This window comes from Falco rusticolus, chromosome 7, assembly GCF_015220075.1.
Source record: "Falco rusticolus isolate bFalRus1 chromosome 7, bFalRus1.pri, whole genome shotgun sequence".
Lineage (NCBI taxonomy): Eukaryota > Metazoa > Chordata > Aves > Falconiformes > Falconidae > Falco > Falco rusticolus.
In genome coordinates, this window is record NC_051193.1 from 16,733,310 (window position 1) to 17,309,285 (window position 575,976).

The 575,976-nt window shown below is 43.0% G+C and overlaps 7 protein-coding genes and 3 long non-coding RNA genes across 43 annotated transcripts; 1 reads left to right on the forward strand and 9 right to left on the reverse strand.

Annotated features, from left to right (window-relative positions):
• Window positions 1-18,510: 18,510 nt before the first annotated feature.
• BCL2L10 (BCL2 like 10) lies at window positions 18,511-21,465 on the reverse strand. The gene is made up of 2 exons (XM_037394711.1): window positions 20,960-21,465; window positions 18,511-19,677 (listed from the first exon to the last, which is right to left on the reverse strand). The coding sequence occupies exons 1-2, from the start codon at window positions 21,359-21,361 to the stop codon at window positions 19,546-19,548; spliced, it is 534 nt and encodes a 177-aa protein (XP_037250608.1). The 5' UTR covers window positions 21,362-21,465; the 3' UTR covers window positions 18,511-19,545.
• Window positions 21,466-23,966: 2,501 nt separating this feature from the next.
• GNB5 (G protein subunit beta 5) lies at window positions 23,967-53,869 on the reverse strand. 2 transcript variants are annotated; one of them, XM_037394709.1, is made up of 13 exons: window positions 53,769-53,869; window positions 51,639-51,782; window positions 46,056-46,167; window positions 41,605-41,741; window positions 39,863-39,904; window positions 39,228-39,304; window positions 37,597-37,729; window positions 33,560-33,703; window positions 30,346-30,437; window positions 30,176-30,224; window positions 27,575-27,671; window positions 26,399-26,565; window positions 23,967-26,088 (listed from the first exon to the last, which is right to left on the reverse strand). In XM_037394709.1, the coding sequence occupies exons 2-13, from the start codon at window positions 51,762-51,764 to the stop codon at window positions 26,077-26,079; spliced, it is 1,188 nt and encodes a 395-aa protein (XP_037250606.1). In that variant the 5' UTR covers window positions 51,765-51,782; window positions 53,769-53,869; the 3' UTR covers window positions 23,967-26,076. The 2 variants fall into 2 exon arrangements, with proteins under 2 accessions (XP_037250606.1, XP_037250607.1); XM_037394710.1 differs by lacking the exons at window positions 23,967-26,088; window positions 26,399-26,565; window positions 27,575-27,671; window positions 30,176-30,224; window positions 30,346-30,437 and adding an exon at window positions 31,557-31,835 and having other exon boundaries at window positions 53,769-53,865.
• A 130-nt stretch (window positions 53,870-53,999) lies between these two features.
• Window positions 54,000-92,629, reverse strand: MYO5C (myosin VC). Its single transcript, XM_037394712.1, has 41 exons — window positions 92,522-92,629; window positions 88,811-88,921; window positions 87,706-87,871; window positions 87,275-87,419; window positions 86,708-86,864; window positions 86,002-86,145; window positions 85,017-85,098; window positions 84,325-84,432; window positions 83,700-83,806; window positions 82,813-83,078; window positions 82,294-82,375; window positions 81,809-81,949; window positions 80,551-80,676; window positions 79,858-79,941; window positions 78,813-78,947; window positions 78,356-78,453; window positions 76,764-76,850; window positions 76,566-76,677; window positions 75,425-75,636; window positions 74,566-74,731; window positions 74,018-74,164; window positions 73,251-73,415; window positions 72,936-73,029; window positions 72,298-72,361; window positions 70,933-71,113; window positions 70,244-70,337; window positions 69,307-69,370; window positions 69,151-69,231; window positions 68,603-68,783; window positions 66,084-66,177; window positions 65,232-65,283; window positions 64,864-65,029; window positions 64,519-64,606; window positions 63,710-63,805; window positions 62,607-62,761; window positions 61,373-61,462; window positions 59,962-60,112; window positions 59,253-59,535; window positions 58,065-58,239; window positions 57,494-57,574; window positions 54,000-57,233 (listed from the first exon to the last, which is right to left on the reverse strand). Exons 1-41 carry the CDS (start codon window positions 92,546-92,548, stop codon window positions 57,081-57,083), a joined length of 5,211 nt encoding a protein of 1,736 aa, XP_037250609.1. The 5' UTR covers window positions 92,549-92,629; the 3' UTR covers window positions 54,000-57,080.
• Window positions 92,630-93,423: 794 nt separating this feature from the next.
• On the reverse strand, window positions 93,424-196,665 carry MYO5A (myosin VA). 17 transcript variants are annotated; one of them, XM_037394577.1, is made up of 43 exons: window positions 196,546-196,665; window positions 175,211-175,321; window positions 173,596-173,767; window positions 167,729-167,873; window positions 151,910-152,066; window positions 148,232-148,375; window positions 147,391-147,472; window positions 145,762-145,869; window positions 145,169-145,275; window positions 142,449-142,714; window positions 141,800-141,881; window positions 139,247-139,387; window positions 138,337-138,462; window positions 136,137-136,220; window positions 134,761-134,763; window positions 132,482-132,643; window positions 130,365-130,462; window positions 129,591-129,677; window positions 129,384-129,492; window positions 127,635-127,846; window positions 126,529-126,685; window positions 122,758-122,997; window positions 121,930-122,178; window positions 120,707-120,800; window positions 119,844-119,992; window positions 118,989-119,102; window positions 116,662-116,805; window positions 115,836-115,889; window positions 114,891-115,118; window positions 113,766-113,774; window positions 112,018-112,118; window positions 111,389-111,469; window positions 109,345-109,543; window positions 107,724-107,798; window positions 105,730-105,823; window positions 103,431-103,577; window positions 102,885-103,039; window positions 101,578-101,667; window positions 100,711-100,861; window positions 99,612-99,894; window positions 98,641-98,815; window positions 97,684-97,764; window positions 93,424-96,799 (listed from the first exon to the last, which is right to left on the reverse strand). In XM_037394577.1, exons 1-43 carry the CDS (start codon window positions 196,570-196,572, stop codon window positions 96,647-96,649), a joined length of 5,646 nt encoding a protein of 1,881 aa, XP_037250474.1. In that variant the 5' UTR covers window positions 196,573-196,665; the 3' UTR covers window positions 93,424-96,646. The 17 variants fall into 17 exon arrangements, with proteins under 17 accessions (XP_037250474.1, XP_037250472.1, XP_037250475.1 ...); XM_037394575.1 differs by having other exon boundaries at window positions 116,662-116,808; XM_037394578.1 differs by lacking the exon at window positions 134,761-134,763.
• A 4,541-nt stretch (window positions 196,666-201,206) lies between these two features.
• ARPP19 (cAMP regulated phosphoprotein 19) lies at window positions 201,207-213,566 on the reverse strand. Its single transcript, XM_037394235.1, has 3 exons — window positions 213,317-213,566; window positions 208,260-208,382; window positions 201,207-204,720 (listed from the first exon to the last, which is right to left on the reverse strand). Exons 1-3 carry the CDS (start codon window positions 213,359-213,361, stop codon window positions 204,550-204,552), a joined length of 339 nt encoding a protein of 112 aa, XP_037250132.1. The 5' UTR covers window positions 213,362-213,566; the 3' UTR covers window positions 201,207-204,549.
• A 3,203-nt stretch (window positions 213,567-216,769) lies between these two features.
• On the reverse strand, window positions 216,770-266,062 carry FAM214A (family with sequence similarity 214 member A). 14 transcript variants are annotated; one of them, XM_037395612.1, is made up of 15 exons: window positions 265,221-266,062; window positions 247,451-247,584; window positions 246,437-246,533; window positions 242,888-242,975; window positions 234,659-234,843; window positions 233,613-233,815; window positions 233,039-233,164; window positions 230,919-232,770; window positions 230,301-230,417; window positions 229,268-229,347; window positions 228,366-228,474; window positions 227,363-227,521; window positions 225,415-225,483; window positions 224,351-224,550; window positions 216,770-219,006 (listed from the first exon to the last, which is right to left on the reverse strand). In XM_037395612.1, the coding sequence occupies exons 3-15, from the start codon at window positions 246,449-246,451 to the stop codon at window positions 218,853-218,855; spliced, it is 3,357 nt and encodes a 1,118-aa protein (XP_037251509.1). In that variant the 5' UTR covers window positions 246,452-246,533; window positions 247,451-247,584; window positions 265,221-266,062; the 3' UTR covers window positions 216,770-218,852. The 14 variants fall into 14 exon arrangements, with proteins under 14 accessions (XP_037251509.1, XP_037251508.1, XP_037251516.1 ...); XM_037395611.1 differs by lacking the exon at window positions 265,221-266,062 and adding an exon at window positions 253,983-254,070; XM_037395619.1 differs by lacking the exons at window positions 246,437-246,533; window positions 247,451-247,584 and having other exon boundaries at window positions 242,897-242,975.
• A 24,572-nt stretch (window positions 266,063-290,634) lies between these two features.
• On the reverse strand, window positions 290,635-313,640 carry ONECUT1 (one cut homeobox 1). Its single transcript, XM_037395067.1, has 2 exons — window positions 312,187-313,640; window positions 290,635-297,809 (listed from the first exon to the last, which is right to left on the reverse strand). The coding sequence occupies exons 1-2, from the start codon at window positions 313,265-313,267 to the stop codon at window positions 297,517-297,519; spliced, it is 1,374 nt and encodes a 457-aa protein (XP_037250964.1). The 5' UTR covers window positions 313,268-313,640; the 3' UTR covers window positions 290,635-297,516.
• Window positions 307,861-309,303, forward strand: LOC119151293. Its single transcript, XR_005105368.1, has 2 exons — window positions 307,861-308,629; window positions 308,786-309,303. It is a non-coding gene; the product is annotated as an uncharacterized LOC119151293 (long non-coding RNA).
• Window positions 313,641-315,860: 2,220 nt separating the features above from the next.
• LOC119151683 lies at window positions 315,861-437,221 on the reverse strand. 4 transcript variants are annotated; one of them, XR_005105504.1, is made up of 4 exons: window positions 404,606-404,865; window positions 336,830-336,963; window positions 324,888-325,042; window positions 315,861-316,162 (listed from the first exon to the last, which is right to left on the reverse strand). It is a non-coding gene; the product is annotated as an uncharacterized LOC119151683 (long non-coding RNA). The 4 variants fall into 4 exon arrangements; XR_005105502.1 differs by lacking the exons at window positions 315,861-316,162; window positions 404,606-404,865 and adding exons at window positions 321,948-323,428; window positions 436,920-437,221; XR_005105501.1 differs by lacking the exon at window positions 315,861-316,162 and adding an exon at window positions 321,948-323,428.
• A 40,823-nt stretch (window positions 437,222-478,044) lies between these two features.
• LOC119150775 lies at window positions 478,045-498,303 on the reverse strand. The gene is made up of 4 exons (XR_005105197.1): window positions 498,201-498,303; window positions 489,901-489,907; window positions 484,894-484,900; window positions 478,045-478,056 (listed from the first exon to the last, which is right to left on the reverse strand). It is a non-coding gene; the product is annotated as an uncharacterized LOC119150775 (long non-coding RNA).
• Window positions 498,304-575,976: the final 77,673 nt, after the last annotated feature.

A 575,976-nucleotide genomic window follows, 5' to 3' on the forward strand; every position in this document is an offset into this window, starting at 1 on the left:
CTGGGCATGTGGGGACGTATGGCCTCTGTGCTAACGGCGGGCAAAGTGAAGGGTGAGTGTGAGCCCTGCACTGCAGCCATTCACAGCGTGGACATTTCCACCTTCTTTGCCGCTGGGAATGTTTTCTCACACCTTTCGCCTTAGGGCGGTGCACCCTGACTGTTGGGACCTCTGCCCCAGCACGGGGGGCCTGGGGGGGCTGCGGTGGTCAGGCTGGGGGGGCGTGAGGACACAGGCTGAGCTCCATGCACGCAGCTCCCCCATCTCCTTGATACACTCAGAGCATCTCTACAGCTCCCACCAGAGACGGGCTGGGAGCCAGCGCCTGCGAGTGAGCTGCAGATGGCCTTACACCTCCCTGCGTGGGCCGAAGGGGTTTGTGCGCCCTGGCACCCACCCAGGCGGAACGCATCCCGTACCTGTAGACCTTCACTGGTGTTCCCATTAGGGGCACCACATACTGACTGCCCACAAAGAGGAAGCCAGGCTCCCCCAGGAAGCCGAGTGTGGTACCACCAGACGTCATCCTTCATTGACTCGCTTGGCCACGCGGCTGGGTGATGAGCTAGCCAGCATCTGCCCCACACATCACACACATGCACATCACCACTAGCTCTGAAATTCCTTCCCCTGCATCCATCCATCAAGAAGACGCTCAATATGAGTTATGCATCTTGCTCAACTTTATTAGTTTCTAACACTACTTATATAGAACCGATACACATGCGTATTCGTAAAGCAGAAATATAATCGGTTAGTAGTCTCTAAACACGGGCGGCTCTCACACCCCTAATTATCATGACTAAAATAAGCATTCTATCCATGTGGCTAATTGTGTTGCTGTGCTTCAGCCTTGTAGTTTGTTACTCCCTATTTTCCCATACCGGTCCCTATCTTTCTTGGCCCTGCACCTGCTTTCCCAGCAGCTGTAGCTTGTTACAGCCACGGCCGGTTGGCACAACATAATTACTTGGTCTCAGGATTCAAGAACAGCTCAAGGCTACCTTTCTTGTTAACTTCAGCACAGCAACTTCAGTACAATTCTGATTACAGGCCTATTCTAATACCAGGCCTGGATTGTGCAGATCTTCAGAGATTCTAAGGCCATGCTTCTGCAGCCATTCTTCTACACATCCACATGGAACAATGCCAAAGGAACCCCACATACTTACCAGTGTTCCCATCTCCTGCCTCAAGCCCCCCCTTCCCTGGCCACATGTACCCCCATGCAGCTGCCCGTGCCTCAGCACTCGCCACTCCAGGGGGGATGGATGCATGGCCCCAGGAGGGTCACCACTGTAACCGAATGGCTGCTCTTACAGCAAAGCATTGCCTCTCCAGTGATGCTGTCCAGGAGAACACACCTTTGCCTTTAGCAAGGGAAAGACGTTGGCGATGGCAAGAGAGAAAAAAACAAACAGTAGCACCGGCAACAAGTGGAACACAAAATGCAGTGAGTCTTCAGTCCCAAAGAGATGCAGCTAGTGTGAAAGCAGTGAGCCCAAAAGGAGCCTTGGTAGCAGCACGATGACTTTAGTCATAGTCACAAGGCTTAAACAGCCAGGAGGGGGAAGTTTTCTCAAATACTAAATAGGAAAGTTACATAACTGCTGCCCAGATCCTTCAAACAGGGCTTGATTTCCCCCTCCAAAATTAGGATGACTTCTCCTTGCGTCAGGTCCCAGCTGTGTCTGTGGCACAGAGTGACCCGGGGGGCTGCGGTCCCTGCCCATGGCTGCGGAAGGAGCATGCCCACCGCACCCCAGTTTGGCAGCCTCTGAGGAGTCCCACATGCTCAAGGGCGTGGCAAAGCATCTCAAAACCCATCACCTGCAAGGCTAATCCCAGCAGACAGCTTTGAAGCTCCTTGACTGAGAGCTCTCATGCCGGTAAGCGCCGGGCTGAGCCGGAGGGATGCCTGCTGCTGGCACTCTGCCACGCCGCCTCCCTGCGTGAGCCCTGGCAAGGTGCTGTGCGTGCCCTCGCCCCCCGGCCACCTGGCACAGCAGCAGGGAAGCTTCAAGAGGCTTTGTCAACAAGGCGATAGTAAGGGGTTAGGTCTGATTATTTTTGATCCCCTTCCAAAACGGACAGCGAAAGCAAAGGCAAACAGAGCCCAGACGCGGGTGCGAGGGCTCACTGCGTACAAATGGGGGCTTGTCCGGCACAAGGACACCCGTGAGGACAGTGCTGGTACCCCCGAGCAGCAGGAAACAGGCTCAATGCTGGAATTAAAAGGCCCCTCAGTTGGTGTTGCTCATTCCCAGGCACCGTTCGTGTGCTTGAATCACCAGCCTTCCCTTCAAATCATTAATCACTGCAAAATCAATAAAGGCCACATACGTTTTTCATGTATCAGCCATTAGTCTGACCTTGCGTCTATCTCTGTAGAGGGTATGAAATAAAAGCATTTCAGATCAAAGCAATCAGCGCTAAATCTACCCAGCACTAGCACCCGGTGGAGCCTGCTGATTTACAGCTGCTGAGCTCATAGCAAGGTTGTTTTGGTTCCCCGAGAGCCCTGGGCAGCTACAAAGCCCTCGTTGTCCTCCAGGGACACAAGCAGGCAGGAGGGGGCCGCTCTGAAAGGATGTTCTTTGGGGTTTGTTTATTTCCTTAAAAACAGGGATGGCTTTCTTGTCCAGGAGGAAGTGTCTACACCGCGCCGGGGGAGGAGCAGATGCATCTCCCTCCGCAGGCACTCCCAGTGGGGTGATGGCACCCCACTCCCAGTGGGGTGATGGCACCCGGAGCTGCCGTGCCCCCCTCCCGCAGCCCCTGCCCCGCTGCCTCCCACCACCCATGCTCTGCTGCGGCAGAGCAAACACATGCACAGCAAAACCCACGGGAGACACACCATCACCGGTGAGGGAGAGCAGAAGGACCAAAGCCACTCGCCAGGGACAGGGCATGGCAAACCCAGCCCTCTGCGGCCCCCCGGGCTGCAAGCTGCAGCCCCCTCCAGCCGATGCCCCAGCCACTGGAGCCAGGCTGCCTATGTGTTTTTTTCTGAACGCATTTATTTCTTTTGGGACTAAGGTGCCAAGAGACAGGCAACGCTGCCAACCAATTACCAGCACTATTGATCACCTCCACATCCAGCTTTCTGGGTCAGGACTGCGCTAATTTTGTCAGGGGCAGGCAAAGGGCCAGCGAGCCGGGAAACCACAGTGCTCAGAGGTGCCCCTGCGGCACAGCTACAGCTCAGCCAGGTCCAGAAATCCCAAACTCCTTCCAAATGCCCACCAGTCAGAGGCAGGTACACCACTGCCGCCTGGCCCACTGACCACTTGCACACCAGCCCCCCCATTAGCCCACCACAGTGGCTCGTAACGATCTTTGACTAACGTCGCTGCAGAGGACACAGAGATATTTGCCACAGGAAAGAGGATAGTTTGCTTTTCAGAATAAAAAAACCAGTATTTCCACTTGCTAAGGGGAAAAACGGGAGGACAGGTTAGGACACTGCAAAGTGAAGCTCATGTAATAGCAGGAGACACACAGCTTGGACCTAAATACTTTCAAGACTTCTCAGAACCTGAAATCAGAAATAACCCTGCTTGCTAGAGACAGCTCTTTATCACAAGTTGCTTTGATTTTAATTTAATTTAATTAATTTTAACTTCAAACCATCTCCTGTTCATGCTTCCCCAGCTCTGAGCCTAGGGACCATACCAGCTCCCAGCCATCCAAAATCTCTGTCACAGATGCCGTGGTCCTGGCAAAGGTCAGCTGAGCCCCACAGGGTGGATCTCCTCCAGTCCTCCCTGCAAGTCCATCACCCAGCCATCCTCCCCGAAACATGGAAGTCTACCTTCCTACCACCGCCAAAACGCCACTCACCACCACACCACAGGCACCCGGCAGACACTCTCCCTTAGTGCCTCCCCTAGCTGGTGGGGTGTCTCTTTGCTGTGCCCCTCCGTCCCGCCTGCCTCCCTCCCCACTTGACACCAGTGTGCATTTCACTGGAAACACTTCCACGCTCAGCCTCTCTCGGCACCGAAATAGCTGTGGCCAGGCTGTGGCCGGGCATGCTGCTCTTGCAGGCAGCGCTTTTGTAACTCAGTTTGTGCTGGCTGCCTCCCTCCAGCGTGACATCCACCCCTTTATGTTCCTCCTTGCAGGCACTTATCTCCAGGGCAGCTACGGTGATTTTTCACCCTGTGTCAGGCTGACACACAGCGTGTCACATGCAGGTGCAGCCCCTTTGGCCTCGCCCGGAGCATCCCCCTTTCCATCATCCATCCCGGGGCCAGGGTCTAGCCACCCATGACCCTGCAGACCTGCAGCTCCCTCCCTAGACAAGCACAGCCAGAAGACCAGTAGGCTTCAGCCAGGATGATATGAGGCTTATACGCCTCCCTCCCAAAACACCACGAAATTTCTGAATGCTCCTGGGGCTCAGCCTCTGCGAAGCAGCCAGCTCCTCACTCACCGACAGCCCCCGGGAGGGAGCGCAGCCCTCAGCAGCAGCTCCATGCCATCAGCCTCCTCAAGTATTACGGGGCCTTTTAGTTTCAAAGGAAACCACAAGTGCCTTTCTGCTTCAGCCTCTCTTCTCACTCGCTCAGCTGTAGCTGCAGACACAGTCCTTGCCCTCCTGTGCCCCTCGGTCCTTGCCCTGAGCCTGGGCGTGCTGGGACCCCCCGGGGGAGCCATCAGTGTGTGACAGCACAGCACAGCACAGCACAGCACAGCACAGCACAGCAGGATGCACAGCAGGATGCACAGCACAGCAGGATGCACAGCACAGCACAGCAGGACGCCGGCACCGCGCCCACTCGCTCATCAGTGCTGGAGGTGAAGTACCGAGTCACTAAGAGATGTTGCCAGGCCAGTCATCCTGCATGTGGCTGCGGAGGGATGCCCAGCCTCGGCTCTTCACACAAATGTGAGTGCCCGGCAGACGTGCAGCCAGGGGCATCCCATGGCGATGGGGTTTTGGAAAGTATGGCCATGACCTGCTGCATCTTTCCAGCTCTGTGGAGTTGCTCCTGGCACTGGACAAACAGACGGACACATGCACACACTGCTGATCTCAGCCTGCCACTGCCAGAGCAATCCCGCTGCATGCACAAGGCAGGTTTGCTGCACGTATGCAAACCGCAGGCAGCAACCTCCTTATTCAAATTCGGTAGCCGGTGGTACACACCTCTCCGGCTCAGAAAATAAACAGCCCTGCCCGATTGCTTTGCCTCGGTCTCTCTTCAGTGAGAAATCCTCGCACACCAACGCTTTGGCAGCCTGAACGCCCATTTCCCACCAGCCTCCGTGTCAGCACCGTGGTGGGTTGCTGGGGCTTTTTTGGTGCTTGATAGGCATCATCTCACAGAAGTAAACATGCCCAAGCCGCACTAGCAGAATTCCCCCAAGATTATAGGGGGGATTTTATTCAAGGGCAATTCTGGTTTAATCTTGCAGCTGTGCTTACTATAAACTTTTGGACTGGAGCATGTATCAAGTAACTCCACCTGCCTACCGGATTACACTGGGATATTGTTATTAAAAAATGTTACTTTGACATTTATAATCAAACATGCAAGTTTAATGCTGAAGGATGGCAGAGGGCCAGTGCTGAGCAGCCACCGGGGGAGGGGGAGGACAAGCTCCCCCTGCCCACGCTGGTGTGGGTCACCCCGGGCCAAGTGGCCCCTCCCCACCCCTGCCAGCACACAGGTGTCCGGACAGGGGACACCCGTGCGGCTGAAGACACCAGCCTTCATTGCTCTGCTGATGCCGATGCCATCCCTGCTCCAACGCTCCCCATCACCGCTGCGCTGGGCACCCGTGCTGCAGGCAGCCCCCTGCCCTGCCCCGGCAGCCAGCACAGCGCCCGGAGCAAGGCCAGCCAAGGGAGGGAAGGGAGCTGCTCTGTTCTCCCTTACGCTGCTTTTTCCTCTTTTCCTCTGCCTTTTAAAATTCCAGATGAGGAAAGTAAATATTGGAAGGTTATCCTTTGCATCGCATGATCAGATCACAAGTTAGCATGTGACTCGGGAGGGAAAAACAAGCCTTTCCAGCAGATGTCAACTCAGCGAGCAAGCTCTGCTGACTGCTGTACCTTGATGTCTCCTGCCAAAGTCAATTCTTGGTCCATCCTTGAGGTAAAGTACCTCATGATTCATCATAATCTTAGCCTAATTAAAGAAAACTCAGATGACTTTCATTTTGGCTTTGCCTGTTTAGCAACTCTGAGTGCAGTGCGTGCATAAGGGTAAACAGCAGCCCCCAGCCACTGTTTTGTAAACAGGCTCCAGCTCAGGAAGGGCCAGGGCAGGTTGGGAGCCCCCCTGTAAGCCATGGGGGGGGAGGGCACTGAGCAACCCCCCCCCAGCTGAGCAAAGGGACCGATCAAACAGGAGCCCAGGTAGCCACCCTGCCGGCCAACAGCCTGCAGAATGGCCTATACAGTACTCTGAAGGCTGGGGGGGCACGGGGAAGCGTCTCTCCGTAGGGGATGGTGTCCAGCGGGAAGAAGCTCGCTGCCTTCCCTCTGAGAGCACATTGGGCTTTGCCCGTTCCCAGAGGGCTGGTGCCCAGGGGCTGCCTGTGCCCTGGCCATTCCCACCTGGGTACCAGGCCCGTGCCCTGGTGTGGCTGGGCGAGCCGGTGATGCTGCATCTGGCTGCGGTGGCCCCGCCGTGACCGCTATCACATGATGGGTCAGCAGTTCGTGGGAAGTCACAGGCTGAAAGCTTGAAAAAAAAATAAAAACAAGTGACTTTAGCCAGCTCCTTCTCCACAGGAAATAAAAATTGGAGCTGAGCTTTAGCAATTTGGGTTGACCAGACTTATCTTGCCTGGGGCCCGGGGTGGGTTTGTCTCACTGAGCTCCTGACTGAGCTCCCAGCCATGAAACTTGGCAGGGAAAGGACTCGGAGAAGGGCAGGAGGAGCAGAGGTGGGCAGGTGGGGGGCAAAGCGGGTTGCTGTAGCTCTCCTGGAGCCCCACATCGGGATGACTCTGCATGGAGATGAAAGTCTCTCCCAAAGCCTCCCGTCCCCATGAGGCCAATGGGAAAGGCCAGCACAGCAAGCATTCCCACGGCCGCCATCCTCCTGCCCCGGCTCGGCTGGTGGAGCCGATCCCAGCGCACAGCACGCAGCACGGCACGGAGAGGCTTTTGCCCTTCCTTTGCCCAGGCTCCACAGACAATCGGGCAGCTATTTTTAAATGGGCTTTTTCTTTTCCCCTGCAGAGGTGCTTGAATGGCTTTCCCCTCGCACACGGAAGCGCAGGGAGAACGGACGTCGTTTCTCATTGTGATGGGAAAGGTTATCGGGTACAAAACAAAAGTGAAATCATCCGCTGGCATTCCTGGGACCAAAATAGCCGCCTGCACTCCAGCGCTGACGTTATCGCAGAGGAAGGAAGGCTCCGGATACAGGCAGTCCCGCTCCAAGGCTCACGGACCGATCCTGCAGCGAGCCAACACCCAGGCTGGCTGCGAGCAAAAGTGAAATGAGGCATCCTTGCCACGACAGATGAAAGGTAACTTGGAGGGTCAGGTCCCGAAGTTGCCATCACTCCCAAACAGCCACCGAGCCTCACACGAGCATCGCTCCAGCGACAGCCTGGCAAAAGAGCTCATCTGTCTCGTGTTAATGTTCAGGGCTAGAGACCTCCTGGGGACAGTAGGGGTGTGGGGAGAGCCGTGACAGATGGTCATGCCTAACAGGGGGATCTGTGTGCTGCTGGCCCCCGCTCCCGGCAGCCTGCCCACCCATTCGGCTCTGACCCGCTCCCCAGCAGCAGAGCTGGGGCTGCACAGGGTCATGGTGAACTGCAAAGACATGGCTGGGCTCTCAGCCCACTAAAAGCATCATTGCTATTGGACTTATCTGGGGGGGGGGGTGGGTGTTGTGTTGGTTGGCCTTTTTCTTTCTCTTGCACAAACGGATTAAATCCAAGAAACGGCATCACTGCAAAGCCAGGCACATTGATCAGGCCTGTGCCAACAAAGCCACTTAGGTGTTTCTCAGCTGAAATTTGTCAGAAAACACTGAAAGCAGAGCTTGCTGCCAGCCCGCAGGCCTGTGAGCTCCAGGAGGACTCTGGTGAGGGGGTGCCCAGCATCACCTCGAGCCAGCAGCACGTCCCCATACAACTAAAGCGCTGTACCCTCTGGTCCCCTCCTTGCCTCATGCTCCTTTTGCAGCCCCTCCGGTCAGGTCCTCTGCAAGAAATAGCAAAGGAGCACCCAGCTCCAGGGCATCCCTGCTGCCAGCTGCTTCCCAGGAATCTCCAACACCTCCTGCTACAGGAAACATGACCACTGGAAAGTCTTTGTTTCAATTTCTCTTCTCAAGGCAGGAGTGTGCAGATGCAGAGCAGAGCCCCAGCCTGGTTGTCCCTGTCCCTGGGGTGGTCCTCGTGGGAACCATTTCTAGCAGCACTCAGAGGAGAGGAGCCGGGGAGGGGGGGACCACAGGAAGGTTTCAACACCCCAGACCAGTGGCTGCTCACAGTCCTGCTTCCCGTCTGCAACTAAGAAAAAAACCTGGGGAAGGGCTGCAGGGCCAGGCTGGGAGGGCTGCAGGGTGCTTTGCAGATGAAGAAGGCAGGGGCACCCAAAAGATTCTGTGGAGCCCTGTGCCGATGGAGTGGCTGGCAGGTGGCACACCAGAGCTACAGCACTGGCCTGGGTGTGGGGAGAGCAGGATCTGGGGAACCCTTGGGTGCTGAGCAGCCTTCTGCGATGCCCTCAGCATTTCCCAGCCTGGAAGAGGAGCTCAGGTACTGGGCATCTGGGCTGAGGAGGTAAACCTCCCGCAAAGCAGGGACTGCACTGCATGAATGTCTCCCCATGAGACACTTGCCAGGGTGAGCTGTGGTACTGCTGAAGCTGAGAACCAAGGAACATCAGAACCGGGGGCAAATTTTACTTCCCTCAAACACACAGTAAAACACCAAAATCGTCCAAGGCATTTTCAAAATCAGCCGACTGCTCCACTGCCTGCCAAACCCAGATTGTTTTCAGAGACTGAAGACTCTTCTTCATTTGAATTGCAGTAATGAACTAATACTGTAAGTGCCTCCAGCTGCCAGCAGCTGGCTCAGACTTAATTGCACCCAGGAGCTGCAGAGCAGCCCAGCCCAGCCCTGCAGCAGGAGCAGCCCACAGGCACCGCAAATGTCCATTCGTGGAGCAGCCAGCAGGTCAGGGAACATGAACCAGAGCTGCCCACATCGCTCCGGCTGGGATGGCAGCACAGCCAGCACGGCCTCGGCACGGCTTTCCTGGCTTTGTTGATGGGCACAGCTTTATCACTGTTAAAACACCGTTTGTTTGTTGCTGTGACTTCCCCCCCTTCTTAAATGTCAACTTGAAAAGAAAAATTTGGGAAAGGTCACTTACCAGAGAGACTGGCACAACTCCAGTCGCTTGGATAAACACGTGTAGGGTCAGTTGCTGCAAGACGGGATTTTAAACCAGTTATTTACCTGGTTGAACAAGAGTTGTGTTTCTGCAGGAGGGTGAGACTTTATGCACCTTATGGGAGGCAATCAATCTCCTTAACACCCACCTATCCGCCCCCAGGATCATTAACCCTTTGGGACACCCAGGCAGAGAAGATGCTTCATTCAGGGTGCCCAGTTCCCTGTTCTAAGGGAATAGATGCTGTGGATTGCTGCTCCCCAACAGCCCCACCGGCCCCCTCCCCCGGGCACCTGCTGGGGCTGCTCTGCACCCCTGCATGGCACCAGGCTGGTCATGCTTGGGTCTTCAAGCCAGTCGAGTCACTAATGCTTGGCTGGAAGCAACGAGACCCCATTGGCGACGAGCAGCATTCCACGACCATAGATGTGTGCAGGGTGGATCCAGAGGCCGGTGTGTCAGGTCCCATTCTTACCAGTGGCATAAGAAGAGACTTGCTGCTCTCCTCAGCTTCCCCACATGGACAAAAAGGATAACTGGGACATCCCGTTGATAAAATGATGCCTGTTTAAAAGCCTGGCAGAATGGGATGTGGGTTTCACTACGCCCAGCTAAGGTGGGGGACGGGAAGGCAAGCGCCAGGCACTGCAGCAGTGAACCAAGCTTTCCCTTACTGCCTTTCCAAGGATGCTTCAGCATCCAGCAAACACCGTGCAAAGCCTGGCAAAGAGCACCCAGAACAGAAACCCTTCCCCTGTCACCCCTTACCTCCCAGCCAGTGCCCAGATGCTTTCAGCATGTGTTTGAGCAAGCCCAGCACTCACAGCCCTCCTGCCCCTGCAAGCTGCTGGCAGTTTGCCCCTTGATTAGCAGGTAGCCATCAAATCTGGTGACTGCCTCTGCTGACAGCATAGATCAGGGCAGGAGTTTGCCCGCTGACCCACGGTGCGGGGAAGGCTTGGCAGCCCCAAGCACGGCCATTATCCTTTTGAGGGAACTGGGGTGGCATAGGTGGGAGGAACTGCAGAGGGTTTCCCGCAAGGTCTCACCAAACACCGTGACATGCCACTCACCTGCCCCGCAGCAGAGCAGCAGCTCTAACTGCTCCCCTCTGGCCAAGCTCTGTTTCAGGGTCAGCAGGGCATGGCTGGCGTCCTGATAACTATGGCTCCTTCAGAAAAAATCCCAGCTCTCAGAGGCACAGGTGGCAGGGGGCTGCTTTCACAAAAAGGTCAGCAGGTGCATTGATAAGGAGCAGCCCCTACAGATGCTCACGATGCCCTTTAGCTCTACTTGCTGCTGCCGCTCTAGATCTCAGCAGGTATTTTCGTCTCTCACCTGCTGCGTTTCTACCCCACCACTGAATGAGCCAGCTGCAGCCAAGTCAAGGATTTCACTAACATAATAAACTTTTCCACTTGCCTTCCTTGTTCCAGCATTCAAGCCCATGGCTTCTCAACAAGGGAAACTTCAGAACTGTGTTAAACAAACCCCATGTGCTTCTGCCCTTATTGATAAGCAGTATGCTTGCTTATGACTTGCACAGAGCATTCTGCAGCTCAGCAGCACCCAAACCAGCAAACTAGGACCAGAGAGGTTCCTGCCACGCCACCAGCTGGGCACGTCTGCTGCCAGCTGGGCCTCCAAGCCACCACCACCATCCGGACACACCTGGCTGCTCCCAGTCCCTCCACACGCGCCTCCTCCACTCCCTCAGCATCCTCTCGCTGCCCCGTGCGCATCCCGCGCCCAACGCTTTGCACAGGCCTGGAAAAGAGCATTGCCACCGCAAGCTGGGAAGGCTGGAGTCACCCCGGGGGGCCGGCACGAGCCCTGCAGGTGGCCATCCCCTGCGGCCATGATGGCCGAGCGCTTTCCCGGTGGCAGACCCAGTTCAGCCCAGCGGCAGAGGGTGCACGCTGAGCCCGACCGAGGTATTTTGGTGTAAGCACTCTTCCCGCAGCAAAAAGGGCTCTGGCTGTGGTCAGGTTTCCCTGTTGACAGTAGCTGTGCTTACTCCTAAATAAAAGCCAAGCACGCCGCCTCACTGGGGACAGCTAGGAGGCTGCGGGCACCCGAAGGCTTACGGTGACCTTGGGAGGAGACAGCGCTGGCCGGGGACCCCATGCCAGCCCCATCCAGACCAACCAATGCTGCTCAAACCTGACGACACCCGTCACTGCATGCAACGAACAGCTTTACGGTCCCCAGCAGCCACACAAGGGCACCACAGCGGTGCAAGGTCAAAGGCATAAGGTCTCTGCACAGGGGGAAACCACCACTGCGAGGCTTTCAGAAGTTAAGCTAGACAGAAGAACTGTCAGCAGCGGGGAAAAGGGCAGCTGTTGGTCCTGCCAGTAAAAACAAAAAAGGAGAAATCAGCCCACCACCGCTTCCGATCGGATGTGACAGCTCCGTCTGAGGTCCTCGGAAAACCCAGCCTGTGTTGCAAGCGCAGCAGGAGACCCAGGAGCTCCCAAGCGAGGGGGAGTGGAGAGCCCCGGCTCCAGGGCTGCGGGAGGGGGACCCCCAGAAAGCTGCCCCCACTTCTGCTCTTCCCCTCAGCCAGCACCACGCCTCGGGAAGGAGCCCAGGTCCCGGTTCTGTGGGTGCCACAGCCCCGTTAACACCGCTGTCCCTGGCAGTCCTCCCCGAGCCGGGGGTGGGTTTCTCAAAGAAAACCAGAGACAGTTTCCTATGGCTTGGGAAGGGCAGAGCAGGCGTCAGGCAGCCCGCTCCCAAACACAACACAGCGTTCCCACCCGGCCCCGCACGCCTCTGGAAATCACACAGCTTTTGTGGAATTCAGTCCCTTCACAAAAACAACAAACCAAAAACAACAGAAAGCCCTTCCACAGGCTTGCAGCAATATTTTGTCTGTAAATAATCTAGAGAGCAAGGTCACATTCCCAAGTGGAAGCGGAGCGGGGCGGGCGGGCAGGGCAGCGGGGGCTGTGGGGGCTGCGGGGCCGGGGATTGCAGCCGGGTGAGGGGCAGCAGGAACAGGGGGCTGGGGGACGGGGCTGAGCAGAAAGGGGCTCTGGGGGTAAGAGGCAAGAGGGACTTCACCTTGCAGCAACACCTCCATCCCCGCGGGCGCTGGCGGGACGCGTGCCGGGGCAGCGGGGGCCATCCTGCCCGGGCTCTCCCTGTGGGCACAGCGGTGCCAGCCCTGGCGCCAGCTCCGCTCGTGCCAGAGACGTGCAAGTCCGTGCTTTCCTGGGTGGCTGCTGGCCGGTGGCAGCGCCTGTGGCCACCTGCCAGGCCAGGGCGCCCGCCTTCGCCCTGCCGAGGGGCAGCTCCGCCGCAGGCAGATGCCAAGCTCCCTGGCCGGCCGTGCCAGCTCCGGCAGTTCAAAGCCGTCCGCCGGCAGCCGGGGCAGCGGGAGCGCCATGGGAAACCACCCACAGCCCCGGATCAAACACAGAGCAGATGGCAGAACAAACAGCACCGGGATTTCTGTTTCACATAATCTTTCGCCCTACTCGCTCCCACGTTTAACCTTTCCTCCCATGGAGCGGACCTTCCTTTGGAAAAAGCACCCAGGAATGCTGGAAGGGTTTCGGAGCGGCAGGTGGTGTTCTCCTCTGAACATCACCAAGGGCAATACACAAGACTGCAGAAGAGGTTTGGGGTTTTTTTTCCTTTAAAAGACTCAGGCTAGTTTTGTGCTATTTCATGTGCTTTTCGAAAGACTTTATGAGAAATTAATTTTTTTTCTTTTTCTAGACCCAGGGAAGGGCAACACTGCTATGGCAGATGGGACTGCCAGCCAGGCTACTGCAGGTACAAGTTCTTCAGAGCATGTAAGGGCCAGGGGGGGGGAAAAAAAATAAAAAGAAACAAAATTACCCCCCTGCATATATTTTACAGACTTCTGACGTTAAGTCAGAAACAGGGGTTTCTGTGGAGTTTGGCTTCCAAGCCACTTACAGCCCGGCTGACCACGCAGGGCCGGGTCCCACCCGCAGCCAGCAGCAGCTGTGCCACAGCCCGGCGCCCTGTCCCAGAGGGCATCATCCAGCCCGGTGGTGCCACCCCGCTGGGAGATGGGATGGGGCACAACCCGGGCAGGGATCCAGCCCCCTCAGCAGGGCTGGCACCTTGCTGGACCACGTCCCATGCGCTGCTTGAAAATGCCACCATCCAGCTTGTGTACGAAACGCTCAAGGAACATCACTTGCAGGCTCCCAGTATATTTAGGTTCAACACTTAAAGCTTGTCTATACTGCAGCACCCACCGTGCGGGTGCTGGCACCAGGAAAGCAGCGTTTGCCCTGTGTGCCAAGTACCATCAGCTCTCAGCTGCCGCTGGTCTCGTCACAACCATTTTACAACGTTAATTTACACCCGACCAGTGGAATTCATTCTTGCTCATGCACCGTAATCACTAGAAAGTTATCTAACCACTCCCCACCCAGCACAACACCCATATGGCCACTCCTTCACTCCTCCTGCTTGGCACCAAGAGGCGGCGTGGCGGTGCTGCCGGGGGCAGGATGATACTGGGTGCATCCCGGCAGGGCCACGCTTCCAGCAGGCAGGCTGCTGGCACCTCAGGGAGCGTGTCCTCTGTCTCCGGAAAGGTGGGAAAGCCCCGGGCCAGCCAGGGCACAAAGCAGCCGCATCCAGCTGGAGGGTCCAGCCTACATGCCAGGAGGTCTGGTGCTGAGTGACTCTGCTGCCAGCTCCCGGAGAGACAGGGGTTAGCGCTGCCCTGCCTGTCCTGCTCCGACTCCTCACCAGAGCCATGTGGCTCTGCCTGTATTTTAGGGGTTTCCAATGGGCTCATCATAAAGCTTCATGATTAACTCTTAGAAATGAACTACACCAGTCTCGGGTTCTTCTAAAGATGCTAAAAGCTACAAGGAAGAAGCCAACTAGCCTGTTAGCTCAGCACACTACAGACAGCGCTTTCTCTCTAGCACTCTGACGAAGCCAAGCATTTCTGCGCTTTTACTATTCCGTATTACAAATTAGAAGCGCCAGCAGGAGCGCCTGGCTTTGGTGTCACCCTGCAGAGCAGGCTGCCCATAGCACAGCTCTAGCTCCCGGTGCTCCCCAAGGTGCCAACACAGCGTGGACACCTTCCCCAATGGTTCAGGCTGAACCCAGCCATCACTCCCCTCAGACCCTGCTGGGTATAAGCCACATCTGATTTAAAAAAAATAGAAGGAAAAAAAGAAAAAAAGACAGTACCCAAAAGCTGTACGCAGGGTGTGGGGTTCCTGTTGTTACTCACCATGTGCTGAGCTGTTCAGAGACTAACAAAAGAGCAGGTTGGGTCAAACACAGGAACTCCCTCAAGTGAACTGTTGTCACAGGTCAGAATCATTAAAGAGATTAAATCCAGAGAGCACAAACTCTCTGCAGTGCCTACAGCGGCTCTCAGCACATGGGCTTTTCTAATTCCCTGCACTGCGGTGTCTACAGGACATCACAGATCCCAGTCGCCCTGATACCCGGCATGGTCCCCTACTGAATTAAACCAGCCATTTTAAAAGGTTTAATCCTTAACTAACAGGAATATGTAACACACGTCAGCTCTGACACAAAATGGGTGCACATCCAGAAACCACGCGCCTGCCAATTGGCGAGTATCTGTTACGGGCTGCGGTGCTAGAAACTTCTCGCAGGCTGGGCAGAAACAAACGGCCTGTTTGAAAGGAGCCCTCTCCAACAAAGAAAGCCAGGTCCTATCTTCCTCATCTCATTTGAATAAAACAAATAGACCAAGCCCAGGCAGAGAAAAAAAACCCAACGAAACAACCTTGTTAGCTCAGCACAGAGCTGATTTTTAAACTTCCTACTGACTTCAGGTACATCAGGATTGTGGCTTGTTATTTAACTCTGTTGTCATTTAAGAACTTCAGTTTGCGACAGGATCATTGTTGAAAGTTTCAAGGTAACATCCTTAAGTGCCCCCCGTAACAGCAGTGTTTATGAAGGAATGACACTGACCCTGAACTGGACAGTGAGGCATCCCCCTGTGGTGCCCGCTCTCCCCGCACTGCATCGCCTCCCTGCAAGGACCACCTGGCACGAATCCGGTGCAGAACCAGCCAGAGAAACAGAAGTGAAACTCAGCAGTTTGCTATCCTTATCCAAACTGAATGAGCATGAGAAGTGAAATTAAATGCCACACTCTTGATCATTTTTCTTTCCAGTGATTCTCTGCAGGGGGTCCTGGCTGCCCAATTAGTAAATCATTTGTATCAGGGCTCTCCTGCCCTAGCCGGGCACAGGTACCATGCTGCACCCCCTCGCGATGGCAGCACGCGTGGGCAGAAAAGGACGCGGCACCAGCACCGATTCCTCCAATGAGACATGCCAGACCAGATTTTTTGCATACCACAGCAAAGCAGCTCACAAACTGCCATATAACACCATTCTGCAACTCACATTTTTTGAGCTCTAACAGCGTCTCATTTTTTCCAAGCCAAAAAGAAACCCACTGGCTACTTCAACGCTCTTGAGAAGCCCAATGAATAGATTGCTTTTTCCTTTAATGAGAAGGCAGCTGGGCTCCCGCAACAGTGCTGCAGCCCGTGGTTACAATGGATGCCCCTGCAGAAGGGAGCTGCGTGGGGAGCAGGTGCAGCCCCAGCAGATAACGCTAACGGCTCATCAGACCATTGCAGACACCGCTGGGAGCTGGGAACGCTGCCTCCCCCGCCACGCAGCCCTGGCAAAGGCCTCCGCGCTCAGCGGCAGTGCGAGCAGCCGGGTGATGGATGCAGCCCGACGAGCACCGCAACTGCTCTCCCCCTCCCTTGGCTGCAGGACCCTGCCCCGCACATGGGTGTCTCGACCAGTACCGGCTCCTGCAGGGCTGCGGCAGGGCGCACACCATCACCGCGTGCCAGCGGTTAGCCAGGATAATGCCGTGGCATCCCCGCGCCAGGAGCACGCCAGCTGAAAGCCGTCGGGAGGATGAGGCGCAGCCTTGTACTCAACCGCCTACACTCCTTTGGCATTTAGAGAAAGAAACAGCAGCGCCTTGCTTCCCTTTTCTGAGGCAGAAAAGAGGATGAGCACATGTTTTCAATTGAAATACCGGGCTTCATTGAGACAAACTGTCAGGCTGAAACTGGGGAAAAAAGAAATCATGGAAAAAAAAAATAAAATTGGAAGACTCATGCAAGCATCAGCTGGTCCAAACCGCCGTGAAATCAAGGGGGCTTCAGTGGTTAAAGCCCTGGTTTTCAATCCTGCATCCTCACAGCCACGGAGTGCAGGTCAGGGAGCATGGCTCAGGTTGGGATGGGACAGGATGGGTACCCCCCTGCGCAGGCTCCGGCAGCCAGGGATGTGCCCAGTGCTCTCAGGGTGGCCCAGCACGGCACCCTCGGGCACGGGCTCCCAGCGCAGACCGGAGCAGCTCGATTCCAGGCATCAGGAAGCTGCGGACAGCATTGCCGCTCCACAGCCGAGCTGCTCGACACTCTCCCAAGCCCACCTTACATCTTTCATAAGTACCCCTGGTTCTTCTAGCTCCTCAGAAACCTACCCCCAGCTTCTCCCAGGCCAAGGAAGAGGGGCAGCCACCTTCCAAGCTGCACCTTGTGAAGGGTCAGGTTTACGCTACAGGCTGACGTGACTTTATTTCAAGGACATTTCCAGACCGTTTTCTTCTCTTTTCCAGAGCATGCTGTAAAAACCAGTCTGACATCTCCTCCGCTACTGATCTTGTGGGGCCTGCCCCATCAGGTTACACTGGAAATCAAGATACTGGTATTTCATCTTTGTTCTGCTCAGTAGTGCAGACGCAGTAAGATCCTGGGCAGGACATTTCCATGCAACATTTGACCTCTGTTTAGAGCATTTCTTGGCCTGTCATTTGCTATGCTTTCCAGCACACAACCTCCTAAGCATCTCATGTTTTAGAAACTACCTTCGCTTCCGAACGCCAGGCAGCTCGCTCCCACCATAGCCAGCGTTTCAGGCGCTGCAGCCCCGCAGCTGCCCAGGACTGGAGGCAGATGCCTGGGAGCATCCAGCTGCCGCAGAAGCTGGCGTCATCCCTGTGGGAACTTGAGAGAGGAACTGAGCATGACAGCCCCACTCCGTGGGCTCTTAATCCTTTTGCCGAGAGGAGCCAAGCTGGAGTTTAGAGAACTGGAAGTCAGAGAACAAGCAGACGTTTGTTCCAAGAGAGCAGCGCAAGGGGGAGGACCACCAGCTCCTTCCCACCTCTGCGGGACTTGCCATCCCTGAATGTCCCTTTTTGTCCTTCTCCCCGCATCTGGGGCCAGTCAGCACAACGCCGCCCTGTCCGGCATGGGGCCGCATGCCTCCCTCAGCACCCGGTGGCCAGCAGAAGGAGAAGCAGGGTGGCCGCTGCCAACCACAGCCAGGCTGAGCTGGCTGCCAGGCTGACCCTTCCCAAGGAGAAGCCTGCTGCCCGCTGGGGACTCTGCCCACGAAGGGACATACCCTCTGGAAGGGCAGAGTGGTGGGCAGCCGGGGGGAGGGGAGGCTGAACAGTGAGCTCGCACTGCTTCATGGGCATCAGAGCCGCAGAAACGTCTGCCTTTGAGGCAGGAGCACCAGACTGCTTTTTAAGAGTTAAGCCCATCACTCTCAAAAATTACAGCAAAAATTACAGCTGCTCAGCATTACTAATCTCGAGAACGCTGAACTCCCGTCACCTACTGCTCAGTCATCATCATGACTTGTATCAGACACTCCGGTATCAGTAGAAAAGCATGCATGTGTGAAAGAGAGAGGCAGCAGCAAGTCTTGGCAGAGAAGAAACAAGAGTTCTGTCACTCTCTACAAGCAGGAGCAGCTCTCGGAGGAGCATGTCTGTACCCAGCTAAGTCAGTAAAGTTTGGCAATTTTTGGCCTACAAAACCACCAGGTTATTTCCAGTTGCAGTGGTGAAGATGGGCCTTTTGGACTGGATTTTCCCCTCAGGTTGGCTTAGCCCTAGTGTTGACTGCAGGACTCCCCTGCAACAAAGACCAGGAGATCCCACTGCTTTGGTGCTGCACGGCTCCTCATGTCCAGCCAAAGCACCGTGAAGGCGAACACAAACTGATGCATCCAGGTACCACCAAAACACTCACTGTCCGAGTACCATCACCCATCCGATCAAATGAGCAGAAAGTTATGGGTTTTTTTTTAAATAAAAATACTTAACATTTATTCACCTTTGAAGTCACCATAGTAAAATTGTACACGCTATGAGTAACCCAGGAACGTTATTAAAAGCTACCAGAAACATAAGGCAATTTGTACAACCATCAAAAGAAATACACAGCATGTTGAAAATAGAGTGAAATATTACTCAAACAAGACAACGCTTGATACACACTAGAGTAACAAGAACCAGCATTAAGTTTTAAACAAAAATAAAGATGTCATGGCTACAAGTATTATACAGTGATAAATACTTCAAAAATATATTAAGATATATGGAAATTCTCGTTTTGTCAAGGAAATCCAGAGAAATTCCAGCCTCCACTGGATTTCAATATACCAATTAAGGTTTAATATTTAAATTCCTTTCCTTTCAGTAAGGACCAGTACTGCAGCCATTACCGTCCTGTATCAATACTTCTCTTCCTGTAGTGTCATGAAATCAGCCTTATGTTCTATTAAGCCCTAATGCCTCTCGCATCACAGGCACCAATTGCTCTAAATCAACCAACGAGTTGCCTTTCGGTAACAAGTGCTGTGCACCGCATTTGAAGCCATAAACCATGTTAAATCACAGTCAACGTTCGCGCACTTTACAGTATTAATGGAAGGCAGGTTTGAGGGCTTGCCTCCACCTAAATAAGAAGTCTCAAACAGAGGGTTTAGTAGCAAGTCCACTGTAACGTTTTCCTAGTATAACATCAAGCACTCAGAAGTTACAGTACATGAACCATGCTAAAGTTTAGGTTATACCTTCAAAAAGAAAGTCCAGAGGATGTTTTGGAGATGGAAGGTTTTGAACATGCACAAATGGTGCTTTAGTACACGTTTGTTTGTGCTGTTACTGGGTAGCGAGTAAAGCAGTTTATAGCCAAGGATTTGGTGAGACAATTTTCCGAGCCAGTTTAAAAATATAAACTTCTTCTTTTAGAGGATCTGTTCTATAGAAAATAGAGTGAAATCTGGTAAATTGTCAGGTTTTTGAGAGTACTTTCCCATGGCAAGATCCATCCACCAGCCTACCGCACCACCAAGAGAAAAGCCAATCCTGCTATTCCGAACCCCGCTGCGGCCATGATTGCATTGCTTATGGTGCTGCTCTGGTCGGCCGGCTGGGAGCCGTGTCTGCCGAAGAAGCGACAGAAGCCATCCTAGAAAAGCAAGAGAAAGGACATTGAGTTGCTCAGCTTACAATGAACCAGGTTTCTTTTATCAGGTCTTTGACCATAGTTCGGGTCACACTCCCAGCATGTTTGTCAGCTGCAGATGTATCTAATTTAATCTTGAAAGCCTAAGCCCGCTGCCTTGGGCACACAGAAACGCTTTGCCAGAGCTGCTGCACGAGGCGGCCGAAAGCAGCAGCTCCAAGCGTTGGGACACTTCGCTCCGCCGACGGTCGCAGACTTGCTGCCACGCTGCTCGGCGTGCCGTTACGTGCCAGTCACCCCTATTAGCCACGCTTGTGATGGGAGCTGCCAGCATTGTTCCCCCTCATCCAAGCTTCAGAAAACATGTGAAACACAGGATATGCAAGTTTCCGTGGGACAGCCAGGAGCCGGAGGCCGGCCCGGGTGGGTGGGTGGGTGTGGGGCTGGCGGCACATGGCCGGGTGGGCACCGCACGGAGCCCAGAGCGTGTGCCGCGATCAGCGGCGTGGCTCCAGATGGTCGCCTTTGAACTCTGCTCCGCAGATGTCTATGTAAACAAGTTATACTCTTAATTTCTTCCGGAACTTTGATCCTTATGCTTCAATTTGTGCGAACAGGCGCAGGGATTTTGCCAAGCCCGCCGTGCCGTGCGGACAGGCTCGTGATCACTGGAAAACCCAGGTCCCTGGAAAAGCCAACGAAACCTGCAGCTTCCCCGGCCCCCCCCCCCTATTTTTGTCCTGACAGCAAATATTCCACTAGGACCGAAAACGGGAAAGCGCAGCACCGCGGGACGGCTCGGGCAGGGCCACAGCGCCGGGCGGGATGCGCAGCCCCGGCCCCCAGCGCAGCCCAGGGCAGGGACCCGCGGCCGCCCCGGCAGCCCCCGCCCCGGCGGCACGGCCCGCGCCTGCCCCCCGCCCCCGCCGGCCCCAGCACACGCGGCGGCCCCGCGGCACCGGCCCCCGGGGAAGGCCCGGGCCGCTCCACGGACCCCGCGGGCTGCGGCTGGCCGGGAGACGGCCCGGCGCCCGCCGCGGCTCGGGGGCTGCGGGCGGCCCAAGCGGGCTGCCGGCGGGCGCTGCCCCGAGTCCCCGGCAGGCGGCCCGGCGCGGCCCCTCTCCCGGCGGCGCGGACCCCGTCCCCCCACCCCGCCGCAGCGCCCCCCGGGCAGTGCCGCGGCTCGGGCCGGGCCCCCCGGCACCACCCCGGGCCGGCTGCCGGCTCCCCCCGCCCTCGGCCTCCCCGGGCCGCGCCCCCCGACCCGCCGCCCGTCCCCGCTCACCCATCCGCCGTGCGCCTCCAGCCACTCGCCCCGCTCCTCGGCCAGGTAGGCGGCCAGCGCGGCGGCCAGGCAGCGCGGCCCGTCGCCGCAGCCCCGCTCGGCCAGCGCGGCGGCCAGCGTGCCGGCGAAGACCACCAGCGCCAGCAGCCGGCCCCAGCTGAGGCCGCCGTCGGCCTCCAGCTGCGCCGCCACCCGCGCCAGCAGCGCCGCCGCCTCCCGCGGCTCGGCCCGCGCCAGCGGCGCGCAGGAGCGGAAGAAGGGCCGCTCCCGCCGCTCCAGCTCGGCCGCCGCCCGCCGCAGCGTGGCCGCCGTGGGGCTGGGGGGCAGCGCGGCGCCGCCGCCCCGGTGCTGGAAGTAGTCCTCCAGCAGCAGCGCCGTCTCCTCCTTCAGCGAGCCCGGCATGGCGGCGGCCCACGGCGGCTACGGCCCCGCAGCAGCAGCTGCCGCGACTAAGAGGCGGGGCGGCCCCTCCGCCCGGCCCGGCCCGGCCCAGCCCAGCCCGGCCCGGCCCGCCCCGGGACGCCGGGAGCGCTCCCCTCCTCCGGGGCGGGGCCGGGCGCGGGGAGCGGGGAGCGGGGCCGGGCCGGGCCGGGGGGAGGCGGCGCTGCGGCCCTCGCGGTCTGGCCGCGCTGCCGGGGGCGGTGGGTGCCCCTGCGCGGCCGGCGGCGGCCCCGGCTGCTGCACCGTGCGGTGCCCGCCCTGTCCCGGCGCGGCGGGCTGACCCGCGTCCTTGGCACGGCCGGGGCGCCGGGTGTGCTTGGGCTGCGGCGCCCGTGCGCTGCGTGTGTGCCTGGCACGTGCAGCGGCATCTGCGCATTGATGGGTGCGGGCAAAATGCAGGATCAGACCTTGATGGTGCGAGGGCTGGGCCCTCCGGCAGTGCTGGCGTGAAGCGAAATGGCCGAGAAGGCCGCTGGCACAGCACCCCGCACCACCCCCGCCCGGCATGTCCCTGCAGCCCAGCCGCCAGCGCCGTGGGCTGCCATCAGCTCCCGCCGATACCACCCCGAGGTGCGTGGGGGGCCTCACACAGCTACACCCGCCGCCTGCTCCCTGCCCCCCTGCCCAGCGCTGGCTCGCGGGTGAGGACCAGGCGATGGCCTGGCACGAACCGTGGTCCTGACTGTGTTGTCACCATGCTGGCACTGCTGCGGCTGCTTGGGATGGGTGCTTGCTCCCGCCTCGCATCACACAACGGGCTCAAGGTGCCCACCATGCCGGCACGGGGCCACTCAGCTCCACTTTGCCTTGATGGAGTGTCAGCTCTCCATCTCCATTTTATGTCCCCATTAGAACATCTAAAAATAGATGGCTGGAGTAAATCCTATTGCAACTTCTCAGATCACTATCGAGAATTGGCCGGACCTCTCAGAGTCATTCCCAAGGCAAATTTAGCTTTACATCCCCATATTTGGCTTTTGTTTTGTTTTCCAAGCGGGGAAAACCAGTCTGTGTTTATGTGCTGGAGCGGTAGCTGGAATTATATCTTTACTTCTCACCAGTGCTTTACACACATGCTTTTTTAACTAGTTTTTCTTAACGATTGTTAATCCTGGAGCAGGAATTTCCTATTGCATTCCTCACAGCAGGAGAGCAAGAGGGAGAGGCTGCTCTTTTTCCAGCAGTATCCTTTTCCACCCTTCCTGTTTATATAGCATTTTTGTTTAACAGGACGGAGCTGTCTGATAGTGACTTTGCCCAGCTATAGCTCCCTCGCGCTCCATACGTTTAACCTGGTTATAGCCCGCTTGTGCAACCTTCCAGGGCTGCTTTTCCTTCACCTCCCAGCCGGAGCTGCGGAGCGGGTCAGGAAGGTAGGATGGTGCTGGGGCCCTGGGATGTGGTGCTGCTGCTTCGCTGCCACACCCGGAGCTGCACGGCTGCTCCCTGAGGCTGGGCCACGCTGGGGAAAGGATGAGATGCAGGTTAAAACCTCTCCTGCAGCAAAGCCACAGAGGTGTTTCCGAGACACAAACAGCTTGGCAGACCAAAGCGGGGAGGGGGTGTGTGTCTCCAAACACTGGCTTTTCCAAAGCCTCCCTGGCCAGCCCTTAGTGGGTCAGAAATACAACGGACACTTCAATGCCCTGTTCCTCTGTCTTCCTTTGTATGATGGGAAGTTGAGGCCCACCTGGCTCACGGCTTTCACCGTTACATCTAGGAACAAAAAGGGGATTTTCTCAGGTGCCAAGTCCACGCGGCCCAATTTACGAATCCACCGGCAGTGGCCTTGGAGGGCAGGAACCACAGGATTTCTCCCTGCAAGAACAGAAGTGCAAGATGCGGCGTCAGCCTCATTCTCACTGGAACTGCTGATGGTTTGGGCACTGATGTCACTCAGAACAAGCTGGCTCAGCACTTTCCCCAGCCCCTCAGAGGAAACGAAATGAAACAATGTGCCTCAATTAAGGAGGTGCTTTTTCAGTGTCTAAAGTGAGCACTTTCACCAACCACCTTCACGCTGACCACAAAGCCTACCCTACAGCAGAGAGGACAGCTGACCCCACCACAGTTCTCCTCTACTGATAAGGCTTGAAGCTGAACTGCTGCCTCTCCAGGCGATCTGCAAATCTCTTTTACCCAAAGAGCGACAGCCCGAGCCCTCAGCAGTGTTTCTGTGCCCAGCTTTCACTGGTGCCTCACTGCAAGGCGAGGAGAATCCCACGCTCCCACAAAACACATACTCCACATTTTCCAGTGTGTTCCTGGGTATGGTGATCAGGATCTGGAAAGAAAACATCACATTAGCTGTGATCCTTCTGAGCAGGAAAATGCAACCTGAATGCAGAAGGAGCTCAGATGGAGTTTCAGGATTGCTCGCTGTGGCTCACCTTATGTATTTCCAGAAGATATTCCAGCAGGAATTTTCTGGTAGATCTGGATTTCGCCCTAGATTTTTTCAAGACAAATGATCTGAGAAACTGTATGGTGCAAAAAGTAAATGCCAAAACCCCAGAAAATACAGCTACCATTACAAGTAGCTAACTGATGGGAAAAACTACTAGATCATGTTCTCACTATGTAAAATACAATTTATTGTATTTAGGCCATTCATAAGTATCAACACAACGTAGTATGTTTGAAACAAATATCTTACCAATAAATACTATCTCGACATTAATATTAATCTTTTGATCAAATGTGTACAGTGTATTGACTCAATATTGCACAGTGAGCTCTACACGACATTTCCATAGTGCATTCAGCTTGTTACAGGGATAGTTTGCCACAAATATTGCAAAGCATCAGAATTTACTTTTCCAAGTGAAAACTGCTGAACTATTTCATTAGGGATGGAAGGCGGACACAAATGTCAGTGTCCTAGGTCAGCTGGTTATGGATTCATGGAACCTAATGTTTTCATGAATGAGGAGACTCTGTTTCTAACACAAGAAGCACAAAAAAGTCCCACTTCCAAACAGAACGAGGCTATTATCACCAAACTTATGTGAACAGCTGACTCCAGTGATCACTGAGCTTGTGATCAAGCCCACTCCAGTGAGCTTGTTTTCTCTTACTTCAACTACATCTTTGATCTTTTCAGAGATGTCTCTCCCCACCTGGATTTCAAAAGCCAGGCCATGCAAGCCCCCAGCGCTACTCCAGCACTTTGCTTCCTACATGCTCCTGCTCAGGTTAGACTCGGTACCTGTCAGTACGAGCAGAGGTGACACAATTACTCTCAATAGTTTTCAATGCATAAATGCAGATATAATTTCCCAATAGTTCTACAACTAACTGTATCTCATCTTTACCTGATTAAATCTTCATTCTACAGCATCAGCTCTGCACAGGGGTAGTGCTGCCGGTTTGTATTGTGTTACCATGCTCACACAGAGGGCCGGTGCTGCCAGCAATGTGGCCGGCTCTGCTACTTCCCCAAAACCCGGTGGCTCCGGGATCGGAGGGGCTCGTGCGCTCTGGTGAGCAAGGTATCAAACGCTGGCAGGACCATGGCTCACAGCAGGTTTTCAACAACTCAGTGTTATTCCTTCTCAGGTCCAGCTATGACGTGTGTCCACACCAGTGGGAGATTACTGTTGGAGTAAGGACTCTACGGTTTGGCTTGTAACGTTTGACCTGCACTTGCATGAACTTACCCTGCCCTGACATCGCAGGAGGACCTTAAAATGGGCACGTACTGCCTTAGTGCACATTTAAGCAACGCTGCCCTGCTCAAGTGGTATGAACTGCTCAAAATGCAAATAAGACTCATGATCATAGAATGACTACGACCGACTTGGAAAAGATTTGACCATCAGTATAACTGTGCTTAGCGTGCAGTATCCCTTAGCGCTTAGCGTGTAGTATTCCTTTAAGTAAAAGAAAATTCACTCACCAAGTGATACAATTAAAAATTTCTAAGAAACTACTGGTTAAGTATTACCTCATGATTATGTAAATCATGTTTTTTAAACCTTCCTCTTTGCAATTTATCAGTTTGTATCTATTTAGATTCTTCATATTCAGGTAACAAGAGATGAAATACTTACTTCTATCTAAAAAGACAGCAGGAAAAAACAGGGATTGAAAGGTTTCCTTTTCTGTACAAAAAATACATTTTTATGACAACAGCCAGAACCTTCACAGCAGGTCCTTTGCTCTTCTGCAGACTACCAAGGTTCACTCATCCATAACGCCATCATCAAGTACCAGAATTGGTTTTCCTTCCACTTTTCAACACCAAAATTCAATGCACTACCACGGAATGTTTTCAAAGTCTTATGCTACATCCTGATAAAATCAGGAATATTTTTCTTTCTTTTTTTTTAACTTGAAAAATTAACTAAATTCATGCAAATAAATACATAATGTGGACTGAAATACTAAATTTTATGATACAGGTGACTTCAGAGGAAAGTCCCTTTATAATTATCTAGTCCTAATAAAAGAAGATACCTTCAAAACAGAATTAAAACCATTTCATTTTACTACAAGTTGATGTTTGCTATGTGTTCAAGCAGATTACATTTTCTACCTAGCTGTGTTAATCTGTGGGTTCAGTGTCACTCTTTTGTAGTGTAGCAAATATTTGATTTTGAGGGGTGGCTTTTTTAATGCAGTTTTTGTAGTCCAGGGTTTCAGTCTTCATTTGATTCTGCACACAGGATCTCAGGTCAAGCCCAGATCTGCAGAGAGAGTTGAACAATCGTTTATGACACTGACTATTCTTTCCAACATTTAATTAAAATTTGGCAAGGCAGTCGGATCAGTGGCACGGAGTATCAGCAGCAATGATGTCATTTAACCCATAACTTTAAAACTTAACAGTTCTGACTTTGTGGGGATTTTTTAAATTTGAATTTTCTGGTGTTTTACACTGCAGTTTTGTATCCTCCCTCTAGTGTCAACTGTCCTGTTACAGCCCTTCCCCCTCACCCCCTTTTTTTAAACAATCAAAGAAAGAAAGAAGTCAAAGTAGGTGTTACCAGCACTTACTCGGAGAGTGTGGTCCCAGGAGCCCGAGCAGAACGCTGTCCCATCAGGAGAGACCCGCAAAGTGCTGACACGGTTTTCATGTCCAAACAGAATGGATACACGGGACCCTTTCAGCACATCCCAGACATTTATGGTGTAATCATTATAGCCTGCAAACAGCAGGCGACCTACAAAGAGAATCAGATTTTTACAAAGTGAGGTCTTAGGCAGGTAAACATCTTGATGGCAGCAGGGGCCATCCGCAGGGCATCCATCACCACTGGGTAGCCACAGCCCGGCTTCCCCACGCCACCCTCTGCACCAGCGAGCCCTGGCCTCAGACTAGCTGTGCCCCTGCGAGACATGCCCGCTCCACTGCTGAGCTACCCACACCAGATGCTGAACCAATTTAAATTTATTAGTCAAAAACGTAGCTAAAATTGAGTTAAATTGTATAGAATCTGTTTGGTCGTTAGAGATGGGAGATGACTCCAAATCACAACGGACTTAAGAGCACTTCAACAGCTAACCAGGGTAATAATATTTTGCAAGAAGTTGAATACAAATGGTGGAATGATTAGTAGACAATTTGCAAAGTGATTCATTGTCCCCAACGGGACAAGCTGTGGTGCTTGTGACCATGACAGAGACATTTGCCTCTGTCCCAGGGGGAGGGCAGTCCACCACCCACTCATCCCCACACAGGGTCACTGGAGGAGCTCTGCATTTTTGCTGGGGCAGGAAAGAGAAGACTCGAGCTCCTGTCCCTGGGTCTGTAGTGTTTCTGTCTTCATGCTCCTCTAACATACTTTTACTATCTATTAATCATTTATTATCCTTTTAAAAACTATTTATGTAAGTGCGCTTAATAGTCTAGTTACATTTCATGTTTCCTTTGAAATGTTTTTAATCGTTATTGTGAAATTCTAGCCCAGCTGTAGTTAATGGCAAAATATTTCCTGCCTTCAGTAGGGCCAGGAAAATACTTTTCATTGCTACAACGAAGCAGTAGCCAGCTAAGTTATTTAAAGAGTAATTATTTTTGCAGATGCAAAAAAAGGTTTCCATGCATTAAATGTTTCTTTCGGTACTCAGTATTATTTTCTATAACAAATCCTTTATCAAATGAAACTGGCAACATTTTACAGTTCCCCTCAAATCCCAACACTAAGATAACCCCCGAAGTTCAGGTCTCACCACTGAGGGAGAAGTCCACGCTGGATGCTCCAAAAATGATGCTCTCTTTGGAATAAATTGCTACTTCTCTGTCTGCACGAAGGTCATATAAACGACACTAGGATTAAAGCAAAACCAACACACATGCCTCAGTAAAGGCTGGAGTCAACAGCTACTATATTTCATTGAAAAAATGGGAGTGGGAAGGACCACAGCCTAACCGGCATCATAGGAAGCAGCTGCTTGGCTTCTTCCCTCCTGCTATGTCTGCCTGCTTTAACGGGGGGGACAGTGGAGTCTGACAGGGATCTCAGCAACACAAGGCTGTTCTGTACAAATCGAGGGAAGAACTTGCTTTTCCAAACCATTTCTCCTGCCTGTCCTCCTATAAAGAGATGAGCGGCGGGCTTTGCACCGTGGCTACCCACTGGAAGTCCCACCGCCCTTTTGCTTCCCTACTGTGCTTTCCTGCGGGTTAGGGCATCCCACTGTTGGGGAGGTGCACGGGGAGGGAGTCTCTAAAGACAGCAGTTTAGCCACAGCACGAGTCGGGGGGCAGAGGATGAAATCTCTAGTCACCTTTAAGAACACGGACCACGTGGCACGTTGCTCAGTCCCTGGGCACAGGGAAGCCTAGCTGTAGCCCCTGCTCCAAGTAAAACACTATCTGAAAATAATTCAAGTGAAACAATACATTTTTGTACAAATCTTTGGTTTTCTTTTCTCGTGGAAAATCCCCAATCACCTCTCCAATGTGCACTTCCTGGTTTTATCATTTGCTGGCATACTTCGGCTTGTTTAACATGGAAATAATGTATAGACAGATCAGACTTCACTGCCATGCAGAAAGGCAGCTTGTTAGCCCTGAAATCTAACTGCGCTTCTGAAACCACCTGAACTGAAAACCCTTCTCAGTAAGTTAAGTTTAAGCAAACAGTGGGCAGATGGGTTTGCTAATATTAAGACTTTACTAATGAAAAATGGCTGGTATTCCAGCCAGCACATAAAGGAGAGGCTGTTTTGTTAGCAGGGCGGTGGGGAGCTGCCAGTCTCAGGTCTCCCAGTGCTCCTCCACGCTGATGAATAATTTCATCAGACTGTTCTGACAGAGAATTGAGGTTGCCGCAGGTGACAGCGCTGCCATGTGAGCGTGTTTTTATGCCTTCCCTCCAGACCATCAGGATTATCTGTTCCTTGAAATCCCTAAGTATATAGATCAGGTCAAAGATACCAGTCAGTGTCTCAGTCTGCAACCCTGAAAACACCAACCTCTTCATTTAAAGAATTAAGTAGTTGAAAACTGCCAAAACCTCTGTCAAAAGTGCAGAGATGGAATTTCCCATTCTTCTGTTCAAGTCGGGGGTGTCAGGAACAGTTAAGAGAGGAAAAACCCCATCAAACAAATTAATGAGCACAAAAGCCCACAGCCTGTGGTGCTGGGCATAAAGAGAGTGGTCTCATCGGAATTTAATGATGGACAATTTCTCCATCTCACTCTGTCAGCATCTCAAGTGCTCACAGCACTGCATCTGAATAGGCTTACCACAGAGCTAGAGGTATTAATTTATAATCGCAGCTTTTAAGACCGAAAAGCAGTGTACACGCTCTCCAGAAGAGCCTTGGAAGGTCTCCACACCCAGTGAAGACAAAGGGAATGTTTCTATTGAGTTTATCTGGTATTGGAGCAGAGTCAAAACATGCTCTGAGGGCAGAGTACTTTAGAAAGAATCTTCACCCTCCTGCAGCTCGGTGTGATGTTTGAATAAACAGGAGGAACAAGGTGCCAGGTGCCTCCCAAACGTCCGCTCTCGAGCTGCACTTCACTGCCAGCTCGGTCCCTGCAGGGCTGTGGTACAGCAGAGCCTGGTCCCCCATGGGGACCCGCCAGCTGCAGCAAGAGCCACCAGCACCATGCAGGGGCCCAAAGGCACCAGGAGGTAAGTGGCACTTTGCATACAATGTGCTGACCCAAATCAGCCATCAGTACATACTGCGCCCCTCCTAGCAGCTTGCTCACAGATAAGAAAGATCCAGTAAGAGCTATTGTATCATCTAGGATGTGGTGACTCATCACAGCGAGGACGGCTGGCAGTGAGTTGGTCTGACAGGGAAGACATGCACGTGGCCAAGGCCGCCCTGGGGCTGCGCTCTCGGGATGCACAGGGCTGCAGAGGCCAGCTGACCAGTCGGCCCAGCTCCCTGCTGAGCCCACAGCCCCTCTGCTTGCTGGGATGTGCACGCTCACATACAGGCTCCCTTCGTGCCCTTGCGCTGTGCCGCTCCTCCTGACACAAGCTGCAGCGTTTCATCCGGTTCCTCTCATGTTGTGACCAACAACTACATGAAACCAAAGCTCTTCCAGTAAGACAACTACTTTTTGATCATGAAACTTCAGAACATAGAAAATCTGAAATGAGTGTTTGGACAGTACCTCATGTAGAGAAGTTTGCAGAGGTGACCTACATAGTATTACTAGATTTTTCCCTACAGTATTATATATTTTATATTATACTATAGCATTATTATTTCTGCAGTTTTGGTGTCACAGGCCCAGTTCAGTCACCTAAAGTCCTCCATGGATGTGACCTAGTGTTTTAGGAAAACTTTGCTGAATTAACATACCGTGGCATCGTCTGAACCAGAGGCAAAAGCATCTCCACTTGGGTAGTATCTGTGCATGAGTAAAAAAAGACCAGAACACATTACATTACTTGGATGAGGTCAGATGGCAAAAATAGAACCGGCGCATTGCTCAACATCGCAAATGTGTTCTCTCCCAGAAACATACTGACCTGACACTGTTGATATCTGAATCGTGGGTTTCGAATGACTGGATGCACTGACCAGACCGCATATCCCAAACCATGGCTTTCTTGTCACATCCCTAATAAAGACAAAAAAGCTCACTACAGCTGTGCAAATGGGGACACTCATCCCTCACGTGCCCGAGTCATCAAGCCCAGCTACATTCAAAGGCCCTGAACATCACAGCTCTGAGGGAATTTAGCCAGCAAAGCAGCTTCCGTAGCTGGTAGCCCCAAACCTGGTGCAGCCGCAGTTAGGAGCAGGGTATGCCACGAAGGCTGCAGCCTCAGCGGTGCCGCAGACCAGCACGGACATAGCGCTGCCGTGCAGCACCGTGGGGTGCAGACAGACGTGGGGTGTTTGCACAGGCAGTCCCACACTGACCGCCACTCCCAGCCCTGCTCCACTTGTACTGCTGCCCTACCTGTGTCTGCAGCCCCACCATGCCAGAGCTGCATAACTGACTCATTCCCTTACCGCTTAATGTGCCCAATATAAAAAATTAATACCCAACATTTAAAGTTTTATAACTAATTCTTCGCAGGCACTGAAACAGAAAATGAAATAAGTGCATCCAGAGGGTTCCCAGCCTCCTACCAGAGTTAACCCCTGCCGTGGCTCTGCACCCACGTGCTCGATGGTGTGGCTGGGATGTTAAAAGAAGCATAACAGCGTTTCATCTCATTGTCAAGTTCTAACCTGCCCTTCCAAGCTGTGCTCCAAAAAGATATTTGACACACGGTGCTGGCTGTGTGAGGTGCTCAGACCCTGAGTGCTTTGGGCAAGGGGCTCAGCCTACGCAGACTGCAGCATCCTCGGGGCAGGAACCATCTCATGCCCATAGGGCAACGCTCTCAGCTGTGGTGTCTCACTGCTGTCACAACCACGGTGACAGGAAAAAGAATGCGGGATCTTAAGAGTGATGGGAGATTTGAATGAATACGACCCTGCTGAGGGGCAGGCTGTAGGTGGGCCCGGTGCTGGGGGGGTGTCGGCCTCTATGGGGCTGTGTGGAAGCACAGGGCGAGCCAGGCGGCTGCTGCTTCTGCCGAGTAGGCGCGTCCTGCCCAGCAGTCCGCACCACACGTGTTATTTATTTTTAAGCAAATACGATTGCTAATCAAATTAAAGTCTCCTCACAATTCACATCTTTTTTCTTTATTTTTTTTTTAATTCTCTTGTGAAAATGATTTTTTACTAATGACGTAATTATTTAAAAGAGGTAATGTTCCTTTTGTACCAAATTTGGTTGTTGGTGAAACTTTGTGGTTTCTGCACAAGGGAAACCAAACAGGATAGGGAACATTTTGGACTCAGCATATTTCCCTCTCAAGCCCCACCACAGCCCAAGCCCAGCCCTCTGTATTGCTTCCATGTGCACTGTTCTTACTGACCTCTCTGGGAGTTTGGGGGCAAGACCAATCTGACAAGCTGGTGCTTTGACTCCTAAGGTTTTGAAGGAGAAACCAGCAACCACCTGCGGAGAGACGGGCCCCCTGAGTGCTATCCCACTCGCCCCAAGGAGCAGCGCTCAGAGGGCACTGAGCACAGCAGCCCACTGGGCTCCCCCAGGAGGGCTGGGATTTCCAGTTAATTCGTTAAATGTAATGGCACCCAGTCCACACGCTGATGTACTGGCATCGCCCATTCCAGCTCAAGGTTACTGCATTACTTAGGCACAATATACAGCGAGTCTCTCGACACCATCATACCTTCAGGCTGCCCTGTTTTGGCTATACCTGCATTGACATGATACAAGACAGATCTGCACTGAAGTGGTTTTTGCATGTGACGAATTAAGCGAGTCCCTGTAAGCACAGACATGCCCATGCTGCTAACATCAACACAAGTATGACATATTCTCTTAGCAGTACCATAGCTGCTTGCGATTCTTTGCCCTATAATAAGCTGAGCTGTTCCCAGGGAGAACAAATCTATCCTTTCTGGGAAGCAAGCTCAGTGACAGGAAAGCCAGGGAGGAGCAATGCACTCAGATGGAATTAGCTTTCAGTCACGTTTCGGAGCAGCTGTGCTAGCAGCAGGCAAAGTGGGCCAGTGTGCTGGGCTCTGCTCCTGATGGGCCAGCCAAATTTGATAAAAGAGCCATTACAGAAGAGGTACAGGTTTACTGTGTAGGGATGGGACCATGACTCCGAGCACAAGTGGAATCCCCTAATCCGTGGTCGGCACTTCCATCAGCAGGCATACAGCCAGCCCTGGGCCAGCGCTGGTGGGGCTCAGAAACCAGGTCCCTTCCGCAAAGTTACTGGTAGAAACCTGTCTCCAGTAAGAGAGGTCATCTCTCGGCCCCTGCCAGCCTCTGTCTCTGCACGCTCAGTCTCTGACGGATATCAGCTCAAAAAAGGAGCTGAGCCCCATCCCACTCACCTTTGTGCCTTGCCTGCCTGGCTGCCAGGCTGCATGCCAATGGCTTGGCTGCCCAGGAACAGCGACCCCTCAGCAGCAGGGCAAGATTCAGAAGATGCCCTGGGTACTTTCCCAGAGCAGTCCTGCAGCACCAGAGAGGTCTGGGTGTTCCTCTGGGCCAGGACAGGGAGCAGGCAGCGCTTGACTGATGAAGGAGCTTTAAATGCCTCTGGTACCACTGGAAGGCACGGGGGACTCAGCAACAGCTGAAGATGTGGCCACACCTCATCTCCCTGCTCCAGCATGTACAAGGGTTTAGCCAGTGTCCACTTGTACCCCTTGGCTTCTGGGGAGCAGTTGAGGGCCACAGTGGCACACACGTTATTTGCAGTCCCACTCTGATGCTCTGAGCAGCCGCCTGGCACATCCCATCCAGCTCCAGAGAGCTGGGCATGAGAAAGGAGCCAAATGCGGCAAGTCTGCTGTGCTGGGCTCCTATCACACCTCCGCTGCAGTACGAGCCCGCTGCTTTAAATCTGAGCCTTTCCCTTCCCCTGAGAGGCGTTGTTTTGATCTCGAGCTGGATTGCTTTGGTGTGGGGTGGAATTTGCTAAGTAAGCAGAACTGCAGTCAGACTGGCTGGGTGGGTTTGACCCCACAGTCAGGGGTTTAATTTGCTCCAGCTTGGAAAATGTGCTTGCAATGAGTGGATTGCACCAGGGCTTCCAACACATACTCCAGCACTCTCTCAATAAGATCACGAGCCCCCTGCCTTGCTGCCTTTTCCCTGCCACGTTCCTTAATTTCATATTGTGATAGGAAGCTTCTGCTTACCCCAGAGACAAATGTATTTCCCGTTTCAGAAGGGGCCAGGTCCAGGCACAGGACATCAGCTCCGTGACCATGGAAACTCTGTAGAAGCTGCCCACTCTCAACATCCCACAGAGCACAAGTTCCATCTCCACTTGCTGTCAGGATCTGTAGGATGTGGCAAGAAGAGTCACAACACAAAAATCAGCAGATGATCTTCAAGTTCACAAAAAAACAACTGACATCCTATACACACACCAGGAACAGCAGTAATGTAATGAAATGTTATGCAATAAATCAATGCCATAAACCCAATGTGAATCTAAGCACGGTTTGTGGGTTTTAATTTTAAGGAAAGAAGTTAGAGTGGAAATGAGAGCTGTTTTGACACAGCTATACCTACACAACATTTCAATAATGGTCAGTTTTGTGCAGTGGGATTCGGAGAACTGATGGCAGTAAGGATCTGCTGGCATTTCCATATCCTCCAAAAAGGAGGTAGAACCAGACTGGTATTCCTGCCTGCCCTTGTATGTAACCCTATCCATATTTAGGCTGCTGGAATTCAGCCTGGGTAAAGAGAAGAACTGTTGGAGTTAAGTATACCTGTTTAAATTTTTTTTTTTGGTGCTTGAAACAGCCAGGTTAAACCCAATTAATTGGGCTTATGACATGGATTTTCTGAAAGGGAAGTAAGCCTGTCTAGACAGTTGTTTGTAAGTCCATCACCTCTCACTTGTCCAAAACCATTTGTGTGTGAAAGGGCTTGAACATACACTGACCGAACATAGCTCACATGCTATTCCCTCATCTGCTACAGTGCTTGTAGAAAGCACATGTGATCAGCGCTTGTTATTGTGGCTAAATCCTGATGATGCTCAATTGTTCAAAATTTCCCCTTGGCACCCAAAGCTGTTATGCAATCACAAATTCTGTAGGTTGAAAGGGTCCCTGTGCACTGGTGTGGAGGGAGGCAAGGGTAAACTCAGGAGGGCTCTCAGTCTTGTACACAGGTTTTTCTCATGGTCAGTGAAACTCAAGGGATCCCAGCGGGTACTTAGAAGTTAAAAAGAAAACACTTTTCAAGAAGAAAATGATCACACAATCATGAAACCATTCACAGTGTTGCATAAAGGTTAAACACTGAACATGTTTGACAGATGCTCTGAAAACTCCTCCCATAAACAGAGGTCTGCAAAGCTGCAGAACAGACTGTTCTAAATCCTGCAGTACAGAGACGCTAATGCTCTCAGATGGTAACAGCAGAAGAAAGTCCTGACTTGTCTTTCTGGCCAGCTTTTGAGCCTAGATCAATGAACTGTTCTGTTCTGAGGAATATTTGTACTTGGCTGACCAATGAAGACTTTCAGCTCTGAGGATTTGCTCTTGTAATAGCATGTAAGAAAGACACGAGGGGAATAGGAGCAGCTAAAGGTGTAAGGGAAGGGTCTGTTGTCAACTCAGAGCTCTGGCTAGTGCCTAAAGAGAAATGTCATGGGCTCAACTTCAGGGTATCGCCATTGAAAACAAAACCAAACCAAGCCAAACAAAAACGACCCTCCAAAAATCCAGAACCAGAAGTGAATTAACAACCTTTGCTATTAGACTCTGGCTTGCTTGCACGAGGGGCTCCAGCAGTGTGGGATGGGGATCCTCGCCTGGCGCCTGGTGGCAAGAGGCAGGACTTGCACAGGGCAGGGGACAGCAGGGACACAGCCCCTGCTCGCCCGGAGCACGCACAGGCTGGCAGCAGCGCTGAGGGCAGAGGGGCCACCCTCACCTCTGCCTCCTCTGCATGGCCACAGGCTGCATCCTGCTTCCCTGTGCCGGGAGCATGGCTGGCTGCCCTGTGCAAGGCACTTGAGATCCCAATTAACTGTTGCTATTAATACCCGTGGAGCATCGTCACATGGGGAGCATTATCACACTGCAGAGCTGCAGATACCTAATTTAGGAAGCAAGGCTCCCCAGCTCTCTGCGTGCTGAGGCGGGGGAGGCTCTTGCTGGCAAGACTGATTTGGGGCACCAAGAACAAAGTGCATGGTTGCCCAGCCCTGCAGCTCAGCGCCGGTCTCGGCCGAGGTGGGAACATGATGAGGAGCAAGGATGGGACCCCTCTTTCAGCACCCACACAGCCCAAGAGTGGCTTTAATCAATGATGAACCACCCTCAGATCCCCCCTCTTTCTATTGCACACCAACTCCTACACTCCTCCCCTGTCTTTCACTCCTCTGAGGGAAAACCAAGCTGTGGTTTAAGAGAGCAGCCGAGGCAGAGCAGCAGTGTTCACCGCACCTAGCAGCAGCTGCAGGGACACTGGGCTAGGGGACACCTCCACCATGTGCTAGGGCTGCTCCAGGACAGGTACCGCAGCCCTCGGTGGCGTGAGCCAGGAGAGCAGAGCTGTTCCGCACACAGCTGGGAATGCTCCTGCACAGTGCTGTTGCAGGCACAGAGCCTGTTGCACTCTGCACCGTCAGAGTCAGTGAATCATTTTAATTCTGAGGCTGTTATGTAAAAGGAAAAAGATAAGAAACCTGGGATTCTCTAGTATCCCTTGCATAACAGTATCCTAACAGAAGCCTGGCCAATCCACTTGCATGTATTTGTTTCAACAATAACGTTCAGTGATATAAATGATCACTTCTAAGCCTATCGGGCACAAGAAAATGTCTTTTTAAAGTCTTCAGAAAAATCTCTGAATCACTGAATATAAAGCACCTCAATCAACTGTGGTATTATTTAACCACAGTAATACATTGCCTTCAATATCAATGTGGCTCGCTGTATTTAATATGGAGAAAAAACCCCCAACTTTTCTTTCTTATTAGGAAAAATCAATATCTATTTTTCCTTTCATAGGATTTAATCATGATGCATATAGGTACGGACAAGAAAACCAGGATTCCTTTTTTTTATCTCATAAAAAACTTTCCACTTAAATTAGACTGCTCTAATTATGCAGGGCTCCTCACAGTAAGGTCAGGGCTAAGCAAGCCTGAGCGCTGGGTACCTCTACCACTGGTTTCCATGGCAATGGACTTAAATTAGCACCTCGGAGTCATTACAGAAACCATAGAATGACAAACAACAACATACTCTCGGGCATCTCATGTCCTGAAATAGAAGCAATAAGAGCCAATAACTCCTTCAGAAGAGCTTCAAATATCTGGAAGAAGGGAACAAGTTGTTCCCTTTCCAGCAGCTCTGCTGACACAGAGCGCAATGAAAACGCTCCCTTCTACCACTTATTTTGCTGCAAAGCTGCACTGAGCAGAGCTTCAATTAAATTAAAAAAAACAACAAAGAGGACAAGGGGATTATCCTGACTCCTTTCGTCATCTTTTGTGCTCCTGGAGAAAGAGATCTTTTGAGATATTCACTACAGAGGCAGGCTGGCCTGGCCTCAGAAGACCTGCACTTAGTTCCTGGGCTTTGCCATCGTCTCCCACTGTGGGCCTCTGTGCTCCAAGCCCCCAGCTGCAAGATGGGGATAGCATCACTCCTCTCCCTCAAGGACACAAACCACTGCATGTACGCCCAACAGGACTGGCCCTGGGGGGCCACCCTCAAGCTCAAATATCTCACTTGGTACAAACAAAAATCCTAAGAATGAAAGCAAAAGCAAAGTTGGCTGGGCGTCCAGGACAAAACAGACAAACAACACAGCCTCCATCAGTTGGCACAGCACATACCCAACCTAGCCCTAGATGAACTGGGTTTTTAACTACTGGTGTTAGTCTGAGCTCCTGAAAGTACAAGCCAGCACAGACCCAGCGAGCAGAGAACACACTGGTACCAGTTAGCTCTGTCTGCAGAGACGACAGGCCTTTGCAGGGTGCAGGTATGACAGCCTGGCCATGGGCTGTGACCAGCAGTTCCTTACAGCAGCTTTTGCAGCACCTTCATTGCCCCCAGCGAGGGTTTTCCAGCAGCCCCTGCATGGGGCAGGACGTGGCCCCGTCCGCTCCAGGTGCAAGGAAGGTTACTTACACCGTGTACGAGTGCAGCTGACGTTAGGTGTTGCTGGACGGTGAGCAGCAGGGAGGGAATGCATTTACCTGCATGTCTGAGTTAGTGAAGCTGCAGGCAGACAAGTAGTTTGTGTGCATTGCAACCGATTTCTTCTTTGCAGCCATATTTTCATTTTTGTCAAATGTCAGAGGGTACACAGAACACTTGTTGTCCAGGCCACTAAAGAGAGTAATAATAGCAATAACAGAGAGAACTGGTTAAAACTGCAACGACAAAAGGCGAGTGGTGATAAGAAGGAAACCACCTGTCAGTGCTGCGCTGCCAAACCCTTACAAGTACCGACTTCCCTGTATTGTGCTGTCCGGGATCTCCCGGTGCAGGGAAGCCCCAGCTGCCTCACCAGGCTGGCTACTTTACAGAACTCGAACAGCTGCGCCTCAGTATTCTTTATCCTCATCGAGTTTATAAATGGCACTGAATGAAACCTTACAAAAGTATAAACCAGGAAGCAGTCACCTCAGGGTTAATGTTTCACATACAGCCAGACCGCCATTTCTCTGTTGACATCCATCACTGCAAGATGTATCAGTACTTCAGCATCATTATTTATCTACCTTAATAAATCTGACCTAACTCCTAAGGAAAAGATGGTATAATAAGTAGGGGGTGTGAAGACAGGGCTTTGAGGAGAGTTTGGAAAAAAGGCAACAGGATTACTGACCTCCCGGACAGTTGCACCAGTTAAGCTGTGTCTCCCAGGCCAGACATGGGACTCTTTTCTAAAGGCTCTGGCTTGTACGTGAGCCTTTTCTAAAGCCGCAGTAGAGCAGCCAGCCCCAGTGCCTGGGATCCCAGTACACCCCTAGGTGCTGGTTCTGTGCCTTATATTACGTGCACAGCACTTAACTGACAGCACAACAGAAATACGGAATTAGGTAGTGCAATGCATATATGCCCTCCCTGTCTCTCTTACAAGTCTCAAGACAGAGCTTCCTTGCCATCCTTCGAACTTGAGTAGGAATATACAGTTTCTGGACTCCCCTTCCACACACATTTTGCAGCCTCCCTGCCTGTCTCTACTGCTTCCTAGATGTCAAGCTGCACAGTAAAGTCTCCCTTTGTTCCCTTCTCTCACCCCAAACTTGCTTTGTCTCTCTGATCCACCCAGTCCCTTTTTAAAAGATGGTTTGCCAACATCTCATCTCATTGTTTTCTCCCCTGCATGAACTCAATTTTTTCAAACCTGAGCCCTCAGAAAACTTGGAGAAGATTACCAGGGATGGGGTTTCTTCTCCCCACCCCGTCTTGGCAAGATCTATCCCTGTGCTGGTAATCGTTAATGACTAACCTTCTCTATGTCGTAGGAGAAGGAGTACAAAGGAAGAACAGGGTTAAAACCTCTCTCCCTTAGAAAATATATCCAACACACACAACCAAACTGGAACAGCGAAGTTGCATGCATGCAAAATTCCTAACCCATGATATAAATGCTGAAAGAGGATTATTTTCCATGCTTACACAACAAATGTTCTTGCACTGAAGTCAGGGGAGATAATGTGTACGAGCCATTATGGGAACAGAATCAGAGACACTGAATGTAGTCCTTCCACCCACAAGCAAGGCACGCGAACTCCTAGCTGTCAGCATCTGAAGGCACGGGGACGCCACTGCAAATCAAGCTTCTCTGTGTAAGCAGCTGCGGAAACTGGGAACTTACCCACAAGCAATGGCACATCCAGATGGGGCGTACGCACACGCCATCACCCAGGTACATGGCATCGTCACTGCGTGTTCCTGAAACACAGCACCTCTTTAAACTGGGATGTCACCATTTCTCTGCTCAGTGCAAGGACAGCAGCGTACAGCAAGAGGCCACCGCTGCTGCACGTGTAAAAGTGAGTTACAAACAAGTTGTTCTTTAGGGTGCTGCGAGGCAGCCCCGGCAGGGCTTGGAGGAGCAGCAGCACCATCTCACAGCGAACATCATGGCCGAAGGATGCTGGGTGATCACACATGGCACCTGCTACAGGGGTTACCCAGGAGAGGCCTCTGTTTTGCTGGCTGGGCTATGCCCCCGGCTGGAGCCCTCCCTGCCAGCGAAGAGGCTGGATCAGAGCTTCCTGCTGGAGAGCACGCCAGACTCCAGTGCCCTGACAGGCACTTTGCTCAGAGACAGGCCAAGGGAGGTGCTTTGCCCTGGGCCCCTTCGTTTGAGGCGCTGGTGGATGTTTGCATGTTATCCCACCGTCCCGCTGCCTTCTCTGACACGTCTGATCCCTTCAGCCCTCCATCTTATCCCACCACCATTTGCCCTGTGCACAGAAATCTAACTTTTGCTGAAGTTTCATTTACCTTGTTGGTAGTGAAGGAATCCCACACGATCACCTTCCCATCCTAAATGAAAGCATACAAACAAGAGAGAGAAATTGAGGCCTTCCAGACATGGCTGTCACCCTACTTTCCAAATTTAGGGAAAACTCCTCTGCTCATCTCCATCCCCCAGTCTGTCACATCATGAAATTTTTGTCTCCATGTTAACAACAGCACAATGGTCCACCGGAGCACTGAGGAGACACTCCTCAGGAGAACCAGTTACCTCTCTGACCAGAAGAAAAGTGTATTTCCTCCTCACTGAGATGACTGATGACAGCTTAAATGATGATCTAATCTTTCAATTTTTTCCCTTCCCTTTTAAGGGGTTTATAAGAACTCCCCTCACTCGCAGCACACGCCATGGACAGGACCATCGCCTCAGGGAACTGTCCCTAGCGAGCCCTCACTTGCTCCTTTCAGCCACCACGTGTTTCTCCCAGCTTGTAATTGCCACCTGCAAAGCCGGCCACCTCTCCCAAGTGGTATCTGTTGGCCTTACAATTACAAGAGGTGACCTGTATTACAAATCGCTTGCTGAGCTGGCAGCACACATGGGGACTATTTATGGACACTGCACTGTTTATTCATCTTCCCTTTCCTGTCTTTTCCTGGTTTTCCCTTTACTTCTCACTACACTTACTTAACCTTCAATTATCCATTGATACAATCACTAAATAGCCATCATAAGAACCCTCCACAGAGAGCAACACAACCACTTTGTGTATGCCGGCTACGCTCACGCCAGCTACTTTGCCTTATGCACATAATACCGCTACCTTCCCTGTACCATGCAGGCAAAATGTTTGTTACTGAGCAACAATTGTTGCTGTACCAGGACTCACTAGAGTTCTTAAAATAGAGTAAAAAATGCAAAAATGCATTACATCTTGCCTGTTCAGCTTTCTGATCTACACACTGACATTTTAACCACTTTAAAAAACGTGACATTATTTAAAATTATTCTCTTTGCTGAGATCACCATGAATGGTAAAAATTCACAGTAACTGAAGGTGGCTTGCAATGCAGATTGCCTATTTTTATCCTTCAAGTGAGACCCCTGACAGATTTCATATAGGTCAATGAACAGCTGTGAGATGCAACAAGCTCACTCACTGCCATACTGGGCTCAGAACAAACCAGGGGATCTAGAAAGCAATTATCTCATTACCTCCTCCAGCTCATGAGACTGGTCTTGAGCAGGTGTTAGGACTGTTTCTCAAAATGCCCAAGTAAATGCAGTAATTTTGGCAAGATGTTTGAGATTTTCAAGGTCACACTAATCATACAGACTGCAGCAGAAATTTCTGTGCGCAGAAATCTCTAGAAGAATCAACATTTCTTCCCTTCCTTTTTCCTGATTATGTTCTCTGAACACACAAACTGAAATCATTACTAAATATTTTATCTGTAGAGAACAAGGAAATGAAAGCGGCCTCACGTGAGTCCTCTCTATTTTCCACTGTAGTAGGGGATATGGGGAAAATCTGTATATGACCGGACAAGAAATATTTAGGGTATTAGCTACAACCGGTATAGTGATGATCAGATGCTTGGGTTTATGCTCTCTGAACAAATATATTGCCAATGAACTGCTTTAAGGGCATCTTGAAAACATTTCCATTACACACGGGTATCATCTGCAAAGAGTGATACATAGCACAGACAACAGGTTTGTATAGTGCCCAACACTAGCTTTGAAAAACACCCGCTCACCAGCATACCTGGGAAGAGCTCACAATTCTTCTCTTGTCTTTGCACCAGTCCATACAGAGAACTTTATTTCCGTGGCCCTTCAGGGTCCTCCTGGTCTTCATCACAAACTGGCCCAGTGCTTCCACACGCTCCGCCACCTGATGAACTGCAAACAGCTGATGGTTAAAGCACCCTGCATCAAAGCTCTGCCCTGGCAAATCTCTGTTTGTGAGTAATGTCACCTGAAGGAATTCATCAATGAAGTTTGATTTTATGGTGCAAGCCAATGAGCTCTGCTTCAGAGCTGGAAGTTCGTAAAACCAAGGTGGGCAGTGTATGAACATATTCACCAGATAAAATAAGGATGAATTCACTCAGGGCTTGAATTCCAGGGTTGTAGCAGCTGGAGCCCTTGCAGACCACGCACCCAGCTATAACTGGAAAACAGATTACCCCCTTGATCCCTCTTACTGGGAAATCCTCAACCTGACTGAGGCTCGAAAGTACACAGGCAGCCTCCAGTCTAACACATGCCTCAAGGTATCAGCAGAAGTGAAGACCACTACTGGTTCTTGGAGAGGAAAAAAAAAAGTCATACAAAAGAAGGTGGTGAGCATCAAATCTCCAAAGTTTCAATAGTAAAACACTTGTTCTGGATGTGAGACTCCCAGTGGCAGTCAGCTCTCAGCATCACAGCGGTGGCGCAGTGGGATACACGTGCTAGCCGCTGGCGCTGGAAACGACTTCTCTGCTGTGCCATCTCTTCTGGTGGCCAGGGGAGCACTGAGGGCCAGGACACAGCTCAGAACGAGCCAGGAATCCTGGCATTTGCTATAAGAGTGCGCCACCCAACTTCTCAACAGTGTCTGTGGACATTGAGGAACTTCATGGGTGGCCAGCTTTTTCTTTTATGGGAAAGAGAAACAGAAAGGGCAGGCAAGCAACTTCCCTGAGTAGCATCCTCTGGTGGCAAAATCAGTTCTTTCATACCTCATTTGACAGCAGTACATTCAAGCTGATGTTCTTAAAAACCCAACGAATTTACATTTCCAATTGTGCAAATTCACTTTGACGTAAGATTCATCCCACTGCAGCTGACAACTCAAAGCTGTCCCATACAACCCTGATGCCTCATGCTGGGGTCATCTGCACGTGCCTAGGAGAAAGCGTTATCTGAGGAAATCTATTTGCTTCGCTCTAGCACTGTTCACCCAGCGTGCGTCATGATGTAACTCTGGGCAGCTCTGACACACTTTACAGGGGGCATCAGGGAGGGTGAGAGTTGCTTCAAGCCTCACAGCAGAGTAGAGGTCCTGGGGCAAGACCCTGGCACCAGAATTAAAAAGGACTCGCTCTAGAGAAGAGCTAATAGGATCCAGGGCTTCCCCGCGTGGCGTGTTTGTCCATGCTGAAACCTAAGATGATCCAGCTGCTGTTAGCTAAGAGGCAATGCCCAACAAACCTTTTGAAATAAATGCAGGAGCTCACATGCTTTTCATGAGCTGCTGGAGGAAATCTTCAGCTTTCCAAGACCTGCTGGAGGCTGAGCTCCACATCCCATACTGCAGGCGATTGCTCTGGGGCTGCGTTGCTGCTTTACTCTTGGACATTCTTCTAGAGCTGCAAGAAAGCTCATGGGCTAGGAAGGGCTGTCCCAGCAAGAAAGCAGGTACCAGGAACTTTGAGATTCTTCCCTGGCACGGGGTCAGGGGAGCAATTTCTGCCTAAGGCAGAGACTGACTTCTAGTGGACTAGCTTTTCAAGAGTTGTCTTTCAAAACCACCAGCCCCACAGGCTGCACCAGCGTGTTCTCACCTGAAATCTCTGCTCAACCACTCTCACTCAGCCAGGGGACAAGTGCTGTCCACCATTCCTGACAATTTGTCCAGCCCATCTCTAAAAAGAGGTCAGAAGCAAGTTTCTGAGAAAGTACTATATAAACCCACTGAGGAAAAGATACATTTCCCCCTATTTCTGCCCATGGAAACCTGCCAAATGATCCGATCACCAGGCATGAAAACACAGGACAGGAGGTTATTATGGCAGCTGGAAAGATGCTTGTGTCCAGAACATATCTGGAAAAACAAATGTTTAACAGACAATGGACAAAGTGTTTCCATTATGTCAACACAGCCGAGACTCTGTGGAATTGTCTGGTTTAGCCTTACTGATTCTCTGAGGACGCTTATCTCCAACCACAGCCATAATAATCCTGCACCCGCCTAGCACAGGTTTTAGTCAGATAATTATTTTGAAGCATTCTCCAACATTGTTTCAAGATAGTTGAAAATTATGCACTCAGCAAGTAGATCACCTAAAGCCACTAAGTAGCTTGAGCGGTTTTACAAAGGTCCAGATAAAACAGGCTATTCTAAAACACATCGTTTGGCCTGAACAGGAGGTGTAGACTTCATGCAGATACTACTGGGTCTTTGATCTTTTCTTCCCTGGAAGTCCTAATGGTCTCTTCTGGTCTTAAAAGTTTGTGGATTGCGCAAACAGAACAAACTTATCTACACCTGAAATTTTAAGCAATAGAATTGAATACTTAAAATTGTAAGATTGTAAATCAAATGCGCATTTGGTATTTCCTTTTCCTATCCACACTTTTGAGGGCTGCTGTTCAAAACCAGTTGAACAAATAAGGGCAATCGTAGTTCAGCCAGCTGTTTGTTTTGGGAACCATAGATGGAAAGTCATGATCAGAGCAAAAAAATGCAAAAGATACAATTTTAGATGGGGGGGTGGGAAGCCAGAAAATAGAAAAGGTGCTTTATTCTGAAATTCACAGCCTCCGCAGAAATAGTTTTTGAGTTCTTGAGGATAATTCAAGTGCAAAGATGTTCTGACACAGAATCAACAATATAAAGTATGATGAGGGAGCACTGTTCTACAGCAGCACAAGACTTTTGTCTTAGAAATCACATCATGGCTACGGAAACAGGGGCTTCCAACGTAACTTTACAGATTTTACATACAAGAAAGACACAAATACCCTATGATGATCAATGACATGCAGTTATGGTATCACTGCAATCACAGGTCAAAACTCTTTGTGAGCAAAAATGGATTTAAGTGTACGCTTCAGAGGTCTGTTAAACAGAGGCCCCACTACTGCCGATACAGAAATTATACTGCAGGAATACGATGATTTATGGTAATGTTTCTGCAATGAGGCCACCTCCATCTGTTTAATGATTCCCATTGATAGGACAGTCATATAAGATATGATTGTCTAATTAGGCAAGAAAATGCTCTATTTACTGCAGGGGAAAAAAATCTTTTAACCCTCCCTGACCTGAAATTTAAGAACGTTTGCCAGTCCCTCAGTCTTGCTAAACACTAAGAGCTACATCACTGGATACAGGCTCAGATTCTTTTTCAGCATTTAAGGCATCAAAACAGATGAAATAAAAGTTTTGATGACCCATTGATATTTCTAATGAAGTGAGCTATATGATTTCGGAGGAATGCAGTAATTGGCAGGTTTTTCTCAAAAAAACCACTTCTGCAATATATCATTGCAATTATAGAAATGAAATTATAAAATTATTTTTATATCTCAGGACAGATTAATTAATACCTATTTGAGCAGCTCCATAAAAATAAGGTTAGCTTATTTTTTCCTGAATAGGGGGGGGTGAGGGCTGAGATCTGCCGCTGTCATTTCTGTGCCATTAGCCATGGCTCTCTCAGGGTGTCGCTTCTGTGCCATTAGCCATGGCTCTCTCAGGGTGTCACTTCTGTGCCATTAGCCATGGCTCTCGCAGCCACAGCTGACAGCAGCGAGTTACGCATGGCCAGCTGAGCAGCCCCTTGCCCCGCACCACGGCATCAGCACCGCATCCCTGCCAGCCCTTTCCTCGCGGGGAAGGTGGGGAAAAGGGGCCGGTGTCGGCAACAAGGTTCCTTGCCAAGCCCTTCCACCCGGGGGGAGGTTCTGGCCTGGCGAAAGCAAATCCCCACCGGCCTCCCGCAGGCTGGCTTTAACCTTTGTCTCCGCCGCCAGGCCGGGCGTCAGACCGATGCAAACGCATCCCGGCGCTGACGGAGGGGGTGGGCACGGCCGACTCCCCCACCATCACCACCCCGGAGGCGGGCGGGGAGCGCGGCCCCGGCCAGGCCGCAGCCCCGCGGCGGGGGCAGCTCGCCCAGGGAGGCTGCGCCGCCCGCGCCCCCCGCCCGCCTCCCACCGCGCCGGCCGCGGGGCCGCGCACCGCTCGAGCACCGGGGCCGCGCACCGCCCGGGCCGCGGGGCCGCGCTCCAGCAAAGGCGTGGAGCGGCGGCGCGCCGTGGGCAGCGCTCTGCGCGCCCCGCTGCGGAGCGGGCTGCCCGCCTTCCCCGCGCCGCGGCCGCGCTGCCGCCCCGGGCCGCCGGCGGGACGCTCCGTTTCCCCAGCGAGGCCGGGCCCGCCGCGCCGGCCCTGCGGCGGCCGCGCTCCCTGCCCGGGGCAGCCGCCCGCGGCCCGGCCCCACTCACGCTCCACGTCGTGCAGCTTGGCCCGCTCCTCCTCCAGCTTGCCCTTCAGGCTCTCGGCCTCGTTCTTCAGCGATGCCAGGGTCTCGTTCTCGTGCAGCCCCTCGGTTGCCATCTTTGCAAAGGAAGCGGGGAGAGAGGGGAGCTGAGCGCGGCGGGAGGAGGAGTTTGCTCGCCTGGCTCCCGGGGATGCTGCCGAGGCTCCTGCTGCCGCAGCAACGCCGCCGGAGCCGGCCCGGGCTCCCTCCCCTCCCCGCGCTGACGTCCAGGGCTGGCCCGGGGGCTCCCCCAGCACCTGACCAGGCGCCGTGCGGAGCAACGCCCGGCAGGGCCGGCAGCCCCCCGCAGCCCACCCCGGCTGCCCCACACACACACCCCCGGCAGCCCCCCGCAGCCCCGCCGGCCCCCACCTCACTGCCTGCCCGCGGGGTCCCGCTCTACAGCCCAGCCCAGGGGCTTCGCTCCCCGAAGCACGGGCAAAAGGGGTAGGTTTCTGCCTCATACACAAACTGGTCCGTTACCAGAAGCTGCACACAGAAGCTGTGTGTGTGGAATCATGGGTTACCGCAATGGCATTTTAAAGCATCAGGCTTGGAAGACGGATCCTGTCCAGGCTTAGCAAATTCCAGCTCAGCTGCATCACTCCCTTACACTCCCATGGGCAGGGGCCACTGGGAGACTCAGTCACCCAGAAGGTCCCTGGCCCAGCTCCTGTACCAGCAGGATGGATGCAGTGCTGTGAACTCCTCGCTCCACTATGCTTCAAATTCCTCATTTTTAAACTTTGTGTTATCAGAGTTCCTCCCCCACGAGCCCTTAAACAAGCCACCTCTTTACCCTACATACAGAGTAGCACATTAGGGTCTGTGGCCTTCCCAGCCCTTGAAAGGGACCAGTTTCCAAAACCCGAAAAGGCACAAAAAGCCCCCCAGCTTGGTGCTGGTGTCAGCCCAGGGCACAGCACCACAGCTCTGCAGGCTCTGCTTGGGTACAGATCAGGAGCACGTGCTGGGTACACTGAGCAGCCGATGCTTCCAGAGACAGAGACACGCCACACGGCCTTGTGGCTTTTTGTTCCCTGGAAGGGGAGTTCCTTGAAAACGTCCTCTTCTTATTAAAGTGATTGTCCTTGATCTACACGGAGTAACTTTGCTCAGATTGACTCCCATTGTCTCCCTTTAGCCAGAAAATAGACAATCCAATGGCTATTGTTGAACCTGGAGATGGGCCAAGATTGGAAAGGGAGATAAGAAAATACGTGTTTGCAGCTGTTGTTTAGACTCTGGGCATATCCTGAACACAGTGTGGGTCTGGGAGAAAATAAAAGTCCTTTCCCACACTGGGCTTAGCAGCAGTGTCACTGTCCGCCCAGGATGCATGGGCAGAGCTCTTCCCTGTCACTCCGGAGGCTGAATTCAGGCCCTGGCCTGGCCATGTGCTCCAGGGCTCTCTCAAGTCACTGGATCTGCAGGCAGGAGCCGCGTTACCTTCACTGCAGAGTCAGATACAGCGGATGCATTTCCAGTCTTCTCATTGTCCACAGACACTGGTGTGACCTAACCCCTCCAGCCTGATGGCCACACAGGCAACCCTGAACTTGAAATTTTGAATCCCAAACTGCATTGGTCTAGCTACAGTATTACAAAGGCAAAAGTAGGCAGTATAATCTGTGGAGTTCACATACTGCTGGATACGGGAACATCATTCAAAGCCCCTCAGAGTAAAGAGCACATTGGAAATGCCTTCCAGCACAGGTGATGCCAAGGAAATAAAACCTCAGAACTTTTAAAGGGCTACCAATAGAACAACAACAACAAAAAAGCATATTTTAGCAGAAAAGTGACAGGAAGCTTCTAGTGTGTTATCTTAATGTCTGAAAAATTAAACCCACTTATATTAAACTCAATGATGCACGTGTGTCCTGGGGGAGTGGCAAGAGAAGATTTTGAAGAAGAAACTTCATTTTTGAAGGATTCTGATCAATGACAAATGCCCTGTTTCTGACACCTGATAAGTATGAAGGGGCCTAGAAGTTAAACTTAACAAAAAAATTAGGAAATTTCTTGGCCTTGATAGGAATGCATCAGCTCTAAGGAATTTGGCTTAGATAACACCTGTATGTCAGGCAGCTGGAACAATTTGACAGTGAAAAACTCAGGCTTTCTTGCCTTACTGATTCGAACAGTGTCATTGCCTTGGGCAATGGGATTAAAAAAATCTACGAAGAACAGCACAGAAGGTGAGAGTCTTTGGGAACCATACGTGTTCAGACTGATACATGATACTAGTTCTGAGATGACAGGGATAAGCAGAGCCATGAGGTGGAAGAGAAGCCTGTACCAAACAGAGTGAGCTATAGAAGTGTGTGATACATAATGCACATTTCATTAGTTTGAATAATAAAAAAAAAAATTAGCTCATCTGACCGAGCTGCTTAACTACCCATGTAATCATTAGCTAAACATGCAAAACCCCACAGAGTAAGGGCACTTGGGAGCTTTAAATAAAATGAACCAGTGTCAGATTAATTTAGAGGATAACATAGTACTAGGTCAACTAAAAGAGAATAAACGTTACCATTTAGTAAACAATCAAGGCGCTTTTTTTCTCCCTTTTCATAAAATCTAACCATACTGAAGGCAATATACTTTTAACAATGTATTAGCAATTGCTTAAAAAAATTGTAAGTGGTAAATGGTATTACAACATTTTATTAGAATCACTATGCTGAGGGCATGTTTAATCTGAAAAGGCAGTTCAGTCAGCGGCAGCAGATAAAGTATAGGTTCTCTTAGTCTGGTCTCTGCTTTCAGATGAGTTTCAGAATACCTTGGCACAGGACAAAATGCACAACAGATATGGTAGGTAGAATGTATGGAAAAGCAGGAACAAGTTACTGAACTTCATTTTGTAAGGTTATGATCCATTAATTGTGCAGTAACGACTGGCACATAAAAGTATTTGTTGCTGTGGCTTCATACTGACCACCAGCATTCCCTAGAAAGCTGACCACTTCCAAACTGGCTACTATGTCCACAGCAGCAGTGAGCTTCCAAGTTGCGCAAAACAAGGACAGCTTCTTATAAGAGAGCTTTTTTCTCTGACTCTTCCTGGTGGAGCAAAGGCAAGCTGACTCCTTGGCTTCATATATTTTGAGGCAACCAATCTGAAAGCAGTCATCTTTCTACAGGGCCTTATTCTATGGAGCTGCTATAGAAACATTAATCACCAAGAATTGTGGCAAACCCAGCTGTTACTGCAATCATAAACCCACCTTCCACACATGGCAAATACACCAGATTATAGAGATGGGGATGCATGGAAGAAAGTTGGTACTGTTCTGTTAATAAGGACACCGGGGAAAATGGAGGATCTAACAGCATGTGACAAATCGTTGCCTATCTTAAAAGTTCGGTCTTTAAGTTTTCACTCTCACTAAGTCACCAGTTGACCTTTTTAAATTATAAGCTAATTTACTAATACTTCTGTGGGGAGACTAAACCAGCAAACACTGATTGAGTTTCTACTGATTAGCACCCACCTCCAAAGCAGGCAAAACTCCAGAGGGAGAAAGATTATTTTATCTAAAAGGCAAACAATTGAAGTAGGATGATCTCAACACTGGGAATCAGCAATCTCCAATTCTGTTATCCCTCAGTATATGTTGGTTTTAGGGAAATCGCAAAGACTGCCTGATGAAAATGCATGTGTGCACCTGCTGGACTGAAATTAGCTGGTGGATGTGCAAATCAGGAAGTGGCAAAAATATCAGCCAATTATACACCACATTATGCACATGCATCCACAAACACATGCACAAGTGTGGCAAGGATATATTGTGCATTTTGATATAAGCCAAAGCATACCCACAGCTCTGAAAAAACAATTTAAAAAAGCAAAGGATACAATTTCCCTACCTATATGTATTTCAGTGCTAGTGCAAAGAACTCTGTGTTCTGAATATTTGTTTTTAAATATTTTACAAAATAAATATGAAAAAGCAAGCTAAAGCCAGATCAACCAGAGGTCCTACTGCAGCGCTAATAGCAAGCCTAACAGGCTGTTAGGTACTGACACAATTCTTCCTGAAGTCTCAGTCTGCTTCCACCTAGCAGCTGTTTCAGCTGGAAAGAGTCTAACTTCCATAATGCGAATAACAAGGAGAAAGTTGCAAGCACTGTAAACATCAAACAGCCAGTTTCCTGCAATTCCACCACACGTTTATCAAGTCATACCAAAATTTACTGGATAAATAGCTATTTACAGGCTTCTGGCCAAGAAAGACCTGAACAAAGCAGCGATTTCAAAGTTCAGAGAAGCAAATAAACCAGGAAGGGACTGTCTTTTGTCTTGCAGTCATTACATCTAAATTTCCTCCTAAACAATGTAACTCATGAGAATGTGCTGTGTCAGCCAGCAAACTGTACACACTGCACCACCTACAACCACCAAATCAGTGGTCACATCTGCCTGCAAAACAGTATTTTGTAAACACAGATAGTTAAACCTTTTAGCATTCCTGAAGAGATCCTTTCATCTGACACTCAAATATAACAAACTATTGGACCCTACTCAGTCACGGTAGAGACCAGCTCTGGGGAGGAAACAATGAAGGGTGCTTTCTCCAACCGATAATGTACAGTGGTTCAGGAAGATAAAATAAAGCTACTCCAAGTTGGAGTATAATCAGGACAACAAAATTCTTAAGTTTACAAAAGGAGTTTTGGAGACCAGCTCCTCAGTAACCACACAGGTTCATGACCTCAGCTTTGTATTTCATCTAAAAAACCCCACTGTGATCTCTCTCGAACAGTGCTTTCTACCAGGAGTGGGGGATGTCACCTCACCAGTAACTGCTGGAGATTAGAAAGCCTCCAACATCATCCCTTCTTCATGCAGGTATTCTAGCAGGACCTGCTGGTCAGGCTAGCAGGTTTGCTGATCTCCCCCATTACCACCCTCTGTGGTGATGCATGCACATGAAGACACTGCACTGCTGTGCAACCTTTTCCCACCTTACCCTCACTGTAGCAGCTCCCAGCTCTCACCCAAGTACCGCACATAGCATACAGGACAACATGGTCTCAGCATGAAATGTGGGCCACAAAGGAGTTCTGGCAGTGCTTCACATGTGTCTCATTTTTATCGAGGCAGACTAGAGGAACTTCATATCCCCTAGTTACTAGTGAACGAGCTTATTGCAATGGTTTGATCTTTTTTGGGGGAAGTTCTGTTAAAGGTAATGGGAAACACTCAAGACCATAGGCCAAACAGACTTGCACACATACACCTCAGAGCCGAGTTTAGACAGGCACATCAAATTTGCACAGCTGAGGAATGCAGTACCCTAGGGGGAAAAGCTCATGGCCATTTTCCAATCAAGAATCATAAAAAATATCCTTAAACCCCAGGGCTACCTCTGTTGCAGGCTTGTAGAAACACCAGGTGTCTGCAGAGGTGTTTGTTTGGCAGCCTATAGGCCTAGCAATGCTTATTTGCTGTCCAGAAAAATCCAACGTAACAGACCATCCAACCCCCATTTTTTGCAGTCTTTCCACATTCTGGCTGATAAAATCAATAACGTACCATTTCCACACATAGTGAGCAGTAGCTGAGTTGTTCTGATTTGATGTAAACAGCCCTAAGGGGCTTCTCTTTGGAGCACTTGTCACATGGACCAAATACAATTGCTAAAAAGGTCTGGTCGCACATCTTTGCGGTTCGGGAGAGCTGAAAGAGACGGAGAAGAAGGAAGGAGTGCATTCCAGTGCAGTGCAAAGCTTCCTAGTACTGCTCTGCGAGCTAAAGCAGCCTAGACTGTATATAGACATCTGTAGGCTGGATAATCTCTGTGACTAATCTCCTCTTGAGCTTGACAAACTGTATCTATATGCAAGATAGTCACATGCTCTGCAGATAATATTTTTATGAAGAAAAATACAAAGCAAAACATACGTATGTTGTGTTATGATGTGCACTGACAACACATCATTATAATGTGCACCGTGCACATGGATTCACTACATGCAGAAAATTACTCTTTGTTTTTATTTAACTACTGTCAGCAGACAGCAGAAATGCATAACAACAGCTGGATTTGTGAGAAATCTGCACTGATCAATATTTATTGTTTTTCCACTATATAATTAAATAGTCAATATTATGCATTATTTTTAAAGCTGAAGAGATGACCTAGGATTCCATCTGCAGCTACAAAAATATTACAAACACATGCCGCTTGAGCAGAAACTGATGCATCAAGCACACTGAAAGCTGGGTCATTAAGGACCCACTTTTGTTCTCAAGCCAGGTTTCTCCAGGATCAAAGCACTATCATCAACAGAGAATTAAAAACTACTTGAGAGTCAGAACAACAAACAAGAATAACACTGCAGTGTCCTTTTTCTCTGTACATTTTTCAAAGGGAAAATGGGACCTTTCACCACTTCTAAAATGAAAGCTTTTAACATGATTTAGACATGTACATAATGACTTTATGATTAACAAATAGAAGAAGTTATTGCAAAGAGAGATTTAAATGGAAGAAATGAAATTCAATGACCTATGCAGATTTTAGAATTTGTTTGGCTGGACATTATTTGAAAACCAAACCAAACTTTATTCTATGCACCTACCTGCGCTCTGCTACTTATTCTTAAGTATTTCAGTGGACTACTTGAAAAATAAGATGATAAACTCAGAAATCCTGCCCACACTCAATAAAAGTTTTGTGGTTGTCTCCAGGAGACGCATAACCTCATCCCAAAACATGTGGGAAGCAATCTGTCCTGAAAAGAACTACAGAGCATTAATCTGAAACTTGCACGGAGCAGTTTCAGTCATCAGCTACATGCAGTCAAGGAGGCTGAGATTCCATTCCACAAAAAGCAACAGATTCGTCCTTCAGTTTTTAAGGCATTCTTTTGCAAACGATGAGCCTGAGACCACAAGCTGCCATCCCTTCAGGGAGCTTCCCTGTGCTAGTACTGCTCAGAGCTTTAAAGTGAGTACAGCACCCGGCCTCAGTTCTGCTAGGCTCTTAAAACTGGGCATTTACAACTGAATAACCTGTTTTTCTGAGGTTCTTAGAGTTAGTGGTTCCCACTGAGGCAACTCCGGTGACACACTTGGTGTGAAGCCTCAAGACACTAGGCCAACTAGACTTTGGGAGGAAAACTTTCATTTCAGTAGTGTGAAATGAAGGTATATTACAGGGAAAAATGCCATCTTATTTGAACAAGGTATCATTACTACACCTAGAGACTTTAGAGAAGGATCTATCAGGCTTGGAATAAATACTCTGGGAAGAATTAATCTTTGATAAAGTGTGAGAATTTGCCGGAGTAACATATAGGGTGAATCATACCTACGATCAGTATTATATAATTCAGATGAAATTTTGATGTTACAAAATCTTGCCAATGAATCTTCTGAATAATTAAAAAGCAGTATTATACCTGAGACTGTTTACAACACATCTGTATGTGTTTGTATTTTTTTGCATACTATTTTATAAAGATATAAACTATTAAAACCAAAAAAAGTCTAAAAAGATTTCAGCTTCTTGCATTGTAGCCTGAAATTTTAAACTTACTAGGTTTTTAAAGTTACAGCAGAAATTTAAAAATGGTGGCATGGTGAAACATGAGTAAGTATGCTGCCTAAAGAGAAATTCTGTACAGTGAATCTTGTTGATAAATATAAAAAATGACTCACCTTTTCAAACAGCAGGAACCTGAAGATTCTCAAGACAATAAGCCGTGTGCAACTGATAATGGAGAAAGGCAGCCTTCCTATTAAGTCTACTTAAAGGCTATTTAAAGCTCAGCCTCTCTGGTTGTATCCCCTCAGGTCAGTTGTACTGATGATTATAGTTTAAAGGCTTTATCTTAACTTCCCTCTTTCAGAATACAGAATAAAGAACATAAGCTATTAGGCAGACTAGATCTTACCTGCCTGTTCCATATAGCAGCAATTTTTAGATGGTTTCCAAATGTTAGATTTTAAACATACTGGGGAGGTGACTGATGGCTGGCTTTTCAAGCTATCAAGTTGACATTTTGACAAATAGCACTGTCAAATGTTAAATTTATCTCATATTCTTACTGAAATTTAAGTCAGACAAATCGATTAGTGTCCATGCTTGTACTTCCTTGGTTATACTTTTACTATTCAATTACTGTTTAAAGACAATAAAGTTTAAATCAATGAGATTAAAAACTGCTGCTTTTTTGCACTCTGAAAAAATTCTGAGGAAATTTATGAAAACGTGTCTGAAAAATTTTGAAAGTGCTGAAGGTCACATCTACTATTGAAACTCTACTGCAGTCACTGAAGTCACGCCATTAGATGTTTGCACTTGATAGTCAGGAGGATCCCAGACAAAAGGAGGTGGGGGTGTGAATTAGGTCTCAGGCCAGCAGAGATTTGGGTAGAAGTAATCTGTCCTAATCTTTTTTATTAGAAATTGCAGGAATACAGGACTTAAAGGGACCACGTATGCTGCTGATTTCTGTTCCCAGAAACTGCAGGAGTCATACGTCTAACAACATCCAAAGACGCCGACAACATCTAACACATCTCTCCATAAGCCATTTCAGTACTTTCCTATGGCAGGAAGGATCATCATTCAACATTTTCCCATTTGAACAAAATAACTTTCCTAGAATGATAGTAAAGGAGAAAGCTAACCTCAGTGATGCCTCTTTCATGTATCTGCCTTCACTAAAACTGCTCCTTACATTTAGAAGAAAGGTAACAAACAGCATTTTGTACCTTTACATTGGTTGGAGGCATTAATGTCAGCAAAAGCAAGGTAAGTTTCTGAGTACATACAATACACACTGATAATTTTGAACTTTCTTTTTAAAATCCGTTTTGTTTGTATACATAGTGTTAATAGCATACTTCACACAAACCTCTCAAAGCGACCTAGCATCAAATTACCAGAACAATTTTCCTTGATCAGCAATTTTTTTCATAAAGGCATACATGCCTTCTGACGCTTCAGTGTGATGTAGCCGCAAGGGTGGGCTGTGGTTTTACTCATACTGTCCCAGGCAGACATACAGCTCCAGGAACTGTAAGAAAAGGCTATATCTGAATTACAGTAACAACACTCCTTTGCGTTAAAATACTTACAGAAATTCGTAAGGAGCCAAGGACAGCACACCACTCTGACAGGAAGATACACAATGTTACAGCAAAGCAACCCGACCTTTAAATAAATGTTTATGGTGCAATACAAGACCGACAGTATCCACTAATGTTCACATTGTTCCAAGTAACTTCTTTCAAATGATCCCACACTCAAAATACAACTATTGCACCACTCAAAGCACTACAAATTGATTTAGAAGCTACTTTATTTAACTGATTAAAACGGTAGTCTACCTAGATGTCTGTGATATTTTGTACAGCTTTTATTGTTATTGCACAAAACACAAAATTCTTCCTTCATGTATTCTGACTATATCTCTGCGATTATCACCATGAATATTTCACTGTACATAGTAAACACCAAGAACACTAAATAGCAAGAATGATTTCTTTATATTTACAGATTTTTCTGTGAAACTAAACAAGCAGTACTAACACTGTGTAATAAAAAAAATCCAATTAATTGTTCCTTAATGTAATATTTAAATTAACTAAATTAATTAAAATCCTTTAAATATTTCAAAGCTTTAGTACTCAATGTTAATAACTATGTCTAATAGACTAGCTAGAAAACTAGCATTATTTACTGAGAAATTTCTGAGGACAGTCATCATTGTGGTGAGGTGAATGTTGTTTCTCCAGTTGTTTTGACAGGGTCCAGGACAAAATAAAGTTGTTGCATTCTGACTACAGCAAGAAGGCTGAAAAAAGCAAAAAGGGGGACCACTTCTACTTCTAAGGATCTTGCAACTGAAATTAAATAAATAAAGATGAAATATAAGGAAATAAGCTTGGTTTATCAGTACCAGCAGACCACAGCAGCTGCATTCACTCCTATTCAGTGTCTGGACTGGAGGAGGGAAACCAGCAAGAAAGAAAGGGAGAAAGATGGTGTGCACACGTGTGAATACTTTGTGTGTATTCTGAAATGCACTGCACCAGAGATGGAGCCAAACCAGGAGATGACTCCTGTTTCTAAGGGAACAAGCTTGTAATTCAATTTTGAATTTTGTATCTGACTTTTCTCTTATAATGACTGATATGAAAATCCAGACTTGTCACTGCAGAGAACAAAACTGAAATCTGTCTTCAAGAAGAGTACCCGAGTCCTTCCCCTGGCTGAAGAGCTGTCTACTGTGCCTGCACTGCAATGCAAGCATTCAGCGAGCCAAGGCAGCATGCCTACAAAAAGACAATGTGGGTTTGTAATAGCAATTCTCTTTAGATTTATCTCAGTTCCCCAATTTCAATGTAGCTATTTATACTGATTTTTTTTAAAAAACACCTGTGGAAGGACCTTCCCTTAGCTCCTACTACAGTCTTTTGGAGAAACTGTTATAAAAGACTTCTTTTATGAAAGGCATAAAGGTATAAGAAGTATAGAAGGGTGAAAGCTACTGTAAAATGGATCCAGTATATCAAGGCAATGAACAGAACTACCTTGGGAAAAAAATAATCTTGTTATAGGAAGCGAAGGCAAGGAAAATGGTAAAGTAATAACATTTATCACATGGCAGTTTTCCCCTCTGACTGGTGCTGACAGGGCACCAATACAAACTTGTCAGATAAATGTTTTTCTTGTCAGATTTGGGCTAAAAAACTGTACAGTTAGCTTTGTGTCCAGCTGATGATATAAAGTCATCATTGTAGGACTGTAACAAAGGGAGAAAAGTAAGAAAAGAGAGAAGGAAATCATAAGCTGAAATTACGCAAAATTACTCCTACTTTTTTAAGTCTTGACTCAAGAACAAGTTTTTAACAGTCTAATTCACTGCAAGCTGCCATACTATCCACCAGCTGGAGAAACGAACCATGAAAGTCTGCCTGTCTTTGTGCAGTCTCTGAGGAAATACCAATGAACTGGTTTTATTAAACCCTTGTGAGAAAGCCAAGTTTGAAGCTGCTGGGGACTTGTATGGTTTCCAAGGCATGTGCAGAGGGGGTGAAAGGAAATGTCACTTGAAAGAGATACTTGGTATCGAGCATCAGCTGTGGAACATCCTCACGATTGTTTAGCATAGCCTGAAATTATAACAGAAAGGGTAAGAAAACACTGTAATAAGAATCAAAGCAAAACGAGTACATTCTTTCCTTCCCATTGCAAATCTTGCTTTCACATGACCTTCAGGAGACTTGTTTTGATCAGTTCCAAATATCTAGAAGCTGAGCAACTTAGTGATAATATGCTGTAAAGGTCAAGTGTAACTACGCATAGTACCAAGAACCGTGTGATTGAGGTATCCTGTAACTTAAATATGAGAAATAATAATTGTAGATCTTACCTGGACTTTACGAACAAATGATGGAGTCACTCTTTTCTCAAAATCATCTATTGGAGTGTATGAGTTGAGGATCTTCACTATCTGTTCAAATTACAAAAAAATATTTTATTATGCCACAAAAAGTGAGAAGACAAAAAGCAGAAAGCATCAACATGACAAGTTTATTCATACATAATTAAAGTTTCAGTAAAGAATTTTACAATAAAGACAGAATTCTGATTGGTCACCTAATGAACTGTAAGTGATGATTGCTATAACTCATTGCCAGAGGTATCAGCAGGATGAAGAAAAAGCTGAACTGATTAAGGGAAACAACAAAGAAAGCCTGTGACAAAGTAAAGAAAATACATTGTGGAATAAAAACATGGGATAGAACAAAGCAGGGAAATATTGTTAAAAATGCAACAATCAGGAATAAGGAGTTTAAAATTTGATTTAACAACTGGTGATGTGGAATGCTGAAAAATTCATTTTTATCAAATGAAAGGCAAATAGGTCTTTGCAACAAATTATTATAGATAGCTACAATTTTGCAATTGGTGCTGCCAGAAAAAAACAGATAATTCAGTACCTGCACAGTAGAAAGAGATGTGCAGTGTTCACATATCTCCTTGGCATCATCATCAGTGATCTTTTTGACCTGAAGGAGCCAGGCTGCTTGAGATAGAGGCTCCAAAGTTTCTTTGGCATTGCTGCTTTGAAGATTCTTGTCCTTAAGCCATTCTTCCAAGTAGCTGATATTACACCTGGGTTAAACCATGAACAGATGACAGAAATGTTAGGTTCACCCTAACAAACAAGTTACCTTAAAGACTTCTAAAGAAGGAATGACCCTCTAGTGACATGTTCAAATTCATACATTTTAAGTTAAAAAACATACCTGTAGATCATAACAATCAAGCAAGTAATAGCTTATCTGCAAGTTTAATCTCTTGTATGTTTAAATTATTTTTATTTTTTTATTTCTTAAAGCTTGGATAGTAGAAAGCAAGTTATAAGTTTAGCTCTTTACAGGAAATTTCTAATATATACCGGCATTGTCTACTACACTACAGCACTATATGTCTTTAAAAATACTCATTTACAGCTGAGCTTGTACAGGAAATGAGAACAATCTTTTCACTTTACAAAGCAGGGCTGGGCTTACAACTGATGACCTAAAGGTTAAAGCAGCTTTCTTCTAGCAATGCTCCCAGACAGGTCAAGGTTTTACTGATCTTCTTTCACCTTATTCTGCAGCCTGTCTAATGGAGAATAAATGAACTGCATCTTCTGCAAAACACGAGCATGTTCTCTGGATGCTTGTAACAAGACAGATGAGGCCTGATCTGTACCCTCAAAGGCTCTGTCTCAGTGCCTTTCTCATCACAGAGTATGAAAAATGCAAGTCAGCTTTTGTTTGTCTGCCAGCCAGGGGACACTGCACCTGTTTACTACAGCAAGAAAGAATTAAAAATACTATTTGTCACATCATGAGCGAAATAGCATGGAAAGTATTCTAAACATGCCTGACTTTAAGCTCCAGGCTGTAATTTTCTCTTTTCCTCCATTAGTGTTTCCATGGAAAGAAAAATTTGCAATGTTACGTTGAGAAAGCTCAGCCCAAAACGCAAACATCTACTTTTTCAGAAAGTGTAAAAACCAACTGGCTACTTCCAGCACAATGGTTACAGAATATGCAGTGACTTAGAGAGAAACGATGTTACATAAAAGTGTGAAAAATTCATTCTCAAGCTGGTTGAAATTTTACTGGCTTTACCTTATCTGCATTCCTTTTCTACATGAGCACATGTCCTTGCGGAGGAAGAGACTATTGAGGGTGGTAGCTCCAATCAGAAAGAAAAGCTGCTTCACTGCCTGCTTTAGAAGCTCAGAGTCCAAGCCATTCTGGCACATGGTACTATAAAAATAGCTGAGCTGTTGCAGAATAGAGGTCATTGTGTAGGTATCCGTGTCATCTATACTAGAAGAACGTTTACGGAATCCTGTAGGTTTCAAGCCAGAAATTCCTTGAAGACTTTCATATTCCAGCATGCCTGGTACTGAAATACAATAGAAAATAACTGATTAGACCAAAACTCTTAAGACTCCTTTCAGTTATGTAACCTTATTTATTGAACAAAACCTACTTTCAGCATATTTTAAAAGTTAAATGATACAAGAAAAATAAGATACTGACAATGGCTTCTGGAGCACACAAATTTTAAAAAGCCTTTTGTTCCTGTAGAATGCTGATTTGTTTTCAAATCATTATGCCACACCAAGAAATGTCACGAGGAAAAAGTCTTTCCAAACCCTCTGGTGATGTATCATTCAGTGGAATTTATATGTGCAGAAACACACGTGCAGGTACACATGTATAAATCAACAGGAGAAAGAAATCTGTCCCATCCTTTGCCTCCACATATAAGCTTATTTGTATACTTCACAAGGTACATTTAAGTCTGTTTGGATTGCTGCTGCCTTACCAATCATTGGCTGGATGTTGTTCTCCATTACAATAATGAACTGGTGATAGATACGAATGGCCAAATCACTAAGAATTTGTCTGTATTCTGAGAGATCAAAATGCTTCAAACAGTTCTTATTCTGATGTGGAGTGTTATACTTCATAAATTCCTACAAGTAAGTTGTAAATATAATTATTAGAAATCACATAACATAATAAATATAAATTGTTTACTACAACGTAATGTACGTCATTCCATCTCTGGCTGGACAGAGTCTTAGAATAAGTCAAAGCTACAGCTAACTTCAGTGGATGCTTCCAGTTTGGGGGTTTCCTGTACTTGATTTTCCAGTTTATGTTGATGTTTACTCTGTTCCTAAAGCCTGCTAAAGCCAAAGGAAAAACATACATACATTTCAATGAACTCTGGAGCAATTCCTAGATCACAAACAGAAAGCGAACTCCCCCCACCCCACCCCACCTTCCCCTCAAAAAAAACCAACAAAAAACCCCCAAACCACAATTGTTTATGTTGGCAAACAAAAAACCCACAACATTTTATTGCTGCAAAGGGATCTTTGTTTTGGACTTTCTGACTTCAGAAGTCTAGACTGAATCCTAACCTGCGTGAAGTTTTGAATGTTCGTTAGAACTACAGATTAAAACTGCATTCTGGATTCAGACTTTTCCTTAATCTTGCAACTAAATTATAAAAGACTGTTATTAAGTTAAAATGTTCTGTTCTCCACAGCTCTTCAGATGTTATCTATAGGCCCACAAGAGGGAGTATTGCTGTTTACACAGTACACAGTGCCTGTGAGTCCAAGGCTTCATGGTACCTCCTTGCTTTAATCCTGAAACTATTCTTATGTGTCTATGCGATTTCAGTTCAGTCTACCTAAGTCTATAAAACCAGCAAAAAAATACAGTAAGAGTTTCAATTGAAAAGAATTAAGAAGAATTTTGAATCTCAGGATAAAACTTAGCTTAAACAAGCAAATGAAATAAGGAAAAATCTGACCATTTTACTGTTTTGCTCCTTTCCCGAGGTTTTCTTCTGTAACCTTATTGTGGTAGCAGTGGGTGTTTGAACGGTCACAATTATAAAACATATATGCAGCTGGATATGTGAAGTCCAGTTCACATAAAACTCATGTGGAAGAGTTCAAATTAAGTAGTAGTTTCCATGTCGTGTCTTTAACCTACTTTAGCACTTTAATTTTACCTCAATTTTACTTGATCCATTAGTTCTACACTGTCTTATTATTTGTGTAAGACATATAACACCACTGCAGAGCAATGTGAATATGTAAATATCTGGAAGTAACAGTGGCGAGTTGGTGCATAATTACTGATTATCACTATTTTAAATTCAAATTAAAGTCTGTCAAAGGTAAAGTAATGAAATTATTTGATTAAATCAATCCTACCTCTTCCCCACTGTACTGCTTCAAACAGTTAAGAAAATAATATGTATTGGAAAGCCAAAAGGACAACATCTCAAAGTCTTCTGAATGTTCCTGAAAATGGTAAGTAAAGCAATCTTATAATGGTATTGTCTCATGAAGTTAATTTAATAACTACAGACCATTACAGAATTGGTGTAACAGAGCCTATGTCCAGCGGAAGGAGCATACAACATCTATAACATGCTAGCTCAACAAATCATGCTGTGTTTTCAGGCTAACATACACATAGCAAAGATTTCTTTTTTATTTGGCAAACACTGTTTACGTCTTCTCATATGACAGACCAGCTAAATAAATTAGCCTGAACCAAACAGTTTTACACATTTCTACATATGGTGTTGTAGTGTACTGGAGTGTACTTCCTGCAAAAAAAGTATGAACACCACCTGTATACACCAACAAAACTGAACTACATATAAACACAATTCTAACGTTGTCCAAGTATGTTTTATTTTTGTTAACTAAGTAAACATAAGCTTTTCCAATGAATAAACTGTGGTATAAATTTGTTTGTGAACACACTACAGGCATTCTTTATACAACAAATTCAACTGCATAAACCATAGTCCATTCCTGCCTGTGCTACAAAGCATGCTTGGTGTTTTATTGCATTATAAATCCATAATAAAGCATTCACATAGCTGAATTTGTTATGTAGATGAGACAACACGCTAACAATTCTTGTTTATAACTTGATTTTGTAAACTGGCTGGCAACATAACTTTAATCATTTGGGTACTAATGCTGCACTACCAAATGACATGTCAGTAAAAACACTACGCTAGTAGAACATCAGTGTAAAAACCTCTTAAAATTCTGATACCTGCCTGCCGCCAGACATACTAACCTTCATTTCTGTCCCTCCCACTTTTACCAGTGCTGAAAGCAAAGGTGCACTTCACCTAATTAGCTACTTGTTGTAAAATGTAAAATCCTTTAAGTGATTTTGTCAAGCTCTTTAGATAAAAATAATTCATGTTAATGCGTTCTGTTGAGCACAGTAGAGGCTTACCTGGAGGCTTTACAGGGATACTACTACAAACTTCAAAAAGAGTGTCACTAGTGATTATTATTCTATTACAGGAATACTAGCAAATGAAAGTCTCAGCATTCCCCAGCTATTATGCATACATCTTGTATACCTTACATTAAAAATCAAAAAGCACAGTATAGTACGGCCAAACTTCATTCCTACCTTAACAACTTGTTTGATACCATCAATGGTTACATTCATGAAAGATTTCAGCATGTCAGCATCATTCAGATAATCTGCATACCTCACACACATGAATAGGATGTGAGCTGGAAGGCCAGGTATCATGTTAACTACAACTCCACGTGGCTTTAAATCTGCATGAAGGAGAGTCATCAGGTTTATATAAAGATTCAATGATTCAATGCACCACTCTGAAAAGTCAAGCACTACGGGGTTCGTTTCTTCAGTGACCAGTCACTTGATAATTAATTTACGATGAATTGCTTGTTTCTGAAAAATTCTGTAACAGTATTGTTCATCTAAGGGTATGAATTAAGTTTTCCAGAGAGGTAGAAGAGTATTGTAGCAAATTCTAAGGCCCAGCACAGTCTATGCCACGCAAGACAACTTCAAAAAGCAACCTGCATTTAACTACTCGTGGGAGGCCCCACCAAATTCTGGCATTGCTTAATGACACACCTTTGTTAACAAAGATATAAACATTCACAAGGCTGAAGCAGGTGAGAAGAAAAGGAAGATGTTTCCAAGCAGTATTTAATAATGCTACTAATATACATGGAAAATTTGTCAAATTTACTATTATTTGTAAGCTAATGAAAAAAGCTGATTTGGCAGTAAGATTGATATTGTAAAGAGGACAAAATTCCTCTACAAGAGAGACATGAAAGTACAGTTCCTTTCAGTGAAAGGAATGATACGGAAAGAACACACAGGACATTAATCCATCACACATGAATATAAGTCCAGTGACTTACCGACTTACTACATGACCAAGAAGAAAGTAAATTCAAGTCCCTGGTGTGCTCTTGAGATTTAGAGCTTTATAAGTGAATAAAGAATAAGAAAGATAAGAAAGCCAGCATTATGTAGAGTCAGACAAATGATTTTTACACGGATAAAGCACTTCTGTATTTGAAATGTCTGTCAGCAGAAAAAGAGACTCCAAGTTGTATTGGTGGTACGAGAGTGGAAAAAAGGCAACTTTCGATGTAAATGAAATATGGTGCCTTGTAGATTTTGTTGTAGCGTTCTACACTGAGTATCGTTGATTACTAATAAATTTTGAGGTGTTACTACAATACCAAGGATCAGATTTTGAATAATCCTTTCTTCGTCCTCTCTTTTGTACTCCATCATTCCAATATACTCTTTGGACTCAGTGGGCACACGAGCTTCAGCTGTCAAATACAAAAGCACTGTTACTTGCAGGTAAATGGCTAAGCTCATGTTCACATTACAACAAACTATTGGAGAAAAGCAGTTTTCTCTGTAATAAACAGAGTATGGGCCCTGTTCACAACAATGTTCTTAAGCTTACGGCTCCAAGCATTGTAAGTTAAGTAACATTTGTATTATTCATGTCAATAGTTTCACTAGATTCAGTGGAATTACTTCATTAATAAGACACGCGAACAGCAACAATACATCTCTACATTAGTCACCTCTGCAATGTTTTTAAGAGTATTCTACAGTGATTCGATAGTGCTGTGTAAGAGCTTTATACAAACTAACTTCGTATCAGGAACCATCTGCCACTTGAAGGCTAATGGGAGGAATTACTCATCTGATGCAAAACTAACATTCTGTTGGCTCAGAGACAGTTTGTGTGAGGGTATGTATTAACTCCTGTTGACAGAACCTTATGCCTCTGGCTTAATCTTTATTGTAGTCTAGGTTCCATATGTGCCCATTATTTAGCTGGGGAAAAAAATACAGGAAAGGACTTCTATGTAATTTTTGTTGATGGTTCTCCTGGCACTCTTTTTCTGAGGTTTTAAATTTCTAACCCCACCCAAAACCCTACATTTATTTTTTTTTACATACTTCTCTTCAAACACAACTGAACATTCAGAACCATGATAAAAGCCATAATCACATAACAGTATCTTACCTTTTTCAATAGTCTTGGTAAGAGTTTTGATCTGATCCTCCAATTTTTTAATTATTCTATCTTTCATGTCTAGTTTTTCTTCAAGATCCTGTAATAATCAACACCAGTGAGTTCAGAGCAACCACAATTAAAAAACATCTTCTACCAATACATGTTATTGCCACAAATAAAGAGCACCACTATGTGCTTTTACTTATATTTGGTGGAAGAAACATGAAACCTTCCTATCTTTTTTCTCCCCCAATGAATTGAGAAAACATCCTGTCCATACCACAAAATCATGATTTCTTTCTTTTCACCCTGCATTTCAGGTACAGTTTCTTAACGACAGTTTCATTTCCTCACCATGTTTTCCACAGTAAGTCGAGCTGTCTCTTGCTTTATCTTGCTTTGTACTTCATCCTGGATTTCATCTTGCATCAAACCGTTGCTCAGCCCCTCAATTTCTTGGGTTGCAAATTTCACTTTCTCTTTTTCTTTTATGTCTACTTCATTCTGGGCCTCAGTAGTTCTAAAAGTAGATGGATAAGCTTTGCTTTTATTCTTCTTTTGTTAAAGCATAGTTGTATCATACTTACTCATTTCTTATTAACTGTACACAAGGCTGTAAGGCAAAACTTATATTGAATGTGGTACTTAAAAGAGTTTAAATGACTTTGTTACCAAGCTTATAGCAACTACATTTCTTACATTAAAAAAATTAATATATTTACCGTCTTTGTGTTCTATCCCCTTCTAGCTCATAATGCAGCCGATTAGACATCTCTTCCATTTTTTCAGTAATAATTAGCAACAAAACCCAAAACAAAAGAAAAATAACAATATCAAATTTGCTTACTGTTCTGTACTAGTATTCTGTAAATCTCTTCTTACACTCATATTTTTGTTTCATCCAATGAAATTGAGTGACATGCCAAATAATGCATCAGAGAAATATCTGACTACTCCACACCACACAGAAGATTATATGGGATGAGCAATTTTGACATTACTAACTTCTTGCAGTTGGCAGTAAAACTACTTGCACATTTTAAATTGGTTGCCTAGGAAGACATTGCAGTTAGAGAGACTCAGAATCCTCAGCTAAATATCATTTCCTAAATCGAGAACTTTCAAACAAGCAAATTTAGCAAGAACTTTTCCCTCTGCCTCCCACTCTGAATTTTTTAATACTCTCTGAAGTTCACCTCATAGACTGTGCCTTCAGTTTCAAAACATCTTTCCTTTTTATGACTGTTTACAAAGGGCATACTCCATTACACATATTCTTAGCAGAGCCTTACTGAATACATTTGCAGACATCCAAACCACAGAACTGAATGACCTCAGAAAGGTAAAAAAGCGAAAAAAGCACACATACTTGCATGCATATTATTCATTAATAACAGAGATATAAACTATACAACACATTTTTTCTTTGTGTTTCTTACATTTTACTAGCAAGAAAGTAAGTAATCAGGCAATGAAGTTATCATGTAATAATTGCTTCAGCTTTTAAAAATTCAGATATAGGGAATTCATCATCTTAGACAACCGAAAGACTAGGGATGATACTGGCACTTTACCTTTCAACTTTACAGTCTGCTCTTGAAGACGGTTTTCAAGATCTAATTTTTGATTTTCAAGTTCAGAAACTTGCTGTTTAAGATCTGGAATCACCTTTTAGAGAGAAAGAAAATTTCTGTATTTCAGCACCTTCCTTCTTTTCAAATGTCTGCAATAGTTCCCATGACACTGGACAACCTTCAACTGCAACTAGCCAAACACAGGGGAGAGACTGGGGGGTAGTACTGCTCCCTGCTTGCCTGACTTGTTTAACTTTTCTGGAGGCATCTGCTGCTGGCCACTCTTAAAAATGAACGGTGAGCTAATGAAATGATTAGACTGGCCCAGTACTGGGTTCTTCTGTCTTAGTTTAAAGGAAATTACACTGTGGCTTTAAGTTCTCTAGCCCAATTAACACTGAAAAAAGAATCAATACGTTATAAAATATTTTTTAAAAAAACACACTATAAGTAACTTTTCCTTACATTTTCAATTTTCATAACTTTGTTTTGAAAATATTTCTTTAGTTCTTCACTCAGCAGAAAAATAATATAGTATATGCTATCTTCTGGAATAATACCACCTCTCTGTGTTAGATAGGTTTTACACAGTACTAGTAATTAAGACGCCTAAGCCTTGTCTGCAATTTGTTAGCAACTTGATATGCTTAGCTGCCCTCTGGTGGGGAGGGCCTCAGAACTGTGCAAATCCATAACCACCATAAATCCCCCAGACATCTAGTTTTTCCCTATCAGATTATAGAACTTGTCAACTTAAGAGACAGAAACAGCTCTGCAGAGGCTTCTGAGAAAAAGATGTTAATTATTGTCCTCTGACTACAGGGAAAGAATGAAGTAACTAAATTCTGAACTTGCATGCCTCAGTACAATGAAAATTGAAGCTGGCTGCTGTGGGTTGACCCTGTCTAGCCAGAGCCAAGCACCCGTAGAGATGCCCACTCCCCCTGTACCCCCACCCCATACCCCACCAGAACAGGGAAGAAACTAGCAAAATCAGAAGTGAGAAAACATCCAGGTCAAGATAAAACCAGGCACCCCCTTTCTTCTTGCTATACTTGAGTTTTTATAGCTGAGCATGACATTAAATGGCAGGGGATATCCTTCTGGTTGGCTCGGGTCAGCTGTCTGGGCTGCATGCCCTCCCAACTACTTGTCCACCCCCAGCTTAACTGGCTGAGGTGGGACAGAGTAGGAAAAAGAGAAAGCCTTGGCACCGTGCAAGCTCTGTTCAGCCACAGCCAAAACACTGTCATGCTATCAATACTGGTTTACCCACAAATGCAAAATGCAGCATAAGACTGCTACAACAGACCCAGTACACTGTCATAGTACTGACTCATAGAAAGCTACAGTATCACAAAATCACTTTTCATTAAGTCTGAAATATCCAAAGTGTTCCATCAGAAAAATATATGGCCTGACCAAAAAATGGCTACTTTTTAAAATTATCAGATGAGAAGTTTAAGTCAGGTAGGTATTAAAAAAGGTATGGTGAGCTAATTTTCTGGTCACTGCTAAACCATTGATTCATTTTTTAGTTAAAATTCCATGTAAATAAAAAACCTAAGTAAATACTTTTTTCTTCATCACTTCCAGTATAAATCTGCTTATTATGTAGAAATTATCACACCGCTCAAAAGCTCCTCACAGTGTTGAGAAACTGCAACAAGAACAACCAAAATATTTGCATGAGCTCAGCAATGGACATCCTGACAACATTCTGAAGTCCAAAACATCTTTTATAAAATCTGAATATTCAGCCACATAAGCATATGAGGGTTCAAACACATTCTAAAGACTCTCACTGTCTCCCCAGCTATCGGCAATAGAAGGCAAGGCTTGTGTCTGCACTACACACCAAGTCAGGCTTTGTAAAATGGTTGCCATTCTGTGATTAGAGTCAAATCTCAATTCAGGTTTATGCAAAAGAAAAGGGAAAAAACCTATGGGAGGCTGCCCCAGCAAGCTGCACACTTGGGCAATAAATTTGGCTGCCTCTTAACACACTACCCCAGCACGCAAGGAAAGAGCTGAGACCTTATCACTCTACAACTACTTGAAAGGAGGTTGTAGGCAGGTGGGGGTCGGTCTCTTCTCCCAGGTAACAAGTGACAGGACAAGAGGAAACAGCCTCAAGTTGCACCAGGGAAGGTTTAGATTGGAGATTAGGAAAAATTTCTTCACCGAAAGGGCTGTCAAGCATTGGAACAGGCTGCCCAGGGAGGTGGTGGAGGTATTTAAAAGACATAGTAGATGTGGGGCTTAGGAACATGGTTTAGTGGTGGACTTGGCAGTGCTACATTAACAGTTGGACTCAATAATCTTACATGTCTTTTCCAACCTAAATGATCCTGTGATTCTATTATGTGCAATCTTAGATGGCCATCTCTGTTCAAGGCTTGAGATTTCAAGGACATGACCATACTACAAGATTTTGAGGGTTTTGTGCCAGAAACACATTTGGATTGTATTACTAAAGTAACAAAAACATACTTTGCTTTACTACACCTTGATCTTACCAGGTTTTCTGAAGTTAGCCTGCTAACTTCAAGTCGAATACCATCATTTATGTCATTTTCCTCTCGAAATAATTTTTGTAGATGATTAATATCCTGGCTAAGATGTTCAACTTTAAAGTTCAAACCTTCAATCTCTTTTTCGTATATTTCTTTTTGAGACTGGAAATGACTTTCCAATACTCTGTTAAAAAAAAAAGGGAGAAAGAACATGGCAGATGTAGTACAATCTTGATGCGATGGGTCAGGCTTAATACAAAGTGGAAACAAAGTATCATGGATAACATGTAGACATTCTGTAATACCACCTGTGCATTAAAGGAGTTGAAAGTTATGCATATCTCAGATGAAACACATTTCCCCAACTGCACACATACTCACTTACCTCACTGACTTAGAAGTTTGTTAAACTGATTTTAAGCTGCTCAGCCAGTATTGTTCCTTTCTTAAACAGACGTTCAGTACTGCACTGTCAAATCAGTTACTGATCTTTCTGTTTATCTTCTAGATCACAGCTTGGAGTTATGAAAACACTGAAGAACTGAACTAACCTTGTAGCTTTTTTCAAGCCCTCGTAAGCAAACCACACTTCTCCATCCTCATTTAAGTGTTCCAAGTCATCTGTAGAGAGTCTAAAATATAAGGCAGTACAGATGAACAAAATGTACTTCTTAAGCTTTTTTAAAGAGACCTCAGAACAAAATTACCTGCTTCGTACATCTTCAAAATCATAACTTTCAAGAAGCTGTTTTGTAACTTCTGACATCTTTTCTGGAAAAAAACAAAAAATTTGTTACATGAACAATTTTCCCCCCATATTTCAAGTTAAGTTTGATTATAAAAAAATCAAACCAACCTATTCCTAAATCTACAAGGTTCTTTCCTGGTAAATCAGATTTACTGAGTACTACAAGAATATAATGAGGGACTTGGTTCTACTTCTGGACATGTAAGGTGCACTAGATAGGCATACCACCAATATATTTTTTCTTAACACATCAGACCTCCAGTGCAAAGTTAAATCTTTCTGTTCTGTATCTGGACAACTGCTAGAGTTGAAGAAATGATTTGTCATCTAGTGCTAGGTTACTACATTAAATACTGCAGACACAGGTTTGCCCTATGACAGCATTAGCATTGAACAAAGTACACAACAATAGTGCTTCTTATTAAGTACCTTTTCCCGAAGCGAACCTAACTCAGCAACTTATTTAAGCATATTTGACATTTCTTGGACCTAAGGCTAAAGATAGGATGAATGAAAGCAAGATAATGTATTGTTTCCATTATCTTGGATCTCTACAAGCTACTTGTTAGATTCTAAGTGAAGTTTAAATTATTAGCATTGACTTTGAAACACAAAGGAGAAATGTCTGAAATCAGAATTTCTTCAAATAGGTACCCTAGATCTCAGTATTCAGTGATCACTTTGTAAAACTCACCTGTTGGGGGTTGTCCGTTGTGTGTCCCATCCCCCCCCCTCCCATCCCCCGTTGTAAGTAAAGGTAGGAACAGAATGAAATCCCTACAGGATGGGAAAGAGAAATGGGTTTTTGTCAAAGCTAACATGAAAAAAGTCAATTTAAACTGGCCTGTTTCACACTGTACTCGGTAAGTTCCTGAATTATCTAGTATGTAGCTTACCCCTCAGTTCTCGCTTCTGTGACTGGGCCTGCTTCTCAACATCCAATTTTTGTGTCTGCAGCAGTTCAATTTCCTTTTGCAACTCGGGTATTTTCTGAATCAGACAAAAATTATAGACCGAGACAAGGAGGGAATGACAAGGGCTGAGTATCAGTTACATCATAAAGATAATGATAATTAATAACAAGTTCATATGGTAAAAGGTTTAAAATGTGTTTTTTTTAAAGCATTTGGTTCTCAAGCATCAGAGGAGAGTAATGTGATGTAGTGAAAACTTGTGTCTCTGTCATGGAATTGACTCAGAGAAAAAAATGTGACTTTACATAAAAGTACTATTTTCAGGCCATTTATAAGCTAAATTTATGGAAAAAAAAACAACTGAGAAACTAATATTTTTTTGGAAAAAAGGGAAGAAAAAGAGATCCACACATTTAAATGTATAAATATTCAGGCACAATTACTCTTCAAAATGTGCACTTATTTTTGTGAGCAGTAACTTACTCATGTTGTGTACTATATGCAAACAGTGCAACACAGTGGTGTATCAAATACAGCTTATTAACTACAAATTCTTCTAAATATGCACTGGAGAAAAAAAAATTAGTGAAGATAATTTATAAATAGAACACCCACATTCTCTATTTGCTTTATCTAGCAAAGACTCCAAAATGAAACGTGTCATACTGTACCTGTGCTAGTTTTGTAAGTTGTCCTACTTCCATTTTCAAGCCATCCTGAATGACGATTTCTTGCTGAATTTGATGTTGTAGCTGAGTTTTTTCTTCTTTCAGAATCTTAATTTCTCCCTTGAGCAATTCAATTTCCTTTTCATAGTCCTGCTTCTGATTTTGGAAATTTTTCTCAAGTAACCTAAACAAGGCAACAAAAATGTGGTTTAATTTTCCTACATTCATACATGAAAGAGTGGGCTTTGGTTTTGTTTTAATTTGAAGGACATGTTTCACTGAAGAGAACGTAAATGAACCATAAATACTTAAAAAATGCTATCCTACACCCTCAGAATCAATCTACAAATTGGATGATAATGGGATGAAAATGTCCCTGGACTCCGCTACATCTTTCAGATATTGAGACTGGATTCAAGACAAAACTGAGGTTTTTCAGCTTAAAGGCTAATTCTCTAACTCCCTGAGAGCTGGCCTACCTGAGCAGCTTTCTGCTACATTTATGGTCACAGTCACTTACTGAAGGAGGACACAGCAACAGAAGGCCCTGTATCCTTCTCCGTAAAACAATGCAGGAAGTTTTCCATTTTCTACTAATCCCTGCTAGAATGGACCAGCTTCCAACATAATACAGTTCATGGGCAAAGCAGAAAAAAACTAGCAAAAAAGTCCTGTTAGTATGGTTTGAAGTTATTTGCAGCTGAAATCAGACTGAGCTGAAATATCACATGGCTTCCAACCCTCAGGAAGGACTGACTGCACCCTTCACCCTTCAAAGAACAGCATTTATCTAGTACCTAAACTTCTCTGTCTTTAATCTAAGATAAGCAAAGCAACAGCCATTTATTGCTAAATAATAGGATTTAAATACTGCAAATGAAATTTAAAAAAAAGGGGTGGGGGGGTGCGGGGAGGTTTTCCCCTACATTTTTAACCAAGTGGCCTTTACAAACACTGCCTTTCCTTCAAGATGAATGTTTCAATTCTTCCCTTTAGTATTCACTTCACAGGAATTCTGACTGGTACAACTGCTCTTTCAGTCCTGACTGAATTCCGAGTTTATTTCCAAAGAAACCATTATTATCAGGGCTGCCTTTCAATTCTCAGAAAGACACATGAAAAGACAGGAAACTGCAAAAGCAATAACATCTCAGGTCTATAACATAATTTCCTGCACATAGCCGACCCGCAAACAAGCATGTGCTTTTCCTCAACTGTACGAAGTACTTCAGTACTAGCATTAACGTTCAAGAACACTGACAGATTCATAAGTGATGTGAGCATAATACATTTACAGCAGGAGAAAGAAAGGCAGGGCAAGAGAAAAAATGAATGCTGTTTCAAAGCAATAAAATTCAGATTCCATACATTCTTTGATTTTCTTCTTTTTGTACATCATTGAAGAGCTGCTTTGTGAGGTCGTCCATTTTCTCTGTCAAAAAATATTTCAATATTTGAAACTTCCATGCAATTATGTACATTTATTAGAACAGTATGACCACAACGAGAAGTTTGGTTTTAGTAATTAAATTCTAAGGTATTTTAAGGCTGAAACAACTCTCTCAAGTGCCAAAAATTATCACAGTAAATTTTACTAGTAAAGCTATAGAATAAAAAGGTTCTGAAACACCGAAGTGTTACTTGTCTAAAGTATACTTGATCTCATGTGCTAAGCATGTCCTTTGAAATTAAGATTCTTAAAAGCAGTATATTAAAGGAATCAAGGACAAAGCATCACTTCGAAGGAATGCATGTGCACGAGAAAGGAAACATAACAGGAGAAGAGATTTTGCTACTCAAAGAACAACGTTAATTTAATGATTAAATTAAAAGCATTTGCGTTACACATTCTAAGCAAGAGAAGCTTAGGATCAACTTTAAATTTACTGTGAATTCAGCATTTATATTGCTTTTATTAGAACAAAAGTCATTGACCTTTACATAAAACCTGAGTTTACAACTTTACCCCACTATAACTCCTTTAAATCTCCTTTTGGTTGTTGTACCTTTCATTTCCTCAGTTTTTGCTTGGAGCTTTATTTCTAAGGTGTCTTTCTGTTCTTGTAATTCTTTATTCTGATTCTCAAGTTTTAAGATTTTCTGTAGACATAAAGAGCAAGAATAATATATAAATTACAAAAGGAGAAAGAAATCGGTCACAGAAGGTCTAACAAACATATACTGACTCCCTTCCTTCCCCCACCCTGCCCCAGGAAAGCAAAGTTACTTAGTAACTCTCGAGTCATTCATTGGATAAATCTAGTGGCTGAAAAAAATATTTAAGCAAAAAAAAAGGAACCCAGACAGTAATTAAAATTTACCTGTTCACTGTCCTCTTTATATTTTTTCCCTTTCTCTTCATATGCTCTCTTTTGAGCAGCTAACTTTTCAAGATCTAATTCGAGTTTCTGAATAGTATCCATGTCATTCATATGACTTGAAGCCAGACTGGTCAATCGTTCCAGCAAACCATGATTTTCTCTACTCTACAGTGAGTAAGACAGGTTAAAAGAAAACAGAATAATGCACACCTGAAACTCTTTAATAGATTTTTGAAGGAAACACCTGACCTATTTCTGCGCACCATCCTGTATCAGTCATAATTATTCCAACCAAGGATTATTTCCACCAATTAGACTAAAGCTACCATCTTAAAGATGATTTGGCTGGTATGGCTCTCAAAAATAAGCTGCAAAATAAACATAATATGGAATTCCCAGAAGTTACCAAATATGTTGTACCAGAGCAGTACCTCACACATCCTTCATCCCAATACAAGTAACCCCATCCAGAGATTGAATGGCCTACTTAAGAAACAGTAAAAATATAAAATTTATTGCAGACTCTTCTTGTTGCCACAACTAACCCAAAAATATAAGGATACTCTAGATTATTCTTCCTGCCCTAGATGTAGGAAGGATAGTAGTGGTTTACATTAAAGACCATATCCCTTACATATTCTCCTGTCTTGTCAAGTAAAGTACGGATATTGTAATTCACTAAAGACTCTAGTCAACAGGAGAGCTCTGAATAAAACAGATATGATAAAAAAATTAGTTAAAATCATAAACTGACTGGTATCTCTCACCTGTTCTTCTATCTTTTTCTGCAGTTGCTGAACTCTGTATGAAAGCTGGATGTTCACTACAAACCGCCGAATATTTTGAAATCTGCGCCTGGCAAGCCACGCACGGGCGTATTTCTGAAGGATCACAGCCTTGTGCTCTTCAAGCATCTTTAAAATAAAACATTAATATCTGTCTGCCATTATCTATAGCTCAATCAGCATCCATTATAACTTTCTGTGAATCTACATGCACTAGTAATGACAAAGCTTCTCACGGAAGTATCAAGATACTGTAATACCCAGACAGCAGACACATTTGAACCACTGTGGTAATCACATTAATGATCTGCATCAAGTATTAATCAGACAGAACTCTCAGTAGCCCCAAGATTATATCTAAGCTACTGTGTATCAGTATTTTTATTGTAACAATATAAAAATAGAGTAGAAGATATGAGAACCAGACCCACAAAAGATAAAGTATTAGGGATCACTGCCCTTGTCTCCATCTTTCTTACAGAGCAGTAGCTGTTTCCAGTTAATGAAATAAAATTTTTGATAGGCTGTACCTTCCGATATGTTTTTCTTGCTAGAAATCCTCTTGTATAAGCTTGAATTGTTACAGCAGCCACACGGATGAGCTGGCAAAGTCTACGGACTAGGTAACCCCGACAGTATTTCTGAATAATTATAGCTGCCCATGTTTGCTTCAGAGTTCTTGCAGTTATAGCTTGCCTTAATTCAAAAGACAATAAAGTTTACTTAGGTCACATCAGATTTCCCTTGCACATTCCCTCTGTCAGTCACATCACACACAAAAAACCCAGAAGATACTGAAAACAGGCATCCACTATCTAAAATAGAGCTTTTTCTTCAATCAAAGTGAGAGGGAATTGTCCACCACCTTTGAAATTCATTCCACAAGCAATTGTTTTGATGGTGTCTTTCTGAAAATTTCAAAGCCTACATAGAGCCATCTTCCTCTCAGTCTGCTCTGTGAACGACTGGTGCAGTTTCTCTGCTGCATAATTCCTTGTAATAATTTGTACACACTAATTTGAAGACTCTTGTAAATTAAATTGCTTTTCCTTTCTGCTACCTGATTTCTTCTCTGGCTCTGATGCTAAGTAGTAAGCCCAAGCCAATAACTGGGTCACGCACCATTAGCTACGGACTGAGCTTACAGGTAGACAGACCTCTCAGGAATCTGGCAGACAATATTTGAAATCTGCTAGAGTACTTTCTTCGTATCAGCTGAAAAACTTGAACATTTTCAAGTCCATAATTACAATGAAAAGGAAATGGAAATACAATCTGAATTGGTCTTTCCTAAAAATTACACTTCAAATTAGTGTTGAGCATTAGTTTGACCTTCTATATCCTTTCAGGCATGCCTTAACCACAAATTCATTTAGCAGTCAAAAGTACCGTACAGTCCGCTGCCCCCGGAAATACTGCTGTATTATAATAGCTGCTTGTTTTATGCAAAGGAATTTCTTCCGCTGCAGCCAGCCTCGAACACTCTTTTGGATCGTAATGCATGCATGTCTCAGTTTATCTGATCGCAGTTTCTCTAAGTAGGCAACCTGTCCTGCTCTGAAGAAAATCTTTGTTCTCCCAAACTGATACTGGCTATGATCCTGAAAAAGAAAACAATAAGCATATAAACTTTCAGTTTATGATTGTAGACCACTCTCTTCCTTTTATAAATTGTCACTTCAGGCAAGCTCTTCTGAAATGACATGATCTTGCTAAGTAAGAATATCCTCTCTGCCTTCTTTGTAGATAGGAGTATATGGGGGGAAAATCCACTTAGCAGAAAAGAACCAGAGAATTACATCCAAAAATCGCACCCTGGTGGTCTCATTAAAGCGAGGACCTGGACTTACCATCAAGGCCTTGAAAGCAACCTCTTCACCCCCTCCTGCAAGCCTGGTTCCTTGGGCTCAACACTACCTTTTGGTGCGCATGTCTGGCCTTGAATCAGAGAGCTGTGTGAGCAAAAACCCAGGGGAGAAGCTGCTTTTAAGCTCAGGCTCCCACCCTTGGCCTGTGCCAGAGCTATACTGCAAGTATGCCTGTGTGTAGCCTTACACACTCCTGAGTCTGAACCCAGTCAGTACTGACACACTGACTCGAATCACTGGCTTGAACTTGGACCAGCCTTGTCACTACAGCCTTGTCTAACAAATAGCAATATGCAAAATAGCACATTTTAGAACAGTTCTCCAATATGCTGCATTCCACCATAAAAAGCCCTTTTGTGTGTGTAAAATTCTAATACTTGATAAACGTGTATCATTTACTGCTTACTGTAGAGCATCTTCTATTTTACAAGTGAAGATACTAAGCACAGAGCAGTCAAATCACGGGTCCATGGCCACATCATGACTGGTCACAACACAAGGCTATTGACTCACAAGCTGATGTGCCACGCACTAACTCAGGAAAGACAGCAATAATGTAAGTATCTTTCCTATTTGAGGAGTGAGACACCACTCTTGGCAAAAGAGACCTTTATTAATAACAGATGCTACGCTACACAGTGGGTCAGTACAGACAAACTAACCTGGATTAGCCGCTGCAAAACAATCTTGCAAATCTGTTTTTTATCATTTATAGAGAGTTCCTGCTGTGTCATAAGAATGCTGTAACGGCTGAAAAACTCAATGTAAGTCCACCTGGAAAATTAAGAGTTAGCAAATGTAACTTATTTAAGAGACATCCAAGTACTTTTTGAAACACGGAGGCCCACTGCTATCCCTACCTGGATGGGTAGCTCTGCGCACTAATTCGAATAGTTTCCAAAACACCACACGCTCGCAGTTGCTGAGCAACTCTCTTTGAATCAAACCTAAAAAAGCAGAGTTATATTTTACATTTTTGCTGGGTTTTGCATGCTGTAATAGTTAGAGCCATTCTACTAGCTGCATTTCTATTTCTGCCCATAGGATGCAGGGCTCCCTACTTTTATTATGGTGTCTTCTTTTTTTTTTTTAATATGGGATAGGAAGTATCTGAGGTTTCTTTTTCTTCCTCAAACAAAAGGAAGGCTGTGTTTATTTCTCTCTTATGAAAAGTCCTGTTTCCTTTCAATATTTATCTTGACAGTTCATATCAGCATGTGACAAAGAATCATGCCACTCTCAGCACAAAACATACACAAAATAAATTCCCTCAGCAGTCTATTGACAAGAAATTCTGTCTAGGTACCTTTTAGCACACTGACTATGAATAAACCAAGATTTACTCACGAAAATCTGAGTTCAAGATTATTAACACAAGGCGTGGAAAGACTCTTGCCAAATCTGGACCAGTGATGATATGCCCACAGAGCACTGCGCTACAGTGTTGATCCAGTACTAGCTAAGAGATCCCCATGGCTGACAGACGACTGTTGTTCTTTCACAAACTTAAGATATGCTCTTCTAGTCTAATTCAGACATGTTTTTAAATTAGCCAGGCTATTTTCCCCCTCACTGCTATCACACAGAATAACGAGGTCTCACTGTACTGATAGTGAAACATTGCCATTTGTAACATGTTTTGCATGGACAGATTTTGTCTGGCTTCAGAAAAATTAGGTAACACACTTTAAAAATTTAATTTAGAATCAAAGTTTGCCTCTTCCCTCCCACTCAGATATGACAAAAGCTTTTATTTCATTTGTCAGTACACTACTATCCAGCTGAAAGGTGTATAACTGAAACTAGAGTGCTTCCACAGGTCTGCCCACAAAATAGACCAATAGCTGCATCACAGTTAACTTTTACTTACATGTTGGTGGTTATCAAGCTGTTCATAGGAATTGTGCAAATTATCCGTCACATATGATTGCATTATAAGATTAAAATGATAAGAAATTGTGTGGGAAAAGCCAAGGCTATGTTCAACACTGCTCACACCTTTTCCAACTTCTGAAGCTCTTCTAAATATTCGTGTGGACAAAAGGGAAGTTTACAAAGAAAATAGCAGTGGCTTCATTCCATAAATAAGAATTGGTGCTAATCTAGACTCTACAAGAGCAAACACCCATGTAAAATATCCATCAGCTTAAACCAAAGGACAACCTTTCCCCAGAAAATGTTATGACAAATACATAAACACTAATATCCAACTTGAAAAAATTTAGGATATTAGGAATTATTAAGGTATCAATAACTATTACAGAATTATTCCATTTTTGTAAGATGACAGTACTTTTTTTACTTCGACCATCTTGAAAGGAAAAGTATGTTCTGTATGGGAAGTTGTTCAATAATAAGAATTTAGCTTGTTGATGTGCAGCTACTGTGAAATAGAAAAATACTCTCTTAATTTTAAGGTAATATAACAGCTCAACACCACTAACATACTTACTCAAAAGGCAACTTCTCATCATTTGGCTTTATGCATCGTACATAATGAGGGGTGGTTGCATTGAGTGTCACCATAAGTAAAGACAAAGAACTCCGGAACTAAAAAATATCAGACATAACAGTTTTGCTAATGAAACATTTACAGCCAAGTAAAAAGTCAAATCTTAGATTTTTAATTATTTGTTAGGTTTTGGCTGGACACTGGGAAATTACCTTAAATGCAGGAAATTTAACAGTCCTGCTGTACCTAACAGTCTCCTATATAGAAAACAAACAAACAAACAAACACACCTACTTACACCCAGAGCTGGAGCACTGCACTGTGGCTTGGCTCTTGCTGTACTGAAAACTGGATAGTCCCCCGTGAATAGTAACAGAACACAGTACCATAGTCTCAGACTGCCCAGTACACCTCCCTGAGAGTACGAGCATCACAAAATAGAACGTTTATGTAGTACCTTGCTGCCAACAGTCATTCGGAGTTGTTTGTTAGGTGACTTGAGAACAGGTCTTGCAGATTTGATGCTTATAGTTGAACTGAAAGGCAAACTGGACACGGGGTTGTCTTGAAAAAAATTTTCAAACAGATGAAACTAAAAGTGTGGTGAAAAAAATCACAGATAAATACTGTGGGACTGTAGTAACATTTAAATAAAAATTACATTTACTGTAACGTAAAATGCAAAACTCATCCACCTTAATGCTTAGACCAGGTATTGCAGGACTTGGAACCGGATCTTTAAGCCACAGACAAATAACAATTGAAGAAACAGCTGCAACAATTCTGCATCTATTGTGAAGCACTTACACATTTCACAGACAAAACTCCACAACTGTTAAGCAGGCCTGAAAAAGCTATTTCAGTATGAGCAAACATGGACACAAATACAGACCAGAGTTAAAAATAAGACCACTTAAGGTTATTTTTTCACAATATTTAATTTAGATTAAGAATATGGGGGTTGGTCAGATTAAAATAGCTTCTTAATAGTAATCCTGAAGTCTCAAGGCTGTAGATTTGAAAGGGACAGAGCCTTCAAGCAGATGGGAAGTGGCAGGCACATACAAGACATCTGAATTTTTCCCTGCCCTGGCATTCTCTTAATCTCTTTTGAAGAATAAACAAAGGCAGCTGTTAATGATAAACTACCTATTAAAGCTACATTAATAACTAACAAAAAAAATTAATGATAAAGTGAATTGTTCAGTTACAAGGATTCCAAAATGATCTTCAAGGAAGATATTAAGGAAAAAACCCACCAAACTACTAGCAAAGTAAATGCACATATATGAAAAAGTTGAATACTGTGTTTTTCTACCTTGTATGTTATTTTGACATTAAAAATACACACTTGTAGAATATTAATAAAAATTAAGACTGAACTAATGGACTCAACCTAATTTAAAAAAAATCTTTTTATCAAAACAAATAAAAATCAGATCTGAATCAATTCCAGTAAAATCAGGTATTAGAAAATAAATCATTACTGATAGTTCACAAACCTTGCTCTCTTTCAAGATTTCTATCAATACTTCACGCACTGTATCTCTGTTTTTTTCCAGAAATCCCTCACATTTATATTCTACCTGTGCAAAAAGGTGAAATCATTAACTTTTCAGCAATATATGAACAGTTAGCAAAACAATACTCTCTCAGCTGTGGTGGCCAACAGCTCTTTATTAGCCTTAAACATGCTGGCTGAAACTCTGCTTTTTACAGTTTCATTATGGCATACATACATACATGCATACTGTAAATTTAGAAGTAGGACAAACTCAGAATCCACTATCAGCTGCAATTTCCTCCTGTCTTCATTAGGGATTTCTTTCCTTCTCTCTTCATTATTCTATGGTTTCAAATCCACATACCATTACATTTGAAATGTAAAATAACTGAGGCTAAAATGTGTACAGACTACAATCTTAACTATATTCTTTTTGCATTGTACACTTTTTCTGCCTCTTTATGATTTATTTTTATACTCCCAAATTCATTATGTTAAGCACTTCTTATGTTTAAATGGCATGTTACTGGCAGTATTGCGAATAAATAAATAGTACTATACATTGAAGATCAATTTTATAGGAGTTCTAAACAAGTGTGGTTAATATTTTCTCTATTTCCTAAGTTTATTTCTTTTCTGAATGAGCTACTGCTAGAAACGGTGAAATAACACTGGGCTGTTTACACTTTACCTTATCAGCAAAGTGTTGAATGATGAAAGAAGTGTTTGACATCCTCGGCTTTTCAAAGAGTGCATTTTTATTGACAAAATTATTATATAGCTTTTGAAGCCAGTTTTCATCTGTTCCATGAGGTAACTGTAAAAATGACAAGGGCAACCTCTTTAGCAAAACTCTTTTGGACTGTTAAAAGCAGCAAAAACACTTACTATCAATAAATACTGTCTGAATAAAGCAGCTTCGGTGAGTTATGAGGCTTGAAAACAACCATTTTTTGTCTTTTCAGACTAGCCAGTGGCTCTGTGAAGCAAATACTTCTTAAAAAGAAGGTCACATTAATGCATAAATTTGCTGACTAGAGCTAATTCTCTGTTGAGTCATAAATCATTTTGTCCTGAGAGGATGCTACCTGCAATCAGGGACAATTTGAGCCCTGAGAATGCTAGTGAGAACAGTAACAGATAAGTTAATGAGTTAGGGAATATTCCCTAATTTCTCCCATATTACTCCATGGTTTGGATTCTGAGAAGTACAATTTGCTAATACCACCAAAACACCTTTTAGAGACCATTCTAACAGGGCTCACCTCACCCTGCCCTGCTTTTCACTGACAAAGCTACTTCAATAGGTTTGGAAGTCTAAGGAACTACATGTATGTAGAAGAAAAAAATACAGGTTCAGGAATTGCTACAGACAGGAGACGGCACAAAGGAAAAAACGTAAGACTGAAAAAGAAAAAGCAAAGATGTAGGTTTGATGCATTCAAAAAGAACCTATAAAAAAGGGAAAGGAGGACTGCTTTTTTTGTATCAAAATTAGTGATTCATGGAATAAACAAATTGTAGAAATAGTGGTGGAAGAGACATCTGGAGACTAGGTAGTCCAAATTCCTGCTTGGAGCAAGACTACCACCAACACTAGATCTGAGCTGCCATTTGAACTCAAGTCCTGAAAGTATTCAAGGATGGGGATCCCACTGCGCCTCTGCTTAACCCGTTCTAGTACTGCACTACTCTCACAGTGGGGAAATACAGCTGCTGGGTTAGCTTCTAGGTAAGAACCTAGTTCTAGATTCTTAATTTTATAAGAGAAATATAGACAAAGTGGCTTATAATTAAAATTACTAAATAGAGGGCAAACATTAATGTTTGTTTTATGAGGAAAATGCTCTACTTCCCATTTAAAAGGATTAAATATGGATTACAAGTCCAACTTGTAAAAATCTATATAGTTTTTTAATGAGTTCTAAATACAAGAATTTTTAAATTACCAAGCACTCTTCATCCAGAAGTTCTAAAATTCCCATTTTAGCTTCAATAAGGTCAATGACAGGCTGGTTGTCATAGAAATCTATTAAAGTCCATGGGATATCTTCCTTCATATATTCCTCTTGTTCAAGTTTAAAGACATGCTAGATATGTGAAAATTATGAAAATGGAAGGTTACAACTAAGGAAGAAAATTAAAAAAATGTGCTCATGTGTGTGATTGTATATATAAGATAGCAACAAAATATTTATATATTTTGTAGTATACTACATGTCTGTCTCGTAAGAAAATAAAATAAGAATTTTTCATTTATATATATGTACATGCATGTATAGATATAAAAATAAATTTATTTTTTTTTATTACTGGATAGCCATTATCCAGAAATATCCATTACTCAAATACAAAGAGCATTTGCTAATATCCATTACTGATAATCTCAAAAGATGAAATAAAATAAGGTAAAGAACTGTAACAAAGAACATACCAGATTAAATTGCTGCTGCAGTTTTTCATTAGCATAATTGATGCAAAATTGTTCAAAACTGTTCACATCAAATGTTTCAAAGCTGAAACACATGTCAAATATGAAAAAAACCCCAACCTTGATATTAAAATACAAATGGTAGGATAGCTCCAAAGTCTTAAAAGAATACTAATATTTCTAAGAAAATTAAATAGCTGTAAAACAAATGGAAGACCCTAAGGCATATCAAAACTTCCCTAGAAGTTAACGTTACCAGACATGAGAGCTAAAAAATCCAGAGTTAAATCTAGAAGTATCATATAAAAAGTTAAATTTAAATCTCATTCACAAAAAAACCCCTATTTATAGTTGCTAAACATTTACACTACTCTGGATACTAAAGAACTTGCATGATTATGACCCTTTTAGTAAAACAAACCCCTCCAGATTCATTAGCAGCGCAAATCAAAAAGTGCCTCTTTATCAAGTCCAAAGAAAAGGCAGAACTTAAAGTAAATTGGTTTCCAGAGACATTCTTACCCATAAATGTCCAAAACACCAATAAAAGTATGTTGTTTGCCAGGGAACTGCAAAGCTTGGTTAATTCTTTCCACAATAAAGTCAAATAAATGAGAATAGATCTTCTTTGCCAGAGCATCCCTTGCATTAACAGCCTGAGCTCTCGTCATTGGCTTTATTACAGTCTCTGAGGTAGTGGTGATCTTTCGGTGGCACAACCATCGTGCCATTTTGTCACAGCTTAAATCCAGAAGTTCGCAGAATATATTGAGATGTTTATCTTCCAGCTTTGAAGATAAATAAATACTATTAGTTTACATTTAATGGTTTAACTGTTGCCTAGACAGTGAAAGCCTGGCACCACTGACATCAACCTACGACTCTGATTTTTAGATAGACAAGGGGCTCTGTTCACTTCTTTGTCTGGCAAAGTATCAAGAAAAGATAAAGCAAATAATATTGGAGAGAGCTTCTGATACAGGAGAGAAAAACTTAGACTTGATGAGATGTTTTGGATTAGGAAACTGAAAGAAAAAGTTACTTTAACCTATGTTTAGATGTCCTTGCTTTTTAGACTTGCATAGTCTGCTGGGACAGATTCTGAGCAGCTTTGATAATGCTCCGTTTCCTGCATCCTGCATCCTGCGGACAGTCCCAAATGGATTTTCCAACAGCTGTGGATCAATTGGATATGGGGTTCTCTTTGCCACATTCTGCCTTTTGTTCAGACTTTCTGAACTGGGGCACGAAACAGGATTTAAACAGTTGAAGATGGAGAAATCTCTCAAGTTTAGTATATCAGATGTAATGGTGGCCTGAGTCCCAGATATGAGAAAAAATACCACTAAAGGATTTTTGGCACAGAATATAAAAGAAAATGTTGGTATCTGAATGAGCTACTTCCTTACACTGATAGATGATCTTTCATCTCCAACAGCTGCTATTTCCACATTGCCTAAGTGTAGGATTGCTGCCAGCATTTTAAAAACATCCATCTGAAAATCACCCTTCAGACCTAAAAAAACAATTTTTGATTATTTTAAATACTCAGAAACAGTACAATTAATTAAAATAGCACAATTCTGGATTACTTGTTTCATTGTGTGGCCAAGGATTGTATAGCCTCTCTGCAATTACTATGCAAAGCCTTGGTTCTGCCTACTTTCTGCCTGTCTGATCCGATGAGAGATTAGGTATAAATTCCCATACCTCCCCAAGTGCCAGCTCAAGTCTGATTTGGCATCCACATAAGCCATATAGGGGCAAAGAAGCTTCCAATTCCATTTCTGTCACAGCATGTTAGCTTAAGGGCCAAGAAGACTCCAGCCTTTAGTGATCTGGACCAATAACAATGAACACCAGTTGCTAACAGCCATTTGCTTTTGCCTAGTACTTCCAAAACAGATCAACAGTGCAACGGGTAAGCTATGAAAGAAATTATTTTGGTAATTACAACTAATATTTTGTCCATTTCAGAAAAAAAACCCCACAACCTTTTCAATAGATTTGAAAATCGTATGCCCATGAATTTACCCAGTAAAGCAAACGTCTTCTGAGTCTCCACCATATTTGCTCTGTCATCAACTCCTTCTATTACTGTGCTGCCACCCATTCTTGTGTAGTTAAATTCTTCTGCGCTTCCTATAGATATGAAGCAAAACTTGTAATGCTGGAAAGTTTGGGGCTGGGGATAGCCACTTGTTAAAGACTCTTGCAACACCAGAAAATTAAAGATGCCGTCAGATGACAGCTCTTCAGCAATGAGCTGCAGGTCCTCTTTTTCTGAGAGAAATCCATGCGCCTAATCCAGTTAAGCCGACACGAACTAGTACTCATAATTCCAGCAATCTTAATACTTGGTCTAACAAACAAACAAGAATGAAGACTGAGTAAACATACCTAAGGTCTGTTTCTCCCACATGGCATTAAAACTTCTCTGTAGATAAATAAATCAAGTCCCTAAACTGTCATTATGACATCTGTCACTACAGACAGTAGATTTTCAAAGATGCTTGGGTACTTGATCATGCGCTATTCAAGTTACAAGGGATTTGCTCTCCAGTTCAATACAAGCAGAAGTAATAGCTAAGTGACAAAAATGCAAGTCCCATTGTAAGTCTGCGAGATTTATGCTATAAATCACTTAACATCCTAGCATTTGAAAATCTAATCTTCAAAATACTGCACTGCAAAAATGAAGAGCAGGTTATTTTCTTGAGACCTACCCAATTTAAGATGGTTAAATTCAGGTAGCATAGAAGATGCACACAACTGATAAAATATATGGTAGTTTCTCTCATTCTCTGACTGTAAATTAAAGCAAAGAATACAATTACAGACAGAAAAAAAAAACCCAAACCAAAACAAATACAAAACAATCAGAAAAACATTCAGTACTCAACGCTACTGCAAAGAGATAAAGATACTTGGAAGGGTAAATTCTGCTGCAACATAGCTTGGCAAAGAAATTGCCCAATATTAAAATGGCACATCTTAGACTTCAACAAGAGCTTTGAAAGTGATAACTTCAAATATACTTTATTTCCACTATCAATATTCTGAGTTCTTTCCCCAAGGCTGTTCCTCTAATTCTTCAACTTGAACAACCATCTACTAATAAGAACTGACAAATACTGTCACAAACAACTGTGTAGAAGTGCCCGCTGAAACACAGCCCCGTTGTAACTCAGAAAACTCTCTTTCCAAACCACCCTTCAGGCAGCAGACAGACAGAAGCATTTTTCATAGTACTTAAAAAGTTACAAAATTACTAAAAAAGAAACCTTTGTAAAAACAGTTTTATAAAATTAAATGCTTTCTTCAGTAGATTATCACGATTATGCTCTGACGCTGTAATGAGTCATACGTAATAAGCCCTGGCCTTAGCAATTTTCAGCCAGGTTTTTACCCAGACTCTCTCTGCCCCACATACACTGTTCCCTTCCAGGTACAATTGGCACGTGTTACTATTGTGACTGAAAGTCACAGATTGCTCAAATGCTTCTTGCGCTTATTGCATGGAATGATCCCTGAGACACATTCTCCACTTAACATAAAGACGACCATGGAATAAGATTAGCTCCTATGAAAAATAAATCAAATCTTGATTAGACATACTATTTGGAACGTCACATAACATTTTCTATATGAAACTAGTAAGGATAGTACATTAGTAGCTACACTGATACTGACTGTTTTTATTTTACCCACCTGGAATACAACTCTGGATTTCTCAAGCAGGTACGTTCTCATGTTAGCTCCAATGATTTGGTAACTCTGATCAAAACTGATTTCAGTGTATTTTCCAAATCGACTGCTATTATCATTCCGTGTAGTTTTTGCATTGCCGATAGCCTACAAAAATTAAAAACTTCGAATTTGTTTTACTTGCATCTTTCATAAGAATAACTTTGTCAAAACATGACACAGCTACAAGTTCCTAAAATCAAAGGTGCTCAAGGATCAATCTCAGCTGTGGGACTCAAACTTTTAGGCCCAAATTTGAAGGTAAGCCTCAAGTCAAATAGCATAACATTATATAAACTGAGAATTAGAGAAAGAAAGTATGTTCTCCCACCATAAGGAACCTTAACCAGTTCCTATTCCAATTAATAAAAACAAACAAAGAACTTGTTCAATATTGTTTTCTCATCATCTAATTAACAGTATGTGGTCACATAAAACTCTGGAGACAAACTAGTGCCTCCAAAGGGCCAGTGGTAAATCAGGCAGAACCAGGTGCTCCTGAAGCTGAGCACCTCTTTCCATCAGTAACATTCAGAGGCTAAACTTCTAATCTAGATATCTAACTCAGCCAGCTAAAACATCCCTAAAGATTTCAACCAAAGACTCCCAGCAGCTCTCTGAATTCTTTCCTTGATGAGCACAGGCTTGAGAAATACTCTCCAAAACTTACCTCAGTTATTGGATTGGATGCCAATACTTTATCCTCCACATGTGCATTGCTGCTTGACTTACTCACAGTGGCAAAGTATCTCATAGTGTATCTTGCAGACACAGTCTTTCCCGCTCCTGATTCTCCACTGACTATAATAGACTGATTTTTGTTATTTCTAAAACCAAATAATCAGACAGTTTAAATCAAATGTCTAAAATTGCATGCATAAATGTAAGAATTACATACAGGAAAAAAATATGAAAAACACAGCTGTGATCAACTCTCGTATCAGTTCCATCTTTCACTTGCTCTTCCCTTACTCCTCTTAGGCTGTGACCTCTAGGCTGCTGTCGTTGCTAGTCACTCAGCCAAGACAGTGTTTTGCCCCTCATCAATAATGAAAATAGTTATGAGTTCTAGAAATCCCTCAGCTGGTTGAGGAATTACTCCTCCTCTAGTTAACCTACCCATTCAAAGATATTCTCAACAGCCAGTGGTACATACACAGATAAATTAAATGAGAATTAACATTGACTTCTACGAGACTTCAAGTGTTATTTATGGACATTAAACTACATACTGAACCTTGCCATTTGCTTGTATGCTTCTTCTGCCACGGCAAATATATGTGGATCCATGTCCCCCATGTTTTGCCCACTATATGCATGGATAATAGCATCTCCATATATTGGCAACTGTTTATAGGGGTTTACTGCAACCAAAATTATTCCTACAACCAAGAGTGCAAAACAAAAATAAAACATAGGTTAGTTCAATGAAATTCCAGTTTTCAGCAACAGCAGTTAAACTGATACAAAGCAATAACATTTTCTCAACTAGGTAGGAGATCCTGCTCAACAAACCAGGCTACACTCATACAAAACTGATTTAACTTGAATGAGTTAAAATGTACTTGAGGAAAACATTACTTGCATCAAATTGCAAAGTAACTCAAGATTTCTTCTTTTTATTTATTTTAAGAATTTTTTTTTAACCTTGCATTTTACTTTGCTTACCACTGTAGGTGTAGATAAGCTTAGACTCCACAAAGCGAACTTTAAGATTGTGTAGAACAGCCGGTTCATGGAGATAACTAAGCGCAGTGAGATCATTTTCACCAACAAGTATGTCAGGATTTCGTAGGGGTGGCAAAGCATCTGGATCAACAAGGTAATTCAGTTCCTGTCAACAAAAATTAATTAAAATATCATAAAAGACATTATGTTTGCATAAAAACAAACTGATTTCTAACTTTGCATGAAGTTATGGCGTTGATGAAGCCCTGTCTCATCTTGCATTCCCTCAGCTGCATACATCCCAGTGAGCTTAGGGTACTTGGAGGTCATGAAAGTAAGATGGAGCTCTTCGTTGTTTATGAAAAAGAAAGCTATATTCTCTTTATTTACAATTTTTTGTACTGTAATCTGTAAAAACTGGAAATGGATTTAGCTCTCCGAACATTTGCGTGTTTCAAGTACAGATGAAAATGGCAGACCAGCTGCAACTCGACAAAAGTAAACACATGGTCAGATCTTCAGTCAGCTCTAAAACTATCCTTACCTGCAACCCTTCAGTTTTCTTTACACAAAGTTTAAAACTCACTTCTATTTCTTTCAATTTCAAAATCCATGTAATTGTACATTTAATACTTGTCTTTACAGAACAGGAATGCTGAAATGCAGAAATACTGTTTTCAAAATATTAAATCTGTAAAGAACTTGGATACTATAATTTGCAGATCTTACACAAAGCAACAACTTCAGGAAAAAAAGCAACAACTTCAGGAAAAAAAAAGCAACAGCTAGCTCTGAGAAATAACTATGTTTGCCTTGCACTTCTGATTTACTTCCACTTAAGATGAGTTTCAGTGCTTGTTTCAAAAGTGAAGTGATCTTCAAGGTACATGCTCTACACTAATGTTACACAGATAATAGAATTACACTCTTCATATTTTTAGGTAACGGCTATTTACTGTATGAATTTTAACATGATAAAATTCTGGTCACTGCAGGGTTCACACAAAAGAAAATACAGACAAGTAATTTAGATCTCATAATGGTGAGTCCTGCGCTTCTGTCATATCTCAGCAAACCCCACAGTAATTAGGGCTTTTCTCCTTACAGTTCCATCTTCCAATTGCACATGGAGAAAACTGTCTCCAGCTTTGTAGTTTTTTGTGATTTCTGCAGACTGCCAAACTTCTTCTTTATGAGGGATCCAAACCCTATTGTACTACAACAGAAAAAAAAAAGATAATAGTTAGTTTAGCTATTATTGTAATACCAGATTAGCACAAAAAAAATAGTTTTCAAATGTTGAGTAGAACTTAAAAGCTGAAGTGGACGCCAGGACTTTTTGGGATTATTATTAGCTCTGTCCAGCGGGCTGTATTTTTGTGTTTTAGTTATTCTTCATGAAAGAAAAAAAAAAAATGAGGGCGGACTCACTAAGCTCAGACATGCTCAATCTGCTCCTTTTAATTTTAACAGCTTTACTGTTTAGTGTAAAGTCTGCAGAACAACACAGCGTGCAGGATAGTGAATGAGGGCCAGGCTCTTCAAACCCTCTAACACTGAACAAAGAGAATAAAAACCACTTAAGTAAGGCAGAGCCCTGATTTCAAATGAGCAAGTACCAGAGAAAGCATCTTGTTCACTAGAATTTAGACAATCACTTCCCTGAATTCAAGTATAGAATAAGAAGGCATTTTATCATAGGCACAGATGTATATGCAAGAAAGATGCTGCACATATACCTTTCATTTAATGGGACTGGAATGCAACCTCCAGTCATATTCTCTGTTCTAGAGTGAACTTCAAACACTACTGGCAGGTTTCTTCCTTCACAAGCAATCAGCTAGCTCAGCTGAGCTCAGACCCAGCAAGGTACTTTAGCTCTGCCTCAGGAAGAAAACATGCTTCCTAAAAGCACTTACTTCCAATAGAAGCAGATGAATTGAAATTTGCTTTTAGGTATTTGAAGAATCAAGACAACATAGTTACCTCTAGCCTTGTGAAACATAAAAGTTTGAATATAAATGATGCTGTTTGAACCACCTAATTCTTTACAGTGAAACTGAAATGCTGAAGCATTAGCAACATATTTAAATGCTCTGCCCTAGGAACTATAGGAAACACCTTAGAAGCTATAGGAAACAGCATTCCTTAAGAGGACATAACACAGCTGGCAGCCTCAGGAAGTCAGGAATTTCTTCACTGATGAGTGTGTCCTCATCCTGCCAGGGTTTAACAAAGTGGCAGCATCCCTAAAAGCCTTCCTAATGCATCAACTATGCATTAATAGACACTATTTTTAGTGACATCTAAATCACTTCTGTTCAGGGATTTGCAATTTAAGACCATTTCTGACACATCACCACCTTCCTTAAATCTTGGTGCAAAGTACTTTAATATCATATAGTGTGTACCTGAGATGGCAGTGAAAATAACATTGAAGACTATATTTGGATGTAAGAGGGGGACAGGAGGAAGGGCAGTGATGTCAGAAAAAAAAGCCTGAAAATCACCAGTACATGCTAATACTGAGTTTCTTACGGGCCATCTCTCTTCTAATTTGTGATAAAGGAACACTAGAGAGCACAGAACCATTTCACCCTACTTGCACAAGCAACCATGCCATATAATCTTTCAGCATCTTTCTGGTTTGACAGCCAGAGCACTTAATTTGATTACCCTACCCTAGCTATATTCATAGTCAGTTGAAACCGTGTTTAAATAAACCCATGAGAACCTCTGCACCTGATCACTTGAAAAACTAACATTAGTCAAGGACTTCCTGCAGCATTAGCACACCCACAGATACCCTGGAGGACTGTATACCTTCTCATTCTGGTGTTGCAACTGTTGTTTCTGGCACAAATGACTTTTTTCCTCTCTAATTTGGAGGAAGCCCTGGAAGCTCCAGCAGATCCTCAGAACATGAGGGTCTCCCCCCTGAGAACCCTACTGAACACACGACCAATGGTGGGTGCCTACAGTGGTCCCTACAAACTGCACTGCACTTCAACCCAGCTTTCTCAACTCTGAGGACCAACACCAAACAATTTAGCATAAGAGGGACTTTCACAGGGATGTCCTGCAAGTTAGCTTGGGTTCCTCAGTGACCTCTCCAGTTCAGTTTTCAGTATCTCTGAGGCTGGAGACTGACTTTTCTGGTCAACCTGGCATGTGCATCAGGTGATAAACACTAACCAAAACCGCAGCTGCTTTCATACCTCTTTGCTGGTGCCTTCAGCACGATGGCATTTTTTCACCCACTATCCAAAATCACAAAGACCTTTTCTAAACAACCCCAAAGCACTAGGACCCATCTATCCGATCAAAGGGAGAAAACCCCAGCCTCACAAATACCATTTAATAGGCAAATGAAAGGCATGGCTAAATTAAATTGGTTTTTGCTTTTTCCGTGTGTATCAAAGTATAAATTAACTTTTGTGTCATTCCTACACTACGCTGATTTCCTGGTTTCTAAAAAATACTTATTGATTCACAGCTGTTAAACTCAATTCTTTATCTGCCATTATTCTATGTGAGCCAAGAATATCACCGTCAAATAGCCTCAGGGGCACACAGTGCGTTCCCACATAAGAAAGCGAACTGCACTAGGTCACGGGCAAGAAAGGGAGGAAGAAGCGCGTGATGGAAGTACTGATTCTTTAGAAAAGGTCCCTGCCGTTCCAGGAGCCTCCGTTGGCAAATGTGCCCAGCTGGCTGAAGTCCGCCTTCTCCAAGCCCTGCCTCACAAGTAAACAGAAAAGTTTGCTCGTTTCGTATCCAGTTACACCCATGCTCCTTCCTCCCCTTCACCTGCCTCAATATTATTCCTGCTTTTTTTTAAAAAATGCATTTGCTCTTCCAGCTGCTCTGAGCGTAGCATCGACCCACAAGATGAGCACACACCATGGCAGCACCGGGCTGGACAGGGGTGCATTATGGCAGCTGCTTTCACAATAGAGGAGCTACGGGCTTATAAATTAGTAATAGATGCGTGTTATTTTTGTTATTGAAAGCTAAGCAAAGAAATTATACATCACAACACTCCGGTGACTACAGGAAAATTGGGGGAAATTGTGAAGAAAAAAAAATACAGCAGCCACAGTAAGGAGGCAGAATCTTTGCTTTAGTGCCAAGTTCTGCCCAACGTACCCAATATTTGCATAGCAAAAAGAGCCAGCACTCCGCCATTAAGTGGCCAGGGCCGTGCTGTTAAACTTTTAAGATTGCCTAATCGCTGGCTAGCACATCAGGGACCTACACCTGAAGGCCAAAAGTCTCCAAAAAGAAGTGTTTTCCTCAAAAGGCAGCAGCACTTGCCCGCGAAGCCCCGGGACGTCCCGGCCCCGCAGGTGTGCCTGGCTCAGCTGCCCGGTGCCGTGGACGCGGGCCCTCCGCCAGGCCCACACCAGCCATCCCGCTCCGTGGCACCGGTGGCCCCACAGAGAGCGCTGAAGCCGCGGCCCCAGAAAGCACCGACCGCCCCGGCCAGCCTAGCATTACCGGCCCGGACCGCTCCCCCCTTCGCCTCTCCCTCACGGGGCGGCCACCGCCCCTCAGGGGCGCGGGAGAGCGCCCCCCGCCTCCCCTCAGGCGCGCCCCCGCCTCCCCTCAGGCGCGCCCCCCGCCTCCCCTCAGGCGCGCCCCCGCCTCCCCTCAGGGCCGCCCCTCGCCTCCCCTCAGGCGCGCCCCCCGCCTCCCCTCAGGGCCGCCCCCGCCTCCCCTCAGGGCCGCCCCCCGCCTCCCCTCAGGCGCGGCCCCCGCCTCCCCTCAGGGCCGCCCCCCGCCTCCCCTCAGGCGCGCCCCCCGCCCCGCTCACCTGCGTGTAGAGCTCAGCCAGCGCCATGGGGCAGAGCTGCGGCCGCGCTGGCCGCCCGCGGGGACAGGCGTGCTGCGGCCGGTTCCGCGGGGGGCAGGTGGCCGCGGCACCGCGGCCCGCCCCCGGCCACCACCCCCGGGGCGTGGGGAAGCGGCCCGGATCGCGGGCCGGTCCCGCCCGGGCACGGCGCTGCCCCGCGGGGGAGGCAGGCGGCTCCCCGCCCCGGCAGGGCTGGGGGGCCCCGCGGCCCCCTCAGGGCGCTCCTCGCCGGCTGCGGGCAGGTCTCCGGGTGCCGCGGGGGCGAGGCACGGTCCCCGTGCCCGTGCTGGCCAAGCCGGCACCGTGGGTGCATCCGTAGGGCCCGGGGGTAATGGCCACTGCAGCTGCCGGCAGGACCCCCGGGGAGCCACCGCTGGCCCAGGGGGGAGGAACAGAAACATCACCTGCCTGTAAGGCAGCACGGAGGAGTTTCTCCAACACTTAGGTAACAATAAGCAACTCAATGAATTTAGTAAGCTTAGGGCACCGACAGCTATTATATTTAAATATCCAGAGGAGTAAGGTTGGAACAGGCACAGTGCCGCTCTTTGGCGGGCGGCGATGCTTTAGCAAACTGCACATCTTGTTTCAGTAACCATTAACATTTGGTGACAAAACACCCTGCCAGAAGGCGGTTTATGTCAAACAAAGTATTGTCACATATGGTGAGCAGTCACGGCGCAGGGTTTACACCTGGGTGTGTGTTTACACAGCCCTCAGATTCCACCAGCTCCCTCGGCAGTCACCATGCTGCCTGCCACCAGGGCAGAGGGATCCCGCCCGATCCCCGGGGCCTGTATCAGCACGCAGTTCATGAACAGCCAACCAACCATCCCAGCAAACAAAAAAGTCTGGAGCAAATCTTACAGTCGTATTTTTATTCGGACATTTTCCAGTGATAGCTATTAGGCTACAGTTTTTATGATGCATACATTTACTAATTACAACATCAGACACTACAACAGATCAGAGCTCAGGTCATTCTGACAATGTTTTGGTTTTCATCTATGTACTGTAGTGGCATCGAGTGAAAACCTATGTTTAAAGGCTTTTATTTAATCACATTAAGTATCAGCATCTTTAAAAAACCAAGTGTTTACTCATAGTTTTTGTACGGTATTTGAAATGTATTCAGTTTAAATCACAAATTACACAGACCTTCAAACTGCAAATGCTGGTGTTTCCAAGTTGGGAACAAATGTTATTGGATATCAGCTACTTTTCAACACTGAAGTTGATCCTATTTTTTTTCCTGTGATAGGCAGAATAGATTAATCACATTTAACGGATTTAAGCACTTTCACGTTCCATCCCAAACTGAAGTCTGAGAAGCAATTTTTCAAAATTTGGATAGAAGACTGCGTCCTAAACATCAGAATAAAATGATCACTGGAATAAAAATACACCAAACTGAATGAGGTAATTATTGTGCAAAATCTCTAGAATAACTGTATGTAATTCTAAGGGGTTATCGACAAGTATTTTTCCAGCATCTGATAAAATCTATCATATCAATAGATAATAAATTAAAATATAAAAGATATGTCCACATTAAAAGAGCATAACAATGATTCAAAGGAAAAAAAAAAAAAGTTGTTGAAATAATTCTGCATAATATTCCATGGTTAAAGAGATATTAGTCCTAAGGTGAAAGATATATTACACACTGACACTAAAATTTTACTTCTGAAAAGTGCACGTAAAATACTGCCATGTAAAATGTTAGATGAATTAGCAACTACACATCTATTCCAACTTAAAAATAGTTTCCTTTAAAACATGTCAAGCAGCATATACTTTTAATGTGATATAAAAGTAATACCAGTCAAACCACTGAGTTTAAGGATAATACCTATAAATTACTAAATACTACTTTTTTAAGGAAACAAGATACAATAAGGCTTTTTACAGGTAAACAAACTTTAAAAATAAAGAAAAATACATTTAGGCATACATTTTAAACACTAATGCTTAAGTAGTGGATACATTTCCTGATCTACAGTATGAACATACTGTAACGCCAATTGTTTGTTTTTCAATAGGAGAAAAAAACCTGTAGGTCAGCATGTTCTCATGTATTTTCTTTCCTAATCTTGTTACTGGATGTGAAGGCTTCCCCATTACATTCTCACAAGTACAGTACCCCTAAGAGTCTGAAAACTACATTATACCTTATTTGGAGCCACTTAACAGCAGCTGTAGTTTCAGAAATCAAGTAACATTTGAAAAAAAGAGTGTTTGGTATACCATGCACAGGAAAACAAATTAAATCATTTAGCAAAGATCATCCAAAACATTTACACAATGCAGTATTACGTTCCTGGAAGTACTGGCATGATCCATCAAACATAATATGCGGCATATACATTTGAAAATAAGATGACATGAGCATCTTAAAATGACATTGACAAAAGTTTAGGTTGTTTTTACTACCCATGTTAGCAACCATACAAAGAGCATGTCTACCTCTCAAGTAAAACATAACTGATATGTTTCAGTCTGCTTAACAAATTATTTTTTTTTGTGGGTTTGCAGGTGAACAGATTAGTACCAAATAGTCTAATAGTGTACCTCTAGATTATTTCTCAATATTTTAAAAGGAATTAACGTTAACACTAAGTTGCTAATTATTACAATGCATAAAAAATATTGCACTATGCAATTGAGCAATGTGTGTGGCTTTTTTTTTACAAGTATACTTGAGCCATACACCACAAACTACCTGTTTTAAAAAGTTCAGAATTGGAACCTTAAGCAAGGCTTCTGCGCTTACATTGCACATTGTGAAATGTGAATTCTATATAGCAGATCCCAGATGTGTGAGACAGAAGAATCTTTCCAGTAAGATGTGCAATATCCAAAATAACTCAGCTTCTCATTACGCACTCTGGATCTCCAACCATTAAATCAGAATGAATCATAGTCAAATGACAGCATCATAGTCAAAACCTACTTAACGTTCTTGTTAATCAACCTTTCAAAGAACGAGAGCCTTGGGCTACTGCAGAAATTTTCTGTCAAAGTTTTTCCTCTCAAATTCCAATATGAGAGAATACAAATTTTCTTTTTTTAAAGTGGCATCAAAACAGAAGAGATTATACTTAAAATACACACTGTCATCTCTGGGGTCTGCAAACAAAGAAGAACATTAGACAGACTACAAAATTTAAATAAATACTAAAATCTTTATTGACTTATGATAACTTGCTTCAAGATTCTGTATTTTTAGCTAACTACTTTTAAAAATAACTAAACATGTAATTTCCAGTGTGCTACTTGTGCTTAGTTACCATTTTCCTCTACAGGTGTTATACCATTTGCAAAAATCCAGTTAAAATAACAGATTGCATCGGACTGTAAATAAGGTTGACAACAAAAACCAAAATGCCTTACTTTTAGTGCTTAGTATGATACTGTCATACAGTTAAAAGAACACAATATGCAGCAGCGATTCCATATGCTTGGTAAACCACAGTACTAACAAATGAACACCTAAGTTATAGCATATAGTGAGCTATACGACTTATCACTAGAATTTATGTCAAACTGACATAAATACGGAAGTGGTTTAAGAAATAATTTTATATATTGCCAGTTTGTGTTTCTTCATTCCAGTTTTTACAAATTAAATGTAACAGGCTCTCAAGTGACTGTGTATTCTACTACAAAATGCCTAACTTTCAAGTCTTCCACATTCAGGACTGTGACTGTCCCTGTTGGTCCCTGCCTATGAGAAGATTACATATGGAGTTTAATTTACACTATTTAAATATGTTACTAAAGAACTAAAAATGTCTCTAGACAGCTGAAGACACAATATTTGTCCAAGCCTGATTTCCATATTCTGGAAATGTATGAATCAATGACGTCCTCATAAATGCAATGACTGAACACAAATGCACATCTTTCTATTAGCCTTCCATTTCTGGTGCTGTTATGTAGTTTTCCACCTACTTTTACTATCGATCTGGGCATATGTAGACTGTTCAGAAAACGTGTTTTCAGTGGCTCACTATGTTTTAATGGGTAAAGATATCAGGATATCGGGCAACTGATTCTCCATCTAACACTGACGGTACATTGGGATCAGACACGTGATATGAAGCCTAGGCCCAAGCTGGCTGGGATCTGAATGGTTTCTAATGCCAGAGAGGATGGATTAAATGGAAAAGTAACAGGAAAGATGTGTTTAGCATCCATGAGCAACTGGGGAGAGTCCTTCCTGTCTCGAAGACGCATCTGCAAAGATGAGAAGGATTACATCAGCATTTAGCCACCTCAATGATAATAATCATCGTGCAAAGCGGAAGTATTTCATCTGTGCTTACAGATACACACGTACAAACACTCTAAGCTAACTTGACACAGTGCGTCTGCAACAACTGTGCCAGTATACTGTAGTTACTTCCGTCATTTTTGGTTCTGCGAATATTCCCCTTACAATGCAATCTGAAGATACTTAGATTCCCTGCAAAAGGAAGAATTTACCCACTATCTGGTAACTGCATCTTTTCAGCAAGTAGAATTACAGTTTTATCTCAGTTCTGCCTTCCCAATCTCCCTTTGCATATTATCCTGCTAGTAACGTAATTCAATTTCTAACAGACCAGAAAGATCATCTTTGTTTCTTTTATTTCGCTCTACTGGCTGCTTTTCTTTGGAGTTTTCAAAACATTTCATTTTCATCAATATATATAAAACTGGAAGGGCTAAATGGAAAACTTTGGAATGAACATAGGCTTTGGGTTTCAAAGCAGCTGGAACTTCTCATGCAGACACAGGTCTGACAAAAGTAATTTGCATATATAAATATTACGACTTGAAAAGTTGGCATGCAAGTGTATTTACATACACAAAGATGTACAAGTACAAAAAGCTCTCACCTTCCAAAAAGCTCATACATACTGACAGGGATACTAACATTCTCATGCAAGTCTGGAGGCAGTAAATTGTGATTGCTTAAAATGTTAAGGCTGACATCACCTTTTTAACATAGCTAAAAAATGGCAGCTAAAAGCCTAGTTCAGATTCCTGAAGGTATCTCATGACACAAGCTATTGTGGCTTATCAGAGGGGTTCTTAGAAATAGTAATATGATTTTTTATGAAAAGATATAGGCATACCTGTATTGTTCGTATAAATGATACCAAGACTCTTTCTTCAAACTCATTAACTGGAGTATACAAATTCAGAACTTTTACAATCTGTGAAGAGGAACAAGCATCCTTAAGTTCATTTTACTGATGAATCAACAGACACATCCATGGTTACTAATAATACAGTTTCAAAATTAGTTTTTTTAACAAGAAAATTATTTACAAGTATTTTTTGCTTTATGGACTCATACAGAATTCCATCATCTGCTTAATGCTGCGTTAATACGACTGCCTCCTTCAGAACATGTGTTCTTTGGACATAGAAACTCTAAATTCTAACATGCGTGTGGAAAATACCAAACTATGGAAAAATCAAATGATAAGTAATTGGATCCATTTATTCCTGCACCAGCTCTATGCAAATGTAGCAAGGCTTAAAAAGAAGTGCAACTTATCCGTACAAAATCTAAGCTTTCTTAAAGAGAAGTTTTCAGCTGTTGACTGAGATACTCTTGGTTCAGCCTTCTGAGGCTAATGGGTATAGTAACTTAAAACTTTTGTTTGCAGACCCTGAGACAACAGCTCTGTGTGAATTGTCCATTAACTTAACTGGATACTAACTCTGACGGCAGAAAGATCATTTCCTATTATCCTAGGCACAGCTGTCTGGAGTACAGAGACACCTTTGAGTGAAGAGTTTTCTCTAAGGATTTTCACAAACTGAGAGACTAGGTATAGTACTACACACCACACCATCTATTGAGCTTCCTCTCATTTTTTCAAAACTTATTTTGAGCATCAGACCTCAGAAAAGGCTGGTCCTTTTTTTACCCCTCCAACTTAATCTGTTTTGGCTGTACTAATGCAAAATGAAGCAAGAAATCTTTGATCCATGTGTGACAGCAGTGCAGGCACCCACTGTAAGGACCAACAGAGCAGAGGACTTCTCTGTGACAGCAGAACAGACAATGAGAGTTTGCTTACCTGGGCAGTAGTCAGTGCATTACACATTGAACAAATGGCTTCTGCATCTTCATCCGTTTTCTTTTTTACTTGCAACAGCTGTGCGGCCTGGATGAGGGGTTCCAATGTTTCTTTAGCCCCACTATTCATCAAGTTTTTATCACGTAGCCATTCTTCCAGTTGACTCACATTGTATCTGTACGAAGAGGTAAAAGTATCAAGACACTAATGCTTGATTACGACTAAATCAAAAGCACGTGCAGTTTCTCTTGCTGAGTGTTTCCTTATGTGTTTTTCCTTCACATTTGTCATTTCTTGTAATTTTGTCTTCATGTTTCCTTCTGATTAAGGCAGGAAATTTTGATTTTCAAAACAGTTAGAAACTATGGCCGAAGGCTTCCACTAACTAGCTTTTCCCATTTGTTTCTATTCCTATTAATTGCAAGAATGGGATGAGTGTATGAAGAAAGGCAAAAGAGATTTTGCCCATGCAAATGTATAGCAAGGCTTTTCAAGGTTACTTGAGGGACTGGAATGCCTTGGCTAAATTTGCTGGCATATGCCAGCAGAATGCACTGGACAGCTGATGCCAAATGCACGAACAGGATAAGTTGGCTTTACCATAGGATGCAGTGTGGATGAACACAGCAGGTATCCGCTGCACCACCAGCACACACAAAACACAGCAGGCATGTTTGCTCTTCCTCTCTGAAAGTTCACCTACAGTTCTGATTCCTACTTGAGAATGAAATACTTTTGCTTCTACTGCATTTCCTTGAAAGCCAGGTAGGATTTGGCCCAAGTTAACCAAAAAGCTCATTTTAACTGAACCTCACAGAATCAGTTAACAGCATCTGCAACTGTCTGTGTGCGGAAAAATAAATATTCAAAATGTATCTGCTAATTCCATCAAAATGATGTTCAGCAGTGTCAAGAGTTCACTGAGATTTCTAGCAGCACATTCAAGAAAAGTATAATGTGAGCTCTCCCACCTTATTTGCATTCCTTTGCTCCATGAGCACATGTCCTTGCGCAGGAGAAGATTATTCAGTGTTACAGCCCCAATGATGTAGAACATCTGCTTGACAACCTGCTTGATCAGCTCTGGATCCATTCCGTGCTGGCACATGACTGAATGGAAAGAGTTCAGCTGCCGAATAATGGAGTCTAAGGTGTAGGTTCCTTCATCAGCAATGCTGGATGTCCTCTTCCGCAGCCCTGTTGGTTTCACCCCTGAGACACCTTGGATAGTCTCATGCTCCAGCATTCCTGAAACTGCATTTGATTGACAACATTATTACGACGACTGACAACTGCTGATATGCAAGCGTATTGTGGAAGACAGCAAAACAGTATTTACACAGAAAGAACAGGCTGGCCTTTCTGCCAGCCACACTTTACCATGATTTCCAGCAATTCTGTGCCCCACTATGTTCTGCAAAACCTAAACTTAACAGGGTTTTTACAAAGTAGATTCCAGCATTTGTGCTTGAAAGGGAAGTCTAACTCTAGCTCAGCAAAATCTTCTCTGCCTCCCATGGTCATATGAGCAGCAGTCAGCAAACAAAGAGCTGTTCCATTCTTCTAAGTATTGTGATCAGAATGAAAATTTGTGTGAGAGTATTGTCTGCCAAGAAAAATGAAAAGAATCTTTCTGAATGTGAGCTTCATCACTGCTAGCTATTTCATTGCTGATTGCTGTCCATAATAACAACCAACCATTTTCCTTCATATTCATTTTAATTATGAGTTCTCACGTAATTACAATCTGATTTTTCCATGGGATACTTCCCAACAGACAGGGCAACAAGTACCACACTCTCCTGACAGCTTCTTTCTGTAAATGCCTGATTTATGACAAGCATGAATAAGGTATATCAATGAATTCTTTCATTGCCAGAAGAACCAGCCACAGTCAGTCTAATCCAACCTGTCCAGCGCAGCCCTTGTAGTCTATAAACAGAATACCACAAGAACTACTAATGAAACTCTGCTGGTTAGGAAGAAACGCAAGACAGAGTATATTATCACCATCACAATCTTCCTTTTGGTACTACGCTGTGAAATTTAAGGAATTCATCTTTGCCTTACCGATCATTGGTTGCAGAATGTTTTCCAACACTCGAACAAGTTGTTGGTAGATCTGAATAGCCAAGTCACTCAGTACTTGTCTGTATTCAGCTAAATCAAAATTAGTGAGGCAGTGTTCATTTTGACGAGGTGTGTTATGCTTCATAAACCCCTGAATTCATAAAATAACATAAATGAATGCTTCGATGGAATACAAAAATATTACACAAACCCAGTATTAGTATTTTTTCACGCAACTGACAAATAATACTTTCAAAATAATAGTCACAGCCCTTCAAAACTTTAATTTGGAACTTCTTCTGATTGTGGATAATGCTAGGACTTGCTTTTCAATTGCTATTTGTGCAACATCTGCTTCCTTGACTTGACTTCAAGCACCTGACCCAGGAACAAACTCTGCCAACTTTCTGGCAGGTGAGATACTTCCCTCCCACTCCAGTACGGGCATTTAGAGCCAAAAGTTCAGTTAAGTTTGAAAAAAGAGCTAGGCATACCACAGCTCCCAAATGTAATTTCGTCTGCCATACCATGGTCAAAGGGCTTAATAACGCCTTTTTCACAGGAAGTACAGAGAATACAATAATGAATAAACAACATAATAGTAGCAGCCAGATTCTTCTACTTAATCTGAGTTGGCACTTTCAGGATTGCAATGCCACCTAAGCCTCTGGGCCCCCAGCCTGCAATAAAGGGAAGCTGGTTCACATCTTCTCTCCCCGTGCTTTCTACTGATGTCCTTACCACCATTCCAAAAAGTGTAGCCGTTTTAAGAGACTTTGATTAGATTTTGAGATAGAAATTTGTTACAGAGTAGTGCTCACAACAGTATTGTAGAGTAAAAGAAACCAGAGTAGGAGCACTGCTTACCTCTTCTCCGCTATACTGCTTCAAACAGTGCAAAAATCGGCAGGTGTTAGATAGCCAGAAGGACACTGTTTCGAAGTCATCACCTCTTTTCTAAAGATAAAAACAAACATATTTCAATAAAGACTGGTAGGAGGAATAAAATAATAAGATGTTACATAAAAAATTAAACACTTAAAATCCAGTTTCTTGTAGCTACTCTGATATTTTGCAAAACTTTGTGTATTTCAGTAATATATTACAAAATCAAGGGTGGTTTTTTTTCAAAATACCATTAAACACCCTCCCTGTTTTCTATAGTATTTTTCAAGAACTTTCCAACTATGATTTCCTTCACAAACATGAATTTTCTGTGTTTTACAGACCCATCCTAACCACTCTGTGCAGAAATCACAGGGCACTGTGACTGTATTCCCAAAACACCCATTCTGTGGCACAAGGACTCTTGTGAAGAGCTCAACAAGGAGGATGGGAATGATGCAGAGCCAGCAGGAAGAGCAGAAAACAATTCAGTTTTGATGAATGTCAGCTACATTGTAACCATTTTGGCAGCCTGATATGGAAAACAAAACAGAAAACCAAACCCTCCTCACCAAAGAACACAGGATCTAGCATATGGTGAGTAATTAAAATTTCTAGGGCTCTACAGCATGCACTCCATTCACTTAAAAACATCCAAAAATTTCTATGAGCATCTGAGCTCCTGCAGGATTGTTAGCTATACATTTTTTCAAAACATGCAGCTTAATTAAATGTTTGGCTTTTAAGCACATCTGTCTTATTTAAAAACTAAATGACTCCATGAAGCATAAAGCATATCTGTGTCTTAATAATGCCTTCAAGATACCCCTGACCTAAACTCTCCTAAACTCGTTGCAAAGACTTTAGGCAGTAACATCTTATCGTCAGCATTATCTGTAGGTGAAGCAAATGAGGAAATCTGTGAACCAGACCCGCAAATGAAACATTTTGATTAGGTGTTCTTGAGAAGATTAACAAAGACTCACTATGCAAACTTTGACTACACCCAAAACTCCGTAAGCATGGCTTCAGAGAAGGAAGAGTACTCAAAATAAAAAGAAGGTAGTTCCTTTTCCACTAATTCAAAGCATCTGTGGTATTATATGGATAAAATGCTATCCATGTAATTTGTTGCTTGTTAAGGCAACTTTTTTGTGACTTCAGTGGGAGGAGTTTACTCATCAGAAATCCAGAGACGATTCATTGAAAGCCTTTTCCTCACTCCTCTAACATAAAATCAAAAGCAAATTCTAAATTAACATTTTTCTAAACAAAGCAAATTAGCTAACCTTCAACACTTTTTTGATACCATTGATAGTGGAAGTCAACAAAGACCGCACTTTTTGGTCATCATTAAGGTAATCCGCATGGCGTACACACATGAATAAAATATATGCTGGTAGTCCTGGAATCAGGTTGACAGCTACTCCACGTGGTTTCAGCTCTTGGGAAAAACAAGCACACATTATTTTGTTATGTATAAAGTCATTGGGAGATGTTATATGAGGTAATCACAACCTCCCCAGTTAATAGTATGTACATATCTAGATATGGCCAGTGAAAACTAAGAACAAAACTAAGAAGAGCCACTTCCTTGGCAAAATATCAGAACAGAATAAAAAAACGTAACTGCCTGCTAAAAAATATGCAGACACATTAATACGTACTATACTCATCAGGAAGGATGATTAGATTACAATAGACATTTAGGATAAACTGAACACTGTCAAAACCAAAATAAGCTATTAATTTCATAATGCAAATTCTGTGTTCTTATCATTCATTTTTCAGAGTGTCTGGGAGCAGAGTAGGCTACAAATGAGAAAGATGCTTACCTAAAATAAGATTCTTGACAAGTTTTTGTTCATCCTCCTTCTTATATTCTAACATCCCTTGGAAGTCCTTTTCTTTCCGTGGAATGTTAACTGGACGAATAGGTTCATCAATGATTTGTCCAGGTGATATGTTCTCCATCTGCCCCACTTCAGAAGGGAAATGAGAAGGAATTATATATTTTTCAGTGAAACCAATGCATACCAGAGGAAAATATGACATTTCTAAGGAAGAACACCAGCATATAAAAGTAAGAAATATTTTCTTTGGTTCAGGATAAAACTTAACAACAAAACTCCGAATAAAAAAAAGACTGTTGATAAATGTATCTTGGGGTGGCATTCTTCCTTTGAAGATGGGTTCAAGTGTGCGAATAGCATCCATTAATACAAATTTACTGCTGATTTTCTGGATTTTATCACAGAAAAGCATAAAGGCAAAGTGATAGCCGTTAATTACTTAATCCCACATTAATACTGCAAGGGTCACTGTTAATTGTTCTGCAAGATGCCTGTATTGTTCATGCCTGATGTTTGTTGCCTGTTGTGGTAGGTTTACCTCAACCAGAGCACGTACAACACTGGCTCCAGCAGGACAGGGTAGAGAACATTACGAGCAAATGTGCAACAACTTATGGGTTGAGATAAAGACAGTTTAATATGAGAAGGAAGGAGCAGGACAAGGTGAGGGGAAGCAAAGCAAAGGCAATCACTCACAACCCTGCACAGCGGGACCAACACCCAGCCAGCCTCTAAAAAAAACCCTCTTCTGCTCCTGACATTAGGTGCTGTGGAATATGGACTACTCCTTTGGCCAGTCTGGGTCAGCTGTCCTGGCTGTGGGCTTGTGTGCCCTCCCACCACTCAGCTTATTGAGAGGGCAGAGTGGGAAGAAAGAGAAAACCTTGACACTGTGCAAGCTCTGCTCAGCAACAGCCAAAACACTGGTGTGTCACCAACACTGTTTTTAGCCACAAATCCAAAATACAGCATCACACAGGCTGTATGAAGCAAGTCAACTCCATCCCAGCCAGACCAACTACACCTTTCTAAGTAAAATGGGGAATAAACACAGACAAAACTATGTTTTCAGAAACATTCGCCCACTCTGTATTGTGTATGAATACTACTGCGGTCTTGTCCACAGCAGTAACCAAACAATATCAAAAGATTTTTTAAAAAACAAACGTACAGTAACCTTTCAAAAGGATGTATGAAATATCCACCTTGTTGCATACAGTGCCTCACAGTATCACATTCAACACCTACACTCCACCGGATTAGGTTGCATGTTTGTTTTCGAAAAGCAGAACTCAGCTTCATCCCATGAAAGTTACATCCTGTTCCCACAGCCCTCCCAGCTGCACGCAATTACAAACTACTGCACATCCTGCAAGTGTGCTAAACGTGTGCACCTGTCAAATGGGATAGAAAATGCAGAAATCCAAACTGGAGCTCAAGAAGAGCTCCCACTAACTAAAGGATAATATACTCCTGTTAATCCAGGTTTAACTTCATATCCCTGTTCTTTTCAAACACTGAAACACAGCTACACAGTCACTGATTTCAAACTCAGTACTCAATAAAACAACTCATTAGGCAGTAAGCTTGCTTCTGGAAAAAGCAGAAGACCATAAAAAACTTCTGAAAGATTAGGACCAGGATTATTTAAAAAACAAATTCATACTTCAACTTAATAACATTACTAACTGCTTTTAGCAATTAAAATTACTTTACTTATGCAGAGACATAATAAGCTCTCAGTTCACCAGTCCTAAGATCCTAAGAAAATTCATACTGATGGTCATAAAAATAAAATTAGCTTAGTCCGTATCTCAGCATTCTCATATTCAGGTTTGGCCAGCAGCTCCAAAAGGAAACCTCAAGCAGAGAAAGACAGCCTCAGCATTCTTGGCTCCAGTGATAGAGAAATTCAAATTCAAAGGAAAACTGGGTAAATTATTTCTGCCTGGTTCATATTTAGTATTGCTTTTGTCTTGACAAAAACAGATACTGTCTTTCAGTACACAAACAGCCCAGGTAACATTCCTTTATGTTCAAATGTTTTCTGTCTTCACAGAAACATCACTCTGCTCTACTCATCACTTCAAAATGTGACAAATCTTCTAAAGGTTTATGAAGGAACACACAGAGCTCTGAGCATATCTCCTGTTTCTGGAATCATTTAACAGAGGCTAACGCTACTGAAGACCTCATGCACTCCCGACTGCTAAAACGGATAGATATGAAAAAGGGATCACAAGAAGTAAACCAAAATCTTTCTCTCAAAACATAAAAGTACCTTCAAGTTCACCAATCTTCTTAGCAAATACTTTCAACTGTTTCTTTAACTTGCGAACAGTTTTGTCTTGCTTTTCAAGCTGCTCCATTAAATCCTGTAAATTAAAATGAGAGAAAGAGTAAGATATGAGAAAAATCCCATAATGGTGAGAGAGACAAAATCAGTGCTGTTAGAATTGCAAGGCAGTGAGGAAAGCTGAACAGTGGTGCCATCCTCTGGCTGAGGTTTGCAAGCTGGTACGCTGCCTACAAGACAAGCCAAATATTGCAAATATTATTAAGTTATGTGCAGCACGACAAAGGCAAAGCTCTTAGGCAGGTATATTCTGCAGACACTCAGAACTAGGTCAGTTCTTATGGCAGAAGACATTTTGCTGCAAACACATCTCCCTAATGCTTCCTCCTTGCTCTTCCAAATGCCTTATGGAAATAATTATTATTTAACAGCTAGCCTGTATTTCTGCATCATTTATTCATGCCTTCAGGACTGACTCATTATTCCAACCTATCCTTTTTATAAGATGGTAAGAGAGATATCTGTAGAAAGACCACAACTTGCACTCAAATTTACCAAAATCAAACATCCAAATATACATTCCTTGTGAAGCTCTCCCATTTCTCTATTGCTTGCTGTCATCACATCTCCTTACACCTTACCTCTTTTTATTCTGTACCTGAACAACACCTAGCACCCAAAAGTCCTGCTCTTGCAAGAAACTTGTATTTTTCTTTCAAAGGAATACTCCCCAGAAATCTATCTGAACAATTCTGTGACCTATGGTAGTGCATTCATAAAATAATTATGTAAGTAAACCAGGGGAAGTCTTTCTAAAGGAAGCAAAACCTCAAGCTCAAAAAACCTGAAAGCCATTCCAGTTTAAGAGCTGTAAAGCAGCTTAGAAGAAAAATGCTCTTTCACAAGGGTGATTCTTCATGGCACAGGTAAGGACATAAGGGACCATGAGCTCCCTGCATCAAAAGCATCATCTGGGAAACTACACCTCTCCTAAAGTACTGAAAAACATTAGTGCAGCATGGGCAACAACTTAGAATTAGGCACAGATTGTTCCTAATCACGTACTAAAGGGTTTACAACCTCATGTAATACACTTGAGTACTAAGATACTAGGCCTGCTGAAAGAACAGAATCAAGGCCATGCTTCACAATCAAAGCAGTGCTCAATCTTACAGCAGAAACCCTGTTAATGACATGATATACTTAATTGTCAGATGTAACAATTTCTCTGAAATTAATAAAAAAATACATGTAAGTTCAACAGACTGTTTCAAATTTATCAGTGAAGTGGTATGATTTCTGAACAACACACATGTGAGGAGGAATAAAGTTCTATCTATGGTGAGATTTCACATCTCATTAAGCTTTAGAATCTCATAAATTATATTCTTTCAAGTTTACATATGGTGCTACCTTTGATTATTATGGAAATATTATTTCCAATTTTATCCTTCATATATTGCATTTCTGAAAAATATTAAAAGGTTATATATTTTGATTCTGATAGATTTATTCATTCCAGATCAGCACTGTAAAGAGATCTATGAACAAACTCAGGTTGTGATGGGACTGCAGGCATTATTCGCCTCGAAAAGTATCTGTGTGGTCAGGTCTCTACTTTGCTGAACTGAATTTAAATATATCAAAGTTTTAAAGCAAAGAGTGGTTCTGAAAATTGACCATCTTTTGCATCATATACCTCTTTTTCAGGGCAGTATCGAGTAGTATACAAAAAGAAACTGCTTTGCTCACAGTGCAAGACTTGTATTAGTAACAAAACTGTGCATCAAAAAGAGACACAGATTACACAGAGGACACTAAGACTAACAAAAAAGCAGTGAGGGAAGTAATTGGCATCATGAAGCTCTCTGCAGGGGATTTCCTTTGAAAGGGAGAAAGGGCGGCAGCCTGCTTTTCAATTAGTGCTCCAGAAATAGCGAAGAGACAACAGAGAAACAGGATTCACATGATCTACATACAATCATCCGTTTGTAAAGTGAAATCCGGTACGATTGATACTTCTTGGGATCATCTGCATACAACTCCTCATAAAACTGTAAAAATAGGTACAGGATTTTTTTCCCCCTCCCTTTGAGAGTCTGATATTTCAGTAAACACTATATAAATTAAATCAGATTATAACAAGATCAAGAACCTCTAGCTTTTAGGTAGCCTAGTCCTTAGCTGTGGTGTTCACGGTAGCCTCTCCCAGAGAGAAGCTGATGTAGATGACTTGCTGAACAGTCAGATCTTTTAAAAATAGGCGATACTAATACTGTGAGAGCTCAGAATATAACCTTCGTGAGAACCTGGACAAGACCTTTTCTTTTGCTAATTAAGATGAGATTGCAGTGAATACTGCAATTCTAATATCACAGCTGGAAAGCCTGTAAATTATTTCCACTCTAGGGCAAGGAGGGGAAAAGGAGCATATACCCAACTTGGAGCAGACTTGCAATACTCAAAACATCAGAAGTGAAATAGTAAGGAATGAGTCTATATTTAACAAGTAAAATTGCATTCTCTATATTTGAGAATAAAGAGAACTCCTCTGGGATGTAATTACATGACTGTGTGTTGTCTTGGGAACACAGAATGTGATGAGTAGGTCTCTGGAGGAAAAAAGGCTAAAAATCGTATGACTAAGCAGCAGGAGGTAGCTGTCAGAGATGGAAACATTCACCATTTACCTTTGCCAGTGGGAGACAGCTGCTGCTGAGGCAAACTTATATTTTCAATCAGTTTGCCAACATCTATTACCTGAGTTACCTGATGCTTTCCTCAAAACCTTTGGTACCAAGACAAGAGCCCAACAATGATAACTTTTGTTACATGCAGGAAAGACTACACCTTGGCTTGTTTAGAGGAAGCAATGGCACTCACTAGAATTTTCCTTCGTGAAGTAGCATGGTTCCCTTTACCAGTTAACACTGATAAGCCAATGATATTCCAAGACAGGCCTCTCCGGAAAATTTCCCTAGAAATGAACTAGCCTGCAAATGATGAACATACTTCTTTGTGGGGAAAGGGAAGGGGTTTCACCCGATCTTTCCTTCATTTGAAAATGTTGTGCAGTAAACAAGGAATACCAATTACTAGTTACATGACTTCTAACCAAGTTTCTTTTTCTGGAACTATTTCTTTCTCGAGAGCATACTGAATAGCTGGAGCTCGTAACACTGTGGATTATCTCTGTAGCTTCAGGCAGGGAGGAGGGAAAGAAAAGTGACATTAAGAACTACAGCAGAGTTTTTTAACAAAATAAACTAATACATTTCAGAGGAAACATCACTACTTGGCACTAACATTTTTTATGATTTTCCTGGATATTAATATGCTATTCAGTGATGATTAACCTCATCAGTCGAAAGCCGGGATCCACGAGCTTTCTCCATGCCACAAACTTCAAACAAATTCCCTGAAACATCCTTACCTCATCAGCAATGATAAGCCTCTCTCTCCCATTAGCTTATCTATAGAAACACCACAGCACCCATGCACTTTTTTGCAGGAGGTTGCCATCTAAGAGCTGATGGGAGCTTACAGGCACAGCCAGCCTGTAAGTCCCCTAGCCTGCTCCTGCAGCACCGTCTCCCTTACCAAGTTCTCATTAGTCAGCCGGGTTATCTCATGTTGCAGACTGGCTTCAATGCGGGCCTCTGGAGGCAGCTGCAGATTCTGCGCTAGGAGCTGCTGCTGGCGATTGTTTTCTTCCTTCAGACTTTGGATCTCACCTCGCAGCGACTCCAGTTCGTTCTCGTGGCTCTTCTTCTGTGACTGAAGCTGAGACTCCAGCAGCCTAAAGAAGTTGAGCAACAGTTGCGTGAACACACTCAGAAAGTTACATCCCCAGTTCTCAGAGGGAGTGTAAAGCTTTAGCTGCTGCTCAGGAACAATTAGCCATGGCTTGCAAAGGAAAATGAAAAAGGCAGAGTACTCTTTAAACCCTTCAGTATGCCTTCTAATTAAATTAACATTGCATGATCAAAAAGTGGAGAGAAACTAATTGTGACACTGCTTTGCATTTCCTTTGTGATTGAACGTATACTGTGTATGATGCCACTGAGAACACAGGACAATAAAGGTAATGCTAAATCTTTACGGACTGTCACTGCTTTTAAAGGGGCTTTAAAGAGGTTTTATTTTACCTCGAATCAAATCAAACAAACCGTGCACGACGAAGCAGACACGTCTTTGCTGAAGCTAGGACCCTGCAATACTAACAAAGGAAAATCTTCTAACTCTGTTCAGAAACCATTTAGTGCAAATGCACATAAATAATCTTTCTTTTTACATTAAAACCAACATTGTGCAGAGGGTTGTCAGGAGCACATGAACGTTAACAGAACCAAACTGAAGATTGGGATCCGGGAGCTCTACGTTATTCTCACCACTGACTCACTCTTTCCCCCTTGGGCACATCACGTCTCAAACTCTTCTTGTGTGAAATGAGGATGATGTGTATCAGCCTCCTTCCAAGCAGCGCTGTGGGGACCTACTCCTGCTTGCAAGGCACCGTCCAGGTGCTCTGACTCATCACTTCGTACATACACACACAGAGGAAGTGATATTACTAGTGACCACTAGTGTTCAATTAGACAATCTTTCAGGGTTTAAATATGCATAAGGCAGGCACATTTATTAGTAACTAGACTGATCAAGCACGCAGGGGCAAACAGTCATTTACCCGCGTTGCTCTGCTATTTAATATAAAGCTTCTTGTCTCTACAGTGCTAGGACAAGAAACACGAGGCGCAGAGCAAACACTCTCACATCCTGCTCTGCAGAACCCTTGCTCTAAGTAAGATTTTTGCAAGCTTACAGAACAATATTAGGTGTAGAATTTGTTAGCACAAGAAAAGGAAAGACTTTAGTTAGTAGCATTCGTTGCAAAATACCTCCTTCTGTAGTTACTGCTAACGAATGTGTGTACTGAAGATCAGCACTGCTGATTTACTGAATTAGTTGCCAGTGCAGGGCTAGGAACCATTTTGGAACTCTGGGACACGTGTATGGATATGGGACACAGACATGCTCCTAGAGCCAGAACCGCATTTTCTAACAAGGTAAATCTCGCCCACGACATGGCCAGCATGCAGTTTGTGCACAGGCTGCAGTGATTGCGCTGCGGCTTGAGCAGTGCCACGATGAACTAAAGATTACTTTTGTATGTTGGTTATTTGGTGTCTTACATTCTCAATCTGGCACGGAGAGAAGTGGGAGAAGAATAGAAGAAAACAATAGTTTTATAGTTACTAAAATGATTGTGGTGCTTTAGGCTGAAAAACTGTAAGGGACATTAATTTTGATACTCAGTGTAAAGGCAGACAAGTAATACACGGCTACAAATCTTTTCCAGTTGTGGAGCTTCTGGTATTCTAGTCTAGTTTTGTGCAAGTATCCTTATTAATTATGTTTGAATTGTTGCGCCATCTTAACTTTTTAAATGATAAAACTTCACAAGTCAAAAGGTTTGGGGACTAAGTTTGAGGAAACTTCAATTTGTATAATATTTGTGATTAATTTTTTTCTGTTAAAGCAATAGAAATACTGTAGCTAAAGCAAACCCATAGCAAGGGGTACAGTTAGCTAGAAAAGAAGATGCAAATGAAGAAAAAAAAAACATTCTGAGAAGTCTGGTAACCTGTTGGCTTGTTTTAACCCTTCATAAACCAGCCAAAGTTCTCCGTCCTCATTCAGCATATGATAGTCCTGGGGAGATTGCCTTTCAAGAAAAGTGTTTAAAAAAATACAAGAGAGATATGTGATGGTGATGAGATGACATGTTAAGAACATTACACACTAAATTACAGTTACTAAAGAGAAAAAAAAATGCTTTAAAACAAGTTAGCAAATTACTTCTCTTGTTTACGAGTACTTCTTCTTAAGGATGAAATTCAGTTCTCGGTGTTAGCCCAACTGGTTACAGCATTTCATGCTGTTACAACAAATGTATTGCAACAGACTATTGTGACCACTACTGGACAAAAGGTAACAAACCAGCATGGGGAATGCTGCCCAGTCTGAGCAAGGTAGCAATTAAAGGCTAAGAAGATGTAAAAACAGGAAGCTTGACTTTGCATTTCCCCATTGTTTTCTAATCCTTTCAAATATTGCACACAGCAATTTTACTAATCAAATTAAATTATAACTCCAACCATAAGTGTTCTCTAGGTATCCAGACTTACATGGATGGAGCTTACTGAATACTATATATGCAGTGTGCCACAGCAGACCCCAATGGATCATAAATCAAAGAAAGAGAAATTGTACCTGTTTGTCTCCTTCAGTCCAATATACGCCTGTGCTATTTCTCCTTTGTCTTTCATCTTTTGTACGTCCTCCAAGAGGATTGTAGAATCTGTCATGGTATTCTGGAAAAAGAATTATGATTTCCAGGGTAAATTTAACAATGTAATTGTTCTTCGAATCCACGGTTTTGTCCCTTTACCCACACAGAACACTAATCCTTGAGTACCCACATTAAAATTAGCACGGATACCTGAGCAGGAGGTTGGTTAATAATTTTTATGTCCATTTGGTGTACCTTTTAAAATGAATGCATGCAACCTGGTCAAATATCAGTCTAATAAACTGGTACCTGTGTCAACCCCTTTTCATTTGTTCATCATGTAAAAGGAAAAAAATAGATTTTATGAAATGATCAATTTGCATTTTATTTCAAACTACCAGGAACAGCTGCTAATACTGAAACTGGAGAAGCATAATTTTGCACGCTTAATACTATTAATATTTCTTGAACACAGCATTACATGTAGTCTTTCAAATCTCATAGATAAGGTCTCTTCCTCACTTCATATATTTGAATTACTCTGGCAAAGTAGGAAATAGTTTCTAAGTGCTCGAGATGTTTTACATGCGATACCATCACAATACCACGTTGCTTCAGTTTTGAGTGTTTACTATGGCACTTTTGTTTCTTCTTCAGCAAAATTTGAAATACTTAAGAGATGTTTACAGTCACCTCAGCCAGTCTGATCTGAGTCATCACTTAATTACAGTGGAACCACATGACTCTAATGAACATAAGAGATGGAATCCTGACTTCTCTTTTTGACTTTTAAAACAATGAAGTGCTACTTGCCCAAGTAAAATTTTGTGAAGTATTTACAATAACAACTTTGTGGACATCGCTTTTGGAGCCTAGGTCTCTATGCTTAGTATGATTCATGTCATCTAATATGAAAACCAATAAAATATATAAGCTCCTTGAAGAATTATTTCCAACATCCTTATGAGATCATCATCATTTCTCTACTATTACTTTACTACACAGTAAAACTGCTGTATCTCACCTGCCAATCTATCAAGCTTTAGCAGTCTGAACACATTATTTTTGGGCTGATGGAAAGAAATGCCAATCACTGTTATCTACCTGCTGTCATTGTAATATTTGAATTAAGAGCTTTTGTTTAGAGTCAGTTCAGTTTCTCATACTTCTAAATACTATGTGTTCGACTACATTTTCTATTCAAATATTCAGCAATTCCTATCTAGTATCTACAGATCACAATGTGGGTCCTCAACGTTTGTTGCACGCTGAGCACAGCAAACACTATAAAGTAAGGTAGTTCTCATTACCACAGACTTTTTTTTTTTTTTTAATGTGAAATGTATGGATTTTGCAAGTTAAGAGATGATTACTGAATCACAGTGCTGCTCTCCAAACACACTCAGCAAGATACATTGATCAAGCTGACTAGACCAATTCCTGAATCTTTCCTTGATGTTCAGGTTACCATAAACCAACAGTTCAAAACTGTTACATCTGCTTCTTTTGAAGTAACAAGTTCCTTTGTGTGGAGCAAGGAGATGGGGACGCAGGGGACACAGAATAATGAGAAAGGTTTTTCAATAACAGCAGTTAAGTGCAAGAACAACTTCAAATACATGTTGGTTACTTATGACAAGCAGGGAAATGAAAGCTCAAGTATTGTTGAGGTTGGGGTTTTTTAGCATTTAAGAATTCAAGTTTATAAACTGTAAAGGAAAATGTGTACCTTATCCTCCTGGCAATCAAATTGGTAGGCAAGAAAGAAGAAAAACAAATCATTTTAAAAAAAATATCCATTTGTGCTGCAGCTGTTCAACCTAACAAGCAGAAGCAATATGCAAACTGGCCGTTAGCCATCCCACAGGTCGTATTTCCCTCATGCTCATAACTGCTGTAAAAACAACACACTTATATCCACCATTGCTGAGAATAAGTAATTCAAGGATTTACTGCTCAAGTATTTCTCTACAATGTTCTAAATATTACAGAAAAACAAGTTTTGTTTTCTTTATAATTAATTATTTAAAACAAGATATGTATACCTTCATGCATCACAGATTTTCAATTTATTTAGGACAAATCTAAACATAACTTGCAGGAGGAAAGGGAAGATGACGTATCTGTTCATTCCTTGCTGCGGTTATGGAACAGTAGGTAGCTCAGTTCAGTGGAAATAACTAGTTCCTGGATTTATGTGATACCTTTTCAGGTTGCATGACTCTCAGTTTCAAAGCTATTGCTTCCCTAAATATCTGACCAGAGTTAGAGCTTTTTAGAAGATAGTGCTTGCTATCTACTCTTCTCAACACAAACACATAGTACCTACCAAGCAATAATAGGGGATTGACATATCTTCATAGGTCATCTTTATGAAAAGTTATTGATTTGCAATCATCTATGACCCTGCGTAGATTTAGAAGAAATTATCCCTTGTACCTCCCACTGAACTATTAATTAAAAAGAATTCCTGAGAACTACTGTAAATTTTCCAGTCAAACACCACACTCACTAGAGAAACGATACTGCTCCAAATGAGAATTATTTCTGCATTGTTAAAGGAGCCTGGAGAGATCCTGGCACGACCACTGGTATCTGCCAGCCTGGTGCAATCAATATGGTATCTTCACATGAATGCTGGTACACAAACCCAAACCCAGTTTATTAAGCCAATCTCCCAATTTGGACTGCTGTAATTTGTGCAGTAATAATGGCTCAATGGATTACACTTAGAAAGGCTTTCAAACCTATACCATTTTTTTCTGCCTTTTCAAGCACACTCTTCAATTAAATAAAGCATGTCAGTGATGCAATGTCACTTTACTACACAGTGCATCTGCTGACTATTATTTACCTTGGGCTGAATAGCCTCTTTCTGGCTCACAAGCTGAGACCTCAGGATGAGGACTTCTTCCTTGCGTACTTCAAGCTCTTCACTTACTGAAGTCAGCTGGTCCAGGAGGACTCTATATGCAGGGGCACCAGGAGCAGTTACCTCTGGAGATCGCGTTTCTGTGAGAGCCTTCTGCAGCTCGTTCAACTCATTCTTCAGTTTTTTATTCTCAGATTCAAGTTCTTGACGCTGCAAGAAATAGGGACAGTTCTGTCACCCAGCAGCATTCCAACACGCCTGTAAACCACAGGTACAAAACTACGGCTAGAAATGATAAAAACGATGAGTAACTGCAACAAATCAATCAATCTCTCCTGTATCCCTGGCCTTTTGACTACAGTGAATAATGCCTGGGAGGATTTCACTAACAAGGCTAACCTTTTCTCTGAAGTGCAAAATCAGAACACATATACATAAATCATATAGATTTGATGGGAAAAAAATTATCAATCTTTTTTTCCTTTATTCTTCCCTGTACAAAAAAAATAAAAGTTCACAACAAACAATGGTCAGTAGGCTGAGAACATTCTGCATCATTCAGTGGTATTAGGAAATACTTTTAGTTTTAGTGGTCTAAGGTACACATTAATTTAAATAATGCGTTTGGAAAAGAGGGCTACATTTATCACTTTATTTTTTCTCAAATTAACTTGCAAGCTGTACTAAGTGTTACAACAGAGAATTCCCCCTGTTTTAGGGGATCTTTTTGTTCTGCAGCCCCAGTCAGACGTTCTACACCTCAAAAAGGGCAATCCTACAATAAAATGATTGCTGGGGAATTTTTGTTCTTGTTTGTCCAGCTAATATTCTGAAACAGGAGGACTGATGTAATTTTCTATGCCAGCACCTACAATTGGTGGCAATAGTCTCACTAGAAAATAAAAGAAACCTCAGTTTTAGAATTACCTTGAGCGATTCATACTCCAACTCTGCACCTCTTATTGGAGGCCTTTCTTCCTCCTGTGTAAGAATACAGACAAGTGTGAAAAATAAAAATCCAATCCTTTCTATTCTTGAATTTAGTTGAAGCAGAAAAAGGAAAGGGAACTATAAAACTGGAAAACACTAATTCTGGTACTGCTGTGTGCTTTAGTTTGAATACTGGCATTGTCTCTTTTAATTTACTTTTGATTTTGTGAGACATAATTGGATAATATAAATAAAATCATATACAAATCACACTACTGTCACTGGTAATGCAACAGAGCAGGATGAATCCCAGTATGCTCAAGAAATTAACTGGTGGAAGAGTAGTAAGAAACAATTGCCAAACTGGTTTCATATATTTGTAAGTACTTAATGGACCAAATCAGAGAAGATTTTCACATAAAATACGCTAAATATGTCTAATCCCAGTGCTCTGGCTCTGCAGCCCGGTTGAAACATTTCTTATTCTGCCTAAAATGAACAATTACTCATTCTCTCCATCATATAAGTAGATTTCTACATTGCTATTCCTTAATAAAAACAGCCTTTGTTGTTTTTTTTTTCCGCAAAGTCCCAAGCACTTTTTGTTCCTGTTAACTTCCATCAGAAGATTTAACAGACCTTGGAAAACTAATATATATACCCAGTCCCTATACTAAGCAGCAGACATAAAACGTGTGGTTAAATGAATCAAGTACTAGCAGAAGATAAGGCTTTAGTAAGAGCCAGTCAGCTTTCACACAGCTACTACTTCACAAGAAGGGATACCCTGGCATCAGCATTTGATCAGCTAGAAGGAGTCCACCTTAGCTTTAGCACGGAGAGCTTGTTCTTCCTTTCTGTCCAGTTCATCCTGCAGGGATTGCTTTTCTTGCTCCAGCTCTGTAACCCGTTTCTGCAGCTTGAGGAACAGAGACATATCCAATGGTGCCTTTTTCTCACTCGGTTCCTGCTTTAGAAAGAACAGAAGGAAGTCAAGAAGTATTCCCCTTCCACATCACAAGGAAGCACTACAGTAAGTAAAGATGGAGGAACAGACTGGGGAAAGAAGGAACACAGAAATGGTACTTGACTCTGAGAATTGACTATTGGTATCTAAAATATTTCATCAGCTGTCAAACACTATTTTAAAATAGGATGTACTAGTATAAAACATATCTAAGCCTAAAGCCTAGCAAAAGAAAGCACTAGAGACTACCTAGCAGACAGGAGGTCTATAATTAAGCGTACCTTTTATTCTTATTTGTTTGGAGGGGGAAAGGAGAAAAAAAAGTCTGTGGTTAGACTCACCTGGAAACAACTGTAAATAGAGCCGCTTTTTTATTACTTCTAAATTATTTCTACAGTAAGTTCTTTAGCTACAGAGAAATCTCTCTGCTGATTGTAGATTTACAGGTTAATTTAGTGGGATGTGACATAAAAAATAGGTACCAGAAGATATATTTTTTGTCTTTTTTCTTTTATGATGCTAATTATACAGCCTGTTCTCAGCCTAATCCACTAGCTTTGTCACTATTTTCTGGGCAAGGACCAGCATTCATGATCTGAAAGTACACTGAAATGGTCCATCAGCCATTTTGTACTTTATGAAGCGAGAAGGTCAAAGCCTTTATTATAAAGTGCACCATAAAATTCTGAAGTCTAGAAAAGGAACTACAAAATTAATATTAATGACTGTAGCAGCCAAGCAAGCACAGCCATTTCCACTTCAGCTCCTTTTATTGTTGAGGGGAAGAGTCATAAAGCACACCAACAGCACAGGAAAAAGAAAGCAGACTTTGAGTTTTCAGGCTTTACTGGTTCACATTGAGATGCACCCTAGGTTTTAGTGTGGGTTTGTATCGTTAATCTGTATCGTTAGCCTAGAGTCAAACTGGAGTTTGAAATCTTAAGGGGTTAAACAAATACAGATTTCATCTTCCCAGTGCTGCATTTATTCACATTCTCGTATGAGTTCATTTTTTTCATCTATATCCTAAAAACCAAACCTGGCTCTAGAACAGCAAGTCAGTAAGTCTGTTAGCCAAACGAAAAGATGACATTTGGCTTGGGTGTGAAAACCAATCACATGTATTTGCACTGTCCTTTTCCTGATTATCCATGAAGGTAGGAACATCTTTCTGAAACAATTATGCAAGGTGGAAAATGTAAGAGGGAAGACAAATTATGGAAGAATCTACACAGAATATGTGTCAGCATCAATGTGTCAGGGTATTTGCATCCATAGCAGAAAATAATTTTCTGGGCAGGCTTTCAGAAACAGTAATGACAGCCTGAAAAAAGCAACTGTAGAGATAACTAACTGAGACAGAGCGCAAATGGAGAGCACTGTGTGATGGCTCACAGTTAAGAAGATCTCTAGGATGCACGGAAAAAGTTTTGCATCTGCAAACTGCCAAGAACAGTCAGACCACTGCCCTGACAGCTCTCTGCTGTGTCAGCACTCCCGCTTCTTTGGGAGGAGCCAAAAGGGGGAGTTACTTTGGAAAATACTAAGAATGGCTTGGAGTAGCAGAACACATTATTCATGATTATTATCCATCAGCTGAATCAAGAGTCACCATTTTGAAAATTTTTAAATATCCTGGGATCTGTATCACTGCATATGCAAAGGGACAGTACATTCTTGGAGTTGTATTAGTCTCTATGAAATAGAGGAAAAATGAATCAACATGAAGTTCTCACCCCCAATGCATTATCATTCCATGTAGCTACTAAGAATGTGGCTAGCCACCTTTCCACTTTTAACCCTTGAATATACAGCGCACAGACTCCTCAGGAAGTCTCACTGGTTTTCTGGATTCCTACATTGTGCTGAAAAAGTGATTTGGCTTATAAACACTGGCAAGCAAATGGTTTGCAGATGCAAATCAATTGGATGGCCAAGTGTCTGGTCTATGTTTACTGTAATGCAGAAGAATTCAAAGCATACTTTCACAAAGTCTTGTTACACAGGACCACAACTAACTAGAGAATGAACTATTTTCAAAAAGGAAATGGGAAAAGCTGGATTAAAGCATCAGATATCTCAATGTAAGGATATAGCATTCACAAGCACATAGTAGAAAAAGAGATAGGAATGAGTTCAACCACTGATCAATGAAAAGTTGTTGGGGTTTTTTTTGACATTACCTCCATCCTTACTGGTAAGTCTTCTGCTTCTGTGATCTCAGAGCTAAAAGTATATTCAGACTCATTGCTACTGTGAGTTGAATCCGTTCTTTTGTGTCCAGGCTTGGGGATGTTCTGAAGTGCAAATGAAACAAATCAATACCGCTATATGGTTTTCCCTGTGACTGTCTCTTCACAACCTGTAATTTAGCTTGTAACATTTGGTGTTATTTCACAGCTCTCAAAATCTATAAGAAAAGATTTTTGACTCTGGTTTCTCATGCCACCTAAAGTCTATGAGTTCACAATCAAATCTTTGGAGACAGGTCAGATCCTATACCATCGAGTATTGCTGCACAAAGCAGAATCAAGCAACAATACAGCATTCTATGGGAAAGAAAAGCTCAGTTTACAGGAAGCACAGGCAGTAATTCTCTAACTTCCCAGATGCTGCACTGAGGAATACTTTTTCTTCCTGTCACACAAAGTATTCCTAGAACTACTTAAAACTGAACGCTGGATGAAAGTGGTACAAACAATCCCAGCACACGTGGATAACTTCAGGGCAAAATTAAGGGCAGAGAGCATGTGCAATACCACTAGGGAAGTCAGAGCAGTAATTTAGCCTTCTTCACAAAAGTGAAAATTAAAATAAAATACAATACAATACAATAAATCAACAAATTTTAAATGTATTTGTTTTGGCTGAGCTAATCTAATTGATCAATATTTAGAAGGACAAATTCTTTTCAGGTACAAGCCACCACCATACAGCTGACAGCAGAATCAGTTACTAACTTATACCACTAGATTCTGCCTAAACACATTTGTGACCAGTTTTTTTTGTGCATATTTCTCCTATGTTTAGCCACTTACCACCATTAAGTTCATTTCATCCTTGAGATCATCATATCGCTCCTCTAAACGGCTGAACTCATTCAGCAGGTTCTGGTACCGTAACCGTTCATCATTCAGATCTAGCTCGAGCTGTTTTGTTTCCTCCACTAGCTTCTTTTCCATCGTCTCTGCCACAGAGAACAAGAATCCAAAGTGAGAACTCCAGTTCTACCTACCGTGCAGTGCATCCATCCTGGAGGTACAGGCACGTGTCTGCACCAGGAACACAGACAGTGAAAGAGTCTGCTGTTTGAAGCTGGTGCGTGGTATTTGTGCTTCTGTAGGCAAACATTAAAGTCAAATATATGAAGGACCAAAGCATTTCTTGTAGGAACCACAGAAGGGTTCACTCAGTCAAGTTAGCTGTTCTGCTAATACCTTGCCTTAGTAATTCCAGGAGGCAGGAGGAAGGGGTACTAGCCCAGTGCGGCATTATGTAAAAAGGAAAACATGAGACACTTTACACCTCAAGCACACTGACCCCCCTCATCGCAGCTGCCTCCACTACAGCCTTCGTATCTAGAGTCATGCTCTTCTGGCTGCCGTCTACATAGTCACAGCAGCCAGAAGAGCTGCGGTAGATTAACTGTATTGAATATCAGAGCCTTCTTTCTAAAAGTAAAAGGCTTTGTAACAGTCACCCTTACCAAAAAGATCCCAACCCCCTAGGATTTCGTGGAAACTCAAATAGTAAATAAATCTGATGCACGTGAGTTCTTAAAACAAAGAAAAGAAACTACTAAAATAAAAAGGAATGCAAACTAAGGTAAATCTATACAGTAGAATGTTGCTTTGCAAGGTAACATGAAGTAGAAAACCTGAGCGAAAAGAACAGAGCCAACCTGTTATTTCCCTCGCCTGGTCATGGATGCGGCGGTTCAGCTCCTCCTTTTCTGTTTTCAGTAACGTGTTCTGCTCTTTCAGCTCCGATACCAGCTACAGAGGTCATAAAACATTTGACTCAGAATGCAGTTCATCTTTCATCAGTAGCTCTAACAGCAACAACATCCTTGTAAGAGTTTAAATACTTAAACTTTTATTCAGAGAATGAAATCAGTAAACTAAGTAATGACACCTTCATTTCCCAAATTACGTTCCCTAAATACGTCCCACTGCAAATTTCCCAGGATGTTCTGCACTCCACTTCTAATCAGATGCCAGAACTGCCTTGAATCACTCCACTGTGCCATAACATTTTTCAGTAAAGTCCCAAAGATGTAATTTACACCTTAAAATAGAAATATTCCTAAAATAGGAACAAATTTGGCAGTAGTGCTGTGTATTCCATTGTATTGGGTAACACCATAATCTATCACCTTGCTTCTGCCCAGAAGTTGTGCCACTTTAACCGTGCCCAGGTTTGCGGTTACTCATTTGTCTCTGTGGTTACTATTTATGAATACTAAAGCATTCACTTTGCTTAATCAATTAATAGTTTTCCTTATGTTTATCTGGTCTTGAAATGTATCCCTGCAGCATCACATAATGATGGAATGGCTCTTCCAATATGTGAAACTTGCACCGTTATCAGCAAGTAATCTTGTCAGGAAACAACCTGTTTGATATGTTTGTGGTTAAAGCAGAGATAAGGGGTTAGTCAAAACCTGCTGAACTAGACAGTGCATGCATACATGTGTTTAATAGGCTAATTGTTTAAATTAGTAGGATAAGCAGGTACTGTTGAATACTGTGTATGGGACAGATCTCTGATATCTATGTGATTACAGTCTCTAGGAAAGTAAAATGATTGCTTTTTATGAATGTGCTTCTTCTGACTAATTGAGGAAGCCTAAGTGTTTCGATTTGCAGATACTTTCAATATCAAAATCTGAGTAGATTGAATACATGTATTTACATACAATATATAGATCTAGTACATTCTTCTACCTTCACAGCTGTACTTATTTAGGTATCAAGCCTATTTAGAAAAACATAAAGGTATAACATTGCTGAAAAATACTGTAAAAATATCTGCCACACAACTGAAGCAATTAAGCCTGAGTAAAACCTGAGTGGACATCAGACCTCTATAAATCTTCTCATGCACCTGAGGCTGCATACTCGCCTGCTCGGTTTCATGTTTGTATTTGTCTGCCCATTCCTCAATGGTTTTCTTCTCAGACTGAGTTTGGTGCAGCTCCTTCCGGAGCTTGGCAATCTCCTCCTGAAGGCTGAGGACACGGTTGGTCGCGTTTTTGGCCTCCTCCTCACTCATCCGAAGCCTTTCCACGTCACTCCGCAGCTTCTCTGTCTCCGTACTGTACGTGACCTCCAGGTTGCTCAGCTTCTCCAGTAGAGATTTGTACTCTTTGTTCTTTGCAAAACACAACACAGACATGGCAGCTGTTGGAGAAGTTCTAGTTTAAGGGAGCCTTCTAGTTCCCTACAGAATATACCCAAATATAGGAGCAAAAGAGCAGCTTCCCCATTTCAAAAAGTTTCACTCTGTTTTCGCAGCACCGCTTAACAAGGTGACAGAACAGTCCAGTCTCTAAGCCTGCACATTAACATTCCAAACTAAAATCAGACGGGGAGCCCACATGCACCAAACATGATCACCTCAATGGAAAGCTCATGAATATTTCATAGCTTTTGTTCATGGAGTGTTTGGCACCTTCCCCTTAAACAGAGCAACTCATGTGCTTCAAATGAAATAGTGACATTAAGGGAGTAGATGTTTTCTCTCAGTGCTGCTGAGAGACACAAATGGATGCTTTACTGTTCCAGTTCTACTGTGACCTCCCTTTCTCTTGTATCAATGTTCTTGAGCAGAAAGGAGAACGGATACATTACAATGAAAATTCAGTGCGTTCTTCTGTGAATGCCCACAGTGCTACTGAGAAAGGTAATACAAGATTTCTAAACATTTTCCCTGAGGCCAGGGGGCTTCTACCTGCTCATCAATTTTTCGCTGCAGCTGCATGATCTTGTTCTCCAAGCCAATGTGAAGCTTCTTGTAGCGTTCTACAGACCGGGCCTCTATCTTCAGTTTCTTTAACTCCCTCTTGGCCATCATGCGCCGGTAACAGCATTGCAGGTAAACAATTGCCTTCAGGGTCCGACGGTAGTGCACTCGAGCCAGCCAGCCTCTGACATGTTTCTGAATAATAATAGACTTGTGCTCCCGAAGCATCTAGAGTTAAGTAAAAACACCAAAAGGGGTATTAGATTTGCAAAGTACACCTGCTCAGTTAAACAGACTCCATAATGAGAAGTGTAGAAATGATGTACAGAGTCCTTAGCATGAAAAGAGAAACTTCTGGCAAAGAGTAACAAAAAAAAAAAATGGAATTAATTTAAACAAAAAAGAGAGGAAAAAGAAGACAGGAATAAGGAAGATGACGGAATAAAATGAAAAGGAGACAGAAAGAAAAACATGGAAAGAAAGAAGTGGAGGCACACTGAAGAAGCAGGCATGCCTTTGTGTTGATGTCAGATCCACGTTAATTACAAAAACATACTGTACCTGTTGGCAAGATTACAAATACAATCTTTTTTTTTACTTCATCTTTAGACATCATTGACATGCTGCACAGGATTCACCAACACAGACTTTAAAATTACTACGCCTGACATGAAATGCAGCTAGTACACACTAGAACCCAGAGTAAATTGTAATAACTGTTAAAACCTGCAGCTGTAGTCTAGCTCACCAAACTACAAATTCCAGTCAGTTTTCCTTCTTTTTTTTTTTTCTTCTTTTTCTTTTTTGACATATCTTAGACTTGCCAGCATGGAAAAATCTCCATTTATTCTAATCAGAAATTTTATATCGTAATAATTCCAACTCATTTCATGGCACAATTTTCAGCCATAGCTTTGAGGTGTTAAAAAAAAAAAAAAAAAGTAATAATTTTTAAGAATAAAGGTGAAGAATGCCAGCAACCTTCATCAGTGTGTTAGCCAGAGACTTCCACTAAGAAGAGTCTGCTACTTGTTTTTGGGTCCTTGACCCACTGATTCAATCTGAGATGCTCCAAGTCTGGAGCACCTGAATTCCAGCAGACCACAGCTAGGCTCGGAGAGCCTGCCCAAACCCACGAGGCTTCCAGGACTCAGGGAACTTGACAGTTCACTTAAAAGCTTCTGTAAATCAAACAGTTTACCCTAAAAAACCAATTTAAGATTTTATGTTACTTCCTGGATTTGATAGCTTAAAGATCATATGCAGTTCACATTCTTACACTGATTTACCACAAAGCTAGTAAGACAAACTGGTAGGGTAACAATAATTTTATTATTTTCTACTTCTCAGCAAATGAATTGAAATGTGTTACAAGTGTTACACATTTCCAGATCAGTGAGTTTAAAAGGTTCACTGGCAAAGCGGCAAGATTATAAGATACACAAACTTCCTCACTTGGTATTTATTTCTGAAGAAAAAATGAGACTTGAAATACCAGCAATTGGTTAAACAGCACAGCCAGGTAAGGAAATCGCTCTCTCAAAAGTACAGTGAGATCAAAAGCCAAAGTCCTTCTGAGTGCGTGTCACACAGTCAGCATTCCTGCCTCCTCCTTACACATTTCCCGGAACAGGCCCTTCGGTTACACACGGGTGCCTGAACAGCCCAAACCCAACCAGCTTTCAACAACACTTTCCTCTCACGTTTGAAAGCTCCCTCAAGTCCCATAAAATACCTCCATCGTGCAGGGACGGTGCTCATCTGCCAGTGAATTCTTACACCCATGCCATCCAGTGAGGAAACACACCGCTCCAGTGTAAGGTGAGAGGATCAGAAAAATTACTTAATTTACCAGGTATTTCCCAGGAAAGCTTATGTAAAAGCTGTGGAGGAACTAAACTCCTTGTGAAGCTGAGAAGCACATCGCAATGTCTTGGTCAGAAGCTTTCCCCAGGATGTGTGAAATAGATGATTCAACCATTTTAAATTCCTTGTATTAGTCATGTGACTGCAACACATGCCCTCTCTTCTAACAACAACAACAACAGGTACCTTTCACAATCCTAACGAACAACACCTGTACCGTGTAGTCCAACCTCACGGCTCAGCCCAGGTGTGCCGCACGGGGCAACCCTTCGGTTTCACTCATTTGCAGCCATCATGAAGTTGGGAACAGCAGCGTTTACCTTGCCACGGCAGGCACAGCCTGTGCTTCTCCTCCTGGCCAGCCCCGTATCCCAGCTTCAACAAAACCCCACCTCAGGAGGACACCGCAGATGCACTTCTCAGAACGCGGTGGTTTACCGTGGTGAACAACTCACTGCTCGAGGGGGGATACTCCCTGACAGGCAAGTCCGACCACCCCTGCCGGGGACCCCTCCAGAAATCTGCCATCTCAATTAAGAGGCAATATAACAGGTTTATAAAACTCCGTGCTACAGGACAGATGGGGCGTGTTTCACTTCAGGCATACAGGATCGTCTCCCGTCTTCCTAAGGGTGGCTTTTAGCCCACGGATTGCTGTGACCCACGTCTCACTTTGTCATATCTGTCAGATTGTACCTTATATAACCTCACAGCGTAAAATACGGTTTGTAATAATGAAAATGGTAAGAATTCCAATAAAAAGGCAAGCAGATACCCGCTCAAAAGAACAACCAAGTCAAGCACGGGGATCTTACTCCTTAGAAATTCTTATCAGGGATTACTTGTTTTCAAACTTGCTGGTTGGTGTATGTTAGAATGCTGTAATTTAGACACATTCACATGTGACTGCGTAGGCAACTTTAACAGAAATGAAAAATACACAGAAACCTCAAATATAAGAGAGAAACACATAGAACATAAGCATTAGTTGGCTTTTGGTTATAAGCCCTCAATGTTTACCTGCTTGGGAAAAAAACAGAACTCTTTTGGCTAACTTTTCAGCAAAACACAGACTGACTTTTGAGCCTAGTTAAAACAATTCATGTAGACAAAAGTGCCATGAAACATGCTGGCATTTTGTAATTTAACCATCTGAATCATAATTCTGTTTCCAGCCCTGTAAACACTGAAGAACAAATTCTAACTTCTCAATTGAATTTTTATTTTTCAGCCAAGCGTGATTAGGAAAATATTATCAATATCACTAGCACAGGGTTATATCAATTTCTCTCCAAAACAAAACCAACATCAATACATTTAAAAAAACCCTAACAAATAAACAAACCCAAAACCATGCTTAAATTTTAACCTCCTGTTTCTGTGGGTATCTCTTTGCTAACATTAATCGTCAGTACATTCCATCAGCCATTTCAGAATCACTGAAATTAGGGATGGAATAGGAACAGCACATCACAGATGTATATTGATGTGAGCAATGCTGATTTGGACTCACGGAGGCACATTCACACAAGGCCATTTTCAGTATTTATTGTAAGTGCCTAAACATTATATGTAACAAATGAAAAAGTAAGAAATGCTGAAAATCGGTCAGACTCTCCACTGACTGCACTGAAAGTCTAGGTACATCCATATTAGATGACAATGTGAGTATCTCTAAAATGACAAGTTCACTGATTGCAGTATCAGATCTTTTTAATTTCCAGGTGCTGTCCCTCAGTCCCTCAATCCGTGCTGTGTTATTTTGTTTGTGTGTTATGAGTAACAGCACGCACAGAAACAGTTCTGATTCCCAAGGGAATACCACAGAGCAGCTTCATCCTGAATGTATGTGGTAATAAAGCTAGAGTGAAGAAGTAAAACATGACTCCTTACCATTTGGTACTTGTTCCTGGCCATGTAACCCCTTAAGAGAGCCTGAAGAGCAATAGTAGCAGCTCGCATGCATTGGTATCTTTTGCGGACCACATACATGCGCTGGAACTTCTGAATGGTGATGGCAGCCCGTGTTCTCCTCAAGAACTTGGCATAGCTAAGCAGGAAAAAGATTACCTGTAATTATGTTTTCCAGTGCTTGAATGCTATTTTTTTTTCACATCCTATAACATTACTCTCTTTCTCAAGAGCTAGACTTTCTACTTCCGTTTCTTCCTAACGCTGCCAGTGATACAGCATATTTACTTGCTATTCTACCTTATGGTAGTACACAGAATGACAAATTATCAGAAACCTTGCAAGGTTTTACAGAGAAATGTTTTCACTTCCTCTGAGAACTGTGCTGTAGAACTGAGCAAATACACTCCGCTTAACTTCTCATCGGTTTTTCTCCAGCTTTAAAGCTATTTCCACTATGCCACCTTCCAGACCTCCTCTTCTAACCTCAACCTGTAGAAAACATTCACCTGTGTTTGGTCTTCTCAGCAAGACAATTACACAGCATCTTGACATAAGCCTGTTTCCAAAGGTTGATCCTTACAGTCTTTATAACCACCTTGTCTTTGAATACCATCCATACTCCTACCCTTTTCTCAGACCCATCCATGGCCACCCCTCAGAAGTCAATCCAAACAAATGACTCTGATGTATCTCCCCTCACAGCTGCACCCTGGCTGAGGAATGGCTTCTCCAGCAGGACAGACAGACCCAGCTGGGAGGGCACATGGAAACTGGGCAATAAGGACTCAGCCGAGAGTTCTGCTTTACCTCACCTGCAACATACCTCCTAGTACTACTTGTACGCTGCTCCCACTAATGACGTACTGTTCTAAGTATCACACAGCCAGGGTGCTACTGTCCTCTCAGGAAGGTCAAAACCAGACAGGACAGACATACTCATTATATTCAATTTCCTTCATTTCCCTGGAAAATCATTTCCTCTCAGCCAGTAGAGGAAGGAGAGAACAAATGTTTCACATTTAAATGTCCTATTTAAAGGGATCTCAATTGAGGCTAGTGTGGGTTTTCCCATGAGCATTGCTTACCAGCGTGCTTGGTACCCTCTGACATGTCTCTGAATGGTGATGGCAGCCTTCCTCATACGCACGTACTTCTTTCGCATCAGCCAGCCTCGGATCGTCTTTTGGATACGGATACAGGCAGCTCTCAACTTATCTGCCCTTATTTTTTCCAGATAGGCTACTTGACCAGCCCGGAAAAATATTTTTGTCTTACCAAACTGGTACTTATCCTTGTCCTATTTTCAGAGGTAAAAAGAGGATCAGTTACAGCATTAAATGTTAGTGCATTAAAAAAAGGCATTAAGGGCTAAATGAAAGCACAGTTAGTAAAGAGGCAAAATTATGTGTATAATATTTCCAAGTACACCTAGACTTCATTTAAGTAGTGGAGGAGTGTATTTTCTCTGTATGATTCTGTTAACAAATTAATACAAGGCCACAAGCACGGCCTAAAGAAGTACTGTGCGATTTTTGCTTAGACAAGAATGCCACGAAGATTATAACAGACGCGGAAGGCTACGGGAGGTGACAAAGAGGATGAAAGCAAATACAGGCAACACACATGTACAATGTCCTGTTTAAATTGGAGATAACCCCTCTGAATGGTCCATCTTAAAACGTATTACACAGCACAAACCAACCCACTGGGGATTCAACCATGTACACATCATTTACTGCATTTACTAAGGCAGAACAAAGCATCTTGGTGCTGCTCAGACACATCTGAAATTTCAGAACTAAACCAGAAAGAGAGGAATATTCTGTCACTATAGGCTATAGTACTCCTGGGAGGGAAAACCTGAGAATATACAAAGGTACACTGAATAAAACTGATTTTGTTGATTGTTTGATGTTAAGTTAAAAGGAACTGCAGTCAAAGAGCTACAGCTTAGGACACATTTAACACTATACATTAACACTATAAATGCAGACACATGCATATAAACCAAAAGATTTTCGTTGTCCACCCAATGACACAGAATTTAAAAAGCTGAGTCCCAACCTGCCTGCACAGTATTTATTTGTTTCCATAAACGTCCTAACATTGGCATTGCACCACAGCAAGGTAAGCGTTCTTGCTTTTGTATCCTCAGTAATTTTTTTAAGTTTTTTTTAAAAAAAACCCAAACCAGTATCCTTGGTCTTTTTCTGTTCCTGACACTTCTGAATAGGTCTCAACTAGCCACCTTCCACTAAGAACTGGCCGGCACTGTCTCTTTGGAGCCTGCCTGTTGCCTGCGGTTCACCAGTTCTTAAGAAAACCCAAGAAACCCATCAGTGCAGGTGCAAAACCAGGGGTGTGGATGGCATAGCCTGGGAATAGGGCTGCAACTGGATGTAGAAGGTAAAGCAAGAGGCTGCCGAGGCACGGGGACAGCCACAGCGCTAAGCAGGGAGACAATGTCACGAGGATGAAAGGAGTGAAAAAGGTTGACTTCAGCGCAGGAGCTGAGGAGCGGTGAGAAAGGCACAAACACGTACACAGACAGAAACACCTCCACATTAGAAAACCTCCAGATAACTATACCTTCCTTCAGCTGTGGTTAATGCATCTTGCCGTTAAGCAAGGTAAGGCTCACCCTCAACCCACCCACACTTAAAAAAAATCACTGTCTTCCTTTCCTGTGATACACTGGGAAATTCTACAGTTCCTGCGCCAATATCGGCAGTTCAGTACTCTGTAGAAGTGCTACAACAGCGTGGCGATGAGGGGTAAGCAATGCTATCTTTACTCCTTCAGATTCCAAATGCTCTCAGCACTAAGTCTGGTACCAGAATCAGCTTCTCCAGGACATTTTTACACGTCTGCTTTCGGTCACTAAGGACATCTCTCTGCTTCATCAGAACACGGTAACGGCTGAAGAACTCTTGGTACGTCCACCTGTCCCAAAAACAGAGACAGTGTCAGTCCCAACAATGAGTAATTCTCTTAAAAAGAAGATCTGCAGCTGAAAGCAATCTAAAAAGTGGCAAACACACCTGGAGGGGAAGCCAGCTGCACTGATTCGGATGGTCTCCAGGACACCACAAGCTCTCAGCTGCTGCACTGCCCGCTTTTCATCAAATCTACATAGGAATAAAAACAGCCTGTGGGTGTGGGGCTACTTCTGTATTACATGGGACCTCTGGCCCTGTGCACACCCAGGACAGACGTGGCACAGAGAGGCAGCAGGGGTGGGATGTAGTTAACAAGTCCCGCTAGTGCTTCTGCAACTCAGCGCTAACAGAGGACAGCCTGACCAGGGAACTGCCTGAGCCCGTCGGCTGCTGCAAGCTGCTTATCCTGTCCTGCCTCCCGCTGGCCTGCCCAACAGCCATGGGAGCCTTTGTGTGCCCGGATTTTAAGCAGACTTCTGAGAAAGGCTCTAAGTGAGTTCATACATGAAAAAAAAAAAAAAAAAAAGATAAAGAATGACACTGGAATCTGCAAAAGCAAATTCCAGCAAATGTCAAATGAACTCAGGCAGTGCAAACTGCCAGTCACATTTAAAACAGCCAGCAATTAAAATGCTAGTAATTTTCCTCATATATTACCATTAAAAAAGAAAAAAAATGCATCAGGAAGTATTTCTCCTTCTGTTCATCCCAAAACAGCCACTGCTGTACCATGTACACATACACAGTGGGTTCTTAACAAGAGAAAGGAGACCCACCACCCCTGTGTGAGCACGGTTTAGCAGAACCTCAGTCCGCGAGGCTTTGGGCAATCCCCTGCCATGCACAGGCTACACAAACCTACGTGAACCACCTTACGTGAATGGAAACTTGAAGTCGTTAGGCTTAATACAGCGCACGTAGTGTGGAGTTGTAGCGTTCAGGGTTTCCATCAGCAGATGAAGAGAGTTTCGAAACTTTTTGAAAAAGAAAAAACGGAAAACCATCAGGGAATAGCCTCAATAAGCTCAGTCATGTTTGACATAACCTCAGGAAGTGGACCTAAGGATATTTTCTTATTTGCAATAATCCTTTCAGTAATAAACACCAGCTTGTTTTTGTTATGGTAATAGATTTTCATTTCATTTCAGATATCATCTTTGGGTGAATTACATTATAGTGAGACAGTCTTTACAGGAGCAAAGCTGTGACAAGTTACAAAAACATGGGATAGACGAGTTATTTTCAGCTTCTGACTGTATCATGTACCCCGATCTTTGTCTAATCCATCTCTTCATGACAAAATCTCATGGCATATTATTGAATAGTCACATTATTTTAAATAAATTTTAAATCAAATTTAAAATCAACAGAGGGGAAAAAAAAAAAGTATTAGTTTCTTCAGCTCCACTGATCCCAGAGCTACACGTCAGATCTACTGAAAAGAGCCAGTATCTGAGAGTTTTAGGAGCTCGACTTTCAAAGAAGTATCAGGACCACAAATACGTAATGTACTGCAGTATATTCTTCTAAGCACAGAATACCCTAATAGATAAAACTACAAAAACATGATTGAAAACATGTTTTAAAAGTCTTAGTATGGATTTCCCTCTTTCTGTTGAACTCATGATTCTAAGCCAACCTCTATTTCTACACAGAATACGATAAAGATCACTTTTGTATTAGCTGTCTTCAAAATTTATAAATTAATATACATGGTTGATTTATAGTAGTAGTATGGGAGTACCCCTAACACTTCAACTCATAGATTCAGTCTGACAACAAAACTGCCAGCCCCAGGATACAGTCTGTTTGCAAAATCAGAGATGAAGCTCAAATTAAAAAGATAACTGGGCAGGGGTTTTCATGCATCGATTGCAGAAGACTGGAATTTGCAGCCTGTACCACAAACACGTGCCAACCAGATTTGCATTCTGTACAGTAGCATGAATAACTATTCCCATTCCCACCCGCAGCCTGACATGATTTGCTTCAGGAAGGTTATAGAGAAATTATGAAACTCCAAACCAAACATTCTCTGAATTCCCTGATTCTCACTTAGCAGTGTGACTAGCTCATGACACTGCACAGACACTGTGCTAACATCTTTGTTAGGGAATTAACAACCACCCAAGGCAGTGGACAAAGCCAAGGCATTTTTTTGTGATTTTATTAAAACTCTGAGCACCCAAGAGTTGTGGTTGGTTCATCTTCAGGAACTGGCAGGGGACCTCGATACAAAGAACTGATGCCCTCTGAGAGCTAATTTGTATTCCAGGCTCTCCTACAGTAACACAAAGAGTTATTGACACAGAAGTGGACAGCCCTGGTGCAAGCCCCAGGCAAAAGAAGAATGCCACTGCTCACTACCAAAGTGGTACAGGCTGGCAAGTAAATAAAAACCAGGTACTAATCTGCCAAAAAAGTTCCCCTTGGCTGCTGCATACTGTCTGAGGGACAGTCCGTCATATATAAAGCACGGACTGGGGACATAACCATCTTGAGAAAACATCTGTTATTTCTCTGTGGAGTGAGAAGTAACAAAGAAGTGAGTTCTCCAGCCATACTGATCTGCACAGTTCTAATTTAATTCTGGCACATACGTGTGGATATTTTATGTTTAGCCCATTGATAACTGGAACGAAGTTTCCCAGTTGACTGAACTCCCACTTTTTATTTGAGTCAGACGATGTGCCACATGATCAAAAAGACCCAGTGTAAGATTTTTGAAGCTTCACAGCATCCAGCATGTTAATTCTATTTTAAAAAACATGAGTTTTGGTTTTGGCACCACAGTAAGAACTGAGCTCCCTGAAACTGTGGCCCAAAATGTATTAGTAATTAGAGTATACTTGCTCCAAACTGTAAGCCATAATCAGCTGCACCTGTCTCAAAATCACAGAGCATCCCAAGAAGCACCAGCACACCTTGAGACCTATGAGACAGAGGGAGGCAGAGGGAGACGTTATTTAATAGAGTTGCATCTTCAAACTCACCTGATGTCCCACAGTTTTCTTATGCTCCTTGCTGGCTTGGCCTGGCCTGGCCTTGGCTGGTTTTACAGCCGTTCGAGACAAAGGCACGCGCCCTGAAGGGGTTGCTGATGTGGGACTGAGGACCTTCTCCTCGTCCTGGAATAACTCTGGTAGCAGCTTAAACTGGTATAACAGCAGAAAAAATATAGAGAGTAAGAATCCAGCAAGTGATTGCCCCCATTTGTGCTTAAGGTAGGTAGAACCCAGGCTCAGTTTTTGTAAGCACTGTGGTTTTGCCAAACTCTACATGGGGACAATGCAAAAAGCATTCAAGCTAGTAGTATAGTGAGAGGGCCATGATTTAATACTAAAAATTCTGTGAGTTTGATCAGTGAGTCTCCTTCTGAAGATAAAATTCTGATTTGAGTTTTTCTTCATAGAGCCAGCAATAGCTTCCATGTGAGACTGTTAAGATACTGACAGCAGTTTCATAAGTACCAATTGCAATTATATACGGCTGCGCTGATCTAAGAAAGAAACAATAAGGTCCTTTCACATTCCAGTGGTGCATCAGACATCTTTGTGGTTGAGAAATATCTAGGACACTGAATAACCCAGCCAGGCAACAAAGTATATTCCTGCTTTATCGCTCTAAATTGAAATAATCAACTTAAAAGAGGAACCACCAACTTAAAAAAAAAACATTAGCCAAATTTATCTGACTGAAGATCTACTCTCAGGTCAGTGGGAGTGGAGGAAAAACCTAGAACATCTTTTCAAATATCACACAGGGCTTCCAGTTCCCTTTCTCTAATGGCTACAAAATACACCCATATATAATAGCTGCTTTGAAGTAACTTGTAACTAAAAATAACACCACCAGGTCTTTCCACTGACAACTACAGCACTTTAGAAGCATTATAAGAGTAAGAAAATCTGAACTTCTCTACCTGTCATTGAATAATCTTTTATCTAGCATCTGTGCATTTTCTCCCAAGAGATAGGAGCATTCAATTTTCAGTACTAGAAAGTGCTTGAGCTAAGTACAACCTAAAAAATAAAAAAATTGGGTTTGCCTTATAAAACTTGGTGAGCATGCACAATATCAATGAAACATGCTGTGCAACAAAATGGTGCTTGTGCTCTGTGGTTGTGCCAGATGGGCTAGCAGAAGGCATCAAACGTTCCTCAGTAGCATCCAGCACAGCACTCTAGCATAATATAATGACTACGAATGCTACAAAGGTATCCTAAATTCCTGAACTAAAAAAAGGAGTATCACAGCTTAGCTTTATCTCACTTGAGTCTGCTGGATTAGGAGCATGATGACCTTAGATTTCCTCTGTAGCTGGTGGAAGAATGGCATTTCCAGAGGGTAGCTTACTCCGCCTCCTTCCACTGACTCAACAAAGAGTTGAGGATGACTGGGCCACCACCACCTTGCTCAGCTGCGCGCGGTCAGACAGAGCAAGTCACTATGCCCAGGCATCTGAGCTAGAGAGCCAAGCCTTTCCATCCCACACAGAAACTTATCTGAATGCAATATGCTTTGTTTGAAACTCCTGATGCTCTCACACAGCTGGGGTGGGGGTGGGAAGGGGGTCCCCAGTGTCTCAGTTGCAGATGGATGAGTTCTTTAAGCCTTATTCCCTTTTTCCAACCCTGGGAAAATCTGCCTGTGGTGCATTTCAAAGGCACCACTTTCATAGACGCGGCCCCCAGTTCCTGCATGCAGAAGAAAGGAGCAATGCAGGGCCTTCTGCAGCACAGGCCCGCAACAGGACAGCGTTGCTGAGATGAGCCACTGTTGGGGCCTTCAGGTTTTCATTTGATTTTGGTTTTTAGTATCTTATCCATTTTCCTTGTTTTGCAGAAGAGTAGGAGTGTTCCAAGAAAGGGAAAACACTGATCAAAGGGCAGGTAATTCACGTGGTAGAAAACAGGCAAGCAAGCATTCTTCCCCTGTAATTTTTTCAGACTTAACACACATGCTGCTAACAACCTTACAGATCGTTTCTTTCAGTACAGAGCCACAACAGAAGATTTCAACAACACGCCAGTAACAAGCATAAAAGCTGAGGACTGTTGTATTGCTTTCATGACACATGCATGGAAACTGAACTAGTTGAAAGAGGTCCTGGGGGTGGATTTATAGAGAAGGCCAAAATAAATAGCTAAACACTACGGTGCCTGCCAAGAGCAGTCTGTGTCATGCACTTTGGAGAGCAAAGAAGCATTCGAGCTGTATGTGAGAGTGAGCATGGGCAGGATGACAGATGATGCATTCAATTTAGAATTACCTTCTGTTGAATGTGCACAGCAAACGCAGAAAACAGCAACAACAATAAAAAAAAAATCAGAAATGCAATCCCACCACAATTACAAATAAAGAGAGCCTGCTGAAAAGTAAAAATTAAACACTCTTCTTTTGAAAATCTATGTTCTTCACGGTTGATTTTTGTCTTTTTTTAAAACACTGGGTTTAGTTAAATTTACCATTAGGGAAAACCTTGTTGTTTCTTAGTGTTTATACTGAATTGACTCAACCTGCTGAGCTTGCCCAAGCCGTTACGCTCTAATTGCAGCTACATCCCCACTGTCCCTTACTCACTGGACCACATCCCCTGGAGCCCCTTGCCCCTCGCCCTGCACAGCACACTGCCACACCGCGGCACAGCCAGAGCTACAGGCGGCTGGTCCCTGCCAGTGCCCCAGGGATGCCCCTGCCTCCCACACTGCGACAACTGACTTCACGCAAACCACTTCTCTCACTGAAGAGCCTGCTGTGGTTTTTCCTTATATCACATGTTTTAATCATTTAGCTTCACATACCTGCTCAGAATAGAAACAGAAGAGAAAAATGTTGGTTTTCTAGCATGATTTTAAATAGCCTGTCCTTGATACCCAGCTTCCTGGGCCATCAGCGCTAGCAAATTCCCAACAGCCATCACAGCACAATGTCAAGTTAATTGCCTTTACATTTCAGAAGAGCACAACTAGCATTTTTGCCATTAAAAAAAGCAGATGATGCCACTGAAGGCCTGTTCTATAATACTCCTTCATGCAGTATTTTTCAATTCAGACGTTTTCTTTCCTTCATAGATATCAAGACAGCAAGTCTCTGTAAATTCTGGTTTGTGTCATGAGGGTCTACACATTTCATTCCTCCCTCAGTTTGCTTCTGAAACAAAACTTGTCTCTCCTCCAGAAATTTTCTGTTTAATTGTCAGGCCATTAGCAAAGAGCTTCTGTTTTCAGATTACAAAATTAAGGGCTTAACTCTTAACCCTTCTTATACTACTGTAGTATATTAGAACTCCTTGATGCCTTTGCAGAAAATACAGCTAAGTTTTGCGGAAAGTAAAAAAAAAAAACCAACAAACAAAACCCCACCCAAAAACCCCAAACCAATCAAAAAAAAAACCCAACCACACAATCCAAAAAACACAAACAGTGAAATCAGTCGCTAAATATAGGCTGATCTTACATGGACCAAAATTAGGCTACAGGACATTCTAAATTAATACAGATAGCCAAGTAAAACACAAACTATATTCAATTTCAGTGGATCTGATGCTAAGGGAGAAATATTTCCTGTGTTTATAAGAAACTTTATATGACACTTAAGTCAATGATTCATAACTGCAAAAGAAGAGAAAAACATCCTTATACTAACCTTACTTGATTTTAGGACCTTAATCTGTTCTTCATAAACTGTGTCTTTATTCTTTTCCAAAAAGCCTTCACATTGATATTCCACCTGAAAACCATCATTTCACAAAAGTAAGTACTAAAATATTTAATATTTTGCATAGAATTCAGCAGCTGTAACATTCAGATTTAAAACAGGTAATTCTTGTGGATGTTGAAAATATCAGCTCCGAAGTCCATCTTTTATAAACACAGATTTTCCTCAAGGAGAGTGCTTTCTGGTAAAACATAAACCGTTAAAACATATAGAGATGAATACTGTTATTGCATTATACCAGATATAGTTCACTGCTGAGAGATGCTTGTGGGAAGACAGCATGACTGAATGGTTACCGTAAAGGTGAAGAATCAAAATGTGTGTCGAGCATCTCCTTCACTGAAGTTATCAGGGCTGCAAAATTGTGTGAAATCCAGATGCAACTGAGAACAAAATCTCATCTCATTAGCTGAGAGGCAATAATAGATCTGCCTGCAGCTTATTCTGAAAATGCCTCATTTGTACTCAGAAAGACTATTTTTACCAGAAGCAATAAAAAGTCTGAATGTTGTGATAATACATAACAATCCCCTATCATAGGGCCACAGAGGCTCCTGGACCAAGAAACAACCAGAGAATCAGACAAAACCCTAGTATTTATTTCATTGTCCTAATTCAAGGCTGAACAAAACCCCAAAACTATTGTCAAAAGTATGCTAATTCTCATGAAGTGTCTCATGCTAACTCTCCAATCTTGTACCAGGAGAAGCGCAGACTATAAAATACAAGAGCAGACCCTTACAGCAGATTTGTGCTTTCACAGCAGACAGACTGACAACCATCAGCAGCCCCTCTTGCAAGACTGCAAAAAATTCCTGGGGGGGGGAAGAAGGTTGAGGATCTCCCCCAGATCTCTCCAGGGCTGAAAGCCCCCTCGGAACATCACCGTGGGTACCACTGACGTTCTTACCGCGTGGGCCAAAGCCACGAGAGGGCAGCAGAATCTCTTGCCTTCTCCCAGAGAAGATGTCAAGGCACTGAAGTCACTAACCTGCCAGCTACAGCTCTGTTTTTCCCTTCAAGATGCCTGGGTGCATTCACGTAAGCACACAGAAAAGCACAAAATGCTTAGCACAGGCAGTGCATCAGAGCGGAGAGATGAGCCAACACCTGCTTGGAGTGACTTTGGGCGTTCCTTAGCCCTCGCTGCCCAGCTAAGGCACAGGAAAGCCTTGTGGTCAAGTATTGAAGTTTAGCGTGATGGACAGTGCGTGAAATATTAATTAAATCCTTTTTGTTCTCTCATCCACCAAATAAAACAGAACTCATGAATCTGAACAGTTACAGAGGTGTCCTTGCTGCTTTCATTAAGGTAACACTAGACACAACAAGAACAGGACCCCTCTTCTACACGTAAATTCAAGAACCTGGGAGAAACGGAGGCAAATAAAGGCCTCCAACCCCCGCCACCAGCACCTACAGACCTGCTGGCAAGAATCACAGAGCTTCTCCGAACTTTTTTCAGCAAAAATGACAGTATTCTGAGGCAGCTCCTTTGTTTAACAAGACAATTATCTTAAAACAGGATTTTTAATTTTTTTATTTTATTTGAACCCGAGGAGTTGCTCAGTTTGCTGATGTATCGTGGCAGCTGAACAACACATGGACTCCACTGAAATACCCCTCACCCAGCTTCTCAGAACCCGCTGCTCACTGCCCGCGGAGAGGAGGGTAAGAGCTGCACACGCAGCTGCAGCAGTCAGGGGAAGGGTGTGTTACCCTCTCTCCTGCTTGCACATTCAGATGGCAGCAAAACCAACATCCTTTTGTTGTCGCTCATCGCTAAAACTGCAGTGAGATAATGATTTTCTATTTTGTGTATTTCCATGGCATAACTGTGCTGTGAATTGCAAATACACTAGGCTGTTAGTTTTGAAAAAGGATGGTTAGTGTTTAAAGCATGTGTCAGGAGCTCTTGATTGTGCCTCTGCTCTGCACTGCTGCCAGATCAACTTTCTTCTCCTGGTAGGGTGCACAGGCAGGCACAAATTTTGCAAGAAGACGAGTAGAGCCAGGGATGCTGCTGCCCAGCCCCTGCCTGCAACAGCTGCCCACCCCAGGATCCCCTCCCGTGCACACGCTCAGCAACACAAGCCACGGAAATAAGTAGCGGAGGAAAAGTCCTTACCTTGTCAGCAAAGTGCTTGATGATAAAAGCCTTATTTGACAAACGTGGTTTTTCAAAGAGGGCACATTTATTCAAATGAGTATTGTATAGTTTTTGGGCCCAAGTGTCATCTGAGCCTTTTGGCATCTACAAAAGAGAAGACACAGCCATTGAAATGTCTTGCAAATTTTTCAGGAGTAAAAGAAACTAAGACGACAGGGGACAACACTTTGTGGTTTGCTTTCAATCTCCAGCTCCTCAGATTTCCAGCACTGCCATGGGCAAGGAAGCCAGTAACCAGCTATGCACTGTCTAACACCCTGGACCGGGCGCAGCCCAGCAGCAGGTATAGCTGCTGTGTGACACACATGACACTAATAATGCTTCCACTGTCACACACCTGAAGGCAGGGATCCAAGAGCTACGTTATCTGACTGAGCAGCATCTCAGCGGGTCAGAACTCATCCACTCTCATTAAAGATTTCTCGTGGTGCTTTGTGATACACAAGAACCCCAGGCTGAGTTTCCAGTGAAGTAGAAGCAACACGCCGCCCCCTGTACATGGTTTGGCATAAATTAAACTAAGACAAAAGGTGAGACACCAAGTGAGAGGCAATTTGGAAAAATCTGACAGGACCAAAGCCTGCACTTGCTATACTTGGGGAAACAAAAAGTTCCCAGAGTCAAAGCAAAGGCTGATCAGAGACCCAGGAACAGACACAGATATATGATGGGGGGTGGGTGCGTGGAAATCATGACTAAACCCATTGTTTCTCTTCCCATAATTGCCAATTTTGTTTGTATGTTTTCCAAATCCTTTCAACAGCAGAGTGTCAAAGGGATGGCTGTATGCAGGTGACTTTTCCCTGTGAGGCCCCAGAAGCAGGATGGCTGGTGACCTCTTTCTCTATGAAAGCCCTTGAACACACACCTTGCACTCCTCATCCAGCAGATCCAGAATTCCCATTTTGGCCTCTATGAGGTTGATGCAAGGCTGATTGTCGTAGAAATCAATCAAGGTCCATGGTATTTGTTCCTTCATATATTCTTCCTGTTCCAGTTTAAAGACATGCTACAGGGCAAAAAGAACACAGTTTTCTGTGAAGTAAAATGCAGAATACAGCCAACTCTCACTTGAAATCAGCCTGGCACATAAATCCAGGCTGTCAAGTGACACACTAGTTCAACTGAATAAACCCTTTAACAAGTAAAAGAAAAAAAGTATGAAAAATAAATTAACTAATTTTCCTGGCCTAAACCAAACAGACTAAATTAAAGCACTTGTCCATATTCTCTGCAAATAACGTCTGTTTTTCCCTATCTTTTTACTATATTGTCCCACAATTACTGTAAGCTCTTTTACCTCAAAAAAACCCAACACAAAACCCAGAAAAAGCCTCAAGTTCAGGAACAGCAACTTACGAAGTGGGACATGCCATGCATTTATGATTTTGAAGTTAAGAATACTGCTCTATTTCAAGTAAAACTTCACTATAAATACTTTTGTGTTTCCTTGTACAAGAACAGAGCTCCATTTTCTCTTAAATGGCTGCTGATTTTTTTTCTGGGATGACGCACTACATTAAAATTTATTCTTCAGCAAAAACCTGCAAGAATGACTCTAGGAGTCTAGCACAAGAAATCCTTCAAGCAAAATTCTGTGGAAGATTTATCTGGTACAAAGATCTGTAACAATTGTACATTTACTCAAAAATGTTATCACTAAAAACCTGCACAGCTTTCATGAAATGTGCATAGGAGATGAATTAAAACTAGAGGCAAAAAAGATAATAAGATATTAAACAGGCAAACTGTGGCCTTAATAGCAGAAGCGCTCTTTGAAAAAGACTGCTGACTCCAGTTATTTTAAATGATGTTTTATCTCCCATTTACATTTTAATGCATAGTAACTGCTCCAGCAGCAGACCCGAACTCGGAGCACTGTGGGCAGGGCTGGGGGCCGCCACAAGCACCCGGATCCCCGGGGCCAGCCCCCGCCACGCCTGGGCTCAACACACAAACGCCTCCCTGCAGCTTGCTGCCATGCTCTGCCAGGCAGCACACAACTGCCCTGACAAAGTGGTTTATCCCTTTTATTTCATTAGCTTAACGTCATCCTTTCCAAAGCAGCACTCCTTAACGGCACCCGCGGGAGCCATTCCCACCCCGCCGCTTAACGGCTGGCGTTACACGCCGAGTTAATTCCTGACAGGAGAGCCAACGGCAGCCTTTTGCTGGTGAGTCGTATCCAACCTAAGTCCTGGAATAAAACATAAAACCATTTCTTCACTGTAAAGGAATTAGCAATTATGTGGTGAAAGATGTCTTCAGAGCTCATTTTCCTCACGGACGGCGGGTGGCCGGGCCGGCGGGCAGGCTGCTGAGGCACCAGTGGCGGCCAGGCCATCCCTGAGCAGCACGTGAGGGCTTGCTGGCTGCCACCACACACTGGGCTTTCACTTAAAGAAATTTCCACTCTGTGTACCTCCACGGCAGCCCAACGGGTCCACATCCACCGGTGTGGGGTTGCGTAGCTTGGCGGGGCACCCGCACCGAAGCCCCGCTGTGCCCCATCCTTCACTAGATGAGCACTTACAGCAACAGCGTGAGAAGGAAGGGAACCCAGGGACCTTTAGCAAAGCAGCAAACCCTTACAGCCCTTACAGACTAGGTCTTTGCTGTGGAGCTGAGAGAACTCCGAAATACCTTGCGCTTGGCAGTTATGACATCCCACTTAGGGAGCCAAAGGCGGCTGTGTCCCGAGCGGCAGGGAGAGGGCACGCGGGGGCTGGAGGCCGGCTGGCTGGCCGGCATGCATCCCTGCCGCGGGGCGAACGGCCAGCACGCACTGCCAGGGCACTGTGCTCACCCAGACGCTGCAAAGCCGTTCCTGCACTGCAGCACAGCCTAGCAACGGGCCCGGCATAAATAACTCGCCTCATCATTATGTAGGTAAGACATGTAATTACAAACGTCACTAAGGCTGAAGAGGGAGAACATCGTGATGTCTCTGGAGGAGGGGGAAGAGGCACCTCCTGCCACGCATCAGTCATCAACTTCAGGATGCGGCTGAAATCCCTCAAAAAATGATGCCAGGAGAGAAAGCGCGGGCGGCAGGTTTGCAGCAGTGAAGCCCCGCTCCTCGCTGCCCGTGCGCAGGCTCTCGCTGGAGGTTATGGAGACACCGCTACCGCCAACTTCATCCACACTGTGCTCTCATTGACAGGCAATCTCGGGGTCTTAATTGCCAGGCCCTGCTTCTGTCTTACAAGTGTTACTGTGATCGGAATTTCAAACAGTCCCCGAGCAGCCCTTAGTCATAAAATCTATTTCTAGGAGATAGCCAATCTCTCCCCCTCCCCCACAGCCAGGACAGCTGGTTAATAGACTGAAGGAATTCATCGTAACCGCTGGGGACCCAATTAGCAGAATGAACTTGGGTGAGGGGAAAGGGAAGAGGAAATGCCAGTCATTTCCTACTTACCATATTGAACTGTTGCTGCAGTTTTTCATTGGCATAGTTGATACAGAACTGTTCAAAGCTGTTGATTTCAAACGTCTCAAATCTAAAATATGCAGATACTCAAAATCACTAGTGCAGCAAAAACCCCCAGATTAAATGACCCCATAATTTTACATTCTTTCCCTCCAGTTAAATGCATTGTACTATTCCAGGCACAACTAACCACAATGAAGCAATGAAGCACACAAGGAAATCGCAAATTGGAGTGTGCGGGCAATTCAGCGATGCTCCCTCTTTGGACAGGGATGAGTAACACTGGGAAGGGACTGATGCTGCTGGAGAGCATGTTAGTTATCTCTGTCCTCTCTAGAAGTGACACCCTGGAGGAGCCGTGAGATGACAATTCCCTTGTAACTTTCCCATATGCAATACATAAAGGAACTACCAGCAGCAAAAATCTGAAATCCCACTATAAATGTCAAACCTGAGAGTCAAGACAAAGATCTTAGATAGCATGTCAAAACTAAACACCTACTTCCTTCAGCTGAAATAAGCAGCTGGTAGGGTTTGGGGGTTTTGTGTAATCCATGCAGCGCTACATAAAAGACAAAGATGCTTTGCAATCAGATAGTTATGCAAGAGGTGTCATATCTCTGACAAAAAGACTCACCCATAAATGTCTAACACTCCAATGAAAGAATGCTGTTTTACAGTAGCGTGAAGGGCTTTGTTCACATGATCTACTATCCAGTTAAAGAGATTAGCGTAGATATGTTTGGCAAGTGCATCTCTGGCATTGATGGCATGAAGTTTAGAAATTGGCTTGATGTAGGTTTCAGTGGCAGTTGCGAGCTTCCTATGGCAAAGCCAGTGGGCCATCTCGTCGTACTCCACCCCCATGAGGTCGCAGAAGATGGTGAGGGGTTCATGCTTGGGCTAATAAAAACAATCTCATTAGGTCTTGAAACAGTATTACCAATAGCACACATCCAATCATGCAATCAGAACTGCCTGCAGTGATCCAACAATAAACAGCAACAGCAGCTTCTTCAGGTCTTCCTCATTACAAACGTAACAAGTTCCCTACCCACTTCTCACATTCACATTGCTGAAATAAATTAGTGAATCACAGTTTCTCTAAAGGCATTTTACTATACTTGTGTTCACCAAAAAGCCACACACATGAAACCTGCAACCCTCCCAAAAATGAATCACCTTGCTTCCCAGGGATGGACTTGATATTTTGCATTCTTATAACTGTCTCAGTTCTGAGTGAGGAAGCTAGATAAATGCAGAGGACAGGACATCAGCTGTGTGCTGGGGACAGAGTGGACTACAGCTCCTGAGTGGTGCTCTCGTCTGCTCATACACATCCACGGCAGGGAGTGACGGGCAATGGGGCACTGCAGCCCAAGCCAAGAACAAAGAAGTACGGAAGGGCTTTAGTGCTCTGCTCTCAGCATTTAACACAGTACGTGCTCAGAGAATTCTGGAGACAAACATTAAGAGCTTAGAGCACACAAATGATGTTCTCCAACTCTCAAATTGGACTGTACCAGGGAAAAATTGGCCTTTGTTTAACCAGGTAAAATCAACTAGTAAGTCTTGCACACCAAGATGGATATATACGATTTCTGCATAAAAATCCGTGCAGTGCATTCACCACTCAATGAGTTAAGATACTACACCTCGTGACTAAAAAGCAAATTGACAGCTAGAAATCAAGGAGGACAGACAGGTCTTCCCTCCTAAGGAACTCTCCTAACACTGCTTCCTCATCACGTTCACTTTGCACCCAGTGGCTCAACAGCACGCTGACAAGAGGCGTCTTGACAAGAACAGATTACAGGGGACTGTTACTACATGCCCGGTAGCTTCAGGGTACATCAGCTTTATCCTATTTCCACATCCTTCTGACTTCTCTGGGGCTTCTTCCAGTCCTTACAGCATACAGGTCCCATGCTAGTGCTGTTACACCTCCAAAATCCAGTTATCTGAGCGTGTCTTCTTTCAGTTTAGCCATACCACTTCAACTGGCTCAGAAGAGAATAATAACATAATAATGACTACTGCATAAAGGAGTGTCGCATTAACGTTACTCAAGCTGACATTAAACAAACTGATTCATTCACATGGAGCCCTTCGCTGAGCTCCCTGAAGCACCACCATTGCATCACCACACCAGCGCTTCATGGCGACACAGCTCTGCAATGACACAGCTATTGTCAGAGAACAGCACAGCTCAGGTAGCGAATGCCATTGAGCAGATATTCAGTGGCGCTTGCTAGACATTTACCAAGTCAGGATAGGATTGCACAGGAACTTGCAGCTTTGTACTAGCTCATTCAGTGGGATTCCTGCATTGGAGATACCCATTACAACACAGGCTGGCTCATCATGTCCTGGGGCTCATCAGCTTTCTACCTGTGATCATTAAATGAAACTTTCTTTGTAGTGAAAACCTTTTTAAGATACACCAAGGAGCCAGACTTGCTGTGGTTTCACAGCAGCTATCTGTTAGATCCCATGGACAGGTGTCAGACCAGGCACGCTAATCATCTGTGGCCCAATGAAGGGCCTCTTGTCTCAGCTCCAGCATCTGCTACTGTATATTCGTGACAAAGTGACTGATAGTTAAAATCAGAAAAAAACCACCTGCAACTGTTGCTACTCTTTTTAGAGAAAGATGAAGTAGCCCAGCAGTAGACATTCAAGGAAAGGCAAAAGGAGAATCCGGTCACTTGGCACTCTTCTCTTCCTGGGATTCACAAGTCAGATCTTTTTTGTTTCTCATCTCCAGAATACGGACTTCAGTAAGAAGCCTTGGTCCTCACTGAATGAGGGTGGGTTTTTTCAGATCAGACTATGCAGTCCTCATTGCTGACCTCCGCAAAGGTAAAGAAAGACTGGTAAAACCACAACACTTAGCTGAGTCTCGTGAATCATATCTGTATATCCTATGCTCATGTCTCAACACCCCAGAGGACTTTGTGAAGCATTTGCTTTGCAATTATTTAAGCCACTTTGGCATTTAACATTAAAAAACCCCATCCTGCAAAGCACTTGCTGTGGGCAGGGAACATATTCATGTAGGAACATAACGATCTAGACACCTGCCTGGGACTTGAAAGCTAGCCTGCCTTGGTAGACTTTTTATGGAACAAATTTAAGGCAGCCCCTGTTATAATACAGAGAGTACTGTCTAAAGTTTCTAAACTGAGAGTAGTTGAACCCCACACAGAAGGAACTGTGAAAATGCTAACAAATCAGAAATAAACACATTGCTTGCGTTTTCATATTGTTACTCTTTTTCAGAAGAGATGCCCGCAAACAAGCAGAAGGCAGAACCGCCAGAGTAGAAACCATGCCTTCAGCTCATCTACTACTCACGGGAACAGTGCAGCTGTCAGAATCCCGAGAAGCAAACTCCACGTTGCCCAAGTGAAGGATGCCAGCAAGGATTCGAAAAATTCCCATCTGGTAGGAATCACTAATCCCTGAAAAATGATGAATAGAATGCTTTGAATGAAGAGGGAAATGAAGAACCATGAGCTGCAGTTGAAGAATTTTAAGAAGAGAAAATCGGTGACCACTGTGTGCTTTTTTCAGAGACTTTGGCATTTGACAGTACTGCTTGGCTCCACTTCTATTAAAAACATTTTACAACCAGACGCAAAAAAATCCATTAAAATGAACTATTTAATTTGCTGTTTCAAAGTGCATTGTCAGTGACCTCCAACATTATATGCCACACCAAGGGAATCCACTGATTCTGTTCATATGTGTGTTCCTCCTACATTAGATAATGTGATTCCACTGCAATTTAAATACCTTCTTAATGTGGTAACAATATCTCATTTCCAAGGTTTATCAAACTCCCCTGTTTTTAAACGCAACAGAGTAAGAAGAAAATACACACAAACAATGTAGAAAACACTTGCTAGTATATCAGATTTAGGATATGACTGTGTTTTACAAATTACCTAGCAAAGTGCAGGCCTGCCTGGTGTTTACCATTTCCTTAGCATCATCAACACCATCAATCACAGGGCTTCCACCTTGCTTCGTATAGTGGAAGTAATTTGCATTCTCTGTAAGAGAAAAAACAAGTCTTATACATACACTGATGCAGAAATTCACAGCACATCTGTAAAGCTGTGTAACGATTTAAGTTGCTCTTGGCAGAATCCATGATTTCAAATACGTCAGTATATTTTTGCCTTCTGGCTCATAGGACCTATTTATTCTGGAGAAGGATTTTTTCAAGATTTAACAGTGTGAGTAAGTTTTGTTAAGCTACGTGGTTCCTACAATAGGCCCTCAAGCATATGCTCAACCTAACCTTGGCTCAGACTTCCACACCTGTGGAACGATCACTTTGGAAGCAATTCTTCTCCAAGTCTGAGCCAGCCACCCAAGTGGTAGGTGCAGAGCTGACAGCAGCAGCCCTTTGGAATGACATGACAGATACCATTATGCCATTATGGCATCAGGATTTTAAAAATTCAATTTTGCCCATTTTCTTCTTGTTTCCAATTCGTCATCTGGTTTAGTCTTATGATCTGTGATCTTATGATCTGCGAACCGTTCTGGCAGAGAAGTCGTGGCTGGAGAACTGATAGCTTCATACGACTCTGGGGACAGGACTAGGCTTCGCTGGGAGAGCAGTAACTGTACCCAGGTACTGTGTAAATTCCTACAGCTTCAGTAGCCACGCTTCCAGCTGCAGTAACAGACTCCTTTTCTTCTGATCTGCTAAGGTTTCAAGAAAGCTGTAAGATGACTCTGCTGAATGGCTTCTTTAGTTATAATTACATCAGTTCCTTTCTTTCCTGTGTCAGCAGATGCAAATCCTAAATGTGCCAGAACGGTGCAGAAGAGCAGAGAAACACTTTAAAACCAGAACGGTATTTCAGAAATCAGCACTAACAGGCTGTGCAGTTTTCCCACTATGAAGCTAACTTTTAACAATACAGAAGCAGCACTGAAATTCATGTTGAATTTTGAAAACAATGAGGTGATTGCCTGTCCCAAGGTCATCATCATGCCTTTCTTGTATGAAGTGCCAGTTCCCATTAAACGAGAAACTTTTCCTTTATCAACATTTTAATTTGAAAAATGAAAAATGTCACTTATCAGTTTTGTGATCACCCTGTTAGCAGAGGTGGCAAAGTAACTGTTAGTAACAGCCCAAGTGAAAGTATGCAGATGCAAAATAAACTTTTCAGGTGCTCATACCAGAAATGGTAAAATTCTCTAGTAGCTGGAGCTGTGAAAAAAAGTTTTAAAGGACCAAAAGAAGAGAATTTCACCCTCGCCACCAGAAAGCTACTCTGGAATCCAGGCCGTAGTAAGTCCTAGTGATTACAACTGGAGTGTATCAGACCATGCAGAATAAGACAATCATAAGACAATCTGTTACTTTAGTATTATCTAAAAAACACAAAGCCTGAGATCTGCCATTTTAGTTATTTTCAATGTATTTTAGTATTTGAAGGTTTAAAAGTTTAGAATTTAAAAGCCAGCCATTCTTTTGGTTCTATGGCTCAAAAAGCTCACAGATGCTGCTTTGTACCTACAATTGCACAACACAATGAATGTGAATTTCATACCTAATCGTAGAGTTTTAAACTCAGGTAATGCTGCAGAGGCACAAAGTTGGTAAAAGATGTGGTAATTTCTCTCCTCTTCTGCCTTTAAAAAGAAAGGAATTGATTATTTCTCACAACTTAACAAGTGCCAGAAACATCTGTGAGTAGAAAAGAATTACTATGTTTAATGCTTTCTCTGGCATTACCTTAAAGAGCATAGAAGCCACATGGGAGAAGGAAAGATAAATCAGCATCTACCATCCCCTTCTTGACTAATTTAATCCATTTTCACCAGCAAGAAGCATGTGGACATTTTAATTTCAAAAAAAGTGTATGATTTCACTTTTCAGAACTGTGGATTACTATTAAATATAGCTCAGCATTCTATGGGTGGGTGAAATGATCACACTTAAAGGCTCTTCGTTTTCCAAAAATAACTAATACCATTTGCCTCAGCATTTATAGTAAGCTGGTAAGGGGAGTATCTTTCTTGCCAAGGCAAAGCTGGAATTTTAAAATGAGGGACAAAGACAGCTCAGAAGGGTATGACTCATGACCAACACCATAATTCTGAAGTAAATTTTGTAAGCACAAGATCATCATCTAGTAGTGCGCTGAAAGTATTTCATGTTTAAATACTCAGCCTTTATAATACACATTTTACAACTACAAATAATTCATATAATGAAGAGCTGACTTGGTTTTCCTTCTCCACCCCCCCTCCCCACAAGTGCCATATTAAAAATACGCTATTACACCAAACCCTTAGGAGAGATAACTAATATCAGCAACAAAAGTTTGTTTGGTTTTTTTTTTAGCATAGTCACACAAATATACAATAAGACGACTCCATCAGTGTTACCTGAAACACCACTCTTGATTTTTCCAAGAGGTAAGTTCTCATGTTAGCACCAATGATGCGATACCTCTTATCAAAACCAATTTCAATGTATTTCCCAAAGCGACTGCTGTTGTCATTCCTCGTAGTTTTGGCATTTCCAATAGACTGGAAAAAAAGGCATATTGTAAAGGTTTAACAGCTTTTAGAAATTATCAGATCTATTTAATGGTCTACATGGCTCATAAACACTTAACAACATTAATTTTGTCCTGGTTTCAAAATAATCAAGAATTTAATAAAGAAGGATCTCTGCCTGGTCAGAAAGTTACATCAAAATATGGTTATTTCATTAACACAGGATCGGGAGCTCATCTTCCTAGCAATGATTTCATTTCCACATAGTCTTAATTTTGCAGCTAAAAATCCATTATTGCTCTCTGAAATCTTTTAAAAGCATTAAAAAAGTCTAACAGAATGCTCACATACACCCAGATTTCTTCTAGGGACTTAATAAAACTGTAACAATTATTTCACACTGTATATATTCATATATGCATGTGTACAGATATATCTATAGTACCTGCAACCTCTGTAAGTCTATCTAACATAAACCCATAGTCCAGCACACAGCCTCTATGTTCTGTCTAGCTAACAATTGTATTATTATTATTATTACTACTACTCCTACTTCTACTCCTCCTCTATAATCAACCACATTTCCAAACTACTGCAAAGATATCATTATAAAATATTTACTGTGTACTTAAACATAATCTAAAAGTTAACATGTACAGATTCATGTAATTTGTCTGAAACTGAATCCCTTCCACAGCAGCTTGGTTACCAACTCAGACGCAATTGTCAATGCTGCCCCATGTGCCTAACTTTCTTAGATTAATTCAATACAGCTTCACACACAATAAATGATATTTAATCTATTTCCTCTGTAGTACGTGGCCTTAGGATGGCCAGGGCAAATGATGACTGTGGTTCCTAAATGGGCTTGGTGCACCTCTGCCTTACCTCATCAGCGTGAGGATTCACCCTGCAACACGTACCAGCTGGATATAGCAGAATTCAAGACATGCAAATCACAACATGCTGAACTTCAAAGAAAAGCATTTTCTCTTCTCATTTAGGTCATGTTTTAGACATCATGTAGCAATTTACCTCCCCAAGACATCCTAAAGATACCTCTGTATCAAAAGGAATGGCATTTGGAGTAATTCAGGTACAGCACAGTACCTTTTGTCAAATGCCACTTGGTGTATATTACCAAGTACCTAAGTCTGAAGTGCACCATAACTAAAGAACACAGAGTTGTACCTATGTCCTAGTTTCCTAGTTCACGTAGCCATTCACAGGAACTCTGTACTGAAATAAAACTTGGGAAAAACAAATGAGAGCAAACAGCCATGCTGACTATCAGTATTCCAAATCTGTAAAGAAAAGGCCAGTGAGTCAGTGCGGGCTAGCAGGGTACAGCATGGGAAGTGGGGATCAGACCTCCAGAAAGCCCCCTGCAGCAACAGCAGTGCGCACGCCTGACCCAGCAGGTGCCCAGGTGGGTACGAGGTGAACAGCTGCCATGAAGGATGTAAGAACAAACTGCCTCCCTGCAGTTCTAAGTACGGAGAATTCATTCAAACCGAACATACAAAGACTGCATTTCTTGTCTTTTAAAAATCATTGATACCGTGATATATTTTGTTGATGGTGGTAGCAATATAGTATTACAATATTTTCAGAAACCAATTATTACTTTGAAAGGTATTACTTATAAAAACGGTTAAGAAAGTCTTTGGCATTTTAAGATTGCTTACCAGAGTACATACTAAGCTGTACAATTCACAGAGCTATACAGGGTAACAACAAACCATGAGAGGCAGGAAACCACATACAAAGACATTTTTTAAGACTTGACAATTTCTACAGTTGCAATAGGAACACTGTATATAGTTATTGACTACAAAACTAATTATTCAAATAGTTGCTAGAAATGCAGAGTGGTCACTTGATATTACAGAGTATCTAGCAGGGAAAGATCATGCCAGAAAAAATTCTGACACTAATGATTGTAGCTCATAAAACGCTGATATTTAGGTTGTCCAAATAGAAATAAAAAAAAAAAATTGCCATCTGCTCCTTAGACTTTATGATCAACTTAGGACATGAGGATTTTCCTGTTTCTAAAATGAATTACTTATTTCTTTCCAAATTGACAGGTGTTAATTTGTATTTTTACTGATTTATCAACTGAAGAGTTTGAAACATTAATTTTGCTACCATAGAGTCTGTCTCAACACCAGATTTCACAACACTCACTCTAAAGCTTGGGGTTCAAGTTAAAAGGGTAACTTTCATCTGATTACAACAATGTTTATATTAATTAAAATTTTAGATATATACAGGTTCATGAAATCGTTATCCTTAGAAAATTCTTTTAAAAAATCACCACCATTGTTTTTTAGTGGATAAAAACCGGTGTGGATGGCAAGTTCATTTCCAGTCCTCAGTTTAAATTTCCTTGCTTTGGAAATTAAATCAGACAATTAGTTGTGAGCTGATGGCTGCTGATTGGGAGATGGGGTCCAAGGAGTGAGAGACAATAATGTTTGGTTTAGGCTTTGAGACCAAAGGAAGCGACATAGGGAAACCTGCAGCCAGCCTTTATTTCACCCAGCAAACACAGCAAACTGCAGACCCCCCCTGCAGAGTCTCTCGCTGCCACTCACTCAGCAGACAGTGAGGATGCTACGCCTGCTTGGCCCAGGTACCACCTCGGTGGCATGCAGGGGAAGGCAGAGGGGGTGTTCGGCACCCCAAGTTCTGTTAGCCACGCACCCAATCTCAACGTGGCCAAGGATGGTATGACGCTTACTGCAAACTGAAGCGGTAAAAGGAGTACTCTGGGATGAGCTCACGCCTACAAAACTGCCATTGCTGCCCCGGGCCAGGCTGCTCCCAGTGGGGTAGATGCAGCTCAAGGAAAAGATCAGCTGCCCCAGCTTCCTCCCATGGCTGGACATTTGGATCCCTCAACAGCAGAGCCCACTGCCCATCAGGGCACAGCTTGTTTTATCCCACAAAACAGTTTCAAAACACCACACAGCACCACAAACCAGGCACAATTACCTTGTGACAGAACACACACAACTGTGATGGGACACCTATAGTTTGAGCATCATGAACTCCTCATGCCAGGAGGAAAGAAGGAATAAAACATAGTTCATTTAAAAAAATACCCAAGAAAGAAAACAGTGGCTGCATTTTGCATTTCATGTTTCACTGCATGCACTCCATTTACCCATGTCTGTCCACTAATACTTCACACTATTGCAGAGTCACTAAATATCTGCCAAAGCATCTGTTGTGTGAAGCATTTTCTTAGGTTTTCCATAGGCATGCACATGTGCATTTAAAGCAGTATTCATATCAAAATTACTTTATTATGTGAATAACTTAACAATACTGAAACATTACCTCCCACCTTCTTTCAGTCTTTCATAAATACTACATAAAATGATGCCTGAAGCACCACCTGGTAAGTGGACTAAACCCAAAAATTTAAAATATATTTATTCTAGGTTCTTTGCTCCTCAAAAAAAGTATGGATTGCTCTCTCTGTTGAATGCTTATGTTAGCCCCAGAATAATAACTGCAGCTGGAGGGTGAGGGTTAGTGCAGTAGCTCTTTTACCTCCATGATGGGGTTGGAGGCTAAGACTTTCTCCTCAACATTGGCTTCACTGGCAGATCCACTGACTGTGGCAAAGTACCTCATGGCATACTTAGCAGAGACGGTCTTTCCGGCTCCAGATTCCCCACTGACAATGATTGACTGATTTCGCTCATCTCTGAAACACAAAGACATGTTAATCACCAGCTGTCCTCTCAAGGAGATGTATTTTTTGTTTCCCCAGCTTGGCAACAACCCTTCCACCATAAATGTTAGCAATACAGCAATAATGTAAATGCATGTGGCAGAAACAAGGCTGTTAGTGACCAAGCTGCCTGGATGGCTGACTGGACTGCCTGCAGCCAGGATGCTCAGTCGGGATTGACGCTGCTGCAACAGCCCAGCCAGCCAGCAGAGCTGCTCTAGAAAACCTGGCTACTGTAAAGTACCTGTTACCACTACTCACTACGTGCTTCTGCAGCTACTTCTATCCAGAGTCTGTGGTGCAGCGCCCCACTACATTATCAGTGCTCATTAGTAAAGATCATTAATGCCATCTTACAGATCGAGAAATCAACAGCAGAGTCAGCAACAGAAACCTTTCGTCCTTCTGATCTAATCACCAGCTTTTCCCAGAATTGTTCTGAATCTGAAAAATTCAAGCAGGGCTTCAGCACACAAATTCACAGCTCTGGAGCAAAGACAATCCCTTTGTTGTGAAGTAATTTCTTCTCATTAAAAAAAAAATAAATATCTCCATTTGCTACAAAAACAATTTTCTCTCATCTCAAAGACAGCTCTATCCATAAACTCCAACTGTATGATTAATAAACATGCTACAAAATAACAAGGATAGAAAGTAGCATTTCTGTAGCCTGAATCTTTCAAAATAAAACCACACATGCTTTATACAGTATTTTTTATTTCCAAAGCAAAAGTTAAAATGAATGATATTTCAAAATACACCTTTGGGCTGGATGAGCTTAGCTCTATCTCACATACTTGGAAGTGGAGAAAGAAGGAATAAAATTTTACCCCAAAGCTTTACAGAGCTGGGGCTGGAACACAGAAAGTATAGCCAAGCCCCAGACGAGGCTGCGCTTACAGCACTAAGTAACGGAGCGAAATTTCAGGCACACACACGTTCAGGCAGCACATACACAGTCTGCATGGCCTTCAAATGCCTGCTGAGGCCATCAGTAAATGCTATGCAGGGAAAGCAAAGAAATATGCATGGAAAAACTGTTTGTGCTTTCTGTAACCTAAAGGTCCTCCAGAAGATCTGATGTTCTATTTTTGAGAGAGTCAAAAACAAGCATGAAGCTAAATTACAGATCACATTGTCACTCTCAAGCTGTTACCTATCTTCAAAAATATCGCCAAGCCCCCAGATAAGAGCAAAACTCCAGCATGTACTTTGTGTGGCACAAAAATGTAGGATAGAGGAGCCACTGGTTACGTCACACATCTCCAGGACAGTTTAACTGAATGAAGGCATCAGCTGAAGCAGATTTTCCCCATTTTGGTAAAAGGAAATTACTTGAAATGGCTGAGTGCTGATTTAAATTTAATAGGAAAGCGTTAAGAAGATCAAAGCAACCTAATTTTATGTTCTCAACTTCCATTTAACACATGCGACAGGTGCGAATGACTACAGCACAGTTCACACATTCGTACCTACCAAGCTGTCAGCCTGGGTGCGAAAGCTGTGGGAAAGCAGAACTATTCAGCTTGGTACCCAGCTGTGTGTAGTCCAGGCTACGAAGTCTGAACTGCCAGCGATGCCAGCCTTGGCCACAGGAAAATGAGAACACCTGCCAGGGAGCCCTCTGGTTCAGCGGCCACCAAGCCTGCCGTGCACGCATGCCTGAGGCGGCTGGCAGTGGTGATGAAGATTTCCAGCTGGGGAAGGAAGAAGAAACACTCTTGCTTCTTCCCCACTGCCCCTCCCATACTCCACCAGCAGTAGATAGACGTGCTTGAGGGACAGCCTGTAGCCCTGTACGTAAGGATGTAGTGTAGTGCGAGTGATACGGATACTCATGGTCAAGAAGAGCAGCAGAAGGACATGGGAGAAGTCCAACCGAATGCATAACATCTAGGTTTAAATGGGACAACCACTTTCCCTCTCACACAGACAGCTCCTGCAGTGAGTCAAAAACAGAGAACAATTTCTACATAGGACTGGCACTGCTCTTTTATTCCTCCTGTGCTCTTTCAAATCGAACAAAAAACCCCACACCATTCCAAAATATGAAACTGCTGCTCTGCTTTCAGCAGCTGCCTAACACAGCAGACAGGCAACAACATGAAAAGCTTTTCATTTGTAGATTACCAGCTCTGTTTCATGTATTAAATTTCATTAAATATATGAAGACTCCGGAAGCTCAAGTCCTATGAAATGTATCCTCTGATGATTAAGTTTATTAAAAATAAGAAAACAAAGTAATGCAACCTCAGTACTGCAGGCTTCTGATAAAACCATCAATAAAAAACTAACTCTGTTGCCAAGAGAGGAACATGGAAATGAAGGTGTCTCACTCCAACTGTCACATCCCCAAAGGACGTGTGTGAAAGCATGGAAAGGACACGCTGGATTTCCAGTCCCTAGTCCCTTCTCAGGAGCTCAGGAGCGGTAGGAAACACCAGGCTCTTCAGAGCACTGCAGAGGAGGGAGCTCCACATTTCCAATGACCGTAACAGAAAACTGAGGTTGAAATAATTTCTCCTTACGAATACTGTTGCTAATTAGCCTAGAGTTTCCTTTCCGCCACATCGTAAGATATGAAGACATACTCTCCTCCTTAGCACTCATCCATGTGCTCAGGAATAAGGAATCCATTATAATATTACTGTGTAAGTACATACACATATATGCTTTTCATAAATTTGCCTAGAGAAGATATGGCTGGCTCTGTGTGAGCTGCAAACATTGCTGCCATCTCTTCTGCAATGAGTATTTGTGTTTGCAGCAGCTACGGCTATCATGAGGAACAAAGGGCTCACTCATTGTCTGCAGCAGAGTCCTCTCGCACCGCCCTGCCAGCGCTCCATCCACACTCAGAGCTGCTCTTGTCTTCCAGAGTACATTAGTCCATTGTCTTGCTTTAACACACTGGAGTAACCATCCTCTAGCATATTATTCTTTCTGCTTTTTGGCAGAGAGAAAGGCAAACACTACAAAATGCCCAAGACCGCACTCGACATTTGAAGGAGAAAGGCCAGCATATCATGACTCCCCAGGCACACCAGCGGCAGGGGATGAGCTGTTACTGCCACAACAGTATATATATACCACTGGGCATATAGAGGTCCTACCACGGGCAGCAAGATACTTAGTCTTTCAAGGAGGATGGAGTAGTCCAGCCAGGCAGCTGTGTCCACTCAGCAGAGGGCTCTTTTATGTCATTAAACTTTAAGAGAACAAAATGCCACACTGAAAAGATAATCACAAGTAAAACAGAATCAAAATACCTTGGATAGCTTACGAAATGTGATGAGAATTATTTTTAATGGTTTGGTCTGTCTAAAATATAACCTCTTCTTCTGCCAAATGAAATTTTCATAATCAGGCTGCATTAAAAATAGAATAACATAAAACCCAAACCAAACCAAAGGAAAAAATCACCAGAAAACATAAGTAACAACACCTTGAGTTCTTTCCCAGGTATAAATAACACCTTTGGAGTTATTTATAGTTAGTCCCAAACCTTTAACCTGACATTGTGAGCACTTAACATGTCACCAGTCAGAAAAAAAATCTATAATTAAAACTTTCAGCCAATGAAACAAGTAAGTAGGGCAACAGCGCTATGTGTGACACCACTTTCCAGCCTGATGCCACAATCCATTATCTATGCCATAGTCTTCATCTTCTTGGAGCTTTTTCTCTGAATAAAGCACGTAATTAGATGATTTTAAAACGAAGATTATTTCTGAATGGAGGGAACATTTTAATTATCCTTTTACAAAGAGAAATGAGGGAAAGCAAGCTGGGAGACGAGAAGGTAGAGTCCTCTTTTGCCCAAAGGTGGGTAACTATCGCATCCTAGGAGACAGAACTACATTACAGTGACAGACACTAAGCCAAATCATCTTGAAAAGAGGTGTTTAACCCCGGCAGACTGAAACAGATTGACTGGGAGCACTTTACCATTCATGGAAACACACAGTATTACGTTCAGGCACTGGTCAGGATCACATTCAGCTTCTGCCATCTCTGACCACTGCAGCAGAATAAAGGAATGACAAAACTAAAACAAAACTTCCATTTTAAGATGACAGGCCCAAACATTTCACAAACCGAAATGTGAAATGATAGGCTGAGATTGCCTGCAGCAGCAGGGGACTTCATTCAGAAACCTTCCACATCCATTCTCTCAGACCTGTAATTCAAGAGTCACGCGAGGGCAACAGCTATTTCTTGTCAAATCAAAGAACAGTACCACACTATGGAATAAATAACTGATAATTTAAAACACTGTTATCTATCACAAAAACAATGCCGATGTCTAACTTTGAAAGGTAATACTCAGATGCTGTATCCAAGCCATACACAACTCCACTCCTTATGACAAGTAATGGCCACAGAACGAATAATAAATGTCACTAGTTTTTCATATAATAATTCCAGTAAAGGACAGAAGCAGATTTGTGAACAGGCTGGTAAATTATAGAGACGATTTTGCTTTACCTACAAAATTCTGTCCACAGACAGTATGCTTATGAAGAAAGTCACTGTCAGAGTGCCAAAACAGAATAGATGTAGACTTACCTAACTCCTGGATGCTTGAGATTACAACCTACATTCCAGCAGAGGGGTTTTTTATGCTTTGAAAAACCATTGCAAAATTCAACACTGAAGATATCTTCAGCTCAAAGGAGGTTCAGCACTGTGGAAAAAAGAGGGCTACAAACTGACTTGAGATACCTTATGTGCAGAAAAGGGTTTTGCAGAGTAGAATGAAATGACAATGACAAGAAACCAGAAGGTGGTTTAAAAAATATAGTTTTCAAGACCTGAAAAAAAACACCTTTATTGAGGATGTGCATGTATCTTAATGCAATAATTTTGATAGCATTGACTAATAGTAACTTTAAATTCTGCACTTCACAGAAATCTAAGATTTCTGTGCTTTCAGAAGGGCTCAGAATGAAGGAAACACTACTCCCATGAGGTCGCAGCCATCAGCTGCAGTAGAAGCATGAACAAGATGGGGTACCTTCAATGTGTAGAGAGTGCTGCAACAAGACTGACTAATCATTGATAGCTGTCATCATCTAAGGCAGCTTTTAATTATTTCAGTTGACCAATGGAAAAATTGAGGCAAAAAAAGAAAAAACAGTGCAAGAAACGAAACATTAAAGTTACTAACATTAAAGGCAGAGTTGTCAATTTTCACACAATTTTCATTCCTTAAGGTCACTACACCCACTGAAGCTGGCTCCTTCAAAAACCAAGCCAGCTTACTGCATCACAGCCATTATTTCCACAGCAAACTGTCCAAACAGTTCAGGATAATGAAGACATACAGACTGAAAAATCCCTACAGATATCTTTGTTTACCTTCTTTCTCTGTACCAATAGAAATCCCTCTCTTAAGCAGGAACGCTACAATGGTTCAAAACCTATCCATCAATAAGCATTTCAGAGGGGATTAAAAAAGCCCAGAGATATTCAATTTCATCATCAAAGCACAACATTGTTTTTGTGGGGTTTTTTTGCTTCCTATGACTGATGCATCAGATGTATCACTTGATCTTGTCCTTCAGACTCATGACTCCACAGCAAATAATGTCAAATAGATGTATATAAGCACACACACCACAAAAACATCTGCCTGGGAAAACAAATGAAAGGAATACAGAATTATTGATATCAACCTCAATATTCTTATCAACCCACTCATACCCAAGCCACCAACATCTCTGTCTGGGATAAGTGGATCATTAACAGCTAATTTTAAAAAGTTCTGATGTGGATTTTGAAACATTTGCCTGTGATGAACTACTTCAAAGTTGAGTTGTCTCAATGCCATGTAACATAGACGAAACTGGTACAAAAGATCAGAGTGAGATATCCTTAATATAAAATGCAGAGACCAAATAACAGGGCAATTTAACGAGAAGAACTTACTTTGCCTTTGATCCTAAACCATCTGTGTTTGTTAACCTTGAGGACACAGCCAAAGTGCTGATGTTTTTAAGGAAACTTCTTGCCAGGGTGGTTTGAAGGCCACCACCTTCAGGACATCTTCTGCCTGTACTGCTCCAGTGCCAAGAGGTTTAATTAAATCTGCTGCCTTTTTTCTTTTTTTCGTGGAGTTGCTACTGGTTACTTCTTCTGGAATAACAGGTTTAGGTTATGGCTAAGGGCACCAAGCCCATGGCATACGACAATTTCATTTTTTATTTACATCAAAACAGCACAAACTGCTGCTAAAGGCCTGATCCTGCAATCTTCAAACATTGACATCTCCTACTGCTTCAATGCAGGAACAAGAACACAATAAATAGCTTTTATTTAATCTAGCAGTGACAGTCTGGTCTGCTTTATCTCACTGTTGTTCCAGTACTGCAGTTCTGTGGTACTAAGGCAGACTTGTAAGCCTGAAATTACTTTACATTTTCAAAACAGTGAATTTTGAATGATCAAAGAACCTGACACGAACTCCCAGAGAAGGAACCTGTCACTGAGGGACGTTGGGATAGATCCCGTTCTCAGCATACACACATAATTACCACTAACATTAATGAGCGTCATGCCCATCAAAGACAGAAAAGGAACTTAGTGATATGCCATCCTACAGCTGAATTATGCCAGCAGGAAAACCAACCCAAGAAAGTAACTTAAAAACTAATGACATTGCTGAAAGGTCAGATAGGATTCATTCTGAAATGCTGGGATGTTTGAAATCTTGCTATGCTTCCATTAGCTGCAGCTACTCTGAGAGCCATAGGATTAATAAGGGACCAACATAAACCTAGTTTAAGTGACATGTTTTACATCCAACACTATAAAGCAAATTTTCAAACTCTGCAAGGATACGTACATGCAGCTGACATGATTGTCTCCAGCAACGCAAACACAACTCTGACCCATGTAAGCATCCTATTTTTTCCAGTCTCTTAGTATCCCTGTTGCATAACTGTGACAGCGTATGACCAAAATAACCTGCCGTATCTACAGTCTGAACATTCACACATCTTTGTATTTGAGACCATTACTAAACAACTCTATTTAATAAATCAGTTCCCCTCATGAGGCAGCTATAAGAAAAACAAAAGCACAGGAAATTTTACCAAGTAACTTCCTCATTGATAAGATGAAGTAAAAGAAACTTACACAATGCGCTGAAAATAAAAGCAGTGTGGAAGCACAAAGCATTATTGTAACTGCTTTATCAACATTCCCAAAAAACTCAGAAGTACTGATGTTACAGGACTAGAGAAATACACCTGATGTTCCACCCACTGCAAACAGCTTATTCAGTCTTGGAAAAATTATCCAGAGAAGATTTTAAACTCCTTTCTTGTGAAATCCATGGGCTTTCATCAGGTATCAATATGAAATTAAGAGCTCTCTGTAGTACTGAACGTTTTGTGAGCTTCACAGAAAGCAGTATTAAGAACTTTAGGTAGGAACTTCCCAGCGGCAGAAGGCCAGCCCCAGCAGGCTAAAGGGAGCACAGCCTTCAAGGGACTGGGCATCTTCCAAGGGAGGAAAGAGGATGCAGAGCAGAAAATGCAGGGAAAAGAAGAAAGCAACAGAAGGACAAATCCGTGGTGTAAGATGGTTTTGCACACCTCATCTGAAAGCTCACTAAATAAGTCTGACTTCAACAAATGTTGAAATAAATTGTGTTTCCTATATAAACTTGAAAACAAATTACCTCCCTTTTTTTTCTTTTCCGAGAACACTCTTTTTTTCAGCACAAAACGTGGTTTGGGAGAAACAGAAGGATTATTTTTGCAGAGCCCAGCAGCCTGTGCTCTCCCCAATACCTGCCACTCCCAGCCCCCTGGCAGAGCAGGTCCCGGGTTCGCTCTCTGGGCAGCTGTGCTCCACTCCTGTGTGATACTTCCACTGTCACAGTTAACTTGCTCTGCTGAAAGACCAAAATTGCTTTTTACGCTTACCCTAAAATGAAAGGCAGCTGTAAAACCCACCAGCCCTGGAAGGTTTAACACGAGTCAGGGCAATATATTTAGCTTTACCTTTGCCTAAGCGTGGTGTTGTGTGGCAGCGAACAGGGCTGTACATGTTTAGCAGCACTTGTTCAGTGCAAAGGCCTTTGAAATTCAGCCCAGGGTGAGCAGCATCTGTTAGGAGCCATTATAAAAACTGGCAGCTCTACAAACCCAGGATTTGCTTTTCAAAAATAAGCAATTTAGCTGCTCAATAAATAAATAAATAAGAATTCGTTCAGCAGTTTTCTAATGCTCTCAGACTGACCAAGAACAGCAGCAGCCCAGTCCAGGCAGCCTTCCTGGCACCTCTCACATCAAGGGCAGGAGGCAACATCTTGCCCTTCGTGAACCTTCTGAACAAACTATTTTAATCACAAAGTTCTTTGCAGCCCTAAATAAGTTCTGTTACACGCTGTTGCTCAGCTTGGCTCTTGGCCTCCTTAACATGGGAAAGCACCCCTGTTTTGTCCTCTTTACTTTCCACCTGCTTCTTACAGCCCACATATATGGAGGCACATCTTCCCATTCCCTTTAGGTAGCTGCTGAGCCCCTCTCCCTGGGAGGTCACCTTCCTCTGGAGAAGTCTCCCCTGCAACCAGGCAGCACCAATAAATGCCACCCCCACACCCTACGTACACCTGTACTGCAGGAAACCTTCTTCCCTCATTTTTGAAGTTTCCTGCTTACAGTGCTCCTTTGCACAGCGGGCGCAGCCCCTCCTTCCCCACAGAGCCACGCCATCCCGGCGTTCCCAGTGCCAAAGCTTCCAAATTCACTTGCACCGGCACATCCCAAAAGGTGCGGCCCCACACAGGTTAATTTGTTTTTTCCACCCTGGCAGGACTGTTGTGTGGATTAACAAAGTAACTTTTGCAAAATGCCCAGAGTGTGCAACATGCTACGTAAGCGCTAAGGATTATTATTAGAGACTGAAGTGCTTCGAACCATTCTGTGATGATGAAGTGATGGCGGGGAGGGAGGGGAAGAAAAAAAGTGAGTTACTCATGCTGTGCTCCAGAAGCAAGCATCACTTCTTGCGCAGAACAGCAGCCACATTTCTTGGTCTGTTCCACCTGCACACCCTGTACCCATCGGATTATTTCAACTATCTGGATCTAACATGCTGTGACCTGACACATCCCGGTCTTCGCAGATGACACGCATTAACAATTCAGAGGTGTGTTCAGCTGCACCTTGAGTCACAACAATTGCTCCCAACTAAGCAGTAAATTAATTCTTTGTAAAATCATTCATTTTTAATAGGCATGAAATGTAAGTCCAACAAACTACGTTCTTTAACCACATTTCTAAATATATTTCCAGTTTAACTGGTTTTTTTTAAGCCTAACAGCATTTCTCACTGACATCTTTAGCCAGTGGAGGAGAAAAGGGGATGTTCTGAGCACAGAACTGGGGGCTGGAAGCTCAGCACCTGGGACCAGCTCTGGGCTGACCCAGGCATGGCCACAGCACACCACCTCTGCCCTACTTGTCTTCTACACAAACAGAAATTGATACCACAGTATTAGAGGAGCAGACTTTGGCGAAGGCTTGTAAAGTGCCAGGAACACATGAAGCCTTCCATGAAAGCAAACATTATTATGCAATATATGTTACCCGGCACAGAGACCCCTTAAATGCTGCAGGAGCTGAAGGCATGCAAAATATAGCATGTTAATTTCTGTATATTGAAAACAAATTAGCTTTGGGAGAACATTACCAGGAAACCCACTTAACTGCTGCACTATCAATTACCTGCTCTGTTCTTGCATATTTTATTGCCAAGCTGGTGTGCTCAAGTCATCAGACACTGTCAATTCAGGGGCTTTATGACCTCCTTTTGCCGCCTTGGTGAATTCACTGAAGTTGGTGTCCCACTCCCCAGGTCTGTCTCAACTTATAATATGAAAATAAGGACACTGATCTCTTCTGTAGAGGACTTAGAGATCTGCTCACAGAAAGTGCCAAATGAAGGTGAAATATTACTATCATACATAACCTGAATTCTCTTGAGTCTGTTCCAGCTGCAAACTCAGCCATCCCGAAACACCTCAGTTCTTAAGCACTTTTGATCCTCTTCAACAACAGCTTGGGAAAAAAGTTCTGCAGTACTCTCAAAACCAGCAGATGTACTTTAAAAAAAATAATTAATTAACAAATTGCACCACTTGCCATTTCACTTGTATCCAGGAAACATAGCTCTTGACTGTAAAAATGGCAAAAGGTGAAAAGATAATGAATTGATGGTAACATCTCTCGACACATACAAATGAAGAAAACTGAGGTCAGCACATGCTGCAAAATCATGACAGATTGCACTCCAGAGGAGCACAAAGATGAGCCAGCACTATGCAACTGATTTATCTAGGGATTAGTCAGAGGTCACTCCTGCAATAGTTTGGGAAAGCTCATTGCTTAGCTACCAGCAGGACACCTCACATGAACTCTAGCTTCCAGCTACAACCATACTTAACCCTTTTGCTACTTAAAAATAATCACTGCTCAGACAAGTAGGTCCCTGAAGTTACGTCAGGTTGGTCGCCCCATCCACTGTCTTGTACCTCTAACATCATAAAATGTGAGACCCAAAGTATAAGAGACTATTCCAGTACCATCTGGTCTCACCAGAAAGCACAGTTTCCCTTTTCATTCTAATTTTAACAACGGAGCCCCAAAAGTACCATCTCTTTTCAAGATAAGTATTTAATTTTAACAGTCATATGTCAAAGACATAAGTCAAAGGCAGCCATTGTATGTTTGTACGATACCCACCACAGCAGGCTCTCATTTCATAACTGGATGCAGATCCGTTACGGGTTGTTAATCACCCCCCTCCCGACTCCTGCCAGGGGAGAATGGACTATCCATTTATCAGACACTCAAAAGCAAAGCAGCAGCTGATCAAACATGCATTTTTGTAAGAGGACATCATCTTGGGATGCCTGGGATAACTGGAGACTGTCAGCCGAGGTGCTTTCAGAACACCTACTCAACAGCTCACCAAGCTTCCTTTCGAACAAAAGGCAATAGAAAAAAATCTTCCCGTAGCTGAGAGCCATCAGACACATGCCAAAATCTGACAAAACAAGAGAGGCATCCTGCTTATTACAGGTAATTTAATGAAAAAGATACATGCTAACATTGAATAAATCATTATACTTTGTCCAAACAGAAAAATCAAACTTTGGAGACTGATGCTTTAAAGACTGTTGCTTTCCGTCCTGGTTTTCATTGAGTTTTATAGGGATCTCATCAGTATGTAATTCTGCTTGCAAATGTTACTCTCCACTTGCACATTGCTAGACAACTTCACCAATTAATCAGAAGGAAATCTCCAAGTTAATTTATTAAGTTGAAAAGCACTGAATTCTGCTGTCTGTCATCAGCCATAAGTAGGATGGAACAAACCAGACCAACAAAGTGCTTATAAAAAAATGCATTCTCTTAATTGCTGCAATATACCCTTACTAGGCAGGGGAGGGTATCCTGTGGTAGTCTGATTTAGAACTTCTCTCCCTAATGGTGTTAGGAAACTCATAATCATAAGTCTCATACATTAATGTAATTCTTAACAGTTTCAAGAGTATAATCATCAACGTCTCCTCTTACTGCAAACCATGCAGTTAAAAATGAAAGCTTCTACTGAATATTACAATGAAAATGAACTGCACCTGCTGGTGATTATGATTCCCACTGAAATTGTAATGCTTAAAAATATATATATATATATATAAATAAATAGTTTCCAACTGATGCTTTGCCTCAATTTTCATACTACAGAGGGGTAACTGTAAAGACTGAACTTTTTTGTTCATAATTTGCAAATGCTGACTTTGCATGTATTGAACCCTTTGAACTGCAGTGCACTGTTCTAACATCCACATGCTGATATTGTGGTTTGTATTTCTGAGACAAAAATAAGTTCTTCAGTAACAACTTACTTCCTTTTGAATTGCTTGTCAGCCTTACACATTGTCTCAAACCTGTGTAAGTTTGCTCAAATGAAGCTACCCATGAACAATATCCATGAGGGAGACTGTGCAGAAAGCACAGCTTGTTACAGCTGTTCCTACAGAACCATGGCAGCCCCCAAACTGCTCTGCACAAAAGCCCTGCGGCAGGGGCGAGCCCCTCGGACAGGTCCCCATCCGACTGATCCTGTTCCCTCCCACTGGGAGCCACTCGCAGGTGGATCTCCTCCCACTCAGAGGAAGAGATCGGCTCTGTAACCCTTAGACCTGCAGTCTGGAGGATCATACAACCCAAACCAATAATGTTATTGATAAGCATGAGGCGCACATAACCCTAAGTCTAATACAATTTAAATGCAGCGTAAAACTAGTTTCTTGCTTGTTTTGGGCACAGTAGAGGAAAAGCATTGGAAATGAAGCTGTCAGTCTGTGCAGATGGAGAGAGAAAAGGAAAAAGGCACAAAGATACAGATGAGAAGGGGGAATAGAAGAGGAGAGCTGGGAGGGGGGGAGAAGAGAAAAAATAGAAAAAAAAATCAAAATGAGATTAGTCTTAAAAAAGCTGTGCTGAAAAAGACAAAAAACTACTGAGCAAACAGTAATCACGTATTGCCAGCTATGGGTAAAGATGAGCCATATTCCTTCTCCCTAACCCTCCACTGATGGAAACTGATGATAGAACTGTGGTTGAAAGAGGAAACAATGGATGCCCAAATCGGCACACTGCTTCACAGCCCATGCACACCACACCATTTGGCTTGCTCTATGCAGAAAATTTCACATATGAAGATATCTTTACGTGCTGCTTTATATGTGCAATTAACCCCAAGCAGTTGCTGAATATCACTTTTCATGAACAAGACAGATGTGAGCTCCATCCCTGTCATTCCAGCAGTCAACATTTCTGCACTATATTTTTTGAAGGCACAACATGTACAATCACAGCTTTCCTGACTGCTGTCATGGGGCATTTTCTTTGGCTGAAGAAGACCACAGAGATCATTTAGTTACAACCATGCACATGGAAGGAGCTTCTCAGCCACATCAGATGAAGCAATGAACTGGCAAGAACAAATCCTAAATCATTAAATTATGAATTAAGAAAAAGACCTAAGGAGTAAATATTTAGAAGAGCTCACTGAAGCCTTATGCATAGGAACATCATGACTAATTACTCCAGTGATCATTTAAACGTGGAGTTAGGGAAGATTAGAAACAACAGAAAAATAAATCTCACCAATTACATGCATAAATGCAGATTAATCCACATGAGTACCTACCATACGAATATCCAACGCAATTATTAAAGCATTAAAGAAATAGTCATAGATAATCTGATTTTCAATTTTAAATAACCAGCTGCAGAAATGTAAATCTGCACATTTTCTTCTTTAACTTCGTAATTCAGGAGTAAAAGGTGATTTGTTCAGAGTGTAGAAGGTATTGCTGAAGTTTAAGGGATGGACAATTGATTAAGGAATTGGAAACAGCATTAGAAAATAAATGGAATGAGCAAATGTCTATATGTCCAAATGACAGAAAAACTTCTTAAAAACAAATACCACACACATACACATACACCCCCCCAAAAAAAAAGAGAGAGAGAGAGAAAAGGAAATAAACACTGGGAAACTAAATGAAACTGTTACTTCAGTGTAGAGGAATTTTTAAATTTTCATTATGTGCTCAGATTTCATTTTGCACCTATGAAAGTACTGCCAGTTATTTATAAAAGAATAACAAATTGTTTAGAACATGTTGTAGACACGCAAAGGAAATCATTCATTCATTAATGCAAAAGGATTATTTCAGATCGTTTCCATGCTTATATAATTCCTCATAATTTGTTTCAAAAAAAGAACTTCTGCAACATCTTATTTGTTGTTATTCAGGACAGCGGAATTGCCGGAGGGCGCAGCAAGAGCTGAAGAGCATGCAATTAACACAAAAAGGAAAAACCACAGCAGAAATTCTAGCCAAAATCTCAGCCCCCTTGAGTCTTCCTATGACAGCAGAGAATGCAGATGGGGGCAAACAGAAATCGCCACTGCACAGGCTTCAGCTAACAAGCACACACACACATACAATGCAGGCAATCCCACAATTTGAAATTTCAACACAGGTCAAGAAGTAAGCCCGCCTCAAACAGTGACTAGAGGCAGCCAGTGTGGCGAGATCTCCCTCCAGCCTCTTTACTTCCACTGGTTAATATTAAGAACAAAAATTCTGGGAATCTGGATTACATCCATCACTGACATATAACTGCAGGTCACTGTACAGTGCCTCAGATATAATATAAGGCTAATAAATTCTTATTTTGTAGAGCTTTTAAAGGGACTTGAGTAACAAGTCTGCTTAAAACAGCAGTGATCTAGATCTGTAAAACAGCAGTGATCCAGACTGAAAGAGCCTCAATGTAGATGTGACTGTCATAACACAGTTTTGCCTTTATGTTCCCATACCAGATTATATGTCTATTTTCTTAGCAGAAAGGAAGTTGAATACCTCTGCCATTCAGCAGTGCAGATGCAGGGTATTTTTGAAACATTGGCTATTTTGCAATTACCTTTAAGTCATGAAATGTTGCACTGTACCGTACCGTTTTCTTTTGAAATTCTCTATTAATTGGGTACTGTGAATCACCATATTCATGTATGCAGCTGACTCACTTCACAGTGTAGAGAGCATTTTATTCACTTTAGCTCTCAGATGGATTCTTAAATGAACAGACAGCTAATTTCAAAGATGAACATTTTACCATTTTCAACCCATCTTCCCTTTGCCTCCCCCTCCTGCAGTTCAGCTTGAAGGCCACCGCAGTTAACCCACAGATCTGCCACTGTTTTACTGGATTAATTTGATCATGGGCTGTATTGTCAACAAGGAAAACTGTATTAATTAATAGCTTGCAGATAACTAGTGAGGACACTAGGGACCATCTTGTTAACCAAAGACCACACAGTAGCCCAAAAGATCTTTATCCTAGAAATGAAATATTTCAAAAGCTCCTCAAATTTGCAGGCTTTTGGGGTGAAGGGGCAGAAGTTTCTAATAACCACTCCCCTTGGGTGACAAGTTCATTTTCATGCAATATTTAAAGAAATGAGGATTTCCTGCACAGCTGTTACAGTGTCCTTGGAGACACCATTTTCAGGCACTCTGTGTAATCATCCCTCTGCTCCCTCTTAATTCTAGTCAACAACAGCCACAGGCAGATTACGTAGCTGGAACTTGACCGACACAGCTAGGAGCCCCTAACAGCACTCATAAGCCAAGTGATTTTTTTTCCTGTTGTCATATCACATATAAATACAATAAATACAATAAAACAGTTAAGAATCTGGCACTTTTCAAAAATCCACTGATGATTAAAAAGCATCTCCACGTTTTGCTAATCAAATGAAAAAAACGTAATCTTATAAAACACAGGGCTAATTTTAGACTTAAATACTGACAAGGTCTGTGGTTATTCCTGTTTACATGTCAGTGGCCATGATCTCCATGGCATTCATCATGCTTTCCTGCTTTCTAACTTAGGCAACTTACCCCTCGTGAAAGGCACTAAAACTTTGGATACAGATCTTGCAAAATATGAATTAAAGAGAAGGCCATTGGCCAGAAATTTTAAGTCTCACTCCTTTTAGAAAAACAGTGAGTTCAAGACACGTGGTCTACAAACCTGGCCATCTGCTTATACGCTTCTTCAGCCACCGCAAAGATATGTGGATCCATATCCCCCATATTCTGGCCACTGTATGCATTGATGATATCTTCGCCATAGATAGGCAGTTGTTCATAAGGATTTATGGCCACTAAGACAATACCTACAAAGGAAATGAGAAAAAAAGGAATTATTAATAGTTGTTTCAAAATAAAACAAACCAAAAAATGGCTTTAACACCAACTTTTGTTCTAACCTTTCTAAAAATATTAACTAAAAAATAAGGATTTGACATGCTGACTTCAACAGGTACTTATTCTGACCACACTTTTCAGTACAAAAAGCACCAGAAGAGTTTACTTCTACTCTGCTTTAGGAAACATATTAGGGACAACTTTTTACTTTTTCTCTCAATCTGCCTTTTCTAAAGCTAGCATGCATGAAACAGATTCAGACTGTGTCAACTTGAAACACAGCCTGCTCAGTGTAGTAAGCCAACGAATGTGCACTGTATTTCCCTGTATTTTACTGTGGATTACAAATGATAAGGTGATTTGTTAATTGTAACTACTACATGGCCTCAATGACTGTCAGTTTGGATACGTGAAGTGTGTTAACCCTTCAGCTGTTATGCTATGCCCAGGAATCTTCAGTTTTTATAACAAGCAACAAAGTAGAGTCATGGTGTAATCGGCATTCCAGACATCCCTGTCAGTCAGGCAGGACAACCTCCTGCTCAAAGGGATCAAAAAACCCCTATGTAGACATATTTCATAGGGCTGATACACAGCGGTATACAGAGGTGTCAGGAAGTTAAGTGATGACAGCTCTAGCAGGCACCATAAAACCCTCCTCTTACACACCTGTGTGTATAACTACTTAGACCTTGCATATTCTAGTTTTCCCATCCCAATTAAACACATATCTGCCTTTTTTAATACCACTCATTACTACAGCATTTCTAAATTCATGCCATTCTTTTACTCTCCCTGCACAGGGAAACTTAAGTCTTACTCCATACATCCTTCCCAGCCACAAAGTGAGATCTCAAATGCTTTTGGTATGATTTTCTTTTTCATGAGAAAGGATTAAAGGATTGCTCTGCCCACAGGAATGATTTGAAAAAGATTACTTATACCTTTTTCTCCTGCAGCATTTACCATGGGTAGGGAACACTTATTTGCTCCGTGCAGGGGTGAAAACACTGGTCACTGCCATGTGAGACCCAGCCGTGTCAGGGAAACTGTGCTCTCTTGACATGGCAATTCCTCCTCACCTTTACAACGTGATGGGGGGGGGGGGGAACAAACTCTAATTTTAACAGTGGCCATTTAAAACTTGGAATTTCTTCTTACACATATATGTTGGTGCCTAGAAGTGACAACGCGGGTGCAGATGGCTGCACAGTGATTACAGCAGGCATGCTGCCCACGCTCCTTGGACAAACCATTGCTGAGGAACCTGCACCAGAAGCATTTCCCTAGCACTCAACTCACTTCTAAGTTTATTCAGAAATACACACACACGCGCGCGCGCATGCATTTAGACTTCCTCAATGCAGATCCCAGCCCTCTGCTCTGTGCAGATTACAGTGTTGAGATGTCTATCTAAGAAATCTTCCATGGAAAAGCTGGGAGAAGGGAAGTGAAAGCACATACAGTCTGGCACTGCGCTGGGAGCATCATCCTATTTTTAAATCCTGTCATGCATTTATAGATCAAGCACAAACCATAGCAAAAACATTAAACAACAACAGAATATCTTTCATCAAGAGATCTGACAGACCTCGATCTATTTCCTCAAATATATGGCAAGTTTTACGTCTTAGACCCACCCGTATAGGTACAGTCAGTGATTTTTCCATCAGCCATGACTTCACTGAAATTACTCAGGAGCTTGAGTGAAAAGTCTCTATAAAATTTTATGCCAAGTAATGCTGTAATGATGAGCCAAAAAATAAGAGGGGGGGGGGGGGGGGTAGGGAGGGGAAGGGACATCAGTACTAGCAAACTCAAGGAATATTTTAAGTGTTGGTTTTTAACATCTGCCCTCTGTAACTGTGAAAAAATAGTAAAAAGTAAAGTACGGCCGCGCCACCGAGCTGAGCTTCCCATGCTCGCAAGTCTAATCAGAGACACATTAAAAAAACACGTGTGAGGCTTCAGACAATTCCCTCCTGCTTTCGACTATGTTGGCAAAAACAAACCCTTGAATTCAAAACAAGCAGCCCCATGACAAGTCTCCAGCATATTAAATCACTTAACTTCAGTAGCGATCTGTAAAATCAACAAGCAACTACCATCTGGAATATCCAAAATAAGTCAGTTAGGAATTATACGCTTTCTATGGAACTTTTAAATCAGTCTGTCTCACGGGACTATAATTCAGATTAATTTATATATAACTTCTCTTTATCTCCACTAAAACATATTGCTATTTTAAGAAATATCTGACCTTTCCCAAATCAGATTTATGTGTGTTTTCTTTCCTACAATTACATTAAATTAAACTCTGGCTATTCTTTTTGCCAATCTTCTTATAAATACCCAAAATGAGTGTATATAACTCTTTTATCTTGAACATATTCACCCATCTGCACATAAACTGCCCACTAATAGAAATAATTTATTCATTTAAAGTTTGCTCTCCTGCACTGCAGGCTGTACTTTATACATCTGAACTAACCAGCAGTATTCACTGAGTTTTCATCACAGCCATAGCAGTTTTTCCATAAAAGCATTCAAACTTTCCTTTGTAACTTTTCAGCTTACTTTATTAATTCTTCATTCCATATTCCCAGCAGTAAAGCCAAGTTATAAATCACTTCTGAACTGCTGGTGAAAGGCTGACTTGAAATAAAGAAATCAGGAGGTTTTCTGTTTAAAAGTTTGGATTACTTCAAAATGAAATTTTAAAGAATTTAATATCCAATTGACACATTACACTCTGACAGCATGGTTGAATTCATTTCTAGGGCTGTGGACATTCATCCATCCCAGTTCTAGTTCTGCTGGTTGAGAATACTGTCACCATAATACTCACGGTGGATTAAAGTGTTTTTAATCTCCTTCAGGCTAAATCAGCTGGGTTAGCTCAAACCACCTTCACACGGTATTTAAACTAGCTTGGCTAATGTGTGAGTCAGATTAAGGGGGCAAATACAGTTCCTTCTGCAGGGAGAGCTCTAAGGCGTTAATCTTTGCAGAGGGAAAGTAACTTGCACTTAAGAGGGGAACTGATAGAGCAGTTTGGAAGGCGAACATCTGCGGCCAAAGGATCAGCTTTTTAAAGGCCGCCACGCCACCATTATTTTCCTTAGCTTATAACATAATATACATACGCCTACATCCCAAGCTAAGAAACCCACAGCATACTGCACTCCTCAGGTCGCCAGGCAGCGTTAAACCTCCTTCACCTGCACTTTGACTGCCAGGACCTTCCATGCTACTGGATCCATGTTTCAAATAAATCCACATGCAAGTCACTTGAGTCTTGTCTGGAAGCAAAACAGATGACCAAGCTCCACCAGTCCCAGCCCTCTGGCAGACTCATCCATGAAGAGCTAAAGGCCTTCCAGCCCTATGAGGAACTATAAAACCAGCCAAACCCACAACTAAAGCTGCATTCGGGAAAACATGAAAACAACATATTTTCCCAAACACAGCAAAACTAGCAGACGGCACGTTCCTTTCACAAGCCTCTTAAATGATGCTAAACACAGAGCATGACTGTGAGCAGCCGAAACACAAACCAGGCAGGCTGTCTTATGGGAGGGGTACAGCAGCATCAGCAGGCACGGGACCATGAAACTCAGACTGAAAAGCCCTTACAAGCTCAGGCCACAAGACTCCAGTTGCACACAAGCCCTTTCACAAAATGTTCCTCCAAGAAGAGCTTTGCTCAAGGGGCACTAGGGAGAGAAACACAGACATTGTCTGAACAGGGGGAACTAAGGTGGTTTCCCAGTGCCGGGACCAGAAGATGCACCTTCAGCAGGGGTTGCCCAGAGAGGCTGTGTGATCCCCATCGCTGGAGATACTCAAATACTCAAGACACTTTGACTGTCCAAGCCCTGAGCAACCTGAGCTGGTCAGACTTGTTTTAAGAAAGGAGCTTCACTGAAGACTTCAAGAGGTGTCTTCCAACCTTAATTATTCTGTGCCTCTAGTCATCCTCTGACTGCATGATGGGATGATGGGATGTAGGTATGAATCATCTCCCACTCCTACAGGAATTAAGGCTGGCTGCAAGCAGAGGGTGGCAAAGTCTGATTCAGTCCCCCATGGTCTGGATGTTGTTGAGAGCAGGACTGCAAGCAGATGAACTCTGCTGAGCATCCACAGGTTAGGAATAGCCGGAGTGAGCAAAATGTGGCAGGCCATTACTGCCTGCAGCCTGTCCATCACAGTATGTCTAACGTGCTGGTTGCCTTAGCTCTCCACACCCATCACCATGAGCTGTGAGAGCAACCAGAAGAGGGAAAATCTGACCCTTGGCAAATTCCATATACAGACCAGAACAGGACAAGACCCTCAGCTGCAAAACACAAATTCCTGCTTCAGGTACCTACAGCCATGATTAGCTGTCAAGGACAACCTTGCAACATGATTTCCCTGCTCTATAGCTTGCAAAACAGCACAAAGTACAATGAAATTATAAACAGCAAGTCTAGCGATATATAACAACACGGAGAAGGCTCTGGATTGCGATACCAAGAACTGGGACTGTACTACAAAACTCTGATTAGAGACAAAGTTGAATTGTACATTAAAGAAGAAATTATGGGCCATGTTTTCTGCTGGCATAAACTGGGCTGCAAAGAATATAGAAATGATAATTTGACAACACAAACGTGCCTTTGCCTTAATCAGGCAATTACGGGAAGGAAATTTTCACTATCTGGTTTCTAGCAATCACACCATCATATTATGTTCTGTTTTACTCAGCTTAAAATGTAAAAAAATGCGTGAATGACTTAAACTGTCTCTTATGCACTAGCACAACATCCAACATACAGATAAACTAGAGAAATATTTGGAAAATTTGCAAAGTTTATGTATATTGAAAGGTTATATGAAAAGCTAGCAATGTATTTTGACTAAAGACTGAGATTTAAAAGAAACACATGCACACTGAAACAAAAAAGTCCAGAAGCGTGACATCTAAATTTTAAGCCAAACTATCTCACAAGGTTTCTTTAAAACAGATCACTCAGCTGCAATTTTGCACTTACAATGAAGCAATCATTAATTTCCCCCGATTCTGGTCACTGGAAAATATCACAGGCAACTTCAACTTCACGTAACCTCTACCACAAGTTAAATAGTATTTTTAAAACCAGGATTGTTCCTAATTCTGATCAGACAAGCATTGGCTCACGTACTGTTACAAATTCGCTCCTAAGGTTACACTGATTGCAAAACACAAAAAAGAAAATAAACTGGTATCTTCCATACAGATATGGAGGAGCTGAATGCAGAGGCAGGCGATCATAGCTGGGCAATAAATCCACCGAACAGCAAGGCTAGCCTCCTGCATCTGCACCTTGTGAAGCCCTCCTCCAGCCCACACCTATCTAAGCAAGCTTAAGGGGAACACCAACCAGCCTGGAATCTCATTGGCAAGCTAAAATTGCTGTATACATATTTTATAAACAGAGTCCACTGGGAAGCTAGAGGAACACACAGAGAAGTCAATTTTCTCTGAAGCTTAATACTCTCAAGTCTACTTGATGCACTTAACGACCACAAACATACAGTCTTCTGTAAGAATAGCACAACACGCCCTATCATTAAATGACTAAGTTAAAGGCTGGCATATCAACTTTCCTTTTCCTGCCTAGGGCATTCTCTGTAAAGATTATGGTATGAAACAACAGTACTTGCCACAGTAGGTATAGATTAGCTTAGAGTCTATAAATCGAACTTTGAGGTTGTGTAAAACAGCAGGTTCATGGAGATAACTGAGTGCTGTGAGGTCATTTTCACCAACAAGTATGTCAGGGTTTCGCAAGGGTGGGAGTTCCTTTGTCTTCGGATCTAGGCAATATTCTAGGTCCTGAAAAATCAAATGGAAATGTGTTGAAAGAGCTGGTGTTTAGGTTTCCTCATTCAGTCCCTCCAACCATTCTTCCCAGCAAAACATGCCCAAATTATAAAAACACAATGCAAAATTTAAATTCTCTGAAGATTCAAGTTAGCAGTTCTTTCTCCAAAAACATAATTTACAATTTCCCAAAAGGGTTTTCTATATGTATAACAGGCAACCATAAAGATGGATCATATTTTTGGACTAGTACTTAAGCAAACTCCTTGCTTTTGCTGCCAAATCTTTTCGTCAAACAAAACAAAATACTTAATACCATAAATCTAACTAGTCTTTCCATATTATTTTCCTCTGGAGTGGAACAGACAGAGGAAGCAGATTCACATCAGTCTACAGCCAGCTTCACAGATAGTAATATTACAAGAGAATGCTGGCAGAATGCTATGAAGAACACATAAACTGAAAAAAAAGCTACTACATTTTTTGCAGATCTAAATTAATCTCTAATATAGATCTTTTAATTGCATCTGTCTCTAGCTCTAAAATCACTTTATTTACCTGCTGTCCCACACAACGTGACTTAACTGGCAAACACCCCCATTCTACTACATGCAATGTGCAAGTGTGCAGCATCACCACACAGCCTGGAATATGTGGGGGGAAAATTAATCTTGTCAGATTAAAAACATTGTACTCAGCTTGCCATATAAGAAATGTGAGTCAAAGACTGACATTCATTCAAGTAAGATATTTTATTTAGAAGTTATTCTATATATATAATCTGTTCTTTTTGCTTCATTGTTATGCAGGCCTCTACATGAGAGTAGGATCTAAGCTGCCCACCAGTAAGAAAAAAAGAAATTAAAAATAAATATTTGACCAACTGCAGTAGATCGTTATTTTCCATTAGAAGACCTGAGGAATCACCATCATTTTACAACAAAATTAAAGAATCATTTAGATGGCTTGAAAAAAATGAACAGGCCTTGACTAGAAGGATGTGAGCTTTTTGTAGACATCTCATAATTTCTCTACACCATATACAGCATCATTTTCATATTGCCCTTAATCTTTGCCCCTTTTTATCTTTATTAATCTCCTGATGGTTATGTTCAACTTAAAAGTCACAGTTCTTTCTCTGCAACACTCTTCTCCTAGCAACACTGCTCTCACTGGAATATCAAACCAGGGTTACAGGTTTAAAAGCGTAAGCACTAAAAGATGATGCAACTGAACATAACAGGCAGTCAGATAAAAGCAACAATATTTTTTTAATTTATTTTAGAAATCAGGCAAAATCAATTTTGTAACTAAAAATACTACTGGAAGTTGGTGGCCAAGAATGATTGCACATACATAAATACTGATATATGTTGACAGTACAGCTTCCTGCATTAAGACACATCAGTTTCTGTCGACAAGAACAATCAGCTTACAACCAATATGCAGACCTACCTTGCCTTCTTCAAGTCGAAGCTGGAGGACTTTATCTCCAGGTTTATAGTCTTTGAGAAGTTCTGCTGACTTCCAGACCTCCTCTGGATCAGGGATCCAAACCCTGGCATACTGCAATACAATAACAACAGCAAAAGGTCAGTGACGACTTCTTCCATTATAGTTAAATCATCAATACACATGACACCAAAACCACGTTTTTGTTTTTTAAATACACGTTTAACAGCCAAACTTTTAAGCAATAGACAAGTTAATTAGTATGTTTGATGTGAATAAGTTGTTCTATTGGAAAAAGGTTACATGAGCTTAATTTTATTACCTACACAAAGAAAAAGGCACTTCCCATGCAAAATAATGCTCCAAGACATACATTCAATGCTGGAAATCTACAAAGAAAAAAAATAATCTGTGTTTTCAGAGATCAAAAACTTGGCTATCAAAAAATTACTTGCAGTAACTCTTCTAAGTAGGTTCTAAATGCATTTGCAGTATAACATTATATAGCTTTTTTCTGCCTTCTTTTTTCTTCCCCTAAGAGAACACATTGGCACATCTGTGTTAATTCAGGCAAAGCCATCTGATCTCAAGTATTAAAAGCTCCTTTCTTTGTAGCTGCAAATAGGGCAAGTTTAAAATGGATTATCTCCACAATGCCAAAAGAAAAAACATGAAATTTTTTGGTTGAAAAGCCCTCCAAATAATAGGAAAACAAGCCAAACCAGCATTCCAGTTAATGACCATTTTCACCCAAACTTTATTCATAAAAGTAACCGGAACAAACATATGACTTCTTTCCAAAAACAGAAATAATATTCACACTTTTAAATGAGTGAAAACATAATCGTTATCTCATATACAAGAATCAGTCGAAGGCGTACGGAAACCATCTAGTTACTTAGACAGTTGCATGTACATGCAAATAGGTACATATGAAAACAGCTCTTGAGTAACATAAGGAAAAGGCTATGACATTTTTAATATATTAAAGCTTCTGAACTGACGCTCTTGCAATGCCTAGAGAGCACTGAGATCATCCCACTCCCATCACCTTTGCAAACAAAACAGCTTCTTGGCTTTAGAGGTGCAGCCATGTTGCAAAACATTCTCAATCCACTAAACTATTTCAAAATAACCATAATGTATTTGTTAACACACAGCATTTGATGGGAGAGAAAACTGCATTTGGTCATACATCTTCATCACCTAATCTTATGCAACTTATTTTGTGCTATTTTTATTTTGTGCTCTTTTTTTTTTTTTTTTGCTATTTTGTAGCATCTTCAGCCTCAAAGAATGCTGATGCTTCTTTTCCCCCCCCCTCTTATTAACCCAGTCTTCCCGCCACTTAAAATTACGCACTTCTTGTTTCTACTAGGGATTTGTTGAAAGACTAACTTGATATTGACTTCTTGTTGTAAGACGGGAAGCAATAAAACGTGTTCAGCAAAGGCAGTGGGATGGGGAGGGAGACCCGAGGAGTCCCAGCCCCTGGCCCAGGAGAGGGGTAGGCACCCTGCGGGGCTGGAGGCTGCCAGGGAAGCTCAGTGCCCGGAATTATTTCGAACTTCACAAAGCAGTTTGCTTCCCATACCCAGGATGCTGCTCAAGAACAGTGTGTGTGAGTAATTTACAACAGCCTAAATCAACGGCTTTTTCCCTTAACATGATGCAGCCTTTAAAGCACTGCCACTGCCGCCTTCTAGAAAGCTCCCAAACTCCTGAAAAGCGTATACCATACATGTAAACCGATTCTCCCTACTGAGTGAAAGGAGAAAAATAATGAAATAAAGAATTAAAAATTCACTTTCATCGTTCCCACTACAGAATGTTATGCTCCCACACCTGGTCTGTCTTCATCTTCACTGAATGTTTACGCCAGCCCTAAGAATCTACTTTATACAAAGACAATTTCTTCTTTGTAGGAAATATGTGGTTGTGTTTTGGTTTTTTCTTTGAGCTTTACGAGTTTCATACACATTTGCTACTGTTTTCATTACAAAAGTGCAGTATAACTTTTATTATTTACATACTCTCTTCCCCACTCCCCCAAAAGATATGAATACTCATGAAGTATTTGAAATGGGAAAAATCCTTAGAACAATGCTTCAGTATGTGCTCTCGCCATTCACAGAGCACTGTATATAACAGCAGCAGAGGCCAACAGAAAGGCAGTGGAGCAGCTGGGACAGGAGCAGCACCAGCCGTCATCTGAGCACTTGGATTGTTTGCTTGTTTCAGCCCTGCTACATCCACAACTCACAGGCGAAGAAACGTCTCAGTTAAAATGAAGGTGCGTGCTAACAAGTGTATGAGCCAATGCAAGTACAAACCTACAGAGACTACAGAATAATTTCAAAATAATTAACCAGGATGTGACAATAGAAGCGCAGTATTAGAGTCAAGGAGTGCGCTCAGGATCAATGTCCTCTTTCCTTTCCGCTTGGTTTTTAAATAAAGGATTCCTTGTAAAACTTCATAAATAATATCCAAACTTACCACAGTGCACCTGTTCACAGAACTCTCTTTTATTAAAAAAAAACAACACCAAACACAACAACAAAAATCCCAACGCTAAAAATCAAAACCCTGCCAGAAAGCAGAGAAGTTTTTTATTTTAATGCAAAGATGCTACGGTGTTCAGACACAGCTGAAGACTGAATGCATACCCCATTTTGCCCAGGTTTCTCCCCCTACCCCCAGCTATAGCAAGAGTTCCCCATCCTCAGTATTTCTGATGGGAAATTGCTTCCTCCTCATCACAGGAATTAACAGAATGCAAAGTAAATGTAACACAAAAGAGGAAAGCATTTAAATTTTGTCTAACAAAACAGGTTTCCTCGCAAGGCTGGTTTCCTCTGGGCTACACAAAGCAATGTTTCATGATGCAAAAATGGCAGCAGCAGCCTTGTAAGACACAAACACTGTTAACTTCAGGTAGCAAATGCTGTGTAGCGGTTTCTAACTCTGTGATCTGTGCCAGCATGAAATGGGCACCTGTATTTTTTTCAGCTGAAACTGTACATTTTCTACTGTCTACAGAAGGAAAAGAGAAAGCAGAAAACAGATCACCATAGAAACTGGGTTACTACGGATAGCTGAACCTTCCTCATGACATAACCCTTCAGATATTAAAGTCATCCTGTGAGCACTAAGCTGTAGCTTTTCATCACTAGCATCACTGCCTAGCCTTAAATCCCTGCCAAATAAAACACCTGGTAAAAAGAACAGGTGGGAGGAAAAAGAGAGATGTTCCTAATTATAAGTACTGAATCACTTCGCAACATTCTCACCTCATCAATTTAGCAGAATGATTTGCAAAATCAGATTTTCATTCTATCTTCTGTATAATCAGTTGATGTTAAAAAGCCATTGCCACCTAGCCTTTAGTGGGCTCCAACCCCACAGCAGAAAGCAAAGCACCACTGCTGATGGAGCCTCTCTCAGGAAATACATTACTCTAGTATCTCTACTATTCCTGTTTACTAGTATATAAGATCAAGTTTATGACTACATTAAAATAAGACTAAAATACGATAAACTTCTAGACACTGATTTAGAAATCAGCCTTCTAAAAAGGGAAGGGAATTCTAGCCTAAAAATGACAATAAATTCTAAAATTCTAGCACTGAAATGACAATTAAAATTACAGCTAGAATCAAATGACATTTAGTCAAATTGTGCCTTATTACAATCAATGAATATATTACTCGTTCTAATAGTTCAATGCAAATTTGGATCCACCAGAATAAAACTGCTGATAGGGGAGATAACCATAAGATTTACCCAAGGAAAGGCAGTAATGAAATTTTAGGTAAATATTGTTACCTTTCATGTCACCCCAAGCTTACTAATAGTGTTTCAGTATTGATTTGGCTCTAACAAACTTAGCTTTCCTACCCAGGTAATAATGTTGTACTCTCCCTGCAGGTGTGTTTCTGGCTCACTACTGATGACTTCTTATCCTCATCTGGAAGAGGCACGGGGAGGGCATGCAGCCCATCCTGCCACGCTATGACACAGCCACACCATCACGCTGGCACTCTGGGCTGGAGGCAGCAGACAGCTATCTTCAGCTGGGCGTTCACAGGACTGCCACTTACTCTAAACAAGCTTAAAAAAACATCTGAATTAAAGTATAAGGCACACAGGTGAGATACCCTTGATTTCAGAAAGAAAACAATTAAATGCACATTGACAGGACAATTCCAAAATTCAGTTTCTTGTCTAGACTGTCTACCAGCCACAGCAGACTAATGTAAAAAACTCCACCACCTCCAAAATCACATGGAAGAGTGGAATCATCATACTTTGTTCAAAGAAGGACAAGCTGGGCTGCTGAAAGGCAATGGCTTACTGATACCTATACTGTGCCTCTACAAGAGGCCAGAACAGGAAAAAAACACAGGGAGAAGTTTTCATTTTCTGCTGGTGGGTCGGAAAGCTAGCTGTATTACCACAGTTTTATGTAATAAGAAAATATAATAGGAAATGGCAGTATTCTCTCATACCTCATGATTTCATCTTAGGTCACATGAAGAAATCAGCAGACTATAATAATTATCAAATGAGACCATATGACTCACAAAGCCTCTCTTCTGAGATATTAACCTCTTGAAGTACTAATTGGCATTGCTGACAAAATGGAATTAGCTACGCAAGCGGCTCAGCAGTCGCTTCAGCAGTCAAATAGTTTTCTACTTCCATTGCACAATCACAAGTACTGCAGAAGGAGATACAGCTATCTTCCCAGCTTAACAGCTCTTTTGGTAAGAGCTGAAAGAGTTCATGAAATGATCTACATCCTAAAAAGAAAAGGGAAATTTCAACTCATAGAAAGCTGTCTGCAGTTCCTCAGCAAGATCTACTCATACAAGTGAACTTCTATGTTTTTCCCTTTGGCAGAGATCATCTATTAATTTATTTAGACAGCCTCAAAACCCACAGTCTTTCAGGTGTTAACCATGAAAAACCTACGAGAGGCATTGCCCTCCTACCTCTCAAGAATTACCCCTTTTTGGGGACAAATAAACCAGTTCATTGATGGCTGGACCAAGGAGATATAGTCAATTCTGGCATCACCAGCTGAAGCTGCCAATGGAACAGCAACAGGTGGTAAAAGTCAAAGCCAAATTTGACCAAAATCATTCAGTGTGAACCTGTGGCTAACTGAACAGGGCTCCCTGGAGAGAGCAGGCTGAATTATTAGGCTGGAAAAAGCATCTATCCTAGCGAGAAATGACAACAAAACAGAACACAAAGTCATAAAAGTTCACGCAACAGAAGTGTTGAACTTATCTATGCAAAATGCAAACTTACTACAAAATTGTATCTGAGCTGTGGGATTTCCTTGGATTGGGTTGCTCTGAAAACATAATTTGATGCTATTAGAATAATTTCCTTTCAGCTTTATATTTTCCCCTATACTTGGTTCACAGTGCCACCACCATGGATGATAATACTGAGCCTAGAAACACTTGAAACAGAAACCTTCAGCTTTTATATTAACAACATCAGCAGATGCATGGCCAGGTGAGTAACAGGTCGAACACAAGTCTTAACTTGACCAACCTGGATCCCCTACAAAGAGATCCTGATCAGTCACACATGAGGCAGGAGGAGGTCCCACTTCTTCCACTGCTGAAACCGCTAAAATTTCTGCTGTCTGTCCTGCGATACAGAGGCAGTCCCAAGGAAACACTGCACTGCTCTTAACAAAGAGCTGCTGCCGGTTGCAGCTTGACAAGACAAGACTTTACTCTCCTTTCATAAAAATACCAAGTAACCAGGGAGGATTGGAAAGCAGAGCATTTCCATGACAAGCAGGCTGCTGCAAAACCTCTGACCAACTCATCTAAATTCTTCTTGCAGCCTGGAGGAAATGGTATCATTAACTTTGCAAAAGAATCGAAAAAAAATTATCAATTTTCTTAAAGACAGTAACATTCTTTTGGCATGGAGCATATTTTTGGCCTTGCTGCTCAGCAAGCTCAGCCATTTACATACCTCTTTTACAGTTTAAGGCCTGATATTTAGAAAGCATTCATTTAAAAAAAACATTTATAACATGATACATAGTGCGGAAAATATATGTGACAGTTTGTATTCATGTTCCAAATGTATTAATGTTGCAAAAAACGATCTCATGTAGTTAGTTTACCTAATAAGAAGATCAGAAGCCCCATGTTACCCTGACTGGTGGGAATTCCCTGATGGGGCACAGCAGAGCTCCCAAACAGCATCCAGGGGACAGTGGTGACCCAGGCTCTGAGCTCCACCCTAGGACACCACCACTACCAACTTGCTAATTTCCTTCTGACACTGGGTTTGCAAATTTGGGTCAAAGCGCCTGCAGCACGCAAGGTTAGGCAGGTAAGGCACCGCATCCTTCACCGCGCACAAGGGAACTCCTTGAACCGCAGCTCAATGACAAATATCTCTTGCACTTGAGTATTTCATCTACTAATACATTTGAATCCTAAAGACATAAAAGTCCTTTTTTTCCTGTCTTTCTTTTTCTTTCCTTCAAGCATTTTTATAAGGCATTCTTTGCATTTAGGACCTGATGACCTGTAACAACAAAACAACTTGTACGTTGTGTGCCAAACATGCCTCGATTGTACAAGGTACAACCAAAAATTATCAGCACCCCACAAAGAATCAGTGCAGCAAGTTTTACTTCTTCAACCACCAGAAAAATGTCCATTGACTTATACTTACCTGAAATTTCACCATATTTCAAAGTGATGCAAAAAATGTTAAACCCGCAACAGTATGTATATATATATACATGCTACTACAGGCAACTTTGATCAGCAAACAGAAATGTAAATGTTTTTATTTCTTTACATTTTAAAATTATTAGCAACCTTTCCACTGAAATTCAGAGAAAATTACACCCCTGAAAATCTACACACTGGGCCTGACATCGAGCCAGAAAACTCTGGTTTACTTTTAACTATCAAATCTATCAAAGAACAGTTATATTCCCAGATTGTAGTTGATATGGGTTTTGTAAGAAACATCTTTAAGGAGTTAAAACAAATGAAACATTTAAAAGTTGTCATTTTCTTAATCTTTAAAAACATAGCTTTCTGCATTTTACGTTATTGTACTTGACCTTCTCTTCAAAATGTTCTAAGGAGGGAGACAGATCTGGTTTACACCCTGTCATTACTAACCCAGACAAGACTTGAGCTATCAAAATGTTGCTCATTCAGCCCCCTAATGAGGGAACGAGCATTTGTCAGCTCCTGTTGTATTTCACAGACCACCTTTCACAGGGTCTCCTCCACCCTCCCCAAGCAGCCGTTCACAGCCAGCGGCCAGGGCTTCCATCTCGTACTCAGTGACTTACTCAGCGACTTACTCAGCTTGTGATGCCAGTAGTACCCGCCACTGAAAACCTCACCACGGCGATGGGAAGTCACATGCAGCACCACCTGGGTACACCACGAATTTGCCCACATGAAGCTTCTGACAGAGCTTAAGGCTATATTATCCATTACAGCAAAACAAAAGACGTTTCACAGAGTGTCACACAAAGACTGGGACAGACGCTGGCCTGGCCAGTGTGCTGGAAGGGATGCACAGCTACATCCTTCCCTGCATCCCCAATTTCTATTTCTAGACTTCCTGTCAACAACCCTTCCTCAGATTGTTGGTGACAAGCTGGAACTCTTGTAAAGTGATGCTTCTTCAGTGTTACGCTTTCACACTGCTAAGCGAAAGTGTCTGCAATTTTTATGTCAATTTTTAAGTAAATACTGAAGGCAGCCCTGTTCCTTTATCCAGGCCCTTGTCAAAGGGATGTGAGCTCACTGCATTTTTACTCTGACAGTATGTAATTTGTAACTAGTACCAAGAATTAAATGTCTAAAGAAGTATGCATTACTATAAATCAAAAAACTTAAGTACATTGGTATAAGTAAGATGTGAATGCAGCAAAGTTGTTGGGTTTTTTTAATAAAATCTCAGTCAGGAATACACTGAGATGTCAAAGGAATGAACGTGGCTCTGAAAGACCTTCAAGAAAGACAGCAATTACAGCTAGAGCAAAACCACCAATGTTTTGGTCACTACTCGAGACACAGAATAACTGAATAACCACAAGAAGAACAGCGGAAATGCCAAGCAGAACCGTGACGCCTACCCCAGACGGAGCAACAGGAACATATTCTGATTCATGTAAAACTTCATTTGAGGTCATATACACACAGAGAGGCATACGCTGTATTGCATTTTGATCCATACCACCAAAACGATGGCCAACACTGAATTATATGCTAGTGATTTCAAAAAGAATTTAATTATAAGTCTGCCTTAAAACACCTAATTCATCCAACCTGAAAAACATGTTACAAGAGTTGTAGAAGAGTGGCCACAAGAAATATAAGGACAAATGAAACAGCTACAGCCATCCCCTGAATATTAAGCTAATGAAACATGTTGTGTCAAAAAAAATAGTATTAGGAAAAGGATGCACGATTTTGTGTCTGTGTGCTTACAGTGAATTTTGTGGGTATATTAAAAAATTCTCCAATTCAAAAAATTTTCAAAAGCCAGTACTTCAGGAATACACACAAAAAAACCTTCACCATGTCATGATTAACTTCATGGGTGCCTGAATTTAAGATCCAAGAAAACAAATACTATGAGGGCAAATGAAACAAGCTGTTGTATGATCTTGTTTCAACTCTAAGATGATGCAAACCATAATATAGACTTCACAGCATAACTAACTAAATGCTGAAATAAGTATTGTTTCCAGAGCACCGGTACAAATTCAGTCAAGACCCTCCTGTTTCTTATATATTTTTACACGTCGATGTCACACAACGAAATGTTGGATTTCATTTTCTGAAGTTCTTAAATGGATTTAAGACCTTACAGAAGCCTTTTACAATTATTTTCCCAAAAGCTTCTAGAAACCTCACCCACAGGAGGCAGGCAGGGTAACTGAATCGTTTCTCGCACCGCACAGCACAGCCCAAGTCTCGCTGGGGGACAGAAGGGGCTCATGGCGCTGGCTGCAGCTGGCTGCGCATCCTGGGCTCGTGCAGGCAGAAAGAGAAGGCACTGTCTTTTGTCTCCGCGCCCCTGCTTTAGCAGGGCCATCTGCATCACTGCCATGAGATTATTTGGTGTATCGAGCACTCGCTTAGGCAGGAAGGGAAAATAAAGGGCTCCATTGATCAGACAGATGCACTGCGCCGTGCCGTGCTACAGCGCTGGAGTTTGAAACAAGAAGTTATTAAGAAAAAAGCAGTGGAGCCATAACTGATCACCTAGCTCACAGAGGTGAAATAAGGCTAAATTTTCTGGTATCTGTAAAACATGTGGATTACGGACAATCACTGACTTCACTGTGAAAGTTTAATTTAAAAGTTAAAAATTAAAGGAAAGATATTTGGTATAAACTTTTGATAGTTGACAAGGCTGTACTTTTCTGAGCATCCTTCTGTAAAGCTGAGCTCAAGTCCAAACAGAATTCTTTTTATTTAATCCTAGCCCCACAAAAAAAAAGTCACATTGAAAGTAAAACACCTGCTTGAGGTTCTAAAAGTAAAAAATGAACTGATCATTTTTTGTTAGAACAACACAGAGGCCCCAGGCTGAGATGTAGTTAGATCACCAAAACAGAGCTTTTACTGACTTAACTTGACTTATTCAGGGAAAACTAGTCTTATACTCAGCTACCCAGAACATAACTCTGTCATTACGGTCAAGTCCTCAATACAGACATTTTTTTCTGCCATATTATAACAAGCAACCTGGCATCAGTGAAGCACATCTAATGAAGCTATGTGTAGTCCCACCATTTTTTCATGGGAAATTAACAGTAATGTCCCCATGCAAGGAAACCAGAATGACTTGGTATCTCCAGAGGTCCCTGCCAACGCTGACCACCCTGCAATCTTGTGATCCAGCAAGTTCTAACTTAAAACCAGCGAGCAGAGTTAAACCTCCCAAAGAGCCCTCCGCAAGTGTTGGGCAAAGCTGTGAAAGCAGAACCAGGGTTAACGGCCACAGTGCTGCTCTCAGGAACATTTCAGCCGAAGCAGCTGCATTTCTCCCCCTGCCACTGTCAGCCCTGCCCTGGTAAAACCCCGGGCAAAAAGTGCACACAAGTCGCTGGGCGCAGCTGGGCTGCGAGCACCGCCGGGACCTGAGCACTGCCCCGTCCAGCTCATGTCATTAGTGCATTTCTAACCTTGATTACCGTGAGAAATCAGGGAAGACACCGCTGTGTTGGAGAGGGGAGTGAAATTAGAACCTTTCAGGCTAGCTGGAAATTGTATACCATATTTAGCCTTAGAGAGACTACTCCACTCCTTTTCTCCACAAGCATTATCTATTTGATTGTTTGCAAAAAGTTTATATTGCCTTCCTATTTCCAATATATAAGATTGTCACAAGGAAGAAGTGCATGCTGACATGAAATTCTAACAACTTCTGCAAATGCTTCTCCACATATAAGATTTTTCTAAGGGAGAAAATGTCCTAAACAATGAAATTACTGTCTGGTATGTTTGAAAAAAGGCATCTTTATATATCTCCAGATCCTAAGTCAAAACTCTACTTACTTTAAACCTTTATTATTAATAAACTATTATATTTATAAGCTATTATATGATTGGCTATATAGCCTTCACCTATGTCAAAACCAAGAAAACAACAAAACATATTCTACTTACTTTAACATACATATAGTCTAAACCATCTATTTCCATCCCGTATCTCTTGTAACACAGATTTTCAGCACTTTCGGAGGCTGTTGGCGTTTCCTTTCCAGGCAAAATAAGCTTGATCTCCATGTACACTTCTTGTATTAGCATACACTAACTCATAAGGCAACTTGGGAATCTCTCTGATTTCCTCAGCAAAACAACTGAGGTCATCTGCTTTAAAGATACTCATGAATAATCCATGGAGTCTGCAGAAAGTAACGTGTGACAAGCTATGTTGGGGCAATGAATTCCTGCATTGTTAGACCAACTCATAGTATTTTTAGGTTATGCCTCTGGCTCTACAAAGAGCAAGAGTGTCCTCCTGTAAATTACAAAGTAATCTCAAAATTCTCTTGTCTTATGATAATCAAACAGAAGAACTCAAAGACACCATCCGTAATTGCAGCAAGACTTCATGGCTCCTGGCATTTTTGCCCAACTACCTTTTTGTTGAGACACATCACTCCTGAGCTTTAAGGTGGTGATCCTTGATTATTTAACCAGCTTTCTTGGGCACCTCTTCCCAACAGGGCTTTACCCCATGGTACTCTACTGAGCAGACACCTGAAGAGGCCAAAATCAGCTCTCCCAAAGTCTAGGGTAGCGATTTTGCTGTGCACCCTCCTTGCTGCCCTAAGGATCTTGAACCCCACCATTTCACAGTCACTGCAGCCAAGGCTGCCCTGGAGCACCACACTCCCCACCAGTCCCTCCTTGTCGGTGAGAACAAGGTCCAGCGTGGCCCCTCTCCTCTTCGGCTCCTCTGTCACTCGGAGAAGGAAGTTATCATCAATGCACATCCCAGGAACCCCCTGGATTGCCTATGCCCTGCTGTGCTGTCCCTCCAACAGATATCAGGGGGTTGAAGTCCCCCATGAGGACCAGGGCTTGCGAAGGTGAGGCTGCTCCTATCTGTCTATAGACAGATAGGCCTCATCTGCTAGGTCTTCCTGCCTGTACCAGACCCCCACGATAATGTCACCTGTCCCTGCCTTCACTTTAACCCTGCCCCATAAGCTCTCTGTGGGCTCCTCATCCCTGCCCAGGCATACAGCTCCGTGCACTCCAGCTGGTCGCTGACACAGAGCTCAGCACCCCCTTCTCACCTCCCCTCCCTGCTCCTTCCTAAAAAGCCTGTGTATCCTTCCATTCCGGCACTCCACAGGTACCATCCCATCCCTCTGGTGACGCCAATAAGATCACAGCCCTGCAGGCATGCGCGTTCTCTTAACTCCTCGTGTTTATTCCCCATCTACCTGCATTTGCGTGGAGGCATTTATGTCGGGCTGATGAAACTGACTGACTTGACACGTCACACGTTATTTCCCCCCCGTCTTACCTACTACAAAGACAGAATGAGAGCTCTTCAAAGCAATGCTGCTTTAGGCTTTACATTTAATTTTAAAGTGAGGGCTCTCATCAGACCACAATGTAAGTAAGTAGCCTGGAAGAGTCTGCTCTCAACCATCCCCGCTGTCTCCTAAGAGCCAAATAACTTCAGCAAACCACTTCTCCTGCTAATTACTGGCAGCAGCTTTTATTCTGTGTGAATTACCCTGACAGCCCTTCCTACAGTCATACCCGAAGCGAGGTTAAAAGGCAAAAATGAAGACTTGGTGAGTGATGAGGGGAATGCAACAGCTTTCAAGATCTTCAGAAAATAACCACAATTTTCACCAAACAGCGTGGAAGTAACAGACTGAAAGACAACCCTGCAGGCACAGCTGCAATCTGCACTCCTGACTGCCTCTGCTCCAGTTTAATCTTCATACCGCTCCCTCAGACCCTTCACCAGCATGGTGACTTCTCATTCATACCAGCTTATCTGATGTTAGGTTTGTACCTACTTCTCCCTTACAATTTTAAGAAGCTTTACCGCAGCCTTGAGTACCTCCATGCCATTTATTATTCAGGGAAAGATCCGTGACAATTCTTGCTATTGTCCCTGATTAACAGGCCAAAGAAATTAAATCCATGCCACTAAGGAGAACAGATGGTGTAAAGACACAAGATCTCTGCTTTTGTAAGTAATCCATTTCCAACTTCTTCAGAATTTGCATTAAAATTCACAGATACTGACATCAGAACTTGGGTCAATATCTGCAATCCACACAAATTCAGTAGGAGTAAAATCTTTAAACTTTATTAGTAGTGCCTACAGTTTCCTGTGCTTACATTCCAGCTGCTTAATGCCCAGAATTCAGCAAGATGGGCACTCCTCTAATGTAACTGCACCAAGTACTTATCTGCTTTTTACAAACAAACAGAAAAACCCCCACAAACCTTTTAGCCAGCACTGTTCTCCTCTTTACATTATATTTGTATATAAATAGACTAATATACAGAAACAAAACTACTGAATACTGCAATTAACTGAGCTATATTGTGAAAAGTGCAGGTTATAACCCAGATGGCCAGGAACAGGAAGACCCCAAAATCATCAGGATCATCAGCTCGATAATGCTGGTGCTTTTCACATTTGTGCAGTGCTGGGAAGTTCAGGTTATCCATCTCACACAGTATTTCACATGAGGCTGCTGCCTGTAGCAAACCGAGAAAGTGGGCTATGCTAAAAGAAGATGAGTGAAACTGTTACCTCCCTGAGATGGTGGGAGACCTGAAAGCGAAAACTACTCCTGAAAATACACTCTTGCTATTAAATATTAAAATTGGGTGTTAAGTAGACAGGCCCTAACTTATTGCAACAATGCATACACAGAGCTTAACACAAAGAACTTGATGACATCCCTAGGATATGTTTCCCCTTGTTTTCCTACACAAATTATTGTGAGCAGGTATACGACAGCAAAGTTATTTCCCTGCAGTAAGAGGAAATAAGAGAATAAAAGGTGCAATCTTTCAGATTTACATGCTTGATTTCAAAGCATAAAATTAAGCAATGTGATTACTCACATGGAATAAAGATAAATCTTTGCAGGATCAGGCTTAAGCAAACCCAGGGTTAAGCAGAGCCAAGCAACACGGAGAGTGAAGAGGAAATGATGCAGTCCTAAGCAAAGGGTGGCACTGGCACAGGCGTGAAAGCACTCTTCTCTGCCAGGAAAGTCACTAAAAGCCTTGCTATTAGCATTAGTAAACAGGGCCTTAGCAACCCAATCATACAACTCCCCATCCTGGATGCAGCTCAGAAGTAAAGCCAACAAAAGGAAAAAGTTACTGTGCAAAAAGCCTCATGACCTTTATGTAACAGGTTTAATGTTGTACCTAACGCATTTCTACTTAAAGGTTTTCCTACCAATTTAAACCAATCAAACTCTCAGGAGCATCACCGCCAAAACAAAAACATACATCTGTTGTGGCGTGTCATGAGTGGGGTTATGATCTATGAAAATAACTTAAGCAGAAAGTCATAGCTTGAGGAATGAGTCAAAGTCACAGACATGACAAAAACTTCTCAGAACCATGGGTTTATTCTGACCTTAACACCATGTTTTCTGCAACAAGAACCACCTAGTATTAAGGGAAAATAATAAGTTCTTCCTTGCTGTTTCAGCAGCAGAGAAGACAAGCAGAAGTTGCACACTGCTGCTTCAACTTGTTTGAGTAGTTTGCTAATGAAGCACCAGGAACAACAGCCTTGCCCGAAAGCCGTTTCTTGGCCCTGGCCCAACTGTACAAATACTCACTATCTGAGTCAAGCACGATACACATAATAGTAAACACTGCTGTACTACAGCAAGCACAAAATTAGATCACAGATAACCTCTGCACCCTCAATCACACAAAAGAAAACCTGACCAAGTAAAGGAGTTCAGACTCTGCTCATCCCTAACTTCATACATGCAAACCAAGCTAAGCTGACTTTAATCAAGAGGCGTAAAACAAACCATCGCCTCTTATTAAGAAGCTCTTGCTGCTTGACAGTGCCAAGTGAAACTGGGTCTATCATCTTCCCCTTGCCAAGATGCCTTTTAAACCAGCAATGTCTGTACAGATGCCTGTATATACATGCAGGTGTCAAAAATTCCAATAATATAAGCAAGACTTCAAATAGTTAAATATTTGGTTTGTGTACGCCTTGTGTTTTCAAGTAATGAAATCTGAATTCAATGGACGTCCCTGCAGGACACCCCAAGTGGCTGGCTCCTCCAAGGTCTGCTTCAGAGGCTGTTCTGACTTGCCAGAAATCCAGGCAGCATCCCGCTGGTACCCACAGGACAGCAGACTTGCCAGCTGTGCACTGCTTTTCCCTGTCATGGTTTAACCCCAGTCAGCAACTCAACCCCACGCAGCCACTCGCTCACTCCCCCCCCAGTGGGATGGGGGTGAGAACGGAAAGGGTAAAAGTGAGAAAGCTCGTGGGTTGAGATAAAGACAGTTTAATAGGCAAAGCAAAAGCCACGCACACAAGCAAAGCAAAACAAGGAGTTCATTCACCGCTTCCCAGCGGCAGGCGGGTGTTCAGCCATCCCCAGGACAGCAGCGCTCCATCATGGGTAACAGTTACCTGGGAAGACAAACACCACCCTTCCAAACGTCCCCCCCTTCCTTCTTCCCCCAACTTTATATGCTAAGCGTGATGTTCTATGGCACGGAATACCCCTTCGGCTAGTCCAGGTCCCAGCTGTGTCCCCTCGCAATGTCCGGTGCCCCTCCAGCCCTCTCACTGTCAGGGCCTGAGAACCTGAGAAGTCCCTGACTTAGCATAAGCATTACTTAGCAACAACTAAAAACATCAGCCTGTTAGCTTATCTATGTTATTCTCACACCAAATCCAAAACACAGCACTGCACCAGCTACTAAGAAGATTACCTCTATCCCAGGACATTCCCTCACAGCTGAAACACCATCTACAATTAATCTTACTATCACTTCTTGCTTTTTTAAATCCTATTAAAAATAGACCATCCAGAAACAGTGAAACCTTGTGATACTGGACGTTTCTGTGACTTCCTCCAATTCAACTGGTTCAATGAGCAAATTTCAGTAACAAAAATGCTTTCTTTAGTCCTGCAGAGATTAAACAATGGGTCTCATTAAAGACAGGCAGAAATTACTTTGTTAAGAGAACACATGGAGAGGATTAAACTCCCAAAGACCCCATGAGGAGACCCTAGCAGCCAGGTACATCTGCCTGACTGGCCGCCTATCCCTTCCAACTCAGCCCAGCGCTCTGTGGCTCACCAAAAGATAATGATGGTCATTGCACACATTTCCTGACATAGCAGGAGCTCAACAGCACTTTATCTGGTGATTTATTTATCTAAAAAATAATAGTAATCCATTACCTAAGCCATCTGGCTCATGCTATAAAATCGCTGCAGTAGAAACAGACTGCAAGTAATCAGTGACAGCTCAATGTACAGACATTACTATTCTGCAAGGATTGCCGATGACAGTTTGGGGGTGATCCCACATAATCCACCAAAATTATTAGGTAAATGTTTTAACATTAAACAATAACTCAAAGAATTAAACAAATAAGACCAATTACTATAAATGGGACCTTCACAACTATTCTTTACATGTAACAAAGAATTCACACAACTTTCAAGATTATGTCTACAGAAAAAAAAATACCTATTTTTTAATATAAAGCTTTGATCTCTTTCTCCCCCCCAAAGTAGCTCCCAACGATGCTACACTTTCAGCGTTCTGTTAGACCTACAGGATATGCCCTCCCAAAAACTGTTTGTGGGCTGTGAGAAGCTTTCACGAACAGCTTGGTACCTCTCCAGCCCCACTGACCTGCCCAGGGTGGTATTATTTCCTCCTCCGGACACACTCAGTGCCCAGGGGAGCAGCTCTTGGCACAGACCGGCCTCTGACTCACACCATAGCTCACTTTGCTTCCCAAGGTTCACAGTTTCTTTTAACAAGAGTAATGGATTGTTGACATGTCATGAAACTGCCATTAGAAAGCTAGTTTTCTGTTAGGCTGACGTGGTTGGCATTCGACTACAAGAAAAAATTTTTTTTTACAAAAACATAATAAAATGTCAAGGTTAGGTTAAACCAAGTATTGTTAGACTGCTGAGTAATTACATCCCCAGCACCTTCAATTTAAAGGCAAGAATAAAGTTGGTGCACACAGTTGTGAGTTGTCACTGGCAGAATTGCCACCATGCTTATTCCAGTGACACAGCACATCCCCAAAGCAGAAAAGCAACTGAAATATCCCCTCTTCTGCTGCTGCACTAGATTTTTAGAAGAGGCAGAGACAGTTATAAAATGCACTGTAAAGGCTCACTGTCATTTGCAGAAGTAATTGTTTGACAGCACATATCTGACTTCCGCAACAGCCTCTCTGCTCTGAGCCGCACCGCACGGGTCCGACTCCGAAGCAGAGCAGCACACCCAGGTTGTGGTGGAGATGAACAACTCCCACCTCTGCTTTACCAGGCAGCACTGCTCTCGGGGAACAAAGCAGCGATCTACTGAGACAACTGGTTACTGTTTAACATGCAGAAAACACTTATGTCACATCCAATAGTTTGAACAGCAATACACAAGACTACATAATTAAGGCTGCTTTTTCTTAACCCCCAAGAAAAACCCAGTAATAAGCACAGACATAAGGAAACACGGTTACATTTTGTGTCTTATACTCAGGTTGGTTCTTGCTGTACTTCCCTCCCCACGTACCATTAACGTACCCAAGAGCCATAACCTGGTCAGAATCTGCCTTTTGCCATTTTCGCTTGCAAGGGCCCAGCACAACTGAAGGGGAAGACCAAGTCTCCTAACACCCTGGCTTCCCACTGAAGCAGCTGCCCGCAGACACCCCCAGGAAAGCAAGAAAGGGCTCCTTGCAACACTGGGGACCACACAAGCAGGGTTTTTGTTCTATACAGTTCCCTCTGACACTTCCCTAACTCAGTTTACAGCTTATAAACCCTCAAACTGAACCATTTCAGGGAGAGGGCAGCAGGACTGAAGGTCAGGCTACTGAGTTCAGCCTGCCCAGACCGTACTCTCCAGCAAAAACCATTTACTGATTCCTCTGTGTTCCAAGGAATATTTCCATTCACTCAAACTGAAATTAGATTAGGCCCTAAATTAGGAGCAGGCTAGCTGAAGCTAGCTGCCCTTAATCTCAAAGATACTGGAAACGGAGGAACACATTGTTAGCAACAAGAATAAAAATAAATTAATGCCTGACTGAATGGATAAATACATAAATAAGTCCATTGCACACAGCCACACAAAACTGAAACAGAAATCCCAAGAGGGCAAAGCAGCATGCTCTAGCAAAGCACAGCGTGAAACAGAAACAACTCAAACTCAGGGAAAAAGGAGAACAAAAATGACTGATGTTAACTCTTCACTCTGACTTTAAAAGAGGTGGCATAAACACAGTGTCTGATCTGCTTCATCAATTTTCATGTACAGGCAATGAGACCATGTGCTGGGGGTTGGTTTTACACACCTGAAAATCACAAATCTCACACAAAACCTGGCCAGTGCAGAGAAGTCAGATGAGTTCGAGGTCTAGGCAAAATGTTCTCACTTGTTCTTAATCTCCAAGGAAAGCAGATTACACTTAACAAAAGCTGACACATGGCCTACATTGTCCCCACCAATTCTTATGGGTCAGCAGAAGCAGGTATCTAACTGTTGTTGGTCAACAGTTACTGAAATGCTGACTGACTACACCCGAGCACCACTCAGCAGGGCTTCAGTGATTCAGGAAACACATCAAGATTCTCCTAAGTTTGTTGCCAGAGTCAAAGAACCAAAACTTTCAGAAATGATGCTACAGCAGGACCACCAACCCGCCAGTGATAGATACCCAACAGGACAAGTTAACCAGAGCTCATAGGCATAATATTTTAAATAAGAATGCCTAGGATACAACCCATGGCGCAGTTTTAAACTGCTGCACCCCAAAACTGAAGCTAATGCCTTCAAGCAGAATCTGTGTTTGCAGCATCACTGGGCACAGGAACACAAAGCTTGTTTGGGTCCATTGTAACTAGCCTGTGTGAGAGCTCAAGACAGTCCTTTCACTTAAATCCAAATTTCCAGATTAACTACAACCATGCGCAACAATGAAGCCGCCTCTACGGTCACCAGGTTCAGACATACACCCAGATGCCTCAAAGAAGTAAGATTTTCATAGCGATAGCACGACTTCTTCAAAAACTTGTGTTGCTGCTTTCTGACAAAAAAAGAATTTAGCTTGGGAAAGCAAGAGCTCCTTTACGCTCTTTCAAGACAGTACATCTGGTTGGGTCAGTGGGTGCTATTTTTTTATGCTGGAAAGCAAAGAGACCAAATTTGAAGGCTTAACAGTGCATGTTAGCAACACTGGACACACTGAAGCATGCAGCAGAGCACCTCACTTCCACAAACAATAGCCAGAAATAAGAAGTCTGTTTCTCCCATTCTCAGACAACATTTGAAGAGATGCTGACAAATTCTTTGCAACACTGGTCATCCAGTCATTAATATGATTTTACCAACTGTTGTTCCAAGTAACTCGCATGAACACAGCTACCTGAACAACTCAGGCAAGCTGGGACGTGGGTTCCCAGTAGGAGAGGGTAAGACAGCTGCCAGGTACTTCACTTCAGGACACACACGTGCAAACACACAGCCAGCAACGATGTGCTGCAAATTCACACACTACCCTGCTCACCAGCAAAATATCTATGCCAACACCATACATTAAGCCTCGATGCTATGCTGGAAGCTCTGGTACGTTAAGCAGCTGCCCTGAATGACAATCCTGACTCGTGCCTGCCAGTATAAAATAGACGTGAAAGTCGCTCTTTCTGTGCCTACATATGGCTCTAAAGAGGACAAGAACAGCCTGTGGTGTGAGAGTAAAACACAGAAGCAAACTCGCTGGCCTTCGTCATCCAGCAGGTCCCTACTGGAGCAGGATCACTCCTGCGCTTGTTTGTGTTCACTACTTTTGCCTCTGCATGCTACGACCTTAAATCCATTATTTATGTTACTTAATCAAGGATGAGATACTGAACGCGATTTAAACAGATAGATGGCTTTACATGGGGGAAAAAGTCAGCAGAGAGGGAAGAGAGCAGAGACAGTCTCTCTTGAACACCCAGCAGCTTTCCCACCCAGGCACCCAATTCAGAGCCATGCCTTCCTCAAGAACCACACGGGGCCCTAAGCCTTCCACTGTTAAACAATCCCAAGACAACAGGAATCCACATTTTCAGGGCACCTTCTGACCAAAGGATTTAACCACTCTAGGAAGTGAATTCAAGGTCAGATGGGGTTGGAAATTAAAAAAAAGAAAAAAGAAAAAAAGAAGTATTTCTCATCAACTTCTTACGAGACACTTTAACTCCATAATAAGAACACCCACAGAGAGAGATAAATCCAGAATACCTTTCCAAAATAACTCCTTACATAGAGGAGGTCTGTTGGGCACTTGGAAACAACTCTGCAGTACCATTGCTCTCTTGACCAGAATGCTAATCCTCATCCCGTTTTGCAATGACAGTTAACAGAGATACTTTGTAGGAGGCACAAGACACCAAGATGCCTGGTAACAATTAATGTATTCAGCATCCTTAAAGGGGTGCAGGCTCACCTCACTTCCTCACATTCAGTCTCTCCTACACAAATACAATATTCAGGTATGGTCAAGCCTATTGAAGGGACTGTCCAGTTGGATTTGTACTGATGCACAGTTAACACACTGTCTTATCACATCTGAGTGAGAGGACTCTACAAATAAGGTTAACTATTCTTGCCAGAACAAAAAGCCTGTTTCCTTTCCTTTCTCTCCTCACACAAAGAACTAGACTGGGGGTAATTCTGGAGTATTTCATAAAGTGGCTCGAGGATCTAGATGGCACAGCTTTCAATAAAACACACTTTGACTGTGCAAGCTTTCTGAAAGAAGTATCTGGAGTTTGCAATGCTGTCCTGTGGTGAGCAGTTCTGGCGACCCCAGTCATCACTTCTGCCCTTAAAGACCTGTGGTCTGTCCTTTTTTTTTCAGATTTTTACAGCAGATCAAGGCAGAGCAATGAAAACAATGCCTGGCTAGCAGCCCAAAGAATCGTTTCCACAGCTCTCGATCTGCAGGCTTTGCCACCGTCCAGACGAGCAGGGAGTAACTGCTTCCAGGTGGCAGCTGATGACAGACACTAACGCACAGGACTAAAAAGATGGGAAAAGCGTCTGTTTGAAAAGCGCACGAGAGCCACGCACCGCATCGCTGCTGACTGTAGGGCTCCTGAGCGGCTGCCAGGGGAACAAACACAACCTAAAGGTGCAGTGTCACCCAGGCGGCGAGTTGAACTGCAGAGCGCCTGTGCCGCACGAGTCGGTGCCGCACACGGCGCGGGCGGTGCAGCCACGCTACCCGCGGCGGGCCCGGGGCGGGCAAGGCCGGCTCCCCCGCGCTGCCTCCCCGCCCGGCCCGGCGGGCAGAGCCGCTCCGGGGGCGGTGGGCCCCGCCGCCGCGCCCCGCCGGGATGCGGGTCCATCTTGGGGAGAGGCGCCGGCTCCCGCCGGGGCGGCCCCGCCGCGGGGCGACCGTCGGGGCCGGGGCCGGCAGCGCCCGCCGCTGCCCTGCCTTGCCGCTGCGCCGCTCGCCCGGGCCGCGCTCCCCCCGCCGCCGCCGCGCCCGCCCCCGCGCAGCCCCCGGCCCCGCCGCCGCCCTACCTTCGTGTAGAGCTCGGAGGCCGCCATGGCGCAGGGCGCGGGCGGGCGGCCCCTCTGCGGCAGCCCGGCGGCGGGAGGCGGAGGCGGCGGCGGGAGGGCGGGCGAGAGGGAGGGAGGATGCTCAGGCGGCGGCCCGGGCGCGGCGCGCCATGTTGCTACCTGGCGGGCGGCGGGGCTGCCGCCGCTCTGTGCATTGTGGGAGCGGCGGGCGGCGCGGGGCCTCCCCCGGCGGGCGGGCGGGCCGGCCGGCCTCTGGCGCTGCCCGCTGCCCTCCCCGCGCTGCCGGAGGGGCCGCCGACCGAAAAGCCGGGCTGCGGGAGGGCCGCGGCCTCCGGCCGCCTGAGCAAGAGCTGGTGTCCCTCCCCTCCTCCCGACCCTGCTGCCGTCCTTCCCCCGGACTGAACAAATCACGCGTTTCCCCGCCGGGCGCGTCGCTGATGCCCGCCGCTGTCCAGCCGCTGCGCGCCCGCGGCGACCCAGGCGGGCTGAGGCCCAGCACCGACCGCCCTCACGGGCCGCTCCCCCGCCCCAGGGGCCGCGCTCCCGCCTCACGGGCCGCTCCCCCTCAGGTTCCCCCGCCCCGGCCTCTCGGGCCGCTCCCTTGCCCCAGGGGCCGCGCTCCCGCCGCCCCTCCAGCGCTCTGCCCGGGTCACAGCCGCCACCCCACTGCCCGCCCAGCTATCCCCATCCTGTATTTCAGCGTGTATTTCTCAGGTGCCAAGTTTTCAGGGTTTTTTTGTCTTCGCTCTCCAACTCTGATCCCATCCTTCAAATTGCTTACAACCTCCTCCAGCTTGGTTTTTTTTTAATGATTCAAACCACTACTGAAAACAGCAAAGAGAACTGGGCCCGAAACAGTTGCTCCCATAAGCAAGTCCAGTTCTCACCAAGAAATGAAGGCACACATCCTTGAAAAGTTGAACATCCATGGAGAAAGGAATGAAAGGCGTAATCCGTGTTCTGGCTAGCTCTTGAGACAGCACCTCATTGCTTTATGAATCATTAACGAGTAATTTTTACAGGTCATGTTATGGCAAGAGTGCTTTCCACAGCAGAACTGAAAGCTGTTGCTGTCTTTCTGCATTCTCCCTTTTCACCTTGGCATGGCATCCCACAGTCCAAGCCATCCAAAATACAAAACAAGCTTGAAACTGTTATCTTTGCCATGCTCTCCACCGAAATGCTTTGACTTACTAAATGGTATCATCTTGGCGAACTTCAACTGTTCAAATAACAGCTCGGTATTCCATGGGTAGTAACTGTACTCCTGACACTTGCTGCAACTATCAAATAAACAGACAGACCCATCGTACAGAGAAAATGAGCCATGAAAGAGGTGGGTGACCTGCTCAAAAATCACTCATCAGCTCAGCTGGATTTCTACTTCTGGCTGTTACTATCTGGACTCCCAAAATCAACACTCCCAATACATGCTATAATCAATCTACTTCACTGCTTCTCACTGAAGGAGATGGAGAAAGTAGCAAGCACAAACGAAAAACAGTTAAGATGAAAATATGGAGCCTTACCTAGAGTTGTTTGTATTAGGCACAGTCTTCACAGCTAGTAAACTAAGGTTAGTAATTTCAGAGAAGAGATTAAAAGCTTGGTTTTGCTGGAATTGTTCAGAGTTGAAACTCAAATGAGAATTGAATTAAAAAAAATACCTGCCTCCCCATGTTCTGCCAGTATGTCCAGGATTATCAGCCACAATTACTGTTACTGTTCCATGCCTAGGAGGCTCACATCCATCAGCAGAACTGGACATTTTCCTTCAGCCCTGTGAGAAGCCCAGAACTCTTTCATGTGAATTTCTGGCCAGGTCAGGGGTGAGGTTTTTGGCCAAGAAGTTTGCACAGCAGCTCCTCATGTGTACACTATGGCAAGACAGAGAGATATATACTAAAGCTACCAGTCATCGTGCATGTTCAGCACATATTTAAGAGTGCGATCATCCCCCTTTAATAGGTTTAATCTAAGAATCTGGATGTATGAACCACAGAAATCTCAACAGTTTTGTTTTCAGAAGGGACCTGAACCTCCCCTCTGACTCTGTGCTGCTTCATATCCAATATTTGATACCCTTTCTTCAGGATGGTTTCTATTCTAAATTCAAAGACACTAATTTCAGGAGTTCGCTCGGACTGTGGATTACTGTATCAGCTGGAGCTCAAAGCCAAATGTAATTATAAGCCCCAGCAAAAAATAGATATCAGAGTCCAAAATATGCTATGATTTGACACAATTTGCATAAACCAGGATTTCAAATCTGTCATTAAGGACAGGAATTGGGGACACTGAAAGTTGGCAAGAAACAACCTGTTTGTAACTTATCTAGACTGACTACTTATTCATTACTTTAAGATGCATCTCCTGCATCTCCTATCTCTTTTCTTACATCTATGTTCTGTTCAACTGTGGCAGAAAAATCCCCTTCTCAATTCGGATTTCCTATTCTGTTGTTGTTACACTGTACTGCAAGTGAGCAGTGGATTTTCTGTTGGCCAAACAAAAAACAGAAACCATTAGATGCGCAGAAATAATATATAGTGGTAACATAAGGAACATGAGATGGCTTATGTGGTACAGTGGATGGGCCTATCCACTCCTTCAGAAAAGCATTTATATATTCAACATTGACCATCAGTTTAGCCCCAAGCAGCTTTCACCAGAAAGACAAAACTGAGAAGTTCATAGGCTAAAATCCCCTTGCAACCCTTTCCTATGTTCTCACACTACAAGGACGAAGCCTGTAACTTCTAGCTGTAGGAAACAAACAGGGCTGGTTTCAGCCAGTACTGACTGAAGTTACCAGTCGAGAACTCTGAAATGTAATGCAAGAGATAGGTAGGAAGAGAGAAAATCACATACCATGCGCACATTCTCCCAGCAACGCTTGGGATTTATTTCCAGGCTTTTTGGCCTTACGAAAAAAAGACAAACCAAAACCTACATCATGATATTCCCAAGCAGAAAGCTTGCCTCTATCCATCTATGCCTATACTAGGAAGACTCCTCTGGTCTCCAGAACGTCACATACCTACTTCCTTTTCCATGTATTAGCCAGATTTTTTTTCAACTGTATAAAAACCATCACCTGAGAACAGAACTGAAGTTCAGAAGAATTCACAGCTCCCATTCTTGCATTTAAGCATCTGTGTAATTTCATCCATGTAATTCAACACCACACATTTTAAAAATCCAAATGCTGTTTCTCCAGGAAGACTTTTAACAGTTGTTTTCTCTTCAAACCCAGTAAGAAAAACAACCCCACTGTACTAACAGACAGAAGTACAAGCAAGAAATTGAATCCAGTCTCTGTAGAGATTCCCAAAAACAGGAATGTCAATGACAGTTATTTGATTGTTCTGTAATATCGTCAAAGAAATTGACAGATTATCCAACCATATTGCTCTTTTAGTAAGAGCTACAACATTGTTGGCCATTAAGGTAAAAAAAAACTAAACCAAACTGAAATCTGTCATTAAATTTAGACAGTCACAAACAAAAAGTACTTTCATGTTCCCATTTTAAACCAAAGTCAAACATCCAACCAAAACTGGTGGAGGCTTTGTCAATATTTTCCAAAGCAGTAAATAAACAGACTTCTGTGCCTGCTATAAATACACAAGAATATTTACCATGAACATACATCAAGCAGCATCCTTGCTGTAACGAAGATGTACTGCCTGTGAAAGACAGGGACAATTCAGTCATCTGTCCCTAAACGAAAGCTTTTTCAAGCACTTCAGTTGAGCTCAAGGCTGTCTGCCTCTGTGTGAGTACTCCAGAAGCGTTTTCAAGATAAATATTTAATGGGAATAAATGCTTTGAATATCCATGGAACTTTTCAGATTTCAAGTTACTCTTGGATCTATAGATGCCAGAAACTGGAATGAAAAACCCAAAGATGTGAATGTGAAAGAGGGTGGCTCGCTTGTACTAAAGCAGGAATAAATAATCAAATCACACATTCAGCCCAACACCAAGTTTAAAAAAAAAAAAACAAAACCCAATACACAAACCATGGACACAGTCTGTTCTTCCAAAGCTCCCAGCAAGCCCCCCAGACATCAAATAAACAAGTTACTGCAATCTTGCCTCTCTCCTGAATAATGTGGTCATATCCTACAAGCACCGCCACTAAATGCAAGGCTTCTCCAAGCACACATCTGTGGAACCATAACTGTCTCAGGTCTAATTACAAACAGATTTGGGCAATAAGCTCATATGCAAATGGTTTGACTTCACCTGAAAACTGATGCCACTCCCCATACAGAAATTCAGGTAAGTGACTTTAGGTTACTAATGCCAGTGTTAACGCAGCCCCTGCACTGCCTCAGCACGGTTTCTGAACGATGCTACTTACATTGGACAGTTTTCTCTGCATTTTGTTAGAGATGCAGAGCCTAGATAGAGGGCGTTACTATGACCTTGATGACTGAGCTAACTGTGTAAATACACCACACGGATCATGAAGTTGCACAAAGATCAGCCCTACATCACAGGCTGATTATGAAATTAACTGGACTTTTTCCAGCATCTTGATTTCTTGGAAATCAGGCCAACAGTCTATAACAATGCCAACTTCTATATGGCAAGCTAATTCCCAGATATCCCCTTCACTCTGCAAGGGACCAAAACAATCATCTGTTACGGAGTTTTCAAACAATAAGCTTTAATTGCCTTATTAGAAAAATAAGCACTGAAATATATATAAATGCGATTACATTAAAGTAATTCTGTAGTCTAACATACTAAAACCAAAGCCTAGTCATTTTCTTAATGATACAGAGTAGCAAGATTTAGGTTTTAGAAATTTTCCATAGAGAATACCGAAGTATGCAGTATCTTTCAGGAAACCACAGTAAAGACGAGACAAACCTCCACGTTGCAATAAAAACTAAGTAGATCAATTTATTCTGTATACTATACAATGTGTAAGTTTGTAAAGAACAATTGACATTTTTATCACCTTAACATCTTGACTGGGTGTAAATATGTCCAACAAAATGTACTCCTGTGGCCTTTACACAAACACTGTCCTACTACATCAAGAACAATGAGAGGGAAGCCTTTGGTGTTACAGATTTGGGGACATATCTGAAGTTGTAATTAATCCACTTTATCTCAAATAAAAAGTTGGTGCTAACTGCTATTATAAGCCTACATGAGTATTATTCTAATAACTAAACACTGTCTATCTTTAAATGCAAGATATGAAAGGGACTGCCAGTCTACAGTGTGGACAGGTTTTCTTTGAAAAAGGCAATTATCAAATGGTAAAACTCATATAATACATTATGTACATAAGTTTGGATAGCTGAGTTATCTTGCTGGAGTAAGCTGAAAGTAAGCATCGATTTGCAGTCATGTCTGATTTACTGTTAAGTGATTATAGGACTTAAGTTTTATACAGTGTATAGAATCAAAATAGCTGTGCCTGCTGCTGAGGTCTGTCAGATGTGAAGGCTCATAATCAGTCACTGACCTAGTTAGCATTACAGTACTTCAAGTATACACATGGATAATATATTCATAGCTGAATTTGTAGCAATCTTAGAACTGCAAGTCACTGCGTGAACATCAGAAGAGCTTGTATTGTCCAACCAGCAGGACAAGCTGAGTTGTAGCTAAGTGAGTGGAATGTTTTAATTTAAATGGCTTTTTTTTTTTTAGTATCTTCCCAAACATCGCAAAAGCTCACCTTATGTGAGCTACAGAATAGTGGCACCAGGCAATACACAGCAAGTCACCTTAAACCGTTCAAAATTTGTTTCAGACCCAGTCCTATCATTAAGTTTCAATTTCATTTATACATACAAAAATAAAGAGGGATTTTCACATTAGGACAAACATCTATAAAAAGCAGTTTGCTTCAATATATCCAGTTTCCTTGCTACTCTCCCAGCCCAAATTCTTAGAGAAGTAGGTCTGTGTCTTCAACCTGTTCCACAAATATCAAACTCTTTATAATACTAGTGGAGGATAAGCAATAAGGACAGGCTTAACAGAGCCCATTTAATTACCAGAAAAAGACTATACAGACTTGAAAAGCATCAGGTTAGTAATTTTTAAATTCTCCGGAATAACTTCTCCGAACCAAAGACATTACATAGACACTGATCTACTTTGCTCATCTTCCTATCAAAACAGGGCCAAATTAAGACTATTCATTTTCTCTCGATCATTTCCTCATGTTTGCCCTCAGAAGAGGCCATTGCACAAAAGGCAGGCCAAAGTTCTTTTGACTAGCAGTCCTTTATCCTGTAAGACCTTTCTAAACATGTCAACACAAACCACATCCTTCTAAAACCATGCATCTGACAAGACTGTTTTCTCTTATAATATCCACGTTGGTGCTTTGTTTTTAATAGGCTGTTTGAGAATTCCTTTAAACACAAAGGTATTCAATAAACTGACCTTTTTAAAGAGTTTCTTATACTCCCAAAGAACATCAAGGCTGTATTACCTGTATGAAAGTCAATTACTTTATGGATCATACCACACTTTTAATATTCTGATTTCAATGAACACACACTCTTTTAAATTCATCAAGTTACCTGTCTAAAATCAGCTATGTAGTTTGGCTATCTAGTACTTAACAACCTGCATCATAAAGATGAAGTTCATTCCTATTTACTGATATGAAAAGTTACCTATTTCTCAACAGATCATTATATAAATATCACTTCCAGTTCCTTGTTTCCCCAAAGCCAGTGAGGGACTGCTGTATAACAAAGCAAAAAGGAGATAGTTTACTACCACTTCAGGAGTCCAAGAAAAAAAATATTATACCCTTCTGCTTCCAGAAGTCTAAAATAGCCCAAAGACAACTGCATATCAGATCTTAGCAAGCCTAGATTAGGTGTCTGCCACACAGGAAATTCTCCAGAACAGTACATTTAGCCATCTTCCATGTCATTAGACAGAGCATTTCAGCTTTAAAAGCTTAAAGAGCTGCTGAACAGAAAGGGCACCTGCCACCATGACAGGTGCAAATTCTGGATTTGTATTTGAATGCTGGATGTTGTTGCAAAACAAAACATACAACTGCATAAGCATAAGGCTGAGTCAAGTGTAAATGTGTTTCACAAATTTCAGGTATACAGTTTTTACTTTCAGTAGCAAGATTCTGGGCTCTTAGTTTCAGGACAAGACTTTGAAAGATACAGAATCACTTGTGCTTTGATTGGCACATTATCTGCTTTTTAAAATGTAAAACTAACAGACGTTTGCAAAAGGTTGTGCAAAACTATTGTATTTACAAAAATGGCACAAGAGTGAATTCAACAGTCTATGCACATGCACACTTCATTCACATCTTCAACAAAAGTGTGTCCTAAGCTACGGAACTGAAAAGAATACCAGCTTCAACAGGCAGTTGTCAATAAGCACTAGATTCACAAGAGTTACACCAGAATGGGCAAATATTGCCCAAGTAAAAACTCTATTGTTAAAGCTGAAACAGGTTTAAGGCCGTTCAAGTTCAAAAGCAGAAACAAAATTCAATCAGAGCCCTGTCTTTGTTTTTATACATGCTGTACCATCTAGCAACTTGTGGTCTAAACCTCTATTTTAGACAACAAACCCAAACACAGAAGAAAAACCCAACACAACTGGAGGTTATATTAAATACAAATATGCTGTAATTAAGATGAAATAACAAAAGCAGAAACATTAGAAGTTGTAAAACTTGCGATGTCACTTGCTGGAACCAGTCCTACACTAGGAAATGGGCAATATGTACATTTTCAAGTAGATTACATTGCTCCAACCAAACTTGTCCTTTTTAATCAGTGCATTGTTCTCAACTAGTCCAAATACTACACGTTTTACTCTTAACAGTACTCCCTTACAATAGCAGCACATGCTATCGCTACCTGCAAAGCTGTCAGTCTCATGACTTAGTGTAAGAAAGAAAAAGGGGGATGTGAGGGTGAGAAATAACTATTAAGGAGAAATAACAGGAATGAGAATAATCATGCAGTTCAGCTGTTCTCGTCAGCCAGCCAGCTTGCTAGCAACAAGAGATGGTTTCCGCTGTGGAAGATCCTGTGGAGTAGGAATATGGTCACCAGTAACTTCTGTCTTGTCAGGAGCTGCAGTAGGCAGTTGTTTATTCTTCATCTTCGCTTTAGCCATGTTGTAATCACCAGAATCAAAGTATTTTTGCTAGAAGACAAAACACACACATATTTAAAAGTCTGAAATCTTATCAGATGCATACACTGAATTACATGGTTGAATAGATTCTTTACATTTTAAAAAGTTACAAAATCTTCCCAATTTGGCAAGGTAGCTCTGCGTTGGTTAAAAAAAAACATAGTATCAAGACTATTAAGCACACATAGCCAAACTCTTTTAACATTAGGTAAATATACAGTTACGGTTCTACATAAATCATTAAACTCACCCCATACATGAACACTATTTTTGACCAAGTTTTCCCAAAAGCTTTTGGTCTCACAAGTGAAACCTTTGCATTTGTAAATTTTGCTGCAGTGAACAAGTTCTGCTACACAGAATAACTAATGCATCAACTAAAGCTGGAGAACAGAGCCTGCTCTATCATACCAGAAGACCAAAGCAGCATAAAACTACATGCTAACAAGAAAACCTATCTGCATACATTAAAACAGCAAAACTATAATCCCTAAAGTTCCCAAACCAATTATTTAGTGAAGTCAAATCTATTGTGCAGTCCTTCTGAAAAGCACTATGGGAAAGAAATTCTTATCCCACACTCCAGGTTTCTTCTGAATATAAAAGCGAGCACATTAAGTTTGAATTTCTAAGTGTTCCTTAATATTTCAGCATATTTTTATTAGCATAACCTTTAACAGTCTTTTTTGTTGTCAGATTTCTCAAAATATTTAGTTATCTATGGATTTTAAAGCCAAATGACTTCTATGATTTGTCTGCATCATGGTAAGATGAGGCATGGCATTTCATCCAAGATCTGCATTGTCCTCAACTGCTCATTGACACATTTTGCAAGAAAAGTTGTGTTTTGTTTACACTTTACCATGAGGTCTATCATTAAGGTACTTGTAACCCATGATTCTGAATAAATTGGCATGTGAGTTCAAAAGAATTGGATTCAGGATAAAGATTTACACTAGCAACTGCTGCTTAGAATCACAGTCACTTCTGAAGAGAACACTCCCTAGTTTGCTTTATATAGGCTTATTCCTCAGCTATTTTATATATGAATATATATATTCAGTATATATTGAACAATACCATTACCTGCCATGTTTAAGTGCTTCCAGGCAGTGTATTACTACCATACTCTTTATTTTGCATTAATACTAACCAGCTGCAAAATGTTCAGTATCAGCAGTTGTTAGAAGTAATTTGAACAGCTGACTGAACTGGCCTTTACCTAAGGGGAGGGGGAATATGGAGAGGTGGAGGGGTGTTTGTGCAAGGCCTCATGAAAGCAGCTTTAAATGTTCCCAGCCAGAGCCTTAAAGTTACCAATCTGTTCTTCCCATGCAGTCAGTAGTACATTTAAACCACACACTTTATGAATAAACCTTCCCAATTCAACCCTTTTGACCGTGTAATCCCTATGTTTACCACACCACAACGTTCTAGCACCGCACCTACACACTAGATCTCGAGATACAACATAATCTGATTTGGAGAAAGGTGTTCATGTTTTGCTCTTAAGACTGAAGCAACCAAAAGAAACTTTCAAACAGCAACTAGGTAATAAAAAAATTACTCTGTCTTTAGATGTGTTACTGCTGTTAACAGATTTCTGTTCATGTAAGTGCTCAGAATCCCTCTACAGAAGCATGATGTGGCATGGTTCTCATCTACTATTATTCTAGAGAAACAGTGCTAATAATGGTGTGTGCACCTAATGCAGAACATTTCTGGAGAGCAAATATTAAGGGGCAGAGTGTGTCCTAGTTGCCAAACTGAAGAATATCTGGGCTACAGTTGATTATATAAATTTCAATGTGTATAATTTGAAAAAAAATGAAATTTCAAATATCTGAGAAAACCTACCACCTTTCACGCATTAGCGTATCAGTCCACTTCTTCCTTTAACTTATTCCTGCATTTTCCTCTGATTTACTCTAGCTTCTCATAGATGGCCTTTATTTGATCATCTCTTTCAAACTGACTATGTCCAGGTGTCTGTGTCAGAAACACTATCTGAAAGCATACTCACTATCCTCACTCTATTTTAAACTTGAGCAATCCAGGCAGGCTGAAGTAAATCCAGCATCTGTATCAAATAAAGATGCTTCTTCATTTAAGACACTAAGCACACTACACAAAAATAATAAAAAAGGAAGAAAGTTATTACCACCACATCAGGAGTAGAGAACTGAAGAAGGCAGATTACAAATTGGAATCCACAACCTTATGCCATCTTTCGTCAAAGTAGCAAAATCCCAAACACTTTGTCAACATAGATACCCACTGGTCTACCTCTGCTCAAATTTGAAAACATAGGCTGCAATAATCTTTGCATTAAACAGTCCTGTAATCAAGATGAAGAGATTGTACAGATTGTTATTGGTGGTGAGTTTTTCTCAAATTTGCACTGAGTGCAGTCATCATTCCTTTAGGGCCATGCATCCTCAGGGAGTGGATGCTGGTCCGTTTTCCCAGATTATCACAACACACACCTACCTTCTCCCTCCTGCGTCTACATACACACTGAACCCACTGAAGTCTCATTTAGGCTGCCTCTGACCACCTAACAGCGTAACTCATAAAAGCATTCACCTAATCTACCACCTGCCCGTGCCCAGCAGCCAATAACTATGCTGCACATGCTCCAGCTTACAAGAGAAAGCTTATCCAAAAAAACCTGCCAACAGTAACAATTCCCAGGAGATGTTACCAGATAGCACAGAATTAGATCAGCACTGAACTCCAACAGCTGGTTTGTGAAGGTTGTATACCTGGAGTCATTGCATGCACTCAAAGGGCCTAGACAATAGCAAAAAAAAAAAAAAAAAAAAAGAAAGAAGAAAAAAAGAAACAAAACAAAACAGTGTGACAGCAGTGAAAGCACCATCAGAAGTAGTGATATATTAGGATTATTCCAAGAATAGAGTTCTAGCATGCCTGAAAGGCATTACATAATCACTTTATGCATAATTAAACTAAAAAAAAAATATTTAAGTAACTAAGAAATTAAAGAGACACTGCTTAAACGTGGAACAATATTAAAAGTCTAACTCACTCTTCACTCTTCTATTTTTGGTTATGAGTATATATTCAGAATTACACCACCATTCTCAAGCCACTGATGTCAGATGTTGCCTAGTGTAACACAGAGGACACCAAGCTTTCATGTGCTAAAAACATGGATAATAAGAGCGGACATACGTTTTGCAGACACAATGAGCAAGGCAAGATCAGTACAAAACAGGGATGAGATTCTGACCCTTAGTATTTACTATGTTTTTTTATGAAGTCTACCACAGCAGCACAAAGCCAGCTTCTAAGTTTAGTCTTTTCTTAAAGGTGCAGTTGAGCCACTGATGCTGTAAACAGCTACTCAGCCAATTCATATTTGGGTTGTGGAAACAAATTTCTCTTCCTTGTACTTTCACAGACAAAAGCGTAAATTTCTTGGTACGCTTACTCAGGCAAAGGCCTGTGGAGCGGAAAAAAAATAAATCACAGATACAGGAATTTGGGAATTTCTTATCCATACCCCGTGGACATAAAGAACTCACCCCTTTTTGAAGCCTCTTTCTCAAGAAGTCTGAGCCTCCTGGCTTCTGGCCCAGATGAGGATATCTTGCTTTCAATTTTGCTTCTTCAACTTTTTCTGGGCTGATCACCTTATCCTCCATTTCCTGAAAGACAATGAGCATCATTATATATTTCATTTACAGTACTGAATGACTCATGCAGAATACTTTTGCAGATAATTCACTAACAGGCCAATTGCTGCTACCAAGTGAACATACCAATTATTTGATAAGACATTTTCATACATTCTCTCTTGAATACTGACAGCAACTGTAGGAGTTCAGCCTCCCATCTTAGATACCCTTCCTGGAGATATGTCTGCATCTAATCAGTGCATTTCTGTTTCACATAAAAGTAGTGGATACCAAAATCAAAGTAATAAATAAATAAAAAAATATATCCCTCAAACAAAAAACATTTTTTGGTCAAAGCAAGGGCTCCACTAAGAACAAACAACTGTTGAAAGCTGGGCAAACGCCACAGGACTTCTTCAACTGTCCCTGTTTGATCGCGAAGTGGTACAGACAGACTAGCACTTGCTGCACAGACTGCCACAATCTAGACTGTATGACCGCTCTAACTGCAACGTGTTGATATTCATCGTGGAACAGTGTTAAAGCAGCTTAGTCTCAAAAACATGCCTGCTATCATATTAATAGTAACAATACAGTATTTCTCTATACATGTCTATAATTATCTTAAAAGGAGGATGAAGACTGAGAGTGCAGTTGTGTAAAATAAAATGCCTATTTTGTGAGTATACTGTAAAACATGGATGCTCAAAGTAATCATTTGAACATACTATTTTGGCAAAACCTGCAATTTATTCATCCAGTCTTTCAACACTAACCTCTACTTTATGCTCATCTATTCCAGGCCATGCAGCAATTTGATGCATGAAGTACAATTTCTTCTATTAGCTCATTTCTAAAATATCTTCCATTTGAAATTCTTGTTTTGCCACTTCCCAGTATCTGGCCTATTTTTTTTTTTCCTTTGCATGTAAACCATTGCTAGTTCAGGGAAACTGTATACTGATTTGCACTGACTGCTGTAGTGTTGAATTGTTACCATAACCTGAAGACAGCAAGACGTTTAGGCAGGAAATAAGAACGGCCATTGAAATCAAGAGGGCCTCAAGTTCACCTGTGACTAAGGTTTCATATCCACCTAGAGCTGCTTAGGCAGCCCCTTCACACTCTTTTCCATTCGTGTCATCATCCTTGCATTGCATCAGTCAGAATGACTGCATGTACTCCACAGGAATGAGTTACAGAAATTAATTCAACAGAAAAACAACAAATCCTTGACCACCCCGCCACCCCACCCCCCTCGTCCCGCCCTGTTTCATTTGGATCAGTTTCCACAGTCTGGATCACCAAGCAGCTGCACAAAAGGGTATGTTAGCCCTGCAGCTCCCAGGGAGGACAGAGGAACACAAGCAGCTGGGAGCTACTTAAGCCAGAACTGCCAAAGTGCTAAAGTAGAGCCACTACACTAACCCTAGTGCTTTCCTCTATCTCATAAAAACTCAAAGTTCTATAATATTCAACATCTTTCTGGTAGGAGCCTCAGAAACAATGGTTATAAAAACAGATTTAGAATATAACCGTCTAACCAATAGGCCAAGACATTTCAAAGACAGTTTTTGCACAATACAGCAGGAATCCGAATTACCAGTTCTACCAAGGAAAGATAGAAATTCTCCTAACAGTTTCAGAGAAACTTCCATGAATACAGAAACCAATATTTTTTATTAGATGACAACACAACAAAATACAAATACATATAAAGGGCAAAGTTTCCCTGACACTAGTGAACATAGAACTATATATACTATTTCTCACTGTATGATATCATACTAGACAAGACCACAGTTTTCACATGTTATAAAAATAAATCCTCAACTGCTGTTCTTCCTATTGTGCTTTACCATCATGCTGGCACTGTCTGAATTTTCTCAAAAGCAATCCTTTCAGCTAAACATTTTCAACATCTAATGCTGAATCACTGGGTACTCACTGTTGAGCCAACAGACAAAGAACTTATGGCGGCATGTTTTGCCAAAACTCACCAAAAGGAAATACTTTTTAAGAACAGAGGGCCAACAATAAATAGCTTATATAAATATGTATTCACAGTGCATCAAAGGAGACATTTATGCAAACTCACAGGGCTGACAAATGATCACACAGCAGGCTACCAAAACATGAAACACTGTGTTATGCATCAATGCAGCTGAAAAGGATACAGGCTATGGTCACTAACTCATGATGACCAAAGAACAACTAAGACTCAAAAAACTACCTAAGATGAATTAAAGAATTTCAACACAAAGACCTCGAGTGTCAAACAAAACCAGCTGATGGCAGGTTCAAAAAATAATTAAGACAACAGTTCCTCATCTGAAATACAGTTAAGCTGCAGAACTCCTTGTCACAGAGGGGTGCCAAGAATTTAGACTGGATTCGAAAGCAACTCGAGATATCCATTCGCAGCTCAGAAGGCTTTTAAACCACAGATTGCTGAGACCTGGGATAGTTTTCTGGGGAGGATGACTGCGTGCATGTCCTAACCTTATATTTCTCTGGGGACTAGATGGTACTGAGCACTCTTGGAGGTGTGCTGTTGAGCCACAGAGGCTTTAACCCAAGCCAGCAAGGCTATTCATACATTTACAACAGTCTCCCTTGAGTTACAGAAGCAACAACCAAGAATAAAAAATTCTTGGGAGGGGGGCGGAAATAAAGACATACCACGCTCTTCTTCCTAGTGACAACCACACGAAAGTTATAATTTTAGCTCTCTACAGGAATTTGACACAGCTAATGAAGTCTGCTTACTTCATTAAAAGGATCTACCAGGAAGGGCAGTAATTACCTAACTCATCTAAGGATAGCTTTTGCTTTTCATCTTTACAGAGGTACTAGCAGTGTAAAGTTCCCTATCTGTTGGACAACTGAACCAAATGCCTAGAAAAACAGCCATCAGCCTTTTAAAACTCTGGTATGAAGAGCTCATCCTCTTCAGCAAGACATTAGACAAAACATAAAGCAGAAAATGGGAAAAGCATGACAACAGCACAGCTCAACAGTGAACTGATGTGGCAAGAGCCAGTCCAGAAACAAAACACACCACCTCTAACAGCTTCCTGAAAAATACAGGAGGCTTTTAAGCCCAAACCAGTCAGTCAACCAAGCATATGTTCTCCAATGTGAAGTTTCTTTGTTGCTGAATTTGCCCCTGCCACTATCCCGAGTTCGCACACTGAGAACAGGAAACGTCGGCCTTTGGCAAATTTTCAATTCATATCACTCTCTTGTGTAACACCTTCCTCACTTACCACGTGCACAAACTTCTCACAGCATGTCAGAGTTTAGAAAAGAGGCCTGATCACAAAAACACTGCCTCAAAGTTTATTTAGGGGCTTCATCTTTTTGAGGCACACAGATGAGTACTGCAGCACGGGTTGTTTATATAAGTATTTCAGAGCTAAGCATTACCTGAGGCAATGTTCAATTTTGCCTACCCAGACACTGAGTTTTAGCGGAGGTTAATATTGCAATGCCGTAACAGCACTGGTATCACAGTATTCTGACACGACATAAACTCACAGAAATCAAAGTTTTATTATATTGACGTTATTAATTTGCCTTTAACACCTCATCGTATTAAAACTAAACTAGCAGATCAGTAAGGGACTCCCATCCCTCAAATAAAAGGTGATTTTTCAGAACTGTGTATAAGCATTGGATTTCAAGGCTACCGTCTGAAACTTGGCAAAGGCAGCCCCAGTCACCTGACTTAATCAGAACACACTAGAAGGCATTACAATAAACTTGCTACCACATGTTTTACCATGCTCTTATTACAGAGCTATTCTAGGAGTGCTGCACAGGCCAGGGACTTATTTTTATAGGCTTTGAACAGGAACAGTATCCTTCCAGTAATCTACCTAATATGAACGTTAAGTTGAGCTGCAGAACACGCACATTTAAGGGTAGATTACAGACCTACCACAGAAGCTGGTTCTGATTACTGCACCTATTGAGAAGGTATCATTCCATATTAACCCCCTAAGCTCTACTCGTACGCCTAACTCACATTACAAATTGTAAATTATTAAACAAAAACTTGACAGCCGAGGTAGATTAAGGCTTTTCTTTTAGCATCTTTCAAAGCGGTACTTGTGTTTCATAACTTCTCCCTAGCAGAAATAACTGTGGAGATCGCACCGAGTCCACACAGCAATGACAAAACTGAAACCCACACGGTTTCTTAAAGTCACATTCCACAGGGGGAAACTGCTAACAGCACAGTCATCTGTGTAGCCAAAACCCACTTAAAACTATAACGTTATTAGCTACCGAGATGACATAACAGTGTCATCACAGGATAACCCTGCCAGTTATTCTTTCTAAAACCCTTACCTAGCACAGGTCACAGCCATTGTTTTCAGATTATCTGTCGCCCTAAATCGCTTACATTAAAAGCTGAAAAATTCCTAAAAGCGAAACAAACGCTTAGCCAACCGGATTCTCGCTGGCCTCCACCGCTGTGACCAGGAGCCGAACCTGTTCGGCCCTGGCAGGCGGAGCGGGGCCCAGGCCCGGCTGGGGAGCGAGGGAGCGCCATTAGCCCGCCCCGGGCAGCGCACGCCGACCATCTGCCGGAGAACAGCGCACGGCGGTGCCGCTCCTCCGCCTCCAGCCCCAGGCCGCGGCGGGCGGCAGGGCCCGCGCCCGCCCCGCCGCTCCCCGCAGGCCCCGCGCCCCGGCCTGCCGAAGAGCCCGCCGGCTCGGCTCCCCGCTGCCCGCCGCGGTGCGGAAGGGCCGCGGCTCCTCCCCCGCCGCGGCATGGAGAGCGGCCAGGCCCAGGAGCCGCTGCCTTAAGGGCCGCGGCGGCCCGCCAGGCTCCCCCGGCGGAGAGAGGGAGAGGCCCGGCCGCGGCTCCCCCGCTCCGCCTCAGCGCGCAGATGGAGGCGGGAGAAGCCCCGCGGGCCTCCTCCCGCTGCTCGGCGGGGCCGCCGGCCACCCACCTTCTGCTCCTCGGCCGAGGCGGGCTCGGGACTCTCGGCAGACATGGCGCCGCGGCAGCACGACGGCGGGGAGAGGGCAGCCGAGGGAGGCGCGACCGCCGCTCCTCCGCGCAGCGCAGCGCTGCCACCACCTCCCGCACAAGATGGCGGCCGCTCGCACGACGGCGCGCCGGCGGGACCAGACTTCCTCCGCGCTCAGCCTGCCCGCGGCGCAGCCGCGCTCCCAGCGCCGCCCCCGCCCCCTGGCGTCACGGCCGCCGCTGGGCGCTGCGGGGCGGCGGGTCTCGGCTCCGGGGCCCTCCTGGCGACCCGGGCCCGGCGGGCCCCGGCGGAGGGCGGCCGCCTGCGCTCGAAGCACAAAGGCTGACGCTGGCAGAGGCCCGCCCGCCGCACCGGGGCACGGCCGCGCCCCAGCGGGCAGCCCGGGTGCGGCTACCACAGGCCGGGCCCGCACCGCCGGCCGCACCCAGGCCCCGCCGCGGCCTGCGCGGCCCGCCCGGCCCCGGGGTGAGGGGGAACGGCCTTTGCTGCGTAGCGGCCGCTGGCTCGTGTGGCTGCTCCCACGGGTGACACGGGGAGCCGAACCCTCGGGGCTTTGCTTGGGATCTGCTTGGAATCCCAGATGCCAGCTGACAGGACGGGAGGGCTCAGTCCGTTGGAAGTTCTTAATGGCCTGGTATCGAGTTATGGGAAGTATTTGCTTCCCTCATCTACTTTTCACTGCATGGTTCTTGGCAGTACGATCACCTCTGTCGGGCTCCCTGGGGGCTTCAAGAACACGCAGGAGGGGTTTCAACAGCGCGCCAGTAGCAAACCTTCAGGGGTCCCAAATACAGGGCTTGTGAGAACACCAGGGCATAGCTTTTACTTACTAGTCCGTTCAATGGATGTACATTTCCACTTATTCAGCACAAAATGCCTTCTCCTAGCACCTTACACCGCTCTCCTGTGGTCCTGAGCTCCAGCCCTCCCACGCAGTGTGTATAACCGGCTCGCTGGTGGCGGTGAGCCACCTTGGGCACGGCTCAGCAAGGGTGGCAAGGACAAGCCTGGGGTGGTAAAGGTCCAGAACGCAGGCCGAGACAGGTCAGGAAAGCCTCTCAATCAAAACAAGCTGTAAAATCAAGGATTTTGCCACAGCCAAATTTTACGCGTTGCTTACAACCAGCAGTTGTAAGCATTTTTTTGAGCAACTGAGTGATTTGTCCAGAGACCAGCATGGTGTAGTAGCAGGGAACACAAGGAACGCACGTATCCCTTGTTCAGAAGGGGACAGAGCAGGGCAGATTGCACAGGAAAGTCATAGAAAGCACTAATAAGTACTTTCTTCCTAATGATAGAAAAAGCAATGATAAGAGTGGGTGTGCCACATTTGCCTCTAGCAAAATCAGGGAGAAATAGTCCAAAGGTGTGAAAAAGAGCAACGCATAGGAGATCATAAAAAGGATGAACTTCATAGATTTTGAAAGGAAGCAGGACAACAAAGCAGTGACAGCAGACAAGAATGCAAACTTCAGGAATTTCTTCCGAATCTCTTAGGAAATAGATGTGAGGGAAAACACAGTTTTGACAATTCAGCAGTTCCTTAATGACATTATTTCTTTAAGGGAATAAATGTAAATGATACAATACAAAGGAAGGATGGGAAGTAAATTAAGAACCTCAGGAAAAGCACAAGGTCTTCAATGGCCTCAAATACAAGAAAGCAGCATACAGAAACTAGGTCAGTGTTTTTAAGGATGCGCATCTAAAGCAGATCATGAAGACAAAGGGGCAAGGAATCATTACTGGAAATTACTGAACAAACCTTGTAAAGACCAAAGGATTTAATCGTTCTTTTGTTCAATCTGGCATGACCAAGATAGCTAGTCTAACAGAGCATAACCTCAAGCTGGAATAAGGAAGGATAGGTTTATAGGATACTCGATTCAGGGTTTCTTTGCTCATCTGGTAAGTATTTCCAATTATCCTTGAGCATTTAGAGAACTGACTGAAGCAATCTCCAGGTAATTTAGTGGTCATCTATACAGAAGCCTGTAGAAAACCAGTGGGTTTGCAGGAGACTGATAGTTTGGCCATTTTTCTGAATTTAAATAGGAGTATGGGGAGGACAGAATACAAGCTATATAATTAAACTGTCTAATCAATAATTACCTGAGAAATCATCTAAAATAAGCACTCAAAGGAAACTGAGTAGCTAGACATAAATTCACAATTAAGAATAAGGGTTTCACACAATCTTGTTTCCTTTAACCAAAAAGTGGAGAAGTGGGTGAAGGTGGCTGCAGTTCCAGACACCTTCTGGCATTAATAAGGCTTCGGACACCCCCCCATGCAAATCAGGGAAACTTAAATAGATGAAACTTTAATGTGGTAGATTCAAGTTTTGTTGGAAATGGATATCAAACAGCAATGCTGTGTTTAGTAGTATTTCACAAAGTGCTTCCCAGGGCCAATCCTGCTCACCATTTTCACTGGTGACCCAGATAATGTAGTTTATAAATAAATAAATAAACTTTATTAATAATAGCAGACTGCCTTGAGTAAGAGAAGCTACACAAGCACTAGAAAATAATTGCAATTCAGATTCAAGCAGAAGATCAGACGCAAAATCTTGGGTAGTGAGAGAATGAAGTTCAATAATGACACACGCAGGAAAGCTACCATACTGGGAACAAGCAGGTAGGGCACCTCTGTTATAGTGGGTAACAAGACAAATGCAAGTCAACATCTCCAGATACTGAAACCCCAAGCATTATAATGGGATGTATGAAGAGGACTTTCATCCATCAGTTATCAACCAGTCTAACTGGCAGAGGGGGGCCCTGCTTGGGATGCTGTGTCCAGCTTGAGGCAATTGAAGACAGATTCAGACCAAAAGAAGAAAGCAAAGAGACAGAATGATTAGCGGTGCAGAAAATAAAAAGTCTGAGGCAAGGCTGACCGAACAGCCTGGGGTTGTCTTAGATATAGAAAACAAGACTGAGAAGGGGAATAACAAGAACTAAATTGGGTTTTTTTTGCATATAGTGAAGAGGCCAGGTAGTACTTGACTTCAGCTGCAGCAAGATTTAATTGGGCATTATAAATAGCTTTCTCATTATAAGTATAGTTTAACACTGAGAGAGATAATACTTTGAGCGTCCATCACTGGAGGCCCTCATAAACCACTCAAACATTTCTCAAAAACAATTCTGTACGGTTGAGCCTATTGAGGAGTAAAGAGAAGAACCAAATGACCTCTCAAAAATTAGTCTCATTTCTCAACCTACTTGTAGAAGGTCATGTAGAAATCAGTTCATACTTTATGAACATTCAGCATTTCTCCACGTGTATCCCTAATGGAAAGTGTTTTATCTCAGATCAAGCTGTCAATGGACAAAGACAGTTAAATCAAAGTTGTGCATGGATAAGCTAAGGTCACTTTCATTCTGAATCCATACAGGGACTAAGTGCAGTTCAACTATTTAAGTCAATACAGATTTATTTCCTAGACATGATGTGTAATGACCACATATTCAAAATCCACACTTCTTTGCTGTTCAAAACAAATTAATATATTACTCTGAAGGGAGAAAAGAATGGCTTGAAGAAGTCATTTAAAGTTACCAAGATACAAACTTACAAACATTGCATATTATCAGTGCAGAATAAAAGGTTAATCTACTACAGGTGAATTGTGACTGTTCACTAGAAGTGTGTCCTTTTCTCATCCTTTTTTTCACCCAGTACACAAGCAAATGTGCACCATGACACAAATAAGTACTTTGAGGATACATGCTGTTTGCTTAGGACTCAATAGTAGCCACAAAGAAACTAGGACACAGTCTCATTACACTAGTCTAGATCCTAGTTCTGTACACAGTAAAACTGCAGTTGCATTTGACTTCTGTTACAAAAAAGAAACCTTTTCTTGGTTTTACAGGGCACACAAATGACTAGAAAATGCAAACAATCTCTTCCTGTACAGTTTTTCCAAAGTCTCTATAAAATAAATGCTAGCTATAACCTTTGAAAACCTAGTGTAACAGAGTGGAAAATACTGCTGAAGTGGGGAACAGACTCAGTAATATCTGAGCTTTGCCCTTTTGTAGCAACAGTTATTTGAATATACAAGATAGCTGATACGTATCATCTGGAAAGTCTGGTCTCCCTTACTTTCCCTGGCAGACCTCCTAGAGATTTCATGATACACTGACTTCTCGTATATTCAGCACTGCCCTTATCTAAGATGCACGTTCATTCTTTCTGAACAGCCTTCATCAGATAAGCACGTTATACCCCCAAATATGAAGGTCACCTTTCATATTACTGACACTCTGAAAACCTACAGGGATGTAAAGAAAAAAAAAAAACCATATAAGCCAAGGTAAAACAATTGAGAAACTCTGAAATCTTTGGCAGATACAGTAATGCTTCATTTTCATTATTAAATATATACCTCAAATATAATCAAATGCTTCTAACTTTATTTCTCTCAGATACACAGTTTAACACTTAGCATAAACTGTTTAGCTGACTGTTTTGCTTGAGGAATACACATAAGTATTGGAAAATATTTGCCCATGTAGCATTTTCTAGCAAAACTTCCAATGGCCACCTAGTGGCCTAAATGGAATTGACCTATTAAAAATATTTAAGATTACATGAAGATCCTCCTTATCTAAAAAACAAAACAAAAAGTACAAGTTTCATAGAATTTGCATATATTTAAGATATAAATACTAATTTGCTTGCACAGTACATCCTTTAACACAATCTGAGAAATTAAAATGGGGGGGGTGTGAATTTTATGTGAGGAAAAAATAGTAACAGAAAGCAAAATCAAAAGTGGCCCTTAAGGAAAGAAAGAAACTGAGGCAGCAAAATATGAATCGAACCAATGATCTCAATGCATGAATAAGTAAATAAATAATCTGCATTACTGTCACAAGTGTTACTAAATCTGTGAGAAAAAATGGTAAAGGGTACCACTGAAGAGAAAAAAAAAAAGCTAAATGCTTGCATAGTATGAAATGTTATGGAAATTCACCTGTTGACCCCATTTTCAATAACTTAAATGAGTATCAGTTAAAACATCACACAGATTAAAGACATCTTTATATATTTCAGATTTCAATATTAATGCCAAAAATACATAGTATGATTTTACATAGGATTTATGCTACATTAGAACACTAAAGACAAACATCACTTGAGTATTAAATGAAACATTAAATATTAAATAACTGAAAAATAAAATAAAAAGTGTAAACACTAAACTAACTTGGGAATTTGCTATTGCAACACATCCAATGAAGTGGTTTTAAACAGTACAAAAAGATTACATTTAAGTATGTTTCCAGTCTACTTGGAATACACAAAGCTCATTCCAGAAACCTTTTAAAAACTGGTCCAGGATTACATAAGAACCTTCTCTCTCTCGAGCGCTATTTTCATTCCTTTACAGACTTAACTTTATACTGTCATCTCTACCAGTCTTTGCTCACAAGGAGTAATCAACAGTAAAATGAATACTTTAGTTTGCCATTGTTTGCTAGCATCTTGGTGAAAACTGAGGATTTGTTGGAGATTCAGTGTAAGATTTGAGTTCATATGCAGCGCCGCTATCAACTTCCATGGATTTCCGAGAGAATAGGAGCCTTACATCTCTGTGGAGGTAGATCTTTCCAGATTTAGAACTCTGGAACCTGAAAAGATATGAATATCTGTATTATCTAAACTAAAGATTACTCTTCAATTATTATTGAATAAAATGTGTACCTTTTCTTTCAGAGATTAAGGCCAAAAACATTTGAACATACAAAATTATTCAGTTAAAATGGAAGAACGAACAACCTAGCCTTTCCAATCTACTTTGTTTCCTTTGGAATGTAATGGGTTTGTTCCTAATCACCAATGTCGTGGCACAGCTTTGGAAGCGGCTTGGAATATTCGAAGTTCACACTGCAGTTCTGTACATCGAAGATTCAAGTTCTTGGCAATCTAGAATGGCAAAAAGTGCTCTTCAGTGAGCACTCCCAAAAATGCCCACCCAAGGGTGGCCTAAGCACAGGCAAAAGGGAAGGTTCAAATATCAACAAAGGCATATATACATATCAAATGTGTTTCGGTGCTAGCTGTCATACAGACAGATTGCATTGCTCCCTTCATGAATGTATCAGTAAGAAGTTTGCTACTGCTTTATACCACACGCCAAATTTTAAGTCCAACTTGAAAAGCAGTAGGTATAGGGATCTCTGCAAGGAGATCAAAAAAAGTTTTTTGCACAGAATATAGGGCCATTTCAAAGCGACTGTAGTTCACTGGCTCAGTCGCCAAAGCAAACAGCAGCCAATTCCCAGGCCGATTTATCTTTTATGCTGCGGCTAAACAGCCTAATTCAGGTCCTCCAAACCTGCCAGGAATGTGCCAGTTCCACTTTGCCTGACATTTAACAACTATATATAGAGAGACAAGATCTGCATTTGAGATAACTGTGTTCTATAGTCTTCATCTGGCAGAACTCCTTTAATTTCCTTCCCTCAACCAGGAAAGACAGGAGAGTCTAAGGAGCATTTCTTACGGCAACTGAACTTAATGTCACTATCACTGAGCCACGGTAAGGGACAAAAGCTATTCCTACTCTAACAGAAACAGAAAAGCTATTGCTGTTGTAATTACAAAACGATACCATTGCAAATGCTGAGACAGCAGGGCACGCTGTATTATCACATGCATTACAATTTGCACAGATTTTTAATGAGCATTTACTCACTGACCCCACTGAAGCAAAAGCAGTATCTCTAGAATAAACCTAGCCATAATCAGACAAATTCTGAGAGGCAGGAGAAAGACAACTACAGAAGATCCATCAAGGTTTCATCATCTAGGGCAGGCAGGTTGTAGAAATGGATTCTGTGCCACTGCTTCGTTCAGATGAGCGATGCAGAATAGCCTGTAGTCATCCTCACTGCCAGACAAAGGAAAATTCTGCTCCTAGATACAGCTGTCAAGGGCATTAAATGTGGCGGGGTCCAGCAGAACGCTCCTATACTGGCTCCTACAGAGCTCCCATCCGTCAGTATTTATTTGCTCAGTGCTATCAGTGCAAAAGCCCTTTCCCTGGTAGGCAAAGGGGAAAAGATTCTATCTTATGACTGGAGGATAGCACAAGAAAGAAGAATGAAAGAGGCGAGGAACGACCTGAACACCACAAACGGTTAATTTGGCATGTAGCTCGTAAGACATTTTAAAAAGAAAAATTTCATGGAAGGATCTTCTGCAGCAAAAGTATGATTTATATTAATTCATATAGAACAGACAGATCTAGGTATCAAAGCACCATCATAAAGTAGAGCTCAATTCCCATTTTACACACAGATCTATCAGAAAATAATTAACAAGGTCTGTTTTTAAACTTCTCAAGCTCACTATTTTCTTGTAGTGAGAATCCTGCAAGACTCCCTTTGCCCAGTAAATAACTCTTCCCTCTAACGTGACATTTCTGAGCATGACATTTCACACTGGTTGAAGGAGGGCAAGCGGGAGACAGCAACAGAGCTGAAGAGACTCTTCTTACCTCTGCTTCCATGACCCAATTTTTTCCTTTGAGAAATGTTTATTTTTACTAACTGGGATTTAGAAATGTTGCTTTTCACACATGCAAATACATTGGAATAATCAAGAGACAACCATTACATACACCCTGGCAGGGTGATGTGGAGTGGCCAGCATGGGACCAGCTCCAGATCTGTGGCAGCTCCAGTAGTTTTGTGTAAAGGAATCAAGAAAAACACAGAGGTCTCTAACAGATGGTGTCCTAGGAACAGTAACAACAGACAAATACAGGAAGGCTTAAACAAACAAATATCAGATGAGCTAGAAAGCCTGGTAAAGAAAGTGACAAACATTACTGAAAAAATTACAAATACAAGCACAAAACGTATAGATTTTATAGGCCATAAAAATTGACAAAGAGAGTAAGCCACAGGAACAGGATACAGCAGGATGATCACAAAAACATATGTAGCAAGGTATGTTTTGCAAGTGGAAAAGACTATACAACACAATCTATAAAATCTGCAAGTAAAATCACTAGGGCAAGGATACAAATTTCTAGATCAGGAAAAATGCTGAGAGATCAGAAAGATCAAGAAATAACTAGTAAATCAGTAATAGCAGGCGTCTCCAGGTTCCACCAATAAGTGTATCATATGCCACATTTTTTAAAAAGTTTCTCAATACCTTGAGGAATCACTACTTTTAACAACCAGTTTCAAGTTTACTCTCCACCTAGCCTTCAGTAACAACCCGTTTTGCTGTTAAGCAACAATTACGCTCCCTGCAATTAAAAGAGGCATTATGTCAGTAACTAAAGCTGTTGACCAAGCATTAAAAACTTGAAAAATGCTGAGCTGTGGGCAGGTTAACTGGTTAATTGCCTTTTACAGGTAGGGGTGCCAGAATTTGACCTAGAAACCAACGGAGGGTCGTCACCTTCTGAACTCTGGGAATAAACGAGGCATGAGCAGAGCTGGACTCACAGCTCTTATGCTCATGAAGATTTAATCACAACACAAAAACCATTGCTTCACATGCAACAAAAAAGTTAAGTCATTTCTGGAAGATGCTTGGGGGATAAACTGCAGGTGCAACTCTTGATCTTCCTATATGTGAATAACTTTTGCTGCCCACCACAACTACATTTGACATCACGATACTGTACCTGTGGGTACCAATGTGGTTTCGATGGCATATCGATCAGCATCTCAAACATACAAAACTGTACACAGTAGGTCTGACACTTTTAAAGAGTAGTGTAGAAAATCTGGCTGCCAATGTCAAGTTCCAGGCCTATGCAAGCATTTTTGCCAAATTACCACTTGAAAAGAAGCTTTCATAACGTGAGTGCTGACAACTGTGATTAAGGCCTTGTAAGCAGATGCGACCACAATGCAGCTTACTGGTGGTGATTTCATTTGTTTTTTGGAGCAAAATTTCAACATGTAGGCTTAAGATGCTTGTTTTCAACAACTATTGCAACTAAAAGTGAACAGTTGTTCTAAGCCAACTAGAGTAACAAAAAAATTAATCTTCCCGATTTAAATATTTTCAGTTTATTTATAAGTTTTCAGTAAAACAGGTTTGAGGAAGCATTGCTGCTTTTAACAATGAAGATTTGAAACCAACTCACATATGAATTAATATACTACTAAAACTTTCTAAGCTCTCCTAATTAAAATCCATCTTTAGTAAAGAAGGTTATTACTAAACCGACAATTGAGTCTTTTGTAAAATCTGAAGTACTCTGTATAACGAACCACAAGACAGATCAACATAAGCTATGGTAATGTTTCAAGGAGTTTTGCCATTCTTCCATTATGAGAAAAGGACCCACTGTTTGGGTTCACCTTGAAGAAAAAACCTTCTGACACACTCTGCAGGTATTCTCTTTCCAAATTTCTAATTACACATTATAAATCCATGAGTTGATCCCTACCAGAGGTTTGAAAGCTGAGCTAAACGAAATTGTACAGGTATTTCAAAGCATCAGAACTGCTACATTCCTGCCTCTCAGCAGGTGTCAGAAACTGGAAGCTCATAAAAGACGACTTCTAGCTATGAAAGACAACAGAGAAGAAAGCAAGTTTGCCTTCAAATAGAAGTAATTATGGGGTCTGTCTACAAAAAAGTTTGCAAACTACATTAAAGCAGAAACTGAAAGAGGACACAAGTCTACTGCTCGTCATGCCTGTACACCAGACCCAGTTGGCCAGATTTCTGCCCACCTCTGCAGCTGATGCCTGTGTCCCCAGTTCCTCTTTCAGGTAGATGAACATTACAAATGTACAGAACCTTTTATTTGGGCTACACACTCTTGCAGAATGTACCCCGCAAGAAAAAATTTAGGAAGTGGTTAAGTTAGACATGGCACGTTAGTGTGGCCTGAACGGATGAATTTCAATCCAGGCTAAAATTTGCAATGAAAACATAGTTTAACAGCCTCATTGTGATGATATTTTCACACTCCAGTAAACCATCACACATTTTTTATGACTGTCAACTTTCATTTAACAGTAAAGCTGGAATCACTGCTTTAGACAAAGTTGTGTTTCAAAAGTCTGCTGGGTAGAAATCAATGCTGCTAAACAGGGAAAATAATATGTACCAGAAGTAATTCTACAAGTTAAAAAGTGTAAGAGATTTGATTTTGTTCTGCTTGCTCGCTTCAGAATGTCAGCCACTGTTGGGTTTGCCAGTTTGGGTTTGCTGCAATGAAAGCACTGGGTCGGCACGTACGTGGGTTTGTTTACTACAACAATGCAGGCAAAGGTCTGCAAACTGCAGGAGGACAGAGTACATATATCATTCCTCCTTTGCTTCAAACTGCTGTCTCCAGAACATCCCCAGAGCAGCAGCACAGTATCTGGTTTCAGGCAGTGCTTCGTAAATCATTTAAGGAAGATTGTGTGAATATTTTATGAAGTGAAAGGCATTATCAGCGGTATTGCATCATGAAACAGGCATTTACATTTTTACCGCTAAACACTGTATTTTTAGGAGGAATGCTTTTCATGTCGCAAGCTATTCTGGTGAAGAGGCATGTGTGTAGGACACTGGACACCTTCTCTACAGTGATCCTTAGTTTTGGCTTTCGCCCATGCAACATCCACACTCGCTATTTCCTCTAACCTCAAGAAGTACGTTGATCCAGCCAGAACTAAATCTCTCTTGCTAAGAAAAGAATTAAGCTTTACAAGGCTACACAAAATACTTCAATGCCAAGAAAAAGCTTTAATATTTTAACTTGGTTTCTCCCAAGCAGAATCCAAATTATTTATTAGCTCTTCTTCCTCTACTGTCTATCTTAAAGACCAAGTTAAAAGCATTCTTTTTTTAATAAAAAGTCTGTATACAGAAAGGCTGGCTGGGAAAGAAATCTTGAGATAAATTTGGGCATGTGCTTGACTTCTGTGGTTTTGGTTGGTTGGTTTTGGATTGTTTTTATCTGTTTTGTTGTGCTGGGTTCTTTTTTGAATCCAAGGAGCTTACCTCAGATGTATGAGGTAGCGTAGTAGCCTTTCTTCAGTCTGTTGACTATTTTCTTTATTGACAGTTCTCTTGATTTCTCGTCTCACAGGAACAGAAAAAGTTCTTTGCCGTAGGAATGTTTGATGATTAGCTGGCATTTCTCGCAAGTCATAGATCACCACAAACATCTTCACCACAGTTTTGTTAGGGTTAAATAAGGTCTGAAAAGACAGTTCAATACAATACTCTTTAGAAATGAAAAATTAAAAAAAAAAAAAAACAAACCACAAAACACCAAACAAATAAAAAACCAAACCCCACCTGCCAAAACAGTCACTGTCCTCCACTTTGTTCCAGTGCCATACAGAAACATTTATGTAAAAAGATTGTGCAGTTTTTCTGGTTTTCAACATTTCAGCTACTAGAAATTCCCATATTTAAATATAATACTAAACACAGCCTAATCTTAATGAAACACTATAGTATATAACCACTGTTACTTTGCTAATCTGCATCCCCTTTTTTATTTTTCCAGTCAGCTTTTTGTCTACACTGTTTTCTAGACACAATATGCTCATAGGAAGCACAGTGGTGGACTCCACTTTTAAACCTGAAACTACCAATATGTTACCCCGGGTTGGGTTTCTTTTAAAAGAAAGGGGAAGACTGTTAGTTCTAAGCTGTGATTTACTTTCTGATTTTATTACAAAGAACAGATGAGGTCAAAAATCTTACGAGATTTAGATACAACTGAGTATTCAATCTTAATCCCTTTAGAAGGACTCCAGAATTAACACTGTAGCCTAATTACTTCCCCATTACTTCTTCAAAGCCATGATGCCCTCAACTATTCTGAATCTTCAGTAACTGATTTTAAGTCTCTTCACAGCACAGATGGGTTCAAAAGGTTGGGAGTCTCTTTTGTCCCACAAATTACACAAGATTTAACTTTGAATAACTTTACTACCTACGGAGATGCACATTTCCACTGATAGCTTCATGCTCATCTCCAATAACCTCACCGCCTCTGCATGACTTTCTTGGTATCAGTGGTTTCAAGTCACCCTTATCTGCTGAGTACGTACCACTTGTATTGTTCCTGAAGGCGGTACCCGATAACCCCTTTTACCAAGGGACTCTAAAGTAATTACACCCTAGGAAAAGAAGGCACACATTTAATTCACAGGGAGAGTTACATACAAATGCAAACGTTCTATTCCTATAATTCTATCTATTTGAAAAACAATCAGTAATGTATATATAAAAACTAAACCCAGAAGTCAACACATTTAAGATGCAGTTAAAAATCAGCAGCAGGGGCCTTACAGATACTTTGTCAGATCATTAAAAGCTGGGCAATAAGGGGTATGTTCTTCTCTTTAAACAAGAGCCAAGTTTCTGTATCTTTAAACTAACAGTTTGGGAGCTACGGCAAAACACAGCTTTCTTTTCAAAACGGCTCGTAAGTTAAAATGGAAGATTTGCCTCCTCCTTTCCATTTTTACATCACCTACAATTGCACCAATAATACTCCAAATCTCACAGAACAATTTATGCTTTTCAAAGGCAGCAGATGCACTTAATCTTCCCTTCTAATCCAAACTTTTACGACGACATCTGCTTTTGTACCAGCTGTAATCTACAGATGGGAGCATCCCACGCAGCGCTGTATGTAACACAGCTGAGGCCACCCACCCTGATGGTACTGCCCTAGAGCACATGTTCGATTCACCTGCAGCGCACAACTGTTGTACCCCACTGCGCTGGGCTTAAAAAAAAAAAAAAATAAATTCAAAAACCCAAAACCAAACAAACACCAAAAAAAAAGCTCCCAGAGCAGAGAAACTAGCTATACAAACAGAAACAATGTTTCTGATGATGAAGGCACTATACAAATGTCTATTAATCCTGGGAGACTCAGCCATAAAAGCATGCTTAGACCATGTGGAAAAGCCTGAAACAATGAAACCCAGCTAGGAAAACAAGCAATGCTACTTTAACCATTTGAGGAACATCAGAATCCCTTCAAGCTCCTGGAAAATCACATGAAATAATCTAGAAAGATTGAAAGCAAAACAACAGATACTTCTTTGCAGTGGTTCAGAAGAGACATATACAAGTTCAAACTCTATTAATCAACTTGCAAAGCCATGTCATTTTCTGAATACTTTTAAATTAAAACAGAAAGTCAGAAATATGGCAAGTTCTATGAATTTAAAATCTAAATCTTGGGATAATCAGATGTTCACTGCTTTACTTTCATGTTTAAACTGACTATTTAGCATACTTTAGACATACACATATGAAAACCTCTAAAAATTAGATTTGTCACCCAGGTAACACTGTTCCTTAACAGTCGTTCAGAACACACCTAGCCATCTGATTCAGTGCTAGCATACAAGACATCTTTTCCTGGTTACAAGGAAGCACTCTGAAACATCCAAAAATTGTGCTGTCACTGTAGAAATGTGGAACAGAACCAGGGCGCAGATACCCAGAACACAAACACCGCGTTGATGCAAACATCAGCAAACCACGCAGCTTATGTGAGCACCGTGTGTCACGCTGGCTCAGCCAACACCTGCTTTAACAGGAAGGGCTGAATAACTTTGGAGTCTAAGGTCTCCATCAGCAGTTGTACCTTGGCCTGCACCTAAGGCACTGGCAGAGTGGTTAGCTGCCCAGGGCAGCTGCTTGTTGAGACAACAAAATGTATCCCATTAAGCCCAGCTATTGCCTCACTGCCTATTTTAAGTTAGATAAAGAGATATCTGGCAGGGGTTGATCAGTCCAGCGTGGAGGGAGACAAGTACGTTCCATATCCCAAGACAAGAGCAGCTAGATGGTGGGGCAGTGCAATGGGAGGAAAAGCACTAGGTAGGGATAGAAGGGAACAGGAGAGTTCCATGATAAGCAGTTGAAAATAATCAGGTCCCTGCAAATCCCTGCTTCCTGACCCTCTACTCACCAAGCTCTTGTTCTTCACCTCTACCTATCAGAACTTGTTTAAAATAAACCCAACCACACACCTACCATGTAAGGAGAGGGTGCATTATCATCTGAAACACTGTAGAATGACACTTCAACTGGCAGAGTCATGTGCGTGGGACAAAAGACTCCACTTGCTCCCACTTCTGCTGTGAAACCTTCCACGACGCCAAGCGGGTCTAAGCGAAAATTCAGGACAGATTCCTGAAAAACAAAACACATACAGCTTCGTTTGGGAAAGCCTCAAATAAAACACAGCAAAACTAAGCAGCAAACAAGGAAAACTTATATAAGAACTTGGGTCTTTTGTAAGGTGACCTGTCAAAAATCAACACTGAAGCAAAAATTATGATGAACAGCAGAACATTCAGCAAGATGACAACGGTTTAAGAGAAAGCATCATCCAAATCCAGTCATCACTCTACTGAAACTGGTGCAAATGCCCACAGAGAATTTTACTGCAGCAGGATCTATGCATGATTTTCCTTGAGATATACTATCTGAAAAAATAAGTCTAGAATCTGTAACTTTCCTCAACATATTCACCCCCATATTTCACAAATATTGAGCACAACACAATCCATTCATGCACTAGCTATTAGTTATTGATAGCTGATAAGCTACGTGAAGTGAAAAGCTGGAGGCTATGCTTCAAACACATTCTGTTTACTACACTGATTTAACACTGCTTTTGTGACACATTAAGTAGACTTTAAGAGCAAAAATGTAAATCCTTTTTTCTAGGTATATGTTATGAACATGAACAATTACAGGTTGTTAAATCTCATTTATGTCAACAGAACTCCTCCTAACCTGACCACAGTGGGAAATAAAAGTTCTAAGCAATTCATTGTATCTGAACCTGAGACCGATGATGTCTGGGGCATGAAATGTGCCTTTCAGCTGGAAATTAAAACAAATTTTATTCAATTTAATTATGAACTTTTACATTGTGATCAGGCTGGAATTATTCACAGTAATGCACTTTTAAAAGCAGTACAGTAGAATACTAAAAATACCCACAAGAATTCTAGAGAATATGCAATACCTCAAAGTTTCCCAGAAGGCTAAGACTTGTTACTGGTGGAGCACTAGAACTTAGAATTGGTTTCCCATGGCTCTCTGGATCACTGTCTCTGTTTATACATTGTTGTGGGCTATTAAAAAAAAAAAAGATAGAATAAACATAAAGGCTAAAACCATTTGCCTTTTTTTTCTGGGTATAAACAGCTCTATAAAGAATCGTTTACTTACTGTATTACAAAATGTTGTCCTAAAGAAGTAACAGTTGAACATCACTTGCTAATGCTTTAGCAGAACGTTTTCTAGTAATGTAAAACTTCTGAAAGTTTTTTCAGTTAACAAGGGATAAATAAAGACAATAAGAATTTAGGTTGTTCATTAATTCCATTAGCAGGAATCAAAGTATCAGATTGTTTTCTCTAGTACGCAGATATTTTTGTCTCATACCATGAAGTTTCCAACATCAAACCACCCTACTAAAAGCTGTTTATCTTGTGTGTACTAATGTATAAAAGGTCATGGTTGGTCCCTTTTAAATGTTAAGTGCTCTGAACAAGTTAAGGCAAAATGTTTAACCTGTTCAACACCACAAACAAAGCATAACACAAAAAACCCACTGATCTGAAGAAGAATCAACTATTACTATCTGTTCTTTTTGAAAATTCAAGGGTATTTTTACAGCATACCTAGCCCTGCACAGGACAGAGTTCATGCCGGCAGCAGCTGTCGTACCATGGTTATGGCCCAGAGCTAACCTGGACACTCCTGGGGCAACTCGGCTGCCAATACGTATTTAAAAAAAAAAAGGGTTTTTTTGAAAGGCACCCAATTTTTGGCTTTGCCAACATGCTTTGTTGTTGCATACAGGTATGTATATACATTATGTTTCCCCCAAAATTCTTAATAATTCTGGTAAATAAAACATACCTTCTTGCAGACAAACATTTCAACTGCAGCAGTGATGAATCCAGATCAAAGCACCCAGACTGCGTTTTTCTTTGAGGAACCTCAAGAGGCAAAGAAGATGCTAATTTGAAAACTGTACCACTAGTGAGGACAATTTTGCCAAGTGAGCACAAGTTTGCCAAGAATTTGCATTACATTACAAAATTACAAAAACAAAGCAGAAGAGAGTAATTCCTGTACATTCTAAACCTAGTGAAGAAAATTCTAAAATTATTAATGACAAGACTGTAAATTTTGATTAACAGCAAGTACTTAAATAAAGGCTCATTCAAGAGGCTGATGTCTCTTTGGAATAGTCCAGAGCGCTACTAATAAACAGGCTGTAACAACTTGTATCCAAGTTTCCCGAAAATATGATGGCCTTTACAAGCGCTGAAGAATAAAACACGTCACGTATTAATTACAGAACATCACTACTTCAGTAGTTTTTACTGTGACTGCCTTTTTCTTTAAAACTCCCAACAACCTACCAAGAACTGTAACATTCCCCAATGTCTTTCTGTCTTACACAGCATCTGTGTTTCACTTAGTGACATCTCTGATTGCTGAAGAATATCCAGTACAAACCGGTCACAGAAACAAAAGCTTTGGAATAATAGGCAATCAGGTATTAATAATTCACACAAAACCTCTTAAGTGACAAAATATATTAGCTTAAACTTAAAACACTAATCTCCAAACTGCTTTCTTTTGTGGCTCTAAAATAGCACCAAAGCATTTTTTTGCCGTAGATTTTTCTAATGTCGTCTTTTGTTAACCTTGACAGGATCTCAACAACTAGTTCTAATATTTTCGTTTCCAAAATTATTGTCCAATTTCATCTGAGTGTGAACTCTCAAATGTCCACTTGCAAGAGTATTCGCTCTGACACTGAAAGTAAACACACACACCCCCCACCTAGGTAATTTGCCAAATTTTTTACCATACACAGACACTAAACAAAATGCTTCCTTTGTCAGTCAAAAGGTAAGTTGTAATTTCAACAGTAACTTACAGGACTTGAAAGCAGAGGCAATCCAGTTCTTGGATGAAAAGCCTTGGTTGAAGTTCCATCCAAGGATCGAAAATTATGTTTCCGCCATATATTTGTGTGTTTTAGAGATGGTGCTCTCTGTCAGCAAAATAAATTTACTCAAGATATCAATGGGATATTTCAATGACCTACCACAGTAACGCTTTGCTTGCTCTAACAAAGACGACTTCTGAACCAGGTGGATCTGCATCACACCGGGATATTATGAAACATTCAGTGTAAATTCCCCTTGACTCAAACCTACAATCACACAAACTGCTCACTAAAGATCACATACCATATAAACACAGCAGTGTCTGAATAAAGCGACAGGGTGCCTAACTACCTATGGAAACTGTCCTTCATAATGCTATCACCGTGAGCAGAATAAGACAATGTTCTCCTCAGTGTTAAATTTATAATTAAGAAGGTATGGGGGAGGCACTACCAGCCAAACGTTACTGCAGACCAAGAAGACAATAGTAACATGCGGCTTCATACAAAGTCAGGCTTGAATTCCTCTTCATATTGGTCCTTAGGAGACACAGCACAAGCTATCTAAGCGCAGCTAAGAATTCATCTTTTCCTCTGTGTATTTACCTGTACATCTGGGTTCTTCAGCCGCTCACACTTAACTATGCAGTCTTCTGTAGGTTTCTTCTGACAAGTGCTTTGGAAATCGAGGCTTATTGGGTCCTCATTCTCATCGTGTGCAGTTTTTGTTTTATCTTGTTTGCTTTTGTTTTTGAAACTGTCATGGTCTTTATTTAAATAATTTTCAATACTAATAAGCTGAGTATTTTGCTCATAAATATTTGGTTTTTTTGAGTCTTTATCTAAACACTTGAGCTCATTTTTGTGCAAAGAGTCAGATACCTGCATCACAGTTGCTTTTTTTGTACCTTCAAGTATTCTGCATTTATCTACCTGTAAATTGTTAAAACTGTCTATGCCATTGTTCTCACTAACAACTGTTCTTTCTTTTAGTTTATTTGTGCGAATCTGTTCATCAATGCTGCTCAAATTTGAACACTGTTTAATTCTGTTGGTTATCTGGTCTTTCTGTGCATAACCAGAACTTATCATTTCCAATTTATCTGGCAATTCAGATTTATTTTCTTTAACACACGATGATGATGTATGAATGTTAGTAAATGCATGAGAAGTTTTATTTGAAGTCTGATGAAATGCATTTCGGACAGCTTCACTGGGTTTTGCTAAAACCAATTTTCTTCTTGCTTGGAGTTTCAGAGAAGCCTTCAATTCTCCATCAAACCTAGAAGGACTGATTGGAGTATCAGGTGTCTTCATCCTTGATTTACTGCTGTCTTCTAACAAAGAAAAATCAGATCTAGCAAAAGAAACAGAAGATGATTCCTTGCCTTTCTTCAGCAAATTTTCACCTTCATATGTACTTCGGAAAACTTTGGAAGTAACAGGGCTAGTCTCATGCACTTTGAATGGACGTCCAGTGACATGAGAAGTAGCTGGATCACAATGAATCAAGTGTTGGGCAATCCTTGCTATCACCTCCTGCCGCTCCTGGAGCAGAGAATCGATCAGGGGATTACTCTCTCCTGCCAACTGACGGCCACAGTGGTTCACTGGAACACGGGCATCGAGCAGACTGATCTCTGGTACCGCTCTCGTTTTGCCTTCACCACCATCTTCTTGTACTGCATTGTCTAAGCTGGCAACAGAAACTGGGGAGGCTTCCTTGCCTTTCCTTGGCAAGTTTTCATCTTCGTAAGTACTCCGAAAAGCTTTTGGTGTAGCTGAGCCGTTCTCATGTATGTTGAACGGGCGTCCAGCAACAACCGGTGAAGTAGCCGGATCACAGTGAATCAAGTGCTGAGCAATCCTCGCGATGACCTCTTGTCGCTCTTGAAGTAAAGAGCCTATCAAAGGATTGGTTTCTCCTGTGGGCTGGTGAGCGCAGTGACTATTTGAACCACGGGAATCAACTAGAGAAAAGGATTTAAAAGTTCTCACAGGTGTTTCACGAGATTTTGTCTTATTGTCCGCTGTAGCATTATAGCCCTGAACTTTAGGCTGTGACACCCCAAAGTCAGATCCAAGTCCAGTAGATGGATAAAGTTTTAAATTTCTGATAGATGTAGTAAACTCAGTTGTCTTTTTTCCATTAAGTAGGCCTTCAGGTGTCATTGTCCATGTCTGTTTCCCACAGAAGCGCTGTGGACTGGAGGTACTGCATTGCTGTGCCACACTGGAATCGCTGCGCTGATGTAACTTACGCTCTTGCATTCGCTTTTCGTAAAAGCTAAGGTTCGTGTGAATACTACAGGTCAAAACCGGGTAATTCGATTGTCTGGGCAAGGACTGGACGCTGACTCTCAAGGCCACATTGTGAGAAACATTAGGAACAGGAAAGACATGCTCAGTCGGTGTCTGGGAGAATGTCCATTGCAAGTCCACATCTGCAGCGCTCACCCTGAAACAATACAGAAGGGCATTTACAGAAACATTTAAGTGAAGAGTCTTAATTATCTACTTCATAACAAATGTCTAAGAAAAAGCACTAGCAACACCAGCAATTGCTGTACTTTGTGAAGTATATGGATCCTATATAACTGTCACAGCACTAGGCCAACAGCATGGCACTTCCTGAGAGCACAGAAAAACAGAAGGGAAAAAGGTTTTAAGACAAGTTGAAACAACCTACAAAGAACAAACGAGGGTTTTTTCCACCCCAGACGCACCTGTACAGAATGTTTCGGGGAACAGCACCATGTGAAACGCTCAGCCACGCACTTAGCTGAGAGAAGAAAACAAAAGAGCGAACAGCCAATAAAAGGGTCTTCTCTTCAATAAATCGATCTCCACTCCTAAAACGTATTAAGAGAAACACATGGGTGTTGGTAAGAATATACACAGAGAACGGTTAGAACTAAAACTAGGACATTATCAGATCTTCGTTCTGAAAATAAAGCACAGCTCAATCAAGCAAAACAAATTCCTCAAACATTTCGATGATTACAGAGCCTGATTTGGTTTTATCCACATAATAATTTACACAATTTAACATAAATAACGTGTAAAAATGACCATTTTCAGCTAGGAGCATTTCATACTCTGCATTGTTCAATGTTCACTGCAGAAACTATGAGTAGAGGACTAAGATTAAAAGATGCTTCAATTTCACTGGCAAATAGTGGTTTTCTTAAATCAGTCCCCAAGGCAATGGGCCAGTTCAAAACCACTAACTGGTTACTTCAAGGACTTTAATATGACAAGATTCCCGCAACTATCAGCTAACCCTAACATCCAACTTACTGTCGAGGAACTGGCTCCAAAATCCACCTTTCTAACAGCAATGCATCTTGTTTGATTGCAGGATCATTTAAATCATTCCCCTCGGTGGTGGGCCCTTCATCGCTATAGCAACAGTCTGGAAGTAGCATCACTTCTACCATGACTGGAATATTGTTCTTCCACAGTAGCATAACCTCAGATCTGGTTCGCCTGGCTTGACGACACTGTGGGAAAGAAAAAATGTCAACATAAGCAAGCCATAAAAATCCTAGCCAAATTTAGATCTACCTTAAAAACATGTTCCAAAGTACTGGAAAAGGGTAAGGGTCAAATTCTGTAAACTAGGTTTCACCAAATCAGAGATAAGATTCCAGAGCTATTAAATGAAAAATAATTAACAAATCCTTTATGGCTGCCATTTGAGCAGCTTCTGTAGAAAGTTAAACGAGCTCATAAATGAGCACTATACTTTGCTACTTTGTACCACTCTCAAGTCATCCTCTTGGATAGACACACTCAAGCGGTATCTCTGTAAATTCTGTGTCTTGGAACGGGCTAATTTCTGTATGAATAATAACTTAAATTCACACAGCACTTAGGAACTTCTACTTGAGATGGGATTCTCCAGCCTTACTCCCAGATGGGCTAGATTTGATGTGCTTGTGGTTTTTGGACCACTAACTTTTCAAGAAAACCTGGAAAAGCAAGAAGTTCGGCAAGTTAGCCTAGATTTTTTTTTAAAAAAAATAAACCAAAAACGAAACCCAAGACCAAGAATGCTAAGTATAGCACTCTCCATTTGCATAATAAAGACTCAAATAGGTACTGCATTCAGGTAGTCATGCAGAATTTCATGTTGAAGGATAAAAGGCTTAATGATCTCTCATTTTAAGGATGTATCTATTATTAGTACAATACTGAATTACATACTAATTTGAATGCAGGACTGAGAAATAAATTGCTATTCATGCTTAACTGTGAATCTGCCACGGGGTTCTCAGCTGACTTTAATCACGGTTGCAAGGATGTACACCAACACACTTAAAATAACATGGGTACCATCTTACCTGAGCCAGTTTGTCGCTGCATTCATGCTTAGTTGTTGGTGGCTGACTTGACTGTGCCGGTGGGCAGTGAAAGCCCTCTGTTCTGCCCTTGATTGAATACTCAGGCGTTCGACCTTCGGTGATCAACAAGGCCAAGGAGACCAGGAACTCCTCAGCTTCATACTCAAAGTATTCATCCAAAGTATCTGTCATTTCAAAAGGAGAAAAAATAATTACATCTGCTTTATATAACAAGCTTACAACTGCTGTCTGACCCCGCGGTTTGTTTCAATTTACACTTAAAACGAGAGATATGTGAAATGGATCTTTCTATCAGTCTGGCTGCACCCCCCATAAGGCCCAAGTTACTGTACCAGCCTTCCTCACCTCACAACGTTGTCACTACAAGCAGATGAAATCAAAGATACTCTAAAGAAAGCTTCATGTAGTAACCGGTCAATGTACCAGATTTCAGTGAAGCCAAGAAACATGTTTGTGTTGTGAACCACAGCTGAATCACAGCTTCTCTGGAAGAAAACAAGTTTCCTGGACTCTAGTGGGAGACGTCTGATGGCAGTATGACTTGGCATCATTAGTATCATGTGACAGATAAAGAGAAGCCATGGTACATCATCAAATACATTAAAAATTGAATAAGAAAAAAAGGAAAGGTTTACTTCTATTAGAAAAAGTGGGACACAATGTTCTTAAGATTTGTATTGTGAGGCACTCCTGCTGAGAGGCAAGGCTTACTTGAGAAGTCCATTTTTAGCTACCATTAACACATAGGGAAGGTTCCCAAGGAACATACAGAGTACTTATTGTTTTGTACCACGGCCAGTCTATACTTGTGCAAAGAATTAAAACTCAACAAGTCTCCATAGACAAAGCAGCAGCTGGCATTGCTCTTCATGAATTACCCAAACACACGTGATTCCTGCAGAGGTAGGATGCACCAGTCCTCTGATTTTATCATGTTTTGTAAGGCATCCTTGTCCTCCTCCTCCCTCATCACGAGGATGTCACACATCATTCAAACAGATACAAGTACAACCAGACTGTGTCATTCCCCTCTCTGCTTGGTAAGGCTTAAGTATCAAAATGATTTAGTTACCGAAGTGGTTACAGAAAAATCTCTTTTCTGAGAAAGCTAAAACATATTCACTTCAAAGTCTATTTTAAGAGCAGCAAAGAAAAGCAGGTAGAGGCAAGGCTGCTGAGATTCTTTATTTTAATGCTTTAGGGGAACAAAAGCACATGACATCTTCACAATTTAGCTTAAGTGTCCTATGTCATCTACCAAAACAAAATAGCCACAGGGATACAGTTAATTTCTATTTATCTTTTGATTACCATGCATAAAATAATTTTCAACTTGGAAAAAAAGAAAGAATTCAGCAGTCTTTTTTTTTTTTCTTCATTCCGTAATAGCAGAGCATTTGGCAAACATAGCAAGACAGACCTAAGAGATCAGTACAAGAAGGGATGCATGAAACAAAAGCTCCAATTAAATGTGCAATTACCTGCATATGCAAATTGTAAAGTGTGTAAAACTAGCTTCTGCATGTACATGTTTGCCTAGCCCAGGCTTGTATTGCACGGACCCCAGGGCTTCCAGCCTATTTTGAGGGAACGACATAAGGCAAATAAGAGAAGCCAGCCCACTGCCAGGGAACTCTGTTCATTGCACAGGAGTCCTCACCTTCACTGACTCTTTTCCCCCTTTTTAAAGGGATGCACTTACAAAGCTGCTTTGGGTGACAGGGATGGGCTATAACTGGGAGCCTCTCCCCACCATGCACCCACACCTGTCCGTGGCACACGTGGCCATACACCACATCTGCATGCACGCATCTGTGCGTACTACACTGGACTACCACAACCTGCACAAGTCCCATGGCTCCACCATCCAGGAGGGAGCAGGGAAGGGGCTCTTCCAAAACAGCCACCCCTGCCAGCTGCCTGCCCCTACCCCGGGAGCACCCCGACCAGGAAGGGACAGCGGGCCCTGGAAGAACAGGATGCTGCCAGGACAATTCATCAGGCCACCACCTGCCCTCAGGCAGAAGAAAATCCAGAGGATAGATGAGTTCCCCTGGAGGACCCCATATGGCACATGAACAATACGTTAAATCATTCGGCATGAGTTAAAATGGTCATTCATCTGACGGATGGCAGAAAATGACTAATAAAGAGTGCACGAAGGATTAAAGGAATGGTAAATAACAGAGAGGACAAGATACTTTTGTAGGTGACTCATATCACTACCAAATTAGGCACCTGCACATTTTTTCCCCCCTCCCCCCCAGCTAAAAGTCAGGTGAACAATAGGCAAGTCATACTTCGGGAAACAGGATTTGGAAGGGCTCCGAAAAGGATTTGGGTATTACAGCTGACAAAAAAACCCAAAACCCCAAAACAACTGCAGCATTATCTTCCTGCTAGCGCAAGCACCATGCTCATCATTGTACGTCTAAAGGCCACGGTAATGCTAAGAAATCCACACCAGGAAGGATCACTACTGGAGTATTTTTCCTACTCTGACACAGAAGTTCCAAAAAACTAAGAAGTGTTCAGCAGGAGTGATATTAATTTAAACAAGAATTGCCTCATGCTTAGCAGACTAAACAGAACGGGAATTCATCCTTAAGAAAATGTGTAAGAGGAATTTCCGCTTAGTTAAAATATGTAGAGACGTCTATCATTTTAAAGAAAAAAAATTAAAGAGCTTAAGACATGCAGGTGTTTATGCAGACAGATCCCATCCCAAACGTCTTACTGTAGCAGAAACATGCACAGTAAGATGCAATACCTCACCATTTACACTACAGAATTGTAAATGGCAAGTAACAGTAAAATAAATAGACATGCCCTTCAATTAACATTAGCAGCTTACCATGGGAAACAGCAGACATTATTTATTTGGCTTTTTCAAAAATCGTGCATTTTTGATCAAAACCTTCTGGACTTGACACAAATTCATTGTAAATCTGATGGCCTGAGTGCTTCTGCTGAACTAGTTAGATTCAAGTAAAAAGCCACCCACTTTCTGCATTAAAAACACCCTGATACCAAAGCTTATATATTAAAATGCTCAGTATCTTTACAGATAAAAATCACAAGTCTGCATACAAGCCATAGATAGTCTAAACATGTCCAAATGCGAGATCCAGTGAATGCAGTAAATAAGCAAGATCTAGTGAATAAAGCAAGGTAAATAAATCTGAGATAATCATTACTCAAGAGTCAGAATACATACATATTACTTAATGTAAACAGATGAAACTTACTTTTAAGTTAAATTTGCAAACACTGCCTCTGTTCCTGTATCAGACCTATTATTTCAGAAGCAACCAGTTCCTTGCCTTAAGGATGGAGGAGAGACCAAACTAGCTAGAGACACACATTCGTATTGGCTGCAGTTACAAAAACACAATGTTGTTTCAAAATCAAAACTGCATCTTATTAAAGGATGATAAACAGCAAGTATTGAACTAGAAGATGCTACTGTTTTCTAGCAGCATTACAAAGGCAGGGCCAACACTTGAAAATTATGTCAGCAACGTTACAAACGAGGTATTTGATCTGAACTTTAAAAAAAAGAAAAATTACAGCACAAATAGCCATGGGTGTTGAGAAATATGTTTTCCTACGAAGTTTATGTGGCATACTGACTTTTTTTAGCTCCACTATATTTCCATATCATTTAGCAACTTCTAAGAATTTTCATAAAGTAAAAAACCCTATAAATATTAAGGAGCCTGGTAATTGTTCCTATACAACAGACACAGATGATGCAAGTTGATGTAATTGAGGGCAAGGGTGGAAAGACATTTATAGAAACAGCAAACTCAGTGTTTAGTTTAAAGAAAGTCTTACTCTGTGTGCGCGCACTGTAACTGTTTGCTTTTGTTTATGAATCAGCCCTGTTTAAGACATACATCATATACTGTGCATAGAACAACATCAATCCTACAATCTAACTATACAAATATGATGATCATTCTGCTTCATGTCTAGCAACAGAATATGCAGGCATATAGCATAAAATATGCATCCCAGCAGCGTCTGGGGTTTATTCCCCTTAAAATAGTTAAAAAAACCCAGTTAGTTGACACAAGTACATAGGAATTAAAGTAACAAGGCACTACAGCCCTTTAATCAATACATTGAAACTAAATTTTATTGACCAGGTGGTCACAAGAAATAGCAGCAGATGTCAAGACTACTCTAGAAGGGAAAAAGAGACAAGTATAAATTTAGACTTGAAGCTACTACACATAAACCAAAACATACAAAACTGGAGAACTGAAACCTGGAGGCACATCATTTTGTCTTCCTTTTGTTTCCTGCACATACCAACCTCAACAGAACTGATGTTCTACACCTTATAGACAAAGAGAAAAGCCCATTTAACCAACGTCACAAAGAAAGCCTTCAGATCCTCGTCCTCCCCCGTGCACAATCACTGAGGCAAAGAAGTCACCCTCACCCCAAAAAAGTTGAATTGGCTCACATCCTACACCACCTACGGAAGTTAGGTACGTGGTACTAGTGAGTCACAAATCCACTTAACTGTAACTCAAGGATTCTCCCAACACTTCAGTTACTCCAGTTGTGCCCAGCTGACTCCTTTCCCAACCAGGTCACATTTGTGTGGACCAACTCCCTTCCCTTTCCTTTCGCAGCATTTTCTGTAGTAATTACAGAAAGTATTTTCCTGAAATATGTATATTAGAAGAGCATTTAATCTATTTTCTAGGCTTAGACAGGAAACGCCACCGAGTATCATGTAAACCCCTTATGTTCCAGCAGCAGATCCAGCTGCAAGCTGCTGCCCTGTCCTGCCCGGGGACAGCCCAGGAGAGCTCCTCCGGCTCCCTGCCCTCCTCCTGTCACCACTCCACAGTGCCAACACGTCACCTCTCTCAGTCCATGCTTATTCTGGTGTCCTAGCACCTTTCATACTGCACTGGACACCACAAATATAGAATCATAGAATCGTTTAGGTTGGAAAAGACATTTATCTACCAAGCTTGTCCTCCTTTTCATAAAGTGCCCTTCTTCAAAGACAGACAAATTTGTTCAACTTGAAGTATCCATTAGTCCTGGCCTCCACTGATCTGGAGAGCTATTTTCTTAGAGAAGCCATGAAACAACTGCTAATTGCCTTTAAATATGCTCGGTAACAGTCCAAACCTTCCCTGGAAAATCTTTAGGCATCCATAATGGATTTTGAAGGCCACCGATCTAAAGTAATCAGATTTCAACTTCACTTTTTAGAGTTGAAACCGAGCAAGCAAAACACTAAACAGAACACGGAGGGTATGGTCTTGGCTGCCTGAATTCCCAGCTGACACAAGCCCTGCTCCTGCCCTGCCCCAGCTGTCCAGCAGGCATCATGGCATGGTTGCCCACCTCACCTCTGCTTCCCTCATCTGCTACAATTTTTTTGGAAGGCTAAAAATACTGCTTAAGTACTTGGATCTTATTTTTTTGAACTCTTAGTACAGACAGTTCGTAAGGAGATGCTTCAGTCTAAGAGTCCCATGGCAGGAAAGTCAGGTACACTGGAGAAAAAGCAGCTGCACTGTCAGTATTCAGAACCCATCACCTCCTAGCAAAGGCATACTCCGCATTTAAAAAATTACAGCAAAAGCTCTCTAGCCCTTCCCCCAGAACAGTCAGCTCTGAATTAGTTTTATTATCTTGCTATTCCAAAAAGTAGGTTAAAGGTAGTTCCGTATTTTAAAAGTAAGGCAGGGATTCAAGAAACTACTGTAAAGGAAATGAAACACAATGTAAACATTTGACTAACAGCTTCTCTCCTGGAATTAGAAACACCTACGGATGCTTCAGCTAACTAATTCCACCTTGCACTTCACTTCAAAAGAAAGTTGCCCTTGAACCCCCCAAATTCATGATTCTCTGAATGAGCAGTCGTGTTGTGTTTGCGTATTACAAACCTGTAATTATATCTGAAGTCACACGCTTCAAAAGCCTTGAAATATTAAGAGTTTAAAAAGTCATGAGATGGTCTACTTGCTTCATGAAATGAACTATTAGTTAAGTTCACTTAAATTCAAGCAAATGCAATGAACTGGTGACTCACCTTATCTTAGGAATACCCCTATACAGATTTTTGCCCCCCACATTGACTGCTGTCTTAGATTCTTAGGGCTCAAGAGCTCTGAGCTCGGGGACAGCCATTATGAAAACATGAGAGCAGCACAGTACCTCATCTCACTCTTGCTGTCTCCTTCCTTTTTCCAGGGTACCAAACTGAACCACTACCTGATCAAAGCAGTTCAGCTGCAGGCAAGCAATGGCAGCACAGGAACCCAACACTAGGATCGATGCATACCTGCCATAATAAAATTGCTGGATCTGCTTGGTTTTGTGCATGAGAATAGGAAGAAATCCACTTCCTTTTGTGTTGTTACACCGGTTTATAATTAGAAAAGCAAAACAAAGCACACCATCTTATAAGTACAGGGGGATTTTTAAAAATCAGGACACAGCTACGTGGCAGTTGAAGTTGCTCCAGAGCAATAAAAATCAATCAGCTCCAATCAGTGCCATCAGCTCCACTCCAGACCGCAGTGCTGCAGTAACTCCCTTGGTACGTGTGTACCACTGTCTATCTACTGCGTGCTGCTGCTGGACACCTCTCACAGCATCCAGAGCTAACCTCCAGGCAGCCTTACTGTAAACAAAGTTACCAAAAAGGGATTGTCTTACAGTTGGACTGGAGGAAAAAGCCAACAAACTAAAAACAAACACAAAAAAACCCCCAAAAATATACAATTCACATTTTACTAAAACTTACCCACATTCAAACAGCTTAATAAGTGTAGAAATACAATCCAGTTACATTCATTTAAAGCTTAAATTTCCTGCAGTAATCTTTGAAACTACCACTCTTTGGGAGTGTAAAATACAGACTGTTAAACTGATCTGGGTGTTCCCATCTTGTTTCCTGCGTTTTGGCTGACATCCTATTTTGCCATCACCATACTGCTTAGTGAGTCACTTTTCTTCCAACTGTAGCTTTCTATTTTTACCTAAGCAACAACAGCGTGACCTGCTTCTTTTGATTTTTTGGCATTAAACCAAATTCTAGATCCAATATTTGCATTTTGATCAGGGAAACTGGTTTTATTTTCTCTTAACTGGACAAAGAAATTGAATACTTAAGAACAAATGATGTAAGCTGATTTGTTTATAGCTCCACAAGAAAATCACAAATTGTGAAGCAGGGTTGATCATTATGATTTCATTGTCTGTATTCAGAAGGAGAGCAGTAGCTGAAAATGTGAAGTTTGAGGCTCGTTTCAAACCACAGTTCACCGACAGTTGCAAGAGAACTCGTATATTCTAAAATACAGTTGTTCCACTGTATCCTGACATGGGTAAATAAGTGCTGAAATGTCAGTGTAAAGCTGGAAGATTATCAGTGCTGCAATCTTTAGCATTTTAAATATAAGTCAGTTGGAGGAACAGAACATGCACTTTTTGCTGATCCTTAAACTTACTTGTCTACAGAACAGGTTACAAAAGACGCTACTTGCACCGACATGCTATAACTGGACAGGTACTGAAAGCAAAGAGGACTTGTCTCAGCTAATGCCCTTACTTAAGCACACATTCATTTGTTTTCCTTTACATTACAGTTTCCTAGATTGTAATTTTGTTAAATGTGACTACACAAAACACTCTGATGTTATAACATAATGAAACAAACATGCCTACCAGGAGCAGACTAAGCAATTTCTGAGGTTTCCATTCATTCTTCTCTAGCTTTTTACATTTTCCCCTTGATTAGCTGATGCTCTGCCTAAATTAGATTATGTTAGAACAAACTGTGTGATTCAATAAGTGTACCTGAACAAAAAAAAAACAACCACCACTTAAAAAACCTGACAAAGCAATAGGATTTCTAATTCTGCAACTCAAAACTATTTTTTCAGGTATTTCTGCTGGTTCATAAAAGAAAACAATTAGGAGAAAACATCTCCTGTAAGTAATATGTGCCACTAAGGTTAGAATGGACACTCTGCTGCAGTTGGAAGGGAATAAAGGGTCTATATCAAGCCTTCACTCTCACCATCAATACAGTGATTTACCACCCTCGTAAATAGGCTGATACAAATTTTGCAGAATTATATTGAAAACCCATTACTGAAATGCTCTTGTTTTCAATCCCACCCTAGTTCACAGGAGGAAACAAGGGCAATGTGGAGATCAGACCTAGGCTACCTTCACAGTCACCGCTACCATAATGTGAAACTGCGTCCAACATGCTTGGTTTGGCCAGCTGAAGGAGCCGTGTGTCACCCTAGAACAGAAAACAGAGCGCACTTAAGCTTACAGAATACGTGAACATTTCTTCCTAAGGTATTTCTGGAAAAACAATTAAGACCTTTGATATCAATATACAGATTTTTCTAATATGGGATTTCTAGATATATACACAACCATTATTTTTTTCACGCTTCTTTCACTGACATAGATGACGACGACTGTTTCATCTTTCATCAAGGCTTCCCCAAACTTTGTTTGGAGATGAGGATGAAGACAGCTGATGACCATCTTCACTATTGTTACTCGCTAATTCAAGAACCAGCTCAGCAGCAACTACATGGCTGGAGACTCCCAGACGGAAAGCTTTCATCAGTTTACTCACTTTATGCTAGCTGTAAACGTCATACTGCAGTGGCTCCATAGCTGTTGCTTTCTTTTCAAAGGAAGCTCAACGTGAATTAACAATGAAAAAGCACATATATATGGCTAAGCCTCATCTCTTTCTGAAGGCCTATCATCCATGACAGTTGCAGCAATTGAGTACTGGGAAGTCTAACTCCATTTGGAAGCCAAGATATCCCTCCCATTAAACAGGTTGACAGCAGCTCTGCATTAAATTCCAGCTGTGATAGCGTTTTTATAATACATAAATAAAAACGCATGCCAGATAATTTGAGGCATTAAACACAATACAATTCAGGATGACAGACGTAAGTTTCCTCTTTAATTTGTTTAACAATCCAGCTTGACAAAGATTAAACTATTTGCAGACTTCTGCAATATTTTATACAGAGATTGGTTTAAAGATGGAAAGTGGTAATTTGTGATAATAAATCATTCTCAGATGTTACTGGAAAACAGCATGGGACTGCTTAAAAATTCTACAGTAGGTATTTCAGTGCTTCTGAGAACTGCCAGAGAGCGCTTGCCCTCTACTTAGAACACAATATGTTTGCATCTTGTGCCGACCAGATTTCTGCTAAAGCGTTACTCAGTTCATTCCTCCATAGCTTATCATCTTCACAATATACTCAAGTATCTTTGGGAACAGTACAGTGATGTAGGGTTGCACTTAAAAAAATGTTGTGTTTTTTTTTTTTTAAATTTCCTCACCAACACCAAAACTTAAATCTGCTAGGAGTATTTCACGCTTTATCTCATCATCTTAAATATTTATTGTGCTTAGAAAGTTTTGACAATGTATTTTCAAGTGTTCTTGTGATAGTACCAATAAAACTACACTCCTCCTTAGAAAAGAAGTATCTAGCAGCCTTCAGCTTTCAAAAAGATTTTGAGTAAGAGTCATTAAGAGCCTGAACAAAACTGTAATAATGGGAGCACACAAAACTCCTGCTGGGGAAGGCCAGCCACACTGTGTGTAAGCACAGGTTCCACTTTGGTTTATAATCCCTAAAACCACTGCAAGACAAAGAACCGTTAGATATCCCATTTGCTTCAGACTGCAGTCAGAGCTCTTGAAAATAAACCAGAGTGAACATAAAAAGTACAACGTGAAAGCACTGACTCACTTTTGGGTGGAATCAGCAGGGATGCCACAGCCGCTGGAGTCAGGGAAACCCCCTGGAGAAGTACCATGTTGACTTATGGGATCGCACATTACGGAAACCCTTCACTAAGCACTCAGCCTTCAACGCAATGTTGTTGTCAAAGCATGCGAAGTTACTAAAGCACTTGGCCTTCCACAGTCTGAAACATACAGTAACTAGTAGCCAAAATCATCTTCGCACTATGATAAGGTGCCAACAAGCCCAGCTGATGGTTTTTGATAGCCACAATCTTCAGACTCTGAAGTCAGGAACTACTGACTTCAGTTAATTTGAACTTGCACAAATCAGACATCCCTGGTAACTCCTCCCTGCTTTTAGTCTCTTGAAAAATATCTTTTCTTCAATGTACAAAAAGATACAACTGTTTGTAAAGACTGCTGAGGAACGTCTCACGTTGAAAATCTCCTCAAAGCTACCTATCAGTATCTATTTTTAATAGATACTGCAATTTCTCAGTTTTACTGTGGTAACCAGAAAAACCCAAAATAACAGTAAAGCCAGAGAAGGCTGTGAGATGGGGGTGAGCATAAGTCTAGATGTTTTGGGAAAACAAAACCATCGATGACCTAGTCCACTTCTTGGTGACTGTAATCTACACTATTAAGACTATTAAAAAACCTGAGGCCTCCCACATGCATCATTCGTATGTTCTTTCTTCAGGGGCAAGACTTTTGATCCTCATCTAGAAGTGACACATTTTCAAAAAGTTTTGGTTTCGTTACTAGCATTACAAATTCGGTGACAGTGCTAAAGAGGTGCCGTCAGCAACTCACCAGCACAGCGATAAGCCCTTCATCCACTCAAAAAGCAGCTCCTCCACCTCAGGGGTGCACAACACTCAATTTCCAATATTCTGTTGTCTTAGATGAAGTTATAAAAACTACAATGTTATGAATCAGCAGAAAGGTCTGAGAATGCCAGCACTATTACCCCAGGTCTGCTGATATCCCTGTTTCAGACAACCCAAGATCCAGATAGCTGAAGTTTATTTTGCTTTATTTTTAAATCCTGGAGAAGATGACAGACTGTGCAGTTTTCCATGAGGCTGAAGACACCTCATGGGCTAGGAATTAAAAAATCTGCAACTATCTAGGCAGTAATGAACTTTTTGTTTAACCCAAACCATCAGAATAGTCATTTTACATGTCTAGACCTATTTCATCTGTGCAAGTTCTGAATAGCTTGATGGATGCAGGCTTTGTTCCTCTTTGTTTTCACATAATTTGAAGAATTGCCAGGATCTAGCTGAGTGACATTTAGCTTGTTACAGTTCAGATTTACTTTAAGATTTTTAAAAAACAATCAGACCAATGAAATTCTGGAGCATTTAGACCTTGTTAGGTTTTCCCTCCAAACATACACGCATCTTGGAATGTACCTTTTCAAAAACTGGGGCCACCTGAACACTGAAATTTCAAGTAACACACTTGTTTGCTTACAAAATAAGTGTCTGCTTTCCCTCTCCCCTTCATTCAACCATTGAGGCAGGCTTGCATTGCAGCCTTGAAAGCTACCAGAAACATCCAGCCACTGGGCACCTCATGGAACAAAACAAGTTTATAACAATCCTAGATGCAAGACACCCACACAAAGTGCCAAAATTAACACTACTAGAGCAAGAATAATAGTGGTGTATTCATAACATATCTGTTCAAAACAATTCTCCCTTCAAGGGAAAAAGTGAGTTCATGGATGACTGCGCCATTGCTGGCACGGAGCAAAGACAGGCACGGTGAGGGCCAGCAGGCAATAGTCTCCCTGCACAGCGCTGACCTCGAGTCACCCATCATCCCTGGCCTCTGCTCCAAGTTTATTGGTTGCACGTGTGTTTTGTAACACCCTGTACTGTGTATTCTTAGAACATACTTTCCAGAGAACCGAAGGGACAGGGCTCACCCCTCAGCGACCACTTCCAGCCCAATCTCACCAGCAGCAGCACCATTCTGCTCCTCAAGATAAACCAGCAGTTTACAGAAAAGTAAAGGATCCAGACTCTACGCTTGCATGCTCTAAAATCAGGTGACCTGTGAGTCAAGAGACAGAGCAATAAATTATTAGGAAAAACAAAAGACTACACTAAAAATAGTGTACACTAGCAGCGTATGAAGAACAAGGTTTTTATCTAGTCAGAGCTCAAGGCCCTCCACAGCCTCTTTTGTATTCTGTGCAAAGCTAAGCTGACATAAGCTAAGACAGATACACAAATAAAGGCCCGCTTTAGTTCTTCCCTGATAACTTGCAAACAGATATTTAATCAAAAGCACACAACAGGGAAAAAGAAAGTTGAATTTCGGACCAGCAGAAAAAAAAAATTAAATGTCCAAAGTAAATATTCAAGGACACTTAAATCAGAAGATGTCAAAATTACTTTCTTTTACAAAAAGTTGCTCCAAGCTGCCTTCAGCTCAGAAATACCAAAAAGTCACTATCTGCTACACATCATCTACTAGCATAGTTCAGGCAACATTAAGGATTCACCTACCTGCCAGTTTTAATAGATTTAATAAATTATTTGGAATTCTCAATTTGAGCATCAAGCAATTAAAAAAAAAAAAGAAAGAAAGAAAAAAAGCCCCTGCAAACATTACAGAATCCAAGTGCCTGACAGCCATACTGTGTTTTGTCAACCCTCTCAGTTACCAAAAAGATTGTACGGAGATTTTTTTTTTATTATTATTTTTTTTTAGAAATCAAAGAAAACAAGTTTCATTACTATCAAGTGACAACAATGCATAATTTTGTTGGAGGAAGGGGATCTTTTTTTAAGTGATAAGAAAGAAGTGTATAAGGGTATAGTCAAAAAGATTTTAAGTTTACATTTAGAAATATATGACTACATGGGTTATTACTGTAAACAGCTGGGTTTTGCAATCACTTATCTTCAAGAACTAATTAAAAAACATATCTGAGATATTCTTAGCACAGAACATTTTATTCTTACCATCTGAATTAGTGGCTGATCTTGAAAGGACCAGAATCTGGCATTGGAATGCAGACAACAAGCAACCTGCCCTCTTCATCCCCAGAAAATCATGCAAATTGTGTTCACTACACCCTTATTGCCAGGCTGGATCCCTAGGAAATAGCATTTAAGAAAGAGAATTGCTTTCAGCATGCAATGGTTTTACTCTTGACTACGGAAAAACACAGTCCAAAGTCCCAAGATTTTCCTCAGAGATAAATTCTTCACAGTCCAGGCTGCGAAGCTGGAAACATGCCCTGCCAGTGGGGACCTCTGAGCCAGGCACATCCCACACGAACGCCACTTGGGCTTCGGCTAACAGATGGCAGCGCCTTATCTGCCTGCTGGGGGAGATGCCAGCGGTGCCTGCAGGATTGCTCATGGAATTCATCACCAAAAATGAGCGTGAGAGAGACAGAAAAGATTATGCCTCATCAGCATCCAGCCTCGTGAGGAAGGTACGTCTGGTCAGTGTCCGACAGGAAACCGTATTTTCCTGTAGGGTTTTTTTTTTGCCTCTCCAAACACCATCTTTCATAACAAACAAGTTAACTTTTTTAAAAAGCAAAACACTTTCAAGATTATCCATGGCTTGCCACCATTCCTGTTGTCTCCCGCTCACTATTGCACTAAGCTTCCAATTAGCCTCTGATTGCTTTAATTACTTGCACTTCCTCCTCCCTGTGTTGTCCTATAGCAGGGAAGAATACACTCGATGCAAAACGACCCTGCTTTCCAGCCTCTCTGTTACGTGATAAAGGCTTGTTAACCCGTACCTTGTTAGCCTGTACCTAGGAGCACAGTTTATCTGTCTCATCAGTATTATCCCTTTGTTTCCTTACAACCCTCTGTTAGAAGTCATTGATTTTGTGTTTGATACTTGCATAAGGTCTGAGGTGAGGACAGTCTTTTGTTCCATGCCTGTATAATACCCAGCAAGATGTGATACCTGGATGTGCTTCTTTACTTGTATTACAAGTAACAAATAATAATCTTCAAGTAAGAACTCCAGGAATTTGCCTCCCTTCCCTTTAGAATTAGTATTATGACCAAGTTATACACCTGGAGGCTGAAGAATTCCTTGATCCCTCTAGATAATCAAGCACAGCGATATGATACACTCTGGAAATACAGTCCGAGAATACAACAGCTTGGTACACATCTACATGAAGGACAGACCTGATTCTGTAAAGCAGCCACTGTAGTGGTGCAAGACCCGCAGGCATAGATGCACCTCTCAAAACCAGCAAGAGCTGAAGGAACTGTGTGTTCTTAACAGCATCGATAAAACAGACTTACAACAGGTTGTTTACACTTTATGAGAAGTGACCTGCATTCAGTAACATACACAGGTCTGGTTCACAGCTGTCCCCGGGAAGCAGATCAAAAGCCACCTCAGAAGCACTTCCCCCCAGCGGTTTCTGTGCCACGAAGGTTCGTCTACATGAACACTCCTTCAGGTGTCCTACCTAAAAAGAGATATTGAACCTTCCACCTTGAATTTAACTACAGCAGGTACAGGAACTGTAGGGTAACTTGGCTATCAAAATAATAAAGATAACACTCGGGGCCCTCCTAGCACCCTGCTCCCAGCACCCAAACAGCAAAAAGAGCACAGACGAAGAAGGGCTGGAGCAGTGTTTCTCCAGAACAGTCTTTAGCAACAGCACCAAAGGGGCAGAGAAGGTCCTACCCTGGCCAGTGGCAAACAGCTTCAGCCCCCTCTGTGGCCCTCACTACAGGCCTCCACTATCTTACGGCCACATTCCCTGGTCCCACCGAGGAGGATAAACACCCAGCTGCACGCACAAGTCAGATGAAAGGCCACGTCCACCCCACGAGCTACACAGGCTCTTCCTTGCTCCTCTGTGACCTCCAGACCTCCAGAGCTTCCGACCTCCTTCTCCTTTTCCCCCTTGCAACACTATTCGAATGGCAGCAGGTAATTTTCATGTTAAGGGAAATGAAAAGGATTCAGATAGATCTGCTCATATTATAAACTTCTGTATTTAAAGTAACGCTTTAACTGCCAGCCATTTTAAAGTATATAGTACTTCAGACATCTTTTAGAAAGATCTGACAGGAACTAAAATACGTGAGGCCTCTAGGAATTCATATCCACGTTCTCTTGGTTTACATTTTCGCCTTCTCCAGCTGGTCTGCTTTGCCTTTTAAAATTTTGAAGTTGTAAAACCAACAAGTTATCTTCAGTTTCATAAACTCTGCTAAAACTGGAGAGAAAAAAAAAAAGTGTTAGTTGCCATGGCAGCAGTGAGGAGTCCCTGGGTCAGGATGCAGAGAACTTCTCTTGTTCTGGCTGATCATTTGCATCAGAAGTTCAGCCATCTGTTATTAACTATTTAACAACAGTCTTGCTTGTTAGTGCCGGTACTTGCTATTTCAGTTTACAGAATCTATCTCCTCACCTTCAGCCCTTTTGTAAATCCCCTAATTAATGTGGAAATTCATCTGAGGGCTCAGTTATCTTTCAGGTAGGATGACCACCATTACTTAAACTTGGTCAATATTCTCCTTTCTCACCAAGGAAAAAGCATACACTTATGCAGACACCAACCTCTGAAAGCAGCAGCTTTATTGCTAGAGACATCAATTTGATAAGAATTTCATCAGAAGTAGATGATGCAGCTGAACTTCAAGACAGGCTATAACCTTCCCATTTAAGCACACTCAACTCTATGTTATATTCCCAAGTACCACAGCATCCCTTGATCTTCTATGTCCCATCTTCTCAACATTGCAGAAAAAAACAGTGTGGTAATTTTATTTCAAAGTAAATAGCATAGATTCAGCCATGTGTTACTAGCAAGGAAATACTGCCTCTTATTCCCTACAGGAATCTGAAATATATTCATCTACTAGTTGTATATATTAAGAAAACAGAAAGTTCTCACGCTTCCAAGCTCAGAATTGTGGAGTTAAAAATCTTCCACCTTATCTTGACTTCACTATCTTCATTCAAATCTGTATGACCTAAAAAGCAAAATACTCTTTCTGAATCTAGTCCTAGGAAAGCAGGCCAGTCTTGTTGCTCCTCACTCATCATGCCCTCAGAAGAAAAAGTGGGAAGCTATACAATGACAAAAGGGAAACAACATGACTGCTTCTTTGCCTAAAACTACTTCACCAAAACAAAACAAAAAATCAGTACTATTAGGAGCAAGTAAGAGGCCTTCAGCAGGGAGTCCTTGTTTCAGCCATTTAACACTTTAAACACTGCATCACATAGGCTAAGAGCACTCTGCACACAGGTACAGCCAGTAAAACTCAGATCCTCTGAACTTATAAAGTGGAAGAAAAATGTGAAAAGTATTTACGTGGGAATATGGAAAGAGAGTTACAGAGCATCAGAAGACTAATTCATACATCCAAATAACAAGACAGTATTTTCCAGGCTAGTCTTCCATTCAGATGACAAGCAGACTGGCAGACTGTTACATGCACCAGCAATCTCAGTGTGGCAACACCTGGTGCAGAGGACAGCACATGCCTTCTCAGATTCTGCAAAGATGAGAGATTTGGTAAATACAACCACACGTGCATAAGACAGATCTGATAACACAGCGGTTTAGAGACCCACGTGATATTGCATCAAAACAAAAAGGCAGTTTCATTACTTCTGGTTCCAATAAGAGCGATGCAACTGAACAGTCTAGAGGTGTCTGAAAAAGTTTTTCTTTCAGCATGTTCAGGAAAAGTCTCCATTACAGACACTCAACTTCACATGCAAAGGCTTGGTGAATTACAACCAAGGCAGCTTTCTGACTATCAAACCACGTCAACTCCAGAGACTTGCTTCAACTCCAAGAGGCTATGTGAACACTGATGGCATACCTAAGCCCAAGATAAATACAGTCACACAGGGGAAGAACTGTTAAGCACGTTTTCTACCTACACGAGGCACCTACTAATGCCACTGCACTGCCTTTTTAATTCCCCAGAATAACTGAAAAACAAGAAAATAAGAAACAAACCAAACAGCGCCAATGCACTGTTAATAATAAAAGCTTTTAAAGAATATTCACAAGGAGAAGAGATAGAAACACTCAAGAATTCAAGAATTTTATTTTAATGGACAACACATTAAACATTAGATATATATGTGTTCAGGTTAAGTAGGAGCTGATACTCAACTTTATTACAACATCATGTCAGAAATCACACCTACAAGCTGGAAATTTCTGCAGTGCTGCTGCTAGAACAAAACTATCAGGGTACTTAAAAAAGCACAGGAAAAAAAGCACAGGACTTGTGAAGAACTGTGTCCTCAGGTGAGGAATGTAGATTAAGAATCCCATTATTTTATCTGAAATAAAGAAAAAGACAAAAAGCCCAGAGCAAACTACTTCCGTGACATCTGACCTCTTCTACTGCAGTTTCTTTCTGTATTCATCTTCTCTTTGTGCTTTCCTACTTCATCTCTCAAAACTTTGATGTTACAACCTGTTCATTGTCATCCAAGTGGTGGGTAATTTATCTTGTGGAACCTTGTCAGAACACGTTTGACCACCCAAAAATCCTCCTCCTAGCTAGTGAGGCTACCTCCAGCGTCAGTAGGTTTGCTTCACCATTTGCAGTCCGGATTATTATGAGGGTGGGGTGGAGGGAAAGGAGTAAGGCTAGCAGACCAAAGGCAGAGACTGCACTTCTTCATCAGAATTGCAAGGGGCTCTGAAAGAACTGAGGTGAAACTGAGGATGGTGGAGCAGCATGAAGCTCCTCAGGTAAGTTTTCCAGTGCTATTAACCTTCACCTACAAGGCCTGCCCTTAAGCGGTTAAACAGTAACCTGCAAAAGTAAAAAAGTTACAAGAGAGACAATATACGCTTCTCATTTAAAATTCTGGGAGAATGGCCAGGCCCGTAAAATTGTTTTTAATTTGGGAGGATAAATGAGGACATCACAACTCTCAAGCTGTGTAAAAGACTGCTCATTTTAAAATGGACACCAGAGCCTACTACGGAACTTCAAATGCACAAAACAAAAGAATGTTTTTGATAGTTTTAGAACTGAACTGTGTCACACAGCACAATTCAGCTATTTACAAGTTTCCACATTATAAGTCATGTTATTAAGCTTTAATAGTATTCTGGTAAGCAAAAGAATAAAATGTTACACAAGGTCAAAATTTAAAGGCTTAACAGAATTTCAGCCAAGAATCTAGTTTGCTTCCCTCTGTCCTAATATATGGCAATTTTCTGTATAGCAAAATGGCAGACGTGAACACGTTTAAAATTTAATATATGTAATTATGAAATTTTGCTTTGTCCTCTCAAAAATTCCTTACTACTTCACAAAGCAGTGCTTCAGTGATTCAAAACCAATATTCCCACACAAACCACAAGACTACACTAGTGGAATTGTTCCTCCTCCTTTATCGGGAGGTGAACATCTAACATCAGCGGGCTCACTGAAGCTAGAGCTCCAGTACCTTTCGAAGGACCACCAACAAGCTCTAGACCCAGGATGAAAATACATGCACCTACTTGGCTGGAACAACTTTGCATTTTTAGAGAACAGGTTTCCATAAAAAGGAATGGATAATCCTCCATTCAGCACCGAGTTCAGTATGCTATTTAGCTTTAAACACAGCATACAGTTGAACAGCCAGCAAGTTGCTAATTAAAAATATGTATTTTTAAGTTGTCCCCAAAGCTTCATTTGCCCCAAGACAAACAAGTGGTGGCAAAGGGCTGATAATGCTTTCATGCATTGTTTCTAGCAGAAATCAAAATACTGTAATAGTTTCCTCCTGCTGGAGGGAAAAAAAAAAAAAAAAAAAAAAAAAAGGAGAGAGAAACTTGACCTACATAACAAGGCACAGAAGAAACTCAGTTAAGCTTCAGCGTGTTTTTGGGAGAGGGGAGAGGTTTTTTTCCTCCCTAACAATGAAAAGTCAAGCAGTTACATATGGCTACACTAACTACAACTGTTAGCAGATCTGACATTGAACTAGATGTCTCTCTTGTAAGACTTAAAAACATCCTGCTCCTGTCCCAGACCATTTAATACCCTTGCCCTACCCTTGTAATGGATTAACAGAGGTATAATTTGTAGGCTGTCCATTACTTTCAAGAGAGGTTGGAAAAGATATATATATATATAGAAAAAAAAAGGCCTCGAAAAGGCTAACGTTTCATAGGCTCAGTATACGGCCCAAAAGGAAGAACATATGGTGAAAGTGTTTGGGTTTTTAAAGGCACTATTTACAGACCAAGTACAGCACGCTCCCCCGGCTCGGCCGGGCAGGCAGCATTCAGCACTGCCGGACTGCAAATCCCCCTTCGCATCAAACCACCGCCAGCCCCCACCGAGCCTCCTACAGCCACACAGCTCGGCTCGCCTCCAGCCCGGGAAGCCCCCCCCGCCCCCCCGCCGCCGCCCCCCCCTCGCAGTCATCTCGGCCCCATCCTCCGCGGGCAGCCGGCGCCGGGTCCCGCACCGGGCCGAGCGCGGGGAGCGGCGGGGGGCCCGGTTCCCCGCCGGTACACACCTTCTCTGCGCGGCCCTGTGCTCCCGCAGCGCGCCCCGCCGCCGCGCCGCCGCGGGTGGGTGCCCACGGCATCTTCCACAAAGGAGGCAGAGTAGCGGCGCGCATAGCAACAGGGCCGGCGCCGATTGGCCCCGCCGGGCGAGCGCCGGCCCCTCGGCGGCCCGGCCCGGCCCCCCCCCCCGCCCCCGGCCGGCTCCGCCGGGGCAGGTGAGCGGGGGGGACCCGCGGCTGCAGGCGGTGCCGAGGTGCCGCTGCCAACCCGGCCGGGCGCCAGCGCCACGCGTGCCCCTGCCCGGGAGCGGGCTGCCCACACGCGTGGGGGCGGGCGGGGCCGGGCACCGCGTCCCCGGGGCACAGCCCCGCCCCCCCCGGCGGCAGCGCAGGGGACCCCGCTGGCACCGCTACCTGCACCAGCGGCTCGCCGGGCGCCCTGGCACGGCGCGTGTAACGCTCACGGCCGGCACCGCGTCCCAAGGCCAGCCCCGAGCGGCGCCGGCTGCCAGGCCGTGTGCATTTAGAGCTGGAGTGGGAAATCACGGCGGCCGCCCCCACCCCCCCACCCCTCAACCCCCCCGGCAGCACTCGCTGCCGTCCAGCTGCGGCGCCGCGTCCCCCCGGCCTCAGCCCCCCGCCCCAGCCGGAGCGACCCACACACACACACACTCCCTCAATTTTATATTTATAATTTCATTTATGAAGCTGTTTCAAGAGACTACCCTCAAGGCTGTGCACATCCTCCTAGGTGCAGTCTAAGCAACGTCACCCACACTCATTTCAGCCAGTTCTTACCCATTTACAACAACCAAAGTCAGATGGCATTCACTGCATTAACATCATCGCCCCCTCCCCCCCAAAAAAAAAAATATGAAAGGCTTACACTCAGCCTAACCACATCACAAAACAAGACTAAAACTCTCGTTCTGTAATTAGATACCACAGAACTCCACAACCACACCGAAAATCCAGCAGCACTAACCCCTTCAAGAGCATGGAAAACATGCTGCATACTCCACAGAACTGCGACTTGTCCCCACTCGCATTTTATAGAGCAGTATCATTTAGCTCTGGTTGCAAGAAAACATCACCTGTACAAGACTTTTAAGTAGACATTTTATCCAAGGACAGTTGGGTAACTTTTAGCTCTTGGTCCATTTCACGATTGTAGATGCAGATAGCGCCTTACAGAAAGTTACACACAAAATAGACCATTTCATTTGTCACTATGACATTCAGGCTTCCTGTATATTTTATCTCAATTTGCTTTCCAAGTATTTTTCTTTCATGGAACATTTACTTCTACAAAAACACCCCAGTCTTCTGAAAAAATAAAAAAAAAACCCCAAAACAACAATTTCCAGTTTTCTTAACCAAGCAACCACCTAGCCTTTGGAAAAAGTACTCAGATTATTTTCTGTGAAACAGTTATTCAATACCTATGGGAGGAATGGGAGGGGTAAGAGGAATATTTATCACACTGGTAAACACAGTGTGTCTAAAAGTTTTGCTAACAAGAGGCAGAGGCAGCAACCCCGAATCAATTCCCACGGGAGCCGGCAGAGACAATATTCAGGAACCACCAGTTGTTTTTACAGGCCAACTAACAATGCTTTATTGATGAGCAGCTGCCTCTAGCCAACAGGCATACCCACCCACCACAGCGCTCCCCAACAGTTTCCCCACATTGGGCTACTGGGGGGCAACCACAAAGATCCTTTCCACACCTGATATTCTTCAAACGCAGGAAAAGCAGGACAGCACGTTGACACTCCAGCTTCTAAGCTTACGGTCCTAAGCCAGCCATAGGTATGCAGAACTCTGCTCTGTGCCTGTTTGTGGAAGAACACCCCAGAAATGAATGCATCTGGCCTAACAAAAAGCTAAATTTAGCAACTGCAATATTAGAAATTCCACCCAAAAACCCCATCTTGAAGCATGGTACTCATTTATCAGTTTGATCTCATGCTCTTCCACAAATTCCAGCAGAGGCACCAGATACAGATGATAACATTGCTAGCCTGAATGAACATAAGAGAATACAGTAGCACATGGAGATATACATAGGACTTTATCCTAAGGTGTGTATTCCATCATCATAAAGTAGCTGCACTTAAAATACTACTAATACCCCTGCAGTTTTAATACTGTGCAAAATGACGAGTAATAAGCAAGATGAACATACTGTACTTTAACCCACCTTCTGCCACAAAAATAACACTTACCAAAACACCAAAAAAAAAAAGAGCTCATGAGAAAAGTAGATTTTATCCCAACGCAAACCTTAGGAATAAGCAGTCCTACACATTTGACAAAGCAGGAAATCACAGCCAAGGATGGTTCATCTCAGTATCAAGTCAACTACACGTCAATTCAGAGGCACTTGCCAGTAGACGTAACTGGCACCATCCCCACGTTACAAAAACCACAGAACTTCAGCCTTTGGAGGCCTGTGCCAAAGCACAGGATGTCTAGTAACATGCTAGTTCAGTTTCTAGCCCTGCCTCGTGCAAGAGAAGTGAGGTACGCACATGACCCCTAAAGGAGCAACGCGTTAAGTGACTTCACGGCACCTTACGTTTGCACAGGCTAGTTGGAGAGACAAGCTAAAAACAAAAGCACACTCCTATCAATGCACCCCTTGCTTGAAACAATCATTTTGGATTAAGTTATTAATTTGCAGGATATAAAACTACAAAGCACTCTCACACTGACAACCCTGCTCCCCTTTTCCCCCCCTCAGATCCACAACTCCTCAGAACAAAGCTGAGGTCAGTTCTTGATGCTTGCAGTGCATGTTGAAGAGCTGGTAAGACATACCATTCAGTCTTCATAATTTATGTATAGTTTTCCTTTTTCTGATGTTTAAACTCGAATTTCTTGAGTGAGAAAGACTACATATAGTCTACAGCAGACCTAGAAAAGTTGAAAGCATCAGATTCTAAGTTCCACTATGATTTTAAAACAGAACAAAAAAAAAAAAAAATCAGTGCATATCACAAAGCTGCTCAAAATTTCATACTAGCAGCTTAACTGAGGATGAAATACAGCCAGCTTACAAGTGTCCTAAAACATTTATGAAAGGTCATTATGTATTCTCAACACAAAAATGGGATGAAAGAACATACAATGCATATCAAGCACCATCACTTAACCTTTTCTTTCTAGTGGATCCAAACCACTTTCTCATAGAAACTTGTTAATTCAGTGAGACTACCAGTAGGAAACCTCCAAAGGCAGTACAGTAATAGCCAGGTATGTCAATTTTAGTTAACTTAATTGCACAATGTAAGATGAGGCAGACAGATGTGTAGTCTAGCAGTTGTGTATTGATCTCCTAATCTCTACTCTCAAATTTTCTAGTATTATCAACTATTCCTCCTGCTTCAGCCTTATAAACTGGCTACTTGGTTTTACTCATTCACTTTTTAACATCATGCATGCTTCTAAAACAGGTCCTCCACACCGTGCTTGTGTTAGCATGGTGTAAAGCAGTTACGTTGTGACTACTGCTACTACTGTAGTTATGGTAGAAATTACCTAGATGACTCCTCCAATTCTAGTCCTCCAGATACTTTGTCTTTCAGGGCTTCTCCACAGTAAACAAGATTTCTTTGGCCACTCAAATAGCATGTGCTTCAAAAGGAAGAAGCACCAACCTCTCCACCCCTCCAAGTCTGCAAAGCCTTCTACCAAACTTGCTGACCTGCCTGAAAGTGTCACTTGGAGCCAGTTTCTTTCACTTACGTTGTTGGGCTACTGCCCTGCCAGGGAACCAAGGAGAACAATACCTGGCAGGGAGAAGGGCTTCCCATCACTCTGTAAAAAGAGCGTGCTGACCCCAGCAGTTCTTCCTGCACCTCTGCTTCTCCTTCCCAACCCTCAGAAGAAACCACCACCACCCTACCACCTCCTGCCATGATACTGACTGTATTAAGGATACGGGCTAATACCATCCTCAGTTCTGCTGAAGTACTCTCCCTCAGCCCTTCCCTCCTCCAGTATACCCAACAAGACAATACTTGCACAACACCCTGAGAAGCTTAATTTACTACAACACACAGAAGTGTAAAACCTGCCCTAGAAATCCTGAAGGCTCAGCAGCAGGAAAAGGAATCCGTGCACAGCACCACGAAGTTAAACTAGCACAAGCAGTCAGTCACCTGCTTGTAGTCTCACTAAGGAAGTTCACAATCCAAAATGGACTGACTTACCAACCTGGTTCCCAGGGATCTTAATGGAAAAAAAAACAAACCCAAACAAAAAACACACCACTAACTTCACAGGATACGCAATGTAAAACAGATGACATGGCTCATGTGCAACCAGAGGTTCCTTATTTCAGATACATTCTCTTCTGTTTTAATTATACCTCAGAAGAAAACCCAGCTTGCTTTTTCCCTGGGAACAAAGAAGTCATACTTGGCAATAGGTTTGGGAAATGCATTGACCACTGCTAAGAGAAAAGTGGAAGTGCCCCATGGTTACTGGGTACTACACATCCGGACAGAGAGAAAACAGATGCCTTCCCACAAAATGTAAAGTGGTCAAATCAAAATAAATGTGTATGGGGGGAACTGAAGAACTCCCCTTACTGCTCTTAAAGAAACAAAGTTGTCCAGAAGACTTCTTAGTAAGACTAGTTTGTCCACCTTCATTCATAACAAGGATTCTTACATTCAGGACAGACATGAAGCATCACTAGTATTTCACATGTGGAGCGCTTCACACAGAGCTCTCCTCTCCAAATCATCCCTGACAATGTCCTCACACTATCCTGTTACATCTTTGCATTTTGCGTCAACACAATGTAGTAATACCATCCCAGAGAGCAACTTTAAATAGTTTTGGTCCCAAAGCTAACATTAAAAGGTAACACAACAATCACTAGCCAAAAGAATTAGTCAGGCCCATTTAACAAGGAAGAAAATGCATTAATACAAATGAGTTTGATCTGATTTGGCCAGAACAACACTAAATTGTTAAGAACAGCGGGAGAATTTTCATTACTATCTTACAACTCAATTATACTGCTTACAAATAGCCTTTCTAAAACAATATCTCTTCCAATCTTAGTAAAGTTATATGTGCAGATCAAGAATAACCGCACAGGGCTTCAGCTGCGTGTAGTTACAGTCATCCCACCCTGCACAGGACCAGCAGAGAAAGGAATATGTAATGAATGAGAAGTCTTCCAAAGTCCAACTACCTACCCAAGTCCAAAAGGCACTCTTCTGTATTTGCATTCACCCAGGTTTATAGACATCCTTAATTGCCTACTTATAATGAAGCTTTTGTACTTGGTAGTACAAAGGTAACCATGCAATTGTACATGCACTTCTAAAACAATTCCAGCTTAAAAACTGGCTTCTGTCTAAGCATTAAATAAAAATGACCTGCAAAGACCGAACAATTTACTACCACTTTGAAAGACAATGATGAGACACCTTCAAAAAATCTAAAAAACATGTTTACCAAGTTTCATATCAAATGGAGAAAGCAGTTCTTATAGCTATACTTAAAACTGCAAGACCTTGTTGACTGCAAGAACTGCCAGTAACTGCTGGACTGTTGCTCCAAGCTTGTTGCTGATAGGATAAAACGCTATGGCTATTTCACCACCATTTAACAGTTGCTTTTAGTAGATGTTTGTCAAAATCACAAAGAAACATTTTGTAAACAGCGAGGCAGACAGAACAAGTTCTTTTAACAAATGTCATATAGCTGGTTTGTTCCCGTCAGTTCCTCTGTTTTCACAGAAGATTTCTAATTTTAATAAGCAGAACTCTATTTGGCAACAAACTCACATCTCTCATGAGAATCTGTATTTATGAATGCTAGCTTATTTTTAAAAACATTTAGAAGCTGGCAGACCTCAGATCCAGTAATAGTTTCAACACTGCCCCTTAACAACAAAATTCAACCTAACATGCTTCAGCCCTGGGATCTGATCTGGTATACCAAAGTATTCTTACTTCAGCAAGTAAAGAATACAGTCAGTTACATAGCCCAAGCCTATGGGCTTGGCATATCCACAAGCCCCAAAATATCCACCTAAATGCCACTCCAGCAGCATCTGTTTTAGTAACGAGTCCCTCTGAAGGTGGCTAGTACAGACAACGCCAACCACACAGAAAGAAAATGGCACAGTTGTTACCAGCAGGGTTCTTCTCTCTGACAAACCCACACACAGTGAAGAACTCTGGCTGTTGAACACTGATAAAAAGCATTGCTCCAACTCAAGGGCTACTCCGGCAACAGGACTTGCCTCACTGTCGACATCTAGGTACAAGCTGAAAAAGCTAAGGATTCTTCCAAGTTAAATTTTTGTGGTAATAAAATTTATATTATTAATAATAAATAATAATAATAAAAGAACATCTATTCCCATTTCTTCAGTGCAAGGACAGAGCTGTATTGAAAGCTCACAGGTCCTACTCTCGATTTAAAAATAAAATAAAATTTAAAAAGGCTTATATTCCTGATCACTCATCCTCATTCACTGCATCTATATATAATGTGTTATCAGGACAAATCTGCTCTCCCCAAAGATTAAAGCTAGATGGCTTCATGCCTTATAAATGGAATCTGAGTGTAATATCCTGACCACCTGTCAGTTTGGTTGATTTGATTGGGGGTTTTTTTATCCTAAACAGTTTTAGGTTTTCTTTCTTTTCAATAATAAGTTGGGGTTTTTTATTTGAAAGTAATCCACATAGGAAAAGCAGGCACACCTCCCTTTCCTGCCCATCAGAGCTAGCCTCCCTTGCCACACACCCCTCCTGGCACGTGTCCCAGCGCGGCACCGCGTGGCACCAGCACGCCTCCCTCCCAGGCCTGGGCGCAGCGTCACCTCCAGCTCATTATCACCCAACCTGCACTTACCTGTGGCAACCAAGCCCGAAGCATCGCCCAAACACTTTTGGAGTGACAGCTCTACTAAGCAGGAAGCACCTCATTTCCACTTTATTACTTTGTTTACTGGCTACGTTGTTCCACCATGGAAAAGTTTATGTGCTTTGCGACATTTCACTGAGAAGATATTATAAAATTAAAGTGCCTGTATCACCGCACAATGCAGGACACTAAAATACCAGCCATCCTTTCCCAAAAGGTATTTTCACTTCTTGATCTGCATACTCTGTAGTACATCTTTGCTAAAAAGTTTTCGACAAAATCCTTCACAAAGTTAATATAGGGCATAAAACTAAGGCTTATTTTTAATAACAAGGATCTTCTCCAGATGTCCTAACTTAACAACTAACTCCACAGCTCCCAAACACCCTGGCTCCACTCTCTTCCCCCAACCCTATGCCTCCTCATCCTTCCTCCTACGGATTTGAAGAAAAAGCCTTCTATCAATTGTTTGTCTTCATTAATCTCTCCTCCAGCTTTCCTCAGAGACACATCCAGAAATCCTTCAGCCATGTTTCCAACAGGAGGTAGTAAACAGACTTTCGTTGAACCCAAAGAGTTAGCTCCTTTCCATACCAAGCCACCAAATAAGGTGGAAGAAAGTCTCCTAACCCAGTTACCACATACAAACAGACCCAGAGGCACATACCAGAGTTTGACTTGCAAAGAAGGAAGGAGAAGAGAAAAAGCAATCTTCAGACTGATTGTTCCTCTCTTGTAGACAGAAAGCCTTTTCTTCAAATTAGGATAATCTCAAGGAGGGAATTAATGCTTCAGAAAGTAAGAGACAACTGCTTTTTGCTTAATTTGTATGTGAAAACACAGCAGCCTCTACACAAAGAGCACACAGCCGAGGAATAAACAAAGCAAGGTAATAAAAAAAAGTAAGAAGACACTAGTATAAGAAGATAAAAAATAGCCAGCATGCATTTAGAGACAAACGAGCCTGTCTTCCTCCTCTAACTGATCATTCATGCAGTGAGGGGGAGGGAGGAGGAAGGAGCAGTAACTGAGCTGTTTAGACTATAGTAAGACTTTTGATGTCTTGTAACATTCCCACAGTAAAATGACTATACTGTAGATTCATCTAAACCACAAGATTTTTTCCAGTTGTGCACCGAGTGTACTCTAAGAGTACATAACGAGCCTTCCGAGTTTGGCAGTAAGCTATCACCCTGACATTATGCAATGTTTTCATTAACTCCGATGGTGAAACAGTGTGTTTATACAGTTTATGAACAAAGCTGAACTGGAACACTTTGCAAGCACTCTTCTACAAAGCCTAGTTCTGCCTTCCAAGCTCAATAAACTGGCAAAGCGATCAGAAGTCATTAGAACTAAGTTCAATAGAAGCAAGAGCAAAGCTCTGTACTTGAGAAAAGGAAACGGCGGTCCAAACATGCAACGCGAAGCAGCTGACTAGGCAGCTGTACTGCAGCAACTAAATCGTGATGATATCATGGATCAAAGCTAGGTAAACTGATATGTTGTTACTGCAGAAAGACAAAAAAACCTCCACCAAAACTCAAAACGTCACTCCAAAAACACTATGTCAGAAAGGGAGATAAATCATTCCTCTCACTGGCACTGGTGAAGCCTCAGCTGAAGCAAAGTGACTGCTGTATTGTAAGATGCTTCAACACTTCATTTTAAGAATGGCAGCGTAGGAAAGGTAAAGGCAAAGAGCAGCCATGGGTATTTTAGTTACTGCATTCTCTAGATGTAGTATGGAGGTAGTTATATGATTGCATGAGAGCAACCACTGCCCTTCCACGCTGACACCCCAGCCGAGGGGCAAGTCCAGAGTGATTCTCATGAGACATGTCCTGTGAATGCCCTGTGCCTTTGCATGGCAAAGAAATAAGTCCACGTTCTAACCTGCACTTTCAAACCTCTCCTCCTCACTTGCAAAACTGTTCCATGGGTTTGCTATGCAACACTCCACATTCCATCTCCTCTACTGCTCTCATATATCACATGCTTCTATTTGCAATTTTCAAACTTCCCTTATGATAAAGGGAGGTAAGTACCTTCAGGCCAAATTTCCCTTTTTTCTTCATTTCTGCTCATCCTTTTTACCTCCTTAAATTAAAAATATTCTTTAACATTTTGCACTGTTAAAGAAGTGGTTGCACACTTGGATCTCCCCTTTCTTCTGCACCACCCATTTTTGCTGGCGATAACCAGAATCTTATCAGTAGCACGACAAAGGCAAAACCGTACCTTCTTCCAGCATGCCTGGGCATTGCAACAGTTTTTAACTTTAACTAAATAAACTACAGCTCTCTGCTCCGAATGGATTCCCATATAATTATTTGTAAGAATGAAAAAAAAAAATCCAAAGCACTTCAAGCCTCTTTACGTCTGTTTACATGTCGCTTTGTGCATGGATTTGCAGTCTTCTCAGTATTTTGAGGGTCTGTAGAAAAGCGAAGACTGCGGCAAGCAAAGCGGTCTGCTTCTCCCCCGTCCTTTGCTATTAATTTGCGACGATTAGAAGCAGGTGACTGTACAGCTGCTATGCAGAAAGCAGCACATGTAAACATTTGCATGATTCCTGCCTCCTAAGAGTCTCTGTGGGCTGCATGTGGCATTTAGGCAGCACCTTCACAACCCCCTTTGTGCACCACCTTCACACACGGTTAAGCTGGAGCTCTCTGCTAAAATGGCTGGAGATACCCTCCAATGTTTGGCAAGACTGCTGATTTATTTCAAGATTATTGTTAAATATCTTAGAAGAGTTTCAAGACATTACTTCTGAAGGGTTTCACCCAGTTTGTGACAGACATTTTACAACAGATAGAAATCTCAATTTTTTAACTGTCAGCTTAGAAAAAAAACACCACCAAAACACTCAAAAACCACAACCACCCAGCAAACCAGTAACTTGTCTTCTTTATAAATGTGGTCCCCTCTATACCAGGATGGTTAAAAACAAAGCATCTGATCACCTATATAGCAACTAAAAATGTTTCCGATGTTCTAATTTGTTCTGTCTAAAAATTAAAGAAAAATAATAGACAAAGTTCACATAGAGGTTTTGAACTGCTACTGCAGAACATTTTAAAGCCACAGTGATTTAGGTTTCACCTGACTATTTTGAAATTTTTTTTCACCTTGACAGTAAACAGCTTTCAAACTTCAGGGTTTGGTATTAAAATCTAAAGAAATTCCAAGAAGAACCTGCCTTGCTGCAATCACTCAGGTAAAGGTTTAGGCAAGTAAGAAACAAGGAGGAAAGCAAAGAGAAAAGCCCATTTCAAATCCCTAGTGTTTAAACCCCATTAATTTATGTATATGTTTATGATAATTTCTGTACTATCTGTGCTCTTGTCACACCATGGTAAGCCTTACAGCATGTACATACAAGAAATCCACCTAAGAGTGGTCATTGACGTGGTGTCGCTATTAGCAAACGTGTCATTAACACACTTAATTAAGACGTGCATGTCATGTAAGTGTTAGCATTTAACACATGGGTATCTAAGTTATATTAAAGTATTTCTCAAGACACCAACGTGACTATAACACCAAAAGAACATGCTTTTTAAACTCTTCATTTTAAAAATCATCATTTTAAAAATCATCAGAACTTCGAGAAACTCCAGTATCTAAGCAGGAATTATCAGAGTTCTACGATAAGCGCTCATAAGATTAAAAAAAATCTTGCTTGAACTAACAGAAATCAATAATCACTGCCCATGTGGATTAAAATAGAAGTCATGCCATATTTTCAACTCTAGGGGCATCAGCAGCTGTTGCTATACTGCAAAAGAGCTGAAGTGTCATAAACATATACGTAGACGGCCGACTTTATTTTTCTGTACAACCAGGCGTCAGTAATCCGGATAAGACGTAACCCAAGGACGGCGAAAAATTCGGTGTCAGCGTGCTGGTTACGATCCGCCCGCTTCATAACTAGAACAAAAACCACCGCGGGGTTATAAACCAACACCGAGGGAAGTTACGGTTATTTCCAAGGCGTCTTTCAGCTGCGCTTTTGCTGGGTTTGGCCCTGTGCGGGCATTGTCTGCCGGTGCCCCGGACCCGCAGCGCGGTGCGGTGCGGGCTCGCCGCCCGCCCAGACAATGGCGAGCCGAGGGGGCAGGAGGGGGCTGGCAGCCCGGTGGCACGGCACCTGCCCGCCGCACAGCCCCACCGCCGGGCTCCCCCCCCGCCCCAGGCGACAGGGGAGGGGGTAAGCAGCGGTAACACCGCTACCCAGCACCAGGCTACCTCCCATCGCGAAAGGGCACAAACGGACAATAAAAAAAACAAACAAACAACAAACCCACCAAAAAAAGGAAATAATGTCGATAAAGCGTTTACCTCGTTCCGGCTTCATCTTCTCCGCTTCCTCAGCCAGGTCCGCGGGCAGCCGCGGTGCGGTGCCTGCTCCCCCCGCCGAGCCGCCTGCCGCGGCCCCCGCCAAGCGAGATTAATGAGTTTTTTCGCGTGTCACAACACGGAGCCGGAGGCCGGGCGCGCCGCGGCGGTGGCCCGGGCCCAGCCGGCAGGGGCAGGCAGGCTGGCGGCGGCCGGCCCGGGGAGGCTGAGTGCCGGCGGCCGCTCCCCGCGCCCGGCCAGGGTGTCCTTCCGTGACACGGCGCCCAGCGGGGCTATTTATAACCTGCCGGGGAAAAAATCCCACAACAACAGACCTCGGCTCACCCCCGGCCGCGCCGGCTCTGAGTCACCGCGGCCCCGGGCGATGGCAGCCCCGGCCGGAGTCCCCTCCCTCCCGCCGGCCCCGAGGAGGGCAGGCGAGCGGCCCCCCGCCCCGCCGGGCCCGCGGCCCTGCGACCTGTCACCAGCCGGCGGCTGGCGGCGGGGGGCTGCCCGGCACCTTCATCCCCGGCCCCGCCGCTGCCGCCCGGGCTGCCGGGCGCTGCCCCCCGCGCTTCGCCCCGGTCAGACCGCCCGCCCCTCCGGCCGCCGCGCAGCGCCGCGCTCCATGGCTCTGCCTCCCGCCCTTCCTCCTCCTCGCCGCTGACTAGCTCCCCTCCTCTCCGCCGGGCACTCCCCGCCTCCCGCCGAGCGGGGCACACACATCACAGCCCGGCGGCAGCGGGCAGGGCACAGCTCGGCCGCGGGGGGACCCGCCACGCTCGGCCTTCGACTGGCCGGCGGAGGGGTGGGGGGCACGGGGGGACACTGGACACACGGCCCGCTGCAGCCGCCCGCCGGGACCGCGGGACCCCGCTCCGCCCCCGCCCCGGCCGGGCCCAACCGCACCGCCCGTCGCCCGCCCCACGTGCTCCGCGGCAGCCAATCCCCTGCCATCACTTCCGGCCTGGCCCCCGCCCGCCGAGCAACTCTGTTGCCATAGCAACAGCGCGCCGGCCTGGCCGGGGCCTGCCGGCGGTGGCGAGTACGGCCGGGCTCGGCCCGGCTCGGCCCGGCTCGGCCGCGGCTCATCGGCTTACCTAAACGGCACCCTCCCCCCGCCCTGCAGGCTCTTTGGCGGGCAGGTTCCCACCTCGCTCACCCGGCTCTGGCGGAGGCTGCCGCGGCCCTCAGCCCGCTCCCGCGAAAGGCCTCGGCACTGCTGCTGGCCCGCTCCCCCCGCTTCGCCCCGTGCAGCTACGCGGGGACTCCCGCGCTGGCCCCCCCGTACTGCCACACGAGCGCCTGCCCATCTATGCGGGTATATATAGGCGCCTGCTGAGCGGTGATTCCAGTGTGAACTGCCGACCCGGCGGGAGGCCTTGCCCCGCCCGGCGGCCAGAGGAGCTGCGAAGGGCGGGGGGCGGCCTCGGCTGTGCCCCTGGCCCGGGGGCGGCCACTGCCCCGCCGCCTCCCCCTCACAGGCCCGCTGGCAGCCCTGCGCGGCAGCGCGGCGCTTGGCACTCACTTGACGCTGATAACTATTTTGTGCGGAGAAACAATGGAGCCAGCTGGGCTGGGGTTGCACAACCGCCTTAATCCAGCAGAAATTCAAGTTTCCCCGAGAGGGACGGGCCGCACCATCCCGCACCTCAAGGCTGCCAGTGCCCACGCTGCCAGTGCCACCACGGAAAGTGGGGGAACAAGCTGCTGTGATGATGGGGCTCCCCCTTTCACCAGGGGCCCAGATCTATGCAGGCTAAAGCAGCGGCAGTGCCAAGGCCTCATGAGAGCAGAGATTTCTTTCAGGGAAAGGCCCTATCTCACCCGGCGGCTGTACCAAGGCCAGGCAGGGCCCCGCAGACAGCTCTATTGCTCTGAGTCGGACTCAGAAAAAGACAGATGAGATGATACAGGCCTCTCTTGCTTTAATGTGGTCCTGTAGTTGGGCTGTACAGAGACACCATCACACCTCCAGTCATTACACTGGCAATTCCCTGCCGCTGTGATTGTTTACAAATCCTTCCATCTTACAGACCAGTCCCTATGGGGGGCACTCACTCCCTACAACAAGATCATTTAAAAATACGCACACCCTCTGCCCTTTTTATACAGAAACAATACACATGGATCAGTCAACTCCCCATCCTTTCTAGGGTGCTAGGATCCCCGCAGATGCATATACACCCATGGTCTGTGCAGCCACCCTCTGCTCACAGCTAGCTAAGCAGCCACGGAAGGTATTGCGAAGAATGTGAAACTCCAGAACAACTCAATTTGATGCTGTCTGGCTCATACGAACTGCACCTATTTCTCTCCCCATTGATCAGTTGTACAGCATTACACCAGGAGGGTGCTTCACAGAATAAACCATCCAGTAAACATCTCTCATTTCAGTCATACCCTGAAATACATAAGCAAACAGAAACGTGTCACATGCAGTGCTTTGATATTACACTCGTAAGTACATGAGTGTCACTTCTGTTGCTGTGTGACTGCTGTAGATGTGTTTGGTAATTACAGATCTCAGAGCTCTCTGCCGGATGCAATATAATTGCAAATGTGGCAATCCAGGATTATAAAAGGAGGTATTTGACTGAGCAATAAATACTGTAGATGTATGCGTATGTGAATTTCAGCATTACTGCACTGGGTGCGGTGATTCAGCCACCTGTCAGATCCTCCTACCGGTGATAGTCATCCTAATGAAAAGTCACATCCTTTAGGCCACTAATTGTTGCTGTAAGACATTGCAAATGAGTTTGTAGCTTGTTCTAATATTGGTTTTACAGTCAAAATCAAATCTGCCTTTCTACTGTTTAACTACAACTGTGACTATTTAACTGTTATGCTTCATGTAGTATTTTTTAATAGTTTTTAATCTCACTTTGGCACTTTTTTTTTTTAACTGCTCACCAGACACAAACAGACCCAACTTCCAAGAAAACACTCTCTCTTCCATAGTGTTTTCTTAATGAGCCAGACTGTAAGTGCACAGTTTCCCATTACTTTGTAGTTCCTAGGAGTTCAAGCCAACAGGAAATGTAGGTGCCAGCCTGAAAACCACTTATAAAAAAGGAAAGCTCTAAGGGATATGACAAGAGTAAGCCAGTCCGGTACACAGCCCTACTTTATGTGACTGCGTAGGAGATTCCAGGGTCAGCTTCCCCTCTGGAGTCAGACCATTTCTCGACAGAGAGCAATGGGTATGTCTGAGATACCCTGCTTCACTTCAGACAGAGAAGGATGATTTCACTTTTGACCACGTAGACAAAGAACAGATCTTGAAAAAGCAGAAGAGAAAACTGAGAATTATTAGAGAGATCTAATTATACAATATTTCATGTATACCATTAAATACAAAATAGGGATAAACATCCCAGAGAAATTTGCGGACTTAGTTAGGCTAAAATGGCTAAAAATGGCCTTGAACTCATAACTTTCTTGCCAGTCACCAGCCAACGATGAGCACTGCACGAATACACAGAGGAAATAATGGCATAAGAGGCTTCAGCCAGGGGAATTTGCTTACACATACTTGGAAATTTTTTGAGAGCAATGACAGTACAGAAATGCGTTTCTGACCTCAGAAGATGAACATCATGTTAAAACATCTGAAAAGCGTATGGCTGTATTACACATCACACAAAAGCAGGATTAGCTTAGAAACACTGTCAGAACTTTAACTGCCCTCCCAGTGCCAAGTCTAGACCAACACGTACTTCTGGGAGCACAAGCAAGGACAAAACCAGATTTCTTATCTGTTTCTGTCTCATGGTTGATTAACTTTGGTGTCTAGACAGGTGAGAGCTTAGGCTGCAGCAGCTGTGCAGTCAGAGAAGCTCTTGCACATGTGGTCCCCAGCGCTGAAAAGCACGAGTTTCGGTGGCAGCCCCTGTTTCGGTGGAAAATTTAACAGGGCCGCTCTACCTCGTTTTCCTGAAATGCGTCAGACCCTCCTCTTACGAACACTACTCACATGTGAAGCTTGGCTGAAATCGGCCATTGGATTTTAAAAAACTCCCTACTTGGGGCAGCATGACAGAGTGGTGTCATGTAAACCTTGTTCATACAGAAATAAAGTTTTTTTAAAAATAAATAAATAAATAGATAAGGGTAAATGTATGGCTGTTTTCTCTCAGAACTTCAGCACTTTACACTTTTGGCACGGTTCCTGCAACCTGGAACAGAGTGTATTTTAGGTTATATCCTCAAGTGTCTTTTCAGCTTTAGCTGACAAAGAAGTGATGTCTGATGCAGCAGATCAAGATTCCTGTAATTCCTGGAGACAATTACTGCCTGTTAAGTGACGTGGCACAACTGCTTTTGACATGGCTGCCACCTCTGTGGTATAAAGCCACCACACTTGGAACAATATTATAGCTGAGGGATGAAGACAATCAGAAATAGACTAGAAGATACAGTATACAATGAAACTAATTTGAGAAGTGCTAAAAAAACTATGAAGAACCAACTGTAATTTAATTATCACCAGTAGTAACCACTTTGCAAAGACCATTAAAATAGAAACAAGTTATGTGCTTGTAGGAATTTATTAGTCTACAGGAACTAATAAATTCCTACAATCTGTTACTGAAACTGAGATAATTATAAATCACTATATTTAGAATATCGATATATTCTAAAAGTTTAGGTTTAGGGGTTCTAACCATTTTGAGTTTGGGTTTTAATTCATCAATATATACAGAAAAGTGGCTCTAGTTGAATGGAAGAGAATTCATCGTTCTTTCTCAAGATACCTATAACTACAATAGCAAGGATAGCTTGAGAAAATTGTCTTCTGTATGCATGCCTACCTTTGTGTTACCGCTGTTGGCTTCAGCCTCCAGTACTTCTGAGTATATGTTTTAGCCCCATTCATCTTTATTTTAACAGCTAGATTTAAGTACTTTAGTAGCATCAGCCCAACCAGATTCAAAAACACATTAAAAATGCCCTAACTGCATTTCCCATCCTCACAATTTCCAGGCAATGCGCCTCATGGTGTCACACAGAGACATCTGAGTGGCTTTAAGGCAGCGCCTCCAGAGTTCCTCTGCTTGTTTTGTTTCACATTGATCTGAGAGGCAGGAAGACCTTGATGGTGGGAACCACAGGGGAGGTTTTTTTCTGTATACATCTCCTCCGGCCCATGCAGAAGTTCCTCCACAAAGCTGCTCACCAGCATTGATTTTGAACAGCCCTTAAGCCTCCTCTCTGTTAACGTTCAGGGCTTGCCTCAGGATCAAGGAGAGGAAAGTAAATTTATCGCATCTTCTTGTTTTGAGTCTCCAAACCCAGACGGTCATATGAGGAAGTCTGGCAAGATGAGCTACACTCATGTTCCACAGAGTACTACATGATGAGAATTCTGTGTACTGAGTACATGCTGATACAGTTATACGAAGGGATAGGAAATGAAAACCTTCAGCCCAGGATGTCCAACATTGGCCCGTAACAGTATTTGGGCATTTAAATAAACCAGCCGGATTTTCAAAGGAAAAAATCATCTCCAGCTCCCATTGACTTCAGCAGAATTTGTCAACCCACAGCGTTTTTAAAAACCTGTCCACCTTTACTCAGCTTCCTAATTAGGAAATTAGGCACCTAATTTTAGAAACTTATTTTTGAAAATTTTGGCCTATGGGCTTGATTCTCGTCTTGTTACATCAGCTCTCCCTGGTATACCCATGGGGTGTACCAATCTGGTATAAGTGCATTAATTAAGCCAATGGAGTTACTTCTACAGGAAACCTGTCCCACGACTGGAAAATCAGGATCTGCGACAGAGTAGGAACAGCAATATTTTAGTTTTCTTTCTTCAAAATACACAAATCATGGTCTAGTGCTAAATATTTTTAAGAGAGGAAACAAACAGGTGCTCTACTGTTAGAGCCTGGCGTCTGCTAACTTAGAGGGATTTATCTTTTCTTACAGTTCCTACCAAACCCCTCCATTGCTTAATTTTGCTACTAATCGGCCATTTCAAAGTAAAAATATATAGCTATTATCATGGTCTTCCCTCTTAAATTCACTTTCTGGAATGAGTAAAATGACATCTGTTGATTTTTCCCTGTGTGCTCTCAAATTCCTTTATTTTCTGAGTAGTACTTTCTCACTGGAGACACAGCCAAGGCTAAGTTGGGAGGCAGCTATGAGAACAACAGAGCAGAAGCTGCACTCCTATCAAAAGGAAAGCTTATCCTCCTCACCAGAAATAATTTCCTGGACTCAACACTTTGCTACTAAACCTTGTTTACATACAGGAGATTCCTTTAGTTGGAAGCGAGCCGGTTCCCATCCTGTGCTGCTCCTCAAGTTCCCCCGATCACACGGAATGCCCTGTGTCTTCTTCACTCTTCTGGCAGCAGCCACAGGAGCTTACCACTGCTCAGGGTGGAACCTTTGCTGCTGCTGCTCTTCCAGAGACTGAGGTCTAGCAGTCAGGTCTTCTTGCCAACAGAAATGAAGCCCTTCCTGCATTTCCATAATTCGCTTTGGAAACAGTAACTTGTATAATCTCTCCTCTGTTTGTAGCAGCTCCTAAAATGGTATTTCATAAAACTTGTGTGCTTCTGAAGTAACGATCTGTGATGCATAATTTAGATACCATTTCTGAAAGAGAATAGTGCTGTCTCACCTGAAGCAGTGACTGATGGAACATCCAGTCATGGCAATACAGAAGTATGAAGATAAAGACATGTAAAGGTTCTGTTTTACAAAAAAACCCTAAACACCCATTCCATATGAATGTCAATCTCAGCAGATACCTACACGGTAAGATCGCAACAGTCAAGTTTCATTGGATCAGCACTTGACTAATGCAGTAATGCACAGCAGTACATTTCAGTGCACTGAAAAGTGAACAACCTTCTTGTGATTAGATCCCCAATTCCTGAAAGAGAGAGAAGTTATTCTCTTTTACACAGGAGGTCTTTTCTGTGGGTGTAATATTCATTCTAGACTGGAAACGGGGGTTGTGTGGGGTGGGTGTGTTTGATTTTTTCAACATTTTTTCAAGGGGTTTGTGCAAGTTCACTGGTGAATGCTAACATTACACAATGTTTACCCAGGACTAAGTTTGATTGAAACATTAATCAGAAAATATATAGGTTTCCATATTAAAATTGAAGGTTTTGTGGCAACAGCAAGCCCTGACATTCCCTGAACAGAAGATAGAGATGTTTGCCAAAAGAAACAGCAAGATGTCACCAACAGTAGAAGGTTTTGGGAAAACAGAAGTGCAAGGACTGTTTCCAATCTAGGTCATCCCTCGCCACTCAGCACTCTCATTTACTTTTGAGCAGGTATATCCAGAAGCTATACCCCAGTTACTCATTGCAGTGATCCGGCAGGAATCCAAGCACCCCGTTTATATTATTTCTATTAATTTCAGTGGAAAGTGAGTGCATAACACTTGGAAGGAGGTGTTTGGAGGTTTACAGTGCTGTTTTCCTATTGATAATGGCTTGATCTATCCTGTAATAATTTCCAGCGCAGTTCTACACAAGGAATTGCACCAAATTAATTGCTGGTGTTACTCCATTTGAACTGGTAGGAGTTCATGAAGTTCAACTTCTGTTGCCTCCACCAGCCTTGTTTGCTTTCCCTCTACTACCGCGGCATCCGGGTCATGGTTTAGTGCCGTATCAACAAGTTGGTGGCAGATCCCAGGCAGCTTCTCCCGTCTCGGGCAGTGCTCTCATCTGCAGCAGGACTCACACTCACAGCCTTTACCCCCATGTGTCTCCACTGCTACTGGCTGCGCATCTGGAGCTTGTGCCACAGCCACCTCTTGCCAAATTTTTCTGTGTGGATAACTGGCTAGCTGAAAAAGGTCTCATAGACATAGTCCAGCTGGCTGGACAAAAATGCACATCGCTCTCAGCTTATCTGAAGTAAAGCAAAATACACTGTCTTTGGCTGTCCTTGTTACACAATAACAGGAAGATTTTGGTGGGAAAAGAATGTTGCAGGTGGGGACAGATAACTACAGAAGAGAAACTAGGGGCGGGCTTGGTATTTAGGCAACTAACCAATAATGAGCTTAACTTTTGTAATATGTATGAGCTAATTATAACAAGGCATAAAAGGTGACTGTAAGGGACAATAAACGAAGTCTGCTGATCACTCATATTGAGTGACTCTGTCTTCCCTCCGTCGCGACATTTCTGCACTGCCATCGCAGACTTGCCATCCCATTCAGCCTCTGTCAGGCAGGCCTTTGGACGTGCCGGTTTCAGGCAGCACTTATCCTCCATCAGAGTAGTACCCTTTTTGTAGGAGAGTCCAGCAGTCACAGGTGAAGCAGGGCCAGCATCCCCCCGAAGGGCCATCTCGTCATACATCTCACCCTGCAAGCACAGATGTTGCACCCAAGAGAAAACTGACACAGTGAGCATGTTCACAACACATTAAAGAATTACTACAGCTGCACTACTGAGTGTGTTGAGATTACACACAACTTTCCATGGGCACTGTAAATGAAAAAGATAATTCATTTATGCAAAGAAGCGATTACCTTGCTGGAACAACAAGTCCAGCCCATAGTTCCACCCATGCTAAATTAATACCACAACTCCTACTAGACTTACGAGAGAGTAGGGCAGGAAAGTAGCACGTTGTTAAATACAGGGCAATATTTAAAGTAACCACATGCATGGTTTACAAGAGAAGTTGCATATCATTTACTAAAGTAGTCAGTGAGTTGGGGCTTGTTAGGTAAATGCCAGAGCTATTGCAAAACTTCCATGGCCTCATTCTAAAAATTTTAGTTGCATAGTTATTAGCCCTAGCCCTTCTAATATATATTCATGGCCATTTAGTGGCATATGCTACATGTTAATAGTGAAGACAGAATGGGTTGCACGTAGTCATCAGGACTGATTTTTCAATATAGAAATGTGAAAATTACCCAGATTCAGGTTTTGCTGGAGCCCAGTTTTTGTTGCCCCTCCTTTTTCCGTTTTTCCCTGTTTCTAGATAAAAAAGTATTCCCTAAAATTCCACTCATGAGCTGCTGTCCTGTAATTGTATAGTTTGCAGTGAAGAATGCTGTGGCTCACCTCACTCATTGCCAGGGTCTATTATAGAAGTGCTGGGCCCAGCTCCACTCTCTCCATACACTAAAACTCCCCTGATGAGGACCCAGCCTACATCTCTCACCCCAAGCAGAGTGTTTGTAAGCTTTACTGTACTTAAACCAAAACAATTTCTCTTTCAAGAGTCTGACATCCTCTGAAAGTGAGAGCATAATAGCAACTATAGCAAAAAAATGAGCATTAAAAGCCGAACACTGAAAGGCCTGATTGTACTGCACTGTGAAAAAAAAAAAAAATCTGTGCCTGGCAAATGTCATCAATGGTGAAATCCTTGGCCCATATACAAAGGTCAACTCCCCTTCATACAGAGAGAGCTAGGATTTCAACTCAGGCTATATTGGGTAGCGCTTTCTTTGCTACTTTCACACTAGATCAATTATAATTTTAATCCCTACGGTTGATTTATTCTCATGTTGTGTAACACTATTGGAAGGGGAAGGGAAGTTGACATTAATTTGAGGATCTCAAAGGCAATAAAGTACAGTATGTATACTGAAAAATAAACAAAATCGCAGTAAGTTATTAAATTGCTCACCTTTGGGTGTCAATTAAAACTTGAAAATTAGGGAGATCACTGTTCATATTTATAGCAAAGTCAATCTGTACTTAATTAGGCTAGGTATCTTTTTTAAACTAGTGATACACTTAGAACATTGTAGCTGTATCTGTGCTCATATTGCTTTCGGCTCCTGAATTTCTTGGTTAATTTATTTTCCCTTTTACGTTGTTTATCTGAGTTTCTTTGCACAAAACATAACCAGCTTCACTGCCTGGAAAACACAGAGCCTGATTGTTCTCCTGCTTACACCAGTGCAAATCAGCAATGATTCCACCAGTCTATAGAATTACATCAATGTAAAGCTGACGTCAGAGAAAAAGCAATCAAAGCCCTTGTTTCAAAGTTAATTGTTTTTGCTTAAAAAAAGAAAAGATGAGTACAGAACACATTTGTTCTCCTTCTCAACTGAAATGCCAAAGAAGCACTGCAGTTTTGGCATCTGATCTGTGTGGGATTTGCACACATAGATCATGTTTCAAAAACAGGGCCCTAGTCACAACCCATCATGCTAAGAGTCCATTTCCTTGATCCGATTTTAAGGAAGAGGAGGGGTTTGCCCCTATTTGTTTGCTGTCATTGAGACAACTTTTTCCACTGTCTGGAGCCAGCAGAAAGCTGTCATCAGCTATCGGCAGTAAAGCCCCAGCCACAAATGCATGACCCATTTCAAGCCATTCATCAGCTTTGCTTCACCAAGTCAATCACTCTGCACATTTAATGCTTTCAGATTTTTCCTTGGCAAATGAAAGAAACATCATACCATGACTTGAAATATTTCCCCCCCCTTCTTTAAAAAGGTACGCTGCTTGTGAAAGTGAGGGAGCTGGGAAGAAGATACATTTACAGAGCTCACTCTTAGGAGGCTGCCATAAACTGCAGCATCTTTTAGGGCTGCTCTGACTTATGGCACATACCTTCCTGCCATAAATTGTGTGAAGTCGCTTTTCTCAGCTTCTTCCATGGCTCTGGTCACTGTAACATTGAATCTTCATCGCTGCTTTGTGGCCAGCTTTCTGGATTCACCTCCCTTCTCTTTAAAGCTCTGGAAACTGGGTCCTCTCATGGCAATGGAAACTTGCCCCAGTGACAGCCATCCATTGCCAAAGTACATTTGGTCATGCACGGCAGAGGTGAGCTGGGCTCGCACGGACACTGTGGCAGCTCAGGCATGGAGGGTGCTTCTAGGGCACCTGTGAACCCTGCCACCACCCCTGCCGCTCACATTATCCCACGCACCCACTGCCTGCTACCTGGCTGCTCCTGTTCCTGCTTCCCTCTGCAGATTTCCAGTGCTGACCAGGAACGATGGTTTTTCTTTGCACTGCAGGACTTGCCCTTCTGATAACAGCCTCCTCCAGCTGTGCAATAGGCACCCAAAAGCTTTACCTGGCAGCAGTTCCAGGTTGGATAACACCGGCTTGATAATGCTTGTATGGCATTAGGAGGGATTAAGCCTGAAGTCCTTACACAAGCCAGAGCCACGTAAATCAACTGACATACCCTGCCCCTCAAACAACTTTCATCAGGAGTTTCAAATGGAGTGACTAGAAGTGACATGCAAATTGAGGTGTTGGCCTTTTTTTGCATCATTACTCAAGCACTGGAGGTACCATGGGTGCTGATCAGTTCTTTACATGCATATCATCTGGCAAAGCAGTAACCTGCAATTTATTTATAAAATAAAGCACTTGAGCTGCCACAGCGTGTGGAGAAGCTGGAGTTTATGCTGAAGAGAAAATCCAGAGATTCCCTCGCACTTCTCTGTTTTCAGTAGTATAGTTCTAAAGAGAAAAATGGCCAAAACAGAGGTGAAAAAAACAAGGGGAATACATGCTAAATTATAGATGAAAATACGCTGCTGAATCTAGACAGGAGAGAGACTGCTCAGCTCTGAGCAGACAGCAGTGCTCCTCGCTGACCCTCCAAATCCTGTTCCTACCCACAGGAACTGCCAGGGCAGCACTGCCAGCACTGCCCTCAAAACTGCGGAGCCAGAGCATCCCGGGTAGGCAGCTCTGCATTTTTTCTCTCTTTCAATGGAAGCTAAACAGCATTTCATCCTTCTAGAGTACTTGTGTGAAACTCCCAGGCCGCATACCATACCAGCTATCATAAAACCAAACTTAGTTGAACTACAGAAAAAATGTGGGGGGAGCAGAAAATGAACGCCTGCCTAGCACATATAGAAGCTATACCTCTAGAAGGGTCTGTCAGGACGATGGACACATAGTTTGGTTACAAACTTCCTCCATCCTTGACCCCAACCCAGCAGCCAGAGCAGGTGGTAGGGACTCATATGCTACCTGACCCCTTTGCCTTTGCCCCAGGAAAGTCCCGGGAGGTGACAAACAGTGTTGTCAGCACATTCAGGTTTCGTGCCAGAGGTCTTCAAGGAGGCTGAACTGCTAGGGGAGACTGTGGAACACTGGCTGCTTTATGCTCAGGAGTGAGCAAGGCAGTATTTACCTACTGAAATAGTCGGTGTTTAATTATTTATTTTTCATGGCATGTACAGCCTGTGTTGAGTAACGAAGCTCCATTGTGTGCCACTTGCGGCAGGCATAGAAGAGGAAATATTATTTCCGTAAAGAGGTTGTATCCTGGAAAGGCAGGGAAGAAACATGTACACAAAGAGAGAAGGGATTGCAATGTTCCTACTTCAAATTTTTTTTTAAAAATCACTCACCCATAGCTTGCTATTATTACTTTGTCAGGCATTCAAGGAATCTGTTAAAACTGATTTTCACCCTAATAATATTGCAAATGAAATACACAGTAAACATTAAAAATGCCAGAGGAGTATATATCATTCTTGATATTTACTATGTGGTAGTTTATCATTTGTCATTGCAAGAAGACAAAACCCAAGTTCAGCCAGAAAATACTGTTCAGAAATATAGGCAGGAAATAGGATTCATAATAACTACCAGTTAGGGCTTCCTATTTTCAGTCTTTTGGTTTTTATCCGAGGAGATAGTTTGAAGCAAGGCTTTCTCACTCACTTTCAGCCAAGGAGCAGGCGTTACAGTATACTTGTATTTCAGTGCATGGAAAGACAGAGTGTTAAAAATGTCTAAAATACCCGTGTCAGCTGTACCGATGCCAGTGAACCTTAAGGAAAATGTACGTTGCTTGGGATACTCTGTCCCAAACAGTACTTTCAACATGTATATATATATATATCTAGCTGGATTTTTCCCAAAAAACCCAAACCACCCTACTCTAACCTCTCCCATGCTGACTTCACTCACAGACCTCTCCTTGGCAGCAGTTTCCTTAACTTAACTCTGGCTGCCTCTGAGGTCGGTTCCAGATTCTTTTCAATCCAATCAAGAAAATTTGAAATAAGAGAACAGTGTTAGAGTACAGTATGCTAACTTATAAAAGTGCAGAAAACCTGAAAAATTAATAGCCGAGGCTATAAAAAAGAATGAGGAATAAAAAATACATTACTGGAGAAACAGCCCTTTCCCATTGTAGCTCTGAAGTCACATGCAGGCACAGTTTTGCACTAAAATCCCTTAAACCCACTGACTTTTCCATCTTTTCTGATTTGGATTTGTCATCAAGTGTTTGCAGATTCCATGTAGCGCAAGCCTTCTAAACTGCCTCTTTTGGTTTCTATACATTAGTTGCTCCTGCTGTCAGCCAGAGGGAGATGTATCACCAGCAGGATAATATATAGAGCTAAGTGCTGTTTTGCCAGGGAGTGTAGAATAATTCTGATTTTTATAGCACCTCTTCCCTGAGGCCCACAAGGCACTTTACAAGCAAAGATTGAATTAAGCTTGTCGGCACTCTGTATAGGAAGTAAATATTTCTATGTTGGAGAAGGGAAACTGAGGCATTAATATTAAGTCCCCAGCAAAGCATTTAGCTGCATGCTTTCAAGCCCTTTAAACTGCTCACATGATTTAATTAAGCACATACTCAAATGTTTTGCTGGAATTGTGCCTAAGAAAGATGCTACAACCGCGCTGCCAGTTTAACCTGCAGCTGGGAAAACACCACGGGTCCCCCATCACTCACTCTTTAACAACAAGAAATCTTTTTTTTGTCTGCTGTTTTCCCTGAAAATGACATCACATCTTTCAAGTCTCACCTGCATGATGCCTGGATGAGTCCTGAGTGGTGGCTTCCCAGCAGGACACTTGGTCTGCAGGGCTACGCGGGGCACTGAAGTCTGCCACGCCGCTGCCCGCCAGTGCACTGTGATGGGGAGCGGGTCTGCCGATGTTCACTGTGCGGGGCCGCGCTGTTCAGATTAAGCACATCGATACGAAACTTTTCAACGCCTCGGTATACAGTGGTGTTTCTGGTCTAGTGAACGTTTTTGATGATGCAGGTTTCTGTCTCTGGTGGGAGCACTGTGCAGCAGGACACTGCACACAGCCCAGCTCTGCGTAGGTCTGACCACAGACGTGCCCTGACTTCCCACCGCAGCTGAGAGGCAGCCGCCGTGTCTCAAGACTACTCTTTGTGTCTCTCTTCTGTCTTTTCCAGGTCTGCCTAGCTTACCTCTGATCACAGACATGCTTTTCCATCAGCAGTCTGGCTGTTGAAGGTTCAAACACAACCTTAGGCTTTAGTTAGGGCTGGTGCTCAGCTGGAGGGCTTGTGGCAGCTCTCCGAGCAGCGACGTACCCGCGACGTACCTAACCCCACAGCGTTCCTGGGCTGAAATCCTTACAAAACTGGCGGTGAACCTACATCCAAGTACCGTGTGTGTTCTGTGTGCTCTCTCTTTCCTAAGGAGCCTAATGGCTGTTTGCAGGCAGCCTGGTGGGACTGTGGGGATGCTGCAGTTTACAGCTGTGTATTACTGGAGGCTGGAATCAGCTCTGATTTTTGTGTAACTACACCAGGCTGTGAACAGCGGGGACTCCAGAGCAGTTAGGCTTGTGTGGGAAGGAGGTCGCTGCTGATCTCTTTAGGTCAGTTGGAACACGAGCGGGAGACCTAAGGCATCGGATCAGGGGACACTGTGACCATCGGTGTCATCACCCCTGTGGCTCAGTTCACCGGTCAGTGTCCAGGAGGTTCTCATTAGACACTGGATGTCAGACGCTCCTCCAGACTTGCCCTCTAGCTAACCATATCACTGCAATTCCCAACACGTGTGCCCAGGCCTCCTCTCAGAGGATGGGAGGCTGCAAACCCCTTCGGGGTGCCCGGCGGTGTCAGCGCAGGCAGTGAGGGCAGGGCCACCCCCTTCCTGCACCCCCAGACTGCTGCAGGCACCCCACACCCTGCCAGCCAGCGCTGAGGGCTGGGGCACTCCTTCTGGAGAGCCCAGAAGGGATGACCTGTCAGGCAGGCCTTCCAGAGGCAGCCAGCATCAGCTCCCAGCATAACGCGACTTTTATCCCAGAAACACCTAGAAACCCCTGCCCAGGCTGGGGCCCTATTCTGCTGGCACACGCGGGGCTGTCGCAGTCCCCAGGTGCTGCCTGTCTGGGATGCCCCTCCTGAAGGACTCGTGCTCCTCCAGCAGTGCCTGCCTGGACCAGAGACAACATTTGTCTTGCAAGATGCGGCAAGGCTACAGCAAACAGCATGTGAACAACTCTCAGGCTCCCAAATGAGTGCTGAGCTCGAGAAACAGGGACTGAATGCTAAAGTGATTCCAGCAGAGGAACACACGAGCACACGCTCTTGAACTGAGGGAGCCTATCCCTAGATGAAAGCTGAGCATCCCCTCCAGCATTTCAGATGCTGTCATTCTCTTCCTCATCACGCCAATGACCGTCCTAACAGCCAAATAAAGTTATCTTGTTTCTGTCTCTTATTGCACATGACTTCCTGCAATTTAGTGTTTGCCAAGTGAGGCGCAATGTAAAAAAAATAAGCGAAACATAAGGAAAGAGCAATCTAAAGCACTTCTAAGGTCAAGTGCTTTGAAAAAGCAGGGCAGTATAACTCTTCAGGGATTTTAAATCTGTTTTTAATGCGTATCCTCGTACTGATGACCCTACAGAAGTAAGCCTGACATTGAAACAACCCTTTTAAATTAATATATAGATAACACATCATTACAAACATTACAACATAATTTAATTAAAAAGATAAGGAACATATCATTTCTCTTAGTTGTGAATGACACTTCTTGTGAGCTAATTGCTCTAGGTAGACCTCCTTTAGAAGCGAGCAGAGCTGAAAAAAAGCCACCAACACCCAGGTGATGCAAGCTAAAGTTAGTTGAAAGCCTGGTTGGTCGCAGTCAGCCTTGCACTGGCCACTGACTTCCCCCTCCAGAGGTGCAGGCAAACCTCCACCAACTTGACAAAACTATTACTAATCCCAAATGTTAGTATCCTGAAGTAAACCCTCAAAAGTCACAGCACTGTTTCTCACTGAAAAAGAATTACAGCTGATAGAATTTGGCATGTCTTACGTGTCTTCTAGTTCTGAAGGTTTTAGGGATTACCATCATGACATTTTTTCCCATTTTCACAATAAACATGACAGCTTGAAGCATCCTCCCAAGTGAAAGATACAGTTCTCACTTGTGCACTTCTAGCCAGTGAGGCTTTAGGGAAAAGCTAGTTTTTGTGAGACAATCTAATAAAACTGGGAGCGGGCACATAAATCTGAAGGCAAGCTGCTCCTGTGAGCATCCAAAAAGGACTTCTGTGGAACAGGACAGGTCTGGGGACAGCTGGGGTCAGCCCAGAACCTCATATGGTTGTTCTTCAGCCAGACTTGTACTTTATAATGTTTAAAACCCTATAGATAAAATATATGCTCATTGTTAGGGATGCAAACTCATTGCAAAAGGTTCCTTATCCAGATCACAGGAGTTTGGATCATACCAGCTGTACTAAGAGAAGCCTGCTGATCTGATCACAGCATGATGTGGATGCAGTGACCTGATCCACATCCAACCCCTTTTCCGAGCTCGCTGGCAGATCTGGGGCTGTGGTTACAGCCCTTCCCTTGCACGTTCCACTTGTGAATGACCACCTATTTGAGCCGCTGGCAGCAGGATGCTGCCCTAGCCACTCTCCTGGCCCAGCAGAGCCATCTCCTCCCCGCAGCCCTTTGTCTTGCCAGGAGGAGTTGGGTGGGTGGCAGGCTCCGAAGCGAGACAGGAGTAGGGGGCCAGCTTTGGCCCTCAGGGCAGCTGATGGGCCCTCGTGTCCTTTTGCATCCCCAAGCCCAGAAGCCACTCCTGTTTGGAGATTTGGCCATGCAGCCACCTCCAAGCAGGGTGCCTGGCCCCCCACCTGCTCCCAGCAGCTTATTTCCTTCACCGAGAAATGGCTTTAAGCTTAGTCATCTCCAGCCTGGCTGCAAGGGGCTGGCAGGGGGAGGACAGAGACCTGGCACTTGCACGTCCTTTCCCGTGTGCCACAGGCCTGATCCAGAGCCCAGCAAAGCCATGGGAGCTCCTCCTTGGACACAGAGACCCAGGCTGCTTCTGCAGTCGTTCTGCCTAATGCCAGCACAGATCAGGCCCCAAAGTGTCTTATTTTCACTACTCAGGATATTTGTGCTCTCCCCCTGCTGCCTTCGGTGTTTCTACCTCCATCCTTACCTGCACCTCCCTATTCCAAAGAAACACCCACAGCTTCCCTGCGCCTTTGCAAAGCTCAGGGGCGAGGTCCGCACAAAAGGGAAAGACTATGGCTTTTCCTTCTTGTGTAAGGGAACACTTTCAGCCACATTTTTCCTTCGGGCTTTCATCCAGAATATTTCCTAAGCAGATTTCTTATCTTGTTTACTCACTCTGGGACTCCAGTGAGCCAGACAAGTTGGGTAACTGGAGGAATCAGTCCTGCTGGTAACTCCACACGGCCTGACTACAGCATGTAGTCCTGCAGGGACAAGGGGACAGAGCACCAGAAACCACCAGTACATCGGGCAGCCCAAGCCTGGCTCTCAGGGGAGGCCCTGTGGATGAACCGGGGGGGGTGGGGGTGGGTGACTCCATATACTTTTCAGCACAACGCTAACCCCTGTGCACATTATTTGGGCGCCATGCTCTTCTGCAAAACTCCAGATACTTTCACTTTATATTTCCACACCTTAGCAGGAGCGTCTGGGCCCTGCGGCTGTGGCGTGAGCTGGGCAGGGCAGCACAGGCAGGTCCATGAAGGGTTGCCCCCGGCCACCTCAAGCCCTCGCCGGCAGGGCAGCCACATGCACCCTTAGGTGCCCACCCACCCCTGGCACCGCCAGGCTCTGCCAGGGTTTCCCCTTCCCGGGCTGCCAAGCTCGGCAGCGGGAACGGCTGCTGTTTGCCAACGTGGATCACAACGGCTCAATTTCTATTTTCAGCGACTGCTAAGAATATGAAAAATTCTTATTCCTGCAAATCCAGCAACCACACAGTCTTTCGTTACCATAACCAGAAAAGAAATATCCAATCCAGGATTTAAATTAGATCCAGGAAACCTCAGCTGTCTTTTCCTGTATAAAAGAGGTTTTTTAAATAAAAGGCAGCTTGAATGTGGCTTTCCAGCCCCAGCCTGCAGCCCCAGGCCTGTCATTAGAAGTGTCAAGTATCACAGAGGTTTGTTTAAAAGAGAATTACTGAAGCTACTTGTATTTTAGTAATATACTTACACATTTTATAAGGGGTCAGAGGTCAAAGTGCAGGCAAACGAAGAGCTACGTGGAGCTGAGATTTGTCCCAGAGGATTGAAGCAAAAGGGTGGCAGCAAGGCAGGAGAGGGGTCCCACTGGGCTGCAGGCAGGGCTCTGCCCCTGCGCGAGGGAGCAACAGAGGATGGAGAAGACACCATGAGGGCTCGGTCAAACAGGCGGCAGGTTTCGCTGCAAGCTGAGGCTCATCCTCACTCATTTAGTTTAATCCCTTCATTTCATATAGCTTGGAGAGCCTTCCCTCAGCAGATTTTGATCCATACACTCTGCAATAAGGCTGGGAGGTGCGAAGCACATTAGGGCAGTCCAGCGTTACCATGCCCCAGTGTCAAGGCTTGAGGTTGGTCTTTTTTCCCCCCTTTCCCCTGACACCCTGGGATGGCTTTCCTGTTCATACTGTGTGGCATGCTTAAGAATGCACCAACGTGGATATACTCTGTGAATTCAGCACAGAATAGCCCCCCAAATCCACAGGGACAACGTCCCCAGAAGGCTGGAGGAGGACTGAACAGGCAACCTGCAACAAGCCAAAGGTCCTTGATAACCAGAGACACCTCCCGGTACCTGTGAGGGGCAGGACTGCTCCCAGGGGCTGAGCCCCCACCCTCCTCTGTGGCTGCAAGGCGGGTGGACAAGGCAGCATCAGGGGTGTCCTGGCTACAAGGGACATGGGAGAACATGAAGACACCACACAGCTGAGACTGCTCTGGACACATCAGAGTTGGAGGGAATTAAAGGTGCCTGGGGTAAGCCCTAGGGACTGACTTAGAGAATGCAGCCACAAAGATGCAGCTGCTGCCAGTTGGTGTTAAAACCCAGAGCTGGGAGCAGCACAGTTGTGGTAACAGAAGATCTTGCACGTGGTAGGAGGCTCACACATAAGTATGCCATAATAGAGGTCTTCATTTCTGTACTTGCCATATGCAATCAGAGATTAAGTCCATCCAGGGGGAAAGGGTTAAGAAACTGCAAATGGTGATACACAAGAGGTCAGAGCTCACTTGACAGGATGTGGGAAAAGGATTGGCATTAGTGCATAGCAGTGGTGAGCAGGAGTGGATGCAAACCGAGCATATAGCAAGTGCTCCCCCTGCAATGCTGTCACACCAGCACTCGGAAAACAAGGCAGAGTCTGTTTTCTCCCAGCCTTAGGAAGGGAAAGATTGTGAAAACAGCCCATGAGTGCCGGCAATGAGCGCAGCCGCAGCCAGTCGGGGAAAGGCAACACAGGCGACGAACATCCAGCCTCATTGCTTCACCCATAGCTACTCCGAAGTGTAACAGGGACTAACACAGTGCCCAGACATGGCACGGTCCAGGCAGGGAGAACTAACCTCAGTGGCTGCACAAAGTGAAAGCTGCTTTTGGGCACAGTCCCATTTGGCGTCTGGTTTTTGTCCATCAGGGCAGGAGGCAGCTGTAAGGCAAGTCAGTTCTGCTGGCTGGCTGCTACTGCTTCATCTTTCTTCCTTCTGATGTTTAACTTCTTTCTGGTGATGTGTGAACATTTTTCTCAGAGGAAGAATAAGAGGTGGTCATTGTGCTGGGGGACCGTCAAGGCTTCTCCTTCCCACTACACTAGCAAGCTCCTTCACAGTCCATTTGGCAAACAAATAAATAAATAAATCTGCTTTACCTAAACAGATGCCACCTTACCCCTAGCTTGGAAAGCTGGGGACTTGTGCAGACTTACACTGGCTAAACCTGAGCCTGAAATAATACTGCAGCTTGTCCTGGCTGCTTTCATGTTCCTGCAAATGACTGAATATTTTGCTAACAGAGTAAATTGGAAAACCTTACCATTTGTGCATGTTCATCTGAACCAGCGCTCACTTGACAGCGTCACTTGTTCTCATTCTTAGACCTTCGCAAACCAATGATTTGCTCGTAACACTCTTGGATATTTTAATTACTTTATTTGATATTAAACCTGTTTGATAAGTGATTCGGAAAGAAGAATTAAACAACAGTATCCAAAATCTATAGTAAAATAGCAAACTCCGTTGTAGTCGCTAAAGCACTTGGAGACAATCTAAGGTTTTGGAGCCCACGTAGCAGCGTGTGCTCGTTCCTATGTGGAATTTCCATAATTCCTCAATCAATTACCTGGGAAAAGCAGCCATTTTAATCAAAACCCTAAGGGTAGATGAAATCATGAGAAAACATGAGCTTTATTGCAATGGATATTGACTGTAACTCATTAAGACGTTAAGGTATTGACATCCCGTTTGATGAGAAAAATGTCTGATAGCCAGTGTACATAACTGTGTTACAGAGAATGCCAGTATCAACACATCATAATGAGTAACTAATGATGTCTGTGGCCTAACGAGGTGATTAAAGCAGTATCCTTTGATCTATGTCACTGACTTGATTTAATGCCATGCTGAGATTGAATCTCTGTGCACCACTGGGGAGATTCAAGTAATTTGAGTAATTCACTAGCCTTGTCCCTGCATCACCGGGGACATTCACAATGAACACAGTTGCTTCAGTAGCCAAGTCACCCCAGGCGGCATGCGCTGCCAGGGGAGAGGCCACTGCTCCCCACCCCTTGCAGGAGCCTTGCTGCTGTAGGGCAGGGGGCTCGCACAGCCTCCTGCCACAACCACCATCCTTCCTTTTGCCTCACAGTCCCTGCTCCTTACAGACCAACACTACCAGCAAAGTTCAGAAGCCTCCTCTGCCACGAGAAGCTCCCAGGAAGATGCTTTGCTACCCAACCCTTCCGTGCTGAGCACAGCAGGGGAGTCACGCTGCTCTGGACTGCGGGTCTTTGTGCCTGGCACGTGCCAACCACCTTGTTCACACCACTGTGCTTGCCTGGCAGGGGAAAAGCTTAAGTGCCAGTTCTCTGGGACAGCAACGAAAGTGCCAGGAGACCAAGCCTGCAGGTGACACCAGAGATGCAAAAGTTTTGACCATGGTCACATAAAGTGAGGTAGCCTGGCTGCTGGCTACCAGCTTATATCCTGCTTCCACTTTCAAACATCCAAACAACCTTTCCACCCTCACCAGGGGAAGGACTTGTCAATCCTTTCTTATACATCGCAGCAGCTCTCTCGAGCAGCCCTGCCTACCCCTTCAGGCAGGGCTCGGCTGAGCAGCGCTGCTCCGGGGGCACAGCCGCCAGGTTTTGGATGGTATTTTGTTCATAAGGATTCCTCAACAGAAGAGTGGTCACCCTTGCCCAGACCAAAGGCCCGTTTGTGTGACCAGAGGGGACAACGGCGGTGCCCAGGGCAGAGCACACAGTGACAGCGCTCCTCAGTACCCTTCCCACCGCCAACTGCTTTCAGTCAGTATCCTGAGCTGCGTGTGGTTTATGTGTTAGCAGCCACTGTGAATTTCACTCGCATGAAAAGTTCTATTTTGCATTGCAGTAGTTCTTCCTCATGAAGCTGATAACGAGGATTAATTTTCCCTTCCAATCATCTTTAACCTTAAGTGATAATTAGTACCAAAAGCATAACAGAGAAACAAAATCTGGACACCTCCCTTGGGCAGGAAATTATTTTGCTTGACGAATAGACCATTTTTTACAAAGGGCTTTTTCCTGTGCATAAATAACAGCGCCCTGGCTCCCAGATGCATGGGTGTGATACTGCTGTCCCCATCCAAGCAGCGATTGCCACCCAGGGAGAGTAATGGCCCAGCTGCCCCAGCACAGGGGCTGGGCACTTCGCAGCCTCTTTGCCCCCACTGAGCAGCACTCGGTGTCCTAATGGAGATCTAATTGCTCAGGCAGCCCCAGCACAGCCACCCCCCAGTACCTGCTGGGGACCTCCCTGCCCTGCAGGCAGCACATCCCTCCACCTCTGTCCCCTGCCTCATTAGCCATCCCCTACACCCCTGCTTTAGCACTTATTGTTAATTTATAACCTCAACAGCAGCACTGCCCCCTCCCACACAGGGCACCTGACCACTGCCACCACCCTGCACGTGCAAAGCTCCAACCTGAGCACAAAGCAGCCCATATTCTCCCTCCAAACATACCAGACCCAGCTCCTCCAGCTGAGAGAGGAGAGTTCAGCCTGGCCAGCCTTTATTGGCCTGAGTTAATCACATGCAAATAGGCTGCCAGGTGCTGCATCACCTGTGTGGCCTTTGCTGCCAGTGCTGCCACCAACAGTGGCCTCCTGCCCGGTAGGTGGGTGAAGGCAGCACCCAGCCACCGCTGCTCTGTCCCCGGAGGGTGCAGGCAGACCAGAGACAAAAGCAGCTTCTCTCCCTGTGCTGGGGAGCTGTTTTGCACTGCTCCGCTTGCTGGCCTTCGCCAGTCTCTGCTAGTGCTTGGAAAGTGACATTTGTGAAGCTCGTTTTGGGTCGGGGTTTGGGCAGCCGGGGTAAGCCCGGCTGGCTCCCTCAGCACGCTGAGGTGGGGGGAGCGCACTGGAGCTCAGTGCAACTCCACCAGGAACATAAAGCTCCAATATGAGGAAGTAACTGGGAATCTGTACAGGCTCCTGGGCACCCCAGCTGTCCCTGCCACAGCAGCCGGGACATGCTCAAGCTGCAGCTGCACCGGGCTTTGCCCATGTGCTGCCTGTTGTTCTCCCCTGGCCTGTGGGATGAGAACCTTGTAGATGGTCCCCACAGCTACTTGATGGGCTTCGATCCCTGTGGCATCTCCAGAATATTTTTAATAGAAAAAGCATTTTGCTGTGTCCCTGGAGGGGGATTTTCTCTTCTGGGAGAGGGTGCTGCATGCAGCAGGGTATGCTGCAGCCCTCACTTGGCACCACGGCCCTGGCCAGCACCATCCCACGGAGCTACCGACCTGAGTCAGCACTAAATTATCCCAGGCCTGGCTGGCACGATGCTCCAGGGAGCAAACCCTGCCAGTCCTCCTTCTAGGGACAGAGGACGTTTCTGGCTTCCCATCACCCCTTTGCCTCTGAGCTTGCCCTGGACATGGGTTGTGGGTGATGCTTTGGCTTCTGGCATGGCCTTGGAATACCAAGCCTGAGAGGTGCTCTCCGAGCAGATGCGCTCAGCGTCTCTCTCGGCTTAGCAGTAAAAAGAAATTGCACATCAGGGCACAGGCTGCAGGCGCTTCCAGAGATAAAATATTGTCAGTACAGTCCAGACCATCCATCAGAATAAATGTAGCTGATGCTGTGATTTATGGGACAAAGATGAAGGTTTAATCCTCCTCTCAGCAGCGCAACCCGATTTGCCACAAAACGCTGTTAAAGTTTGTGGCACACGCTTCATCACTTCATTAGGAGATAGAGAGAAAACGGTTCAATGCATTGCTGAATCTTTTACGGCTGGGGACTCTCCTCCCACTGCTCCCGAGTGATGGGTAATCTTTCTGATCAGATCCCCGGGAAAAGACCCCGTGGGATTACAGAGCGCAGAGGCATTAACAACAGTGACAGGAAAGGAATACAATATCCCTTTAAACAATTAAATATTGATCCTGCGGGCCTGAGGTGGACTCCATCACACAAAAGGAAACACCTCTGTGAATTGGTTTGGTGGCATCCATACCCTTAGACGATACAAAGGAAACCCAGATTATTTGCTCATCTTACTTTCTTAATGTTTTTTCCCTCAATTAGGGAAATGCACCCGGGATGAACTGCGCTGGCCCTGCAGCCGCTTGCCACTGGCTCCCCCCGGAGCCCACCCTGCAGGGCGCCGTGACGATGGAGAGCCCGGAGATGGGGAGCCCAGAGATGGGAGCCCGGGGGTGGGGAGCCTGGAGATGGGGAGCCTGGGGATGGGAGCACGGGGATGGGGAACCCGGGATGGGAGCCTGGCAATGGGGACGGGTGGGAGCCTGAAGATGGGGAGCCCGGGGATGGGGACAGGGAGAGCCCGGGGATGGGGAGCCTGGGGATGGGGATGGGGATGGGGAGCCCGGGGATGGGGAGCCTGGGGATGGGGAACCCCGGGGCGGGGAGCTCGGAGACGAGTTACGGGGAGCCCAAGGACGGGGAGCCTGGGGATGGGGAGCCCGGGGGTGTGAGCCCGGGGACGGGGAGCCCGGGAATGGGGAGCCCGGAGATGTGGATGAGGAGCCCGGGGATGGGGACAGAGAGCCCGGGGACTGGGACGGGGAGCCTGCGGATGGGGGTGGGGAGCCCGGGGACGGGGAGCCCGGGGATGGGGACAGGGAGCTGCAGCCCCAGCCGGGCTGGAGGGCAGAAGATGCAGCGCTGGGGAGCCCGAGGTGCCGTTTCGTGCCCCCCGAACCCGTCCCCCCCTCCCCGTCCCCCCGTCCCCGAGTGTCCCTGGCTGCCCCGCCCCTGGGGCTGCCCCGGGGCTCCCCCCCTCCCCGCCCCCTGCCGCCCGCGGGGAAACACAAGAAGGCAAGAGATGTCTAAATTTAAAGTGCTGGAAAATCCAACCTTTTATTTACTACATTTTTGTGACTACATAAACGCCGAAACATTGTAACGCTGAAACATTGTAACACTGAAAAGCATGATGACATCATCACTTGCTTTTTTTTCTTTTTTTTTTCTTTTTCTTTTTTTTTTTTTTTTGCTTAGCAAACACAGCAGATGATATTGCACGGCATAAAGTGAGAACAGTAGCAAAGCTTAAAAAAAGTAACTGAAGGAAATCTTAACGCAGTACAGGAGATACTCATAACCAAACCAGAATAATGCCTAGCGCATCACACTTGTCCTCGCTACACACAAAAATACAGAAGAAGAAGCGCTTGACTAAGAGAGAGATTGAGGAAATATTAGCAATCAACCGTAATTAGGTACAATAATCACTTAGTCTGAAATGCAGATGCAACGCATAAACTACTACTGCTTCCTAATGGGCAAACTAAAAATGACAGCAAAGTTGTCTTTTATCGAAATCTTTGCTTTGTTTTCTTTTTGTGGTTTTTTTTTCTTTTTTTCTCTTTTTTTCTTTTTTTTTTTTTTTTTTTTTGTCTTGTTTGGTTTTGTTTCATTGCTCTGGAAGAACTCCCTCTTGCTCTTGGAAGATTTCCTACCTCTACAGGTCCGGGAGCTGTGATTGTCTCTGGCACCCTCTCTGCGGCGGCGGATGGAACTAAGGTGGCGGTGGCAGGGGCGCGGGGCGCAGGGGGGCCGGGGGCCCAGGGACCCAGGGACCCAGGCTGCAGCTCGGCTGGGGCTGGGCTGCGGGCAGGGGGGATGAAGACAACTACCAAAGCAAGTAAAAGACAATGCTTGAACGTTTATTTTCATTTAATACTGTTGTTCGGTTCAGACTGCAAAACTAACGCGGTTCCACGGTGAGGATGCAATAAAAGCAGAACAGACCGTGAAAAATCAAACTACGGGAACAGGAAAAGAAACTGTGTCTTCCCAAGCACAGTTCTGTCCAGTGCTCGATGGCTTGTGCCGGATTTGGAGCCTAACACTTTGTCTCCCCCCTCCACGTGAAGCGTAACTCATTGCACAGCATTAGCTTATGTATTCAAAGCAGACACTTAGCCAACGCTTACTGACAGACCATTTAATGATCCTGCATTTCAGAGCGTCTTTATTGCCCCGTTTCAATACTTGAAGTATAAAAATGTATCTAGAAAGTGTAACTTTTGACCAAAAGCTCAAACCCTGCCCTTGTCCTTCCCTCCCTCAACCCCTCCACTATCCCCCCAAAGGAAAACAAGGTACATCTGGAGCTCAGCTACTGTGTGGGGAAAGGAAATATTTACAGCCATCACAAACCATGTCAGTACACAACATTTAGTTGAAACAGAGTCTATTCTTTATGCAAAATAAAATAGAGGTGAGTGGCATCCTATATTCTGTGCCATGATGCCATCATCAGCTTTGCAGAATTATCATTGTCATTACTCCTTTTTTTTTTTTTTTTTTTTTTTTTTGCTTTTCAACTCAAAACTGCTTTTTCCTCCCTAGAGCTGGGGGGGGCCAGGGGCAGGCACAGTGCCTGGACCCCTCAGAGGGATGCTGCACAGGTCCCTTCCCCCTCACCCGCAGCCGGGGCACCGCACTGCTGCCGCGGTCCCTGAGCCTGGATGCGGCTGCAGCTCCCAGGGGACCCGGCTGCGCCCCGCAGACCCCGACCCCTCCGTGCCTGCGGACCCTGGCTGGAGAGCAGGTGACACGGCGGTGGCCCGCGGGTGGCCTCAGCCCTCGCCAGCTCTCAAGCTGGGCTCCCCCGCAGCACCCCATCACCCGCCGCCCCTCGGCCGCCCCCCCCGCGGGCCCTGGGGCGCTGGCCAAGGCCTTTCCGTGAGCAAGGTTTCCAAATTCAAGTTAGCTTTTCTCCCAAGGCTTACGCCCGCTACTTGCGCTACCCGTGCGAATGGCGAAGGAAAACAAAAACTCAGCAAAGTCTCTCACAAATGCCAGTGCTTTTCAACATTAAACGACTTTTAAATTCTTTGGATGTGTGGGTTTCACCCACAAAGCAACCTTTCTAGAAAAAGACAAATAAATTAAAGGAAAAACACACTATTAATGCCTTTCTGCTTTCTAAGTGACAAAAGTACTACCTTGAAACACTCATTTTGGCATGTACAAGTCGGGGGGAAGGGAGGCCCGGGGGGGTAACCTGGCAGTGTTTGTAACACGGGTGGAAGTGCATGCCAAGACAAGGCTGAAGATACACCCTGCAGTCAAGAGAAGCACTCTCCTTCAGTTCATCTCGGCATCAAGAATGAAAAGATTGTAACATAAAGCTTTGGCCATTTTTGAATCTACTATATACAATTTTTTTTTTTTTGTTAAACTACATAGTCATAAATTAAAGCAGTGATTAAATAAGCGTATACAAAATGTAATTAAATTAAAAGTCACAGCACATTATAGAGAAAAAATAGGAACCATTTATCACAGCAGAGAATATTTTTTTTTTACCCTGTGAAAAGAACATCGACTAGCGAACACAAAGCATCCTCGTTGAAACAAAAGAAATCAAAGCCATGTTTCCCTTTCTCGCATTCATTGCAAACAGCGATCTTCACCCACTTTGAAACATTCCCAGGAATAAGATCTTCCTTGAGTATAACAGAGAAGTTCTGCCAAAAAAAAAAAGGAAAAAAGAAGAAACCCAAACCCAAACCGAATGATATAAAAGGAATATACAAACAAAACAACCCCTACAAAATAAATAAGAATTATAAAGCTTTTTGTAAGTAACCTTAACAATTATCAAACTAGTAAGTTCTGCCTTATCACATAGACTCTCTATACAACATAACCCTAAAGATTTATTACTATGAGGTATTTGGAGGAATTGGTAAAAGCAATGCACGGCCTGTCTGGGCTGAGGGACTCAAGCTGCTTTGGGGGAAAGAAGAGGGAACCTTTGGTTTGTCAGCAAGAAAGTGGAAAAAAATATTTTCCTTTGGTATCAAAGAAAGTTTCATTGCATGGTTGCACGGCAAAAAGCACCACGGTGAAGAATTATTCCTTTTTTCATTAGTGGCCTTTCTAACAGGCTGAGGTATTCAAAGAGTATAAGGTGAGAGATAAAGAGGTCAACAGCGGTTTAACACTTTGGTTCAAGCAAGGCACTCGTCCTATGAGTTTACAAAGTTTGCAACATGTTTGCCTAGAGCTTTAGTATTATTATTATTATTATCCTTATCATCGTCAGTAGTAGCAGTTGTAGCAAGAGAAGTATTCGTAAGGTTAGTAGCGTTACCATTAAGAATGAAGACAAGGTTACACACTGAGTGAAGGTGAGGAAGGGGGATCGGGGGGACGGGGGTAAGAAGGAGGATGAGTTCCCTTTCCAGACTGAGGCCATGCATGAAAAATCTTTGGTATTCTTTGGTATCATCAATGTGATTAAAATCACCAATGGAAATCGAGTGAGGTAGCGTCTTTGGTTCACACTATAAATAGTAGATCTTTACACACTTTTTTTTTCTTTTTTTTTTCTTTTTTTTTTTTTTTAACACGTGGAAGTAGCTATTCCTTACCTTTTGCTTCTTTGTCTTTAGCAAATAGTTACCAAATGTATTGTAAAGCTAACCACACCACAATAATAAACCAGGAGGCTAAGCAAAGTCTCAAAATTAGCCCCTGGGCCTTTGAATGCACCCAAACGCAGCGAGATAGAAAAGGGTAAGTGCTTTCTCTTTGTTTGCTAAATGCATAGTTTTCATCCTTATGTACAAAGGAGGAGGAGGAGGAGGAGAATAGGAGGAAGAGTAGTAGAAAGAAGGACCATTTTGCGGGGTAAAAATGTCTTGTTTACAACTCAGGTGAGGAGAGGTGTCCTAAGACTCTTTGGTATAAGCTCAGCGGTGTTTCCGAGCCCTCCGGGCAGCGGCAGCCCCCGCAGCAGCACCCGCCACCACCGCAGCCTTATCCTGAAATCCCTCTCAGGAGAAGAGCAGTGCCCGCGGGCAGCCCGGGGGCTGGTCCCGTGTCGGGGCACCCGGGCACCCCCGGCCACTTCAGCCACTTGGGAATTTGCTTCTGGCATGGGCTGGAGCAGGAGCAAATACTCAAGCGAAAGCCCTGTTGCTGGCTTGCTCGCTCTCGGTGGGTTTGCTTTACCTGAGTAAGGAGAGGAGGCTGAGGCCCCTGGAAAGCAATGAGGGGGCTAACGGAGCCGTACAGGTCGGTCTGAATTTTATTTTTTTTTTTTTAATTTTATTTTTTTTCCTGGAAAGCTAATAATGCCATTTACAATGGGGATGGATGCGGACAGTTCACCTCTTGGCCAGCCTCCCCTCGTGGGTCACTGCGGTCAGGTTTGGATGCAGCCTATGAGCCGAATGCGCGTTCCTAATGCCCTCTCGCCCGCAGAGCCACCTGCGACTGAAGCCCCGTCTCCTGATGCTGCCAAATGGTTTCAGGTTCTGCTCCCTCTCCTAACCCTTCCTGGCAGATTTTTAGGTCCTTCTGTTGAATTTGAAACTAATTTCTGTCTTGTCAGGAATGAAGTGAACCAAAAGACTAAGACTAACGTGCCAGAGGCAAGCTTTCCTGCGTGACGGGAGGCGCAGCACCCGCAGGACGCTGCCCTTCGAGGATGCCCTGCTGTGGAACGGCAAGGCTCTGAGCCAGGGAGCACTGGGTAACCTCTCCGTGCTTCAGGCGGTGCGGCCGGGCAGCCTGCTCAGAGGTAAAACAACTTGACAGGTAGAATGAGCAGTTCCATAGTTATTTGCTTCATGTTTCGAAAGGAATTAAAGAAAAGTGTGTTCTTTGCCTATTCAGAGTATGAGGTGCATATTGCTTATGGGAAGAGTGGTTTTGTTCCTAATGGCTTATTAAAAAAAAAAAAAGAAAGTCTATATATACTTAGGGAGACATGTAAAAAAAGCAAAACAATTAAAATCTAGAACTTGTGCATCAGTTTTAGTGTGTGTGGATATATGTGTGTGCGTGTATACATACATACACCCCATAACAATGCGTGTGTGTGTGTATATATACACAGACCTATTTGGGGGCTTGCATGTGTGTGTATCAGAGATCCTGAAATTGCATATTGGGTGCAAATTTAATGCTGGTATGAAAGTTCTCTTTGGTTTCAGCAAGTAGTCTCTAAAGACAATACAATGGAAATACTAAAAAATGCGGCAATGTACTTTGAATTTCCCTGCATTTTTAAATTCTCAAGTTTTAAATAAATAAGGCTTTCTTTTCTAAACTATAGGTACGTTACAAAGCAGTGTTATGCTGGAAAAAACTAAAATGTTAGTTATCACTGTCCTTTATTAACCTTACACTAACGAGACTGCATTCATAAGATATTTTATATGTGAGCTTATTAATGTTCCCATGTCAATTACGTCTCCGGGGGGATGGATCACTTTAAAAGAAAGCTTGCTAAAATTTAAGGTAAGCTAGAGACTCAAAAACCTCACAGATTACATTTTCATAGCCAATTGCTTTGTCAGTCTTGAAGTGGGTTTGACATACGGAAATGTGGAGAAATATTGAGTGCCAAAAATCTTGGGTTTATTTCACTTTATTTTAATAAAGAGATATTTTCAGCTGTATTCTGAACACTTACTGGAAATTAACTGTATACCCTGAACCTTGACTAGACCCTGTCCTCTTGGGAAATAACTGGTGCTACAAGTTGCTTCAATTTGGCATTGCTAGCATTCTGAGTGGGCTTCATCCCCAAACCCAGTATCTGCTATCGGTGATGGTGGTTAGATTCTAGTTTACCTTGAATTTTCCTTTCTCTCTCTTCTTTTTTTCTTTTTTTAAAAAAGGCTGTAAGTAAGATTACCTATTTCTAATCCTTGTATTGGGCCTATACCTGCATATTTAGTTACTTCGGAATTTAATATACCTAGCAGAATTACTACAGTCATTTGAAACACCGGTTAGAAATATAACAGGCACACGTATGGTTTTTAAAGCCTATTTTTGCCTTACACTAAAATTTAATATGCAGATGTTGCACGCTTTTCTTTTTATCAGAGTAGGAACGGGATGATTTTTCTTCTACGGGTCTGTTAGCAACAGAGCATTCAAAGCTTTTCCGCTACAAACTTTGAACTATTTCATGCATTATCCTGATTAATAGATGAGCAAGAAAGAATGCACAGGACAAAAGCTCAGCCTGCTACGCACAGATACGAAGCCACAAAATGTCAGGCTGTATCTCGGTGTCATGGGAATTTGGCTATTGACTTCAGAGGCACCAGGATTCAGCCTTCCAAAAGCAATGCCAGAGCTCCTCCCTCCAACGCTAACTGGTGTTGTACCGCTGTTTTCAATAGGAAAAGACCACAAGCCTTCAAAGCTGTTGCTACTCCTTTGCCTGGTAAAGTCAATAGGTAAAAAAAACCTGCTCACGAATGTCAATGAGTATTGATCAAACACTGAGCCCTGTGGTTTTACATTTTGCAATTCTTTTCCCTTTTGCATACAGAATGCCTCGGGTCTCCGGTTCGCAGGCTCGATGGCAGAGCTGAGCCATGCACATGGCAGCACACACCATGCCACCAGCACTGCTCAGTGGGTGGGCGGCAGTGCCAGCCTGGCACGATGCAACATGGCGATGTGCACGACTAAGGACCACGCTGCCTTACGCATGGCTCGAACGGCTCCTTGGTTTGCTCCCATTGAAGCCAGTGGCAAAAAGGCTGGCTGGCTTCAGTGGAAGTGGCATCCCATGATCAGTACCTGTGCTCCGACAGGGGCTGCGATCTTCTTAGATGACATTCTTTCTTGCCAATCACGGAAAGAAACAATAACGTGGTTTTACTAATTGCAAATAACAGTCTTGAATACAAGTTTTATGTGTTATACAGTTAGATTAGTTTATACCTATAACTCTACATAGTATTTTGTGTAAAAATAGCTTTGGAATATTAAAATCATTGCAATAAAATACCTGCAATATAATTATTAAATGTGTTCTTTGGTAGCTAGTCGATTTTTTTTTTTATGGATGGAATAGTTTTCCTTTCTTAAATCTGAACATTCCTTAACAAACAAAGAGAATGCACTGGTTTAGGTACCATTCAAAATTTCTTTGCCTAGTTTGAACTCGTTTCCAGGCGTTGCACTGGGTAAGTTCAAACCAAGAAACAGCAAAAATCACACTACCGTTCAAATGAATTCAGACGACTCCACGCTTTGTCAGTCATGCCATGGCACAACCCTCTCTGAAGACCAGCCCTGACTAAGTCCCTAACCACCGGTGTGTACACAGTATGGATACACGATACACCTTCATGGCAATTGCTGTGGAAGTGAAGAGCCATATCTGAAGAGATGTCTGTTCAATGACAAGAAATCACTATGCTCCAAACCACTAAACAGCCAAGTACGGTGAAGATGATAATGGGCAAAGGTGTAAGACCAGTGGTCTGTTTCTCTTCTCTTTGCATTCCGTTTCATTCCCTCCATTTCGCCTTCTTCTTCCTCTCCATTTTTTGCAAGTCGTCGTCCTACTAAAGTGTGTGTCTTAGAACAAAGTCATAATGCAGGTGAAATAAGTCTTTGGTTTCTTTGGACTTATAAATAACATTTTTTTCAAATAGTTCTAAGTATAAACCTGCTATCTTGAGGTCCTGGTCTGTCTTTATTTATTTATTTATTTTTAAAGCTTTTCCACCGAGGTTTAGTTCGTGGTTATTCCTTCATGCTTTGGTACAAGTGCTTGATGAAGAAGATGAGTTGCCTGAATTGGAGCTGCCCTCGTCTTGCCACTTATCCAGACTCCTCCTCCGTGCATTCATGAAAAAGTTGCTGACGGTGCTCAGCTCCAACCCGAGCTGCTGGGAAATGGTGATTTGTAATTCTTTGGATGGACGCTTATTTTCCTTGAATATTGCATGTAGAGTTCGACGCTGGACATCCGTGAAGACCAACCGAGGCTTTTTGGGTGTGTTCCCTCTATCCTTCCCGTGCTCCTGTTCTTTCCTCTTGCACGCTGCAAGAAAAGGGAGGATGGTTAGAGAGGGCAGGCAGAGGACCGCAGGGGCACATGGTACAGGGCAAACTGGGGGGAAAGGACCATTCATGTCAGCTTCTGCATTTGGAGAGGATGCGTGACATTTAATTTTCTCACTTATTATAAACTATAACAAATATAAGGAATAGAAGTTAAGGAATACCTTTGTTGTTGCCTGTTAAAACTCATCCAATGCTACTACCGAGAGCTTACGTTGTAATAACACCCATTAGTGCTGGGAATTTAACTATGCAATATTCCTATAAGGTAGAGTGGAAATTCATTGAGCAATAGAGTTGATCTTGGCCACCTTTTTCACCTTCATTATTTGTTGTCAACACATTTTTGTAGCTTTTATTGGCCAAGAAATAAGGAACTGGGAGAAACCAGGATGCTACTACAGTCTTACAGGCCAGATGATTATGTATTCTGAACAAAACAAACCATGTGACATTAAGAACAATGGTGCAGTAAATAAATATTCCTTATAGAATTTCATCTTGTTTTACCTCTCATCCCTTCTGTCCCTTTCTGGCTTTTATTTTGCTCTACGTTATTAAAGGGTGCTTGCAATTAGAAATCTGCCTTGCAGATCGCCTGCCAGGCAGGATCCAACCGGGATGGGAGGGTGGCTCCCAGATCCCCCCACCAGCCTTTGACTGTCTGCCAGCTCATCTTGTTAGCATTTCCCTAGGATAAAGGTTTCCTTTGGAGGAGAGATTGCTCTGTCTTGCTTTCAAAAGAGTCTGAAGTTGTCTGTTTCCCCTTTTTTCTCTAACAATGTCCTTTAATGCTGCTTTAGAGATGTATTTCTGAAGGTAATGTGGATGTTCTGTCTCTGTGCCTGTCTAGTCCTGATTTCTCTGGAGATCAGTGCTGATTATATGAAGAATTTTGTGCAGTGTCTCCACCTATTTGGCGGTTCTTGGAATGAAAGCAGCAGATTACTTCACCAGAGGTCCTTCCTACATCTTTTATTGCAACCGAGAGCCAGCCTTGGCATAATTGCTCGAGGGAGGTCTAAAAATAGTCATCCACCTTTTGTACTTAAGAGAAACAGCAACCACATGGATCAGACAGAAAGATCCAGGAGATGCAAAGGCACCTTCTTCTGGCCCAGGCAGGCAGGGACGAGACGCCAGCGTCTCAGCCCCCTCTGAGGTGAAGCTTTTGAAGAGCTCCTAATAATATATATTCCAGCTACACGTTCTTTCATAAGCAGTGACACATCAATCAAATGGTCTGGGATGCCAAACCCGTATCTTCCACGGTTATTTTTATCTGAAAACCTTTGAAGAGTGCTTTGAAGTTACATCCTGACCTCTAAAACACTGTGAAGCTTCTGGGCTGAAAAACAGGTTTTCTCATGCAAGCGAGCCCCCACTGAAGTTGAGCTGCTGAACTCACTGTGGGGAACAGTGTCTGCCGGAATAATTCTGCATCCCCATTGGAAGTTAAAGTCAATAACTCCAGGCTTGAAAATACTTTTGCAAGAATAGTCTGTTATTTACCGACAAATATTAGGAATGCGGAGCAAAGAAGGCACCACCAGCATCTCAGTCCTTTATAAACATCTCACCATTTGATGATCAGAAGTTGCTGTGAAAGCAGCCGCAGAAGTTCAGCTCTGCGACCGCTTCACGTTCTGACGCTGCCCCTGCTAATGGGCTCATGCAGGAAAAGAGACCATCCAAATGCCGGTGCTGTTTGCTGTGCCTAACACTTCATTTCTGGCCATGCTGCTTTACATCTTCCTTTTTCAAAGACTACACAAATCTTTTACCTAGATTCTCTGCCCAGATCATTGTTTGTCACAAAATCTTAACTATGCAAATAATGTGAGCTGAGCCAGCACCGTACAGCGCTTCAGCAGGAATTGTCATGGCACAAATGAGGTCACAGCAGTAGATACACAGCTAGGTCAATCAGTGGTGCAAACCTCTGGGTTTCAATCATAAACTAGTACACGAGTTCTCTGAAATCACAGAGAATAAAGAAACCCCCAACCACCTATTGTGAAGCTAACTCGCTTAACACATTGTCTTCCTGAGCTTGTGCTCATCTCCTGAAATGTAATGTGCCTGAATAATTATTGCCTTAGAATGTCTCAAGAGTTACACCTTGTTCCTCAACTTCAGTTGTATCAGAGACCTCATAATTACCGCTAGTAACATCATGGGGGTAAGAGACAAAAGTGCGTATTGCTGGGCAGAAAAAAAAAATCCTATCCAGTCTGTGATACAAATAAGCCAACTTTAGTGTTTTGCCCATAAAGCTTCAGTTCAGTCAAGCCCATCAGAAAGCGAGTGGTGAGGTTCCCATGGTGCTCCCTGGAGAAGCTGGGAGCCATCCCTTCCTCCCGCTGGCCAGCACAGACTTCATTTTTTAACATTTTAACATTTTTAACAAAGTATCATGCAGGGATGCTGGTCTCCTGAGGCTTGGTCCACACCAGGTGGGAGCCGGTGAAGATACGCTCTAGGTCAGCTTTCAGAATGAGACGGTTCTTGTCCTCACATCCAAGCTGGATGGAGTTCTGCTGCTCCCAACTAAGGACTAGGGATGTGTTGGCTGAGAGTGAGGCACTGACTCAGTTGCAGTTTGGGACCTTATTCGAGACACAAAGACCCACCGGCAACAGGTCCGGTCCCTGCCAGACCATGGCTCAGCACCAACAGGTGAAACCGAGGCAGCCCAGCCCGGTCTGGATGCTGGGTCCTCCCGTGCCACCGGTGCTAGCTGAGCTGCACACCAGCAGAGCCTTTTTCCACCTCAGGGAGACTGGGAATGCCTTCAAAAACCAGATCATTTTCAGGCAACATGAAAGCTGTTTCCTTTTCAGCTCTACCCCTGTTAGCATTTGCCAGAGGTAGGTTGAGGGCAAAAATTTTCCAATATGCTTAATTGCTCAAAGAGCCCTTGCAGACAGCACTGCCGACCTGGGGCTGTGAGCAGCAAGGGTGAACACCACCTCTCATCTTCTGCCTTGTCCAGACCCAGGAATATTAATAGCACTTAAAAATAAATAATGGTGATAATGAAAAACCGTAATAGGGTTTCCTTACGATCGTTTTTCCTGCACTGGAGCCAATCAATTTTAATAATAAATTGTAGCTTCCAGCTTGCCAGAGAACAAATGTACACCACGGGAGAAAATCTGCTCCAATGTGAGAGTCTACCCAGAGCAGGCACGGCGGCTGGCCAGCTCGCACTGCGGGGGCTGGCAAATGGGGGCCACCGGGGCCAGTGCCAGCACCCTGTGCTCAGCCCAGGACACGCTCCCACCGGGCAGCTAGGTCTGCCTGGGCCAGCTTCTCCTCTACTGCCGGCCAGGGTGGCCACTGCAGCGGAGGCTCCAGAGGCACCGACAAAAACCCTTTTCTGGGCAGACACCAGAGCCTGTCTTCAAAACTGTTTATCCCACACCTTCACCTGGATTTTATTTTACGCAGCAGAAGATAATAGAAGTAATTTGCACTGATGTCCTTCACGTGCCCCTGCCTGTGAGCGCTGTGAGAGGACCCTCTCCTGCAGCACAGAAGCTGGATCTGGGTGCTTTGCGGGGTGCTGTGCTCCCCCGAGGCTGCCCTGGCTCCCTGCCGTGACAGCCGTGCGCCTGCTCTCTGGGCTGCCCCGGCTGAGACATGCCCCTTGTGATGCCTTTTGAGAAAGCCTTAAGAAAGTCTAGTTAAGAAAAAAGCCAAGCAGAGGATGAAGAAAGAGTCGCTTTGACTCTGGCAACACATGTGCAGATATGACAATGTAATATTATCAGTGCCACAAGGAGCCATATAAATCCACTGCTGAACTCTGGCCTCTTCCAGTCACTTCCATCTTCCTCTGCCCTGAGCAACAGATATCTTTGACACTTGCAATCCTCCTGATACAGTCCATCAATCTATTTTTGTCTCCCTTTGTTCCTTCTCAGTTGCCCGAGGGATTTGGCTAAGGTAACTTGCCAAACCTTGTAAGCTCTGTGTATCTCATGGAGGCCCGGCTGACTGTGCGCGGTATCAAACGGGCTCTCATGGCTGCAGCTCCACCATCTGCCACCCCCTCCTGCAGCACCCAGCTGGCCTGGCTCCGTGCGGCACAGTGGGATCGGTCCTGCTCTGCCAGAGGTGTGAGCAGGATCACGTCCCCTATGAAAACGCACTAATTGCATCTTTAGGTTGATAGCGAAGAGGGTGTTTTGCCCACCTGTGATGTGAACTACACCGTTCTGTCAGTCTAAAAGTCAAGATTACAGTAAGCCCAGGTGTTAACCCTGACGCTTGATCTAGTCTTTCATCCCTAGACTGTGGATTTCTTTTAAAAATCTAAGGAAAAAGCCCTGATTACCATAAATTGATTTTCAGGAGCGCTTGGTGCGTACATATGTGCCTAGCTGTATCTGGCCAACATGAATTTTCCTTTCTGAAAACCAGAAGCAAAGAACAAAACCGGCAATACTCTCCATCAACCTGCTCTCTGCTGGTTTGGTTTGGGGACACACACCCCAAAGAGGCTAAGGCAGCGGCCACGTGTTCCGACGTGTCACACTGCTCACCAGCTGCCAGCAGCAGCTCCTGTGGCTCCCGGACAAGCACACGCGATGGGCAGAACCGGGGTTTTGTCTGTACAAGGTGGCTGGAAAGGGAGCAGGGACCCTGGGTGGCAGCAGGGGAGCACCCTGCCCAAGCGCCCTGCACCAGCATGGCATTGCAGCTCCCCTGGGAAGGGAAGCAGACAATCCCACCGGTGCCGTGGCACGAGCCTGCTCGCCCCAAGGAGGAGGAAGGTGATGCGCACAGTGGGTGCCCACCTACGGGCAGCCCTTTTCCCCTCTGCCTGTACCTACAGGGGGTCCAGACCAGCAGCGGAGAGATGCACCCATGATAACCTCCCCAGCCCTGTGGAATGCCGAGCCTGGTTGACATGAAGAGGAGACAGTGTGCTGGCCACCAGCGATGTGGTACAGGGCCTCTCACCCTGAAGTGACAGGTCACATTTCCAGCTCTGGCCCAGGTCACTGCTGACCACAAGCCATTATTACTTGATGGCCATTGAATGCCCTGTACAAGATGAGGTGGCGGTCTTGGTTCAGCTCCCCATGAACCAGTTCACACCACGCTAATTTCTGTCACATTTGATATATTATTTGACAGCAATTGGTGCCGTGCCTGGAAGGTTGAGCTGGACGCTACAGACAGAACAATCTGTAGGAACCCGTTTTGTAGCCGAAATGTTCATTCTGGGGAGCAAGGAGGATTGGGGATCTCTCACACCTGTGGGCTCGGCTCTGTCTTGCCTGAGGAGGCACTTTCTGGTGGCTACACATCAGAAGGTAAAATCAGCACTGAGCTCTGGGCTGCTCAGCACCACCCTCACCGGACTGGTCTTGTTTTGAGGACCGTCTCACCCTTACCATTCATGAGCATTATATTTGCTTCTGACAGGTAGGAGAAAAAGCAACGCTTTATGCTTCTTTCAAAGACTCCAGTGCGAGGTTCCCAGAAAGCAATGAAGAGTTTACAAGCCAACAGCTTCATTGCTCTGGGTTCAGAGCAGTCACCCTTCCCACAAGTGGGAAAACCCCACAAAATAATTGATGCAGCCCAGCTTAAAGAAGTGCTGACAACAGTCCTGCATTTCTGCGTGTGTCGTAGGAGAGGAGAAGTATTTCAGACTGACTTGAGAGAGTTCTCAAAAGTTTTGTGATTATCATCTTTTCCCCCTCCTCTTGCAAAGCCTAGTCATTTAGCTATCCCAATTTCATGTGTACGGGACATGTCTTAGAGACATAAAAAACCTTCTTGGAATTCTCTCCTTATGTGTATTTGCTCATCTCTATTGTGCCAGGTCTATAAAGGCTGGGCCTGAACTGTGCCCACTAAGACCCTGGGAATGTCTTTCTAAAGTAGCTGCTTCTAGTTTCGAAACATCGCAAGATACCCAACAACGTTTTTCAGAGAGTAAATCTCTTTGCTGGTACGAGCTCTCCTGGAGAATATTCCTCTGAAGGAGGCTCTGCCTTTGGGTGGAAAAGGCTGCAGGATTTCCATAGGAGGTTGAAACTGCATAAGGACTTTGGCCGTCAGAGATAGCCCTAATCTTGCTGGCTACAACAGCTCGGTGGAAGCAAGTAGCCAAAAGTTTATGGTAAATTCAAGGTGATGATAATATATAATAAAGAGTGATAAACTCCATCCTTATCATGTGAATAACACCTCTGGAGTGTGCAGAGAGACACACAGATGGCAGATCTTCTTTCCTAATTATCAAAAACTTTGTATTTGGGGGAACATGAGAAGAAGATAAGGGGCCTATTAGACACATACCTGAGGGCAGACTTCACCATGAGAACTCAAAGCGAGTGGATCTGTTTGGCCTGGATGAGTAACCACAGCTCCTGTGTGCCATTCACTATGACAGGTCACCATTTGGTGGTCCCCTGGGCTGCCCCATCCTGCTTGTCACTGCCCCAGGGCCTTCACAGGTGCCTGGGAGACAGGATCACTAGCAAGGTGCTGTGTGAGACAAAGCCGCTGCACATTGGGGCAGCTCGTGGCTGTGTGCTGCCACCGTAGAAGGTAGCAGATAGCATTGATGCTGCAAAGAGCATTCCCCAAAGCACCAGCCTGCTGTAGGATAAGGCCATTCCCATGGCAGTGATGAAAGCCTGCATGTTTGTTGGTTGCTCCCCAAAACTTTCCCCTTTCAACTGAAGACAGTATGTGCTATTCCGAAATGTCTGCTCCCATGCTAAATTATTTCTCATTACTCCTGGCACCATTCAGCATTTTGCACTTGTCTCTCTAGCAATTTGTATTTACACTTCTTTAGAGTGCAGGTGTAGCCATCTACTCCGAGGTCAGTTGTTTTGTATCTTATTTCTCTGCCATCGAGCCCAGGCAACAGTTTTGTTATTTCATACCATGAAAAGAGGTAAAAACACGTCCCTGTATGGGAGGCTCACAGGCCGACAGCAGCCTGGCAGCACACGGATCCCAGCTGAGACTGAATGGTAAACATCTCGCTCCTGCGCAATGTAATAAAATGAACGACCTTCATTTGCTGCCCCTGGAATAATTAAGTGAATGTGACTGCGGAGCACTGACTCAACACTTTGGGATTCTGGGGTTTACACAAACTTGTGGTGTTGATGGATCTGTGACCACTTGAGTGAGCTGACATCACCACTACAGAATATGGCACTAAGTGGATCAGTCCGGGGAAAGCACCCGATTTTCCTGCGATATCATTTCAAGTAAATGTTAAATTTCTTTAGCTGGGTCTTTAGTTAACCATACTACTGTGACAAATATTTCTTTGTCTAGCATAAGTAATTAGAATTTAATCACTTAAACTGCATCTTAATTACCCCAAATGAATTGGAAGGACATTTAATAGCAAAGATTAAATTGCCTTAATGAACGATTCTTGAGACTACATCAATATTTTAATCGTGTTTGTTCTTCTCGCCCCCCCCCCCCCGCCTCAGCTGCACAGGCAGCCCCCGGCCCCTGGGTGGCGCCCGCTGCTCGCCGCTGCACAGCGGGGGGCGCGCACCGCACCGCACAGCGCCACACTGCACCGCACCGCACCACACAGCGCCGCACCGCACAGCGCCGCACTGCACCGCGCCGCACCGCACCCCACAGCGCCGCACCGCACTGCACCCCACAGCACCGCACCGCACAGCGCCGCACTGCACCGCACCGCACCCCACAGCGCCGCACCGCACCGCGCCGCACGGCCCAGCCGGGGAGCACCGGCCGCCTCGCACCGCTCCGCCAAGAAACACCGCCCGCTCCGCACTGCCCGGCTGGGCAGCGCTGTCCGCTCCGCTCCGCACCGCACCGCTCCGCGCTGCCCCGGGAGCACCGGCCGCCTCACCCGCGCGCTCCTGCGCGGGTGCGCAGCGCACAGGCTGCTGCGGAGCTGCACGGGGTCCGCACGGGGCTGCGGCAGAGCCTCGCTGAGCGGCGCGGCGGGGGTGAAGCCCCCGGGGCGGGTTCCGACGCGCTCGGATGAGCCCCGGGTGTTGCGCCCCGTTCTGCTGCCCCAGCCCCGGGCTCCGCTGCAGCCGCCGAGGATGGAGCCTCTGAGCGGTGAAGTGACGCGACCCATCCAAAACCCTCCCCGGGGCGCTCAGGGACCCGGCCAGCTCCTTTCCCAAGGCCCTACCTGCCCATTCCCGCTTTCCCCGCTCCGGTTGCTGAGCCCGCAGCCAATTCCGACACCATAATCGGAACAGCAAGCCGTGTCTCAAGTGACGATGAACGCGGCGCCGATGACATCAAGAAGTCCCTCCGTGCTGGGGGCGTTACGGCAGCGGCGCAGCAGCCCGCTCCTGCGCGGGGAGCGCTGCGCACCCGCGGGAATCCCGCCCGCACCTCTGACCGACGCACCTAGAGCAAGGCAGGCAGCAATGCAGGCGGCATCGCTGCGCCTTAACACCCCCAACCTCAGAGCGGGTTGACTGCAGCGGCTTCTGCGCGGAGGTCGCTGAGGAAGACGCCCCCGTGTCATCCGATTTAGTACTTGCAGCTAATTGAAGCAGCAGCATTGCTAATGGTCCGCCAGAAAGGGCTTGCACACACCAGCGCCGAGGTTACACCATCCGCAGCAGCTCTGGCACACCTGCGGAACAGCAATCCATTGCGTTTTAATTGCCATTTGGGCTGTACGTAAAATGTTACCACGGAGATTTCCTATCGCCCTGCAATGGGGAAAAAATCAAAACTACTGTTGAGCTAATAAATTGTTCCTATAAATTACTCCTTCAGCATCATAAAACTGACTTCCTCTTAAGCAAAATGGCTCAAGCAAGCGGCGTTTCCGAAGAAAGCCAGTAAGCACTGGTCGCTTCCCTGTCAGTATACGATTAATCCAGATAGATTTATGTTTGAAATGCGAATCAACATTTATCGATTTGATCGTGGAAGTACACGACAGGATGCCACGCTAAGTCCCCGCTCGGTCCTGGGGGAAAACTCCCCTCGATGCCTGCAGCCTTCAGGTTAAAACCACCAGCGCTTCAGCAGCGGTTCCTGCGCTTGGGAGTCACCTCGGGTCTCCCTCCAAACGAACCCGCCCCCTGTGCGGGGGTCACGGGGATCCTTCTGCTGCACCGGGGACGGGGGAAGGCTGCCCGAGCCAAGCACGAGCGGCGGAGCCTTGCCGGTGCGTGCAAGCACAGCCACCGATGCGTTCCCGGCCTGTGCGTTCCCAGTTAATTTTGTCCCGACCTTCCCGGCTGCCTGACGGGCGGGTGGCAGCGCCCGGGCTCCCGCCGGCGGCACCTGCGGTGGGCTCAGCCTCGGCACCCCGCCGCTCCCCTCCCTCCCGGGGCACCATCCTCCCCCCCGGGGCAGGGTCACGCACAGTTACAGTGCTGGGGGGTCGTTTCCCCTCCGGCCACGCACCCGCACGAAGGAATCCAGCCCCGGGGCGCGCTGCCCGGCTCAGCCGCTCCCGCTCCCGCTGCTGCCCCCGCGGGCAGCCCGAGCACGCAGCCCGGGGGGGGCAGAGCCCGGCCCGCCCCGCAGCGGCGCAGCCCGACCCGTGATCGATGCGGCGTAGCTGCCCGTCGGGGCCGGCAGCCGTGGGGCGACTCGGCAAAGCCCTGCGGCTGCGCTCCGGGCCGCCTCGGCCCCGCAACGGGAGGGCTGGCTTCGTCCCGGCCCGCCGCGGGGCTCGCCCGGGAGTGGGGCCGTACCTTCAGTGAGGCTGTACCGGGAGCGGGGCTCGCCCGGGAGTGGGGACGCACGGGGAGTGGGGCCGTGCCGGGAGCGGGGCCGGGAGCAGGGCCGTTCCGGCGGGAGCTGTCCGCGGTGCTGACGCCGGGCACACCGCCCGCGCTCGGCCCGAGGAAGCGCCGTGCAGCGGGCGGAGACGCGCGGGCAGCGGCGCAGGGCAGCGGCGCAGCGCACCCCGCCAGGCGCAGCCCGGCCCGCAGCGCTCGCCGGAGCCGCCGCCTCCAGGCCCGGGGCAGCCGCCGCCGCTGCCCGGTGCGGGCAGGAGGCTCCGGCCGGCGGGGCCGGCTCCCGCCCAGCGGCGGTCAGTAGATGGCGCAGAGCCCCTGGGAACGGAGGGAGGCACGTGGCGAGGGCTGCGGCCGGCTCGGTGGCCCTGGCCGGTCGGGGCGGGCAGACGGTCCGGGTCATGCCGGCATCGCGCCCACAGCCCGGCCGTGCGGGCCCTCGGGGCGACCCGGTCGGTGCTTGCGGTCGGGAGCGGCCCCGCTTTCAGGCTACTTCATCCACATGGCAGCGAGGGGGGGAGCGGGGCACGGTCCCCCGGCGCCTCCCTACCACGCGGCGGGTAATTAAAACAAACAAACAAACAAACAAACGAAGGAACAGAGAAGAGGCACGGGCCGAGCAGCGCTCAGCCGGCGGGGCTTCGCGGGGCGGGGCGCGGGGCCGGCCCGGCGCAGAGGAAGGCGGCTGGCCGTCGCCCGGCCCCGCTCCGCCTCCCCCCCCGGGCAAACATTAACGAAGGGTAAACGCGGCTGTGTGCGAGGGGCTGTAAATCAATCCCGCCGCAAGGACGCGGCCGGCAAACAAGCGCGGCTCCCAGCGCCGGGGGCGGGCTGGGGGCCGCCCTCCCGCCTCACCGGGCCGGGGCACCTTGCGGAGGGGCCGCTGCCACCGCCCACGGTGCGCGGAGCCGGGCCCGGGCGGCCCGCGGGGCGGGGAGGGGCAGGCCCTTGCCCCCGGGCCCGCGCCGTGCTCGGGATGGCGGCGGTGAAGCCCCCGGTCGATGCCCTCCGCCTCCCTGATGCAAATGCTTTTACGCAGAGTCCCCGCCGGGTAAATATTAAACAGGCCCTAATGAGGCAACCGCGGCCGGGGCGGCGGCGACCTTCCCCGGGAGGGCTGGGGCGGCCGGTGGGGCGCGGGCGGCGCGCGTTACATTTCACATCTAACGCGGAAAGCGCTCCGATGGCTGCATCGATTTCTTTACAGTTAACCTGGCGAGAATTCCTCGCCGGCTTCCCAAGCTTCCAGCTTATCCAGGATTCACGTTGGGAGGCAGGGAGCGAGAAAAAGAGGAGGGGAGAAAAAGACATGCATCTATGGAAAACAGCAGCGGGGCGCGGGCAGGCGCCGAGCAGCTGCGGAGGAACAGGCCGGGCCGCCCCCCACTCCCCGAGCCCCACCGGCGATCGCGGCTCCCCCGCGCCCCGGGGCGGGCTGGGGCAGCGGTGCGCGGTCGGGGAGGCCTCGGCAGCCCGCACACCCCCAGCCCCTTCCCGGAACCTTCCGCTGCCGCGTTTCTCCCTCGGGCGCTCCCCGCCGGGCCGGCGCACACGGCTCCAAGCAGGTCTTTTTTTCCAAGCAGGTCATTTTTCCCTGAACGAGTGGGGTTTCGCCTTCCTTATCCCCTCCTGTCAGTGTGTCCCCGTGTGTCCCCCCCCCAAGAATATAACCCGAAATAAATTCCCCCTGCAGTCCCAGCAGGCTGCAAAGGGCTGTACATTTTCTTTACATCGTATTGTTTCGGTACCCCTTCGCTGCCCTTCCGAATGTCAGGAAGGCAGGGGGAGGGAAGGAAGACTAACTAACGGAGAAACGGCCAAATAGATAAATATTCAGCGCCAGAGGGGGAGAGAGAGGGGGGCAGACAAAGGAAAAGAGAACAGAGAGGAGAAAGAAGGTGGGATGAATAAGATGGAGGCTGGAAGAGGTCAGCTTTGCAATTAGCAGTTCTGCTTACATTTCAAGAGACAGCCCAGGAAGTGTCAAGACCTCAATCCTGCTTCCATGTAACTACCAATTTTTCCTCTATTTGTCGGAGCTTCTGTAATCTGGGAGGTAGGAATCCCCCAGGGGCGGCTGGAAGGGGCAAATACTCGAGATAAAGTGCTGGGCGAGACCGCGAGGCCTAAAATAAGCAGGCTCCATCCCCCTCACCACCTCCTGGACATCAGAAAGGGAAGAGGCGAAGGCGGCGAGGGCTCCGCTCCGGGTATTTATCTACCTGATAATTTTCTAAACGCCCGGGAGCCAGTTATAATTTGGATGTGAAATTTAATTTGCGTCGGCTGGAGTAATTTATGATATTTTGAATTGATGTTCATACATCAATATCAATCGGGGCAGATTTTTACCACTTAGCGAGATCATCACACATTTAAAACCTGCACAAAATAAAATCGATACTTGATGCATTTACCGCAGATTGCCTGCAGCGCCGGCCGGGCAGCGCGGAGGGGCGCGCAGCGCGGCGCTGCCTGCGCGGGGCGGGGCGGGGGGCGCCGCGGGCCGCCCCCATTGGCTGGGACGCGGCGCTATGCAAATGACCACGTGCTGCGGGGCCGCCGGCGCCCAGGCGGGGCAGCGCCGGCCGAGGCCTCCCAGCCCCCGGCAGAGCGGGGAGCGCCCCGCGGAACCTGGCGCCGCCTCGGCTCCAGGGGCTGCGGAACGCTGGGCCACGGCCGTCCCTCCCCGACACCCACGGTCGCCCACTGCCTCCCCGGGCCGCGCGCCCCGTTTTGCCCCGGGGAGCCAGTTTCTGTAAGGTGCCGGCTTTCAGGTTGTATCGGAAAGGGAAGGCGGAATAATGAGGCTTTGTCTCCCTAACGGGATTACCGGGAGCCGGTTATGCGAGGGCAGCGCTGCGGCGGCCGGAGGGAAGGGGCGGTTTGGGGGCAGAAGCGAACAATAGGCCTCTCCGGGCCCGGCAGCTGGGCAGAGCCCGGCCGGCCGCCGGCGGAGCTGCCGCCTCCCTCCTGCCCGGCCCCGCAGCCGGGGCTGGCAGAGCTCCCCGGCCGGCAGCGCCACTGAGGGAATGCCAACAGACTCCGAAGCGAGGGGTTGTTTCCAGTATCGATCTATGCAAATGAGCGGAGATTCAGGTCGACCGAATTGTCGTAAAAATACGCTCCAAATCGAAACAAGTTCTCCTTAGCAATCGTTACGGGGATATTGGAAACACAAACTCCATCCTCCACTCCCGGGTAGCACCAGCAAGACGAGAGCTTTCTCCTGGCGGGGTAGTTGTTGAGGAAGGGAAGGAGGAAAGGGCATTTTCTGAGTGCCCAGACCTTTGAAACGGACTCCGCAGGAGTGGAAGCCAAGAGCGCAACGTCGTCCCAGCGGCGTGCACCGCAGGGCCGGCCGGAGAGGGAGGGAGACCCCGCCACGGGCCCTTCCTACCGCCGCATCGGCTCCAGAAGCGAGGAGGGTGGCGGAGAACAGGCGAGGAGCAGGGCGGCGGCGGCGCCGGAGCCCCGCACGGTCGGGAAGCCGTTCCCGCTTCCCCCCGTCGTGGTAGTCGAAAGCGCAGAACCATTTGTGCGTTTGCGAGCGGAAAGATTTGGCCCTTCCCGGTTTTTTGTCTGTGAAACGGCTCAGTGACCCCGGCTCCAACTCGGATTGACTGTCTTGCGTTCTCCAGGGACAAATTAATGGAGACCTATCACTTAATTAACAAACCCTCACTCGCGGCGTATTAAACCCGGGCTCTGCGCTGGCAGCGCAGGCTGGCGGGCTCGGGGCGGCCGGGCACCAGGCGGGACGGCGGCCCCCGCAGACAATGCGGGAGCCGCGCTGGGAGCACACCGAGCCGGTGAACGCTGAGGGGTGCTGAGGCGCTGGAGCAGCGCGGAGCCGCGACACAGGCTGCCTGTCTCATGCAGAGGCATCCACACGAAATTCTAACTCCACGGCCTAATGATAATTACAACCAGTAAAAAAAAAAAAACCAAAACCCTAACCTAACTGTTTCAGCCAACAGCGCTTCTCAGCCACCAGTCGCACGCCGGGCCCGCACCGTGTGTGGGGAACCCCCGCCCCAGCATTCGACCCCGGCCCGAGCAAGGGACACGGAGCGACGCCGGCCCGCAGCCCCGCCGGAGACTGCGACCGGAGCCCGCCGCCGCCCCGGGGCCGCCGCCCCCCGCACAAAGCAGGCGCACCGAATCCCCTCGGCGGAGCGCTGCCGCGGCTCCGCCGCACCCCTCCGCGGGCCGTACAGGGCCCGGCCGCTCAGACGGCCGCCGGTGAACGCGCTGCCGCCGGCCGGCGCGGGTGTCGGCGGCGCTCCGTTACCGGGCACGCCGGGCGCCGACCCGCCGTAGACGGGCGAGGCTGGCGGGCGCGCCCCGCCCGGGCGCACGGGGAGAGCCGGGCCGCCGCAGTGCGCAGCCCGAGCCCCGGCTCGGCTTTGTCTGGAAGCCGGGAGCGCGGCGCGCAGGAGCCGGCCGGGGCCAGGGGCGCGGAGCCTGGAGGGGGAGCGGGCAGAGAGGAGAAACGGAGCGGCGGAGGGGGGGACCGGGGCTGCTCGGCGGGGGCAGGCGGGGAGCGGGGCGGCCTGCCCAGGCCCGGGGCCCCGGCGTGCCCCGACCGCTCCGCAGCGGGCTCACCTGCCAGCCGCAGAGCAGACATCCGCTGAAACTCCGGCTCCTGGAGCCACTTCCACATCCTGCGGAAGGTCTCCCGGCCGGATTTGAGCTTGCTCCAAGGCTTGGGGTTCCTCAGCAGGTCTGAGAGGGTCCCTTGGGAGCGGCACAGCACCCTCTGGGCGAAGATAGCCTGGGGGATGCTGTACCGCTTGAGCTCGGTGGTGATCCTCTGAGCTACTTCTTTGGTATTGATTTCTTCCATTTGCCCTGAATTACTTCCACTGTTGACCTGCGAACCAGTTACAGAAGGGTTTTGCTCCCTGGCAGAGCCCAGGATCTGCCCGTGGCTCTGGGCGTTCAAGTGGGCATGGGGGTGGTGTGGGATCCCGTTGATAGGCACCATGCCAGCGGAGGTGGGGGTGAGGTGTTGGTCGCCATGCCTGGCTAACATGGCAGGGTGGTGGGCTTCAAATCCGTTTGGGGTGAGCATTTTCTCGGCGGGCATGGTGGCACTGGGGTGAGCGTAGTGGGGCAGCCCTTGCTGGGAGTTGTGGATGCTCCCCAGGCCCGATCCAGACAACGGAGAGAGGCTTTGCCCCATGCCGGTAACATCCTTATGGTAGGGGGTGTAGAGATTGTTCATAGACGCCAGACCCCTCTCGTCCCGCATGAGCGTGAAGCTGCCGCTCACGTTGCCCGGTATCCGCTGGTGGGGGTGGTGGTGGTGGTGATGGTGGTGGTGGTGGTGAGGGAACTTGTCCGAGACCGTCGAGATGGGAGGTAGAGGCTGCAGAGGGGTTAACGTGGTGTAGGTGCTGCTCATGCTCATGCCGGGGGGTGTCTCGCAGGCCATGGTCATGGTGGGGTGCAGGGGGCCCGTCAGCGCGTGGTCGGGCGGCCGGTGGTGGTGGTGGTAGTCGCCGCCGTCGAGGATGGACGCCATGCCCATGGAGCGCGGGTGGGCCGGCAGGTGGCTGCCGCGGTGGGCCACCGCGCTCCGGTGGTGGGGGCTGCCGCTCATCAGGTCAGCGGCGGCGGGCACCGGCTCATGGCTCACCCCGTGCAGATCGCCGATGTTCTCCATCGCCAGCTGCGCGTTCATCGTCGGCCGTGCGGGCGGCTGGACCGCACATCTATCTGGTGGGCGGCGGGGCGTCCCGGAGCTCTTCGCGGCGGCCGCGGGCCGGTTCTTCCCGCGGGCCGGCAGCGGCGGGCGGGCGCTGTGGGCTGGTGGCGGTGCTGCTGCTGCCGGGCTGGTGGCTGTTCCTTTTTTTTTTTTCCCTTTTTTTTTTGTAATTTATTTATTTGGGTTTTTTTCCTGTTGTTGGATGACGCCGTCGGTGGGTTTAGGGCCCCCGCTCCCTCAGGCCAGGCTCCGCAGCCGCGGCGGGTGTCTGGCCGCGTCCCTCGCCATCTCTAGCCATGGCTCTCACTGCGCTCCGCCGTTTGGACACCGCTCCGCTGCTGCAGCGGCGCGGCCGCCGGCCCGGCGCATGCGCGCGGCGCCCCCGCACCGCCCCCGCACCGCCCGCCCCCGCCCCCCGTGACGTCACCGCCCCTATTAAGGAGGTGAGCCCCGCGCGGCAGCGCCCAGAGTTGGTGGTGCTGCGCTGTCCCGCGCCGCCACCCCGGGCCCTAGCGCCCCCCTCCCCCCCCACCCCATGCCCACGGGCCCTAGCGCCCACCTCACCCCCCCACCCACCCACCCACTCACACACGTTGCCGCCGGGCACAAAGGGCCGGGCCCGCACCCCGCCTCCACCGGGCGGCTCAAGGGTATTGGGGCCGCCCGCCCCGCCCCTTCGGTGACTCCACGTTTTCCGTGAGCGCGGAGCCTCCTCACCCTCACCTCACCGTGAGCTTCCGGGGCTGAGACCGCCCTGCCCGGGGGCGCCCGCGGGCCGTGCCCGCCGTGTGCCCCGCACCCCGCGCCGTGTCCCGCACGCCCACCGGCCCGGGGATCGCTCCCCTGCGCTCCCCTGCAGGGAAACTTCCCGTTACCTGGCCTGGGCACAGGAGCCGGGAGCCCCGCGGCGCTGCGTCCCGGGTCCAGCCGGGGTACCCCCTGCGCCTCAGCTCTCGTCCCCCCCCACCCCCTCAAGCTGTCGTCCCGTTGTCGTGTGTGTCGTTCCACCCTCACCCCCCCCGTCGCCGCCCGAGATCCCGCTGGGTCCAACCAGGCAAAGCGATGGGGAGGGACCCCCCCTCCAGCCCCCGCCGGGGACGCCGAGCGGCCCGGGGCCAGTGCCCGGCGGTGCAAGGCGAGCATATGCCCCGAAGAGCCCAGCAGCCGGACGTGCCTCTGGTTTTCTTTTATTTTTTTTCCCCCAAAAGAAAGAGGAGGAGAAAGAAAAAGCAAGCCCACCCGCCAGCCCCCCTCGTTAGCTAAGGTGCCTTTATGCTGGAAGAAAGGGCAGATGTGCCTATTGTTCGCCCATTAACAATAACGAACCACGCCGGGCAGAGTGCAGCGTGTGCGCGGAGCCGAGCGGCGGGAGGGACGGGGCTCGCCGCGGGAGAGCGGCGGGGCCGCCGCCGGGAGCACCGGGCGGGCAGCGCACAAAGGCCGCCCCGGCCGCCGCCGCTTCCCCCCGCTCCGCCGTCGGGGCCCGCGGGAGCTCCAGCGCGCCCTGCGGAGCCGTCTGGGCCCCTCGCCCCGGCGAGGCCCGGGGACAGCAAGCAGGTCCCTGCCGCGGCGGGGCTCGCCCCGGAGGCCGGGCGTCTTTGGCATGGAGAGGGAGACAGGGCTGGAGCACCTGCCCCGGCCGAGCCGCCGCCGGTGGGACGCGGAGCGAGAGCACACCGTTCCCCTGCGCGGCTCCCCGGCGCGACCCGTGCCGAGCCGGTAACGGGGGTCCGTCACCCTTCCTTCGCTTCGCCTAAAGCTCTGAGGGGCCTTCCCTGCTGGGAGCCCGGAGCCCGCTGCTAGCGGGCCACCAGCCCCACGGGGAATGCGGGCTGCAGGAGCAGCGGCTGTAACGGGTCCTGGGGGGAGAGTCAGCCTGGGAGCCAGCTGAAATTAAACCCCGGGGTTATTTCTCGGGGAGCTGTTGCCCACACTTCACGGCCAAGGCCTGCGGAGGTTCCCCCCCGTGCGAGGGCTAGCGCACCGCCCGGGAGCCCCGGGGGCCTCGCTGCTTCATCGGCTCCGCTCGGCTCCGCTCCTGGAGCTGGAAGTCCCGCGGTAGCGCCTGAAACGGGGGGCGCGGAGGGGCTTGGGCTGGGAGCCCCGCCGTCGGAGCCCGGCCTCACTCCGCTCCTGCCCTGGAGTGTGTCCACGCGTGTCCTCCCCACGGGATGCGAGTGGTGGTGTCGTGCCCGTCGTCCCGCACCCCCGCCCCGCAGCCGCCCGCAGTGAGCCCCGCAGGTGAGCGGGCGACCACCCACTGCCCGCCTCTCGCCCAGGCACGGCCGTACGTCGCGGTCCCCCGTGGGGTGCTCACGGAGGACCGTGCCCTGGGAGACCGGCGTGGGGGCCGCTGTCCGGGACCGGCCATGTACGTGTGCGTGGCTGCGTGTGCGCAGCCTGTGCGGGTGTGTGTGCGGTCGGTCAGCCAGAAACAGCCCCAGACGTAGGGCAAACTGGCAGGAAACTTCTAAAATCACAGCTATGTACTAAACATGTTGGGTGGACGGCCCTAGAAGCGAGCATCGTGAGCTTTTTTTCTCTATAAAATCAGAATTTCCACGGCGGGTTTATCTGTTTTCTGCAATTAATACACACACACACACACGTACGTATTTGTAAGATTTCAGAGCCGTAGAACCGCGTCTCCCAAAGACATCCGTTGCTCTCCTCCGTTCATTTTCCCTGGGTGCACGAAGCTCCTCAGTATTTTATTTTGCGCTAAAAAATGCGTACAGATCCCGCACAGTTCCTACCTCCCCGGTCACTCCTCCACCCCTAAACGCTTCCACATCTCTCTGAATTTTTGTTACATTAACGTTAGCAGTGTCTCCATTTCTTACAGCGAGGGACAGCTGGGGAAAGGTGCATCTGCGAATGAAGAAAAAAGAGACCCGAAACCTCATCAATGATCTCAGGAAATGTTTAGGATAAAATAAAACAAAATTATCGGCTGTGATTGTTTCCCAGGCCAACGCCAGTGGTGCCACGGATCTAATCGAAACGTTGTCATCTTCTTCATTATCAGTATCTGTATACAATTTACAGTGTAATTAAAAATATTTTATCTCCACGCGTTTAGCGATTGGTTACCAAAGCAAACATCATAGCGAATACAAGTTATTCCCCCGAGTTTGTAGGAAATTACAGCATCAAATTTTTCTTCAAGAAAGGAGGGTAAAGCCAACCCTGCACAATTTGGAGAGTCCTGTGACATGCCGGCCTCTGTCGGGGTTCAATCTCGAACCTTAGAAAAGAACGGCCGTAGCTTCGCACCCACCTCCCCCCAGTCCTACGCGCAGCTTTTTTTTTTTAAATTTTTTCCCCGTTACTTTCTGGGGGCATCCCCACGATGAAGCGGCCCTGGTGAGCAAAAGCCGCCAGTGCGGAGGACAGCGCAGGATCGACGGGCCGCGGTTCCCCGACGGCGCCCGGGCCCGGCTCGGCCGCAGGGTGCCCCGGGACCCCCCGACGGGCTCGCAGGGGCCCGGGCCCGGGAGGCCGCACACCGCCCCTGCTGCCGGCCGTCGGGGGTGCCCGGCCGTGGGCTCCCCTCGGCGCGGACCCCGGCACGGTCCCCCCGCGGAGCCTCCCGCCCCGCCGGCGGAGGGGGGAGCGCCGGGGAGATCATTTCGGTGCGCTAATCAATTACTGCTTGTGCAGTCAAGTACCATATATTTAACAGAATAATCGTTACCGCCCTTAAGTCTTTATTTGATCAGCAGATACTCGGAGCGGACTTAAAACGCAACTTTGCTTGTTTGAATTGCGTTGCGTGTGTGTGCTTTTTAAATCCGAGATAATGACACCATGAAACGGCCGTAATCTCCCGCCTGACGCCAGCAAACACCGCACGGGCAGCGGGACTCGCCCGGACGGGGCGGCCCGGCCCGGGGCAGCGACCACACCGTGCCGGAGAGCACCGGGCAGAGTTGGTTTTGGTTTGGTGCATTTTTTTTTTATTATTTATTGTTATTATTTTCCCTCTCTTTTCTTCTAAAATTTTAACTACTTTTTTTAAATGGCGTGCGTGCGCGCTGCCGCCGTCCGCGCCTTCCCGTCCATGCGCGGCTCTCCCGCGCCTCCTGCGCGGTGACAGCTTGCGGCACCCGGGTCCCCTCGCACGGGGGAGCGTGTCAAAGGTGACGCTCGAAGGCTCCCAAAGCCAACAGCTGCCGGGGGGGATTAACTTTTCCAGACTTTCCCCTGTCGAGCTTCTTGGAAACTTGCTTGGTGACAAAAACATACACATCTGTCGGGGGCAGGCAGAGAAAAGAGGGCTGCTCCGGCCGGGGCAGGGGGGGAGGGCCGCCTTCAGGGGAAGCTGGGGCGCCGCAGGGGCTCGCTGCGGGTGCCCGGCTGCCGGGGGGGTCCCGGCTGCCCCCCGCACCCGGGCGGCGGCAGCGCGGCGGCCGCGCTCCCTCCCCGCCTGCCAGCCAGCTCCCGCCGCCCGCCCCAGGGCGCGGGGGTCCCCCTCGGCTCCCCTGGAGCCCCCCCGGGGCGGATGCCTGCCCGGGCCGGGGGAGATGGAGCGGGGAGCGGGGCACCGGGAGCCCCGCGGGCTGCAGGGCGCTGCCCCGGCCGAGCCGCCGCACTCCCTCCCGGCAGCCACGCTCTCCCTCACCCCCCGGAGCAAACCGCAGCGCTTGTTAATGAAGGAACTTATGGAAGATTGCAAAAACACCGTAAATAATTTAGCATTGTATTTCAGGAAAAAAATAGCTTTCTTAAATCATCTCCTCAATATAACTTGCAGACTTACAGTATGGCCCTGGTAAGTCTAAATTTTTAAAGTAGCAATATTCAAAGAGACAGAGATGTCTGTATTAATTATTTATCCGCTGGTGCCTTCCTTCGTTTCTAACTTATTATTAATTAGGCGCCTCTAGTCTTTCGCAGAGAGCTCCGCAGAGCCAGTTGCAGCTTTAAATATGAATTAAAAGCAAATCCAAGCTACTGTAATGCGAAAATTATTCCGTGTCTTCTATGGCAGAGATGAATAGCTGCGCAGATCAATACTGTGAAGCTATGCTCCAAACGACAGGGTTATTGATAGCTTATATTAATGATGTTAATGATGGAAAAAGGAAAACAAGAACCCGACCAACTTATAAACTTTTTATCTGCTGAAACCCCGCAATCAAGCGGACAGGAGCATGAATTAAGGAGGCTGCAGATAATAAGGACATTATTTATGAAACCGGATAAATGACTTCTGATAGTTTGAAGCGTTTGAACCCTCCGCCGCCGCCTCGGAGGCAGGCTGGGACCGGCCTGGCGCAGCCCATCGCCGGGGCGGCCCCGGGGTGGGGGGAGGGATTCACGCGTGACCCACGCGGTGGCGGCCGCGGCGGTGTGCGCCCCGTGCCTCAGCTCCTGCGAGGGTGCCCTGGGAAGCCCGCGGGAGAACACCCCGCGGGGTGGGAAGGACCCGCTCCCCGGGGACACCCACGGCCAGCCCGGCCCGGCCGGCGGCCCGCGGAGCCTCCCCCCGCGGCACGGGCGGCCCTGCTTGGCCGGGGCAGAGATAAGGGGAACGGGAGGAAGGGGGAGGGGGGGCGCGTCCCAGGCCTGGAGCTGCTGCCCACGGGCACTGCGGACACGCGAGGCCGGCCCGGGCCCTGCCGCTCGTGGGGCAGCACCTGCCGTCGGGGCCCGGGGCCCTTCCCGCGGCCCCGGCTGTGTCGCCCGCAGCGGGCCGGCCCCGGGGCGGCGGGGTCCCTCCCGCTCCCCCGCGGTACCCCGAAACCAAACGGAGCCTCCTGCCCTGCGCCAGCCGCGGGTATTCAAATACACACACGGTAACACAATAGGGATCAATAGCACTCCAGCGAACACTATTAATCTGGTTTATTATTTAGGGAAAGGTGCTATTAAAAGCCCCGCCGGTGGCTCCGAGGTGACGCTCCGCCAGCCCCCGGGAAGGGCACCTGCCCGCGCAGGCAGCACGTGGCCCTGAGTTATCAATTAAGGCAGGGACACATTTTAATCAGGCAGGGCTGCTCGCAGCGCCCTGGGTTTCTGGGCTGAGGTCTTTATTAGTTACATGTATGAGCGAATATAGTCGCTCATCTTTTTTTTTTTTTTTCTTTTTTTCTTTTTTTTTTTCCTCCTCCCCCCCTCCTTTTCATTTTCTCCTTTTTTGCTCCCCTTACCCGGGTGCCAGACCCAGGGCTCCATAAGCTGTTCCCCGCTCTAATTAATTCCTATTAGACATTTTCCCGCACAATGCTCTCCAGTGCCTGTCTTCACACATTTTATAAAATGCTTTGTCTAGATACCGTCTCAGATATGCACAGTCAAGCTCATAGGTAACATTTTTTCAATGCTTTGAAAAGCTGCTGTCTTTAAGCAGGTTTTTTTTTTTTTTTTAAATTTTCAAATTATTATTTTTAGAAACAGCTTCCGCCAGGAGAAACTCGCACTTGTTTCCAAAAACAATTCACAGCAGATAGTGTAGATATCACTTAATTCCTACAGAAATCAATGTGAAAATTAGATTTATTGGCTACTTACATTGTTAAAAATGACAAAGTGCTGCCTTTTATTTTCATAAAACCAGAGAAGACCGAAAATCATTTAATAAAGGAGCCACCTAGTTTAATTTCACTGTAGGTCTCTTGCATCGAAACCAATTATTCGAGCCTCTCCCTCATAAACTTGCCTTCCATTCTAGTATTAAGGACAAAAATAATATTCTCAAAGAGAGTTAAAATAGTAGCATTTATTTGATGGCCGTAAAACCTTTCACGCCGGTAGCTGAAAGGCACCGTGTAAATGAAACAGCACCCGCCCTTTCGAATCGCCTGCTGTCCCCTATTAACCGCACAGGTCTGTTGAATTCTCTTTGCATTTTTTGAAGCAAAATGCACCCCCCTCCCCCCCCCCCCCTTTTTTTTTTAAAAATTATTTATTTGGCGTTCTGGGGAAAAAAGGGGGAAAGCCAAAGGGACGGCGAGAGGACGGGCTGGCCGCCCAGCGCTGCCAAGGCGGCGGGGCCGGTCCCCCGCCCCGCTACTTGTTGGTTTGGTTGCGGGGGAACGAAATCGACGGGCGGGGGCGGCCGGGCACACCCCCCCCGCGGGCAGCCCTTGCACGCCGCGGCACCGGGACGGCCCCGTGCGCGCCGTCGGGCCCGGCGCAGGCGGGGGTGCGTTGCCCTCCCCGCCCGGCCCCGCCAACGGGCACCCCGGCAGCGGCCCCGGGAGCGACCGGGCCGGCGGGCACGGAGCCGGGGCCCGCGGGGCTCAGGCAGCGCCCAGCTGCCCCGCTCCGCGGCCGCGCAGCACCGCGCCTCTCCGCTTCTCGCGTCGCCGGGATTTAGGATTCGCGCCCCGACCGGGGAGAGCGTCGATAAAATTCTCCGTATCAAATGAGCAATCATTTGTTGTGGTTACGTGTTGGGTAATGAAAGATGTTAGCGGGATCAATAAAAATGAAAACACTTTTACTTACATCTTGAATTACTGTTTTAAGGGGTGAGCTGTGGTGATGCAACAAACCAGAGAAAGATCTACAACCATCAAATGTCTTCAAATGAAGCCGGAATGAACGCGTGTCCCCCCGGGCTCCCCCCTGCTCCCGCCTCATACCCCGGAGGTCTGCGCGCCCCGCGGCCGGCTCCGCTCGGCGCAGCCACCGCTCCGCTCTGTTACTATTTTGAAAGGAAAACTGCCATCTTCGGGGGTGTCTAAAGGTCAAATAACAGGTCGTAGCCCGAGGCAAATGGGAATTTTAGAGAGACGCGGAGCCAGCCCGCTCCACGGCATCTAAAACCTTTCCCTTAGCTGTCGCTAAATAATAAAGTATCTCCGTCTCTCCATCATTTTTTCCTGTGTACAGCGACACGGCGGACACACGCTCAGGCATCCGTGCGACCGGTCTCTACAGCGCACGAACCTGCGGAGAAACCAGCCCGCAATCGATTCCCCCGATCCGCGAGAGCCGTGGTACCGCTCTCCATCCCGACTAAAGCACAAGCGGGGCCCTGGTTAGCAGGAAATTATCGGGATCGATTTCGGGGCCATTCACGCTGAATTTAGCAAGGAGCAGCCCCAAACATGGAGGCTGCCGGAGCTCCGGGACCGCTCTCGCCTCGGACGCGCCGGCGGGCTGCGGCCGCTGCCTGCGCCGGGCTGCGCGGCGGCGGAGCGGGCGCGGACGGTGGGAAGGGGCCCGGCGGCGGGCGGCGAACGAGCCGGTCCCAGCCGCGGCCCCACGCCGGGGAGCGGCAGCGGCTCCGCGGGCGCGGAGGCGCCGGACAAGGCTCCCTCCCTCGCTCGCCCGAACCCCGCTCCGCGGGCGCGGGGCAGGCTGCGGCCCCCGCTCGCCGCCGGCCCGCCCGCTGCGCGCCCGCTGCGCGCCCGCGGCCGCTGCGCCCCGCCCCGCCCCGCCCGCGGCCCTCCGCCCGCTCCGTGCCCCGCTGGGCACGCTTACCGCGCCGTCCGCCGCACGCCGCCGGGACGGGCATCCGCTGCGGGCTCACCTCCTAGGTTTGCCCCCTAGGAGGAGAAAAATCATAAAAAAAAAAAAAAAATCTATCTGCATAATTTCAAATGAGAACGAGAAGAAGAAAAAGAAGAAAAAGAAGAAAAAAAAAAGCAACTGCCGTGGCTGCCACGCCAGTCCCGTTAAAAAATAAAGCACCAAACCCTCACAAGGTGTAGGAGAGATCTTTTATTGGACCAACTTAAACGGAAGAATTTACAGCCAGAATTACACGTTCTTCATCAGCCCAACACGCACCAGAGGCAGAAGCATTGCCAGCACTTTGTGTCTTCCCCGGGTCTGCAGGAGCTGAGCTGCTTTTGGTGGAGGTGGGGAGTGGGAGAGAGGACAGACCCTCTTTCCCCCCCAGAGAGCCTCAGTTTGTGGCTTTGGTAAAAATAAAAATAGGAAGTAAAAAAAACCCCAAAAAACCAAAAAAACACCACACCAAAAACCCCACAACGAAAAATCTCTCCAGCGCCCCATTTTGCTCCATCTTTAAGTCCAGTCCAGGATCAATTCTCTCCCTTACATCCCCAGTCATAAACAAACAGCTTCCAGCTAAACCTTTTAAAGGTTAAAAGGAACAAAAAATAGAAATAATAATCAAGGCCTTTTTTTTTTTTTTTCCTTCTCCTTCTGCTTGTTGGACAGCGCATTTTGGTCAGTCTAGCCTTGCATTTAGGGATGCTACTTGCATTTGAATAGCTGCCTGGCTGGTTATGGATCGGGAGGCTATGAGAGGAATCAGTATGCAAATTGGTTCAGTTACAATCGAAGGGTTCGATCTGGAGAAGGTGCCTGAGCGGAAGTCGCTGTCAGCCAGCGGTGCATTAGGCTGCCATTGCCTGTGCCGTCTGGGCCTGCTCTCCTTTTCCCTCACCCTTTTTTATGCTTGTGTACAGGTTTCTCTGGCGGTAATTAAAACATACACACAAATCAGGGGCTGCTGCATATCACGTTGGTGCCTTTTGCAGGCTGCGGGCGCGGGGAGAGGGGGAGTGGAGAGAATATATCTCTGCGCTGCTGGGGTTATTATTATGCAGCCAGGGTGAGGCGATCAGTGAAATAAAACATTTATAAATGGTTTCGTGCTTACAGTAGGAGAGGTGGGCCGGGGGGGCCTCCCGGGCGCTGATCACACAGTGCAGGCTGCAAATCGATAACCCTTTCCTTGTAATCCCAGTAATTGTGGGAATCACGGCTCCCTGTTAAAGGGACAGCGGGCTCCAGCGGGGGCTGCGCTCGGCAGCCGGGGGGCACAGCCCCTGCCCCCGCAGGGCCACCCAGGCCTGCCTGGCTCTGCCTGGAAGGCAGTCAGCAGGGCGGCGGGCAGGAGGCAGGGGCAGGCTCTGGCCCCACCAAGGGCCACTTCCACAGGCCCCTGTGCGGTTGCAGTAAGGCCCCTGCTGTCACCTGTGGCATCCTCCACTCAGGGCAGGACATGTCCAGCACCCCCGGCTTGAGGCATGGCAGGGGGAGAGAGCAGGCAGGGGAAGGGGCTGGCCGCAGTACCTGGGCTCCCTGCGGCTGCCGCACATCCCAGCGGCTCAGCCCAGCTCCTCGCCTTCCCCGGCTCTGGCACTGCCAGGAGCAGCGGGAGGCCTTGGCCACTCCGTCCCGGTCTGGTATCACGGATGTAGTGATGTTCTGTTGCATGGCAGAGGGATGGGAAGAATGGGTGAGGTGCTGGGGCTGGGCTGGCCCCCCAGGGCTCCCCAGTGCAGCACCCCACGCCCAGCCCTGCCCGCTGCCCCGTCCCCATCGATGTGCTGGGCTGGGCAGTGGTGCCACGCAGCCTCGGGGGCAGCCGGCGCGGGGGGTGTGTGGGCAGGACCGCCAGGGACGTGGGGCCCTGCTCCTGCCCTCTCCCTGCCGCTGACCATCTGTCATTCAATTAGGGCTGGGAGGCAGCTGAGGGGCTGTGGGGAGCGGGGCTGGGGGTCAGCGACCCTGTGCACAACGGCCTGCTGCCTTGCAGACGAGAAAAAGTTCAAATGTTAAATGCTCTCTGGCCCCAGCTCATCCAGGGCACTCTCCTTTGCAGGCAGCGGAGGGGTGAAGGGCATCCGTCATTAGCACTTAGATTTCAGCTCCGAAGCTGACCCTGCCTTCTGTTGGGGGATTTTGGCCTGAAAAGCCTTAACCCTTCCAGGGCATCCCGCACCCTCCTCGGCCCCGTGTGGGCAGCCCCAGGCTGGTGTTGCCTGGCTGTGCTGCTCCCTGCAGCCCCCCTGGCGGCCTGGGGCTGCTCCCCTGGCACTGGGTTTGGAGAAGAGGAGAGATCCCCACAGCCCTGCCCCGTGGCCAGCCTCTTCCCGAACTCCACCAAAGGGCTAAGCCAGGGCAACAGGTCTCGGTGCCAGCAGGGAGCCACACTGTGGAGCCCTGATGGAGGCAGAATGCATGCCCTGCCCACCTACGGCTGCATCTCCTGCGGGGTGCCTGATACCCCTTCCCCTTCTTACAAACAGACCAGAACAAATTGATGAATTGAGCTTTCACTATGCTAATTTGGACATTATAAATATTTAACTATCAACCCTCAGCCAGCCAGAGAAGGCTCCACTCTTCTTTACATGCCACTTAATCTAAAGTAAATGTTTGCCCCAGAAGTGGCTGGGGCAATCTGAGCATCCCATTCCCTGCTCCTTCCTCTCTCAGGGGAGCTGAGTGAGTGCAAAAGGGGGGGATCTTGTAGTGTTTGACTCATTTCTGAGAGCCTCCCTGATGGCCTTCTCGATTTGGGCATGCTAAGAAGCTAAGTGGATGCAGAGACACAGCATTGCTCTGGCTAGGAGGATGCTAACACTGTGCTCCAGCTCTGAGAGGGTCTCTGGTCACACCATCCAACACCAGCGCTGTTTGTCCTGGAGCAGATTTCACATATATTCAGAGAGGGAGAGACTCCTGACTTGGGATTAGGGCGACGAAGAATGAGTTTCCACTTTCAACGGGAGCTGGCTCCTCCGCCTCATGCAAGCTCATGTTTATCATTCCAGTAGGATAGTACCTACTAAGAGAACCCCCATGGCCTTATTTCTGAGGACAGATTATATACCCCTCATGACATCAACATCTGATAAGTTTTCTTGTTTGATACACTTACCGTTTGCTGCTGAAGGGGAGTAGTTTTCTCTTTCAATGAGGCAGCATGTCACAAGTACTTGTTAATGATTGCAGAGCCTTGGTTTTTCTGAAGGGCTTGAGCAGCTGTTTGGCACCCTTGGCTGGAACAATTTTACAAGGTATTCACCTTGGAGGCTGGAGGAGCAAAAGAAAATGTCACTCAGTGGTGCAGGGGTCTGTGGGGCTTCAAACAGCTCAGCTGGGCTTGTCTGGCAGTTTTAAAGCATTTGTGTGGCAGCTGTGCCACTCACCCAATGGGTCAGGCCTTGGGAAGCTGCCTTTCTGGTTTTGAGCTCTGTTAATTTGTTAATGAGAAGCTTATGGTTACTTATTCTGACTCTGTCTCTCACCTGCTAGCAAAAAGTGAAGTTCTTCTTTAAGGAAGGGTGTGCTGGCATTTTGGTACCCCCCTCAGGCTGGCACCCTGTGCCACCTCACAGCCAGGGCTCACAGCCCCACGCGACAGCGCCCTGCCTGAGCACAGAGTGTGCCACGATAAGGTGAAGGCTCATATCGTGCTAGGTGTGTCAAGAAAGTATGGGAATAACTGGGTTGTCATTACCTGAGAGTGAACAGGGACTTGACATCAATCCCTAGACACAAGAACAGGAAATCATGTTCCGGAATGATCCTGCATATCTGGGTAGCTTCCCTCCCACCCTCATCCTCCAGTTATTTAGAAATGCAGGGGCTGGTGGTGTATTTTTGTGCTCACTTGTTCTCCCTTGCCCAGGACAAGTTGGCAGCAGCCTGGTAAGGTGCTGGGGAAAGGGAAGATCCAGCCGGGGAGACTGCCCTAAGCTCAGGCTGCAAAAGAGGGATGGATGCTGCACCAGAGATGCAAAGCACTAGTTACTTTGCTACAGGGTCAGATATTGGATTATCAGCAAAAGTTAATCCCAGTCACATGATAGATCTTACATTTGCTGTCATAAAATCTATCATTATTTAATAGGCATGGAAATCAAATTCTTCTGTGGACTATGAAGCAGGAATCTTTTAAAAATGTCTGTTTACCACCACAGACAACATATTGATCATTAGTTTTGAGACCTCACAGACAATTCGGAGATGTGTGTGAACACAAGCTGGCAGCTAGCTTTGCTGTACTCACTGTCCAAAATCAAACCCCTCCAAATGGCTGCGCACCCAGCTTTCCAAGCAGGTCAGTTTTAATTACTTTAAAGACTAGTGTTTTGTTAAAGACAAATAACAAGGAAATTGTATGGCCTCAACCTGCCTTTAGTTGTGCTGCTGTTTGCAGTGATACTGACAGGTATACACAGTGAGGAGATACACTCCTGCCTTTTGCCACAGAAGAAAAGCTACCTTCTCTGGAGGCGGCTGACCTGGTATTTACCAGTGCAAACAGCCTCATTTGTTCTGGCAGCATGAAGGGGCTGATTTCATCCTAACTTGAGTCAATGCAAATTGTTTCCATGGTATTAGGGGAACTGAGCTGGGTGGAAGGTGGACCAGTTTTTGGGGTTTTTTTTGCTTTTCAAAGGCTACAAATACTGTTTCCGTCCTTCAGCCTTCCCATTTCTGCCACAGGATCCCTGGATGGGAGCTGTGGGATGAAATTGAAAGGAAAAGTCACAATGCTGAGGCGGGGCATGTGGGAACTCCAGCGGGTTACAGCATTGTCCCAGCACCCGGGCTCCTCCAGTGGGTGACAAAGGGGTCACGCCTCTTGCCATGACATGCCTCTGTGCCATGCGAGGTAGTTCAAGTCATGAGAAAGAGCTCTCCTGGGTAAGGACTATTAACCGCAGGTGACTTGTGATGTGTACTCCATTTCCTGATAGAGATGCTAAGCCATTTCACATAGATTGCAATACAGCATTTATAGAAGTCTTTTTCCCAGTCCACATTTGTGGATGCCTCGGGGCACTCCATGAGCTGCCACAGCTCCATGGTCCCCAGGCTGAGGCCACTGTGTCCCTGCCAGCCAGTGGCACTGCTGTGACACCCTGGCACCGAGGAGAGCGGAGCAGCCGAGCGCTATCTCCCTCTAGCTTGAGAATTCACACAGTCTTTAATCTGCTCATATTTTAAAGTGTGGGGATCCCATAAATCCTTCCACATCTGGGATCGCTTGTAATGGCCAGTGTCAGGAGTTTACAGAGGAGCTTTCCTAAGATCTAGCGCCCAGAATCAATAGCAGCTGCAATTCCAGGCAGGGGGATAGGTTGAATCCTGATTTGATTCTCAGGTGTTTTCAATTGTATTGCCAGCAAAAAATTATTGTTGTTAAGCGATACTGCTGGTCTGCTTGTGCCTTTTGAAGTTGCCTTTATTTCTTTGAGCTCAGATTCCTTGAGATCTTCTTGCTGCTCCGTCCCCAAACCCTCATGTATCTAATAAACCTGACAGCTTCCCAGCAGATGTCTCCATCTTCTCCTTTATTGAGGAGACAGACTTCACTGGAGAGTGCATCTTAGCATGTGGGGCCAACACAGGCTCTTCGAGAGCCCCCAGAGGCCCAACTCATCTGCTCCAGCCACGAAGGAGCAAGCGGACATTGCCCAGCAAATCCAGGCAGGATTTGAAACGTCCAGGAGTTCACATTCCCTTAATTTTCCATTTTCCCTCTTGCTCTTGCACAGTGCAGCTGACAACATTAGCTCCCATCTGCCTGGAAGCATGCATGCTGCTTTGGGCTGAATTTTTGGAGGTTTCAGCCACCTCACGTCCCTATGGGGACTGCCCCTCATCATTAGCATTGTTCCCCTTTCTGTCTGTGAGGAGCACTGCCAGGGAGCACCAGGAAAATGCAGCCAGGAGGAAAGGGCTCCGTTGTGTAGCGTGCCTTTGGCCTTGGTGGTGTGGGTGCTGGCCAGGCTTGCTGGCCAGCCTCTGCCCTCTCGGCAAGGCCTTTCCTTCGGGTCTAGGCTCAACTGCAGACAAGCTGGGGCCAGAGTCCCTTGGCTATCCCAGTTTGCTCTGAAGTGCCTACATCTGAATTCCTTGTGAGTGGAAGAAAGGAACATGGAGGTGATGGGCAGCATCTGTAATAGGAAATTGCTGTCTGCAGATGTGTGTGTGAAGGAAAGCCTGTGTCAGACAATGGTATCAAGGGATAAATTCCACAAGTGAGTGAATCCATCTGAGTGTAAGACACAGGTTGTGCATTTTCCTCAAGAAGGAGCTGAACAGCTTCAAGGACATCCATCCACTTTATGAATGACATGGTTTCCCTAGTGTTGCCCATGCTTATTCAGTAGGAGAGAAGACAACAGGCAAATAAACAGAAATCTGGCTCATCTTGGACTGTTTTGTGAATCCTTACTCCCTTTGCACTTAGGTGGAGCTATGCTGGGAGATTTGCTTGAATAAGGAGCTTGATTACATTCCTCTTTCAAAGGAGCAATGTGAGAGTGTCCAAGCTGAAACACCTTCTGGAAAATGCAGCCTTCTCTCCTGGCTTCCTCTGCGGGTGGGCGGTGTGCAGTGGGAGATGCTCCAGCTCCTTTAGAGCAAGGCTTTGCCCATTGAATACAGTGGAAAGCAGCTTGTTACTACCTCTAAGAACAGAAATTTATCCTGCCTTTGCTCTGAGCAAATGGAAATCTGATTGCTCTTTCTAATCTTCCCCTGTACACCTGGTGTTGCAGGGACCAGCGACAACCTGGCCCTGATAAAGACTTCAAGAGTGGACCTATTATCTGTATCCCAGAAACACTCCGATCATGTGGGAATAGTTAAAGGTAAGAAAATATATAACAGGTCATCTGTCTTTCAGCTATAGTCAGCTCAGAGGTGGAAACAGATTGACACAGCTGGATGCAGCCATCACGCTGGAGCCTGCAAATGCCGGCCAGCAGCGCTGCAGCAGGCACTGAGCGCAGCCCGCGCCTTTCCCTGGAAAGCCGTTTGTCTGCGAGGGGTTTGGCCGTCGGCTTTGGAGAGCCCAGCCAAAACGCTGGGGTGCTTTCTGCTGAGCCTGCTCCAATGAGTTGGTGAAACCTAAGATGGGGTTTGGTTCTCTGTCCTGTGGGCAGGTGACCATTCCTTGATCCGGCAGCTTCTGCGGCCCCTGGCACTGCCCTGAGGCCAGTGCTTGCTGGCAGAGGCAGGGAGCAGGTGGTGCCTGCGGTCCGGGGCTCTTGGGCATTCAGGGAACGCAGATCCTCCCAGCCACCCGGCCCTGATGCTGCGGAAAGAATTGCCCTGGGAAGCAGCCGGATGCCTGAGAGGTGCAAGCCTTCATCTGCACGCTGCTCTCGGGTATTTGCTCCTACACGGTATTGTTGTGGGCAGGGTGTAACCCCTGGCCTCCAGTGCAGACGGTTGCATGAAAACAATTAATCTTTTGGAGAGCAGCAAATGGAAACATTAGCGCCTCGACCCCAGCACAGGTAAGCATCACTGCCCGGTGCAGACTTGTGTGCACAGGGAGCTTTTGCTGACTGCTAGCTTTTGGAGGCTGGTGGGTCTGTAAGGAAGGGCAGAGAACGCTGGAGACAAAGCAGCACATTCGTCCGAGGCGAGCACTGGGGCAGGAGCCCCGAGGAAAGCCGGGGAGCCCTGCTGGGTGCGGGCTGGCCGAGGGGCTGGGAGAGGCAGGCAGCAAATACCCCTTGCTCTGATTCCTGCTGGGGAAAAGGCAGCAGGACACGGCTGTTTGCTCCTGGCGGATAACCTGGAAGCTATCTGACAAATACCCCATCTTCACCTATTTCTTATCCCAGGGGGAGTCGACCATCTGTAGTTTTGCTAGCTGTGCTGGACAGGAAGGGGTAGTTCATTAGCAATTTATACGTTTGGTTTGCCTCCTAAAATGGATCCTTCCAGCAGCAGGGATGTGTCATTTCCCCTTTGAGATGCTCCTGCTTTCCCAGCAGTGAGTCCCGAGCCAATCACTCTCAGTTTGAGCTGGAGTTACCAGCGTATGTAAATGACGTAAATAAGCTGCAGGAGTAGGGTCACATAACCATTTTGTTAGGTCCTGCCTACCGTTTTGTTAGGTTCACGGATTCTGACAGAATATTAGCATGTTTGCATATGTAAATGTGTTAAAGAGAGCATCAGCTGAGGGAATACATTAAACTCAGTCATCCTTCCAAGCTGATTTAATCTGACAGCACCTCCACTAAAAAAATAAAAAGCATCAGTTTTCCCTTTGTGACTTGATGTACAGTAATTAGCTTGTTAGAGCAGGAAACACCTCCTTTCATAATTGATTTTGCACCCCTTTTACTTGGATATCTCTGACAAGCTGTTTCTAGTTCCCCAAGGACACCATCAGTACTTCCCCTGTGTTTGGAATTTCATGAATGTGAATAATGAATATGATTTATCCCTCCCACACTCCCATGCACGGATAATATATGTAGCCAATTTGTGAACTGGGCCTTGCATCAGAAAGATCGGTGTCAAAGTATTAACAGTGCAGTGACCAAGCGTGCGCAGGAACTGGGGCACAGCTAGGCAGTGATTTTCTGGGCATTAGCGAGATGGGAACAGGTTGCACCATGTGTTTGTCCACCGGGGAGGAAAAAAATGGAGGAAGATTTTCTGAATGGCCTTGTGTATCTAAGTTAGCATGCCAAATTGGTTGCTTATTACAGCTGGCACAGTGCCTTAGTGGGCTAATGTGTTAATAATGTGTAATGTTTCTCTTAGGCAATGGCACCACTCTTCATTAGCGCTCCTCAAGCCCTGTCACTGTTGCTTAGCTCGACATTTTGTTTCTGATGTTCGAGTGAGGGTATTTGAAATCAGGATTTCAGATCTGCTAACACATGTCACACACTCTTTAAAAATGGATTTTAAAAGGGCCTCGATAATTTTATGGCTACTAATAACATTTGTAGCTATGTGAGCTAAGCTAATGATAAGAGTAATCAAATTTCATGTTTCACGGCATAAAATGAGCAACTGTAGGGGTCAGGAAGGTATTCACTCCCTGCCCTCCTCCCCTGGGAACCACCGTCTTTTCCAGTTGGTTCAGTAGATGAGCAGTGTTTGAGATGTGAAATAGCACAGCGCTGCAGGAAAGTTCAGGCTTTCGTGCTGCACAGAGCAAAGGATCTTACACGGGTAGGAATTCTGGGTTTGGTTGGTAAACGGAGTGAAACGTTTGAACGATATGTTTGTTTCACACCAACTACCTTCTGTGTCGGCATCAAATGCACAGGGCAGGTTGTCCCCATTTTGGTGGGTGTCTGCTCAAGCCCCCTGGACTCGGACATAATGAGACTCCTATTTCTGAGCAGCGCTAGCACGGCCAGGTAACTCACGTCCTAAGTCTTCGATCAACGAAGGTGCTTGCTTACACTTCCCTCACGTTTCTGTGTTTCCACTCACCGTATTAGAAAGTCTGTTTTGAGCACTTCTTTAACACTGGGGATAACTGCAAGAGGCAGCCGAGGCGGCCTGGAACCACCAGCAAACACCTTCCCCTGCCGCCACCGCTGCAGGACCACAGTGGGAGAAGCCTTGGTGCTGCTGGTGGTTCGGGCGCGAGGCTGTGGGGTCATGGGGGGGTGCAGGCAGCTCCAACCGTCCCATGCCCACAGTGTGGCTGCAGTTTGCCCTGGTGGCTCTGGCAAGGGTGCGTGCTGCCCACGGCGGCTGTGCCTGCTCCCGGTGCGTCTTGTTATGTGGCTGCGCACCCCTCGGCAGCGTTCACCCAGCACCCAACGGCAGGGCCAGAGCCCGGAGGCTGGGATTTGGCGAGGCACCAACCTGTTTAACTGACGGCTGGTTTTGATACGGACTTTCAGTCCTGTGTTTTGCTGTATAGTGCCTAGAACATTTCCTAGCACCCATACTTTTAGTGTGATGTGTTTTCTAAAGCCTTTTAGTGCATTGTACCAGTGATGTACTGAAGAGTCTGAAAGGACTCACTTAACACAGTGTGTAATAAAGTAGAAAGGAGATGTGCTGAGTAAAAAAAATTCCAACAGTCAAAAAGTTCTCTGTGTTTTCTAAACAGGGAAATAGCTTGGTTGGGTTTTTTTTCCCAATATTTTCCAGAAAATATCTCTTTTTCTTCTAAATTCAGATATTCATTTAAACATGTAAATAATTTGAGAGGTTTTTTTTGTTCAACTGCATTTAACCTGAGATCTTTTGATCCCTAAAGTGTAGCTTTCAGGAGTTTGGTATTATCTTACAAACCCACAAAAAATGTTAGAAAACATCAAAAATAGGCTAAGTTTCAAAAAAAGTTTTTTTTTTGTAGAAAAAGCGCTCTCAGCGAGCTCTGTCCAACCAGATGCAATTTGTTTTCGGGTGGCATTTCCAGGCAGAGGTCCAGGTTTCGGGACGGTGGTAGGAGCCCGTGCATGGCAGGGGAGCAGCTCGGGGCAGCTGGCACCCCACAGCCAGCCAGTGTGGGCTCCGCAGGGCTGCCCAGGGCAGCTAGCTTGCTAATATTAGCAGAGCATGCAAACACACAAAGAGAATGTTTATGGAGGTAGCCTTGGAGATAACAAAATGAAAGTCAGAGATCAGAAGAGCACTGTAGAAAATGTTTTTGCTTAGCACGGTTTGATGACTAGAGCTGAGCACAAGATAACGTGCGACTGCAACAAGGAGCCAGGTCTAGCGCAGCGAAGGCAGTCCTGGTCTGTTCAGGCTTCCCAAGTGCTGCTCCTGTGCCTGAGCTGGGGCAGTGCTGGGGATTTCTTCCTCTCAGACTGGGGCCAGGCTCTGTGCCCTCCTGGGGACAACCCCCCACATGCCAGCAAGCGTCGCCTGCTCCTGTCCCACGGACACGTGGCCCTTACAGGCAAGAAATGCAGGGTTAGAATTCTGTGACTCTGGGTAGAAACGACACCGGAGAAACACCCCTAGTTTTGCTTCCCTTGTCCTTGTTGCTCTCACTTCGGGTTTTCTTGGAGGCTGAAGAGAAGCCGCCTCCAGCTGCCTGTGCCCCTGCTCATGCCGGTGCCCCGTCCGTGTTGCTACACCCCTGCTGCTGCCCCGCACCCTGCCCCTGCCCGCACGCCTGCCAGCGACCGGGACCAGCCGCAGGGCTGCTTGGCTGGGGGACCAGCGAGGACATGGGGTAGTGGGTGATGCTGAGGCGCCCGCTCCTCCCCGCGCCGGCTGGGGTGCTGGGGTGGCTAGTTCAGCCCTAGGGAAGGGAAGGGCACTGCCGAGGGAGAGCTAAAGCTTGCCTGAGCAGCGTCGGGCACTGCCGAGAGCGTTTTTTGAGGCTCAGAGTGGGCTGCCACAAGGAGGGGGCTCCTTGGTACATCAGGGAACGTAATGGGAAAGGCTGGAGCTAAAGACCCTTTAATTGAGGCCTTCAGAACAGTAAGTATAACACTGCATTGCTCTGTTTAGGGGATTTTGCGTATCTCTACCATCAAGGCTACATTTGTCTGTAGGATTAATCACTTTTTGATCCAGAGGGTTTAAGACAGACAGCTTACTAGGAATGTGCCGCATGGCTTTCCCAGGCTGGCAATTAGCTTTGTTTCTTCCTATTGTCTTGTTTATTATGCCCTTCTCCATCTCTTTTTTTTGCTGACCAGCATGTTAATATACTAATTCATTCTTAATCCATTTTTAACTGTGCTTTTAGGAGACTTTTTAACTGAGCATTTTTAGTAAAAGCTCTGTGTTGAATACAGAAAATGAGAAACTCCTGCTGCTGAGCAGAGAACAGGTTTGTATATAGATGACACGGTAAAGAAATCCTTAGAGAAGCTCAAAGACATCATTTTGCTTTATTTTAGGGCTTTATCTCCAGTCTTGCTGAGGTACTCCTACTTGCCAGAGGGTCATCAAGAACCTGAATTTTACTCATTGCCAGTTAACTTGAATGCAAACAGGTTTCTTTGGGACATTATTTGTATTTCACATGAAAGAAAAAATATGTCCTGGGAGCTGTATGTGTGCATTTCCACTCAGTTCCCTTCAGATGCTGAGAAGCTAACTCCTGCTCGTGACAGGCTGTTCTTTCTTGCACACCACTGGCTCTGGATGCCAGAGAAAGCTCATGCCCCCATGTCCCATCATGCAGCCTTTCCTCCCATGCTCCTAGTCCTTTACTGGTTAGCACAGAAGATGGATGACGCCTTTACCTCCTTCTCATGTGGGCTGTTGGAACGGAGGGGACAAGCAGGAGGCTGTCCTTGAGCTCTAAAGGTGTCCTTCGTGCTGTGGTTGGGAGGTATCTATGTGCACTTCTCCCATGGGACCGCAAACAGATGAAACCTGTGAGCTACCAGCAAATAACACAACACTTGGCCTCTCCAGACCTGGCAGCTTGTTTTGTGGCTGGAACCAACCCAAACGCACCTGAACGCTACCTAAGGGCTCAAAGCTTTTCTGTTTACAGACGTGGCTTTGCTCTGAATCTTCTGGGTGACCTCAGTCAAGCAAGTTCACTGCTCTGCATCCATTTCTTGCTCAGTAACCTGCGGGAGCGATGCTGACCACCTTTATCCAGCGTTTTGCTACGCCCTGAGGACAAGCACAGCCTAAGGACTGCATACCGCTGTGTAGAACAGCACGTGGTTGATGTAACTGCGGCGTACCAGGCCAAAGCTTACTGAAATATAGGGGAGCTTTACACTCATTTTGATAGGTTTTGGATGAGATGCTAAAAGCTGTAAAGTTATTTTTGGCCTTCTGACATCGTCCAGTGTGAAGTTACTATAGCATGGTCGGAGCTGAATGCAGCACAAGCCATGCTTTTCTGTCACAGGCAGTTTGTCTTCCTTTTTCTTGGCTCTTCTTTTAATAAATGTAACCTTTTCTCCTATAGCTCAGGCATTGTGCTGAACCACTCCGACAAATGTTTGCAGGTTTTTAAAATATTTGGTATTAAAGAGATCAGGCTAGATGTGTTCTGCTGCCTTCATCACTCTAGGTTGTGTACTCTGTGTTGAAATGATTATTGTCATCACCCGGTGAAAGGCAGCTGATGAAAGACTTTCTCCCTCTGATGAGCTATCCATCCGCCAATGCCCGGTACAGAGTGCACAGGTTTTGTTTTTGAATGATATATTGCTGTGTCAAAGTGGCTTATGTGCTGCTTAAACTTACGCTGGTGAATGATAGAGCGTATGTATTAAACAATCCCATTGCAACGGGAGCTGTATTTTCTCATCTCCAGCTTTGGGAGCACCGGAGCCCACCCCCCCCGCGGTGAGCCTGGCAGGCACTCCTGGAGCAGGGTGTCTGGGTATGTCTGTGGTCACACTTGGGTGTTCACACTGGACATTTTTAAAGAAATGCAATTGGATACCAACCATTTTAAGTCTTCCTAGAGGATGCGACTGCTCTTTCTGCCCACCCCGTTCTGTTGATGAAGAAAACTGTTTTACATAACACATTTTGAAATGTTTGGGGTTTGGATGTATTTCCCCTAAGATCTTTTCTGTTCTCCAGTAGTGTAGCTTTTGTTTTCCCACTTGTCCCTCTTTTATTCCATATTATTCCTCTTTTTTCCAATCCTTTGCAAGGCTCAGCAACAATAGCTAAGAAGGGACAGAAGAAATGGAAGCTGTAATGTTTCCATTTTGGGTCTATTTCCAGTCTCCCAAACCATCTCCAAAAGAAGCGTTTCATCAGCAAAACATATTAAAAACACCACTTTGCCTTGAAAAATGTTCTGAATAGAAAATTCAGTTCTCAAAGCCTTCCACACTTTCACCATCCTCCAGTGCATCTGGTAAATTCCAACATTGCTGAGCAGAGCCCATAACATGAATAAGACCTTTCCAAACAACTGAGAATAATTAGAAAACATGAGATACAGATGTTTTCTCTGTGTAGTGACACAATCAAATACTTAACCAAAAATAATGTAATGAAAAGTCTAGGTCACAAAATGGAGTAGTGCAGCCTGGAAAAATAGTTTTCTGACCTTCTGGATTTCCTCTATTAGAGGACTACTGTGCAGTGAGCAAACCCTATTTCTTACAACAAAGAAATTTAGCAATCTGTGAGGCTATGTCACCTTGCTGGCAGAAACACTGAGCGGCAATAGTGCTGAAAGTCAACACTAATAGCTGACACCAAATTAAACTGCCAGAGTTTGTGTGATGTAGTTCTGTCACCCTTTGACACATTTGATGTGAATTCAGAGGCTTCTGCTGTAAACTCATCAACAGAGCTCATGACGCATCATCTTTACATATCTGTCCATCCACATTTGTCAGCAACCCGTGCGCCTCAAATGACTCCAGCGATTGGGATATAGATTGCTTTACCTTCACGTATAGTAAATAGAGTGTTTTAACACTTGTGATACCTTTAGCTCTAGCTTTTAACTGACAAAGTCTTGTTAGCCGCACTCCAGCCTTTCTGTGTCCACGCTGAACGTGGTGATTGATGAGGGCTGATTATGGCAGTGGGGTGGCCCATCCCTTCTTAACCTGTGGCTTGAATCATCTCCAGTTTGCCCATGCAGAAGAGCAGCAGGCGCACTCCTAAGTGTCTTCATGAAGTGCCTGATTGAAAGGCCACAGCCAATTAGGCTGAGCTGAAACGGACACTCGCAGGACGTCTTTGCCTCTCAGTTCCCCGCGTGGTGCCTGCAGGGAGCAGGCACTAAACAAGCACAGGTAGCCCTGCATCTGCCTGCCTGCACCCAGCTGCTCTCAAACCCGGGGGCTGGGGTCCCAGCCCAGGAGACACGGCAGGGTGGCTGTGCCCTCCCTTCGCAGCCATGCACTGGGAATGGCCCCAGCAAGCGCCAGGGGTCGGGTCCTGATGCAGCAAAAGGTGCTCACAAGTGGGAGTCACTCTGCTGAGGCAGTAATGCACCACTGTCAGATATATAATCTCCCCCCAAAATAACATTTCAAAACACAAACAACTCCTCCCATATTTTCTCCCTGAAAGGGATTTTTGATATTTAGTTTTTCCTTTAAACCAGTTAGTGTTATTATAGTTTCAGATTGATGCCTTTTGGTTATCAGCCCCTTATTTTCCCGTTAATTTTGGACTTACTGAGGTAGTGAAAGCAGGTCCCCTCAGATGACAGCAAATCCCCGTTGGGGTACACGTGAGCGCTGGAGTTGATGTGCTGCTCTGAGCACTGCTGAAGACAGAATCCACAGATCTGTGCCGTGCTTGTGCCTCCCCTACGGACCAGAAAGGAAAAGGGCCTGTAGTTTCTGTTTACGTTCCATGGCATTTAACATACTTGCTAGCTTCAATAGCATCTTATTTGCCACATGTTGCCTCAAAATGTTTAATATCTTAGGCCTTTTTCTTCCACTGACAAGCTTTGCTATCAGTGTAAATTACTACAGAGAGAAAGCTATATTTAGGCTCACAGGAGGAACAAACAGAGCAAGAACTATAAATCAGATTTTTTTTATACGTCTATTTTAACATATGGTTTTAAAATACTAGCATCATAAGGTAGTATGCATCAAATCAATCTGATTGTGAGCTATAACAGAATGGGAATAGAAACATGATGTCCTACAAGAAAAGCCACTCTATTTTCACCTTGTATCTCCAAATCTTCTGCTTATATGATACTGGCACAAAAACACTGCGTGGTGTCCCATGTTCCAACAACCTTTTGCACCGCTAGAATTATCTCCAAAAAATGTTAATAGAAGACTTCCACCTTTGGAAGAAGACTGTGAATCTTGTGCCACATCAGAGGGTGGGAGAGAGCAGTTCAGACTGAACCAGGCAACATCTTTTTTCCTATAAAGTATTAATGTGTGTCAGTAATAAAGCTTTCTGAAAAAAGCAGGGAAAAAAGTTTTCTGATTTTTATTTTTTACATTTGCTCCTAAATATTCTAAACTGGAAAACTTTGTGAAAAATTGGAAAAAAAAGTAAAACCTTCAAAAATATTTCCCAGCAACTTCCATTGCTGCTTTGTGACCTGCTTTGTTTGAAACTGCCACACAGTGCCCCTTGCCTTGGGTGAAGGAATCAGTTGGAGATCTCAGACCCAGCACCCGAGACCTGACATCCTAAATACCATAATCTTGTCCTCTCAAAATGTCTTTCCTTCTTATAATTCATTTCAAGGTCTGCAAGAACTGGGTATACCATTAAAACACAATTTGGAAGAGATAATTCTCTCCCTCCCCAGAGCAGAGCAGCTCCCGTCCTGGCTGCTGTGGGAAGCCCTGGGTGGCTGGGGAGAATTCCGGGCAGCAGAATGGATGCAGCGAGGGGACACACACCTGCCACCCACATGCAGCCACCAGCCCACCGCATCTTGAGGCACCTGAGGCGGCCTCCATGCACAAAGGGGGATTCTAATGGAAACACTGACAGCTCTTCCTAATTATGACACTTCTAGACAGCTCTGTAATTACTGTACAGAGGGTTCTGGCATGCAAACAATATTAGGGTACATCTTGTGCCTGACTTGTTTTATCCATCTGCATGGCAAAGCTCCTGAGGAAACCACAGCTTCTCCTTGTGCTTTTTAAAATGCCAGTTGCTCTCTCAGCAGTTTCCAGTTACAAACTAACAGCAGTGGCAATTGGGCTAACTCAAGGCTTATGTCCATTTCTAGAATTCCTGTTAATAGACTGTACAGTCAAGATGCCCTGTGCAAGGTGCTCAGTGCACTAGAGCTTTTTCTGAAGCATCCCAGGGAGGAGAAACATGAAGCCTGCAACTACAGAGACTACTTATAAATGCACCTGACTTCGGTTTTTGTGTCACGTCATTCCTGGGGCCATGGACGTTTGTCCTTCCTTGCACCCTCCTGGTTGGCAGCCGGGAAAGATCTGCTAAGGGCCTTGTCCCACCCTCCTGTGTTTGGCACTTTCTGAAGTAATGAACAATATAAATCTTGTAAGTACCTTTTATGGCACTCTTGGTCAGGTGAAGGTTTAAATTAGACAAGTTAAAATGGATCATGAGATACAAAGCAGCCATCTCCGATACTCTCTGGACTACGGCCAGTACACTACAGCACTCCTGCAACTGCGCCGCTTGTATGAGGAATAATTACCTGGCAATAACACTACATGACAAGCAAAAACAGAGCAACTAAACAACGTCCCCTGCCTCCCCCTCAAACGTTGCCTCCAAATGCTGAAACCATCAGTGCAGAAAGGGTACAGCTCCTGGAAGGCAGGCAGTGATGGCCAGGGAAGGGCTGGGGCCCAGGGAGGGCTTTTCCACATAGCCTACAGCTCTCAGCATCGTAACTTTATCCTGTGTTTTCTTCTCCTTGGACACAGCTTCCAAACTGCATTAGCCCAGTAACACATGTCACACCGCTGGGGTCCCACCAACCCCCGAGGTAAGCGAATTTAGACTGGTGCCCAGTTGGGAGCAGTTGGGTTGTGTGCATGACAGATGGAGGGCTTCATAGCCCCCTTGGAGAAATATTTAAACAAAGTTATTTAAATAAGATCTCTGGATAATTAGATATTGTAGCACCCTCTTCTGGCTTTCCGCATTCCCTGGGCTGTGACCGTCTCTCCCTTTTGAGACCATTGGGCTCACAGGGATTTTCTGGTATGGTTTTGGAGCTGCATCAGTCCCGAACCCTCCTACCTCCTATAACCTTGTGGCTTTCTAGAACTGCTCCTCAAACTCGTATTTCTCACACTGAGTCCCTTCACAATTAACCTTTTTGTGCAACCTTTTTAGAGCGAAATCCCTTCTCTTACTTTTTTAGTTGGCGATCATGGGAAAAACCCCTGACTTTGCACATTTTATATAGTTCTGACTGTACTGCTACAAAGAGAGTTACCACAAACCCATGAAATCAGAGGCGGGGGCTGCTGTGTGAGGAGCAGGGACTGCCACAGCTCACGGCGGCTGGAGGGACACGGTGGCCTTGGGGGGCAGCGGAGCGGGGAGAGCCCCCCCCCCCCCTTCAGTGCTGCTGCTAAGGCAGGTGGGGGCCTTCGCACGGGTTTTGGGGGGTGCCCCTTCCCCTCCGATGTCCTCACTGCGAACCCAGAAACAGGCAATTGTAACTCATAGTGTGAGTGTGCAAAATTCCCTTGAACAGCTAATTAACTGTGAGGACTAATGTTTCTGGTTTAGGGTCCACTAATGTCATTATACCATTATAAACTAAACTCTTGAAAAGTAATTAACTTTTAAAATAAAACATTGCTTTCCTTTTATCCCATAGGTTAAAGTACTTTGTTCCTTGGTACCAGCTTTAAATTTTTCATGTCAGGGTGAAAAGCAATTTTTTAATTATAATTTTAATGCATCTGACCGTATTTCGTAATGATACATTTTGAACCCAACTTGTAAAGGTGTCAGAAGAAAATATGACTATTCCATAGAAATATCTGAACTATAAGAACACAGTTGAAATAACATAGTGCTTTTAAAAGTAACAATTATTTATTTTAACTGTGATATTACATCTGTCATCGACATGGTATGAAATATTTGATATGTTATTAGGAAAGTTTCAAATTCACTGGTTTCAATGCTCACAGAATTTGCAGGAGCACAAGGTACTGAGTTATGGTTCCTCCAAAGCTGGTCTGGTGGCAAAAATCAGCCTTAAATCCCTTTTAGCTAATTTCCCTTGCTTCCCCCCTCCATGTGACAAAGCCAACCCCCCTGCCTTGCACCGCCCCACATCCTTTGCTTTATTTCCTTGGAGCACCAGGCAGGCCAAACACTGTGTAAGCGGAAAGGGGATTATCTTTGCTTTGCTGGCTTAGCAGATGAAGAGCAGGAATCATCCCCCTGTCCAGCTAGCAGCAAGCCAGGAGAGGGGCTGGCACATGCAGGAGGAAGGTGCTACCGGCAGCCGAGGCAGTGGCAGGGCTGGCCGAGGGGGTCCCTGCTTGCACAGGTCCATCCTGACAGCCCCAGGACCACAAAGCAGCTGTTTGCCCAGGTGCTGCTGCTGTGTTGGTGTGAGGTCACAGACCTCCTCCCCAGGCCTCCCCAGGGTTCATGGACTGTCGTTTTTAGCGCCAAGACTGTGTGTGGGCCCAGAACATGGCAGCAGGCTCAGCTGTGGCTGAGGACTTTTCCAAAGACTCCGAGGTGACTGGCTGCTCTGCAGCGTTGCCCCTGCCAGCACACACCTTGCACAATCGTGGGAGGCAGGTCGGGTTGCTTACGTGGAGCTGGGAACACTTGGCAGCTGTTCCCCTTGCTAAACTCTGCTGACTTTTTGAGGCTGCAGCTTCATTTTGTCTGTCTTGGCCTCATTTCCACAGGGTGACCCATGTCTCTCCTTGCTCTCTCCTTGCTCTCTCCTTGCAAAGGCAGCAAAACCGCTGGAGTACTTTTCTTCCATTTTGGCTGCCTGTCTCAAGCTATGGGGCTTTTAAACCCCCTTAGATCACAGCACACTCATAGATCAGCAGTAGGAATACCACTGCTCCAAGCAACAGGAGATGTCAGTGAGCATACCAAGGGGACACTCAGGCAGCACCCAAGAAAAATGTATTCCTACCCGGGGGATGCTCTGAAGCTGGGAATGAAAATACAGCTTCATCACTCTCATGAGTACAGACTCAGTGGGAAAAACAGCTTCGATGCTTGGCAGTCAGACAGGAAAATGAGTGCCTCTTGGAAAGCCAATGAGGAGAGGACCAGGATGGAGTATGATGAGGTTTTGATCAGCACAAGCAAAACGTTATTAGTAGCTTCTTCAGCCATGGGAAAAAAGAGGATTGCCGAGGATATTACAGATTTAGATCTTCCTTTGTTATTTATACCCTGAAACTTGGACCTACCTCAACCCTAAGCTAAATCAGAAGTCTCTGGTACTTTGTATTTCCTTAACACTTTCCATGCTCAGCTCCTCAAGGCTCTTAAAAACATCTCTTTGAAGCAGGACTCAGAGGCAGTACTTACTCAGACCTTTGGCTCGGTACTGATGCTCACTCAGCACAAATCACTCATCAGCCTTGTTTGGTGACTGCTTTTTGGCAAACGGTGCTGATTACTCGGTATAGCTTATACACCTAATCTACCTAATCGGGGTGCTCTTTCCACCTGTCTCCCTCAAGAGGGTTTGGTGCAGACCTGTTTCGGCATTTCTGCCTCAGATTTTCCCCTTCATCCTTATACCACTCAGTATATTTCCTTGCTGGTTGTGTGAGCCCCACAAGCCAGGGCTGGAGGAGCACAGCTGACCAGGAGGCTGCAGTGTTAATAAAAGCGGCAACAGCTTTCAGAAGCATGATACTTTCTCCCTTTCAGACAAACATCTCTTTCCCCATTTATAACGGACCAAAGGTCGAAGATAGCTGCTTTACCACTTCCAGGGCTCTGCTGAAATTTTATGCCCTGGAATTGCTGTCAGGTTTAATGTTCTTATTTTATATAATAAAATAACAATTGTTCCAGCTCTGCAGCCTCAGTGAATTCACATGGAAAAACCCTGAAAATTTCAGGTGAAATTTCACAAACTGCTCAGACCTTCAGTGGTTTTACATTGGATTTAAAGCAGAGATAAGCAGTATTTACTTGGGAAACTGAACACCAGACATAACTTGAGAATTCCTTCTGAACCTAATATCAATGCATTTGAGAGGAAACCATCAGAATATTTACCCTTTTGTACAGCTTTATTGACCTTTTCTTACAACCTCTTGTTAGCTTCTCCCTTCACAGGTTTTTGGTATAGATCCTTGGTTATAAGTCCATGGCTCTCTGACATGCTATTGCTTTGTAGAAAGGAAGGTCTTTTTGTTTTACACTTTTAAAATACAAAACCTCAAAATGATTGCCTCTTCAGTAGTATTTTTACATAAGCATGGCCCCATCGACAAAACTCCCATTGACTTGGGTAGGTACAAAGCCCACAGTTGAACTTTAAGGAGAAAACATTATTATGTCTTAAAGGCAACAGTCTGATGTTCATGGTACCTTCAGATCTCGTGGAGCCAGTGGTTTACCCAAATGCCAAACACATGTGCCTTACTGTAAGGAGTCACAGCTCAGGGCTGCCTGGAGGTCCCTCTGAAACACTTGAGGACAATTTCCAGCACTTCCAGAGCAAACCAAGAGCTGCTGAGTTACTCCAGAGGTTTTTTGCATGGTTCAGTTTATAATTGCTGTGAACAATTCCAGAGGAGCCCTGCTTTTCGCCCTGGTGGGGGAAGCAGCGCCCTAAGATCTAGGTACATATGCAGATCTTGACATTTCTCTTCATTCCCTGCCTAACAAGTGGAAACTGAGCTAAGTCTAAAGGCACAAGGTGTAGCTGTGATGCTGAAGCAGAGCTGATGAGCAGAAAATGCAGAGCCTCAGTTACCTTTCGTCCCTCTGAATTTCCTCATGTCCACAGCAGTGCTAGGGGTCACAGGTTCACTGCCGCGGCACCAAACCCACTGCAGAGCTGTGCCTAAGCCCGTCCCTGGGGTGTCAAAGTAGCTTATGCTGCACTAGGAAGAGAGGAAGAAAAATGTCTCCGTGACTAGTAAGTCTAAAATCTGTATTATTGTCAAAGAAACAATAGCGGCATCAGCTGCTGCTGCTGCCCAGGAGCAAAGCAGCATCATTAGCAGCACAGGGCAGGGTACCTCCAGGGGAGGCTGTACTGCCTCCAGCACCGTGTCCCTTCTTCTCCGCAGCCTTGTGGGGCAGAGGCATGGGGGAAACTAGCCAGTGGGAAATGGTTTTCCTTCTCCAAGGGACACCGTGAACAAACTCATCATCGGCCACTCTGGAAAACACAGCAGGCTGTGGAGCTTCTCTAGCTCTTATATAGCTGGCAATTTGCCTTATGCTTTTCAGAAGACTGTTAGTGGCCATATTTCCGAGCGGTCCTGTGTTGCTGATTGCTGCTGCCATGCTTCAGACATGTTTGAGATGTCCTTATTTGAATTATGACTTGCAACAGCTGTATTTAAAATCGTACACTTCACCTTCACTTTCCACAATCAATATTGTTAACAGGGGTAAAGCTATGGAGGGATAATAGAAAATATTTACTCATTTCTCTCTGTGCAGTCTTCCCCAGCCTTCCATTACCACATCCCTGATCTCACTCACCCTCCACTGAGGGATGCATCTCATTGCTGGATGTGGGCGATGTGTTGGCACTGCCTCCAGCAGCACGAGTAGGGCAGCAGCGGGAGGTGCTGGCAATGCTTTCAGAGCAGCTGGGAGAGATGTTCCCAAATGACTGGGATCTTCCCCTCGCACGCTGCCCCTGGCTGTAGGGTCTCACAAGTTTCCTTACGCCTTACAGCTGGGCTTGCCAAAAAGCACCACAGATCTTCCTGTGCCTCTGGGTGCTGGTGGATGGTGCTGTGGGGGGCCAAGTGGAGGGCAGGGGCTCACCCACCTAGGGGTCTGCTTGCTGGGCTAATGCTTGGTGCCACCTCCTCTGCCATGTGCCAGGGGACCACTCTGCCCACCGTGTATCCGGCTGCACCACCCTGTATAACTACATTGTGTAAAGGCTGTTCGAGTCCTTCCCAGATATTCTGGCAAGGCTTTTAAGATCGGACTTATCTGATGTAAACTGATGCAGCTCCATCAAGTCAATGGAGTGATGCTGTTGTATAGTAGCTAAAGCCTTCACTTGTTAGTTTCTGTAATTGAATATACAACTCTTCCAATTTCAGGTAACAGACACCTTCATTTCCACATTGGCAAGGGGTTGGTTGATTTACTCCAATAAATATTGACCTGCTGTGATGAAGCGTTCTTATTATCAGGATGTATTGGTATAGCACAGATATATCGATAGATTTTCAGCTCAATGTTGTATTAACATTTTACAATGACATAGTTTGAACTTACGCTGACATGCTTCTGAAAATATTTGTGCTGGCGAGGAAGCTATGAGCTCACTCTTTTATCTCTGACATGGCAAGGGCTGGGAGGATGACCAAAGATTTGCTAGAGTTTTGGGCTGTTATCAGTTGTTTTGCATGTACAAGCCCAAGCACGGGTCAGGAGCCTGTGGTGGGGACCCGCTTTCAGAATTTGCTCATAAATCATGCTTGGTTCTTCAACCTCATTGATAAATAATGAGTTACTGAAGCCCAAAATTCTCACATGGATGTGTAAAGAAAGGTAGTTTTATTTGCTTTTCAGAAATTCTAGTATTTGTATTTTGCTCCTCTCGAGGGCTGCGTGGTGGAGCAGGGAGCCCACACCTCCTGCCCCACAAGCAGTCCCATGGTTGTTTCAAAGCACACTGCTGAGACAGCCTTCTCCCTCCTTGTATTTCTGAAATAAAATCCATGAAGTTGCAGTGTAAAAGCACTCTTGAGATGACAAGAAGAATGGTACGTAGAGTAAAATATGGCACCTAAATTATTTTATGCATTTTTTTTTCCCTGAGGGCAAGATACATTGCTTTTCTTAAAGTGACCAGCCAAGTTACAAACACCCTTATTGAGCAGGGGCACCTCGTGGAGGATCACCAGCCTGGGCACCGCGTCGGCGAGAACCTCTGGTGTCTGTCCCACCACGCACATGCACTAAACACTGGAGGAGGAACAGCCTCTTCCTAAATCGTTGTAATGGGTGAATTTTAGCTGCTCATTGGCGAGAGGCAATTCGCTAATCCCAGAAGAACCAGTATCATTCGAGCTGTCAGCGACTGGCAGGCGGGATGGATTGTGCCTCTGGCTCTCAAGCTGCACTGCAAACCTTGCGGTGGACTTTCCTCCGTGATGGCACGTATCCCAAACTTTTCTGAACTTGTTTGGTTTATCTTGATTAATAAGCTCAAGTATTCGTAAAGCTGAGGCCTGCCATTAAGGAGGCGATAAGCCATAATTTGTAATAAAAGAGCTACCTTTTTCAATTGTCTTCAGCTGAAGCAGAGAGTCCCCGTAATGATTTATTGCCTTACTGCCAGGCTCTTGATAAGTGGACACCAAATGGCTCCTCATTACTCAAAAGCTCCTCTGATTTCTTGAACCAAAGTCCTTTCCAAGCTCCACTGAGTCCACTTTCCTTCCCAAGAAAATGAATCAGGGCCCTTCTCTCGGTAGCCTATAAGCTATTTTAGCATAAAAAATATCATAAATGAGAAAGGAGAAAATCTTGTTTGCTAAAGGGCTGCTGGATGAACTGCCTCTTGCCCTTTTGATAGCATCTTTGAAATGGAAATGGCCAGCTGCCTGACCTTCTGTTCAATGACCCTTTTTGTACAAAGTCAAATTGCAGTGGCTTCACAGCAGCAATTCACCTATGGACATAAACTAGATTTCAGGGGGGTATGGAAGAGGAGGATTCTCTCTGCAGTTTCTTTAGAATATTTCTTCTGTGTTAGTATTTCCTACATGCACATCAAGATTCAAGCTTATAAAATAAATTACTGTTCTTAAAAGGTATTTAGAATTTTACTTCAGTAGCTTACATCTCTCTACTTTTTTATATTATGGATGTAACAAGCCTTCTTTAAAAATCATTAATCAAAAAGATTTAGTATGTGAACAGCACTACACACAATTTTGAAAAAATTCTATAATCAGTTATTGGATTGTGGCATTAATTATTTAACTCATTTTATTAGAACTCAAGGAAAAAATATAATTCTAAGCAGGATGAAAGATCAGCAAAAACAAAAGAAGAGAAGAAATATCATATTTTCAAATGTATTGAGACTTACGTGCTCAAATTTAGAAACTGGCTGCCCACGTGAAATGTCTAAATACTGCAAAAACTGGCTTCCCCATCCCATTTGTGCCCTCGCAGCTTAGTTTATCCTGTGATGCAATTGCTTTTTAAGAGCAGCCATTCTTTGTTAAATATATTTGCCAAATTCAAACCCATTCTTCCAGCTGGGGCAAATCACTTGTGAGAAGCTGTCCAAGGAGGTTTCCCAGATATTCATAGAAACATCGGACTCGGGGTGCCTGTTGGCAGGAGCCAGGACCAGCATGGGCCACAGCGGGGTTTCCCCAGCTGGAAATCCGGTCCTTTGCCTTGCACCACCGTCACAGCAACTCATCCTTTATCTTTCGGCTCCACGTCTGTCTCTCTGCCAACTGCCAAACATCATCCGGCCAAAAAGAAAAAGAGGGGGATGTGTTTTTGTAAGCAGCACATTTAGCAGTATTTCAGCTTCGTTTAAAATTATGCCTGGATCGTGTAAGCATAAGTAATCACTCATAGCTGTCAAAAAAATTAGACCCTTAAGGTAGCTAGTACATTTTCTGATTAGAGAGTGGCCCTGATTGTTTTTTTACAGCTAACAGCTGGTATGTTAAAGCTAAAATCTGAGTGTCAATTAATTCTGTATCAGATCAGCTGAGAAAGACAACTGTGCACAAGCATATGGTCATTGCAGGAATAAGGCTGCTGAAAGCTGAGGGTGTTTGATGGTTTCAGCCCATCGCTCTTCACTTATGATATTGTAAATGAGGCTAAAACAGTTTAATTCATGTAACTGGCAGTCAGAAGGAGTGGTTAATTGAGGGAGAGGGGAGGGCTGGCAGCACTGGCAGGTTGTCCCGTGGTTGCTTGATGCACAGCGGATTGTGCCCAGTGGCAAGTTGCCCAGTCTTGTAGCACACACAAACCCAGTTCATAATTACACCATAATTCAATCTGAAGCCTTGTTTCCAATAAATCCCTCATGAAATTAGTATTCTACCCAGCGGAAGGCCAGCAGCCACCAGCCCTGCCACCCTGGGGTGTGGGGTGGGAGGGACCCTGCAGCTGGAGTGCGTGCTCATCACTCTGGTGAGAGCGTGGTGGTGGCCAAGAGGAAAGGCCACTGGCCAGGACCCTGATATGCTGTGGTTGTGCCCTGCTGTCCTGCTCTTTTGCGGTGAGTAGACATGGATTTACCTGTTTGGGATACACTAATGGCTTGGAAATTTTCTGGTTGATTGGTTACAATACAACTTTAAAGGAGAAGTAAAATGAGAAGCAAAATGAGTAGATAAAGAGTAAGAGGTGACCCTCCTTCTGTTCCTGACGGCACAGGTCAAGCCAGGAGAAGTTGCAAGACATCTTCTTGTGCCCCTAAGTTCAAAGGAGCATCTGTGCATTTGCTTAAGTTTTAAACACATCCTTATGTCCATTCCTACAAAACATCACCCTCAAATAATGTGGAAACTGTCAAGTCCAACAAAATGAATTTTTATGTAATATTTTGTAGAAGCTGTTAAAGGTTTGATTCAAAAAGAGGTTTAGGTGAAATTCAGGTTCCTGATTTCAGAAATACCATCCTCAGAATTACCATCTGGCTGTATTTTGATTTCTGAGGTGCTTAAACTTCATTTTCAAAATTGAAGTGTGAGTGGCCACAGCTCTATGCTGCCAGAAGCTCCTCCAGCGTGACGAGGGTCAGCAGGCTGGCACCTCTTGGGGTCCGAGAAGGCGTTGCTTTTCCATCTGCTGTGCTTTGCCTTGTACCCTCAGGCTCACCTGTGCTGCCTGGTCTCTCTCCTCTTTTCACATAGCTGGGGGAAGAGATGCTCTCTCTTTTCCAGAGAAACCCCGTAGCTAAGGCAGAGGGAGACCTGAGGGGCTTGTGTGCAGGGGTGTTGTGGCTACTGAACTGTACTTTTCCAAGGGAAAGGCTTGTGGGGAGGCCAGGGGAGAAATTGCTCTTCACCCCTCCTGTTGAGAAATGCAATTTGGAAGGGTCCCCGGAGGCAGCGAGAGCAGCCACGAGCCCAGCCATCTCACTGAGAGAGTAAGGCACTCACTTAGGAGGCAGGACGGGCCCCGCTGGCCATGCACTTCATTCAAGGACTGATGTAATTAAAAAAGACACAAGCAAACAGTCATCCGATGTACTTCTTGTATAAAAGCATCTGTAATACCACTGCCAGAGAAGGAAGTGTCTTTTCAAGTCCCATATGTGAAGGACTCTAAAATGGCCAAGAAGTATTTCGCAGATGTTTAGAGGAAAATAAAAATCCCTCTCTGTGCTGAGAACAGGGATGAAACATTTAGACCAAAGGTTAGTGTCCTCCCATATATATAAACCTCCCGGGTCACCGGTTGTTAAGATAAAAATGTTTCCTCTGCAGTGAAGCCCCACGAAGCTGTAGCACTGCTGCATTTACAGGAGAAATAGCAGAAGGGAGCAGAATGGAGTCAATAGACAGCCTGAGAGAGAGGCAGAGCGCAGGCTGTGACCCCAGCCTTGGGCGAGCGTGCACGGTGCGGCCAGGTCAGCATGGCCCAGGGCAGGGTGGCCCTGGGGTGGGCAGGCGGGGGTCCCGCTGGCCCTGCGCAGCCCCCAGCCCCACTGGCAGCCTCACCTGTGGGGCTTCTCCCGAGCCAGGCGGCAGGAAAAAAGTTTGAAGCGCAAACCCCGCTGCAGAATAAGGCTGGCCCTGGTGCGCAGCCCCTGGGGAGCTGAGGAGCTGTGCATCCGTCACACCAAACCCAGAAGAATTTGTAGCAACTTTTCCAGAGAAAAAGAGTGATTTTTTTCCCTCCTGTCTGGAGCTTGTTCCCATCACCACCAGCATCCCACCTATGTGAGCCATGTGGCGGGGGGGAGCCCCTGGGAGGCCCCCCCTCGGTGCAGCCATCCCCACCATCCAGCAGCCAAGGACAGGCTTGCCAAGAGCTACCAGCCATTGCCTCTGTAGCTGCAAAACAAAGCGCTTACGCTTCCTTCTCATCTGTACTGTCCTGGTGAACATAAGGCTAAAATAACCGTGCCGGTGCCTTGTTTGAAATGAAAATGGCAGCACTTTTTCATCAGGAAAGTCTTTTATCATCTCTCTTTTCACCAGTGGTACCGTGACAGTGAAAATCAGTTAATGCAGTCCTCCCAAATCAGCACTAACCCCGCAGATGCCTGGAACCTTTGACAGAAGAGCTTCACACCCTGGAGGAAGTTACCTAATTCCTAAAGGTCTTTACAAGTTCGGCACTCCCTGTTGTTTCTGCACAGTAGCGGTGCAGGATTAGGGGCACAACACAGACACCACTGCAGATAGAAGTGCTGTGCTAATACCTTTCTAAAAATCATCTGTTGGCTTTGCTTAAAATCCAGGGCTCCCAGGTTAAGGAACAAACACCCTTGTACTCAGATGAAATATGTTTTCTCCCAAAAAGGAATAATTACAGAATCCCAGATTAATTCAATTATTGCACTTAAAATAACAAGCTGAATCCTGCAGTGCAGCTTAACCAGGCTAATGAGCACAACAGCGAGGATGAGCAGGGTGCTAGCCGGGGAATGGAAAAAGTGGTTCAGAAACCAGTGTGAGAACATGCAAATACAACGCCTACCAGCTTTTCTGCCTTGCCCTGATAATCATTGCCTGTGCTTTGAAGGGTTCTGCCATGCACAGTTGCTTATGCACCCTTATTTTCTCTCAAACAGTGGACTGTTTGTTTTCAATGACAGAAGTATCACACAGACCATAGTATGTGGATTGAAGATGCCGCTTTTATATTTTTCTCCTTGTTGCTATTATTCCTGGGTTGTGAATATTTTAAAGCACATGCCAACTCTTCGCCTCTGAAAATCAATGGAAGTTTGGCTGCTGACTTTAACAGAGCTGGATCAGATCTGAAGGTCTGTACCCCCCACCCCCTTTTTAAATAAGTGGGCATTTTATAGGATAATGGTCCTGGAGCGTATTGATTGGCCTCAGCTAGGCTGTACATTGCCCTCACTGGAAAATGTAAAACCTGTAATGGGCTGAACACAATGGGGATGTGACTGACATGTGCTGAGGGCATTTTGGGGCTCAGGGCTGCACCCTGCTTATGGTGCTGCAGTGGTGGGAGGCGTCACGGGGGACACCCGACAGGCCTGGCATGACCACGCCGCATGGAGCACGAACATCCATAAACCTGCATCTGCTCTGTGGGGATGGTGACCCCGATGCAACGGGCTTTGTGCCGGTTAGCAAGGACGGCACACGAGGCTGTATGTTTCCCTGCCTGTGCCGGGGGGCCAGAGCCTACACTGGGGGGCCAGTGCACCGCACAAGATGCTGCAGGGTGCAACAAAATGGCAACGGGGAAAAATGTCAACATCATTTGGTCTTACTGCCTTCTTTATGTATCAATAGCGTTGAATATTACTATAGCTAAGGTAAGTATGGAGAAATCCATGGGGTTATACAGAGATGATGTGAGCCCTAGAGAAGTGCTGGTGAACATGTCAGCTATATGCCAGCCCCATCACTGCCTTAAATCAGCCCTTGCCTTGCCCGGTAACTGGGTATCTGTATTTGTTGCTCTGTGCAAAGAACATTCAAATCAGAACCACTGTCCTGGAAAAAAAATCTTTCCGATATAACAACTGATGATGTGAGCCCACGTCAGCGGTAGCCTCTTATTGACCGGTGGGGGTTTGGGATCAGGCCCTCCCCCGTGGTCATTTCCAGAGGCAATTATCCTGATAGCTCCTGCTTTGCCTTCTGTCACGTAGTGCGATTGCTCTGGGGCTGGCCAGGCTACCGTGCTCTCCTGGAAGCCATTTCCCTTCACTGAACTTTGATTGTGAGGGATAGGTTATTGTCCGGGGTTTGAAAAGGAGATTGTGCACCAACCCTTGCCAGGTCGAGTCACCGGCTCTTTTCATAGTCAAACCCAAACCAAAACGCGCTTTTCTCCTGATAGCCACATACGATTGCAATCTGTGCACACATGCTTGTTCATCTGAATATGGGAATATGCTGTGTGAGACTATCTGCTGAAAAACATCATATATTGCCCGCTGCTTCCAAGACTTAAGAGTCTGCACACGGGAAATAAAATCTTAGTTTTGCAGAAATGAGAGGAACTGTATTTTTTTTTACTTGACTTCGCCCCACTTAAAATAATGTTTTAGGTACAATATTAATGAAAAGCTACTGTCATAAAAGCAGAGTGTGGGTGTCAGCCAGTGTGATAGAGGTAATGTAAAAATCATAGAAAGTTGATGTGTGACATGTACTAGCCCTGTTACACAGGCTGTGCACGCACGTGCATGATATTCAGGATGCTGCCTTATCAGGTTTAATTATATTAGTACCCACTGCTCATCTATATCCTGTATAAAAGCAGCAAGGCAATCATTAGAAATAAGCGTTGCAAGGTAAAGCAGAGAGCAGAGCACAACAGCGGCTTCTCTCTTGCAGTTTGATTTGATATGCTTGCATAAACACATGTAAGACAATTCTTTATTGGTTTATTTGGGTAACAAACAACCAAAAAATCTCCCAAACCTGAAATAATTTGATTGCATTTTTCTGTAAAGGAAGAAGCTGAACTACTTATGGCTACAAAGACAGAGGAGATTGTATTAAAGGACTGTGAATCTAGACCTCTTTGTTGTGTTCGCAGGGATTTTCAGGGTGATTTAGTGTGGATTGATTTGCAGTTTATTCTGCAGCCATTGTTTGTAATGTGCTTTGCAAGCTCATGTACTCTGAACCTTAATTGTTCTAAATTAAACTATGGGGACCAGACAGAACACATTTCAATCAGAATTACAAAATATTGCACCAAATTCCTTTGGGATACATAATCTCTCACTATGTCTGCGGTGCTTGTATACATGGAGGAGTGAGAAAGCATATTTAGGAAGACATTTTACTATAATTTAATTTACCCTTTTCCATTGGTAAAGCAAACAAGGACGGGGATATTGGCAGACACAAGCAAGTGAAGTCGTTCTGAAGCTGCCTCACTGGTATTTTTCGTACCTTGCTTAAGCAACTGCTTGTGCATAATTCTCCCCACAGGGCTTGGCAGAGAGAAAAGCACTGCCAGCAGCGAGCGGCTGGGTACGGACTGGGATCACAATGACTTTGGCAGGGTAATAGAAGGTAATAAAAGCTTACTTGGACTAGCATGGGAGAAAGGAGCAATATAACTTGCATTGATTTGAGCAATTCTGGGAGAAAAAATCTCAGATATCAGTAGGGTTGGAGTCCTTTTAAGCCAATATGCCCTTAGTGAAAGAGCTCTGTAATATTTACTTGAAAAATACCTTTGTGTATCCTTGCTAAGACTGACCTGGCTCCTGGAAAGTTGGCAGCCAAAGAAAACTCTCTTTTCCCCCTTCTGTTTTTTTCTTCAGATAATTGCTTCCCCAGCTGAAGTTCCTCTAAAGAACTATGAAGAGGGATTTTGTGATAAAGAAGTTATAATACAGAAGATATCATTTGGGAGGAAAACACTTGGTGAGGATGAGAAAAAGTTTGAGAATGCAGGAGGGATGGCAAAAGCAGGGAGGGATTTTCAGGAAGAGCAGGTGATGCCATTGTAAACCCCACGGACACAGGGAAATGAGGGCTCAGGACAGCTCTGCCACTCAGAATGAGATGTCTGGCTGGCACAAAGCTCTTCTGCTTGGGATACGGCTCCAATAGAAGTTTCCTTTTCTTTTCAGGATTAGACTGGGTTAAAATTATAAAAGACCATTATTTTTGATGATTACCAGAAGACAATTCTTTCATGCCCCTGTCCCAACAAGGCAGAGGGAAGCTGCTCCAAACCCCCACAGGTATCTCAGCACCCCATGCCTGGCATGGGGTCATCATAATTTTAGGCTGAATTCTGCATTGCTCTTTGGACGATTTGAGCTGGGACCTCCCAGCAGTGGGGTATCTCAGCAGCTTTGGGGCAGAAGCAATGTCAGGAGGCCAGTCTGCCCTGGGCTGCACTCCAAGGAGACCACCTAAGCCTCCCTGGGGTGGGCAGAGGAGGAAAGAGGGGCTTCTCCAGCTCCTGGGGCAGGTGGTATAAGAGCTCCTGAGATGGTCTCTGAACAACAGTGAACTTCTGTGGCAGAAGTAAGGAGGGTAGTGTGGTGAAGGACAGAGACCAACAAGCCTTGGCCTCAACCAAGGGGTCAGGTGCTGTTTAAATGGCAGTCCTTGGAAGGCAACCTGATTTTGGGATTGGAATTCAAGTTTTTTTCCGAGCTCACAAGTATCAGTGCCTCTTCCTGTCACTTCCAGTCTAGAGAAATACGGATCAACTGAACAGCAGCTTGCCAAGCTCTGGAAAGTCACAAATGATTTGTCAGAGCTTTTTTGCTGGGAGGTCACTACGAGTGAGAGTGTATTTAGGCACCGTATGTGTCCCTATTTATCAACTGCACCTGTGCTTCCATGCCGAGCCTGAAACAAACCCGCTCATACTCAATTTAGCATAGCAGTCTGAATTAGTTAATTTTAGTCAGTCGGTGATTGTTATTGCTAAGATCCACCACTGTTCTGCATTGCACAGGCATTAAAATTAGTGTGAAGATTGACAGCCTTTTTCCAGAAAGAATAAAAGTATCTGCACATTCATGATGAATATAAACAGAAAGGTCAAGACTCAAAACCCAGAAGTCACCTATATAGTCTCCAAACAGTAGACTGTCTCATAAGGTCACAACTCATTTAAGCCCAATGCTTCCTGTGAATGCTCTGGCAGATGTACATAAGTGAATGGCTTATTTATCATCAAAGACTGAGTTCAAATATAACTTTATTGAACACACCAAGTTTTTGCTCGTGTTTTAATTTACCAAATTAAATTCAACAGTCTTGGAAGAATAGATTCAAATATTCAGACTGAGGTAATACTTGACTGAATACACTGTTCTCAGTGCTTCTAATGATCCTGCTCCTGTGTCAGTGGTTTTCAATCTCTTCAGTGTTTATATAGCTAAAATCTTCTGCTAGAGGTAGGGACCCTTATATTGAAAATTCAAGCCAATTGACAATAGGTTTGCTATCCTTGGTTATCTTTTTATAATGCTCTCATTCATAGTCCTTGGACCACAGGTAAAAAACCACCGACTGACTATTTACATAGACCTCCTTCCCACAGCACCTGAATATCCCAGTCACCATGGATTTATTTTTATTGCAATGATGAGAATGAGAAGAGTGCTATTTTTCTTGTTCCGAGTCCCTAAAGTGCAGAGACAGCGAGCTAAGATTTTAAAAACAAACAAACAGAAATCAAAGATTAGCTGCCCAAATCCATCCTTATGAGCCTATTTAATGTAAAAAAACACAGCAACTCTTGTTCACAATATTCATGGGCAGGCCAGGGTTCTTAGCGCCATTTATCCTTTCCACCAGTGATTTGATCTACTGAATCCTTATTCACAGCGTTATTATTTGTTCAGCATTGAGACCTGGCTTCTCAGCTTCTCAGAGTGCAAACCAAGACAGACAAGACGTGAATTGTAGGGGCAAAAATGAGTAAGAGCAGTCATTTAGAGCAGTAATAAGGTTAGCTCACCCAGACATTTTTGGATCGGTGCTAACTTCAAAAATGAAACTATATTAAAGTATTTGCTCACAAGCAAAGGCACCTTGTACATCTACCTAATTAGTCTTTGTGGAATCTCTATTGCAACAGTGCCTCAAAAATGTAAACAAAAAATGCTTTTGTTGCAACTGGCTTATCTAGACAGAGGCACGAATACAGCCAGCTACACTGAGAGAGACCTTCTATGAGCCCTGCTGGTAACTAGACGAGACAGTGATGTGGTGACCTAGAAGAAAGGATTTCAGTGGGTCCAGCACAGCGTATTTCCTATGTCAAGAACCCCAGCATCACACAACTGACAGCCTTGGCACAAAGGAAGAGGCTTCGTAGGCACAGGCATGGATTTGCCCATGCTAAATGCTGCTGAAACCCCACTTCCAAAGGACGTGCCGTATGTTCAGAGTGCCAATCCCAGCCCCACTGCAAGATGCATAGGACAATACGTGAGTAAACAAAATATATGCTGATTACAGAACTGCTTTCTTTTCTTTCCTGTAGTGTTGCCATTAGGACAGAAAGAGAAAAAATATTTTTGGGGAGAACAACTCGGCAGCTACAGTTTCTAAGTAAAGCTTATTATTTGTACAGCAAAAATCAAAACAACCTTTTATTTGTCACTGCAGGGAGAAGAAGAAATATGATTCCTGTCTCCCAGCTCTGTAATGTCCTATTCTTCAGCTGTGCATTTTGTCCAGTTGTGTCTTATCATGTTAGTGAAAGGAGGGTTTCTGCTCCTTTCTTTCTTTCTTTTCCCCCCATCTTTCTTTCTCTCTCTATCTCTTTTTTTTAATACCTCCCTGTTCTTGACCTGACCTCTTGCTCATGTAACATCTCAGTTTTTAAATGGTCATTCACTATCACCATTTCTTTTGGGAAACACGTTTCTAAGCCTAAGCATACAAGATTATAGCAGATTTCTTAGCTTACTGTGTAGTGTGTTTCCCATGTGATAGCTTCTCCTCAGGAAAGCTATTCTTTCATGCAGCCATAGCACCAGCATTGATCAGTGGAAAAGTTCAAGGCAGCAACTCATCAAGCACAGCTTCAATACTAGATTCCAGACAAGGTCTGCAATAAATAAGACCAGTAACAAAGCATCATATTTCCTCCTTACACAGAAAACCAACAGTGACACAGTTCTAAATTTCAGAATATAAGGACAATTTCTTCTCTGCATTGGAGCAAGATGAAAGCTGGAGGTATACTCCCTTTTAATATCAACTATCTTTAAGTAATCATGAATTTTTAGGATGTTAGTCTTTGAAGTGTGCTAGCATATCATTTTAAATGCACAGGTTCTTACTATATGGGATTTTTCAGTGCCTTCACTGAATAGGACTTTGCTGTTGGAACACCGTGATATTATTGAATATGAGTGTTTAGAATATATTATTCTGACCCCAGTGTTAGTTACTGCTTTTTATAAAATATAATAACGGTTCCAAGATGTCAATGTTAGCTAACAAAAAAAGAACAATCTAGTGCTGTAAGCAGATAGGAAAAAAATTCCAAATAGCAGTGCGATAAAAAAATATACACCCTATGAGGCCCTCACAGATTATTGCTATTGATTTCTTTCCTGGAGACGTGGAAATGTTACCAGATGGGGTGTTAGGCAGTAAGTGTGTGGGTGCAAACGCAGTTTATTGCTTGCTGTCTAGAAATCACTGAAAACCTTCACAATTCTGTTTGGCTATGTCACATAAAAAGGTAAATTTTTTGCCCTACACCAGTCCTTACAAAAAGCTACATGACATGCTATAGAAATGAGCATACAGTAAACTTGTCTCTAAGGAAAAAAAGATCAGCAAGGGAATTAAACACACACAGATACATGCACATGCTTCCCAGGGACCTTAAAATGTCTTACACATATTTGAGTATTTGTCCTCATCTTGGTCATATCCTTCCACTATGTTGATTTAAATTCATCTGAAAGACTAAATTGATTTATTTCATGGTTTTTCTCTTTTACTTCTGCCTGGAACATTGGGCTCTGTCCTGTATTTTATGCTTATGGAAGTGCTAATAAGATTTGCTGTAGGTTTCTAAAAGTCAGGTACTGAAGCTGGAGTATAATGCACAACTGTGTCTGACCCCCTCGGGGATGCACCCATTAAAAAAAAAAAGGCTGACCTTCTGTCACTTTCTTCCTCCTCCCTTTTAATGATTCCTTCTATATCCTTTTGAGAAGATCTTTACAGCCCTTTGACCCCTGTTAGAACAGGAAGACTTAAACAGCTAAAAGTACCCTCAATATCAGCAGTTGCCAACAGGAGCTCAAGAGGCTTTTTAGGAAATGCCAAAAGACAATAACCTACATTTTCAATGCATTTAGAGACCAGGTCCACATTCAATATTGTATAATTCCCCTTCCGTTTGCTTTGGCATAGCGCACGCTCGCGCTGAGCTGAGGCCTGACAGTACAAACACACATTCCCCTGGCAGCAAAGCTGCTGTTTTGGCAGCAAACCCATTTGTAACGGCAAAGCAGTGAATCTGTGCTAATTCTACATGTGATGATACTTCTTACTTAGCCTTCAGAAAAACAGAATTGTGGGCTTTGGAAGGATCAAGCAGCTCCAGCGTTGCTCTGGCAGCGATGCCCACCTCAGCCTCCCCTCCGCTGAAGCTCATGCCTTGCTATTTCTTGAACCTCGTAAAATGCTCCCCCACCCCGAGCCCAGCACGTGTCACTGTGCCTTGCGAAGGCAGGCAGCGCAGCAGCACAGCAGACCCAGGTCATGCCAGCTGACAAAAAGCTGAAACCAGCTTTTGCTGGTTCTCTGTGGATATTTCTCCGGTGGTGGGGAACAATTTGGCAATCTGCAGCAAAGCAGACCGGTGCTTACAGCTGGGTAACACCTCAGGCATAGGCAGGAGCATCCAGTGGGAGGAAGGCTAGAGGGGCTGGCTAGAACAATGCCAAGGTGAAACCAAGGGGGGAAAGCACCTTTGCAAACGATTGCTTAAGGAGGCTTGATCAGAGAATGCAAAGGAGTCTTTTCTTTGCACCTTACTGCAATATTGCAGATTCTTCCCTCTTTCTGTGGAAGAGCAGCCTCTGATTCTGCTCTGAGCCTCTGCTCAGACCAAGTCAAGCGGGAAGACTCACCTGAGCAGGGGGCTGATGAAATGGCCGGTGTTGAGCTGGGGCTGGGTGCTCAAAAGCAACGAAGTGACGGTGGAGTAAAAATCACCTGGAAGTTGCACGGACTATTATAATGGTATTATGCAATCTCACTGGCATCTCATTATATGTGTCATCAAATAAGGCATTATTAAAACACCAATTAAGCAGTGTGATATAGCCATCATTTTTAAAATTCAGGGAACAGTGTCCTGGGATAACGTATAGGTTAACAGAAACTGAGGCAAGTCCACTCAAGGGATGGGAAGGTAAGGGAGGAGCTGGAGCTGTGCTAAAATCAGCCTGACCCATCTCACTAAGAGTTTGCAAAATGTCCCCTGATACAACCAAGCCCCTGGCCTGTCAACACATCCAAGAAAGTCAAACTTAGACCGAGTAAATTAAGTGAACAACAGGGATGTGTAATAAAAATGTGTTTCAGGAAGGACAATTAAATAGAAACTTCTGTTTCTTTTGGTATCTCCCAAGACTGTGGTTAACATTCATTGCTCACAGCACATACTAACTTTGATAGCTCAAGCAGTTTTCCGCTAAAGTGACTCAAAAGAATTTATCTTGATGCAAGTGTGCCTGCATACTGCAGTGGAGTTCGGTCCCTTTTGCTGCTGAGAATGAAGATATTCTTTTAAGCATACAAAACAACTGTCTATGGACTGTTTGAGCAATTACAGTGTAGAGACTGAACTGCCATGGATGACCTTATTGGGTCATTTGTAGACCAGTAGGCTTGGAAAATTGATGAAACTAAGTCTTCATGGTAGAGATTTCAAAGACAGTAACAAGGAGATCCCTATATGAGTGATGTTCAAGCCCTATAAAATGAATGACCATGAATATAACTGGGAAATATCCCACATAAAGTGTGAACTGCCAGACAATGAGATATTTTAGATAAAATTCACTCTAAAGGAAAGAGAGCCTTCTGTTTACATGTTTGCATGACCTAGTGGACAATACAATAATAACCAAGTAGCCTTGGTGTCACAGTGACAAAGGATGAAACTTAGTCTAATATTTTCCATCAAAAAACTCCCACGAACTCAGAACACACACATGGCAGAGCGTCACTTCCTTCAGACCTCTGCAGACCCCGTGGTGGCCACGCAATAAATACAGCTACAGAAGTTATCTTTGTTACTCTTAAAAACAGCAAGTGAGATCAGGTATTTTCTCCTTTGTGAATTTGTAAATCTGGCCAAGAGCAGTAATTTTATAATTTCCAGTGAAAAAAGTAGCAGGCCCAAGAAAGGAGAGGAAAACAAAAAAAAAAGGTAAAATTTTCCTGCAAGCTTCGTGCTGCAGAAGAAAAATTAATCACAACACTGGTCTGATAAGCCTTGTAAGTCCCTGGCTCTTGCTTTGTCCTCTCTGAGGTGCCGTGTCCCGTGGGGACCAATTGTGTGGCTTAGAGTCCTTTTGCCTGGTGGCCTGTTGTGGAGTCTGTTGGACTATAACTCACAGCTGCTATTTCAGATACCTTTATTTTTGTTTGTTTGAATTTATTTCATCCACACTCATGTGCGCACGCACGAACACACACACATACATATACAAAAGCCTGGCTCTGCTTTTTCAAGAGGCCTGGAGTACCCAGGCGTTTCATTGTTTTTCATGCATTAGCTTCAGAGGGCTTCAGGAGCAGAGTAGTATTTATTTATGGATTAGATTGACAGAGTGCTCCCTACAAGTGCTCCAGATTCAGCTGTATTGAACTTGGTGCACTTACACTGGGGTCCTGATCCTGCAGAGCAAGGGGAACCCACCCCAGTGATGTCCTCAGTCCCGACGTTAAAGCTAAGAATATGTTTAAAGTGGTTGGGGACTGGAGCTCCAACCTCTAAATATCGCATGAAAATAAATGTCCTATGATTCTCACCAGCTCCTGAAGCTGTAAATCTTTTAAGTTTATCATGAAATATTAAATAAGTAAAGCCAACACTACAGTCAAGAATGGATCTGATACTCAAGTCAGACCTTCCAGCCAGCAATCTTCACGGGGTGCCTATTTGCATAAGCATTTAGAAATTATTAGTAATTAGGCATATTATAAAGCACTCGTTACCATTCAAAGTTTCTGAATTTGCATCAGTACTTCACTAACAAAGAGCCATCAAATCTCGGATTTCTACTAAGTACATAAATCTTGTGTATCAGAGAGACTAGGCTTCACACTAGCAAAAAGCCCCCAGCAGAAGCCGTTAGTCCCGTGTAACAGCAGTCGCTTGTTAATGAAACCCATCCTTTGAAGGAGTGATTTTAGAATTCTGCAATAGCCAATGAAAATTACATGCAAACATTATGGTCATTTGTTATCATTATAAATTGTGATAATGTCATGGCTGACTTACAAAGATGATGACCTGAAAGGCCATGACATTATGACATTACATTTTATCAATAATGAAAAATTGCTTCTTTTGCATGATTGTACCGGAGGTGAGCCAGGACCCCGGAAGGCTGCTGGCTCATGCAGACTGGTTTTAGCACTAGGGAGGAAAACAGACTGATAAAGAAGTATTTGGGGAAAATAAACAAACCAACTATAGCAAGACTAGAGACAGGAGAATATATTTACCTCACAGTATTTAATCGGAATTTCTGGAGGCCTGGATGATATATGTCTCGAAGGCGGCACAGGGGAGATTCACCCAGTGCAACGAGCTCACAGTGGGCTCCTTCCAGTACTTCAATGGCACAGTGAAAGCCTTGGGGACCAATGAAACCCTTAATAGAGGGGTTTAATGTTTTCAATGGCATTAACTGACAGTTCTGATTTGGTTGTTTTCTATTCCAGCCTCTCTCTCCGTTGCCTAGAATGCCCCTCTGCCACGTACCTCAGACAATCGGTTTTAAGCTGGATCTTAGTGATACACAGTGCCCTGAACTGTCTGCCAGGGAGCGGTGGGATGAATGGGCCATTATTCAGGGAAGTCATTAGAAACAAAAATGGCTTAGCTATTACCACTGGTACAAGTGCTGTAATTTGACAGCTGCTCCAACAGCCGAAAAACTGGAGTCCTGCAGGACATGCAGTTCTGCTGCGCACAAGACATGATTTCTCCCAACTGCACAGAAACCTCAGCTCTGAGATGAGCCTGGGCGGGTATTTACACCTGTAAGAACCTGTAAAGTCAAACCTCCAGCCTCACCATTGCCAGGGCACAGGAGAGCTGGACCCCTTAAGGAATGGCAGGAGGTGTGGTGACCTCCGCATACTTTGCAGCTCACTGGGACCCCTGAACCACTTAAGGGTACAGCTTGATCCCTTCTGCATCCTTCCCATGCAGCATTTCCTGCCTCCACTTCTGGAGCACAACGTATATCTGACAAGCATGAGACAGAGTCCCTCATCCATGCCTAGCCCTGACACACACTGCAAGGGGGACAGTGCTGCGCAGCCTCAGCACTGCCACGTGCTCTTTTCCCGGACCAGATAACAAATTACTCTCACAGACAGCCACTGAACTGCTAAAATCTCCTGCCTGCTCTTTCACTGTCAGAGCGTTAAATCCACAGCAAGATGTCCTAACAGCCACCCCTTGGCTCCTGCCCCATGTCCCACCATCACCTGCCCCAGGCAAAGCCCTGAGCAAACAGATGGGCTTTGCCCTACCCCTGGTGGTCCCGCTGGTGTGGGTCCTATGAGCAACAAAGGCAGAGGCTGCATGCTTCTTGGTTTGGAGTGAATAGGGGCTATAACCTGGGTGTAGACCCAACCCTAAATTCCTTAAGCCCCTGAAGTGACCACGCGGGGTGGGAAGGGGGGGGAGGCATTTAACAAGCAGGGATGCCTGCCTTGCAGCATCCCCTCTGCCAGCCCCACCATGCCCACCTGCATGGAACATGGTTTTACTCCACTCTAAGGTGGGTACGTTATATGTGTAAAGATGTGTACTTACTGTAACTGTTCTAAGAACGTCAGCCAAAAAAACATTGTTTATTTGCAGCAATATTTATGAGGACAGTTTTATGGTGAATATGAATAGAAATGCCCTAGTGATTCTCTTGCATGTGCCGATACAAAGATCAGAAAAAGAAAGTTGATCATTTTGTTTGTTGGTTTGCCAAGACTGTAATGTTTCAAGCAGGTCTATGAGGTGGCGGTTTCTCAGTAAACGAAGACATAATGTGGGTTATGTTTTGGTTTTTGGTGGGTTTTTTTGATCTTGAAAAATAGTTGGAAGCACTGCGGCACCTTGTCTGTTCTCAGCTACACTTACTCTCTCAGATAGCAGTAAAGATGGCAAACACTGTACTACACATGTATACCACAGGCTGAAATTCCTAAAATAAAGACTAGAAGAAGTCTAAAATCTTTACATTCAGGGGGCAAAGCACATTTTATTTTACTTTATTTTATTTTATTTTATTTTATTTTATTTTATTTTATTTTATTTTATTTTATCTTTTATAAAGGTATTTCATGGCAGGAATGTAAAAGACCTATTTATTTGACACTGTTTCCTCACAGTAATGGCTTCTGTACATGTTCTCTTGATGCCACCATTTCGAGCAATCTATGTGGAGATTAAAACAGTAGTACCTTATATCTGAAAAACATTACAGAAACTCTGCCTTAATTCTAGCGGAAAGGATGCTGGTGGCAGCAGTGTAAGACAGCTGCTTGCCAGCACATGGTGCAGGAGTAGAGAGAGAGAAAAGCTCGACCAGGTTTCACCTAAGCGGTTCACTTTTTGTGTGCATATGGGCTTCTGCTAGTGGTGTGAAATCCCAAGGCATCTGCCAAGACGTATTGCTTAATGTTCTCTGCTTTTCAAAGGTTCAGTAAGCAAAAGGGGTTATCCCGAGCAAGCTTCTATGACCATGACAGGAGCAAAACACCTCTGTGTATAAATTTGAAACCTTTAACCTTCTAACTGTCAAATTTCAATATTTCTGGTCACAGTGTTAAATGCACCCAGCAATTTTATTGAAAGAGTTTTCAGTGTATCCAGATGGAAAAATCAAAGTTTGCTTTTATATTTACACACTGTTAGTAAGTTGTTAAAAGAAGAATAAACCAAGGTGACTGCCAGCAATATTAGTGTAAGCTTTACAGCTTCAGCATAATAAAATAGCATCCCTATTTTCTCTGTAACCTGTGACGTACGCTCCAAATGACTTACTGCTACTGCTGCTTTAATATACCCTACGTCTTACTAATGATAAACAGGCTGTACTGTGTTGGGTCTGGGTTTCACTCTAGACAGAAAGGAATACAGGAAAAAGATGAGATGGTATAAAATCTCACCTTAAAAAACCCCAACTTTAAGCCAAAATCTAGTTTCCAAGTCCTAATATCTGTGCTTATCTATTTATTTTTGGTTGGTACTTTTTGCCTTTGCATCTACAAAGGGTGTGACTGCCACTGATAGACACAGTGATTGTCCATTGCCCTACCTAGAGATGCCCTTACATTTTGGTATCTTTTCCCACTCTGTCCATTTTTGTGCATGAATCCTTTATCATTCCATCACAAAGACCTTTATGACAGCAGACAGGTGAAAGAAAGAATGGCTTTAGAAAGCCATTTTCCTTTCAAACAGTAAGTAAATATTATCAGTGATATGTGCGACAGCGATGGTGAAGCCTGACATGGAGCCATCTCTGCCAGGGGAATCGTTTGGCTCCTGCTCCCTTCAGTGCAGCCACCACCAGGAATCCCCAGGGAGTGTTGGGGATGACATTTATTAAGCCTCTACAAAGCAAAACCTTCTGAAATGCCACCATTGGCAACAGTTATGACTGCAGGGGCTGCTCCCTGTGAGTGCCTCGCAGGCAGGGCACATGCAGAAGCCCAGTCTGCTCTCTCGGTGGCCCCAGGGATGGCTGCTGCCCACCCAGCACGGTGCAGCCGCTGAAGGCTGAGCAGCCCTCGCAAGGCTGCCTGCCTTGTGCTCCTAAGCCACGTACAAGTCAGGGTTGAACATTTGTCATTAAGTCCTGCTGCCAAGAAGAAAATTTATTCTGGGGCAATGGGAAGATTACAATCCAGCTTCTGATCTGCCACGATCCCATTTTACACTGGAGTGACTGTTGGCTTGAGTCAAGTTACGGTGCTTTATGTGGAGTAGATGTAACCAGAATAAGGCTTTAAGCACCTATTTCTTCGGCAGAGGCGTCTCTGCCTCTGGCTCACAAGGACAACAGGGTGGCAGTACCGGCTTCTCTCAGGACCAGTGAGCAGGGACCCGTTGCTAAATGGCCCAGCTTTTTCAGAGGTGAAAGTTGCAGCACAAGGCACTTTTGGAGGGGAACATTTTCTTGCGTTGCCAGTGCAGATATTTTGTGAGCGGGTGATGCAGAGAGCCCTGAGCGCCAGAGATTTGCTGAGCCCAGATACACAGCCCCAGGCACATTTCTCCTCCCCTCCTAACGAAACCATCGTGGGCATTTCTGCCTCTGAGCTGCAAGGGGATCACCAGCACAAGAGCTTTGTGTGTCGGAAGCTCAGTCCCCTCCTCAGCTCCACATGGATACTGCACCGGCATGTGCAATCAGGGTCTGCCTGCAGCATCACTTCAGAACTGATTCCCAGGAGCCAGACTTTTAACTAAAAGGGCAGCAGAGGACAGGAAAGCAGCCAGTTCTCCTCTGCTAAACACAGAGGAAGGTGTTTCTCCGAGTGGGTGCCCTCCCTCCTTGGCTGGGTGCAGGAAGGCTCCATCTGCTCTCCGCTGCGTCCCCCAGGATACTGCGCTCCTCCCTGAGGCACATTAATCTGAGCTGAAGGAGCCTCTAAATGCAGCAGGATATGTTTACTGGTGAGCAGTCTTAGCTGTATGTATTTCTCAGGGCTGTCTCACGTGTCCTGGAGGCTCAGCCCTGGCTGGGGGCCACATCATGGGAGGTCAGGCTTTGCACAGCGGTGCTCAGGAGAGCCCTGAGCAAGGGGATCACCCATGTGCTGAACAGCTTTACGGGAGCCCTGCAAGGGCACAGTCAAGCTGTTCTGCCCACACGGACAGAAATGCAGTCCCCACCTGCTTCTCTAGGGACAGGGGTGTTTAATTTATTTAAAGGAGGCGCTGGCAGCTGGGAAAAGGTGTCTCACTGCCCTTTGACCTGTGACTTGTCTTGAAGAGAATGGGATGTCAAAATGCTCCTGCTCTGAAGATGCAGACAGCAGCAGCTACTGGAGCCAAGATGTTTAAATTCACTTGTTAAACTAGTGATGATTTCCACAGCGTTGATAGAAAAAGGCAAAAATGTGGCAATTGCACCTACATTTGCTCCATTTCATGTGGAGTTACTGGGCAACAGCTCACATAGCTCCTGCCTGCTGGGGTGGGACCTCCCGCTTCACTCCTCTGCCAGTCCCTGATGGGGGCCATAGTTTTGCTAGGAAATACTTGCAGCCTTATTGGATTTCACACAGCTCAAAATGTCAGCACAACCTGAAAATCAACAATTCTGCCATTCTGATCAGAAAAAAAAGATGGTGAGGTGTGCCCTTAGTGTCTTAAAATGCAGAGAGGTCTCATACTGAAAAAAATAAAACCAAGTGCAAAGAAATGGTAGTTCTGTCCACATGACACACTAGAGCCATTTAGTCTTAATAGTCCTTTAAAACACACTATCCAAAAAGGTATTTGGAGTTCTTATCACATTTAAGAACTTGCTTAAAACATTTCTGGCTTTATCTGCAATCCATTACTAATTGCAATCAGTTTAGTTTGTTGAAAAGCAGGAACTGGAGCCTGCAGAAAGTCCTTGGGTTTAGCAACATTTTCTAAATGCATTGTGACAGTGAAAAATAAACTTCATAAATGGTTGTCCAGTGCCTATTTATTCACTAAGAGTTATAATGAAATTCAGGCCTTTTAGTCCTAAAAGTCTTCACCACAAAATGCACACACTGATTACAAGCAGCACTGCAAACAGGTATGAGTGTTTCCCACATAGGAAAACACGTGCTAATGGCCGGGAGGAAGGAGATGAGATCTATTCCACGCTTTTCCACGACGCATGGGGTGACATTGAAAGGGTCACTGAAGCTCTGTGCACCTTCTGTTTGCTGCCTGTAAAACAGCAGCACTGAGGATGACTTTCAAAACATGCCACGGGATCAAAGAAGTGGTGCTGTTTTGCAGCCTCTAACTTTGTACTTTTCTAGGGACAGGACTTCTGCTGTTGCTGCTCTTGCTTTCAAAACATACAATAATCTCAGTTTGGTCAAGTAACAATCAAATACTCTAATTTTAACCATTAAATCAATAGTCATGAAAATGGCCCTGGCTCATTATAGCTTTCTTATGGAGTTCTCAAAGAGATAAGGATAACAGCAGAACATTGAAACTAGAGTGGATAAAGTTCTAACTGTAAAAAAGATGCAGGACAGTTTTTGTGACTAAATATTGCTGATTTATGACTCTGAAATCACATTCCCTGTTTGCAAGTGTTTAGGCAGATACTCGTGTATTCCTCAAACCATTTCCTTAGTTTTAAAACTTTCTCAGTTTCAGCTGAAATGATTGCTTGGTGTTCAACTGCTGTGTTGTGGCTAAAATCTTAATTATACAGTGGGAGGCAAGGAACAATCACATGTTTGTGTTGTGGAACCAGCACAAACACAGCCTAAGCCAAAACCCCATATCCACCAGGCACTGGGTCAAAGCCATAACTAATAAAAGAACAGTTGGTGCAAGCAACCCAGGGACAAGCTGTGGCTGAAATGTATATAAAATATTATGGAAATATTTAGAAATAACCATTTCCATTCTGCGTATCCACAAAGATGCTGGTCAGCTCTGTTTCCATAGCAAAGAAACACTACATTACAGAACATTACATGTTCTATACCATTAGAGCCACCTGAACTTTGAAGACGAAGAGTGCCTGTCTTCACAGTGGACCTGTGATTGCTGGGAGTTCCTTCAGCATCCCCTGAAATTGCTGACATTTGGCTCATTTGTGCTGCTTCTATTCAATTGTTGTCTGTGTGATTCAATTTACCATTTAGAGCCATTACCGTGTGTCATGAACTTTCTTAATCTGAAATGCGAGAATCTTCTCTTAAATACAGGGCTGCTGAGAGGGAGGTGTTGTGGGGGCAGGTCCCACAGGACCCAGCGAGGGGAAGGAGGTGGAGAGACCTGACGAGCTATCCTGGCATCACTTCCTCCTCCTACCTCACTGTTGCCTTCCCTCCCCACTGCCCCACTTGTGTCATTCCCCTGCAGTTCACATCTGGAGCCCTGTGGCATCTGGTATGGAGGTAGGGACCTACGAGGTACACGGGTGCTTTTCCCTACAAGGATGAGTCAAAGTTGTGTTTATCACCAGATACAGTGTTCTGGCTTGCAGCTGAAACGTGGAAAAAATTAAGAATACTATTTCACTCCTTCTGTGATCTGTCTCCCTGCTCTGTAGCAATATTAGCAATAAACAACACGAAAAACTATCAGCGGAGGAAATTTCCGGGCTTGATTAATGCTGTTTGTCAGTTCAGCTGGGCGATGCGTAGCTGCGTGGCGGTGAGCCTCGGAGCACCATCCTTCAGGCGAGGCTGAAGGGGCTGTAAACAAGCTATGAAAGTTTAATGACATTCAAATAGCGGAATGACTCCTCAAATGGTATAGTGGCTAGGAATTGTCCTGTACAGCTTTTGTAAAGAATTCACAGGGTTAATGACTAAAGAATGGAGTTCTGGTAATCAATATAGTCCTCTGGCTCTATTGATTGGAATCGCCTGCTTATTTTGCAGCTAAGATTTTTTAGCCCATTCAGAGCAAAGACACCCTAGGGGACTGTTAAGTAAATAGGCATTTAAGACTTTTTCGTTGCTAAGAAAGTAGTTAATTATTATTAGTGCTTAAAAGTCTCAATTTAGACAGAACATCCCAATGAACATCATGATTTTGCTAGTTTTCTGTATGCTTTATGCAAATTCACATGTATTGGCAGCTGTTTAGAAGCGTGCACCTACTGGGCTGGGCAAGGTGCCGAGGGATGCTTCAACCCAGGAAGGGCTGAAGGCACTTTGCAGGGGACCTTTATGTAGAAAATGATCAGGTCCTCCAGGCAGGTTTGGTATTTGTAGGGTGACGACTGCTAAACACCGCAAATATGCCAAGGAATCATTGCTGATCTTTTGCTGAAAGATGACCTTCAAAGAGGTTGAGGAAGATGAACTCCTCAAAAGGGACCTGGGCTTTCCACACACATGTTCTTCCCCAAAGTGCTTCACAAAACTTTCTGTTTCGCCATACACATAAAGACTTTCTGCTGCTGCCACTGTTTTTGCAGGCCAGATACGCAGAGGATCATCACATCACCTAAGGCAGGTACCAGTACAGAGGACTGTGACAGAGCAGGGCAAACCACAAACGCCCCTTCCCTGGTGAGCAGCACAGCCCACAGCCTCCGAAAGCAGCTGGTAAAGCTGGCAGAGCATTTGCTTTAGCAGATTTCTGTGAACAGAGGGATCTCAAAAATCAAGCCTGCAGTTACACATCTTTAACCAGGGATGTGAACCGTACGGTCAGACCAAGCTCACGCTCGGCTGCAGAGCTTAGGAGCTGGCTGCAACCTCGGCCACACATCTGGCCCTCGGACCAACCAACGCTGTCAGGTCCTGTAAGATCTCCACTGTTTGCACAGTAGAACTGGAATCACTATTATTAATATTCTTTTCTTACTGCCACATAAATGTTAACTCCTTTTTGCCCCTTTTTTCATGTTAAACCAACAGCTGCTCCTTGCTGAGCAGGAGTGCGGAACGGCGCTTCCCCGCTGAACGGCAGGTTACAACAGAGCTGCTTTGCATATTGATGCCACTCTGATTTCCTTTGCTCTTTGCTTGCTCAACCATTTTTGCTTGTTACACTTAAAGAACCCAGTGGATCAGAGAAAAGATGTCCATTTGGGACTGCGAGCATAGATGATGTTTTTCATCCACCTTAAAAATTAATTATCATAGCTGCTTGCTAGTACGGGCATTTGATAAAAACACAGAGATTATGCACCAGTCAACAAGCACTTACTCACCAGCTGAGACATTAAGAAAACATCAAATTTCATATATGATCCAATTAACAGGTTTTTTCCCCGTCAATGATTTCCTACGTACTTAGGCTATTGTATACAATTTGGTAATACGTGGAAGTATTCATCATGCTTGCATTCCCTGACACTAATCCTGTTTGTAGATTCTCCTCGCTTTCCCCTTCCTAGGATTTAGAGTGGCGATTCCTGACTGCAGCCTGTGCAGAGCAATGGCTGGGTTTTAGCCACAAGTGATGTTGCAAATCCATAAAGTGATAGAGGCAGAAAGGCAGCTGTGTTCCTAGATCTGGACACATCTTAATTTTGTCCCTACCTTGTACAACCATGCCCACAGTACCTTTGCTGAATGTCACTCTCCATCCTTGTTGGACTGTTTACCAACACCTGGAAACCTCCACTCCTTTGGTCTAGCTCCTAAGTGAGGTATTTGTCCAAATACAAGCCCCAAATCTGAATTTAAATCTCAACCCAAATCTGTTTCTCTCAAAAATCCTGATAAATGAATTTGGAAGGTTTCGACACACCTAAAGAGCAGCCCCTCGTTCTGGTTACTGCTGAGGTCTGCCCTGTGCCTGTGTCGGGAACACGAGCAAGCAGGTCTGAGATAACTGGTGGGACAAAGGTTTACCTAAAAGGGAATGGTTGTGATGACTGCATAATGATATCCACGGTGGGTGAAAGACCTGAAAATCATTGCAGGTCTAATGTAGGTGATCATTAGACAGAGCTGTGTTTCCCAGGATTTCAGCCAGTTTGCAGTTGATTTCAGGGCAGCTTGCAGAGTCGTCTTTGCTGTAGCTTTACATATTACTGAATACCATGAGGCTCAAGTGGGGCAAAATGGAAGGAAGAGAAAATAATGGGTTTCTCAAGAGTTTCTGAACCTTAGGGGAGAATCAGATTGGGAAGACAAATGGGAGGGAGCCAACCCTGATTTTGTTTCCACTGTGGAATGTTCTTAAAAATTACAAACGAAAGCTACATAGCACTTTGTACAACAAAGTCTTTTACCGTGAATAATGAAGATTCACTGTAACCTTTTGAGAAATTTTGTAGGGAAAAATCCCACATGATTACAGATGGAGGAAGGAATCTAAAACTTGACAGGCTTTCTATTCTAACTTACTTAGTTTCTTAGTGGTCTTTTGATTAAAAAAAAAAAAAAAAAGAAGGTTCAGAAGCATTTCTTTTTGAATAAGACACAGAATTTGACCCCAAAAGGTTTTGATTTCTTTTTAGAATTTTTTCTTTTTTAATCATCAGTGAAGAAAAATAATCTGATTTGATATGCAGTGTAAAGACCTATTGTGCATTGCTGGGAATGTGATGCTGAAGAAATAGCTATAAAAACTGTGTGTTGATATTAGACGTGTAGTCATTAAGGTGAAAAAGAAAGGTCCGAAGCTATGGAATTAATGCAATATTGCTCAAGGACTACATTAAAATATAAATTTTTTTTCAGTTTGCAGTTTTAACTTTGCTGAATCCATCTCTTTTTATCCTCTGGGTACCTTTCCCCTCCTTCTCTCTCTTTCTTTTTTTTTTTTTTTTTTAAATTTTTCCCTAGCTTTTCACTAAAACCTGTGGGATCTCCCTCAGGTATGGAGTCAGAGGACATTTTGGACTGCCAGGTAAGGTAACATTTACCTTGGGGCCCTGTAGAAGTCCAGGCTTTGCAGGGCCATAGAGGGAAGGATGCCATGTCCTGTGAGGGAGGCGACGTGAGGATCCTCCGCTCAGACTTTTTGCACAATTTACTTGTTTATTCAAGGAAGAAACTACTGATATCAAGTCGGGTTAATTTTCTAATGGCCACATGCACCAGGTGTAAAGTCACGAATGAAAAAAAAAAAAGGAAGAAAAAAAGAACCCCCAGAATATGGGGAAATCTTTGATGTGTGGTTTGTCTTCTGTTTTCCAAGATGACAGGTCTGGGTTATTAAGCTGGCTCTGTCCTATGAGAAATGTTATTTGCCTAAAAATCAGAAAAGACGCTCCCTTTCTATGGCCAACTGAAGTCCCATGCCAGCACAGCCAACCGTGCAGACCGGGGCCACCTCTGGTCCCTAGCAGCCCGTGGTGGTAAGAGTATCACACGGAGCGACCCTTTCCCACCTGTCATGAAAATCGTGGCTATTTCTATTTTGCATTGAAAATAGTGTTAAGCTTCTGAGCACCAAAGTTCTCTTCCAGGCACTGCCAGAGATTCACTGTGTGACTGTCCTGTCCCCAGACTCTTTTTATTTCTATTTCTCAGTCTGTGTAACAGGGACAATGACACTAGCCCATCTTAAAAAGTCTTTTGAGACGCCCAAACAAAAAGCAAAAATACTCATCATTGAGAAGTAGGTGATATAAGATGATGATATTTTAATAGAAATATCTTCCTCCAGTAGATATGGAAACCGTATCTTTATGGTTTGGTTATTTACCATGGTTTGTATGAATTATAGGGCAGTCATCTTATACGTTGGTATTCAAAGTAATGCAACATACTTACTAGAAATCCACCTAAGCAATTACTTTTCTGATCTATTGCCAGATTCCTTTCGTATCAGCTGCAGTGGCTTGCAAAACCTAACAAATAACATTTTACATAGGCTTGTAGTCTATATTCAATTTTATCTGATTATTTTTAGCACAGTGATTTGAGAATCCAAATTACAGCTAAGAAAATGGAAAATTCATTTTCCAACAATGCCTTAAGCTTCACTAGCATTTTAGAGTAGAACATTTCTGTGATGGCCTTTGATTCAATCCAGGCTGAACGAAAGACATTTCATCACCACAGAATGCATTTCTTTATTTGCCTTGGATCTATGATTCTGTCAGTATTGAGAGAAAAGAAAAATCAATGCTGCACTATAAACCTCGGGCAGCGCCTGGCCAACGTGGTCAGCATGGTGTGAGCAAAGGAAATGGCAGGGGAAAAAAATTGACCGCTCAGCAATGTGTGGCACAGTAACGGACAAAGCTCTGGGCTAATAACAGCTTGCAATTACACATGGAAAGCCAAAGCTTGTAGGGCATTCAGTACGAAGGGGATGTAATACAATTTATTGAACCACCGGTTAGAGTTCTGCAGCTTCGCAATATAAAAAAAAAAAAGAAAAAAAAAAGAGCTGTGGACCTGTACTGCTTAAAAGACAGACTTATATGGTGCCAGCAGGGGAAGGAGACTTGAAGAAAGCAGAAAGCCCTTCCTTTTTATGTCTTGGATAGTGAGCAAGTGGCAGAATGCAGCCTATTTATGCTTTCTAAAAATACACCAGGCAAGCTTAAAGGGACAGCCCGCGCCACCGCTGCCAGTGCCCCGGCTGCCACTATGGACACCTGCACACACGCATGCACCCTGCGCGCTGGAGTAACCAGGCTCTGCATTTTAATTCCTTATCCATACTGCATCTACACAGACTGCATGCTGTATGTCCTGCCATTCTGGAAGAGGGGGAGATGTGGCATGACAAAAATCTTTGCTCGGATACAGTTATTTACCTGAGAGCAGCAAGGTGTTTTTGCAGGAGAAAGTATAAAATTAAAATACCGGTAGAACAGAAGTAAAAATCTTGAGCTGAAAAGTGAAGTCATTGATAAGCATGGTTTTGAACAATAGACAGAAATGAAAACTTTTAGTTGAAAGTCGGTGTTTGATGGTGATCAAAGGAGGTGGCAGCATTTTTGTGTAGGTCTGGCTGCAGCAGTGAAGGTCAGTGCTGCACCGGAGGCTGAGCCCCTCCTGCCTCTCCATGGTGCCCTTTGCCAGGTGGGACAGCTGGGGACACTGTGGCCACTGCTCACAGGTGAGGCGCAGCCTCAGCCCCAGGCACCGGCTCTGCTGGGCTTTGTGCACCCCCCAAGGAGGAGCAGGTTTTGTTAGGTGTAAGTGGTTATAGAGCAGTCTTGGGGAAATATTGCAATCTGCACACCATGTGTTGATATTTATTTGTGCTTTCAGGGATAAATTATGCTCTGCAGATGGTGACAAAAAGTTTTGTCGCTTGGTTGCACAAAGACAGGAGTAGTCCTACAGCCAGAGGTGCCCAGTACTGCCCAGGCTTGGCTGAAGCCCTGGTGCTGGCAGGGCTGGGCCCCACTGGGAGAGCTCCACTGCCTTCAGGGAGCAGCGGTGGCAGCATCCACTTGGGGATCCTAGAGAGCCCTTGGTGTGACTGGGGCAGAGCGTGCCTTGGAGAAACCTCTGCACCATACAGGCTTGGAGCTTTTTCTGCCCGTATTTGCAGAAATGCACACCTACCAAAGAACAGAGTATCTCTTAGTATCAGTTTTGGGCATTTGATGTAATTGCTGCCAATACAGTAGCAGGTTGCTCAAAGCCATGACTTAGAGTTAGGATCCATCTTTCCCCCAGAGTTTGTAAATACAGCAGGAATTGTAATACCCAACTGCCGGATCCTACGCTTCCCAGGGGACCCTGATCTTTGCAGTGTCATGTGGGTCTTGCGATTGCCTGACCCCATTCAAACATATTGCTAAGAAATGTTGTTGAATTTTTGGCTGATGTTGAATTCGTAAGTACTACAACGACAGGGTAAAACATGCATTGAGAGCAACTGGAATAACAGCCACAATGTGGCTAATTATTTTGCATTCTTTATTGAAGACATCAAGCTCTCCTCACAGTGCATTACAGCTACAAGACTCCTCACCCTCAGTAATAAGCAACAGAGGCAGATTTTTCTCTGTTGTGACCAGAAGAATCTGGCAACCTGTGTAACTGTTGGGTGCTACGCCCCTGAGAATCTTGTCCAGAGATATTTTTATCTAAAATTTCATTTCTAGAATACCAGCCTAAATATTTCACCCCTTCATATTTTCACATCCGCCTCTTCCCTTCAATGCAATTTACAGCTCCGATCTTGCACCGTGGGGCCACTTCTGTAGGCTCCCCTTGCATGGGAGGCAGGTTGCTGCCTGCACATCACCTTCGATGATAAAACACCAGCGTTACCACGTGAGAGGATATGGTGCACCTTCTGTGACAGTCATGGCAGAGCCCCCAGTAACTCTGTTCCCTGCATGATAAAAGTAGCCTCATGCCAAGCACTGAAGTCACTCAGCAAATCCCTCGCCCCTTATCGTAATTAAGTCCCTCTCGATGACATGGAGCAAGAGATAAGGGATTTGTATTTGAGACGTGAAGAAATCACTAGCATGAGGTGGTGCCAGGGATGGGGGCCGTGGTGCAGGATGCCCTGGTTAGCGTGGTGCTGCCAGCAGCCCTGGCGCAGGGGGAGCCCCTCGCTGGTGACTTTTCTTTTGCAGCCACAGGGATGGGGGAGGAGGATGCAAGTGCTGACCATTCCCAATGTCACCTGCAGAGAGCCATTAGCCCGCTCAGCCCTCTATTCCTACATGCTGAATCAAATTAATCTAACAAAAACAGATGACCTGTGAGCTCAGCCTGCCTTGCAGCAAAGTCAAATGGGAGCGAGGGGCAGCGGCGGTGAGCGAGGCAGGGAGGACCGCGCTGTGCCTGCAGCCCCTCGCTGTGGCCTCCCGTGGATCTCCCTCCCTTGCTGGCTGTCACTTCCACGCACCTCAGCCACCTCTCCCTCCGCAGCCAGACTAACCCTCTGTTGTCTACCTTGGTCTGGCTGTGTGCTACCCCCTCCATTACACACATCCACACACACACACACACAGAGCTGCTGACCTAGAGGTGTTAGCCACTCCGCAGCTGCCGTTCTTCTCACATTAATCTATAGGAATCAATGGACATTTCATTAGAGTAATCAAGTGTGGATGCATCCCGCATTTATATCCTGCGTCTTCCCCCCTCCCCCCAACTGCTTTCACAGGCTAATTGGTCCTACAGCAAAGACTACGTGGATATTTTTCCCTACAGATGAGTGTCAAGAGCTGTTTTTTACTGCTGGTTGAAATACCTATCAATAGGGAGGTAGTATAAAAGCCTTCACCCATCAGGCTGTGTTGCTGATGCTAATACATTATGCACCCTCCGTTCCCACACACCCGACTCCCTCCGTTACACCTTTATCCCATACGACTGCCTCATTTATGTTTACTTTGATAAGAGAATTAACCCACTGCATTTTCCTTTTCAAAAGAAGAGCGCAAGAATTAATACTCCTGATTCAGTTCACAACACATTGAGGAAATTTCTTACATATTCATATTTCACCAATAACCTTGTTATTTTCAGTCAAATCTCTTCACTGTGCTTGCCATGGTATCTTATTATTTCCTCTGCTATTTTGTGGGTAGTATGTGTATTGGTATACAAGGAACCCTTGTGAAAGGTATCAGCACCAGCATTGTTTCCAGCACCCTTTGTTGTCTGGGGGGGGTGGTGCTCTCCTCTCTGCTCACCTCCACAAAGACAGCAGAGGTTTAACAGGGCACAGGGGGGCTGAGAAAGGTCACAGGAGCTGCTGTCCCTGAAATGTGCATGTGACAGGAGGCGGGTGACCGAGTGGTGTTCTTGCGGCTGGGGGACCAGGGGCTCTGTTCAGACCATCATTTGGTGAGAGTGAGAAAGTGTGACAATGCTTGTTTGAAAGAAAGAAGTTTGAAAGCGAAATTTTTCATAAGATCATGGATTTTTCATTTGAAAAGAATATAAAAAGCTTTTACGGGAAGACGGACACCTAACAACTCATCTTAAAAGTGTACGAAAACTTCAGAAATGCCATTGTGGAGCAGGAGGCGGCCCAGGGAAGGCAGATGGTGGCTCAGGGGTGCTGTGCCCTGGGCTGCGGTGCTGCTGGAAGAGGGCACAGGGGGCAAGGGCCGCTGCGCAGGGTCCCCTCCCTTGCTGCGACCCTGCAGTGGGGCAGGGCAGTCCTGACAGCCCTTCTCCAGGCGCACCCAGACCAGGCAGGCTGCAGGAGAGGAGAAGCCCAGATGCTGTTGAGCTAGAGGATAACGCCTTGGTAGCTGGCAAGTTGAGAGTGGACAATTTGCTAAGGGAAGAAAAGAAGTATTTAAGCTGTTTTGGTTGTTGTGGAAGAATGCAGGCTGACAAAACTAGAAACCGCTCACTGTTACTCACAGAAATGCTGCAGCAGACTGAGGGTGATGTGGGAGTTCATCCTGTCATGCCATCACTGTACACATTGCTTGGCCTGGGGAACCGGCAGGGAGGAAGAACAGAGCGCAGGAGGCAGCAGAGATGGGGGTTTAGCCTCCTCTTGCACTTACAGCAAATGGGCACCTAAACTTTCCTCTCTTGGTAAAAATTGTTGACCATTAGAAAAATGAGCTGAATTCAAAATCATTGACTTGTGATAAAGCTGATAGTTCTGGCATGTTATTACCCATCTTTCAAGTCATGTCACACCTGAAAAGAAAGCATATTTCCTAGGCAGAAAGGTACTTGAGTGAGAGAGATTCAAGTGAAAATATCTCTTCTTTGTCCTGTTTTTAGAACTCCTGCCATGGGTTCCATGGATTTACCCTAGGTGAAAACAGCACCATTGGCTGCTGGTGCTACAGTACCTTATTCATAAAACATTTAGATATGTTGCAGGGATGTGGGATTCCTTCTACTATCCTGACTTTTCCATGTGGCAAGCAATTTTCAGTTTTGTTTAACGGATACTTTTTTTTTTCTTTTTTAAACTAAAGCCTGCTTTTTGCTTATGGCCAAATTCATGAAACTGCAATGAAGGAAAATGAACCCGCTGAAGGGGATTGACCCCAAATGCTCAAGAACAGGTCTTTCAAGACTAACGAGAGAGTTTGCATTTGCTTCTTCTTCCAGATCTCTTTCCTGAGGGCACACTGCATAATGCAAAAAGAGCTACGTGAAAAGTTTGGTGCAGAGAATGAAAATAGAACCATTCGGCTGTTTTACAAAGAGATGAGGTTCTCTTCCCCTTCCCCCTCCACACATTTTTCACTGTAAGCGAAAATGAAACTTGTGCTTTTCAGAGGAAATGGCTGCTAAAGGTTAAAGGGTAAGTCTTCCTTGCTGTAAGCATACATTTTTGCAAACTGAATCTTAACCATGTGGCTAGCAGCACTGACACCGAAATAACTGCAGAGAGCTTGGAAGAAGAGTAGGGAAATAGAGGGCAAGAACATCATAAGACCATCCCCAAATTAATTCATCTGCTCTTTTCTCTCCTTCATTTGAGTTCTGGCCACCTCCTTTTCCCTATTACATATTCCACTTTAGAAACAAGATCATTATTCAGAAGTGGAGGGCATGGAGCTGTGCCAGGGAAGGGCAGTCACTGTGCAAGGAAGCATGAGCATCTCCCCAGGGCTGTCATGTGGGTACCCACAAGGGCAGGGAAGTTTGGGGCAACAGGTAACTGAAGCCTTGACTCCTTGCCCCACCATACCAGCCAATGAGCATAATTGTGCGGCCGATGTACCTGCACAGAAATACCGTGTCGCACACCACAACCCACTGAGAAAAGAGCAGAGGGAGACAGGAGGCAGGTGCCGCCCACTGCAGCTTGCCTCTTTGCTTGCTTTTGTGGTGAGAGAGCCCTCCATTTGGCTCTGGATTTTTCCTGGTGAAGGAAGCCACAGTGAAGCAACATCCAAACAGTCTTGAAAGCAGTTTCTTGGACATTAGATATATTCCATTTAGTGCAACACTCCTAGGAAATATTTGACCCCAAGTACACACAAACACTCATTGAGAATATTCCTGGATATTATATTAAATACAGTCTGTTATATTAAATACAAAATACGATGAACAGAAGTCCAATCAAAAACGTACCTTCTGGCAGCGTATTGTTTGCAGAATGCAAACATGGGTAAGATTGAGCATATTAACACAGAACATAAATGGAGAGCAACAGAGCACAGATGTATATCCATAGAAATTACAACCGCTTAGTTTTAAATGAAGACAGTTGTTGTAAGATAGCAATTCGAGGTTTGAGGAGCATTTTGAGCATTTTCTTCTGCTTGCCTCTCCAAAATAAACATTGATTAAACACTTGGGGAGGTGGTGGGGTTTGGAGCATTTAGCTAAGAAAAGCTAAATTCTCAGTGAGGCATTTTCCCAAAGGGTGCAGTGTGGGATGAGCAGAGGGATGGCTGGGAAGTGGCTATGGGCCCCCAGGCCACGGCAAGCCCAGTCTGAAGAAGGCTGCAGGTGCCACGTCTCCTCTGGAGAGTTCCTGCAGCCATCCCAGGGCAACAGACTGCCCAGTGGCTGCACCCGCTCCTTGGGGCTGGGGACCTGCCTCCCTGCCTCAGAAGCGTGCAACAGAAATACAACATCACAGGAATGGTTACTGCTGGTTTGGGGTTACTCCTACCCAGGAAAGACTATTTCCGTTTCCTTCTAAGAAAGCTGAAATAGCCAAAGTTTAAGAAGCTTCTTATGCTTGTTCTGTAAAGCAGCTCTTTGAATAAGTTTTTGAGTTATATCAATAAGTTCACATCAAGGAAAAAAAAAAAAAAGAGAAACTAGAGTTTTTCTGAGTTTGGACTTTCTGTTCTCCAAGTCAGTTAATGGGCTGTGTGGGCCCAGTTTCAGCTCTCACCGACACCACAGTGCCTTCGTGCTTCTGACCTCGGTGGAGCTGCTTTGATTTGGCAGCCACTGACAGGTGAGAATCAATCCCCAGATACACACCGCAGCATCTCTCCACTTGGCAATGGGCATAGGTACACATCCGCTTTCTCTTAAGACCGTAACATGTGTTTTTAATTTGCTATGTGAATTTTCACTGAACTTTACTCCTCGACTGTTGCAGATGTGATTCCAAGGATTACTGAAAAAGGGTCTGCACAGATTTTAACTTCTTTATGAGATGTAAAGCAAAAAAACCCCCACACCTATTTCATCTTGCAGTAGGAATATTGAGAACTTCAATTCTAACTGATCCCTCAAAGCTGAGTAATTTCTGATAAAGCCAGAAACATGTCTGTGTTGGTCTGCATCAAATACAAAGTTGTGTTTGGTATTTGACATTCTCAGCATACTCAACATGGACCATCTCGATGTAGCCTGCTGAATTTTTTGGATAAGTTTCTTGGCTAAGTTGAGACACTTGAAGAGGACACTAAAAGCAGCCCGAAGTGGTTGTATACCTGCACCCTAAAAAGTCAGAAACATGATTCCCCCCCGCCCCCCTCCCATGACAAATTAATGTATTGTACAGCCTTTTCTGACACTATAGATTCCCTTTCTTCCCACAAGGATGGAATGAAGACAAATTATTTGCATTCAGTCTGCTGCATAAAAATTGTCTATGGAATAAACACCTTTTTGATTTAAAAATGACCAAACCGCCAGGCAAAAGATGAGGGCATAGAAAAATGGTGCTCTATTTCATACAGTCCTGGTACTGTGCTCAAATGTGAGAGCTGGGCTGAGAAGTTTTGAAGACAGAGATGCTAGTACTCTGTGTCTGGGCAGCAGGTAGAGCGCAGTCCCAGTTAGTCCCTGTGGCTTTTGCATGCAAGTGGGAGGCAAACCGGTGAATGAAATTACAATCTCAGCCAGGGTCTTCCTGAACTCTCATTTTGGTGGGAAGGCTGGAAGATGGCACACCAGCCTTTGCCCTGACTATACTGATTGGAATCTGGGTATCAGTCACTGGCATGACACAGAAACCTGCATATTTCAGCTGAAATTTCACTCTGTGAAAAATCTATGCCTTTTTTGCACTGTATATTTGAGTTTCTTCATTTTTTCACAGAAAAAAGCTTCTAAGAAGTCAGTCCTAGGCAATATGCAGCCAGCAAGGTGGCCAAAGGCTACCCAGGCTTCTTACTTTCCTCTACCCGTTCCTAGGTGTTTAGAGCCAGTCTTCTTTTTTCACATGCTAGTTGTTTCTGTGCAAGTTGAGTGGCCTATCTTACAACTGCTTGGACTCAGTTTGGCCTTTTTCAGCAGAGCTTCCCTGCATAACACGGTCTGTGCTTGCAGAAATACCTCTTTTGGAGACCCTTTCCCGCAGAGGGACTCTAAGGGGCAGCATACATACTTGTAACTGCAATAAACAAAAACATTTCTAAACATATATGCACTGCCAAGATAAGGGTGAAGTTGCTGAAAAAGTTTTCATATATGGTATTAGAAAATATGTATCAAGGGTTTTTATTCTATTTCTATAAATGAAGAAAAGTAAATGCACTATAAGGACTACGCTGAGATCTCTGGAAATTCCCCTTTTCTCCCTTTATCTACAGCAAAGGCAGAAGAAGAGGCAGTCCAGGGAAAAGGCATTCTAAGAAAACAGTTATGTCCAAAGCCCAGGTCTGTACATTATTTATAATGTGTAAAAACCTATACACTTGGTTACCACTAGAACCTGCTTGTTTGGAGATGGGGATTAGACAGCAGCATCATCTGTGGCTTTATAAACTAACTGATGGTCTTCCTCACTTTTTAATAGCTGCAGCTGATGTATAACTGAAGGGATCACAAATGTCTTCATTGTCTGCCCTGTGAATCACCAGTACAGAGGAATAACACAGAATACCACTATGTGGTAGTCATAGAAACCACAGTTATCAATATAAAGGGTTTGAAAGTAAGTATAAAACTTTCTGTTATTTAACTAAAGAATATTTATCTCAACACATTGTTTTTCCAAAACATAAGCCTAAAGCGCTACGTTAACTCTTGTAGATCTTTCGGTTTGTTGATTGTAACAGAAAAACGTAACCGTCGGGGAAAGAGCAAAGCTATTCAGAGCTTGTGTGGGGAGTAAGGGGGTCAGGCTGATGGCAGAGGATGGCAGCAGATAAAGCTACCTCCAGGAGAGGTTCTAGACGGGGCAGGGGAAAGGATTACATTAATCCCTGTCCCACTTGCAGACCCTGCTGGCCTTCAAAAGGTATTCTTGAGCTGAAGAGATGAAAACATTCCTAGTGTTGGATCTGTTAAGAGGCTCTTCATAAAATGTCACGGAGCTGGTTCAGAGAAAATGGATCCACTTCCTTTCATCTGCCTTGAGGGTTTTGACAGTTGTTGGGGTCTGTGAATTTGCTAATGGCAGGAAGAAAGGCTCTAAAGTGGTAGAAGCGGGAAACGAATCATGCTGATGCTGCTACACTTGCGGCCCCCAGACCTGCGCTACGGTTTCATTTCTGTGATGGAAGTCCTTCACAAAGGCTGGCCAGTGAAAATGAACACAAAAAGCAAGACATTCTATCAGCTGCTTTCCTCCCTATTCCATACATCTTTAACCATAAACCACAACTGATTATGATGACGAGCACCCACTCTGCAGAAAAGCTTTCTTGCCTTCCCCTTTGCCAAGGGGTGACAGGAATGACCCCTTGGTCAAACTTTGCTTTGGCATTTCTAACTACACCTCCTTTAAAAAAAAAAAATAAAAATATCCCAAAGTACAAATACTGCCAACTTTTATTTATTTATTTATTTTTAAAGTGGTCAGATTTTAAGGTAGATCAAAAATTGAAAGTCTTCAGAGTTTGCGGTGTGCTTATTGCTTTACAAAGTGTGGCTGGCAGCGGGCACTTTACTATATAGCAATAAAAGAGGAAGTGTGAGGACTATTGCACTACGAGTTGCAGCCGGCTGCTCGGCACTGCTCATGTTGCCCCAGGTGGCTGCAGGGAATGGATCGAGGCTATTTGGAACCGGGGCTGAGTGCAAAGCCTCACGAGTCAGTCACATAGTTACAACAGACCGCTGGGCCACATACAATCCTCTCTATTTACAGAAGTTGGTGGACTTTCCTCCTCAGCTAAAGAGGCTGACGGCCCCAGAGATGGGCTTTGAGTTTTTGGTTTGCACAGATCAGTGGACTACAAGGAAAACTACAAAACCAACTACAGACAAAATGGCTTCTGAATGTTACCTGCTAATCCACAGCTGTGAAAGAAAATTCACTAACAGAAAGGACACCCAGGAGCAAGGCAAGGGAAGAAGTTCCTCTTACAATACACAGATCTGTGCAAAACCACAAAACGCTCTAGTAGTGGGTTGCTGCTTACTGCATATACTGAATGAAAAGAAAGACTTGTTGAGAGTCAATTACAGGTTGCTTCAGCCTCTCAACAGCTGCCAAGTAATTTGTAATGAGACTTAGAAAAACTATAGCTTTTAAGGTTGGTTTGTGACCTGCACTTGTGCTGGCCCCAGAAGAAGAGGATGGCCTGAGAAGTTCCTGAGTGAGATAAAATGTGAGTAGGAATATGCAGGTGAAATTTCAATTAGTTTTCACCATCAATCTTTCAGCCTAATGACATTTAATTTGCATGTGACCAACCCTGCCCCACAGATGGCTATGGAAGGGAGGGGGTAGAACAGAAAAACACAAAGGTGGCTTGGATAGCTTGAGTACAAACATCAATAAACAAATATTTATTACTAATGATAATGATTCTGACTTCTTACGCAACACTGAAAATAGAGAGCACTGTGCAAGCATTAACTAATCAATTATCTAATTAATGATTCAAGACCTCAAATCAACAACAGAATAAGGCAAGTGCTCCTCTGGAGCCGCACTGCCGTGGAGGGGTCCTGTGCATCCGCAGGGCTCTGCCCTCCGCACGGGAACTCAGTGAGCAGCGTCAAAACCTTTCCTCCCTGCCAGCAGTGTGCGTCGCATGGGCACGGAGCCACCTGATCCTTCGGTAACATTTCACTGGCAGCTTTGAGGCAGAACAGGCTCTAAGCACCGCTTCAGCAGGTTTTCAAAGGGAAAAGTGGTAAGTGGCAAAACATGCAAACAACACAACTCTTAATTTAATGCTAAATGTGAGACATTTGCTTGATAAGATGAATTCTCAATTATCTGAAAAGCTACTTGATCCTAAATTGGTGTTGCTGCTTTGCCAGCCAATTACAGGTTCACAAAGCAGGTAGATAGAGGATGAAACATGCAAGACAGCCCAGTGTTCTGGGGGAAACCACTAGCAGGTCCCTGAGACAGCATTTCTCTGTTCTTCCCTGCAGAGCACTGCTACTGGCACCAAATCCCCGTGCTACCCCAGCGAGGGGGGCAGGGGGTGATCGATGTGAAGGGAATTATCTTGCTGAGCTCACTACAGATGCTGCAACAAGTTTCCAAGGATTCTGGCCTATATCCAGCCCGAAAAGTGAGGTTTTGCCTAGTTTCACTTAGGTACAACGTTTTTAAATTCAGGCTTAGGTTTAGGCACTGCAGAAAGGGCTGTGAAATGCAGAGCTGTACAGCGGTTGCTGGTGAGCTTGGCTCTCTGCTGCCAAAGCCATGGGGAAGGAAGGAGGTCAGCACAGCGCGGTGCACGCATGCACGCAGCCCTGCCATTTCTCAGCTCTGCCTCCCATTCGGGGCAGGTCCTCATCCTGCAGCTGCTCCAGCTTTGTACTCAATTAAGCTTTCCAGCTGCAAAATGTTTGGCTGGTACAAAAAGTAATCCCAAATCATTTGTTTAGCACTCATAATAATATAAAGGTAATCAGATTTGTATGGCCGATTGAAACATGTAAGAGTAAAGAACTACTTTTTTTTTGTTTTTACAATAATTAGGAAGGCTGCTGTGTTATATAATCGAATGCTGGGCGCCTTGACAGGTCAGTGCTTCTTACAGTAATATTATTTTAAAGTATGTTTTCATTTGAGATGGCTAAGCCTGGCTTGTATGGAAATGGAGATGCTTCAGGTTTATGAAAGGTTTGCTGTGGATTTTCACAGACCTGGTTGATTATTTTTTTTTTTTGTGTGTGTCAAAATAAAGCTTATATGTCAGAGGATATTTTAAGTTTTCAAGTCTGAGGTCCAGATTTGTTACTGGTGTAAATGCCATAGAGGTAACCAATAATCTGACCCAGATTCTGGACTTTAGACAGATTTTATCATCCCTGAGGATTATGTAGAGCTCACTTATCAGGAGGAGAACCCAATCACCTTTCTCTGCCCCTAGTCGAAGGAGTGGACTTTGCAGCCACATTTAGCAGTGGCTACTTTGTCTGGGAAACGTCTCGGCATGATGTATAATAAATGGGACTTCCTAGATCCGAGTGCTGTGAAGCAATTGTGCTGCCTTACTTCTTTGTGTAGAGGCATATGTGAATGGTCTCAGTGTCACAGAGATTTGTAGATAACCAAAGCTTGAAACTGTATGGTTTATATTTTACTGATGCAAGTTCCTGCTTTTCATTGATCTTCATTCACTAAATCTGGACATTTGGCTACTGGAAAGCACCAAGTAGCTTTTAACTCCATCTTTCACCTCCCTCCAGTGCCTATTTAAGGCACTGTTTTGTTTTATCATAGTTATGAAAGTGAAGGGGAACACCTATTCAAACATCCCAGAATATTTGGAGAATTTAAAAACCAGGCTGAACTTGGGTTTACATTTGAATCTTGGGCTCCCCTTTACATTTTATAGGGAAGCAATTGATCCATGTAAAGTGCTTCTATCTCATACTGAGAATGGCAGCATGTAGTGTCTCAATATTTTATATGAACAATTCCTGTTTTTAATGTTTTATTAATGTTAGCCTGAGACATCATGTGTACTGTTTAATTGCTCAGCTGCAGTTGCTCCTGTACTGAGCAGCCTTAAAAAACAGGGAAAAAAAAAAAAAAAAAGAAAAAGAGGTGAAGTATGGTATAGGGTGGTTATTGTCCAAAATACAACTGGATTTCAAAACTGAGCCCTTTGAGTTTATTTTCAGGTCTTAGAATTTAAATTGCCATATGGCCGTTAGATGCCATTCACCCCCTAAGATGAAGTCCATACTCCAGCTGTTGATTCCATTGCACAAAACATCTGCACAATTTATTCAGGACTATCTGATGCTTTGCAGGGTCCCGAGCAGGGCTGGTATTATTCTTTCCAAACAGGAGGGAGGAGAAGTAAAATATCTTCATTTAACTGCCAAGGAAAAACATGCCTCTCAGGTCTGAGAGATTTAGACCTTCTTTCAAGTGTGCTGCGTACAGATATTTCCAGACATGAGATGAAAACAGCTTGTGTCAGTCGTGTTTCTTTGAAAGAACCTAGTCAATCTGCAGAGGCATTTCTCTTATCCTCAGATATTTTGTGTACATTGTTCTATTTTTGACTTAACAACTTGCCTGTTTAAATCACTGCAGAACATCAGCTAAAGCAAAACTGCATTTTGCAGATCCACGACTGAAGTGTTAACATATTGTGGTCGCAGAAAGCATAAAAAGGACAGACTAGAGGAAGGGAAAGAATTTTCATTAGAGGATTAGTTAGACAAAACAAGGTAATAAAAGAGACTCCAAAAGGCTCACTCTTTAGAGATTTCCATAATTTTGCTCTTTACAAATGAGTTTAATCACCCAAAGGAAGAACCGACAGGCAGGTGAGGAAGTGGTCAATAAGAAACAATAACTGACCACTGCATTACTGGGATATCTCATACACATCAGGCCCAATATCCGGATTGCTAAAGTAAGGGAATAATGAATCCTGACCCATGTTTGTATCACTGGGGCGAGTTCCTGAGATCTTGTTCTACTCTGTGGAAAAAAAAAAGAGTTCCATTTAAAATTTTCCCTGTCATCTAGGGGCTGCTAGATAGCATACATATAGGATGTATATTTTGGAGGTCAAATAAATCAATAAAAATCAAAACAAATCAGAGACATGGTAAACAAACAGTCCGACATTATTAACTAGGTCAGAACAATAATTTTCCTATTTTTTTCTTCTGTGCTTGTTCCTCAAAAGCTTTAGTGGAATAAACAATTGAAAAAAGAAAATGAATATGTAAAGTATCTCAGTCTCTTCCCACATGTAATAAAATGAAAACAAATGTTCTCACTTCTACAAACTCCACCACATCAAATTAATAATGGAAAACATCACATCAAAGCACTCTTTGTGCTCAATAGCCTGTGGCACATTTGGACTCATCAATAGATGTTCAACAATATTACAACTTGTTTAAATCTTGGTAAAGTAGTGTTATGTACTATTGTTATTGACTTTCTTTTTCTAATTATCACCCAAAGGTGACAGATGATACAGCACTAATGATCAGACTGTTTAAGAGCTGAATCAGCTTAGAATCCTAACTCATTAAACCTCAGCAAGACTAAAAGATTCCTTGCGCTTTAAGGCTAAAAGCTTCACCTCATTGACAACGTTTTGGTCAGTTATACAGGACACACCATCAAGAAATTTTAAGAAATTTTTCACTGGGAGTATAATTTGGTGCTTTTAAAGATTTTAGTCCACTTAAGTGTCTAAATATTTAAAAGTACGTGAAATGCATATAGCTGTCATGATAAAGACAATGTCTGCAGAACCTGTTTTGTTATGCTGAACCTTCCCTTGAATCTGTTTAAGCTAATAGTAAAACCATTCTTGATTTTAATAGAAGCTGAAGTCAATAGGAGCTGCAGATCCACAGCATTTCTTTGAACCCATTTCTTTCAGTCTGCTCAGAAGCAGGGACCACAATGATATCTCTGTGGTGTATTCCAGTTCACCTCAGCTTTGCTCCAAATTAATTATTTTTTATTAAATTAGCCACTTTAGCAGTAAAATGTGGCATTCTTACATCTCAGTTTTAGGTACATGCTAGTTTGGTCAGGTTTTCTTTCTGTTGCTTCATTGGATATAGGTTGGGAATGAAATTCCTGGTGCTATCCTTAAGTATGAGAAATGACAGCCATGCCACCGGTGGTAGAGGAGATGTGACATCCATCTGCCTGTATGCTCCAGATTGTCCCAAGAAACCAGACTCTTCCAAGACTCCTGGGTATTTTTAAAGGGTCCCAAGTACAACAGCACCTTCAGTCTCTTGCTGTTCTACTCTACATTGTATTTGCTCTATTTGATTTGTGCTACTATTGATACTCCTGGACTAAAAGCTCAAAGACTCAAAATGTGACCCAACTTTCTCACAAACTGATCATCTATGACAGCAGCGAACAACATTATCGAATCCCTCTTTCACAAAATAAGTACTTGTTTGCAGTTTGAGAATGGTTCAGGTGGAAGAACATTATGAGAAAAGCCTAAATGAGAATTAGTAAAAAATTGATGCCAGGATAGTAGCAAAGCCCCTTTGTTTCCCACAAACACCGTGGTGCCTCTCGCTCAACAATTATGCGTGAGCTAGAGGTTTCAGGATGCTTGTGAGATGCTTATTTTCTCTCTCCCATATTTTTATAGCCCGTTTGGGACCTTTGTAGGCTTATGCTCATTAATCCCCTCATAAAAGGCTCGGGTATCAGGTGCCTCCATGACCAGCATTCAGACCATTTGAGCAATTAGAGAGAAATACCACAGGTCATTCTTAATTTACTATAGAAAGTTTGACTACAAACCTGCAACTCCAACAGCCTACTCTTGTAACGAAGCCACAGTACAATCACTCCACCCTACATATTTTCCCACCAGGTGTTAGGCAAAGTGTTGCAAAACCGCAATCCAGCAGAACTTCAGTCCCAAGTGTGCACATGGGGAAGTGCCACCTATTTGTCTACAAAGGGAATTTTAGTCTCAGTTCAACTGGTTCAGAAACCTATTTGCAGTACAGACTCCTGACATGAAAATACTTCTATGTTTTTATTTGTCAGTGTTTTAGATTGCTTGAAGTTAACTTGGTACGAAATCAACTAAGGCAAAACAAATAAGGAACTCATAGCAGAAACAGCATCCAAATAAGAGGTATACACCAGTTTTAGTCACAACACAACTATTTTTTTCTTGAGAAGAAGCTCTAATAGTTCATAAGTCTTCATTCTGCAAATATTTATTGTGGTCTCTCTTAACAGCAAGAGTCGAATCGGAGATCTCTGGAGCTCAAAGTAAAGTTTACTAAGGCCAAACTAAGGGATGAGGACACGCTAAGCTCACATGTTTTGTGGCTGCACTGAGGGACAAGCTGCAATGGGCTCTGACCAGGTAGGCTGGTGCTGCCTCTAGCCTGAGGATGCTTGTCCAGAGCAAGCAAAATCCTCACTTGACCAAACTTCCATTTACTTGGCAGTGACCACAACTAGAAGCATTGGCCTCTATACCTTGCGCTAAAAGCCCTGATATCTTAGCTTAGTGTGCTTAATTTAAAAAAAAAAAATAATGCAGGGCTCAGAGGATGCATTTTCCAGTGAGCTGTGTTACTTCAGCACATAGAGCTACAGCAATTAACTTTTACCATCAGGCAATAGTCACGCCGATCTCTGTATCTAGTTTCTCCCCCTCAAGATGTTATAATTCAGGATAGTACTTATCCAATTCACCAGGCCACATTCCTTAAGAACAAAGTAAATGAAACTAATAGGTATTATTACAGGGGCAGGATTAGCAACTGAAAACTTCCCTATGAACTGCTATCTAATAATTTATGACAGTTTTGAAGTTTCCTGGCAACCAGAAAAACAGATTAATAAGTCCATAGTCCGCCTCTGATATTATCTTTCCCCCATTACCAACTTTTGGACCTTGCAACGTTCATTTTCACTTTAATGAAATTCACCGTAGTGCAGGGAGTCAGTGCAGGACTGGCAGTGGTGCACCAGTTGCAGCCCAGGTAAGATTTTACCCCAGGGTCAGAGGAAACCCTGAGTTAGAGCAGCACAGCACTGAGCTGCAGCGCAGGTTCTTCTGCCTGACGTGTGGATAGAGTGAAAACACAAAAATACCTTTGGAAAGAATCTTCCTACATTAACTATTTTTGTGCCATGAGCTTCCCCAACATGTACTCTGCAGATGTGTCTCAAGTCCACAAATGATGCCTTGTTCTTTTTTCCACTTCTTTTTATGACTACACACATGCTAAACCAGTCACAGACTCACCATGCTGTAGACACTGTGCAGCTCAACGAATGTTGTAAATCCCAAATGACACTGGATTGTCTTTTGGGACATTGCTCGTCCCTTTTTCCTCAGGTTGATTGAGGCTGAACCTCCTGGGCATTTTGAGTGGGTTTGAGTCTAGGTCCAAACAATACATCGAGCTTTAGTTTGGATAAAGGTAGATTTAAACCCCAGTCTAGATCCTCTGCGTCCCAGCTGTGCAGTCCCCAGCCAGAGCTACTTTGGAATCACAAAATGTAAGGGCCAAAGAGTACTTTGCAATATTGACATTCAATGGAAAGGTTACCTATTTCTCTGTGAGTCCTTCAAAACAGACTGCCAGCGATTCCCTCATTTTTCCTTCTCTACATATCTCACCCCTGAAGCCTCCAGCTGCAAGCACTATTCTTCTTCGCTGCCTGTCAACACGAGCAATTAATGGCTCCGAAGAGCTGCTTTGAATGACCCGTGTGGTCCCACCCACAGGAACTGGCTCCGAGATAGCAGTGCCAAGTAGTTTCATGGGAATCCATAGTGGAGCAATAGTTTTACCCGGAGGTGATAATATTTTGGCTAAAATTGTGAATCAGTTTTAAGCTGTGTGCTATGAGCCTCAGGCTACTTTTTAAATTCTCCCCCAAAGCTTACTGTTTTTTACATGAAGAGGCCATATGTCATAATAAACATCAGGCTCGGGATCGGCTCACACTCTAAATGTCAGGCTACAAAGCTACCTTTAAAGATTAAATCTCTGCCCTCTTCAAAAGCGAGGTTGAAGAGAGGGATGGAGAAATCCCAAATACAGAGAAACTTACAAATAAAGTGAAGTTTACTACTAACAAAACGTATCTTGCAAAACCAGACTTGGTGCTTTTCTGTTGGAGCTGCCCTCAATAAAATGTGGGTGTCATTTGAAAAGGACATCATTTCCAATGAATTCTGAAAGTGTCACACAGAGTATTGATCGATCGAGTCTTGCCGTCAGCGTGACCAGGGCCAGCAAAGAGCTATCCCTGTGATCCAATTTTCAGAGCTCACAGACACCTCCAGTCCCGGGCAAATGGCGTCAGCAAGCGGCAGGAGGGGTCTGGGGGAGGGGAGGGCTGCGTGGCAGGGACAGTCCTTGCACTACTGCCTACTTGTCGAAGCATTAAACATTATTAGCCACAAGCGTGGCACGCCTGTTGTGCGGGAAAGCTGTTACATTCCTGTTTTTTGCGTTACCAGCGATGCCGAACCATTTGTAAGTCAAAAGTAGGTCCTTATCAGCAAGATACACCCCGATAAGATCACAGTTTTTACAATTACTTCAGCGTTCAGCCAGTTTCCCGCTTCTGCCTACGAACTTGTACGTACGGCACAGAGCCAGGCAAGGGCGGCACGAGCTGCAAAGCCATCGCTTTCCAGATACGGCTCCAGCAGGAGCAAGGCAGCGCGCTGGCTCCCACACGCTGCAGTGGGTGCTGCCCACCTGCGCCCTGTGCCGCTCCAGTGTGGGGCTGCGGGAACCAGGCTCCCCTCCTGCAAGGTGCGGAGCCAGCCTAGGGTTCTAGTGTAATACTTTGGACCTGCTATTTACAGGGGCTCAGGTACTAAAACCGATTAATCTTGTAGGAGAAGCTGGAGAGAGAAATTCTCAATGCCTGCCATGAAGCCGAGTAATCTCAAAAGGAAACCATTGTCTCAGCTGAGCGGCTCCTGGCTTGATTTTGAAAGCGCTGGGCAGGTGTGCAATGGGGATGGCCCCCCGCTGCCGCACAATTAGAGATGTGTCTTGGTTTTCTCACGGAGAGAAAGATTATGTGGGATCCTAGCACAAAAAAAAAAAAAAAAAATATCCTTCACTGGACTTCCATGCACCATGCACCAATGAAATAACAGGAAAAAGAAAAACAACAATAAAAGGAGAGCAGCCGATTAAGAGAAATAGAGCGATTTGCTTTTTGTATAAAGCTGGTGTGGAACTGCAGCAGGTGAGGAAAGAAAGATTAAATGGGATAAGTTAATTACAAACACCTTCTTGTTATACACCAGATAACAATATGCTGACTCATTGTTTCTCAATATATGAAATATTTGCTCCTGCTGTATTGTTTCCTCTTTGCACCAAGTGAGGCAAAATCTTTCATTACTATCACAAGGAAATTACTTTTTTTCCTAATAATTATTTATATGTTAAAATAAACCTAGCAACTGAAATGTTTTATCAGTCATTTCTGGCGTTGAAAAAAGTTTTTTTTAAAAACAGAATGGAAGTGTTTGACAGAAATTGAATTTTGCTGAAAATATTGATAGCATTTTCAAAAAGGACATTAAAAATGTAAACAACAGCTTAAAATAACCCCCACAGTTTTCACTTCATTTCTTAACAACTACGGAGAAAAAACAATGCAGCTTCCTGATGCGATTTATGAAAGAGGGGTTAGGGGAAGGGGTTCCGCTGTCTCCGATTTCTTAACTTGAAAATAACAATGATTTTCTTCAAAAAAAAAAAAAAGCAAAAAAAAAAAAAGCAGGCTTTAATCAAATTGAGACAAAAGGTGCCCTACAGTATTGTGGGATTTACACCTATTTTTTAATGAACAGAAAATTTAATGCCCCAACCTCCTAACGAGATTTTGCAGGTGGACTCCAACAGTGACACAGAAGTAGTTACTCCCAGTGGTACTCAACAGGCTCATTTCAAGATTGGTGTCTAAATCGGCAATATTTCTGCTACACCTGAGGAACTCCCATGTCTGAGTGAGTATAGCACAGAAAAAGCAAGGCTTTGCAAATAGTTATTTGAATAATATTTATGTTGAAATTTGTTTTAGTTTCCTCTAAATTTTTTGCTTTAAAAAGCACCAATGGAACTGCAATTCTCACAAGTCATCCAGAAAGTATACTCTAGAGTTTGCACTGTGAATTCACCAAGCATAATTAATAACAAGGACAGCAGATGCAGCAAAGATACGTAGTGAAGCCTACTACAGGGTAAACTGTGTTTGCACAGAGAGCATACCACCACTTCAAGCCACAAACAAATCAATCAAAGTCAACATCTATTTCCAAATGATTTGAAAACAGCACAAAAGTAACTAATCTAATAAATTTTTCATTTGAAGTCCTCCACTCCACCACAGATGAATGAAAAAGATATACGAAACAATCATGCAGTGCTCTAGAGAGAGACAAAATTCTCCTTACCTTAGAAAGGACTGCTACCAGCTGATTTGAACTAGGTGAAACCCAGGTGATGTGCTCAGGCTGAAACCCTCTTGTTAAGCCTCCGCTTATTTTATGCTGCCTGTGCAGCTGTGTGTGTCTCCTAATGGTTGCACCTGAACTTTAAGGTGCCTGCCACTTCCCCTAGAAGAGCCTTTGTTCCATGGTTTATAACTTTGCTAAGAGGTTTAACTGCAGAGGTCTAAATTTCTCTTTCTGTATAGTGGTTCTCATAAGCTGACTTTTTTTCCAGAAGGTTTTGGTAGAAATGGGCATATTTGAACCCCTACTGAACCGATATCTGGTCCTAGCAATACGCATATAATCCATGTCAAGGTCCATTTCACCAAATACAGCTTTTTTGAACAAAACCTTCTCTGCTTCCCAATATAATATCTAAGTATTCGTGGGATGAGTACAGAATGAGCTCATGTGAAATGAAGGACCCTGAAGTTCAGTACTTGTCTAAGGTATCACTGATCGCTGGTGCAACTGCTGCTGCTCCAGATGAATGGGATCAGCATTGAAGTGTCTATGCGGATTGTACCGTACGCTAGCAGCAGCAAAGAAAGGGTGTTCAGATGGAAAATCCTGGCTTTCCTCATCACTGATGTACCTAGCCCACAAGCATAAACATAAAATATGTTTGTAACGAAATGTTTCTGTTGTTCTGGGCACTAATAGGAGAGTAGTAAAAAAGGGCAATCCTGGGATTTTATTCTAAAGGGACCGAGTCAAAGTCCTTTCAGAGCTGAAGCTCCTATCAGCTTCAGTGGGGTTTGATTATGGTCCAAACACTGCAAATGATTTCTCCGGAGGTTCATCTGGGTAACCCACTCTTTGCTGCCACAGCTAAGTATTGACAAGGTCTGTTTCCAATACTGTTCATACCTCTGTCATCACCAACTTTGACAGCAGCACTGGGCCATCCAACAGAGATTAAGCAGAATTTTTTCCCTTGACTTAAGATATTTTATAATTTCTTAAATTTCTTACAGCAAGTGAATGTTTTGCAGTGAATCACACAGCCTAAATCTGAAAACTAACAGGAAATTAAAGGAGAGCAATCCTTCTTCCCTTTCACCACTGTAAGCACTATATATTAGCTAGTGTAGTTCATAGTTTTTTAATTTTAGCCCTTTTTAAAAAAAATTGTTTTGCTGTACTAACAGGATGAGGGCTTTTGATTTTGATTGTTCTCTAATAACCATAGCTGGTGCATCTGGGTCTGCCTTTTTGGACATCAAATGCCAAGCTGTGCTTCTGGGTCTGGCATACATGCAGCTTCCCATAAAGACTCCTGGAATAAATCAGAGCATCTGTGGGGCCAGCTAGTCCAGCTGTATACGTACCCTGTAGGAGGGGAATGGCAGGGCACCTGTCTCTTCAGGTCTTTTCCCTTTCTTTGGGCCGGTGTTGGGATGCTCCTAGTCTCTCCTCAAAAGCAAAGCTCTGGGATGAAATCTTTACTAGTCAATAAAGCCTAATATGATATTTAAGTCCAAAGCTAGGATACTGATTTCCCAGAATTTCTTGTTTTTCACTGTGTAGACAAGTAGACAAAATCTCTTCACAGTTATTCCACTGTGCAAAGCAAATCCCTTTTTGGCCTCTGCTGATCTCCCAGAACAGTATCTCTGTGATGCTTCTGTCCAGAGTCACTTGCTAGAGTGTTTTTTACACTCCAAGGACCCATTTTCAGACTGCTGTCAGACTTGCAGAGACCCAGTCAAGTTGCCAATGGGAGTTTCACTGCAAGAGTAAGTCCCAGTGAAATAAAAATTCAGAAAAAAGTCCAGAAAACTGAATTCTCGATTACTTGACCAGCATTATGAAAAATGGGACTACACATAACATTAGGGGAGCATTTAGAGAATATACCAGGTCTCATTTCTCCAGATTAGGCTTAAAGTTTTATTCAATTATAATGTATGTACTAAACCCTGGTATTTTCTTGCCTGAATTCTGTTTAAAACTGAGCAGGATGTTGGCCTACCAAAGTGAATGAAAGAAAAACCTTATAAACTAAATTTTGCATTTCTTAAGTGCAGCTCCTTGAAGTCAGACTATTAACATCAAAGCCAACCACTTCAATATACATATTTACTTGTCAATACTGTAGTGTGCGAACTTAAGCTACCAAATGCAAATAAACTGGGAGTCTTTCTACCCTTTATACTTCATCTGCGTATGGTGCAGAAAGGTGAATGCTGTCTTGGAAAACCTGCTGATAAACAGAAGGCAGCAATATTGTACAGTGCTAACTACCTTTGGGCAGAAATCACCCCGGCTGCATTGCTTAAGGCACCAGCCAGCCTCCCCCGGCAGCAGGCACACCTTCAAGCAGACCAGCACATGAGCAACAGGAATGCCTGACGCTTGTGCAGCAGTGATGGCATCGCAGAGAGTCTTACCTGGCAAGAGCAAGAAACTGCCCCCAAATCTATTGCTTCTGAGGGTTATGAGAGAGAGAGTCTCAGTTACAAGAGGTTAAGAAGGTCCATCTATCCTCAAAGAACAGGATAAGCAGTTGTTCATGGAGCCTGAAAGAAATGCACGTCCTGGAGGGGAGGCTGTGGAAGCAGGGAAGCCTGAAGCTAGACTGCTTGTCTGTCTCTGCAGGAGCCACACCACGGTGAAGATCATCTCTGCATTTGAAAAATACCAATTGAAGACTAGCTATCCTGTGGACCTGAACGGGCACAGGGAGGCACGCAGTGAACCCTCTGTGTCCCAGCCCTCTCGAATACCTTGCCTTTAAAAGAAAAGAAGGATGCCACTCTTGCCAGCTTTCCCTAAGCGTGTTTGGCACTGCTTTGTGTCCTATGCTTGCCTCATTAAGGAGAGAATGAAGGTGCGATACTCTGAGTAGGAATCATTGCCTACATTATGTCAAATCCTTCATAGAAAGGAAAAAATCCTACTGTGGGGCAGAAAACCCCTGCCCGTCTTCAATCAATCCTCACTACCACCAGGCATCTAGTCAATTTTTATTCAGTCTTCTGTAGCTTCGACTTCAATGAAGTGGCACAGCAGGGCCAGCCCAGGCAGCTGCCAGGCCCTGGCTGCCAGCGCACCAGTGCTGCCGAGGAGGAGGGTCAGCAAAGTCCAGGGGGGACGGTGAAGGGGACGCAGGAGTATTTCAATCCGTGCCCCAGCCCTTAATCATACACTCAAGGTTCAAAGCCTTGCTGGGCTGCTGGCCGCTGATCCCATCTCAAGGTGATAGTCACCTCTAGCCTTTCTGCAAACTGCAAACCTACTGTCCATCCATCTTAAAGCAGCTTGACACTGGCTTCTCTACCCATTTTACAGCCAGCGAACATTTCCTATTGATTTATTGATTTCTGTCTGCCTGTGGAAGGAGCTCAGAACAGACTCTATGTGCTCTTGCAGCCTCCTGCATAGATTTTTTTCTCCCTTTTTCCCTTTTTATCCAAGCTGTGTTAGCAGTCTGTGGTGAAGCAGGAATTAGACCATGCGGGAGCCCAATTTGCTACTGGCGAATGTGCCAGGCTTTTCTTCCTCTCCCTACCTGGCATGCAGACCTCCACTCCAACTCTCTGCCTCCCATCTCCTTTTCCTCCAGGAAAGCTGGCAGATCCCTGCCTATCCGACTGGTTCATCTTAGTTAAAAACCTCTGCTGCTTCCCTTCAGATCTTTTCCCTATCATTAACAGGTGTTTGATGTGCCTGTGAACGGTGCTTGTAATTGTGATTCCTTGATTCCTACTGGGTCAGAGAAATGTCTTCTTTTCTTAGTCGATCCAGAAAAGGGCACACTTTCTGACCACATACTTATCTGCATGAGCGCAAACCTCTACATATTAATAGACACATTTTATGAACTTCAGAGCCCTGTGGGGGCCTGGATATTTCCAAAGTTTTGGATTGGGGAGGGGGCATAGACTGCTCTCCACCTCCTAGTTACCAGTTCAAATGGAGCCCAGGTCACCAGTGATTGAAAGTTATTCCTGGCGGATAGTGGTTTAGAGCCCTACATGAAATTAGTGCCGTTAGCAAGAGAGCTCCCACAGGTCAGATGTCCACGTCACAAAAAAGCAATCTGGCTTATCGTTCTCCACAGCGAGGCAAGCACCGAGTGAGCAAGAGGCTGCTTTTTCTCCCCAGTCTCAGAGGTGGTGCCTCCAAGCTCTGTCTCAGCTGTGACAGGGGGAAACTTTTGCTGCTGGCAGCCATGCTCTTCCTCAGCTGGGGAGCAACTTCCCGTGGGCCACCTCAGTCTGGCTCCAGGGCCAGCCCCAGCGTGGGGTGATGCTGACACTTTGCCCTGGCTGGGCCCGTTGACCCATACTTCAGGCAAGTGAGGGTTCACCTTCTCACTACTCTTCATCCTCCTCATACCTCAGGCCGCACCAGCAGCAGTGACACTTGGTCAGAGAGCAAACACAATGGCACAGCAGGGACAAAAAGGCATTAGCAGGTAAGGGGCTGACCACTGTAAGTACAGTCTCACTTTTTCATGCATAAAACTGACAGAGGTTTCACTACAGGTGACTTTTGTGAAAAACACCTTGAAGTTATTTGATACCTGCTTCCCAGCCTCCCCTCGCAGTGCACACACCTGAGCAGGAGACACAAAATCAAACAGCAGCCTGCAGAGCTGGCAAGCCAAATATGCAGCCTTGCTCTCCTTTCAGATCACAGCATCTCAAATCTGTTTCTCCACACTCACGTCTGCAAACCTTCCCTTCACCACTCCTTGAAGGAATACACACAGGTGAATTCCAGCTAGGACAAAAGGGGAGAAGGAGAAGCCCACTGGAAATTGCTCCTCTCTCTTCCCCTTAGATCTGAGGGGGTTAATCATGTTTCCAGGCTAGTAGGGGCTGACCCAGGCACAGGGGCTGAAGCTCACCGCCTCTGCTCAGACCAGGAAACTGCAGTTTGTTTATATTCTCCTTGTCCCTCTTTTACAACACTCCTTTGGCTCAGCTTGGATTCACAGGAATTTCTGCTCCTTAATCTCCTCAGGGACTGGCTTGCTTGTGGCAAAAAACGCCTTTGGTGGACCCTAACCTCCCTCGCTTTGAGTACCCAGAGGATGCAGGGATTCAGCCCTGCTGGCTGACCCCAGGGGGAACACTGCCTTCACACCTCATCTCCACTGAGCACCCTTCACAGCCACTCCAGTTTAATTACTATCCCTTAGTGTCTGATTTCTTGACTACAATTTATTGCACCACAGAAACTGCTGTATTATTCTCTAATATTATGAGCTGGTACAGAGCGCCATGGATGTACTTCAGAGAGATGGCGAGAGATGTCTGCACTGAAGCTGTCTGTGGTTTTCTTTGAAGAAGCTGGCCTTGTGGACAACTATGCAATACTTACCATGAGACCTTGTGGAAAAATATTTGAGGAGTTGAAAAATATATGAACGTTTAAAAACTACCCCCCTCACTTCTGTTGTCTATTCTGATTTGTTGAAAATACAGCGCTGAGGAGACACTGGGGACTCTAAAATGTAGAAATGTCAGGCCTGAACGGGGAGAGTGTGCAAAGGGAAAGCTACAGGCATGGTTAAAGGTTGCATGACTGGCAGATATCAGGGGCTGGAGCCTGCTTTTTTTTAAACTGATACATTTCCAGTGGTGTCAATGAAATGATGCAGATTTACATCAGCACAGAATCTTGTCTAAAGTCCACTCTCTGCCTCACACACAGGAGAGTGTTTGTAGGGTAACTAGCACTGTTCTTTTAGGAAATTGCATCTGCTCATTTTTACATTGGGTCTATCCATATGTAACTACATGCATTTCAATGGGTTACTTCTGATTTACACTGCAGGCATCGTGCATTTTCCTAGACCAACATTAACTATTTATTGATCTTCCCAGTACCCCTGTGAGGAAGGCTATTATTCCCATCATAAAGACAAACAAGGATTACATTTTGGAGAGTGTCTGGATCTGGTGCACACATTTGGACCTCTTTTGCCATCAATTACACTTCTTACAGCTCTTATTTTTCCCCCCTTCCCCCCACCACCCCGGCCACCATATGTTTGCAGGAGAATGGAGAGAAAAAACAGCACAAACCATAACCCAGGTCTAAATGCAAGGTAAGTCTCTCTTAGGCTTATTTCACTTGATTTCTCCTTTTTAAAACAAAAAAAATCTCTCAGATCTCTTGAATTTGCAGAAAGTTGTTTCCAAGCCTTGCTCGTTTTCTGGTTGATCTGCTGCTGTTTCAAACTGCGCATGGAGACAGCATGAATTTTTCTGGGCACTTGGAGAAATGGGTTGCACCTGCAGCAGGCAGGGGAGCAGCCCTGCAGCCCTGCTGCTGTGAGCTCGGGGGCTGGCAGGGACAGTGGGCTGTTACAGGCAATACAACCTGATGTCAGTGTGTATTTGGCGTGGAAAGGGAATGTTATAGCTGTAAATTAGTAAGCGGGCTGTTAAAGCTCGATCCAAAGCACACTGAGTGCAGTGTTAAATTTCCCCTGGACTTCAGTGTTCCTCGTATCAGGTCTTTAATAACATAATTCATTAGTAAAAGGTGAAGAAATCTCTCAACAGCACAGTTCTTATTTCTGAATATGCTCTAAGATGCCTGGATCTCCTGCTCTGCCTGTGTACGTGCCACGTGCCAACCAAAAGTACAGCACTGCACTGTGGCTTCAGAGCTTCAGACCTAACCAACAGCTCCAGGAGAGTCCTAGCCTGAGACCCTGTCCTTTTCCCTTGGGCATTAGTTCATTCCTGGCAAGCAGCACACTGTGCCCTGCTTTGGCATTTCATGGACCCCTGCCTTCCATGCATGGGATTTCCCACTGCGGCTTTCCTTCCAGTTCTCCTCTCCCTGTTAGGAAGCGATGGAGCTGCATTTCTCTGAGCCACCAGTGAGCCCCAACTCAGCTTTAGGAATGTGAGAGGTGCAGCAAAGATACCACCAGCCCTCGGCACTGGTCCGGGCACTCCAGAGTGGAGTGCAAGTTGACATATTGAATAAATACAATTGGCACATGATTTATCAATTGCACCCCTTTTGAAGACAGGTCCTCTACCACAATGAGAGTCATGGTGTAACATCAGTTACATGAGCCCTGAAGCATGTCCTTCACCATATCTTCACCTTTGGTGCTTTCACAAGGCACCCACTTTTTTAGGCTTTCTATGTGAGCGGTCTAACCCTCAGTATGAGCTGAGGCACCCCACTGGTATGGTACCAGAGTTCATCAAAAGGCAGAATTTATGACCAGCAGAAAATTCAGATATTTCAACACTGTGGCTCTTAACAAGTTCAGGTGGAGTGTCTCAGAATTCAGAGTCTCAGAGATGAGCTCTCTTTGGCATCAAGCTCTGGTAAATGGTTCAGCTTGCTTTGGCGATGCTTCTTCACCCCAGACTGGAAGATGCAGCACAAACTTGTAGGAAAGCACTAAAAATAAAAGTTGCAATCTGCAGCATCAGCATATTTTAGGAATGAAAGTATTTACTACATAGGCAGAATTTTACCCTTGTCACTTTGAAAGTTCTTGCATATTGGGATAAACTCCATTTGCAAAGGATGTCAGTCAGATCTTTTTATGAATAAAGTGATCTGCTATATAGATCTTTTGTCAAATGACTTCAGCTCATTTACTAAGTCCCTCTATTTTACCCATCTTGCTTTGAGAAGACATTAGCTTGATTTGGTTTTGTTTCCAATGATGTATCTTCTCTTGCTTTTAGTTTTGCTGATCTTCCTCCTATCACTCTTGTTCTGTCACCTGCAGTGCCTCTCTTTACCGCTCAGTTACTCTCCCCGCGACCTATTTCATCCTATTAGGTAGACAGCTACAATTGGTGATGTGGCCCAGACAGATTTTCTTGTTCCTGATAATAAATGGAGTGTTCAGTTTTGTAACTCTGACCTTGTGTATAATTTTCAAAGATAAGTTTTGGGGAAAAAAAAGGGTTAGTCATTATAGAAATACTGTAAGGCTTGACAGAAAATAACATGGCAGAAAATTATGACAGAAATAGCAGAAAGCCACTATGAGGCTCTACAGTATCTAAATTATCTTTCTATATCCCAGGATTTACAATTATTCTCTAAGTTTCAAAACTTCATCTCCCTTGGGTCTCCCACTGCTATTGTATTTCTTATTTTCCTGCAAGGACTCCGCTTAGGCCTATAACTCTTTTTAATAATTTTTAAAAAAACAACTTTCAAAATGTTTCGTCTACTACTTATCTTATTTGCTACTAAAAATAAATATTTTGTACTAAGAAATTTTTCAGTGCTTCCTGACCTCAACTCATTGTGACAGTAACGCTGAGAAGGGGTCTGAAAGAGTAGCAAGAACTGCTCCAGGTAATACAGACCAGACCTGTGAGCATCAGCAACAGGCAGTGGGAAGCAAGTGGCAGAAGATAGAGGCAGAGGACCATGAAGGAGGCAGGTGAGGACATAGAATCACAGTCATAGAATGGTTTGGGTTGGAAGGGACCTTAAAGATCATTGAGTTCCAACCACCTGGCATGGGCAGGGACACCTTCCACCAGACCAGGTTGCTCAAAGCCCCATCCAGCCTGGCCTTGAATGTTTCCAAGGATGGGGCATCCACAGCTGCTCTGGGGCTGGGGTGGAGAAAAAAAAGATACTCGTCCTGCCTCTGATGACAAGTCACAGAGCAGTCGACTTGGCCTGATCCTGTTCTCTTGTTGTTGCGTTAGGGCAGCAACAGCCCCAACGCAAAGGCTGACTCCCACTCTAGCTTGTTGGTGGCGCAAAAGTACAGCATTCAGAGAAAAAAGTACTGGGCAGTGCATCCCAAAGCAAAGACAGGGGCATACCATCACATTTGTCAGAAATCAAACGCTAACAAGAAAATAAGCACATGTATTAAGGAAACTTGTCTCTGTCCTGTCCTACACAGTCAATGGCACTGACTGCAATGGTATGTAACTGTCCAATCCTACTTACCACCTACTGCTGATTCTTGAATGACTAATGACAGTTCAGGGTATTTGAGATATGTTCCTATCGATAGGAGGGCTGGTTGACTGTGTGGAGGTAATGAGATTGTCTGCATCCTGAAAGTAGGGCCACTGAATCCCTGTGTGCAAATGTTGGGAGGGTTTTCGCCTCCCCCGCTGTTTTGAACAAGGCATCCTGGCTGTACCAGCCGACATCGGCAGTGCACCAGCCACGTTTTACCCCAGCAGCACGTGCCGTCACTGCCATGCTCAGTTTACCTTGCTGCAGCACCCCTACATTTTCAGATAGCTGTGGCTTGACTGTTGTTTATAAACTGCATTTGTTTGTGTTGTGTTAGGAGAACAACCCAGCAGCTTGTCTAAACTGCTGTAACTCTGGTGGTCTTTAGATGAAAATCTCCAAACAACCAATTCTACTGAGGTTTGCTTAAAAGGGAAACAGAGTTATAGATGCTCTGTTGAGGGGCCTAGGGTTGGATTTGTGCATAACAGAGAGTAAAGTGGTTTAATCCCAGGAGTCTCCCTGACAGTCCTCTGATTGTTCTCCTGATGGCTACAGTTGTGGTCTCTCTCTCCCTTCCTTCCCCCTTACATGCTGCTGTATTTTTCCTGGGACTTAGAGTAACCTTAAGGATGGCTTAAATTCCATTATGTGGCACCATGAATGTAATACAAGTTGGACTTGTTTTACTGAGGAGCTCTGTGTGTAGTATTTTTTTTATTGTGCTATGTTTTTTGTACTCTGGGTGTAATTGTTGCCTCCAAAGACACACTAGGTCTGAGAGGGTGTTGCTCAACATGCCCACCTTGGGGGAGAGCATGTGGCATGGTGTCCGACTGAGGTGAGAATTATCAGTGCACTTTGCTGGTATGGCAGAGGGACCTGCTGTCCCTGACAACTTCACCACATCAAGGCAAGTGACGGGTGATTGCTCAGTACAGCCCTGTTGAGAAGATGACTTTCCTCGGCTTTACATGAAAGAATGGAAGCTCATTATATGCCTAACAGCAGAAGGTGTCTCTGTGGCTTTCTCCCAGGGGGCAAGATGACCCTAGGACACTGCAGACAGTTCTGCACAGAGAAGTTGCCAGTGGTCCGCTAGAAATGATTGCTGAGCAAGGAAACAGCACCTTTTCTGCTGATGCCGTGGGCAGCAGCAAAAGGTGGGCCAGATGCTGGAAGGAGGTAACCCTTCAGCAACGGGGCAGAGGCTCACTGGTGCTTCCACTGCCATCTCTTGCCTTTTGTACCACTTTCTGTCTGTCCTTGAAAAAGTTACGCAGGGACATGTTACCAACAGAGCATCCCGGGGAGGTGAAGGAAGATTGTGTTACGCTGGAAAGTATTAACAGTTGCATCAATCACAAGCCTGGTCAAAGCAAATAGATGTCCTGCTCACCCTTTATTCAGGCTGAATGGAAGATGCAATTAAAAGGCTCTCATACAGGGATAGCAGGGACAGCAAAAGCCATTATCCAAAGCCTGAGCAGAAGTGTGTGGGCTCACCATGATCCTCAGCACGGGCAGAGAGGGCAGAGAGGACTGGGACTGGCTCCGAAAGGCAGGCTGAGCAGGTGAGCACGTGGAGAGCAGCGAGGAGAAGGGGAGACATGGAGCGGCCAGGTGTGAGCAGAGGCAGCACTCCCTGTGTCCTGAGGCTGCTGGGCAGGCTGGTCTCGAAACCCTGGCCTGAAAAATTGCCTCTGCCAGGGAAATAGGTTTAGACCAAAGAAATAACCATTTTGTATAAATGCTTTCGCTTTTTGGGAGGGGAGAAGCCCAGGAGAATACTGGGTAATTTGAGGGCCAAAAAGGTCCCATTAAACTCATCTAACTGTGTGAAAAATATTATCAAATGTGCTAGAGGGACAGGATTCATCACATGTAAATAGTGCAATGTACATGCCTGCATGTGATTTAATGGCCTAAGCTGTCCTTGAGTCACTAGAGAGAAATAGTCACTTTTAGGGAAAGCTTCATCTTTTCCTTAAAGAAGGAGTCTAAAACAGGTCAGATGAATTGGGCTTAGAACAGCCTGCATCTCTCTATTGACTTTCACAAGAGTCTAGACAAGCTGAGATAGAGATATCCACACTATATATGTCTAAAGTTAGGTAAGATGAATCCCATCCAATAAGTCTCTGTGCCTCTACCTGCGGGCGAGGAAGGGAATGTGAATAGTGATGGATGAGAGAAGCATTGGATTTCCTACAAATTCATCCACTCTTTCTCTGAACTGGCTTTGGCTGCATTCTCATGTATTTGTGCTTTCCATTAACGCTGTTTGACAGTACAAATGCTAGTGGAAGGCAAGTTTCATGCTTGCACACACAAAACTTGTGGGAAGAAGATTGTCAATTTTGTCTTGCAGGCTTTTTGCACCAAAACTGATGGCCATATTTACATTCAGCCAGGCTATCTACACGAACTGCTCTGAACTTCTGACCTCTTTAGGCACAATGAAAGATAACAAAGATGAAGGCTGTATATTTTCTTTGACAGAATTATGAAGGCCAGGACATAAGTCATTTAAGCAGAAAGGATTGAACAGGCCATGGGGTGCATTGACTGCTGCAGAGAGAAAAGCATTTGAACTCGTTCTGTTAGAGAGCTGGTGGATGCTGATGATAGAAACATAGGTATAATCTACATAGGAACAGGAGCAAGATATTTTCTTGTTGGAGCTGGTGTGTGAGCCAGGGCCAAGTCACCCTCCTAATTCTTCCTGTCGTTTCTGAAAGATTCATTTCCCGATGCCTCTGCTGGAGAAATGGGCTCCGTATCCCAGGTCTCACCTTGTCCATGAATGTATCAGGAGCCATCCCAGGGGTCAAATTCTTCTCCTGCTCACAACCCAGGCAAGCCCATCATCTTTAAGGGTCTCACAGAAGCATTAGTAAGAAGAAAAATATAGCCACCATCATATTATTCTGCTTTTATTTTCATGGGTGACCAAAGTGTTCTTTTCAATGTATTTTAGGTATGCTTTACACAAAGTGGAAAAATGTTTAGCTATTTCTCAGATGCTAGTAACATTCAAACCCTACCATCAACTATCTGTACAAGATAGATTTTCTTTAAATAACTCTTGGCAAATGCTTGACATCTGTTTTCTCTAATTAATTCTAGCAGTCATCATACTTCACTGCATATGCTGAAAGCTTTCAGGGATGATAAGAGTTACCTACAGCATTTCAATCATGGGAGTTTATGTTGTAAACGTTACTCCATGAAAGCTTCAGGATAGTTCCTTCTGAAAAGTCAGAGAGAGGAAACTGAGATGAAACACCTGCTGAATGTGAAAATAATGACCACATAAATTAGGGAGAAGTGTTTTAAAATGCTGGCTTTTTATATTATTGCAATTATATCCTGGATTAAAATGAGGCAATAGGAATAAAGGGCCTGGACCAGCATTCTTTCCTGTGAAACTATGAAACAAAAAACGTTCTGCCGTAATCTTAAATTTAAAGCAAAAGCTAGTTACAGATGCAAGAGCACAAGGAAATGAGAAGGCAATCATATCATCCCTGTGTATTCCTATGCCCCCCCTCACAAATTGCACTGTGGCCATTGTACTCTGAGGTGAGAAACCACTCCAGAAAAGCAAATGTCAAAGGGTGTACCTGTGTCAGCACCGACCAGATCCATCCCTGCTCCCATTTCTGCACAGTGGATTTGGATGTTGTCCCCTTATTTCCACCGCACGCCTGCCTGCCGTTTGCCATTGTGCTCTTGAGCCTGGAGGTTCCCAGTGACCTGGGATTGACAACAAACTGCAGCCCCTCCAGAGGCAACAGTAATCACTCTAACTGCAAAAACAACAAAAAAATCAGCATTCATAAAAAAATCTGATGCTGTTCTCTGAAGAGGAGCATACCCTTCAACGTCACCTTTTGCTTGCCTGCAATCACCCCTTGTATGTTTTGTAAACAGACCAAAAAAGACCACTTCGATAAGACGTTAATGAGTAAAAGAGTTTGCTGACATCCTTTTGGGAAAAAATGTCCAAGTGCTGCAAAAACCTTATTAGTTGCAAGTAATTGGAAATTTTCCCCACGCATCATACCTCAAACCACACCAGACACCCAGCAGCTCCCCGGAAGCCCTGGTCCCACCGGTCCCCTGTCATCCCCAGCAGCGTGGCTGGTATAAGGCAGTGAGGAGCTGCATCCCACAAGGTGCACGGGAGGGGGGCATGGAGCAGGAATGGGAAGGAAAGTCCCAGTTCCCCACTTTGTGCCTGCTGCCAGCCTGGGGCACAGCACTGCCTTGCTGCCCAGCCAGGACGCTGGGGTGACTTTTAGTGCACCACACAGCACGGCCTTCACAGCTGCTGAGCTATTCAGCAAAACCACCCCTCGAACCTTCCTCTGTGAGCCTTGAAGACCCTCACATCGATGTTAGCAAGCCCTAACTCACCTATACTAACTCTACAATGCTTTGTAAGTGGTGTACCACAGGCTTCTTGCTTTGCTTTGGGGTTTCTGGTATTCTGTGGTTTATATGTTAGGTACACTGGATTCAGAGCTGAAAAGCAGCAAGAGGAAAAGGCACAAGTTGTTAAGAGTTGTTGATTTTTTTTCCTGGCAAAATGCTTCTTATAGTGCCCAATTCCATGTTAATACATTCCAAAGTGTCTTCTCAATGTTAAGTGTCTAATAATGGCAACAAACCCCAGTAAAGATAACATGTTACAAGGATACACAGTAAATCAGACAATTTAATGAATTCATAACCTTTCATTTTATTTCCTTCCTGTGAGATAATTTTAGCCAGTGTCAATGGGATTTGTAGGAAGGGGGAATGAATAGTGATTCTACCTCAACCAATAAAACAAAATCCTAATTTTCTGTCTTTTATCTTTTCCCATTCTTTTGTGCGCCTCTTTGGCCTTGTCAAAACATATCGTTCAGTTAGAGACTAAAAATATTTTCCCATCGATTGGGGTTATTGATTTTTTTTAATCTGTACTTTGGCTTAGAGAGCTCGGGTGAAGGGTGAAAGTTCACCGGCTTAGTCCGCTGTTTTATCTGGACAGCAGAAGAATGTATTGGCAGCAGATTTGATTTACCTTGTTGGTCAGCTGTAGTCACTCCAAGCACTGCAGACAAGCAGCAAGCATATTTTGCTGTCTATTTTATTGTACACTGAACTTCTTGAAGGTCCAACCTCTCTATTGATTTATCTCTCAATTTCCAGTGGCCCATGTTTCCATTCTTATTAACATAAATGTATCAGAAATCAGATTCCCTCTCAAAGATATATTGATCATTTATGAGCTTTGAAAAAAGTCTGATGTGTGATGCTATACATTTCAGTCATTCACTATGTCCACAAGACTCATATATACTGATTAATAAACAAATGGAGAAAAAAGTGGAATAGAATGGTGTATCTCACAGTGCTGTTATAGAATAGGACACGGATATATCTGGTGTTGATATTGAACATTTTTTTCACACAAAATAAAGGTTGTTACAAATGAATGTTTGTCTAAATTGTCAAGAGTAATGGTGGAATAGCTGCTAACTTATTTTTGAACAATTTTAAAACAAACTATGATGAAAAGATAATAATGAATTTGTGATTGAATTTTAAAATATATAAATTGCAGCATATAGTGCAAAAGATGTATCATTTTCTATTCTGCCTGTAGGATGTACCGAACATGCTAAGCTCTCTTCTGACAAGACTTACTTGCTTGAAGCTTTTCCTATAATACTGTTGTGTAGATACAGGGGAAAGTTCCTGTCCTAGAAAATGATTTTTGGAAGATGCCATTAGCAAAGCTCTTGTACCTAGCTAGTGTTTCTAAGTCACAGTTGAGTCCTGCTACTTCAGATCCTGGGGAAGCCCTGCTAGCAGAGCCAGTGAGAGAATGAGGAGGTGGGAGGGGAAAACGTGGTGGAATCATTCTCCTCTGAAGAAAAGCTTTTCCTGTGGTTGTGGAAAGTATGTTTGACTAAAATTATTAAACTTCAGCTTTCAGGCAAGTCTGGCATGCTGGAACTGCAAACACTAAGCGAGGATGTTTAGCAGGCTCCCTAAACACTGTGATGAATGAGTGCTGCAAATAGGTGCATGGCTTCAAAGGCAACTTAGATGTTTTCTTGATTTCTTAGACAAATTAAAATTAATTAGGCATATAAAATGTACATAAGGTAATTCTAATGAAGGTCTAAGTTACAGCAATGCCCTTTGCTTCTTGGAGCTCTCAAACTGGGTTTGGTGCATCTTCCAAATACTTGTTCTTTCAGGAAAGAACAATCTTCTGGCCACCAGCCCATTGCTCTAGGATTGACTTGACCACAACTACCTGAAGTACTTCTTACAGCTCTGAGTGCTCTTTCCCTGGCCATCCACACTGCCCTTCCAACTTCTCTCAAACAACTTGTGAATATTATCGCTCACTCAGCAGCTGCGGACAGCTTTTTCTGTGGATACCTACCTAATCAGGGACTCAATCCTCCATTTGGAGTGAATCTCTGTTACAGGCATGAAGTCAGAGGTGCTAATCCTTTAAGGGCCAAATCATCTTTCTTTTACTACGTCTTCAACAACAACCTCCCTCTTTCAGCTTGCCAGGAGCTTTTAGACTGCCAGCCTGTCAGGTGAGGGACAGGAAAAGGACAGGGAAGCTTCCCTTTGCTGTAGGCAGCACATATGTGCAGGCTTAGGGCTAATTCACGTGGAAGTTTATTTTGCTACAGCCCTTTTTTGTGGGGAGGGAGAAGTTGGGAGGGGTATTTTCCTCTACCCAGCCATTACCTTCTTAGAAGCAGTGAAGCAAAAGGAGCTTTCCAGGAAGGATTTGAATGAAGAGAGCACTGTGACCTTGCGGATGACAAGTAAATGCTCATGCAGTGAGCAATGTCAGTTCCCCATCCTCTTTGTGGCTGGAAACATCCTGGAGGGCTCTCTCAGATAAAAATGCATTTCCCATCGCAAACCAGCTTCCTGCATTCTGGATGGTTTCTAGCTCTGGCAGCAAATGCTCCAAATCTGTGGTGTCAGTTTTATTTTAGGTATTACTTTTGCCAAGAGTGTTGTGTTCTTGAATTTGACTTTGCTCCACACTTCAAACAAATATGCAGACTGGCTTTTTCCCACTCTTTGTCTCCCCTTGGGCTCACAAGAACAGGGAGATTTTGAAACAAGAATGTTGTCCTGTCCCATTCCCTATGGGCTTCTCTACATGGCACAACACACAACAGCTGGAACCACAGACTGGGCTGCTTTCTCTGCCACATGCTGTCATGACTTGCTATGTTCTTGCTTGCACACTGGTTGTTTTCTGGTGGTTTTTTTTTCTTCTTGCATGCAAAGGGAACAGCTGGAAAAGGTATTTTTTTCTATGAGTAGGGGAATCATATCAATATTGCATAATCTATCTCCATTTTCAGTAAGTCTTCATTAGATAGCCGTACTGGGATCCCCAGGTGACATATAATAAGGCCCCTCTCCATGACAGAAACATACCCATTAACAAATTTTACATTTTCCTTTCTTCCGTTGCTCACCACAGAAGCAATTTCAGTAAGTAAGAGCCTGATTAAGTCTTTGCAGGACTGGAACATACGATTCAAAGGAAGTACTGTCAAGACTAAAGGAATGAGTTACTGGGCATTTTCTGGCTCTGCAAATTAATTTTTCAAATTCAAGTAACTTGACACTTCAAGTACAGACACTATTCTGTTTAGCAGTTGTGACCACAGTCCTGCTGGGTGCCCCTAAATTTGAATCTCTTTGTTACCTAGAGTAGATAAGATAATACAGCAATGATTGTTCAAACATACTGTATCAGAGACCTTTGCACAGGGTACTGCTACTGCAAAAACAATCACTACCTGCAAAAGCTACTTGCTTTGCCTAGAAAACAGCAGGAGTTGGACATGAGGACTCACACCATGCTAGACAATGTGACTGCCTGGTATCTCAGAAGATAGTGTATTCCATTATTGTACCATATGATCCTAAATACTGTCATAAACTGCTAATATACTAATGTGTTCATAGTCTATTGATTGATACTGGGAATATTGTTCTGGGTTAGTCTAGCTCATTTGTAATACTGCATATAAGCAGAATTTCTTGGAGCACACAGCATGTAGGAAAAGGAATTCCACACATACTTTATCTTATCATTGCAGCATTAGCGTTACAGATTCTTTTATAGTGTAATAAAAATATTTTTATTTATAAATCTCCTCACTCTCTTCAAGCATTTGGGACACCATACAAAATTCCAGAAACAATTTAAAATGCATTAAAAATTATATTAAAGAACTGCAGCTTGAAAGTTTTAATAAAAAACTGATCAAGGGTGTCAGGGGAGAGGGCGAGAGATGTTATTCATATGGGGTCAATAACAATCAAACTGACAACAGTTAAAATGTTTTGAATATTTTTAAGACCAGGAGACAGAGTCTGAGGGAGACCTGGAAAGGAAGAGGCGTGCTGGGCCCTCCTAGTGAAGTGGTTTTGGCTGGAAGAGGGGCAGCAGGGAGAGGTGCAGGCTGCCTCCTGACCGGAGCAAGGGGTCCTCACTGCGGCGCGGTAGGATGCAGCATGCACTGGGGTCTAATTTTTCTCTTCCCACCCAGGCATGTGTGCTGCTTCCCCAGGGCTAGGGCTCACCAGGGCCCGGTGCCACTGATTTTTGCCCTGGTCAGCATCCCACTGTCAGTCAAGGACAGCCTCGGACACAAGGCAGGACACAAGCAGGAGTGGCCTATCCAGGGGGCTCTTGCCTATCTATCTGATTTACCGCTGAGGAAGAGTTTGGATTCAGGCAGGGTTTATACTGCTCCAAGACTGAGAAATGCGAGGATTACACCACTTTTACTGGTAGTGGGTCAGACTTTCAGGTTAGCCCAGCCACCATTCCCAAGAAGCTGGGCACGGTGCAGCAGGGAGCCTGTAAGCAAACTGTTTGTTGTACTCTGCACGACCGGCAAGCAGCCGAGAAAGCTGCCTGAAAAGTGCTGTGAATGGAAACCCCGTCGACTGAGATGTATGGTCAGGAAAACACAGAGTGATCAGGATGTAACCCACAGAACCCATGCACAAGGTGTACCTTTTGAAAAGCTATGCCTTTCTAAGCATGGCTGCTGTACTGAGATATTAACAAACTAAACATTGCTCCTCTGGAGACATTAGGTTGGACTCAATGAGCTTAAAGGTCTTTTCCAACCTAAACAATTCTGTGATTCTATGATCAGAAGGCAAAATCTGTTGGTTTTTTAAAATGCTTGGAGTTGCTTGCAGGGCTACCAACACAAACTGCATTCTGACGTACAGACAGCCTTCAGTCTGGTCCTGGTTGTCAGAGCCTGTGGACGCCTCAGCTGTATATCTATCACATGCTCATATACAGTAGTTTCATGAAAATAGCATTCTTTCCAAACAGTAAAGCATGAGCAAGTAAGTGTGATCAGTGTTCATGGCACATGGCATCAGCCCGCACCTCAGATATCATTGATCCATACCCTAAATTTGGAGGTTAAGGACGTTTTTTACACCCTCACTAAAATATACCATAGAAGGGGTAACCGGTCACACAAGAACTGCAAACGTCTTTCCAGATTGTATTCAATAAGTGTAATTGGATATTGCTGGGCTTACCTTGTATTTTAGCATCTAGGGTAGTCCACAGTCAGTAGCATAAGAACATTGTTAAAGAGAAACAGTTTTTTCTAGGAGGATGGGCATGTGCAGCAGGGGTTTGCAGTGTTGCATGCTGTCAGTCAAAATTTGCTAGCAATGTCATTGAAGGTCGGAGTCCCAATATCTCTGCAATCAAAGCTGACAATGACACTTTCACTAGACAGATGTAAGGAAGGCACTTTCCCCCTTACTGTTGTGGAGTAATAAGTGAAAAATTAAAACTTTCTTTCAAATATACTGCACACATTATAACAAAGTTGGTTTAGATTTTCTTCACTGAAAGGAGGTAGGAATGATAAAATGGAAAATGGAGAAGTAGCACCTATCATTTTAACTAGTTGTGGCATACTGGTTTCCAATGGTTTCCAAAGATTCATAGCTGTGGAATCAGACCAGGGGAAAAGCAGTAACGACTAGAATTGCAGAATGGAGGTGAAACTAACAGGGGTGACCTGTGCACATCAGGCAGCAAAAGAGGCTCAAAAGAAAATAATGCATTCTCTGATTTAATCTACTGATGTGAGAACAGAGCTAATACTTTGTTTCTTCAGTTCACTGTGTTTGCATTTATGCTACTGTTTTAGTCAGGAGCACAGTGCCTTTCTGAAGCAAGCTTCCCATTTTTCCCACTTACTAAGTTCTGGTTCATCTCATTCAGCAGATAGAGCTGAGCCAAAAGATGTGCTGGTGAAGTGCACGATCAGCTCCAGGAACTGATGGGTGTTAAATCCCTAGAGCCAATCTAACAGAAATCTTCTGAAAGGGAAGGAGTGAGGGTGTCAGTTTCTCAGCAGCAGCTACAGAACTGTTCCTATTTCACCGCATCACTTACTGAAGTAGATCATATCTACTTCAGCTTCCATGAGGCTGCCAGAAGCCAAACCTGGAGGCAGAAGCTTGGGTCAGACCAAGGTAATCCCACATATAGCGTGATGAGGAACTTGCCCAAATGCACGTCTTACTGGAGAGGTCCAGGTGCTCAAAGCAAGCATGTCACATGGCACAAAACAACATTAAGCGTTAATAACATTTAAGCATGATCAAAAGTATAGATAGAAGATCCCATTACCAATTCCCAGCCAAGCCAGTTCCCAAAGGGAAGTTTTTAAATGAGATTTTTTTTAAAGCACTGGATGCAACCAACTAGTTTATGATCTAAAGGCTGCTTAGGTAGCGCTGGATTACAGATGCTACTTTGGTCATTGCACTTGAAGCTCATGTAAATACTAACATAATTTATGCAACACGTGCTCTGTATGTGACTCCCAGAACATTTTGACTGACCCAGAAATGTAGCTAAGAATCAGGTGTAAAGCACTTGCTATTCAATCTCAAACACTGGACTTTGAAACAATTACCTGTGACTGTGTAGCTGAACTGTTTGTACTGCTCGGACAGAAAACGGTAACCATGACCTCTCACAATGCCCATTTCAAAGTAGCAGTCTCATCTTGTACTTTTCCCTTAGAACTTCACTCTAATCTTTCACCAACGCCCCCAAGCCCTCACCCAGGATTCAACAAGATTTCTCTTCAGCACCTCATCTCAGCACCTGCAAACTGTGCGATGGGCACATGATGCAGAAACCTGTGCCCTCGCTGAGCTTGATGGACCCTCAGAGTCAGCTTTCATAAAGTCAGCCACAACTGATTTCTTGTTCCCAAGACATGGAGCAATCTTTCTAGGTGTGCACACAACAAAAGGGTGACAGGACCAGAAATTATATAGGCAAAACAGTAAGAGAATGAACAAAAACAGAGAATGACTTCAGTCAAAAAGAGGGTCAGTAAAAATGAGAGGGAAATGTGGAAAAGAGAAACAAATTAGAAAGAGAGAAGATGAGAGAAAAAGTCTGAGAGTGAGAGAGAGTGCCCTGAAAGCATTTATACACTGAAGAAAATCTTATAGCTAAGTTACTTGACTGGGTTCTTTTACTCCACCTGAGTTCCTTTACCAACCCTATACACAGCTATGTGACTATGGGACAGAGAGTTTTATGCATCCACAAGGGAAGGAAGAAAACAGAGCAAGTATCTTGCAATAGTGAGTTTTACACATCCACGCTGGGAGTTTGGCACCCAAATAGAAGTTCAGAAGAGCTGAAATGGTAACATAAAAAGTCACCAGGCAATTTATTATGAAATTTATTATGAAATGATTACATATATTTTGGAAGATGTCACAAAATATAACTGCATTAATGAAAATGGAAATAATATAGGGCATTTTGGCATATCTTGCAATATAGCAAAGGATTATTTGGAATATGACTTCTGTCCCCACTGCCTCAGAAACAGTTGTCAGCTTAAGCCTTTTTTGGTTTTGTTATCAGCTGCAGTCAATTTTGGAAGAACAATTATATTTTTTAAAAAAAGACAAGTAAACGCAGTGAGCACTACCCTAAAAAAATATTTTGATTTACTTTTGTGTTCACAAGGCTACTACTACTACCACAATGGGGATTTTAGTTTTGCAGCTGAAGTCAAATATTAGGAAGAAGTGCAAATTGTGGGACACTGAATACTGTATGCAACTTTTCTTTCAAGTAAAAATCTTCTTCCTTCCACTAACAGAGTGGGTAGTGGTTGCAAGTACCTTCTAACTTCCAGTACTGTTAACATTCAGAAGGAAGGAGTGCCCTAACAAAATATTGAGTTGGGTTGAAAGAATGTGAGGGTCTCAAAATTAATTCCTATGGGGAATCTTTTTATGTGCTTTCTTGTTTCTAACCCCCTTAGGATTGAAGTCCTCCAGTTCTCCATCTTCAGCAAAAGGGAAGGGACAGAGAAGAGGGAAAAGAAGAGTGCATGAAATATTAAAACACTGAAACAGCAAAAAAGAATGGCACCAGTTATGCTACGTGGGCTCTGTGGCAGCACCGCTTGCTCTATGACAACAGAAAGGAAGATGGGAAAAGTAACTTCTCATCATCAACAAAGAAGTTCATTAGAAAAGGAAAACAGTGTGATCCCCTAAGCTGCTTTATCTCTCTCTTTAATTCACTATGAAATTCTGCTAGAACTCTTTGATGGTGAGAAGCTGAGTACTCTGTGCTTCACCTGCTGCTAAGTATTCAGGATCAACTTTTGAAATCACAGCAGTGTGAGCACTCTTATTTCCAGTGATGTCTGCTTTTATAAATACCATTTTCCTTGTCACCCTTAAACATTCTGCCAGGCTTCTGGAAGAGACAAATTCTGTTCTTAGATGAACACAGCAGTTTCTGCTTAGGAAAATGGGAGCTGCATTCACATACGTCTGATGGCTCAGTTTGGCTCTTAGCCCAGGAGAGAATTTTTGCTTAGATGATTTTAGAAATCAGTTCCACTGTTTGAACCTGATTTTCTTTACAGCAAAGACAACAAAACCTTCTAAACCAAGAGACCTAATTAGGATGCTGTGTAACTGCTGTAATAATCAGCAAAGCTTCTATTTATTTAGAGAACGAATGTTTACATTGCTATATAGAACTTGCAGTGAGGCAGTTTCCTGCTGTGCCTGGCACTGTAAAATTGCACATTGCAAAAGAAGGAGCTTCTCCCAAAGAATTTAAGGCTGCAGCAGGTGCCTTGTTCACTTTTTGTTATGGGACCTAAGCCATTAAGGCCTGGCTTATACACAAAGTCATGGAGAGTGTTGTTTGATACTGATTTAATTAAATTGGAACAACTTTTGCATGACAGCATTCATACATTGGTTTAATTTGTGTTGATGAATTTACAGGCATGAACTAAATTTGCATAATCAGTCTTAGGCTGACATAAAAGAGTACAAGCACAAAAACTGCACCAGTTAGCTAAATGGATATAAATTAACCCTAAAGCCCTCTCTGGGCAGAAGGAAGTCTCAGAAATACTAAACATGTGCACAGGAAAGCATCCAACCAGTGCAGTTCTATTTATTATTTAGGGATTAACAATGTAAGATTAAAAAGATACAACACCAAAAGTATTCCAAAACTACTCTGCGCTGAAAATTATCTGTTTAAAAAATCACACTTTCAAATGCAGATTTTGGAGTTGCAAGTCAGCTCAGACTAACCCTGTGGCAGGAGTTCCTGCAGAGCTGGTAAAGGCTGTGCTCCTCTGCATGCCCCTGCTCCCTGCAGCACCTCCTGCTCATTCCGGCATGGAGCCAGACCCATGCCACACCACCACCTTGGTGCCCCCCCCCCCCCCCCCCAGGACCAGGACAGAGGGATGCAAAGAGCGAGACCATTCTTTATCCTGGTCACAGCCACTAAAAAATTAATCTCAGATGTAATAGGGCAACAGAGTTCTGATCAGGTGCACACACAAATCTTTGAACTTTACAATTAGTAGAGACCCATCCGTGACACATAGCTTTTATAGTAATTAAAAATCAGAATTCAATCATACTAATTTCACCAGCAAGACCCGAAAGGACAGGATAAAGTAACAGCAGGACAAGAATTGAGAGAGGGACTATTACAGTATTTAGATTGTAGGGAAAGATGTAAATTACAAATAATGAAGGAGAAGCATTGCAGAGATCTATAATCTCTGTATGAAGATCAACAACAGGCTTTTGAAATGCCAAAAAATTACACCCGTGACAAGGCAATGTCACAGTGGGAGAGGAAAAATACTGACAAATAGTTTGTCAGAAAGGTAAGAAGCATTTGATTATCTCTCCAGCTGGGGCATTGGATATTCTTTTTACTATTGTGGTTTGCAAGGCTGGGCAATTGCTACAAAAAGTAGCTTCACAACAGTTGTTCAAATGAAAAAAGAAGTTAATTTTGGCTGCACCATGCATTTTATCCTGTGCAGTCATCTTCTGAATTGCTCAAGAGATATTTTATTTCTGTGTTAATAGAAAACAAAAATTTTTAATAATCATGTGAGTGCACTTGGTTGCAACTTCAAGATAAAAGTATTCGTACACCCATCTTGAAAACCTCCCCTCTCCTTTTTGCTGGATATTTTCAGGTATCTCATCAGAGATCAAGAAGGATGTTCTATGGCAGATCTGAGCAAACATACATTGTTAACAACTTAGCAAACGGAATACTCGGTGTTTAGTCAAAGAGAAAAGATCAACTTGTGGACTTAAAATAACTGGCACATTGTCAAAACAGCACTGTTCATAGATAGCTGACAAACAGAAAAAAGCAAATAACTGTACCCCATCATTTGCTATGAAGTTTGTGCCCTCTAATTTCTAAAGCCAAATAAAACCAACCACTTCCATATCAAATGTTTCTGATGAACAGCTTTGGAACTGAGGTAATGTAATTTGTTATCTGCCAAATATCGCATATTTGCTGTGAAAATTATGGGTTTATTTATTTTTTTTTTAATTAATGTACTTGAAATGTGTTGGATTGAGAATCTTTGGAAGTCTTTTTTATTCACAGAAAAAAACATATTATCTCAAGCATGTCAGCATGGGCTGTTCACACAGACTTTATAGTGCCTTGGTTTTCAGAAGGTGCAAAACTACTGCTGAGGGCACCAACCTTCTCATCTGGTGCATCAGCACCCACCACTAGTCTAGTGCAACACCACCACTAACTAATGCAAACAATACAGTGATTAATGCACATGAGAAACTGGATCTAGACACTATTTATTTCATATAAGCCATCAAATCGTCATGGTAGCAGTCAATGTCTATACTTTGCTAATCTAGGTTTGGGTCAACTGATAAAGTTCTACATCTTAATGCCAATCCTGAAACCTTTTGTTCATCTTCAATGATACTTAAAAAAAAATAATATGGACAGATGGACAAAAAAAGCTGGACAAATACCAGCTTCCTATAGGCAACTTGTCCTTCTTCAACAATACTGCACAAGAAACACGTTCATAGGTAAGATTCACAGCTGGTTGACACATATTCATCTCTACAGGCTCAAAAAAAGCTGAAGTTGTTTCACTGTAAGGGAAGGGCAGTATCTTCTTTCCAGCTACCTGCTTTACATTTCACTTCTCATGCCTGTTTATTTTTCCTTCTAACTTTATATCTTTTTCCTTTATGCTAGCACCTACTCTTGTGTGAGATGGGCTATTGCCTTCCTTTTAGGTGACACAACGTATTCTGCCATCAACATCTCACAGAAGTATCTGTGTCTGTATATCACAACCCCGTTGGCTAGGTCTCTGTTGGGTTTTCTCTTTCCTTCAGCTGCTCATCTGTCACAATACCTTGGAAAACACTAGTAGCCAGGTGGTCAGGCTGAAGATACCAAGTTTATTTTATGATCAAACTTGCTTTTGCTGAATATTCTGAGCACTTTCTTCCGTTTGAGAGAGCTCACGATCTCTGTTCCCTAACTGTTGACATTTACATGCCCTTTCATTCCCAGCTCTCTTTCTGTCATTCACAATTCTGATTCCAGAATGACCTACTACCATTTGGCTTTCATCCCTGCGCACTTTAGGAATAACATCTTTTATGTTGTTACCCGGATTCCTCCAGCTTTTACATTCCTCCAAACCCTTATTCAGCTTTGCCAGTTCTTTACATGGAGTAGCAACTCAGCAGTGCAGCTACCTCTGCCCCCAGCCCTGATGCCCTCGATAACCAAGGGCGTGCGCTCCCCCGCTTGTCCCTGGACCTGTCACAGGAGGGCATCAATCGGATGCTGATGTTGCAGTGGGCTGGGGTCAGGCCTCACGTTTCTGCCTGTGGGCTGGGGGGAAAGCTCGGCCCATCGGGAGCTGTAACTGGAGCATTCAGCAATGCTAAAAGCTGGAGCCGTCGTTCTTGTATATGCGGTGTCATGAAGTAATGATGAGTCCTGCCTTCTCTGCCCTCTCAGAAAAGGTACTTGGGAAAATCTGTCCCCTTCTTCAGGCAGCCCTGTCTCCACAGGAGTATCTAAGATGGTTTTAAAGAGAGCCACTGAACATGGGTGAATGCCACCCAGAGCAGCATGGATGACGATGGAGTCACTGGTAGAAGAAGAGTCCTTTCATTTAAGTACAAATTTTAATCTATGGCTGGGGCAAATGGAGGGTGAAAATGCATTAGGTAAGGTTACAAGTTTGCTTGACTCCGCTAATCAATAACTAAGTAAAGGAGATTCTCTAACCATGGAGAAAACATATTTATTCACTTGCAAAGGAATTGGGAGGTGCTTCCAATGATGCTTTGTATACAAATGTCTTTGGACCCTGTTCAAATAATGTTCTTTATATTAAATGGAACACTGATAATCTCAGTACGGTAGCCAATGACAGCCTTCTCAGTGCTTAGTTAAAACAGAGCGGATATGCCTAAGAGTAAATGAGCTGAACTGCACAGAGCATACTTCTGCAACTGTTCTCAGGTAGTTTTTTCTGCACAGCTCATTAGCTATCTAGCTCTGCAAAATGCAGGCCTTCTCCGTTCCCATTACAGTTTTAATTGAGAGCTCATGACACAGCACCATTCAGGGAAAGATTTTAACAGCCGCATGCATGGCTGCAGGACAGTGGGGTATTTTTTTACCCTTACAAAATCTATTTCTTTGTACTTTTCTTTTTTGTACTTTTGATACACAACTCTCCAAGGCCTTAATATCTTAATGTCCCTTTTACAGAGCAGGAGAATCAGTCAAAGACTAAGTAATCTGCCTAAGATCACAGAGGAACGTTGTGGCAGCATCACACTGAGACCTGAGGTCTCCAGAATCCTATTACTATGCTCTAACCCCAAGACCATCCTGCCTTTCTTAAAAGCTTTACTATTACATTCAAACATACAGAGACCCAGATGGAAACAAAAAGAGATGGCATAAACAAACTCAGCATGCCAGCGACTGCACCTTCTTTGAAACAAAAGAAGAGCAAACATATAAAGTCAGATCAGTTTGAACTAAATTTGGACAGGACATTCTAATGTAATGCATTTATATCTATTTTACAACTATTAGTTCATTAGTCAGTGGAATAAAATAATCCTGAAAACATAGATGAGTGCTTTTTAATAGCCAGGGATGCGTGATGATTCTCTTCTGTGAGCACTATTTTGAATGTGATCTACGTCCATAATTTTATAGGTAAAATCTGATGGAAATAAGAGTATTTTTTTTCCTTAAATATATTCTCTCTTTCCCTGTGGTAAGTCTGCCAGTCACCAAAGACCTGATAAAAGGGAAAAAGCAAAGGTCACTGACATCAGAAGTTACATGGTCATGCAGCAGAAATGGTTCTGGAAACACATGAAGTTATTCTCTACCTTGCCATCAGTGTCACGGACAGACATTGCAAAAACTAACCACGCTGTTCAGAAGGACTCTGGCAACACAAGATGCTCCTGCATGTTGGGGAACTCTCCTGTTCGTTTTATGGATAGATAAAGAACATATGTGAGCTGTTCTGCTATGTTGCAGACACATTATTGTAATTCCATGCCTTCCTGATTTATGCTCTCAGGCCATTTTTTCTGTTGGTCTGTATCACTAGAGTCAGTCCACTAACATGACTTTATGTCACCTGAAACCCCCGTTATCAGTGGAAGCAGGAGGATGTAAAGGATTTCCCCATGTGTGGGACAGTGGGAAGTTAGGTAAGAAACAGCTGAAGATAAAAAAGCATCACTATGAGATAAAAGAGAGCCTCTGGGGAAGCTCACACCACCTTTGCTTGAGTACTCTGGAAAATTTCCTCCTGCTTCCAAATGTCCAGAATAGTACGGGAAGTCCAAAGTCCAACTGAGGCATTTCACAGTGTAATCAAGTAATGACCTCAGAATATAGTTAGAGATTGTTTTATATACACCTGCTAATGCTAAGTTATTTATCATGCCCGGAAGGCTCTGTATTACTTGCTACCTTTCATCATAATTCATCCTCTGTTGCAGGTGACTATCGTGAAAGAAAGAAGAAAAGATTCTCAGCCCAACTCAACCAGTTGCCAGCTACTTGGTCTGGAACTGCACTTACAGGATCAGGGTTTGTTACAAGGGCTTTGAGCTGAGAACTACAGTCCTGGTATTCCACATGCGAAAAGCAGAAAACACAGTTCATGCCTTCAATGTTTCGTATTTGAGGCTGTTCTTACATTGAGGGTAGTAAGGGAAATTGAAGTTTGAGCTTCAGATCATAATATGAATGGTAGTTTATTTCAGGGAATTATCTTTTTGTGTGCCTAATATGTGTTCATTTGACTGTTCTCTGGAATTGAAGGTAGGGCATTTTGAGATGTTATTGTACTGCTAAGTGCAATAAAAGCTGCAGAGCAAGTAGCTAAATACCCTGAGGAAAGCAAAAACACAGCTAATGACACACAGCAACTGCTCTAGTTTGAGGATTTACTGGGACAAACAGTTAAAAACAGAAGCAGTGTTTATGACAGTGAGAAGCCTGATCAGCTTCAAATGCATCTTATTCTGTCACATTTACCTAAAAGAGCATTTCTGACTCATGAAAGGTACCTCATCAACTTAACTGGGAACACGGAGGGAAATAAGAAATACTGCCTTAAAAAGGGTTTTTTTTCTGCATGTGTAATGTGGTGCTGGTGAAAAGACCAAAACAAAGGGTAAGTAGTGTCTCTGTGTTTTTTCCTACATTGTAGTTTACCACCCTGCATTTGTTTCAAGGTTTACCAGGGGTTTGAATTAAATCCATCCAAACGAAGACTTGATATTCAAGGCTGCCCCTCGGCAAAGAGGGGTTTTGCATTCATTAATATTGCCTTGGGATGAAGGAAGAAACAGGAGAGCCCTGATTGACCTTAGACATTTATAAAGGTAATCTAATTTGTGCTCGTTTGTTACTTTTTCATTAAAGCCACTCCTGGAATGTTTCTTATCATGAGTTGTGCTTCCCTTGAGAAAAGTTTTAACAAATAGACCAAATCCAGCACAGAGCTGGCCCAGTAACTGCACTCCTCAAAGTGATGTGGAAATGCAGGCTTGAAGAAATCTGTGATCTGACCTGCAAAATTAGGAAGGTAAAGTCAGAACCAGGGAAGTCTACAGTCAAACGAGTCAACCTGTAGCCAGTATGTGGCTCATATTGCATTCACTTACAAGTGACTATGGCTTATGAAGGACTGAATGAATACATTTTGTTCATGCAGGTCAGCTGCTCGTTTTGCAGCTGGCGCATATTAACAACCACTGTCCGTTTGCATATACGCAGAGCAAAGAGCAGTAAATCTGGCCCTCAGTACTGAAGCTTTCTCACAGCCATACAGCTGAAGACATAATTCCAGAAAGCCCTTGCCCAAGAAACAGGTGATGCCAAGAGGAAAAGAAATGTTGCAGTTCTCAGAAACATTACCACTACTCGGCAGGAACTTTCTTGGTTTCCCTGTCTTAAAATATATTTGTTATACCACAGATTAACTGCATCCATTTAGGGAAGAAATGATCTTGAATCATTGTTTCATCTTAGGAACCACAGGTGATGTTGTACATAGTCTGTTTACAACCTCAGGGGTTAGTGAAAATGAAACCAAACTAAGAAAACGCAGACCATTGACCAGAACAAGACCTGCCAACATTTCCTTCTTTAATCTCTTAACCAAACAATACGACACATGACAGCACGATGGTGAGGATGAGGTTTCACAGCCTGCTGAGAATGCCAATTTTTGGTTAAAAAGAAAAAAAGAATATTTTGCTTATCTGATTTACATATTGCACATTAAATAAGCCCTGCAAGGTACCATGCTCCAAAACGGACTTATTTTTAAAGAAATGTAGATTAATAATCCTCCTTGCTTAAAAAATGAGCTTCAATATTTGTGCGAATCGTAGAGTGAAAAAAATCAATGTGCTATCGACTGCTGGGGATGATCACATTCATTTTGCCCTTTGTGGTTGGTGAAATCCATGCTGCAATTACAGAGACAGGCTGGCAGCAAAGAGCCTCAGTTGGGCTTTCAGCTCCACATTAATCCAAAACTCACCATTTTAATGCAGATATAGATTGCCACGAGTCAATAGCTGACTACTTGAATTGTGAAGTAGCAGTTCCATGCTATATTGGCAGCACTGGCTGTTACAGTATCTTCAAGTATTTTGAAATTTCAAAGCGTTACTCCATGAAAGTGAGGAGCGTAACTGACACCACATCAGAAGGGGACTGAGTGTTAATGCTATTATCATAAATGGGGGAATCTAGAATAGAGACATAATAGTACAAATAATCTTTAAGTAGATCAAAAGTAGACTTTTCATGGGACAAAATGTGTACGCACTCTTGCTCGTGTTTAATGTCCTAATGCATTATCCCATAAAGTATCCCAAATGCTGAATTTTTACAATGTAGTTCCCAATTCTCTCTCATTTACACTGTTTCAAGCAGAGATGACTTCACCAGAGTCAGAGGGATCACTCTGCATTTATAATCTGGCAAGTGAGGTCAGAATTTGGCTTTGAGTAGCAATTTCCTCTCTGGCAATCTATTTGTAACTAAGAACTGAATTCTGCCACTAATCTGTGTGAAGAATTGGGGAATCTACGAAGCACTCAGCATCTCTGTTGTAGCACATGAAGTGCAGGGTGAACTTGGAACTCTATTTTATGTACAGTATCTATATTCTTGTATACCTTTATGATGCTGACCTCCTTTTACCGTATCCTCACAAAATGGTGAAACATGCAGTGGCAGATCCACACATGCAGAGTGTTACAGCTGCCATTTATGGTGCACGAAGCAAACTCAATTCAAGACCTACTGAGTTCCATGGAAATGCTTCCATTGATTTCACTGAAGTGCGCATGTGTGACTGCAGGCAACTTTACTGCACAGGCAGACACCAAACCTGTGCTCAGGAGGAGCTGGCTACTGGTGTGCTAGGGTTAGGTCTCAGCGCACAGAGGCTGCACTGTGCCACACTGCCAAGCAGTCAGGCTCTGTCTTCTCTGTCCTGCAGCATGCCTGCAGATCCAAGAGGCACTGTGCAATTTATGACTATTTATTCTGTTAGTTTCAGAACTGATCAAATATTTACATATTTCCTAGCTACTGCATGATGGTGGCATGTAGGGACATACTCTTTCAGGTTTGATGTTGATCACCTTTCCCTCATTCATGCATATATCCATTTTCTGTGCTACAGGTAAGAACACAAGAGGAGTATGCTGGGGTGGAGCAACAAACTCAGCTTTGTCAGATGCAGAACAATGTGCACAGTCATTTTTATTACCAGGGTAACCTATGAACTCAGTAAGGTCTATTAGCACATGTAATATTATCAATAATAAAATAGATAAATATAGGGAGTAGACCTAGATATTTTGATGCAAGATCAGATGCGTACAATCAAAAGCAGCCATTTTCCTTTTTTCATGTCTGAAATATAGACCCATTTGATGTTGGTAAGCCTTCATGTGGTTTTAGACTCTTAATGATGAGTCTTGAGCAGACTATACACCTATAGGGCTTTGTGGAGGCTTTCTAAAAGAAAAAAGGATTCACCCTGATGTTACATATTGGTATTCTGTGTAGCTTTTCATAACATGCCTAATACACCTTAATGGTCTGCCTTAAAAACATTATGAGATTGGAGCCAGGATCTTAACTTTGCCTGCAGAAAAAAAATACTGGTTCTTGCAGCTGATCTGTAGCTGATGGGCTTTTATACCTGAAAGCCTCATTAAATTCAAAATTTGATATAGTGTGGAAATGAAGATATAAGTATCTCAGTTATAAACAGACTCATGTTATGTTTAGAATGAAACCACCACAACATTGCAGGTTTTTGGTTGCTTAGAAGGATAGAAGTGAGCTTTCAAATGTTTTAATTTTGGTTTCCTGAACCAAATATAAGGTTTCCAAAAGATCAGAATTTATCTCAACTCTAATAGATAACGCAACAGTAATTTTATTAGTAGCAAGAATCAGTATAAGTGTGACACAGGTTTCACTGAACTCGATGAGAGGGAAGGACATCCATTTGCATGGAGAGGCTAAGGGACTTCTGTAGGAAGACTTCTGCAAGTTGAAACTGCACAAATTATTAAGGTTTTCAGAATCAGGTCCTCTCCCGGTGAAACTGCTGTGATCTAAAATGCCAGATAGAAAGAGCTCACAGCCACAACCATTCAACATCAGTTAGAATATTAATGAGTAAATGGAAAAAGTGCTTCAAACCAACAGGAAGAGTTTTTCACCTTGACCTTGCTACCTGAGTAGTTTTCATTAATTATGAGGAACTGGGCTTATAGCAGAGTGCATAATGATAGCCATTATGTGGAGACCATAAAATTAGTCCCTGTTTTTACAGCCTGTAGAAACAAACTAAAAGTCTGTCCCAAGAAGCTCGTAATCTTAATAATAGAAAGCACAGACAATAGGAATAAGGTGTTGAATGCACATCCCAACCACGTCCCAGCACCAAACAATGGTTACCTCTAGAGGCTTTGAGGGAGGTGTGAGGTCCGTCATGATGGTGTAGGTTAAGTGGGGAAACCATGTTGAGTGGAGAGAACTGGACCTGACTCACAACTCACGTAGTGCCAAAGCAGCGATCAGGGAAGAGAGCAGAAAATACCTGAACTGAACCAAGCCCAGGGCACTGCTGCTCTGGCTCCTTTGGGCCTCGCCTCTGACTGATTCCTCTCTGCATTTTTTTTTTCCTGAGGACTATTTCACAGCTTTTGGTTTAGTTTTCCCCAGTGCAGCTGAGCCCCGTCCCTGTTACAGTTTTCCCCGATGCAGCTGAGCCCCTTCCCTTCTCCGGAGGTGCCCATTCCTCTTGGAGGGCACCAGCCTGTCCCCCCTGGCCTCTCCCAGGGACAAGCCCCAGGAGGGCACCCACAGAGCTTCCTCCCATACTAATTTTCCCCTTATTTTCACTCTGCTCATATTGCTTCAGCTATCATGTTTTCAGACTATCTAGCTTGAGGTTGATTTTAAGACACCTAGTGAAACTTTGTACTCCAAGAAAGGTAATTTTGAACAGTTCAGGAGAAGTAAGCCTGCCTTTAACAATCTCCACCTGGAATAAGAAAAACTTAATAAATTCTTCATGTTTACTGCATTTACACAAGGCCCCAGACTATGGATTAACTTTTTATTACTCCTTGTTGTAAGTTTTTTTCCCCTCTATTATTAGTTTTTTTAACAAAACAGTGGCAAGGGGAGAAAAGTGTTATCTTCCCTGTGGACATTTACAGGCTTTTAAATGAAAGATTGGTTACAGATTTGTACTCTGTGGAAGCATGAAATACATAGCTGGTGTGCCCCATATCTCAACAGAAGAACTTTTCTAATCATCTGGCAAAAGCTATTCAACAGAATTAGGTAAATCTCTGAGAGTTTGGAGTATCTGCTTCACTGCTGAAAAAATACCAAAGAATGAATACACACAAATACATTTTCCTACACAGGAGGTCCCACGCACTTTTTCATAGACAAACCGTAGGCAGTGGCTTTTTATTTACTCCTTTTAGTCGCAAAAATCTATTCTCTCTCCAGCAGTGAGTGGAATTTTCCAGTGCTGCTTAATGTTGAAATAATGAACTTTGGCAAACTAAATCAGCTGAGAGCAAACTCTAAATATGAGAACTTGTAGCTTAGGTGGCATTTGGTGTCATTGCATCATGGGAGCTGAGCTGTCCTTAGACCACTGAGTACAGAGCGATAAATCCTGCTGGATTCAAGGGTCATAATCTTGTTTCTCTACTGCTTCCTCCTTTATCCTGGTTTCATCACTCGGTGCTATGATTTTGTGTTCTGCCCCTCTCCATATAAGATCTTATGGCTCACTATAACTTTGCGGCAGTGGTCTTCTCCAGTGGAAAGATGTGATATTTTCTAAACCAAACATAATTCCTTAGCAACATATAATAGTATCTGCATTCCAAGAACACACAGAATTAAATGGTTCAGCATAGATTAATCACAAAAGAGAATATTTTTTCTCTCTATTTCATGTGTCTTTGAGATCATCATGAAGAAGTCTGCAGAAAGAGGGAGTACAATGCAGCAGGGGCCCCCAGAAATGCCCAGAAATGCAAAGCTTTTCTCAGGGAGAAGTCAACTGACATGCAACTAGCTGAGCATTTCAAAGACAACAAAAATAAAATCAGCCAGGAAAAACAGAGTTAAGGGAAGGAAACTACAACAATTCCTAACCACTGTTTTAGAATCACAAGATTAGTGAGCTGACTGAATTCACATAGCTTACATGTTGCTGCCCAAGAAAGAGGAGGTACAAAAGGACATCGTGTTATGAACCGGAAAGTCAGTTCCTCTCTATGCCACATCAGAAGTTTCAGAAGCTGAGAACCTAGGTGCTAAGCTTCCTGCTACTATTTCTCATTCCAATGATTTCCACCTGAACATATGCATCAGAAAAAATTAACCCACCAAATGCACAGGAAAAAAACCCCAATACCTTAAATGCCTCAAAAGGAATTGCCTGAGGTTTGAAATAGAGTGGACTTGTAACAAGTGCCAAAATTTATCACTGAACTGAGAAAAACACTGAAATTGATGATCAGACTTGCTGGTTCACATCAAAAGAAGTGGCACCTTGTTCAGCAGCACTTTAGCCCACAAGAGTATCAGGGTATACAGCGACAGCAGGAGAAAAGGAAACATTACCTGTATGGTATCTTCTCTCACTGTACTTGATCCTCCTTCAAATCTCAATGTATTGATCCAGCCCTGTCATTCAACAACTGTCATAACACGTCCAGGTGGAGCACTAGCACCCAAACCATGGGGCCATGTTTCTTGGCTCACTGACACATGATGATCATGCAGATGGAAGACAACAGATGTGGTCAGCAGCTGGAAGGGCTGCAGAAAGGCTTCCTGAATGGAAGTGAATGGCTAATTAACAAAGTAAATTAATGCAGCCTTTTAATTTATACTTAAATATGACCAACGCAAAAGACTGGATGGTACAAAGTGCACAGCATCAGTCTCAGAGATTAATCCTCGTCTGATTAATGCATATACTTTAATCTAGGTGCTTCTTGATATTTTGTCTAAAATTAATATTTTCAGAGCTGACTGACCTGCAGTTTTATAAGTATCTGTCACCAAGTTATTAAACACATCACTACAGCATTAAAATACATTCCATACGCTGACTATCCATAACATTCCCATGTTAAATCTGAAGGTTTTTTATTCCCTTAAAAGCACTTAATGGCTCCAGCCCTGCACACTTGATAGAACTGTCACCATTTACCCTCAGCCGTTCTCCAGACTCAGAACTGGCAGCCTCCTGGAAGCCATCTCTAGTCTGGAGAGAGCTTAGGACAACAAATTCCTGTGTTCATGCCTGTTCATAAGTCTCTGACTAAGCATTTGGGACTAAAAATATGGGAATTTACCACTATTTATTGTTTATGCATAGTCCTAGACAGCAAAGTCTGGCTGAATTTCTCTGGATTCTGGAAAATGGGGATTCAAGGTCTGATTTCAAGTCACCCACAAATCAGTACTCCCAAACAGAGGGGAAGCCTAAGAGACATGAATTTATGCCTTATTCTTCACTCACAGACAATAGGAAACAAGGTTGAAACACTACAATTCCCTTCAAGCATTAAACCTTGTGCATGGAAATAGCTGTTGCTCTCGGCTACAACACTCCTTAGTCCTGAGATCCAAAGGAAGAATGGAAACAAGGAAGCTGTGGTCACCAGCTCAGCCAGGAGAAGCAGTTTCAGCACTCATCCTTGCTCCCTGGGAGCACAGAAACTTAGTAAAACCTGATCTCAAACTGTAGAGCTTTTGCTGCCAACCCTGGTCCTGCCCTGTGACTTGAGCAGTGCAAGGCACAAAGTCATTCCTGGATTTGCATAAGCAATGGACATTAAAATGCTAAAAGTATCTGCATATGTTGTCCAAGCAGAGACCAGCTCAATTTTTGAAAACCAAGCCTTGTGTTCAACAAAGTGCTGCTCTTCCAATAAAACAATGAAGTGAAACCTAACTCAAATGAATTGCACCCCTCAGATGTTTACATGTTTTCAATGTTATGCCTTAACAATTCAGGAATCTAAAGTAGAAAGTTTTTTTATATATCAATCTACAAACAAACCTTAACATTTACAGAGAATTGTTAAATATAAAAAAAATATTTAATCAGACTTAAGTAGATTCACACTTTATAGTACCTTCATTACAAAAGTTAAAAATGCACTGGGCATTGAAAAAATTGCAGTATCACAATACTCATAATTCAATTGCTACTGAGCCTCTTAATGTGATGATAAGTTGCATCATTAGAAAAAGTTTTTTGCTTCTTAAATGAGGTGTGAGGAAAGGGGAAGTGCAGAGATAAGTAATTATGTTTCTAACAGAGAATATAAAACAAGTTAAATGCATCTGCACTAGAACTCGATATGAAATAGTTTTCCCATCTTATGAACATTTCCAATATTGCAGATCTCCTTTGCATCCTAAATCAAAATGAAACACTGTAAAAGTTTTCTGAACCAAAAACTTAAGAAAAATGTCAGCTTATGCCAATCAGAATATATTGCTTTCATACGTTCCAAATGCCATCATTTTGCTTTTACACTTTTTCTTTTGACTCATGTTTGTTATCAATAAGATTTTCAAACAAAATGTAATGAAACTAAACTTTTAGAAAATGATGCAAAATCCTCTATGAACAATTTGTAACTTACTTTTCAAAACTTCTTACAAATGGAAATGTCATTAAAGGTACCCTGTTCCAGCAAATTATTTCACACTTGACAAATCCACACATTTTGGAAAAAATAGATTTTGTCAAGTTATTTTCAGTCAACTCTCTCTGATATCAATATCTCAAGTCTGTGAAACATCAGACTGTGTGAAGCTATTACAAATACTGAATGTGTAAATAATTATCTCCATCTAAATTACTTCATACTTTTTCACACAAGAAACATAAATGCAACAATAGATCAATCTGACTGTAAATATCTAAATATGTCCTTTAAAAGCCAAAGGAATGTCAGATACAATTTATTTTCAGCCAGTGCAAACTGAGACATTAAGTGGCAATTCTACTTCCATTAGCTAAATCTGGCAAATATGCAACTGTTTAAAGGCATTGTCAATAGCCATTGCACAATTAAGTATTTGTACTGATGCCTTATTAAATTACCCTTTTCAAGTAGGCATAATAAACTAGGAGTTCACTGTACAGATTTTCATGGTGAAAGTCCAGATCACAGGAAAATTTATTTAAAGAGAATGCAGTCCACTGAGTAATGAAGTAAATGTCAAATGTTTTTGGCCAAATAAATCTGAGTTGTCTTAAAACTTTTTTGGCAGATATAGCTGAACACAACACTGGTAACAAAAAGCCTTCAGATTAATGATTTTGATTTACAGAGTTCCCAGGTAAACTTTCAAATGCGCTGCATATCCAGCAGCAAACCCTGCCTGGTGGGGAGTGGACTTCATTACCACGGGCAGTCAAAAAAGGCAAGACAGTCAGAGCTGATAACTTGGATGCTCATTCAAAGTACCATTGGCCTCTGCTGGTTTAATTATAACTTATGCTGCAGCGCCCTGGAAAGAGCCGCTGTGGGTGCTGCCCACCCCCAGCCGCAAGGAGAGGTGCTGGGACTGGCTGCTGTGTGCACACCCTGTTGCCTCCCACCCAGCTCAGCACGCCACGTGGGATGGAAAGAAATGTAAAATTGGTTTTCTGCAGTTGATTACTACTCCCCAGTGGCAAGGCATGTCTTTGAGCATCAGTGTTTCTTAGTGGGGGCCACTCTTGCAGTCCCTGGGGGCTGTTTTCCCCAGCCCCCCTCTGCTCTGACCAGCCGCAGAGGTGCAGGAGAGGCAGGCGCAGGCGAGGCAATCCTCCTCCTTGTTCAAGGGCACACAGCCATGACAAAGAAAGCCTCAGCCTAGGGGCAAGTGCCCCCATAGCAGGCAGCTGCTAGCGACCACCTAGCTCTTTGTGGCTGCCAGGATCAAGGCTAGTGCCAACAACAGTCCAGACTGCGTGGGTGTTTCACCCCACCCCCTGGAATTGTGCCTTTTTTTCCAACTATTTGTCCGGCTTGCTATCCCACCCAAACAGCGCGGGCTTTACCTATGTGCTAAATTTGCAGATACTCCTCTTGCAACCTTTCTTTTTTAGCATCGCAATCAGTTGCCAAAAGGTGTGGAGAATTACCCTCAGACCCTTATCTTTGTGCCTGCTTGCCACTGTTGAAATGGAACGGTGGTGGCCACAGATTGACAAGATGCTGCCTATTGGGAAACTGGAATTTTGTCTTTCCAGACCTCTTCCAGCGCTGGGCTGCTGATTTCTTTACACACTGTGTAAGCTAGCCAGGCATGCATCCTTCCAAGGCTCAGCTGTGTGCCTGGCTTGAACCGGCCTCAAAGGAAGACGGGCATTGACATTTGCTAGCAGATTTTGAACTGTTGCAACACAAAGGCTTTATCTTAAATGCAACATCAAACCACTTCCAATATTTATAATTTCCTCAGACATATCATATACTCTAAATATTTTCTCACTGAATGTACAAGGATTTTCTTCTCTTCATAGCTTCATTGCATTATTACTTTTAGCCTGATGCTTTTAAGAATAGTAAAGTTGCAGCATCCAAACTGTTACACATAGGGTTGTGAATTTATTCTTTTAAATTATAACTTAGTATATTTAGTCAGTTTGTTTTATATCAAGCATTTATTTAAGTGGTTTTCATTGTATTGACATTTTATAATGCCCTCCTAATATTCTTATTATTGATTTTAATACTGCAATGGTATTATTCATGGTGACACCTATTGGAAAGCAAGCTTCAATTATATCAATAGATGCTATTATTATAACATTGATAACATTAATATTTGATAGCAGCATAAAATGTGATGTATTGGCAATTAACTCATTAATGTAGATATCATTAACCAAAAATGTCAGAGTTGTTTTAAAGATTTTTCCGTTGTTTTCTTTTAACAAATTCTCTAATCACTGGCTTAGTTTTGTATTTTCTAGCATGTATTAGCCACAAAAGTTTTTCAGAAAACTAAATAATGGCATCCCTTTTAAATAAGAAAAGATGGGCTTTTATGACTTGTAAGATACTGCGAGTCTTGAATCTACAGCATTAGTAATAGGTACAGAACATGAAACTCCAGCACAGAATATTCAAAAATAAAAGATTTACCAAAACATAACCGTGCCTTTTTGCTTGTTGCTTAGCAACCAGAATTGATCTAGCAAAAAAGTCACCTGACTGAGGAATTGCTGGTGGCAATATTACTCCATCATTTTTCTTTTTCACACTAAACTGATGAAGGTTCTATCAGAAACAGCTATTAATTGTTCCTTTCTTTTCTCTCCAGCTCCTTAATTATACAGTAGAAACATTTCTGTTGCTGTTACTGAAAGGGAGAGCACAATGTAAAGCTTAAAAATTTAAGAGACATTCAAATACATCTAGATCTAAAAGACTGAATATTGCAAGCCGCAACTCACTGTCAACTCTGCTATCCCAAAATAACAAATGCAGTGAACTGTTCATATAGCGACAGAATAACCATTTTTACCACACCTGCACTGATGGACAATTTGCAAGAATCTTTCAGAAACCACAGACTAAGAATACTTGTTGTTTTGATGACTCAGTTGGAATTCACCACCACATTTGTCTTGCTTTCATCATTTCTAAACATTAGCATTTTCATCTGTTGACTGAAAGCACTTCTGGTCCTCTATAACATATATATAAAACACTTTTGATCTTTTAAAATCCTCCTGTCAACCTGGAATCACACAGCCTCTTACATTACCTTGTTCTTGTCCTTAATGGTGACCTACAGTGAACTCTGCACTCCCTACTTTCAGATGTTCAGCATCCCTCCTTTGTTAAAAGCTGCTGATCAAAAAGGAACATTGTGTTCACTGTGTTTCCCTCTATAGCCCCTCACAATCATTTACAGGATTCACACTAAAATACACAGGGTATGGACAGTGGCAATTTCATTTAACCACATACTGTATTTTTGTTTTGCTTTCTACAATACTTAATTCCTTAAGTAAATAAGAACAGGGAACGCATCTTTGTACTCAGACATTTGGCCCATCATGAGCTGCCAAATATAATGTTGAGTCCAGGAGAGACAAAAGATTAATCTGCAAACACCTAAATTGCCTTTTTACCTTTTTTTCTTTGAAATGAATGCTCTATACAAGCTCAGATGACATTTGTCCTTTTAAGAAGTGAAAAAATGTTACCTAAATGGAGCATATATCCAGTTTCACTTTTCCTCTGTATCATATTCAGATCTGGTAGATGGGATTTGATGCTGTTTCCCATAATGCCTCCATGGCTTTTTCTGTAAAAGCTTAACAAGGACACAGCATCAGAGAGTCTTTAGTGGCTAATACCCGACCCCTTTCTCTCACATTACAGCTCCAAGTGACCATTTTCATGCCAAAAGGTCACCAACATCCCCATCCCCATGGAACCAATGTGCATCAACCTTCTAACCTTTGCCACCGAGAGATGATAGCTATTTGGGCTGCAATTCCTTCATTACAGATGGTCCATATTTTATATTTAGTGTGGGAGGTCAAATTTAGGAAAGCAATTTCTCTTAAAGCTAAGAGTTCCAATAATCCAAGATCTTCTATTGGCTTATGGGTGAGTGGACAGTAATGGGTTTATGGGCAGCTCTAGAGTTTTTTTCTTCACTGGGGAGGGAATTCCGTCAATCTAAATTTTTAGGATTGGGTGGCTACCACTGTTTATTATTCAGTGAGCTCTTATTAGATTGTATCTAACACACACTACAGCAGGCAGGGAGTATCCTTATAAGCAGGCTCGCAGGCTGGATCAATATCTCAAGGCATTTACAATCTTCTTGAAACAGATTAAACAATGTTATTTTTTAATTCTATTTTTAAAGCTTATATGTGGTCATGCAGTTTTGTTGGTGACAAAAGCATTCATCCATTATCATCATTAATCACAATGGTTAATCTACTGTTAAAGCAGCTTGCATCTTAATACAGAGACAGCCTTCAGTGGAAATAACCTAAAATTTCATGGCAGATCAGAGAAGGATTGAGCAAATCCTGAAACCAACAATAAAATTCAAAAGATCAAACTCCAAAACGCTTGTTAAAAGATATCTGCTCTACATTAAGGAGGAACATTTTGATTCCATTTGGTATCCATTTTTGTAAAATGGAACAATTATGATAGCCCAAATACTGCAAATATTTATGCACATGCTTAAATTCATAGACCAAGCCCCAAGCCAGCAAAGCATTTGAGGACACTGTTACACCCAGTTCTGCTCAGGCCAGCATTCAGGCATGTGCTTTACTTGCTGGTAAATGGCAGATCCACGCGTAGTTTTTGGAGTGCAAGGTAAGAGCTTATCACCTATGACACTGTTGAATGATTCTAGTTCTTGAAGGCCAACGCAGTCTACGGCTAAAAATCTCTCTTAACCCTGCAAAACTACTTCAAGACACAAAAGCAGTTCTGAAGCTGACTGTGAATAAGCAATTTAAGTGCAATTTGCTGTCTGTATGATCATGTTCTCTATTGACCACAAATATTCACAGTAGTGCTAGGGAAACCGAATTCATCCAAGAGAGCATTGCCCAAAGCTCCCTGTGAAAAACAAAGCTTGCTACAATCAGGGAACAGAAACAATATCGGGTCAGTGCAACAGAAAGAACTAGTAACATGCTCTTCCTATGGCTTCTAGCTGCTGTGCAAAGCATCCTTACTTAAATCCGTACCCTTTACATGGTTTAGATCAGTGTTTTTTAAGTTTCCAGCTTTGTCCTTTACTAACAAATCCACAGATTAGAAAAGGAGATCTTTAGGCAGACATTGCAGACAAGAAACATTTGTGATGAACACCCTGGCCCAAGACAAGATCACAACTGATTTCTGAAAGTAAATTTCTCAAATGTTTATTTGCACTACATTTAGTCTTTACCACTTGCTGAAACCTACACACAAGATTTCAAAAGAGCATGACTGATTCACTGACGAGCTGGCCATAGCCACCTGCCGACCAGGTGCTTTGCTGGGAACACACAGCCTCCCCCTGCCGTGGGGTGCCTGTCACCCCCTCCTCATCTCGCATTGTGAAGGGACTAAATGCAGTGCAGACTGGCAGGCACAGAGGGGTTGGGGAGAAGCAAAAGCCAAACTTCTACATGCATTTAAGTGTTAAAAGATGCAGCATTAATGCTAGTGAGGTTTTAAAATAGCACCTAACCTCCAGTGCCAGGCACCTGGGCAGCAGAGTATCCGCAGACTCAGTAGAACCCTCTTTGTATCAGAGAGGTGGCAAATGGGGAGCATATGCTAAACACCTTCTCACGACAAGCAAAAGCTGCAAGGTGCTTGTGCCACATGTTTGCCTTGAGAGTGCCTGGAAACATCTGTGTATTCAAACCGGACATTTGGAGAGCATGGGGTGGGGACTGGTGGTGATAATGGCCACCATTATTGATTCTGGAAATAACACCGGGCTGATCTGACCCTTGATATAATCCCACTCTGATCAATAGGGTTATCAGGATTTTTTAAAAGGTGAGCTTGGCTGGCTTCACACTGCATTTTTGTAGTGGTGCAAAGGGAGTCAGTTTCTTTGGTGTCTTTTAAAACATCTTCCATCACCCTTTTTCCCAAGTAAAACTGTGCCTGCACAAAGCTGCCATTGTGTAAATGAAAGTCAAACTCACAGGCTGGCTCTGAAGGAAATGAAGGGACCAGAATTGCCTTGCTGTTGTTAATACTTCCCTGATGTTGTTTTTCTTCTCTTATTAGGCTCAAATATTACAAATTTGATAATATTTGCGTACAACACTTCCATAATTTAAAGCAAACATAATACAGCAAATCTCTATTGACTTTACCTTTGATATTCTGTAGTCTAAAAACGAAAAAGGTGTTCCTCACCGCGATGCACCTCCACAGTCTATGACCACAGGTATGTCTGCATCAGACTTAATCAAGGCAGTTACCCAGGTTTTAGAGCTCCAACTGGTATTTCAGACTGGGGCAGCAGTTTAAGACCAGGCTGCCTCACTCACCAGAAGGTACTGCAGTGCCCTGGGTGCAGCTATAGCTTGGCAACATATGCTGACCCAGACAGGCCCAGCAGCAGCCATGGCACAGACATAACCTGAGCCACAAAGCAAGGTGTAGGTTGTTCTTGGTGTCACAGAAAGGATCTTTTTATTTTTAATTACTTTATCTCCTATGTTAATGATGGGGAATATTTTACACATTTTTAACATAATGGCTGAACTAAAATTTATTTCTGCAGTGTTTGTGCTATGCACTCCTTGGGACAGAAGCTGCTGTTGCATTTGATCCTGTGTGGGACCTCATGCATGGTGCCTGGTCCGTGCTGAGGTCTCTCAGCTGCTATCACAACTCACCTTTTCTGACACATTATGGCAATTCCTTTTTTGTTTTGGCCTGTTATTCTCACTTTCAATGAACGATCTCTGTAAAAGCTATAGTGTGAAATTAAAACCATCTGCCCTGTGCTTACAAACATATTCCCGCTTCAGGGTCTACACTATAATCTGTCATAACTCAAAGCAGTTAACATTAAAATGATGTCCTGTGAAGGTACGATGGGTGTGGACAGAACCAATTTGTTTATACAATTGTGTTTTGCCACAGAGTAAATTAAGTTACAGGGTATTCATCAAAATTGAATTACCACAGTGCAAGCTAACAATTTCCCAAAGACATTGTGACACAAGCACAAAGCAGCCCGTCAGCCACAAGGAATCGCTGTCGTCTCGCAGGCTGCAGCTGAATTACCAAAACAATTAGACAAAAGCAATCCTCAGAAAGCTGGAAGTTGCCAACCAGTGGAAAACAGTGACAAGTCTAAAATTGTGTTTATTTCTTACTTAGAGAAGCCAGAAGAAAGGTCAGAGAGACCTTCCATGGGTGGGACATCCATGGGAGCAGGCAACGGTGATATCTTAGGGTAAGGAGGGCTAGTGTCCTGGTGGGACGGGCAGAACTTCTGTCCTGAAATATTTTACTCCTTGAATGAGATGGAACAAGACACCTCCTATCTTACCTCACATTTATTTACATGAAATGGAGATGAAAGTGAGAAAATTATTATGTTTGAATACAGGAAAACTTAGGAGCACAAATGAGGTCAGAGGAAGATTTTAGCCCTCATTTTCACTCAATTTATGCTGCAAAACAGAGAAGACGATCTGGAAAACAAGTAAAAGTGTGTGAATGGGGAGACCACCTTCTAATTTATCTTCATTTTTTTCCTGTATGAAAGTTTGTTTTGCTAATTGTCCTCACTTGAGATAAGACTGAAGTAAAAAAAAAAACCAAAACTGTTTAAAAGGTATTTTAGTTAACTGAAAAAGGAGTTTAAAGAGTAAAGTAATTTTAAGAGCAGTGAAATGCTGCTGTTGGAAAAAACATAAAAGTTGAGGGCTGAATTTCTCTCATCTTTAACTTAATTTTTTAAAAAAGAAATCTGTCACTCCACTTTTCTTAAGGAAACAGAAAATGCAAAGATTTTGCAAAAGGACAGATGTTTCCCTATGCTTTCAAAGTAACCGAAAATTCACCAATTTTCTCAAAAATCTTTCATAAAAATACAAGGTGACATTTTATAATTCAATCTCTGGTAATAATCATATTTCTACCTGCTAAAAGTATCTTGGTCAAAAATATTGTAAACCCAGCCCTCATTAGACAGTTTGACCTGCTCAGGTTTGGAGAACAGCAAAGCGGTTAAACCAAACCACTGTTGAGTTGTGCTTCACACCTGAACGAGTGTCGGGAACAGACTGGAGCTGCCCACTGTAACCCCCCTGAAACATGTTGGATGTCCCCTCCTTGACACCAAGTGCTGCGCATCCTTGGGCTGCCTGCTGTGGCACAGCACACAGCCTCCCCGATGGAGCAAGTCCAGCAGAGAGCCATGAGCACCTGTGCGGAGTGGAGTTCTTCAGGGAAAGCCCAGAGATCAGGCAGCCTCAAGGGCTATTTCTTGGAAGGGAAGATGCTGGGGCCAGGGCAGGCAGGAGCCAACCTTCCCAACAGTGTGCCAAGAGATGCCCAGATGCCATGCCTCAACACAGGGCTCGGGCACCCCTTCCCTCAGCTGCACTGGTTTAGGGTAACAGCCACCGCGTAGTCATACACTACCTTCCTGAATCATTGCAGGCTACATATAATTTTCATAAGACTCTTCCATTACAACAAATCCCCCATCAGTAAAACCTATTAGAAAGCGGCTTTACTAGGGCTTGGCAGGATAGATTTGGTTTTTAAAGGATAATCACGCATCATTTCATTGGCAGACAGGACGTTAGAGCTAGAACTAAAAAAGAAAATCAAACATGTATCTACCTCAATCCCAAATTTACATCGGCAAGGCTACGCGGTCCGGGGAGGGAGCACGGGCTGCAGGCACGCGCCTTTCGGCATGAACAAATTCTGCCTCTAGGTAGGCTCAGGAAGAGCTCAGCCTTGAGCTCACGGCTGCTCTCCACAGGGCTGGCAGAGGGGTGTCCCCCCAGAGCTCAGCCCTGTGCCCGGGGGCTGCCAGCCCTGGGGAGGCTGGGCACCGCCGCCTGAGGCCATTTGCTACCACTGGGGCTCCTGGCTTCCCCTGCGGGTGGTCTCTGCTTGAAGGACTGAAGTGTGCTGTGGGGCAGGAGCAGCAGAAGAGCTGCCTCTCCTCCAGCGCCCTGCCAGGCTGGCCCGGACAAACACCCGCCAGGTCACTGAACCTGGCAAAGCTCTGCTGGACCAGTGGCTGTGACCCCGAGCCACAAATCCCTTCCCAGTATGGCACTGGCTCCCCTGCTGGGCCAGGGAAAGTGCTGTGAGCTGTTACCTGCTTTGTCAAGAGCTCCCTCAGGGAATTTAGCAGTTGTTTTTGATTTTTATTTTGAATTTGGATGGGGTGAGCAGGACTGCTTCTTTGCTCGGATGGAAATGAGCTTTCCCTACGCAGTATATATTACTGGATGCCATACTGGTGTGTCAAGAGATGTTGACTGTGCACATTTACATAAATCTAAAAGTAAATAAATATACTCACAAGCCTCCTCAATCAAAATATGCCACAGACAACTAAAAGATCTTGAATCAAATATTAATGTTGGCGATTTCTCCAGCTATTTTATAATGCTTCCAGCTATCTTTATCACACAATGCGTAATGCACTACCTAATTTTATTCCTGAGCTATCACTAGTATCATCTTTTTGATGGCCTCAAACTGGCTTAATAAAACCGGTCCTCCTTTGAGTGCCCAGGAGCAAGTGCTTAAGATGGAGACAGGCTAGCCAGCACCTGCAGGCTGTGGCACTCATGATCAGGACAGTGCTTACTGAGCCACAAGAACGAACTGTTATTCATTAAAGGTCTGCTACTCTAGCACAGCTAAGTCCCCTCTCACATCCATATCCTGAGACAGGTGAGAAGACTGTGAACACTTTCCCACATCTCTAAAGTTTGTCCTCAGTTTACAGGTACATATCATACCTGTCAGTTCCTTTGCCTCAAACTTTTTTTGTTCTTTCTACTTTCTGCAGTTTTCCCACTACTAAATGTGCCAGGTCATTACTTCTTTGCTGCATTGTGTCCTTTTCCCTACATTGCTATAAAGCTCCACGTCTCATGGAAAGGTCTCAGATTCATGTTTTCTAAATAAAAGGGGATGTGTTTTTATACTTAGCATCGGCAACGACAAGAGAAAATCAATCTATTTAAAAAGAATCCCATGAAATTCCCTTGCAAATATTTGATTTGCAGCATGACTATGGGAACAAAACCAAGTCACTGGGCTTTCTAAATTTAATGGGGTTCAAATGTCCAAGGGCACCAGCTTTCAGAGGAAGAAGCAATGTCAGAGCATGCAGAGAAAAGGATAGTGTTTCTTAAGCAAAGGAAAGAAAATATCTTGAAAGAGGTTTACCCCTTGAAGTGAATCAGGTGAAGTTACTGGTAAAGAGTGAAAGGCAGGCACCTGTGAGTGTTCAGAGGGGATTAGATTCTTCCACAGATCGTGACTTTTAAGTTCAATCACTGCAATATTATTTATGACAGTTATAGGCCTGTATGGCAATATCTCAGGAAGGAGAGTGATTCATCAATTCCAACAATGCTTCTTCCAGAGACGGAGCTGCAGTGCAGCATATCACAAGCCACAATATTAGGTAGGAAGCAAGAAATCTTCAAAACAGGGAATGATGCAAAGTCTATTCAATCAACTTAAACATTCCTATTGCCTCCAGTGAGCTTTGGAGAAAGGCAGCTATTGAAAGCAGTTTTATTTGCCAGAAATCCCTTTTGCTGAAGATGGCATACTCTGGTGTATTACTGAGACAGAAGCAACAAATACTTATGCCCTGGATTATTTCAGTGCTTTCTCTGCAGTTTCTCATGCAGCTCAGCCCCTGAGGTCAGCAGAGGCACATTTCCTTACTACCCTGTAGCCATCAGGCAAGCTGAACATAAATCTTCCTCAAAACTAACCAACCTCACTTCATATCAAATATTTACAGCTATGCCAGCTGCTTCAATGATAGTACACAAATATCAACCTAGATTGCTGCCTCTCTCATGCAATATCTGGACAATATTGCTTTCTTCAACAAACATCTGAAGTCTTTCTTCTCTGCTTGCCTATGCCTTTCCCACCTGTGCCAAGATAGCAGTGGGGCTCTTTGCACATTCCTCATGAGTGCAAGTGGGATTTGTTATAAAGCTTTAGCCTGGGATGAGTCTGAGAGTCGTTCAGTACATTACCCACACATCAATTAGGATTTCTAAAATGCAAGATACTATGGGAAGTCACTTGGTGTCCTCTGAGAAAGATACACCGCTACTTCAAATATTTATTCTTTGTTAAGATAATTTCATGTCTGCAATTTTATAGTAAAAGTAAGTCTGCAGTCACCATTGTCCTTCTGCTCTACCATTTCTTCTCCAAATATTTACACTTTTTTTTCTGTTAGATATATAATACACCAAGACTGTAAAGCAAACACATGAGTGGTGCATGTTCTCTTAGTACTACATCTATCTTCTGCTAGACAGCAGCAGATGATCAGGCCTCTGCAGGCAATGTGTCAGTGCAGAAGATGCAGTGATGTGTTTACAGGACATATTTTGTTTTATTTATATGTATTCATATTAAATCCAGAACAGAGGTGCTACAACAGTAGCTGGGACAATTTCCCCTAGCCGGAACCTCAGCCCACTGGCTCTCCCTGTTCCATGATAAATGATGTGCAAGACACCAGCCCAGAGAAGAGAGCAAGTTCTGCACATGCAGAGAGAGGATGGTTCTATACCAAATGCTTAACTATGAACAGCTAATATGATATATCTTCCCCAAACTGGCCATTTGCTCACACATAAAGAAAAACTCCGTGTAATAGTGACACCTGGTGACACTACTGTTTTGCTTAAACACGCCCCCCCCCCCCCCCCCCTTTCTGTAAATATACTAGGCTTCACTGAAAACTCCCAACCTATGCTAAGTGATCAGAGGTAGATCTATAAAACCGAACATTCAAGTATAAAGAATTTGGATTGATCTCTCATTCTTTGCTTTGGTCTTTCTTTTTTACACTGCTAACCTTCATCAGATGTTTATCTGATGCATAACATCACTGCACTGTTACGCTCAAAGAGATGTACCAGAGACCACATGGTCTACCTAGAAAAGAAATTTGTAGCTAGATGCTAATATAAAATGGAAAATTAATTATGTGCCAACCGTTAAGTCCTTTTTCTGTAGTCCACATTCCCTGGGCTGAGGACTCCATGTTCTTTGGAAGGGATTCTGCAAACTTAATGGTTAGAAGATAGAAAGTTATTCTGGTTTAAAAAACCCAAACACCTATGCATCTGAGATTTCTTGTAAACTTTCTCTGCCAATATATTCTTCAAAGTGACCTCATTTTTGTATTAAATAAGATGAAAAAAAGCTAGATGTGTCAGGAAGATACTAATAATAACCAATACTATTAGACATTGATCCCCACTTTCTCAAAGCGTTTGCTGGGAAGTGCAGGGATTATCATCATATACCCTGATGTTCTGGTTTTGTAAGTTATCATTTGTGTCCATTATTAAATTAGCTCACCACTGCGGTGGAAATCACTACTTCTATTCCTTGGTAACTATGCTATGAGTCATCTAGGCCATGGACTGTGTGAAAACTATTGGAAAATCCTGTGAAAATTAGGTGGTGAAAAATAAATGTATCTTTCTGACTCAAAGGGGAGTATGGTGGAAGGGGAATTAGTTTATACCTTTTATTCAGATATGTTCACAAAAAAGTGTGGGGAAGCGAGCGAAATGTCAGTGCAGATACAATAATATAAACCACATTTCCAAGCTTTGACCACTTAACTGTTTCCCAAGGGATGTTTTTACTGGTATTTTGTTGAACTCTCAGTCATTATGCTTCCTGTTATGAACTGGTTAAAGAGAATATTATAATATGGTTATGGGAAAGGAGAAAATAAAGTAATGAAGTGCATCTCAGCAGAAAGGAAAAGGAGAGAATGGCAGATGCAAAAACATCTCTTTTCTTAATTATGCCAAACATTTATTTGTAATTCCCTCATTTCCTTGCTCTTGCACAAACCTCAGATCCTAGCAGTTTGTTCAGGAATATTAACACTAACAAATGTGTAATTGTTGCCCATACTTCAGTCTCTAAGCAAAACACTTGTGCCCTCTGCTCAGCACATTGCTCTGCACAGCCTGCCTCAGCTGGAGGAGTCTTGCGTGTGTGCAGGGGACTGCTCAGGTAACAAACCCTGGGGACATCATAAAAGATGTACCTGGAGATGGGCTTCTCATTGAAGAGTAATGGAGAGGTCACTCTGCCTATTGTCAAGAAGGGCTGAGCCAGGGTCATTAATGATAATTAATCATTAATTAAACTGGGCATGATACACTGCAAATAGTATGTTGGCTACTCCATTCTCTGGGAAATCTCCTTGAAGTTACGCTGGCTCACACAGGGGTTATGCTCCCCGTGCGAAAGACCTGTCACTTACATATGATCCCAAGCCACTCAGTGAAGTTGTGGAAGCAACAGTCTTTTTGTTGACTGAATTTTCACTTAATTTAATTTCATCGGAAATCACAGATGGTGTCACTCAGCAACTAGAGGCTAAAAAGGGGTACTTCGCAAACTAAATAAAAAAACTTATTAAGTTATAATAAGCACCGAAAGCAAATTGAGGTGAAAACTTTACTGCGAACAACATGTTTACTCTACACTCACAGTGATATTAAAATTGAATTTCTTTTTATTTTAAACTTCAATCATGCTCTTGGTAAAGCAAATAACTCTGTAATATGATGCAAAAAACTGGCTGAATGTAAGGAGCACGATAATGTTAAAATATAGATAGGTGAGAATGGCTCAAATGTAAAAAGTTTACTTACATTATTTTTTTTTTACAAGTAAGATAAAAAGGAAAGAATAACATATTCTCGTCCACTGCAGGCCACTAAACTTTCTTCTTCAAATGAGCACAGATAGTGTCGTCGGTGTAACAGATTGCTTTAAAGACAGACAACTGCTGTGTGTGAACATGCACTTCCATGTCTGACCAGCCTTTCCCCACCCCTTGAGGAAGTGAGCCCCCAAACGATGCCATACTGCACAGTGTGGGAAGCTTTCCCCAAATCAAAACAGCCCACTCTGGAAGCACTGACCAGTATCCCAGGCATGTGCATGGTACAGGACATTTCGTCAGCCTGTAGCCCAGGTAATGTGCAACTCTTCTGTATTTTAATATCAACCTACCACTCCTCCTCAAAATGACCTAATAGTTACTCAAGGGCACTGTGTTAATAGCTGTTCATGTTAGCTGAAGATATAGCATGTCTGTGAGGAAAACTTCGAAAGGACAGAAAACAATGCTTAATTTTTCCTGTGGGTGAAATGGGAAATGAACGTCTGCCATTACTGGAAATGAAGAAAAACTTTTTGTGATAGAATGGAATGCTGTTGTCCCTCTTCTGATTTTCTACGTGATCATTTTTGGAGAAAGGAATAATAAATTTTAAGAAAATCTCTGCTCACAGATGTGTTATTTATTCACCCAGTTAACAGTCATTTCCTGTAATCAGTCTAAACTGATCAATCTCCCATAATGAGAATGGAGCCAGCAGCTTCCTGGCCAGGGATGAGTCTGTGTCTCTTCTAATCTGCAGGCATAACGTATTGGAGGAGAAGGCTGCTAAATTCCCACATGTTAAGCAGTGAAAACATGGTAGTGTTCCCCTCTGCAGGTAGATGGCTAAAATAAGATGTATGAAGACAACAGTTCTCGGATCACTTGTATCATTACGGATATAAGAAAAAAGACTTTCCTTACATAAGCTTGAATTATTTATTAATTAATGCTAATACTGAAAAAAGTATTTTTCATTTTCTGCTGTAATATACCTGCTACCACTAATGGATGATGTTCAAAAGCAGATCCACAAATGTATTAAGAGCAATGATTTTTGACCCTTCATAGAAAAATGCTTTTATTAGTGCTGTAAATACCTCTGCTGAACACATAGATGGGGGTAAACTACTGAGAAAATGAGATTTAGTGGAAAAAAAAAAGGGGGATCAAATAGTGCTTTGTTCCTATGAAGAGTAAACCAGAAAATAAAGCAATGAAAAATCCTGCTCCTTGATTTCAGGACCCCATGGGCTGCCCTCCTGTAGTGGTATGTTAGTTGGTGGGCACAGGAAACATGTTCTTTTTATAACTGTTATGTGATTCCATGTAGACAAAGTGGCTGAAATATGTGATAAAAAGATAATACTACCATAAAATATTTTGAAATCTGCCATCTAATGTGGCCCTTGGTTTACAGGAAACACAGGAAAATAAAGACCCATAAATATCCAGATTTTTTTTTGGCCACTGCATCAGCATCTTTGTTTTGTTTATGAAATAAACCTAGATTTCTCTCTTCTTTTTTGGGTCACTATGTAGCTTCTAAAAAATATGGCATGTTCAGAGAGTTCTTAAACTCAAAATATTTCTTTCTTATTTAAAAACATTCATTAGACACCTATAGGAAGTCTTCCCCCGCTCACTTTATAAGGTTTTACATTACCGTTGCGTAGCTGCTAAGATTTTACTCTTTATAGTTGTTTCCTGTCTGTTACCAAGAGCCATCATGCTGCAAAATTAAAAGTACCTTCATCCAAACAGTGATTCAGCACCCACTTTCAACCCAGTAAGATATGAATTTTAATTGATTCCTTTTCAACATTAAGGGTCTGATCCCACAAAAATGTCTGCAAGCATTTATACTTAATATTGTGACTAGTTCTGCCAGAGCAAACTTTTGGGAAAGCAAATAGCAGCAGTAAGTGAACAGAATTCAATATCACCAGTTTTGTTTTTACTCAGATTTTAAAATAAACAAGAAAACTCAGTGCCAATAATACCAGGCTAATGTAGTATTAATACAATAGTGCAATCAATCACCAGATGTGAGAACTACAAAGCTGTGAGTCTCAGTTACTGTGGCCATCCCATGTGTGTGCAGTGCTCCTGCATTTTTGACTAAGGAGCAGTACAATGAATATTGCAACTTAGCTCTATCCTGTGCCCCGTGACAAAGGCAGAATACATGATCTAGCCGAACTAACCATTGCATTAAAACCTTTTCTTTTGTATTAAAATCTTTATTTTTGTACTAGCTTTTTCTTTTTGTGATATCAGTACAGCCACAGCACTGTAACAACACAGTTAATTGTGAGTTTTGCATGTGCTTAATGTAATAATAAGCTTTTTCATATCTGCTAATTGCAAGTTTCATCTGGTCCAATGAATTTATATGGATTTATTTACCCCTTAAAGCTAAAGCAGCACAACTCCATGCTGCAAGACAGGAAAAACACTGTTTACCACAATGCACATTAAAATTGTGCCAGAAATTATTTTATTGAGTTTTTACTGTAAAATAGAGAGCACTCAGTGGCATAAATACTGTGTTGGACTTAGTGTTTACAACCTGGCATTGTTGAATATGTGTTGCTGAATCTGTGAGGGACCAGGTTGTTTCTGGGTCTCTGTAGACATGCAATTGATTGTGCAGATCAGATACAAATCTTCCTTGTGTCTGCATTCCCATCTACAGCTGTATACACACCCAAATGAGAGCAAAATCCTGTAACTAAGTGCTTGAAAAACCGGATCCTGAAGGCAATGCTTTGCGGCCAAAACAGAAAGGGACAGGCTTTTATTATATGAACTGCCAGGATTCTCTGTCTCCAGAGATTATTCCCTGGTTTCTGAGAGTGAAGGGCCCTTGTTAGGTACCTGAAAATTAAGAGCGACCAAGAATTGGAGGATTGCCAGCAGCCCCACTACTGAGGAGACACTGAGAGTTGATAGTGCTTTACCCTCCTATGATGAGGCAGAGTAACAGGATGCTGCCTCTCAGTCATCGTCCCCTTCCAAGGGATGTGAGCTCTGGCTTCACCTTGCTAAATAGCATCTGGCCTCTGAAAAACTACATTACACGATTGCCCTGTTAGCTTACAATCACATACATTTCTATGCATAGTGGTGCACTGAATTTCTAGGTTGAAAAGTGCTGTGAGAATGCAGAGAATTATTAATATTGAAATTGTGAGTCTAACAATTTATATCTTGCTTTCTCATCAGTATCTTCAAAACGTCCCCAGCAGCAAATGTTAGAAGTCATGACATTAAATGTTCTTTAGAGGAGTTCACTTTTTTTTAAACAAATAAGATTCTCCCCTCTAAAAAGTCACTGGCAAAAACTCCAGCATACCCAAAAGGGGCAGGATCTGCCTGTTAGCTTTTGAGAATATGCATTTCATTTCAGCTGTGCTACCCCTGATGAAATCTCATGTGATAAATCATACAACTCAGAAATGTTTCACTTGTTTGCCAATGAATTTGAAAAAGGGCTTATAGCAGTTGGGAGTGTAAATACAATTAGATTTAAAAATTATTCAAGGATCATTTTAAAGTTCCCCTGAGGTTTCTACATCAACTCAAATAGATTTTGCTTTCTGTCAGGATTCAGCTGCTTCTAGGAAAGCTTTGGTGAGAAGGCAGGTAATATGACACTTAGTCCTACGCGAGAATTTGTGGACAGATCTAAATCGCAATACCACTGTAAACATTTCGTAATGTGCTTTTAAGATAATGAAAAGCATATTCATCTTAGTTTTTAAAGTCTCAAACACAACTACATTTACAAGTTCACTTTAGCTCACTATGAATATTCATCCTCTTTACAGCGATGGCCCTGGTCTAATTCTATGTGCCTGCATCAGATGCCTGCTCTGTGGTCTGCCCCATGCTTTGGATCCCCTGTTGTGTCAACACTTTCTGATGTTTCTGGGGGAAGAGGCCAAGGGTTAATTCTTTTACTGATGAGACACACCAGCCAGCTCCTGGAGGCTAGGTTAGATTAAAGTTAGAAGCATGCAGGAAGGTAAAAAAAGACTTCCCACCTCTGACTAGTACACATCCTCATCCTACTGGGATGAGTGTGTCCGAAAAGAAGAAGTCAACATTGCAACACAACTGGCTTCACTGGTGTGTAGGAAAAGAAAAACAGGGGATGGGAACATTTGAAAACACACACAAACTCCTGCAGAGGCCCAGTGCCCTCATGCACTCCAGGCTGATCTCTACAAAAACCTATTGTGAGAAAAGATGTCACCTTCCCGCTTCTCCCACCTCACTCTTCATATTCAGCAGCACTGTAAATGCATCAGGAGATGCAGAAAGAAACTATTGCCATTGATTAGCAGTGTGCATATTTTTCATCAGGGTGTGGGGTTTTTTTTTTGCTAATCATAGAATCATTTACGTTGGAAAAGACCTTTGAGATCATCAAGTCCAGCCATGTTTGGAGGCATTTCCCCACAGAGAACCATTAGTTCCTAGTAATGAATAAGCTCAGCACTTGTGATTTCAAGCTGGCAAATTGTCACATTATTTCTGAACTGCTGCATGAAGAGTCCAACTAGACAGCTAAACCAGGGAAAAGGAAAAACAAGAAATCAAGAAGGAAACATGGATATCAAGTTTTGAACTTCTGAAAAAAAGGGAAGCCTTTGAAGGGTCTTTAATTTCCAAAGATGATTTGACTTGGGGTTTTTGGTTCTTCCTGGGTTTTAGGATCAAGTTCTCAATCTACATGGGCTGGTCCTATTAATTAGGATATTGCCACTGCCTTCAACAACGCTGTAACAGCACTTCTGTTGTTTTGGCAGTGGACAAACCTGCTGGCTACACCATCACTCTCTGACATGTCCAGCTGAGCCCCAAGGGAGAAAAGTTAGAACCTGGCAGTACAAAGTGCTTGTGACTCCACCAGCACCAAATACCATCAGTTCCTCTCAGCTGTACAGAGAACAGGAGTCATCCTGCAATGACCAGACACATCAGCAAAACCCCTGAGGAGTTAGTGAAGAAAAAAAGTCACCTTTCCCAACTGACTGCAAAAGTTGGTTTTGATGGAGCTCTCCTCACATCTTTGTCCTCTTCAAATTTGCAACTGGTTATCCCAAAACATGATCTAAATAAAGATGTAAGTGAGCACTTGCTTTCTTCAATTTTATTTTAAATCTGCAGTTCAAAGGTACTCCAGTTCTGGACCATCTCTAACGAAAATAAAATATAATACAACCCTTTACTATCATCCACAGACAAAGAAGAATCTGTGTAAGAATAATTTGTTCACAAACTATTGATGAAGGAATCATTTTTTGCTCTGTGTTTGGGCAGCACCTGTCAGGAGAGTCCAGATCCAGGGCTCAGGCCTCCAGATAATATGCATGAGCACTGGCTGGCTCCCTGCAGCAGCACAGCAGCTTTTCAGTAGATAAAGAGAATACGAAAAAGGCTTCTCAGAAACTAACTGCTAGGGATTGTTTTTGAGTAGCTAGTGATAAGCAGTCCAGATATCAGCTGACAAATACTGCAGAAGTTCCAGGAGTTAAAAGCTCATTCCTTTTAAGTAGCTGGACATGATATTTCTTCTGATTTTTTCTCATATGCTATCTCTTCATCTCCATACAAGATGTCACGGGAATTTTACCAGCCTTAACCTCTTGTCTCCCCACAGGTCTACCCCAGGTAGGAGTTGACCTTTCCTAAGTGTTTGAGTTGCCTTTAATGAGGGAGGATGTGTTGTATATAGATCTTCCTGAAAATCCATGAAAAAAGGCTGTTGCCCACTAACAAAGGGTCCAGTTCAGCTTCTTTTGCTCATGATGAGCAACATCCACCCTATCAGGTGGTTCTGCTGCTTCCCTTCTCTTACTTGAGTAAATAAACATGACATAATGTGGCTGAAGGTACGAGGCAGGGCAGGAGGCTCTGTGGATGGTTCCTCCAAGGGAGAGAGACCACAGGGCTCTCCAGCAGACCTGGTTTCCTGGGTAGCTGATTTTCCTGAGATTTTCCTGCAGTCATCTTTGCTATACAGTGACATATGAGGCAGACACTTGACCTATGCCTGCTATTTAATTAAATGCGCTTCTCCACCTTTCTGCATTGTGTCCGTTTCGTGTTCCATGTAAGGACAGACAAAACACAGTGTTGTTAACAGGCAAAACTTATGAAGCTTAAATGGAAGATTTGGCTGGTTGTCTTTAATTAAATAGGCATTAATACCATGCAACATCCTAACTTTGAATGTGAAGGCATTAAAATAATTAACTGGTCTAATCTAGGTTTAAGAGGCTTGAAAAATAGGTTGAAAATAGGTGCCAGTGTGACAGTATATCCCTGTGAAGGTGACCTTAATACTAGACATAGAAGAAGCATGCAAGCATCCTGGCACATATTGCAGACATACGAGTACCTACTGTCCTTTGAGTCTTACGCAGTACATAACATCACACCTCTGCTTGGCTTCTCAGAGTTGAGCAAGACAATAGGAAACAGCCTAGAAACAATTAGATGTCATACAGTCAGAACATATTTTGAACTGCCTTCTGGTCCCTACAAGAATCATAATATAGAATCACAGAATACCAGGTTGGAAGGGACCTCAAGTATCACCTGATCCAACCTTTCTTGGCAAAAGGACACTTAGACAAGATGACCCTGTCCAGCTGAATCTTAAAACTGTCCAATTTTGGGGAATCCACCACTTCCCTGGAGAGATTATTCCGATGGCTGATTGTTTTCATTGTGAAAAATGTTCATTTTTTATCCAATCAGAATTTTCCCAGGAGTAACTTGTACCCATTACCCCTGGTCTTTTCCATGTGATTCCTGGTAAAAAAGAAGTCTCCCTATTTTTTGTAGCCACACTTTAAATACTGGAACATGGTGACAAGGTCTCCCCTCAGCCTTCTTTTCTCAAAGCTGAACAAACCCAGTTCTCTCAGAATTTCCCCATATGGCAGACTTCCCAGTCCCTTGCTCATCTTTGTGGCCCTTCCCTGGACCCTCTTCAGCATGTCCACATATTTTAATTTGGGGACCAAAACTGAACACAATATTTCAGGTGTGGCCTGACAAGTTCTGAGTAGAGTGATATAATGACATCTTGATTTCCGCTGGTGATGTCCTTTGTTGATGCAACCCAGCATCCTGTTGGCTTGCTTTGCCACAGCAAACCAAGCAGCAAACCAAGGGCAGCCACAGGACCGAGAGCAGCATTTACAGTCTTGTAGGTGTGCTAAAGAGAGGGGTGATTATCCAGCCAGCCCCCTTGACTGAAGCTTTCTTTGCTCACAGAGAGAAGAGGAGGCAGAGGATCTAAGCTCATGAATAGCAAGAAAGAAGGAACTGATGGACCTTTTTTTGTCATCAAGAGGTGTCTGAGGCCAGCAGAGCAGTAAAATGCTTTACTACTAATGGCAGCAGAAAGCATGTGTGTTTTCTAGCAGGAGAGAGCTCTCATGGAAGCAAAATTTCCGGTTCAGCAGTGCCATGTGGCAATACTGAGAAGAAACTGCAGCATCTCTCTCATTCACTAGTGTTTAACTTTGTCTCAGAAGTGCACTATAGGACTAAAGCTATCAAAATTCCAAGAAAACCTCTCAGCTTGGCATGGATCCCTGGAGGTTTTCATTGGTATTGTTCAAACCTAGAGGTCAAGAGTGAACCAAGCCCTTTAAAAATGACAAACTATACCTCTTCTTAGCAAAAGGGTCTAATTTCAATGTTCTTATTCTCTTTTTTTTTTTTTCTTACAGAGATGATTTGAAAAGATACTAAAAATTTCTATAGCTGCTCATCTTCATCTTCATCATCTTCAGACCGTCATGTAAATGGGACAAATGTCTAGCTCTTCCTGTAGGCTGATGATGCACTTCCATACACAGGGAAGCTTATTACAATCAGACCCATTGGGGTGTGCATGAAGCCCTATGAATGTCCCTATCACACATTGCTCAGTAGAGGCTGTGGCACCAGGTTGGTGAGTACTAAGACAGAAAAAAGTGACAGCTGTTTAATCATATATTTGATTAATCTAACTAGCAAATATGGTGAAAATTATTAAAATCACTAGAATACTGTTGACGGATCATAGTAGCAGCATAAGACTGATTACAGATTTAGGACCTACTTTAGGCTGGGCTTTAGCCATAAATGTAGGAAGACATATTGTCAAGATGATATTTTATTCTGACCTTGTAAATAAGACAAAGATGCTGATAAACGACTGATCTTTACTCGCTGACAATCACATGATGTGCGTGAGAGCTCTAAGAAGTTCATACCCTTGTCACTTAGGAAGCAACCATTGCTTTTCCTGTGCGTTGGCTCCTGACACCCAAAACCCAATTCCATGAAGAAAATGAATCAAGCTGTAAACAGAGTCTTGGCAGGGATACGTAATGTTCAGGAGAAAGACCTCATTTATGCTTGCTTGGGAAAGTTGTCATCTATTGAGATCCCTATTCTAGCAAAGGTTTTGCTGAGTTTAACACATATGTTGTGTGAAAAGCAGAGCTGCTATAAAACTGTGGCATGGAAAATGATAATCAAAGGCACATTCATTGATTTTTTTGCCAATTTGCTCAAGAAATCTTAGGATCTGCCAACATTACCAAGTAGTGCAACATGACAGAAGTGGATCTGAAAGGTAAAGCAGTTCATGCAGATGATGTCCATACTACACAGCTGTGTGATGAGTTAATTTTCTACAAGCTCTTGTCTAATCCTATGGTTTGCATGCATTAGGTGCATGCCCGAAGAGCACCTTTTGGTGAGCTAAAGTTACTTCTTCAGAGACCACAAAAGAAATGAAGAATGAAGAAAGCTGGTTGGGTATTCCCCTAGAGCTCTGGACACCAGTTTAGTAGAAACCGTATGATTCCACTAAAGTGATTTCCACTAAAGACAGGTAACCCTCTCTTACTAGACTTCAGTGTTAACACCCACTGAGCATACGCCTTTTAGACCTTTTGGACAAAACCAATCCTTAGTTTATCAATCTACATAGGGTAACAAGAACAATAAACATGGCCATTTGATTTTACCTCCCTCCCTGAAGAAGACCGTAAGCATCATGCATCTGTTCAGGCTGGAAGATCATCAGTGAACAGTCATATCCAGTAATATTTTTTTTTTTTAAACGGAGGCTTAAATTTTGAGTAAACTAAATTGTGTCCATGCAGATCACACTACTGTTAAACAAGAAATCCTAAATTACAGTACATAACAACAGTCATTAGTGCCTGGAAGCTTTGTTAACCCTGGGATGGAAAAAATCCAAACCACTATAGCTAAAGTAGAAAGGACAGGAAAGTGCACCTCTAAACATTGTTGTGATCTCAGCTGCCCAGAGTACAGTGGCAATCTGCAGGATTTTTGTCTTTATTTATCGGACTGCATAATCTAATTATCTCTCATTAGTCCAAAGCTGATTATTTCATTTATCTTTGTATATGTGACAACAAAAGGCTCTCTTTAATTAAGCAGATCAGCAATTAGCCGTTGTTTTATAGGCATTTTTAAACATCCTTGTACAAATAGCATGCAGCATGATTGTAATCAGATGCTCAGGGAAGAATTGTAGATGAGGACATTTTGATTTACAGCCCCATTTAGTTTAAAGCTGCACTGGCAAGTCTAACTCCAAAAGCAAAGACTTATGAGATATGGACAAATTGCCAAGCACCTTCGTTGGAACAAAGCATAACTGCAAAAAGATCTGCCAGTGAAATTTAGTTACATCTGCAGAAGAGTTTTTTGTGGGCTAGCCCTGAAGAATATGGAAACTCTGTTTACATCAAACAGGATTGCTCTACTGTTTGTAGTGATGGAGATTCACATTCGAACTCCTCACTGAGACAGCAACAGGCAGGTTTGAATATATAGAGCTCTGTTGATCTAGAGCAATCAGGAGTGTCTGTGGTTAATTAAAATGAGAGAATTACTTTCTGTTTGTGATGATGCTGTTGACAGCAGCGGATACTGCAAGATTTAGGAGAACAACTTAATTTGGCTTGTGAATTATCCAAAAATCAGAGCAGAAAAAAACCCCTAGAGCCTGGGTACCCTTCCAAGAATCTTTGGATGAATTCCCACTTCCAGTGATGCCTTTATCTCCTCTTAAAAAGGTCTCTCCCTCTTTGGGGCTAGTTGCTGGAGGAGGAGGCATCACTGCTTCCTACTTTCCAGTCCTGCACTACAGACATCATGGCTGAGCCAAAATGTCAAAGCAATTTTTTGTTTAACCTTCCTAAATTTCTGCATTAGTTCCATCAGCAAAATGATTGTTGCATCCAGACATATATATGTCAGGATGGCTTGGGGTCTTGAAAGAGAAAAACAAAGCTGAAAAGAGAGAAAAGCAGTAAAAAAATTATTCTTTACAGTAATTTATGAACCCCCAGTAAGTTTTAATCTTAAAATGTAAGTGCTGAGATAAGCACAAAGAAATTAAGTTGGATGTTTCTGGTAGGACAGAGAGAAAGAACAATGGACTGGAATGCAAATCTCCCCACAAACTCATATTTGTAAGCACGGGTATTGTCCATTACTTGAGAGTAGCTCAATTTAAATAATCAATTTGCAAGAGAAAACTGCTGGTGCATTTAATATACTGAACTTCCCCACTGGACTGTGCTTGTGACCTGCTCTGCTTAAAATATCGAGAAATGGGATTAAACAAACCAGAACAAAACAGATGCTCCTTTCTTTACCTCATTTTGCGTATGCAATTTCCTATCTTTCAAAAATCACTTGGAAATTATGTTTGCTTGTGTTGATACAATTTTCAAAATACATTTGGTTTATTTTCTTTTAAATGCTTTTTGCCCTTGCTGTTGGATGGTGACATTGTGAGTTTTTTTACAGGAACAAACAGTGATATTCCAGCTGAATGTATGAGGAGCTCTCAAACCTCCAAGGAGGTATTGGGAACTTTGGAAGAAATGGGGAGATTCTTCAATGCCCTTTTAGCCCTCTTTCTGCAGAGATTTCTCTGCACAAGACTCCTTTGCAAAGTGTAATAAGCTTGGAGCAATGCAGTGTTATGAGGCTGTTTACCTGCTGGTAATTGGCAATTAAGCCTAGTATAAAAGGCTAATGGCAATTCTCTTCTGCTTGGAGAGCAAGAGGTAGAAATTTTGCCTGAACAAAGTGAAGACATCTGTGAAACCCCCTGAAGTAAGTCACGAAAAGGACATAACTTCTCAAGCATCTGCCCTGAATTTTAAGGGCAAAGTCCCCCCAAAACCGTATATGAAAACCATGAAAAATCTAGGGCATCTTATTGTGCAGAGGGAATTAATGTTGATTTGAACCAACCAGATTGTAGCAGTCTTCACCTAAATATGCAGAAAGAGGTAAGCTGAGTCCAGACCGTCGGCTTCTGGAGTCCTGATACAATCCCACCATTGACTGTGAATGTCACCCGGAGACTTGGATGACCCTTTCCCTACAAGTCTTTTATTTAGAGGAAACAAAAACCACCCAGTAGCACTGATCTCAACACTAATAACAGGGACAGAAAAGGATAACAAAAGACTGGCAAAACTAGTGTTAGAAGTAATTACTGAGTGGCTATTGAATAAACAGCCTAGTGAATAAGTAAAGACCTTGTACAGGATAATTTTTTCCTTCATGTTCTGACCAAAACACATCTGTAAAGACAGTAGTTGAGCCAAACCTATTCTTTTATCAAATACAATCTTAAAATGAGAAAAAAAAATGTTATTTCTGTGGGCATAATCTGAGAATGTCTAGTAGGTATATTGAGAAACAGGAAAACAAGATTAGAAAGCAAATATCATAGATGGCTGATGGAATATTCTCCATGAGAGGCTAGTGGAGCATCAGGCAGGCCAGTCAGGCTGCAGTTGCAAACCTCCAGAAACGATGATACTATGTAGGACTGCTGCTGTGTAACCCCAGAGGTGTGGACCCCACAGTGACAGCTTCATTAAAACTGAGGTCAAAATGACAATCCTGTTGCAGTTTGTGACCTAACTAACTGCCATTAGATACTTCCTAGAGAGAGCAAAACAGACATGACCCGAACTCTGGACCTGTACATAAGAAGGTGCAAGAGACCATTTTAAGTAAGTGCTGTTATGCCCTTAAACAGCGTTTTCCTTTTTTGCACTATAAAATATTGGTCAATATTCACGCAAAAAAAAAATATCCCCAACTGAAATATGAAGTCAATATGAACTTGAACTCATCAACCACAATAATAGCTTTAAATTATAGTAAAAGAAGAGAGTAGGTTGAGCCAAGGGTTATAACAGCTGAAATCCATGCTGTACAGGAAGAGTAACAAAGAGAGCATCTACTGCTATCACAAAAACTAGAACAGAAAAAGCTTTGAATGATGTCAGGTCTCAGTGGACACCTTGGAATGGAAATCAGGAACTTATCACATCTATTGCACATCCTTTCACTGCACTGGTTTTGGCTTCCAAGTCAAGGAAGTGGAAGCAAAACCAGGAGTCAATCCAGCAATCTACTATTACCAAGGACAGCCACTGTCTTGCCTGCCGTTGCTCCTCAGCTGACCTGGAAGCCAGCACTTGGTCCATACTCAGCCACTCCACAAACCTGTGACTGCAGCCCCTTGCTAGAGAAGAGAGCAAATTGCATTGAAAACAATTTTCAGTGCAGGGTACTGCCTTAAAATAGAGATGTTCATCTAAAGGTAGATGGTCTAGCTATAGATTTCTCGAGGTAAGTTATTTTATTCATAGAACGGCATCACCAGCTAACTAAGTTTTCTGCAGCCTGGCTACCCGTCACTTTTAACTTCTGACCATTTGCTGGCTTTTATGCCTTTGATGCAGTTGCATCTCATAAATTGCAAATGAGGAACCTTTTTGAAGTATGTGAATTTCACTTAATGTTATTCTAGTCCACTAGGAATGGGAACGTGAACCAAACTTCCACTCCCAACAGACGTTTGCCACAGCAGGCTGCAGCCACATGTTTCTGCCTGCCTCATTTACATTTTCTAATTTATACAGGCTTTCAGCAATAAATAAAGTGGCTAACAGACCTAGGATAATTTAATGTTCTTTTTTCCTGAAAAAGTCAAAGTATTAAGTAAATCGGCTTATTTCTGATAAATGTATTTTGCAGCATATACTTCTTAGGACCTGAAAAACCTCTTGCAACATACATGAAGAATGGTTTGAGGGTTAGGGCTTTACATTTGTACTTTTACAATATCACAGGTAACTTCTCTGCTTCTCATTTTGCAGATGAAGAAACAAAGCAAGTAATTTTATGACCTTATCTTTAGGCTGCAGTAAAATATTGACAGAATGGGAAAAGAACCCAGATTTCTCTCTCTTTATTCCTTTCCCTCCTTCCTTCAACCTTCAGGTCCCAATTTTATCATAAAAATAAAATACCTTACAGAAACCATGCATACATGGGACTAATATATTTTGGCCTTTGCTCTGCCACATGAAACCATTCAGAGCCATCCACCTGGGATGATGGCTTGGTGTGGGATTGTGGCCAGGCCCTATCTCCTTCTGCCCTCCTGACAAACCTGGATCAAGCTAACAGCGAAGTTTGGGGGATTTAAGGCTATTTGATACTTGCCAATGGGCCTAGGCAGATGAGGCCGTTGCAGGTTGGTAACTGGCAAGGGACCCACTTTTGCTGTCATCAGTTTGCCTAAATTTATGTCATCCACTTTTAAGAGTTCCGCTTTAATGGAAAACACCTATTTTACCCAACGCTGCATCCATGTTTAACCCTGGATTTCATGTAAGTTTTGTTTGCAATATAAGGGTATTTGAAGAGCAGCTAGTTTCTGCAAAGAGCTATTTTTAGGTAGCATATGGGACTTCAAAACAGATAAAAATTACACTGTCTCCTTTTTTCTTTCTGCTGTTCATGCCCTCCTTACTCTAAAATCACAAACATCCGCGAGTGAAAAACTCAAACCTCTTACAAGTCTACTTCTTCAGAGAAAAACCTGTCAACTTAACACTGTAGGAAGAGAAAAAATGTCTGCTGTTAAGTGGAAAGGAGAAGAAAAACCGTGACTATCAGCCAGATGTCCTTTAGAAAGCATGTCTCACTTTGCATTTTTTGGGACAAGACTCACAAGCACATGGTGAACAGCTTCTGCACTATTATTCAGGATTTTCTAAGGCTTTCCTAACTTTATTTTTCATACAGGTTGATCACTATATGTAGCGAGTAATTTTCCCCATGGCTAATTCTTCACACTGTAGAAGGGGGAAACACGGAAGTGCAACATACTGTAGAAATTTACTTCCATGGAAAGCAATGGTGGATCTTTAAAATTCTGTACTTCTTTTTTTGCAAAATAGATATTTTTTCTAGAAGTAAGATGAGCTCTACAACTGACAGTCCCTGTAATGATTTCTAGCTCTCCTATCTGTAAGCTGAGCAACATCATGACCTGTGATAGCTCCCACTGCCAAAAACCACACACCAAAACAGCTGTCACTCCAGTTAATCATTATTCCTATGACTAAACAGCAGATCTGCAGTAAAATGTCTGGATAATTACTATGTGGCCCAAATGAGCTTAGATATTGTTTCACCCATTGTTGTAAAGACAGTATTAATAACAGTTAACTGACAAAAAGAGCTCCGATTTTGATACTTGCAAGTGTCCTACATGTGTAGTAACTTCTTTTTTTCTCAAAAGGGCAGAGGCTTCTGACAATATCTCAGTGATGACAAACAAACATATGCAAAGAGACAGACAGACAGACATCAGCGTAGGAAAAGCCCCTGAAATGAGACCTATTACTCAGACAGTAAAGATATAAAATGCTTTATGCCTCTAAAATCTACTACAGTAAAATTTATTTAGTTTCATCATTGATGCATATTTAGTTGAATTGGAACACTGAAGAGCACTATAGTTAGTGAAAAAACAGATCCTGCTTACAAAGGGGTTGTGCTTCCGAGTCACACAGGTCTGGGTTTTCCACAATGCTTAAATATCTGGAGGAGCGAACAACAAAAAGCTCCAGTGCAGAACTGAACAATTCATCTATACTTCCCTTTAGACAGATTCTCAAAAACGCTTTTCACTGAAAATGGCGTGGAAGAAATAGCACCTATCTCCTTTCTGGATGTTGTTTCCCAAATATATAGGCCTACTGAATGAATCAGCGGTGCTCCCTTTGCATATTTTTCAGTGCCCTGGGGTGCTCATTGCATGGGAAAGCGAAGACTCAAATTTTTCCCACCACCATTGTCTATGTCAAGTTTATTCACCTGTCTTGAATAACCCACTGCTGCCCAGAAGCTTTTCTCCCAAGGAGAAAGGACAGAAGTGCTTTTGAGAGGGATGGGACTTGACAGCATATTAATATGATGACCCTCAAGTAGCTGAATATATAGTAGGTATCATACAGATTAATTCTGACCCTTCCAACTCCATTTTATAAGCTCAGACCCAGAAAAGCCACCCGTTTCTGTGGCAAGAAGGTAGTTAAAGCTCTACTCCTTCAACCTTACTGTCTCCTGAAAGCTAAGGAAACAAAGAGCAGGGAGTGGCTGTGTGATACAAACTCATACTAAATCTGAGTTAAGAGCAGACCCCTACAAATTAATGTAAATACTATCTTGCAGGTTTCATATATAATTAAACAACACAGACAGGTGGGGTGCTCTAAGGAAAGAAAACAGGAACTCATTGTATATGTTGTTAGTAAGAATACAGAAATATGTTCTTCCCTCCAGACACTAAAAATGTATGCAAAATTGAAAAGTAAAAAACAGCTTAAGTCCTAGGAGACAATACTATAGCATCTTAAGTACATATCTACCTTCTTTTAGTTTCATTAGTAAAGTCTAGATTTATTGAATTAAAATAGTTTTAAATTAATTCCCCCTATACTGAAAAATATGTGCTATATATAATTGTGATTGGATCCTCAGAGTTCTAAACCTCTAAACCTAAAAATTGGAGATTTCATTATGGGAAGTGCTATACACCAGTACTGAAAAATTCAAGCATCTTAATTGTATGAGCTATTACCTTAACTTACAAAGCATTTTGTATAGTCTGCCTGTTCTGGTATTGTATCTCCCAAAAGACAGCTGTAAGTATACAGAGCTGGACGTATTCACTTGAATGGTGTATTTTTCAGCCATGTATTTCTTTAGAAATGGTATATTTTGTATTATTGTGAAGTGCATCCTGCATAGCAACACTGTAGTTTATTGATTCAATTGAGTTGTGCAAGACTGAAATTCTAAACCGTGCTTTTTGCATTGATCCTTAAATCGTATCATTAGAATAAAACTCAATGATGTTTTGAATATACTGATCCTAATAATTTTACTGCTTGTGAAGTTCCATTGCAGCACTGATGACTAACAGCTCCTGAAGAAAAAAATAAAAATCTTCCTGAAACACAACTGTGTCCAAACCATTTGAAAGCTACAGAAACTAATTACAGTAAAATTCCGTGTTCTCAATCAGGCTCCATGAAAAACACTCTAGCATGAAGAGATGCTGGGTTATTTATTGTGGGAAGTTCCTGAATGCTTAACTATGCAGATGAAATTCTCCTCATTCTTTTATAGAAGGCAGCAAAATAAATAACTTAACAGCTCACAGTTCCCAAGGTAGACTTGTTAATCGGTCCAATATTGTTCTAATTCTCTTCGTAGCTAACTGAATTGGAGCATGTAACTGGATAAAATGTGTCTTTAGATACCATGTACTTATTCCGATTACTATTTGGTTGATTGATGACTTTCTGATTTTTTGAAACAATGCCAGCACAGTGGCCTCTTGGTAGCTGAACACATGACTGCTGTTTGTTGTGCTTTGGGGGGACTGCAATGCGAGGTCTGGCTCAGTCATTTTTAAAATCAATACTTGCTCTCTGAGCACGGGATAATTTAGAGAACATAATTCAGAATTCTACCTTTCAGCATGTATCCTCCATCAAAGGGGGGATTTTTGTCCACAGTCAGCACAAAGGCTACATGACCCAAGAATGCACAGATAAGGTTAAAAAAGAGAGGGAAAGTACATAATTTTTTCAAACCAAAGCATCGCTAGTCACATGTGTAGATGAATATGTCTTTTATGTATGTGCATGTGTGTACCTCCATGAATACCAACTGGAACTGGATGCTTTGAATAAACTCCAGGTTTTGCTTACTCTCATGTTTGGTGTTGTTTTGTTTTTTGTTTTTTTTTTTTTTTTCTCCTGTTTTGACTGTTTTGTTTGCATATTATCTCACAGTTTCTGAAGCAAGGTCGTACTTCACTACAAAGAGTGAAATGTCTGAAAATGGGACCTGAAAAGCCTCTGGTTGGTCGGTGTTCAGCCTTCCTAATGCTGGAATTCTGAAAAAGCTGAAGAATTTCCTACACAGGTATTAGTAGTGTCTCAGCAGCAGATATTTGAACCAAACTGAGCAGCAGAGATTTGAACTTTGCTGCACTAAGTCAGCCCAGATCCACATGTGTAAATGGAGAATAACAGAGATCCTAAACAGATGGCTGTTCTTTAGGTATTTACCAAACTCCAGTGTTACGCACTTGAATCCTTTTGGATTCATTGTCACGTTTAAACATTCTGGTTCTATGTTAAGCCTCCATTTCACCTTCCATATCCATTCCTTTAATGAAAAACCCCATTTCCCAGGCTTCTTTGGACTCAGTGGTTTTCTGAATGCTCTCCCTTCCATTGGAATGTAAAGTCCTCTTTGCACTTTCTCTTCCCACTTTCTCCACCCTGCTCCCGAGCTGAGGACCCCCAGAGCTTCCTATTTCCCGTGCAGCACTCCAGGGACATTCCCGCACCTGTTCCCTGCCTGATTCCCCTCTGCCCCCATATAAAAACCTTTCACTTATCTTTTGACAGAAGCTGATGAAGTCAATCGAGCCTTGTTCATATTTAAAACGTTCTTTATTTGCTTTTAAATTCTGAATGCATGTTAACTTCCCAATACAGAAAAGCTCAGGCACGATCCTGCCCAGATTCCCCCCAGCTTAGAGGAGTGGGAGCCTGGCTACAAGTTCCCATTTTCATTCCAGTTTTGTTTCTACCTCCTTCAGAAGGGGAGACTTCCAGGTGTATCTGAACAAAATTCACAGCTTTTGTGTATTGTCACAGCATCATGAGAAGACACAGAGGGATCTGCCACCAACAGCGCAAACCCTTCTGATTTTTAGCCATTTTCTAATGACAGTTACATAAGAAGTTGTATGTAAAATTTCTGGAGGTCTGGGAAAAAAGCTTGTAAAACTTGACGCCTCATTTAAAAGTCTATTCAAACATCTCGTCCCAATTTCTTACAAGGAAAATATTTGTCTTAATTCCTTGCAACACACATTTGAGTTCCAGCTGAAAAGCCATAGATGGCAGCAAATTATCTTTAGCAAGGTAAGTTTTCTAATAATTCTCCTTTTCCATATGCTTCTTTTGATAGAAACAGAATTATATATAACACAAGGTAGTGGAGAAGAGTAACAACAGATAAATAATGGCAACCATGTAAAGACTAATGAAAAACTGTAATTTCTCTTACTTCCTTATTTATAATTCTCAGTCTTTTAACGAGCCCTCAGCCAGTTATTTCAGTGTGGACCAAACAAATAAAATCCACTTGGGATACAAAAGTTTCAAACCCTGCATCCATTCTAAATTTTTTATGAGGATTATCAGTGCTGTTTCATTCTATACACTTTACTGGATGCCCATATCAGCAGCTGCAGCACTGAAGCTGTGCAAAGCAGTTTCCCTTTTAACTTTTTCCACAGCTTTTTGAAAAGGTCATCCTTTTGGGCTGAAATTTCTGATGCCTGTAAATAAATTTTAAATAGGTGACTTAAACTTTATTCCCTCTTTGAATTAGGAGTTAAAATCTATTTCTTCTGTTCTTAAGAAAAATCCTTGTTATTCTTTCCCACAGAAGAGCATAATATGAACATCCAGGTACTTCACAAAAAATCTGAATTTTTTAAACATCAGCTCCACATTTTGTATTGTAGGGTAGACATCTTCCCAGGCTTGGTTGATATTTTCTGCAACAAGATAGATGCTTATAGAGATCTGCGGATTTCTACCCAGTCAAACCACAAAATAAAATGATGAAATAGAGGGATAGAAGGAAGGTATCCAACTAAACCCAGAAAAAAGTATATAAAACACCAGTTTCCGTGTCACTGAGGCTTCTTTCTCATTCACGCTGTACAGCCTGGGAGCCCTTGGTATCACCTCTTCGGTGAAGATGGCTCTCTTTCACCACAGAAGAAAAGGTGAGTATTGTACACAGCTTGTTTTTTGCAAGTTCCCAAAACTTTTATGAATGCAGGGTCAGGGAGAAATCCCATGGCGCTTTTACAAATGGCCACTGGAATACATATATTTTAAAACCAAGCTAAGAGGTTTTGCTGTACTTCATCTGACTCAGAGAAATGCAACAGCAACAAGGAAGCCTTCTACGTCATTCCTCACTATCCATTGTCTCTGGTATGGTATGATACAAAACCTACATTTAAATCACAACAGGTTGAAAAAAATTACTGAAAGTTTTCCTATGCTCAGTATATACATCGATAAAAGAAGGAAATAAACCACAAGATGGAAAAGTGGAGGATCAGAAAGAAGTCCAAGTTGTCAGCTTTGCACCTGAGGACCCCTGAGTGATTAAGGGATGGGAATGGAGGCAGATAGATGTTTTGTGGCTGCCGTGATCAGAAGGGCAAAAAGGACATACACTGGAAACCTGTGGTAGTGCTTCCCAGCATTTAGGAGAAAGAAGCAAGAAAAAAATTGCACATAGATATACTACGGCCATTACAGTATATTTTTCCTCCAATTATTTCAGAAACAAACAGCAAGGATAAAAATAACTTGACATGAAAGATTTTATTAGTAACATTTGATTGCAGCTTTATTTTAAAGTGTATTGTTTCAGATGTATGAGAGGGACTCTGGCTTTTTTCACTTTACTTGTCTTGGATTTACAGGTAGAAATCTAGATACCTTCACATCCAGCTTCTCAGCAAAGGGAAAAACACTCAAACATGTACCTGCAGTGTAATTTTCTGTCTTCAAACTACAAGTATAAAATTATATGACAGAAAGATGGGGAGATTGCAGGTTTCTGACAAGATTTTATTTAGAATATATATATGATTATGCACACATTCAGAGTTGGAAATGATCTCATTTGTGAGAAATAACTCCTCTGGTTTCACTGAATGTAAAACAAAGGGTTTGTCATGGTGGCTTCACCAAAAGGCATCTTTAGGAAACACGGTATTTTTAACGGTAGGATTGCTGCAAATTCTGTAATATAAAATTCTAAGATATTTTTTAAAAAACCTTCGCAACTATAATATCTATATCATAATTTTACAAGTCATACACAACTGCTTTTGCACTGGTTATATTGGCAAAGCTATAATTATGAGGACAAAGACTGTAAAAGCTGGCATTTCTTCATCCTCCTTCATATGGCTTATTTCCCCCATTTTTAACCCATTCTATTTAGTTTCTGTGGCATGGGCAGCTGGACTGCTTATTCAGCTTATTCAACGAGCCTTGACCAAATGTTTATTTATGCTTATTCAACAAGCCTGGAACCAAACCTTCCTTTGCCAAACTCCTTATTTCCTCTCCCTTGAAATCTTTCCCTTTGCAGATTCATCCCGCCAAATTTTAGATGCCTGAGTGCCAACTTCAGGACCCCAGCTGTCCTAAACTGTGTCTGTAATCAGGTCTCAGCCACGCTGAATCCAGCCCCCTGTGATGGCAGCTGAAGAGCTATTGAAATGCCATATGCCTGCAAATTCAAATAGACTATGGGTTGTTTTTTGGTTGGTTTTTTTTTTTTCCCTTCTTCTTTTCCCCTTGCTGCAAGGTCAGAGAAATTGTCATTTCATGAAATTATGTTTCTATTTTACACAACTACTCTAAAACTTAAAGGACGACATCTCCTTGGGCCATCACCCTTTCTCCCACTTGCTCTGGGTGTGCACACACCACAGAGCTGTTCTCACACTCCTGCTGGTTGTATCCAGAAGGACCTGGGAGCAGAGCGTGTGCTGTGACTTTCTTGACTGTGGGGCTAATAGTTTCCAAAACAACGCTGAAGTTTTTGCCTTCAGAGTATAGTTGTAAACCCAGTTCTGGCAAGCACAAAAAAGATCTTATGGTTGCCCAGTGGCCTGCAGCACACAAAGTAAGTATCAGTGATATAGCCCAGCACTAATGCAGTCAGCTTGGTATTTTCTGCAACATTTCAGGAACAGTAAAATGACAATCAAACATAAAATACTATACCAAAATTTAGTTTTGGTCCTGGTCCCCAACTAAAAATGTTTTGGCAGAATTAACTCCCCTAGCATGTCCAGGACAGGATTTTGCAAATCACTCAGCAAGTGCTCATGACATTGAAGCTGGGTACAAGTCATTACTGTCTCTGCTATGAGAACAGGAGTAGGTAGTACAAGTCTTAAGAAAGAGAAGAGCAGACTGTTAATGTGTAAATGGATATTATTCCAAGAGTGTCTTTGGACTTGCTGTGCTCCAGATTTTGGGTCTGGAACAGAGACAGTCCTCAGGAGAGTATTGGTATCTGCACATCCATGAAATTGGAGAATCCAGTCTTAGCTTTTAAAAGAGCCAGTGATAATATGGCCCTGACATCCTTGAATTTATTTTCAAAGTCAAGAAACAGAAGGGGATTCACATTTTGTTTTATGTGATCTTGCTTTAGTGCAGTGGGTTATACTGAACCAAACTCTGAACCAAAACGCTTCTGAACTTCGATTCTTATAAAACTGTTTTTGAATCTTGTGGCTTTTGACCTCTCTTAAGAGCAGATTCACAATCTAAATACACGAGTTAGTTATGAAAGGAATGCATATGGTGCAGAGTAATTTTTTCAGCTTTTCCTAGTTAGATGAAATATTGTTGAATAACGTTGGTTTCCCTGCCAGATTTTCTGACAGAATTCCTTCACAAAAATAAGACCTGCAGGAACTGTAATACTTTTATAAAAAGTCACATCTCCTTTAAAGAATTGATTTATATAGTTCTCTATATTTCATTAGAATTGTTTTCCTTTAAGTAATTTCATAATTCCCTGTTAATGAGCAAGTGAAGAGTGTTTCGGACTAGATAGCATGTGATGTCTAAACCACCAATCACTTCCCTAGAATTCCTATCTCTCAAACCACCTGCTAATCATAACAATTGCTAATTTGAGACCTTTTCGCCATTTCTGGTGTCAGTGACAATGCCATATAGCCTGCAATGGACATTTGGCCAGTCTCCCACCCACCTCAGCGCCTGTTGTCGCTGCTGCCCATTTTGGGCTCTATTGTTCTCCCGCCTCTGCTGACCACAAGCAATTCCTTCTTGCCTAATCTCGGGGGAATCTCTGCCTTCACAATGGGGGCAGGGCCATGCGCTTTGTGTGCAAGATAATCTTTCATAGAATTGTTCTCACACACACACAGACACACACACACTATCCTACTCATGTTCTTTCTGCTTCTGAAAGGCTGATGAACAGCAATGGAAAGGCTTAAAAAGCAGATAGGAAGTGTTAACTATCTCTTTTTACTTGTCCCCTTGTTGATACGCACTTAAAATACATACAGATATGGCTAAACGTGGAAATAAGCGTTCTAAGTAATCATCATTATTTTCACACTCTCCCTAAGATTAAATCCAGCAGTGCTTTGAACATACCTTGCAGCTACAATCTGATAACAGATAAACAAACAGTTCACTGGATTTGGATTTTGTAAATACCTATGTGTAAAAACCATACAGAGGTGGAGTAAGTGCTTCCCACATTATGTGGAAAGAGAATGGAAAATCTAAGGTGATCTGTTAAAGGAGGCAGAACTGACAGCCCCTGTGCTCAGCACAATACCTTCCTACCTTACTGATGCTCCTCTTCCCCAGCCCACTCTGAATAGAAAACAAAATTTACTTGATTTCCCTGTCGGAACTGCTGAAATATGACTTTGTACAAGCTTTACCTTTAAGCCCTCCACAAAGCAGGTTGTGGTAGAAAAAAACCATAAACACAGAGTGTACTGACCAACTGCTTTAACCAGGGTAGAAAAATCTGTAAATATTATTGTACCCTACACTACAATGAATAAAGACTTTAAAAGTATCCCCGTTGCCTATGACACGGGTGACAATTTTAGATATTTCTTTCAGCTTTTAAAATTGCTTTTCTGATTTATTTCCAATCCTTTGCCTGAGCAGAGTATAGAATTATCTGCAAAACCTACATCAGGCAGGCATTTCTTTTGGAAAATATTCACACTTGACTTTACTAAAAGAGCAAAGAAAACGCTCAGAAAAAATTCAGCTCTGTCATTATGAAAGCTCTCCTCCTCCTCCTCCTCCCCGGAGCACAGCCCGAGTAGCTGGCTCCCTCTAGGCTCTGAGACCCAACACAGCAGGAGGAACCGCCGGCGGATCAATAATCCGACCCTACATCTGCCCATGTCTAAATCACAAAGCAACAAAACGACCCCTAAGAAGCTCCATCCAGCTGAAGGGAAACTGCTGCTGCTTTGCAGGGATTGCAAAGTCAAGCAAAGACCACAGGCTCACCACTGTATGAAACGGGGATGTTACACAGATTTTGGAGCACCTTCTGACAAAAGTGCTAAATACAGAAGATGTGAAAAACAAATCTAACATGTCTGTCTGTCCCCTGGGACCAAGCCTACTTGCCCTGGTAGGCACTGGATTCATGCTCTGCAGCCAGGGCTGTAGTCACTTCGTGCTTTGTTGTAGTGGTGCCTTTCATTACTCTCTGCTTCAGCCAGGTGGTGAGGGCCACGCTCGGAAAAGCTCCCCAGGGTCCATGTTGTCTAATAAGTATGGATGTTGCCCGAGGCAGTCGGCAAGGTCCCTGTATCTAAGGCCCAACAAACTCAGCTTTGTAATGATTGGCAGATTTGGGGTTGAAACGTGGCTCCTGACACGACATCGTAATTCATTCCACTCTTCTCTTTAACGTGTAAATTACCTGAGATATTAGGGAGTATTTTACTTTTAACCCTCTTATGCAAATATTTAATTTTGTTTTACAGCCGCGTCAGTGGACTTCTTTGGTGAGGTTTTACAGATGCAGACAAACGCGGGGGAAGCCCCAGGTAGCATGTTTTGTTACATGTTTTCTCTGTAAAACACAGTGCAGTAAAGAACTTCAACAGTTTCAGTCGAGCTCAACAAAAGGTTACAGATGTCACATGAATGTCAGACCTCAAACCTGGTATTTAATCACTTGGTTCAAAAGTAGCAATTTTGCAGTGGTTTCTATAGAGGAACAAGCTGCAAGCACCTCAGAGTCGCAAAAAACCCCTTTCTATCACGGCGTCAATCTATTTGTGTATCTTTGTATGGCTTCGTCCACTGATCTCAGCTCTGATAAGGAGCTGTACGTATCGCTGTGTACATAAACTAACTATGCACATGGACCAGGAGCAATTGCGCGACCCGTTGCTCACTGCCACAACTTTCATGTGGAACTAGCAGTAAAGCAAAGACTATCAAACATTAGTGGATGTCAAGTAAGTGACAGATATGATTCATTTAGTGCTGGGAAAACAGGCAAGATGTTTTATATGGGTATTTGAGTTTTTGTACATTTGTACATTTTACAAAAATTACTGTATCGAAAACCCTCCAAGCTTTGTCATGGCTAAGTTTCAAAGCTTGTCATTAAAACGTAGCATCTGGTTTTGAAAATAAGCTTTGAAATGGTGTTTGTAATAATTATTTCAAAGGATGCTGTCTGTGCTGCTTTGACCATAGCAAACTAATTTTTCCAAGTACACGTGTGTAGATGGGAAGAGAAGGGGCCTGCAGTATGTGCGAGGCAGGCTCCTGAACTCTCTCCCTGGTTGAGAGCTCCTGGACCCTGGTGCCTCTGCCCATAGCACAGGTCTCTGCTCAATATGTGGAAACACCCTCTGTTTTCAGTAATTATTACAAAATAGTTGATAGTTACAACTTCTAGCTGCAGATAGATTTTTCAGGATGCCCAATATCAGCCAGCCTAGCAGCCATTAATTCAATGTTAAGTACTTCGAAAAAAATACATCCTGAGAGTGCTCGCTGTCCTTGAGTTTCTCTGATGGCAACAAAATCCGGAAGGATTTAGAATCCACTAGGAGGACATGGCTAATAAATTGAAGGGTTCGACTCACAAGCCAAAGAAAAACAGCTGAGCCCTATGTCAGGCACTTCGGGAGATCTGTATCACCCCAAACATTTTTTGGCCACCCTTATGATGGTGTAAGATCACTGCCAATTTACACAAATGCCTTTATCTCAGAGTTCAGCAGAAAGTTTTTGGCCTGGATATTACTGAATTAGCTTTAATTTTTTCCCTTCTTCCCACATCACAAATGTTCTCATCCTCTGGCCATGTGCCAGTAATCCCAGATTTGCTTTCACCACTTCTTGGTCCTTGTGAAAGTCTGCCATTCGTAATGGAAGCCAAAATTAATGTAAACCATGTTCAGACTTTGTTACAAAAATGGTCCTAGCTGAAAAAAACATGCACAGAGGAAAATACCAACCCCTCCCTCCCCTAAAGCAGTGAAGAACTTTGCTCTATAGTGAACAGATGCTTTTGGGATTGCCTCTGTTCATCACAAACTGTCCTTTGCAACATTTCTGGCACTGGGGAGCTCCAGGAGCTCTTGAAGAGCCATTTTAATTTGGATGCAGTGAATGTTCCACAAGTTCCAAGTATCCCATGTATTTCAGTGTAACGTGTCAATATCGGATAAAAAAAAGTAAGTGAAAACTTGCCCTGCAAACCAGGTATTATTTGTACGTATCTGGCACCAACAGATTCTTGGCTTTGTCAGTACTAAATACTGGACCAAATTAATTTATTTTTTGTTCATGTTACACCTAAATGGATTGACCAGCAATTCACTTGGCTATAGTTTAAAAATAACACAAGTACCACTTCTTACTGCACTTTGCTCCATATCAGGGTAAAATAGCTTTTCATAATCACACTCGGGTAAGTACAGAATATATCACTTTTGTCCATGTTGAGTGGAAAAACAGCTTAAAGGCTGCTTATAAGATGACAAGACAGTTGCTACAGAAGCCTATTTCCCTTTCATCCCTGGCCCTTCAAGACAAATCCAACCTTGCAAGTTGCTGAGCTCTCTCAGCTTTGACCACGCCAGATGCTGCAGATGTTCAATGGTCACAGGAACAATTCCCAGCATCCCCCTGTCAGGAGGGCGAGGGAGGATTTTTCCCTGCCCACATGTGAAATTCCATGACACTTCATTTTGGTACATGTTTTCTTGCACAGAAAATAAGTTATTTTTTTAGTTACCCAAAGAAAAGTTTTTCATTTTAACAAGACACATTCTATATTGCTTTGAGGCTGAGGAAGACATGTGAGTGCAAGGGCTCAATACTTGGTGGTAAGAAGCAGAGCGAGTTAATCAGTGCTGAGCCAATATTTCAATATAATGTTAGTGGGCTTGGTGCTATTTTTAGCATCTCTGCAAGCTGCACTCATTGTAGTTCCTGTGGCTATTTTTGGCAGAGGGGGAGCATTGCCTCTAGTTACCTGCCCAAATTCTTATTCTGGCAATTTCATCCTCCCTGCTGAAACAACTCGCAGAATTGTCTATAGGATAAACATGTTTCTGTTCCTTCTTCAGTAGCACACAGTGATACTAGACTGCATGAAAAGCTGACATACCTTTAGCTGATACCTTTAGCTGATACCTTTCTTCCGCAGGTGAGTGCCACCTAGGGTAGTGATTTTACTTGACACGCTCTGCCAGTGTGTGTGTGTGGAGGCATAGCATTTCTGTGCTCCAGAAGTCTTGCTGGCCCATGATGTTATTGTGGTCAGATTCCAAGAAGTGTCCTGCCTGGTCCCCTCTGCCTATTTACGTTATGAACTCCTTGGGAAAGCTAGCACCTCTCCTCCTGCACCGGGTCCACGCTGCATGCGTTGCCAGCGCTCAGAAAAGGACAATGTATTCTTTTCAGCTCTTTGCCTGTGCTGAGTGCCCACTGTCAAAACAGGGCAGGGCAATAGTCTCTTGTGTTTACAAGGGCTTTGTTTCATGAAATGCAGACCTGAACCCTCAAAGTCAAATATACCCGTGATGTTTGAGTTAACTATTACATTAGAAAGGGGAAGCTTCCCATGTTTGTGTGGTTACTAGGAGACAATGTAAATGTCCTATAGCATTGTAAGATAAAATTTTGAGCCTGCTATCTTAGACATTGTTGCTTTAATAAGCTGTACTGAATTACAGTAAAATAGATTATAGATTTGAACATACCCTTGGTTTCAATATAATCTTGCTACCAAATGGTTTTAAACACAAAGGCCTCCAGATTTTACTTTTAAGTCAGACTATCCCCCCAAAACAGAAGACACCATCTGATTGTGAAGCTATCTTCCCCTTGCTTTCTCCATTTTCCTTTCATGACACAATACAGGTGTAGTACAGCAGAAGATGCTGTACATCCTCTGCCTCCTTCCCTTTTAGTGCTAGAACCACTTCTTTATCTGAAAGATCAGCCACATAAGGCTCTTTTCCAGCACATGAGTATGTAAGGTTTTCTCTCCCTACTTTGAAGGATGCCAGTTCTGAGCGCAAAGATGCCTACTTGAGGGAAAAGCCCTCTATAAATCTGTCAGCCATCTGAAAAAGGAAAGCATTTAATTGTAATTTAACTGCAGAGGCATTTCATGTGTTTTCACTGTTACAATGAAGAGGAAAACTTTCATTATCAGGTTCTGGGATTCAGCTGTGCATCTTTCCTTAACGCTAATAGGAGGCTCTGCTGTTTCTGCCCACCTAACGCTGAAAAATTACTCAATAAAAATTACTTGTCTCATGCAATTACACCCTCTTCTTTCAATTAGCACTCTCTCTAGTAGTTAGGGTGGGCTTTAGGAGCCCAGTAAAGAGATATTTCTTGGCTGAACAAAGTCATCTTCTTACCAAGTAGATTGGTTAGCTTGAGCCTTTCAATGTGCACAGGATCCCAACAGCATTTCATCCTCATTACTGAATCACAATGCTGCTGGTGAAGTGTGAATGTGGATGCTTCAGTCTTCTGGGAAAGGGGAGCTTAATATTGAATAAACAACTATCTGGGGAGAGGCAAAGGAGACTAAAAGGAGCTTCTGGGGCAGAAGAGGGCTAAAGCCAAATATTTTTATTGGTATCATTTTTCTTTTAAAAGGGAATGAGCCACTTAAGTGTTTCCTTTGATTTGTATTTGGCTGACTGAATTATTGTCAGAGTGAGGGAAATGCCTGTAATGCAATCCTGAGTGGTCAAGTGCACAGCACATATAACAAAATACCACAGTCCTTAAAAAGGATAAAGAGCACAGAACAATGCTTGCATATGTGCATCCCTCTCCGACATTGAGTAAGTTGAATCATCTAACATAAACTAGCACCAAGATTTTGCATCTTTTTCTCATGTTTTCAAAAATTTCTGGCTGAGCAAAACTTTTCTTTCATTTCCTGGCATTTTGAACAAAAAAGTACTTTGGAAAAAAGAAACCTGTCCTAAGCAGCAAGGGAGGTGTGATGGCAACACAGAGGCAGCTCACCAGGGAGCTGGGTGAAGGCAGCACCGTAGGGCTAGAGCCCAGGGACCAGTCCCTGGGGCTGCTCCAGGGCAAGGACAAGGGCTTGTCCTCCTCACTTTGCAGGACAGCAGCTCAGCCTGTTCTCCCAGGGCCTTTTGAAGTGAGGTGAACTGTGATCGCACCTTTCAAAGCTTTTTTCTCTTGTATAACTAAACACACATTAAGTCAGGCAGAGGAATTCCCATCCCTTAACGCAGCTGAGGATTCTACTTATCAGGCTCCAAAAATTATTCTCTCCCCTTCTCTGGCCAGAATAATGTTTGGTTATTTTTACAAAGCAGTGACCAGCATTACCATCAAAGTTTTGAGACACATGGGAGCACTTCCATCCTTTACGATCTGTTTATTATTGAGAAAAAGCATTTATGGGCTGAAGAAGACACAGTATAATCCTCAATTTACAATGCAGTTAAGAACACTTATAAAACTTTTCATCAGTGCAAGGTTTTTTTGTGTGGTTTGTTTGTTTGCTTGCTTAACATTGCTAATAAACAGCAAATGAAAGAGACAGTGGCAGGAAAATGGAGTATTTCAGTAAATCATGATGTAACGAAGAACTTTAAAAGATCTAGAAGATTAAAGGCTACAAGATTTTCTTTTCTTTTTTTTTTTTCAATTTTAAACAAAGGAATAGCTCTAAAATCAGATTAAACCAGAGCTGTAATTTTACCACGTGGTGTGCCCATCTAGCCCTGAAATTTGCCCCACAAGGAGCTGCTCTTCACCAACAGCCAAAGTGGTTTGACCCAGAAAGAGAGTAGTGCTGGGTCAGCCCAACAGAGGGCAATGGGATACACCGATGTTAAACTGCTCCATAACCCACTGAAGATGGTGGAGCTGGTCACAGCCCATTCAGTTAAAACCCACCACCACTATTTTACACACAGTGCTGCCTAACACAAAGCAAGGAGGAAGGAGCAATTCAGAACTGAAAAGAAGAATGCAACTAGAAAGCTTCAAGGAGTACTTATATAGTTGAATTGCTAATGTTGACTCCTGTGTTTTGGGTGGGGTGGGGGGGTTTGTTTGTTTTTGATTGCCTGCATTTGTTTTTAGATCTGTAAACCAAGAATCTTGAGTAAAGCCAATCTGCCAGACACATCTGACGAGAGGTCAGAAGCTGTGGCAGTGGCACAGCGGCCGCTTATTTGGGTGATCAGCAGGTTACACATCCTGCAATGGGGCTTCTTAGTCTCCCCTCTGTATTGGGAGCATGTCCAGCTTGTGCAGGCTAAGATAAGCTCTGCTGAGCTCACACTATCTTAAAGAGCTGTATGGGTTATAACAAGCATGTGTATGAAGAATAAACGTATTTTGGTTGCTTTTCATTTTACCTTTGGTCTGTCTCAGAAGTCTGGGAGCAGGCAGACCAAAGAAGATTAAAATAGGATATTCACATCAAGATGGAATGAAGAATCTGGGAATTATCAACCAAGGCCTATTCATGGGAATTCAGTATGCCAGCTCATCTCCCAGGCATACTCAGACAAGATCTGTATAACCAATAACACTTCCCAGTATTTATTTAAACAGAGCATCCAGACTCAGACTCACATAACTAATACATTGTGGCCTTGTCTCTGCATAAGCGTATTAACAAACTGGATTATTTTACAAATTACACTGCATTCCTACATAGTGAAACAGAATGGCAGGAAAGCTCAAAATTCAAAATATGTATAATGAAATGCATGATGTTTTGTTCAGTTGGTAGTAGGTAATTTCACAGATGTTTAGCTTTTCTTTTGTTGTATGTTTCTCTCAAAATCAGTATCTGGGAAAATGTGAATTAACAAGCATCTGTACAGTGGGAGGATGACCACACAGTGATTTCAAAATCATGCTCTCATTACTGCTAAAAATATAGTTTGTTATCCCAAGAAGGGATGTAACACCTCTGTAATTAGGGACTGCTCTGGCCTCAGGGGAATCCTAATAAAGCAAATTTCATACATTGATGTGCTTCCCATTGCTTCATTTCTTTGTTCTATCACCCTGTTGTTAATAACACCCTGCAGCAAAAAATGTTCATGAAGCCAAGAGCTGTCCAGATAAGAGAAAAGGTCATGATCCCCCTAGTGCGCGTTCATCAGTGAATGGACACCAATCTGAAAATAAGAGGATGCCTGTCAATATGGAATGGAAGGCAGCAGCATAACATCAAATTAAAGCCAACGAATGCTCATACAGTTGTACTGGGCTCCAACCTTAACCAAAAATCAATAGTCAACAAAGTATTACAATATGAAGTGACTGAATCACTGGGGAAGGAGGTAGCAGAGGGAGGAAGTGCATGAAAGCTTTGCAAACATTTTTATACTTACTTACACATATGCACACAGATGGTGGAGAAGATGATGCTCTGTTGTCTCTAAATTTTAGCAGGAAGCAGAGTCTTAGCTACCAGGGGTGGGAAATACACTATAAGATTCCAGCCATGCCAGTGTTGTTAACGGAGGATGCAGCAGGGACACCCCTCCTCTTATGCAAGGTCCCGAAACCAATAAAATGTATTACACACAGTCTTCATGTTTGATCACAGGCCCAAATACTAAGGGTGACTGCTGACCGTAATTCATGTATATTTTATGGCAATGCCTTTGAATAATCACAGTAGCAGTAAAAATTTCACAGGACAAGCAATGTCAGATGGCATTATGGGAAGCAGGGATTTTTGCCAAGGAAAGGGTACAATGAAAATATCAGTTTGCCTTTGATCTTTTTTGATAGGATATATTTGTGGGGAAAACCACTGTGTAATTACAGACAAGGTACCACCCATATTCCAAGGAGTTTGCCTTAAAACCCTCTACATTTATCTGTAAATTTGTGAAAAACAGTAAAATTGTAAATTTCTGTCCCCAAGTCTAACTTTTGGCTATGTGCTTTCAATTTCAATGAACTTTGTGCTTTCATTTTAGGCCACTGATAGCTGATTCCAAAACAACTCACAAGCAGTTAGGAAACTCCCAAAAGCACCAGTGGAATTTGCTTCAGGCCCCAGAGACATAGGGGATCACTCCATTCCTAACTGCAGACAATGATCAAATTAAAAAGTCTTTTTTTTCCCCCATTTTTTCCAACAGGAAGAATTAAAAAGAAAAAAAAGCTAAAAAACTTTAAAAACATATAGCTATCCACATAGCAGGTTTGTCTGAGAACGGGTTTTTCTCTGAGCAGCTGAGAAGGCAAAGAGAACTGGGGAATTTCCTATTTTTACATTATTTTGTGGTGAAACAAATCATTTAAGCAATGAGGTGGACCTCTGCTTTGGTGCTCTTCATTTTGCCCCACTGAATGTACAAGATTAATTTTGCTGCCTGAAGGCCACCCTGCACATAATTAGGCCTGATGTTGGAAAATGACCTTAATTTTATCTATCAGTTTTGTACCCAGAGTAAGTACAGGAGTACTTTATAGCCCTTAGACATTTGATGACCATATTAAACATGCAAATCAGATAGCTGGACGCGTAAGCATGATTAAATTAACCATCCCTTACTTAAATCTATAAACCTGCACAAATAATTCATATTTAAAATCTGCCATTATTTCCAAAGATAAAATTCACCACCGCATTCAGAGACTGCTTTTGAGCTCTTCTAAAATTCCCAGCTCTTATGTTTATAGCTTATCAGAGAAGCAGGGAAACTTAAGATTTCTCTGAGTTTTTCAGGATGAGTTACTGAAAAAAACCTGAAGATGACATTCAGGATCAGGTCAAGTCATTCTAGGCATTGCACAAACCATGCAATGATGACCTAGATCAGATTATGAACTAAAAAAAAGACCTAGACAAGTAAATGACAGGAAAAAAAGGAGATTGTAAGGGAGACATTGCAAAAAGGGGAGACTGAGTGCAAAGCAGATCAGATCCACTGAATTGTGTTATTACAGTTGTTTCTTTCCTTCACCTTCAAAAATACCTTGCAGTAGGTATTTTATTGAGTCAACAATTAAGACTTCATGTTTACTCATCTGCTTAATTGCAAGATGGAATGAAGAAAATAGGAGAAGTCAGTCTTATTTCCGGAACACCAAGTGAACCTGTGCTTGGATATGAACTTTGCTTGGCATGTTATGCGAGAACTATGTTTTAGCCTTTTCTTATTACCCAAGCCATAAATTTACTGGACAATTATGGTCTGCAACCTACAATGTAGTGTCAGTTCCAGTAACCCAGGGACTCTCATCAACCAATTTTTTGTTTGGTTTGTTTCTTCCAGGAACCTTGGGCTCCTTCTCATTTTCAGGGCAAACTCTACCTTGGAGCATGTGGTGTCTCAACAGCTGCATCATAAGCAAATCTTCAGGTTTATTACCCTGTTAATTAGGGTCACTGCCCACTAATAATTTAGCCAATGGGATATTTTTTAATCAGCCAGTCATTGCATTTATTATTTCCTTTGGCTGAAACTGTAATAAACACTATGAAATACTTTAATTTATGATAGTTCTACCCATCATAAAAGCATTTAACCTGGCCCTAAATTTTCTTTAATGGTAGCTTTCGTTTCTATTATTTTAGAACTTTTAAGACTCTGTAATAGAGAGGTGGACTTCACTGTCATTTAGTGCACTAGCCTTGCTAGAAAAATCCACTCCTGAATAAATATGTGTTTCATTCTCTTGCTAACAAGGATTAGCAGAGAACTAGCCTGTTAACAGACCTGATTACTACAGTCTGCGTCACTGTATTAGGGCAGGATACACACTGCCCACAGAGGATGCTCTAGACCAAATAGACCAGCCCCCCCCGCCCACCAGGGGTTGGGGGGGGGAAACCAAGCAGCCGCAGATGACTCCCTGCCACTTCATCCGTGCGCTGGCCCCCTGGTTAAAAAGTTTGAGGACCCCTGAAATAGACCTGAAATCCTTCGGGTGTCCAGTCCAGAAATGAGACCAGGTTTGCAAACGGGGTAACTATCCAGAGGCCTGGCTCTACTTCTGGTGCCCAGTTACCTGGAGATGGTGGTGGCATTTTTGAGGCTGATTATAGGGCAATATGATCCTCAAGAACCTCCAAGGAAGATCTTGCAGTCTTCTCAACTGAGAGCTCCAAGAGCTCTGCCCTGAAAAAACAGGTAAGCTCAATGCTGATATTTTTGCTATTTTCATTCTACTGTTAGAGGAAAGGCCTGTGCAAACCTACTAAAGCTGACTAGTGAAAGGGGAGAAGGAAGAGGAGCTGGTAGTATTGTGCCACATTAAAAGGTGTTGCAGCAAAAGCTTAAAAGTGAGAGGAGGTGGTTGCTCTTTTCAAAAGAAGTGAACCTCTATAAAAGGACACACAGAGAAATAAATACCAGGACTAACTAATGGTTTCCTTGAGTATAACAACTAAGCAATGATGTATGCAGGATATAATGCCAGCAGCTCATCCTGACAAGCAGAGATAGGCAGAAAACTAGAGTAATGTTCCTTTCATGAGGGAGGAGTATTAACCATGAAGATGTTTTTCCACACCAGCAGGACTGAATGCATTAGGATTAGGAGCAGAGATGGGCAAAGCAAATCCTGAGAGGTAAGGAGCTTGTCAGCATTATATTGATGTCACAAGTCATGCTGATGCCCAGGTAGTAATAGCACTATTTTTTGTAGCTGTTATTTGTATTAAAGTAGCTGAGATTAGGATCTCTTTGTGTTAAGCCTTTAAGCAAGAGAAAGTCTAACCCCCAAAGAGAATGCAGTTATCGATAATAAGACAAGCAAAACCTGGGAACAAGGCACCGTTATTATTCCCATTTTATAGCTGGAGAACTGAGACACTGAGATTAAATAACTTGTCACCAAAAAGAAAAAAAAAAGTTTGGCAGAGTTGTGACATAGAGCCACATCTCCTGATTCTACAGCTTCTGATTCAACCACAAGATGAGCCCTCCTTTCATTACCATATAAATAGTAATAGTAAGTAAATAACATAGTACTCACCTAAAAACCTCAGTCAACTTAACAAATACTAGTTGAGCTTAATGATGACTTTGGAAGAACAGTAAGTATCCTTTTAAGTGTTCTCTTGATCTAAACAGGCTGGCTCTGCCTTCCCTTGTTCCAATAATGCACATCATATCAAGGATGCCAAATTGTCATCCTGGCATTGAAAGTATCATCCTAATTTACACTCAGGATGTAGGGGGAAAAAAAAGCACGACATATGAATGAATGTCTGTAAAACTGTTAAGTAGTCTGTCACTTTTACTGGATTAGGAGGCTGCTTGTGCAGTATAGCCACAATATATATCTTGACTAGGATTCCTGCCAGCAATAGAGAAATACTGCAAAAGACTGCCTCAAACAGCAGCCGCGGCAGGAAAAGGATGACCAAAGCACAAGGATTCTCTAGAGCTGGGGGTCCTGTAGCCCTTGATACCTCAAGGCAAGAGGCCCCTGCTGTGCCCATGGCCATGGGGAGTGCTACGAGGCTGGACACTACTACAGGCTGTAACTTCAATCTCAGCTGTCCAAGGCAAATGCTGTGACGGTGCCTCAAGTAGATTTTTCTTCCTTAGGCTAGGGTATGTTTCTTGTTATGACTAAAATTACACCTTAATTTATGGTTTTATTTGTCTGAGCAATGCAGGGTTAATGTCCTGTGTGAGGAAAAGTAATATTTCCTTTATTAGCACAGTCTCTTAATATAGAGTTACATCTGTGGCAAGGACCAACACCACAGGGCTGTGTTTTAAGTCCTCCTCATAATTTAACACATGAGAGCATATATTTTAGAAGGTATTTCTCAGCTCGCCACAGGCATCAACATGCTGCAAATTAGAGGCAAAAATCTAGGTGCAACCCCCATGGCTGTGTTTCTCTTTCCAAATGGTCAATTCAACAAGACAGAGAAGACAACAGTGCACATATTCAGCCTGGTGTTACTCTGCCAGTGGTAGCAACAGATAAGTTGTGGCTGCACAGACTGAGGGAAACTGGTCTCATTCTGGATCTGATGACTTGCATGCTTTGTTTCCTCCATCCTTTTCCAGCTGAAGGGGAGGTGCTCTGCCTTGTGTGGCAGGATTGCCCATCAAAGTAGATGCTAAAACTTTTTTTCTTTCTGTGTACGTTTTACTTTTGTCAAGCAGAGACACAGGAGAAAGACAGACTAAGCAGGAAGAAATGTCACTAAGTAATAGACTTTTCCTCCTGAAGAGTAGAGCGTATTGAGATAACCCCTTCCTGGATTAATTTCTCTAAATGCTATGGTAACCCCTTCAGACTCCAAGGATATTCAAGGAGTATTAGAGGAGCCTCATATTCCTCAGAGCACAGTGGGGATAACAGCAGGGGCTGGAGGAGCAGACCACAGTGAACCATGCATGCAGTTCCAACAGGAGCTCAGCTCCGGATCCTCATGCAGTGGCCTGGTGATCTACAGCAGCAAGGCCTTCTGTGGGCTGGTATTAGTTTAGTCTGTGAAATCAGAGCTGCAGAAATATTGTTATTCAGCAGCTGGGTTGTTGAGTAGCACGAGAGTAATGACAGTACAATGTAGTACCTAGGGAATGCTGCAAACTGCTAGCAAGTAAGGCTTCTGCACACATAAACAAACACATATGCCAATAGTCCATATATGACATGTCATAACAGGCCAAGACAATGAAGTGGTTAAATAAAGCTTTAGAAATGGAACAGAAGGTTCTATAATTATAGTAGACACTCCACAACTCTGGAAAAAAACCTTAATTATCTTAATATTAAAGATGGAACTGAGAGTATTCTCCAACAAAACTGGTATTTATATTTCTGCCCAGAAGAGAAAAATCGAATGTTTGCTTTCTGATTCAAAACAGATTGTTATTTCTGGAGATGTTACATCCATAGAAGAAAACTCAGTGAAGTTTGATATTCTAACAAATTTATGAGCTCTTAAAATATTAATTCTGACAAGTACTACAGCGAGACACACAGAGCCATAACTACCCAAACTATAGGCTATATGAAGAGTTACCACACACTGCCTCCCTATGTGTGTTACTCAGACCTAGACTGTCACCATCTGTGCGTTGTGAAGACAGCAAGAACTCATTTAATAATTAGTATCAGTGGAAAGTGCTGTACCACATAAGCACAGTGTTCTACATAACAACAATGTAGCTCAATAACAAGCTTAGCATGTTTAAGCATAATTGGTTGGAGAAATCAATCCTCTTCTCTGGTGTAACTGTTGTGCGTGCAAGTGAGAAACAGGACCAAACCAGAGAGAGCTCTGCTAGTGGCTCCTTTTGCTGCAGGTTCACGTTTATGTGCAAGTACTGAGGAATGTACTCGGAAATCAGGTAAGGATGGTAAAGTAAGTAAGAATGTTTCTTCCCCTGTTTCTGGGCAGACCACGAAGAGTAATTGCAGTGAAAGGCGATTTCTCCCATCATGCCTTGTGCTCTATTGAGTTCACTCAAGATGTAATTGGAAAACAAATACAGCAACACCATCATCAGGACAGACACAAGTGCTTGTCTTGGGAATGAGCTGTTCTATAATGTGATAGGTCTTATTTCCACTGACACTCCTTATTCTTATCTAATAAAATACACCATCACAGCCTTTGTAACCCTATAGTAATAATTAAACCTCATACATATATATTGGTGCTCTGTAGACATTTAAAAGGGTATTTTAATAACTATTAAAGGTTAGGAATTGGTCTGTGTAGGGAAAATAGAATCTAGTTCATCACCGAATTATTTTGTTAATAGAACATTCACCTCCCCTTACACACTCACACAGCATATAAGGAAGTTGTAAGTAGCGGCTAATAAAAGTAGATCTTAGTAAACAAATATTTTTGCTAGAAATACTGCATGGCATTACATAGTTACACTTATTTTTAACCTTTCTATTTATACACATTTCCAGTGCACTCAGTGTAGTATCTGAGTGACTCGCAAGATTAAAGATGCACCAATACATTTACTATGAAGTCCATAATCTATACAAAGAAAATAAAGAAAAAGCAATTACCGGTGAGAAATGCCACACTTGTTAAAAATACCAGCCACAGCTCAAGAAGCTAAATTTGATGAGATTGCACATTTGATATGACTCATTTGTTCGACGGTTTTAGTCTTAACAGGTACATGGCTGAACTTGAAAGGATAATTTCAAAATAAATGTATAGCTATTAGCTGCTGGACACCACAAAAGTCGTACCAGAATAGCATTGCAAAGTCAAACAAACTAAAAATATTTCGAGAGACACAGTGACACTGCCAGTGACTGCAGCCAAGAAGCTTTTTATCTGCATCGGAGTAAGACTTTAGACTTGAAAGCATTTCTTGGCTCCCTCAAATACACCTAATTTTTCTTGTTTTTAAGGCTGCAAGCCTGTAGACACAATGTGTAACGTGCAGCTGCACAGGAATCCATTGCAATTTAGTATTATTCATAGCCACCTATCTGATATGACAGTGCTGTTAATTATGTCACACCCACTAGCTAACATGGGACCACAGAGATGCTTACACAGATGTGTTTACAACTGCACGGTGTCTTTAAATGAATAAACCATATTCAATACAGATACTGCTAACAATGCACCTCTCTTACAAATGTTCATGTAGCAAAGGCTCCCCCCTCCCACCCCTCTGCTGATAAATAGAAATCTTAATATTTACTACAGGAAGTGCAAACATATAGAGCTTGTCAAGTAACATTTAGCCCTGATTACACTGCCACAATTATTTGGTTACCTTCTCCTGTCTGCTTCCTGTCTGCTAAGTGTGATGCTTTTTTTCCCCTGCCTAATATCCTGTGAAGGTGCCAATTACCCTGCTGCTTATCAGCTGAAAACTATGCCTTGTGCAAAGGGAGCATCAATTATTTGTGAGCAGAGAGCAAAGCCTGTTTGAATCATAATGATAGGATGCTGGGGCTTCCAGCAAATAGAACATATCAAAAGGTAACATAAATCTAATAAAGTGTAGGTCATAAGGGATCATCTCAGAAGTCCACACTTCAATCTTTAATTGTTAAAATTATGTTAGTTTTGCAGAAGGCAAGTCTGTGAGTATATATGAGCTTACTATAACTTAATAATGGGAAAAAAACCACAGCAGAAAATATATTTTCTTGAAGCAACATTGTCTTTAAGACACATCATTTCTCCCACTCAATTCATTCAAATCATTAGGCTTTTTACTTCAGTGCTGTTGTTTATGCCTTGATTCTACACTGATAACCATTTTGCAGCAAACCCTCCTTGGTCTTAGCCAGACATAAACATGCTGCAAACCTGTAATCCTCTGCAGATTGCAGAGAGAGGCTGTAAAATGATTTTGTGGGGACACCAGTCTCTTTATTTGGTATCAACATTGCTTTTACAAGCTTCGCTCCCCCCTGCCCCCCCTTTCAATTTCAGGCAAGCTTTTGTACATGGGGGGATATGGGACAGAAAGATTAGGTTATTCCTTGAACTACCTCTGTAAGGTCAACTCTTTATATGCTTTTGAAACCCAATTTGAAGGGCTTGTCCCTACTTTTTCCTCAAGGATTGTGATTCACAAGGGTTACTACAAGAGACCATTATCTTATCGTAACACCTGCTCCAAGTGGTGGGACTGCAGGGTAGCTCCCACAAACCAGCTTCTTTTCTATTACAAAACTGCTTACCTGCTGACTGACACAGTCTCAATTCAAATGATGTACAAGTGTGTCCCAACCATTTATAGGATTATTGTGCTCTTCTTTCATGAGGCTGGTACCCACCCCCAATACTGAATCAGGTCAGAAATCAGGAGACAGAGCTTCTGTGGAAGATCTGACTATTCAGAGTTGCAACATGTAAGGAATAAATATCACACTGGTTTCTATACTTAAAGTGGCATGGGAGTCTTATTTTGGATAATTACCCTGTTCTAGGAGAGCAGCAATACTGCTACTTAAAAAACTTTTGACACTTTTTACACTACTCAGTGCAGAACATTACTTTTAGACCACTGAGCCTTAGAAAAAATGCTTCCTAATTCCTAAAAAATTCCTGCTTCCTAATGAGTGCACAGAATACTATATTGGTACTGTAAAAGAAAAATAATGGTGTCTCAGTCTCAAAGGACTCATCTAAAACACTACAGTATTAACAAAATGCATATGCACACAGATACAAAGGTGAGCCTCTAGTGACGGTCATCATCTGGCAATAGATGTCACATGATGGTCAGAGGCATAGGAGATGCTTGAAAAACCCAGAACAGCAGATGTGACACAAACAGGATGATGGAGCAAGAAGCAGAACGAGGCAGATGAGGAATCGTGCCTTTTTCTGCCTCATCTCTGCACATCTCAGACCAGCCTACAGTGTTCTGTGATCAATTATTATACCTGCAGGTCTGCTTAGGGATCTAGAGAAATTCAATATTTTCAGCTGCAGCTTTCTTCCCAGCAATTGCAGGCCTCTAGCTTCCAGAAAATACACCCCACACACCAGTTTGTAACCTTGTACCCCTCACAACTAAGAGCACACAGGCAGTCTTTGTGCTAGGAGAAAATATTGGTGCTGACACCCATTAATCACTGGTGTTCTTCAAAGGAACTGATGGAACAGTCTCTTTCTCGTATTACTCGTTTCAGTGAATACCCACCATTTCCCATTTCCAGTGGTTATGAGTGAGAGGGGCATACGCTTCCCTGTCAGAGCACAGTGATCTCCTGTCATTTGGCCAATACAGTCAATTATTCCTCTACTCTGGCACGGCATTTGGAGTACAGCCATCACCGCTATTGTCATGCCTTCACCTCTACTCCTCTATGTTGCCTTTGGAAGAATTTACCAGGACATGGGACTAGCTCCTGCTGAAGTCCTCAAGTCACAGCTTATAACTGGAGAAAATGGCCCCTAAAGTCAGAGCATGATCTTCTCTATGAACCTATGCAGGAGAGTAAAACGTGTTGCTCTAGCCTCCTGTACCTGCTCCTCACAGCACACAATCCTCATGTGGCCTCAGAGACCCCTCACCTCTCTCATTTTAGGAGTGATTTGAGAGGCTTGGGCAGAGCCAGGCTGACAAGCTCACAAGATGGGATGTTATTTCCTAGAAGTGAGCATCTCTAGAGTCACAGCTCCTTTCTGTGGGCCAGTAGAAAAAAGATGGGAGGAACTGCATTTCTCTGAGCCACAGCCCTCCCCCTGAAGTGCCCCGAGAATAGCTCAGTTCCTTGGTTTGCAGCCTGGCTGGTACAGGGGGCTGCAAACAAATAGCTTGTGTCACAAGGTAACCCTGTCATAAGACAAGGTATTGAAGCCAACGTTTCCAAGGCTGCAGTACCTACAGTGATATCCAAGCCGTTTCTGAGTGGCACACAAATAGTCTGTGGACAGCTGACTGCTTTCTCCTGGCATTTACGCAGCTTGGCCCGGACCCAGGACTAGCAGTTATTGTTGCCGCAAGTAGGGATAGCCAAGAAAGCTAGTTAATATAAATAATAAAGATACAAATTAATATCAACAGTGAAAAACCACAATCTTATCAGAGAAACAATTCTTCAGTTTACACAGCCTTATTCAATTCACAATTTCCAGGAAAGGACGGGAGATTAGACAGACATTGCCATCACCATGAAAGTCAGCAAATCTGAGTAAAAGGGGGACTTCTAAGATACAGATCATCATAGCCATTCAGTACGAGCGGTTGTATATGCAAACACAATGGGGCAGCCTGGAAGAGTTGAAAATATCCCTTGACCCATACTAAAACCCCCTGGTAAACAAACTGTCAACATTTGGACAGCCTCTCTGGTCATGGAGGGCACGCTCTGTTGCACACCTCAGTTGTGTCCCATTGTGTTCAGTCTGATGTTCTTGCTAATGCCACATCTAGCTCTGCCTTTAACTACAAAGCAGGGAAGTAAAACTGCACCACCTAGGGCCAATGAAATAGAAGATCCAAATACAAAGAACACCATAATCTCCACATCTTGCCTAAAATGCTTGCTAATTACGACAGCTTTAAAGAAGTCAGTCTTTGGGGAGGCTTGGCTTGATTTGTTCACTCCAATATGACATTTTGGTAATCCTCTTTAGAAAACGCATTCACTTTGCACACATGGATCGTGATGGGCTATGGCATTACTGTGTCTGCTGTGAGAACAGGGCTCCTCTCACACCCTGCTCAGGCCCTTTCCTGCTGCTGAAGGCTCAGACTGTTGCTTTGGGGACTCTGGTAAAGCCGTGGCCAGTTTGAACAGCAACCAAGGAGCTGTACCAGAGCAAGCATTATGTGACTCTCCCTGGATGCAAACAAGAAAATTTCTCTTGGTCTCATCCTTAGCCTTTGTAGGGACAGTATGCAAAGGGATTAGATAGGAGAGAACCTTTACACAGTGTTCCTCTGTGCATTCCACAGTATTAACTTCCCAAAGATGATGTTAATCAGAAGAGCTGGAATAATTCAAACATGAATTTGCACTGTGGACAGTAGGGGATCATGGAGCCAAGTTAAGAAAACAACTGCATTTAGAAGCCTTCGAGATACCTGAAAAAAGTGGCCACACAGAAGATCTTGCCTTATCATCTGCCCTAGCTAATTCTTCAGGCAATCCAGGTAAACCCTGGAAATGTTGGAGTCACAAACGAAAGAATGATGTCCTTTCCATCACAGTCCTCATTTTCCCCACATAAATTCAGGCAATTTAATTTCAAAGCTCTATCTGCTCTATCATAAAATTTGAGGATAAACTTACTCGTCTCGGCTGATGGCTGGTACAATTAGCCCCAGACTGACTGCAAATGTTTATCAGGTTTGAAATATTGTGGTTCTGCTATTTCTGAAGTACAGGAGTGAAAAGTTTAATATAATTTTGCTTTATCTGAAAGTTCACCTAAAGAGAAAGAATATCAAAGGAAAGCAGGATTAACCATTTTCCACCTATATGCCAGAGTATAAACCTTCCTTGCTACCTGCAAAGAAGATTATAAATCCTTCTCACCAAGCTTACACCTTCTGTTCTGCTGGCACTCCTTTAGGCAGCCCTGTGGCCCTGGCAGTAATCCTTTTTTTCCCTTCCACCACCAGTAAGAGTGGATGTGCCATTCCATGTGTCTACTGAGTGGGTCAGGAAGGGAGATGAACATTCTTGGTTGCATTTCACTCTTCCATACTGTTTTGTGGAAGATGATATCACCAGCTGGAAGCAATGACAGACACCAGAAAGGAAGGGTTGCTTTTGCTGTTCATCTGAGCTGCCTTAAGATCTCTGCTCTTACTGACAATCTCTGATTACATAGTGAGAGGACAGAAAAGCTCTTCAAGGAATTGAGTTAAGTCACATAAATTAGACACTTGCTGAGACTTGTCCTCTGCAGGAGTCCATCTCTTCCTCTCTAAAAATCTTGAAAGATTGGCCTCATAGCTTAGGCACTTAAGATACATCTCTATTGGGGCTTATATGAAAATCCAAGTGAATTTTCCCCAATACATGGTCCCTTTCAGTTACAACTGATGTTTAATATTACAGCAGTCAAATGACAAGGAAATACTAGGGAAAATACTTACATTGATACAGCAGCTGCTAGGTTGAAAGGTAACATAAAGAAAATATTCGTACACAAGAACCAATAAGAAGTCACCCCTATGAGCAAGCCAGCAGTGTTCACCTCAAATCCTGGGGCTGCAAGCAACCTCCTTGCTGCCCTGCCAAGGAGGAGGAGAAGGTCTGAGCACTCCCTGCCTGCTGAAGACATCAGAGCTGCAAAAGATCTTTATTTATCCAGTTTTCTCTCCACAGCACTTAGAGTAAATCTGGTGTTTCTGAAGAAGGAAGGGCCCTCATTTGCTCCCCTCTGCTCAGAGGTTTATTTTTCAGGAGAGGCTCAGAGATACTCCCTACCAGCCGGCAGCCAAGTTAATAGTCCTTCCTTCCAGCTGGCACTTTTGAATTCACACACTGTGATTTCTGGAGTTTGTAGGAGATTTGTGATTCCAGGTCCTGTACATGCAAGATGACCAACGAGGATAATCCCCAACTGAAACACAACAGCTCAACCTACCTTAGTAAAAAAAGCAAAGGAAATTACATGAAGCATTATCAGTGCTGAAATAAAAGCATGGGCAGAATTCAGCTAAAAGGATAGATCAAGATGTGTAGGTAGGTTTTAATTTCATTGGCACTCATTGCTCTATCTCAAGCATTTTATATGGTGTTCTAAAAATACAAAGGCCAACCACATCATAAAATAAGAGTCTGGATAGCTTACACTGCCTAGCACTTCTATTATGACTGTTTACTCTCTCACGAGTTGACAGTTAATTAGAGCAGATTTATAAAGAAATACTCTAGTATTTATACTATATATTTATAAAGAGATGCTTTAAAATATAATGTATAACTCTCATTACTGCTTGTACAAGGCTTTAGTATAGTGATCCATAGTGCTAATATCTACATCTCAAGTATTAAGTGCTTTAACCAGCCTAAAAGTGCTAAGATTTGCTTATGTTTAGGAACTCAAAAGTAGATCAAGATAATACATCTGGGTTGGGAAAAGTTATTTCCCTGAGGTACTGTCCTGCCTTTCTCATGGATCCTGGTGACCCTAAGCTAATTAGTACTAATAGCAAGAGCAGTATATTTGGCTAAACATTGAAAATAGAAACTTTTATAGAGTTTGCAGACAGTCCCTGGAGTGTTACAGGACACTAAGGATGAATGCCAAAGAGGAATCTTTTATCTCTCCTTTTTCCCTTCTTCGACTCTGAAACAATCATCAATTACCCTTATCCACTAGCACCATCTCATCTAAGTTCATTTTCAAGATGAAGTTTCCTCGTTGGATGGTGGCTGTCCAATCCTCTTTCTGTCCATCATGGACTGCTTTAGCGCTGTCCCCAGATTGACAGCCTGAGAGCGAATCAATAATAATTATCAGACTGCAACCACAGCGAGCTGTGTAATTCTGTGATGGGATAGCACTGAACAAACAGCCCCACACCTACTGCCACAGCTTTAAATATGTGGCTGTCCATTTAACTACTCTGATCATGTGGTTAGTAGTAAGCTGTTGGCCTTTTTTCCATTCCAAACATAAAACCCCAAAATTGCCTGCTACTTCAACATGACCATGCCATCTTCCACCTTTTGTTATGTAAAAGCTGTTTACCAGCAGATGTTAAATAATCCCATAAAATAAAACAATACATAACTGAAGAGGAGGAATAGGCTACTTTTCCCGAGTGTGAGCACGTACACTGCACCACAATGAAAGTGAGAGACATTTCGCATACTGGGCAAATGACAAAGGTCTAAGGGCTTTTCCAGGTGGCAACAATGTTCCTGGCTCAGCTGGGATTCTGCAGTCATCTTAGTCTCACTGGATGTACATACGCACACCAGATGTTGTCCAACTGCCCTGGCAATGAAGCAGCTGGACTAATGGAGAAAGAGGCTCATATTTTCCTGGGGAGAACATCCTAGGGATCTACAACATAAGGAGAGGGATAGACACATGAGCGTTGTGCCATATACTCTAGGAAAATATAAATGGGTACATACCCAGGCAAGTTGGTACTGAAATGATTTCCAAGTCAGTTTTGAGTCTTAAGAGCAAGACTAAGGTTTTGGAAGCACTATAAGGTATGAAACTCAGATGTAGGAAAGGGCACAATGTGAGAAAGGCACTGCTCTTAAATCAATAGTTTTCACAAGATCCAGAGGTATAATAGAAGTATAAAGTTGCACAAGAAAAGGCAGAAGAATAGCTTTTATATAAACATTACGTGGAGCAGAGATTGGTAGGCTTATAGAATAAAGCCCAGAAACTGAAGGCAGAATAATTAAAAAGACTATCAGAGGCACCATTATCTTTCAACCAGATGTGTTGAAATTAACATGAAATTAAGGTTTCTTAACAGTTAACAAGACTAATTTCCTGACACAAAGAATATGAAATTCTAAAAATACACAGATAGATAAACACTATACCATACTGTCACCAAAATGGAATGAGAGATTCTTGATGCAATTCACTTACCATGGTGTTTCTAGAAATGTACAACAGAAGAATTGCAAGATGATTTTATACTGCATTTCTTCAGGTTCACTTCAGTATAATTCCAGATGTTTCTTGCAGTGTCAACAACAAATCAAGCCAAGGCATCATGACTTAACAGACCAGTATGAGGACATCTGAAAGGGCCCATTGTCAAGACCAATCTGAATTACTGATCCCACAAATATTATTAACACATGGCTGGATAGAAGTGGAGATCTAATACATGAGGCAGGAAAAGAGACATATTCTGAAATATATGCACTTATGAAAGATACTGGATGTTAAATGGAGATACTTCATCACGAAAGAAGAAATTAAATAAATCTTAGCCAACAACTTGTCCCTTCCAGAATTAGGAGGTCATGTTGAGTGTGATTAGGATGTAGACCCTGGATATTGGTAGAAAGAATTAGAAGTTATCAAATGCAAACCAACAACTGTGAGGATAAAAGGACTTCCCAGAGAAACTTTAGAAGCAACTTAAACATAGCAATCCATATCAACAGTACAAGACAGACCAAAGTAGGTGGTCTCAATAGATAACAGAAGTTAAAAGATCTTTACAGACTACTAGAAAATAATTTGATACTCTTATCAATATATTCTTGATTCAGCGCCTATTAAAATGTATGCTCCCAGTATCTTCATTCTTACAAGACCAGGGGTACAGTGACATAAAGTAGAAAAACCATTTTACTAATGGATCAAGAAAAAATACGTTAAGTAAAGGGGCCCAGTGACCACAAACAAATCTGTACTTTAATTATTTATCATAATTATTACGAATTTATAAATTGGATTATGGATTGCTCCAGCACGTGGGGGTCAATAAATAGTTTAACACAAATAAAACAGAATTCAAACTGTAGTTCAAATCCCCTCTGGTTGGATTTCTGGCTTTACGCCTTGCTGAAATTCCTTGTTTCTATGTCCAAGTAAGAAGCTAGCTGAATTATTGCCTGGTTAGCAATCAGAATAAAAACAAAGGCTGAGAAAAAGCTTAGTGCTTCACAAGGACGCAAGGACAGTGAAAAAATGGCCTAGTCAGTCATAGAGCTGAAGGTCAGGATGCAGTCTTGAGTGTTATCTACCATTGCTAGATATTGGAAATCCTTATAAAGAGTCAGAAAGGTGTTGCATATTATGCGAGAGGTTTAACAGCAGTAAAGCTATTATTGCAGGAGCAATTTCTGAAAGCCTAACAGAAAATCTAACTCTTCAGTTCCAAACACAATACAAGCTTATTGTGCTTATCATTGAATTCCCACTGGAAGCTCCCAAAATTCTACCTTCTCTTGTGTTTTGCTGCTTCTTTTTTTTTTTTTTTTTTTTTTTTCTTTTTTTTTTTTCCCAGTGAGTTTTGCAGAGAAGTGCTTACTGCCTTCAAACATACATAGCTGCTTACTTTCTACTGGCAAGGAAGAAATCCAATGAAACAAGCCAGAGGCAGGATATTAATGCAGAGTGCATTAAAAGAAAAAAAATGATGGTATGAACAGGGTAGTGACTGATTTATAAAATCAATCACATACTTTTGGCTCGATGTCGTGTTATAAAAAGAACAATAACCCTGTTTACATGAACAGGATGATTAATCACTGTTTTCCTACTATTTAAGATAGGCAATTTTTATTTCCTTTTTTCTTTCATAGTATTTCACAGGCAGTAACATAGTTGTTTTATAATATATATCTAACAATTTTATTATGATTATAGTGAATTTAATGCGCTTCTGTAGTTAAAAGGTCTTGTCAGCAGCAATTCTGAAACAAACTTTCAGGCATTTCTAAGTAATCATAAAAATTCAATACTGGATGAAACTTGACTTTTATCAAGTTTTATCAAAGAAGAAAACATTACAAACTTGGATGTAATGTCTGTAGATCACACTGTATAGCGCTAGATTTCAAGACAAGCATTTGGAGCTGCGTTGTCTGTGGTAATGTTTTTCTTTTTTACGTGCATGGAAACAAATTGGCAAATTTTCAAGTCATTTAAAATGGGCCTGCTCAAGGTACAGCTGTTAAACACAAATTCCCAGAAGTTTATTACTAGTGTAAAAGAGGTTCTTTTTATACTTTGCCAGCTCTGATAATGGCAAGATAACACCTGTTACTGATACTTCAAAACAACACTTTAAGCCATTTTATGTTTTGAAAGTCAATAAATCTGCACAAATTATCATAACTAACCCCATCCAAACATATATATTTCCTGGGATACATACAAAAGAGAAATTAGAGAAGGAAATACAGAAAAGCTCTGTGAAAAATAATGGTATTGGAAATTTTATCAAGACCATGGGGTGTCCGTGCAAAAAGAGTCTGATGTCAGAGTTTTATAGGTTCTGGCATAATATTGCCACAATTAACAGCCAATAATAGACATAATCTTCACTCTCATCCGAAAATATATACCTATCTCACCTGCACCAGTGTGGAGGTGCCCAAAATAAATACCTAAACTTGTAAATCTTTGGTACAGCTCCTTTGCACAGTGACTTTTGTCAAAATGAACAAAAGATTATAAACTTCATCTATTGCTTGGAGACAGCAGAAATACAAAACTACAAAACCTTGAAGGCAATAATGTCTAAGGAAAACTATCAAACCCTCAAAATTAGGTACTGTAGATTCTTCTATGATTTCTTTTCTACTCCCATGTCACAAAATAATATTAAACACAACTGTTTCTCACTGTATAGGCTTAACGCCCTCTGTGTTGCTAAATGCCAGATTTATATTCAGCTCTGAGCATTCTTTCACAGAAGGTTTTGTTCTAAGACATACCCTTTTCGAAATACTTCAGGAAACTGGCTCTTACAGGGAACAGAAATCAGTCAACCAGTGCATCCTAGTTTGATGGACTTCAAAACACAAAAAATGCAGTTAGTCCCTGAGGATCTTATAGATATCCAGGATGAGGACAGCCTCTATGAAACCCATTTCGATAAGTGACAAGAAGCGAAGATCCTTCTATGGTTGGTCCAGATAATAGAGGCAGTGGCAGAAATATTAAGAATTGGCGGTGAAAAAGACTTAGAGACTGGACTGCAGGGAAATATGCAGAAGCACGGGGGAGTCTGAGAAGTCAGCCCTTCCTTTTCTTTCCTGAAGAATTCCCAGATGACAATCAAGAAGCATATGAGAACCTCAGAGCACGTAGAAGAACAAGACTTCAAACCTGCAGCTGCAGTGAAGACCCAATGTGTCACCCCAGCAGATCATCTCTGTTTTCTAAACCACAAAGCACTAAGCATTAAGGACTTGCATGAGGCCCCACCTGTAATCCTTGTACTACTGAGAAATGGAGACTAGTAGGGTAAGAAAGTCTGCAATAAATGCAGGGAGATAAGAAAACACAGACCATGCTACTGCCTGCACTACCTCTTCTGTGGTATGATGCATGGAGGAAGTTCAGCTTTTAAAGGTGGGCTGAAGAACAGCTGCATCACGTTAGTTTAATGTATACACTGGGCAAATATACCTAGAAAGAAATCACTTACAACTGATTCCAACTCTTTGCCTGCATGTTCTAGCATTTTGTCACTTCTTAGGTTGCAGATGTTCACATTTATCTATACAGAAGTGTTTGTTCTAAGGCAATAATCTAAAAGCGTTTTAAAATTATTTCACACAATCTGGGAGAAGACGCTGCCATAAATGTTGTTAGCAAGAAACCTTTGGCTTTTTTTTTTTTTTTGTTCCAAGAATATCAAATAAGATTTAACAAAATAATCAAGTGGTATGATATTCTAATGAAGAGTATTAACTACACACTGTTATCTTAACAGAAATTTTTAGTAATCTATGAACTGCTGTCAAACCACAACCAGTATGTAGATGTACTTTAACTTCTCAATGGGGTTTAATTGTCAGATACTTTGAGAGAAAAGTCTTAGCTATCTTCCAGAATCATGCACAATTCATTCAGGTGGTAGGATAATAAAGAATTCATTCCTAGTCATGAAGAATATAAAAACTTAATTAAATTCTTGTCAGCAGTGAAAGCACTCCTTTCAAATTAAAGATCATTGACTATGAGCCTATACTTGAATAATTAACATTAAAGTATATTAAAATAATTTATCAAAATAAGCACACAAATACAATCAAAGTTAACTGATTAAAAGTCCATTGATTTAACACATGCAAAATGTTATTAATATAATAAAGAAGAAATATCACCACTTATAGAAAACCTGTATGTTGCCATTTAGGACATGAGCTTCTGTTGGTAGAGCATTTATACCTTTTATTATCTATTGTTGGCTTTGAAAGCTAGCTTTATGCTATATCTGTAGAAAAACCATTGTGAACCTTATCACCCAGACTTCTTTTTGTTCTTCAGTTTTCTTTCATTTTAAACTTTCAGAGCATATGATTTGCCTCCATAACATTACCCCCCCTCCTTGTTGCTGATACAGACATGTTATTCAATGAAAATTATTCTCTTTTTCTATTAGAAATACTCTTCACTTATACTGTTGCTTAGTTATCTTTGTCTATTGCCAGTGTAATTGCTATTGAAAAAAGAAAGGGAAGATACAAAGCACACCCTAAGTTTAATAAAGCGATAAATATAATTGTGAGCAAACTCGATTTTCATTTGAATATTGCAGATTCCTGGCAGTCTCAGCTCAGATGACAGAGAGGTAGCTGTGGAAACACGAATAACAGTTATAACTTCCACCTGAGATAAACAAGCTTGGAAGATTTAAATGACTCCAGTAGGTTGCTTTTGATAGCACTGTCATCAGTCAAATAGAAGCTCTGCATTCATCAGTCCGTGAACTATGGAGTTAGAAAGTCTATGCTCAAACTTGTCTATTCTTCTAATCTGGGTATCTGAAGTCAGATACTGTCATGGAACTTCACTAAATGCTTGTATTACTTATATGGTATTTTTCATTCCTATTTCTGGAAATGATCTACTCCTGGAGTAACCTCTGGGGCAAGAACAGCTTTATCATTTCATGTGATCAAGCATCGTCCTGAAAGGCAAGTGCACAGGGTGCAGCTTTGGGTGCACTCTTGCAGATATCGCTTAGAAAGAGACAGTCTTTATGTGGCTACAACTTTGCAGTAGCATTTAGCTGAGTTGTGTGTGAATAATTTTTCATGATAGCAGTACAGAATTGCTCATGGTAAATATTTCACAATGTTGCTTAGGGCTCAATAAAACTGCAAATCATCTTTTTTAAATTCAGGGAAATATTCTAGATTTACCTTAAACTATGATCTCCTATTAAGAAGCAAGCTGGAAAATCATATTCAAAGACTGATAAAAAGAAGAAGCTGCTTAGAACTTTCAGGTTGAAGCAGCAGCACAAGAGCTGATGCAAACACCACTGTCTCTCTTTCAAAACATATTTTATGTATTGTTTCATTTGTTGACCCGTCTGAATTATTTTATATGCTCATACCAACAGACAAAGAGAAAACACAGAGAAAAAACTGGATGAAATTGTTTAGATGGAAAGAATTCCATTTAAGCCTAATTCCCCTGATAGCATTAATTTGGTAAAAGCCCTGGTACATGACCCAATCCTAACCTTATATTGAGCAGTCAAAGATAGCAAAAAAATTCATTGTCAATTCCAAGCTGCAATTGCACTTGTTTGCCACCAACAAAGGCACCTTATATCACGTGCACAAAGTAACTAATAAGTGCCTGATTGAAGTTTTGACTTCTATTAGTCTAGCCAAGGCCAGACCAATTTTCTGGGTTTGAATGTCCAGGGTTTGGTTGGATTCCCCTGAGGATGAGCAGGAAATACCACTAGACAAAAGATGCTCTGTGTCTGAACTGCTCCTGCATTCAGTGCCATCGCACTGCTCTAGCCTAGCTACTATTAATGTTTTTGTATGTCACCCCTGGCTCCCAATCAAGACAAGGACATTATTCTTAAATGACATATGAAAGTGTGATAATCAAGAAACTGCATTCAGTCTTGGTGTATTTTTATGGGGACTTTGACAGTACCACTTCTACGGATTACATCACAATCTTTTGTTCAGGTGCCATAGTAATACTTGAAGGAGTGCAATTTGCAAACAGGCAGATGAGGACTAATTAACAGCTAACATCTGTGAACCTACATTTTTAATGTATTTGGGTATCAGTGAAATTACAGCCACAGTAACACAGAATGACTGGCGATTCTAGGAACCTTATGCTAACCAGTGAATGCACAAACCAACCACCTGATTCAAAGTCTGTGTAACAAGCACTGACTTCAATGGAATTTGAATCAGACTGTCTAGGTTTACTATGTTAACTATGAATTGCCCACACTACACTGGTATTGAAAAGTAGAGTCATTTGCAGCAAACGTTCTCTCTCTCCTTATTCCTTGCAGAGTTTATGGTGTATTGCAGGTTATTACTTGTTTTTATTAAATCTATTTTGAAGCCCAGGGGCTGAATCCTAAAGTCCTTGCCCAGTCTTTCCCTTCTTCCTCCAGACAAACATCCCCACTGCCTGCAATGGGAGCCTGAAATCAGCAGAAGCAGAAATCATAGAATCAGCTTAAATTTAACATCAGCTTTCTGTTAACTGGTTTATCATGCAGTACCTTTATTCACTGAATAAACATGCTTTATAGTAGTGTCATACTGTATGAGCATTAAGGAGGGAAAGGATTATATACAAAAATTTTTTTACTCGTTCTGTAAATTTGATCATGAAGTCTTTCCACCAGAGAAGATTTTATTGAAGCTGTTATCTGGTGATTCAGGCAGTGCAGATGTGTAAGATCCGCAAGGTTTACAAGGTGCTAAACAAAACCCAAACCAACCAGATTAACTGGGATAGATTTCAGGGTAATCGTATGTGATAATGCCATCTATGAAGTATGAGTCCTGAGTGTTCAGAATGGAAGATAATGTTTTACATATAGAGAGTCAGATAAAATAAGATTTTTGCCTTTCCTTCTTGGGATCAAAACTGAACAGGAATTGTTTAATCCAGGATTTCAAACCTTAATAAACACTAATTCCTCTAAACCTATTGGAAATCATTATTATTAGGGCATTAAACAGATGCAGTCCTCCACTAAGAACAGGCCTCCAGCTGCAGGGAGTGCTGAAGAAGCTGTTGTCTGTCCCATGCAGGTGCTGTTAGGACCAAATGAACTATCACCACCACATTTTCCACATATGTTATTTTAAAATTATTTTCATTACTAAACTCCTTGCCATTCTGTAGTATTTTAAACCCATCTCTTCTAATCCACCATAGCCTTGAGTCCAATTCATCAGTAGCTCCCTGCGTTCTGAGTATGAAATATCTGAGGACTTTTTTCAAAGAGCGCTACCTGTGCATGTAAAATACGATAGCTCTGCATTTTCTCACACTGAGGGTGCTGTGAAGAAATTCTGTAACTTGTCCCACAGTGCACAGAAAGTCCCTGTCAGTGCAAAGGGATGTGTGGGGATTTCCCAGGCTTTTGTCATAAGGAAACCGTTCTTATGGGGGACCAAGGAAAGCGAGGGACTTGTGCTGCGTTTTTTACATAATCTCTTCCACACACATTGTGCAGGAGGCTGCACTGGTGGTCCCAGAGCTGCTGGATGCTACCATGTGTAGTGTAAGGGCACAGGCTACTATACTCAGCTGATGATTTCCCTTGCAAATCTGGGGACTAATGGCACTGAAGGAGGCTGATTTCCATTGGAGAAGATGTTCTCTTATGCTGAACATAGTGACCATTTGACAAGGGACAAAACTAGGATAAGGAAATTGGCACAAGTCTGTTTTGGCTGAAATAATACTCAGCTGGAACATTCACAAAAAAATGCACCCAACTGAAACAAAAATCCCAACCTTTTCCACATTTTCAAAAAGACATTTTTAGATAGCCTGGACTCTAAAAAAATAAATAATAATATTATCTGTTCATATTACCTATTATAAATTTGCTCCTGGGTATAAGGGGAAGGTAGGACCCTTCACATTTACTTTCTGCTAAATGAAGGGGAAATGAGAGAGATTATTGCATAAAAATTCCTCCCGTACCTGCTGCAGTTACATCCAAGCTGTAACAAGAGAATGGACACACACTAACTCACAATTACCTAAATGTTTTTGATGAATGCCAACATCTTCAGGAAAAATCAGAACATTTTAATAGACAAAACCCTTTCAGTCCAGTGTAGTTGCTATAGAAGTTCATCACTTGCATGTCTATCACAATGTTTGGAAAGCTTTTTAAAGAAGCAATGGTAAGTGAAACCATGAATAAAATTGGTTAAAATTGAACCTCACCAATCAGCTGACAGAAGACAAACATGCCAGTTAATTTCCAGAAGCCTTTAGGCATGTATTTATTACTTGATTTCTAATCAAAATTATATACAGAACAGGAAAAAGTGCAATTACTAGTCCGTTGTAATACAAAACAAGTCCAAAAAGCTATAGATAGTTGCAGCTGCACATTTATAAACTAATATACTTACATGCTGCCAAGACTAATACACTTTATTTGATTTCTGGCTGCAAAAAAACAATGATATATGTTAACCTGAATATCTGATTTTCAGCAAGGATACCTAAGTACTATTTAACATTGACAGTTATAGATAGCTTAGCATTTAACTGGAGTCTCCCTTGACCTCAATTACCACATTAAAATATTGTTAACAAATTTAGAGTCAAATTAGCATTTATTATACAAGATTAGGTTCACTATGAGTAATTTACATATTGTCACCAGGACTGCCAACTGCTTACGTCTTCATGTAGTTTGGGGAAAGGAGCCAATGTTAATATCAGCAGGGCAGATTCAACAACAAATAATTAAGTTTTATGGCCACAGCACATTGAAATTTTCTCTTTGGCAGCAATGGACAAGGATTTCACCCACAAAAGCTCTCATCATACATGCTGCCTACATCCTTTATAGCACAATTTAAAGAGTTCATATATACACAGAGGAAAATTTCCGTAATTTTTGACCCATGTGAACTATTTTTCCATAGTTTGAAGTGGTGTGTGTAGCACTGTATTCCTGATGTTTTTGTGACAATGATTGTTTTGTTATGCATTTCAGTATTAGTATTTCATCAACATCAGTATCACAACATAATACTGTTCCACTTTTTCACATGCTTATGTGCTCATGGTGACACAGGAAAGATAAGAATGAAAATGTGTGCATGTTTACTCATGTATGAAATACATGAAAATAAAATATATATGTAAATGTTCCACTTGTGCCTCTTAGATTAATATGCTTTCCAATATTTTAGAATTGATGACTGTCTCCTGTTTCAGTCTGTTTTTGTGTCCTTTAAATTTTAGTTGTAAGGGAATAAGTCACAGAGCATTAGTAATCTAACTTTGATCAGCCTTCGGAATCCCATGAGGAAAAGTCACGAAGCCTCTGGTCAGTTTTGAGTCGATCCCTAATCAGACAAAACACCTAATGATTTCAGTAATGATTCTATAAGGACTGTGGGATTTGTCCTACTGTTATTAAGCAATGCAGAAAAGGGATCATAGAGTACTTCCAGTCTGCCCTCAATCTAAAAAGGTGTTTAGTCAGTGCGTTGAGGTAGATCTCTTAAGAAACACTTTCTTAAAGCCAGATTCTGCAGCACAGGAGATTGCCAAGGCACGTAATACCTTTAGCAAAAACATCAGTTTATCTCAGCATGCTGTAAAAGCCATAATAGCAAACAAAACTACAAATCCAGAGATCAGTTTCTGTCTGATATTCAATCATAAGTGCTTTTTGAGACCTGCACACAGTGACTGCAATTCTTTGGTTGCTTCTAAAAAAGTATTTAGCTTAGTTTCATTGTAAATCTTTGGAATTACATGCAACTATATGGCTGGTCTATTAAACTGCTTTATTTATTAGTTGCATGTCTCAATGCTTTTCTTCTAGTTGCCCAACTCTGTAGGCCTACCATTTCTTCATCTTGCCTGTACAGTGGTGTGTTTTGTTTTGTTGGGTTTTTTTGGTGGTGGTTTTGTTTTTGGTTTTTTTTGTTTGTTTTGTTTTTAAGAGGGGAAAAAGGGTTTAGGGTAAACTAAAGGAAGAAACTTTGTGTGTAAGTTCATAGAGATTCTCAATCTGCCTGAAGACATTTTCTACATGAATGTTGGGGTTTAACCCCAGCCAGTAATTAAGTACCGTGTAGCCACTCGCTCCCTCCCTCCTCACCCAGGGGAGTAGGGAGAAGAATCAGAAAGAAATGTAAAACTCAAGGGCAGAGATAAGAACAATTTAATAACTGAAATAAAATAAACCCAAAAGAACAATATTAATAATAACAATAATAGTTATAATGAAAAGGAAGAAGGGTAGAGGAATGAAATCCAAAGGGAGGGGATAAAAGGAAACTAGTGACACACAGTACAATAGTCACCACCCACTGACTGATGCCCAGCCAGCCTCCGAGCAATGACTGGCCACCCTGGCCAACCACATCCAGTTAATATACTGAGCATGACATCCCATGGTATGGAATACCTCTTGGGCTAGTGTTCCCACCCAATTTCTTGTGCCACTCCAGTCCTTCTGCTGGCAAATCCTGAGAAACCACAAAGTTCCCAGCCATACTGTTCCCACACCAAATTCAAACCACAGCGCTGCACTAGCCACCAAGAAGAAAGTTAACTCTATCCCAGCCGAAACCAGGACAATGGATATCAGATTCTGGTGGTCTTTCTGAAGAAGAGTTATCACAGAATTCCCTGAAGACCTTTCCACTTTCCATTACTCCTGAACTTCTACCAAAAGACAAAATAAGACACTTTTCAACTCCAACTGTGGTTCTGACCTTAAAAGAGACTCTATAAACTTAAGCAGGATCTTTGGGTTTAAAACTGGAATTGTGTAGAGTTTTGTTAGAAAACACACAGATTGGTCAAATCCAAAATACTTCTTGTGCATAGAGATAGGCCAAAATAATGGTTGTTGGTTTGGCTGTTTTTTTTTTTTTTAATAAGGAAAATGAATAAATTTTGAAATAGTTATTCCTGTAGTAGATGTTTTAAATTAACAGCTTTACACAAAAGACAGATTACATGAGTGAAATTAGAAAATTACACAGATTTATTATAAAAGGGGAGAAATTCTTCTTTTTATATTAACAGCACATTCTGTTTCTAAAAAGCCAGAAACCTACAACAACCTCATTTCAAGTGTTCAAAGTTATGCTGAGGAAAAAAATCAGAAAAGATTCCAAATAGTGAAAACTGGTTCCTGTGCACAACATTCCTAATTCTTCAGCAGTATTTGAATCTTTAGAAATGCCTCAAGTCCTTCATGTCCATAAACCATAAGAATTTCAGAGTCAGAATGAGTGGGACTCTCAGATTGGCCTTATGACTACTTTTTTGGTTCTCCCCGAGGACCAGACTGGAAGTCTCTGCAGATTTTTCACTACTGAATTTACAGCCAAGCAGCATGCCACTGAATTAATGGCTTGCTCCAGTCAGGAATGCTTGGTCTTCTAGAGCCTGGGAGACTTTGATAACTTTAGATAATATGTTCTACATTGTGGCCTGTGTGCAAATACTGGCCAAAGGCACAAACCAGATATCTTTTTGTTTTGATTACCTACAAAGAGGTATCCAGAACGTAGCTTAACTACCTGTGAAAAGGAACATTAAGAATCAGATAGCACAATAACTGCTGTCCTAGAAATATTATATACTGACTAACCACTGGTGACTAGATTCACATGGTAAATCTAGCAAAATGTATACCCATACACATTAAATGTACTCTGCTGCTGAAATCCACTGAACAGACAAAACAAGCTTCACCTGGACTACGAGTGCGTTGTCAAGCCTATTAATAGCCTAAATGGGAAGACAGCAAATGTGACTTAGCAGAAAAATTGCTTCCTATGAGCTGAAATAGTGACTACAGCACATTGCGAGGAATGTGCTGCTCTAAAATACCTTATTGGATGGATCCCCAACAGAAAGCACAAGACCTCCTTGATGTTTTCAACAGTTGCTCTCTTCTCTGGTGAGCAGAGAACTGAGTACCAGGTTCACAAGATGAGGTCTCTCTCCCTACAGTCTCATGATTTGGATTCTGTGTAAGTGAGCTCCCTTTGGTTTTCTGTAGCACGCAAATAAAACCAGTTTACAGCATGGTTTGCCAGTGGATTAGTATTCAGCTGCTTTATTCTGGGCACTCAGCTTCAATTATGCATTTTTCAAAGATTTTTGATCCTTCTAGTCCCCAGGAAAGCAGGTACCCTTACACGCATCTTGAGTTTTTCAGTGGAATTTAATGTGCTTGCTGAAAATCCTTATAATACAGAGCATAAGTGTGAAGTCACTACAACAATGGCTACTGTAGCATTGCAGTAAGATTTATTGCTTGCCATTTGTAATGTGAATGTGGGCCTCCACATAGTCTCCGAGGAATCAGGCAGTTCTTATGCAATTACAGTGCCATCCTATACACCTCAGAGTCAACCCTCCTGTAGATCAACAACTCTTACTATAAAATGCCAGTAACCTAATAACAGTACATTAAACAGTTTGTGAACCTCCTCTCATGCTTTAAATACACTTCCAAAAGGAAAAAGGGTCCTAAACCAGGCCCTGTTACTTGACAATTTCAAGCCAGGGCTAGCTGTCATTCCACAGGCCAAGAGCCCTCACAGAGAAAGCTACTGGAGTGATCTATGGACTGAAAGGAAGGCATCTGATTTTTCTTACCTTTTCATATAAAAAAACCTTTTGTGCACATCACAGAAGCTTTTCAATTTTATTAAAAACCTCATTACTGCTTTTTATTGCAGACTTAGTGGAGCCTTTTAGTAGAAATTAATCATATGATTAACTGTGAGATGGTCTTTTAATACTGTATAGACCATATATTGTTAAATGTCCTTCTTGACCCTTTATTTGCAACTTGGATATTCTCATAGGACACAAAATAAGAGACAAATCAATGCAATAAGATATTTCATCCAGTGCTTCTTGCCCTACCTTAAACTCACATTATTTTAAATCTTATTATACAAGGAAGGTATGGGATCAAATTCACAACTGTCAGAAACCATTAAAGTCAGTGGAACTCTACCTGCTTATTCTAACAGAAAATCTGGCCAACATTCATACATTTTATTCTTGATTACCTTAACTCAATGCCTGAAACAGGTGATGTTTGCAATATAATGGTGATAGAGAAAAGAAGCTCCATATTCAAGACACTATCCAAGACAAGATACACAACCTTTAAAGACAATGAACCTTCACATAAGGCTGCAGATAGAGAATATCAAGAGCAGAGAGATTCAGAAGAGACAAAATGTTCCTTCCCCCGCCCCCCCCCCCCCCCCATCCCAGCTCCATTGCCCTTAACACTTGGGGAGAAATTTAATGGAGATGGAACTCCTGTATCTATATGTGAGTCTACAGCTGCACAGTAACAGCCTCTTTCATTTGGTTGCCTTTTAAGTGGCGGAGCTGCAGTTTCCAATCTGTAAATGTAAAATGGAACAACAAACGCTTCCATCTGCTTGAGGTTTTTAGACTGTGTCCACCACTTATTTTTATCTGTCTTGGATGAGTCGCACTGAACGAGCAGATCCCCATCGCACATTGCAGCAGCTGTCCCAGGACCCTCTTGCTCTCTCAGTTCTAGTCATTATCACAAGAGCTGAAGCATTTGTCAGCCCATTAAGTGAAGCAAACGCCAGTTAAGATGTCTACAACACCTGAGAGCTTTTTTCATAGCTTGAACTCACAGCACATCAACTGTGCTGTGGAGGCTCTAGAGGCTCTTTGGGAAAGAGACTGCCTTTTTGTTATGAATTTACACTGCATCCTGGGTCCCGGGCAGTGATGCTGCAGCAACTGCTCTGTGCTGAAAGTAGGCAGCTTTCATATAACACCTAGGGCATGTGGTAACTGAAATTTACTTTGGAGTAATGTTCCCACTCAAGGTGAAAACAGCTCTACTAACCACCATAGCTTCTGAGGTTACTTTTTGCCATTTCAGAGGTTGTACAAGAATCTACTTGTTTTAATTTGCAGCTCTTTCTAATGGCCAAAGCAGCCCTTTAAGGGCAAGAAATGAAAGAGTTCTGAGAGCTACTGAATACTTTTCAAACTTTTTCACTGGGTCAGCACGACTTACAGGTTTTTGGTGCTTAGGGGTTTAGTTTTCAGGCTTAGACATTTTTTAAATAGAAATATTTGATGACATACATATATAGGTTGCAATTGGAACTTTAGTTGATGCTGCTATCTTAAACTCTTTAAACAAATATTTATATACAGCATACTCAATTGAGGATTTATACTGACATATTTCAAATACGATTCTTTACCTTATCTCAGTTAATATACTTGTAGACTAGCCACACTAATCGAAGGTACACAAGTGCCTAAGATGCCAGATAGGTGTCTGTTTAGGCATTTGTGCCCATCTACCATGGATTTTCCCTAACATCTTAAAATGCCTACGTTCTTTTGTAAACCTGCCCTGGAGAATGGAGCTCATCACTGGTCAGTACTGATTGTGCTTGAGAAAAGTTTTTTTATAAAAGTCCTTAATATTTTAAGTAAATTCTCTTTGCTGTTGATGTCATGTTGTAATAGAATCTGTTTTGTGCAGAGACACGGAGGAGTTTCAAAACAGTGTATGGAAAAGTCAGCAGCAATATTTATTTTTTTTTGTTTTATAACCAAGTAGAATTTAACTGCTGAATTATAATCCTGCCTGCTAATCTTCTATCACTTGTACATTTTCATAGGACTTCAGAATGTGGCAGGATTGAAATTCAGAATTCACAGTGGGCTGGGTACTGCAGTGAGAGCTGAGACAACCCCAGAGGGATTCAGCACCTGGCAGGAACAACAACAACATTCAGCATGTGGATAACAGGGAAAAAAAAAAATCAGTCTCAGAAGTGGGATTCTTTTCTCACCGCAAGTATAAATCAGGAATAACTCTTCTGAAATCAAGAGCGGTCGATCACAGAGAGAAGAAAATCAGACTTTGATGTATCTAAACAGAAATCCAACATGTACTACATTTACAAAAACCCAGTTACCATTACTTTTTTCCTGCTGGAGATTGTATCCAAAACTGCCACTCACCCTAATATATATTACACAGAGATGTGAAGGCTGATGCAAGTGAATATGCATAGTCCTGGCAATCTTCTCTAGTTTATTTTGGTGCATTGCAAGACAGTCCAATATTATCCACTTCAGTATAAACTTGTCTTTTCAGCTATTTCTACAGAGAATGAAGTGTGTGCCCTCTAATGCAGTTCTACTCAACTCCATCTATCATTTTATTGACCTACTGGGAAGAAATGTCCCCTGTTTTCTAGCTAACAGATTGGGGTTCTTCATGACCACAGAGCAGAGACATTTCTGAAGATTTTTAAAAAGCTGTAGATGCTTTCCCTTTGTGTAAATGTGTGACACAAAAGAAAGAAACACCCCAAACAAAAAAACAAAAGGACAAATAAGTGTCCTTACAGGAACTGTGCTTTGCAGAAAACAGTGACATAGTTAACAAATCTTGAGTTAAACAATGATGAAATTCTTACTGTAGATTAAAAAAAAAAATACGCAGAAGGAATCCAGCACTGATGGACAGCCCAGGATAGAAACTTAGTGGCATAGGTTTTGCCAATCCTTTATTCTAGAGCAGCGGAGCCTGGCTTGTCCTTGGCACAAGGCACCATGTGAAAAGCTGCGTCACTGTATTTGCCTGGTTTGTCCATTGCCATAGATCCCTGCAGCTCAGATTAATCCCAGCTCCTTCCTGGCTCAGTCAGCTCGCACCTGCCTGGGAAAGGCTCTATGACCAGGGATTCTCCAGGACAATGTGAGACTTTCATCTCATGGGAAGAAGTAGAAGTCCCATAAATCACATTATGGCAAGCAGTCCCCAATGCATCTACAGCTCATGAAGGTCTGCCATGCAGAAGTAGTGAGTGACTGGGGGCAGTTTGTAGCTTCAGGAGATTTAGACATTGTATTAACCCAAACCATCTCCTTTATTAATGCAGTATAAGGAATATCAGCTGAATATAGAACACAAAACACCAGTTTAATATAGGCCAGTTCACTGGCAAAAGCTGACATGATATTGCACTTTTTTAGTGATATAGACCTTCTTTCAATTTGCTCTTTGTGCTCTTGCTTGCCGAAATACGTTCAGATGTTTGCTCGCTGTTACAGATTCTGCACTGAACGATGGTTTCATGAATTGAAACCATACCTTAGCTGCTGAAGTGTTTTCAAGTTACAAATGCCATTTATTCTCTCAGTGTCTTCCAAGTTTGGTGATGTATGTTAATTTTATTGCCTATAAGCCAGCTGGTCCTTGTCTGTTTCATTTGACAGATGGATAGAAACACATGACAAAAAAAGCAGAATACAGTACCTGTGCTTTACCAGTCATGAAATCCCTAGCCCAAAATGATACATCAGCATTTTTCATAAGATGATGGTAAAGGGAAACAGGGTATTAGTCTGAGTAAGCTATACCATCTATCACAATTTTTTTTGTAATCATGGTCACACCATTTCATTTTTCCATCCACTTTTCCAGACATCAAATAAGGAAAAATAGCATATCAATACTTCCCAGAGATAGATATTAATGTTTGTAGAATATTCAGATATTATTGGAAAGGGACCATTTTATTGCTAAGACTGATGAATATCAAATCAAGAAAAAGCTAGATTATTTAGATTGTCTGTACTGACTTTGTTCCTCAGATGAATGCAAGTATCCTTTTAGAGTCCTGAAATTCCAGCTTCTCTCACATGCCACAAAATTCTGTTCACCTCTTCAAAGCAATAATCTTACTTTAAGCAGCAGTCCTTAAATTTTAATTAAAGACCTTTTACACATTTTGCCTTCTCCCATTTTCATTCCCAGTACCTGTCTTTGTGCTTTTTTCTAACAATGTCTCTTATTGCTACCTGCTTTCTGTCAGAAAACCGCTGGCTGAGGAATTGTATCTCCACCAGCAATTCCTTGTACAGTGGGGAAACCTGAGCTATCTTCTTACTACTGACAGAGTGAGAAACTAATTTCTGGGTTATGCCCCTATCACTGTCTTTACTATGTTTGTATTTGAAGGAAATTTGGTACAATTTGGAACTTAGAAATCAATGGTAATTGGTCTTTGTACAAATTCACTTTAAGTGAAAGACTCAATTTCATATGATACCATACTGATTGGAAATCAATTTTTACCAGCAAAAAATGTTTTTAGGCATCTCAAAACCTCATTCTTAAAGACCTGGATTCACAACCATGTTACAGGACAGGAGCATTTGTCTCTGTATACACAAAGTTTCAGACCTTAAAACTTCAGAAAAATCAAAAGTGATACGTTGATGCAAATGTCCAATCACTCAAAGCTCATTTAGCATCTATGCTGTTGTAGATTTCTGGAAACAGAACAAAAAAAATCATAGATGGAATTGTTTCAAAATCTTTCCCACTACAGATAATGTAGAGCTGCAACACAATAAATACACTGTGTAATCTTACTCAGAGGAGCAATGGCAAATCACATACATATCTTTCAAGATAAAAAATGTGTAGCTGGTTGGTAGACACACCTGTCCTCCCCTGCTGCACCAGTCTTTACAATTGCACAAGAAATTAGAGCCCTAAACATACAGACCCATGAGTTCAGGCTCTGTCTTTCCATTTGGCTGGAGTACAAACAGTAAGCAAATGAATTGCTTTGAACTCTTAGATTCTTAGGCAGCATTATGCTTCTTCATAGCAACACTCAAATAACACCATACTTTCTATGTATCTATTTGGGGTCTTACTTCTAGGTAATTTTCCATTTTGCCTGACTTCCTCTAACACTCTTGGTTTGGCTCCATCTTCTTGGAAGTATAAAAGAAAAAACACTTTTTCCTTTCTTATTTATAAGGCACGCCTTATTTTCCCCACATCTGCTGACTCTCACTGCTAAAGGTCAGTTCCTGCCTCTCCATCTCATCCCATCACCTTCTTTTTGTCTTTTTTTAAAAAAAGCCCTTACAACCTTTCCTGCATTGTCCCTCTCAGTTGGGTTGGGCCTTCCAGGAACCTCTGGAAAGATAGAGTGATTTCATCAGTCTCATCTAAATCCCATTCCTTATGACGACAGCCAAGCCCTTGATAAAATGAGTTTAGGTCAGTTCTAAGCTACTGCCTGCTGTTCTGGCCCAAGGTACCTCACAGTTTCCCATTCTCCTGCCTGCTTTCTGACTGGGCACAGCACCAAGCACAGGGTCCTGGATCAGCAGTCATCCACCTTATGGTAATCCAGTTAATAGTGGTCTAATTTAGTCTCAGACATGCCATTGATTTGGTGATGCTATATGATCTGTGTGGAGCTAGAACTGATATCTATCTCCAGATGACTTCAGTATTTTTTGCCCATAACAATACTCCTCACTCCTTCAAATCTTTTTTCTTTAACTTACAGAATACAGGTTAGGTCAATCTTTCTTTATAAGTCACACTTTCAAAACCCTAAATCATGCATTTGTTTGCCTTCCACTGCACTTTTACAAGCTCAGTCAGCAATGTCCTTCCTATAATACATTGCAGAATTGCAGATATTCCAAATGGAGTCTGACTAGTGATTTTCAAAGTGGCAGAGTAACTGTAGTAGTAGTAATACACACTTGCTTACGTTTGTGTTTCTGCCAATGTTTTTCGTTCGAGACTGTATTTGAATCTCTGGTTTCCCAGAGCAAGATAGGAACTGGTGCATCTCTGTTGCAAAAGTAAATGACCCAAGTCATAATGGTAGGGGTTCCTTCCCAAACTTATTTCTCCAAAGGTGGCAAAACCCCTTTCAGAGTAATTCACATGCCTAATCCCCTACAAGCAAGCTTAGCATACTAAATATAACCACAGCAGTGATTTTAGTTATTGTAAGCAGCATCAATATTAATCCAGTAACATTCATACCCAGTTAATCAAATGAATCCAGAGCCAAAACCTCAGAGTGACTCTAAGGGCTTCCACCCTCTTTGATTTCCTATTCTTTGGATGAGATGCACACTACAATCTCTTTCGTAAAAATCCCTTTGAGAACTTTGAAACAACTCTTCAGTACAATACTCTGGCTCAAATCCATCTCCTACAATTATATTTCACTAGCAATAGCCGCTCCTTCACAGTCTTCCCTTACCATACTGAAATATAGTCTAATATACAATGCTTAGAAACTGCTGCATTATACCTTGGAGGGGGCATCATTTTAATACTGAGGATATCGATTCCAATTTAAACTTTGTTTAAACTGATGCTTCAGAACAAAAAGATACCACATAGAATCACTGCTAATGATCACCACCTCTCCCCCAAGATTATATCTGTTGATGGGTTACTGTTTGGATCTGTCTGAGATTGCTTACTCCCCACAACTCCCAAACTTGATACAACTAGGGGTTCTTCACAGCCTGAGTATGTTTGTCTGTTGAGATGGCATGATGCCTGGCTGCTCACAAGTTGGTCAGACACCTCCCTTAAGACATAAGTTTTCAGGGAATACAAAAGCTCGGACAGGAGGCCTAGATAACATTTAAGTGCCATCACTTTTACAGGAAATCCTTTCCACTGTGACAGCTCTGCCACACTAGTGTCATATCCCTCTTTACACTTCATCACGCCTGTTCACACTTTGGTGCATTGATGAATCAATTAAAGCGTTTTCTTGGCTTTTCCCTCCTCCCTTTTGCATCAGTATGGGACAGCTGGCTCAGAGCATGACAAACTCAGATTTAGATTTTCAAAGTTTTCCTGGAAGCTCATGGGAATACATGTTCCACATGTAAATCAACCCATATAACAGGACAATACTGGGATACTTCTTTGGCTCTATTTTGTTTTCTTGTAAAATTTAAAAAATGGTGGCTCTGATCTTCCAGAATTGGTAGGCTGAAAAGGAAGATCTCGTTTACTTTTCATCAGTATAGGACTTGCCACAACTACTACTATCAAAGCTATGATGTTTGGATTGTGTGATAAAAATACTATATTCTTGGGGTCTGCCCAAAATTTTGAAATATTAATGAACACATTAATAAACGTTTGTGTCATTGATACTACCATGTACATACCAGTTTAATCCATGGGCAGTCTTTTTAATATCAAGTCTACGGAAAGCCTGATTTTCAGAAATACCAAGACACATTGCCTTATCTCCCTGAAAATCAGACTAAAACCAACCACATTCTAAAGGCTTGCAGCATAACCCCAGAGAACTCTCCTTCTACTTGAAAATTTGCCCACTTTTCAGATTGTGATATGGAACTTGCCCAAAGGAAATCAAATAAGGTTCAGACCTGCTGCTCCAGTCCTGGCCTCATGCACTCATTGCGGCACTGACTCTGAAACTGGCAGGACAAGGAAGAGGAGTCTGCTCTTACAGATTATACCTATGTATAAACGTGTAAACATATACACGTACATCAGAAAAATACAGTGTGAAAGTAGAGATATTTTGCATAACTAACTGAAGAAAATCTATGTCCATCCAAGTTTAGGATGATGGAAGTTCACCCAAAATGATTTAAGCCCTGCCCAAAGATTTATGAATGTCACTCAAAGCTAACACAGCAAACTGTATAGCTGAGACGGTGACATTACTACAGTACTTTTTTTCAAGTGTGCAAAGTAAACCACTAATGACTATTTGATTGTGAAATCTTTTACTAAGCAAAAAAAGCAAACTAATACACATTCTTTGAAGACAGCTATATTATCCTTAAAATAAAAGGATTTTCAAGCTATACTCCCCACCATATATGAAGTATATGCCCTTTGTAAAGATATAGGGTTTAATCCTACAGCTTCTTTCCTATGAAAGTTGTCCTTACTATCCACTAATAATTTCTCTAAATAGTGTTTACATAATGGGTCCAACCTATAACATGCATTTTTAGAAGATGGATTTTGAGATACATATTTTATCCTAAGCACAATTAAAACCATGTTACCAATTAAAACTTTACATAACCTGTTGCAGCTGCAAAGACACATTCTGAGCTTTCCCCACAACACTTTTTCAAGAAGGTAAGGTAAATGACAATTGTGTTAAAGCCTCTGTAACCTTTAATTCACTATATTAGGGATTTCCCAATTAGAGAAGAAAGCAGTTCCAGGAAAAGTGACATGTGAGTATTTACTTTCTGTTTAAAGACTTTTTTGATTAAAAGATATTGGAACAGATAACACAACAAAATTAGTTTTTGCTGTGATGGTGAGGTTAAGCTTTCTGCTGTTGCTAGGATATACTGCCCTATCACAGCCAATCTTGTCGGTGAAAATTGGTGCCTTAATTTCCCAGTGGTCCATGCTACTTCTGACTTAGGCCTCATTCTGGTTAATCATGCTGTCATTCTCACTACAGATTGCCTTTTGACATCTTCATCTGCAAAAGGATTCTACAGTAAAGCCTGACTATGGTGAGTCAATTCAGTGTTTCACTGGTGGTCGAGATTGAACTCATGGTTGAGTTTCTTGTGAAAAGAAAAGCTTCACTAAAGGATGAGGAATACAGTCATTGAAGAGTAGGTGGAGGGACAGGTAGGCATGGACCACATCTGAGCAAAATGTAATTGGAACAGTGATCACATTTGGCTCCTGGTAGCACCGTGTCAGGAGCCATTTACTTGGTTACCAGAAGAGTCAGAAGGCAGTCTTCCCTTGCTTGTGCTGGCTTAAATAACAAACCAGAATAGAGCCGCTTCTGATTTACACTTGAGAACTGAAGTGTGCATTACACTTGGTATTGTCTTCTCTCAGATGACAAATCCTTTTGAAAACTTGTTTAGACAGTTTAGACTGCTTTTTCCCCGCCCTAAAAATTAATTTATCAAGTTTTATTGTGATTTCTATTACGCTGTTTATAATGTGTAATAGATTGTTCATGTGTGATCCATTGGAATAATAGACCATCTGTATTAATGCTCTCACGAAGTTGCAATTCACGCCCTTAGCTACCTACACATTTGCCCCCTACAAGATAGTTTCATAGTGTAAGTGAGATGTAATATATACTCAATAGAGCATACCCTGCGAAGGCACGGCTGTTGTCAAATGATGCTTAAAAGGCTTTTCTGAGGATGAGTGACAGGTGTCTGACTTCAGGCTTTGCCTGAAAAGCAACATAAGAAACCTGTGAGATCCAAACAAGGTGACTTCTAGTAGGCTGAAAAAGTCTCCTATGTTATATAATGTAAGAAATTATTTCAGTTAAATTAAAATAGAGACTGTACTTCATACACAATTATATCCAAACTACATGCTTTTTTTGGTCAAACATGTTATTGCTTCCACCACCGTGTAAGTTTAATCTGTCTGCAAACTACATTAGATCCCAATTTCCATCAAAGAATATGGGCAGTTTTCATAAAAGTTATACAAGTAGAGAAATGCAACAAAACACCGTGCTGTTTTGTTATAGGTAGGAATGAACAAGAAGCATTTTAGTATTTTGAATAATTTATTGATGCTTTTTAAAAGCAGATGTGCTCTTATTAACACTGTCTCTCTGAAAGTAATCTACAATTTTTCCCACAATTATAAAAGCAGAACACTTACTATAGAAAACTACAAAGAAACAGCACAGCCAGAGTTGCAGATTTCTGTTACTATTATTTTATTAGAAAAGAGCAGAAAGACCATCTGATGCCCTTAGCACCTTCCTTGACACCCAACAGGTATCTTAGCTGTGAAGGTATCAATTGAACCAATGCAGGGAAAAAAAAATTAAAAAATCCTTACTTCTAGTAAAGCCAATGAGCTAGACTTTGCTACTTTTGCTTACAGTGACTAATACTTTCACTAGAGGCATCTAAATTTAAAATGATATTTTTTACAGAGAGAGTAAGTAATGCTCAACATAACCTAGTATAAGAACTTGAAGTTTCTAGAAGACAGAATAGCCCAAAATGAATATGGCTAATATAGTAGCTAAATAGAAGTACATATAGTTGCAGGACACTAGAACAGGGAAACAAGCAAAGAGTTGATTTAAAGTGTGGCTAATGAAGTAACTGATTTTTTTCAGAATGTATAACACAAATGAAGAATGAAACCCAAACCTCAGTATAAAGATTCAGCTTTGCAAATACACAAACTGGCAAATAAGAGGAACACGTTTTTAAGAAAGCATAGAGATCTGCTTGGTCAGAGCTTCTAGCAAGGGTTTCCAGTTAATATCATTACAATCCCTCTACAAATTCATATCAACTAACTAGTAAGGACACCACTTCCATTTACAGCAAGGCTAAAACCAGTATTATCCTTCACATAAAATTACACATGCCATATATGCAGCAGTGACATACATGTACTAAACTCCAAAACCAAGTGATAAATTGCATTTCTCCAGCACCTCTGACCGCCTCACCTGCACTCTGCCCACTAATCCATCTTTGCCAGGACTACCTCTAACCTTCCAAACCTATCAGCTGCTTGCAGACAACCATCATTTTTTTCAGATAATAACCTGCTAAAAAAAATGTTTTCTTCCTTCCTACAAATGAGGACTTTTCCCCCAAAATGTATTGGTCTGAGGTTCAGGGCACTCTTAGAGTACTGACAAGTTTAAAATCCAATATCTCAGAACACTTGAAGGTTAGAAATAAGTACTTTATATAAATGGGGAAGAGCTACAATTCACACACCCCTAATTGTTCAATATCGGCTTTAATAGATGTAAATTTTTTTATTTTAGTCCTGGTAGATCATAAGATACCAAATTTCCAAACTGCAATGTTGAGAGGCACAGGAAGGCTCTCAGCTCACACTTAGATCTTCTAAAGTTAATTATTCAGGTTCTCTGCCTTGAAAGACCTGTAAAACTAATAGTTTTCATAGTACTGAGGAACGTTGTTACAAAAGGAATTAAAGAGAAAGGTGCACATATATGTGATCCTTAAAAAACACAAAATATATCTACTACTACAGGGATATATGCTTTATATATTTTCATATATATTTATTTTCACATCAAATCGGCTCCAAGTACAGATGAAGTCCACATAGTTTGTCACACCCTTGGATATTTTTTCATCCATGGCATAAACAAAATACCAGGAGACACTGCCAACATTTCCAGTAGCTACATGTATGTACAGACAACTACTGAAATCAAGGTCTGTGTTCTGCCTCAACAGAAAGCAGACATTTCTCATTGTGAATTTGGGCTAAGCAGCACATCCTTCCACTGTACACAGAGATAACGTTCAACAAAAACACCAATGAAACCATCACCTCCCTTCCCTGCTCTGTGGAATGCACCATGATGGAAGGATATAAGACACTATAAAGCAACAAACTGCCTTTATGTATTCCAAAGCTCTCACAAACACTCCTAAGAAAACCACTACCAGTCTCATTTCCCTGATCTACGACTGGCAAGTTAGTGTGATCCAGCAAATTGTGAGACCTCGGGAAGAAGCAGACCTTCCCACGCAGTCATACCAGCAGGCTTCTTGTCCTCCTTCCTTACTGCCCTATTGATTGCCCTCTTTCGTTTACAAAGAGCACACACTTGGGAAGGATGACAAATGGGCAAGAGTCTGCTCCGACCCCTTCCCTCCTCCTAATGCAGCAGGAGACAGGAGCCTGCGGAACAGGGTGCTGGGCCAGTGCCGAGCTACCTGCCAGGCAAAAGCAGCCGCCCTGAGCCCAGGCAGTACCCGAGGAGGGAAAAGCAAATTTGCATGTGCTGTCCCTGCTGATGCAGCTCACTTCACGAGCACCTGAGGTACTTGTACTTCCTTTTGACCATCTCTTAGGAAACATGATTTGTGCAGATACTGCATCTTGTCCTTCTTGGAATTAAATTATTATTTTTTTAAAAATCCCAATATAACTAGGGATACTGTTAAACAGAGCAAAATAATCTAGCCACTTTTGCAAGAGTTAGATAACTACCTAAATTATCTCCTCCAAACAGCTGTGTAATACAGAACTGGTAAGCGCAAAGATGTGAAGATTCTTGGTTGAGAGTTTCCTTAAAGCCCTAATATTTTCCTCCTCCTTTATGTTTTGGTTTGTGGAAAGTGAATAAAATTAGTTATTCTTTCTTCTTAGCAATATTTCAAAATGACTATGATGACACTTCAAAATAATTAGGTAATCATTATTAACCATTTGCATTTTAACAGTAGTAATCAGAGTGTACTAATGTGACATTAGTGTGATACTGACAGGTTTTTAAAGAGAATTTTAAAAGACTGAAGATCAAGGAATGAGATTGATAGACTAACACTGAAGACTGGAAAGAAATCCTTTTTCCATTAAAAAAGTTTCACCATGTCTGAAGTAGTGCAGTTAACTTCCACACAGATCATTCCTGACTTTGAAATAAATACAATTAGTAAGTATCATCCGTGATAAATCAGTGTTAGGTTATAATAACATATGATGTATGGATAGTCCAAATCCTTGCTTTCCAGTGAATTTCAAGGGTTGCTTCCAGCTGTGTGTTTGTGACCAAAGCTGGTCAGGTGTGTACTCTCAGGTTTTTAATCCTTGGATTCCTGCAGGACAGTTGGTGGTTTTTTTAACCATTTGCAAGCCACACATTTTGAAAAGATTTGAAATCTTGACGATTTTCTCAGTGATTCAGGCAAGCTTAGAGAGGTCGTGCTTGTTAGGTACTATCACAGATACAGTCCTGGAGCTTGCTTTGTTTCAATGATCATAGACAAGATGATTGTAGTATAGTATTGGTTTCTGGATTCAGCAACTATGGGTGCAGTTCACAGAATATTCACCCCAAAAAGTTTCCAGAAAGCCAAGGATGGTTGCTTGCCAGGTTCCCACACACAACCACACTGCCAAGGGCAATGCCCCGTTGCCATTTGTACTTCCAGACTTACAGCCCCACACATTCTATTTTCCAGGTAGACCCAAGTCCTTTGTGGCACACAGAAAATATTAAACTGAACACAAAGAAACACGAAAGCAAACATGAGATCCAGTCCTTAAACTGTGTGTTTTGCATATACGTAAGCACCAGCTCGTTCACCACTAGTGACACAATCCCTTCTGGCAGCTCCTTAGATCGCTGAGACAACAGTAGACAGGATGATACAATTGCTATTCAAAGACTGAGATGTAAAAATAACCCACTGAGTACCAGAATCAAGTTTTCTCATGAAAATATTTCAGGTCATACATAGCTAGCATGATACAGATAAATACCTACTGGGACAATTCCATGCAGTTATTTGGTTTTGCATAGAGTCAATTAAGAACTAATGTAAGTCGCAGAAGAATGTAAGGGTGTTGGTTGATATGGTCCCCTCCAAAAGACCTGTATGTGGAGCTGAATTCTACAGTCCTTGGTCTCTGTGAAAAAAAGTTTCCCTTCAATTTTAGTGAGAGTTACATTTCCATAGGACATACTTTTCCATAAGACACTCCACACAGACCTTATTTTATCTTGTAAGGGTGAGCAGTTAACAGAGCTGGGATTCACACCTTGGGATCAAAAGAGCATACATGTTTGAAAACTGATGCTTATACTATTAAAATATCTGCTCTAGGACATGCTCTGTATGCTTTCTCGCTTTCCTCTCACAAGTTACACTCTGTAATAAAAACTTTATATTCTCAAGCTTTCTGAATATCATAAGTTTACCAGAAAACTCTGCTTTGAAAGAAAAAAATGAATATGATGAACTTTGGATGACATAGATTGACTTTTAACAGCCTTTTCTGGACCTCCATGTGATAGCAGCATTAGGCTTAGTCATAGGGGCAAAGATATGTTTAGGTTCTAAAAAAATCAGTAAGTTCTCGTTGACAGACCTTAAACCAAACAGAAGGAAGGGAGAAGAGATCCGTGACAAATAAACACATTATTTGTTAAATTGTTTAAACAGGAATTGCTTATAATTACTTATGTTTTAATGGTTTTCTAAAGGAAACAGAACAATTCCTAGCTAACATTTCACTTTATTAGAAGTGAAGAGAGTTGTAAATACACTGTACTATTATCTGTGCCTTCCTTCATGTGTTGTGGTTATGTGTTCAGTAAATAGCATCCAGACTAAAAAAACCTTGTTGTGAAATCAAGCAACATTAACTCATTAAGTCAATAATTCATGGATTCTTTTATCTAAAGTGGCAACATCACACCATCAATTCACAAAACAGCCACTTCTCCGAAGTGTATGTGATGATAATAATGGATTTTCTAACAATACACTCTCAGAGCAAGGTCACTGCGCACAGATGTGGTGGACGCCATGATCTGACCTAGGTCAGCAAAACAAGCTTTATTATTGAACCTAATTATGAACTATCAAGATAATGGCCTAGACTAAACTGTTTCCTAGGGGATTATTTAGAAACTAGTCAGCCATTTTAGGTTCAAATCTACTGTACAGTATTGCCTTCATAACTAGTGCAATTGCTGCTAGTATGTACTGTATATGCTAGGTACAGTACATACGCACACATACCACACATCCCTTTTTAAATATCCTCATAGCTGCCAAAGACAACTCACATGTGCATAGCACATATCCAAATCAAACGGAACTGCTTTTTTTGATGAGGACAGTCTAGTTAAGTGAAGGCACAAAGAAAAAGGAGGTGTACCAATCTGCATGGACATCCACTAAGGGGTAACAAACCAAACTTAGGTCTAGAGAGAAAAAAACAACTTTTAATACAATAATCTTATAATACAGTCTGATTGTAATACAATGCTAGTAAGTAAACAGAAAAGAAGCAAAAAGCATTTGGGATGCCATTGGTTGCTTTCAGACCAACTACGGTAAAACTCGTGATCCTCAATGTATTTCAAATGTATTCCTTGTGAGAGCTCATGCAGGAAAAGTATTTCATGCTTCTTACATTTCCCTGATTAGTTAAAATTAATGCATGGGATCAAAGCTGCCTAGTGTCATTTCTGCTCAGCTGAGGATATTTTACTTTTTTTCCCTCCCCCTAGAAAGATAAAGCATTTCAGCCGAGTTCATCTCCAGCCAGAAAAGTCATTAAAATATTTCCTTCCCTTGTGTGTCTCTCACTGTAATTCTCCCAGGTATATAGAACTGACTCATTATTTTATATTTCAGCTCACGTAATTATACCCAAGTTTCAGAAAGGAATAGTTCCTTGAGATCAGAGTTCTTGTTGTGTTAGAAGTGAAGCCAACCTCTGAGTATTCCTGGCAGGGGAAGATTGATTCCCTGTATGATTCCCTCAATTATTTAAAATGATCTTGGTTTTAGTTAAGGTTTTGATTCATATGATAATTAGAGACCTATTTTAGAGATGTTTGTTTTTCTAAGATCAGAGTTCTGTTGCTGTGATAAACTTCTCACCTTTAATCCAGCTTCCAGTCCCAGTGAACCAGTCAACCTGTATGAATTAACATGATGTGATTGACCCTGTACCTTGCCTGTGGGTTTGTAATGAGATCCAACCCATGGGAAAACGTGTAGGGAGAAGGGAGGGGGTGGCTCAGCCTGAAACCTTTCCTTTAACTGGTTGGCCTGTGAACCCATATGAACTGGATCTCCCACAGAAGTTACGATTTGAAAGTAACCCTTTCAAATCACACTTGGAAAGTTCACATAGCTCTAGTGCTAATACACTGGGGCAATTTGCAGAAAATTTTGTATTCCTTCACTCTATACTGACAAAGACTGAAGGTTCACAAGCTCTAGGCCAAAAGAAGCCATAAAGGAAAGCAGTTCTTCACAAAAATCAAGATAAAAGAGTGACTTAATCATACATTGATGGAAGGAGTCTTTAGGAATAAATATAAGAGGAAAGAAGGGGAGAAAAATCCTACTTTTGCAGGGACACTGCTGAAAAAGCTATTGTTAAGAAATGGAGCTTTCTCCATTTCATGTCCTGAATTAGCCAGGCTGTGTTTATTCTCTATAACGTAGATATCTATAGCAGGGCTTCCGATTTTTTATATAATAATTTGATGAAGTCTGGAGCAAGTTGAGAGTTGTGTTAGCTGTAGCTACATAGGAAAACATTCCCAGCCCTGTGAGTCACAGGATATCTTAAATCATCTGTGAAAAAAATATGTAATAATTTATATACTCTTTTTTCAATATATCAAGGAGAAAGATCAGAAACTTTCTGATTAGAATTAGATGTGCTGGTAGCAATGTTGTCACATCAAGTACAGTGTTAGACAGTGGAACTGGATACCAGGTATACTGTGTACCAGCAAAAGCACAGAAAAAATATGAAGCATTTGTCTGTTTAGCTTCTAAAGAACTGCAAACCATTATTTTAGAAGGAATTCAGGAGGAAAAATAAAAATCAGTTAAAACATTAAAAATACACAGTGAATTGGTGGAAAAAACCCCAAACCTAAGCCCCTGAAACCCCAATGAAGAAGTTTGAAACACCAGCAAAATGCTCAACAACAGAGAACGTGAAAAGGTAAAGAAACTTAGCGAGGAAAAAAACCAGTACAGTCACAAAGGGCTATGGTACAGTAAAGAAAACATTGATGAAACCAGATCTTTTGAAAAGTTTTCCTAAATATAAAGACCAACTGCTCTTCATCTGAAAATAAATGAAACTATGCCATTTTACAACAGAAAAGGTCTGGCTCTCAACTTAAAAACATCCCTCAACTAAAAGCACTTCATTGTCTTTCAATAGCTCAATAAACAGAAGAAACAGTCCTGTTGTGCTACAGTCCTCTTCCTTTGCAATAGCAGGTCAGATACCTTCCAATCAGAGTTTGATTAACACTGATAAATTTGGGACTGAAGTCTTTCTAGGCCTCCAATCTACAAGATTATTTTTGTACATGCTGTACATTTACATTTCTCAGGATCCTGGGGGAGTGGGGAGCTATCTGATAATGTCCATCTGGATATCTAAATGTGGTTTTAGACATTTAGTGGTAGGCAAAAGCAATTTGAAAGTAGAGTTTCTGTGCAATTCGACCTTCTGGAACAATCCTGCAAACAGTCCCACCCTTTAACCTCTTGCTTCTGCCCCTTTGCTCCCCACCTTGTCGTGGCAGCACAAGCTGCTGTGTAGTTATAAAGCGAATGACACCTGGAAATGATGGCAGAAAGCTGGGGAATGGCACAGCAGGGATCCAAAGGGTCAGTGCTTAATAAAGTTTTGGGGCACAAAAAATACTTTGCTTCTATAGGAAATAGAATACCCAGGTTCTGCATCCTTGCTTCTGCCATCTCAATACTTATGTTTTTAAGACAAGATAATGGCATACATTCTTTTGCACAGTGTCCTACTTTCAACAAGCTGTACACTGCTTCCCTGCCACAAGCTGCAGGGAACAGGGCTCCAGTCAAAACATCACAGAAATTCGCAAGAATATTCTCATTCATTTAATTAGACTTCAGTGTGTGTTAGTGGAGCAACATGAAAAAACTGGGTGTAGAAGGCACTTAAGTTTCTGCATTGCTAATTAACATTTCAGGAATTTTTCTACAGAAAGCTTTCAAAATTGAGATGACTCCAAAAAACATTAAGTGCAGTAAATTTCTAAGATATAAATGACAGCAGGAAAGCTTGAGCAGTCTCACCTAATTGGCAAACACTTTAGTCAATCTAATTTTCTCTTTTTTTGTGCTCGTGTACACTAATCTGGCTTTACATACACACACCCCTTTGGCAAGTAGAATTAGTCTCTTCCATAACCTCATGATACATATGTGCTGAATCAGGCCAACACGTTGCTTCATACATAAGCGTAAGCAACAAAATCAATTGTCTGGAGTATTATCTTATGTAGTCAGCCAGTGGAAGGCACTTTACATTTTGTTTATGCCTATTCCTGTTCACTGTTTTAAAATAAAACGTCTCACAATTGTATTAGCTTTTCATTACAAATCCACTACACTTCTAGATTCCCAGATAAGGAAGGAAATGCAGAAGAGACACAAATTCAGAATTTTAAGAGGCAGAATACTTCAAAACACTAAAAACTAAGTGTTATTTAATTGAATTTCAAGAAATATAAAATCTCAGTTTATTTTGATTTCAACATTAACAATAGGGGTAAAATGGAAAGGCATCAGGTCAATCCCTCAATAACAGTAAAGAGAGACTTCTTGACAGACTGGATTATACTTCTAACAATGTTCTTCCCACCTTCCTATAGTCCTAGTTGTTCCCCAGATCCTGGCTGAAATCAACTCTTTATCTGATTGTGACTGTAGATAAGTATCAGAGTAGTAGAGTTACTAACTACAATAAGAGGATACACAGCTTTTGTGCTAATAAGCACTTCTTTTTAAATGCTAAGAGCAATTAGTCCTTTTGTGTCAACTATTGATTATGCAGACTGGTAGACAAAAACCCCACACAGCCTCATTCTTCTTTCTCCTGGATTTCTATAGAGCAAAACTGGCTTAAAGCAACTGTAAAACAGAGTGATACTCCATCTTTGGAAATCAAGAGCAGTTTAGATGTTTTAGAGAGCAGCAGAGATGGGTTTAACTATGAGTGAGAAAAGAATTTCTGATGTGTTTCTATTTCAGCACTATTTCATGTAAATATCCACTTTTGATACTAGCTTTCTAGACAAAGTATGAAGAAGGTGCTTTCACAAAGTTTTAACTATGAATAATTTTAGCTGTTTCTAATTAAAATAATTATTTTTTAAAAATTTTTTACACAGTTAATCTCCATGCATTCAATTTAACATTTGCTTTCTAAAGAATAAACACTCACGGTTCAAAGTTTGTGCATTTAGAATCATCTTCTGACTTAATCATGCAGTGCTGGCATGACAATATCCTTAACTGCCATAATCCATGACCGCATGCTTATGGAGTACATTATGTGTCAAACTACTTTGTTTATTTATAAGGCATGTATCATCAATAAAATTACTTTAGAGTGTCTTTTACAAAAAAACTTAAACAATGAATAACTGTTATATTGAACAGCACAAATGCATGTCCTTTCTAAAATTTAAGAATGCTCCTGTATATGTATAAAAATACAGTCCTTCAAAACACCGCTTGAATCTTATGATGACATCTATTTACATGGGCACTGCTAAATCATCACCAGGTTCTTAATTCATGTAAGCCAGATATACAGAAATAGTGAAAGAGTAATTACCTGGCATAGGAGTCACCTAAATTTCATTGTTAGCAACACAGAGTCAAGGGTTACAGGAGGTATTGTATTAACTGACTCCAAGCATTCAACAATCATATGACTATTCCTTCCAGCACATTTTCATCAAAATATGGGAATCCTTGAAATCCCAGAGCAAGAGAAAGGTAGAATTCAGTATCTCCATATCTTCAGTGATTTGTTGAGGATCTCTCTCCAAGACAGAAATAACATACATAGATTAAAAGAGAAGCATAATCTTTTATAATTTCATGTGAAAAGCAACATTTAATTTTTATGCAACTGCTTTTTCTTGGTTTTTATATTGCTGCACTGCTGCTTCACACAAGTGACTGAAGCTGTTTCATGAACTACTCATTGATCCCTGTGAATTTATTAGAAACACTCTGGACCTTATTATAACAGCATCCTTGAAAGACAAGAATTTTGAATGTCACAAGGAGATGTTGCTGTAATGAAGGAGAATGTAATAGGCCTTCATACACAGTATTTGAGACTCAAAAAATTTTCAAAGAGAATAATATCAGTAAGTGCCTTATAAGGAAAGTGGATCCTATACATATTGCAGTTTGAAGATTTCTTGATACAGCACACTAAATCCATAGAAGGATTCTGTTTTCACACACACATAAACATACTAGCCTGTATCATGTTCATGCTTTGGAAAGAGTATACAATTAGCCAAGAAAATTAATACAGTTTTATTATTATTTTCCATCCACAAAGGTGAATACAGGATACTGTAGGTAGTTAGGGAAAAACCCCAGTTTTTCCCCAGTTATCCCAAGTTACACTCCGTTACCCCCAGTTACCCCCCAATTACCACTTGCCCAGTGTGCCTTATATTTGTTATCGCGAAATCGTTATTTGTACTCTTTTTTAGAAATATTTATTATTATTACTATTTTAGCCTGTTTAGTTAAGCATAGGGAGAGGGGAAATGTAGGTAGTTAGGGCTTGGCGGCCGGAAGATGTTGTGCTGTACGGAAATATAGGACCCCTCTCCGAACAGCCAATAGCGTTTAGCTTATGACGTAAGCAGATGGAAGTGACGTTGTAAACCCAAGCTATATAAGGCCGCACCACTTATCAATAAACGCCATTTGCCATCCACCACATCGGTGTCTGTGAGCTGATGGCCCAAGCGGCCTGGTGTTGGTCGCCGTGCCGTTCCTGAGCCAGGTCGCCACACCTCCGAAGGCAACAGGATACAAACATAACGTACACCAAAACCAATAGGAACATTACATTCCTGTGAATGTATTAAAAAATGTGTACAAACTGATCATAATTTAGATTTCAGGGGGTAATTCTTTGATACTTCTGCTGCTAGCCATGTTTAGGACCTCTGTTCTAAATATTGTCTTGGGTGCCTAAAATCCCCAAGTGCTCTAGCCAGTGTCTGGACCCATATCACAAGTATTCAAGCAAAAGGAATTACAAGTATAAGATCTAACCATCTATTTAACTAATGCATAAATGTCTTCAAGGTTATGTGTTTTCAAAGCATGCAAAAGCATTGCAGTGTATTTTGGCAAGTGCCTATTAGCACATTTATTTATGAAGTCTGAATGTTTAGTATTGAGTTATTCATATCTGCATTTAAAAACCAAGTAACGTATTTATATGAATCTGCCTTATCTGATTAATGTTTTGTTTTGCTAGGATTTCTTCAGCTTGAAAATACCTTCCCTGTTATTTTGCTTTCCACCAGCACTGTTGATCCCATTACTGAAATCTCTACTCAACCATTAGGTTACTTTTTGTAAGTGCATGCATTGCTTTTGAAAGCTGTTGAACTTCCAGATTGATGACACTGAAAATGTAAGCCATTGATCCACCGTGCAAATACACTACAGAGAACGCTCACAGTATACAGTAGCTACTTTACTGAAGAGCTATTTCAACATGCTTCAGCCCTGACCTGGGGCCCATCTCTAGAAGGGAAAAAAGTTAAGTCTTCGTGAGCCATTGAACTTCTCAGTCAGAACAGGAAAATGTACAAATGCTATATACTGCTACAGTGACACTGCTATTACTGAAAGCGTAACAAACCTCTGTCCATACCAGTCCTCCCGTTTCAAGTCTATGATCTATAGAAAAGAAGTTCTGTACCTCTTCCAAACTTCACTACAAGCTTTACAGCCTTTATAAAGCAACTTGCAGCCTAAGCATGACTTAAATGACTAAGATGCCATATAAGTCCACTACTGTAAGACTTCTGAACTTCAGAATAAGGGATCTATAAAATTTATTAAAAAAGTAAGTCTATAAACCCCTTATTTACAGGGTTTCTTAAGGAAAACTTTGCGATCATGCCCTCTAGCTGGTCCTGCAATTTTTTAAAAATGGCCAATTTCAATAAAAATTGGTAGAACAACAGAAATCTAAAAAATACTATAAAAATAGCAATTCTGTGAAAGCCAGTGAGCAGATGGAACAAAGAAACGTGTATTAGTGCTCCACACTGAAAAGGAGTGTTCAATATCCTGTTCTTGTTTCTATTCTGAGAATCAACAGCCACTTGGCTAATCCCCATATATATACCCGGCTTTTTTAATCAATATGTATGCATGCAATTCCAAATCAGACATAGCAATAGCTTTCAATAGCCAAACAGGGAAAGCAAGATGGGACTGTTGGGATACCCAGTGTTGGGAGATGGATGGGACCAAACTTCCTAAGAATCCAGTCTTTTAGTTTCACCACTGATAGAAAAGCAGTTCTTACTTCCTTACAGAACAACTTAATTTCTCAACAATTAAACAGTATCTCATATATGTTAATAATTCTTCATAGCTCATAGACTTGGGTTTCTGAAAATAAAGTATTAGTGCAAAATAAGTCCTAAATTGAATGCCTAGGATCTAGTTTTTAGATGAGGTGCAGACAAACTAATGTACTTACGCAACTTTTTTAAAAACAGATAAAAACTTGTGGATTTACTTGTAAAATGCAATGGAACAGTTTAAGAAATTACAGAGCATGTTTACCCTTTTTCTACATCATAAGTAATTTGAAAGCATACCTCATTTAATACACCAGCAAACACACTTTGGCATGCAAACCAGTCTGAAAACAGAAATCACGATAGCAAGAGTTACTGAAGACTGACTAGGAAAGCTGGATACTCAGTTTTCAGCACTGAAAAAATGAAATAGCCCAAAGAATTTTAAATTATTCCAACTTTTCTTCTGCCTATTCACCTGCATTAGACATGGTTTGTCTCACAAGTACAAGTCAATCAAATACAATAATTCTCACTGAACAATGATTTCTATGCAACCTGTAAGGTCCTGTTTCCTTTAGTTTCATTACTCCATATTAGAGGTCTCTCAAGTGACATGTTCAAATATCAAACCAGAGTCTAGTGTTCAGTACGCTACTATGTCAGCTCCTCACTGGCCATGAAGCACATTGTTCTGGTCCATCTTCATTGTTTGTCCTTATTACAAGCTTCCCATAGGGCCTAAGAAGCCAACTGAATTGACCAACTCCACAGGTCAGTCCTAGCAGAAACACATAACTTTCCTTATATCACAATTATTTCCTTTCCCCCCCAAAAAGCACATTAGTAGCAATATTCCATTGGATTTAAATGAAATGTTGAAAAAAGTTGGTTATATGTAGAACACAGCCTCATACACCATGCTTATAGCATAGCATAGTATCAGTTGGATTGGAGGCAAAAATCTAGCCTCAAGCAGAGCTGAGATAAGTTAGATGAAAACATTTAACTGCACAACGACCACCAGCACAGATTTATTGGAAGCTGAACTTCACTTCCTAATGCCTTTAATCCAGACTTTAGCATTATTCTGACAGTCAAATTCTCAAAATCCAGCTCATTATTAAGAAGCCTGGTTAGATCTTGGCAGTTGATGCAATCAGGACATGAAGACTGAATGTATACATCTTGCAAATGTAAACACTGGACCTTAATTGGAAATGTGGCATCCCTTTTGTTGAAGACACACCACGTACAGTCAGTAGCTTGAGCAAGCTTTTAAATAACGGACTATTGAGACACAACCCTGAAATGATACCATTTCTGGAAACATGCTGAATGGGACTGCCTGAAACAAGTAATAATCCTTCAAGAACAGCAAACAAATACAGTGGCTCTTGAAAAGCTTAATGTCAGGAGTAATGACATAATATAGGACAGTATAGATAAGTCAGTCTTGGCCCCACTGTCACCTTTCGGTAACATTTTTACTGCTTAGATGAACAGTAATCTGAAATGCAACAGTTAGCTGAGCAGCAAACAATCGTTAACTGAAATATGAAGGTTTCCAAGCAGATACGATAAGGAGAAAGATAGATACAAGTCCTAAGTTTTAGTAGTCCTTCATATTCTACCCAATGCATATTGGTTCCTGGAGGATACCTGCCTGTCAAACGTATTTTTATTCAGCTGTAACTCTGTGCTCAGAAAGGTACACATTCATATCTAAAGGAAAGATTCCCTCCCAAACATAAATACTCCAGCAGGCACTACCTAAGCAAGAAGCATTGTACATGTATTAGCTAACGGAACAAACTATAGTTAGTTGAATGTATCTAGACTGTAGGAATTACACTTGTCAAGCAACTTGCTTGAAAACTCACATCAGGCATTTTTTGTTGGCATGTCAGCTACATTTGATATAGTGAAATAATTTCTGCTGGTGAAGGATTGTCTTGATGTTCCACAATAGCTTTGTTTGCTTGCATAAACATATCCTGCATCAAGAGGCTATAGCCAAGAAATTAAGCCAAAGATACCAGAGAAAGGCAGAAACTTTACTCCTGAAATACTTTCAGCTTCTCCAAAGACCTACACAATTGAGAATAAGGCATGTACCTCCATCTTTCTATTCTGCCAAATCAAGTTAAGAAGGGCTTGGACAAAGGTTGAGATACAGGCATGATGGATATTTCTGATCATCTGGGAAGGGAATGAAACCAAGAACTCTAACTGCAGATGGACTTTTTGATACAGGTACAATTTACTAGTGTGTTCAGGAAAATGTGAAGTACAAGTAGATGACTGCTAGGAGCAGATTTACAATACATAAGGAAGTAAGAATATTTGTATGGCAAATTTTGGAAGAGAAATGTCATGGGACATCTGTTCCTCGAGGTAGTGGTTCTTCAAGAAGAGGAAAACTTCAAAACTTCAAACTTCAGAGAATGAAAACCTTTTTTTTAAAAAAAAAAAACCACACACAAACCTCCTGATTGCATATCAAACATTTAAAATACTTCAAAAAAAAATTATTTGCAGTAAATTCTTGTGTTATTTTCATGTCCTAACTCTTGGAAGGTGGTTGGAAAGAGGCAAGATATAACAGTTAAATTAAATGTGACACTTGAAAGAGGCGTGTTTAAACATTTAGAAGGAAATATGCATCTGTTATTTAATATCAGATAGGAATAGACTAACAATTTCCTGGAAACTCAGCAATTACAATAAATAACCACTACTGTGGGAAATAGATAAATATATGGCCAGGATTAGATCATTCTTAGATTGGGGATTTTTTTCTTGTGAGCTTTTTTAAATACCTGAAATTTCTGTTTTGTTTTGTTTTTTTTTTTCTCCATTTAATGCAAGTGTCCTTCTTGCTTTATGCAATTGGTTTACTAAAGAAAAATAGTAGCTTCTATATAATGTAATTTAGGTTAAATTAGTAACTTTAAAATATGCTTTTCTGTTGTGCAAATCATCTAAATCAAGGTTTACCACTAATATATTGACAATAATAATGTCTAAAATCTTTTCCTGGAATGAAAGAGAAAAAAATTCTCATTTTGATAATGTATCATGTGACAAAAACAAATTTACTTGCACTACCATTTCTGACCATTACAGTTGTTGTAGAAAGTCTTCCACATTCATCAGCTCTCTAAAGGCCCTAGTTCCTAGTCCCAGTAATGATTAGGGAGTGCTATGGAGCTCACCTGGAAGTGTTAGAGCCACTTCCCTATCCTGCCAGCACATGCAGAGCCACTCTGAGGTTATAAGCACATATTTTCAGAAAACCTTGTTCAGCATTTCCAATTAGTATAATTTATAAAAGTAAGTTTCTACTCAAGGGCAGAAGAGGCACTAAGTAGCTGTCTAGCAAATGAGATCTAAGCTCAATCTTCAGAGCGACTTTTTTCTTCAGAATTAACTTAAAACATTGTTCCTGCAGCCAAAATTTGATACACAGATGCAGAAAGATTAATGCAGCTAAACATCACAGAGATGAAGAATTTCTCTCTAATTAAAAATTTCTGACAAGATAACTGAATTACCCTTGTATTAAAGATTAATGCTTTTGACAGGTTTGATTGCTCAATATCCCCTGTAAATCATAACAGAAAGATGCTTAAAGAATTGATTCAAGCGTATTAATTGCAAAAATAAATAGTTGCTGTAGACGCTGTGATATAAGGAGTACTAATAATTGCTAAGTTTTTGTTTTTGTTTTTTTTTTTTTTTAGTATACTGCATTAGTGGAGTAACTAAAGAACTGCTGCCTCAAGGCTGTGTTTTGCAGCTTCCCCTTATGTATTAGACAAACACTCCCTGACCCATGTGGTTATGGGAATGCTGTGTTTACAAGAATAAGCTTCTTCCTTTCCCTTTGGCAGGTCTGCAGCTGGGCATTAATCCGTCCTTACTCAGCACAACTCAGAGTGTATATGCCAAATGGAAAAATCAGCTTCCAGCTGGTGGTGACAAGAACCTCTCCAAGACTAAGCCCCGAGGATTTCTTTGTGCTATCATTCCAGACTTTACTCCTCGCTCCTATTTATTTCGCAGTTATGGACTTTTCTGTCACTTAAACAACAGCGAACCCTTACTCCGCATAAAGGCATCTTCCTTTGAATCTGAGCAATATCATTTACTTCAACATGAATTCAGACATTGTTAGCTTTATATACTGCTCTGCTCGAAGCCCCAGGTTAGAAGTGTTTGAGTTTGAGTTTTCAAAGTGTTGACCTTGAACTCCAAGGAACTGTTGACTGGAAAATATTATACACTCTAGAGATTCTTGATTTTTTCATTCTTCAAGGGATGAATGACAAATCGGCTGAATATCTGAGCATAATAAAATTCGAGCTAGAACTTGTTGACAATGGTGTATTGATCCTGCCATTGGACAGGCTTAGCTTAAGAAAGAACAGAAGGTGTAGAGTTATCATCTACCTAGGCATATTTACAGTTCACAGTGATTAAGAAACTTCCTAGAATTCAAACCTTTTCAATAAAACAAATGAAAGCTTTGTCCACCTGAGGCAGGTGGCACAGAACACTTCCAGTCTTTCTTCTGCGAGTGCTACTGGCTAAAAGTATTTAGAAATTGAAATTCAATCAGAAAAATTCTGGTATTTCCTCATACCTCTCATATTTATTAAGCTTACTTATAGAAAACTTACAGAAGCAATACCAGAAATAAAACAAAATTTCTGTATTTCATTATGCAAACACTGCCTGGAGAAACAATTTTTTAAATCAACCTGCTTTCTGTTTATTCAGGCTCATCTTAGTACTCACTTTCATTTTCTATTTAGTATACTATATGGTTGTAATATTTTATATTGTTAGGTGTTTGAGGTAAAATTTAATTATGTATGCTAAAAAACAGTATAGGATGCATTGCAAATTTCATTTTCTCCTGCAGGATTTGGAGAAGTGATAGTAGCTTATGTACATCAAGTCAAATTGTGACTCTGAGACTCATAAGTTTGTGCCTGTTGCCCCACACCACTGAAAAGAGTCTGGCTCCATTCTCCTGACACTTGCCTTTAAGATATTTGCAGGCATCGGTAAGATCCCCCCTCAGTCTTCTCTTCTCCAGGCTAAACAGGTCCAGCTCTCTCAGCCTTTCCTCAGAAGGGAGATGCTCCAGTCCCCTCATCATCTCTGTAGCCCTTTGCTGGACCCTCTCCCATAGTTCCTTGTCTGAAACTGGGGAGCCCAGCACTGGGCACGGCTCCAGTTGGGGCCTCACCAGGGCAGAGCAGAGGGGAGGGTCACCTCCCCCCACCTGCAGGCCACGCTCCTCCTCGTGCACCCCAGGGCACCGCTGGCCCCTTGGCCACCGGGGCACACTGCTGGCTCGTGGGCACCCTGCTGTCCCCCAGCAGCCCAGTCCCTTCCCCGCAGAGCTGCCCCCCAGCAGGGCAGCCCCAGCCTGTGCTGCTGCGTGGGGCTGTCCCTCCCTGGGCAGGACCCTACGCTGGCCTTGGTGGCACTTCCCCGTGTCCCTCTCCGCCAGCTCTCCAGCCTGCCCAGGTCTCGCTGAAGGGCAGCGCAGCCTCTGGGGGGGCAGCCGCTCCTCCCCATTTGGTGTCACCAGCAAAGGTGCTGAGGGCGCACTCTGCCCCTCCACCCAGGTCACTGGTGAAGGAGTTGAACAAGGCCGGGCCCAGCACTGACCCCTGGGGACACCGCTGGCCACAGGCCTCCAGCGCGACCCTGCGCCGCTGATCACAGCCCCCCGAGCTCTGCCGTTCAGCCAGTTCTCAGCCCACCTCACTGCCCGCTCCTCTAACCCACACTGCCAAGCTTACCTGTGAGCGTGTTGTGGGAGACAGTGCCGAAAGCCTTGCTGAGGTCAACGTAGACAACAGCCACTGCTCTCTCCTCATCAACTCGACCAGCCATTCCATCACAGAAGGCTATCAGGCTGGTCAGGCATGATTTCCCCTTGGTGAATCCGTGTTGACTACTCCTGATAGCCTCCTTTTCCTCCACGTGCTTTGAGGTGACCTCTGGGATGAGCTGTTCCACCACCATTCCAGGGATGGAGGTAAGGGTGACTGGCCTGTAGTTTTCCAGGTCCTCCTTCTTGCCCTTCTTGAAAACTAGAGTGACACTGGCTTCCCTCCAGGCCTCCATGACCTTTCAAAAGATGATGGAGAGTGGCTTAGCAATAACATCTGCCAACTCCCTCAGCACTCAGGGGTGCACTCTATTGGGGCCCATGGATTTGTGGGTCTCAGGTTCGCCTAAATGATCTCTAACCTGGTCCTCCTTGACCAAGGGAAAGTCTTCCTTTCTCCACACTTCCTCTCTGGCCTCCAGGGTCTGGGAAACCTGAAGGCTGGCCTTGGCAGTGAAGATTGAAGCAAAGGCGGCATGTAGTAACTCTGCCTTCTCCGTGTCCTTCATCGCCAGGGCACCCACCACATTCAGCAGTGGACTCACATTTTCCCTAGTCTTCCTTTTCCTGCTGATGTACTTGCAGAATCCCTTTTTATTGTCCTTGACCTCCCTCATCAGATTTAATTCCAAACAGACCTTAGCCTTCCTTGTTGCATCCCTGCGCACTCTTGACAATGTTCCTTTATTGCTCCCAAGTGGCCTGCCACTTTTTCCACATTCTGTAAACTTCCTTCTTCTGTTGAGGTTTGCCAGAAGCTCCTTGCTCATCCATGCAGGCCTCCTGCCCCTTGGCTTGATTTCTTACTCATGGGGATGCAGTGATCTTGATCTTGGAGGAAACGATGCTTGAATATCAGCCAGCTGTCTTGGATCCCCCTACCTTCCTGAGCCCTAACCCATGGGACTCCTCCAAGTAGGTCCATGAAGAGGCTGCGTTAGCTCTCCTGGAGTCCAAGGATTCAATCCTACTTGTTTTCCTGCTTCTTCCACAGAGGATCCTGAACTCCACCACCTCACGGGCCAAGGCATCCCCCAACCAGTCCTTCGTGAATACAAGGTCTAAGAGGACACATCACGTCATTGGTTCACCACCTGCACCAAAAAGCTATCATCAGTGCTCTGCAGGAACATCCTGGACTGTGTGTGCCTGGCTGTGTTGTCTTACCAGCAGATATCAAGTCGAAGTCCCCCATGAGAACCAGGGGCTGTGATCATGAGGCTACTTCCAGCTGTCTGTAGAAGACCTCATCAACTTCCTCTTCCTGATCAGATGGCCTGTGCCAAACACAGCAGTGTCCCCTATGATGGCCTGCCCCTTAATCTTTACCCATAAACTCTCAAGTTATTCTGCATCCACCCCTAGGCAGAGCTCGATACATTCCACTTGTATCTCACAGTCTCTCACAAAGACCACCTCTCCTTGCTGGCCCGTCTTTCCTAAAATGTATGTAGCCACCCACGACAGCATTCCAGTCACATGAGCAATCCCACCATGTCTCTATAATTGCAATGAGATCATGGCCCTGCAGCTGCACACAGACACTCTCACTCCTGTTTATTCCCGTGCTGTGTGTGTTGGTGTACAGGCATTTCAGAGAGGTAATCAAGCATGCAGGTTACCCAGGAGGGTGCAAAAGGATGCACAATAGCCATGCACAACCTTGAAGTGGCTGGCCTTCTGATACTCATCTTGGGAGGTAGCTAAGGAACGTATATCACTGCTCTGGTTGGGCTGGAAACTAAAGTTGATTGCATGTATAAGAACTAGCCCATCATTTTGACTTACAGAAAACCTTAGTAGTTTTTGTTACTGCTTTTCCGGTTAAATCGACACAAATTATCTCATTTATTTGTCTGAAGAACCAGTTGCTTTATTTTAAAACTAATCAGTAACATGGAAGATGGCATTCTTGTAGTCAAGTTTCTGGTCTCTTAATGAGACTTGCACCTGAGACAAAGGAAACCAATGAAAGTCTTCAGAGTTGAACCCGGTAACAGGCACTGATATTTATATATACTGTTATTTGGGCTGTCATGTTCACAACCATTTCCACACCAGCTATTATAAGCTTGAATTTGAAGGCTGTATTTAACTGAAGAGCAATAACCTATAGCCTGATCCAATACAGATGATATCTGCCCTGTTCACTGGGGTGCATCTCTTTAGCATTTGCAGGAGCAACTGCCTGCTGCACTGATTTTATGGTTGCTTTGGAAAAAATATGCAGATACAGTTATGCACACCCTGGTGCAGGAAAAGAAAAAAAAAGAAGAAGGGGTTAACGCTGAACACTGAGGGAATAACACAGGTGTCTGTGTCATTGTGAAGCTGGTGTGAATGGGTCCAGCTCCCTAAAAGCTGTGCTATAATGCTGTATCTGCAAATGGCTCAAGGTCTTAAATACATAAGCACAAAAAGATTGCTTTAACATTTCAGACAAAGATTGAAAAGAGAGACTCCAAATAGCTTAGACTGAATGTTTACTTATGTTTTGTCTCAAATACAGATGGGATTCAGCATAGCCCACTTTGATAACAAAAAAACAACCCAATCTTGTTTTTCTTTCTTTTTTTGTGTCAATACTTGCTTTTACATACTGGCATCCTCAAAGGTACCGGAGCAACAGGCTACCTAATTTAACTTAAAGCAAGTTAAAAACAGCTGAAAGAATCCAGAGTACTGCCTTCACTTTTGATGTTCAAGAATACTTTTTTAAGTGTTTTAAATTTATAGAAGGCCTACCGCAGCCCTTGGGGATTCAGATTCTACAGTCAGTGAATTGATTGAAAAAGACTGCTTTGTCAGTGGGGGCTGCATACACTTAACATTGTGGCAAACACTACCCCAAGAGTCCACCTTGCAAGATAGCTCTTATTAGAATAAGAATTTCATCATTGTATTGCATATTTTAAAACTGAATTTTTCCTGTTTCAGGTGTGATCATACCACTACTACAAAGTACACCTGAAAGCACATTAAGAGTCAATGGAGTAACTCCTACAGAATTCACTGGGCTTTGAAATCAATTTCTTCACATTGATTTCAAATGGAGCTGAAAAAGGACTTGTGTGTGCTTATGAAGTTGGAACTGAGGGGAAAATACTGCATTTCCCCTTATTATGATAAATAAGCTCAATAAAATGAAAACTGCATCATTTTTGCAGGCAGTAGCTCAGACAGGATAGTACCAGCAGAGATTTACTTATTCAAAATTGAGCTCACAATGAACATGCTTAGATGCCTGAAGGTCTATGTCCCAAATACATGCAAATAAGAAATGGAAATGAACTTTACTGTTCATCTTTTCATCAGTATAGTATTTGAATTCATTGCAAGAGTTGCACATTATGATTATGAAGCAAGGCTTCTTGAAAACAAAATTGGTAGGGCCCTGCAGTGTGAGTGGGGCTTTTCTCCTTGTAAAATTCTCACTCCTCGGGGATGTTACATGGATACACAGCATCCACTGAGAGGCAGAGAAATCATTGGAACCAACAACATACACCTGTCTAAAGTGTTGCTTTTGTCACAGTGTATTCCTAAGGAATAGCAGCCCCCCAGCATCTCTAGTCCTTGGGTTCAGACACCTCTCTCTCTTCTAGATATTGCCACCCTTGCCTCTTTAGAAACCCTCTCTTTACAATGGGGAATCATTGTCTGAAAACTAAAAAAAAAAAAAGAACTATATAATCACTGCATTTCCTGATTGAGGCATGTTTGTCACTGTCAAGGAAGATGAAGGAACCATATCTTGAAAAATGAACACAGTTAAAATATCTCATCTGTCTTGTAGTAATGTGATCATTAAAAAGGGAAAGAGAAATACTCCTGGCTTAGTGCTTTCAGTCATGCATAACTTATCCCTGGCCTACCCATGAGGCTGGAGATTATGACAAGGAGGATATGAGCTCAGTTAGGGTGCAGAGCTAAAAGAGCAGGGACTATAAAGGAAAACATTCCCCGTTATGCTGGCTTGCCAGGGACAGAAAGGTTTCTGGAGAAGGGAAACAGTTCTGTTAGCAACTAGACACAATTATCAAGATCCCAGAAAAGGTAGAAAAGCACAGTCCTAATTTTAACAAAGTGAAACAACCAAGGCATCTCAAATTTCTTCATAATCCACAATTAGGACATTAAACAACAAAATATTTTCAGCAAAGTGTTCTCATTTGGTTGTAGGAACAGCACCTGTCAAACAGTAGAGTCAAGTAATCTGTACCCTCAGAACCAGAGAGTACCAACCAACCAAAAAGTATTTTAGCATACTAAGAACTAATAAAAAAAATAATTAAAAAAAATCAAAAAAGTTAGTGTTGTTGCCCTTTATAGAAATACCATGGAATGGTAAAGATTCAAGTGAAGCTAATATACTAGGCTGACAATCTGCTTTTTTTTTTAAATAATAGGCTATTCTGTCTGTAAGAATAAACTCCAGAAACAATATTCTTTTGTGACAGAAGGATTATTATTGTTTCATCTTTATTCCTTTCTAGGAAGAGGCAATTAATCTACAGCCAAAATTAAAGTAGTAAGGAAAAGCAGTCTGTGTCTAAAGAAATAAGCCAAGTAAGGCAAACAGTAATCCTTACAAAAAAGTGAACTTTCACAGACTGCAGACATGAAAGCTTTCAACATCTTCAGTCAGACAAAACCCTAAAGACAAGTGGCTTTAATCCTATGGGGAAGCAGAAGATCTCTGGGGAAGCAACCAGCTTTGTAGACCAACAGCAGAGCTCTAGGGAAGCATCACTCTCCTCAGACAAGAAAACTGGGCCTAAGGGAATCAGCAAGGTTCTACAAAGGCAGAAACTTCTATAGGCAGCTAATAAAATCAAGTCCATACACATGAGCACACACGCAAGAAGTTTAGTCTGTAAAAAGGACTCATTAAAAATAGCATTAGTCAAAATCCTTGCAATAGGATCTTATATACTTTAAAAAACCCACTCTTTTCCTGGAATTCTCTTTCCTCTGTTTTCCTTGGAAGCATGTTATTCTTTGGAAATAATTAATTCAAGATGACTTCCTCTGGTTTCTAAAATATTATACCAAACTTACTTCAGAATAAAGAGTATTACAGACAGAAATGTTCCATGTCTTCCAATTATAGTGTCCCCTGCCCCCTGCTTATTTCTGTGCTTGGCTAGTATTCAATTACGTACAAAAATGTAAGGTTTATTAACCCATTTAAAATTTGTTCAATAGTTATGCTTGCACAACATTGTCTTCCTCAGTGCTGGAGAAAATTCAGAGGCAGGCGGTATCAGCGTTCACCAACCTCCCTAGGTCTGCCTCATGAATCTTTCTAGTAGAGTACAATTTGGTTAAAAAAAATGTTAAAAAATAAAATCAACATTTCTGTTCAGGCTGACTCAATGATTACAAAGCAGTTTTCATCTGGATTGAACACAGATTCAAAAGTTTTGTTTATTAGCTAGTAATAGGTACACAGGGTCAAAACACAAGGCAAATTCACGGAAGGAGAAAAAAAAAATTCCTTCGGGAGCTACTGAATAGAAAAGGTACCACATTAGCCTCTCTAAGCTACAAATCACAGCAGGATAGATCAATTTGGTGAAGTATTACTGCATGCTTGCCCTGTTGTGGTACTTTCTTAGGTATCTGCTTTTGGTTTCTCTCAGACCAGATAATAGGTTCAGAATCACCTCAAGGCTGTCTTGGTATGGCCATTCTTGCATTTCACTATGTCTCAGTCAATCTAAATTAAATGGACAAGAAAACAGTATGTTTTTTGCTTCCAAATTGCAAAGAACCATTTCTTCAGCACATCATTGTGAAAATTAATCACTTTTGCTGGTAAAGCACTAACAAGCTCTTTGGTATTATTCACATGACTACTATCTAAGGTGAATAATTGTGGAATTGGGACATCTGCCAGCTCAGAAACTCTGTCACTTTTACTGAGTATTACTTTACTTTGCAAGTTGACCTGTAATGAGATTCTGATGGGGATAGGTAGAAGCTTTTCAGGCAGCATAATTCAATGATGAAAAATGATGGGTATGAAATTACATTTCTTTCATATCATTCTCCTGTTCCTTCTACTGCATGCCTGTAGCTTCTTTATTTAAACTCTAGATAAGGATTATATTACAACTTAGGGAAATAACAAGCAGAAAAAATTGACCATCTGAACAGTAAGACATGCAGCACTAAATAACACAGGAACATTCCCCTTCCAAGCTTTCCCCAAAATGCAGTTTCTGAAAATTCCATTGCCTGGAGTTTCACATAACTCCCCTAACATACCCAAAGGCCTACCTGCCATCACTGCCCAAAGTGTAGAAGCACACACAGCGAAACTTGGGGACTTCTCAGGGAAGAGCATGTGTTGGCTGCTGCCCACTCTGGTTTTGCTCAGGGTCTGGTGGATCTTGATGTACCCCAGAAACTGACACACATCAGGATGAGCAACGTCAGATGAGCAACATCAGCTCAGCAGATCTTCATATTAGCAAGGACTCATCTTAATAAGCTGCCTGACATCACCATCACGCTATGTTTCCTAAAGTACAGCTGACTCAAAGGCCAGCTACCTATTTAATGTCAAGGTGGTTTAAAACTGGGGAAGGAGGTTAATTTTCACTCCTACCACAATGTTAAGTAATGCAAAGGAGAAACATGATTATCAGCAAGAGGCCAAATTAATTTTCTTCTAACCATTACCAAACTACAAGAAGTTGGCTTTGAAATGAACTGAAGTGAAAATGCTGGGCAGGTAATTTATTTCCAGTTCTCTTCCAAAGCCTAAAATGATTATATATACAAATCAGAAATTTCCATAGATCTGAAAACCACAAATTCTATGCTTTTTCTCCTCATATGAATGGAAAAGGAATGCTCCATACACCATAAAATACAGCAGGAACTGACCCATCTCTTCTCAGAAAGTCCCTGCCACAATTATTGGCTTTTGCTGCCTTGCTGGAGTAGTGACCTGGGTGCCCTTTTTCTTGAGCAGTGTTCTTACTGCTAGAAGCTGACTAGCATAAGGAGCCATATTCCTTTCTCCTTAGAAGTTAGATTCTAAAACCCACAATAAATACAAGTGCAAGAAATAAATATACCTGGTAAAAGGAAACAGGAAAGATGTTATAGAAACGAGTTTACTCAGGTACAATTTCCTGGAAATATGAATACAGGCAATAGGACAGTGAAGGTGTGAGTATTTCAATTACTAATTATGCAAACAACAATGACAACTGTCTCCTTGTCAACCAGGTCATTATTAGCTTTTTGCTTCAGAGCAATGTGAGATCTCCAGAAAAAGCAGTGTATGACAGCATTGTGGCCTTTTGTAGGAGGTGGAAAACACAGGACGTTTTGAGGAGAAGACTTTTTTTTTTAAAGCATAGATAGATCATCTTTGGTCCCTTGATTATTTCAGGGTAGTTCCCATATTCCATTCTTTGTCCAAAAGGAACACATTTGGGCTGGATGCCTCTACCTCTGTTCACCCTTGGCTCTGCCAAAAAGTTAGTTTTGTGTTGCAAGCAATTGACCACAGAGGAATAGGCTATCAAACAATTGATTCCTCAGAGCTTCTGTGGCCTCAAACAGGTTTAGAAGGGTGCTGAAGCAAACCAGAGTTTAATGCTGTCCCTAATTCTGCGGCTCAAGTCAAGATGAGAGGCAGCTTTATAGGCATTTACAAATGTATGTGTAGGGACTCATAGTTGAGGCCTTGAAGAACATACTCAGTAGCGTTATTCTCCACCTATGTTGGACAGAGTTTGTGGTACATCTTTTGTGGAAGGGCACTTCCCATTCCCTTTCAAAACCAAAGAAACAGCAAAATTGCCCTAAAACCTTATTCCTTTGAAAAAGTCCGACTTCTTTAAAATGCTAATACAAAACACATTATCATTCTAAGACCAATGAGTTCTGTGACCGATTTTCATTGTCTCCAAGAAAACATGACAGATCCAGTTGTAAAAATTTCTCAATGGAAGAAAAAATGATAGATTTCCTGACAAAGCATCTATTTTAAAATTTACCAGTTTATTTACCAAAGTCCTTCAAAGAATTCAGTTAAAAGCTCTGTGGCTTTGTTTTCTAAAATAAGTAAATCGATCACACCACCAGCACAATGTTCTAAGTGTTACTACACTTGCTAGCAACACCGTTAGAGGATGCTCTGACAGTACTGATGCCAATGACCTAAAAGTGCATTAGCTCTTAAGTTTGTCTAGCATTCTTCTGCTGTGCAGAATAGCAAAGATTCACCTAAGGAAGCCTTTCTGTGTCTGTTGCTCAGAGGCATTTCAGAGTACTCATCTCACTATCTCTAGGCTCTTCTTCAGCTATTAATGATTTCAGTAAAACATGAAAAAAACCTGCAAGAGCTCAAGGCTCTTGTGATTGATAGAAATTTTGTTAATGTACGAATTAACTATACATGTGGTTTTTAAATTCAATTTAAGCCTGAAAATCTAACCTTGGGGGTTTGAAATAATGGGACATTAACTTCACTGCCTTTTACAAACTACTATGAAACATAAGTAAATGACAAAGATGAATAAAATCAGAATGATAAATGTTTTATAGTTGGTATTTTTTTAAAATAATGTTATTGCCATCGAAAACCTAAGTGAAATTAATTCGGTCATTTCAGCTTAGTCCCTCGTGGACAATAGTCCACATTTCAAAAGCATCACACAATTTGGCAAAATTGGCAGCTTCGGCTCAGATGTGGCTTAGGGCTGAGTAAGCATGCAATTCCCCTAGTGAGAGTGCCCCTTTCCTCCAGGGTTAAGGTCAATGGCTAGTCACTGTGGGGTAGAAAGGCTGATATTGTCTACTTGTATTCCTTTCAACTACAGAGCAGAATTTCAGCTGCTGGTGATGCACAGCCTTCCAGTGCCACCAAATATATTATACACTTCCCTTAAATATACATGCACCTTTACTCTCTTCTGCTCTCCCAGATAAAACACACACCTTCCCTTTCCAGGACAGATAGCCCTTCAGTCAGTTTTATAATCCTTGTCTTCCCCCTCCTCCCTTTCCCATTCCACAGTCATATTTCACCTTATACTAGATTTAAAAGATTGCCCATTCTTGACCCAGAATACAGCTGGGCAATATACTAGTTTAATGGCAGGAAAACAGGGGCATCAATGGAAATTATAGAAAATCAAATTGAACAGATGTCAGGAAGCACATCAGGCATTGTAAATGTGAGGGATGCCCATCAGACAAGGTTATGGAGGTGAAAAAACAGAACACGTAAAAAAAGCAGAACAAGAACAAGAAAACCAGCCCTCCCCCCAGCTGCTAGTGACATGCTTTAACTGATGCGTTGGGAAGGTTATTCTGTGCCACCCTTCAAAGTGACAATGAAATATACTGGATTATGTGATTATAAAATAAGACATACAAGTGTTACAATAACATACTAATGTTACAAAAAACTGTCTCGAAAAAACCTTAGTCTCATTAAAAGTTAATGGATATTTATGTCCAGCCCTGAAAGTATTAAGACACAGGAATTTTCCACTGATTTTAACCTACAGAAAGCTAGGTTTTTTTAAAGGTATTCAGACATTTAACACAGTAGATTGTGCCCAGTGGGATTTTTAAAAGAGCCTAGACATGTAATTCCCATTAGTGACAGTTTTGAAAAGCCCTCTGTCATCTCATCAGCATTCTCTGCCTGTAAATAACTTTACAGGTCTGACTCAGATTGGAGATTTTTCTGCCTTTATTGGTACATTTAAGGAAAATAGTAGAATCAGTTTCAAATACTAGGAGGACACATGAACTTCTGCTTTCCTCCAGATCAGACAACTCCATTCGTTGAAATGGTATCACATTAGGTCAAGTTTTGCTTTCCTTTATCCTGCTAAGACAAAAGTAACTGGAACAGTAGATGTTCTAGGTCTTCAGAAAGAACAAATAAAGCTTGCTTTATATTTTGAGATAACAAATGTCTCACTGAAGGTAGTGTTTAATTCACAGGGTATCTTTTTTCCTAAGGCTGCCAAATCACGTATTGTTGTATAGAACTTTCTATTAATACTTCTAAAGTTTTTTTAAAGAACATGCAATGCACATAAGAATATTTTGCTCAGTCTGTCAGAAACTGCACTAATACACATATGACTGGGAAATTATTTAAAAGGCTTTAACAAGAAACACTGTCTTGGCCAAGTAGCTTTTAAAATATTCTTCTGTTTGAGCTACAGGGTACCCAGTTGGAAGGAAGGTAGACACTGAAGACTGACAGCCCTGATGAGCTGAAAGCAAGCAGAGCCAGAGCATCCCTCTATCCACACAAGTGAGGGCTTTCTAAACAGATCAGAAAAATCTACACTTATTTTAGGCTATAAATTTGTACCTGAAATCCATGGCATATAACTACCCATTGTTTGCAATGAAGTTCAGGCACAAGAGTATAGAAGGGTCCTGGTGGCACTGAGCACAGGGTAAGTCAGAGTGTTTTCAATGTCAATTAAAAACACACAAATCACACTTTTGCCTGGAAAGGTACTTCCTACTATCATCAGCCACTCCAATACTGCTCTTGCTGAAAAGGCATTTCAGTTTCTTCATATCTGGGGCGGCACTGTGTGCGTGCTTCTCATTTCCACTGCCTATAGTCAACTGCCCTTGACCATGACTCAGCCAGTTTTTACCAAGACAACAGTTCAATGAAATATGTACTTAGTAGTTTCAGATGTTTCAGCATAATGAGAGAAAGAAAATTTAAAAAGAAATGGAAAAAACGCAAGAAAACTTTGCCAGCAGACTCTGAAGCCAACATTTTCAAACTTTTTATCTAAAGCCAAAATGCTTGAAATTACTAATGAAAGTCTTCCTTAATTGAACATGTGAAGTTACATGCAGCTCAGACCTCAGTAGGAAGTGATGGTGCAGAGAATATCAGGGTTTAAGTGCACTAAGTTATCCCAGAACATTTCCCTTTCTACTTGCTTACAGTTAAAACAAGCTTCTTGCTAGAAATGAGACTTGCCAAAACCAGGATGTCTGGCAGATCTCATCTCAGAAACCAGCATGAAGAAAAAGGTTCTCAGGAGTGTAACTTTTCCCTATCAGGTTCAAAAATCTGCAAAAATGCCTGTTTACTATCACAAGGTTGAATGTTGCTATGAAATCATCTTGTCCATCATTTTTGTTCATTACTTCCAGTTCTTAATTGCTTGGACCAAGCCAGGCCAGCTCATCTTTAATTGGAATAAAGAGTTAATCTTTTATACAAAGGACCCAGCTGAGTCTTTGTATGTGTTTGAATGTGTAAAGGGCTTTCGGCAGTTTAGAGTGTGTGTGGTGTTAGTGGGATTTAGCTCATTAGCAAACCACAAAGGCTCTGCTGACACTATACTCTGGGTAAAATACATGAGGCCAACCTACACCCTGTGGACATGTACAGCATAACTACATAATAAACAGGCATTTATTAATAATTTTATCTGTCGCACATGCAGAAGGAGAGGGTGAGAAGTCAAAAGCTGTCATATGTTGCAACTAAAGAGGCATAATTAAAATGATAAGTGTCATGTGATTATAACTCTTGAAGAATTAATCTAGCATAAAACAACAATGGTATAAATACAACAGCATATGTTCCAAAAATTAATTTCACATAATAGACAGCTGATGTAAGCACTTAGACCCAATTACGTATGGTCGTACAATAGCAGCTGATGCAGGGAAAATCCCTTCTATAGTGTACACTGGAATAATCCCATTATAAAAGAATGGATGGAAAGACTCCTTTTAAGTCTTTGCACTAGTGTGTATTTACAGAAAATTTAGAATTTGTGGAAATACTATGTAGCTTTAATTCTTCCTTGATTTCTTTTCAAGCTTTAACTTTTTAAACCAGATAGTTTCCTTAGTATCTCAGAACATTAGCTGTTCTGCAGAAGCAGGTTTTGTGGTGACAGCAGTTACAGCCTACAGATTTGTTTAACCTCAGTTTTAAATAATTTATGCTAGTTGTTTCATTTAATAATTTCTACTTTACTCAAACAAGACCTGATTCCTAGTATTGTTCTATCTGATTCTCCCTCTGAAGTTAAATGAAACAGAATACTACATACTGCAGAGATCAGAATTTTAGAGATTTGTCATATAACATTCATTGATTGTTAATCTTGAATATTTCTGTTTTACTTACATTAACATTTTAATACTCTGATTATTATTTTCCTCATAGTGAAAGCTTGAATAGTTTATACCTAAGTGAAACACATTGGTGTTTCAATTCACACTGATTATATGCACATGAGCTTTGCTCTGTTTGTCTATTGACCTCAACTCTGGTTGCGTGCAATGCAATGTCACATCCCAAGTTTCAGCTTGAGAGCACAATGTGCATCCAAAATTTTAAACCTGGAAGCACTGATAAGAAATCAGATGCACACAGATTACCTCCTGACAATGACAGAAATAAACTTATTCCAGAGAGAAACTGTATTTATTGATTAAGTTTTGGCCCTGAAATCACTTTGGATGCTTGTAAGGTCAATCAGAATGACCTACCATATGTTTCAATAGCCTTCTGTTCTCTTTCAAATTATGCAACTTTTAGTTATGAAGCTGGGAACATAGCTACTGCTACCACTGACCAGTGGCACTTCACATGTTTCTGCTTAGAAAAGCTAAAAGCAAGTTTCATTCACTGTGTCTCTAGAGTCAATATACTAAACAAGAGGAAAAACAATGGAAGTATTATAGCACTGCGACAGGAAAACAATGTTAGATACTCCCTGGAATTAATGTTGAACTGTAAAACAATAGTATTCTGGGTGCCATGCTAGGCAAAACAAATTCAGAGGTAGAAGCAAACATGGAATTATCTATTCAGCTGATCACATAAAAGTATGTCTAACAAAAACCATTTAATGAACAAAGTCTTCAGCAGAGAGGTAAAAAAAAAAGAAGTATGATGTGTCTCAAAAAACTCACTTGCAATGTATGCTAGTTGTTCTTTTTATTGGGTACCTATTTTATTCTTTCAGTGTGGTGAAGAACGAGGAATCCCTCAGCTAGTTAAACTGATTGGTAACACAGTTCTTATAGACTAAAGACACATCTGGACTTTGATAGAAACAGCAAGAGGAGACCAAGATTTTAACAACAAGCAGTATTTGTTTTGTAGACAAATTACATTATGGCAGCAGTTAGCCAATAACTGAATTGCGAGTCCTTTTTGTGAAAGTAAAAATACAATGTTATCTCTGGAGAACAATGTTTTGTTGGCTTCAATGAATTTCCAGGTGGAAGCTGCAGCCAGGACCCAGGTGTGCTTTCACCTGTTACCTATGTAGAGCTAACCCTTAGAGGTTCACAAGGAGAAAGCAATAGCCATTGCAGTCAGGGGGTGCACTGCACCACAGGCAAGTGTCTTATAGCTTAGGGACTGGTGGATTGAGACTGAAATAAGCAAAATGAAATAAACGACCAAAAGTACCATGGCTTTGTTTTTTCAGAACATGATATATTTCCTATCAGAAGATGAACAAAACATTTTAGGGGGAAATAAAACACATGAAAGAAAAACAAAATTAGAGAAGGGCAAACACTAATTGCTTACCTGAAATAGGAAAGGAGAGCTTCTGTTTAAAGTTAATGCATTTACCCAGATTTTGAAATTTCACTTGACATTTAATTCCAGCCATTTGTAAACTATTGATTAAATTAAGGTTCTGAAAACATTGACACAGGCAAATAACAAAATACTACTTTAAGAGACTACTAGTTCCAAAACAAACCTTCCTTCCTGAAGGCAACCGTTAACAACTACATTCTCTTGGGAAAGCACCCTACAAATGCCACTCCGCCTCCATTACAAAACTATTCCAACATCCCACTTCTGACAAATTGTGCAAGTTACTCCAAGGCAAGAAGCCACACAGAAGGTCTATACTCCAGGACAAGGCGCTCACAAAAATAGCCCTTTAAGACTTAATTTCTCTGCAACCTCATAAAACACTGGATGAACCAACGGATTGCTCTAATGTATGCCAACTGGATTGGCCCCTTGGGGACCCATTCTGCCAGGAAGGAATTATTGGACATTGCTAATGTCCTTTCTGCTCCTAAAGATGCCTCTAAAGAGCAGACCTCTACAAGGGCTTGTGTACCAGTACAGCCTGCAGTCCGTGAACTTGTCTTTACACAGTAATAGGATGTCCCCATGAGTGGGATGAGGAAATTAACTTCAGCCAAGGATCCGTATCAAGTCCTTCAATTTTCAGCTAATTTTAGTTCAATAGACTCAAAACAGCTCATTATCAAAGGGCAGAGGGAGTTTTTTCCCTATTCTACCCTGTCCTACTCAGGATTTCATGCATGCAATGGTGCACTGGATGGCTGTGCACACAAGCGACCTAGCAATTGGTTTGATCATTTAGTGCTTCAGCTACAAAGCTAAGGTGAAACAGCATATAGGTTTTTATGAATGAAATCTTATCTTTATCAAACATTTGGGCCTAGAAGTAGTAACAGCTGTAACTAAGTGAACATTATTAAGAAAGGAAATAACAAATAGGGAAGTATTTGAAGTTTTGACCTTTCACCCCTGACACTATGATTCAAGCTAACCCTGAAGACCTGACTATGATCTATCAATGATTTCTGGTTTAGATCCCCAATAGTTAATTTGTTTCATGCTGGGAGAAGTTGCTTGATATGGTTTAAAAGTAGGCTATTAGTAATGGCACATTACCTATTTGTGCAAAATCATGCACATAAGCTTGCCTTAAGCACTGAATAAAATAGCAACATATACACATATTACAAGATTCTGGGAACACTAAACTGAAAAACAGATTTGAATTTTGAGAATAGGAGTTATGCTAAATTATTTTTCTCAGTAGAAAAGTCTTGAGCAAATGAGCAACAGAGTGTTATGGGACTTCATGGCATTAAAATTAAAGCAATATCTGATGAATTTACAAGTACTGGACACTTCAAAGGCTGCTTTATTATATCTTTCAAAAATATTGCTCTATTAGAGATGCATTTAATCAGAAGGGTGACATTACTCAGTATTAATGAAATATAGCAGACACCTGAGGATGTACATGTCCAATTTTAAATGAAATAATTTTTTATGTTTCCATGGATAATAAAGAACATTCCCTCTGAGTGGGGAAAAATGCTAAGGAGCCAGAGGTTATGGGAGGATCATTTAGCGATGTTATAAAAATCCTGGCAGCACTAAAGTGATACTAAGTAGTACATGCTCTCTTCTTTCTTAATAATTGTAGAAAGGCTACACACCAGAGCTTTATTCATGCAATTCACTTGATTTCCATTTAAACTGAACTTTTTTCCTTGCTTTTCCTCCAATTCTGCTGTCAAGTAAATACTTATATTTTTCTTTGGCTACATCATAAAAAAATTCACAAAAGATCTAAATACAGTAGCCAAGATGAAGGGATAATATTATATTAGCAGTTGCCACCTTTTAGCTGTTGTTTGAGAACAAGCCTGAGAGAAAAAGGAAAGGTTATTACACTTGGACAACCTTAATTCTTCAGGGAAAGATGCACAGTTTAATAACAGCAGCCAGCCATCTGCTGCTCCCAAGGTCTGCATGCAGATGGAGCAGCCTTGCAATTGTGCCAACTCAGAGGCAGAAGATATCCCTTCTAGGCCTGTAAAAAAAACCCTGCCAGGACATAATCCCTTCTCACCAGCAGTACGGGCTCAAGCAGCAGTGGGACTCTGGGTGCCGCTGCTGGGATCCCCTAGTGTTCACTTCACTAATGTGGCTGCATCCAGGCTGTAATTTCACATTTAAAAAGCCACAATAAGTTGGATTTCTTTTCAAAGCTGTGAGTTTAAAGACACCTTAACAGTTTCTTATTACCTGCTTAAGTTTAGCAAGTAAGTATTTGTGTGGCTGAGTACATAATGCATAGCACAACAGCTGGGAACGGAATGTTATAGAAAACACATGTACCTGTTTTCCTATAATTTTATGGGTCACTACAAGGAAAACAGGTGGCAGGCTAGAAGCCCAAACATGATGTACAGGCACAGATCTGGGCCAAGGGTCCAGGAATTGACAAGTTACCACTATGGAGAGACATGAACGTATTGGAGATAGACCAATGAAGGGCCACAGAGATGACTGACAGATTAGAGCATGTCTTCTATGAGGAAAGGCTAAGAGAGCTGGGATTGTTTATCCTAGAGAAGAGAAGGCTCAGGGGGAATTTTGTCAATGTATATATATACACCTGAAAGGAGGGGGCAAACAGGACTGAGCCAGGTTCTTTCCAGTGGTGCCCAGTGGCAGCACAAGCTGCAATAGGTACCAACAGAAACACAAGAGGGTTCTGTCTGAACATCAGGAAACTTTTTTTACTGTGAGGGTGACCTAACCCTGGTACAGATTGCTCAGGGAGGTGATGGATTCTCCGTTCTTGAGATATACACAAGCCATCTGAACACTGTCCTGGGCAACTGCCTCTAGGTGGCCCTGCTTGAGCAGGGAGGTAGGACCAGAGGTCCCTTTCCAACCTCAACCATTCTCTGATTCTAAGAGTAATATATCAAATTGTTAAAAAAGCTGTAAGTTTATATTAATTAGGAACTCAGTTTTCAGACACTGAATCTTACACACCAGATGGCAGATGTAGAAACTGCTTATCCACCGAGGCATTGCAAGTTTACCCATACAACCTCCCAGAGCTTTTTGATGCCAATATTTCCAACCCAAGTACACACAGCAAACAGATCATACACACTCTGTAGGCTGTAAGTAGAAAAAGGTTTAATTGTGGCTTTCCTGAAAGCTTTCAGCTGGAGTCAGTATGTATTTCTGAGAACATAAGAGCTAAGGGTCACAGCCTTGCTTTATTTCCCCTTCCCATAGGTTTCCCACAGAAATACTGTAATTTTTTTTTTGCCATGTTTATACATAGTGTGAGCTCTGCCAGTGCATCAGCTGAAACAACCAGTGGAGTATGGGAAAGTGGAGCTAAGTATCCATTTGCTTATAGAGCTCCCACAGCAGCTGGGTTGTGGGTTTTTTTTTTGTTTTGTTTGCCTGCCTTTTTTTTTTTTTTTTTACCAGCAGCAATGCTGTTGAGGATGGTAAAGGAGTAAGAAGAGATTTTTGTTTCTTACACTTTTGCATCAGTATGCATTACCCTGTGTACTGTGCCATTCAGAGGCAAAGAAACTCAGAAATGTCAAACTTCTGTGGAAAACTCAAAGGAAAGGGGAGAATATATGTTTATTCTCATCCTTTAAGGCTTTTTTACTAGCTAACATCAAATAAAGATCACCATAATAATGCAGAATGTGAATCTGAATTGATGGAGAGAACAGTAAGAACCTGTGATACTTAAGCTTGTGTTTTCCTGCTGTTTGCTCTAACCCTTACAGGTGTTTTGTAAAGAGGATTTGGAATATGCTACTGTATTCTTATCTGCTGTTTGAAACAAAAAGGTGTAAGTAAACCTCCATTTTTGAAGGATGGATGCCAACATGAAATGTCACATTGCAACAGATTAAAAACCAATCGCTGCATACAACACCAAACAAAAAATTCATCTTTTAATATTGGGTCTGAAATTATGAGCCTAGCCACTTAACAGAATAGCAAGCATAGCATTCTAGGAGTAACAGAGGCTAGTGGAAGAGTTGCAGTTAAGTGCTCCCATGACCAAGCACTGGAACAACATCTTCCTGTAGATCTGGGAAAGAACTAAACAAAACCTCTCTTCATTTTGTGCTGTTGCACTTCTATAAAGTGCTGATGATTACCATTGCCTCCTGCAGACCGGAGCGATATGAACTTCATCTGACATTCTGAGATAGTTTTCTAAGTCAATATTACCATTGAATGGGACCCATTGATCAACCAAGTGAAGCAGTAAAAAAATGGATTCCAGCTTGAAGAAAAATTAACTTGGGAAGCTGCAAGCCTGGCTTGACCTGGCTTGGGAAAGCTGAATTCTTTGACTGGGTTTAACTGCAGCCTGCACAGCCAAGTAAACTCCAGGCAATTACAACCTAAATTTAGCAGCATGCTGTAGTTAAAACAGCTTCCAGACAAAGATTTCCACTTAGTGGGGTCAGTAGATGAAGCTTGACCTGGCTTGAGTAGACTGAGCCAATGACAGGGTTTGATACAGTTACGTGGCCAAACAAAACCCTACTTAATTAGAGCCTTGCCAGGAGCTTGACTTTCTAATGAGAGGTTGGTTGTAGTATTAACTGTTTCCCTAACCTCTCTTGCCTTTTGGTTTATCACACTTTAATGGAAAAGAATAATAGATGAGAAGGAATGAGGGGAAAGGGTGTGAAGCAAAGGATGGGACTACATCCCAGCTGGTCCAGCAGAGCTCAGTGGCAGAAGTACATTCTAAAACAAGAGCTGCTCTCTGTAATAACTGTCTAGATCTGCCTCACAGACAACACTGTAAAGCTTTTTATCATACCTTTATGGTACACAGATGGCTTGTTCCTTCAAGCAGCAGGGAAAAAGGTCTATAATAAATCATCACACGGGGCTCCTTTAAGATGAGTATGTGATAAGTATGGTGAACTAAGGCTGAATTCTGGATAATGGTAGCAAGCTGGGAAACAAGTAATAGTTATATCGCTCAAATTATTGCATCCCTTTTCATAACCAAAAGTGCACAATAATAATTAATTAGGAACATGGCTATTTCTTTTTATTGTTTTCCTGCTCCAACTAACTTTGAAGATTACTACTAATGACCAAGAGCTGTTCTCAGGTGAAGCTGTTTATTCATATCCCACTGAAAAGCACTGTAGGCCATTTATTATCATTTAATCAAATGAGCTTTCCTAAACCTCCTGTAATACTATCCCTAACCAATAAAACCTAAAAGTATTCTAGTTTCAACTCTTGTTTGACTTCACTACACAGTAGAAGGAGATTGCAAGCATTAGCAATAGCGTAGCTCCCTAGCTATAACATAACTGCCACTCCACCAACCCACCCCTGTTTTTATACAACAGACACTGGACTAGAGATGTTTTTTCCATTTTGTATCGTTACTATATTGTCTTCATTACCATAGCACCTAGGCAGTTTTCATTAATATGTTGTGACACTACTAACTTACCAATGCGGTTGGTTCCTCTGAGCATCTCCCAGAAGAAAGTTGTATAGTCAACTTTTGTATGCAATATGATTTTTTTGTTCATTATTGTCTCACTTTTGCAAGAGGGTAACAGTTTTCTATTAGCCTGCAGTCTAAAATTATTAATAAAGTGCTTTATCAAGATTACACCACATTAAAACAGTGGGCACGATTACAAAATATGGTTGAAATTTTTTATGCGTTTCTCAAGCTGAGATTTTAAAGACTTTCCCCTCAAATTTAACTGGCTCCTCAAAGTCAGAAGAGGCATCCTAGATTCATCTTTAGATGTTTCTTTTACTGCAATAATTGCAGTAACAATCTCTACAGAGAGGGGAGTTCGTTATTCACATCTACAGGCTAATCATTGCCCAAAACAGATAAATGACAGCATGTGCTTGCTGCTGTACAAGAGCCCCAACCCTACATAAAGGGCCCAAGTCCCACTGTCTGATTTGGCTTCAAGTCAAAGCACTGCTGCACTGACTTCATCCAGAGAAGTATTTAAAACACACAATTTTGGGCACTTTATTCAAATCTGAAGGCAACTAGTGACAGAAACACCCTAGAAGATTGATACGGTTTGAAGCATGTTATGTATGGCTTTGCTGTTCAACTTGCAAGTAATTTGTAAAGCGGGTCTGTCCTGACTATGAAACATTGTATCAGTACGATTGGAATCAATAGTTCCTGCACTGTCATTTGTCACATATTTACAAGCCTGAAAAATAGTTCATTTTGTCCTGATCCTATAACTCAAAAGATTGAATCAGAACCCTGGAGGGATCTTTGAGTGCGACACATTCATTACTGGTCACTAGTCTTTGGTGACGCTATGATCACTGCCACACCAAGAAGGAAACACAATTTCAAATTAAAACACAGGTGCTCCCATATGTGTTTTCTGGTTAAATATATTTAAACCTGTTGATAAGTTGTATCTGTACTGATTTATTGTAGTTGCTTAAAAGAAAAAAAAACCCACTTATTTGTATTGTAATTTGCTTTCCAATTTTATTTGCCCTTTTTAGAGGAGCTTTCACAATTTTTCCCTCAGCTTTTTAACACATTCCAAATACCACAACAGTTTTAAGAAACAAACCTGAACCATGGAATAGTCAAACTCATTTACATTTTCTCTTTAAAATTTTCCTTCCCTTCTTCAAATCAACTTTTGTGGGAAAACAAATACAGTTAAAAACCTTTCTTGAAAGATTTTTACTGCAAACTGTATGTCTCCCTCTAATGCTGTACCCCTCAAGCTTGGCCCAGCAGCCGAACTTCCCATTACATCTCCAACACAAACTCAATTATGGCCTTATGGCATGCTGTAGTCCAAGTTAGCAGTTCATCGCCATGACGTAATACTCACTTTCCCGTAGGAACAATCTTAGATTCACAGACCACCTCCACGCTCTATGAACTGACAGGATCTCTAGACCGTAACCCTGAACGGCAGGCAGGTTCTGCACCAACCCTACGTTAGAGACAGAAGCCAAATATCCTCTGGGATGTCTTGTCTTCCTCCTGCTGTTCAGCCTGGAGGCCACCTTCTGCTCTGCTCTAGCCCCCAGAACAGGGGGAGATCAGCAAGTGTGGCCCTTACAGACAGGGGCACAGCTTCCCACAAGCTCCCACATTTATCCAGCTAAACCAGCATCCAGCACAGAGGAAGCAGAACTCCACTTCCCCCAGTCCTCTCTCACACTGCATATGTGGCAGAAGAGCCCTTAGCATGGTCAATAATGTGAATACCAAGGTTATCAAAGTATGAAAGGCAATACTGTGAGTCTGGGCTCAATCACTGAATACACATATGGTCTGCATATGCACATATGCCCTAGGGCAAAACCCCTTCACTGTTATGTAGTTTTATGGTAAAGCACATTTTCTGATAACATGGTAATTACTTCTAAAACATTCAATGAGATTTAGTAACTTGAATATAATGTAGCAAGCCAAGGTGTTACCTATACCTAGGCAAAATGCAGAGTATAAACTCTCCGATCAGATCCAACTCTTTGTAGCAATATTCAGTCACCGTTTCAGCAAAAATTTGCCTTGAAACTATTATCTCTGCAAATGAACAAAAGCATCAGAGCCACTTTTCAGGGTATGTAGCTTAGGACTGTATAAGAACCTTAGAGCAATTCTGTTTCTCAGCTAGTGTGTCACACAGACATGAGAAGAGGCAATACCTGAAGAGGCTGGATTAAGAGAATCAAATACACAATTTCAGTAGAAAAAGGAAAGACTTACCAAAAAAACAATTTCAGGAGGAAAAAAGGAAAGTGATACTTCACTTTTGACTCATGACTGACAGTCTACAAAAATGAAGGAATATTTCCAATGATGTCTCAGGAGAAAACCCCCTCTTGATCAGCACTGTGAGCCAGGACTCCCTGACAGTAACTGCTGGGGCCCTGCTCAAGTTAGGTTACAACAGGGGAGAACCAACTCTTTATTTTTCTAACTATAACTGTTAGAAAGCATTGATAACTGTAGTACTTTTAAAATACTGCATTAAATTTAACTGTGAATTCAGTTAACAGTCACCCTGGTTTCCAATTTTTATTTTTTGTAATTGGGGAGTACATAAGGCTGTGTAACATTTTTACAGTATACTATATCCCTGTAGTAGTATTTTGAGTGCAAAAAGGAAAAAGCAAGTAGAAGTTTCCACATGAAAGCTAGAAGAGGACAACACCCTTAGCTACTCACACATTTAATTCACTTTGCATTTTCACAGACATAAAAGGACTCTTCAGGGATGTGTGTGTGCGTGGGGGGACGGGACAGGGACAGATAACAACAACAACACTGAGCAAGAGTAAAGGAGTCAGAAGAAACAAGCTTATGACTAGAGAGAGGGTGGAAAGAAGCCAGCACAACCCTTGGGCCCTTATCAAGCAGGGCAGACTATCCAGCCTTGGAAAGGAAGAGAGGAAAAGAAAGCATCATGAAAACCAGGTCTGCCATTTTAACTCCACTTTCCACTCCCATGAGGATAGGGGAGGGTGACACCCCACCTTCATTTCCTCATACCTCAGCATTTAACTCTGCATTGGCATTGTTTATTTTCTCACCAAAATATACCTCTCCATCAGATCTTAATAATTTCCATACAATAGCCCAGAACATACTGCATCCGCAGCCCTGCTACAGGGCTTCCCCCTTTCACTTATCCCAGCAACATTGCCAGACCAGTGCCAGTGCTACACTGGCACCAGCTCCTTCCCACTTCCTTCACAATAGTTACCAGTTCATTACTTGCAGCTGCCTTTTTTTCTTACCTTTACAGTCTTCCTCTCCAGGCTTGGTGGGTAGTAAATGAAATTCCTCTGGCCAAATGCATTATAGCTCCCTCCTTTATTTCAGGCTTTTTATCTCTAGGCACATGTGCTTGACCATCTCCCTCCCCCAAAACTTCAGAAACTCTTTTCTTACAGACACTTATCTATTTTTTATAGAATTTCAAACAAGCTCCTTTTAGCATTCCCCACCACTACCACCACCCTCCCCACGCCCTGAGACCAGCTGTATGGTTGAGCCTTCTCCTTTTGCTTTCTCCAGGAGGATAGAGCAGGTCCCAGAAAAAAGGTGGTATGACTGTTACCCAAATACTAGTTGTCAGAGTTCTAGGATGCCAAGGCGCTTCTTGCTCAATAAGTAAAAGTGCCATTTTCAAACACAGAAATCCTTGTTTCTGTTAGTTCTGTAAAACTTCTGCCATACTTTTATATTTTACACTGACAACAATGATTTATTCAACAACACATTATGTGCACATTATAAGTCCTTTTTTATTGCAGCTGAAGCAAGAATGGAATGCCAGGAGATGGTCTATTTGTTATTTAGAAACCAGATGACCCAGGCTTCCCTTTCAAGTCTGATTTTATGCAGTCTTAGGAAACCAGGTAATAAATACCCTGCAGGCCACAGAGTGCTTCTTGATACTGTGCAACCAGCTGTAGACATATAATGAACAAATTCAGAGGTAACAGGTCACGGGAAGAGAAGAGGATAGATGAAGGGCATCTACAGAGCTGGGAGTTTGTCAAGTGAATTTTATCCTTACAGTGATGTTCAGGGCCCAAAACTGAACCAAGCAGCCCTTGCTCTGCCTGTTTCCATGCCCCTTCAAGCCACATTTGTGCATATCGCTCTTGTATCACTTGTCATTTGTCAGAAACATTAATAGGGTTTAGAGCCTGTAAGCTTTTCTTAATCATCACTCGTGTTAATCTGCACACTTCCTAATTCTTCATCTGTTATCCTTAAACATCTGATGCAGTTTAAGTAAATCTCCACCATCTTCATTTGTAAAACCAGATGCAAAACAGTTAATATCTCTGCCGTTTAATATCTTAACCCTTAATCTGTACTGTAGCATCAACCCCTAAGAAGATCAGGGTTTTTTAAAATATTTTTCTTCTGACTTTACAGCAAAAAAGAACTCTAGCAACAGGTGAAATGCCTTGCTTTAATTATACCCCATTGCTACTGAATTGCTTAGCCTTTGCTTTTCATAAACAAACATCCAAGAAAACAAATTGAAGAAGCCAAAACATGAGAATGATACTGGAGCTAGAGAAGTAGTAACAAAGTTCTGCTCCCTTTATTTCCACTACATTCCCTGTATTCTTAAATATTTTCTGTCATTGATTGCCTCACTGCTTATAACTTTTCATCATGGTGTTGCACATTCCCACAGTCCAGGGGAACTGGAATATATGAACCAAAGCCAGAAGCCAGCACCCACAGCACCCAACAGATCTCTTACCTGTGCCTCAGCCGCTCTCCTCAGACAGCCCAGCAGGTACCTCGCACCACTCCAGCTTTCAAGTGTCCTTATGCAGTCTGCCATGGAAAGGCATAAAATGCCTTTTATCTGTCCTCTTTTGTCATTGTGTCTCCTTGAAGTATTTCTTTTTCTGTCCCAGAGTCATTATGGCCTCTATTGCAAGCTCATAAGTTGCTGAGAGCGAGCTCTGTCCTCAGGACAGAGGAGAGGCGAGGCTGCTGCTCACTTCAGCCACGAGGGCCTCGCCAGGAGATGAATAGCCTGGGCCATGGCGGGCCCCGTGGCCTGGCAGGAGCCAGCAGGAAAGGCTGGGCTTACGCAGCCCTCCAGAGCGAGGCCTTTAGCTTATTCACACAAAGGCACAGCAGCCGCCCCTCATGCTGGGAAGCCACCAAGGCAGGACCCACACAGCTGCAGGAGCAGCCCCACAGCACAAGGCTGCTGCATGCTGAGCACACAAGAAATTTTTTCATGGCACAGACCAGCTCCCGAGGCTGCTGTCAGCTGTCTTCTGGCAGCACCTCTGCCCTCACAGGCTCTGGCAACCTCAGGAACACACAGCTCACCTCAGCCCCCTGACAGGGCTGCTACTTGTAGCCTGCCTCAGGTACTCAGAGCAGGAGGGGGGGGCTGATGAGGCTCCTTAGCTCATTTGCACTTACCGACAACCCCTGCAGCAGCAGGGTGTTACCCCAGTGTCACCTGAAGGAAAGAAAAGGTTCTTGCCACTGTGAATGTTTGGGTTGTTCTGTTAGCGTTCAGACAGGATTTGATGCTGCGCATATGTAAACTTTCTTAAAATCAGCAGCTGGAGCAAGCCCACCTGGCCCTGGTGTTTGGATTTGAGTATGTCTTCTTTCCACATCTGAGGTGATTTCAGGCCCACACGGTGCACACCAGGCAGGCTCTAGATCTATGCACCTCTCTGCAGCCCATCGAATTTTCTCCCCCTCAGGCAATGCCACAGAAACGAGGTGGCCTGAGGCTGAGGGGGAAGGCAGGCCCGGGGGGGGGGGGGGGAGAGCTGGGGGGCTGGGGGGGGCGAGGGGGGGGGGGGGAGACCTGGGTGGCTGAGGGGGAAGGCAGGCCTGAGGCTGAGGGGGAAGGCAGGCCTGGGGGGGAGGGCCGGGGGGCTGTGGCAGGGTCAGGCTGATGTGGAGCTGCAGGCCCCCCACCCTCCCCTGTCAGGCTGTGTGGAGGTCCCGGCTGGGGCTGGGTGGTGCCCCCAAGGCCTGGCAGTGCCCTGACAGGGCCATGCCCAGACCCCGGTCCCTCGGCATCCCGCAGGGCCACATGGCGTGTCCGGGGTGGACACGGGCCTTGGGGTGAGCAGGGCCTTGGCTTTGTCCCCGGGTAAGCTGTTGTAGCTGGGCATTTGTATCATACCGATACAACACATAAGCTCTGTCTTGGATGGAGATTTCTCCAAATTAACACAGTGTATTCACCAGGGAAACATTTTCATATTTGTAATAGTGACTTAGTAACCTTAATTACTGCATTTTTTTTAATTGCTTTTAAGACATGAGTCTGCAAAATATTTGAGATGTAGATGTGTGACAACAGGGGGGCTCCAGCTGCACCTACAGATGAGGCTGGTCAGCACTCAGCAAGCACTGGCTGTCTCAGCAAGGCATACTTTATCCTGTATGTAGCTTTCATGACATAAAATTTTCTGTGCCACCTTGAGAGTGTGAAATTTTAAGGCTGCATTTGTCATTATAAGACAATATGAGGAACCGCTGCAAAACCATTAAAAAAAAAATTGCCAAAGATGGCTGCTAATACTCTCTGCACATTCAGAAATAATTTCCTTTTCCATAGACTCGTCTTTCTTATTTGGGATCACTCAATAATAAACTAAGCAAGCAGAAAGAACATTAGATTTGTCTGAAATTGCCGAGAAACATGGAGGTTCTTGACATGAGAAGCAGTCTAATAGAGGTGCACACATATATACTCTCATACACATACACACACATACTCTCCCATAAGAAAATGTCATCAATTCCTGACACAGGAAAGGAAATATTAATACTGTTGGTTACAAATAGCTTCTCAGACTTATTACAGACACAGAAATCATCTACAACATTTCTTTTTTTCCAATTGAAATGTGTTTTCACCAACATCTGGTGTTTTGGACAGGAGATGCTTGCACTGGAGGAACAGCCTAGCAGTGATCTCCCATGGCACCGGTGTACCTGCATAAAACTTCATTTTATGGAGGAGTAGAACGCTCACATAATTCATCAAATCACAAATACTTGACAGATCTTAACAATGGCAATCATACAGCTAGACAGCCAGAAAGTCAACACCCCCAAGCAACCTAACACCAACCTGTGAGTAAGATGTATTACTTGTATCAATTCTTTCTTTCAGTTTGAACCATTTTCTTTTACTAGCTCTAATCATAATTTCCTGTTCTTCACATCTGTGGAAGATTTTACAGAATACTAAATGATATCAGAAGCAATGACATTGCTGCTCCCTCCCCACGCTCAGTCTGGGAGGAGAGGGAGCTTTTGACTAGGCTGGTATGATGGGAGGAGGTTGTGACCACTCCTTCATCAGTCCACTGCAGTCCTTCCTGACTTTAGATTCTGGTCACAAGCAGCCCCTCAAGGGTGCCAGCAAGGGGTATTTTGTTTGCACTTACTGAACCTCCATTATTTTCTTGTGACCACAGTGATAAAGCCATGATCACTGTCATCATGGTGTAATTACAAATGGCATGATACATGCTATGGGATGTCTGGTATTTGCAGAGGTAAAAAAGGGTTTTCTTGAGATGACCAGATAGGCTAAAACTAGTCAGGTTTTTCTTCCTTTGTGGCATCAATAAAACAGAGCCAATGGGACTCAAAAGCTAAATTTTGAAATGTGTCCCAATTGAATGGCATGTTTTAATGAATAAAGGTCATTTTCAGTAACAAAGGCCAATGTGATTGAGTGGCCTATGACCACCTGCTTAGATAAGGAGTTATGGTCAAGGGCCATTGCCACAGTGCTGAATGTTAAGGTACAGTTTGAGGTTTAGGAAAAGGGATGGGCAGCTTCAAGGCTGCATCCACCCAAGGTCAGAATATGCTGTAAAGCTTCAGTTCAACCAGGCTGCAGAGGAATGGTACCTGCAGAACTATGAGGAGCATTTTCTACATCTACCTGTCTTCCAGATAAGGCAAAGCATCACACTATATATCGTGTTAGCACTTAACAAATTCCCAACCACTGCTTCCAAAATGTGGATTTAGGTAAAGAATATAAGAAATCCAGTGGAGGGGGCATTCTCTCTCTGATTTTGGTAGCAGGAGAAGAGGTGACTGAGTGTGTGAATGTCAGGAGTCAGAAATTGATTTTTCTTCATATGCAGTAAACCAGAGGGTGGGGGGCGGGGGGGGGGGAAGAGCACAAAGCAAGCCACATTGTACTTTGCAGCAAGAACACATTTTGTAAGGAGGAGCCCATAACACCTTGGAAAGCAGAACAAGTGTGCCACTTCCTGATCATTGCTTAGTCACAAACATACAATGTGTAAGACAGATGATAGACTTGAGCCAATAGGACACTGATCGCTGACAGAGAAAGCGAAAGATAAGCCTATCACGGAGAGGGCACACCAAAGAATTTCATAGGTTGATTTTGAGACTGACATGTATATAATGCCATCCAGCTTCCATTTACCTATTAGTAAACAGAGATTTCTGGAGCTTAAACCACTAGTTCTCAGACACTTTTTTTACATGAAAAGCTGTCCAAAGGAAATAAGCAGAAAACAGAGGATACAAAATAAACAAGGTTAGTGCCAAGCTCCTTTACAGGAGCTGGATGAAAGCTGGACAAAGCTTTGTCAGCTGTAAGAATTATTCCTACTCTTGTGGCAGTCATTCTTGTATTATCTAAGCATTGCTACATTGCAACTTGAAGCAGGAAAAAGTAACTCCCTGTGGTAGGCAGGGTTATTAGCTCCAAGACCTCAGAAGTAAGTTGTGACAGAGCCAGCATTTGCATCAAGGCTTGCTTAGCTCCCAGACAATGGCTTTTCCTCAAGATTATGTTTCTAATGCCAGTGAAGGAAGCAAATCTGACACTTATCTTCCTGTTTCTCTCTGCTTTGCAGCCTTCTTTGGGAGTTTGCATTTCTCATGTACTCATATCACTTGCACAGTAGCTTGCATTTTGTACAGCAGGGACAGATTTAAACTCTTTTTACAGTGCTGGCAGTCTGTTAGTCAAACTGCCTCTTTGAGTCAGAACTTTTGGAAATGATATGTCTGTTGCTGACGAGACACTTCTCACAACTAGGACAATGATGAAGGTGAGGGAGAGCCTTGGATTTTAAAGTTAGTAATGTGAAAGAAGCTGAAGGTATAGGAGTTCATGGAGTTTTCATGTAGAGCTCATGCATTTGCAGTACTGGGTTGTTCATTAATAACACACACTATTAGGTTTCTCCTGAGTAAATAACATAGGGGAGAGATGAGGTATATCTTCCCCCTACACACCATTTAACATTCTCCAAACACATTCAAAGGGGCCTGGCACTCCTGTTTATACATGGTTCCCCACTTTAATATTTGTCACTTGACTATTCACATTGGGGATTTTGATACAAATAGCGATGCTAAACAACACACGTGTTTTAAATAGAGACATGTGCTCCCAACAGACTTGCAGCTAGGAAACTGCAGAGAGCATGCTAACTGAATTTTTATAAGCACATATCTCAGCTCAACAAAAAACACAAAACACAAGGTCAGTTATCTACTGTTTTTGAACGTCCTCTCTCTTCAAGTTAACCACTTACTGTTCAGATCGCAACTGCAGTTTCAGCATCTTTATGCACCATAGCTATCTCTGTCCTCATGTGTGTCAGACTTCAGAACCCTGATACTGGGCCAACTATATCTTGCCACACTGAAGTGGACCCAACAGTCTAATAAAAACATTCTTTCCCCTGAAATGTGTGAAGCATTTAATTAATCTATGATAATTTTAGTAAATTAATTGGAAAAAAATAGTTTTTGTAAAAATGAAAATGTTAAGAAACCTGAAAGCCAAATACTTCAGTTTAGATAAAAAAGAAAGCTTCAACGTGCAGAAAAGTGGCAAAAGCATTCAAATATCTGGAATAAAAAAGTGTTTCCACACTTTTTTCACTGAAATTAAATGTCTGAGCTAGTATACCCTTTTCATCCCAGTTCTTGTTTTGTTGTCTCCAATCTGCTATGTTGTAACGCTTCAGTGTACTAGCTCAGGCCTGGGCCTCTCCTAATAGGAACTGCCAAATATGCCAAATAGTGGCAATTACATGATGACTTTGTGATGTGGACCGTTGCCCATTAGGGACTCATTTTTGACAACCAAACTGATTTAACTTAGGACCTGAGAATGGATTATACAGCGCTTCCAAATACAAAGGTCTCTGCTGTTAACATAGTTTAATCACTGCTATAAACATAAATACAGGCTTAAAATTGGTTATATTTTCTTAGGGTTGGAATACAGGATGCAAAATATCTTGAATATCATGGCTACTGACTTAAAACTTGCAAAAAAAATCAACTGACTTTAAATTCTAAAATTTAATTGTAAATTTTGTTATATTTAGTATCCAATGGGAAATAAATTTAAAAATTATAAAATGGGCAAGATATTTAATAATTGCCCTCTTTATTCAGCTTGTTATTAAAACTACAGACTTACATTTTCTTCTCATTTGCAAAACCCCTGAACAACTCGGAACTCAGCCATGAACTGATGTACCTCACAGAATGCACCTTGGGTTTTCTAGTTGTTGCATATGTTTAATTTAATTACAATTAATGAGTTACAATTTATCCTAAGGGAAAACTAGCTTTTGTTGACAAAGAGGTGTTTAGTGAATGGCATTCAAATTCATGACCTAGACCTCAAATTAACAGGCTGTCCATTAAGAATGCATGAGTAGCTTTAAAGACTGCATTTATCTGTCATGGTCCTTTAAGTCCTCTGTGATGTCTTAAAAAAGACAATCAAACCCGTGCAATACTATAAAAAAAGATTCAAACATTACTTTTCATGGTATTTTTTTCACTGCAAAATATTATTGAGTTCTACTGGATTATAGTCCATAAAGAGACCGCAATGAATTGAGGTCTTACTTTTAAACCCTGTTCTGCTTCTAATGCAGCACACCTGAATACTGATGCCACTTTCCTTCATGCAAGAAATAAAATACTAGGACTCCAATGAAGTAAATTATCAGATACACTCTTCCCTGTTACCTAGCAGTAGGGAACTGCACTGATGTATTTGAGAGGAAGTGTGGGCTCAAGTGCGATAAAAAGGCAAGTCAAATTTCACAGCTAATTTAAGAAAACAATTAAAATAATATGTCCTTCGAGATTTTCATTCTAACTACTGTACCACAAAACTATTTTCAGATCTATTTTTTGAGATGTTAACAGGGTATAAAAGTTAAGAATACCAATTCCAAATGAAATGGGAAAATGGTTTTTATGGTATTTCAGAAATCTATGTGATCAAATAACAATGTCCAAGAGTCTCTGTATGATGCAGTAAAATGTATAGTCTAGTACTGAGACTTCAACTAACTTTTATATTTAGCTAACCAATGCCTGTATCATTCATGTATTATTTTCTTACTTCAGGACTGGGTGAAACAACCTGTAGGATCACATTCAGCCTATGGAAAATAAGCACAGCTGGAGGTACCCTAAGACTGCGTAGGTAAGTTGGCAAAATTTTTGGGGTTAAACTTTTATAAACACTAGATCAAGGTTATTAAAATGTATGTTTATATGTTTTATGGTTTAACAGTAACTTGCAAAATCAGTGCAAAATGGCAAGCCATGTGCCATTGGTGCTTTTATCCCTCTAACCTACGTCTAGGGCTGGCATATGCCACCAAGTTTCTCAGAAACACTTATATGTTTCTGATTTATTGTTTAAATATTAGTTTATTAGCTTGTGCTATTCAGAGGTTTCTCAGAGCCACAATTTCTAACAGACTTCTGCTTTATTCTGTATCTTATTTCTCAGTCAAATACAGTAGTAATATGTAAAAATAAAAACCATTAAGACAACAGAAACACCTAGATAGATTCAAGTTGCTAATGTCCTATGGCAAAATAATATTTCAAAGGGTTGCTGAATTTATCAAAAATTGCCTGAATTTCCCTGATAGAATATCCCAGGTGCTGCTGGTGCATTTCTCTGTTCTTTGGTTGTTAGAAAACTAGAAAGTTAAACGCTGTCATGAGTAAAGGCTTGCAGGGAACAGCCATGGAGCATTATTACCGCAAGTGGGAAGCAGCCCTTTCCTATAGCATGCTACAAAACTGCCACAAGAACAGATCCTACCTGGCTGAACTGAGAATGGCTTTGCTTTCTGTTTCTGCTCTTTCCAAGGGTTCAAGTTTAGCTGACGCTGGGTACTTGCAGGTGCACGCTGTGTAGGACAGGTGTGAGCAGAGGTGAGGGCAGTAGGTATCACAAGGAGGTGGCATGCTGACACCTCTTCTTTTGGAGTGGTGTTCTGGGTGGGCACTGCCCTTGCTACAGCTTATTATCTGGACAGAGATTATCACAGAATCTTGACATGCAAGTTATTTATTCAGTCTGGATCAGGGGTATTTCTGGAATACAGTATAGTAGATGTGCTATAATACAGGAATACAGTGACAGTAGAGGTACATATGACACAACATGCCTGATTGTGCCAGGTATAAAGTTGATCCTGTATTTTCAGAAAAGACAAAACCACAGAAGCGGATGGATCTTTTCACTAGTATTGAAGTTCCTTTCAACTTGGCTGCTTTTGCAGGGTTTTACAATTTAAAAAGTTAATAATGAAACTCAGATATGTTCAAGTAAAACTTTCCAAATAAGGGAAACTCAAATGCTTTTGTATCAAGTGCTCAACACAAGGTATTTTTGCCCTGGTATTTATCCATAAGTACTGATAAGTTTCTTATACTTCAAAATTACAGTAAATTAACAGCACTAAGTGTAAGTCAGTTTTGGGTGGTAAAAATCAGGCTAATGATGGATGAAAATAAGAATCCAAAACCTGAGACACTTGAAAAATATGGCAAAGTATAAACCCTTAACAGTAGAATACAGATCTTCTATCATTACATAGACTGAGAAGTACTTTGTAAGGCTGTGTGAATGTCGAGTAACAATAATGCAGGAAAATGGAATTATAATCACCCTGGACTAACTGGAAAGAGCCAGGCAAGAAAACAGAACAAATTGTGATGCACAGCATCTAGGAATTTATGTTCAGCAAACTCCTTTACCTAACGTATGTCAAATCTTTCCCACTTCTATTAATTGGAAATTACCTCAGGTTTTATTGACTTGTTAAAATACATTTTCTGATTTACATATTGCAGAGTATTTGGTAAAAGAGGTCTAGGGAATAAAATTCCATCAGTTCATTCATATTTCCTACACAATCTTATTTAGAGTGCTAGAAATTAAAAAGGCAGTTCAGAAATTGTTCAGTGTGAATTTAACAATCTGTAACAGTGCGTTTTGTTTTAAGCTCACACATGTACAAAGCTGCTTTCTATACTGGGGAAGCATTCCAAGAAAGCTTGGGTTAACTGTTCTCTCAAGATATCCACTAAGAATCTGTAAGTGTCTGAATGGGAGCCCTTTGCTATTTAGATAGTGAGAGATAAGATTTCTTCTTTAAATATTAGCTGTCAAACTGTGTTATGTCTTATTATGTTTCATCAGATTGGCATTCAGCATGATGAGGTTTAACAGCACATGCTGATAACGCACAAATGGTGTAACATAACTTAGGAATAAAATTAAAGGGCAGTAGACTATTTTCAGCTCGGATACCTGCTTATCAATGTTTTGAGAGAGAACACAATTCAACCACAACAGGAAATGTAATTCATGTTCACAAAACTGGCAAGTTCTTCTTTTCACCAGCTAGCTAAATTAGAACAGCAGCTATGTGGATTGCAGTGGGGTTTGTGACCATTTTCAATCACTATAGTATTTGCACGGTACTTTCAAGGTATGTTATGTTTTCTAGTTCCCAGAAGAAAAAACTGCCATTTGTGAAGTATTCTTTAGGTTACAGGTTTTGGATGAGTATATAAGGAACACGTTCTGTGTCCAGTACAAATAACATCAGCTTGAGAAGCAGCAAAAGGCAGTTTCTAAACAGTTCAACCAGCCTAAAGAACCTCTCTCTTATTAAACATGCTGAGTTCATTCTATGAATCACAGATTACATACTTTCAAACGCCTTTTATCAAGAAGAAAGGTTAGGACTCCACTGAGATAACTTTTGAAAGTGAAAAAGTGACTGACTGCCAATATTAATAGGTTACTCAAGTCTGTAGTCAAATTCTCTCACCGAAACTTGGGTTCCAAAGTGGTAGGAACTCAGTTGGACCCAATATTTAGCACATTTTTTCCATCAAAAGTTTTATTTTCTCCTAATTTTGACTGCTCATATATTATTGGCACATAATTTTTCATCTCCCTCCCTTTCTCCCCTAAACCTCAATTACAGGCTGCATTCCAAAAGATGAATATTTGTGCATGGTTGGGAATTAAAATGCTGACCTTCGGTAGACTTTTTTTCCTCAGTGTTTTTCCGACTATCTGTGCTGTACCTGACAAATGAGGCAGTGAGAGAACATATTCTGTTTGGGGTCTATTGGCTGAGGAACTCTTGGTCATCCTACCTGCCTGACGTCTAGGATCATGATGAATTGTCTCCAACTCTAGCCTCAGATTGTTTTTTAACATTTAATTTAGTTTCTTCCTGTGCTTGGATGAACATGGCCATGTTATGGATTTCTGCTCTAATGTACACCAGCAGGTTGGAAGAACAAGCCTCAGCAAGCTGTGGAAATAAGAGAGGCTGGATCAATAGTCAAGGTCACGACCCTGGCTCTGATTTTGTACACTGTCCTGAGATTTTCTCCCCTTAAAAGCTTCCGACTGCTTCTAATGTGGATCCAAGTGCATATTGAGAGAGAAATTCTTAACAATCAACCCCCAAAAAGGGTAGGTGTAGCTGGATACTCTTACCTTTTGCATCTTACATTCAGAGCTGAGAAGGAATGTGCCCCTCTGCATTTGGTGTTAAAAGATAACTTATTTTAAACATTGTCCCAGGCAACCTTTTTGATAAAGAGATAGGACGTGGTAAATTTTGTCATCTGGTGCTGAAAAAACATTCATTTGTTCATTCGTTCAGAGAGTAATTCAGACACTAGAAGAAACAAATTCAGGTAGATACTAACTGCAATATCCTATTTTAATGAAGATGCATAACTTACATAAGCTAAAGAGCAAAAAATATTAATTTCACAAGTATACCTTGATTGTAACAAGTACAAAAAGCTGCCATAAAGTATTTGTGGTAAAGGATCAAAGATGCTAAGTCATTTGTTGAGCCTGCCTTTGTGCTGCAGATAGAGCTTTGAGTCTTCAAATATACGACCGTAATGCAACAAGGCACATTTCTGAATGGGTAGTAATTTTCCACTGCAGGATACAGTCATGCTGAGATTTAGTGCTTAAAAAAAAAGAAAGAAGGAAAGAAAGAAAGAAAAAAATGATCGCAAAGGTATTTAATACATCAAAACAGTCTCCCCCACCCCCAACCTTGATACAGATAAATTGTCATATCTGTTAAAACCCAGCCCACAATGATGTGCAGTCAATACAATAAACAATTCAGTCTCCAGTAGAGATAAGCAAAAGAATTTCTCACATAAAGAAGCAACCTTTTTGTTTCTGCAGAAGAGTGAAAAAAAATCACTTTTCACTTGGGCTCTGTGTCTTGACTTTCACTTAGCAAAACAGAAAGCTGTATATTGCAATGGAGGGAGAGACCTGAAGGTCAGTCAAGAAATTCAGCTTGTTGCATCGCACTGTCTTGATCTGAATTTGATCCGCATGCTCAGCAGCGGGATGGCTGCAGAGAACTGCACCAAATATTAAAAGGAAAAGAAAGCATTGCTTACAAAGGTTTCCCAGAATAGCTGAAAATTGTTTACATGTGAAACTGGCCTCCTAATCAAAGGAACAGGAATTTGTAGTGTTTCACAAGGTAAAACTCAGGAGTTTGTACAATGTGAGAAAGAGGAAGATAAGCAAGCTTTATGGATTAACACCGTAAGGTTGTCCAGAGGTATTTAGGTGTCTCATGGGATCTTCAGTCAATGTAAATTAGATGTGTAGTGGTTTTGAAAAATCTCACTTTATGCCTATTGCGTGTTGGGGTGCTGTATGACTTCGAATAACAGTTACTGAGCCCTGTTACCTGTAAAAAAGGAGAGGTACAGGATTTTGCTTTAGCTTTTGAATTGTCCTTTTGGTTCCAACCTCCAGCTTTGAATTTAGGTATTTCTTTTCTATATAGTGAGGAGTAAGCAATCAGGCTCCTCTCTTGTATAACAATTTGTACCAGCGTACCTGATGGTAGGACCACCACTGTAAGTTCCTTAAGTGATAATCTGACATTTTACTTGCCCCAAATACACCACCTCTGTCTCCAGTCTGTCAGAAAAATATACAATAATATTTCACCAAATTGATGCTACATAATTACGAGATATGGCTGGACGAGATGGCTGAGGAGAAACAGAGAAGAATCAGTTAGAAATCACAAAAGAAATAAAGCCTTATTCTTATATAAGGTTTCAGTGCACTGTTCCAAATAGATAAACAAGAAACAGTATACAATCTGTAGTACTACAGCAGGATACAGAGACATAGGTATAACATTATTACTTATATGAGGTTAAATTTTCTCTTCCATTATGTCCCATTTACACAGCTCCATCAGCAGAAAGGGCTTAGTAACCTAATAGATATGATTAGTTGAGATGCATAGCAAATAATTTACATGGATGTATAATGCAGTCTACTGCTTTGGTCCATGCTTACTAGCCCTGTGATATTCCACAGCTTCCAACAGGATGAGAGGGAGGGAACCTGTGTTACAGATGGAGCATAATGCAGTAAAGCACACCCCCTCAAGAGATCTGGAAAAAGCTTTGCCTTAGTCTTTCAAACATTTTCTGAGGTTTTTCCTTGATTCTTACCTTGGCTGTGCCAACCACTTGCCCACTGTTGTTTAGACAATCAGTCTAAATGTTGCCTGACCAGCCGTGTTGCCTGATCATTTGTTTCTCATTTGCCAACGTATTTTGTTTCAGTGATTCTCTTGGTTACTAAGAGAAAGAAATAATATTTTCTGGTAACATTACCCCATGCTGGCAAACTGCCCACCAAGAAATATATCTGGAAGAGCTGAGCATAAAATGGGAACTAGGAAATTCAGTTCCTTGATTCTGGCTTGGATGACCTATGTTTCAGTCAGACCCAAACTTTCAGAAACAACCCTGCTGGGTGAGGCTTATTTTCGTGTATGCTACATTTGATTTTCTGGACCTAATTTCCAAAAGGAGAGAGTGCCTTGGCAACAGCCACAGTTACATATCTGGAAATCATACACTGCTCTCTTTTTCTAAATATATTGTTTCTCATTTTATAAATTTCATTTAGGGAAGTATGCCTTGCAAATAAAAGCACTTTGGAAAAAAAATTCTATCATACCAGTTGAATTTTTTCTTCTAAATAGGTCCTATGCTATTTGCAAAACAATGATCTAATACACAAAACTCTCATGTTATCAAATTTATGTGATAAAAGGGTGCTTTTTACTAATCTCTTTGTTTATGATTAACCCTCACTAATCATAACTTTCTGGGTAAAATCCACCTCTGTATGGAGAACTGCAAAGGCTCAAGGATTACGTGCATCAAATAGATTTTTTTCTATTTGGGGTCCTGTCTAGCTAGGTTTTTAGTGAAAAGCAGTTATGACCAGCCATTTTAAGAATGCAAATTCTGTGAGGAAAGTAACAGACAAATGTTAAGGATGGCAATGGCAAGTATTTTTACTTTCCTTCAAAGAGATAGCACAGGATGTGAACTGAAGCATTGGAAAGGAGCACTTCCATAAATATTTTTTGCATGACTATGTAGCAAAATGGTTTTTTACTTTTCCAGAACGTCAGTTTCTTATCCTTTCAATTCAGACTTTTTTTCCCAATGCATTTGTCCTATTTCGGCTATGAATACCAGCTATTTATATCACAGTTATATTCAAAGAAACAATGCCTGTTGTAAAACATTTGCTAGTTGAAATCTGGCCCCTGTAAGGGCTATTGGAACTTAGCCAGACAAATCTGGGATCTAGGTGACTTAAGGTGGTAAATTTGAGTGGAATTAGGAATAACCAATAACCTTATTATTATTATTTAATGAGGTACATATTCATCAGCTTTTTTTTAAAAAAAATCCTGCCTGTTGGGTCAAACTAGGTAGTCTCCAGTGGTCCAAGGAACCCTAAAGAGTTGTACTTTGACAAATACATTCCCTGTCTTTTGGAAAAATCTCTAGGAAATTGTTTCATGTAGAAATGATCTGTTAAAGAGCCAGAGTCCAACTGGATCACAAACATGTTTATTGATTTCCATACATGAAGCAGTCCAGTTCCATTCTCAGTTACATGTGTGTGAGCTCGCTGCAGTGAAAAGTATTGCTCAGATGCAACTGGTGGTAGAACCTGCCCTACCCAGTACTGAAAACCATTTCACAAAGCTATTTGCTATCTCAAAATGGTTTTGCATTTGCACAAGAAAAGATGCTGCAAGAGTCGCCCTTAAAACGTTTGGGGAATAGGAGGATAGGGAGTGCAGACTATGCATAACCATGTAACCCTAAGATTTCCAAGCATCCCTGGCACTATCTGTTCCCTTTTGCCGTCTCGTTTCCCATCACCCACTCTCAGCTGTAATGGGTGATTACTCCCAGTGTACCATAGACTCCAATTCACATTTCCAAACAGTTAACAAAGAGTGGCAAAACACAGTCCATATAAAACATATTTGTTAGTCTCCAAGATCAAATTAGGCTGCTATTGGCTATCCAGGAAAATTTCAGTGTGTTTGAGTCCTCCTTTTCTCTGAGGCAGGACAGCAAAAGTCAGCAATATTGTCACTGCTGGTATCAATGTCACCTCAGAGTCAAACTTTTTCTTTCTTGTACTATTTTCTGAAGTAATAGTTAAGAGGAGAGCTCAAGAGTGTGTCTTTTCTAGGAAGAAAAAGAAAAGCCTTATGTAGCATCTGTTTCTGCCTCTCGAGTGCCTTCTTTTTATGCTACAGAGCTTGCTCTATCTGATGAGACATAATGTCATATTAAACCTGTCTACCTCTCTTTTGCTCACTCCAGCAGAAAGTGCTTCTTGCTTTTGATTGCACATGCTTTTTCCATTTTTATTGGCGATTCTTTCCCAACACTTCTAAACACAGTGCAGAATTTCTTTTCTCCTTAAGATGTACTTCCCTTGATCGTATATTCTCCACTAGTTCAGCATGTAAAAATCATGCACAGGGGAACCTGTGTGGGGTACCTCAGTAAAAAAGTGAAAATCAGCAGCAAACCAGACACCTAGTCCCATCTATTCTCTCATATACCATGCAGAGAACACAAATGCAAAAGTCTTCTTATAACTAAGCTCTCCCAGCACTAGCTCTGTAAAAGATATGCCCTTAGTTCTTTTTCAGTGCTTGCTGCAATCTAGTTCACTGATGATAGAGAAAACTATGAGAACTATGATTTCATTAATATGATATTAATCAAAAAGTACCTTCCAAGTCAAAAAGAAAAAAGAATTCTTTTTCTTGGCTCTATGAAAATTACTGTCTCAAAAAAAGCTGTTCTGAATTTTTTTTCATCATTACCCTTGTTACATGACTTACTGCCTCCTATTCATGTCACTGGTGAAACAGTCACAACCTACCCCTCTGAACTCACCTCCAGCTCTCTCCCCTCTGAGTACGGACGAAATAAAGCAAAGAGATCACAAGATTAACTCTTCTGTTAAATACACATCTTCTGGATGTTGCAAACAATACATATATAACATGCAAGGACGGGCCAGACTTTCAAACTACTGTTCTCTTTAGATGTTAGCAGCATCTCAGCATCTTAATCTACCTTTGCACTTCTGTGTTCCTTATATGCTGGATTCTTGCATATATTGTCCCTATCTATAAGCACAGGAAAGCTTGAAAAAAATCTGATTTAAAGAATATCAACCATTTCAGTTTCCACCAACTTTTGAAAATGTGGAGCATCATAATGTACAAAGAAATGCAGCCAAGTAAAAACCATCAAGCCGTCAAACTGAGTAAACTCTCTCCCACTGATACGAAAGTAAAAGAAAACTTCATAGTTACCTGATACTGTGCTTCAGTCAGAATAATGGCTATTCTTTATATTTGGCTCTAGGTACTAGACTTAGGTCAGACTCATAGGGAAAGGCTCGTTCATGCTTTGTCTCTTGTTCAAACACTCCTTCACTGTAAATTCTGGAAGCACAACTTTGATTGGGCACAATTCCCTTGCCACTGCACAAACCAAACTGAGATGAGGCCAATTATGGGAATCTTTCATCTTGTAGAAGTGAGGTATCAAAGAGTGTAGTTTTATAGAGGCAAAAACTTCTAGTGAGACATTATCACGTTACACTTACACATGGGACTATGGACATAAAAGATCAACGTAGAAGAGTACCAAAAGGTCAGTTTTCAGGATGTCCTGAATATTCAAGGATTCTGCATACATTTTGTTCAGACTGTTGAACAAATCCAATTTAAATGAAAAAACCCCTGCTTGCAGACTGCCTGGTCAACTTCCCAGACATTCTCTACTTGCCAATGTAGAGAGTCAGAGAACAAACAAACACTTAAAAGATGTCTAGTATATGTTTAAAGAATTTTTTATCAGAAGAATCAGTCTTAATTAGCTTAATAAGTCTTAATTAGCTTTTAGTCTCACCAGCCAATAGCTCCTGTATTTCCCTAGAGATAGTAATTTAGTAAATAGAGCTACAGAATTGTTTAAGGATAGAAGAGATCCTCCTTCAGAAAAAAAATAATATTATGTTTATTTAATTGTCCTTTTTTGTTGGTGTACTGTGGCTATAGTCTCTTAAGAAATGCATGTTTTTACAATTTTATATATATAAAAATTTTCCAAATCTATTGTTTAAAATCATGTCAGAAAGTTAGGGAATCATATCTCAAAACAGGTGATTGAGAAGTATGGCTTTAACTAGAGTGATTTTTGAAAAGGAGAAGCTTGACTGAAAGCTACCAATAGAGTCCTAAATTTTCCTGAGAAAACAAATGTTTGTGTCCAGGAAGAATCTGTAGATTTACAGAACTTCTTAAAGCAACTTCAGTCTTTTCAAAAGCTGCTTTTTGCCTCCTTTCTCTCTCCTTTTCTCATCCCCACATACTCTCCAGAAACGCACATACACACAGAACAGACAGGAGAGATGTTTGTGAAAACTGCAGTTTCCGCAATCAGAAGTACAACATTTACTATGGCTTTTATCAAAGATTTCAATTCCCTCATCTTAAGGAAAATGACCCTTTTATTTTGTTGTGGACATAAAATTATGGCCCTGGGAAAATTGGAAGCATTTCTGTTGAGGGAAATCAATTTTCTCACTGCCATATATGATCAACATGTCACAGCCATCACCTAGATAATAATAGTAAAGTACAAGTAAAATGGCTGGTAATACTGGCTTCAGGAAAAAAAAAGGAAAAAAAAAAGCAAGCAAGATAACACCTTTTTTTTCCCCCAAGATGTTTGCAATAAAAGAAAAAGAAAGAATGCAAAGGTTTCTCCTGTGATCATAGCCTTTCGGAACGGGAATGGTTTATTTTGTATATTGATAGTCTGAAGTGTTGATGAAGCTGATGAGAAATTCAGTCTTCCTGGAAAATAGTCAGCACTTTGTGTAAGCTGTGTTGGGTCCTTTTCAATCAGCTTGTTAATGGGTGGCTAATAGTAAGGAGATGTGACCAGCCTGAGATTACCCAGGAGTATGTTTATGTAGAGGCAACACTCAGAGCACAGAAGCATCTTCTTAATTTGGATATTACAAACAAAGGAAACATCAAATCTGACCTTGCTGGGGAAATGTTAATGGCTTCTACTCATCCTCCTTCTGCCACTTAGCATCTCTTGTGCCCCTCCTTGGGAAGCTTCCCGGCAGAAGTGTGCATTAGCAGAACCCTACCCTTACAAATCCCTGGCCCAGACAAGGAGAAAACATTACAAGTGATTAAATGTTTTTTTGATGTTCACTTCAACAGATGTAATATGTCACCACAGTTAAGCACATCTCCAGTGATGCCATAGTAGTATATACAAGGTAAATCAGAACTCTGCTAAAAGGAAATAATTTATTTTTTCAGGTTAAAATTTAAATGGTGCCAAGTAAAAATCAAGAAACTACAACTGAAAAGGCTAAGGACTGCCACACTGGAAATAAGAACAGATACCAATGTTAATTTTAATTCATTCAAGAAATCTAAATAGGATAGGATCCTTCAAGCCCTGTTGGTAACTGATAGTAAAGTTTCTAGGAAATAAAACCATCATCTTCTCCAGCTCTTCTATCTCTGTTGTACTTTGAACTTTACAAAAATATAAAGAGGATATGGTGTCATTCATATCATGCTGCAAGAATGGCAGTGGGCTTACAGAACAAGTTGAGAAACCAGTATAATAGGGTTTGTCTTAAGACAGAGAGGGAACAAAAAATAAAATTAAGGCTGCTCAGCCTCTCTCCCATAGTTTTTTCTGGTGCTTTTGGACTTTGCTACTGTTCCAAACTGCTAAATCCTGAAAGATCATTCTTATTAACCAGTTGCAATAACATCCACATCTGGAAATAATGGGATTTACCTTTGCAAATCTAGTAGGTTGTGCATTCTGGTTGCATTAAACTGGTTGCTCACGGCTTGAACGGGTGTACTTTATGCTGGGTAAAAAAGCTGGTCTGGATGGCCGAGCCCAAAGAGTGGTAGTGAATGGAGCTCCATTCAGCTGGTGGCTCAATATTGCAGCCATTGAAACATTAAAATAAAATGTTTAATATCTTTATTGACAATCTGGATGAGGGGATTGAGTGCACCCTCATTGAGTTTGCAGAGGACACCAAGTTAGGGGCCAGTGTTGATCTGCTGGAGGGCAGGAGGCTCTGCAGAGGGATCTGGACAGGCTGCATCAATGGGCCGAGGCCAATTGTGTGAGGCTGAACCAGGCTCGGTGCCGGGTCCTGCACTTGGGTCACACCAGCACCACACAGCGCTGCAGCCTGGGGCGAGCGGCTGGGCCCTGCCCGGCGGGAATGGGCCTGGGGGGCTGCCTGGGCCGGCTGGGCATGAGCCCCCCGGGGGCCCGGGTGGCCAAGGAGGCCAGCAGCGCCTGGCTCGTGTCAGACACAGCGTGGCCAGCGGGGCCGGGGCAGTGACCGTCCCCCTGCGCTGGGCACTGGTGCGGCCGCCCCTCGAACCCTGGGGTCAGCGCTGGGCCCTCACTGCAGGGGGGACATTGAGGGGCTGCAGCGTGTCCAGAGCCGGGCAGGGGCTGGGGAAGGGGCTGGGGCACGGGTCCCATGGGGAGCGGCTGGGGGGGGTCAGCCTGGAGAGGAGGGGGCTCAGGGGGGACCTCATCGCTCCTCACAGCTGCTGCAAGGGGCTGCAGCGAGGGGGGGTTGGTCTCTTTCCCCAGGTCACAAGTGACAGGACAAGAGGAAACGGCCTCAAGTTGCACCAGGGGAGGCTTAGATTGGAGATTAGGAAAAATGTCTTTGCTGGAAGGGTGGTCAGGCACTGGCTCAGGCTGCAGAGGGAGGTGGTGGATCTCCATCCCTGGGGGTGTTACAAATCGCATAGATATGGTGATTAGGGATGTGGTTTAGCAGTGGACTTGGCAGTCATAGGTTAACAGTTGGACTTGATGATCTCAGAGGTCTTTTCCAACCCAAATGATTTTATGATTCTATGATACCTACAAGCTTATCTGGGATCCAAGAGCAAAATCAGTGGTACCAGATCATCAAATGAGTTAGACTCTTTGAAGGAAGATATCATCAAACTGGCTCCAGATTTTCAGGGCTAGGTTTTTAGAACCAATTAAGCACTGTTTGGTATAGTGAGTAGATAAGATGTTCCTTGTTTGTGCTTGACCCATACCGTCAAACTGCCATGTCCAAATATGTCCCAAGTGGCATGATTATGTAAGGTGTCATAAACTGGCATGATTCTATAGTGGGATATGAAAAAGAAATGACAGCACCAGATTGTGGTCACTTAAATGTATAGTTTTTCCTGACTTGGCTGTATCCATACTTTCTTTTGGAGAAGCCTCTGTTGTTTCTGCAAATGGAATACTACTGTCCAAAAATAAACAGTGACCTGCAGGCCTGGGGAATAATGCCATCAGCGTAACGCCATGTACTATATTGCCAAACAGCCATTTTTTCCCATGTTTTATAATTTAAAAGAAAAGCAACCAACAAACCAAAAAACTTCTGTAACATGAACTCTATGAGGTGACAAGCATTTTATGTCTTTGAGCTTCTGCAATACAGGAGTATACTGGAGGCTCCCTGAGGATCTATAGTACAATTATCAGAAATACAATTCAAACAGACGTGGTGATTCTTGGCAAGTAAATTACAAATTCTACATTATGTTGTTAAAGGAAGTAACCTTTTCTGAAAGTAAGGTTTCTGAGTCAGCACATTTTTGGGACCAGAGCCCCGGTATTATTGGATTGACATGGATTATAATAAATCATATCAAATATATCTTTGTTAAATCTAAAGGTAAGAACCTTTGTTTGTATACTAGTAGTTCAGTAAAACATAGGAGCTGAGCTCAGCCACCAATTATAGACCCTCTGACTCTAATATCTGTTAGAAAAATAGGACAGAAGTTTATCAGTTCCTCAAAATACAGCTTGAGCAACAACGGTCAAGCATATTTCTCATATATTTAATTATGGAAATCAACTAATCATGCCTAGAAATGAAATGTTTCCTTGGTAAGTTAAGCCATTTTCACACAGCAGGATAAAATGATAAAAATTTGGTAGGACAGTTAGCAATTACTGACATTTTTAATCCTTGTTGTTGCAGTATAAGGACTCAACAAGAAGTCAGTACATTGATGAGGATGACAGAAGACAGCCAGTATTAACAAATTCAGTTAACAGAACTATCACTTCCTTCTTGCTGTACTACTGGGGTTTCCCCTAATATGAGAAGTATAATATGATATAAATACTGCAACACCTCATTATTCTTTTTTTTTCTTTTTAGCTGAAGAGTGATATTTTTTTTTAAAGCCTCAAACCTAGCTCCCCGCTGTGTAAAACAATGCCACGCTCCAGCACGGAGCACTTCATAGTAACAAGGCCCCATTCACAAACACTCAACACCAGTGAAACTTGTGCTTTGACTGTCAGATTCCCGTGAGAATTCCTGAGAGATAGTCAGAGCAAGGACATGATTTGTGTTCTTGTTAATGACAAAAGTGAGGAAGAGATTTTCTACTTAGGTTGTCAGGCAGCAAAAGCAGCGAATTTGAACATTCTGGTAGTCACATTCATTACAAATCTGCATAAAACAAAGGATACAATAATACTTTTTGCGGGACTTATTGTGAATTTCGTGAAAGTCCACTTGTGCTCAGTTTGGCAAAGTGTTTAAGACTAAATATAGTGTGGCTACTAACACGCTTAAAATCAAGCACCTGCTTTGTTAGAGGAGCTCTGTGTAATAATTGATGAAGGTTAAACATTAAATTTTCCAAGCCTATCTGATCATTCTAAGAATATGCAATGCCATGACATGCTTCAAATTTAAATACAGTCTGGAAGTGTGCTTCTAAGGAGTAAAAAGTATAACTGAAATGTGCTAAAAATATGGTGAAGACCTTTCAAATCCTTTTTTAGCCTTTAATCCATTATTTAGCACTTTATTCTTTAAAAGAAACTTGCAGAGCTATATCCTCAGAAGCACAACCTTGAAACAAAGTGTTTTTAGACATGCACAGAAAGCATTAGCAGCTTTCATTGCAAAATGACACCTGTGCACCCATATGTCCTGATCCCTGAAGTCATACTTCAGGCTATAGACTTATCCATTCAAAAACGCTTCATCTGATTTATATCAAAGTACCTGCTCCTGGCTACGCAGACTAAGTAAATGTCCAGCTCAGACAGCAAACACTGTTGTCTTGAAATCTTTCATTCTGGTGTATTATCATACATTTATCATTATGGTGTTTCATACCCACATACCCATAAATATTTGGTTTTGGTTGTAGGTAGACTTGAGTGTCATGTAAAGCTGACCTGCAAGTAAGAAAGAGGAAAATCTTATCTGTGGCCTTGGAGAAAAGGAGATAAAAATAAAGGGAAAGTTTGAGTAGTGTGAGCAAAACTTGTTTTAAAGCTAAATTAAGTAAATGTCCTGTAGTCAGTTATTAACTTCACATAGTTAATGCAGCTGTTTGGTCTAGAAAGGTTATCTGCTGTAACATTTCTTAACATTTTCATAATGTTATCAAGAATTAAAAAGGTAACATTTATCAAACAGTCACAGTGTCTGTGAGTCAGAACAAACAGCAGCCGCACAGTTGTGATAATGCCCAAGCTGTCGGTTAGAAGCAAGTCCAAATACCTTGGAGATATTTGCTTTGGATGATGCGTTCTTTGTCATGTAAAAATGTAACTTTTCAAAGTACACATGTTACTGATTAAGTTGAAGTCAGAAAATCTTATTTCCTGCTCATTACTTCTAATGCCCTATGCAAAAGATGGAGAAGGATAATCAACAGGATGATCCAGATAAAAGGGAGCCTTAACATGAAGAGAAATCAAAGGGCCCAATCCTCCAAATCCATCTATGATTAGTCTTTAATCTGCAGTGAGATTGCTCATGTGAAACAGAATTTACAGGACCAGATCTTAAATCTCCCAACTGCATTTTTCCTAAGAACAGAGGTGGATTAAAATCCAGACCTAACGTCTCATTGTGTCGGGCAATGTCAGAGAAACAATGGCAGCAGCCACTGAGTCTAACAGGCTCATACCGTTCCACTAGGCTTCCATTTATCAGCTAGGACTAATCCTTGACACGGCGAGTGGGAAGTTTCGGTTATAGCACTTTATGTTAGATTCCTTGCCCACAGAGCAATCGAGCCCATACAAGTGACCATGCTAAAGGCAGCCAAGAAGCTAGGGTTCCCAAACCCTTCCTCTACACCAAGCAGTACAACCTCTCATTGAAAAGCTTACTACCATTTCAAAATACGATCTCTAAGGTTTCCAGCAATGGCTATCGTTAATGCCAGGGTGTCAGAAGTGGCTTGGGGCTAAGACATTGTGTTCTAATTTACATTTGAACAATCATATTTATGCGGAGACTATTCCAAGAAACTGCAACATGCAAGTTAGAAGACTGAGAGGCTTGGAAAACATGGAACTAAACAGCCTTGACTACAACCCAGACCTGTCTTAGGTTCACCTCCAACCATTCATTCCCCCATTCAGATCTAGGCAGTATCTGGCACATCTGTATTAACAGCTCTTATCTAGACCTATTTCTGGTCAATAATAAATAACTTGGGAAGAGTAAATAGGTGAGCAGAATTGCTAGTTACAATCTCTAACAAACTAAAAGGCATCAAATCAATATTATGTTTCAGTGGGACTCCACACTTTCCAATTCACTCAATACTTCCTAAAATTATCATTTCACTAGTTAATCGGGGATTATTTAAATTATGTGTTAGCTATGGCTTTGCTGTCAGTGTGTCTTCCATTAAGTCCAGTAAATCCTGCATCAGGAATTGGGACTGGCAGGATGAGAGGCACCTGCTCGCAGTCCTCTCTGTTGTAGGTACATACATAGGCCACAGACTGGATTCTGCACCTCCCTCCTTGGCTTGCAGCCCCTCTTACGGGAGGAGTGAGTGGACAGGCTGGCTTTGCTTCTGCATCAGTGGGACAGGAGGCATGGACAAAGGGAGCAGCATATGAGAGCTCCTCTTGCTTCTAGCTGTAGAGCTCCTTTGGACTCATAAATGCTCTCATTTATCGGGAAGGGGAATGTACTCCTGTTCTACATTTTTCTTCTTGCCCAGACTTGTTAATCTCTTAATGTAAAATAGATAAAAATGATAGATGACTCATTGTCTTCCTTCTGCTTTGGAGATCATGTTGCTTTGCTTTCTGATGACCTGACTCCTCTGTAGAATATAACAGGTCTTAGAATAAACCTACTGATCAGATCTGTGCATGTTATGGATTCTGCTTCCCCTCTTGATAAGCACTACACAAATCCCTTCTCAAAATATGTTGCGGGTTTTGTAGCAAAATGCAAAAGTAGCAAAACAGCATTGTTAATTCATTGGGGATTTTTAATTATGCACTTGAAAATACTTGCTGTTTTGTTTAAAATTTGTTATTAATTACAACTATTGACGTTCTCCCTAGAGAGCTGTGATTAGAATTACCAAGGCTAGTCCAGTATGAATAACCAAATCCAGGCCAAATTCTGATCCAGGTTATAAACAACAAGTACAGGATGATCTTCTGATTTCAGTGACATTGCTCTAGATTTACTGTAGTCCAACCAAGATCATTAACAGGCTTTCTTTAAAGACACTGTTCTCTCAGATGCCTTTCCAGATTAATTGTCACAATTACATCCTTCTTT

Bases quoted from the DNA above. Each gene is read 5' to 3' on its own strand.
- ONECUT1 (XM_037395067.1), bottom strand. From the start codon at position 313,267: ATGAACGCGCAGCTGGCGATGGAGAACATCGGCGATCTGCACGGGGTG. The intron at 297,810-312,186 runs GTGAGCCCGCTG...CTTTTCTTGCAG, and splicing joins GTCTGCTCTGCGGCTGGCAG to CGTGCAAGAGGAAAGAACAG.
- ARPP19 (XM_037394235.1), bottom strand. From the start codon at position 213,361: ATGTCTGCCGAGAGTCCCGAGCCCGCCTCGGCCGAGGAGCAGAAG. The intron at 208,383-213,316 runs GTGGGTGGCCGG...ATTGTCTTTCAG, and splicing joins CCTCGGCCGAGGAGCAGAAG to GAAATGGAGGATAAGGTGAT. The intron at 204,721-208,259 runs GTGAGTTCTTTA...TTTGTCTTCTAG, and splicing joins GAAAGAGGCTTCAAAAAGGG to CAAAAATACTTTGATTCTGG.
- GNB5 (XM_037394709.1), bottom strand. From the start codon at position 51,764: ATGTGCGACCAGACCTTTTTAGCAATTGTATTTGGTCCATGTGACAAG. The intron at 39,305-39,862 runs GTAAATGAAACT...GCTGTGTTTCAG, and splicing joins ATTCCTTCACTACCAACAAG to GAACACGCAGTGACGATGCC. The intron at 30,438-33,559 runs GTAAGCAGAAGC...TGTCTTTATTAG, and splicing joins GAAATACATTTGTCTCTGGG to GGATGTGACAAGAAAGCCAT.
- MYO5C (XM_037394712.1), bottom strand. From the start codon at position 92,548: ATGGCGCTGGCTGAGCTCTACACGCAG. The intron at 86,146-86,707 runs GTAAGTTTTGGA...TAATTTTTGTAG, and splicing joins CATCCAATCCAATAACTGAG to GCTATCGGCAATGCAAAAAC. The intron at 79,942-80,550 runs GTAAAGTGTAAA...CTTTTTGCACAG, and splicing joins TTCAACACTTTGCTGATAAG to GTAGAATATAAATGTGAGGG.
- MYO5A (XM_037394575.1), bottom strand. From the start codon at position 196,572: ATGGCGGCCTCCGAGCTCTACACGAAG. The intron at 107,799-109,344 runs GTAAGGGAGACG...CTATTTTTACAG, and splicing joins GGCTGACTAATGAGAACTTG to TTTTATGAGGAGTTGTATGC. The intron at 99,895-100,710 runs GTAAGGCAAAGA...AATCAAATGCAG, and splicing joins CATTCTGCAACCAATGATCG to TTTCAGGAATGCTGGAGCAT.
- BCL2L10 (XM_037394711.1), bottom strand. From the start codon at position 21,361: ATGCCGGGCTCGCTGAAGGAGGAGACGGCGCTGCTGCTGGAGGACTAC. The intron at 19,678-20,959 runs GTGAGCGGGGAC...TTGCTTTTCTAG, and splicing joins TGGAGGCGCACGGCGGATGG to GATGGCTTCTGTCGCTTCTT.
- FAM214A (XM_037395612.1), bottom strand. The intron at 232,771-233,038 runs GTGCGTCTGGGG...GTATTGTTTCAG, and splicing joins CCCCGAAACATTCTGTACAG to GGTGAGCGCTGCAGATGTGG. The intron at 228,475-229,267 runs GTATGTTTTATT...TTTTTTTAATAG, and splicing joins AAATGTTTGTCTGCAAGAAG to CCCACAACAATGTATAAACA.